This window comes from Rhopilema esculentum, chromosome 8 (genome assembly GCF_057945365.1).
Source record: "Rhopilema esculentum isolate cy_ngs chromosome 8, ASM5794536v1, whole genome shotgun sequence".
NCBI classification, from domain to species: domain Eukaryota; kingdom Metazoa; phylum Cnidaria; class Scyphozoa; order Rhizostomeae; family Rhizostomatidae; genus Rhopilema; species Rhopilema esculentum.
The window spans coordinates 2,978,357-3,445,406 of record NC_142822.1 but is presented as its reverse complement, the minus strand read 5'-3'; the positions used below and the strand labels follow the sequence as shown (position 1 = coordinate 3,445,406).

Sequence of the window (467,050 nt, the reverse complement as noted above, 5' to 3'; positions counted from 1 at the left end):
AACACTTATTCAAGTTTAACAACATGGGCTTCAAGCCAACATTGTTAAACATCCTGGAGACTTAGCTTTATGGGCTTCGAGCCAACCTTGTTAACAATTATTTAAGTTTAACAACATGGGCTTCAAGCCAAAACTGTTAAACATCCTGGAGACTTAGCTTTATGGGCTTCGAGCCAACCTTGTTAACAATTATTTAAGTTTAACAACATGGGCTTCAAGCCAACACTGTTAAACATCCTGGAGACTTAGCTTTATGGGCTTCGAGCCAACCTTGTTAACGATTATTTAAGTTTAGCAACATGGGCTTCAAGCCAACACTGATAAACATCCTGGAGACTTAGCTTTATGGGCTTCGAGCCAACCTTGTTAACAATTATTTAAGTTTAACAACATGGGCTTCAAGCCAACACTGTTAAACATCCTGGAGACTTAGCTTTATGGGCTTCGAGCCAACCTTGTTAACGATTATTTAAGTTTAGCAACATGGGCTTCAAGCCAACACTGATAAACATCCTGGAGACTTAGCTTTATGGGCTTCGAGCCAACCTTGTTAACAATTATTTAAGTTTAATAACATGGGCTTCAAGCCAACACTGTTAAACATCCTGGAGACTTTGCTTTATGGGCTTCGAGCCAACCTTGTTAACAATTATTGAAGTTTAACAACATGGGCTTCAAGCTAGCACTGTTTAACGTCTTATAGGTAGGCTTAGCTTTATGGGCTTCGAGCCAACCTTGTTAACGATTATTTAAGTTTAGCAACATGGGCTTCAAGCTAACACTGTTTAACGTCTTTTCAGGCTTAACTACATGGGCTTCGAGCCAACGCTTATCACCTAAGCTTCATTAGCTTCAAACCAACCCTGTTTAGCGTCTTATCGACTCAACTTTATGGGCTTCGAGCCAACACTGTTTAACGTCTTTTTAGGCTTAGCTTCGTGGGCTTATGACCAACCTCGCCAAACATCCTATACGTTTAGTTCTGTTGGTTTCGAGCCAAAGTTGTTTAACATCTAATTGTCTTAGCTTTCTTTTGCTTCAAATCAACCCTTTTTAAACATTTTATAGGCTTAGCTTCAAGGGTTTCAAGCCAACACAGTATAACACCCTATATTCTTAGCTTTATGGGCTTCAAACCAACTCTGCTCAACATCTTATCAGCTAAGTTTCATGGGCTTCAAGCTAGACCTGCTTAACATTTTCATTCTTTAAAAGGCTTCGTCTTCAAACCAACCCTTCTTAACATCTTACCAATTAAGCTTCGTGGGCTTCAACCAAAAGGCTGGGTAAGCTTTGCAGATTTGAAACCAAGCCTGTTTCCTGGATCAAAGCAAAGGTACCTTGCAGTTATGGGAAGTCTGCACATGAAATTCACAATTAATTGTTTAAACTCCTTTTTGACATAGGTGTTCCTCGTTGGGTGAAGTTACAAGCTGGAACTGAGTTCGTGATTCGAAACTAGTTACAGTCAAAAAGCTTTGAAATACTCAACTACTTATTAGTTTGCATTTCCAGCCATAAAGCATTTATTTCATTCAAGATCGAGCATAAGAACAGAAGGACTGAGCAACTTTTTCAATCCACAATATTCCTGTGGTAACCCATAGTGTTTCAGAATTTTTATGCTGTAGAGTGTCCATGCAACCACTTCACAGTATTTTTCTCCTCGAAATCTTTTCGATTCTCATTGACAACAATCAAAGACAACGTAGTCCGCAGTCTCTCTCTTTCCCAACATCTTTGAAGCAGGACCTTTATAACATTCCCTAACATGCCACTTTGCCTTCTTGGGTGTTTTGTTCAACATGATTGTGTTTTTCCAACCTGGCTAGATTTGATTAACAACAATTAGGACACTCTTTTTTATAAAAATATTGTTTATAAGCATATTGAGGCTTCGAATCTTCCATTTTTTAAGAATTGCACAACCTAAGTTTGCATGTTTGTGTCTCATTTTTCAGCAACTGCCTGCCTTGCCGATTTTGTAACAGAGAATCGCATGTGGGGCATATCTCGTTTTTTCAAAAAAGCGTGGTTTCCATTCGAGGGCAGACGATGTTCCTCTGCTCTGGAGCCGTATCAGATTTGAAAAAGCAGGGGAACACCTTAAGTACCCAGCCTCAAAACGAAATTTTTTCAAGAATATTAAGGCTGAACAAAATTTGCAGTATTCTCATAAAATAGGTTTTTTTATGCTTCCATGAAACACCTTGCTCTTATACACCCATAGTACTTTGATTCAAAGAGTACCAATACCAGTTTTATATCCTCCAGATTAAATCTCAAATTTAATGTTCTAAACGTTCTGATACTACCAAAAACTCTACCAAAAAGACTTTTATTTATAGCGTTTTATTTCATCTACTCATATTTAGATGCGTGATTCCTTGGAATTAGATTTTTAAAATGACTCAGTTTCTATGATCCCTTCCTGTTTGCCTCAGCTTTGAATAATACAGCTTTACGACATTGTCTTTTCCGTGACGCGAATCAGGGCCATATTTGCAACAATATTAAGGCAATTAACATAGTGAAAAACTCATCACTTGGTTTTCTTTAAGGCGATTATGCCCGAGATCTCAGAGACAAGGAATATTTGAATTCTGTTTCTGATACTAACTTTTTTCTACCTACCTAAACTGCTAGATGTCATCAAAGCTATCTATTTACATGTATATCTGCTTTTCTTTATTTTATTTTTTCAACTGACACCAAATGCCTTCTGACAAACAGTTATGGTTACGAAATTTAAGGAGATTGTTTTTTTCCAGAGGAATAGATATATGATAGCTAAAATTTCTCAATAGGTAAAGGCTGTAATAAAACCTTACCCAATAGCTGATACGGAATGTTTGTAAAGTAATTGAGGATAAAGCTGACCCCCGTCTCTTCTGTTCGCAATTAGGGATGTTGCTCATCCCCGTCTTTTTGTAATCAAAATGCTTATGTATACCCCTTATGCTACATTTTATACTTTCATTTATCCTTTTTCTCCAAAGATACAACAATGATACATTCAACTTTACAGCACATATACTATTGTTAAATTTTGATTTTTCACTGCCATTCAGAAATGTAAGACTCCTGACCTGAGATCTAGTTTTGAACTTCCCATCTAGAACTCCCAATATCAAATCTTCATTTCATTCTTTACCGAAACAAACAACTCCTAAAATAAAGAAGATCAGAGTAACAAGTTTTCGCCAACACAAAACGTTTGAGAGCAAGAGAGAAACTATGTTGCAACTGTACGGATTGAATTTGTGCCGTTTTCAGTAGTTAACTTGGAAGTCCTTTTAGGAAGGATTTTAGTGGTGCTGTATGAAAACGGCCCGATTACATTACACGTTACAAGGCTTAAATGCTACATCAATTACAGAGTTGCAACCTTTAACATTTTCCAACGATGAGAATTGCGGGTTGTTCAGCATATTGTGTATATGCTGTAAAAATGGTTCATTTTGATACACTCTTTCATCTGAAGATGCTCTCTACTGAACTTACTCACTTTTTAGAAGCTTTGAAGTTGCATTGCCGTTGCTTACATTTAAACATGTTGTACAACCATGCAGTAATAAATCTGTAGGTGGTCAGTAGCAGAAACCAGTCAATGTACGATATGGAACATAAAAGTCACAGAGAACAAAATCTTGGTTGAATGTCATAGAGAACAAACTAAATTTATTTTGACAAATTTGACTAAAGGTTATCAAAGATCTCGTATAAAACCATTGCAAGACACCATCTTTCATATTATGTGGTTTATGTTGTCCGAGCTTCAAATAATACAACAATCAATCGTGCAAGTTTGCCTCTTATTGGTTTGTGCAACGGACTGCTGTTTTGCTTTCAAATGAAGATTTGCAATCTCATTTTTACATCCATAGGCTGTAACCCCATTAACATTTCATAGAGCGAAAAACCACTGCTATATCTTGTAGGTCGCTTTGCATATGACAAGGTTACGTCTTGCATTAGAGATAAGAAGATTCCTTGGCTTAACCATATCGCATCAAAGGCTTTGAATTTTTATTTCAATTTAACGTATTTTTGTTTTGACGATCAGAATTCAACCCTCTTCCTACCTACAGAATCGTTTGTTATCAACTCCTGCTTGATGAGTTAATATTTTCTTATTGCAAACAGAGGCCACTGGAGTTTATCTGCCTTTATGGATTTATCGTATTTTCAAGGGCTGGGACATTTAAGCTACAGTCTTGACTGATGTTTAGCCTATCATGCGTTTGTTCTCTTCAATAGGGATGAGCAAGTGATTTCTATCTACGTTATAGTTATATCAACCTGGGTAGAGCATCTTTAGCTTTTGTTGTTGCTAACAGTTCTGTCATTATCCTCCACGTTTCGCAACCCTTTTCTTCCACCTTTTCTGGACAAGTCTCTGATTCCGGTGTCTAAAGAATTAGCCTTCTAATTGCATTTCTTGAGCTTTTTTACGAGAGGAAATCCGTAAATTGCTTGTTAAAATATTGAAAAGTAACGTTGCCATCAAATTTCCAGTAAGGACCAGCTAAATTAATATTTAAAAAATCATGTCCTGGCTAAGTACTCTTGAAACTTGCAGCAGAAAATATTTCAGGACACGTTGCTTTCTGTGTATAAGTTCTTTGATGTCGATATAAGCCTATTTCCTAACCTATAGAGGCTTTGGACAGACTGCAGACTACATCGTGGTAGTGAGTGTGGTAGAGAGACAGTCAAAGGCATATCTTTTTTAAATCTCTCAATAAAATATTTTCTTTTTGTGGGAGTGCTATGCCAAAAGTCACATTTTATCCCTATCAGCTTTTATACTTTAAGAAAATCTGAACAGTTGAAAGCCATCTTCCTCTGTACTCTGTTTTCACGTTTTTCTTAAATGATGTTTTAGTTTGCGTTACTTTTCATCCAATCATAAGACCTTTATTCGCTAAATATGTCCGGATGAGGGCTGGGTGGCGTTCTTCTTTTTCATTCAGATCATACAAGGCGTAAGCATAATAATTGCATTTTCAACTATCACAGGAAATATTTCTTGGGTTTAGGAAACGTCCTGAGCGCCTAATTAAAAGACTTAGCACCCTCTTGTGATATCGCTTTGAAAAATGTCTCAGATTACTAAGCCCTTTATATAAAAAGCGGTGCAACCGTTGCTTTGCACTCTTCAAGTTCAACATTCGCCAGTACGCAGGCCCCGTCATTGCAAACTATACTACCTGGTCTTTCAACTGTTTTTAAACGTCAAGCAGCAAGATGCACTTGTTTCCTGTATTTATGATAATAGCATCGTTTGTGTTTCTGCCCAATTCAGATGCACAGGGCCTAAAGATAACTGCTGGAATCAAGCCTCAAGACATCAGTGCAACTTTACAGTTTGTCTGGGAGTCTCTTATTCGATGGTACAAGGAAAGAGTTCCTGATAAAGAGCCACCAGGTATGCTGTGTCTTCTTTATTCAATCTGCAAAAAATATGGACTAACATTATTGCCTATAACAGTACAGTGCATTTATAGGTAGCTATTCTTCTATTAGCCTGTCCAGAATTCGTTAACAAAATTGTGTCGGACTTAGCCAGCAATGTGGCTAGCGCGAGAAATTAAACAAAAGTACTGCGCAAAATACGTGCAAAGATTGAACTTTATTAAATTGTTATAAATTGAATGCAGCGTTTTGATCTGGAATCCTTGTACAGAAGGGACCTTGTGAAGGTTTTCTTTGTAAACTCATAACTCTAAGTACTAGGAAAAAAGCAGCGTATTTGGGAAAATCGATATGCAATGGTTATCGGGTTTTCATATCGGGTACAACGCCATCTTGAATAACTGAGGGTCGGTTTTAGCCACCTAATTCTGTACAAGCAGTTTCAAAAGTAACAGAACAAAAGTACACAGACACAGACTTTGTGCTGTCAGAAAAAACGAGCTGGTACTATCTTATACACAAGAGACTACACAAAAACTACCCATATCATTTAAAATCGACCAAAACTAATACTTAGTACCGAGGAATCACATGAACGAACATGAACGAGGTTTGGCAGATTTCTCACAATGCTCAATCGCAAAGTTCAAAAACAATTTTAAATCGGAGAATAGCTGTTGCCCAGTATCCAGCTAGCTTGGCATTTCCACTATGCTTCTAAAGGCAGTTCGATTTTGCGTTGAGCTGCATTTGCAGCTTAGATACTGTCTATCTGTTTGAAGCAGTAATAGGTCGTGAAAGTTACAAGGCCTAGATGCCGACATTTCTTATGTATCCGACTTTTACCCAAACTTTTTTCTAAGCCACAATTATTGCTCGTAGTAGATTAACAACATTTTGCAAAACGCTTGAAAAGCTTTCTCCATAGACTAAGCTACTATCAATCTCTAGGTTCTACACAACAACAAAATACACTCTTACTGTATTTTTGAGTCGTGATTTGTCTCCAACTACAGAAAGTATCCTTAATAAAAACTTTATATCCATGTCTAATTGGGTAAAAAGATAAAAAGTAACAAAAGAAAGATAAAGAGTAACAGCCTTTCTACCACTGGATCCTTATTAGCATGCAGGCATTGAGCATTATGCTCTGGTTTGTCATGAATGGAGGTTTGCTAAATTCAGAATTCTAATCATAATACTTGCTTAAATACTTCAAGAAAGTAAGTTTTCCAAAGCCGAGGACTGACAATGAATTTTGAGCCAAATTAACAGCCTGCATTCGATACCTCAAGAGTGGTTGAAGACGAGCAAAACTCGTTTTGAAATGAACTTTAGAAAGCCTAGCTGTTTAACTCACAAGTTTGTAAGTTCAGTTATACAGAAGTGACTCAGCTTTTGAACCAATGATGCTTTGGCTTTTGAATATTTAGAGAGAATCTCAAGATTTGGTTCATTAAAAGCACCAGAAAGTATAAATTTAATTTAGTTTAGATAGTCAAATACAAAAATGAGCATAAATTTCATGTAAATTTGGTTTTTTTTCCAGTGAAAACTTATTGACAATAATTTTACGCTCTCTCATACATTCTGTTTTAAAAAATGATGGCTCAAGCGAATTTCTAAATCTTCCACCTTTTACTGTAAACATTGATTTTTACTTTTTACTTTAGTTCTCAGTGACCGAAATGCTCGGGTTATGGAAATTTTCTGTCTTTTTTTATTCTCAATGTATGATTTTCATAGCTCTCCACACACCTTAACAACGATTGCCTACTTTGAATGTTACACACTGTAAGTAAAATGTCGACAAAAAGTCACTGTCAATTCGGTTTTTATAGCAAACAGTTGTTATATACTGAATATATAATGACTTTTCAGATCAAAGGGTTTTTGTCATTAGTTTATTAGTTCTGAAGTTAATACTCATAAATAATTCGACAAGGAGCCTCCTGTCTACAAAATTTTCCTCAAGTCTCATATCTCTTCTGAAGGAGTCCCCACATGACTGCCTTTTTATAGTTGCAAGGAGTGTGCCATGTAATGCTGGTATGTCGAAGATCATTTGTGCTAAATACTTGATTAACGAAACCACCACATTAATAATACCGTGATTTGCAGCAGGTTATTACAAACATATGCAAGCGTGAATGACAGTCTTCCTGATGACAGATGCTTTTGTCGTATCTATCTATTGCAATACCCTGTTAATTTGTAAGAGTAGCAACTGAAGGATCTGAATCGAAGGTGCCATGAAGAGAGACTTTTCTATGTTTGAATGCGATTATTCTCAACATTTCTCAAATTTTGATACGCAACTTTTTAAACTTTTCAACGGAATAGGTATAAATGATAATATGAAAGTCGTGAGTAAAGAAAGGTTAACAATTCTTAATGTCACTTGTAATAACTAGAGAGGCAATCCCCCTCCCTTCGCAATTTCCCCAATTTCTTTGAATTCCTCGCGTGCTGATATCCAAAATAACTATACCCCCTCCCACTTTATTTACATTTGCTAGCCACTGTTTGCCTCCTTCAAGCCCAGTGGCTGCTCACCCCCAGGTTGAGGGTAGCCCCATACTTGGCTATTCACACTAATTACGTCGTATCGGGTGTTGTGGGTTTTATTGAGCAATAGCAAGCATTTTGAATCCTTGAATGGCACAGTGAAATAAGCTAGGTCACATATAAAGCTTCAATCGTAATTTTATTCCTGTTTGTCGGAACTAGACAAAGATTTACTGATTAACTCAACTCATAAGCCAAATTTGCTGCGTAATATCTTTCGTTTCAACATTTTTTCAAGTCGTCGTCTTTGCAAAATTTAGATCATGGTTCATAGCCTCCAGATAGAAAATCAGTCAAGCAAAACCGCGTAATGTCTTTAATTCAGTGTGAAGTGTGTTGAAGAAAATGCTCATAGATTGTTACAGAACTAATTTCCAAAAACATGAAAAGAATCATCTGTGAATTCACAATGTTTAGATATCAACTTCGGCTGATTTTTTTTGCTTTCAGAGCGTATCTGAGTTTCCCACACCATTTTGATCTTTCAGGCTCAACTTTTATAATTCGAAATCTTTGATCGTACTAGTTTTTATTAAGGAATGATAATTTATCGAAATCTGAAGGCTAGTCTGTTAATTGCTGATCGAAAATCAGTTGGTGTGAAATTAGGCGAGGTCGAAGTCTTATCAGTTTCTATCAGAAGGAGATGGATTTTAATAGGCCACACCCTCCAGATATAACAGAATTTTACCATATTAGAAGTATTAATTCATGATAAGGTGATAAGGCCCAGTGATATGGATATTGAAGAAGAAATATAGGGCTAAGATTTTAAGTATACCGTGTCATAGGAGTAATTTTGATCTAAAACCGTAGCTAACTTTTCAAATCAGTGATGGTTATGAGATGGTTAAACCACTTATAATTAATTCAAAGTTATGATATGAAATAAATGAAAATTTTCTTTGATTTCATTTTAAGTAGGAATCAAGTTTCCTTTCAAACTGGCAGCAAGAATATTTGGGTGAAAGCTCCTACAGATATATCAAGTCTGCAATTTATATTCTGGTATGATACTGTTACTAAAATCTGTCCCTGAAATCTGTTACCATTGTAGTAAGGGTTATTTTCTCTGCATTGAAGTAAGGGCATTGATTTATTGAAATTATATTACACTTCCAAATCTATCGCAGTGCAGACCTGAGTTTGAAACTGAAGCCCTACTTAATATGCATCTAAGTTCTCAGGCAGTCAATTTGCAACCCAGTGACTATTTACAACACCTGCAAAATGTCTTTTAGGCGGTGGTTTTTGTTGGAAAACGTTTGTAAAGATAATGTATCAAGTAATGCGACACTGGTTTTACACCTGACATGGTTCCCAAAATGCAAAATGGTCGTATTACATGGTCCTTCTCCTTTTTTTCTTTTTGGTATGAAGAAATTCCTTAGTTGCCCATTCGGCACGATTAAACGTGAGCAATTCAATATTCAAATAGTATTTTAGTATCACTGGAAGGATTAGGTTTCATTTCGTGGAGCCTAGGTTCTATAGGAGGCAGGAATCGCTAAAACAGTGGTCAATGATAACGTGCAACGGTCCAAAGTAGGCTCAACTTTCTATTTGTTCTCTCAGTCTGCTTTCGGTCCCCTCAGGTATACCCTATCTAGTAATTTGCTTAATCCTTCTCCTTCGCAGGGCCTGCAACGCAGACTACGTTTTTGACAACTGCGGAAGCTGAATGAAAACATTTGTTCATTGAGATAATTAGTTCTCGAATCAAAACTCACGTGTCTTTATAATGAGTTGCACACAGAATGAAACAAGGGATACAGGGAAAGGAATAAACGGGCTCTGATAATTGTCAGATATTAAGCACCTAGGCGCTCTAAGTCATGGAAGCACGTCTATTGCCTTCCGCAGAATGAAACATTGTTTAAATCTTTAATTGGATTGTCTTACCGTGAATAATTGTGCTACAGTATATCATAGTTACCAGTTCATAAGGGTCAAGTTCAAGGGCGGTTATCAAATTTGCCAAAATTTTCATATTTAGTTTCAGCGCAGAAAATGTTTCAAGTTTCAGCGCAGAGATTTCCCTTAGTACTTCAATAAATTTTTCAAGCAATTCTCTAAAAAACCAGCGGACAAACAAACAATACCAACATAACGTTTATATACTCGAGGCCAATGCACGCTTGCAGACTTGCTGCTTAGGTCTTATAAAAACATATTTAAATGCAGGGACACCGGAACGAGCAAGGGGCAAGGGGGGCAGGCTTGAGTAAAAAGGCATTTGAAAAATAATTCCTAGTTTTTACTAATTCTTTTGTAAATGCCATTTTATTTCGATATTCTGTAGGTATCTCGATAATTGGCAATGAGCACAGAACTAGGCCCATTTTAACATTGTAAAAAGCTGAAAGGGGCAAATGCTGTTTGAATCCGTAGTTGTGGACCCGATTACTGCAAATTTGGTTTTGTTTTTATGCTGTTGCTTATAATTCCCATATTGGATGGTTGATCGTCTTTTTCGATAATTTGTTCCTATCTTTGAATAATAGTCTTCACCGTTTTCTTCACGGTTCCTACTGCATGAGTCCTTTAAGGATATCACAACATAGTTTTGCCAGAAATTACACACTTGTTACTTTGATGAAACAAGTAACAATTATCTTTACGTACAAAGTATCATTATCTTTGACAAACAGGTTTTAATCGACGAAGCTAAAAAGAAAAGCTTGTAACAACAAGCTACTCTTTTTTACAAATACTTTTATGCATTTTGAGAAAGTCTGTTTATTTTGCAAGTGTAAAGCCATTACTTAATAGAGCTGTTCCAACTTAATTGTTGATATAGAAAAAATCACTAAGCATGGTTCAACAGAAGCCAGTATAAGAAAATGAGCCAGCAATCCAAACCTTTAAGAGTGATCAACCTTAAGATCGTTTTGTAATAGGCCTTAAGAAGATTGAATTAGATATTTCGTGATGTAGGCTAATTATTAGAGAGAGATATAGATTAAGTTTCATGTTTTTGGCAAAATTAGGAAACCGATCATAGAAATACGAACTAATTTCCCTAAACAACCTATTTGTGGCGAAATCATTTAAGAATCCCGTCATTGTTTGGTTCACTATTCGCTGATATATTTATGCGAAAAATCAAAGGAAGTATTTCATTGGCCTGAATTTCCTGTCTTCACTTTTGGCTAAGGCTATGGGTGTGATAAGGTGGGGCACGAAGTTTTGCTATTATTTTACAAAGAATTATCATCTTTTGAAAGATACCGACCGCAAAGTCGTCTCATGTCTGTTCACCTTTGAAGGAAAAATTCTTAACACTATTCATCTTTCAAGATTTGTTCCATGTCTGTTCATATACAATATTTTCATTGCAATAGATCGTCTGTTGCCATTCCAAGACAGGCCAGCCTTCTTGCTGTTGAGTTTGGTCTGTGATTGGGCTACGATTTCACAAAGACAAGCCATGATGTCTTTGAAATTTTCAATTGGCTACCTTTGCTATTCTAAAATTGCAGATAGAACAAATTCAGATGATGTTCCAAAATGCCGAAATATGCATGCGTGTTCACTGGGGGAAGATACCGATCTTTATTGTCGGTTTTTTATTGTTTGCACCTGAAAATGTCTGTATGAGCAAGTATCAACATATTTCCTCTTGCAAAAGAAGTGAAAATATGTTTTGCTGACGTTTCCAGTATCTTAGACCAGTTCCAGGAATCATTCTGAACCAATATAAAGAACGTACATGTTTTTTAAAGACAATTCAAGACAATAATGCTTGAAAATCATATAATTGAAGTAGAATATCCAAGCCCCAATCACTCGACATTCTGCCTAGAATTGTCACCATAAAAGCTTGAGTTTCGTCTTGTTTCTCAAAGATAACCTCAAATTGACTCAATATGGTTAAACGAAAGGGCGTTCCTTATCTGTCTTGACCATAATTCGTTCTGTTAACGGACCTATAATTGTGGCAAGCCAAAGATCAATCGATGTAAAATGCTCCTCCAAAGGACTGGCCTAAAGCTCACACTCAAGAAGTATAAGATTTTCCCGCTTTTCACTACTGCCTGAAAAATTAGAAAGTAACCTTGACAACAGAACAGAGTATAGGAAAATAACCAGAATGCCAGAAACCTCTCAACATTGAGTAACTTATTTGCAATAATACTTCTAGTGCTCTGAGCTTTGCCGTACTTTATTTTAAAACTTGCTATGCATATACCATTATTGCTGCTGTTATAACATTTATGCATACGACATTCAGTTTTGGAGTTACCTTTGTGGTTGTTTGTTTCTTCTTCTTGAAGTTTGGCTTTAAACCAAGACTGCTTCTGGCTTATGCATCACATTTGCTTTTAACTATTCTTTTTTGTGATTTCGATGCAATCTTCGTCTTGTCGTGTCGTGTCTTTTCGTGTCGTGTCTTGTCGTGTCATTTCGTGTCGTGTTTTGTCGTGTTTTCTCATGTTTTGTCGTGTTCTGTCATGTTCTGTCATGTTTTGTCGTGTTTGTACAATTTCCTTTTGCAATGACATTCTGCATTTGTCGGAAATCAATGCCTTGCTTTGAAATTTTCCTATTGCCTTGGCGTCCTGCCATTCTTTTAAATCTTTCTTAGTGTCTTTTTTGCTTTGGCTGAAACATGTTATTCTTTGCTATTTTCATAAACTTCTGCATTTACATAACTTTTTATGCTGCTGTAAACAGTTACATAAATTCAATGCTAGACTATCATTTCTAAGTATTAATTTACCTGGCTGTTCTTTTTCTATAAATGTCAAGATAATTGTTTATTCAGAATAAAAAATTTTAACTGAAACTTTACAGATTCACTTACATAGCCTAAAATATCTTTTCTTAGTTAAGGTGATTTTCAACCCAGCCTGACAAGTACCATTGATTAAACGTTTATCACACGAAGAATGAATCATATATGTTCAGGAAATTGTCCTTTCGTCTGTCGTCAGAATTACTTAAATTTGCTTTAATTTTTCCTTTGCATTGAGATTGCTATTGTTCCATATTTTTGCTTCAAGCAACCTACTTACGTGCTTTACCAAGTACTTAACTTCTGGCCTACCAAGTGTCAGTTAAAATATTTCTCGATGTTTACAAGAAAATGTCTCATCAAAGCCCAAACAATTTTCTTGACTTCTTTGATTCTCATTTATACTTTAAAACGTCCCATTCTCTTGCATAGCAGTTTCTGGCATACCAAGTATCAGTTAAAAGATTTCACGATATTACAGAGAGACGTCTCATCAATGCCCAGTCAATTTCTTGACTTCTCTGATTCTCTTTCCCGGTGATTTTCTTTGAAGGGATCGACTAAGGCACTGATCCTTTTTGACTTGCCCTTAGTAAACCATGATTGATTTATTATTCATATTCGCAAAATACTTTTAGAGATTTTAAGCTTATCGTTACCGCCGCGGTTGTTTATGAAACGAATTCAGTAGTCACCACCCATTTATGACCTCGAAGCCTGAAAGCAGCTTGGAGAGTTTCTTCAAGCAAATCCTGGTTTATGCTGCTCAAACCGATATTGGTTCGCCACAATTGCGGGCCTACCCTTCATTTCTAGCGATGGCATTTGACATGCCTGCTATAAACCTATCTGGCTTTTCTCATCTGATTGTAAATTTCTGTAATTGTTATTCTGTGCTTGTTGTCATATATATGATAAACTCTAAAAACAAAATGACGTTTCTTCTTTAGAAATCAATCAACAATAAAAATAAGATTTATTACCAGATTTATCTAGATATTCCAAATACAATATTCCTTACAAATGAATCTTAACACTGTTTTGCAAAAGTGTTTTTCCCACAATCGATTCATAGTATAGACCCAACTTATACAAAATTCTAAGGAATGATAGAAAATTATCTCTTTAATTTCATTCTAATCTCGTGTTGTTTTATTCACTTCTCAACCACCAAATGTTTGATTAAATCTTCGATATCTCCTTCCACAAACGATTCCAAATGCAGACCCTCCTACACAGAACTATTATAATTTTTGATAAGTTATCTCTAATTTCATTTTAATCTCGTGTTGCTCTATTGCCTTCTCCACCGCCAAAAAGTTGATTAAAACTTCGAAAGCTTCTTCCAAGCCAGCACGAGGCCACCCAAATTGCCAGCTATGACGTTCCACCGCAATTCATGCCAATGCCAACACGGCAAAAGTAGATGAAACTCGTTAACATTCGAAACCAAACGTTAGCTTTTTTAGATGCTGGGGTAAAATGGCTAACAAGCAAGTAACCATAGGGGATTCAATTCCTGTTTCTTAAACTCCAGCATTCCAGAGATGATGTTTAGTATTTTTTCTATATGTTCTAAATCATTCAATTGACTCTTCGGTCGATTCTTCATTGGTCATTGGTTTTTTAGACTCATTATTCGCCTATTTGTTATCTCACAGGTCCCAAGGTTAAAAATTTTTCTTCTCTCGTTCATAAATTGATTCAAAGGAATGTTTGAATGAGAGTTGCTTAACATCATTCAAAATAACTGAAGACATTTTCATTTTCAGTCTTGTGTCCATCTTGTATCTTTCCTAATTTTCAAAAATGTTTCTACTGTTTAGATAGAAAGCGTTGCGTTAAAAGTAACACTTTGTATTCTTCGAATGGCTTTAGAAATTGCTATTCATGGGTATCTTTTAAGACTGAAAAGCAAGCTTACTCGATCAGCCATTCGTTAAATTAACATTAGGCTCATTTAATGCAGCTTTCTTCTTGAATCCTTTATTCTATCTGTCAGTTGAACCTATAATCGTTTGGACTAGTACGTTGAGAGATCAATCAACAGTCACCTACTAACAAATTCGCCAGTGAGCCTGTGAACCTAAACAGCATTGACTTCTTTTCTACCCCATCTGCCCAATCTGTTCCTCAGTTGCTTGTATAAACTAGTTGTATAAACTAGAGAGCCAGTTGTTTTGCAGGTTTCGTTATAGCAATCAATCACCAGCCAAATTTGTGTTTCATTTTTGAAAACATATAAACTCGATTCGTGGTCATTAATTTCTGGCTATCCTGGGTCTTTTAATATTTAACAGTCATGGTGGGTTACGAAGAATGCCCAAATTAAACAGCCATCTCAGCCGGTATTACTTGCATTATTTCAACACCAGATTACTTGTATTGATTGAATATCAATCACAAGTCTCTCTAATAAGCAGCCACCAATGACGTTGGATATGTTTACGTAGTATTTCTAATCATTCAATGGGTCACCAGGTTTAGATTTAAATCGCTACTAGATACAAGATAATAACTCTAGCAATAAAGACTTTCTTTTGTAGGCACAAATAAATCTGTATGGTATGTTTTTAAATAGAGAATAAACAGATTTTGTGAACGTTTTTCAACAGTTAGTCATCTTAATTTCGACCAGCGTTAGATAACGCATATAATAGTTTATCCTCTCTCAGATTTTTAAACACAAGCGAGCATTAAATGTACATATGCATTACAAATCTAACTAAGCAATCCATTCATCAATCCGATTAAATGTGGGTATGGCTGCCACTTCTTCGACTTTCGTTGAAGAAGAGGCTAGCCACATATTTGAGGCCATCGCGTCGCCCTAAGCTCCTCCCTTCTGGATTTAACACCACGACCTATGAACTCGATATCCAGTTGTTCAGGCGGCCAATCTTCTAATCAGTTGTGCTAACGAGTGAACGGCGTACAACACTGGGACAACCGGCCACATTATAAAACCGAGAACTTGAAGGGCATACAGAAAATATTTGCCTCAAGAACCAGTTTATTTTGAAGTTGGATTTCTGTCTTTAACGATGAGACTTATATACGCCAGTTTGTTTGTTGCGTTTCTGTGTGTTACATGCAGCAGAAAGGCTGTCGCGCAAAATGCTGATACGGTCGATATTGGCAAAACGATACAACTTGTATGGAATGTATTAGTCAAATATTACAAAGAAGCAAATTTTGGGCAAGAGCCTCCAGGTAAATTGATTTTTTCCTGTATTTGTTTGACTTTTCTATATTTACTAATGCTGCTGATGCAAAAGCAGTAATAAGGAGAAGTTTTTCTTTTATTTTTTTCGATGTTAATGAAGATTTGGGGATAAGAGTCATTTTCCCCATCGTTCCTTTTCTTGCTTCCAATGTTGATTACAGCTTATTTAATTTCTTCGTCTAAAACGAAGACACAATAAAGGTTTGCTGCAGAATTTTAGGGCTTTTTAAATTAGAATCTCATATTTTATCCTGTGTGAATTTCACTGCATATTCTGCTACATCCTTACAAAAGAAATTTAACTGTAGTCAACGGAGTGAGGTGTACCTATCTGTTTACAGTTGGTGGTTTCGCAGCAACATCGAATAAAACTAACGAATATAAGATTTATTAATGATTTTTCCTGAAATTTTGCAAATCTTTTTGGTTTTCTTTTCTATACATAATGTTTTTGGCTTCATTAAAACGAAATTTCCAAAAATGACTTTTGCCTTCTTCCTGAAAGTGTGAGACTGTTTTCAGGATTAAAGCTGCTGTCTTGGGACCCAACATATTTCTCCCTAATAACGATACGAGGAAGACAATTTTCTAGTTTTCAAATTTTATGACAGAAAACATTGAACTTCGAAGGAGATGAATGATATCCAAAAATGATTGCTTACATGAATCGGTAAATTTAAAAACGTGTTTTGTGGAACATCTACAGACACAATACATTCTGATCTCTTCATTGTGGTTATATGAGAAGGCAGGGCCCATTCAGTAAGAACATTTTCACCATAATCAGTTTGACTGAAAGTATTAGACAGTGTGACAGCCTGAGCCGAAATCCACGGATTGAGCATACCAATCAGGTTTTAAAGGAGTTTAAGCCCAGGGTTTAATTTATTGAAGCAAGTACACTCGAGAGCCAGTTTTTCCAGATACTGATCTAGGGTCCCTAAACATTCTTCACTGAAAATTTCCTTCATATAAACGTTTTTATTAAAATTCAAGGGGTTTGTTATCACTTGCAGGTTGAATTTTCTTTGCTTTATGTTTTTGCTTGTTTTCATGAATAAGCACTTGCAAATGATTAGGTCTGAATAATTCAGATAGTGCTTAACTATTATCACCATTAGTCCCATTGATTGTTGAGCTATTTTCTATGCAATCGGTGTATTGTCCAACCACAGGGGTCTGTTTTCCTGTTGGCCGAAAGTAAATTATCGCTTTTTGCCCTTATCACCAGGAGAGACCGATAAAATACTCTTTTATTTCACCTATAATAAAGTTTCTATACTTTGTGTATATTTGAAATCAACTTATATCCTTAACTCAATTGCGAATGATTAAAAATCTTTTAATCATTAAACGAATAATGTTCCAAACTCAGTTAGAGCTTATTAAATTATTATCATGTGTTAAAACAAAATGGTTTTACAGAACGGACTAGACAACCTGAAAAAGTTAGTTGGTCAATGAAGGAAGTGTATGCGGTTTTGTTTTACTCTATTTTCTCGTCTACGGTAAATTTTGGCCCTTCTTTTTCAAGAGTTTGACGCGGGGTAGAAAAAATAAGAGGAAGAGACAAGTTTTCATTTTAAATATATTTTAATCAAGTTTTCATTATATTGCTAGATCTAAAACCTGTTTTTATCTTACAATCCAACTAAATAAGCCAGTAAAATTTCAGCAACGTTCATGTCTCAAAAAACTAAAGAATACACTTTAATGCTGTACGGATGTCAAAATCAGAAGCTTTTACTTATGTCATGTTAACGAGGATTTAACTTTTGACTTGTAGAGCAGATGCCTCATTTGTTTCCTTCTGTTTGTAACAAAAGATTTATAAAAAAATCATCATCCTGAGGAGAGTGTCTTAAGACCCGGGGCAAAACGCGGTTTTTCTTGGTTAAATGATAGAGTCGACGGCAACTTGATTGACAAAATTGAATAAGTTTTCTATAATCTTATTCATTGAAAGAAGAATTAGTTGAGATATTTTCATAACTTTTTCTGGAACTGATGACTTCTTGGTTAATAAAGATAAGTGTAAAAACTGCAATCCTCTCCATTAGGATAGCATTTTAATCTTCAAAACAAAATTTAAGAACAGCGGCAATCTAAAAGTTCAGATTTGCTCGATTGTGATTTGTACATCTGCTCAAATTCGAAACATTCAAAATTGGTTAGTGCCATCGCAGTGATAATGACAGTTTTATCTAATTGTCTGGCACTTTTTCCTGATGAGATCCTGATGTTTGGTTGAAGGGAGCATGTTCCCCCCCCCTTTCCCCACTCTTGAGCCAGCTCAAGTTGCAAAATTGCGCAACTTTTAGAGGAACCACATTCTCAGATCTGTCTACTCTTATTGTAATAAGTGCATAGCAATAAAAAAGATATTGAATGATACCATCAAATTCCAAAAAGAATGCAGCCAGCTTTTACATTTGTTATGCAAATTTTTCCAATACAAGACCAAATAGGGGATAAGATGTTAATCAAACAGTAATCTGTCGTATATTCCAGTGTTATCCAGAGATCAATTTTGAGCCAAGGTCACTGGCAAGGCTAGTCACCAAAGGACCCAAACCCTTTGATGAAATCGTAGACGTTAAACTATGAAATATTCTTTATTGTATTTTGATTCATGATAATGTATTGGAACATCAAAAGAGCCGGTCACTTTAGCATATCTTGCATTGATAAAGATACATTTCGTCTCGCAAATGCTATAACTAAAGCTGATTGCCAGACTGGCCAGCAATTCCGACATGAAACAATGCTTGTTAAGTTTTGCGTTTCCATATGAAACAGACTGGCCGTTTATAATTGAGGCGAGCAAAGACGATTTCATGTAATCTGTTGCTAGATAGTGTGGTAGGATAGCTGATTGTAACAATATTGCATCATAGCAACAAATTTTTAGATCTTTAGAGTTTGAGAATACTGTCTAAAAACACTACAAAAACACCCTTGTGCAAATTCAGTTGAATCTGTTCTCATAATTGACTGGGGTATGACTATTCAAACTTTATCAAAGCATTTCTGTTGTTTTGGCTTTGTTCACAGCGTTTAAAAACAAGACCAAATTACAGTGATTTGTTGCAAAGAGTAAGTTCAGTTGTTTATACCTCAGCTTCTCAGGAATATGTTTACATGATGTGATAACTTTTTGACTTATGGTCTTGTGACTAATATTGTGAAATTGGGCATTATTATCATTTTCAAATCAGAGAATTACTGATTTTTATACCTTGTTTACGGGAAAATCTTTACTTTGATAGGAATGCATGAAAAAAGTATATTCGATTGATCATAACACTATAGAGTCAAAAAGTCATGTAACTGTTGCTCGATTGGGTAAACCTGCAAGATCAGTTAGTGCTCACAAATTGCAATTTAATCACGTTTGAAGAAAAATGACCCCACTAAGATAAACAGGGCTTTACCTAACGATGCTTTGACGTCATCTGTTCATGGTGATGATATGACAATGAACTTTATTTTTCTTTGGCAAGTGCATTTTTTTACCGTTGTAAATAATCTATAAAGTTTTATTCCTTTCTACTTGTCGTCTGAAGCATTAACATGAAGATATGGTCATTACACCAATTTACTCTCACAATTTTGGTTTGTCGCCCTGTTCTATTCACGAGCTCACCCTGTTCTAGTTTCCTAGTCAAAATTGTTTGAAAATTGTATATAACCATATGAAATACCTCAATGACTCTATTAAGAACTTAGAAACAATATGTCTGCAAAACCTCGTTATTCGCGACAAAGGCTACATCATTATGAGAATGTCCATATCACATCATCGAGCTGCCTTTGTCCCAAATCTTTATGCCAGAATCGAACACCATAAAGACCTGTTTGCCATACTGTTACCCAGTTATATGAACAGCATTCGGACTCTGCTGAAAATGACGTGATTTTCATTTCCAATAAATTACATGCTTCAGTTCTGTAGACGTGGCTGCTTGGTATCATTGCGGCTTTGGAGAGTCGTACCCATAATTCGATTCTCTTAATAAGTGGTCAGGCTGTCTTTTACCGACCCGTTGTCTAAACCATGACTGTATTTTTTATCTTAAAATGGCTAAATCCGTTTTTCCTTTCAACAAAGCAAGTGTGAGTTGGTCGCCATTTCGACCATTCGATATCTTCTCTGAAAATACAAGACATTTGTCATTTTTCAGTGCTTGGAGGACGTCTGTTTGTCTGTAACTCCATTTCTTTTGAAGAGCACATTTTACGTCAGGCATTTATTTCCTTGGCCCTATATTCTTCTTCTTTTGATAATTTGAGGCTTTGGTGTTTTGAGATCTTCTTCTTATATCAACATTGATTTTTCTACATTCTTATACTATAAATTGTTTCTAAGACCAATAAATAACATTTTAGAAGTGTCGTTGATTAGCTGATAAAGTTCCTTTTTTGTTACATGGTACACAATTTTTCGTAAAAGAACATAATTTATTCTTCTAATGTTCCATTAGGAGCTGGAATTCTTTATTTGTTAGTATTGCTTTTCGGCAAATCAAGTCTCGGTGTTTTTATGAAGTGTGCTCTTAAAATAAAAGGGTGTATGTCAGATAAATTCATGGCTGTCTGTACCGGTCTTGATTTTCATTAAATTGCATAAATTGGATCTCAGCCGCTGCAAATCCATAAAAGAGAGAACAGCCAATGCTGTACTTAATTGTGTGTTTTATCAATGCCATTCATTTTGTACTCTGTTTGTAAAATATTCCCCACCATCCTTCCCTCGCACACAAGTACTTCATCTGAATTAAAGAACATGTCAATCTCTCATGTCAAATATTATATTTACACAGCCAAGTTTTACAGCGTCATATACCAGATACAAAGAGCAGTGACCGATGAAATTGTGAGTCGAAACCCACGAGCTCTCCTGCTTACACCAGAGCAGAGACAGAAAGAGTTGCTGCACTTTATCAAAACAGCTGGGCGCGGTGGTGATATTGACTTTGCAAGAACCACCTTTGGGAAATCACTGTTTGCTTTCATGAAGGTATAGTTCAGTGTCATTTATAGAAATATTTTGCAATAAATCTTTTTTAATACAAAAATTCTGTGTAACTGTATTTTTTAATACATCTAGATAAAGAAATCTTGCTTCAAAGATGATATTGCAGATCTGTATTGCAGATCTGTTTTCAACCATTAACATATACACAGAGTGATTTGTCTTTCTAAGCTTCCTATAATTCATACAAGAAGAATTGCTAATTTGATAAAGACCAGCTTTATACAAATCGCTTGTTTGTTATCAGCTTTTTTGAAGGGGTTCTTTTTGAGTTTGAACTCTAAACGTTAATTTAGCTAGGTATAACTTACAAAACTGCATAGAGAGAACTTATGTTTTTTACAGAGCAAGCTCAATCTCGGATTGAAGCCAGTTGAGGTTCAGAAGGCTGCGACAAAATACATGGAAAAGATAAAAAAGGAAATAGGAAGTGATACTTTTGAAGAGGTTTTCGCTAAACGTGGTGATGCAACTTTGATGTTTGTTATCGACACAACTGGCAGTATGAAAAACGAAATTCTTGCAGCAAAAGCCATCGCCAAAAGAATTATAACTGAAACTCGCGAATTTGATGTCGACTACATTTTATCGCCATTTGGAGACCCAGGTTGGTTGACATACCTATTCTACTTTGATCACAAATTATGTTCAGAATGCTGAATAAGATATTGTCTCAATACCATAGTAATTAGAGCTATCCGGATCTGCATTGAGGCGAGGAAGTTTGAAATAATCCATAAAAAGTCAGACAGATGAAGTTGAAAACAGTTGTGAAGTTAGATCATGTTTCGAGTCTTATGTACCATGAAAGATAAGTGATTCGATCATCTTTAGAGCTTAATATTCACCCATGGCCGTGTTACATGATCCTTGTATCAGGCTTCTGCATCATTCCCAAACCATTCGTATTTAAATGTCAATCTTAACAAAAATAAGTAGCTGCGAAATTAGGATTATCATCAAATGAAATTGCGAGTTAACATCTGTACGAAAAGTGAGGGACCACTTCGGTTCAAAAAAAGAGTGCCTCTTTACAAAAGTCTTTAGAAATAGACCATGTATTATATTTCGATACAAGTGTACTTTACCATCTTTATGCCCTTCTTATTGTCATTTTGCATCATATATTTGAAGCGTTAATAAACTTTTTGATAGAATCTGGTCTTAGATTTTGACCCGTTTTATGATAAGGGGGACCTTTAACAGTTTAATTTGCCATAAAACTGTCGTGGAATTTCAATGTTCGTATTTGTTATTGTACTGTAATCCGAGCATTACCACCCTGTATGGATTCGCGAGGAAAACAATTAAGACTAAAAGTGTAGGGTATGCTTTTCAGATAGAAATGGCAAAAAATATCAATATTTAGTTAATCATTAATTACAATGCATTTCGTTTGTTTATGATTGATTTGTTGTTTTTCAAAGGCTATGGTCCTATAACATACAGAAATCAGTCTCAACGAGAGGATTTCGTGGAAGCCATCGACAATCTGGATGCAAAGGGAGGAGGTGACTGCCCAGAGTTAACGTTCACTGGTATGCTGGAAGCCCTTAACGCTGGACCACGCTTCGGATCACCGATGTTTGTTTTCACCGATGCCAATGCTAAAGACGCCACTATCGACAACATAAATGCCGTCAAAGTGGCTGCCTATTCTTCCGGATCGACGATCAACTTCTTTGGAAAAACCGAAAGTTGTGGAAAAAACATTGACATCAAAGAGTTTCATGACGTAGCCTCGTTTACGTCTGGACAAGTGTTTGCTCTCACTGATACATCTGAGCTGCGGAAGCTTTCTCTGCTGGTGCGAAACAGCCTGCTCAGTTCTACCGTCATATCAAGCGCCAATAGTAGGCCAATTACTTATAGCAAGCCTATACTGAAACGTGTCAGGAGAGCAATCCCATACCCAAAACAATACGTCATACCTGTTGATAATACAGTTGGTCGTCTGGTTGTTTCTGTCACGGTTCAACATAAAGACACTGCTAGGCTGGTGTCCTTGAGAGATCCATCTGGCATTTACCAGGAAACCAACGTCAGCCTCTCAAGGGCTAAAGTGTATGAAATAAAGTCTCCGGCTCCTGGAGTTTGGACATTGTATTTCCCCCCTGAGACAGGCGTGCATGATTACATCGCAAGAGCACTCTCAAAGAAGCTTATTCAGTTTGGATTCATCTTTTTCCATCGATTTGTGCGCAAGAACACGTTGATCCCTGTGTCACATCCACTACTCGGTAAGAATGAATTGAAAAAAGTTGAACTTTGTTGAACTGATGTTGATTTGAAACATTTTTTCATGGAGTCTCTTTTAACTTGAAGCCACGTCCATTTGGAGGCTGCAGCTATCTTAAGCAATCATATTTGGACACTCTTAGGGCTGAAATAATTATTTGAAATGTTTTACGAATCATGCTCGGAAATGTAATAAACCATGTTTTAACGGACAACTCCCAATATCGGACACCTTCCAGTAACGAATACCCCATATTAACGGAGACATAATGGGAGAATAGTTCTTGTCCTTGTGTTTCTTTCCTCCGTCAAGGCTTTTTGTTAAACAAACCTCCATGCAACGGCAACCGCCATACAGCGGACGCCTACAGGCAACGGACATCTCAAGACCACGGACAGTAACTTTGGTGCTGCATGTGTCCGCTGTATGGAGCTTCACTTTATCTTAATTTCTCCTTGGGAAGTATTAAATTATTAGGACTGCTATTTGTAAGGAAAGTTAATGGTTACTTAGTAGAGCCACCTCGTCATTGTTGTGAATAATGTACAACTCTCTATCGAAAAACATAAATTCTGTTTTGTCTTTGCAACAACCAATGCTGTGTGCTTCAATTGTTTGGATATCTCATCTAATTCTTGTTCAAATAGGGTTGAATATTTGCACAAATTCATTGCTTGCATATTTCAGGAGATGATGTCCATTTGTACTTGTCACTCACTGGCTTGGAGAACATCAAACCAAACACTTTGACAGTCGACCTGCTCCGGGAAGATGGCTCCAAATTGCGTGGTGGTCTTCGCCTCTCCCACGAAACCGGCACAACCATCTTCAACACAACATTCCCATCCTTTGATGAAACATTTAAAATTAGAATCCGTGGTAGGACAATCGAAGGATATGCCTTCCAGAGGTTGTCAGAGAAGACTGTTAAAGCCCAGCCAATTATGGTGCGTGCATTGTATGGAGATAGGGATTATACAGTACTCAATGGCAGAAAGATGCTACTCATCTTCGAGGTACTGAACCGTGGACCAGGTGCTGTCTTCAAGTTTGACTGCATTGCTAAATACGGAACCCCGCTGCTTCGAACGAAAAGCCGAAGAATACGCCGACGAGGATACTTTAGGCTGCATTACTTTGCGCCAAAGGGTTCACACTACAAGGGCAGAGTTGATCAGCTTGTTGTCTCAGTTAGAGGGGTCAAGAATCCTGTCTATGTCTTCACCGCCATCAAAGTCCTAATCTTGTAAGGTAAAAGCGGCCAAAGCAACTTTGTATACATGATGTAATCTCTTCCACACGATTACAGCCGAATACGTATAGGATAAATACACTTGGGTTTTGCCTGTATCTATCGACGAATTAAAGCACTATCATTACGAACGAAGAGAACTTTATCTTAATTTTGGCTTATTCTTGGCAGCCATTTGTGAATTCTCGGACTATGTAGATAAATTAACGATTTTGAATAGGGTCAGGTAGAAATAAGCAAGTGAAATTCTTGCAGAAAGTACTTTTAACGGTCGTATTTTTTGTCCTTGTTTAGTTAAATGACATCAAAAGAACAAACTGGTGGTCTCAAATCTATGAACTGATTGTTAATGCAATGGACAAAAAGGAAATCTTGGTGGCCTAGGCTATGTCTGGAAAAATACTGTCTTTTAAGATCAACCTATACATGATACCATAAGCCAAGGTGACAATAATAAGATCGAAGTTTATGTTCTTATCGGCAGTAGGTAGCTACTGTCTGCCTGCTTTTTGAGTAAGATGCCTGCGTCAGTGTGGGCCCAGTTCTCAATTTTTCGATGACACATGGTCAAGCGCACGTCGCTACCTGCCAATTGAGTAAGAATGGACTATAACATTTTCTAATGCAACGTTCATTCAGCCGAGGACACTTGTATAAATCATTCCTATTTGTGGTTTGTAATTTTGTTTAGGCCTGCTATGTTAATCTCGATAATGCTAGTCATCCCTTGTGGCTTCAAGGGCATATTAAGACTTTTAGCACCATAGGGGCGTGTACCATAATCCCGAAGCTACTACACACGATCATAGCATTAGCTTCTAGCTGCTTTCAACAATTGAGAAACATTGGGAAAGCAAACATTGTAGTCATGGTAATGTATCTTTGACTGAATAGCTTGGAGATTCTGAATGAAGTTAGTTTTCCATTTTTTTAGTTGTAGCTTGTTTTTGCTTAAATAACGACTCTGAACGATGAGTAACGAACTCGATTCTACTTAGTAGTTGTAATTTCAATTTCAAACCGATTCACTAGAAGGTCGTAATCTTGTAACAGTTCCCGTGAAAAAATTAAAACTCTTGTTAGCGACTGTTGTTTTGTTGTTTGACTCTTTTTGCTGTTGGTCCCTGGAGCGAAAGAGTTCTCGCAGAGAAATCAAAGAGAAGATATATTTTCTCGAGCCGTATTCTAGCTGCTTCTTGTCATGATCACAAATTAAAGAAAGCCCGGTCTGAAAACGGCTTGGAAATTTCCAGCCTATACCACAGACTACGAGAATCGAAATTGCTTTAGCCTGGTTTGAATCATACATCAGTAAAACAACCATGCGCAATTGCCTTTAATAATTACTACGCATGTGCATAGATAGCATGAACGAGGGATGACTCATGCGCAGTAATAGGTCTTTTTACTTTGTCTTCTGGCCTGTTTGGCAATGACTAGGAGTACCCTAGCAGTGGATCTGATCAGACACGATTAATCGACTATCAGCAAATCACGACTATCAGCAAATCACAAAATAGAAAGGACGTTCAGAGGCCAATCAGGAGAGAAGAGAGCTGAAGTGTGGTTAGGGTTTGATAGTTGAATTTCCAATGTTGTCAAGAACCTTCAAAATGATCATGAACAGTGAGACCGCATAACGTTTATTGGCTCTAGCTTTAACTAGCTCCAAAGAAGGTCGATAGTTGAGCTATGAAAGGGCAATCCCATTATCATGGCCCTTCTATTCTTCAAACAAACAACAAATGCTTAAGATTTTACAATGCGAATAGTCTAGCAAGTTCCATAGCGAAGCCTTATAAATCAAAACTAATTGCCTCGTGATTTATATTTTCAGAGTGATTCTTCAAGGAACTCGATATTTTGGTCATAGCGTTGTGGGTTTTTTCTATCTAATAAAATTAAAACCTCATTGAGCGTTTTACGTTTAAAATAAGGTTGATATTCACTCCAATTCTTTAAACGCATATCAAAAACTGCAAATCAATGTCACTGACACATAAAAGGTTTTTGAAATTTCACTTCGCTCGGATACGGTCATCTTATTTGAAATAAGCGGAGGATAGGATTTAGTCCTTCTTTATAAAACAATAAAGCCTTCGGACACAGGGTATTTTAAAGCTAAAGGTTTTATCATGTCTTTTGGATATTTCGTATATGCCAAAGAAAATTTATCCTTGTGTTCACTGGCAGCGAAATTGACAATACTGGCTTGTAGTTAAATGCCAATCCTTTCCAATATTTGGCATTCGCTCAATATGAATCAGTGTTATGGTTTCCCCACAAATCCTGCTCAAGGACTCCCTAAACATCGATATCCTTTTTGAGTATGCGTTAGGCTGATTGCTTTTCGTTTAGTACTTTTTACAGAAGGATGTTCCTGCATTTAAAACTCGACAGTGCCTTAAGCGTCATTAAAAAACGATATACAGGTCGTAAAGACAAAGATAAACATATCCGAATACAACAGTCTCTGCTTGGGTAGCCAGAATAGACATGTTGGTCTGTGCATATTATCATATTTGGTGCTTTCGCGAATAATTTTTGCGATACGGTTAGCTAAATGAGATTAGATTTCCATGCAGGTCAACCAGAGGAGTGCGGCTCTAAAACAATCGGCTACAAACAGCTTTATCCAGTAAAGAAGACTTTGCCGTCTAAACCATTATCCGCGTGTATACGTTTCCAATAACGGCTTGCCTACCAGCCTAGACACATATTTTTAAAACAGACATCGGGGCTGATGCTCTTGGATGGCAATCTGTGTGCTGAAGACGAACTGGCTGCAAAAGTTGGGGGGGGGGGGGAATAGTTCAATAGGGCAAAAACTTAGAAAGTTTGCTATGAATCGATTATTGAGAAACTGATAGTTTAAGTGGCTTCATGCTAGCTGATACATCATCTTGTCCTAGTAATAAAGCTGGTATACACTTCCAAAGCTTTGCGTGCCCAGAAAATTAAAAAGAAACTTCTACAGAAATTTTGAAAAACGAGGCATTGCGTCATTGAATAAACCTCGTTTTGATATTTAGAATTAACGGCGGGCGGCGTTTAGAATAGTTAAAACAAGAAGTACTGATTTTCTAAAACGCGGATACTGTTTGATTTATACATGTTTACATAAAGATGCATTTTATTAAAAATTTCAGCGTTGCAATCGCAAGAAAAATGCATGTTTGCAATCTTTACTGTCTTCAGGCAAATATTTATCGTAAAAGTCAAGTATAAACTCCTCTGCTTTGAACCCAAATTTCTGGTATAGCATCATTGAAGGGTTTGAAGCTGAAACATGTAATGTCACATCCTTGCCCATACACGTTTGTATCAAATGATAAATCATAAATGTACCTATACCCGCATTTCTCCAATCTGGGTGAACAAGAATAAACGATATATAGGCTTCATTGTACTTCACATCGGGTACCATGAAAGCAAAGCCAATTACAAGTTTTCTGTATAACACAACGCAGCTAAAATCGGGGTATTGCAGGCATTCAGATAGATTGATGCCAGCCCAAAAGAATTCTTCACACATGGCATTAACTGCTGGTATGTGATGTGGTTGCACATAACAGTAATCGATAGGTGAAGGGCAGGGACTGATCCAGTGTTGATCAAACCGATGAGTATAAGCAATTAGCTCTTCCATTACTTTAAGTTTTAACGGTTTTGTGTCAAAGTCTCGTCTAATATATGGCTTCAACACACGTTGTGTATACGGACTGCCTATAGGTCGTTGATATCTTTCGTCATTCCTACCCACTAAACGAGATATAAACGTTTGCGATATTGAACTGCTAGACCGATGCCTGGGAGTTTTTCTAAACCCTAGTCGAAATCTGTCAAGAACGTTAACCCCTTGTAGAGCAGGATGATGCAACGAGGTGCACTGACTCTGGGTCTGGTTCATTCCCTCCTTGGCCGGTTTGGGAAGCTCTCTTCCCAGTGTATCAGTGAAAGTTGCTTCAATACCATCTGGAGCCGTTTTCTGAATCATTTTTCTCACTACACTATCTATGTTAAACAGCGGTAGACCCATTTCTAACTTTAGTTTCCTTAGTTTCAATTTCCTTTGTAGGCGTTTTGCAGCTGGATCAGCCGCTATGGCGTTAGGACAACTGTTTAACTTATTTAAGAATTCTGTCTCCTGGATCGAATTCATTGGTGTTAACTTTGGATCTTTCTTCGTTGGCATTTTGACAACTGGAGGTTTTGCTTTGAATTGTTCTTGACTTGAACTGAGGGAGTCTTCATTGAAAATGTCGCATGAAGCAACTTCAGACTTCAGAGTCTCAGGGAGCTCCAGTCCTGGTTCGTTCAAAGAGGTGCCTGTTTCACTTTGTTCAATAAGGCTCTCTGAAAATGCCTTACCTAAATCTTCAACCTTTACAAGAGCAAAGGGGTCTTTTCTTTGAATAATTCCTTCAATATCATCCTGGCTTGCACTAAAATTACTATTGTCTAAGTCTTCTGTAATCGAAACCGGTCCTAAAACTCCAACCTCAAATTCACTGTCATTTAATGATACTTCTTTCACATCATCCTCTTTCATTTTCTTATCTAATCCTTCACTTTGCTTTTGCTTACGTTTTCTACGTCCTATATCAAACAAACCCCCTTCAATATAGTCTCCTTTCAAAGAGCTGACCTTCTGCTTGCTTTTCTGTTTCACTTTGATTTCGTCTCCATAGGTCCTAAGTGGAGGCTTTACTTCCATGAGAGCCCACCAACCACTTTCCTTAAAAATCGATTGGCCTGATTTGAACAGTTTTGAACAATAGACTGAAAGTGTCCCAGCAACGGTGCTTCTCCAGTTATTCGTCATAGGTTTGTCTGGAAAAAGCATGTTCCAGTTTTTGCTGATAAATGGACATATATCATCTTTCCATCGAAAAAATCCTTGGCGCCCACTGCCTTTTACAGAAAGATTATAAAGTGTGATATGTATTGCCTGCAACCAAGTTAGTTTACTACGAGATATCTGCTCCCCCTCATTGCCTCCACAATTTTTGCACTGGAAATCAAACAAAACATCACCCTCAAAACGGCTTGGCTTCTCTTGCAACATGCAACCAAAGTGAACATATCCCTCGCATTTTAGGCAAAGCAATGAGCTATGCTTGGCAACTGGAAGGCTGCAATAGAGGCACCATACAACCATGATTAGCACTGCAATATATCACTTTCTTATTGGTTGTTTGTATCCCTTTTTGTACCTGGAGAGTAAAATGAAAAACATTAAAAAAAGATATATTCTGTAAAATTGACTATCAATTTACAATAAGGACAACTTTGTATATGATTATGGAGCAAGATTTTATAAGTTTTGCTATGCAAATATCATTATCATAGAACATTTTTGACATAATATTCATTTACATTAGGCTTTTGTTGTTATAATTTGACATAGGAATTCTTACAGGCCAAAAAATGTTAAACAGCTTTAATAAAATGAATTGAATATGTATCATAAGTAAACAAAGTTTAGTAAAATAATAAGTGTAAGGTTAAGCTAAAAGAAAATAAATCAATATTTAACACGAGTTAGATTAACATGAAGTAGTCAAAATACAATATATCTATAAAGAGAATATTAATTATTTCAAAATATCAATCTGAGATTAGTAATTAGAGATTATTCATTATACCTAGTTATTGCTGATGGGTTAATTGGAATTAAGATGTAACAACTGCCATTTAGAAGCAAAGATTTACATTTTATGGTGAGAGTGTGTCTTTGGTGTCAAAATTTTCCTATAATTTAGGAATTAAAGAAAAATTGTATATACTAGGAAAAAAAGCAAATTTATTAATGACATTTTGACATAAGCCTGTTATGCTTAAAAATGGCCTTTTCATTAGAATTAAGTAAAAATACAATATATCTATAAAGATATATACAATATCTATAAAGATCAAAGATATATACAATATATCTAATAAGAATTAGCCTGCATGAGTGGCAGAGCGCTCACATGAATTATCTTGTGCTATGAAGGAAACCTGGCATATCATATCTTCTCTTGAGAGAAGAAACACTACAAGTTTAAACAATATCTGAAAGTTTAACTTCAAAAAAACACAAGGTGGATTCTATGTAAAGATCAAGCCAGACATACGCCATTGAAGAACAGAGGTACAATAGGCTTTGTTAGTCCACTCCGGATATCGCTACATTGATTCCACACTGGAACAAACCTTTGTCTTTCCTTCTATGATTCTTGACTTACCTTAAGGTGAGTACAATATTGTATTCTAACCAAATCATAGTAGTGATATAAACATATTCTAACTTATGTAAGAGAATGCTATGATCAGCTGTGTCTGGTTATTTCCTGAAATTAGGAAGGATATAACAAAGGAACATTTAATTCTCGGTGGCTTTAATCAGTTTAGGCAGAAACATTTAAAATAAAGATGACATCGTGACTAGAGCAATAGGTATATTTTAAAGCAAAACGAACCAATAAAAAACAGTTGCAGAAGATTTGGCTTTAAATTATGAAATTTGAGATGTGTTTTCAAATTCAACCAAACTTCACCTCCTTCATTCACCACCAAAACCAGATTTTTTGTTCTTGTGAGCGCCATATCTACACCATTTTACTCCGGCCATTACATATTTGCCTCTTATCGGTCGAGCAATGCCTCTCTTTGGTTTAGGCCTTTCATCAATGAAGTAAAATGGCGTCCCGTGGAAACTCGGTAAACGTGATTCCAGGGTCTGACCCAAGAAGACCTACTCGAATTTACCGATACAAACCAGCTTCAAGTAGTAACAAGCCAGGAGATGATCCTTCTGCTGATTATTTAAATCTACTTGGAATGATTTTCAGTATGTGTGGCTTAATGATGAGGGTACGCGACTTTTAGAAACTTTTTTAGGGCTAAATTCATTACAACTTAACCTTTTGTTTAAGATATACCTGGGTCGCAAATTGTATTTTGATTTTATAAAGCCTGTTTGTTAATATTTTTGACCTGAATTTATAAGGTATCAAGCCTAAATGTTACTAAATACCAAAGGAATCATCTGTCAGTTGTGTATACTGCTAAGCGAGTTAAAATAAATTGGTTTTCTCCATATTCACTCCTATGAATTAACTGTTTGCTTCAATTTCGAGTTTATAGGCATTTTTTTATAAAATCATGCACATTAACTCCCAACCAATCCTTGGGTTGCTGTATCTGCCTCTGTGATACAGCACTCGCTTTCAAGGCAAAATTTGAGGGGTGGCCACTATAAAAACACTGCTAGTGCATTTTTCCAAAAGCAGTTATTTGATAATAAAAGCTAGAAATAAATAGTTTATTCATTGTTGTTTGTCCTATTCATGGCGTAAAAAGGAATAGGAATTTTGATATCATAGTCACATGTTAAAGTTTAAAATTGAATATTCCTGTAGCTTAGAAAGGTTTGACCAATTGTGATATTGTTATAAAATGAATAAATTTATTTTAAAATAGCATTTTAAAATTTTCCTTTTATTGATGAAATAGCATTGAAGTTGATATTTTTGTCACACTTGACAGATAAGCCGAGGAGAATTATGCTGCAGAGGGGCTTCCCATCTTTGAGAATTGCTTAAGAAAACATCAAGTTTTAGGCTGACTGGGGCATCAAAACTCAGCTTGCGCTTCTACTGACTGGCTTAGTTTGCTAGAAAAGGATACAAAAGTGACTCTTCATTTGTAGGAGGATAAAAATTTTTGGGGTGACCTCTCAGACAGAAAAGCCGTTGACATTCAAATTTGGCAGAAGCACACAAAAAGCTGATTTTCAACTGGTTGCCATCAAATACTGATCAGGGCACCCCACCAGATTTTTAGTCTCGCTCTTAATCTTATTCATGCAAAAAATGAAGTATTTATCATCTATCATTTGGAAGCACCCGAGAAAAGATTGAGGACCACTTTGGCCTAAAATCACCATCGTTTCAAAAAATTACCAAAGTGGTGATCCTTAAAAAATTATTCTCTGAAACCAGATAAAATTCAGCAAACAACAAATAAATGGTATGAAATAAACAGAGGATGGTCTTTGTTTTAAAATTATTTGCAATTTTATGCAATAATTCTACAATTTTTTACTGAATTTTGAAAATCATTCAATTTTGGAAAGTTACATCTTGAGGTCTGTTAAATGGCAAAATATTTGCTGTCCTCATTTCCCGGAGAACAATAGGCGTAAAAGTTGTGATATGTGCTGTTGTTTGGAAGCACAAACCAAAAGTGTAAACAGTAATATAGGCCTAAATGAAATGCCATTGAGGAAATTTGCTGAAGTGGCAGCATAAGAAAAATTTATTTCACAAACAAAGAATATTTCTTTAATATTGTAGCTTCAGGATAAAATATTTATGAAGCAAGTGGACATTTTGATCATAAATTTATCAGGAGTTGAAAAACTTTAGCTTTTTCAAGTCTTTAATGTGACAGAGTCCTTAAATGTGATCAAATTGCTAACCTGAGTTTCTTGATGGCAATAGATTGTAGCAGCATTGTACAAACATCAGCACAAATTCATACATTGTGTTCTTTGAAAGTCAATTCCATTCAGTTATGCACTTACGCCATTCTTGATCATCTCAACAACTGTTTGAGGAAGCCTTTATTTATTTGTTTCTAGTTTCATTTCTTTCCATATGTTCTTTCAACTTATCCATCATTTAAAACCATAAGCAGTTTGTATGCAAAAAACTCTCTTTTGTTTTAGATTAAATGGGCAGCATGGGCAGCTGTTTATTGCTCTTTTATTAGTTTTGCAAACGCAAGGGCATCAGAAGACGCAAGGCAAATGTTCAGCAGCTTTTTGTAAGTACTTGTGTCTGATTTTGCTGAACCAATTTTAGGTTGCTGTATTTTCTGCAGTACTAAGCTGCCTGCAGTACTCAGCTGCCGGCAGTACTTGGCAATCATTTGATTTGTTATGATTTTGGGAAGCTATAGTCTCTATCTCATAAGTGTTTTATTGTTGCTGTAATTACTAGATTTCTAGCAGCAGTTGATTTGACTGAAGCTGGCTTAAGTGAATTATAGCTGTAAAATGTTATAGAAATTTTCTTATTTTGCTTTTTACTTTCATATCCCAAAGTTTCACATCATTACTGAATATTAAAAAAATCTTGCAAAATCATATTATTTCTGAAGTTTCTAAACTTATGTGTAGTTGAACAAAACTTGATTGTTATCAGCTGTTTTGAATTATTTTGCCTTTTTACATATTTATCCATTTTAGAAGAATGAATCAGTTTCTACCTTCTTCATAACCAAGATACCTGATAATAAGCATCTCTTTTTATTTTAAAGGTTATCAGTTTCAGCAGTTGTCATGTCATATCTACAGAATCCGCAACCGATGGCAGCATCCTGGTAGCATCTAGCCGATAGAATCACAGTCATTATGATAAAAAAATTTCAGTTTATTGGACATTATTTCCTTGGAGGGCAACGGTCAAAAGAAACCCCTATTATCAAAAAATATTTCTAACCTGGTATCTATTTTGATTTAACAATGATTACTACCATTACCCATTTGATAAGTGTTCTTAAGCAGCTGAAATTATTCAGTTGTTTTGGATGTTAAAATAAAAATTTTATTTAGTTGAAAGTAACCTTGTATAGCTATCTTTCAGTAAAATGTTATGGGAAATGACATTCGATTAAATCAGATATATTTCATTTGGAGAAAGGAGGGACTTTTTTATTGAAAGAACAATTTCCTAGTCTGTTTAGTGTGAAATAAATGAAGAGTCTTTAAAGCATGTCTTCACTTGTTGATTTTTGCATTAAGTTTAATGGTCTCTGGTGCATACTTAGCATATTTAGACAATTTTGTCTTGTCCAAAGAGATGCAACATTAGTTTGACAGCAAGGCTACTTTATATGAGGGTAATTGGGAAACACTGCCCAACAGAAATCAATGTCTTTGGAGTCATATTCAGAATAAAAACAACAACCATATTTTTAATTAATTTTTTTAAAGTAACTGATTGTCAAAATTACCTATCCAACTTATGGCACTAATATTTTCTGAAAATCGGGCTTTGAAATACGAATCCGCAAATACAGTTTTGCAGATAATGTGAATCTGTTTACGCTTGTTTGGGACATGTGTCTTTTTCCTTTTTTAGAAAAACCCATTCATAATAAGCTATCCATTTAAAAATTTGAAAAACATCTTCTGTGCTACATAATTAAAGTGTTTTGAGCTAAATCTTTCAGTATGGTTTTGACCAGAAAATGTTTCTTTCTGTTGACATTTCTAGCCCAGCATCTAATCATGAATCTTCTAATGCTAGTGAGCTCTTTGATTAAATTTTCAACAGGGTAATTGTTCCTTGATCAAAATGATTGGAAACGCCATTCCAAAAAATAGAATCCTTGCTCTTGAAATGTTTCCGTGACAAAGCCAAAGATGCTGGTAATTCTGATACTGGCTCAGGCTCAAATGCATGCCAAGGTTCATAGGAGTATCAAAATTTTGAGTACTGATGTTGTACTGATGCTGCCAGTGGCGGATTTAAGGGGGGGCAACTAGGGGCAGTTGCCCCTCCCTCGACGAGTTGAAGCAAGTCTGGCGCCCCTTTTGAAGAATGAGAATCAGGTGAAAAAGTTTCTGAGACCTATAGGTTTATTTGCTTCAAGGATTATCTCAAAGTTATGTTGTTTATTCCGAAAATGGATCTGAAATTGTTGTATAAAGCGTACTCTCGTCATCAATTTTTGAAAAAATTTCAACGCTTCACTACCAACTGCCCCTCCTTCAAGTTTGCTCTGGATCCGCCCCTGGATGCTGCCGTGTCTAATTATTTGAGGTCCTTTTCCTGGACGATCTTAAACTATTCAACATGTTATTGAATGGTTATCCAAACTGGGAAATTTGTGGCTTTGCTAAAGATGGTTGTTTGCTGTTTCATTCAATTAATGATTAAATGTATTCAACTGTTTCAACAAAAGGCATTTCAATCACTCTAATGTTAATACAGTTGATCAATCTCGACGGCATTTACCCCCTTAATATGATTCAAACGCAAATAAATACTTTAATAATTGGGAAACTATCTTTAAGCAACTGTGTAAGTTGTTTAATGTTATGATTATTTTTAATCACAAACATATAAAAGTGACCCTGCTGTCCCATATCTTGCTTATTCCCTTCGTCTTTGAAGCCAGTGGACCAAAATGACATCAAATCTTGCTTTATCAGCGATTCTGGCATTGCTTCTTGCTGCTGCAGGCCCGGGTATGGATTGCTTATTTACGCATTACTTTAAAAGATGATTTAGTTCAATTATTAAGGATTACAAATTTGCTATTACATGTATTTAATTTGTCTTCAATCTGTATAAACCTGTGGTTTTCTTTTAACTTTATACTGACACTCGCCATTTAAACCAGCAATGAATAATACAGCTGCTTCATTCATTCGTTCATTCATTCATTCATTCATTCATTCATTCATTCATTCATTCATTCATTCATTCATTCATTCATTCATTCATGCATTCATTTATTCGTTCATGACTATATTTATTCAATCATTGATTAATTCATTCATTCTTTTATTCTACTTGAAGTCCACAGTTGTTGCTTTGTTGAAACCACTTTTGCTACTGCAATGAATCGCTTTTTCGAGATTCTCCCTAGAAAGAAAATTTATTCCTTACTTTCAACTTTAACTTGACTGGTATTTTCTTAGTGCTTGGCAAAAGCTATTCCATTGAGGTGTACACTGGTGATCGAGACTATGCAGCGACAGATGCCGGTGTATATTTGCAAATCTTTGGTGCTTCTGCGTCCACTCACGAGCTCCATTTGAACGGAAGAAACCTCTTTGACCGTGGAAGGTAGTTTAGTTTTCATCTAGATAAAGTATTACCTTCAAATGAAATTGACGAAGTTGATAGTCGTTATGAAGGCTTGAGATTTTTCTTGAAAAAAGACTGTATGCAGAATTCTCTACCGGTTTCCAAGTCATCTTCCTGTAACTATGAAAACATGCGAGTGGCTAAAACTGGAGACAATTGCATGTATCAGATTATATATTGATAAACATGAAACCAATTCGAGACCTGTAAAGTTCCATACCTGTTTCAATTATCAGCAAGCTGCTCCAGCTTTACTCTGACATGACGATTTTAGAAGTTTTTGAAGTAATACTAAAGGCTTAATCTCTGACTGAAATTTTGCTTGAAAATTACACTTCACATTTTGAAAAGATTGCTTTTAACTAATCAGATATGCTTGAAAATCACCCATGTTTATCTTAATAACGGCTAGAATAAATTTAATATATATTTTTTGTCACTGTGGCCTGGCAAATCATTAACTATGGGAAAATTAATGAATCAAGTTGCAAGATCGGCAACTGAAACATCTCACTCTTATTTATGTGACTTATGAGCAGGAATCCAATAATCCCATGCGCGTTTTCTTTATTATTACTAACAAAACATCACTTGCGACCAAAGCAACTAGCTATAGAAGACTGTTTTTTATAAGGTTACAGTCGCTTGCAAAACGAGGCTATATCACATCAACTTTTCAATAATTGCCGCTAGCTCTGACTTCAATTGTCAATTCTCGATGAAATTATCTTATAGCTATATCTTAGTACTTACTTTATAAGAATATATGCTTCCTTCAGGGGCCTAGACATTGTGTTTAGTAATTATCGACACATGGTTATTTCTAATGCTCTTCCGATTTGGCTTTCGTTTGTATCAATGTTACACCTGTACTGCAGAAGTTGGGCGTTTACGGTCGAAGACTGTTATTTTTTATGAATCATTTCATAAAAAGCTGTTAACAAGGATAGAAGATTAGGCATGTCTTGTCTCCTTCTATAACTAAAGTACTTAACCAAGAGTCAAGATTTTTGTTTGATTTAAATGCTTCATAGCCACAGTCGTTAGCCATAATGAGCTGGTAACTCTGTCTGTCTTCTTCGCCTAAATCAAAACAAAAGTTTTCTAATTACTGTGTTTCCGTTATTCTGATATTGATTCCAACTGACTTCTAAAACTGCATACGAACTGTTTTGCGAAACTGAACGTTTACTTTTTACGGTTTTGAGTAAAATAATTCGGTATGTCACCAATACATAAAATGTTAGTATTCTAAAATAAACGATTGCTGAGTTTAAACAGATGAATTTAAACGGATTGCCGAGTTTAAACAGATGATTGCCTGTTTCATATTTCTATCGTATTCTCATTGCTTTATATTGAATCTTTTAAGACATCAAAGCTAAAAAAATAATGGAGAACGACATAGGCTAATTCTCCTAATTTCAAAGATTTTAACGATGGTACTCAGGGTACAAAGATTTATGATATGCTGGAGATTTCATAATGCAAGAAAACCTTCTCTTAAATTTTAAATAGCGATCTGTAAGCAATCAATGACTTCTTAAATCACTATTATTTTGTAACTTCTATGTTATTGACACTTTGTTGTAATTTTTCCTTTTCTATAATTTAAATCGCACCTAGTTCTGTTTGGGTTTTCGAGATAAAGTTACATAGGCGAATCGCGTCTAGAGTGTAATTTCTAACGTTTGCTGCAAAAAGTTTCCTTAATTATAGCAAACTGTTTTAGTCCAAATACAGATTAAACATTTAAGAGTTGTTACTCGTTAACATTTAAGAAAAATTTCCAAATCTGAAATCTGAAATTGTTTGAAATTACTGCTAATAATACCGTTCATGTTATATTCCTCTGCTTACAACATAGATCTTTCCTATATGATCTTAAGCATTTTTATTGATTGTCCTGATTTTCGTTTTTATGAATATACAACAACGGTTGAGAACATTAGTTGCATTTCTCAAGCTTCGATGCCATGTATAGCTACATGATGGTGTTCTAGCAAGCTAGAGTGCTAGATGTTGGACTTTGCACATTGTTTAATTTATTTCATTTGTTCCTAGTAAGGATCTTTTCAAACTGACAACACAGGATCTTGGAAAGCTGGAAAAAATTAAGATTCGACACGATAACAGCTGGTGGGGTCCTGGTTGGTTCCTTGACAAGGTACACATCATATCATTTCTGTAGAAATAAGGCTTGTTACTGACTAATTTTTTCAAGGGATCACGTAAAAGCAATAAAAAATGCTGTCTTAAATCTTGAAAATGGCTTTGAAAAAAGCAAACATATTATAACGTATTGACTTAAAGCTTTTTCTTCTGATACTTCTCAGAACATAAAACGTCTGAATAAGGGTCCGAAAGAACATCATGAAAAATTCATACCCAGTTGTGTATTGAAATAGGCCAATCAGAAAAACGCAAGCACAAGACCGAAAATAAAACGCAAGCACAAGCGGGAAAATCAAAGAACATGAGCCACGTTTTGGCCTAGGTATTGACTTTGCGTACAAAGCAAATCTGTCGAAATCATGCAAACAGTCGACAAATAGTTCGTCAGAGTAGACCGCAGTGAAGCATTTACTGCTTTCATCGTTGCTGTACAAGGCATTTTTGCTGTAGCAATTTTGATATGGTTGGTGACCCAGACCTACTCCACGATCCCGCCAACACGCGATGCATCACATCGTGCCGCAATGCATCATGTCATATGAAATTTAAAACGCCATGCAAAATGAAAGGCCACGCGGAGTAAAGTCATATAATAAGTAATGCCATGCAGAATGAATAAGCAGTGGGAATATAATGTTATCGAGAATTTGAAAAGCCACTAGAAACGCTACTGTGGATTTAAATGCCGTAGCATAACTTAATGTCATTAGAATTTAGTTGAAGACCGTGTAAAATGGGGGTAAATGGCATGCGAAATCATTAATCACTCTACAAAAAATACAATTGTAATATAAACACAAACGACGCTCAATAAATTCGACTTGCTCGTACAGGTAATTTTCCTGTTGCCAGGATAACAAAACTTTGTCATTTTTCTTGCTTTAACCAGAAATTTATTTGGCGATAAGATTATTTGCATTGGAGACGCTGTGATTTGTGCTTGAGTTCATGCATACACTTCTAAATTATAGACTTTTTAAATTATATGATCCTACTTTGGATCATGATCAGTGAAAATAATTCCTTTTTTTAGGCCAGTTTGTGTTATGAAAACAAAATTTTTCCGAATATCTCTATCTGTTTAACTTTGAATTGTTGTAAATGATTTGCTCTGATTTTATATCTCCTTTAGTTAAGAAAATAGTTATTTCGTTAAAAATCAGGGCCGTCTAAAGCATTTTACAGTTTATGGACACGTAGAAATATTTCCTTTTAAAATGGGTACTATTACTTATGACTAGAATGAGCAGGCATTTTTGAACTTATGAAAGTTAGAGAGCACATCCCTTTTCCCTCCTCTGTTCCAGCAATAAAATTTCAGAAGCACCAATAGCATTTTAAAACTGTATTTTCAGGTGGTTATATCTGATGACGACTCAGTTGCAAAGTATGAATTTAACTGCTATCGATGGCTTTCAGACAGCGATGACGACGGAAAAATAGAAAGAACAATTCAAGTTCGACTTACAGGTACTTTTGTCATGGATTTTTATTGCAGGAAATAGAGTCTGAGAGACTCATAGATTAATGAAAGTCAGGTTTAAAATGTCACTTCGTAAGGCGATTAGACTGTTAGTTTCCTGCAGTTAGCAAACACCAAAGCACATTCATCAAGACCGACACACCGTCATAATTATATCGTAATATCATAATAGCCTGAAGTGGGCAACTATGTCAGTTTTGCATCTAGGGTACTCGCGGCAGCTAGATCATGATTTAATTATAACTGACTACCTGAGCATTGAAAAGGATCTAACACTGAAGCTTGAATTTTTAGGGGGTTTCATTTTCACCAGATTTGAAGCAATGGTGACAGAATAAACATTGTTAGGACCCTAGTCGGCACCAAGCTTTAAAATCTTTTGAAATATCAAATAGATAAAAAAAACTTTATACTGTGGGAAAAATGTCTCCTGTGAAAAAAATGTTTTAGCCTTCCTGCAGGTGAACGTCTGTGTTTAGGTCTTTTTTATTCACCAATGCTTTTAATTTTTTAGGTTCAGCTTTTTCTTCTTGTAAGCATTCACAAAAATCTTCGTTTTATCAAGCGTTCAATCAGAGGTCAATTTATGAAGGGATGGGGACTAAAAATTGATATTTATTTCAGCAAAGTAGCAAAATTCAAGAAATTCTCTGACAATTTCGGTACTTTAGCAGGGGCTTTAACCCTCATACCATCAATGAATTATTGAAGAGGTAAGGAACTGTAAATCCTCAAAAAGACGTGATGAGAGTTGATGTGTATAGGTTTTTCAGATTATCTTTTACATTGAATAGCAGCTTTTGCTACCAAAACTTACGCACAAGTATATTTTATTTTATTTGCTTTTGTCCGCCCGTACCAAGATACTTTTGAACAATCTATCAACCACTGCTTTGTTTAAGGCTCATGTGGACTTCGTGCTACTTCGCGTATTGTCAATGGCAACACATCTCAACCAAATTCATGGCCTTGGCAGGCCCAACTGGCCTACAAGAGGTATTCTCATATCTGTGGAGGATCTCTCATTCATCCTCAGTGGGTCCTAACTGCAGCACATTGTGTGGAGGATGACTTGGCTGCCAGTGGCTACAGGGTTACAATGGGAGAACACCATCTCACAAAGTAATACGTTTAATATATTGTTTTGATACATTGTATAATCAACGAGAGAAAAATGAAAACAATAGCAATGCGCCGAGGGAAAGAACTGAAAATGACAATATAGCTCAGGCATACAGGCCTTCTTTGCATTTATTTAGTAGCTTTTCAGAGGCCCTGATTGATATTGTCATTCTTTTTTCTCTTGACGCATTGCCATGTTTCTTGTATTCTTTTCAATGCTACGTCATTGCAATAGCAATTATCTTTTTGAAATCTACCAGAGTTTTCACATTCATATATACTCTGCGTGTTCAGTGATATGTTTGAATAACAGATTATTGGAAGTAACAACTAAACAAGAAATTTACTTCGACATTAAACAAAGAGCCAAATGTATTTAATGGTAGATAAAAGCATTGCAACTACATAGCTGCAGCCTCAACACTAAACTTGAAGTTTCTTGTGTGTATTAGGCAGGGAAATGTACAGAATTATCTGCAGAACTCTTCATATAAACTCTTCTAGACTCCTATTTTAAGAATTACTGTTGTGTATAAATTCCGTTCTATTTAACATAAGGTTTTCTCTGGTTGCTATAAACACGAACCTTCTCCGGGATTAATTTCATTTAGAAATAGGATTATTTTACGCCAGCTCTTTAGGCCGACGAGTTGTACAGCAGCTATTTCTTGTGCACGCATTATTAAATTTTTGACAAAGGAATGAAATTTTTACGGATTAGTTCTGTGTTTTGGCAGCAAAGACGGACCTGAGCAAGTATTTGGCATTCAAAAGATCATCATGCATCATGCATACGACTCATATGAAATTGACAACGACATTGCATTGATGAAACTCGACAGACCAGCGTTACTTACAAAGGAGGTTGGACTTGTTTGCCTCCCCAATCAGGATGACCGTGTTCCAACAGGTTTGTGTTGGAGACTGTTATTCGTTCCTTGTTTGTTCTATATCCTGTTCACCCAGTACATTGCTACCACGACTGCTAACGATGCTATACAGTAAATAAAACCGATAATTAAGTGTAATAACTCGTGCATTGTAGGTCGCAGGTTTATTTGCTTTAGGTATGGCATCATTTACACCGATGATGCAAAGACGGGAGGGTTTTCTGAAACTATTTGCGAAAAAATTATGACTGTTGTTCAAAAATATTTTGTTAATCAACAAAAAGTTGCATAGAATCAAAATCTCGTTCCTTTTACTTCAACTGTGAATGCATGCAAATTAGTATGTTGTTTCGATAAATATGGCAAATCCAATAGACCTTTCAAATGCCAAGTCATTCCGGTGTATCCAAACCCTTTCATGAAAGTTGTTCTTCTGGCCATCCCCTGTAGCATCTACTTCTTGATTTAGCTGCATCCGCTTCTCTTTATTGCTAATCATCAACTTATTGAAGATTATGATAAAATTTCAATCAAGGTAGCTTGCTGTAAACATATATCAACAGCTGTTCAATGGTTGTATCTTTCCCAGGTAAAAACTGCATTGTCAGTGGCTGGGGTGATCTTTATGGTGGTGGGCCAACACCAACGAAACTGCAAGAAGCCACCTTACCAGTAGTGTCAAACGACGATTGCAAGAAAGGTGAGTGTCAGTTTAACGATATGGGTATCACCATGCAATGACGCAATGACGCCCTTAAAGTATGCGTGTGCTTATGTTTGTACCAGTAGCAGTTTCAATTGATCAACCATGATTCTTGTATTGTTTTGTTATTTAAATCAAGCTTTCCGCTCAATTTTACATATGACATTGCCCAGCACCTATGAGTTATCGAAGGTACATTTCTATTTGTACCTCTTCAAATAACGTATAAAGCTTGTGGCAGTGTTAAAGCCTGGGTTTTGCGTGTTATGTGGTCTATCGTGCTCGTATTCTTATGTAGTCATCTGATATGTGGTATAAATATTATTCAATAGTTGCAGCAAGCTTAAAAAATACACGATTGATTTAGGGCTATGAGAAAGTAGTCTTGAATTTCAAAAAGTCCCGTATATAGAAAACATCACAACGAGGCATAACCACAGCAAAAAATATCACATTGTGGCTCTTCAATACAGAATCCCTTTCGAATGATATGTTTCATAGTATTAAACAATTTACAGAGAATTCCGAAGATTCGCAGTTGGCGTCCGAATTAGCTCTTTAAGTAAGAATGGTTAGTTATTAATGTCTCTACTCACATTGCAGGGAATGCACTTATTGGAAAGGTCACCGAAAACATGCTTTGCGCAGGGGCAGGTGGTACAAATAACGTGGCTAGTTGTCATGGTGATAGTGGTGGTCCATTCGTATGTCCAGAAGGAGGGCAGTGGAAGCTTCGTGGAGTAGTGAGTTGGGGTGAATCAAGATGCGTGCCCGGAAATAGCTACGATGTTTTCGCCCGAGTATCCAGGTTTTCAAATTGGGTCCTCGGTCAAATATCTACGGAGTGATAGACATTTTCTAACAACCGAACCTATCCCCTGGAACTGCATAATTTGAGGAGAATCTCATTTTTGTATTAAATTTTCCTTGTTACTAATGGATTAAAAGCTAAAGAAACTCGTTTTTATTCTGCTTTTGATTGTCTTGTCTATAAATTCATCTTTAAGCAAAGCAGTTTCAATTTAAGATTTGGTCAAAGCTCCTTTACATTTATGAATACGATGAAGTTATTGTTGATAATTTTTACAGAGTCCAGTAAACATAACGGTTCCACGGCTGTGAGCCAGAGAAAGATTATCCAACGATGAAGTAGTTTTGAGGACGACCAATGCCTAACTTGACTACAGCATAATAAGTGAGAAGAATCTACCATTGTGCTTGAAAGTTTCTTTTTCCCTGACAAAGCATGAAGGTCAAATCAGGGATGATTTTACTTAAAATTTATTTTTAAGATTCCTTTGTTTACAGCATACAAGGAAATTTTTTGGAAGGCAAATAGGAAAATTTCTCTTCAAGGAAGTTTAAAGTGTATTTTGAACTCTGAACATTTAATAAAAAATTCTAGAGAAATTTTTCAGGTTAATTTTTATGTGTGCAATCATACAATAAATGCATTAAAGTAAAACATGAAAAATTAACAACATTTAACTTTAGCTGCAGAATTCTTTAAGCAACGTATTTATTTTTATCCATAAGATCTTTACTCAACAAAGCTTAATATTACTTTATCAATAAAAGACCAGCTCTTTTTATAGATCTTTCCCGGTAAGCAAATATTGTTGCTTAAGTTTTCATTCACATATCTTGAATTGTATTTGAGAACTTCAGATTTTTTGCCCTTTTCAGTTACTTGTCAGATCCCTGCATTCTACGGTCTTCACAACATCGATAACAGACATCAAAGGACTGCGGTAAGTTGAATGTTTGCTCGTTGAATCAACTATTAATATCTTGATTTGTTTTTTGAGGCCTTAAAAATGTCTGGATATTTTCGTTTATAAAGAAAACATGGTTTACTAAACTCCACCTTACATAAGCTGATATTTTGCTTTTTATTACTCACAAAGAATTCATTGAAAGATTTTGTGAAACTGGTTTTCTCACTCTAGCAATCATGTTATTGATTATTTCGTATTTAGTGAGTTTTTGGCTATCGTCAGGAATTTATTACAAATGTCACCACTTGTTATTGCAAACTCTTGTTAATTATTGTTTTCCTGTCAATTTGTGATAACTGATGTAGTTTAATGTACTTTTTCGTCAGAGTGGTTATGGTTTTCAATAGTTACTATTAACTACAATCAATAGCAGGTCTTAACTAGCTATAAATAAGCTTTATTTTTTAAGGTACGCTAAATAAATAAATGATGATGATGATGATGATGATGATGATGATGATGATGATGATGATGATGATGATGATGATGATGATGATGATGATGATGATGATGATGATGATGATGATGATGATGATGATGATGATGATGATGATGATGATGATGATGATGATGATGATGATGATGATGATGATCAATGGTGATTGTTGATAGCAGCGAACATCTCATCATCTAATCATTAATCATCGATGCTTTCTTGCTTTACTTAAATAGGTGCTAGGACGAGTTGTCAAGCAATCAACACGCATAATCATATAATATGCTGACTGCTTTTGATTCTGCATCACCCAGATAAGAGCCAGTTTGACCCGAAATTTGCTGACTGACAATGCAGATCATCTTTTCACTCCACTTGCTTTTCTTTCAGCGAGTTCAGCTGAACACTTATCGCTCTTGGACGATTCGCTACAGATGGCCTAGGCGTGTTTGGTGAGATAGTTCCACGCCTTGTGCTTCTCCCATGAGACCTAGAGATTGTTGGGTAATTGCTTTCTCGCCTGCGAAAAGACGATGATTTGAATGCAGACCAAAATCCAACTCGAAAGGCCTTGCTAAATGCAAAATATACAAAGGGATTAACTGCACTGCCCAAATACTGCATGAAAAATGCAAAGAACTGTAACCAGTGCGGAAATGAATTGGGACAGGCTATGTAGGTTGGATTAAAAAAGAACGAAAACTGCGCAAAAAACACTGGGAACCAACAGATAGCAAAAACACCGAGAACGCAAACAAGCATCTTAATGACGTTTTTCTTCTGTTTCAAAGCTTGCAGCTTGGCTCTTGAGCTCCTGTTTCCAGGTATGTTTCTGCGCCATAGCTTGACGACGATCAATGTATAAAGTACTGACATTACTAGCAGCGGTACAGCGTACAATCCTGTGAAAAGTATGATTGTATAATGTTTCGGACTTTCAGTCATGTGAAATGGAGGCTTCCAGTACTCTATACAATAGGTTTTGTTGTTTTCTGTTATAAGTCCTTGCGCGAATATCATAGGGCTGGCGAATGCGAAGGAGACAATCCATATTGCGATAAGCAGAAAGGGTAGCTTATCCATTGTTATGTATTGCTTCAACGGATAAAGAACTGCAAAAAATCGATCGAGTGAGATTGAGGTCAAAGTCAAGATAGAGCAAGCAACGGATATGTAAATACAAATGTATGTGAATGAACACATGAAGGCGCCCATGGGCCAGGTACCATCGGGGTAATGTCGCAGCTTTACTACCTCCCATGTCATGGGCAGAATGGTGATCAGCAGGTCTGCGATGCTCATGTTGCATATCAGATAGTTCGCAACAGAGTGCATTCTCCTGTTTCTAATGACCACAAATATAACCAAAGTGTTGCCTATGGTTGATACAATGATAACAAGACAGTAAAGAGCAACACGAAAATCGGTTCCAAGTGGCTCCGAAATGTCACATGAGGTTGTTCCGTTTCCGTTGTCTGTCAGGGAATACGTTTTGTTTCTACTTACAGTAGTATCTGTTTTCACAAATGAGTTGTTCCAGTAGCTCACATTTGCCATTTTGGTTTTCTCCACGGAGCTGGTACCTCTCCTTGGTACTTTTGTACTTCCGCTTTTTTATATTTCCTATTTTGTGCTTCTGGTCTTTTTTCTTTGTAATGTTAAAGATTAGGCCAGTTTTTGATATTAATGTGACTCAACCGTATCAATTGTCCAATAAATTTGGCAGTCTCATGATTTGGTACGGCATAGAATCCTGTCTATCGTATCAAATGCTCTCCATAATCTTTAGTCTGCATTTTTTTGCATCACAATTTTCCCTTCTTCCACAAGCAATTACTGGCGAGACTTGATTTTACATCTGACCTCTTTCACCCTAGAAACTATTCTTCATTTCTCAAAATGTATCTCTACAGTTGCCAGAAGATCTCGTTATCGTTTGGTCGATTTTGTTTGCATAAAGTATCTGCAACTCGGTACCATTTCTAGATAGCCAACAGTGAGCTTGCATTTTCAGTTTGTTCCCATTTAAGCTGTATTCTTACTTTCTTGAATGCTGCAAAAGATGTTTATAGATGTTATTCCAGAAAAACTATGAGATACCGGCCGATTAGAAAGCAGTTTTTTTGTTCACATCGTAGCACCTGCAGTGACAGGCGAAAACATTCCTATCATTTGCATCATAATAGAAAAGACATTTTAGCTATATCTGTATTCATGTTTTTATTTATCAGTTCGTAAGATTAAAGGCCAATTTAGCCGGCATATCTATACCACAAAAGAAAGGTGTGTCACCAGATTGCAGTAGACGATTCCTGCAGATAACTGGCGAACCAAAATTCATGGTGATAAATCTTGTCATGTCCATCAAGTTATTAAAAGTCTTGCTTCTGGTTTTGATACAGAAAGGTCTGTGCTATGATAAAAAGCACATTTGTAGCAGTGATGACAATATTCATAGTCAATCTTAAGAATCTATCTCATTTTTCTTCTCTTTATCTGTAATTAGAGCTGAAATACTTTTTCCCGATACAGTCATGGTCTACATATGTTGTTGGTTTGCTTTTGTTATTTGAAAACTACCAAAATACCCACTTCGTTAGTCTTTGTCGATATAAGCACTGCTTACACACACTCTTGAATAGTTGTTGTCCATACAAGAATTGCCTATGTGCAGTTTTAGGTAGTTTTTGTCTTTATAACGACTGGGTACGTACACTCTTAGATAGTTTTTGTTCATACAAGAATTGCCTACATTCTCTCTTGGTTAGTTTTTGTCGATATAAGCACTGCTTACACACACTCTTGAATAGTTTTTGTCCATACAAGAATTGCCTATGTGCAGTCTTAGGTAGTTTTTGTCTTTATAACGACTGGGTACGTACACTCTTAGATAGTTTTTGTTCATACAAGAATTGCCTACATTCTTTCTTGAATAGTCTTTGCCAATATAAGCACTGCTTACGTACACTCTTGAATAGTTTTTGTCCATACAAAATTGCCTATGTACACTCTTAGGTAGTTTTTGTCTTAATAACGACTGCGTACGTACACTCTTAGATAGTTTTTGTTCACACAAGAATTGCCTTCATTCTCTCTTGGATAGTTTTTGTCGATATAAGAACTGCTTACACACACTCTTGAATAGTTTTTGTCCATACAAAAATTGCCTATGTACACTCTTAGGTAGTTTTTGTCTTAATAACGACTGCGTACGTACACTCTTAGATAGTTTTTGTTCACACAAGAATTGCCTTCATTCTCTCTTGGATAGTTTTTTGCCCATAAAATATTTTTAATGTACTCTTCTATAGTTTTGAAAAGTGCCTATAAAGTTATTGAAGAATTTTTGTAGATACGATAAACGTCTACATAAACTCTTCGAAAGTTTTACACGAAATAGGATCTCGCTAAATGAATATTCATGGATATTCTAATCTTTTCTGTACAGTGATGCTTAGATACATTTTTGGATAATTTTTCAATGAAAGGATCAACGTAGACTCTTGGATAATCTCTTAAATTTCAAAACTGTCTACGCATCTTCTTGAATATAATACGATGTAAAGTTTGTCTCCGTTACACTCTTAAATAGTTTTGTCCGTTCAATCATTCCCTACATGCAATTCTTGACAGCGATTCTCGCTATAAGAACTGCCCACATATACTCCTGCATAGTTTCTGTCGACATTAAAGCTGCCTATACACACCATATCCTTTCACAATGTATGACCTACCTTCACGTCCTTTCAGCTAGTTGTGTATTGCAATAATAGAAAATTCCCTATACCAGGTTAGTCCAGGACAGCTTGTTATGCTACACTCATTTTTGTATAAGAAACGAAGGTCGATGTTGAGTACTCCAGTTTCTTAATGTTCTGGAAATTTCAATACTCATTGTCATGAATGATGTTATGAAATGTTTGTGACCTTTTTTATCACGGCAAGATATTTGCTTCCTTTCTGATGCTATATTTAGATGCGGGAAGTATATTTTTATCCCTTCTGTCTTAATAGTTTCTTAATTTTTTGCTTCGAGTACTGAAGTTTCTTAATTTTTTCTGACTGCCCAGTACTCGTTTCTTATAGCCAGTTTCTTATAAAAAAATGAGTGTATTTGTCTAACTTTCACAGTGAAACTTTTTCACGCAAAGATTTCAAGACTTTTTTTAGTGAAGTTTACGTACCTGATAGAAAAATAAATGTTCGGCATTACATGTAAATCGAATTTTTCAGTAAAGGCAGTGATACATTAACGAAATCAAGTACCACAGTCAGTATCATGTTTTTATGCGTTCTTGATTTTTTACATTTGACTGATTTTGATATTATTTGCTCATTTCATGCCACAAATGTACAAATGCACTTTATTGAAAGGATCATAGTGAGCATATGGGCCCATATGGGTGGATCTGTATGAGAGATAAAAATATGTTCACGTAAAAGGGTTCATGTCCACTGCCAAATGTCAATGAGACATTTTGATCCCAGCAATTGAAAAGTAAACGCATCAAAAAGTCTTTTTAGTAGAGAATCGTGACTACTTAAAATACTTTGTTGGGTTGCTGCCTCAAAAATGGAAAAAATATAATGCAGTTTTGCCTTATCTAAAAGCTCCCAGGTGTGGCTGGGTTTTCTTACAAATTACTCAGAGGAACCTTAGCCAGCGAGTAAATGCGTAATAAAGTTATAATGTTAAGAAATATATGGCATATCATGAGATGGAATCAAGAGGGTTTATTAACACAACTTACAGGCGCTACTCTGTGGCGTGATGTTATGAACCAGGCCGAAGGATAACTGCTGCCTTGGCATTTGAAGGTTCAAGGCTCGTCTTTAAGTTATCTGCCGTCCTTTGAATAATATTTGTCCTTTTAATCGAGCTGCTATATATTAATTTAACACGTAAGAAGTATGGCAAACATGCGCAGCTGCGATTGACGTACGAACTGGTCAGGTGCAAAATTCTTGTTTTTCTCAATCAAATGACGTGGTTGTCAAATCTGTTGCCTTTACTCCCACCTATCAAGATCTAAAAGGAAGAAAAATATGATTGTCTTCACCATGCGTGTTTTTCTAAAAATAACGGTTGAAAGCATTGGAGAAAAAAGCTGAGCAATATTCAAATCTTTGCTTGTTCAAAGCATACGGATCGATGCGCAACGACTCTTGTTTGTTTACACCAAGCTATTTTCTTTTGCTACAAAATCTTCATAACATCAATCTAAAATTGAATAACTGCTTATGACGATACATCTTTTGATACTTGGGGCAAGTTGATTATGAAGATTTAACTATAAATATAGAGAACCTTCCAGTTTTGTGAAACTTATTCACACTTTCTTCGTTTTATTATCAGTCTAGACTCAAAAATTACTAAATTGTTGCTCATTTAGACACGATACCAGCTATCCTGTGGCTTTCAGTCAATGCTATATTCAAAGAAAAGATTACTTTGAATATTAACAGCTTGTACCAGAGCTAAGATGGTCATCGCAGGTTGGAATTAATTGCTTGTTTTTGCTTTTTGGGGCACAGAATTAGTAATTAATTTAACTGGTTTACGAAAAGGATCCTTTCAAAAGTGAAAGAAAAACTTTTCACCATAACTTCTTCATACATTTATACATTTTGTTTAGGAATGCTTGTCTCTTGATGAGCAGGTAACCCAGTACTCTGTGATATATTTCGACCATGCATTGAGCTTAAATTGAAAAATCTTTGTTTCAATGCTTAAACATAAAAGAAACTCTATTTTAAAAAGCTATGATCCCCTTAAACTGACTTTTACAGCTATACTTTTGTATGCACTTGTATGTTTTTATAATCACGCACAGTTAGGCATATTTATCATATAACATGCTCTTTCTGCAAAGTAGCTGATGACAAAAAATCTTTGCAAAAAACAACATTTTGAGCTTTCGCTTAGAAAAAATTCTCTTATACTCTCAAAATTTTGTTAGCCAGAAACTTAGTCCTACAAATAATTCAAAAAATTGTTTTTTTCCTGCAAATATTTGACAAATATATGCTTGACTGTTTATTTTATTTTGGTAAGACAGCTTTAGAGTAGTTTATTTTATACGACTTTTAAGCCTCTTTAGTGCAGCAATAAATTATATTGCTACGGCTGGCAATAGGTGTATTATCATTTTTCGTTTTAACTGCAATGTAAATTAATATTTTCAATGTGATCCATAATCGTCGCTTTCCTTGTATGTTTAAATCCTGTTATTCATTTTGAAATTTTCAACCTTTTCATTTTTCAAATATTGAAAGGTGTGGCAATGAACAAATGCATGAGGTAGATTATCGCTACTTTCGTACAAATTCAATTTGCACTATAGATTGCAAACAAAACCACTTAATCAAAAACATTTCTAGGGAAATCATTTGCACCAACATTGAAATACAGATAAAAATTGATATGGAAACTCGAGTTTATTTATTTTGTCGTGCATCTATTCCTGCCAATGGTTCTTTGCTTTATAAATATATCGCTTTTTCAGAAAATTGCCGTCAAAATTATTGGGCCATCTTTAAGCATTGTATTTTCTTCGAATTGAAGTAATGCTTGAACATTACATTAATGTTCCAAGGATTTAACGTTCTAATTTGCTGGTGTTCTTTAAGTTATGAAGATTAAAAACTTGGTCTGGAATGTTTTCCTCAACTTAAGAGACATTTAAGGCTTCTGTTGTTACTCTTTCTAGTCAGAATAAAAAAATCTTCCCGCCTCCATAATCATATGAATTGTTTGTATTTTAGTCTAAAATGCTTTTAGAACTATTCCTGTTTTTCAAATTTGATGTGCTTTCAGGCTGATGTAGGAAAACATTTAAGGCAATGGTGAGACGATTGTCAAACGAACGAAAAATTTGAACATTCATGTCAGTAAGAATATTCGCAATATATAATCGTAACTTTTAGGCAACATAAAAATGTTTTATATATGCGAGATGGGCTGAGCAACATTCTTATTATGAAAATTATGAGCTTGAAAATCTTATAAACCTTGTTTTGTAAAAATTATACATACAGTGTTTATTCATGACTTGTCGTTGGTAATGTCATTGTTATGTCAGAAATTGGGCATCCTTACCTATCAATTACGTCACTGATTGAAATTTCTTGTTTTCTATACAAAACATGTTTTGGTAGTGACCAATCATATGCACTCTTTATTTTCATTCATGTGACACATTGTATCATTACATCACACAAAATAATCATATAACAGAGCTTTTTAGTTATTTAGGGTCTTCTTAAATGATTGCATTGAATTTCAACGCTCATTGCAATCATATCACTTTCTTCTAGTTCTCCTCGCGAGCATTGAGTTTGAAGGGTGTTAACTTGCAGCAGCTGACATCAAAAAGAACATTGCGAAGCGTCAGCAATAACAATTACACTATTTCAGGGATGATAGCGCAGGCAACCATATTCAGCAGGCAGTTGAACGAAGCAAAAGTATAGTCAATTAAATAAAAATTAAAATATGACAGAAGGTATGCTCCTTCGCAACGCGCGCAATTTAATGAACAACTGAAATCTGCCTTTTTATTTCAAAAAGCTAATATAATATCATATTGGACATAGCAATAATCATCTACAGGTGCAGGTATGATGCTTTTTCTCTGATATCTAATCATTGTGGTAGCTAAACTTGGTCGCTCCTGATTGATACTGAAACTTATGAATTTTATAATCCTTAAAACTACGTCCATATTGAAACGTTTGCAATTTTTATCTGAAATTTGTAATTCTTTATCTGAAATTTTGAAATTCGTTACTCTTACAAAAAGCTTCCCATGAAATTTCCACCAAAAGGATTCCAGGGATTTTCAGATAAATAACAAAGTTTTCACCAAAGATGCACAAGATTTCCATGGCATGGCATTGGTAGTTGTTTAATTCTTCTGCACCAAAACTGTCTTGCATTTAGAACATGCTTGGCCTATGATAAGATGGAATTTTTGCAAAAAGGTCTTACTCACACTAGATGAACTGCGAGTGGTCCTGCAGTGATTCCCATTGATAAGCTTACTTTCCGATGAAAAACTAGTTATTTTGCTAAGCCTGTTTTATACCCTTTCCGTCCAAAATTATTGAGACCATTCTTTGCCCCAGGACTGTCTTTAAAAATTTAAAAATTTCACGTACGTTCCGTGCATATAATTGCTGAGAAACGCGGTATTTCCCAGAAACCTATGACATGTAACAGAATCCATATTGACTTTGCTTTGTATATCAACACAATTCTATGCATAATATGCTTTAACTGCTTCGTTTCGTGTGCTTAGACATTCGGTTTGGATTTTGCGCAAAATATTGTTATTGTAAAAATGAAATTCCCTCAACCCTATAACCTTGCAATTTTCTTCGAGAAATTTTGGACAACACTGTCTACCTCAGCCTCGTTTTACTGACAATATGGTGCAGCTATTTCTTTTTGGTGTGCTTTCTTTCCCAATAGGATGTAATACAGATGAACTGTCACAATTATTTACCCTAATCAAAACCGCCCACTGTTTCGTTTTTCTAGTTTTGTAACTTTCTAAAACAAGTGAAATTATAAAACAGCATTTATTCTTAATTTTATAAGCTGTACGTAATTTTACAAACAGCTCACTGACATTCACATAAGAGCAATGTCAAAATTGTTTTGTCACCTTCCCACCGACTAAAAGAAAGTCGATTCCCACCGATTTGTCAAAAATGTTTTACACGGTTATTTTTCACAGAGAGACCTTTTGTAGCTTTGGTGTCCTCGACTACGGAGAAGACTGTGAATTTCGATGATTCACAATAAATAATAACGAAAATCACAATAAATATCACAACGAGAATGTTTTATCTTCGGTTACTCTGACAAATTTGAAGGAAATCTTCCCGCTGCGTACCTGTTGATATTCCCAGAGATGACAGGAGAGCCGACAAACGTGTGGATGGCCAACTTGCTCGAGGAAGAGAATTATAAAGATATTAAGATGTTAAATAATTATGAAGATTATAAAGGCTCTTAAAGATTATAAAGACGAAGCATTGAGATAAAAAACGGTGACCAAATTACTTTGTTGTTAGTTTGATTGTGCCAAGGTTTTTGTAATGATGATTCGCTATAGCTTGTGAGAATTTAGTTGAATCTGTAAAAGAAATCCTGTCTTTTTCCATTTCTAGGGAAAGCGTTCAAACAGTTTGGAATATTACGGAAACCTTATAGTCGGGAAAGAATTGAATTCAAGAAATCCTGTCATCGGGCATTCGCTCTGAAGAAGGTGAAGCAAACTTGCCGCGAGACGTGAATTAAACAAGTATCTTATTATATTCTGGGTGCAAATTGTCAACTTTTTTAGAGGGGTCGATTTTAGGGCTCTTTTGGAGGGGTCGATTTTTGAAAAAAGAGCAAGGTTATAGGCTTAGAAAAATTGTCAACTTTTTTGGAATTTGTTTTTTCTAGAAATACTTTGGTTCCCTACTATATGTTCATAAAAAACTAAAACTGAAATAAGTTTGGGATTTAAAGTCGTTTTTTTCCTAAAAAATTAAGGACTTTTTGCAGGGGTTCATTTTTGATAAAAGAGTAAGGTTATAGGCTTAGGAAAATGGTGAATTTTTTCGAAAATTTTTATTCTAGAAATACTTTGATTCGCTGCTATATGATCATAAAAAACTAGAACTGAAATAAGTTTGGGGTTTTAAGTCGTTTTTTTCGAAAAATTAAGGACTTTATACAGGGGTTCCTTTTTTGATAAAAGAGTAAGGTTATAGGCTTAGAAAAATGGTGAATTTTTTCGAAAATTTTTATTCTAGAAATACTTTGATTCGCTGCTATATGATCATAAAAAACTAGAACTGAAATAAGTTTGGGGTTTTAAGTCGTTTTTTTCGAAAAATTAAGGACTTTATACAGGGGTTCCTTTTTTGATAAAAGAGTAAGGTTATAGGCTTAGAAAAATTGTCAACTTTTTTGGAATTTGTTTTTTCTAGAAATACTTTGGTTCGCTACTATATGATCATGAAAAACTAGAACTGTAATAAGTTTGGGGTTTAAAGTCGTTTTTTTCAAAAAAATTGAGGACTTTATGCAGGGGTTACTTTTTTGAAAAAAGAGTAAGGTTATAGGCTTAGAAAAATGGTAGAGTTTTTTCGCAAATCTTTTTTCCAGAAACAGTCTGGTTTGCTACTTTATGATCAGAAACAGCTCTAACTGAATTAGGTTTGGGTATTAAAGTCGTTTTTTCCAAAAAATTAAGGACTTTATACCGGGGTTCTTTTTTTGATAAAAGAGTAAGGTTATAGGCTTAGAAAAATGGTAGAGTTTTTTCGCAAATCTTTTTTCCAGAAACAGCCTGGTTTGCTACTTTATGATCAGAAACAGCTCTATCTGAATTAGGTTTGGGTATTAAAGTCGTTTTTTCAAAAAAATGAAGGGCTTTTTTTGAGGAGTTCATTTTTGATAAAAGAGTAAGGTTATAGGCTTAGAAAAATGGTGAATTTTTTCGAAAATTTTTATTCTAAAAATACTTTGATTCGCTACTATATGATCATGAAAAACTAGAACTGAATTAAGTTTGGGATTTAGAGTCGTTTTTTTGTAAAAAATTAAGAACTTTTTGCAGGGGTTCATTTTTGATAAAAAAGTAAGGTTATAGGCTTAGAAAAATTGTCAATTTTTTTGGAATTTTTCTTTTCTAGAAATACTTTGGTTCGCTATTATTTGATCATAAAAAACTACAACTGAAATAAGTTTGGGGTTTAAAGTCGTTTTTTTTTTCAAAAAATTTAGGACTTTATACAGGGGTTCCTTTTTTGATAAAAGAGTAAGGTTATAGGCTTAGAAAAATTGTCAATTTTTTTGGAATTTTTCTTTTCTAGAAATACTTTGGTTCGCTACTATATGATCATAAAAAACTACAACTGAAATAAGTTTGGGGTTTAAAGTCGTTTTTTTTTCAAAAAATTAAGGACTTTATACAGGGGTTCCTTTTTTGATAAAAGAGTAAGGTTATAGGCTTAGAAAAATTGTCAATTTTTTCGAGAATTTTTTCGAAAATTTTTATTCTAGAAATACTTTGATTCGCTACTATATGATCATAAAAAACTAGAACTGAAATAAGTTTGGGGTTTAAAGTCGTTTTTTCCTAAAAAATTAAGGACTTTATACAGGGGTTCCTTTTTTGATAAAAGAGTAAGGTTATAGGCTTAGAAAAATGGTAGAGTTTTTTCGCAAATCTTTTTTCCAGAAACAGTCTGGTTTGCTATTTTATGATCAGAAAGAGCTCTAACTGAATTAGGTTTGGGTATTAAAGTCGTTTTTACAAAAAAATGAAGGGCCTTTTTGAGGGGTTCATTTTTGATAAAAGAGTAAGGTTATAGGCTTAGAAAAATGGTAGAGTTTTTTCGCAAATCTTTTTTCCAGAAACAGCCTGGTTTCCTATTTTATGATCAGAAACAGCTCGAACTGAATTAGGTTTGGGTATTAAAGTCGTTTTTTCCAAAAAATGAAGGGCTTTTTTGAGGGGTTCATTTTTGATAAAAGAGTAAGGTTATAGGCTTAGAAAAATGGTGAATTTTTTCGAAAATTTTTATTCTAGAAATACTTTGGTTCGCTACTATATGATCATAAAAAACTACAACTGAAATAAGTTTGGGATTTAAAGTCGTTTTTTTCAAAAAATTAAGGACTTTATACAGGGGTTCCTTTTTTGATAAAAGAGTAAGGTTATAGGCTTAGAAAAATTGTCAACTTTTTTGGAATTTTTCTTTTCTAGAAATACTTTGGTTCGCTACTATATGATCATAAATAACTAGAACTGTAATAAGTTTGGGGTTTAAAGTCGATTTTTCCAAAAAAATTGAGGACTTTATGCAGGGGTTCCTTTTTTGATAAAAGAGTAAGGTTGTAGGCTTAGAAAAATGGTGAATTTTTTCGAGAATTTTTTCGAAAATTTTTATTCTAGAAATACTTTGATTCGCTACTATATGATCATAAAAAACTAGAACTGAAATAAGTTTGGGGTTTAAAGTCGTTTTTTCCTAAAAAATTAAGGACTTTATACAGGGGTTCCTTTTTTGATAAAAGAGTAAGGTTATAGGCTTAAAAAAATTGTCAACTTTTTTGGAATTTTTCTTATCTAGAAATACTTTGGTTCGCTACTATATGATTATAAAAAACTAGAACTGTAATAAGTTTGGGGTTTAAAGTCGTTTTTTCCTAAAAAATTAAGGACTCTATACAGGAGTTCCTTTTTTGATAAAAGAGTAAGGTTATAGGCTTAGAAAAATTGTCAATTTTTTTGGAATTTTTCTTTTCTAGAAATACTTTGGTTCGCTACTATATGATCATAAAAAACTACAACTGAAATAAGTTTGGGGTTTAAAGTCGTTTTTTTTTCAAAAAATTGAGGACTTTATACAGGGGTTCCTTTTTTGATAAAAGAGTAAGGTTATAGGCTTAGAAAAATTGTCAATTTTTTTGGAATTTTTCTTTTCTAGAAATACTTTGGTTCGCTACTATATGATCATAAAAAACTACAACTGAAATAAGTTTGGGGTTAAAGTCGTTTTTTTTTCAAAAAATTAAGGACTTTATACAGGGGTTCCTTTTTTGATAAAAGAGTAAGGTTATAGGCTTAGAAAAATTGTCAATTTTTTTGGAATTTTTCTTTTCTAGAAATACTTTGGTTCGCTACTATATGATCATAAAAAACTACAACTGAAATAAGTTTGGGGTTTAAAGTCGTTTTTTTTTCAAAAAATTTAGGACTTTATACAGGGGTTCCTTTTTTGATAAAAGAGTAAGGTTATAGGCTTAGAAAAATTGTCAATTTTTTTGGAATTTTTCTTTTCTAGAAATACTTTGGTTCGCTACTATATGATCATAAAAAACTACAACTGAAATAAGTTTGGGGTTTAAAGTCGTTTTTTTTTCAAAAAATTAAGGACTTTATACAGGGGTTCCTTTTTTGATAAAAGAGTAAGGTTATAGGCTTAGAAAAATTGTCAATTTTTTTGGAATTTTTCTTTTCTAGAAATACTTTGGTTCGCTACTATATGATCATAAAAAACTACAACTGAAATAAGTTTGGGGTTTAAAGTCGTTTTTTTTTCAAAAAATTTAGGACTTTATACAGGGGTTCCTTTTTTGATAAAAGAGTAAGGTTATAGGCTTAGAAAAATTGTCAATTTTTTTGGAATTTTTCTTTTCCAGAAATACTTTGGTTCGCTACTATATGATCATAAAAAACTACAACTGAAATAAGTTTGGGGTTTAAAGTCGTTTTTTTTTCAAAAAATTAAGGACTTTATACAGGGGTTCCTTTTTTGATAAAAGAGTAAGGTTATAGGCTTAGAAAAATTTACACTTTTTTTGGAATTTTTCTTTTCTAGAAATACTTTGGTTCGCTACTATATGATCATAAAAAACTACAACTGAAATAAGTTTGGGGTTTAAAGTCGTTTTTTTTTCAAAAAATTAAGGACTTTATACAGGGGTTTCTTTTTTGATAAAAGAGTAAGGTTATAGGCTTAGAAAAATTGTCAATTTTTTTGGAATTTTTCTTTTCTAGAAATACTTTGGTTCGCTACTATATGATTATAAAAAACTAGAACTGTAATAAGTTTGGGGTTTAAAGTCGTTTTTTCCTAAAAAATTAAGGACTCTATACAGGAGTTCCTTTTTTGATAAAAGAGTAAGGTTATAGGCTTAGAAAAATTGTCAATTTTTTTGGAATTTTTCTTTTCTAGAAATACTTTGGTTCGCTACTATATGATCATAAAAAACTACAACTGAAATAAGTTTGGGGTTTAAAGTCGTTTTTTTTTCAAAAAATTGAGGACTTTATACAAGGGTTCCTTTTTTGATAAAAGAGTAAGGTTATAGGCTTAGAAAAATTGTCAATTTTTTTGGAATTTTTCTTTTCTAGAAATACTTTGGTTCGCTACTATATGATCATAAAAAACTACAACTGAAATAAGTTTGGGGTTTAAAGTCGTTTTTTTTTCAAAAAATTAAGGACTTTATACAGGGGTTCCTTTTTTGATAAAAGAGTAAGGTTATAGGCTTAGAAAAATTGTCACTTTTTTTGGAATTTTTCTTTTCTAGAAATACTTTGGCTCGCTACTATATGATCATAAAAAACTACAACTGAAATAAGTTTGGGGTTTAAAGTCGTTTTTTTTTCAAAAAATTAAGGACTTTATACAGGGGTTTCTTTTTTGATAAAAGAGTAAGGTTATAGGCTTAGAAAAATTGTCAATTTTTTTGGAATTTTTCTTTTCTAGAAATACTTTGGTTCGCTACTATATGATCATAAAAAACTACAACTGAAATAAGTTTGGGGTTTAAAGTCGTTTTTTTTTTCAAAAAATTAAGGACTTTATACAGGGGTTCCTTTTTTGATAAAAGAGTAAGGTTATAGGCTTAGAAAAATTGTCAATTTTTTTGGAATTTTTCTTTTCTAGAAATACTTTGGTTCCCTAATATATGATCATAAAAAACTACAACTGAAATAAGTTTGGGGTTTAAAGTCGTTTTTTTTTCAAAAAATTAAGGCCTTTTTGCAGGGGTTCATTTTTGATAAAAAAGTAAGGTTATAGGCTTAGAAAAATTGTCAACATTTTTGGAATTTTTTTTTTCTAGAAATACTTTGGTTCGCTACTATATGATCATAAAAAACTAGAACTGTAATAAGTTTGGGGTTTAAAGTCGTTTTTTTTTCAAAAAATTAAGGACTTTATACAGGGGTTCCTTTTTTGATAAAAGAGTAAGGTTATAGGCTTAGAAAAATGGTAGAGTTTTTTCGCAAATCTTTTTTCCAGAAACAGTCTGGTTTGCTATTTTATGATCAGAAACAGCTCTAACTAAATTAGGTTTGGGTATCAAAGTCGTTATTTCCAAAAAATGAAGGGCTTTTTTGAGGAGTTCATTTTTGATAAAAGAGTAAGGTTATAGGCTTAGAAAAATGGTGAATTTTTTCGAAAATTTTTACTCTAAAAATACTTTGATTCGCTACTATATGATCATGAAAAACTAGAACTGAATTAAGTTTGCGATTTAGAGTCGTTTTTTTTGTAAAAAATTAAGACCTTTTTGCAGGGGTTCATTTTTGATAAAAAAGTAAGGTTATAGGCTTAGAAAAATTGTCAACATTTTTGGAATTTGCTTTTCTAGAAATACTTTGGTTCGCTACTATATGATCATAAAAAACTAGAACTGTAATAAGTTTGGGGTTTAAAGTCGTATTTTTCCGAAAAAATTAAGGACTTTTTGCAGGGGTTCATTTTTGATAAAAGAGTAAGGTTATAGGCTTAGAAAAATTGTCAACTTTTTTGGAATTTTTCTTTTCTAGAAATACTTTGATTTGCTACTATATGATCATAAAAAACTAGAATTGAATTAAGTTTGGGATTTAAAGTCGTTTTTTTCCTAAAAAATTAAGGACTTTTTGCAGGGGTTCATTTTTAATAAAAAAGTAAGGTTATAGGCTTAGAAAAATGGTAGAGTTTTTTCGCAAATCTTTTTTCCAGAAACAGTCTGGTTTGCTATTTTATGATCAGAAACAGCTCTAACTGAATTAGGTTGGGTATTAAAGTCATTTTTTCCAAAAAATGAAGGGCTTTTTTTAGAGGTTCATTTTTGATAAAAGAGTAAGGTTATAGGCTTAGAAAAATGGTGAATTTTTTCGAAAATTTTTATTCTAGAAATACTTTGATTCGCTACTATATGATCATAAAAAACTAGAACTGAATTAAGTTTGGGATTTAAAGTCGTTTTTTTCCTAAAAAATTAAGGACTTTTTGCAGGGGTTCATTTTTGATAAAAAAGTAAGGTTATAGGCTTAGAAAAATTGTCAACTCTTTTGGAATTTTTTTTTCTAGAAATACTTTGGTTCGCTACTATATGATCATAAAAAACTAGAACTGAAATAAGTTGGGGATTTAAAGTCGTTTTTTTCTAAAAAATCAAGGACTTTTTGCAGGGGTTCCTTTTTTGATAAAAGAGTAAGGTTATAGGCTTAGAAAAATTGTCAATTTTTTTGGAATTTTTCTTTTCTAGAAATACTTTGGTTCGCTACTATATGATCATAAAAAACTACAACTGAAATAAGTTTGGGGTTTAAAGTCGTTTTTTTTTCAAAAAATTAAGGACTTTATACAGGGGTTCCTTTTTTGATAAAAGAGTAAGGTTATAGGCTTAGAAAAATTGTCACTTTTTTTGGAATTTTTCTTTTCTAGAAATACTTTGGCTCGCTACTATATGATCATAAAAAACTACAACTGAAATAAGTTTGGGGTTTAAAGTCGTTTTTTTTTCAAAAAATTAAGGACTTTATACAGGGGTTTCTTTTTTGATAAAAGAGTAAGGTTATAGGCTTAGAAAAATTGTCAATTTTTTTGGAATTTTTCTTTTCTAGAAATACTTTGGTTCGCTACTATATGATCATAAAAAACTACAACTGAAATAAGTTTGGGGTTTAAAGTCGTTTTTTTTTTCAAAAAATTAAGGACTTTATACAGGGGTTCCTTTTTTGATAAAAGAGTAAGGTTATAGGCTTAGAAAAATTGTCAATTTTTTTGGAATTTTTCTTTTCTAGAAATACTTTGGTTCCCTAATATATGATCATAAAAAACTACAACTGAAATAAGTTTGGGGTTTAAAGTCGTTTTTTTTTCAAAAAATTAAGGCCTTTTTGCAGGGGTTCATTTTTGATAAAAAAGTAAGGTTATAGGCTTAGAAAAATTGTCAACATTTTTGGAATTTTTTTTTTCTAGAAATACTTTGGTTCGCTACTATATGATCATAAAAAACTAGAACTGTAATAAGTTTGGGGTTTAAAGTCGTTTTTTTTTCAAAAAATTAAGGACTTTATACAGGGGTTCCTTTTTTGATAAAAGAGTAAGGTTATAGGCTTAGAAAAATGGTAGAGTTTTTTCGCAAATCTTTTTTCCAGAAACAGTCTGGTTTGCTATTTTATGATCAGAAACAGCTCTAACTAAATTAGGTTTGGGTATCAAAGTCGTTATTTCCAAAAAATGAAGGGCTTTTTTGAGGAGTTCATTTTTGATAAAAGAGTAAGGTTATAGGCTTAGAAAAATGGTGAATTTTTTCGAAAATTTTTATTCTAAAAATACTTTGATTCGCTACTATATGATCATGAAAAACTAGAACTGAATTAAGTTTGCGATTTAGAGTCGTTTTTTTTGTAAAAAATTAAGACCTTTTTGCAGGGGTTCATTTTTGATAAAAAAGTAAGGTTATAGGCTTAGAAAAATTGTCAACATTTTTGGAATTTGCTTTTCTAGAAATACTTTGGTTCGCTACTATATGATCATAAAAAACTAGAACTGTAATAAGTTTGGGGTTTAAAGTCGTATTTTTCCGAAAAAATTAAGGACTTTTTGCAGGGGTTCATTTTTGATAAAAGAGTAAGGTTATAGGCTTAGAAAAATTGTCAACTTTTTTGGAATTTTTCTTTTCTAGAAATACTTTGATTTGCTACTATATGATCATAAAAAACTAGAATTGAATTAAGTTTGGGATTTAAAGTCGTTTTTTTCCTAAAAAATTAAGGACTTTTTGCAGGGGTTCATTTTTAATAAAAAAGTAAGGTTATAGGCTTAGAAAAATGGTAGAGTTTTTTCGCAAATCTTTTTTCCAGAAACAGTCTGGTTTGCTATTTTATGATCAGAAACAGCTCTAACTGAATTAGGTTGGGTATTAAAGTCATTTTTTCCAAAAAATGAAGGGCTTTTTTTAGAGGTTCATTTTTGATAAAAGAGTAAGGTTATAGGCTTAGAAAAATGGTGAATTTTTTCGAAAATTTTTATTCTAGAAATACTTTGATTCGCTACTATATGATCATAAAAAACTAGAACTGAATTAAGTTTGGGATTTAAAGTCGTTTTTTTCCTAAAAAATTAAGGACTTTTTGCAGGGGTTCATTTTTGATAAAAAAGTAAGGTTATAGGCTTAGAAAAATTGTCAACTCTTTTGGAATTTTTTTTTCTAGAAATACTTTGGTTCGCTACTATATGATCATAAAAAACTAGAACTGAAATAAGTTGGGGATTTAAAGTCGTTTTTTTCTAAAAAATCAAGGACTTTTTGCAGGGGTTCATTTTTGATAAAAGAGTAAGGTTATAGGCTTAGAAAAATGGTCATTTTTTTTCGAATTTTTTGACCCTAGAAACAGTTTGGTTTCTTTAAAAAGAAAGGAATATGATCAGACTTATAATCAGAAAGAACCGATATGATCAGAAAGAACTTTAATTGAGTTAGGTTTGGGTATCTAAGTCGTTTTTTGAAAAAGTAAAGACTTGTTGTAGTGGTTGAGCTTCGATAAAAAAGTAAGGCTTGGAAAAACTGTTAAAATTGTCAAAAAAATTCTTCTTAAACCAATATAATTTAGTCTTTGATGATAAGAAGACTCAAAAATTGAACACAGTTCCGGGAAAAAAGCTTTTTTAAAGAAAATTATGCTTTTTTGATGGGTGAAATTTTGATAAAATGGTAAGGAATTGGCCCAGAAAAATTGTCAAAACAATTTTCTCTATAACAAACTAAAGTGGCGCTCTTTTTTAAGAATAGACAAGAGCTGACCTTAACTCAGGAATACAATTATTTTTTTTCACAAAATGATATTTTTCTAGACGAGCTAATTTTCGGCAAAGAAGGCTAGGAAATATTGTCAGCAATTTTAAAAAATGATTCTTCTTAAAACAGAATGAAGTCACATTTTTTTAATTAGAATCGACAAGATTTGAATATAGTTTTGGAATACAATCTTATTTTGAAAAACTGATGTCTTTCTAAACGGGCCAATTTTAAGTAAAGAAGAAAGGTTATATGCTTGGGGAAATTTCTTCTAAAAACAACTTAGTTTGAGCTGTGAAAAAAAATGATAATAAGAATACACAAAAATTAAACTTACTCCTGGGAATAAAGCCTTTTTGAAAAAACAATGATTTTTTGAGGAGTCAAATTTTGATAAAAAGGTAAGGCTATAGGCTTTGAAAAATTGACAAAAATTTAAAAAATGTGTTTTCTGAAACAGGTTCAAGTGACGATTTTGATAAGAATAGAAAACATTTGAACTAAGAATACAACTTAAAACAGTCAAGCTTTGAAAAACAGCCAAACATTTTAGATTTTAAGTTCAGGTCAAATCTATTTTCAGGCCAAAAAGGCTAAAAGTTCTTAAATTCGGCCATAACAAAGGATAATCAAAAGGGAAACAAAGAAATCACATTGTGTTAAAAGAAACACTGTGGAACACTGAAATAATGTGTCAATATAGCTTTAACAGTATTTTTTGTAAACAGTTTTTTGCAAGACAATATAGCATCTAAATATAGTTTTTCTTCTTCTTGTGTCGACATGGAGGAACACAGATTACGGAAGAATCCATCTCGGTCTAGAAGTTAAATTGAACAGTATTAATTAGGGGCAATTGCTATCATGAGTGAAATTTGCATCCTCGAATAAAAAATAAAAAATCAATTAAAATCAAAAATCTAGATGAAATAAAAGAAAGAGCTAAAAAGCACTAAAACATATAATGCAATGCCGAAGAGACAGTTTTTGAAATCTTGTTAAACTTAGTTCTAGAAACATCTTACTAGAGAGACCTTTTGACTAAACTTTTTAAGGCAGCTCACTTATGATAAAATAAAAATATAGCAAATATCTGGCTGATGACACGAATAATACCTAACTTAAAAGAAAATTTCTTTCTCTAGAAATACTCTGGTTTATACAAAATTCCAGCATTCAATTATTGAATCAAATTTGTTTTTCCTTCAAAATCTAAATCACTGGATTGTATACAGAAATTGTATCCGTTTTTAAGTTTGAACAAATAAATAAATAAATCAATAAATCTTTAAAATGAAGTAAACATGTCTTGCAGGAATTCTCAATAGGTATCTATAAATTTTAGGCAACAAAAAAAATTAAAGGGTATAGGTATACAATCAGTTAAACAAAGTCTCAGCCAGCAAAATGGATATGCATAAGTGATCTTCCATATGTAAGCTCAAATGTAAAATATAATCTCTCAAAGGAGACCGCATCTTGGTAAACTATTTCGCCTTTTGTTGCAGATGGAGAAGAGAAGAATTTTTCTACAGCGAAAAGGAAAACGGTTGAAAAATTTTTGACAAGATATATTGTTTTCGAAAATTGTCTAAAACGGGGGCTGGTTAACTAGCGATCAAGCTTTCGTTAAACAAGTTTGCTTTTTACAAAAACCTAATTGAATGATCGTGACTTCTTTAAATACCCCCATTGGATAAAATTCCAGGTATTTTGTTGTTCCAGTCACTGACATACTTATATTCCGACTGGAGCAATGGCCAAACGTACCTAATACCTAATACCGAAAGACCTAGATGCTTTTCAACTGAACGATACAGCAGAATATTGAAATATCCCGATGCTTGGGAATTCAATGGCTTGTGCCCCCTGATTCTTACACGACCATCCACGTGATGTCTTCACTCAATCATTCAGCGTCTGCTTCGTTTTGGTGACCTCGATCTAGATCCAGATCGGGAGCGAGACCTTGACGACCTCGAGCTTGAACGGGACCGGCTCCTAAAAATGTGGATACAAACTTCAATATGGAAACCATAATTCTATATGTAATCAAAGGTTTACAGCTTTGTCAAAGAACTTAACACCATGTCCCAGGCATGGAAATTTTCAGCATTTAGGGAAAAGAGCTAGCAGACTTTAACCTGACTGAAAAGTTGCAGAAACGACGGAACGATGTTTTGTTCCGTCATTTCGAGTTGCAGAAACGATGCTTTAATGTCGGAAACGATGAAAACTTATGGTTATTTTGAAATTTGTAAATAAGTTAATGATTGTAGTGAAGCCCGTAGGTGTGTTGTATACCTTGAAGTTGATCGAACATTAGAAAGTTATTGCATGGGCGATCGAAATCAGAAAATTCAGAAAATAGACCCATGAAACAAAGAAAACATTGAAAATACCGAAAATGCATTTATTGATCGTAATCGCCATTTTAAGTTTGGGGAAATGCCAGAGTAAGAAAACGAGCGTTTCCGCCAAACTTCCAGGCCGGTTTAAAGTTATGGAATAGACTTTATCTTAGCCTAAGGCAGAAACAAATACATGGGCTTTGCTTGCAGATTCGTATAGGCCATTCAGAAAAAATTCAAATCTAATAAGGTTTTTTTTCAACGTTTCAGAGTTCTTGCAAATTCTAAGATTAAGTGCAAAGATCTAAAGGAAAGAAATTGGGACAAGAGAGAAAGAAAGACGCGAAAACAAAAAATGAAGAAAACAGAGGACAAGGAATGAAAATGTTGGTTTGAAAGCCTCAGAATGGAAAGGGTAGAATGAATACTGAAAATTTTGAATAAGAGAATGGTAAGTAGAAGCTGCAAAGGAAGGAAGAATAGGAAAGAGGAAGAAAAAATGATGGTGATGATGAGGATACTGACGCTGAAGAAGATTTATAAGCAAAAAAGAGTAGTAAAGAGAAGAAAAAAGAAAAGAAGAAGTGAAAAAGAAGAAGTGAAGAAGAAGTGAAGAAGAAGGCAAACTGAAAGCAGATTTATATAGCAAATACAACAGATTCTAAAATTAGTATGCTGTTCAGGTGAAACGTAAATTACACAACGCACCTTGATCTTGATGACGAGCTGGATGACGATGAAGAGGATCTGCTTGAGCTCGAGGATGAATGGCGTCTGCAGAACGAATTTCAAATTGATCACTTTAACGACGACAAAGTTACTTTAACACTTGTCTTACTTGTCTCCTCCAAACTCAACATAATACTTTCGTTCATTAACAGCATTGAAGCAAACCATAACCCAAGCGCTGTCACAGTGCCCCTTTAACAGACGCGAAGAAAATATGGATAACTGGAGATGTTCCATGATGGGGCTTGAGCCAAACAAGGTTATTTAAGTGTGTATGAAACATGACGTCAGGTGTCGGGTTTCTCATACTAGCTTTGCTATTTGTTCATGCAACGCTTAGTGGTCTCATAAATTTTTCGCAGAAAACTAACTTGCGTTCCCCTTCTTTCCAGATATTACTTCACTCAGTAGCACTCTCAAATCTTCGCCCTCCTTAAATGTGAATCCCCTATCATTATTTACATGTATAATTTAAATAACAATAAAGCTGCAAATTTTAGCCTGCTAAATAAATAAAAATAATAAGTAAAAAATTAATTTTTATTTTTTCATACCTTTTCCGCTCGTCTGATTTGCTGAAAAAAAATAAAATTCATACATTCTTATTATCACTAACTAATTTCGATTACCCCTGAATTGATAACACCCAACTTGTAAAAATAGATAACTGGTAAAAAACTAAGATTTTAAAATTTAAAGTTCAGACTTGGTAACAGAACCGCAGTTCTACAGAGTTAAACAGATTAGGTGTCCCAACACTTGAAAAAACAGATAAATTTTTCGTCAAAAAGATGTTTTCGTTTGAACCTGTATCGAAACTACCAACTCGCGAACTTGCATTTATGTTCTATTTCTGGTATTCAACCTGAGTAACTGTATAAAGATCTATAAAGAACCTACAAACATTTCTCCTAACTTATAAGTTAATTGAATAATAATGAAAATGGCAAATAATGATGTCATTGGCAACAAACTAAAGCTAAAGATCATTAAAGAGCACATCTTACTCGCATAACTATTAATTGCCCTCCAAAGCATAAATAGAAGACTAATCATTGAATAGCCCCATGGTTGCTATTATGCAGGAAATGTTTTCCATTGGGTGCTTATTCAGCAGAGGGTTATTTAAAGTGGGGAAAAACTATAACAATGAGATTAATGGAGATGTCGAATGCTGTAATTGTTAAGGCATACAGATTCCAACATCAACGGGGTTGTATCAACAATTTTGAAGCCAACATTGAAGGTCATTGAAGGACGAAAGGAAGACTGAGAGATGTACAGAACAAGGCGTGTGGAAGATCTAATCCTGAATTGGGGCTTGTGTTGTGGGAGATACTGTCGGCTGGACATTTATGGCGGTAAATACTGCGAAGAAGGTGACACAATTTCAGGAATGCAGCTGACTTACCTCGTGTCTTTAGAATCTCCGTCGTCATCCTGAAAAAAAAACAAAAGATAAAAACAATAGTCAAAGGCCGACACAATTAAGTAACTCAGCAATTAAAACCAAGTAAAATACTGCAAATAGAGAACCTTAGTCCTCAAGTTTCAATTTTGTCAATACGCCTTAGGTTAACTTACGTCAGAGGCACTGAGGTCGTATTTGGAGGCATCGAAATCTTCATCATCATCATCATCATCATCTTCCTCTTCCTCTTTCACCTTAACCTCGTTGTCTTTAGAGTCACCTCCAACGTCCTGTTCACACAAAGGAGGAAAGGTAACTGCTTAGAACAAAAAGTCTACGACTCAGGGAACAATTAATCGACATATTAGACAAAAGGCTATCATCTAAAGCAAGTGAAATCTGGATGGAAGCCTCCTCTTGAGCCTGAGTACTAGTTGGAAAATTGCGATCTCTCGCCCAGGGACAAAAATGGAAATAAATCATATTACGAGCGGTAAAAGGGTCGAGCAATTCAGATTTAGATAACACTTATTAATCGTTATGGTTTTGGTGAAAAAATGGAGAATGAGGAGCAAGGATAGGAGCAACCACTAAGACAATAAGGTTCTACAACTCGATTACAAAAACATCAACATTATCTACCCACCTTCTGCTGAGGTGCCGGAACTTGTCCACGAAACTTCCTTTTTCTACGCCCAAACTGATAAGAAACAAAATGTTTCACGATAAAAAAAGGTGATGTGTGCCAATGAGAAAAGACAGTGAAATTAACTATGACGTCACTTGTGGTACCAGCAGCAAAAAAACCAATGATATTCAGATGCCAACCAAACAGCTTGTAAATGGAATGCCAAAACCCCTGAGCAGTCTGTTGCTAGCAGGGTTCCAAGATGATCTCTTCTAGACGGCGGTGAATCATCTTTCATCCTACACAAGAATACTGTGGACAAGTTTGCAGATAACTTCGCCAGTGTGATGGTCTGTGGCACAGCTATTGGCCAAAATGATTACAGATTTTTGCACTGTCACTCATATGCTGGTTCACCAAGAAAGTGAATTAAATTGGTGTCGCATAATTATTGTATGCTGATCTACGCAGTGTAGATTTATGTTAGCAAGACCAGTTTTTTTGCACTTATTGATAAAAAGGAAGTCATTAATTTAAACAATATTTTGAAAGATTGGATAGACTTCAGGCTTGTGTTCCTAGCTGTGTAAATATAAACTGAGAGATCCTCACTAAACAAGGATACAAAAAGTAAAGGAGCTGTGGAGAAACCCAATTGGAAGGGGGTAGACACCATAATATGACCTAAATTATAGCAAGCCTCCATAAAAAGGGAAGGTTAGTAGATTACAGCAAAGTGCGCTTAACATCATCCATTGCTTAGCTTCTTTGTAGTTGGTTTTTGCAAGACTAGCTACTGCATAAACGGTACCTTTGCCCATTTCTGGGTAATAATTGGTCTATCTTGACTAGCCTATGGTTGGAAAATTCCTTGTGTTTTTTACCCAACCAAGAGTCCATTAAAAATCATTTATATTTAGAACTGACAAAACCTCGTCAGATCTACAATATAAATCTTCAAAAGCATTTGTGTTGAAAATGACAGAAAACGAAATGAAAGTATATGCCTTAAAGTTAAAAATGTTATTTCCACACCTCATCATATTCATCATCAGACTCTTCTCTTTCTATGTATTCCACATTGTCACGCTCCATAAAGCCTCCACCTATACCTGCATAGAACAGAAAGGAAAAAACAATACAAAAAGCAACCCAAGAAACATAAGTGCATCCCTAGTAAACTACAAGACATTTAGAATTCTATATATATCATTTAGGCATGGACAAATTAGAAACCAATCGTTGAAACTCGCTTGCTCCATTTCTGTGTAAGGCCCCGTCCACATGTATGTAGATGTTTTTGAATTCTTTAATTTTTCTTGGCAGATTAAAAAATTTTCATGTCTACACATGGTGTGTTCAAATAGAATTCAGTTATCCAGATTCACTGTTGTTTTCACAGCTCCTTTGTGAATATTTCTTTCAGAGCAGGCCATCCTGGGAGTAAATTGGCACAAGTGTGGCATTTTGCACTCCTAGACTGTGGTAGGAGTGTGATGGAGTGCTTTTGATGTTTTGCCTGATTTCTAAAAAAGCTCAGTTGCATAGTATATAAAGCGATAAAACCTCATTTCTCAACTCATTTCATCAGTTCTCCCACAATTTTAACAAAAAAATATGTGGTTTTAACTAAAGCAAGGTAAGCCAGAGGTAATATTGAAAGTAGTGTGTGTTAGAAAGATGTGTCCAGTAGTTGATAACGTCATGTTATTAATCATTTCTTTAGAAAAGTGTTTGAATAAAAAAATTGGAAACTTATCAAGGTGTGTTTTAAATTGAATTAGGGTATCTTTGACTGGGATAACCCTTGTCAAGCCTTAGGCAAGCAAGCCCAAAGATTAGAATTTATGGTGGACACACTTCCCGCTTGGCAGTTGTTAGTGGGTTGAAAAAGCTTTTCAATACTCCATCTTTTTCCAGGAAGGCCTGCAGAGCATGCACCATCATATTAGAAAATTTCCAGATTGAAGCATCCATGTTATCAGATTCAAAGCACATTCAAAAATTTCCACTCTGCAAATAGCAGGCCTGGCAATAAGATGTTTAGCCGGGGAGCAGTAAACAGCATTTTTAGTAATTTCCAGGAGAGCTATTTGAAGGTTAATTCCAGGGGAGCAATTTATAGGTTAATAAGAATAGAAACAAGGGAAAATTGATTTCAAGGAGAGCAATTTGCTCTTTAAAGCAATTTAGGAGAACAACCTGTAGCTCCTATCCAGCATCTGAGGAGAGCTAGGAGGTGAGCAGGAGCTATGGTTCTCCTCAAATGACCAAGCCTGGTGATAACAAATTTTTTGAAAACTTGTGGATGGAAGCCCAATCCACAAAGAAAAATTTGCGGATTCATAAAGATCTGTATTTGTGCAGATTGGGCCTAAGCTTGTGTGAAATTGAAGTTGTCTCAACAGATAAAAGGACAAAACATTATCAAGTAGGATGCAAACCTGTTCTGCTTTCTTGAGTTTTCAGCTTTGGCGCATTGCAAAGGTTGCATGTCATTCGCCTAGCCCAGTTGATGTTGCTACATCTTGAAAGAAAGTAAAAACAGAAAATCATTAACAAGAGCACCAATGAGGTTTTTGGCACAGAAAGCAAGCTTTAGTCCAATAGTCCACATGTAAATAGAGTGCACCAACAAAAATTGCATTAGAAAGTCTAGCTGCAGTCCTGTTGGACAGACTGTATTCAGTATCAGTGTTTCATACGGTGAACATTTTTAACATTAACATACCAATCAAAGGTTTCGTTTATTTACAGTTTACCATCATTGAAACAAAATAACAAATCCCAAGCAAAAGGAAATCATACTTGCTGCACTGCCAGTCCTCAGCACTGAACAGTCCTTTACTTTTTGAGGCAAAATTCTTTCCTATTTCAGAACCAGACTGCTTAATAACTTGGGAGGCATTGCTTTTTGCTGAAATGTAATTCAAGCTGTATTAACATCTCTTATAAAATTCTGCATATAAACATCTACCCATTTATTGAGCAAAAATTATCAAACAACATATCCAACAGAAAGTTTAAAAAATTATTTCAATTATGTATAAATACATGTGTAACCTTTATTGAATGTCAAAATTCTAATAGTCATAGAGATTCCAGCAATATATATTGGTTCTGTTAAGGTTAGATATAGTGGTAATTTGGAAATAGGTGAAAAAGGTTTGAAACTATTTGGAAGTGTTTATATTTGGACTTAGTGAGCATATGTAATCACATTGGCTGGGAGGATTCAACTATAAAATGATTAATGAGAATGATTTTGGGGGCTTATACGGTTTAAATGGAATCTAAAACTTGATTATATATATTTTTCCATATTAGCCTGTGATTTAAATCTTGGGTAATATCTGATAAGTATAATATATATACATTTATTGAGACAAAAACAAAGGTTATATAAATTCTTTATTGTTTCTCAGAGTTTCCCACTATACACCAATTATTAGAAATCCTGTTATAATTGCAAAAATATAAATACAGTCCTGGAAATATGAAATTTGGTGGCGTGCTGGTAAACACACGCCAAGGCATGTGATGAGATGCAGACCATAAACTGGCAACCTTACGATTTTCATGAAGGCCTGATGTCATCTCTGTATTAGAAGGTGTGTTGTGTATCACTGTTTGAAAAAGCGTATAATAGGTTTTTGTAAAACCAAAAGGTCATTTAATTCCAAATTAAAGTTATTCAAAAATACTGTTCAAAGTAGAGTCATCCAAAAACGAATAATTTGAATACACATCGTTTTATTGGGAACTGTGAAGACAGAGGCATTGGAAAAGGTCAGTTTAAAAAAAAGCTCAAGCAAAGGATATGAGAATGAATAAATATGGAGTAATGGAAACACCTATGTTACCGTTTTGACCAAAAAAGAGTGGCCCGGGGTAATGTGTTCAACAAAATACAAAAAGATTGTAGAGAGAGAATGGAGACCATAACGGGGTAAAGGAATAACAGAGTAATTCAACTCACACAAATATAACTCACACAAAAGAAATTAAAAAATTACTTTAGAGAAATTAAGCAAGAAATTAAAAGAAACAAAAGAGAAAAGGATAGTAATTCAAAACTTGGAACTGCGCGTGCAATGGAAAGCATGCCTCGAGAGTTTTAGGTGCCTGTGGAGGCATAGCACGCGATCGCACACCTAATATTACCAGGACTGTAAATATATACACTCATTTTTTTATAAGAAACAAAGGTCGATGTTGAGTACTCCAGTTTCTTAATGTTCTGGAAATTTCAATATTCGCAGTTTCTTAAGAGTTTCTTACTAATGATGTCATGAATGATGTTATGAAATGTTTGTGACTTTTTTTTCACGCCAAGAGATTTGCTTCCATTCCGACACTGTTTTTAGATGTGGGCAGTACATTTTTATCCCTTGTGTCTTAATTTCTAAGCCATTGTGGGAATCATGTTCTTTGATTTCACAAAATTTCCTTGTTCTCAGTTTTATCTTGATTTAATAGTTTCTCAATTTTTTGCTTCGAGTACTGAAGCTTCTTAATTTTTTCTGACTGTCCAATACTTGTTTCTTATAGCCAGTTTCTTATAAAAAAAATGAGTGTATATATACTTTGAAGAGAAATGACTTAATTACCTGCTCCACACTTGTTGCATTCTGATCTTCTTGCAAAGTTCAAATTGCCACACCTAAAAAAAGAAGAAAAGCAGAGCATGGCATCTCACAGATACTTAAGAGGTTGGAAAGTTTCCTTTTCACACTTGTGAGCAGGACAAAGCCAAATCAGAGGCAGCAAATTTATCCCTTGCCCCTATACTCCCTTCAATTCATGATATACTTCAGGTTAAATACTATATAAACTCAAACTGTTGCATACTGAATTCTTTCCAAAAATTTCCAACTTTAAGTTTTAGATTGATATACTTGAAGGATAATAATTAATGTTTATAATAATTCCAACATTTTCTCTAACTTTGTGGCTTTGAGTTTCACTATTTGCCCATGCCCAGCCTCTAGTTTATTTATAGTTCTTTTTACCAAATTGCATCCCATTCCCCGCGTTTCTATTAAAAAACTACATAAACGTATGTATCAGAAACCATCTCCCGAGCTCCCAAAAGATTTTTTTACAATATAAATTATTTTCTCTCAAATCGTGCGAGCAGGACACTTAATAAAGTCCGTTCTGTCCTCATTGTCTTTGTCTATTGGATTGCTGTTGATGGGCCTTATAAGGCCTAGGCAATTTACCCGGTCACTTTAAAATGTAACTGAGGTAACATGTTTACTAAAATGGATAAGGAGAATATGGAAGAAAACCTCAAAGCAAACTTACTCTCCGTTTCCACACACCCAGTCGCCATCAGAAACTTTAAGCTTTCCAGACATTTCTGTGAAATGCAGCAGCTAAAATCTCCAAAATCCCGCCTTGAACCACTTTCCATAAGTGAGGGATAGAGGTCTGGAAACTAGCTTTGTCCGTCTCCGTTTCTTCTTTAGTTGTAAGTTATTTTCCTTTTTTGTCTTAATTTAACCATTATGTAGCTTTTTAATCTGTAACAAGGTCTATCCATTCAAATGAAAATAATAATAGGTTTAAAGAATTTTCATTTACCCTTATGAAACCAAACCCTTTTGTTCAATGTGTTTTGAAACAGGGACCGCATGTGCGTGGGGCTGAGGGGCTTAGCCCGCAATAAATTTCAAAACGTACCTAAATCCGTACAAAAACATCCTTGCGCGTGGTTGCAGCTTGTTTCAACACTGTACCTCGCTTGTTTAGCTCCTCAACCCCCCCCCCCCCCGAAAATAATTATTTGGTTGGTCACTCCTCGATCTGTTATTTACTCTGCCGTCCCTGGTTGTTGAAATATGGACGAATAATTCTACTTGAATTGGTTGATTTTTGCCATTTTCTACAGATTCCCTCTCTGTTGGTAGGTTATATTATCCATGTAAGAAGATGAATGTATCGGAGCAATTGACAGAGTTTTTCCGACGAAGTTGAAAGGCAGGTACTGTAAAAATTCCCAAGAAGGAAGGCACCGCGGAGCGTTGAGAAAAGTGGGGGGGGGGTCTAAAAAAAGTGGGGGCGAGGGGTGCTAACACCGTATAAAAAGAGGCTTTTCTGGTAGTTTGATACTTAATATTTGGCACTGCTTGCAAAAAGTGGGGGGCTAAAGCAAAGCAGCATCAAGTTATGTTACGTACCACAGTGTCTCTTTTTTGAAATAAGATAAATTTTTATTAGCAATTGCAGCTAAGGGTTGATAGCCTATAGTTCAATTCAAAAACGTTGTCCATTTGCGCTACCAGAAATCTGAGGGTCCTGGGAAAACAAGGGCAGGCTAGCCGGTTAGGAACCTACTACCCTAGGTACCAAGTACCAGAGCCTCAGTGATCGTAAACCGTGAAAGGCCTTTAGATACCCAATAATGCCATTCTTTTGAAGCCAGCTTTCTATTGACACGAAGTAGATAGATTACTTGTTGTACACTGCAGATAACAACAAGACACAACATTCAAAATATAACAGAACATTGTATGAAACACAGATTAATAACTAGCGAAAATTTGACCAACTTATACTTGTTTGCCATTGCCAGTACTACCAAGAGGGGGGGGGAGGGGGGAGGGGGGGATAGCCGAGGCAACTGCCCCGGGGCCCAGGCCTTTTTGGGGGCCCGTAAAAAATTGAACCTGTTTTATTCTGTTATATTTTGTAATGATATTAAAGCGAAGACTCAAAGTTATGTATTTTAGTGTGTAAGACATTTTAGAACTTCTCAGCTTAGTCAATGGCAAATTTTTCCGTTTTTGATAATCTACTTGAAATGATCAAAAATATCTTGTTTGAAAATTAAAAAAGTTTAAAAGGGGCCCGTTTCTTTTAGTTGTCCAGGGGCCTGTCCTAGCTCTCGACGGCCCTGGCCATTGCCTTATCAAATCTGTCGATAAAACTGGCTTCGTTGAGCTTTATGGCTCTATTTATAGACAGCAGGGCCAGGCAGCACTGACAGAAGCTCAGCTCCTGGCTCATACTAGGTTGTAAAATATATATGTAAAAATATATAAGCTTCGTTTCTTCCCAATCTTTCCTCAAGCAGCAGAATCATCAAACAAAGATAAAATCTTCGCCGCCCCCACCAATTTATTATTGTTTTGGCAAAATCTTGAGGGCCATGATGTAAGAAGAAGTCAAAGAGACAAGGAAATTTTTGACGAGAGAGAGTGTAATACGTTCAGCTTTCTAATTTCAGAAACGAATGAAAGATTAAGAAAAAAATTATTCAATAGACAACAATATGCATCCATATGATACTTTAAAACTATAAAGAATTGTATACTCAAATCAGGGATCCATTCACAAGCGTTGTCATTTTAAAAATCGACTGGAAAGGGACAAGGGGCGATTAAAAAGGACGACTCGAAGATCAAAATGCTGTGAACATAATAGTGCTAAAAAAGCGACATTATCCCTAAATTTCAAGGCACATATCCTTGGTAACCCCAGTTCCGATGCCCATTTAAAAGCAGCTTTTAACCCGTGGGAAATAGAGATTTGGCAGTGAAGAGAACCTGATTTGTCATTGACCTCGCGCGGGTCGAGATTCATGGGGAGAAGCTTACGGCCACGAGCCTTTGAATTCTATGGAGTCATGTACTGGACATAATGGGTACGTTTGTTTCGTCGAGGCGATTGTCTGATCGTCGAGGCGGGTTTCTCTTCGTCGAGCCGGTCCTGTATCGTGAAAGATGTCGTTTCGTTGAGGCGGGTTGCTCTTCGTCGAGGCAGGATTGATTAATCGTGACAGGTCTCGCTTCGTCAAGGCAAATGTCACTTCGTCGAGGCATTGAATTGAATTGATCACTTTCATGTAGTCGAGTCGTGTTCCAGGGGGTAGTGGTTTATAGCAAGGAGCGGAAAGAGGCGGGGAGAGGAGGAGAAGTGTCTTGAAACTGTTTTTGCTAAGCAACTGGATGCCCATCTGAGCAGCTGGAAGCCATGGGGAAGTGGCGTTTACGTCCTTCTAAACACGAAAGAATATTTCGAAGAAGCATGAAGTTTGTTCAAAGGGGCCCAGCTCAAGATTTTCTAAAGAGTCCCAGGAGCTTTCGAATAATTTTTTCACAAATATCCCAATCACACTCTTTTTTAAAGAACAAGTAAATTCAAATTTAGACAGGCTTTCTTTAATTTTTTCCCAACTTTTAGGCCTGGATTGTTCTTAATTTGTCAAAAAAGTAGTGCAAACGTATTGGCTTAACATTATATTTTATGGAATCAAAATATGGAACGAGATTTCATTGGAACTTCGTACTAAGTCAAGCAAGATATCATTTCAGAAATAGCTTCGCAACTGGCTTTTACAAATATATAATGAAATGTGAACCTAAAAAATCTATATTCGATTTCTTCATTACTAATCTAAAGAGTCCCCCTTCCCCATTTTTCTTTCTTTTCTCTTTATTTTACACCCCATTCCTCATTTTATTTTGTCGTAATTTTTATCTTTATCATTATATAATTGTTCTGCAGGGCCGGTGAAACAGGGGGGCCGGGGGCCATGGCCCCTTCACCTTTCTGCTGAGTAGAATAATTTTTTCTGAGGTAAAGTGGAAAGAAATCTAGTATACCATTCTGTAAGTAGGTGCAGGCACCGCGAAGCAGGGGGCTGGGGGGGGGGCTTTAGCTTCTTGCAAAAAATGCCAAATTTTAAGTAACAAACTACCAGTAAAGCCTCTTTTTATACTGTTTTTACCCCACACTTTTTAGACCCCCACTTTTCTCAGCGCTCCACGGTGCCTGAAGTATACTTGGTAATATTTTTAAAATGACCTTAGATTAAGCTTGGTAACTATGTATTTACCAAAGAGGACAAAAAGAAAATTGAAAATGGGAATTTGGTAGAAAAAGTCGGTCATTGTCCCAGTGGTAGCCTAAACTTCGCTCCTAAGGTCTATTTGTTGGCAGGAAATTTCTCAAAAACTGTAGAAGGAAAGAAACTGCTGGAAAGAAAATTTTTGAGAATACGAGAAATGAAGAATTTTTGTTGCATAATCTTTAATTTTGAGTTGACATAGATTCTTTTGATATTTCAATGTTGATGGTTTTGTTAAAGCTTGATTCCTTTTTTTCTCCTTCATTTAATCGTGGCCCCTTTTTGGGCCCTTTTTAGATCTAAAAAGCTTGATTACGAGCTACAATTAAAAGGTTACTCCAAAAATTTGCAAAAACTTTCCTGTTACATGTCAACATTACAATAGTCGAAATTATGCGACACATTGATAAAAGAAAGCTTGAAAATATTTCCTCGGATTTTCCTTCAGTCATAATCCATTTTTAGATACTGTTTCTGGCCATACCTTAAATATCATATTTCTAAATTTTTTCTTGCCGCCAACCATGGTGGCCTTTCCTAAAACCTTTCATAACCTTGATTTTTTTGGCCCCTCCACTTTCAAATACGTTTCGCCGGCCCTTTTCTGTTACTGTTTGAAATGTAAAACTCGAATTCATATCATCTTGTATTACAAGTTGTAATGTTTAATACCTAGAACATTGTCATTATAAATCATTTTCACTTTTACTATAATCATGTTACTGTATTCACTGAAATTTAGGGCTTGGGCTCGAACACCGTTTCGGTTCCTCCCAACATCCTAGGCAACTTTTTTGTTAACATGTTAATTGCTGTTAAAATTGTTAATTATCTTAATCGACACTTTATTGACTTCTAATTTTGTAAAATGGTTGCTGAATATTAAATGAATTTGAGTTTGGAGCTTGAGAAAAAGAAGCTTCAGTTGACGCAATTTATAAAAAGTTTACAAGAATGAGGTGAAATTGAGAGTTGATCCGCTTGTTACTGGGTTGTTCAGCTTGTTCCTCGTTTTAGAATCGGCGGCCCTAAACTGTGTTATGCCACTGACTCACCCTCCACAACACTTTCTTTTTCAAGAACATTGTTCGTAAAAATATTCAAACTCAGAATCATCCAATTTATAGGAATATTCTAAGAATATTGCTCAGTCTCAGCATATTTATGCCTAATTTTTCAGCATTTGCCTGTTTTGAGATTTTCATAGCATTGAATCGTAGAACTGACCTATCTATATCTCGTTTTTCAAAAAGCGTGGTTTTTTATAGAGTGAGGGGGGCCCCAGTGAGCGTTTTGAAAAAGCGTTTATATTCAGATTTAAAAAATAAGAATACCGACAGAATATATTCAGGGTCAAAACAAAAATATCATAAGAATATTGAAGCTGGAAATATTTTATAACATTCTCATTAAAAAAGGGTGTATCACCATCTCGTAATTATTTCTTTATTTACAGCTTACTAAAAACGAATATGGCTATTTTACAGCTTACTTAGGCCGACTACTAGGTACTTTTAATAAAAACGAAACTACCTAACGGAAATTGTAACCAACTTGATAAAAGCAAATTGAGGACCAAATATTTATCAGTCAGTATGTAATCTGTGTCCCGGCTTACAATAGGAAGTATCTGTCATCAAAATACACGACGTTTCTTGCAAGATAGGCATCAAGCTGCTCATCAAAAATAATTTCAAGACACTTCTCCTCCTCTCCCCGCCTCTTTTCGCTCCTTGCTATAAACCACTACCCCCTGGAACACGACTCGACTACATGAAAGTGATCAATTCAATTCAATGCCTCGACGAAGTGACATGTGCCTTGACGAAGCGAGACCTGTCACGATTAATCAATCCTGCCTCGACGAAGAGCAACCCGCCTCAACGAAACGACATCTTTCACGATACAGGACCGGCTCGACGAAGTGAAACCCGGCTCGACGAAGAGAAACCCGCCTCGACGATCAGACAATCGCCTCGACGAAACAAAGGTACCCATTATGTCCAGTACATGACTCCATAGAATTCTGGCCGCAAACACAACATTTGTTGTGGATTGAATTGCATTGGGAAAATCAATTCAGTTTCCAGGTAGAGTGTTGTTGGCTGTGGAAAGTGAGATACAGAACAAGATCCCTTAAACTGACGAACAGGGATTGACAGTTCTAACCAAGGACATGACAACTATAGGAGACGATAAAGGAGCTGTGCCCTCTTTCAGGGGTAAGTTTTTATTCTTATTCATTACCACTGCAATGAGCGCGTCTCCCTGTTTGTTGAATAGTCCCGTTTCATCTCAGGGGCAAATAACCCAATCTCACAACTTTGGAAATTCATTGCATTTTTGTTAAATTAGATTTTAATGCTCTTCTCAACAAAATTTGTTTATTTTGTTCTAGTGACACGTAGCATCACTATTCCCCTCAAGTACCTTTGCCTGTTTGTTTTGGTGATTCAGACATCGACAATGGTGCTAACACTACGGTACTCCAGGAAACATGCGTCGAGCAGTGGACATATGTATCTTTCTTCCACAGCAGTTGTTTTATCGGAGGCAATAAAGATGATAACATGCCTTGCAGTTCTCTTTCGCCATGCTCAGAATGATGTAAACCGGTTATCAAGAGAACTTAAAGACCAGATTTTTGACAAGTGGAGTGATAGTGTAAAGTTGACGGTTCCAGCGATCTTGTACACAGTTCAAAACAATCTCCTGTTTTTGGCTTTATCATGTTTAGATGCAGCAACCTATCAGGTAAACGTCGGGAGTAGATTGCGAATTCGTCGAATTTTTTCTTCCGCCTGTATGCTCCTTGATTACCAACATACCACAAATTCTTTTAATATCTATATTTATTGTGTACCATGGTTATGGTTGGTTACCGCAATTAAAAAAGTTGTCTCTGATTTGCTAAGTGTTATTGCCAATATTTTATTCTTTTTTCGCATTTTATTTTCAATAGGCCTCTGAACAAATGCCCAATTTCATGATTTACTTTGTTACAGGTCACATATCAGCTCAAAATATTAACAACTGCAATGTTCTCAGTTGTAATGTTAGGTAGAAACTTGACTCGTCTCAAATGGATATCATTGGTCATTCTAATGCTTGGTGTAGCTCTTGTGCAGGTGTGTAAAAGTTGTAATGGTTTTTCTAACTGATATATGCATTATTTTATTAACTTGCAATTTAGAAACAAAAAAAATTACCAGTTTTTTCCAAATAGATAAAACGGCAAAAAATTGACAGATGTGATGGACAAATATTTGACTCTGTGGGCTGATCAAAATATGAAATGAAATGAAAAACTATTTCCAATTAAGGGACTGTAGTGCTTTCCCCCTAATACCAAAATTGATAATTTCAAATATGTTACCAGAAGCTAAAAAGAGGTGTGTGTTGGTGAGTGATGTGGCTTAGGGGTTGGATTTCGCAACAGGGTTGGGATCTTATGAAACTACATTCTTAAATTTAAAAATGTGAAAGCTTATAGGAAATTCAATCAAACTTTCATTCTTTCTAAAATACTTGGCCTGTTCCAATGTTAATGTGCTCTGGAGTGGCATTCTCTCTCTCATTCAAAATCTTTTGGTACATTAACAGTGCATCTGACAAGAACATTGCTTCCCGTATGCGATAAATATTTGGCAATTATCTCCTTCACATTTAATTTATATTTGGAGGCAGAAGAATAGCACAACTGCACAGTAAAACGTTTAGCAGTTCAATGTTTTGAAAACACTATTCTGACTTGCAGATGCCCAGTGGCAGCAAAAATGAAGCTTCAAAGAAGGAGAGAAGCATGTCCACTCAATTAATGGGATTGATAGCTGTTTTAACTGCATGTTTTTCTAGTGGATTTGCAGGCGTTTATTTTGAGAAGCTGCTAAAAGGCAGCACAGTTTCATTATGGATGAGAAACATTTTGCTTGGTGGGTAAAGAGTGTTTTTTTGGACATTTCTAATAACTGAGAAATGAATATCATACTGAACTCTCATATCTGTTGTTTGATAGAGGATGAGTTTGAACTTACTCAGTATCATACAAAGTACTTCTATAATCAATATCTCCAAAAGTTAAAGATGTGAAAGAAAAGCTTTAGCACTTCAAAATATTGATACTTACAGATTTTGTTTGTGTTTTATCTTATTGGGTAATGATGACTTTACTGACCCTTGACAGTTGATGATGACTTTGATTTCCTTTCCTCTACTACCCAAAATCTTTCTTTGATTTTAATTAAGCTTGTTAAAGCATTGCTTGTGTTCAAAACATTGCACAAAATAGTTCTGTTAAATAATATTGTGTTTTGTAGTAGATTTATAAAATTATTACCATGTTTTCTTTAATATGTTGTTGACTGATTTGTCATAAAAGTTTGAATAACAATTTAAAAAAATTGTGATGAGTTGCACTGACTGAATAGACACCTGTATCTGTTTATGTCAGACTGTTAGACCCTGTCTGAATGTTTGCAGCTACCTTTCTTTTTTGGTTTTTCAATGATACAGTTTCCTAGGATGCACAAGCTCCTGAAATTTATCTGTTTGTTAATTAGAAAATATTTTTTGCAGCATGTTATGGAATATTATTTGGAATTCTTGGTGTTCTGATAAATGATTTCTCAAAAGTTAAAGAACATGGGTTTTTCCAAGGTTATACTATTTCAACTTGGTTTGTTATTCTCCTACAGGTTTGTGCAATACTGTGATTTCCATATAGTTTTACCTGTTATTTACCTATTATGATATGAATGTATTAATGCTACACTTGGTCAATTATTAGAAACTCTTAATCAAGCAACCAATTCTTGACAGTTATGAATGCTAATACAAAGCCAGCCATACTTATCTTAATATTTGTTCTATCTTTGCCTCACCACTAAAAGTCAGCCAGGTCTTTAATAGATGCCCACAATGTTCAATGAACAAGCTACAAATAAAATGCATCAATTCAGGTATTATTAACACACTAACACCATATTATTTAATAATTCTGATTAATTTCTTATTCCAATTTAGGCATATGGAGGATTACTTGTAGCAGCTGTCGTCAAATATGCTGATAACATTCTTAAGGGTTTTGCAACATCAATATCAATTGTTTTATCATCAATAATTTCATATTATTTCATTGGTGACTTTGAACCAAGCTTGTAAGTATCATTTGCTATCAACTTGCTAGTTTAGTAACCAGATATTATTATTTTTCATTTTACTGTTCGGACTCTGGTCTGATTTTGTTGCTAGTGTCTCTTGATATTGAAATCTTTTTCGACATGCAAATATATTGTGATTTTATATATTATATTATATTATATTATATCATATCATATCATATCATATCATATCATATCATATCATATCATATCATATCATATCATATCATATTATATTATATTATATTATATTATATTATATTATATTGTATCATATTATATTATATTATATTATATTATATTATATTATATTATATTATATTATATTATATTATATTATATTATATTATATTATATTATATTATATTATATTATTATGGCAGCAAGGAAAAGGTGAAAGTCTGCATTTAAACGGAATCAATTCAATTTTGATCACATGCTATGTATCATTCTTAATAAAAAACAGTTCCAAAAACGCTGCTGATCTTCAATCTAGAATATAAAAGTTTCAAAGATTGAAATAGTGCTTATATTCAAGAATATTTTAGGAATTAAAGGCCCAAATTGGTGAATAAATTTTATAACATTGTTGTTCGGCACATTTCACAGTATTACATAGCAGAAAATGTTTTATGTTTACTTACATGACAAATTTTCACTTGTCTTTGCAGGTATTTCATGTTGGGTGGAACTGGTGTCCTCACTGCAACATATCTTTACAGTTTACCAACAAAGTTATGATGCTCATAACAAACATTTGATAATAACATATTAGGGAACAATAATATGATAACTTTGGTGTGCAGTATCTTGACTAATATAGCAAGTTTCTTAAATAATTATATGGTTCAGACTGATTGCTAGAAAAGGAGTAGTAGTGGTATTTTATGTAATATGGTAGGGAATTATAATAACTTTTTATTGAATATCTTACATCTAATGGCTATTGTGATGGTTACCCAGATGTTTTCAGGGACCTTACATATAGGAGGTTCATCTGACAGTTTGTCAACCTGAACCTTAAGATTTCTGATATTTCTAGGGTAAAAGCAAATAAAGGATGGTGGTATGACACACTTGGGTAACAAGGGTTCATTGAGCTGATATAAGTTAGAATGCTTCTAAATACAGAGAATGCAGTTCAGTTGCATTTTCCACCGTTATTAGAATTTGAGGTATTATTTGTCAGATATCAATATAAATAATGAAATTTCATACCCCAAAGATGCCATAGTTTTGGGCTCATATCACATAAAATCAACTAAATGCAAGAAGCAGAAATTCAAGTAATGCTGTTAGTGTAAAGTTTGAAGATTGAAAGGTATTGATGTGTCAAAGATGTCTAGTTTATATGATATTTGAAACTGGTTGGTGCATTTTTTATTTATTTGGACAAAGCCTGCTTAAAAACAATGGACATCCAAAGTCCAAATTTTTCTTCATCAGTATTTTATGCGCCACAAATATATAGGAAAAACAGTCACAATAATTTGCTTTCAAAATGACAGCGAAATGCTTTTCAGGGTCTTGTGGACATTGGGTGATACAAAACAAGCTGTTTCAATCTACTGTCATTTTTATAAATACTTCAAACTCCTTTGTTCTGGATTTTTATAAGGGATTTGACCATGATGAGAGTGGAAAGTTTGCAAACTTTACATGTTCGTGAAATCTACAAAACAAACAAAAAGAAAAACTGTATCCTGACTTTGCTGTTTAAAATAAATGCTTGAAGATACATTTTTCTATTGCACAATTGAGTTTGCTACAGCGTTTTAAGAATATTGGTTAAGCTTCAGACATGTAGTGTTTCAAGCACCGCGTAGCGTTGAGTAAAGTGGGGGGTCTAAAAAATTGGGGGGAGGGCTAAAACCTTATAAAAAGAGGCTTTACTAGTAGTTTATTACTTAATGTTTGGCATTTTCTGCAAAAAGTGGGGAAGCTAAAGCCCCCCAGCCCCCCCCCCTCTTCCGCGGTGCCTGTGTTTTGCTATCAAAATTATTCACGCAGAGTCCAGAAAACATTACGGTCGCACGGTCATTGACCGGAGGAAGGTTTGAGAAACAATAGAAATTTGGAGGAAGGTTTGGTAAAATAGAATTTCAAAAGATGATTGAGACAACTTATTTTGCACTTGTTTCTTTGTTGCGCTTTTGAAACACGCGTTGAATCTGTCGCAGAGTTGAATGGTGAATGGTGGCACGAAAAGACGCAAAATTTCTAGGCCACGCCCTTTTTACTGCCAGAAAACACATCTGAAAAGAGAATGCTGTTCGTGTTTCATGGTTTTGAAATTTTTCAATGTAAATAATATCATGTTTCCATCGATTTAATTATTCGTCATTTTAAAAGGAAAAATTACTCTTGAGCTTTAATATGATTGGTATTCTAGCAAAGTTTTATCCTATGCGATAATTACCATCGACCCAAAGACAAAACTTTTTCTCGATTTATTGCGTCTGTCACCCCTTATGCCGTAGCCACTCCCTAGCCACGCCCTGCCCAAGTTGATTGTTTGACTGATGATTGTTTGAAAAATTGGAGGAAGGTTTTGACGGGGAAAAATTTTACCGGAAGAAAGTTGAGGACATTTCTAGACTCTATATTTACGTTGGGGCCATTTTGTGGAGGCTGCATGCCGTCACGTGGAACACCACTACAAAACTGTTTGTTGGCAAATCTATAGAGTTTTAACAAATGATACATGATCATTCTTCCTCTGTGTTGAATACCAAAAGTGCAGTGAAATGTGATAAATTTGAGAAAGTCGGCATTTTCAGAGCAAGTTGTCATAAAAACGTTTTATGAGAGCTAATATTTATCAAATCAATGAAGGAAAAAATTCAAAATGAAGGAGATCTGAAAGGAAACGCCCCATCAATGGTTGTGATAAATGCAAATAATTGATTCCAAAATTTGATTTAACATATATTTTAATAAATCTAGAACTCAACGGTAGGTGATTGTTTACAAAATATTTAACAAAAGATTCTGTTTACACTCACTAGATAACATTTCTCCTAAATACTCTTTCTTTAAATTGTATTCAAGAAGGATAACTTTGAGTCAGCTTCTTCAGCACATGACATAGACTAGGTGGGAGGATGACAAATTCGGAGTAACAGCCTCGCCATCGTTTTATGCATGTTCAGAACGAATCAATTCCTGTTCATACTCGTCAACAAATGTGATGGTTGCACTAATTAAATTTCTGCACGTTTAGAAGCGATTCGATATTTCAGTAAAATCTAATTGCTTGACATGTTGGCTAAAGACCGTATGTATATTCTTTGCTCAGCCAATAAAAGGTTAGGAAGCTCAGATCTCTGTTGCGATGACAAAACCTTAAGTGAGTTATACTGCTCTCCTATCGTTGCCTTGTTAACAAACAGCTGACACGCAACTTTCAGCAACAGCTTAAAATTGCAGATTATTTACGAGTGCTTAAGGTCTTATCACCTGAAAATCATTCATACTCTTTTTGCCAGTGAGAGCTTTTTCCTTGCAAAAACGTTACTTTTTTAGCCACGCCTTACCACAGATATTTATGACTTACTACTTAATCACACATTATGAAGTCAAAAATTACCGCGACAAAAATTTAATTTAACTTATAAAAGTGATAAATGTGTTATGTTTCATTATTTCCAATTCTATGATAATCGTAAACAAACCAAATCCTTAGCCAAGGAAATTGATTGTGAGTGATTGTCCATCATGAATTGCAAGGGTTTTTGGAAACTGCAAAGAAACTTCGTCCTTTGCCTGTAAAATGTAAATTATTGTATGACATGTGTCATTATGTGAAATTAATAAAAGTAGCAAATTGTCTATCAATAGAGAAGTTGATGACGGGAAAGATAAAATACCTTATTTAGGGAAGTCAAAAAACAACAGTGGATGGGAAAATTGGAAAATCTAAATAAAAGATATAAAAAGAAACAAATCTAGCTCAATGTTATGAACATTTAACTGTGAACTAGTCCGTGATTGTTCGGTATATTTTCTAAATACAGAGACCTCGGACGTGTTCCAAACCTACTCAAATTACGTTTTTGATTTCTGCCAAGGAGCGATTTTACTACTACAGAAACATGTTATGGTCTAACATGCTTTCAAATATGAAGTGGAGGAAGTTGAAAAAGTCAAATGCGATTCATCACACACATAGCATTAAAATGATGTTATGCCCTGTTAAAACAGCCTAAAATAAAAAACCATTTTAAGATTTAAAAGTGGCATTCATCGGAAACAATTTGATCGCCTCTAAACTGCATGTGTGCAGCTTAGATTTTTATATTTGAAGTTTATATTTGACATAAATGAAAATTCTAAACGACAATAGATGTAAAGGGAAAACGTGTCTTTACCTTTGAAATGATCTTGAAATCTGACACAACCTTTTCATCAAGCGTCATCAGACACGATGTTGTTGAAGAATTCAGTCGCAGCTCAGATAACTCAAGGCTTCCATACTGAACTTGAATCTACAAAATAGTTGCAGCTACGTATATGGAAGAAGCAGGGCGATGTCATCTGACCTTTGTGAGAGGAAGCGAGCAAAGTGCAGTGTACTTTGGGAGGGAGAGTTTTAAGTGCACAGATTAAATAAGAAGGCAAACTCCAGAAATTTGTAGTGTTGCATCTGTTTATAGCATAGCCAGTAATGACAAAAATCTGGTGTAATGAAATGACATCATTGGTAATATTGTACGACTATAAGTATTGTAGTGAGACCAGAGTGCGAGCTACTTCAACTTGACAATCTTAATCTAACATCTTGCACACAAATGATATCCTTTTCGACTGGACGGCAAGGAATTGTCAGCCATAAAACCTAGGAGCCTTTAAGGGCGGTGTAGGGGCTAGAAAAGCAGGGCGATAGGGCGTACATCGTTCTTACAGGATAACTCCCTTCACCCCTGAAGAACGTATCCAGCATTCGCCGAAATGAGCCATTTCACCAGCAAAAGCCCCGGTGCATGCTTTCTAAATGCTATTTCGATATGTTAAATTTATATGAAGAGCAACAAATGAGCTTTCCTCGGTCTTTCCTCAAATTGTAGGTTAATATTCAGACAGAAATTTTTGTCCTTAACAATCTCCTAACTTAAGACTTCATTGTAGATCATGAAATAGACTAGCTGCGGTAAAATGCCAAAATGGTAAGTCTGTTACTAAAACACGTACCTTAGCAACACCGCTCTTTCTGGAGGAATCCATGATCTGGGAATATTGGCCCCAAGCTGCGCCAAGAATGAAGAAGCCTTTGAATGCCTCGGGGGTAATCCTTGGTGCAAACTTCACATTTACAGCTGTTTCAGTAACATATTCCCATTCCTGTTATGAAAAATGACAGCATAAAATGCTACAGACATTCATGTGATCTTCAAGCAACTATTGCAACCACTATTGTTTACTAGGTATCGTCTGGATGCATCATGCACAGGCATAATGCCTAAAAAAGGCAAGTTTAACGTCACGTGCATTCAAAACAGGTGCTGAAATTTTTGTATGAAAAGAAGTAATTATCTGCGAAAAAAAGAAGGAAGGAAATACCACTGCAAGTTGAAATTCAACCAATAATTTTCATTTTAGTGGTATACCAAAGAAATCAACAGGATAATCTGGAAAAATCAAATTCTGGAAGGGGTCTATTGTAGTGATTATCTTTTGATGGGGGGGGGGGGGGGGGTTTGTCCTAATTTTGCATAAAAGCGGTACAACACTTATACCTGGCCTGTTGCAATTTCAAAGTAGAGGTAAGCAGCCATTGCTCTAGCATAGTAATCACCACATTCAATTTCGTTCCATGGGCTGCGACGTGTCCCATCATAGCATTGTCGCAATGACGTCAGAGCTAAAGAAAAAAGACTTTTTCACAATTGAAGGCTAATCATATATCTAAATAGCATTGATTGTCAACTCATTCAAAGGTTTTATTAAAATTGATGCTCTCGTTTCTATAAAAAATCCATTGATAAAAACAATCAAAATTCAATTATTTTCACCAATCAATATTCTTTGAAGTAGCAAATGATTTACCTAACTTTTAAATTGTGCAAGGGAAGGACACACAAAGAGTAGCCAAACAACTATTCGAAAATTAAAAGAGCTTCTGGGGTATAAAGTAGCCAGTTCTTCTGAAAAAACTGGCATTTCTATCGCTTTTAAAAGTCAACTTTATAAAAAGTTTCACAAATAAAAAATGTAACTTTTTCTTCTCGATATACTGCTGCACAATGCACCAACTGCTTTAGATCCATAACACTATAAGACATGCAACAAATTGCAGAAAGTTCGTTGTTCTGAGATATACAGCAAAAATTACACAATGCTAAGGAAGGTACACAGTGATAAGAAAATCTAGCTAAGGGTGGAGGGTATGGATATATTAATACTAAATCTTTATACGCCATTTCACAGTTTTGCACCATTCACGTAAGCTATCAGAATCTTGCGCCGATTCCAATGATGCTTGTTTTCCTTTCGAGAGGTCTATCTTGGTGTCAATTCTTTTGAATTATATTACTTTAAGAAATATTACAACTAATGAAAAACATGAAACATTTTCCCAAAACCGTTTCACTACCAATGTTTTAAGGCATGAAGCTACAGAGAAAAGAGTAAGTGCAATACCATTGATTCCAATAGTATCCAATCCTTCATAGAAACACAGCCCAACAAATGCATGCAATACACCACTCCAGCAAAACTGAAAAACATAATCTATAATAAGATTTCCAATGCCTAATGAGGTGTGGTGTTGGACAAGACACAATTTCCAAAGGCAAAATTTCAAATGCAAACATCTTCGCTGCGTTCAAAGTTAAAATAAGACTGATTGAAGATCAGTCTGCAGCTGAGAAGCAGATTATTTCAAATCTATGCGATAAGCAAAATCACACTGTGCCATGAATATAAATTCTTGCCATAACTTACTCCTGCCGGCATTTAGGTCGTTATTACCGTCATTTACCTCTGTTAAAAGGTTTTATTTTCAAAAAAATGATAGTAACCTAACCTCACTGGAGTAAAGAAGTTGGTTCTTTGGTGGTCCTTCATCCCAAAAAGCAAGGAAATAGCCACTGTCACGTTGATCTGCAAATTTCCTTGGGTATTGTTTGGCTGTTAAAAGAAATATTACACTGAGACGTTTCGTTATTAACCATTGGCATTATGAAATATCAAAGTAAAAACTTGGTATAGGTGCTGGGGCGTAGCGCTCAGGTAGTGAGGGTTGCGGGGCTGGTGTCTCTAAAGATCTTCCTAAGATATGGTTTTGTCGGTAGCTCTGCTAAGAATCTCCAGCTTTGGCCAGACAAAAAAGGTCAGTGGCCCCCAATGAAAACAAGCATGCTACGACCCTGAGATCGAATTATGAAATTGATTCAAGGAACGGCAATGGTTGAGGGTCTAAAGCTATTTATCAAAATTTGTTTGCTCGATGTTATATACTGTTGACAGTGACGCTATATAAAAGCGTTGAAGATATGATACGAGAGAATGACTTACACACCATACAACTTAATATTAGCATACGTGAAACTCAACATAAAAGAAACTACAGATAAAGAACTTCCAAATTGTTTTATCACCATTTCAGCAGCTTAAATGCCACGAACGTGGGTCCTTTTAGTCTTTTTACGAAAAAAAACACGGGTTCTTTTATGCGGAGTTTGACTATACAGGCAAAAACAGCCAATGCTATATTTCTAGCAACAACAACAAAATACATATTACATGAAGTAGGTTATCTCAAATAGAACTCTTCAATTTGATCTTACCAGGATCAAAACTTTTGACGAAGTTGCGCGCCGCAGCGTACTGTAAGTTTGATTTGATATGTTCGGCTGGAAGCAAATAGCCAAGCCCGAGCGAATGGGCCCACCATTGACCGACAAGAGCGTCCATAAAAGAGGCTGAAAGAAAAGTTACTGAACCATAAATGCTTGTTCTGGCTAAATCGAAATATGAAGCCTGAAATCGGTGGAAATTCGAAACTTTAGATAGTCTTTATCATTATCTCCTAGAATTGATTACTTATTTCAAATTCCTTTTAAAATAAAAACCATGTAAGTGAAAATAAACATTGCTTGGAATTGCAAATGCATTTAAACTTACAGTCTGATAACAGCTCCACCTCATGAGCGGGATCTACACACTAACAAACGGAAATTTACTTAGCAACATTTTAAAACCAACATGGTCAACGTGTTCTAAAAAAACCACACGACAAACCTACGATGATAATTAGCTCAGATAAAAATTTTACAAATTATATGTAGCAGCTCGTCTTTAATTTTCAGTACAAATTTAAACTTACTTCAAGTAAACTTTCAAACTAGGCAGAGCTGTTGATACAAACTCTTCAATCTGTTTCCATGTAAATATAACGTTGTGGTAAGATCTGAAACGCTATCGGGGAATGTTTCCAAGCCAAGATTTGCGCAAGCAACAACGAAATTGTATCTTCCATCAAAAAATAGCTAAACTTAAATCCAAACAAAAGTCTCATATAACCTAATGCATACTTGCATTGACTAACTACCAAGAAAATGACTAACTTACTTATTACTTACTTTATTAATTCAACGAAAACACTAAGTTATTCTAGCAAAAAATGTGTTTATAGCTATTTGAAGCAGAAGCAGTTACGCAAAACACAAGTAAATTATGTTTACGTGACGTATAAAAGCTAGATGCTGTCCTCATTCCACCCACCTGTGTGTACCATTTGCCATTTACAAAACATTCCTTATCAAGATTTTTAGATCCAATCTCAAATCTGTCTCTGCAAAGCTTCTGTAAAGCCTATCAACACAACAATACGCAAATTCAATAATCCATATTCATACTTATTTGTGTAATAAACGAATTTAAACAAAGTAATTGCTAGTATAGACTTACAGCAGCTATTTTAATTTTAGAAGCCAAAGTCAAGAAATATTAGCATTCTTACAACAGAACACGTCTGGGAATATTGCCAAGAAGTACTGTTCAGGGTACTACAACCAAACAATATCACATAGTCTCTGTTGAACAAGATTTGGAACTTTCTGCCTTTTAGAGAACAAATGGAAGACCTGTTTATGACATACTTACAATTCGCCGCATATGTTACTTGAAATTTAAAAAAGAAATCTAAAGACTTCACTGAACAGAAGGCTAGTGTATAGCCTGTTTCAAAAACCACGGATTTAGTCCTTGAACTATATTGATGTTTACTCTTTAAATGATAAAGATGACATATGGATATTTACAGCATCCCCCTGAAGCTTTGCCATTTCTTCTGTTGCTCTGAAAAGATATAGAATGTTGTTTCAGACTTGTTTTATTATATGTTGACTTAAGTAGATGGATTTTTCGAACATGGTGAAAAGGCTATGGCGATGCTTTGTGGAGACGTGATAAACCTGTTAAGTGAGCTGTATCTTCTAATGGAAACTCCTCTCCATCTTACAAGGAAGTACACAAGCAAATAAAAGATCAATGTAATAAGGTAGAGATACAGTTTATGATCCGGCCTTTTTGGATAACATCTTTGAATAGTAGCCCTAACCATCTATCAAATCACTTCTGAATGCAAAGTATAAAAGGCCAAATGGAAAAGGCATCTTGAATTTTCAGTTTATAAAAAAAGAAGGCATAATTTTTCCTTTCTATTCTTGCTTCCAGCCTCGATGTTATTTTTGTGGAGTACAATAAACGTGAGATTTTTCTTAAAGCATCTTAGATAAAGCCAGTGCTTTCAAGAACATTTTTTTCAAACGGGTATAACTTACTGCATGGTTTATCGTTTGGAAGCGATACAGTGTCTTATGTGATGGTTTTGCTCTAGACAGCAACAAACTAAGGAAACTCGCCAAAGCTTCTATGCATACAGTGGGTACAGAAGTAGTCGGTTGCAGATTATTGGCTAATGCAGTATTTAAGGCCCCAAGGAGGAGGAAATTTGCTGAACAATTTACCGAGCTCAACAGTCTCCAAATTGTGATGAAGTTGGTGAGCAAAAGTATATCTTTCATTCATTTCTTAGCGTGTTGTAGTTGTTATTTAAATGAAAGTGTGATTAAACCAAAGGTGTTTCTCAGGAAGAAGTCTTAGGGTTATATATTGGTCTGGTAAGGTGTAGAAGCTGGTCTTGTAAAGTCTACTAAGAGCCATACATTGGTCAAGCAAGGTCCAAAGTCGATATATTGGTCTTGCAGGGGCAAGTCAGTATGACGTTTTATGAACAATAATAACATTTAATTAGCTTGATTTTTTACCACAAAAAAGAATCGGAGACCCAGAAACTTCTGTTATAGTAAAGAAGTTGGCTATCTGTATTTGGCTAGATTAGTTCAGTACTTACCTTAATGCACAAAGATAGTATGCACCGATGAATGTAGTTACACCATATGTTGAGGTGTCGTAGGTATTTGGCTGGGCAACTGTGATTAGGCCTAAATAAACACAAAATGGCAAAAGTACTTGACAAAGTGAGAATAGTTTGGTTTGTTTTTTCGCATAAAAACAGTAGGTTTTATATAGTCTATACAGAAGTATTTCATTGTACAATTATCCAATACATTAAAAGTGAGGACCTAGCCTAAATAACTAAAATATATAATAATACATGCAAGCAAGACACGTTGGGTTTCATATAGAAGAAATCAACGGGAAAAACTTTATTTGACAGTAAAATTTCGGCGATGTAGTTTTAAAGAGTGTATGATGTATGATTAGAGGCAGCTTTTTCAATAAAAACTATGATGTTGAAACTAACGTACAATGAGAAAATAAAACCCTATGTCTGCCATCAAACATTTCAAATAATTTGTGCCTAGTCCACAATGTTGAAGCCCCGGATACCGGGCCAAATTATTTGCTAACTTTGTTTGCTGTTAACTTTTGTTCACAGTGATGCTTGTCATCCTTTTGCACAGTTCATACCTACTGCTAAAGAGTTACTGCTTAAATCATGACGTCACTAAAATCTATTTTTAGAACTTTTTCAATTTGGATCTCACAAGCTGAAAGAGCATCAAGAAATAATTCTAAATTTGCAAAATATGTTGAGTGTGTTATGAAGTGGCTGAGACATTGCCAAATGAGCACAGTCCTGTTTTCCCATCAAATAAATGTGATCTGGTATTGGTTCATAATTTTATGAGCAGAGCAAAAATAACAGTAACCCGTTAGTAAACTTCAAATCTTTCATTGCTCATATCTCGTCCAATTTTGAACATATTTAATTGATTTTGCATGCTTAAAAGTACTTTTTGATGATCTTTTAGGGTATGTAATAAAATTCAAAAAATTTAAAAAATTCATGTGACGTCACACTTAAGAACTCTATAGCTTCAAATTCAGGTGTTGCATTGGCCTGGTTACCGTGTTGATGCTAATATCAAATCCTCAATTATTGGCCTTTGTTATTAATGTCAGCCATTGAGGTCTGGTTGTATATTATCTGGGCAACAATTGCTTTTATTCTAATTTCACTGCACCCAACTCCAATGATTTGTCTTCTTATATAAACTGTAAACCTATATTCCCTTACCTTTGAACATTCTGTATCGAGCTATAGTTACTTTTAAGAATTGCAATAGATATAACATCAGATATGCACACTGTACGCTCTGGTTATAGTATAAAACAAGCAAGGTTACCAATAAAAATGTTTTACTATGTTCCGTAGTTTGTGAATATCATCCAAAATGTCATACTCTAGCAGGAGTTGTATGCAGACTTCTGTAAATATAAAAAAATGCCAAATGAAACGTAATGTAAGTAAACTCTTACCATCTCCTTTGCTATCCAATTCATTCATCCAACGGCTCATTATCTTTTTCACAGGCCCCCAAATACTATCAAACCATTTCTTTGGTGCACCGATTTTTACCTTGAAATGAAAAGGGTCAACTGACGAATATGGTACTATCAAAAAGGTAAGTGTTTCTGTTTGAAAAATTAAAGTTAATGGATCCAGCCAGCTGAAAAGTTTTTATTTATACTTAGACAGATAATTTGCTGACAGTATGTTCATAACAAAACTGGTTGTATACTGAGCAGAATTCTACGAAATCATACCATCTTAGAAGCATAAGAAAGATCGCTTGCTGGCTAACCTCTCTATAGGCCTTCAGAACAGTTCCAATCTCGCCATCGACGCAAATGTTGGTGTCGTTTTGGTTAGTCGTGTAATTATCCCAAAGTTGCCATACCCTTTGCAGTTCCAAAGGACATGAGGTACGACTGGGAATCACCCCGTATGGGTTGATCTGGTGGAACAGATCTATCTCTCGCATTGATCTTTCGAGTTCAGGATACAACCTAGGCACGTGAATCATGAGTTTTGACAAAATCTTTAGAGATCTCAGTGTAAAAATACATTTTTACTTTTACTCTCTATAAACTAATGTTTACAAAGCTAATAGCCATTAAGCTCAGCAATTATACATTATATATACTAAATAGACTTTTGGTATAATTTATTCGTGATGACAAGAAATTGCAAAAAAATATTAGAATCTCAAATATGACGCACTTCAAAGGCAAGCCATGTGCATTGCTTAGAAGGAAACAAATATGGCAGTATTTAATAAAAGAAAGTGTAATTAAACACAATAAAAAACCGGCATGTTACCGCCAGGAATGTATATTGTGATCCACGAGCTATTCATTCTATTATCTTAAGAGAAACGTGAACTACTTAGAACAAATGTTTAAAAAAGGCAATGCACCAAAATGCCAAAACAGATGGGCGAATAAACAATACATTTTTCTATATGGAGCAAAATAATATATTCCAATATAATAACAACGAAAGGTCAGATCGGGAGAGGAACACCAGCAAATTGGTCTTTCTGCCGCAAGTTTGAACAAAAATTTGCAATATCTTCAAGGTCAGTCCAAGCCAAGCAATGAAAGTAGTTGGTAATGGTCACCTTGTCTTATCAAAACGAATCCTCAAAAATCAAAAGCATAAGGCAGCTCGGTAGAAACAAATTCATACCTAGCAAGACACTGTTCATAATTCCAAACATGGGTGCAATTGAGAGGACAGCAACCTGATTTTATAGAAAGGTGATTTATCATTTGTTAACTCAACAGTAAGGAGTCAAATAAAGAATGGTCAAAAAGAGGAAAGCCAAATACTCTTCGATAACATAACACGTGAATAAGTCTTCAACCAAAAAGTTAGGACCAATTATTTTTGCAAACATACCTCCACCTTTGCTGCATCCTAAAATGCAGAAAATAACATTTAACTTTCAGCACCTCACTATAATGATGAAATTTTCTTTAAGCATTTGATGCGCTGCTACTCAAATGTATATAAAAACTAGAGCATTCGAAAGTTTGTTTAATACTTAAATAGCCGGATACCTATAATAGCCGGATTCTTTACATTATTCGAAAACTCTGAGAAAATTTCAGACCCAAGCCTACACGATTGCTTCTTGTGCAAACAAGGTCTCCAATTTTTTTGTTGAAACAGAGATTGCACTAGTAAATGCCATCTCTATATACGGCATACATTAGAAACTATATACGGCTTTTCGACAATAGAGTGAAAGTCAGAAGACAATTTCAAATTTATGTTAAAGAATCATGCAAAACCTTGACGACCGATAATTCAAGTTTCATGTCACAAACCTTTCATTAACAATTGAACAAGGCGTATTTTGATAAAAATTATTACCCTCAAAAGCATAAAAGTAGCCATCTTCAGCCCAAAAGCAAGTAGGAGAGCTAAAACGAGTTAAAAAACATTTAGACAAAGACAGTTAAAAGGGACATCAGTCTGGGTAAATTAAACTCTGAATAACTAGAGTCTTCAGAAAAATAAACACTATTTGAGATACCAGGAATTATAAGGTAAAGCCCGTCTTCCAGACATTAACTAGCCCCCGTTTAAGGGTCATTGCACATTATCCCTTGAAGCTCTGGCGGGAAGTTGTGTGGTCCCAAAAAGAACAGCCGTGTGAATACTGTCAATAATGCGCATGTGCTAGGACCCTACAACACTGATTGGTTTAAGACGCTATTGTTTCGAGACAAAGGACTGAAGGTTTCGTATCCCGAACAAGTCCAAAGTTTGTTTGTTATATTATTTTTTTTAAATCGAAGACATATCAAACATAAATTTCATCACAAGATTAAGAAAGGAGACAAAAGAAGTAGTAAAATTATTTGGTGGGTCTCCAGTAAAGTTACTAAGCGAAAATACAACTAAAGCGAAAGCTTACGTCCCATATCAACACACTAGAGATAATGCTAGTTTTTGAAAAGCCATTTCAATGTTATGGTCTTTACCCGACCTGACATGGTAAGACCTGTTCTGAATTGATTTGACTTGATCTGACCTGATCTGACTTGATCTAACCTGATCTGACTTGATCCGACTTGATCTGACCAGGAAAATGAGTTATCCAGAGCTAGATTTATGTGATATTCCATTTTCTTATTTGCACCGTACGTGTTCAGTCATAATTTGTTTAATTTCAATCTTTATGTCATAAAATTTACCAGAACAAAAAAAGATTGAGCTAGCGATGAAAAAATAAAGAACATGGTAACAGCAAAAGCAATATATTTTGCCTGTAAAAACAAAATTGAACGACCAAGATTCAAAATTGAAAGAAATCTTGAAATATTCCAATTGTAACGGAACTGGCTTACTTAAGAAGACCAATTCTGTTGGCAGCACTGTCGATAATCTGCCAAGCCGTTGTAGTGTTGAACATTGCATCTCTGAATCGCACAGTGTACATTTGAAGGTTGGAGAAGTTCTGTGCCGTGTAATCAAGAACCTGTAAAAAGGTTTTTTAATACCGCTTGTTTACAGCAATTCAATTTGATGCTGGAAGCGTAGAGAAAAACATTTAAAACAGCAATTTACATCTTCTCAACAAGCTTATAATAAAGAAAGCTAGGCAGAATCTCACGCAGAAGGACACGGAGAATGATGCACAGATTTACACGCAGAATTACACGTATAATTTTTGGTTTTATCTCCAAAGCTAACAATACAAATCATATTGTCTTCTAGGCCAATTTGAACTTTTAAGAGTAAAGGTGAATATTATGGAAGTGCAAAAAATGAACATTTAGCATATGTTAGGAAATTATTTGATTAATACGCAGCAGTATGGTGAGACTTAAAGGTTTGCGTTCATCTTTCTAAATGTTCACTTTTTTCAATCATTTTCAAAAAATTCCAGCTTAACATTTGAAGACTATTTTCACACATACTATAACAATAAAAGTAGAAACTTGACTTTGCCAATTTTAGCTCATCTTGAACTCTGGGTCTCTTAAAATACTTCAAGCGTATATGGTTGTACTTGGTCGGGGATGTCCTACCTGTGCCACGCTTGTCCAGAATTTGTTATACTTATTTCCAACATACAGGGGTGTGTTCGGTATGCTTGTATATAGTTTCCAGTCTCTATATCTAGAGAAATATGATATTGCTAACAGAATTTCATAATTAAAAACGTATTCGCGCCTGAAATAATTTTGTGTAATGGAGACTTCCATGAGCAGAACAATTTTATGTGCAAAAGAGGGGTGCAAAAGAGGGGTTCAAATCGAGAAAAATACCTACGATTAGACATATAGAAATGCCACAATAATAGACAGTTTGAAATTCATTAATGTTCCTACTCGTATTTCGTCATACTTGAAAAAACAAATAGGAGGTTTTGATGTAGATCATAGCATCTGCATACTTTCACAAACATTCGTCTCTTTTGTAGGAGAAATAAGAATGGTCTGAGAGTCAAAATTAGAGAAAACCAAGGGATTCGGCATATGAATTATACTAAGGAAGATATATCTAACGGGCAGTTTCATTAACAGCTGCCTTACTGTAAATGCGAAAAGAAGAATATACCTGTTCGGAAAATGCCAAGCCAGCATGTAGGTAAATACCTTTAAAATGAAGACAATTTTTATCAAAACATTTGAAGTATGATTGTGTATATTTAAGGTCCTTGCAAAAGAACAGCAGGTCTTGAACAAACCGACGTTACAACCCCGTCTTCTATAGCACCTTTTATCGTGCAGCACGGCCATTAATTTCTTCGTACCAATAACAAATATTTGAAAATCATCACATCATAATGCCTGATAAGGAAATAACCCCCAGAAAATTTGTTTGTTTAAAAAAACTAGTGACGTTTAACGATATTTCGAAATTTACATTTTCAGCTGAACAATGTGAATTTCCGTAATTCTGCATTGTAGTTGTCATTCTAAAGTGATTAATTCGTATATCAGAATAGGTAGTTTATGCTTAAAAACGGGTTGGGGTTATGACTTAAACGTTCTAGATACCATACCGTAGATGTCCCTGATTTAACCGTTCTTTCACAAGCAATGGCTCCATTCCAAGTGCTCCCAGTCTAGAAGAGATAATTCAGCGATTAACGATAATTAATTAATCGGTTGATTAATGATAAATTGTAGTTTCATTTTATTGTATACTATGCATCTATTATTCAAATTAACTTTTGAAGACAATTATTGAAAGCTGGAAATGAAAGCAAGAAAACTAGAAGCTTGCGCTTTTGTTTAATGTTATTTCTTAATTTCTAGAATAATTTGGAGTAGAGTCTAAATCATTGAACAATTTTTCCAACTTTAGACAGGGGCTAATTATTAAAAAAGAACCTATGTACATGAGTTTTCGTACACTTGACGTTGAAATGGAAACAAGGAAATGTGGCACATTAGCCGCCAGATGTGTAGCTGAATCTAGCTTTCAAGCAAACAAGGCTAGAAGGTTCCTAACAGCGGTTGAGTTTCGCTCTGTCACAGATTTGTCAGATTTTGAATTCTTTTTATCCAAAAAGGTGGGAACTTGGTACGAATTAGGAGTACGTCGATGACGAAAGACTCGAAGCAAATAGAAAAAATGTTGTATTTATGAACCTTGGATGGACCAGCGAAGCCTTGGCCTGGCAGGCCATCCCCAGTGAAATACTTCCACAAATCTTTAGCTGAGTTGAACTGCAGCATCGTACTCAATTTGTCACTGTCTTGCTTCAGGACTGAGAAAAAGAAAAAAATAGGGAAACAAAAATACAACTGAACTTTTATCAAAAATTTGTCGCTCAAGAATGTGCCGGTCCACTTCTTTTCGAATGAAAACCCATAGCACACTGTCAGTTTTATGTCACAGTTTATATCAAAGTCACGTGTATTCAACAAGATGAGTCTATATGAAGCACTTACATGCGCAAGCAACATGGCCGTTGAACGCATGATTTGAAGCCAAAGACGGGTTGCTCATATCAATTCCAAACAAAGACCTGTGCAAGAGGGATTAAACATTAAAAGAATGGTCTGGTGTCTACCCGATAAAACTTTTTGTTAACAATAAACACGATATAACTTCAATTTTCCCCGTTTTATGAAATACAGGAAAAATCAGGCAAAAACAATCCGGGTAAAAAGGTTTGTAAATGTTATTGACAAGAAATTTCATCTCAAAGCATAATTCCACATCTATACGGCTTGTTACTATGAATAAAATTCAAAGTGACCAAAGAGACCAGGAAAACACTAAGAAATGACTGGCGCAACTTAATTGCACAATAATCAACTGCTATGTCTAAAACATCTCTAATTATATGCATTCCTATTCCTTTTTCTTTAGGCTCGCGGCACTGATTGGTCAACCATACCAGTCTTGTGCTTGCGTTTTTCTGATTGGCCTATTTCGATCCACAACTGGGTATATATTTTCCATCGTGTTCTTTCGGAACCTTATTCTGACGTTTTATGCTCTGAGGAGTGTCAGACGAAAAAGCTTTTAGTATGTCGTAAAATGTTTGCTTTTTTCAAAGCCATTTTCAAATTCTGTACCGCAAAAATATTGTTCATATTTCTGGTATCTTTATTCAGCAAAGACCAGTGGCTTGATATAGCATCATAGAAAACTAAAAAGATCAAAATATATGCGGAAATCATATTGACAGAGAACAAATTTAGTAAATGACAAAGAGACTTACTTGGTAGTGTAGAGCGAGTTTACGTTTCCCCCATATCCATTGGCATCGACTGAAAAAAGAACAAAAAATCAAAAAAGCTTTGGTAAGTCATTTCACCCAGACCACAATTATGACCACACGAAATCTAACCTAACCCCTGAAGATAAAATCAACAAAGAGACACTGTCAGTGCAATATACTAGCGGCTTCTAAGAAAACCATCATCACAGTTTCTCTCAACTTCATTGCATAATTTCCCTGGTCTCACTCTCCCTTCTTTATACCGTTTAAAGAAAGTTTAAAGAAAGGGAAGCTAGATTTATCAAAATTTTTACCCTAATTAGCAGAGTTTTTCTGGTTTTGGCTGTTTTCATCTACATCTATGTTGTAAAGTGGCAATTAAGAATAATTCCATGGAACAACTGCTTATCGCAAATATCCAGTTTTGAAACGATAAACATACCTTCATTTGTAATATTGTCGTAACAGTTCCATCCAGCAATGTTCTGTAATGTTCCCAGCAGCGACACCTGTAAGGAATATGCTTCTACATTGATCTTCTTATATGAAGTACTTTCATCGGATTTTACGTAAAAAATCAGCAGTACCGTTGTGGTTCATAAATGGTGTAAAAACTCTAGGCTATGAAAAAATAACGAAGTAGCTGAATGTAACAAACCAAGTCGAATGACCTACCGTGGCATCATGTCCCGTTTTGTTTGTGACCGTGAAATTAAATACGATCACCGGAATGCCGCTGTTTTTGGCATCTAGAGGAATTTTTGGGCTCCATGCATCCATTTCAACTTTGAGAGGCACTTCATCACTTGTGTAGTCCACTAGAATAAATGATATGAAATATTTCCACAACATACAGGAACAAAAAGAGTCAAAAATGTCCCAAAATTCAACTTACACATTACTCTTGCAAAAACCGGATATAGCACATGGCAAAACAAAACGGCTTTGTATCATGAAAAACCTTGTCTTTCCGAATGATTTCGTCTGCCTTCACATGATTATGCTTCAGGAAAGAATCCTAGTGATCTTTGAAGCAGTGGGAAACGCAATATACAGTATATTCTCGATAAGTGGGACCCCGGTTAATTGGGACCTTTGTTATGAGGGACACATAATCCCATCCCTATAGACTTCCTTATAGAAAAGTGGGATCCTGTATAATTGAGACATTCGCTAACAGAAACAGTTTTATTGGGTACCATGGGAGCTGCACTGAACGGGATTATACTGTAGTAGCTTTGTATAACATGCTATATCTAAAATATTGGAAACCTATTCTCGTGATTTGGTCTTCTCTCATTTTTCTTCCTTTTGATATCTTCAACATATGTACTTTATCCCGAACCTATCTTTCAATAATTGGAAATTTAAGAAATGTATAATACATGGTCATTTCATATTTTCTATTTAGGAACAAATAAACATCGGGAACAAGTTATATTTTCCTTAAAAGGCGAAATTTAGTTCCATTAATATAAATTTACCATGAACAACTGGAAACTTTGCTGTAACTTCGATAGTTTTGACACCAGGAAGGTCGGTTAACAGCTGTTTCGATGCTGGAGGAACATCTTAAACGACAAATTAAGCAAAAACATATTGAAAAAGGCTTAAAGAATGATGACTGAAAGCAAAATTCACCATGCTTTAATAAACATTATTTCCTGACAAATTATACTCTTAATTTACTTATAACACATTTTTTGTATAGAAACGTGTATCAAAATGGTTGAAAATCAAGGCATGTACAAAATGAATGACAATCTTAAAACATCTAAAATTGGCCTAGACACTTTTGATATACAAGTAGCATTCACTGCTTGAGATTCGAAGATCAGTGGATATAGAGTTACGAAATGTACCATTTTCAGCGGGCATATAATTTCATCAATGATTAAAAATCAAATTTGAATGAAATTTACAAAAAAAAATGAATTTGGAACTCCAAGCTAATGAATTAATGGTTGCTCACTAACATCAAGTAAAATATCGTGATTATTGCAATAACGACACGGCAAACCATTACTTATATGATAGCCGTATATCTGAGCTGCTTTTATCCGTTGACCCCGGTATTCGACAGCAATATGCCACTACCCTTAAGACAAAATCATGCCAACTTGTTAATGATGTTACGGAGCACTGCTGAAATTCATGATTTCTAAGCCATAAAAAACCAATCATATTGATTCATCAGCTTTTCATTGTACTTTATATTTGTAGGATACGTTTTAAGATTGTGCTCCTTCGTAACAAGCAGCTATTATATCCATTACTCCACAGAACACAGATTATATCCACAGAACACAGCATGACATTACTCCAAGCAAGCATACTCTCAATATGCCCTGATATAACACAATCTCTTTCTATAATGACTATGAATTCTTGCTACTTACAGTGATCACTTATGTACGGCGCTGGCTGGAACTTTGAATCGTCGTATAATGCTGATGATTGCAACACAATCGACTTGGATGTACCATTTGTATCCACCCTTTATAAAATATTTATCCATCAAAAAAACTATGCACAGGGTCAACTTCTAATTACCAAATCTTCTATCCAATAATTTGCTCTATAAATATATTTTTAAAAGCTAAAATCATGGTTGGGGTTTTTCTTCCATAGAAACAATTGGCGAAGTATTTCGTTTCTCAGTCTTTTGCGTTGGGATCAAGGTTGTTTTGGCAAAGTTGTATCAGGAAAACTGGACTCATTTTCACCCTATTATTACAGCTTGAAGAGCAAATTTACAGTTTGAGACCGGGATCTAATCACAGCAATAGAAATAGTGCTTGAATAAACGCATATATATCTATCATTCGAGTTTTTTCAAAGTAGAACTTGAGCTAGCAGGACTATCCGGAGCAGGCATTATAACTGTCCAGAAATTACACGTAAAAAAGAACTTTAACTGACATTAAATACCTTATAGCAAAAAAAGAATCTGGAACGTGAGCATCATGGGATATTTTGTTATTGATCTGCCACTGTCTTAAGCCACCGTCGCCAGCAATGGAAATGCTTCCCTGCCCTAAAGGACGAGACAAACTGAATTCAAATGTGTAAACACTGGGTGCTGGAAACTTCAATGAGTCATCAATGTCGATTGACTTTATTACATTATATAAGAGCGTCAACATCGACAGAGGCATCGCATGGCTTTACAAAATATTGCTAAATGTTGATTCTATTTTTGATTCAACTTCTTTTTTTGGTAGATTTCTTCGTTGTGTAGCCTTCTTTCACCATTAAACTGCCACCATCGCTAAATTAGATCTGATAACAACGATGACATTCTATGCCACTTTTCTTTGCTGTTGTAGCTATTCTCATTGAATACGAGCAATGGGCCGGAATCATACCTATTGGTCCAAGTGGCAAAGCAACAGCTCGCAACGCCTCTCCGGTGTATTTATATTCACTTTGAGTCTTATTTTGTCTAAAAGAAAAGTTTTACAAACATTAGTTTAATTTATGTTCTCGCAGTTACATTTCCGTATTGTAAAATAAGTCAGTTATCATCATACTTTACTGTACTTTTCAGTCATTGCTCCTGTTAACTGCTCTAAAAATATGTCTGTCATAACATGAAGCACAAATTTAAAATAAATGCTTTCTTATGCACTTATAACTCCTATAGTGTATGTCAAACTATGAAAATCTGATATTTTAATTTTAAATTTGTAGAGCATTTGTAGAGCTGATAGTTAACAAAGGAGTAAAGGTATTAATTATATTTACATCTTGGCATTTATACACATTGCCTTTACCTTTATCTGTTAAGCTTAAGACAGAATAATTAAAGTTTTCTAAAAAAGATTCCAAATTGTCTGTCCAATTTACCCTGTAAAATCTTGAAATAACAGAAGGGAAAGTGTAGTCTGTTATATCGAAAGTTCACTTTACTGAGAGAAGATCTTAGAATAAAGCCTGATTAAAAAAATATTCTTTTTTGGTTGATTAGCTTTAAAACCATGTGACCAGAAATTTAAAACACTTTGAAAAAGAGTTTAAAAAAAGCACTAAAAACAAATTTTTGTTGAAGCTTTTAAATCAAATAGGTAAACACACCACAAACAAATCAATACTGATAAAAAGATGGCTGGCTAGTTGGAAATTTACAAAGTGATAGTGATGGTCAGTGCACAAATGGACTCTCTATGTCCTCCAGAGTGGCAATAGAATGCCAGTCTGCATTACTGCATTAGAATTATATACAAGTTGATAAACAATCAATGCAATAATCCTTTTTATTGGATTGATGACACAGGCTTATATGTCTAGGAAAATTCTTAATAAACTGACATCTTGGCAGTTATGTTGTTCTGCGTATTTTACTGTTCCTGTTTCCCAACATTTACATCTCAAAAAAGTCTTCAAGTTTACATTTGTTATGACTGACCATTGCAAAATGATAACTTGTTGCTGGTAAGCAATGATTCAGCCAGCAAAGATGATTTGACTCAGCTCGAAAAGACTTCTAGAGTACCTTGTATATAAAGTAGCTATGGATATTGGACCTAAAATTTGGCTAGTTATGCTGAAAGTTCAATAGCCAAAGGGTTCTTAAAACCAGGAAAAATTATGAATTCATTAGGAAGAATGCCTAGGGACCAGGACTATGTAGCATGCTGAAATGTTAGTTAAGTTGAGTGGGGTGGTGCCTAAAGCAAATTAAATTGAATAGAAACTATTGGGGGAATTTGTGCACAAAATCCATCTTGAAAAAACTTACATCCTGGTTGGAGCCTCTCGATTCAAGTCAAAATTCAGCTCTTGGATTGGCCTTTTGCAAGGAAACTGACAATCCAAGCCTTCACCCTTCTCTTTGCTAAAATGAATTGTGTAAAACAGAAAACCAGGGATTAATCTAAGTATTTTGATATCATTAGCATATCGGCAGGTCAAATGAAAATTTATCCACCTAAAAATCTTCTGGTGCTACAATTTTTATCGAGCTGAGAAATGTTCTTGGATTCATTTAAATTGAAGAAAATAATGTCAAGACATTAACAAATGATAATAACAATCTTCTGAGCCTTTATAAAATAATTTAATTATTCACTTGGGTTTCAACATTACTAATGCCCTTATTTGTAGATAGCAAACAAAATTTGTCTTGTATGTAGCAGAACAAGTTCCCATCTATCGTAAATTCCCAGCATATGCATCAAGAGGTGTGATCACATCAAGACAAAAGACTAGGACTATGCTTAATAAGCAAAGCTTCACAGTGTCATAAAACAACCTTCCAAAGCTAGGTAGCAACAAAAACAAACACAAATAGAGCATCATCTTCACTGCTGTAATCCTTTCCATGGAGATGACCACCTCTATCTTTTAAAACCTTGCCACCTTAAAATCTTGATGGATTTTTGGTCACTTGTAAAAGGGCATCATAATTGCAGAGGGAGTAAAATTGAAGTTGGTATCTGAATCACTTCATTGACAACTTACCAGCACAAGCTCTCTTTTGCAGGGCAACATTTACCAGCTACAGCCTCAGATTTTGCAGAGCCTCCACACTACAAAGTAATACTGTATATGAAAAGATCTGAATTTACACTGAGTTTCAAAAAGATTTTAGGGTGTCAGCAGGGGCGGACTGGCTGGTCGGGCTATTCGGGCGATCGCCCGAAGGGCCGGTCGGTTTAAGGGCCGGCTGATTAAAGTACAAAAAAATGAATTAGCTTAAAAAGTGAATGCTAGGCAAAAAGTATACCCACGCGTTGATCTGTTTGCCTTGAATTTTCAGAGGGCTTTGTGGGAAAGAATAAATATTCACGTGATAACTCCAAAACCATCAAAATTATGAATTCATTATTGTCACCGCAGCCCAAACACACTCCTTCAGGAAACATATTATTATATTTATTATATTCTTGTTATATTTTCTCTTGACGGTATTTCCTTTTTGGCGACATATTATACTGAAACACCCCAGTTTCAATGCGATACATAAGATTTTAACCTGCTTTGGTGACTTTTTACTTAGCTTTTGCTTGAAGCTGGTCATGTTTTTGCCTTAGCAAAATCTATTGCTAAATGTAATAAATTTAAAAGTCCAAAATATAGAGTTCACAAAGCGATTTGCTCTGTGATGTGAAGCAATGAAAAGGACATACGTAGAACGAGGGAAGAGCAAGAAGACTTCAACCAAAGGTGGTGCACAGAAATTTCTAGAGGAAAAGCTGTGAGACTTAAAAAGGATTCAGCTACGATACAAAGCTTTTTTTATCAAGCAAAAGCCACAAACGTCTCAAAAAACAGCAGGGTCTTGCTCTTGCTCCTTTCAATAAACTCATACAAGTTATGGTAAGTTTATTAGGCCTATACTATCATAAATGCATCCTCCGCCCAACAGGACTACAGTGCTACACGAAAAAATTTCAACAGGGCTGCCTATGTTTTCATTTTGGGGTCAGAAATTGACAAATCGATATTATTGGGGCTGCTGAAAATCATTGTGGTTTTCCGGAGGATTAGAAAATTATTTGTCACAAGTTGAGTGTGATAGAAGCTTTTCCACTTAAAATACATAAAGAACAGATCACGTAGTGATTTTTCGCAGCCAAAGCTGGAGTCCTTCATGTTAATGTTCTTAGAAAAACACCTTTTAGATGACATCCAGAACTGAGGGGCAAATCACTTCATAAAAATCTCGTACATCTTTGGTGGAAATTCTATTGTTTTATGAGAAAATCCCTGGAAATCCTTTTTTTGAGGAAATCTCGTACACTTTTTGCAAGAGTGAACTACCCCTCGTCCAGAACGATAACATTATCAACATATAACTTACTGTATTTAGAAATAAAGTCAAACCAATGAGTTAAAATTTTTATTTATTTACTATTTAGTCAGCAAATGACATATTCAACATGTTCTGTTAACCATGTTCTGTTAACCAGCATTCATCCGTGTACAAAATTACTGAATTTAAAAACTTGTTTTCCTTACAGACTAACATTTACTTGCATTTTCCAAGGAGTTTTTTATTTGCTATTATTGTGGGCCGGTTTGATCAAAATTTGCCCGGGCCAAAAAAATTAGCCAGTCCGCCCCTGGGTGTCAGGCAAGTTTAAGAAAACAATCCTGGACTGTCATAAATCACACAAGCACAGAAAAACCTAAACTTTGAAAACTAAAACAAAATCCTTTAAACTTACTTCATTGTTCCACTTCACCTCCCCTAAAGGAATGGCTTCCACATGTATGCTTCTGCCGGGTTTCGCATCAACATCTGCCATCTCTAATGCAGCTCTCCACTCATATTCACTTTTGCCCTTCAAATGATATCAAAATTAATCATAAAATCCATTTCTGATTCATGCAATGTCTTTATCAACCTTTAAAACTTCATCAAAATCAAATTCTAGCTCGTGAGAATTTGAAAGATAATACAAGTATGTAGTCAAAGTAGACAAGAGCAAAGTAAAAATGAAAAACATTACAGAAAATCCACAATTTTTGCTTCATCTATTTTGATGCAAATTTGTGCTATTTACAAATTTTGTGGTACCAATAACTTTACTCATGTAATTTTTATAGCTTCTCAATATGGATGTCAGTTGCAAGAGAATGGAAACTTAACACTAAATGATTTTTGCTTTCCAACAATCAGTTTCAACCACTGAACAGGGAATAAGTCTCACTGTCCTTGATATACCTACCATAACACAGTTTCCTTCATCATCAAAATATTGGAATGCCCACAGCTCATCACTTGATATATTGAGTGTGTTCTTGAAGCCTTGCACAATATCTTCCCATCTAAAAGCGAAAAGAATCATGGAAGTTTACCATAATGGTTTTTGAAATTTCTATATTCAAAATGATAAATGCTAATGGTAAAGACATATATTTTTACCATTAGCAACATGGTTTTTGAAATTCTAACGATAGAATGAAAATCTTGCTCTAGGAACAAAAATATTAGAGAACATTTATTCCATCATAATAGCTAAGGGGACAAAAAAACAACTGACGGATTTATAAAACAAGAAAGCGAGGGTATATGATGCTTCAGTGCCTATGCTAGGGGCTACCTGGCGGGTAGAAATATTCTTTGGAATAACTGGGGGTTAAGCCCCGCATACTTAGGGTATGGTCTTCTTACTTTTTTGCAAAACAATAGAGCCTTTCAAAATGTTTCGTTATGGGTGTTAGATTTTCCCTTGGTCCCACCAAATTCAAACCTGTGTCGGAGCCAATGAATTACTTAAGGCTCTACTAGGCCTGTTTCATAATTAAAATTTGTGAAAAATCGGTCTTTGAGCACTGGGTGAGAGCTGAAACACCATCGGGCGCGAACTGTCCCCGCACCAAGTGAGCACAACACCGACCTAAACAGATTTTACTAGCAGTTTCACGGAAACCACAAATGCCTTGCAGGTATCTGTTTTTTGATTTTGCATTCATATTTTCTTATGGCAATCAATAAAAGGAAATAACAATTTTCCATTTTACATAAGGATGCTTCAGGTCTCAATGTTTTGAGTTGGGGGCAGGTGACGACATTTTAGCGGCCGGCTAAATCTGAATTTAAATCAACAAGACTGGATAACTACGCAACAAAAACAGGCACAAACCTTCGAGAAAACTCTGTTTTGATTTTGATGTCTTTCTTAGTATTTTGGGGTCCCTCTTCGTAATGCAAATGCAAATTCAATATCTTAGACTTTTTGTCGTCCATACTTTTGTCTCGACCAAAGAGATCGGCCTCGACTTGACAAGGAAGTGCGTGTTGTTCTTCCATGAACAGAATACGTCAGAGTCATTAGTGCCTCCAAAATGCGCAATCAGGGAAGTGGACGTTCTGGTGCACATTCGTTTGTGACGTCCGCGTAACAAAACGGCTCCGTTTGGCTGGATTAAACATAATTTTTGAGTCACTCTAAGACAGCCTTGCTCTGGGTCACGTAGTAGATCTGATTCTGTGGCAGGGTTCACATTGATAATCAATTTATGCTGTGCTAAATCGTTATTGTGAAGTGATAAACTCAAATTTTGTGCAGTGATAAAACAAAAATAATTGATTTCGTATTGAAAAAATAGAATTGGAGCAACTTACAATAAACATTTAAAAAAAGCATTACAGTATTAAAAACGAGAAAATAACAGTGCCAATGATCATAATCTATGAAATTTATCTACAGTTTGTTCAGTATCTAGAAGCTATCTAGTTTGTTTCATTTTTCATCTTCACCTTTGAGATCTTTATTATCGAAAAAATATTTAAACTTAGACTACTTTTCCTCGTCAAAATCTCCTGTAAGGCTTTGATGAGCGCTGATGTAATTAGAAAGTGTTGCATACAGTTAGGTGTTTTGGTCACAAAAATTTTGAAAAGGCAACACCCAAATCTTCGAAAAGTTTGAATATGTGCAGTGATAAAAATTCCTTAAAATAAACCCTGTTCTGTGGGCCATTCCGAGTAATGGTATTTTCTATATGTCACACTTACTATTAATACGACCGACCATAAAAACAAGTAAAACCAATCCAAAAAGTGTTAGCGTATTCTATTCACCTTTTGGCGTAGCCTTACTTGACATCCAGATCTCTTGTATTCGATTATTTCATTTCTTTGAAAGTGCCACGAATACAAAGCAGTCGCTTTTTAATTTTGCTTTTTGCTATCTTTATTTGCACAAATAGTAGAGTAGCCAAGGTCGTAAAATTGGGGGGAGGGGGAAAAGGCAAGTCGAGCAAGGAAAACAATTTTCAAAGAGACTTTTTGTCATTAGGGGTGTGTTCGCTCCGTTTTGCCAAACCCCCCCCCCCCCCTCACTACGCTATTGTTCACAAAGTGCAGAAAATTTTGCTGACACCTCATCAGCCATTGAAGCATAAGTTCAAATTGATTTTTACTGCGATGTTGGCATAACGATTTTGTTGCATAGGGAATCCCAGATGCCCTTGGCGTAGCAAACTGGAATAAATTTCTGTGCACGGAGAATTCACAATTTAGTCATACAGAATTTACCTGTCCGCCTTGGCAGATAAAAGCATTCCCTAAAAATAACTTTATTTCTCTTTGTCAACAAGCAAATAAAAAGTTTAAAATATCTGAATGTGATTTAGGAGTATCTGGAGAAAGGAAATTTAAAGATTTCCTCAGAAAATTTTGCAATCTGACGGAAATAAATTCATATTTGCCCTAGTGGCCGAGCTGACAGCTCAGTTAACATAAAAATTATGTCTACTAGGCTTATGTTATCCACTACATATACAAACATACTTACTTCACATAAACTTTGTGAGACACAAGATTTAGAAGTCATCCAATGTCAAAAAATAATAATAATAGAAACCTTTCATTAGCCTTTAGTCATTTGCTATGACTCGCCTAACAGGAAGAAAAACGGCAACAAGACCAGCCAGTGCAGAAATGCTTAAAATCCCATAATAATGTCAGTGGAAAAAGATCAGTAGATTAGTACATTACAAAAAGTGAAGAAGAGCTTGTTAAGCATGCTGCAATTGAAATGGGACTAACTGATGCTGATTTTGAAGAGAAGAATCAACACCAAGATAGGGTTACCCGTGAGATAAAGGAAACACTTGAAGCAATGCTGTTACATGGGTTATCATAGAACACCAGCAAAAAAATGCTGCTTGTGCAAAGAGCGAGTGGAAAATGTTGATCAAATTGTTGCATGTTTTTAAATGTTGGCGCAAAAAGAATACAAGCGAAGGCACGATAAAATCTGGCTCAATTTGCACTGGTCGCTATGTAGAAAGTTTGGATACAACACCTCAGACGAGTGGTACAACCATATACCAGAGAAAGTATTAAACGAAGTTGGCAAGCCAAAGATTTTATGGGACTTTGATATCCAGATATAGACCAGATATAATTCTACATGAATCAAATTGAATCAAATATAATAGTTATATACTATATACATGATGAAGATAAAATGTTAAAAGTTAAAATTTTTACAAATAGCCTTGGATCTTAAAATTGATGTTCCACTCTTCATTTCATCTGTTAATTCATTTAAGACCTTTGCTGGTTGAAAGGCAAAGACCTTCTTGCCTGTTTCGGATTGTACTTTGAGCAAAACTATACTCTTTGCATTGGCATGTGTACACTGGCTGTGGTTTAATCTCGCGAGATGATTTTGAAAGGTGTGTGGCGATATCCCATTGAAACGTTTGAAAACTTCAAGAACACGCAACTTATTTTGAGTCATATTTTAGCTTTTCGTCGGACACTCTTCAGAGTATAAAACGTCAGAACATGGTCGAAAACCCTCCGCAAGGAAATGTATACATTCAGTTTGTAGATTCAAATAGGCCAATCAGAAAATGCGAGCATGCGACTCTTGAAGTTGCCCAATCAGTGCCTCTTAACCATTGAAAATGTTTTTACGAAACAAGGGTCATTTCAAACTGGCTTAAATTTTCATCGATATCGTTTATTAGTAAGGTAAAGAGCAGTGGGCCCAATATGGATCCCTGTAGTACTCCAAAGAAAAGAGCATGAACTTCTGACAATGCTCCGTCACATGACACAGATTGCGTTCTACCAAATAGATAACTCTCAAACCAAGCAAAGCTACTTCTTTTGAATAACATAGATAGGAAGCTTAAAAATCACATTATACTTTGAAAATCTTTTAATGATGCTACAAAGAAACTGACATTGAACCATAATATTAGCTTTTTATGCCCTCAGCAAATCCATTAATGCATACATTTCGGTTGTTTGATTCAGGCCACTAACCCCTCTACTGCCAGCAGCAATGAAAAATCACAATATTACTACCGTAAATTGAGAAAGTATTGCAACAAATGACTTGGGAAGAAGCGACGACTGCGAGATAATTTTGATGCTCTTGTTCAAAACTCTTTGAAGCACTATTGGTTTCAAAAGCAGATCAGGTGAAGCAGTTCTATCCGTTTCTCAGTTGCGTAGATATAGAGGGGGTGGGGTCAGAGGAGGTGAAATACCCACCTGTAAGCCTAAACTGTTATTTTGTCGGAAAACTTCTAATTTTCCCAGAAATGTTACGTGGTTGGTTATTCTTTTATCTTAGTATTTAACTTTGTGTGGAAAGATTTTAAAGTAGAAAAATTGTAAGTATATCTGAATGTGTTAAATATTTTTAAATTTTAGTTCTGGTGTCGTATTGTTATGTTCAAATTTACAAAAAAATAAATAAATTCATATTACATTTTTGTCGAAAAATCGACGTTTTTCGCCCCTCCTATGAATTTTCCGATCTATGCCACTGCCGATTCTATCTATAAATCAACTTTGTTGAAGGACGATTTCCAGCCTAGCAAGAAGCAGGGAACGAGCGCTGAAGAGAAAGCGGATTATGATATCAACGAAGTAGGGTTCTTCTTCTTATAAGAACTAAAGATTGCTAGAAACGTAATCCATTCCACACATAATGATTTGGTTCAGTTACGGCGCATCAAAATTATCTAGTCTGTTTTCTTTAGAATCATATCTTGATATTCTTTTTCATGATTTTAAAACCTTGGCTATAGACTTGGAGGTACACAACAAATAGAAATCAAGAAAATATAAACCTAAACAGAGAGAGGACTGGTGCATTTCTTTTTCCCGTGGTCAAAGAAATTAGAATTACCGCTACCAATTAGAATTTCCATTCATGAACTGAAAAAGATATGCTATATGCAAGGTTACACTAGATTCACGGCTTTTGAGAAATTCGGGTTCATAATACTTTTGATGATATAATAAAACCTTTCGAAAATCAACAGCTTGATAAAATCTGTAAGGTAACGGTGAACCTCCAGGGTATCTTTTGAAAGAAAGAACTTCTATGGAGCAAATCATATCTGAAGGTCTTTACATAGACCAACTCTATGAGCCTCTGTTTCACTATGGCCTCATTTTACGGATGCTACAATTACGTTAGCAATGAGAAAAAGGATGTTCAAGAATTGGCTTGGTTCCTTTCTGCATTATTCCATTGAAAGTATAAAAAAAGGTAAACATTTGTTCAAAATATATTTGTCCAAAAATTTGTTAGATTTGAACTTGTTGTGATTGCGATTTAAATTATATTAAAATATTCATATTGCAGAGCTTTATATTGCATCTTACATTTACATAGTATGGCAAAACAGGCCTTTAGAAAACAGCTGTTTTCACCCTTTTCTCAAGAAAACAAGATTTTGGAAAACAAGAAGATTCACTACACATATTTTTTTTATAGGAAACTAAGGTCCGGTGCTGGTAGGCAGTTTCTTAAATTTTCTTGCCATTTTGCTATCAAAAGTTTCTCACATGTTTCTTAAATTTCTCAGGTAATGAATTTTTTAAACGTGCTTCCACGGTAAAGAAAACATTTGAAGTTTCTTACAAAAAATGCGTGTATTGCAATGGATACTCATACACTGTAGGCAGTAAGATAATCCACAGATGAGAGAAAATCACATCGGGCTGCATATCACTGCAAGTCATCTATTATACATATATTGATTTAAATAAATTGTGAACGAATAGATTTACATGAAATGCTACCGAGACGTTAGCTGTGTGTGCATGTAAAATTCTTCAGACCATAACGAATGCGTCACGCGTTTGTTTGACTTCCCTTTTTGTCTGCCTGCAAGATGAAATATGTTCCAATTAGTAACAAGAAAACTGAAATAGATACCATATCTCACAAAGACAACAAGCAAAACCAGTGAAGACTAAAAAATACTGTGAAAAGTGCCATGTTAGCTTGGTTAATGTAAATTGCGAAGACTCCTGATTCCCTAGCATCGGTACCTTTAATGAGAAGCAAGAGATGCTGATCTCGAAAAGGATTACGTAGTTCTTACAGCTTCTACCATATCTCAGCAATATAAAAGTTTAGGCAACTTAATGGCCTGAATCGAATAGGGTATTTGTAGGAAAGTTAAGGTTGGCAAAAACAGCCCTAAAATTTTTCATAGCAATATTTTAAATGAATGCAAAATTTCTTATAGACGTTAGAGGAAGCACGTGCAAGCTTTTTTCCAGGCTTTTACCGATAGTCCTGCAAATAAGTTCCATTTAGAAATGATATAGCTACATTCTTATGAAACTTGACCCGGATACGGAACCATGAACACTTTAAAAGACAGGACCAGAGCATTTTATACCTATGCATGTGAACCGACGTTATAAACTTTATAAGAAATACAAAATCGTTATCTTACATTTCCCTGCTGTACTGCTCTTAGACTTTTTAAAACTTTGAGAAGATTTGCCCCACTTCTGTTGTGAATTATTGTGTTCCATAAAGAATTTTCTGCCTCTGCCTCATCCCCATCTGTTTCCCTTGTTATCTTATAGTGTCCATCTATTTGCAAACTTTCAGCTGCTGGACTTGCGTACTCTGGTTGTTCGGTCACCTCTTTTCCGTATCTTACATGCTGCGCCTCTTTTCCATACCTTACATGCTGCGCTTCTTTTCCGTATCTTACATGCTGTGCCTCTTTTCCATATCTTACATGTTGTGCCTCTTTTCCATACCTTACATGCTGTGCCTCTTTTCCGTATCTTACATGCTGTGCTTCTTTTCCATATCTTACATGCTGTGCCTCTTTTCCGTACCTTACATGTTGAGCCCTCTTTCCATATCTGACATGCTGTGCCTCTTTTCCATATCGTACATGCTGATCCACCTCTCTACCGTATCTTACATGTTTTGCTTCCTTACCATATCTTAATTGCTTTTTGACCTCTTTTCCGTACCTGACGTGCTGTGCAGCTTCTCTTCCGTATCTAACGTGCTGTGCCTCTTTACCATATCTAACATGCTGTGCCTCTTTTCCATACCTTAAATGTTGCAATTCTTTTCCATAGCGAACGTGGTCATCGGCCTCCTTACCATACCTAACATGTTGATCTGCCTCTTTTCCATATCGAACATGCTGTGCATCATCGCTTTCTTCACCATAATGGAAAAAGTTTTCAAGCTCTTTACCATATCTCAAGTGTGGAACTGCCTCCTTTCCGTACCTCAAGTGAGGAATTCCGTTTTCATAGCCCTCTTCGTCCGACTCCTCACTTGGCTTCCACATATTTGAAGGATCCGGTTTAGTTTCAATTTCTTGCGATATTTGCTCTTTAAAAGGCATGTCAGCCTCAAGGAGGAAAACGCCAGGATTTACTAGAGCTTTGCAGCAACAAAGACCAATGTATTCGGTAGCTATCAGAAAAACTAAGCATGCTGGGAAGGATTTTGTCATGTTGAACGCTGTTGGAGTCTTTACGTCTGTTTTCTAGAAGAAAACGTACAAAATAAATTAAATTTTGTTGCATACGAGAAGGCAGTTACATAGAAAAAATTGCAATATATGAGTGGACTTTTACGATTGGTGTTTCACACGACCATTCTTTTGACTTCGAAGTAGCTTTTACTTGGAAAAAATAGGGAAGGGACAGTAAGACGCGTCAAGCCATTGTCGTACAGTCGAGACTCAAGAACTCTAGTGCTGGTTGCTGCTAAAAAATGGTCGACTCGTCCATCCATTGACGTATAGTCAAGACCGAAAACCCCAGTGCTGGTTTTTGTTAAAAGAAAGTTAGCAGAACAAATGGAGCAAAATCAACCCTGCTCTTACGACAAACAAGGTCGCTGACAAGCAAATGGCAGCCCAGCTGACTTACATTGACTTGCCAGTGAAAAAATCTCTTTTGAGACACGAAAACGAAACACCACAGCATATATGGGCAGCTTGACTCGGGGATTTAATTAACGACGCAGGATTTCTCTTAATTTCAATACACTGCGTAAAGTTTATTTAGCAAATTAGCGGTAATTAGGATAAGAAGTGAACTGAGTATCAAACAATCTACTAAATCAATATTTTATGAGGTAGGCAAGGAAAAATTCATAAATCCTAAAGTACATTATTGTTAAGTAAAACACGAGCTGAAATTTGCGTGCTTCTGAAATCAGAAAGTATCGCTGTGCAAGCCCAAGAATGAATGACGATTAGAGACACGACGCCAAAACATCATTTTTCATCCGTGCTCAAATGAGCTTCAACTGTCTGTTGTTTGGAAGAAAATCGATTTTGACCTCACAGGGCGTACACACTTTAACAACAGCAAAACAAGTATATGAGAATATCGGTTTAAAAGTCGCTTGTGAGATGGAGCTGTGTAGTTTTTGTCTTGATTCTCCCATATTTGACATAAAACTCTCGCATACTTGACACATGAAACTGTATGACAAGTACCTTTTTTGTATCAAGAATTAATTTACTAACAGCAAAAACAGAATTTTGCAAGAAACGATGACAATTTCTTAAAAACATCCTAACTAAACATCCCAAAAAAACTAATAGACTTCTCTAAAAGTTCTCAAAAGGAGATTTATTGAAAGAAAGAAATTTTCTGCATGTCACAATACCTACGTCTAGTTAAATCAGAATAAACGGTACTGAGATAAGTGAATCGTACTTATCAAAATCATTAAAAAGTAGCAGTCAAGGCATTAGGCACAAAGAATTTGACTCTACCTTAGCGTTTTACTCATAATCAAAACGTGAAAGGTCAAAGCAATACCACTTGCAGAACTAATGTCAAAAGACACATCTTAGCGGCATCACAAATACGTCATAACTGTAGCATGATTAGTCAATCAAATCAAGAGATGTTATGCAATATTGAAGAAAATCTTTTAGCAAGCACAAAAATTTATTTCAAGACGCTAACTAAAAGAGAGTATTCATCAGTTTGGTATCAAATACCTAACCACTGGTAATTTTTTTTTCTCGTCCAATACTAAAGGTGTCATAACTTCTTATGATTTCAAGCTTGATTTAAAAAGCAGAAACATTAATCATCCTATTTAAGTACTTTTTATTTACACATATTCCTTGGTAGTACGAAAGTTAGCTTTCTTTTTAACATAGTTATTAATTGCTGGCTAAACATTCTTCAAAACTGTACGATATGCGCTTTACTTACGAATTACAAAAAGAATTCTGAATGAAATTTCTAAATTTTAACTGTCGAATATATCGATAAACGATAGCCTACAACTATTTGCAATTCACTGACTTAGGAGTATAGAGATACGTATAAAGATGAAGATGACTTAGGAGTTTCAAAGCAGCAGAGATTGCTGAATATTAAGTCTTGCCTGACATTGTTGCTGGAATGAGCAAAATGGATTCTATACACAAGACAAGTATCCTAGAGCCAAGTTTTGCTGATACTATCAAACTTCAAGTCTACCAGTTCGAGATTGCTTCAACAGAGCCGACACGAGAGATTCTATTACATATTTGGCACTCAAAAGACTTATTAATGAAGAAATAAAACCAAACTAAATGAAAGTTAAATAGAATTGTTTATCCCAAAGGTACTTTGATTTGTTTATCAATGAAATATATTCAAATACAGACTCTCTAGCTGTCTAGCTGAAATGGCAAGGAACTATGTATTCCAATGTCACACAAAAAGTTGGAACAAAGAATTCAAGTCAAGGCCTGATAATTGAGTGTTCAGTAAAAGTTTATGAAATAATTCAATCGAGAAAAGATGTTTTTCAATAAAAAAAAGTACGGAGCTGGCGATATTGTGGGCTTGGTCTATACATGAAAATATCCACTTTCCAATGAAAAATTTGACGAGTATAGTGTGGTCGGCTAAGGGAAATGATATTATTTTCAAATACACTAAGGGTTGGGGAATCTAGATAAAAAGTATTTTAGATAATGCATAACAAAAACAAGAATATTTCCCATTGCACGCAAAAAGGATTTTGAGAGAAGTTGTTAATCGAAAGCATCAGAAAAAGTAAATAAAATAAAAAACCATACCTTTAATCTTGAGAATGTGTGTTATAGAAACGACAGCTTCTTGGCTCTGTACTCTTTGATCAGACTTGGCTGTCGTTCCATGCCTTATATAAAGGAATAGGGCGATGAATATTAATGAATATGTCACTACATTGTTCTTTGAAATTCAGGGGGGGGCTATAGAGTATCATAGTAAAATGAAAAATGCGTTGTCGATAAAATGGGAAATACGGCAGATCAAGAATCTGAAGTATAACAAAACGCAAAGTTCTAAAGATGTATTAATTGTTAGAAATAATTGTAAATCTCTAGTAAAATAATGTTCAAAATTTATATTTTCTAATAATGAAAAATGCAGAAGAAATAATATATTTACCCCCGTTTCTATTTCGAAAAAAGTCAAATGCATCCGTTGCAGATGGAGGGTGGCGTGTATGACGAAATCAAGGCTTTGAATGAACGAGAGTGACTTTTCAGCATTGTTATCTTAATGGAAATTCAATTCCTGTGGTCATAATCGTGGCTCTTCTTACTGAACTGTTTTCATTTAAAACAAAGTAGATGTTTCAGTTTAAAACATTGCTGATACAATGGCAGAAATATCAAATGAGTTTATCTTGAATTAGTGCCTTCTTATAATTGTAACGTAACAATCAGTTTTCATTGTAACTTCCGTGTTTAGTCAAAGGTGATATTCTTAGCAAAGGTATTGTTTTATCTCCCAAAGACCACCATAACTCGAGTTGTTCTCACAGGGATCCAGCACATGGAACTACAAGTACTTACATAGCCAAAAAAATTTACCACTGGAGTTTTCTAAATATCTTCTTTATATTCTCTGAAATTCAATTGAAGATCAATGGGGCAAACGCTATGATCCCACCCACATTTGAAAGCATTCAAGATATATACGAAAGAAAGATTTCCGGAAAACAGAAATAACTGCATCGCGTTGCTTATTGTACAACCAAATAAGTCACAAAATGTATGAAACTCTGACGTCACAAACAGGGCAGAAAAGCTACTCAAAGAAAGCCCGAATACACAGATCTTGGGGCGTTCACATCAACACAGCATAAACATTTGGTCAAAGTCACTAGAAATAATTTATGGACGCGAAAAGACAAGAAAATCGTTTATGAACAAATGGGTAATGCTCTATGTTTGTTGATATTTCTTTCCCTGCGAATGCGATTGTTTGGTGTTGCTAACATATATGGTTACGCCATTTGCGCAAGTAAGTTTAGAGGTGCAGTATCAGTGTGCCTTGAATATAAGACAAGGTCAGTTACATAAGGGATTGCAGGCAAATCAGCCGACAAAAATACAGGCACACATTAAACTGTACTCTTACGTATTTGTTTTTGTAGCAGATAGGTACAAACACATTGCATCGTCTTGTTGGCTTGCGTACAGCCTATCCACAACACCTCGTCAACTAACTCATTTAGTTGCTTATTAGACCGTTTTTGCTTTTTCTTTAAATATTTGTCATGATTTATGTAAAAGATTCTTGAAGTTTTTTATCATGATTTATGATTGAAAGAAGAAATACAAGAACGTGAAGTATTTTTAGGGAGCCTGAATTGATCAAGGTGTTGTTCGCCTCAATACTCTAAAAATATCATCTTCTAGGCGTCCGGAGTATTTATTTTATTGTTTATTATATGCTCTCTTGACAAAAACCTTATCAACTATAATTCATCAGAATCCAATCTTTAGCCATTTTCTCTCTCTTCATTCTTAGTAATCATACTGCATAGCATATTCATCGCTTCATCAATTCATACATAAATACATAATTTTTCCTTAAAACAATGATTTAAGCCAATCCTAATCAAAACCCAATCTCCAAAATCACACGAAGTCTTTCTTCCAATCTTCAAGGTCTATCGTAAACATAGGATTGGCCAATGTTTATAAATTAATCATCAGACATTTCTCTTACGAACTTGCCTCTTTGCAACAAATCGAAGGTTTCTAACACTAGTTAGCTATAAATAGGATTGATTAATTCTAAAGTCAATTTGGTTCAACACGAAGCACTGGAATCATTGCCGCGACTCATGGCTTCAACGTGAGGCAAAAGGATGCGTTCTTCTCTGCTCTTTTGCTAAAAACCTTGCTTCTTTAATCTAATTAGATTCAATAGGATCATTGTATTAGCAGATCTGGCGTGTCAAATCGATGCAGGTAATCCTTGATTTATCATTCTGATTAACCATTGCAAAAGAATATTTGATTTTCGTCCTTTCGGTGGATGATAAAATTTTGTGGCATAGTCTGCTTGAAGAATACTTTCAGACGCATTATGTTCCTTGGGTTAGGCCCATTGAAGCTCCGATTCAACAACAGTGACTTTCGCAAATAAACCATATTGAAACATTAGTTTCTTTCAAAGCACACATTTGATAATACAAGATAAGCATTCAACGAAATTATGCCACTGCCAGCAACAGTTTGCTAGCATCTGGCAAACTATTACGAGATAATCTTTCAGACTATTGTTATAAAGTTAAAAAATGAAGCAAAAGTCTTTAAACATCACTAAATTTTTAATTATCAAATCTAAAATTTAAAAAGTATGCAACTTGCAAATTAATTAAAAAATTTGCAAGTTTCATACTAATTTATTACAATGTTTGGCCTAAAACAAACACTTCATTTACATTTTAACTATAAATAATAAAGGTAACAGAATAGGGAAAATAGTTATCAATTTGCTAATCTTTCCTAGTTGTTTTGTATGTTAATTATGTTTTTTAAAAAATACTTAATTTATTTTATGGCCTTATTATTTATTACCTGACTTTAGAACATTCGCTGTACGAAAATTTAAATTAATACAGAAACTTCTTATGCAACATTCGGAATGATTCTACTGAAAAAACTATGTATGATGTAAGACTGCAATTGTATGACGCAACAAGTACAAAATAAATTTCATAAGCCAAGTGAACGTGAAACGTGCCAATGCCCTGAGGTTGGGGTCTGTCAACTTCGTAATGGCCATTGTAAAAAGAAAAGCTTTTCTTATGACTATGTAATAACTAAACTCTAAAGACGAGCTCAATTGAACTTTTATATACAACAGAAAACACATACTGTGAAATGTCTTACTAGTGTTTTTCGAAATTCCGCGTTTAGGGGACCTTCTTTTTCATAATTAACTTCCCGTCCGAAAATGTCATACAGCAGAAGTTGTCTTCCTGTCCAACAGCTCTGACTTCGTGCTGGTTTTAACACCATCCGTGAATGCAAAGTATGCATAGATTATGCTGCCAGAAACACTAAATGAAATGATGACACAACATCAAGCTCTAAAGATGTCCATACATCAATGTAATGACGTCAAAATAATTACATCACGATATGAATGCACAACTATACAAACAACACAGGGACAGTCAACGCCTAAAGCAATGGGTGCTGCTGAATGCGAAATAATTCACTAGTAAAGCAGCCTTTCTTATTGCTAAAGAGAAAAAAACAGTCCTTTATTTTAGGGGCATAATTCAGTATGATGAAGAATGCGGTCTTGCATAAATCTTTCCTAAACATTAATCAGTCAATGTACCAATACACTTTTCTTTGTACTAAGAAACTGGAAAAAATATTAGAAACTATTAGATATCATCCTCTAGCAAACGCTTACTTCTGCGATATTTAACTCAGGGTCAATTTAGGATAAATTACTTGAAATAAGGTCACTTCAAAATTCTGCAATAACCTTATCCTGTCTTTGTTGCATAGAAACTCTAAGAATTTTAAGAATGCTTCTAGATGTTAAAACCTTTCCTAAGGCAATTCCAACTGATGAAAGTTGGTTGAGCTAACAATCCCCCTAAAAAATTTGTTCCTGCGAGCAGAAACTGTTATGCTAATTGTGCCTGCAAGATTTTTTTCATATGGAATGCATATTCATATGAATTAAAATTTCTTTAAGAGAGAGGCATGAAGTAATGTTTGATGAAACTCCGTACATGAATGTAGAAAAAATGAGCATACATTCTGGCATACGTTTTGGCAAAGCCATACGTATTATTGTCGTTTGCTTGCGTCAGAACAGAGACAGCAATATGATAATGTGTTTCATTCCTATTGTTCATGAGTCATTTCTATTTTCACAGACTAGTAAATCGTAACAGAACTACTTTACTAGAAAATGACTTTAAAATAGCGTCGGTTTCATCAATAAGTATGGTTTTATAGAGTTTAAAAAAACTTAAGCGTATGACATAAAAGGAAAATCTGGCTTTGATTTTTTCATTCGCTCCAAAAATTTTGATGCCATCGATTCTTTAGTCTTATCCAAGCGATGAAAGAAATGTCAGTCTGTTTTATTGTTTCAACTCCTTGCAATATTTTATCATACTTTCATTAAAAATCCTTTCAGCATTTTAATTTATAGACCATTAATCCAAATTTCAATCGCCTTATATTTCATTTAAGAATTTGGACCAAGAATCATTATGTTTGTTGTTACGGATTTCGTACGTGGAAACCTTCACTCTATGACCGATCCAACTGACATGAATGCTGAAACTACACGAAAAAAACCTATAAGCACTCAAATACCTTTGAACTTTTTATGTTTCTGCCAAGAAAATATGTTAATTTCTCTTTGCTACATAAATCATTTTCTTGGACGGTAAAGAATACTTTGAATACGTCACAAAAGTCTCTGAATTTGAACCGAAGTTCATTGTCAGATACATTTGATACAGTCAACGAAATTTGTTTGAAGTTAGTGACAAATGAATGTTCTTAAGGGTTGCAAAATGGGCATCACTGCCTTCCTTTGTCTTGTCACAAAAGATCGTAAAAAATCAATTTAAGGGCCTATAATTTCAAGCTGCCTTGTCTATCACTGTATGCCGTCCTTACTGTAAAGCCATTCCATAAATTTTGTCAAAAACAACATGGATTTGGAAAACACAGTGTCTACATCTTTATAAGTAAGATTCACGTCAGCCTTCTCTTTATATTGTTGCGTTTCATTATCCTAAAGATTTGGCAGAGCAATAGGATTTTTATGGTTCGTCTTTATGGACTTTATGTCCCTGGTGTCATAGGCCTTCCTCATCTTTGTTTCGAGTAGCGTGGTCGTTTAATTCGAAAAAAGAATGGTGAAATATGTAGCTTAATTGCTCCTCAATATCTATAAAAAACTGGAGAAATTTAAAAAGATACTTTTTCGGCTGTGCCTGCAGGCGTTGTCTGGTTTGCATGCTTTGCCTGCGAGCGCCGCAATTGACGAAACCTGTGAACAAGGACAGTTAACTGCAGCATCTCGCAAAAATATTTAGTATTAAACATTACACATATACTGGCCGCAACACGTCAGTTGAAAACCAGCTCACCTTAACAGGATCTATTCACTTTAACAATAATATCAAATTAGAATCAACTTACCTTATGCTAACCCCTGTAAAATTTGTCCAGCTGAACACATAATCACCGCCGAGGACCATACCAATAAAAGTGATCGTGACATTCTATGATAAAAACGTACAGTTTTATAGTGATTACATAATCTGTCAGAATGACAATAAAATGTTCTAGACTTTTAAGCCACGTTTCTTTGATATAAAATCAACAAAAAAATTAAATCTTATACGAGTTCAAAATTTTTCCTGGATAGCTTATGCAAATCTCCCCAACCGATGATGCACGATATATTCAAAGGCATCAATGTACCTGCATTCAGATGTCAAAACCAGATCATTCGTGCTGGAAACCGTATGCAAAAGATGAAGAAAGAGGACAGCTAGCATACAGAGTGAAACGAGTTATAGTGCACATTCTGAAAAACATTTATGCAATTATATTTCACTAGTTTGACCAGCAAGGTCGTGAGATACTTCTCCCTATTTTAATATTAATCTCTTTGTTCCACGATAGACAAGCGGCACAGCACCCGGATCATCAGTGAAAGGGTCACAGGAAATCGTAAAAACTTAAGAATGAAGCGTTCGTTAAGTCAGCAATACTTTGAGGTTTGATTGCCCAGGGCTATTACTTATCCCTACCCATAATCCTTTACTATTACAGAAATTGGTTCCTTAAGCAAAGCTATTTTAAGAAGTGATTCCTTCAGGCAGCCAACCTAGTCATAGAGCAAGTGTAAAAATGGGGCTTAACAAGGCTTACCTTCTAATCAGGTAAATAAGCAAAGAGATCTTACAATGAGTCTACTAAGACCGGGCTTAATCTTATAAGTTAGCCGGTGGGAAGCAAAAATTCAAGTACATTGAAATAGATGGAAGAAAACTAAAGTTAAAAATTACGAACTGGAGAAAGAGTTGAAATCTGAGAGAATGAATGAATAGAGCATCGACTGGAACAGTTATTAATCTAGGAAGAAATTTCAGAAATATTGGATAAGGTAGACGGGACCTTATGAATAATAGTTATTGTGGTCTATTAAAAAGAATAGCTGCAATAAATGATGAAATAGGAGGACCAAAACATAATGCAATATCTGATCTAAATAAGGAGATGAATAATCCAATTATGGCTTGCATCTTAGCTTCAGATTGATTGTGAATCCAGCAAAATTAATTTGGCTTCGACAGCTTGTCAGGAAATTACATTAAGCAACAAACACATGGGAATTTTTGCCAAACACGAGAAATTATGATTTGGTGCCTTGTGTTTTAAGCTTGATGCTAAACCAACAAAGAAGGCTGCTTATTGGTTAACAAGTCGGCAATTTTGTCAGAGAGTTTTTTAAGGTTTATGAATAATAGCGAAAAACATCGAGAAACAACATTGTATTAATAGATTCTTTAATATGAAATAAAAAATTTGGCGTTCCTGTTATTGGAAATCTATTCGCAGAAGATGCAGAAGATGATTTCAGATTATTGGCAGTTAGGAAAATGGATTGAAAAGCCTGTTTGATTTTTAAACAAGGAAAAAGACATAAACAATTCTGTAAGACATATCTAGGGCAGGCTCCTGATAGATTTTTAGTGCTTCATTTAAGGATTTTATAAAGGGAGAATCCATGCTGTGTGCAATGGGTCCTATAGAATATTCTATCTGGATATAGAGAATGGCGTGCGTTGAGTTGAAGTCCCGGATGGGATAAAATGTTTTGATTGCCAAGAATGAATGTAAGTTGCATGTTGGAAGCAAGATCTTTAAGCATATAAATGTTTGGTGTCAGTTGTTTCTCAAATGAAAGATATCGTTTATGAGAATTGTAACCTAGCAGTGAAGTAATGTCGCAGTTTGTGTTGATGTTACCCGGGCCTTCATTTTGATGATGGTAACAATACCGAAACAGCTCAGAATTATTCTACACTAAACGTTAAACCAAATTACTACAGATAACTTGGAGAGCGATATGACAGTAAAGAAAGAAAGTTCAAAGCACATTGTAATTGCATGTCGACAAGACCTCTTTGAACAGCCTCGCAACAAAACTTAGACAAGTTTGTGTAGACTACTGACACCAGATTCAGACAGACGTATGATCCTAATTTAGAAATGTCAAATCAACTCATTTCAATAACAGTGACCCATCGCAGGCGTCCTTTTCTTTTTCTAAACTTTCATTCACCTAGCAAAAGTGCTCTAGTGTTCTAGTTTAATGAAAGTAAATTGCTTAACCCTATTTTTGTCACGGAACAATGATCTGACAGGCATACTTTTTACTAACACGTACGGCAAAAATAGAAAGCAAGAACTATCCTGTGCTCGCTTAGCAAATAAGACAAGAACATTATTTGACAAAAACACTGGGATACAGTAACCTTCTATCATCAAACAAATATTTTCAATATTTTATTGCCGAATAACAGTCACAGCATTAAAAGAGGGACAAAGGCCTGCGAAACCAAAGTTTGAATGGTCGATGAGTTTATGATATGCGCATTGAAATTGAATTAAATAGACTGGAAGCCTGAGAACTGGAAAAATTAGCCAATCAGACTTGGTCGTCAACATACATCTGCTACCATTTAACTGCCAGAATGTTTAAGGATGGCTGTTGGACGTTGATAACAAAGGGCTTAGAAATCTTCTCCATTGTAACACATTGCTCTTGAAGTTAATTGTCGCATTCCTGTACATGGAGGTAGTAAATCTATACCACGATTCGATTATAATACAAAGTCGCCATCTTAAGAAGACCACATATCGTTACATTTGGTGACAAGGGTGGGATGACGGCAATGAGTCACCAGTGTTTATACTATGAGATAATACCGAGGTATGGCCTAAGCCATCATTAAAAACAACTGGAAAAGAAAGCAATGTCTCAAGAATTTGTTTCTGATCTGACTTACTAAGATGAGGACTGATAGCTGCATGTAACTCAGACAAGGTAATTGAATTAAACTTATTGTTCTGAATTAAACATGTTGTGTATAGGTGGACTAGATGAGACTGAGGGTATAGCTGGCCAAAACCTTGCTATTTTTTGGCCTGCATGAAGTTCAACAGAAGATTTGGACGGATTGAGAATTCTCACTGGTATCATCCGCTCAGAGGCTTGACTAATACTGTATGCAGTAATATAGGATGATTCAGAGTCTTCACTGAGGCTACATACCATACCTATTTGTTCTTCACAACTCTAAGGAATCTGAAATTGTATAACACTTTGAGTTCTACCTGGGATGGATAAAACTGGTCCATAGACTGATGATTGGAGAAAAACAGGTAGATCTTCCCTACAGGGTGAATTGACAGTGGCAAAAGACCTGGGGGTGATGGTTGGACAGGAAGAGACAAAGGGGTCAAAGGTGTGCTGCCATGGGGCCCAACAAGTCACCCTACAAGATACCCCTACAACAGTCAACTGCAAAAACAATTTGTTTAAAGAAACAGGGGAATTATGACCTGATGGTTTTTGATTTTTTTAAATAAAATCATGGATTTGTACAACTTTGCATTTTCCAAGAGGTAAAATAGGCGAGAATGGACCCGATCCGGATCGGATCCAAAAGAGTACGGATAGGCTTTGCGTTTACACGGGAACTGGTGGATCCGTATACTTTTGGATACGCTATCCGAACACTTTTAGGATCGCTTTCAAAGGTGATCCCGTATGGATCCAATCTGGACCGAGCCCCTTGTAAACGGTTGGATCTGGTCCAGATCGGATCCGTCTACATTATTTGTCGAAAATGAGACAGAATATCTTTCAATTCGAGGTAGTTTAAATATGTAATCCGTGGCTTTTAGGCGCCAGAAAACCGAACATCAAGTTGACAGACTACTGTGTTGAACTATTATTACGAAATGTTGACGCCTATATATGTGCACCAATTTTCGAAAAGCGCATGCACGTAGCCTGTTGAATTCATCTGGATCCGTTCCCGTGTAAACGCAAATAGTTCTGGATCGGATCCCGTGTAAACGCATTGCCATGTCAGGGTTCGGATCCAAAAGTATCCGGATACTTGGGGATCCGATCTGGTCCAGGTATCGTGTAAACGGGGTCTGAAGTAGACTCCCGTTTATCGAAGGAATCAGCATGGATCTTAAAACCTCAGAATTTCTGTTTGCAATAATTCCGGGCCAATATTTAACAATATTCAACGACTGTAAATCAGCAAAAAGACTGTAGACATAGTAAAAGGCAGTGAAATTAAGTCTTTAGGATTATGTTGTCTTCGGTACTGAATTCAATCTCTCTAACCACCACTTTCATTAATACAAAGGGTTCAAGAGGATTCATAAAAATTTACATGTACGACCAAAGTAGAATATATATTGAACCTTTAAGGATGCAAATCTTTATCAAACATTTCAAAATATGCCATTTTTAGCATTGCCATTCCCTTGCACCTGCAAACCTTAACGAAGTTTCGAAAAATGTGTGTCACAAAGCAAACAGTTTGTGCAGCGATAAACTAAACCCATAATGCAATGCCTACAGCCTTAGCAATACCAAAACCAAAACAAGCCCCTGCAAAGCTTGCCTTAGCATACGCGAATGAAAAAGAAACAAGACCGAAAGGCCGTCTAAAGCTAACGTGGCTCCCAAAAATAAAACCAAACCTATGGGACATTTACAAAATCGGATGGAAAGATATTTGTGAACTACCAAAAGATTGACTTGCCTGGCAAAACATTTAATCTGCAAATTTTTGTTTCACTAAGTAAATCTATTTACAAAAAAGTTTTTAATAGAAGTTCGCTTTCTTCTGTTTATGAAAGTTTTTTGAGAGCGTTTTTTCGATGTCCAGCATTTCAAAATTTCCTTATTCTATGAAAAGCTGGTATGCCATCTGCTTAAGACGATTATTCCTTAAATACTTTTCTTACGAGTTCGATGATAGTTAAGAGATTTACTTTTGATTTGAAATCTGAAGCACAGCGAAGTAAAATTAACAGACATCTCCAAAGAACGTGCGAAAAATTCCCCCCTATTAATCTCCCGTGGCGAAAGCCTGGTACAAGATACCTTACAAAAATGGATATCTCTCTACGAAGAACAGTATTTCTGATGCTACATGAAGGAGATTCGACTGTAGCATTGATGCTGAGAATGTGAAAAGCAATGCCACAAATGTGGTTGATGAGATGCCAGTAACCGAAGTATGAGAACACTAGGCAAAAAAATTACCAGAATCCGGACCTACCTTTAGACATCCTATTATTGTTGTTGTAAGCGCTGAATTGGCTTGTGTGCAAGCAACAATCGAATAATTGAGAATGAACCTAAAATGCAAAACGAGTCATCTTTATCGAAGACTGGATTTTCCTGCTCCTTGTAATGGGTACCATAGCTTCAAACGATTGCTTTCAAAATAACAAATGCTATGATGCAAAGTGTCGAGTTAGACTTATTTATTGAAATCGCAACTAACGAAATAAAAGAAAGAAAGCGAGGAAAGAGGAGAAATAAAGAGAAGAAAGAGAAGGAGAAGAAAAAGAAAGAGAAGGAGAAGAAAAAGAAAAAGGAGAGGAAAGAAAAAGAGAATTAAAAGAAGGAAAAGAAAGGGAAGAACAAAGAGAGGGAGAACAAAGAGAAGGAAAAGAGAGAATGAGAAAAAAAAGAAAGGAGAATGAGAAGGAGAACAAAGAGAGGGAGAAGAAAGGGAAGGAAATGAAAGAGAAGAAGAAGAAAAAGAAAAAAAGAAGAAGAAGGAAAGAAGAAGATGAAGAAGAAGAAAAAGATGAAGAAGATAAAAAAGAAGAAGAAGAAGGAGAAGGAGAAGAAAAAGAAGAAGAAAAAGAAGAATAAAATAAAGAAGGAGAAGTAGAAGAAAAAGAAGAATAAAAAGTAGAAGAAGAGAAAGAGAAAAAGAGAAGGATAAGACGAATAAATGGGAAAAGTTTGCGAAGGCCAGGCTGACTGTAAATTTTACAGATAAAAATTGCAACGGAATATTAATTATCAACTGACCCCATAACGCAGGACAAAATGAATTGTGATAAAAATACAGAATTGTTCCAATCACTAAAATCCATCGCCTGCAAAAAAAAAGAAGTGTGTCAAAAAGAGTGTGTCCAATTGCAAAAATAGAAGCGAAACATTAAGCAAGATTTATTTTCTTTTTTAATGATTCTTTCGTAGATTCTAAGATCCGTTGGCGAAAATGACATTTGCAGACGAATTTACAACAGTTTTCACCAAATTACTTAAAAGCCGGCATTTCTCTCATTACATACAGTATGCTGGGGGATGAAATTTAGAATGATACAAAAATCTTAACAACTGGCAAAGACAACTGCAGATGGCTTTGGGTCATATAGGGGTTTTTGGTTACCTTCAGTGACATTTCTCAATCTCAAACCTTTTCATAGATTATCCTGTCAAACGAACATATTGATCGATTTCTGGCCAATTATTTGTTACAAAGAAATGCTACAGATGTTCCTCTTTCATCAAAATAGATAAAATATGTTTCTGATTTTCTATGAAGCATGATCAACTATATCAGGAATTGGTGAACAAAACAAAACTGTAGGAGATATCGCAATCAGTTTAACTATTTTTATTGATTGAACTTAGGCCAAGAAAATGACACCTCAAAAAGGATGAACTGCCCGGACACCCCTAGTAATCGTGCCGTGACAAAATATTTTTGCAGAAAAAGTCCATCCAAGACATTACTCTTCCCGCAATTCCATTTATAGGGTCGTGTCTGTTTGTTTCCCATAACTAGCAGCAATGCAGCAATGAAAAAGACACAAAAGTTGTGGAAGCCATTGAGCTGAATCATAGAAATTAACGAGAAGACTTCTGTTCTGTTCTGTTCTGTAAATAACGAGACTGTTCTACCTCAACTCCAGCCTTGCAGCCTTCATTTAACGATGCATAGCAAAATCTTAAGCAAGGAACTGAGGAAATACCAAAGTTAATTTAAATTGTAAAAAACATTTCTCACTTTCTATACACACTTGCATGATGTAAAGGTAATTTGGTATCTTATTGATTTTCTAACTCACACCCTAGTGCCTTCTCCCACAAATCCTACTCTCTGCACTAATGCCAATGGACGCAAATTCAAATACTCCACAAAGTTATTTTTTCTGAGAATGGTTTAATCCCTCTGTCTTTTCCAACCACCTCTCTTTCAACATAACTATATAAAGGGTATACGTTGATATGCGGTGTATGGAATGTGACACTAGAGAGAATAAGGTGACATGTACACCATTTAGTCCCGCAACATTCTGATATCCCAAATCATGGAGAAGAAACCAAACCTCTTAATTTCAATTCCGGTAGGTCTTTCAGCCTTTAGCTCCTGTTTCATTGCTCGGTAAAAATTACAGCAAACAATAACATTTTAGTCAATCCGTTTAATAGCAGAAAGTTCACCGTGCAAAAACTTCTTATCAATATTTCTACATACTCACGATCAAAAGAAGTAGTCAATAGTTGAAAACATTTATGACTCATTTCGATTTCATAAAAACATTTTCCAATTTAATTTTCCAACAACTTTTCAGAGAAATCACTTAAATCACATTACAAAAATTGTTTGTCATTTCCCCTTTTTAGCTTCTTGCCATTCCCCTAGCTTTTGCCTTATTTTGCTAACTATCTCTGTACATCTCATTGTTAATGGTCTCGTGACACGTCAGTTGGCTCGGTTTTAAGAAGGTCATAAAGAACAATGTTAAGAAATTTTAAAAGATTTTGTCGCGATGAAAATAATACAGAGTCTCCCACTGCTAGTCAACACTTACCATGGGGCAAGTCAACACTTATCATTTCGAATAGAGGTCTTTGACTGCAATTAATTTGACCAAAATAACCTACACAAAACATGCTCAATACCCCCTACTTATTAAATTTTTGAGTATTCCCGAAAACCATTACATTCTGTTTTCTGTCTGCCTCTACATAGGACGTTGTCTTGTCAGTTCGAATGTCGGGGTTAAATCATGCAAGCCGTCCCGTCCAGAGCCGTCCCGTCCAGAGCAGTCCCGTCCAGTGCAATTCCGTTCAGATCAGTCCCGTCTAGAGCAGTCCCGTCCAGAGCAGTCCCGTCCAGAGCAGTCCCGTCCAGAGCAGTCCCGTCCAGAGCAGTATATGGTCAATCAAACACCAAGATTACAGGGGTGTCGTCCTGAACGTAGAGAGAGGAAGCTGTGTTGTGGGCAACTTCTATAATACATCCACGACCACACCCATGACAACACCCACGACCACATCCATGACCACACCTAATATACTTGCATTTGGTTTTATCTACTGTGCATATGAAATCAGTCAAACTATTCGCCGATTCTTTCTGAAGTAGGCTTGGCTGAGCCTTCCTAAAGCCCTCCTCTGAAGCACAAATTCGCTAAACGCTGCATCCTCTAATTATGAAAGTCCTATTAGTTATATCGATAAAATCGTAAAGTATTAGTGTTGAAAATCTTAACACAAGTAGATTTGAAACTGTATAAATAAATTAAGGGGTCCAATAGAACAGCTACGGCTCCACAATATATCAGTGAAGGTGGAGGGAGAGGATTTGCTTTAGGACGTTCACGAAATCACGAAATCAATAACTCAATTCGACAGTCTCAAAAATTAAACTACCTTTTCAAATTTCATTTTGATACAGCTGTGTCCCCGTAATTAAAACAGAGACATTCATCAATATTCTCGCTTCTCAGGTTTTCAGATATCAAATTCAAAAGTTATATGTGAGGGCTTACAGAGACATAAATAGAAGGATTGAAATACCCGGACTAAATAATTTCGTTGAAATTGTTCTGAAAAAGCAGTAAAAATTTTACATTTTTCCGAGAAACACACTTTCGAATCGAACGTTATCAGGAGACCTTCAGTCTTCAGAGAGAGTGAATGCAAAACAAAGAAAATATGACAGTTTGACAAGGGGTGGCACTTGGTCAAATATTTGGGGGGCAAGCCTATTGTTTTAATAAAATGATGTCACATTTTCTTATTGTTTTAGAACAAAAGAACATTGTCCTACAAAGCGTTGGGGGTGAACCCCATCCCCCTAGGTGCCCGACACTGAACTTGACCATCAAAGAACAGAGCCCTTACGAGCAGCTAAATGCAAACAAAGCCTCAAATAAGATCGGTAGAAAGCAGAAAGCGATGAAAAATAATCAGTCATAAATACTAATATAAATCGTACCTTTTGAAGTTCTCCATTGTAAAATGCGAAAAGAATACCAGGTACCAACATAAACAGGGAATTATAAAACATGAGACCATACTTTCCAAGTTCTTTTGATTCAAGTTTCTTTTTTACAAAGACACCTTAAAGAAAAAAAAAACCGAATAACAAATCAATATATCACGTAAACAAAAAACTTAAAAAAAGGTTTAGATTATTTCTGTGAATAGAAGTCATTTTTGATATGATAAATTTGAGTACTTTTCTGTAGCAAACCCAAACCTCCCATAGTTTAGTTTGCAAACAGGATTACTTTCATCAAGTTATCATCTCATTCATTTGTCATAAGATTCAATTCTTGGAATTCCAGTCTGTACTTGTGCGCGAACAATATGATTAGAGTACGCAAACCATAACACCCATGATGAGATAATATATTTTGAAACTGCACTAGCACTAGCATTAGAATGCCAGATATCAAAAATTAGAATACCCCATATCAAGCATGCGAATAACAAACATCAAGTATCAAAACACTCAATATCAAGCACCAGAACACCAAATATCAAGCACTAAAATACCAAATATCAAGCACTAGAATGCCAAATATCAAGCATTAGAATGCTAAATATTAAGCATCAGAATACCAAATATCAAGCACTGGAATGCCAAACATCAAGCACCAGAATACCAAATATCAAGCACCAGAATAGCAAACATCAAGCACCAGAATAGCAAACATCAAGCACCAGAATACCAAATATCAAGCACTGGAATGCCAAACATCAAGCACCAGAATAGCAAACATCAAGCACCAGAATAGCAAACATCAAGCACCAGAATACCAAATATCAAGCACTAGAATGCCAAATATCAAGAACCAGAAAGCCAAATATCAAGCACTAAAATACCAAATATCAAGCACTAGAATGCCAAATATCAAGCATTAGAATGCTAAATATTAAGCCTCAGAACACCAAATATCAAGCACTGGAATGCCAAACATCAAGCACCAGAATACCAAATATCAAGCACCAGAATAGCAAACATCAAGCACCAGAATAGCAAACATCAAGCACCAGAATACCAAATATCAAGCACCAGAACACCAAATATCAAGCACTGGAATGCCAAACATCAAGCACCAGAATACCAAATATCAAGCACCAGAATAGCAAACATCAAGCACCAGAATAGCAAACATCAAGCACCAGAATACCAAATATCAAGCACCAGAATAGCAAACATCAAGCACCAGAATAGCAAATATCAAGCACCAGAATACCAAATATCAAGCACTAAAATGCCAAATATCAAGCATTAGAATGTCAAATATCAAGCACCAGAACACCAACATCACGCACTAGAACACCAAACATCAAGCATCAGAATTAGGCCTGTCCACCGAAGGACGAATTTGGTTAGCTGAAGCCCAAAGCGAATATTCGGTTACAAGCAAATAGTTCGAATAGTACGATTATTCGGTTGGAGACGATGAGGGCGAATAACCTCACTGTTGGAGGTCACAATTCGAAGAACCGTGACTGATCGAATAACCGTGACTGATCGAATAGCTGTGACTATTCAAATAATGTGACTGATCGAATAGCAATTGCCAACCGAATAGCAATGACTAGTTTAATAGCCAAGACTGTTCGAAAGTAGAATGGCAACTTCTTTTCTTCACTCTTTGAGAGAGGTTAATGGATACTGGCCTTCTTCAAAATTTGCAAACCCAGGAAATAATAACAAAGCCAATAAAGCAAGATTGGAAGGGGGCAGGGGGAGTGGAGCGTGGGTAGCAGGTGGGGGTCATGAGGCTTTGCCTCGGGAAATTTTTGGCGGGTCATGGCCCCACCACTATTTTGCAGATTAAAATAACTTTTCAAAAAATCTTTTGTTACGGGTGTTAAATTTTCCCTTGCACCCCCCCCCCTCCCACTTTCCAAACTGTATCGGAGCCATGCTAGAAAGCGTTCTACTTTTCAAAATGTTGGAAACCGACCCTTATGACGTTTGTTTTTTAATTAAATTAATACTGACTTTCTGGCCATCAGGGGCGACTAGTGCTAGGGAAGGTTCGAGAAAACATTTATTTTCTAAAAAATCGTTTTGAAAATTGCAATGCAGCACACCCTTTGAAGTAATACACAGGAAATATCAATAGGAAGCATTAGAATACAAAATATCAAGCCCTAGAATACAAAATATCAAGCACTAGAATACAAAATATCAAGCACTAGAAAAACCAAACATCAAGCATTAGAATACAAAATATCAAGCACTAGAATTCCAAAAAATCAAGCACCAGAATAGCAAATATAAAAAGCACCTGCAGATAAGATATCAATCACTTAAATACCAAATACCAAGCACTTGAAAAAGCCACGTGCCAAGACACAGTAGAACCAGCTACAACAAACTTCCTTTTTCAAAATGTCAAAAAGGATAACTACTAAAAGAAACAAAATTAGCAATTAATATAAAACACGATGCTAACGTCGAATAACAGTTCCGTACTCTAATTATATAAGTTAAACTAATTTGTAATGCAAAGGGTTCTGTGGATTTTCTTCATCCTGAATTTACTTGCAATCAAGAAGGCCCTACAATTCGTTGAAGAGCAAACAAATGTTAATCGGCTGCTAGTGGGATTCCCGTGCTATAAATCAAAAGTAGTAGGAGAACAGGATTTGGAAAATATTCTGAAAAAAAATGTGAACGAGTGACACGATCAGGGAAGGACCAACAATCAACTATATTGTTAAGATCTAGCTTTAGGAAGCCAGTTCACCAACCTTCATTCCAAAGTCTAGTACAATGGGCAGTAAATTTGAAGGCTTCCTAAGAGGCCGTCCTATCAAGAGCCAAAACATACTGTTTCCAATTCTCGTAACTAAAAGTAGAACATAGACAAGACTAACCGTTTGCTGCAGTTAAAACGTCATTCATTAAGACATAAAAATACCCAACGGCATCAAATGCGAGATCGGAGCTGCGATAGAAAGAAAAATACCATCAGTTGGGTTGTCTAAACTCCTGAGGGGCGTAAACATATACTACTGGTATTGACGGGCCAGTGCAAAACAACTACGGATAGAAGGTTGAGGGAGCAGGAACACAGAAACACAATGATCATGAGAGCAAAAAAGGCTCTTCAGTTAAGAGCATTAGCCAGCCATCCACTGTCCATGGTACACAGTAAAACTAACGCGTTCCATACTCCTATTTGAAAATGAAGCTATTTTTCATGCTTACTAACAATAAAACTTCATTCCCTATTAATATTTAGACACTCAATCGTGTCAAAACAGAATGAGATTAAATATCTACCCTACAAAAACCTTCATCCTTCCGATAACAACAAAAAATATGCATTCACTACATCTATTCATTTTGCTATCTACAGGTTAGAGGTCAGATATATATCATCACATCCAAAGCTTCCGAAGTGACAAAATATAAGTGTGTACTAGGTTGAAGCAGGTTATTGTACCTTGCAGCGATAACCGAGCCAGCAATCATGAGGTAAACTGACATCTGCACTCGCCGACTTGCTCTGATCCTAAAATTGAACACGTTTGACGAGCGTGGATTAAAACTCAAGATTAGAAGCTACCATTCTTAGGACACTAAAATAGGCTCCTTATGGTTTATTTTCCCCTGGACGTATGGTGCTTTACTAACATGAAGTTAGAGGTTGAAAAAAATGCAACTGCAATCCCGGACAAAATTGTTGAGACAAAATGCAATTTTTGTAATTTTCTACTTTACCTTGCCCCTGTAAATTCGAGCCCCCCCCCCTTTTTCCCCCAAAAGCAATGTTGGATTTGTAGTTCTATCATGTCTCCTTGAAAATCATGCATTCAACATTGAATTGGGGGAGGGGGGAAGTTATTTTCTAAAGGAAAGTTAAAATATAAGCTTTCCTTGAAAAGTCTCAACCACTTTAGTCCGGGATTGCTTTCTACAGCTTATTACATAAGATAATGTTTTATTATCTGTTAAATATGTATTAGCTATTTAATTGTTACTTTCTTGCACATTAAATTTTAGATTAAATTAAAGAAAAGTAGTAGTTATGCTACGTTAGTAGCTTATAACGTATTACCAAATGAAATGAAATTTGAGAATACTAAAACAATAAAATAAGCTCAAGAAATCCATGAAACTAGTACGGCATTCAGTGTTGATTTGTGAAACCAACACAACTTAATAAAAGCTTCTAGTTCAAGGAAATGATAAAACAACTTACCCGAGTAGCCAGTACTCAGCTATCATTGTCATTAAGATAGAAAACCTTCTGAGAACAGTGAACATTGGTAAACTGAAAGTATAAAATACATTGGTATATAACTCGCGAGAATGCACATAAAAGGGTTGGGTACTAATGACGTCAGTTGTGTGAACAAATATGAGACTATTACAGATTTAGTAGTTGACCACTGTGAGAAAAAATATTAATAGACAACTATCGATACTATTGATAAACAAAAACTGGGATCTCGATTATCTGGCAATTACGCTTATAAAAGTAGATTAAATTGTATAAAAGTAATTAGGACTCGTCGAACAGCCTTTGCTATTTCTTTCTTTTAATAGCTCTTGCAAGTTATTCATCCCTTTCGGTCTTAAGCGCAATTGGTACAGCTCTGTCATGTGCCATATCTCATAATTTTTATTGACAGATTTGTAGCAATGTAAGCTTTTTAACGTCCTAGAACAAGAAAGAAATAGAAATGCCATCTTGCTCTCAATTTCGAAATATATTATGAAGATAAACAGAATATCTCTTTCTATAAAAGAAGAGGCAGCATTCTTCCTCTTTTGAAGGCCTCCCGTTCAGAAACAAAATGTTCAGGCACAAAGTAAGGGCTACAGATGTTCCAGCGAATAAACTAAGGTTGCAAATATGATAAATTTTGCGATTAGTAGTAAATACTGTTATAGGAACGCCGATTGACGATGTTCCTATATTTAATTTTACTTTTGTTGTTGCGAATGCTGTCGTTTTATGATCTAGTTTAACGTGCAGAAAACACGGAGCCAGCAAGAGACGATGTTGCGTGACGGTTGCGTCTTGATGAATTTACTGACTGACTACAATTTAGGGCGTATACACACGAAACAAGGGACGCTACAATTATGTTGTTTATTACGTTACGCAGACAATAGAAAGTGTTAATGACAGAGAATGACAGAGATAATGACACAATGGAGGACATGATTACGTTTAGACAATGGTCACTACACTGTATTGACCACCTGTAGCAGTTCTAGCCCATGTGCTGACGTATAGGGTATCACAAACGACTTACTTGAGCATTTTAGTTCCTCCTAGCCCAAACGTGAGATTTCCAACATATATCAGAGGTAGAGGCCAGATCTGAAATGAAACGTACACATTTGAAGATTGGACAAAACACCAGAAACATAACAAACTAAAGTAATTTTCGTTCGACACTCTTCAGTGTATAAACGTCGGATGATGAAAGTAAGCTGAAAATTAATATCTATGTGTTGTCGAAAGTAACGTGAGAGGAGGATCATTTGTTTTGATGTAAAAAGACTCCAAAATTCCTAAATGAAAATACATTCTTGTCTGCACAATGATTTGGAAATTGTCGTCACTATACGTTTTGACCTACTCTTGATTACTAAAAGAACTATAAACTTGCACCCTTACCAGACTATCACCTCTAAATGAGCTTTGCAATTGCACTGAAAATAAAAGTAATGCCTGAGTCCAACTTTGCGTTTTACCATATTTGCGTTTTATCATAGAGAAAAGCGCCGTCTATAACTTATTTTTCGTCCATGATTTGCATTACCTTGGCTCTCGTCGTTCTTCTTTCCCATTTCACTGCATTCCGTTGAGGACAACAACAAGTGAAGATAATATATCTGAGAACACTTTACGATTCTCGCATTGAAAGATGACAAAGCTATTTGGCTACGATTGTCAAAGTCTACACTCTTACGAGAAGGGTTGCCCTCGAGCATTTAGGTCACAAAACTTTGGGATGTAGCGGGCATGATCTTGAATTTTCTGCGCAACGGTTTAGTTGGATCAAAAACATAGCAACTCAAAGGGCAACTAGCTGCGGGGGCAAACCTTTGTTTTTGTAAAGAGAAGGACAATAGCCTATTTTATTAAAACAATTGAAAGTCACTGGGGCTGGAGAGGCAATTGCCCCCCCCCCCCTAGTTAGTATGTTAAAAAGGCCCCGATTAAGGCAATAAGGCACTTTCCTTATGAGCAGGTTCAGGCTTCACTTTGGTACATTTGAAAAGAAAACTCCGGAATCGTATCGTTCTGGCTATACGGTTTTATATTCTGTCTCTTAGCATTAGAAAAGGAAGCAAAGTGGTTACCCCCATCTAGCATCAGACATATCTAGCATTCAGATTTCTCTTCACAAACAATATAAATCACATTTGCCTGAACCCTTGCTTCTTTGCAAAGTCATTCCATAGTTCACTTGGCAATCGAGTAACCCTTAAAGGCTTGTTCTTAAAAGCTTTGTTAGTTAGTGTTCATATCTAGGCAAAATCTTGTCAACGAAACACTGTTCCTATTTAGTCTATTTAAGCGTCCCTCGGTTAAACGAATAAAAATTCTATTAACTAAATGTGACGACCAAGAAAACAAAAATTTGGCAATCTAGAATCTAGAAATGAACCTCAGGATTTCTGTCATATTTGATAACGAACTAAAACACACGATTCAAATTGAATTAATGGAAAAATAAAGCCGGCTGGTTGCTGTGCCATTTAATCAAAATAATCAAAACAATCAATTGAGACAATGCAGTAAACAGTGATAATTCACTTTGATCTTGAAATGCTTCCAAACTATCTCAAGTTCTAATCAATGTTTTCACATAGAAATACAACAGCTTGAGGCCACAATCTTTAACTGACGTCATACCCTCTTCTCTCTGTTATCAATTTTGCATGCGTTTTTGGCTTTCGTGATTTTGCACAAGAAAGAAATCAACTAATCCCCTCCAAAATAATTTAAAAATATGTCTAGAAAATGAGATGATGAATAATATTATCATTTAATCTTAGATCAAAGTTTAAATACATTCAGCTTGTTATAATACGATGTTTAATTTGCATGAATGTGTTCAACATGTATACCTCTGGACATGTCTCTATGCATTGTAGGTATTTCAATCAAAATGATAAACCCAGCAGGCCCTCTTATTTCATATCTGAATAATTATCCATATGTTTGGCTTGTTTCTGTTTCACTCGCCATAAAGCCACAGAGCTTTAGAGCTGCTAGCCAGTGACGTGCCGAAGAACCTTTACATTGATCGGAGTGTAGCAAACAGGGTTTATTTTAAGGAATTTTTATCACTGCACATATTCAAAAAATTTTCATGACCTTTCACTTAAAATTTTTAAAAATTATCAAACTAGCTGAAACTTTCGAATAACACTAGCTCTCGTCAAAGCCTTACAAGAGATTTCAACGAGGAGAAGCAGTCTAGGTTTAAAAATGATTTCGAGAATAAAGATCTCAAAGGAGAAGATGAAGAACAAAACAAACTAGATACTGAATTCGATCAAATTTTAGACAGATTTCACAAATTATGATCATTGTTACTGTTATGTTCTCGTGTTTATTGTTTTGCTCTTTTATAAGTTTATCATTGCATAATTATGATTTATCACCGCACAAATGGGTTATCACTGCATGGCAAGAGAAGCCATGGTAGCAAAAGATATTTATCTTCTGGTGGTGAGATTTATCATTGAACAGGATAATCGGCGACGTCACTAACGGGCGGGTTTAAGGGATAGCTAAATTCGCCAACCCAAAAAATGCTGCTCTACCGCAAAAAAAATCTGCATGGAAATAGTACGGCGATTGAGCAGCATAATTGGGTATCTAAGTCCTTCTCATTAAGAGCATAAATATGAATTTCAAAAGGAGCAGGTTTCAATTTGAAGGAGATGGGGGCCTTGGGTCGGTAAGTATTGCCTAATTTGGTTAAGGGGTTAAACAAAGGAAACTTGCACAATTTTAGATAATTTATGGTGAAAGTTCATGAAATCTTACGAGTTTGGGGAGCAATCTACAAGAAAGCCCCAATAAAGAGGAGGAAAAGAAAAAAGGGAACCTCTTTCACACCCTTCCCAAACCCCTGGTTCTTTTCCCCAAAATCTTGCAATTAGGGAAGAGAGGTTGATCTAAGGAAAGCTGCCTGTAATAGGCCAGGAAAAAATGGAGAGACAGGATCAGAGCACAGAAAGACAGGTGAAAGAGACAAATAAATTGAACAACAACAAGAACAGCCAATGTATTTATGAGAAGGTGCAAATACTTTGTTTGAAAACAATAATTTACCAACTGTTTTAAAAAAGATTTATGACCCAATAACTTGATTGACTGATTCTTACCAATATACTTGGCATTTCATCCAAATCTGATAAGAAAATATTTGGGGGAGGGTGATAATATTTTGACAAAGTATGGTTTTTGATATAACTGTACAACTCACAAACTTGCTTTTAAGGAGCCAAAATTAATCTTGGGTGTATCCTATTGTTTAAATGGATCTTTCCTGTTCTGTTCAAGTGAGGTCAAGGTCAGCATTTGGAAGGAGAGTAGCAGAAACTTGCTAGAAACTTTGAGAAATAAAAAATAGGTGGCCCAAAATTCCACTTTTGAGACAGGAACATTGTAATATAATCTACCAAACTGTAGTAACAGCAAACTATAATAAAGATTCATCTTTTAACATTAAAGTGTCATCATTTGGAACAAAATACCAATCTGATAAGTGTGCTGGTGATGTAGGGTTGTGTGATGGCTGCATCTATTGAAATTAAATGGCACACAGGTGCATGTAGTTGGTGGATATTTTGTTGTGCACATTAAAAATGCATTCATTATTGGTTATCAGAAGGCAGGTGTTACTGTAGTACAACACCTGTCCAGATAACGGAGTTACTTGGTGAAAAAGGTCACCAGAACAGGTTAACTGTTAAGTGCATAACCGGAACTTTTAGACATTCATATGTTTAAATATAGAACTTGGTCACTAGCAAAATGGTTTTGGCTAATCTTCTGGACAAATCAAATAGTAAATAAAGTGTCGCTTGTAGTTAGTTAGCTGGTTAGGGGTTTTTTCACCTTTAGGCACAAAGGATTGAAACATATGGATGGTTTTCCAAACAGAACTGAAGATTTACAGACAAATAAGTTTTAACACTAGCAATACATTTCTTCTCGAATATATGAGACATATCCTTTAAAAAGAAATCAAAGTAGGATTAATAGAGTGAAATTTGAAATAAGACAAAATGAACGCCTTTAAGGAAATACATTCATAGTACAAACCTTTCTAAATGTGCTCCTATCAAGCCCTGGAAACTTCACTATTGTTGACTGTTTGCCAATGAAAAGAACTGCAATTGTTGCTACCATCTATACATAGAAAGTAGGCCAATTTGAAATCGATAAAAATCATAAGGCTTAGGAATAACTTAAAGAAAGCAGGGTTATATTGAAAGGTAAAATTGTGTGAATTCCTTGGTTGGATCTGATGTATTAGAAAGATATTAGATGAATTTAAACACAGTCTGTCATATTTCTTTATCTTGATATTATAGACATCAAATTGAGAACAAAATTTTTCATATCATGTTTCATTTAATGACAGATTAAATCTGACCAAGGGTCTTAATATGAAATGGAAAGTTAGGACTGTTATCAGATGGATCTGTTACAGCAATCTTAGGATATAACAATATTGATACTGATGATAAAAAAATGTTTTGATTTTAATCTCAGTAATGGTTTGTCATTCTACCTAAATGCTCTCTTTCAAAAAGCTATGATTGAATAAATTTAGACCAAAGAAAACGAATAAGAATTCAACTTTAAGCTCACCTGCCCCAAGCCTAAAACTTGGAAAGATGGGAATCTACAAAAAAATTATTGAAAGTGAATAATTTTCTATAATTGCTGTAGAACTTCCATCTTTATTGCACATATATCCCAACTAATATATCTATTTTATCTGTTTTGAAAAGAGTATGCTTCAAAGCTACACTGGCCTGGTATTTTATTGATTTTAAAAACTTAGCCTCTTTAGCTTGGTACATGATTTTAACTATTACAATTGCTTCATAGCCAATAAAATGGGTTTTTTGCCATTTACAAACTATGTTACAAACTATGTTTACAAAATGGGTTTTGTCATCACAGATATGTATAGGCAAACACAGGTTTATGGTTAGTGAATGTTCTCAAATTGTAGCAGATCTCCAAGGCAAGAGCACAATAAATGTTGCACAAAAGCTTAAAGATTTTTGAGTAAATGCTTATATTGCTTTGCATACTAGTGTCATCTCTCATTATTTTTATTTGTTTTTTTATTGGTGCCAAATCTGGTAAATAATTGGAATTTTTGACCAAAAGGCATGTAGGCAGAGCATGGCTCACCCAAGATGCCAAACTAGTTTTATTTAGGGCACACCTAAAAAATATATGATTCAATTAACATATGTGAAAACTGACAGCTCTTGCCCACCAGGCATTTTTGAGTGATTTTTGCAGTGCAGGGCTATTGGTGCACCTAAGATCTTGTCAAAGTCAGCCATACTCTGCAAACTGGCCAAAATGATTGTTTACTACTGCTTGCTTGCAGAGAGCAAAACTCAAGAAACAGCTTATACATAGATCAATTTCAAACAAATTACATTCAAATTATAAATACATCGAAACAATATTGAAGCAGCTACAACCCAATTGTGTTTACAATTAAGCACCTTCAATTGCAAAATCTTAAATAATTGCTAAACATTTCTACGTTTAAAAGAAATAGTAACATATAAATAAACTAATTGATATTTGATAAATAACAGCGTTTGGTAAGTTTATTGACTGACAACTTCAATTCATTTCGGACTCATAACAACAAAATCTAATAATACAACTTTCAGCAATGATACACTCATTTGCTAATTATCTCAATGACGTAAAAAAACAATCGTATTAACTCTGTGCTACACAGTAGCAAGACTAGTTGCATCCTTTTTTCAAGAACGCTTTTCAGCGTCATTATAAATGGGTTTAGCATCCACGTCCTCGTGCAAATATGGAAAGCGTAATAATTAGCAGGTAGGCAAAGCAAATTCTTACTTGTATGTTGTCAGTACCACTTTGTTTATCACAACTATAAAGAAAGAGCTTGCTGCATACATCAACGCAGTCGATATTCGTCTTATAAGAGCTTGTTGATCCTCTTCCATTTTTGCAAATGATTATTGTTACGATCTCACGAATATTGTTTTAGGCCCAGAATAGAAATTTCCGTTTGATGTAAGATTTGTTCGACGCTCAGAGATTTCATTGAGCATTGAGCCAATAGATAAGCAGAATCTGCCCGTTTATTCTTTGGTTGTGGTAGGCAGCAGAAAACTTCGCGAGCATCATTAGCAGGAGAATAAATATCTACCAAATACATAACCAACACTTAGTAAACTGGTACTTAGGCCAAACACGAGTGTTTAATTGTAAAAACAAGACTCGTTTCCAAAACACAAATCAGTTCACGACCTCGTTTCAAATAAGATCAAAATTTGGTCATGTTGCAGTGCTCGTGATATGTTGAATATATATATACACACTAACATACATGAAATTATAAATTTCACAACGGATTTGACCGTTATAAACAATTGAGGGTGAAAAGTTTCACCCAGAACAACTTTTGTGATCTATTCCCCTATAGGTTTTCAAACTTCATATCATCAAAAAATCTACCATACCAGTACAAACAGTATCAAATACTGTATTCTGGCAAATAACTGAATAACTAATACCCTAATCTATGCTTAAAAGTTCGTACAATTAAGTTTGGAGCCATTTCCTAAACGAAGCCGTAAGTCGACTTGGTGTGTTAGCCTAAACAAGCAATGGCCATGACTTCTGCATATCTGTTTAGCTGGCAAAAGTTACAAATATTTCAAGCCCTTCATCTACGCCACAAATCTTTCTAAACAATTAATTTAAAGAGTGTTCTATTAACATCTTATCAACTTTCTTTATGTTGATATTTGGTTTACTTTCTACAAAAGAGACTTCGTGTTGCCAAGCCATAAGACTATAAGTCTGAGTCCATATCGAAATTAAACGAAAGGCTAGTCTTCTTTTATAGAGTTAAGTGCTGTTTTCGTTTCCTCTTCAAAGTACTTATTGAAAAACAGGACATGATTGGACAGATTCCGTATGCCAAAGGTGTGCGTCATCGATTCGAAGTCCTTCATCTGTTTGTTCTCATCCAATGAGTGTATCACCGAAAGTAGCTGCATAAGTATTGATCTGAAAAATGATATCTTTATATGTAACAAGAAGTAAGATGAAAATAATTTCTAATCAAACTTGAAATACATCTAAAGAGAAACTAAAACATAATATTTTTGATTAAATGCGAGCCTAGGGGTAAATATTTCCAGCAAATCAAGAACTCGAATAAAAATACATTCAAGCTTCAAAAAGAAGCTTCAATGCCACAAGCCTCTCAAATGGGATCATTCTTTTGAAAGATGTGACCTTGTTAGAAAAACTGGAGAAATAATTTCATTTTCATTAGATTCATTTTAACCTTCATTCTTTTCCCAGGGTTACAATTCAGTTCAATTATAATTTTGCCATTTAAAAATGAGAACTAATAACATCTTCAATTATTATCTGAATTTAGAATGCATATATCGAAGTCTTGGATAGAATAAAAGATAGGTTTCGTAATATTGTTAGCTGAATAAGCTATAACATTGGAGTTAAAAGATAAGACAAACGCGTTAATTTGATATCGGCATTGATTTTTGTATTCAAAATAACACAAGATTCTATGTACGCGATAATGTCAAAATAACAAATTTTGAGACAGATACAAGTAATATGGAAAACAACTGCTAACAAAAGAGCTGTTAATCATATTTTTGTAAATGAAAGATTACTCAGAATGATGGCTAGAACCTCGTATGGAGACTGTGGTAGCAACTAGTGGTTTGTCTAGACAATTTTGTTTGGGGGAAGGGGGCGTTCAAAATAAGGCAACCGACTTTTTTTGGATCAAATGTTTGTATATGGCAAACTTGTTCCACACTGTCACTAAAAGAGAGCCAGGAAAGGAAGATAGTGGTAGCAGAAATGAGAGTGTTGAAATCAGTAATGGTGATCACATGGATGTTATCACTGTGTCATCTTTTTTTACAACGACGTGCCTATGACAACTACATGAGTGCAAAAGGAATCGAAAATCTTAATCTTAATCTTAAAATCGATAACTTGTCGGTGAAATTCAAGATAAAAGGTAAATCAAGCAAACAAGTAGAAATTGTAGCTATTGGATATTAAAAACAAATTAAAAGTTTATGATAATATTACCTAAAAGATTTAAACACGAAATCGGGCCTGTAGATCTCAGTGAGAAGAAATTTCTAAGAAATTCGGAGCGTGAGTTTCTGACAAATAAACTTTTATTTGTCAATGAAACTGAGAAAATTAAACTGAGTCACTGAATTTCAAGGTGCAAATTTCCGTATAACGAAATTTCTTTGAAATTTGTAGTGTAAATGTCTGATTAATAAACTTGTTATACACGTGAAAATTTTGGAAAGTAAATACTAGATGAAATTGAGGCATTTTTTTATGTGATAACTAGTAAAAGATAATTAACATAGCAAAAAGAGACGTAGAAGGGAAACGATATCATATAGTACGTAAAAAGAAGTGCTATTTTGAAAGCCAATAGCGAGGATTGCGAAGATAAGGATAGAAGGAGATAAAGAAAGCCAAAGAGAAGGTGGACTGATTGCATGAAGTCATGGCAAAGGCAAGTATTGCATCACATAATCATGATTCAGAGTCTTGCGGTGCTGTGTCCGCGCGGGATGCAGCACTTTCTGGGACAAAAATATTAATTGTAGTTGAAAATTGTTCATAATACGATTTGTTGTATATCTTTCTATTCTTTAGAGAATAATCGACTAACCTAATAAATCACTTATTGTAATAACTGTAGCATTTTTGAAAATCAGAAACCTTATAACTTCCCGCCCAAGCAAGATCTCTTGATTTTTACTATAGAGCGGTAATTTGCACCGTAGGACGATGTTTGAAAGTGTCCACAGCAAAGTCATAGGGACATCTTTTTAGGAACGGACGGGGTCATTGATTTATAGCTTTAACAATAGCAGAAACGTCTGATTTTCTATGCTAGGTTGCTTGACATAAAGGGAGCTAGCTAGTTTCTAGTAACTTGAACGTCCCCATCATAGTTGGCATAACTTAGCACTTGGCAATAGGTATCATTGCTTTAGGGCTTATTCAAGAAATGTTGCAAGCAAACTATTCAATCTGCAGGTGCACTTTGCATTAACTGCATTGTGCATTCATAAACGCTTAAAGTAATTAGGCCAAATGTCGAGAAGACTACAGCCCATACTTGTGACCAAATCCTAGCCAGGCACCTGGATTTGGGCTTTGAACCATGTTCTCTTTATTCAAAATGACGTAAAACGGTGCTCCTTTTGATTTTTCTCATTATAAAACAATATCAGGTTTACCAATAAAAAATTCCAGCGATTTAAGAGATTACGTAAAATATGAAGGAAATCTTGCCTAAGGGAGATTTTATAACCATAGAATTTCCATTTCTTGTAGATTTATTATCAAATTTATATCATCGATAATTTCGATAGGGTATTATGGGGTACTTATCAAGTTTTTCGAAGGCTAAGCTGTTTTTATCCTATTTTGTTTGTCTTCTTTTGTATTTCTTTTTAATGATATTAAATTTGGGCACTGACCTCTTTTCCCAGCCATAACGGAGCCCATTAGCAATACACACAGACACACACTGTGAATTTGAAGGTTATATGAATTTTTTATTTGAAGATATCAAAACTGATATCTGCTATCTCGATGAATCACTTTGATAATATCATGGCTAGTTACATGAAAATTTGAATTGGCTTCAGCGATGACAAAAAGGGCTTTAACTACTACCGTTGATGAGCTTGTATGGTCAACTGCAACACAACGCTTTTTCTTTAACATCCCTAAATAGTTCCTTTTTATTTGTAAGCATTGAATACAATATGGTACTGCCACTCTGTTATCACAACCCTGGTCAAGATAGGGGGAAAGGGGTACTGTCCTCGCCTTTGTTTATTATATATTTATGCTTATAGATTATCCCTAGAGTACAAATCACTCCAAACTTTAGGGCCTATACATTTTTACCGGTGTCTTTTTTCACCTGACAGTTTCATTGGGAGTGTGGTCTTAAAAACTGAGCCCTGAGGCTCATGACATTATTACAAGATAATAAGACTACTTCAAGTTTAAAAAGCTATCAGTAGCTCATATGAATAGAAGAAGCCAATTTTGAGGTCAACTATAAGTTATCAAGCTGACGTTCAATACATAGAGAACATGACATACTATCAAATATGACATGCCAACTGTCTCAGCTTGTCCATACATTGGTTCAGAAAAGATAAGGTAGTAAGATCTTTAAAAATCCATCAAGAACAATAACCAGATACCACAAAACGAAATTAGGCCAAAAGAATTTTGTGATGTAGTAAAATTTTGATTTTTTACAACCGTAAACATTTGGGGTATAAGGACGTCCCCCTTGTTGTCAACAAGTTGATGGAAAAGATGTTGAAATTCATCAAAATGTTATCAAACTGTTCATCGTCTTTCATTTCATCAAAATATCATCAACAGCAGTACAGCTACATGTTAATTTTCTATTTTTCTTTGCAAGAACATTATACAAAGAATCACTTTTGCTTACAAAACTTAAAGCCTTTATCTGGCAAAAACTTCTGAATCTCTGTAACATAAAGAGCATTTTTAGATTCTAAAAAACATGGCTTGCTCTAATGTTATGATGTTAACTTATCTAAATAGTTTTTCATTTTCAACAAAACACCACCAAATTCATAATCTTGAAACTCTATGAACGTTCAATATCACATATGTTTTCTAGAATATTTAGAAACAATTGTAAAAGTGAACATATGAAACAAAGTCTCATCGCTAAGACCTTACACATTTGCAAGGGGTTTGCACGACTAGGCTTGATGTACTCACGTTTAAGCTATCTAATTCAAGGATTAATTGATATCTGTCTACGCAAAAACGTCATCTGATAACTAAGTTTCTGAACAGCCCTAGTTTAAAAAGTAGCCCATCCCCGTATACATCTCGACAATGCCCGCAATTCTATTCTAAAAATAAGTTCAGGAGATAGACAAAGTAACTATTATGGATGGCCATGAAATCTCTGTGCAAACATTTAAAAGAATTTTTTATTTGCTTTGAGACGATCACTTTATTAGAATTGATTATACTGCTGGTAGTTGTTTTTTATCAGGATATTGTTGACGTCACAAGTGATGGAATTAATTTAAGTTATTAATGAATTTCAAACAATGGTATATGGCAAAAAACATCTGTGTATTGATCTATGCAAATATTTTGTCAACCGGCAATGTGTATTACTATGCGGCTGTTACCGTAACCCCAATCCCACATCGGGCATACTAAGCCAAGAGCTACTAGAGCAGCCTTGTACATGAATGTCCTTGCAATTTTTTCCAAAAGTTAGCAGAATCTTGTCTCTTACAAAAACTACTCTTTATAGCACGATTTTTCAAATATGTTATGAGAAAATCATTGAATTTTGTGATCCTAATTACAAAACATAATTTTTATAATTTATTCAGTACAAAGTCCAAAATCCAATTTCAAAGTAAGTTAGAATTCTTTTCTATACAAAACAAACTTGATATTATCGCTACAAAACAGCATCATGTATTGCTGCTCTCTTTTGCTCCCAGCAATGTTTGATCTTTTAGACAACTAACAACAATGTAGAATACGTATATTTTACAAACATGAATTATTTTCTTATAAATTTATTCAATTAAAAAATGTAAAATCTTATATTTTACATCATTTTATATTGATTAATTTTAGACAAGTGAGGATTAGCTGAGTTACTGTTCTGTTATTAGATTTTGGATATTTTGAGATATCTATGACTGTTGTACGAGGATCACTTTTGAGTCCGTAATTTTTCACACATATTGCATCCCGAATATGACGGTATCAAATGAAAGAACCCATATATATCACATCATATTACAGTATAAGCTATAGATGACATTACTAAACTTTTTCCTGCAATGAAAACTCTTGCAAGAGGTCAGTCAGGATCTTTGGCGGAAGGTATTATAGTCAGACTTTGAGGTGATCAATAAGATGTGCGGGAAGAGAAGAGAAAGGCAATAAAACGTCTTTCAATCTACAAGGAATACTCATTTCACCAACTGGAATCAGCCATGACTCACTTTCATTAACGGAAGGGCAGTTTTAAAGTCATAGAATCACATCACAAAGGGAACTTCGAGAAGTATTGGTGTTTCAAAAGGCAAACAGACAAAAAATAAACTTTGAGCATGGAAGAAAGTTCCCCTGCGTCATATTTCTTGCCGCGAAGACGAAGTGCAATGCTTATTAATGTTACTTCCTCGATATTAATTTTCATAAGTCCATCCATGCAGGACCGGCGAAACGTATTTGAAAGTGGAGGGGCCAAATATGAAAGTCTTGAAAGGGCTTATGTTAGGCCGCCACCATGGTTGGGGGCAAGTAAAAATTTTATGATTATTGTATTTTAGGGAATGGCCAGAGACTGTATCTAAAATGGATATTGACTAAAAGAAAATCCAAGGCATTTTCAACAAAAACAGAAGAACTATCAACTAAAATAAAAGCAAATTAAGCAATTTGTATACTTGGGATTTTGTTTGGTAAAATCTGATCTTAAATATTTCGGAAAAAAAGTGCTTTTAACAAAAATAAAAAATAGTTTTTATAGAATTCATAATTGTGTCTAAATTTTCTTTCTTAGTAGGAATGGATTATCGATACAATGAAAGTTTGAAGTTTTCTTGATGTTACTTTTATAGAACAAATCTGCCCATTCTTTCTTTCTCATGTCCTCAAAAATTTTCTTTTCGTCAGTTTCTTTCCCTTCCACACCGCTAGCAATTTCTCTCTTTTTGCAATGTTCCTAGAAATTTGTTGTTAACAAATAGACCTTGTGAGCCACGTTTAGGAAATAGAAAGAACGAAACTCCGTCAATTTGTGCTGGCACCAAGTTATTCTGGATCAGGTTTCTCGATCTATTTCCTAAGCCAAGCTGTTACTCGCTGTACAACTTATAAAATGACCGATTTCTTCGATCTAATTCCCATATTCAAATTTATATATGTCTTCTATGGTAAAGTCATAGCAATCAAGCTAAATCTAAAGGCATATGTAAGGGATTACTAAGCACAGTTACTTACAGAATGATCTACTACATTTATTTCCAATTTTGCCTAAAATTTTTCTTTAGCTCTGCAGAAAAGTGGGGGGCCATGGCTCCCTCCCCCCCCCCTCCGCTTTTGCCGGCCTTGTCATGATATCCATTTCTGGCACCATTTGAGACTGAATTCATACCATTTTTACCCAAGGGTCCGTGGTTTGAGTCTTTGGTATGACCAAACTTTCACCCAGAATGGGGAGAGTCGCCAGCTCTCTGTAATTCCAGGCGTAGGAATCACGAGGTGTGGTCATATCGAGAGGAAGAACCAGGACACTGCTCGATAAGCATAGCTTCTCAGTGTCCTGAAAACTACCTTCGGATGCTAGGTAGCAACAAATACAAATACAAATACAAATAATCTTCGCTATTATTTCATCAATTTTCTTAGCTTTTTCCAGACACTTTTTCAGGACTTCAATTTTTCATCCAAGTTTTGTAGAAAAATTGAATCCTCCAGGTTTTGATAAGACAGTACTTGTATTGACTAATAATCAATTTGCATCGAATCACACGGGCCTCACTAAATACTGGAGACTGTAGATTGTGTTGCTGCTACTGTTTTTGATATTTCAAGGTATCTTAGAAAGTTTAAATGAAACTTGGTGAAATAGAATGATATAGCATTACTTTTTAAAGAAGCAAGATTGAATTACTTTGCGATATCTTAAAATGCACCTGTGCTTGTTTTTCAGTAATATCCATGGGACAGCAGTGACAGAATCTGAGCGTTCATTATAGGTGGGGTAAGCGCAGTAAATTGCACTGAGATTTTTCAATTATCTTTTTTGTGTAGCTCTCTTTTCATTTTTGATTCCAAGGTTAAGATATCTTACCACGAGAATACATTTTCACTTTCATATGTAATGGAGGGGGCAGTTAATCGCTCAACTTTCCCAAAACTGCTGAAAATTTGTTAGATTTTCAGCAAATAGTTTTCCCTCTTCCTCTTTCTCAGTATATCAAATTGGCAAATAATTCCTATACCAGACTAACAAAAGCACAAAACAGAACTTATATCCCCTTACCCCGACTGCCAGTGTCTCCTACGACAAAGGGGGGAAACAAAGACAGCTGGCTTTTCTAATTTTAAAATAAACATTTAAACGGCTCTGGCATCCAGATTCATATCTGCTTAACTTTAATTATTCATTTTCTCGTCACTTCTCGTCATTTCATATTTTCTTTTAGCTGAAGTTTATAAACTTTATTTTACAGTTAATATCACAAAACATAACCGGAAGGCATCTGGATTCGTTGTTCTGCAGAAGCAAATGGTTACTTTCATAATCCACCAGAATCGATCTTGAGGCGAATAGGTTTTCGTCTTTTGCGACGATTATTAAAAGTTTTGTAGCAACTAGTTGAGCAGGGCATAAAAGCCATTCATATGAGAGGTTCCTGCAGGCACCGCAGAGCAGAGGGGCTGGGGGACTTTAGCCAAAAATTACCCCCACTTTTTGCATGAAATACCAAAAATTAAATACTAAACTACCATACTGTTTTTTTATACGGTTTTCACCCCCCCCCCCCACCTTTTTTCTTTTTAGACGCTCCACTTTTCTCAACGCTCCACGGTGCCTGTCCTGGACTATAGTCTTGATTTATTCTAATTAAACTCGTGAGGCTTTGGTTGACGTATTAAGAGTGAAAGACAAAGAGAATGTCAAATTAAAAAGGAGATACTTGAAAAATATAAGATCAGAAAGAAACAAATGAGCAAGAAGGATAAAAGATAATCAATAAGATACTATTAAATAAAATGCTTGGCATAACAGAAAATGCACTACTATGAATGCATCAAGAGGTAACTTTATGATTTCACACGTAACAGTAAAGTAAGGATATTTATAAAGTACACAATGCCTCTTACCTCGTTACTTCTAGGTCTTTAAGTCTTTTAATGAGATTCTGTTTCCGCTTTGTGCTGTCTGTTCCTGATTTTTTTGCATTGGATACTGACGTTTTTGCAGTCACTTCAAATGGAAAGAAGGACATGTTAATGTCGTGGACTCCATTTGCCAATTCCTCACACTCTCGTTCTGATACTTTGGAAAGAACAGTGTGCTTTGAGAGGCGGTGGTGAAGAGAGCTGATGATGTCATGTTTCTCCAGCAGCTGTCTTGCAGAATTCTTTGCCAATCGCAAGTACGATATCATGTCTACTTTGTTTAGGTGCTCGGGAGCACTTACGCGTCTTCGTAATTCTTCAACACTTATTTCATATCTGCAAAAAAGGTGCATGTAAAGAAATCTCAGTACTTGCATTGTGTTAGAGCGTCATTCGGTAAAGGATGATTCCTTTAGAAAGGAATGGTCCCTTGCTATAGAAGTAAAATTAATGACAACATTTTCCTGAAAAAAGGAAAAAAACAAAGCCATTCCAACCGTAGTACCATAAGTTCAAAGGCAAGATCATTGTGATTAAAAGCATTAGGCTAATATATTAAAGAATTACATAAAAACCGTAGGCAGATTAGCAGAGATACTCTCAAAATGATAAATTGATGGCAATGATTCACAATGTAGGTGGATTGGCACCCTATGATTATCAGCTGGAAGCTTGGCTTTTTTTATTCAAATTATTCAAATTTTTTTAATTTATCAATATTTTCACACATATATGAATCTATCTACAAGCACTCTTAGCGAAACTCAAACCAACCCATTATAATACTACCCCTCATTTTTCTGAGAATTGATAATATTTAGATTGCTTCTACTTTATCAACAATAATAAATCTTAAATAAATCTTTATACTTCTTACCCTCTCTAATGGAGCAACAACTTGTTTTGTTTTATTTTTGTCCCTTAATACTTTCAGCATTTCTTTCTAAAATTTTTAATACCATCTGCTTCGCAGAAGGGTTTGAAAGAATACTTGTCTAACTATTAGTTACCTTGTTAACTCAAAGCAAAGCTTCCTATTCACAGATAAATCAATGTACAGTACCAGACAATGCACGCTAATGTAATGATAACCAATAAACAAGTTGAATAATGCAGTAAGAATGACACGATGAAAGATATTTGGAAATAAGTTGCTTTAACATAAGTATTTCTGGAACAGGACAGTTGCCTGATGAAGACATTAAGCGTGAAACTCAGAGTAGCAGCTCAGAATCATCAAGCTGTATACACTAAAAGCATCTACAGCTCTGCATGTACGGCAGTGATCACTCTATTACAGGCCATTTAACAGCAATTTTCATAAACGAACTCGAGATATAAAAAAGATTGCAAGAAATAAAAATTTACTGCTTTACCATCAGAAAAGGATCTAATAAAAAGCTTATATCAAAGGATTTTGCATCAAGCTTTTGCTGCTTTATTCATTGGGTGATGTATTGGTCCGGAAAAAAGTACTTCAGTTTATTCAATAATAAATATTTTGAAGATTTTTACAGAATAAAGTAACATTCTTCCAAAATTGGCTCATGATTTCTAATTCTGTTTGCCTTACATTTTAAAAAACATAAAAAGAGTGCTCTTGGAGCCAAACTTTGTATCTTTTTTCATGTTTGAAAGTCCCTTATTATTCAAAGATGGTTCATCGTTTTAAGTATTGATTTTTGTATTACTAAAACTGGTAGTTCCTGATTCAAGATGAATCTTCCATTCAAGGCGTGAGTAAAGAAAAGACTGTCTTGATCAGTTTGTGGCACTTCTCCCCTCAGATAGAAGACTGATAATTGTTCTCAAAACACTGTCACACAAAAAAACAAATAATTTTGCAATTATCAAGGCTGGAGACACAAGATCTCTGACTTAGGTGTGTATAGCCTCAGGAACGTAGCCAATGTTACTGATATGAAAGCTCAGCTATAGTAAAAAAAAAATCTGCTTTGAGTGCCCGAGAAAGTGAAATTTTGTATTGATCAAAATTTGTAACGAACGAAAAACGAATGAGATTCATCTAAAAATTCCAAGGAGAATGTCGGCTTTCAAAGTTTAATAACAGCAAAAGGCTAAATAATGATTAAATGTCTACAAAACACGTTTTTATCTCTGTACCTTTTTTCAATTCGTGTATTATTCACATGCATGAATTATATTTTGATCTCAACGAGCGATGACAATCTTATACCTATCAGTATCAATAGCAGCTATAAGAGACTCTAGCTACCTTTTTCTGAAAACAAGTCTCTAAAAATGCATCAACGATCAGCTTGATTTTGAAAACAGCTTTCGTATTTTACTTTGACGTTCTCTTATTTAATATGGTCTGCAATTTTATTAGAGACAAATGACTTCCAATCTTGTTGGCAAATTTCAGAAAAAATTCATCCTTCATCTGCTGAAAATATTGATATATTGTAAATAGAAAATTTTCAGGGTTTAGTAATTTTTCCAAATTGAGAAAACAAAACTGGAATGGATATGGAATAGTCCCAACCGAAAGTAGCTCCCAGAAAATCTAAATGCCTTCTTGCCAAATATTATAATCCATGGCTCTAGCAAAATTAGTATCCAAGTACTCTGTAATGCAATCTTCATATTCTTACCTATAAACTGTTAATCATTAACTTCGTGATACTGTACTAACTTTAACTACATTGCCTGTATTTACTGTATTTGTGATACTGTATTTACTTTCTTCAGTTGTATTCTATAGTTTTATGTATTATTCATAATATTACTGTAGCAAAATTTCTACATCTCAACCGACTTACCAATATAGATTAAACAAGGAAATTTGACTCAAAGTACCCCAATCAACTCAATGTATTTAATAGTATTTATTTGACTCGAAGGCTCAACTAAGTACCCCAATCTACTCAATGTATTTAATATTAATTATTTGACTCGAAGGCTCAACTAAGTACCCCAATCTACTCAATGTATTTAATATTAATTATTTGACTCGAAGGCTCAACTAAGTACCCCAATCTACTCAATGTATTTAATATTAATTATTTGACTCGAAGGCTCAACTAAGTACCCCAATCAACTCAATGTACTCATTATTAATTATTTACACAATCAACTTAAAATTTGAATAGAAAAAAGAGATGAAATTAGATGAAAACTCTAAAGGAAACTTCCACTCTAATCATTGGGCTATAATGTAAGGCCTTATCCAATGTTTCAGAGCATTTTAATGTAACAGCACTTTTATTGATCAATATGTGTGGAACAGGACATGGGTATCTTGTTCACACAAAATCCCAAACAGTTTTTAGAATTTGCTATACCAACATAACATACATCAGAGATGTAAAATTTATGGCTAATTTATTTTTGAACTAGTTTCTTCAACATTTAAAGATAATCGTATAGTTTATTTATATATTTTATTTTTCCTGTACTTAAAAATTTAGCATTATATGTAGTAATATGTTAAGGGCTGCCTCTGCCTAGACGTCAACTGATGACAAAAAGATGTGGTCGAGAAGAATGACCAAGAAACAATGGGCCTAGAAGTCACCAACGTGTAATGGCGAATAATTCGCAAATGTATCCATAAACCATACATTAATAATTGACAAGCTAGATCCTAGGCAAAGTCACTTTTCTCTTTAAGCGCGAGCCATTATTGTGGTTTGTAATTTCTAACTATAATTTTTTGTTGTATTTTATCGTTATGATATACCTTCATATGATAATTAAATTTGCCATCTTCATATGATAAAATTGAATATTCATCGGCCTTTGTCTTTAACCATACATGCACCTGATAAAACACTTTCATCTTATCTTGTTTTTGAAATGATATCATTTACAGTTGTAGGCTTTTTGTATGAAATACAAAGGGCTGGTACCAGAAAGTAAGGCCGGACATGAAATTTGCAACAATTAAGCAGCTATAACTTGCTGAAATTACCAGTGAATTAATATGAAAAGATAATTTTAACTTTAATTGATTGTATTCTTACGTATTTATTAGTAAGAGTTATAAAGAGATCACTTTCTTAAACAAAAGAAGAAATGATTGCATGTATGCAAGAGCTTCTGCAAATGTATCCTTGAATTAACCAAAAGCAGATTCTTTTTATATAAGATTGATTTTCCCTCTCTATCTATAATACTATACATTAACAAGCTCTGCTTTGCTTGATATCAATCAATGAACCAAAATAATGTTTTGTTCTAAAGTGCTGACTTCTCAGTATTAGGCATGAGTCTAAACTGTTTGACTGTTTGCCCAACCACCGAGAACTTTCAGACGGATTGATTTCTCAGTATTATACTTCGGCTGTGATAAATAAAAATCACATTGCGCTAAACTAGAATATTTATTCAGTTCAAACATAATCTTGTCTATTCTTAGAATTGAAATGTTTTAGTCATTAATACTGAAAATGTTTGCACAATTAAGCTTTTGATAGGTTCCTAGGAGGGGTGGCGGGGGGGGGGGGGTTGCTTCAAAACACCAAGGAGTGCCTGTTTGAGATATAAAAACATACTCTAAAATTTATAAATTATTCAAAATTTAAATGCAATATGAAATGCATACCTTCAAAATTAATTTAAACTAACAAAATTCCAACAATTCAATTAAGTAAAGAGTAACATATCACCTTTCTTTTATAAATTGATATCCAAAATCCAAAGGTCGTGCTAAAAATCACTCCCAAAATTTATGCCTAATTTTAGTTTTACCAAAATTGATGCCCCAAAATATATTTACTACTTGAAAAAAGGTATCCAAAAATGGCACACCCCATAAAAATGCAAATGGAAGATAATACCCCTTCCTCCTTCGGGAATAGGTTGCACTGTATCTGACTGTAAGTTGGTTCAGTGTAGCGTAAACTGAAGCCGAAGTTAAGAGAGATAGAATTTGGATGGAAAAAGTTCTCTCTATATCAAAATTAAACTGGCAACCAAACATCTTTGTCACGCAATCTAAAAGTTTGACCAAAATTCAAGAGATCTATCCATAGTAACAAACAACTCTGCTGTCAATGTTTCCTTTTATGTCTACATTCTTTTTTTGAATTACTCTATTTAATTAATTCAACATTTGAGCCAAAGGGCTTTGAAGTTTTCTTGGCAGAAACAGAAGCTTTCTGGTAGGAAATTCAAGCACATGGTCTTGTTCAACATTGGATAATCATTATCCACCAAACCACGATATCAAGATAAAAACAAAAATCATCTAATTAGAATTGAAAATCAAGAATCTTATAATTATTATTTATTCTATAAAGCCATAATTCTAAAAAGTTATCAAATGTAACAGCTTTAGGTAGAGACTCATGTCATTAAATTTTGTTATGACTGTTTTAATTTTCATTAGGTTTAATATAATGGAAAATATCAAACTTCTTGGCAGCAATTGGAATTGTAGGGCATAGTTCCCGAATAGTATTTAAACATGCAAAAAAATGTATCATTGCTCTCATGTGTAAATGCAACGTTTAGCATGTTTCACCAAGAGGTGTTCCTGATTAAATCTTTTCAAAGGATGAATATGTTTTTATGCTAAACCTTCAACTTTTGATCTGTTCTGGCATTTGCTTTGGATCCTGTTTGAAGAAGGTCGATCCTGACTTAAAGGTCACATTTCTTAACTACACTTTATTAGAAAGCATTCAATACGAATTCTGATCCACACAAAATTGCACTTTCGAGGGCACTCAAAATAAACATCCCCTTTACAATAGCTGAGCCTAAAAATGCAAATATTGATTAGAGTCTTTAGAATTCACATACCTTAGACAGAGAACTTGTGTCTCCAGTCCCAATAATTTCAAACTTTACGCTTTTTTAGTTATATTTTATTTTTTAACATTTTTAGGACAATTTCCTTATAAATTTTTTCAACTTTACTTATATGAGGGGAAAAGAGCTACAAACTGACCAAGACAGTCTTTTCTTTACTCACTTTACTACTTGTCTAGTCTTTACTTTACTTTGAATGGGTGATTCATGTTTGATCTTTGAAAGTTTTCTTGAATCAGGAACTACCAGTTTTAGTAATATAAAAATCAACACTTAAAACGATGAATTACTTTTGAATTGTAAGGTACTTTCAAACATGAAAAAAGAAACAATATTTGACTCCAAAAACTCCAAAAGCACTCTTTCTGTCGCATAAAAAGTTAGTGGGCAAAAATAATAAAGTAATCGCAAGCATGTTTTGGAAAAATGTGAATATCCCTCAATAGTTTGTTATTGGAAAAAATGTAATGCTCATTTAAGCTCGGACCAATCATGGTGTTTGAATCTAATTTGTTTTCAAATGGTTGAAAAAGTTATAGCAGGAAAGCGTAGGTTGTAATTTACACGTTGAGCAAAGTTTGAGCAAATGGACAATTGGAACGTTTGATTTAAGCAATAATGACAAGAACTTTTCTTAAGCAAAAAAATAATGTATTTTTATCACTTAACATTGATGTTTTAAACATGCGACGCTATACATGGTATTTCATTGGTATGAAATTATTCAGTGAGTGGTATTGGTCTACTGTTTAAAAAAGCAATTATATTTGTGTATCTGTATGTTGCAGCAACTGTCATATATGCTTCTGTGATAATAAAATAAATTTTGATATCAGCACAGTATCATGCATGTGTTAAAGAAGACACGATGCAAGTTCTTCAATTTGAATATGCACACAGAAGCTGTGTCATTAGTTTGCTTGATGCATTAATTAGACCTTAGACTGAATGACCTGCAACTTTTGTTCAACTAAAGACTGTCTGTGACAGATGGAATGGCTGGGGGTTTGTATACTAAGGTTTTTTCGTTATCAACCTATATTTTTCAAATCATTGTTAAAAAATGCATGTTTTTGTTTTTTTTCTTTTATTGTACCAACTAGTTTTACACGATCTAAGGCTTTTGTATGTATTCCTCACTTCAAATTCGCGAAAATATTTGTCCGCAACAAATAAATTTAAAAAGTTGTCTCTCCGTTCCAGAGATGAGTATTTCAAACGTTGCCTTTTGATAAATCTAATTACTTTCTAATTATCAAGGCCAAAAAGGCAATATTGAAAGAGTAAGATACAATATTACTATAGATAGTGTGAATATAGATTAACCCGGTACATGTTTATTGGCAAATGAAACGGCTTTAATGGCTTTATTTTTCAATACACAGCGCAAAAATACCAACAGAGCTGTTGATTTTCTTGACAGAATAATCTCTTAAAAATATGAAGATTGCCATTGCTAGATGAGCTATCTTAGGTACGTTGAGTTTGAATTTGACACCTACATACATTTGCAATTTTCACACTTAAATGCAAAGTTATGATTGAACAGCTATTGAAGGAATCTTTCTGTCTATTCCAGAAACGCAAGGAAATGGAATTCTTCTTTTTTGAGCCCGTGTCTTGTTAGAAAGCAAGTGTTCAAGAAATAAGATATAGACCTATTTATTATCGTTTGACAGGCAGCTATCGTCACTGAGTTTAAAATTCTGCTACCTTGATCCTTGGTATTACCTTCTCTTCAAAAAAAGTATTCATACTTCGTTATTACGCTATAAACGCTATAAATGTTGACAGTTTTTGAAGCTACTTCTAGTAAAGACAGAAGTTAAAGAGTTTTTGCAGAGCATTTTAACCAAAGTAGAAGAAACTTATAGCATGAAGTAAAAATTGAAGCTTCCAAAAATGTGCTCTTTTTTAGCCTTCTCCCTTTTATGAAAAGAAGCGTCAAGAAAATCTACGGATATGAAACTGACCTAGAAAAAACACGTTAGTTTCACTGCTGTATGTAGAAAAATCTATAGCAACTCTACGTAGACCTTTCCCTCATAAAACTCCATCGCAGAAACAGTTTTCGGAAAAACTATTAAGCATAATATAGAAATGCAACTTTACTGGCAATTAATACCCTTTTTTAAGGCAATGTATTCAAACATAATCCGTTATTTTTGCTTGAAGTGTGCATCTTTTGGAACAAATCCAACTTTTCTTTTTATCTAGACTCAGTTTTTAAGAACATTTGCCAAAAGACCCTAGCCAATTTTTAATTTTTTTTTAAAAAAACGCTCAACTATTGTAAAGAGAATGTCTTCAGGAAATGTCTTTAAGAGTGCCATTGAAAGTTTGACTTTATTATTGATCAACACTTCAAATGAAAAATGGGGTAAGATTTATTCGAGGATGTTGAAGAAGAGAATAACTTTGAAAAATTGTTTCCTTCGCAAGTACCAAGCAATTTTCTACCATAGTGTAACCCAAACAAACAAAAAATAAATGTAACTTTAATGAAAAAGCTTCTTGAGATTTAACTGGTCTCACATACCTACCAAAATAGTCTTCTTATTTTCTGGATTCGAGAATAAGATGTCCAAGGATAAATTTCTCATCTTAAACAAACTGGAACGAAACTTGTTTCCTTTTTCAAGAATGATAAAGTGGTTCTATCTTATAAACAGCAATCCTATTGCATAACACTAAAAGTTTCAGATTTCGCATCTAAAAAATTCTTACCTCCTTTCTCGAGATCCTTGCAAACAGAGAAGTCCAAAAATTTTGCAAGCAACTTCCTCTTTACTTCTTTCTTCCTTTTTCTTTTTTATTCTTTGGGTTAATTGCTTTAACGTTCCCTCATAAGGGTTGTTTCTTTTAACGAGACTGGAATGTTCCAAATTTGACAGCCTATCTTCTTCCCCTTTCACATCTTTAATGTCTTCATCTTCACTTCCTAAGATTGTAGATGTAAAATCTATAGGTTCTGGCAAATGAAGCTCATCATCAAGTCTCTGATCGGGCTGGTTGTTCAAATAACTTAGCTTTGGGCGATTTCTGGCAGCTTTTTGTCTTCTATTGGGCTTCTTCGAGCTACTACCATTTTGCTTTGCAACTGTCTCAAGAACTTTAAACGCGCTATCTGAAGAAACGGCTTTGGCTAGATCTACATTTCTTGTTGATGTAGAAGTCTCAGGGATGGCATTACTGGCAATGACAGCAGACGAAACAGTGGTGAAGGCTGTTGATACAATGACATTAGCACCACTAGAGGTAGTGACTGTCACAGTAGTAGTCGTGGCAGTGGTGTCGTTTGTAGCGGTGCTTGAAAAAGTTGTGGCAACTCTCGCAACACTAGAACATTTACGGCCTACTCTTTCGTCATGTAAATGTCTGCTACTGTCAGTTCTTCTGAACATTACATCCTGGAAACCATGGTTTGGGCACTGATATCTCGACTGCCAAGCATCTCTCTGAAAAGTAGCTGTGTCATGGCATCCCATACCATGCCCAGTTGTGTTCGACACAACCCTTAATTGCTGATCCACATTGCTGTGACATGAAGTAGGATAAAATATTCTTGTTCGACTATCAGAGCTGCTTGTTAAAACAGGGCTGGCTGGGTCTTCATATCCATTGAGCCCAATACCATTTTCAGCAAATCGGCTTTGGTTATGTTTCCAGTAGCCATTAAAGCCTTCGATTTCCGCATGACTGCAAACAGCTCTGAAGGGTGTTGGTGCAGCCAAAGGTGCACGGCTATTAGAATGCCTTCTTTGTGAGTATTGCCATGGGTATTCAATTTCTGGTGAAATTATTTGCCTCACTGGCAAGATGTACGGCACGAAGGCAGTTGGCTTGTTTCGAGGCATCTTGAAGCACATAGGCGTGTAATCTTGAAAATGAGGCATTCTGTTTGGCTGCCGTTTAAAACGATTCATTTTCATCTTGAATTAAAACGTATCTATGATAGAAAGCAACTTCATCTTAGCTATCAAAGTAGTGGCTGTGCAAGTTAAAACAAGTTAGAATGGATGCATTAAAAGCTTTCAGGACATTGGTTAAATCAGAGATAAGAAGACTTGGCATACGTATACACATAATGCAAATTGGCAAAATGGCGGCTTCCAGGGTAGTCTTCCAATTCATTGTCGCTTTCATATACTAATAAAACTCTTTTTGTAATTTTATCCACCAGACTTAACTCAGATTTTTCTTAAAGGCATGTTTTTCAATTGCAAGTGATAACCTCGACAATGGAAATCTAGAAATCTGACGTTAAACCAGAAATCTAAAAATGCGCAGGCCATTGAAAGATGAGAATTAAGCAAAAAATAGAGAAGCGCTTTCGTTTTTGAAAGGCTTTCCAAAACGATGTTCTATTTAGTCACAAAAGCTATGCTCGAAGTGCTTTTATCTAGACACACCTACAATCACAGGCAAAAAATAGTTGAGACATTTCAAAGAGTTTATTTACATTTTCTCTTTACTTTGAAAAAGACAAATTCTCTCTCCCCTGATTCAATGTGGGATGCAAGTTTCTGAGGATCAGTTGAATTAACTACTATCCCACATTGGTTTGGGGGGGGAGGGGGTCTTTGAATTTACAGAGACAACGTAAAATAGAAAATTGCAAAAGTTTTGCCTCGACAATTCTTCCCAGGATTGTAGCCATCAATGGCTCAAATTCTCTATCATACCATTGATGTGCATTTAGAATAATATAGAATGTGGCTCAAACTAGTTCTTCCATGACACTTAAAGTATGTAGCATCATAGCAGTAACCAGCCAGCTTCTCATGAACTAAATCTCGTAACTCTTATACCAAAATAAAGTGCAAAGGAGTACGTTAGCATCAAAAGCCTTTCGCAAATTTTCTTTAAAAAAGGAATTTTATACAGACAACCATCAGAAGGAAAACACCCTTAAGATGAATTTCTTCACAGTAATTTTACCTTGAGATGGAACTTGTAGGCAAAATCAATCAAAGAAAATTATGACCGTGGGTATGTTACTTTTATCTTGCAACATGCAAAATAAATTTACAATAAACTTAAAATTTTAGGAAAATAGTGTATCAAAATACATCATTATTATCTTCATTTGTAGTCATATTAACACATACAGTGAATGTTCATGATTGTTGGACTTCAGATTGAAAATGATATTATTTCGCAATAGAATTATTTCTATGCGATAAATCAGTGAAAAGTAGTTTAAATTGCTGAAATGAATCTTTTTCAAGTTATTCTTGAAAGTTATTCTTGAATTAAGTAGGTCTACATCTGTAACTAGGAAAAGACTTTGGAACTAAAATACTTTAGAAGAGAAAAAAAGTAGCTCTATCTGTAGGGAAGAAATACAAAATATGGGATGACATGAAAATAGATTTATTCATCAAATGATTAAGGGGATTGTTAATGTAATCTAAACAATTTACAAATAGGCATTAATTTGTCAATATGAAAATTTTGGAAGCTATACTTACACACTTATTGTGCTTTTTCAACAGCATCCGAGAATGTTAAAGGACAAGTGAATTCATAAGGGTTCGATTCCTGGTTATCTTTCTTCTCTGAAGTTGCGGTTGTCTGCTTGGATGCTCCAGGGCTTTCAAATACTTTACACCATAAATAATTGATATGTGATGACGTAAGCAGCGTGTCTTTTCTCAACGATTGTTCTAAATGATATTGCAAACAATGTCAAGGAGCATCAATGTTCCTCTGCTCGAAAAACCCCCTCGCGGCAAAAAACTCGCTGATGTTACTCGTAGCACTCCAAGTTTCCGTCCTTGTGAAGGCATACGGTTCTCACTGTATTCTCTGATCTTGGATATAAGTGCAACATTGCAACAACTAGCAACGCATCACGTTTTGGCGCTCTTGCTGCATCAGAACGCTAGCCACTAAATACACCGCTTGCCGGTCAAGTTTAGAGTACAACCGAGCCTCCGACATTCACAAGCTTTACCAATCGCAGAAAAGAAATTCACGGTAGTCTCATCTTGATAATGAGACTGTATCAGGCTGCACCATTAACAATAAACAAAACTATAGGTTGCCTACAGCTTTGCCTTGCATTTAGCCGGAGAAATTGCCTTCATCATAACTAAATTTTGAAGGAAACTTTAAGACAATCTTTATACGGTTAACATTAGTTTTTTCTTAACTGTGTCAGACTGAATTATTTTGAAAGAATAATAGATGTGACAAACTTGATTTCTAAACCTTTAATCTCATCGTTGTTATACAAGAAGATCAAGCCAATATCAAGGAGTTAGTGATAAACATTACAAGTACAAAATTAAACTTTGATACATAAAAGGTCTTTCGTTCTTGAAACCTTTCTCCCTTGAAGCCTTTCTATGTTAGTTGCAACAGAAAAGAAATTTGATAATGATTAAATATATGTATTATATAGATGGCATTCTTCAACTCGAAATCTTATTACAGCTAGAATGTAAATCTACAATGATTTGCTAACTAGTGAGGGTGATAGCAAACACTTCATTTATTGAAATAATCTTGTGGAGCCATGAGTCATACCTCTTAAAACAACAAAATCTGTAATCATGAATTTTTTGCAGAACCTATCAAATACTAGTGGCAGACATAAACATAATCGCAAGTTTATCAAAACATAAAAACAAAATTAAATCACTGTGTAGCAAATTCAAGTGCAAATGAACCCAAATTTGTTTAAAAGTTTTATGGCAGTATAGTTCGATCATCGAAATCTTCTTCTGACTTCTAATTCTTTTCACAAAAAGAGTGCCTCATGCCTGCTTGTAGAAATTTTTCTAAGCTCGAATAAGATAAAAATTTTCCAGGCATTGAACCATAAAATGTCATTCATCTTGCTATGTTAGGGATGTTAACATAGATACTATAAATCACTATGTCTGAAGTTAACGATGGCTAATAAATTCAGATTCTTAGAATGCTAAGAAAATTGTGCGCAAGAATTGGTGCCTCAAATTCTAGTAGGAATCATAAAATGATTCTAGTATTTTCTATTAGTACAGAAGATAGGCAAGTATAGGCGAAACTTGTTGATGGTATCCATTTTTCTGTTATAGATTGCTGTCATGTTTAATAAAGTTGGCTTCAGCCACAACATATAAGGCTCGTCTCAAAAAATTTCTCGAAAAAGTTAATAAGTACATCTCAAATTTGTTTACATATATCAAATATAAAGCTTCCAAGCACTAAAGGAGCACTCATGGGCTTATTCAATGTGCCTTTATTCCAAGCCATTTCCCTAAGGATTTCATATCCTGGTGGAAGCTTGTTGAACTTTATTCTATTATATTCAATTTTGTTCAAACTTTGATTAAATTGCAGATAATACACTCTACATTACTTTTTAAACGACTAGCAAAACTCAGAAAAAAGGCAATTAAATTCTAAATTTTGCCACGGGCTTCTAATCTAACTTAATGTTATATGTCATCCATGAGAGCAATTTGCATACAAATTGACGTATCTCGATAAAGTATTGTTAGAATGGATGTTCAAATGAATATGTTGGCAGCAACCAACACCAAACATTTGAAATTTGTGACTTGATGATCATTGTGAAACTAGCATATGGTCTAAACTTTTCATGCTTAATCAAACGATCCCAATTATGTTCAGGCCACTTGTATGCAAAAAAGTAAAAATGAATGGTGTTGGTTGCTTGTGTGGGTATTCTTATATAGCAGTTAAAAGACTTCCAATAAATAAATACTAGATATAATGAAATACATTAAGTTTTTTAAATTTGACTCAAAGAGCTTAGGAAAACTCTACTTATAAAACGTGTTTGTAATAAAAATGTTAATAGAGTTCAATTTGCTTTATGAAACAAAGTTACATGTTATATGCTAAAAAATATGCATTGTTTAAATTTGATATAATCTTTCTCAATTTCAATTTTTGCAAATTTACAAACTTGCTTTTGATTGAATTAATTTGTTTTTACGTTGAAAGTTGAAGCAATAAAATGCTAAATATTTAGACTATAAGCATTGAATTGCATTTTAATCTCAACGTAGAAAATCCATCTTTATGTCTATATTTTCATTTAAAAGCCAGAATATGTCCCCCTAACAATCTAAAAGCAGTGTTACTCATAATTGAGAGCTTTTACTATTTCAATTAAGTTAAAAATTAGGAAAATTATTTTATTGAATATATTCAAAACTTAATTGTCTATATTTGAAATATATTTGATAAAATGTGAATATTGTTTTTGTTGCTCTCTTTCTTTTAAAAAGAAAGTGACTATAGTTCTCAAATATCCTAAAAGAACCCTCTACAAAATCAACCTTTGAAATTACTGTTATTTTTCTCTTTAATTTTCACAACTATAAGCATAGCTGTTGCACTGCAAATGTTTTGGCCTATACTATTGAACACCTTAAACTATACTCAGTCGTTGAATTCAGTAGGCTTTAAGCTTGTTTTTGCAAATGCTAGAGGTGTTTTTACTTGTGTTGCATTGTCTTTTTATACAGTATCGTGAGCGTGATTCAGGAACAGTTGCAATGCTAGGTTAAGCATTAATAATGATGAATTATCTGGCTTTTGTCCTAACATGATTTATGTTGATTTCCTGAAATGTCAGTTATCTAGCATCTACTAAGATCATTTTCATTTGCTTTTTTCATAAAGTTTAATTAAGCAACAACGTTAATCAAAAGGAACAAAGAACTTTAGGATCGATTTTTTTCTGTCACGTGTATTCTATAATGATATCGCCAATGTTGTCGATGTTTGCCCAAATTACCCCGTCATGTAAAACATATTTTACTGCAAGTCTGTGAAATTGTACCGTGAAAGGACTGCATTTTACTACAATGTACAAGGAATTACAGTAAGCCAACACATTACCGCTTTATTTTCCGTCTGTTTCCTTTTAAAATCTGTGTTATTGCTCCAACATGTGTGAGAAGATTGCGCGTACATTTCCATCAAAATGTCTATGGTTGGAGTCTCGCCGCTGGAACAAGGAGAAATGAACGTTTAGAAGGGAACAATGGACCCCAAGAGATAATTCTACAATATCATCGGGCCATTCATTTTCTACATGCTTAAAAACCATTGAAAGAAAAATCACCAATATTCTATTTTTCAAATCCACTTTCATTAATTAAGTTACATCCTCCTAGCAGCTAAGAAAACATTATCATCAACAGATAACTCTCCCCCACGTTAAAATTGTTAATCTTTTCACTTTTCATGATACCGTTTCCACAGTGTATACCAAGATAATATAATCCATTTAAAAGTCATTGTAATAGCGAAATGATTACTGGCTAATCATATAAGATGATATAGTTGTCTAAATCAGGCATATTAATGATTAATAAATCGGCCTTGCTTACAGAGCTCATGCAATGACATGTTCCTGTGCAAAATTTAAGGTCTTTTTCCGTTTCTTAATTTAAAATCTCCCACAGCAATGATACGTTCGATAGAAATATCCAGATAATATTTGCACGTTTTGATCTTTGACAAAGCTATGGGAAATGGAAAAGCCAAGAAATGAAAGAAATTGTACAGAACCTTTTTCTACTTTACGATTTTAGTAGGCAAGAACAGGAAAAGGCAAGTGTCTTTTAAGTAGAAATTAAACTTTAAAACCACTCGAAAATTAACGTTTCTCTGTTTATGATTTATCTACAATATACGTTTCATGATTTATTCGCAATGCCTTTACACCCTTACATGTGGGACCCTCGAGATCTTTGTTATTCATGGGCTTTTCAAAAAGTGCGAACACCATTTTACAAATATCATTATATTTTTTGTTTGATGTAATTGAAAGTATTTATAAGTTTTACACATCACATAAAAGAGATAGGTTCAATAGCCTCGTCTTGATGATGAGAAGATATCAGACTGCATCAACAGATTTGTAGGTACACTGGGTACCAAAGCATCAAAAGTTAACTATGTACCAAGGGCAATTTATAGGCTGCTGTTGGCGTTTTTTTAAGAAACAAAAAATAATCACCTTCATCATAATTAGATCTTGGAGAAAGCTAATAAACAGTTTATGCATACATCGCCATCCCAGTTACATACATGCATTGTTTTTAAACAATTTATATGCACACAACTATTAGTTCATAGCCTCGTTGTTTTTTGTTGACATGTTCATGAAGAGGCATGCAGGGAGGAGAGGCTTTGAGCAGGGGTTTGAAGCCCCCTATAGTTAGGATGATTGTCTAAACTCGGAGCAATTCGGCCCAAAATCGCCATATTTGGGAACACAATAGACCCACATCCCGCAATTTTTTATCTCTCGTAAACTTTCTGTTAAGCTAAGCTACGCCTTCAAGGGAAGGGAAGACACTCACAATGAGGCCCGTAGACACAGGGAGCAAGGGGGCAATGCCCCCAATTATTTGCGAAGACTGCGTTTGAAGATCTTATAAGCGCAGCTTGATCTGACAGTATTTCGTAAGGCAGGTCTAGAAAAGGCTATATTTTTATCCATGCCCCCCCCCCCCCAAATCTAGTTTAGCTGCCTACAGGCCTGCTCACAATACATGAGTGAGCTTATCTGAGCTTTGTAATTTGAGAAATTGCGGATTTTATTCAGGATGATGACATAAGAATTTCTTTAGGCAAACCAAAGATCCCCTTGACAACAGTTGCTTGAATTCAAATTACATTCACACTAGCAACAAAAGCACGTTGGGGAAAAATTGCAACGATAGTTCAAGATGCTGGCAAGAATTTTACCACATAAATTTTGGTATGATTATTTCTCTTTTTTGATTTTCTAACAAATAGCAGCCAGAAAAGTATTGATCAATGCCTCAACAAGTTCTTTTGAGTCTAGAAAACACAAACAATGGAAAGACAATTACGCCGAGTTGCTGTCTGACATGTTGGTTCAGTAGAACCCGCTTTTAGTCAGAACAAACGTTGCCTGAAAAGTTATCACTTTTCAAGACTGTAAGCGGGGTGTGACTGTAAACCAGGCCCATTGGAACCGGGAGGTTGGGGGGGGCTAGGGAGGCTTTGGGAAGCTGGAACCCCCCAATATTTGTCAAATTGTAGCATGTTTCCTTTATAACAATGTACTGAATAAGAAGGAACTCAATGGGCAGCCCTAAATATGAATTTCGTTCTCTGGGAAGCGGGTTCTGACGGGACTGTACGATATAGTGGACGGGACGATGCTATATTAAAATAAAAAAATGTTACTTGTCTGTACCAGCAGTGTGTCTATCAGCGATGTACAATATGCATTGTGTGGGTAGCGATGAAATACAGTCTTGAATGTCCTGAAGTAAAGATGATCTCTGTTAACCTTAAGTGACTCCGCAAAGCCTACCAAACTGGGTCGACATTAATACCAATAATCTTCGCATTCAGGAATCAAATATCATTATAGAATACAGGGCATAAAGCTCCCTCAGAAACACATGCCATAGATATCAGAAATTCAGTCATGATGCTACGTTCCCACATTATCGAGAGCGAGCTGGGCTGGCACTTCGGTGCAAATCGCTTAACCTACCACAAACCTCCAACAGGAAGGAGTTACTAAAGGAAGTTACAAAATGACCCCCAAATTAATTGAAAATGTGGAGAAAATGGACAAGAGCCTCTTTTTGCCGCAAAGGGAAAGTTTAACACCATTACAAAAGATTTTGAAAAAAGCTCTCTCTTGCATAAGGCGGTCTGTCCCTCCTCGTCGGAGGCCATGCCATGTATAATTCCAGGTGACAACTTTTAGCAACAGAATGTGCTTGAGCCCAAGTTTGCGCTGGATATGTAAAAGGACGCCAAAGGCTAATGTGAATTACGGTGGTAAAAGAGAAGAAATCAATTTTTGGCTCACGAAAAAGGAAAACTTTCGTATCAATATCGCTAAAACTTCGGGTTTTAATCGTATAGAGAATAAGCAGAAATTTAAAATAATCCCATAATTTCAAAAAGAATATAAATAGAGTTTTAGCGAACGTTGTTTTTAAATCACATTATTTCCCAGAAAAACCTGCACAAAAATGGCCTTTAGAGAGCAGCCTTTTAACTTATCTCTTTGCAATTTGAAGCAATCTTCAGGACGGGAGGGGGATTGCTGTCACAAGGCGCAAGTTACAGAGAACTGCATAGCAAATCAAAGCACTTTTTATTGACTACATTTGTTTGATAAACGTGTGTCTGATGTTTGACCTGAACAAACATAACATTGACGGAGATTTGTTTGTCTCAATTGATGCCTCGTTTCCTGATCGAGGCCTGAATCGGCAGTTCCTATCGCCTAATTTTTGTTTTAATACTAATATTTACCAGACCCAAGCATCTGAGAATTATGGCGATATAAAGGTTATTGGGGTTGCGGCGTTTTTACGCAGAATTTTGCCAGGTTGGCAGGCCGATCGCAAGCTATGCTACTAAAGGGGGGGGGAAGGTTTCTAGGTACCATTTGCTAACAAAATGGGTGAACCACCCTTTATTTTTTGAAACGTTTGCCGATCAAGCACTCTTAGGTGGCAAAAACTCCTCATCAGCTGCCCAACTCAGTTGTCTGACACTACTTATGCCGTCGCAAATTGTTTAACAGTGAAATACCCTGATTAAGTTATCGTCCGAAAATTTCATATACCATTTTCCAGTTGAAAACTTTCAACACGGATGCACAATTTGCTCAACATTTCACCGTTTACTCTGAGCATATGTATTGGGTCAAGGGTCGAATTATAACTTTTTGTTGAGAAGGGGCCAGCTCTGGTAGATGAGTATAACAATAGTTAATTTTGGTAATATAAAAGCATGTTACTCATTGTTTTCGGGGGTTGAAGGCTCCACTGCTCCCCTGTATCTTTGCCCTTGTATAGGGCACATTCATAAACCCTTCAAGCCATTGACAATTCAACAAGTTTTCGATGTTTTGTTATCTGGCATAAGTTTTATATGCCTGAGGAATCAAGTCTTGGACAATTATAGTTGCCCAACAAAGGTTCTATGGACTAAATGATAGACCTTTAATAAATCAAACGAAAGCCGTAGAAAACGAGTTAAATATAACATAACAAAGGCTTTAAAATAGCACAGTGTAAAACGATATTATAGACTGGGGTTTTAAGAACTGTTTTTTTTAACAATATCTGTTTGTCGGCAAATCAGAGAGGTGATTTTCTATATTTATACAACATTCCGTTCATGGATTATATTTGTATTTTTCATGGTTGTTTAAGCTTAAGACCTTTTTCGAGAAAAGAGTATTGATGGCATATAAATGAGTGTTGTTGTGCAAACGAATGATAAATGCATTTACTGAGAAAAGAAGAAACCACAGAGTGTAAAATTATTATCTGGTTTTTGCTTGATTAATCAACAAAAGAGGCTATATTGCTTCTCCCATCCAGATTATCTACTATCATGTGTCATAACTTTTGCCATAGCAGGATTTCACTGCCGTGATTCATTTTTTTATACGGGAAGCTTCCTTTGGGGCTAGGGGTCTCAAAGGAAAGTGAACAACATATTACATTAGGATTCAACTTCTGTGAAGGAGCAAGTTCGTTATGACTTCTTTGTCAAAGAAAAAACGAGACTTGTTTGAACTTTTCTAAATATTTGTCATCACGCAATAAATGGGCGAATGAATCGGACCGAATAAGCTCACACCTCCATTTGTATAACATTTTTTATTAAGTCACTTGTTAAAACGGGTAAATGCATTGCCTTTAACTTTTTACAAAGAGACAGAGCATGGTTCTTGCGGTGGATAATATTCTCTTTGCGGATGAACAATACTGACAACACATCCTTCGCAAAATCTTCCTAGGTATCAGACAACGAGAAAAGCCAACGCAGCCAGTACTGAACTAAAGCCTGGTTCGGTATGGTTTTTTTGGGACCTCTTTTGTGCAAACATTTCATTGCCGAAACCATTTAGGACCAGAGTTGGTCTCCCGTGTAAAATGGGTACAAGATGCAGAGCCGTTTAACAAACCAATGCAAATGGAGAAGTAATTTGCAATAGAATCTAATGAATCCACGACGAAGGCCTAAAACTAATGAACCTAATGAAATTTTAAAGAGATTTGAGTAGCGAGATTTAACTTGGTTTACTGCTTGCACTTCTTATCAAGCAAGTAAAAGGAAGTCAGTCTAAAACGCTGGCAGCTTGCGGGGGCATACCGTAAAAACCTGTCATGGAGTCAGACAGCGACAAGAAAGTTTACGGCAGCCTTTTGGGCTTCTTCTAGTTATCTCTTCTTTTGTTCCCTTTGAGAGTGGTTGCCACAATACTGTTTATATTTTCCTGCAAGCTTTGCAAAAAATCCTTATACCGAAATGCTTCGAACAAGCGCCCCCCTCAAATAAGCGCCCCTCGAATAAGCGCCCATCCTTCAACTTTCAGAAACGGGCGCTTATTCGAATTTTCAACGACAACATAATTGGAAGGCAATCCACCCAAGAAAGATTGAATGACCAACACAGTTTGTTGTAGTTTTCGTTCTCATTTTTCGCCTTTCCATCATAATAACATGCTTCAATTGAAAACACATTCATTTTTTTAGTCACTTGCAAATCTATTTTCTAAATAAGCGCCCCCTCGATTAAGCGCCTCCCTCGAATAAGCGCCCACCCTGGAGGCTCAAAATTAAATAAGCGCCCGGGCGCTTATTCGAGGCATTACGGTATTAAAAAATGTATCTTGAAAACCTCTGCCATTGGACTATAAAAAATAATTATCAAATGATTTATTTAATTTATTTTTTATGAGGGAAAATTTTTAATCTGACCCCTGTTAGTAGATATCAGTTCCAAAATCATTTCGTCTACTTTTTCTAATTTTGAGTAGCATCTAGTTTATTATTCATATTGACTTCCTGAAAGTTTAGCCAAAAACAATACATAGAAGGTAGCTTTTAGATATTTGTCGATTAAAAACACTTTCTTGTGCATAAGAAACCAAATTGTCTTATTAAAATATTTCAAGTTTCTTATACACTCTTTTTTTTATAAGAACAATTTTATAAGAACACGAGCCTTAAAACTGGTCAAAAGTTAAGAACAAATTAAGAACAAGCTGAGGCTGAGCTTCTGCAAAATGCAATTTTGAACAACGTTTCGAGGATTTTTAGCGATGTGTGAGTGCTTTTTCGGTGAATATTCAAATTTGTCAGCAAATTAAAGCTGTCTCACTCATTTTGTTGGCACATGAGGCCTGAACACCTCCTTAGAGCGAAAAAGCTAGCAATAGCACTGCTTACACCCTCTTAATTTAAGAACAGATTAAAAACAATCCAGCCTCAGATTTTCGAAAAAATTAAGAACAGTCAGCCTGAACTTAAATTTACTGGTTCCTGGTTCTTATAAAAAAAAGTGTATGCGGGTACATACAGTATGCTCTTAGATGCATACATAAAGTATGCCAAAATTAAAATATTGCACACCAAACCAAATTTACAATAGCGTTTTTATAGAAAACTTCTGTTTTCACACCCCATGATTTGCCAATAATGCCATTTTTTCAGAATAGGGAGGGCAGAATCCAAAAAATCACGCAAAAGCGACAAGCAGCAAGAAAGTGCGTGCATCTTCATCTTTGACACAGGCCTTGATCTTGACCTGTGTCTCTTCTTTATGGTTGACTCCAAGAGGTTAAACGACTTTGAAAGATCTTCAAATTCCTTGTCACTTTCTGATTTATTTGATATGTCCCCATGGTGCGATGGTGGCAGTCAACTGCTATCAACTATTGTCTTATCGAGGTGAAGACCCTTCTGGTGTTAAGGGTCCTTTTTGATGTTAGTACTTAAGGGTAAATAGGCCTTCTCTATAGGGGTTCCTTTGGTTTCGGCGTGATCGTTGCTGTTTCACGTGATATTGGCATCCGTTGTTGAAAACTTGCTATTGATGGAAACTGTTTTGTTAATCAGTACGAGGTGAGTTCATGTGACCAGTTTAAGGTCAACCAATAGCATCGCAGTTATGAAAATCGTGACTCGGAGGATTTTGGCACTTTGGGTATACCCAATCCATTTCATCATGACTCAATGCTTCTAAGGGTCCTGGGTCTTAGGGTCTTAAGGTCTTCTGATGCTGTGGCAAATACTGTATGATGCTGAGAAATTACAAAATTAATAGCTCCATCTACGTTTAGCCCCATTTAATCAGATGGCCCCTTTGGTATTGACTATATTTCAAGCCAGGCAGCTGTTTCCAATAAGGTATATTGCTCCACAGAAGATTGCATGTTTAAACGATATTTAACGCCAAAATTTCCCGAATTACGGCAATTGACCAGTAAAAAACGACAACTAGCCTTATCTAAGATAATGGCGTTGATGGTGATGATGTTGATTATTTTTATTCGTTAACAAGCTTATCAATGTCAACTATAATATCAATTTAAGCGCTGTGTTCAATCCTCGTGCAAGAGAAGAAAAAGACAAATCTACAAGCAAAAATTCAGACAGGGAAAAGCAAACGGAATCTGATGAAGAAGACCAAGCTAACGAGATCAGTGCAATGAAACTACAAGAGGATCTTCATAAACTTGTCAGAGGCCTGAAACAGCTTGAAAAGCAGCAAGAGTTGAAAATAAATGATGTCTGCAGCAAGTTGGATCGGGTGGAAATAAGAATGATTGAAGTTCAGAAGGATTTACAGGAGAATGGTATGCAAAATAACAGCATTTTATCATGTATCAGAATATGTTTTTTGTCATAAGCTTTCGTTATAGCATCTACTAATCGTTTGTAAGGACATTTGAACAAATGAATTAGAAAGAATAATAGGACAGACTAAATTTATTACTGCATTTCATTATATATGCATTTATCAATATGGTGATGTTGCGAAGAGAGCATTTATTATATCAAACCACCGCTTATGTCAGAATAAACTAATTTTATCATGTTTGATGTTATTAAGAGTTCATCAAATATGTCAACTTTTTGCTTAATTTATCAAAAATCATAGGCACTCTCAAAATTGAGGCAGATATGAATGCAGACGTGCCAGGGGGGATTGGAGAAAAGATCAACGAAGTAGCTTTAAAATTGGATCAGCTGAGTTTAAAAGAAAAAAAAGTCGTAAAGTTCATGCAAAAAGTAGAGATGATTGATGATTGGCTAAGCACAATACAGAAGACGGTCAATTCTTCAAGAGATGGCATGCTTATTTGGAAAGTTGAAAATGTCAGCAAACTGATACTAGAGAGCCAGACGACAGACAATTTTGCCCTGTTCAGTGATTATATTTACACTAGCCAATACGGGTATAAACTACAGGCGGTTATATATTTGAATGGCATCGCAAGTGGTCGAGGGACACACCTTTCTGTGTACATTACCATTCATAAAGGAGAGTACGATGCAATACTGAGCTGGCCATTTCAAAAGAGTCTATTCTTCACGTTGCTTGATCAGAACGACAGCATCGATGAGCGCATGGACAAGATGGAAGAATTGGTTTGTAATAGAAAGTCCCCAAGTTTCATGAGGCCTGAATCCGAAGTCAACCCGGGATGGGGCTTTCCAAAGTTCATCACACTGCATAAATTGATGACCGAAACATTTGTTAAAGATGATTGTTTTTTTCTAAAAATTGAGGTTGATTCTCCAGAAATAGACTAAAAAAGACTATTTCATATTGGCTTGAAAACTGTTTTTAAAGTTACCTAATGTCGAAAAATGTTGAAGATATCATCCAGCCTAAAGTAGCCAAATTAAGGTGCTTCAGTACAACCATAATTATTTTTGAACAATAGCCATTGATTTCCGTTAAAGAATTGATCTCTGAAGTTCTCCTTGTGCATCTTCGCAAGCACTTTGGTATGAGCAATCATCATAATTCTTTATCAATAAGCCTGTACAGCCCTTCTCTTGGAAAAACTCGTATAAAAGAATTGAACTATATGGTTGCCAATTGACTCATTATTCTTGCAAATGCTAAGGTGGTATCCGTGGTACAAGCAATAAGCAATGATCTGTTTTATATTTGCTTACATTTCCCTTATGATGAAACTACCTGTCTGGAAGAACTTATTCATTTCCTACTGTTTAAAAAATCGACGTGGCTTTGCAAGCAATTCTAAGACTGTAGATACCTTACTATTTTTTTTCCTTTCCATTATTTGAATGAAGACATTTTCCACCTGTTCCGTAGTATCTACAAAGACATAGGAATCCGTCACCATGGAGTATTTACTTTATTTCTAAACAATTTTTCGCGAGTTTGTACGCCGGGAGGAAAGCAACCAAACATTTCAATGAATTATTTCAATAGTCACATATGGCTTAATCATAAAAGATTATCAGTTTTGCCAAATGTTTCGACTTTCAATGCTATTTATCACTGCAAAAGATATGCTTAAAGTGCCTGTGACATGATTTTCGTACTTTTGGGTTTATATATCTATTCTTATGTAAAAAGGCCTGTTATTTTCATTTCTGAGGTTAGTTTTTACGTTTCATGAGAAATGAAGGAGTTATTGGCGATCTTCTACGCCAAAATTCGCCATCTTTGTTATCAGAATGAGTAGACAGTGACGTCACGGGAGGGACCCGACCGCCTCCTCCTTCGAGTTTTTGTATCGTAGTCAATGAGGGAAATCTAACAGGTCCAAGATGAGCGATATAATTCCAGAGAAAGTAGTGGCAGCGAGGATGAAATTTTTGAAGGTAGCGCTTACACTGTTACAATAGCGAGTTCCTCCCATGACGTCACAAGAGAACGGCGAATGATGATAAAGCGACTTGGCTAGGTCACACTATTTTGCTTCATTTCAATATCAAAACGCTTTTATTTCAAAAAAAAAGTGCAGATCTACTATAAGAGCAGTGCAACGCTTCAATTAAGAGAATAAAAAAATCATGTCACAGGCACTTTAAGTCTCTGATTGGATAGCTGTATTCTGAATGTTAACATAAAAACTCACAAAACTCAATATATGTATTAAAAACAAGTATTTATTCGAAACTACCCGATTACAACTATAACCATATAGAACGAGGAGATTATGAGTTTTTCATCTTAAAATCTATAGTTTACCTACTGGCTATTGTTGCCAAGTAAACCTGGTATTTCCTGACCTGTTGATAAGGTTTAAAATTTTTTGTAAGGTAAGGTTATCTTATATTTCAGTGTATGGCATACACAAACAGGATTTCGTATCCCAAGCCTCTTAAGGAAGCTTGTGTAAAGTATATATAAAATAGAACATAAACCGACAGAAAAACATCATATTCTAGTTTTAAAATACACGTATGCAAAAGAGGACCAAACACGTTAGAGAGAGAAGAAACAGGAGTATCCGACTCGGAGATGCCAGGGCAGTTTGAAAAAAATGTGGTTTTATGTAAGTTTGTCATGTATATGTTTGCTGAATATTTTATAAAGAGTAAAAATGCCATTTTTGCGATCAAACATTTTTCTCTCTGAATGTGTTTCTTTTCTATTAATGTGAAATATTTTCTATCACTTCTCTGAATAATCCGCAATTCATAATCAAGCATCACCACCATCTAAGTTTGAATTGAAATTGAGCATTAGATAACAGATAGTGACTGAAGAAATACCTAAATGAAATGATAGCCATTTTGTGTTTGTTATAACAGCTAAAACTAAACAGAAAGATAAAGTTCGAGTTAAAATTTGTCGACACTTATTAAAGAGATTGACTTTGAAAAAATAACTTGATTTGTTCTTCTTAAAGCACCATACGTTCAGTTCAATCACATTCATACTTCATCATTACAACCACTGGCTTTACAAGATTGCATTTCTCGTGATGTTAACTTGACGATAAAAGAATGTTTTAAACAACTCAAACAAAGCCCTATGCCTGTTTCTCCAATGCTGGTTGCGCGAAAATAAAAATGCTTTTTAAGAAGCAACTTTAATACGTAGCAACCGATCTTCCAGCATAGAACAGACAGACCCCCTGGTTAAAAAACAATTCACTTTTGGTAGGGACACGTGTTTGGACAATCAAAATGTTGGGTCAACGTAGACATACAGCGATATTGGGAAAGAAGATGAAAACCCTTTAGATTCACGGTTCGAAGTGTGATATCAGAGCGGTGAACATAATTAAAGATGGTTAGCAAAGGCCGGATTAGCTCCTCTACACGATTTTTGCGCCTTGGATTTTTGGTTCTGTTTCTTCTGTTACTGGCGACTAATTTCTTGTTTCTTATGTATAACCTTAACGCCATGAACTCTGTTGATTCGGAAGATCAGTCTACACGAATAGTGAAGAAAGTTATTAATGATATTGACTCCCCTTCGATATTGACTCGATCTACCACAACACAAAGCACAGAACTACACTACACACAACCACCCAAGACTTTTGTGAGTGGTGAAATTACAAGGAAGAGGAGTCAAGAGCCTTCTACTATCACAGTACCTCCGCGATGGATACAAATTGAAGCCCAGTCTGATAAACTCCACATATACGTCAGAGTGGACGGGAAGATGGTGTATGAAATCAATAGCGACGACGAAAGACGCAGAGGTTTGCATATAATAGTTTTAAACCAAGAAACAGGAAAGCTGATGGCAGGTGTCGCCTTTGATTTCTATGGTGGGTCAACAGACAGCGAAATAGCTGCCTTTCTAGATAATGTAAAGGAAGGCAGAATTTTCATTTTCTTGATTAAAGACGAAGGAACCCACGGCCTGAAGAAAATTGGCAGAAATGCTATTAAATCCTTTGGTAGTAGAATGATCTTCAACTTGGCTTACAGAGACCACTGGGCGTGCATTTCAAAAAAAATGAGTGGGTGGGTTGTAGAAGATGTTAGCAAACGTACAACGAAGGAATGGCCACCAGCAGTTAAAGTTCATGTTTCGTTCTTAGCTGATGCTAGTCGAGAGAATTGCGATTTTGGTAAAAACGCTGCTGCTATTAGGCGACGCAAGTTTTGTAGCTTGTATGAAGGGTATCCTGGAGTCTGTGAATGCAAACAAATAAATGAAGTTTACACACAAAAAAAGAATACGGTATTCAGTGAGCTATTAGACATACCAGTTGTAATAATTGCATCAAGCAGGCCTAGATATCTGTTTCGCATGCTAAGAAAATTAATGAGTGTCCCAGGCGCTAACCCGAGCCAAACAACTGTATATATTGATGGTGAACACAACGAGACAGCAGCCGTTGCTGAGCTTTTCGGCTTGAAAGCTGTGCGAAATGAGATTGAATGCACCAAAAATTGCAGAATACAGCAACACTACAAAAAGAGTCTCACCCACTCGTTTGATGCCTTTCCTCTAGCAAGAGCAGTTATTATTCTAGAGGAGGATCTTGAAGTATCCATTGACATTTTCGATTATTTCAGTCAAACGTTGCCTCTTCTTGAAGCAGATCCAAGCCTCTATTGCGTATCTGCATGGAATGACCAAGGCTATAAACATTCTGTCAAAGACCCTGCATTGCTTTACAGAGTGGAAACGATGCCTGGCCTTGGCTGGTAAGTCATGCTTTAGACACAAAAAGCTTTCTTTTGTACCATATTAAGAATGGAAGTTTGTAATCACACAGTTGAAAGCTAGAACCGTCCTATTCTATATTCCAAAGATTTTTAAGATCTGTATATACGACAACGAGTACTTTCTGCTCCAGCTTCTTAAAATTCAAGTTTTCGAAAGCTTGATTTCTGTTTGCATTTTCTCTCTTGATCTCTTTCCCTTACAAGCCAAGCGTCCAATCAATGCTGATCTGCCTTGTTACAATATTCATACATGAATTACAATAACATTACATCATCTTTAAAATAACCCTTTCCTTCTTTTGCACAAACCTCACTTCTACCGGCTCTGTCAGCTCTGTATCTGATTCTGCAGAGAGATCAGCACCATTAGAAAATGGTTGATACTACAGCCACAAATAATATTATCTTGCATGTTTCTATATCTGTTTCTACAACCACACTGCACATGCTGAATACTTCTAAACTAAACTTTGACATTGCTCCATAATGACGTCATCAGGCGATAATGTCTCCACCCTGCCTGCTAGTCTTAAAAGATCACAATAATCTTAGTAGTATCTTAATTCTTAAGCAATACCTGCCGATATAGATCCTTTGCAAGCCTCAACTTACTTTTTGGCCATCTCCTAATATAAGAAGTAGTCAAATGTCGATATTGGTTATACTCAATTTAGGTCTTTGAAAATGTGGGAAAAACTTTGGGGCTGCAAACTTAGAATTTAAACTGTAGCCTGAGGTGCCTTTGAAATTGCATAAATTTCTTTCCTGGCTATATCATGGATGATTTTTTATTTTCTTGATCGATCAGTGGTCTTGGGAGTTGTTTACAAACTCTATTTTTGTTGCAGGCTTCTTAAAAGAAGTTTATTCAAGAATGAGCTAGAACCAAAGTGGCCTGGACCCAATGATTACTGGGATTGGGACATGTGGATGAGAACAGATTACATGAGAAAAGGTCGAGAATGCATTGTTCCAGATAAATCGCGAACGTACCATTTTGGTGCTATAGGTCTCAATGTTAGAATGAATTTCCAAAAAATGTACTTCAGTACCAGGGTACTGAACGACAAATCAGGAGTGAAATTTGACGTCGAAAAAGTGAAAAAAGAAAATTATGAAAAGGAACTCGAAAGACTCATCAGGTAAGAGCTACTCATAAATTTGAAATTTTTATTTTAGTAAGAAAAATTCCAGTGGAGAATAATTTTCTGTCCTGGTAGGTTTTATTATTCTAAAATTTCTGAAAATAAAAACCACTGTGTAGGATAGAACTCATGTGGAATTTGAAGAAAATCACCTGGCTTTTGCACTTTAATACTTTTGGTAATAGATTGAACATAATATTTAGGCCTAGTACATCGTTTGTTTTTCATAATAATATTCAATTACAGTGCCTTGTCATTTTCACTTAGGGATGCTGTGGTAATTAACTACACAAAAACAACATGCAAGAATGAGCACGACTTCATACCAAATACAACAGATGCCACGTATGTGCTGTACATCAAAATGACTAAAGAGGAGAGGTATGACAACTGGCTTCGAGTTGCAACGTGTTTTCGTCTATGGGATCTGGATATGCGCGATTTTCATTTTGGATTGATTAGGTTTTGGATAAAAAATAATCACGTGATTGTGATTGGAGCACCCGAGTCGAATTATGCGCATCATAAACCCAAGAATATTAAACCTGTTGAAATACTGAAGAAAAAAGCTGCAAAGTGATAAGCTTAGGCCTATTTTTGGAATGTTGGAAAAAAATCATTTTGATAGAGAATGTGGAAAGTCTTTATAATTACAACAGGTTGGTATAATACTAGGAAGCATTCAACAATATTTATAGCCTTTGCTGTTAGATATTAAAATACAGATTCCTTTCATCTCAAATACAGGTAAATTCATCTTGATTAAAGTTCACTCTTTTTATCTATAGGTATTTAATTTAATACAGAACATTTTTGTAGATTTATTCCGTTAAATGAATAGCTGTTGAAATCAATACCTGTTCTACAATTTCATTTCCTCAGTTGTTAGAGCAACGACGTGCAGTGTCGCTGTTTCGAGTATTTTGCGTGTCATTCGCTCATATGAATCATTTTCTTAAACCATATAGAAACAGCATGGCAGGAATAATTGGTTCCATGTGTTGTTGTCTCCCTCTGTCATCTCTCAAACACCCTAAGGAAGATGACATGGGTTGTAATTTTGCTTGAGAGGAATCGTGAAAAAATTGCAGCAAATCGAAATAGGATCTCAAATGGGTGTCACTGTTTTGCAAGAATGAAAAATGTATTTTTAATGCAATGCCAACATAAAAGAATTATTTTGAAGAGAAGAAATTACAGTACTATTCATCGCTCAGGAATTATGAGCAAATTGTCCCAGGACCCCAAAGTTCTAAGGAGATTAGTCAAACTTCACAAAGTATGCCTAAATTTAGTAAGACGTTTTAAACAATTGCAATAAAGGACTGGAAGAAACTTTCCGAAATGAAATTTCAAGCTAATCTAAAAGGCTTGGGCGCAAAATTTTCTGCTCACTTGGCTCGCAAGGAGTTTCGTTTTTTGGCCCAGGGCCTCAGAGACCTCTTGGCGTCCCTGCTTACAGTTGCACTGAAACTCCATTGGACTGTAATGCCACAAAAAGTGAAACAAATATAGTTTCTTCATGACCAAAGGGGTGCCTGTTATGAAAATTCTTATTGGCAACCTTCCCCTCAGTGCACTTGGCATTTACGCTTCTTGACAATAAGGCACTTTTTCTTTCAAATGTCCGATGAATGAATAGGCGAAGAAACATGTCGTTACATCATCAATAAAGTTTCGAAAAAAAGACCATTTATTCTTGCTACTACGTTCTTTGACAAAGAAAAAATCAGGATTTGTTGAAATCTCAAACGATGTATCTGAAAATGTTTAAAAGGAGCTGGATTCTATTTCTATATAATTGTTGAAGCGTACGTATAAACAGGAAAGCTAATTACGAGTTATCGTCGTTAAATAGGTCTTCAGTTTCAAATTTTAGTAATCTATATGACAATGAAAAGCTTCTATCACTTGTATGTTCCTATACAATACTTTCTTGATCTTCAATATTTTTCAAGCAAACTACAATATGGTCTAAAATTGTATTGGAATGCACCCTAGTAAAAAGGCAAAACGAAATATGCATCAACTTAAGGAGGCCATCCTAAAAAGTTCGAAAGGGGGCTGTGCTTTAGAAGCCAAACCACTCGGACAGCAAGAAAAAAATAAAACGATAGACAACTTTAAAGGATTTCGCGGAAATATATAGAATTGATTTTAGGGATAACTGGGGCTATTCTGTGACTGGGGTGAATATATCCATTCCGATGGCCCTATGTGAATATCTTTAAAGCACCCTTGTCTGTCGGAAAGGGTAGGATGCACAGCTAACTTTGCTTCCGGAACTGGCTAACCAAGGGAACATAATAAGGGAATATGCCTATGACTAAACAAGAAATATAGCCAAAGTTAATACAGCCAAACAAGGAATTAGGAAACAAAGCAAATATACTAATAAGTTTCCTTTTATGCTAGTTTAAGACCAAGTTGTGGAAAATGCAAATAACGTACATAAAGCCTTGAGGCCCTAAAATATGGCACTTCCAAAAGTATTAAAGTTTTAAATGACAAGCGACAAAAAATGAGTAAAAGATGCAGGCCTATCGAGTGAACAAAATGATTCGTAACCTCGAGGTACAGAGCTTGGGCTGTTAGGCTCGTTGGCTTTGTGAACGCTGAGCTATCTTTTTTCATATGAAAGGGCCTGCTAGTTTAACTTGCTAAAGAATCAGCTTCAGCAATAGACTTGAAAACATTCACCACATTTGTCTGAAGGGGAGAAAATGAAGGAGGTTTGGAGAAATACAGTTTTTCTTTTCCTCAATATTATTCATTTGGCAAGCAATTTTCTATCAACTTTAACCTTCTACGTGTCTTTGTAAACGAGCAAAGAGTTAATTCATAGCGAACTAGAATTCCAATCCTCTGGTTACAGGTACCTATAGTAACAATTAGAACATTTTAAGCAGGGCAACAATAATGAGGGGCATGGGAAGGTGTGACACCCCGTTCGCAAAAAGGTAGCTGTTCTACAGGTAACGTCTGTGAGCCACACCTATGACCACACCCAATATACGTGCATTTGTGTTAAAGATTCTCTGTTGCGTGCATGAAATCATTCAAGTTACTCACCGACTCTAAAAGACTTCAGTCAATAGCACGATAAGGGTTAATTCACCATGCCAATTAAGGAATTCACCAAACCAAACATGTACTGACCCTTGCTAAGGGGGGCTGAGCCCTCCTTAAATCCCTCTTAATTCTAAAAAGGCAATTTTAAACCTTGTAGGGCCTGTGGGACCAGAAGGAGGTGTTCATTGTCAGGAGGGTATTTAACTTAAGAAATACGTTTTTTCAGAATATTGCCACCTGTCAACGTTTCCCGATAAGATTCACAACCAATAGAGTTCTAAAGTTATGACGTCATAAATATTTACTTTTAGAATTTTTGAATTTGGATCCCATAGCCAGAATCAGCATCATAAAATACCTCTAAATATGCATCACCAGTCAAATATGTTACGAATTGGCTGAGATATGGCCACATGTTCATAACTTGATGAACAGAGCCTTATTAACAATTATTCGTTAGCAAACTTCAAATCTTTCATTGGCAACATCTCAACTGATTTTGGACATATATGATTAATTTGGCAGCTTTGGAAGTATTTCATGGTGCTCTTTTAGGTTAAGTTGTTAAAATTCAAAAATTCTAGAAATAAATTTTTGGTGACGTCACATTTCAGAACTCTATAACATTCATGACGATACTTCCATTTCGGCATGTTGGCATTTCAGCATGTTGGCATTTCAGCATGCATGTTTGACGAAACTTTTACTCAAGGCCCATAATCAGAGAGAGCCAGTACTAATTAAAAGTACTTGACAATATAAAAATGTGCTTCTTACATTTATATAAGCGCGGCTTGTGTTCAATGGTGACTTCTATCTTCCTCTTAGGTTCATTTCATGCACACACATTTTAAAAGTGATTGGCCTAAAGTAAAAGAAAAATAGTTACTAAAATCCAAAAGCATCAGTAATGGTCAGTTAGTAGCAAAAGGTTACGAAACAATTTTAGCGATCAATTTTTATGAATGATAAATTTTGATAAAAAAGAACGAATGAATGACATTTAGTAATCAATGTTTTTAAACAGAATGATCAAGAGAAAAGTCAGAACTGTCAAATAATCATAAAAGAGTCAAACTACTATAACACAATTCATCAAAGAAACAAGAATGACGCATGAAGAAAAAAGAAATGAAAATATGACTAGGATAATTCTTGAAGATTCACAAGGCATTGAAATAAATTTCTAATTTGGGACAAATGATGAAAGAAGGTAGCAATTGAATCAAAGATCTATCACATAATTCTACACATTGATGAGTGGAAATAGGAAAACATTTTGGCCTGTAATACAGACTGATGTTATTTTTCTGCATGACAATACCAGCAAAACAAAAAATGTGCTTGTCAGTCAATAACTATTATGAATGTTATTGATAATGACTTGTAATAATGACTGACCATAAGATAGTACCACAGTTAAACCAAAAAATGACATCTAGACGACAGAAGCTCTAGTGGTTATTTCAAGGTTATCTGTATCCGTATATATGGATAGTCATGCTACGGCATGAAGTGGAGAGCTTTCAATATTGATATTCTACTCTCTTCACATGTGGATTCAATCTGAGACTTGAATGAAAGTTATTCTAAGCAGCTTTTCATCTTTTTTCACCAGTCATTTGGTAGTATAACCTATCATCAACAATAGTCGTTTCTCTCTCAACCATCAACAATCTTTAAAAGGAGTTTTAATTATCCCTGTACATCAGACTTCGCTAAATATTTAAATAACTCCAACAGTTAATGTCTTTTTTGTATACCATTCATGACAGTGATTGCTGTATTTGCATTTTTGCTAGTATTTCCAACTTGCTTAACGTTAACATAAAATTTTTGAATCGTACAACTGCCCCTACTCTAACATCCTTGGTGGCGCGGGTGGAATTATTTCAGAGAAATCTCGTATAGCTGGGGTGGAAATCCTATTATTTTATCGAAAAATCCCTGAAAATCTCGTACGCTAATTGCAAGAGTGAGTTGCCCCTCGTTGGATGGCTATTTCACATTTAAAGGCAACCGACAGATGCAAAGTGGCTTAAGCCATCTGTCAATCAATATTAGCCAATCAATGAGCGTGTGTGTGGCATTACGCTCACTGATTGGGCAATGTTTGATTTAAAGATGGCTCAAGCCTCATTTGCCAACAAAGTGCGTAGAGACAAACTCAATTTGCCGCCATGTTTTAATATTCACCGAAAAAGCACCCTCACATCGCTAAAAATCCTCGATTTTGAGAAAAAACATTGTTCAAAATGGCGTTTTGCAGAAGCTCAGCCTCAGCTTGTTCTTAATTTGTTCTTAACTTTTGACCAGTTTTGAGGCTCGGGTTCTTATAAAATTGTTCTTATAAAAAAAAGAGTGTAATTAAACACAAATGCTGGTCGCATAAACTATGGTTTTTGAAGCTGAAACAAAAGAGCTACATTCATTTAGCTACGTTCACTGAAGCGGAAGCCTAAATGTCACGTTAAAGTTAAAATCGACATCCTCTGAAACTGCTTCCAAGTTCCAAAATCTATTTCAGTACCTAAATGTTAATCTTTGCTTGTTTGCCATTATGGTTGGTCTCTGTTTGATTGATGTTTGCACTGGAAGTGTTTACACTTTTCTATACTTTGCCACGATTTAGTGTCGGCAATTACGAAAATCAGAACCAGGAACAGGATCTTTTTTATGGAACAAGCTGTCAATTAAACTTCGCCGTGACGTTATATGCGTTTTATTATGGTATTGTATTTCACGACCTAGTTCCGCGTTTTGGTTTAGAATCGAGAGAGTTTCTTTCATGTGTCTTTTTTGGTTTTCTCAGGAAACCACACCAGCAAGGTTTATTACGAAGTAGTTTTGGTCTTTAGCCAACAAATAGCTGAAACCCTACTAAGTCATCACTGTCCTACCGCAGCATATGCTGAATTCATAAGTAACGAATGAATTGAGCTGAAAAAGGAAACGTTTGATGTTTTACCACACGGAAAAAGTAACTTTATGGAAGCACAACATTGTGGTGGAGGTCTCGTCCTACTTCCCATGGCAAAAAATTTAAAGTGTTCCAATTAAATGAAATGCATTCAAGTGCCAAAAAGGTTCTTTAACATACTATCCTCTATTTCCAGACAATGAAATTGAAAATTTAATCATAGCATATAAATTTGGGGCAAGGAGCTGTGCTTGTGGTAATAGGTGGAAACTACTTGAAAATAAGTACTTGCATAAAACGCTGGTACATAGGGAATCCTAGGAACTGCAATATGGCCCTGAAAGCAAGCTGAATCTTAAAAGTTTCTTAAATGTTGATCTATCTTTAGCATATTAGCTTGCATTTATTCACCTACAAAAGGATTTGTCGCAATAAGGAACCTTTATTATATCAGCATGGAAAACCTGTAAAGCAGAGCAGCAATTTTACTTTTCCTCATAGATTCGAACACCTTTCTGCTGAAAATATATTTGTGACGTCAAATAAAATGCAGGTCAAGCCATAGGTCTTTCCATTAAATATTTTTCCTCATAGGAACTTCTCAAAAATCCAGCTCACGTGACAACAGAACTGACATGATAGGATACCAAGGGGACCTACAAAGCGACCTATGCACAGAAAAGGTCTGGGCCTGTTCTCGTGCGACAGGCAATCTTCACAAGAGCTTTATGACGAAGCGCCTCTGCGTAAAACAGATACCAAAGATATATTCAGGGCCGTTTTCACAAAGTCAAAATAAAGGGACCTAGTGAAGCCAGCTTCTTCACTGCTTGAGGTGAGTTTAGTTTTCAACGATATGTCTCTCATTTGACCAGAATCAACATGGAGAGAGATCATGCTAATGCTACTGGTTGTCCTCTTAAAATTCGGTCCTAAATTCAAAGTAACGCAATGTGAATTGATTTTAGCTTCTAACAAACAAGCATAACTTATTACTTGACGTGTAGATTTGAATTTGAAGCAGTAGTATATGATGGATCTTGTCCTAAAAATTCAACTATTGTATACATGCACAAACTCAAAGCCTATGCATGCAACTTCTGAACGTCGAAAAAGCCATGGGAATTCTGAAGAATCTAAGTGAATGAAAAAAGACTTCAATGATGCAGTCCTAATTTCGAAAAATATCAGTTGTTAACACAGCTAAACACATTTTACATCTCTGAATAATTTAGTCCAATGTTGAATGGTACCTTTAGATGTTTAGGTTAACAGGGCACAACAGCAAGGATCCATCTTAGCATCATCCTGTCAGAAATGTTCATGTTTCTTACTGGTGGATCATTGCTTGTTACATTTGAACAGCTCTCATTGACCAAAGGTTGAACGGACTCCAATCCTGCCAATCAAAACTTTATCAGATAAATTCTTTGTAGCTATATCTTCATCGACCTTTGCCTTAATCTAGTCATTATAAGTTGTGAGTTTTATGCATCAATTGATTAACTTTACAGTGTTATCCAAGCTTCATTCTTTACCACAAATTGGCTTCCGTTATTATAAAATTCATCATTTTGACTTGTAAGGAAGAGACGAATATAAAAAAGTAAATTCTACAGTTTGAGCCTAAAAGATTTCGACAAAGACAAAATCTTCATAATTTTTCCTTGCATAGTAGAGGTAAAAATTCCTCTTCTTGGATAAATTCCTTTTTTATGAACTCATAATAACAAGAAAAGAAAGTAGATAAAGCTTTAATAACGGTTCATACCTTGGCCAAACCACAGAAAAAGATGTTATTTACTTTTTTCAATTTCTTGGCAGCTAGTCTTCTAGATGATGCAAATAAATCTACGAATTTCGGTGCAAACTCAACTTTTAAATTTATGATAAGGAGTCCTAAGCCATTGACTCTCCCTGCTTTGCTTCAAAATACAACAATGAGATAAAAAGTTCCTTCTTAATCTCCCTAATTTGTTAAACAAAAAAACATGGTAGGCACACGAATAAGCAAACATATACTTCAATTCTCAGAACTGATCAAGAGTGCAAGGCGGAATGAACACTCCAACGAGTGGCTAAGAAGACTCTTGCCCTCTTCAAACCATCATGAGTTCATAACTACAAGAAAAGTTCGAATTTCCCTTGCAAAAAGCGATATACCTCTATATAAATGTGATTACTTAAAATCAACCGTCCTTTCTACGATTATTGCACCCCCGATTTGATGACATATAAATGCTACAGTTCACTGTTGACGAAAAGTCGAACGGGACTTTTTCGCGAAAGGTTTTGTCCAGATCTCTCCGTATGTATCCAGTTTCGTTTCTTCTTGCCGCTAATTTTTGTAATCAACATTAACGAACTGACTTGTATTTCAAGAAAGCATTTTCAGTAATTATATTTTCCTTTGAAACATATTTGTAAGCTAAAACATTCAGAAATTCAAGAAAACAAAACGTAAATTTAATTTTATGTTTTCTCATAGTACGACAAATATTCTGCATACTAAACAAACATTCTGGTATATTATTTATCACATGCTTTGGATTTATAAACGCTGAAAGTTACTCTTTGGTGCCAAGGGACGTCGAAGCAAAGCGAAGTTGGAGGAGAACGGGTAGGAAGGGGCATTTTGCAAAATAAAAAGGGGCACTTTCCCGAAATTTTCAAAGAAGGCATTTCTATGACAAGAAGCATATTTTCCAATGTTTGGGATCACGTACCCCAACCCCTGGTACTACTAAAGCGTTGCTCGTTGTGCCAGATAAGCTGTTAAGAAAATGGCACCAAACAATCGGCATTATGATTCAAGAAAGCTCAGGGATCTCTGTATTGATTTATGTAAAAGCCAAATTATGTCATGGACCTAAAGCCTCTAGAAATCATATAACACGGGGATCCACCAAGAGCCCGCACCTTCGTCAGCTTCTTTGTCACTTTCGTCAAGCTTTTTTGTCAGTCTTCAGCTACCTTGTATTCAAACTGGTCTCCAAAACTGCCAAAAAATTCCCAAGAAATAATTGTCGTTGGTGGCTGATCTGGGAAAGAATATCATCTGTTTGGGTAAGAGGACCATTTAGTAAAACCTCAGAGTTCATTTTATAACAAGCAAGAGCCTGAATCCGAAACTTTCTTGTGATCGTTTCTACCTACCTGGCAATACCTGGACTCCATTTCCATCGTTGAATCTTTCATAAGTAATATGCATTCCATTCTTTTCTAGAATTGTTATTGGGCACAGGTACAAATAACTCCCTCCTCCCCAGTTGATATTCTTGGCTAAAAATCAAATTGATAAAATGTCTTAAATAACATTAAGTAGGGCTAAATATTTTAACAATATTTTTCAGGCCTACATACAATCCATTGCCCAAATAGTTGCCGTTAGCATCTGTTACCCCTAACAACTAGCTTTACCCACAGGGTGTCAAAGTACCCTTTACTTTTAGGGAATATTTCAGATAATACCCTCTTGGACAGGGTTTCCCCTTTACAAGGCATCAAAGACTTAAGCCATCAAGTTTTGTGTAAACGGACCAGCTCTTTAGTTGGCGAGCCTCCCATTTATAATATGAAATCCAACTGATGATAACAATAAAACGTTGAAATTCTAGACAAAAGAGTATAGGACAAAATGAAGGTTTAAAATCTGTATATAACTAAAAATGCTGCAAACTAACTTCTCAATATCTAGCCATAAATCGATGTAAAAATGTAAAAATTATGGAGAAAACGTTGAAAAAAAGGGGGGCCTGATACCTGATAACAACAGATTTTCTAAGACGATATCTAAAGTATTCCAACATAATTTTCTAAATACCTTGGATTTTGCACTTGCGATTGCTTTTGTATAATAGGCCCTCATTGAAATTGCTGAAAATGATTAAAACAGAAAATAAATTATTTTAACTTCCCATCGAAAATCTTTCCGCTTCTCAATATAGCTAAAGGTTGGGTAATGAAAAATAGCAGCTAATTTGAATTTTTTTAGCATTTTAACAGGGCACGAATTTTCTTACGAGTAAATTTGATTTGTTCAGTACTACTAATCTTTTTTATGGGCTTAACGTGACAACTAAAAACATAATCATTTTAATGGATTAATATTGAGAAAAAATGGATTAAAGGAGCTACTCAGCAAAAGATAACACGATCTCAAGAAAAACGTTAACGCAAAACTTTCAGCAACAAGTCACTAGAAACTCTGTTCCTAATGAGATAACTGGCAAAATAGAAAAAAATAGCTTCCGAAAAGTCAAAATATCACCTTGGAAATTCTCATGTTCGCTGAGCACTGAAAGCTTCTTAACATTCTTATTTGTATTTGTTGCTACCTAGCATCCGAAGGTAGTGTTTAGGACACTGAGAAGCTAGGCTTATCGAGTAGTGTCCTGGTCCTTCCTCTCCATGTGACCACACCTCGTGATTCCTATGCCTGGAATTACAGAGAGCAGGCGACTCTCCCCACTCTGGGTGAAACCGAGAGACTCGAACCACGGACACTTGGGTCTGTAGTCAGCGCCTCCAACAACTGAGCCATCCTCGCACCCGAACATTCTTGTCGTTTTCAATGCGATTGCACCCCTAAAAGGGAGTAGGAAAACCGGAAAAAGAAGTCTTTTGATATTGCTTGAGGATTTTAATGATACATAAAAACGAAACTTCAAACATAAAAGTGTTATTATTTCATATCATTGACATACTTCGCATATTCAGGTGCTAGCAGCTCAGCTTCGCTACCAGAGCCTGCAAAACGTCAATCTTGTGTACAAAACATTTAGTGCTAGCATTATGCTGTCTTTTTAACATAAAAATGCAGAAGATGCAATTATTACTTTGATGGGATAATCTTGTGTCGAAATTTTACTGTTTACAAAAAGAATCAAAACTCTGCTAAGAATAAAGGGTTGGATATCAAAAGCATTCTGTTTTATCTAGGACTTCACAAAAATGTAAGTAAATTACTTTAGCGTGTATTAGCATGCGTTGAAATTTCAAGAAAAAAAAACCAGCGTGAAAGGCGGACACGATGATAAGATCGCAAAAGAATATCTAGTACTCCCTTGTTTTACCTCTTTTTGTTACAAGTTTCTCTTTTTGCTGTAACAGACTTCTTGAGACAAACATTCCATTAGGATCTGAACATTTCCATTTTTCATGAACATTTCTTATGAGCATCAGGATCCCTTTCCAACTTCTTTCCCAAAACTTGCCAAAATTTCCCGTCACTATTCCTGAATACCATTATCACCCAAGCCTAAAATTTCCTTGCTTTCAAACCTCAACAATATTTGAGGTACGGGAACGTGCTATTATTTAAGGGTACTTTTCTCTGAAAAGTGCGGTGTGCGGCATTATCGGCATCAGTTTTTGAAAATTGTGCGGAATTATGGGTACCAATTGAAGAAACATGCAGTATTATAGGCACTATTTTAGAAAAATGTTGCAAAATTATTAAGAGGGAAAATTAGCATGTCCATTTGGAAATGAAAGTGTGAAAAATTTGGAATATTGAGATTTTGGGGAAAAGGATTTTGTTTTGTTTTAAAATATATTCTTTGCCATGCGGAATTATGGGTATAGTTTTCATCATGTTTACAGCATTATGGGTAACATTTTTTCAGACAAGTGCGGAATTATGGGTCAAAATTTTGAACCAAAACGGCACGTCTCCGTCCGTCCAAAACTAGGCTTAGTTACAAAATAAATAAGGCGCTTTTTTGGAAAGCCAAATTTTTATCTATCTAGCTTCACTACAATTCATTTTCATGTAATTGTCCAACCTTGAGGGCCCTTGAGTATATTGCCCACACTCACAGTAACTTTATTGAACAATTCTTACTTCAATCTCCACACACTTTGTGCTCTCTAGTCCTATTTGTTTCGTGTACTAATCTCAAATGCAAGAATTGGGATTATTGATTGTTTGCCATGCAGCAGTATTTTGTACCGCGTGGAACAAGGGATACATGCCACCCTAACTATTAAAGAAATAGTCCCTTGCTAACTGTTCCCCACCAAACCTTTTAATTGTATTAGGCGCCCTTGAATTAAAAAAAAACGTTTAAGAAAATGCCCGAGAATAACAGATCTAGAACAGATCCACACAGCTTCATTTTTATTTGGTAATTGGGAAATATATCGTAGAAATGTGCAGTTACTATCTTAAAGGCAGTATGTCTCCCATTGTTCTCAGAATGTCTGAAATATCCGCTGAGTTTTCTAAAACTCGTTTTCCCAGAACTGCATTTCTTTGTCCTACTTTCCTGTCCAAGCAGTGCGTTACTAAAAATGCACTTTTACGTAATATGGGTGTGTACAAAAATCATTGACATTATCCGGAAACTTGGTTTATGTAAACAGCGCAGAGACGGAATGAGCAACAATTAAGCAACAAGACGATTTTCTGAGAGAGCATTGATTTATTGTATCACTGCTAAAACCAAGCTGAATCAGAGCTGAAACTGGAAGAAGTTCCGTTGACACGAGCTGAAAGGATGCTGAAAACAAATCGTCTGTCCTGCTGACACGCACTGAAACGGCCTGTTGTTAAAATAAGGACCAAAGAATAGGCCCTATAATGCTTCAGTTCTATTTCTCTTTCGTACTTAACCACAAAGAAATCCTACTTCCCATCCATGGGTCTGTGGTCCACTTTTTACCATATTCCGCTTAAACAATAATTGTGGTTTTGCTGTCAGCTGAGGAGCTTTTTCGCTTTCTGCTAGCTGTTCGACCAAAATATAACATAATCCTCATTTTTATGTTTATTTACAGTAGAAGGAACAACTAATTGTAATAAATTTACATCTGATCATCTCACCACTACGAATGCCGGTCCTAGGAACCCCAGGTTATTATATTCCGACAGAACTAAATATTATGGAGCTTTTATTAAACACTGCGGTGTGCATTCTTCTATTCTAGAGTTTTCATAAAAAATTTCTTTATGTAAAGGATGGTATTAATTGATTTTCTTTCATTCTATAATAGAAAAAACTTGGCGATAAAAGCATCGGATATCTTCTCGGAATCTGTAAATGTGGTACAATGGAGGACGATAAAAACTGGATGAAGTCTTTCAAACTTAGTAAAGATTTTGATTATATAACAGATGAATCTTCAACAAGAAAGACAGAATTTGAAGAGATGGTTATGTTCCCCGTCACAGGTATGAATCATAACCCGGAAAATACGACACTTATTAAACAAGAGTTCACCCCCGGTTGCGGCCACAACCGGGACAAAAATAGAGGTCGGGTTGACAAAAGCATTGACGTAACAACGATATTAGATGACCTCTTACAGCGAAATAAGAGGGGTGTTTATCCATGGCCATGTCAGTATTCGAAACCAGCTGGAAACAGCGACACTGTAGAGAGTTTTTCTAATATTCAAGTCAGCAAAGCCAACGCTTGGGAGATGGTGGCATTTGATCTTTCACTCGATGCCAATGATAAAAATCAATTTCTTGGCTCTGGTACTGGCATTGCAGCAAGAAAAGAGGAGTTGTTTGCTTCATTGCAAAACAGGAGCGACGTATTAGTGAACTGTGCCCGCAGCATGCAGGCGGAGCAGCCCTGTGACAATTTCAGCAAAACAAGCAAAAATGGTAAGAAAGTAGACGGAACCTTATTGCAAACAGACAAAGACATAGTATTCGAAGAGGGTCTTGATTTTGCAGAGGCGGAACAATGGATGACGGACATATCTGAAATTTTAAAAGCCCCCGAAATCGACATGGATTATACTGAAACAAAGTTAATCGCAACAAACATCGAGGGTGAAGACACAATTGTGGAATCACACACAGGACTGGGTTTGAATGATAAACAGGCAAAATCTCTAATAGGAACAAGAGAAGTAAATTTACTTGTCGAGGCTTTGCAGACCAGATCATTCACACCGATTTTGTATCTCCTTTCGTCAGTACTGGGCAATAATGGCGACATTGAGTGCCTGCTTGGGGAAACACCCGATTCTCGTACAATAACTAATGGCTGGAATGGCAGGGCATGTCCTGATGTACCATCTCACTTTTCAATTCTAGAACATAGGGTCCCAATCTTGTCCCAACAAACATCAGTTGACTCCGATACGACTTCCACTTGGCCCGACAGTCACACGCGACAATCATGGTCGGATTGCTCTACGGACAATGAAGAATTTTTTACCGATAGCCGGCCGAAATTTAATTCAAAGTCAACGGCGAAAATGCAGCCTTTTGGCAATCTCGACAGCACAGCAAATCATGTAGCAAGTAATAATTACGACATGGGTTTCATGAGTGTAATTGATGATATGATGCAACCAAACGCGAAATGCGATTTGCAGACGTTCAAGAATCTGCTAGAACAAGATAGGCCCGACGAAAGTGAAACAGCAACTGAGAAAAAAAGACCAAGGGTGTGGAAGTCTATCGGCACAGGCACAGATTCTTTAAACTATGACAGAGACGTAGAAGGTTGGTGAAATTTTTTGTCAAAGAATGTTTCAGGCATTAATTCGTTCATTTTAAAAGATTTTTCACAACGTAATGCAAAATTTTACATTATTCATTCATTTTCAACCTTTGAAAATTCTTAAGAGATCGTCAAGTCGGCTATGACGTCACAAGGGTAGTGATATATCTGACTTGAAAACCGCGCTTTTGATATATTCTCGCGAAGATGAACCTTCAACAGAAATAAAACACCAAAAAATTGAATTTCGGAAAGTAACTGAACAAAATATTACAAAGTCCGGCGTTTGATAACGAGAACAGGGAAAAAGAACAGGGATGTGTTTTAGTGACGTCAAAGATGGTTCCCGCTTGCGGCTAGCTCCTTAGCTTTGTTGCAACGGTTTCATTGTTGTTTACGTCAAAGCATCCTAGCCCTCAATTAGAAAGGATTACACCGGTCTACGATGAGAGAAACCGCCGTTAGATAGGAGGGGGATTACCCAGGTTAAAAATTCTCTGGGTCAGCATTTGCTGAACCTCCAAGCTATTTCCCAGATGGTAACACCTTTTGTTTCTTTTTTTTGCAAAGTGCTTTTAATGGCATCTCTCTAGAAAGGGGGTGCCAGGCTTTCCACTGTGGAAAAGTACGTTTTCGACTGCAGATTAGATGGTCAAACTTAAACTTCTGTATATTTAACATGATATGAACTTGAGCAATTTGGATGGTAAAAACAAAGATATAACAAAGCAATGATGAGGCATTGCTCTTGTCATCCAAAATAATGCGTATAGTATGCACGGATGGTTTTCCAAGGATATTCGGATTTTATAACCTTTGCACCATAAAATTTTTATATCATGTAACTGTGGATAGGTGTTAGATAGTTTAGAAAAAGGTAAATAAATGTATGTGCAAACTCCTGAAAATGAACAAGAAAGAGTTGAGCAAAAGCAAATTTTCTGTTAATTTTATAGATTATTCGATAATTGAATGGTTCCTCTTTTCCAGGTACAAACGAGCCAGACAATGCCCCAAAAAGAGAAATAAAATCGGCAAATCATAGACCGGGACGTGAGTACCTTTTTAGTTCAACAATCAAGCACAATCGATTTTCTATTTAAGAATTACGAGATAAAATAAAATTACATTAACTTTCTATTCGAACAGACTTGCAGAACAACATGAATCTCTTCATTTACTCTTGAAAAGTTGATCAGATCTTGCTCCTTTTTGGTGTGCATTTTCTCCAAGGTGTAGGTACTCGGTCCTCGAAATGGACCCCCTTTTTTACCGACCTGTTTGGATCTGATCCCAACCGTTTACACGAGACCTTTTTGGGGATCGGATCCGCCAGCTCCCGTGTAAACGCAAAGCCTATCCTTACCACATTGGGTACGGATCCATTTGGATCCGATGCCGTGTAAACAGGCCCTTACCCTTAAAAGCAATCCACTACTGCTGTAATTATGATTCCTGTTAGCACGTTTTTTATCATATCTGTCACAATTTCTGCTACGATCATCCCAGAATATTATTTTGAGGCACAGTATGCAAAGAACCTTGAGAACGCCCAGTGCCACTCCTCCCAGCACGGGGGTCCTTTGTCTCCGCCCTTTTTACTTCTCCTGTCCAAAATTCGGTGGCTAATAGTCTACTTTGCTTTCGTTTTCAGCCAACAAGTGTTACCATTTGTGGGATTTTCTACGAGAGTTATTGGACAGTGATCAGTCACCGGGCCTCGACGTAGTGGAGTGGATCGATAAAGAGAAAAGGGAGTTCAGACTAAAAGACACAAAGCAGCTGGCAGAACTGTGGGGGAAGAAAAAGAAGCTATCAAATATGAATTACGACAAACTTTCCCGCTCCTTGCGATATTACATAAAGCTGGACATACTTAGAAAAGTGCCAGGCAAACGCCTGTATTTCAGATTCGGGAAAGGCAGGATGTGGAGAAAAATGAACAAGTGAACGTTGTTCTGTTACTGACAATCATGCTTCGCCGCCATCAAAAAGTCTACAATGCATTCTTATAGACTTTATATACCATGTAGAAGTCTTGTAGATTAGGACACTGCAGCCGCCGTCGAGCTTCCCTCAGCGGGAAATGGTTGCGAAGAACAGAGTGGTTTTGCGAGCAATGTTACCAAGAACCAGTTTCTAGAATCATCACTTACTGGAAAGCTATTGTTACAATTTCGTAAACAGATGGTAGAATTAATTAAAGAGACACATCCAGGATCCCTCACCCTGTAGAGGCACTTGCGCTTCTCGGCAGATCCCTACCCTTTGACAAGCACAATCAGTATTCCTTACTAACGGGGGAGAAAGGATATTGACAAATAAGTCTGCCAACACACGAAGATGAAGTTAAATTCTTTACCTGTGCTGACGAGTTACAGATAAATAATTAACCCTAGTTTGTAAACATGTTGAAAGCTGGCTATTTAATAAATCTAGAACGTACGTACTATTTTACCCGAATGCCTCTCCTCCTAGCCTGCGTGCAAACTCTGAAATTGAAAAGGGGAAAAAGTAATCTTTCTCCTCTTTTCAATTTGTCAACAGAGTCTGCACGCAGGCTACCTCCTCCAGGCTTACGAATGCATGCTTTTGTGGAAAGCAAACCCCGTTCTCTGAGCGCAATGACTTACTTTATAGAGGCCTATGTAAATTTTTAGACTTAGAAGATGTATATATATATAAGTGCGTATTATACATGCATACTCCGATCGGAGATTTATTGTAAATCTACTTTACCAATGCCTGTCTACGACATACTTAGCTCAACAGTGGGGGACTTGGAGCACCCATATGGTGTAAGCAACAAAAAAGCAAAACCTCGTAGAGTGCTGTCGTAGAGTGTAGGTCCGTCAGAGGGCAGTAAATGTCAGAATTGGAGTTTGATGTAAAGAAGGATTCTAGAAGGAAGGGTATTTTTAAAAATATTGTCCTTTCATGGAATTTTAGAACATTAGAATAAGATTGATATAATGTATGAAGTTACCGAAAAAGTTTTTGAAACAAAATATGTAGACATAATTTTTTGTACTGTTTAAAATAAATACTGTATTTTATGATGCATATAATATTTGCTACAAATTTGTAAATAGAGGATAAAGAAATTGTCTTATTATCAAATTGATATTTTCCTGAGATTTACTGAAGTAGTAAGGATACGGTACAAAAAAGCCATGTTTAATCAACTTTTCTTCATTCGTGCAGAGTTTGAATTTGAATGGACTAGATATTCTCTCAAATGGAAGTAGAAATTATTTACATTTCGCTAGGTTCGATATTTCCAACAAACTAACTTCTAGGTACAAACATGGCAATTTCAACGGTATTTGAAGGGCATGATGCCTTTTGTACATCCTCGACATTTGTGCTGAGTTATAAAACCCACCACTTGAAATATTTCAATTCAGCCCACGTCGATTTCAGTGCACTTCAGTAAGATCTGCACACAGGTAACAAATATTACACACATCCTCCAGAAAATAAACTATCAGATTTGGAGTTAATGTTCTAAATTCGATTGTTGCGAAAACACTTGCGTACAGGACTTCACTATTGCAAGACAAAAAATTAACTAGATAGGTTCAAAATTTGTAACAAACACTCGGTATAAAAGAGGAAAACATGTTCCACCTGCCAGTCCAGTCTTTTAAAATTAGTTACAAAACGAGGCACAGAACCATTTTATGCTGTCAATCATCAATGCAGATGTAATTCATAAACGGAGGGAAAAACTTGGAGCACATTTGACATTTGATTTGACAATGAATATAGTTAAGATTAAGTTAAACCACAATTTAGAGTAATTTAAAGCAAATTAACTATATATATCTTCTAGCACCCTGCCCGTCTGCAGTCACTACCATACATAGTTATCAAACACATACTTGACACGTGGCTATATCATTCTGCTTCACTGAAATTGCAATATTTTCAATCTTCACATGAGTTTCATATGAAGAATAGTCGCGGAATTTTCATGATGACAAAAACTGGTACAGTTCTAATCAATCTCGCATTGAAAGGGATGCCCAAATAAACAACCTATCTGAACACAGTCACTTTTCAATGACGGGTCAGAAATTGGGCGGTTGCAAAGTGGGTGGACCAACGACCTCGTACCCCTTTCTGTCTGGCAGTCACTTAATTTCAAGACCCGATAAATTTTCAGCCCTCTGACATCTTACAGAAGGCATTAGAAGGCTTGTTATTGCTTTCCAGTTCAAATTCTATCTTGGGTTAGGGATATTATATATTGTACGAGAAATAACTATGATATTTGGTCTTTTAAAAGAAATTGTATAATTTTTAGCAGCTATGATTCCATTGTAAAAGCACCCCATTTTTAAAAACTAGTTCCTAGGACTGGAAAAGTTTTATACTCCTTTTTTGGACATACCTCATAAAGTATAGAAACTAAAAGACGGCACTCACCGGGGTTAAAAAGCACTGCCCTTGCAAGACGTGCTACGGAAAATGTGGCATAAAAGGTTTTCTTCTACACGAGGTTAGTAGTAATTAAAGACCCTATGAAGACAATACTAGATAGGATTTTACCTATATGTCTAATGTAATACTTTATTTACAACGCAACATAAAAAAAGAATAGAATTTTAGTTAAAAACCTCAATACAACCTTTGTCTTTCTGAACTTGAAAATAAATATCTTTCAGCTCGCTATCGTATATGCGAGAACAGATTCAACTCAGATTTGCTCTCCTAGAGAAAAATTATGATAGAAGTACTCGCCTTATGAAATATTGGGTATCAGAAGCAAATCAAAACAAAATAGTTAAATTGACTCTAAAAGGGTTGAAATGCAAATAGAAAAATAAATAGATGTGAAGAGCGTAAATAATCAAAGGGCACACAGGGACACAAACACATACAGACACACACACACAGGGAGACAGGCACCCAAGGACATAGGCACTCGGGGCACACAGGGAAACAGGCACAATGGGGCACAAAGATACAGGCACAAAGATACAGGCACAAAGATACAGGCATACAGACACAGGAACACAAACACACTGGGAAATTGGGACATAGGCACACCAGAACACAGGCACACAGGGAAACAGGCACACAGGGGCAAAAAGATACAGGCATGCAGACACAGGGCCACATAAATGCAAGCACACAGGGCACAGACACGAAAGACCAAGGACATAAACACATGTTTCTCCGCCACTTAATACAAGAATTCTCTTAGATTTGGTATGATAGGATGCGGAATTTCGTTCTAAAAGACAAACATATTTTATACTGAAAAGGAAGACCAGGACTGATAAAGAGCACACACCAAATTGTGTTTTTAAGCGTTGATGCCACAAGAAAATTATCTTTAGAACTTTTCAATCTCACAAAATTATTAAAAGAGCCCAAATAACAGCTTTTTTTGATGGTGAAAATGCTTGTGCTTATGTGGTCATATCTCAGCCCATTCTTAACCCATTTTACTGATTTTGCACATATAGAGGCACTTCATGAAGCTATGGGATTAAAATTCAAAAATCTAAAAATAGATTTTTGTGACGTCATCACTTAAGAACTCATTGCAGGCACGAAAAACGTAGTAGGAATCAAGCTAGGACATGATTTAGAGAAGGCAAGCAAAAAAGGGTACACAGCGTGTAGAAACGATTGACCAATGCAGAATCAAATACGACACATGGCAAATCAAGCCCAGCTGGTCGTCCCATGCCTTATTGAGTCGACATAATGAATTAAAAATCACCTTTTGTGTGTGGGCCTTGCTAAACACGTTCCAAAAGCGCAGTGTTTCGTCGCCTGCTCCGGTCACTATTGACTCTCCATCAGGAGACATCGCCTGATACAAAAAATAAGAAAGTAAATCATTTTCAGGGTAAATCCAAGGGCACCATCCTTCTGCAATTTGCCGAGTTCCAAAACCTGTTTCTTGCTCATGGAAAGTTTTATGCATTTTCATGCTTTTCGAGAAAAATATAACAGGTCCAGTCTCGACAGCGACTTTGATCAGATGTTATTAGGCACTGATTGGCCAATAAAAAACCAACCAGGTGTTAGCTCTTTTCTACTTGCTATTTCCACGTAAGCAAACACACATTGCTGGCTTACACTTGTTACCTTCAAGTCACGATCTAACGTCCTTGCAATGGTTAGAGGACAGAACTAGATTATATTCATGTGCATAAAATCGAAGGAGTTTCTCGCAAAATTCCGCAATACGTGCATATTTGACAAGGAAATTCAGCCTAAGAACCATATGGATCGCTTAATATTTTGTTTGTTTTCAACTGTACAAGTGTTGAATGCATATGATCTATTCAAAAAGAGTTGGGACACTGCCTTGGGTTTGCTGAAGCCATTCAAACCCAACACAGCTAAGCCATACTTTCATTGTGCATTGCAAAAGTTCTTACAAGTAGGTTCAAATGCCTAACATCATTTATTCCCAATCTTCAATGCTATTTTCCTCTTACTTAGGGCTCATTTGCCCAGTGCTGGAGGCTTATTAAAGATTTCTTGGTCAATACTAGTTAGCATCGTCGAAAGCGGCCTTCGAAAAGTTCTTCCGAAAATATTGTCTAATCGGGAAGTGGTAGAGTTAAACCGAATCAATATTGGGTTGACTGCCCTAGATTGTCTGCGACAACACCAATCTGTTTTTATGATGAGTCGGATGGGTGTCGTAGCCAACTCTAGACTTCTGCTGACACACATACAACCTTATGGAAATGTTTTTAATTTAAAAGCAATCAAATATAAGGCTCGCTTCTAATATTCTAAGTTTCGAAATATCATGTTTACTGGCCGTGAGCATTGTTCTTAAAAAAGGTCATCCCACAACAACAGCAATTTAAGTAAAACTGAGCCTGGTAAGATTTAGTTGTTTGGATATGATAATTTCTCCAATCCATGTCTAACAATATGGATACAGGTTCAAGAAAAGAAATAAAGCGGTGATCAGGTTACAGAAGGTGAGAAGACCATGAAGAACAAAATAAATTTAAGTACCCCAGCACCCCCGGCACCCCGCCAAATCCCCGATTTGATTTTCTGTGCTTGCCTTCAAAATTTGAGAGGATGATCCAGTGCAAGCGAGAGCATTTTTAAACTTTCCAGGAGTGATTTACTGAATAAGCTTAAAGAAATCTTGCCACTCTCAGATTTCTACCCGTGATAGAATGTTAGAATGTATGGAGAATGTGATGATAGCAAATTATGGATGCTGACAATGTTCGCTCTCATGTTAAGGGCCGTGCGACAACATACCAAGTAGAGGACCCTGCATGTGTGACCAGTTAATTTTGCAACCTGCTGCAGGCTTGGGTACTTCCAGACAAGAATTTGATTCTGCGAATAGCCATGTGTGCTAACCTAAAATCAAAATCCGTTTGTTTTAAAAACAACATACAGTTTATAGGTCATGGTTTTGTAATGATTGTGTCCATGATTACATTGTTCATCATAATGATGATTATGACATAGATAATGATTGGATTATTGATTTTGATAATGATATTGTGATTGGATGATTGACAAATGATAGTAATAACGCGATTGAATGATTGATGATGCTGAAGCTTATGATTTGATTGAATGATTGATGCTGAAGCTTATGATTTGATTGAATGATTGATGATGCTGAAGCTTATGATGTGATTGAATGATTGATGATGCTGAAGTTTATGATGTGATTGGATGATTGATGATGGTATGCTGATGATGATAGTGACTCGATGCTCGATGAGTTTCTTGTATCAACTACTTTGCAATCCACAATTGAGTGTTTCACTATATTAAATTAAATTATCGGTTTTTTTAAAATTCATTCATATTCTTGACTGTAATTTTGGCCTACAGTTTTTACATGTCATGTGCTTCAACACTCAAAAACAAAGTGAATGGCTCTATATCAACATCCTTTTGAAAACAATGACAAGATGCATCTTTGATTGTGCAAATCCATGGCCAGACTTAACTTCATACGAAGGATCATAGTGGAAGGATCAAGTGCTCTATACCAAAGAAAAAATGTCTTCACTTACCAGCTCATTCGAATGTTTCGACCATGCCAAATTGCAGACCTGAAAATTTTCTCGATTGAATAAAACTTCTTTACGACAAATCTTTACGAAAAAAATCGGCCTATATTCTACATACCTAAACACCTCAACTGTAAATTCATCGATGGACACAATTTCAAATGCTATGAAACTTTGATTGATTCTGATTGTATCACCAAAAATCTCCTGTTCGTTGATCATAACAACAAATAAGGAAAAGCTCACAAAAACAATTTTTCCAAAGCAACTTTCGATGAAAACCCTTTGTTAGGCCAACGACATTGCACATTAAAACTTTAGAGCAATTCATAACCTTTAATTGAAATGACTCAAGATGACTAAAAATAACAAAGTTTCCGTACTTGTGACCCTGTGTCAATGCAGTGTAGATTTTGTCCTGTTAACGTATTCCAGAATCGTATACAACGGTCCACGGTCCCACCACCAGATGCAAGGAGACCATGCTGAAAATTAAAACCGTTTTAGTTTCTATGGCCCTGAAAAAATAAAATAGGAAAATAGCCCCCTTAAAATACATGAGAGTTTGTTTCTCTGGCCCTGAAGAGAATAAAATGGGAAACCAAAAAGATGGTAGTGCTTTATAACCGGCTGCACAAGTTATTAGGAGATTAGGTTTTCCCAACGTTCTCATTTTGTCAGTCATAAAGAAACTTTAGGAAGGAACTGTTGGACCTTATCTATTTTGCCAAGAGGGGGCGTTGCTATATTCCATGCACAAACATTCAACAAGTTAAAAAAATAATTTAAATTCAGTGTAAAAATGACCAAAGTTCAGTTCATGCCATAACTGTGAATCCCTCCCCCCTCTTCTCGAAGAAGAACACAAGAATAAAAGAACCTACAGTTGTTCTTTGTTTAAGCATTTATGATCTATAAACTTTTTTGGTTGAGAAATATACAAGACTCTAAAGATAACACGTTTATTTATGACATATTGTATGTTAACTAAGGATCATATTTTTGATCGCCGAAATTGTCACTTCCTATATAGATAGCTCAGTAGCATCGCCTGAAAATCAAAGGAATGTTCAGTGTGCTCTTTGCACTGTTAGCTTCCCCTCGGTTTTAGAACATTTTCTCTCTCCCTCAATAATAGTACAAAGACACGTTTATAAAAAAATATATTTAGCTCATTTGAAAAGCTGGCATTTTCAGAACTTCGTGTCAAAATAGGTTATTTCATTTATGCTATACAAGGACAACGATCAGCAAAGCAAAAAACAAAAAATACAACGTCAAAAAGCAACTAATAAGAAATCAACAAATTTGTCACCAGTATATGTCAATACCTTCAATAGATTACCTTGTTCCTTTTCGAAAGTCTGGCACTTCAAACCACATTTTCAAGCTTACTACTAACAAACTTCTTGCCTTAAGCAAGTCTATGTTGCAAAAGACAGTCCATTTGCAGGATAACAAAACACTTTATACGTGCCTTGGTACACAAAATCAAATAAGAGGTAGCTACACAAACGGCCTAAAAGTCCAATTCCAATTGAATACAAATTGGGTTTTATCGTACTGTCCGTCAATGAGTAAAGACGGCATAAGACATTAAAACCAACCAATTCATTTGAACACCAAGCTTCTCATTCATCTTAATTAAAGATTTCTCCCATAAAGAAAGGATGAAATATGACACAGAAGGGACATTGCACATCTTATGTCTACATACCTGATGTGGAGACCAAGAAATCGCCTTCACAGCGGCAACATGATCATTGTATTGCTGATAAGGTGAGGTACTGGAAAGATTCCAAACCATGAGCTGGCAGAGAAAATGAAATGATATGAAACAACAGTTCCTGGTAAAGATTGCCAAGCCTGCACGATTAAACCATAGCGCTGCGTCAAAGACATAAGTGACAACAAACATAATAACTGTTCTTTACTTGTGTTTTTTGTCGTACCCTAAAGACTTCACGAGAAAACGGCATAAAAATGCAGGTAAAAACAAAATGAAGAGAAAATCTAGCATAAACATTCTGAAAATCAATAAAAGACATGAATTTTCGGGGCTCCTTTTTAACTAATTCAAGCACATTTTGGTTTGAATCATGCAAAAGCATGGAAGAATAGAGTTTTGAACGAAGAGACTTATTCATCTTTCTAATTCTAGTTAATCTATGATGATTTAATGATTAAGTTACCGATCTCGTAGGCAGTAAATAAAGTCCAAGTAACGTAGAGACAAAAATTCGAGGGAAGCTAAAAAACAGGAAACTAGACTACAATGCTGTCAAATTTAAAACAAGGAAGTTATGATCAAACAACAAACCTTGTTGTCATTACCACCAGAAGCCAGCAACTGACGATCAGGTGACCACCGAAGACCACAAACCTTGAAAAATCATAAAAACGCTATTTTTATCAAGCCATTAAAAAGCTAGCCTACGTACAGACACTTGTTTAAAGGAACAATTTTGTAAGAACTCGAGCCTCCAAACTGGTCAAAAGTTAAGAACTAAGAACAAGCTGAGCTACTTAAAAGTGAAATTTTGAAGAAATATTTGTTTGCATACGTTCTCAAATTTGGATACGATAACAATGAGAGAAAAGCTGTGATGTGACACCCCTTCGAAAGTAATTCCGTTTCAAACATTAGGAGCTTTTGCCATCTAGGGGCGCACTGTCGGCAAATCTTGAAAGATTTTAGTAAATAAACGATGGCTCACCAATTTTGTCGCCAAATGGAGTCTGAACACGCTAATACAGCCCTGTCACACCCTAATACTTAAGAGCAATTAAGAACAGTCCAGCCTCAAAGTTTTGGAAAATTAAGAGCCAGTATGGTAATTAACTTACAAGTTCTTATAAAAAAGGGTGTATATCATGATATTTTATGTAAAAAGAGAATGCGTACCACGACATTTCATAAAATAACATACATTAATGAGACACTGGTGGCTTCATAATGGTATGTGGATTAACACAGGCCAGCCTTGATATCACAGGTAGCTATGTTATCCTTAAGTCACGAATTGCGTTACACAGTTGCAGGGTAGCTCCCAGCAAGGTGTAATAAAAAAGCACCCACAGTTCTTTAAAAGTGCATCATTTCTTGCAAAAGCAACTTCAGAATAACAAACCATTGCCTACATAACAGGCTAGAGATTTGTAAAAATCATTACAGATTCTTAAAACAGTTTGAAAATAATACGGCTGCCAAGATTTAATAAAGCTTATACACAACGTTCCTCATAATCAAGGAAAGTGTAGTAACCATTGTCGAATGTAATCACGTCTTCAATTGTATCATTGTCAACAACACCTTTCATTGTTTACGTATCCACAGCAACGTAATCAACAACACTTTCGTAGCGTCCCCTCGTTTTATGAGTACACGCCCCTGTATTGTAATTTAATTTAGTTCAGTTAGGATCAAGATTCGAGACACGCAATATTCTTCTCTGGCTCCTTGTTCTCTGGACGTAAAATAAGACATAACACTGGTTGGAAATGACACGTTCACTAAAAAAGTACTACATTGAAGAAACAGTCACCTCTTGACGATGGCCGATCAGTTTCTTTTCTGAAGGAGATGAGGATCTAAACAGAAATAAAAATTTGGATAAAATATATTCAAGACAAGATCTAGGCTATGTTGGTATTTCATGTACACACTATGCATACACTTTACTTCTGTATTCCTCAGTTTTTTTTTTGCTCGTTCTAATATTAATGTTCTACAAATCCTAATAATTTAGAAACTTTTGAGCGCAGAAAGTATAAGGGCTTTGTTTTTCTAGTATTTCTGCCAACCTTAATTGATTAAACGTGTTCATTAAGATGTTAATATTTCGGAGAAATATGATTAACTAACTATTGGGCCTAAAATAGCCGAACTAAAGTAATAAGTCCAGGAACATACAAAACAACACCACAGGGTTAACGAAGACGAACCTTATGTCCCTGAGGAAGATGACACGATCACGGCTCCCTGAACAAAGCAGGTCGTTGTTCCAAGCCAAAGAGCCTAGTGGAAGGTACGAAATAGCAAGATCACATCAAAATAATCTCGATAAATATGGAGCATAGCTAGTTTACATGTGCGATTCAGATCTGATTAATACGTTGAACTGCATAATGAAGCATTGCATGTATACTATTTACAACCTAAATAAAAAGGCACTGAATTCTACCGTTTGAAACACTTAAAGGGTTTTTAAACGTGCAATTATTGCAAATATGCATCAACAGTAGGGCAACCCCTTGTTAAGAGGAACTATCTTCTCTTGAGATATTAAGTATAAACGTAAAGGTAGCTATCAAGTACTAGATTCTGTTGTAGGAATATTAACGTAAATGGACTGTTTTGGTGAGCTGCAAGAAGTGTACTGTTTATTTAGATGTTCTCTGTACGGATGCCAACTGGAGATATAATCACAGTGTAGCGTGGTTATGAATAAACCATTGTTACGATCACTGTGATAAATGTGATTACTGTGATTATTGCAAACCATTTACCTCCATCAAGTAAAATGGGTCACAGAGCATCAGCACAAGGAAGGCCATACAAAACGATACACTGTATTACATACACAACTATCTGGTTTCCCAGTCCAGAGTATTTAACAGATAGAACAATTGACGACCATAATGCGATATAACAGCGAAGAAGAAACGTTCGTTTGTTCAAAATATTTACAAAGCTAATGGAAATTAACTAAATATGCTACACAAAGTTGACATTTTTAACCACAATCTGATTTTTTCTGTTTTTATAATCCATAGTCACCAATTTGTGACGTCAGATTTTGGAAACACTTACCAACTCTCAGCAGATGACCTTCAAGCGACGAAACCTTTTTCGTGCTCTGGGTATCCCAGATTTGAACATAACCTTTGTTTGTTCCAACTGATAGATGGCTTCCCTAATATTTGAAAACAGGCTATAGTGTTACGGTCTTCACAAGTTAGTGCGCAGGTAGAGAACATATATACAAAATGGCAGGCTAAATTAAAGGTGAGCAACTATATGGAAGAAAGCGAAATCCTAGGGGTGATGCTTGCTAAGATCTTTTCGAAGTTTATCTTTTTATAATTCTCATATACACACCCTGGTAGCTTCCATTACAGTCTTACAAACCCGCTTCATGGAAGTTTTCTTATATGTTTTAAAACGTACTAAACAGCTTTGCGAAAACCGATCGTTATCGTGACGTTCTATTTGAATAGAGGTTGTGGAAACTCACAGAATAAAAAATTGACAAGTTTCTTATCTAGTCGGTGTATTTGTCTCTACATAGCTTCGATGTGGTTTTAGCACACTAAGAACCTATGCTAATCGTGTAGTGTCCTTGTACTTCCTCTTGATGTGACCATAACTCGTGATTCCTACGCCTGCAATTGCAACGAGCTGGCGATTTTTTTAACTCTGGGTGGAAGTTGGGTCATAGTTGGGTCATATCGGAGACTCGAACCCAGACCCCTGGATCTGCAGTCAGCGCCTCTAACCGCTGAGCCATCCTCGATCCTAGTCACCTTATCTAGTATGTTTCGATCCTTATGTGACTTAAAATTTCCAGCTAAGGTGGCATATTATGCAGAAAATACTTCGAAACAACATCGCCAATTTAACATCTTTTTAGGTTTTGTAGAATATTTGGTACCAGAGGTGAACTATGATAACATTTTGTAATTCGTACAATACTTGCTGGGCTGTTGAGAAAATCTGAATTCTCACTTTTGGCTCAAGAAAGAAAAAAGACAAAATATACGATCAAGGTTTTGTCTAACGCTTTAAGCTAAATTATATTTCGTTACAATATGATTGACTTGGTACATAGAGCAACATGCAGTAAAAATGATTGCTACGATTGTTTTTATCCACATTCTGTAACTCAATGGTCACGATTAAAAAATAGATTGCAAAAAGACATAGAATACTTTCAGGCTCCACAAACAATTAGCATCTGTTAGATTTAAGATATGCTACAAGCAAACCCTTCATAGCCATTATCCTAGACATACAGAACTTTCTATTCGACATATATCCTTACCTTTTCCGTCCATGCAACTGACGTCACAGAGTCATCCTCTGAGGCCAAATCGCAAAGTTTTGTGACCTAAAAAGTAAAGAAAATTTTTGTAATTTATGAAAATTTGCAGTAGAAGATCAAGCGATCAACTTTCCTGTAAGATATGAGATTGAAATACAATTACACTAGCACGTTAGATTCAGGTAATGCTAGCAAACCTTCAAATCCAAATGCCGCCTATCTACCATTTTAATTGCTTTAAATCAAACTTAAAGGCTTTTGCGCAACCAGCATGCTTAGCGGCAGTTGTCTTGATAATTGATTATGCTTTGTATTTTCATGCAGTACGACATTAGGCCGGTTCTGGAATTATATTTGCAAAGCATGCCGGTTGCATTAGAGCCTTTAAATTTCAGAAGTGAGGAATTTGGGAGCAAAAAAGATTGGATGATGAAGGGCATAAGGAAATTTGTTAGCAATGATCCATTTTCCCTAGGTTGAATTCCTGCAAAACCTGAAGATTTTTTAAACCTCCACGAAAGCAAAGTTCGTGGAGACCCTTTTTATAAAAAGAGTAATAATTGCCAATGCTGGATGTAAACAATTAGCCTCAAGGCCAGTCAATAAGGTCAATACTTTACTGTCTTGGTTATTCATAAACCATTTTGACATGATCCGTTAGTGCAGAGGGTTTTACGATTTAAAATTTAAAAGTCCTTCATGGATCGGATCTTCTGTAAGCACAAGAAATGAGCAATACCTGACTGGTGTACGCACTCCATAAATAAACGCACGTCCCCAGACCAACGCTGAGAATGTTCTGTGACGACCAGTCAACCAGATTAAGATAGAAATCATCCTAAAATTCGAATAATTACCATCAAAGGTGCAAATTAAGGTAAGATTTCCAACTTTATCTTGCTCATAAATTTTTAGCTATAAATCGTTGTCTGCACAATATATAATTGATAATCATAATGGTGTTTGTTGTGAATAGATTGTGATGACGACTGATAATGATGCTAATGATGATAAGGATAATTGCTGACGATGATAATTATCCTGTCGGCGATTATCTTCATATTTTTATGCATTAAGACGATGACAATGTCGACAAGAGTAAAACTTTCGGTATTTTGAATTTAGTCTACAGATTGCAAATTCATCTTTGGCATCTTTTTGACTGTAAATGACAAGGACTTTTATAATGTATGTCGTGTGATGCTAGAGACAATTTGCTATCCCGGTTGATTAAAATTTGAAAATGGGAAGAGAGAGTTTAAATCCAACAAACCTGCAGGTCTGGTGCATCCAAAACCTTAAATGGAACTTTTGAGATCTTACGAGTCGACTGAAATGTAAAAGACATATCTCTATTTGAGGAAGCATTTGGGCACAAAACAAAAATAATTGCAATACCTAAAAGATATCTTGAAATAAAAAAACAGATTTTTTTAAACAACAATTCTTTCATTATTAGCAAATACTCATCTGCCTTATATTTTCAACGCTATTGGACCAATCATTTATTGCCTTGGAGGGGGGGGGGGGCTGACAAAGAAATTTGATCGCGGCAATAGGACTATTGACATTCAGAAGTGGCGGTTGGGTCGTGAAACTGACAAGGCCGCCCTTTCCAGACCAAGGGTGGGCAGAATTTACAATTTTTCTCTCATGACTAGGGAAATTGATATGAATACTACAAGACATGTCGATTCCCCATAGGTCTGTCAGCATATGATTGGTGCATAGGAAGGTTATTTTCTTTATTCTCAAAACCTAATCTGTGTTTACCTTTCTCGGTGATCGAAGCAGCTGATGGCTAAAAAAAGGACAGAAGATGGAAAATTCATATTTGAACAACCAAACCAAAGTGCTAATTTACAAACTTTACACAACCTTGCTAAGCAACAGAATGAGCAACAGCTGTACATAACTATACGTCAAAGAAAGACAGCTAACCAGTAACATCCATTTTCTATGCATAAAAAAGGAGTAAAAATAAACTTTGCTTGTTAACCAAAGGTGAAAATTGTGTGAATTCAAAAATGGACCACAACCCAAAAGATCAAAAGTACATGTAGATTGCATAACTCCCTTATTCATCATTCATCAACTGTTTATTCATCCAGCAGTTTTAATCTTTAAATTAATAAGCTGAACAGATACTTGAATTCAAGTTCTTTGGACATTTTGGACAAAGTCTGAAACAGACTGCATTACATGATCTTCGGCAATTTAGAAGAAAGTTAGAGATTTTCAAAGCTCTGTTGTACTCACCTATCCTTCCCAACAGGCGAAAGTGAAAATGGACTTATACAGTCACTTGCCTCAATAGAACTTCTTTTTCTTGTATGCTTGAACTAAAATTAATTTGATTTATTCTATCATTAGCATCTCAATTCCTAGAATAAGTTAGAATAACAGAAGGCTTAAAAATACATTATAACTACTAAGCAATGAAAATTACTGTTTAATGGGTCTTTCATATAGTTTTCGCTGCCATGTGGGCAGAGCTGTATAGAAATGTGGGCAGAGTTGTGCAGTGTTAGAACAGTTTATAATCTGAAGCAACTTAGAACCCTCTGATTGCTATCCATCAAAGCATGCACAGCTACGTTAATACAAATGTGAAATGGAAAAGTGTGTAAGTACATAAAAATTCATATAAGCTTGAAATGAATAGATTGATGTTGATGTTTTTTCATATATATAACAAATATTGTAATTTATTGTTGTTTATAGGAAAATGTTATGCACAAACCGTAAAGAGATTTTTACATCCTTTTGGTGTTGTTAATGGCTGTCTACTGTCATTTGAATCCTAAAAGAACGATGTCAATGAAAAGGAACTTCTAACATGGACATAACTGCCTTCTAGAAAAATACATTAAATATTCAAATACAAACAAATATATAAGCATAACTTAAAATAATACTTTTCTAAGATATTTTTGGTTGACATTAGGTTAAAAATCACTTAATAATTCTGTGAATTTCAACTTCAAAAAAAATCAACTCTGTATGTCAGCCTGTGTTCTCTTCCAAGTGCCTAATGCACTTTTTTAAAAAAAAAGTAATCAGTGCTATTCATTAATTCAAAAACTAATGCATTACCCTCGGGTTATCGATTTCAGCTCCCAGCAGCTCATTTCGCAGCAAACTGTTATACAATAGACTGTCTACAAAATGAGAATATTTGTGATATAGACAAAAGTATTAAAAATAACAGTAAACAAAAAAGATTATATCATGTTTTAATGTAATTCAATGAATATAGCTTAAAATGAATGTCACTAAGAGTGACTTAGTTCAGAAAGGGGAATTATATCAAAGTTTGAAGTATCAATCTTCATGGGTTTCCTCAAGTTCTTAATTTCACATAAAAAAGAAGCTGGGTATGAAATGATCAAATCAAAGAAATATGACAGCTTGCAGTGAAAAATTCACTAATAAGAAAATACTTCTCCTACAAAATTTCGAAATTTTATTGCCTGAGAAGTTCATGCATGATTAAATGATTACAAATCTTGGGAGCATAAAGGAGCTTGATGGTGCAATTATCTTTATTGGTTCTTCCATCCAATGATTTTATGCCCTTTTAAAATGAACCTTCATTTGAATTGTTTTGCTACTGAGGCCATGTATGAGCATTGAAGCTTCTGTGAATATGATATTCAGAGGGTATGTGGCAGCAATTGAGGGGTTTAATATCCCACAGTTGATAAAGACTTATATTAGAAATTCAGGACTTTAAAATAAATAGAACATTTACAAGTTTTTTCACCTGAATTAGAACAGGCTAAAGGGCCTATAGCATTCAAAAGGTTGCATAACTGAACAATCACAAGCGAAGCCAAAATTTTTTTTACCTTTGTTTTCATTGTTTACATTCTGTTCTCTGAAAGTAAATAAAATCAATTAGCAAGCACACTGACTGATCAAATCTGGTGACAAAATGATTTTGAAATATCTGATGTTGAATGAATCTATTCAAAGAGTAGGGTGCAATACACAATCAGCACATTAATACTTAATGTTCACATACCTTTGTGAGCTTTGAGTTGTTGGGTCAGAGTTTTCCTGAAAAAAATTGGATTTATACACTTTTTAACTTTCCATTTTTAAAAGCTTGTGTACTTATTTACAAATGCTAATTTTTAACACTCACTTTGAAATTCATTTACCATAATTATAAAAAAAACAGAAAACAGGATGCAATCAGAATTTATTCAAAATAATCTACTGTTCACCTGTTGCATCAAGATTCCAGATATGTTCCTAATAGCTGATCGGCTTGGGATTGCCCTAAAAGCAAAAATAAAAAATTTATCAAGAAGATAGGCAGGGGATTATTTAAACAGCTTTATACAGACTGTTTGAAAACTGAAACTGAGAATCATTTCACATAAACAATGGGAAAAATCCTATAATCTTAGTTTAATATTTTGGAGAAATTCTAGCTTTTTCATCTTAGAATACTCTTGTTGTGATTATTTCAAAAACAGGCATGGACAGATGGTACATCCTTATAGGTGTTGCTACTTGTTTTTATTCCCATGTGGTCTGGAGAATTCAAATTATCACATCAATTGAGGTTAGTTATCTACCATAGTATGTATTTGTTACAAAAGGCATTTGTGATAATTTTCTCATGATCATTTCATGAAAATGTTATTGAAAATGGAAGAATATATCATGATTCTAAAAAGTAAGAAAAGAAGATCAATCAAAACTGTATATACAAGGAGGCTCCAACTAACTATAACTTTAACTATAACTGTGCTAAAGGCTAATAGCCTGTCACAGATCTTTGAAGTGACTTCACCCTGGACAGACCGTTATACTGACAGACCACTCATGTTAAGCCAAACTCTAAATCATAACAAGTGTAACACCCAACTGATAGATATGGATGTCAGAAAAATAGTCTGTCCTTGGAAAAGCCACTCCATACTCATTGTATTTTCTCAAAAAGATAATGTTGTTGTCTTAATCTAAACTATTGAAAAAACATCTTCTTTACTAACAGAGTATTTCTTCTCTCCAAATAAATTGTCCAAATGATTCTTGAATGAATTTAGCATGTCTACATTTACAATGCTAGATGGTAGCTTATTCCATATAATCCTCAGGCTGAAAAACCTCTTCTTTGTGTCTTTTATTCAAAGTTGGATAAAACTTTTTAATTACTAAAAGATATTCAACAACAGCAGTAAGAAAAGGTATTTTTGAAGAAAAAACAACAAAATTTGGTTCAAAATGTAAAGTATGTCTTTGATAAACAAGAAAGCATCCCATACCTGTCACAAACCATGTCCATGTTGAGACGCCTCCTCCTTGGACTAGGGCTACAAATTCTTTTTGGAGACTAAAACAGATTTTGGGATATGCCAATTATTAAAAAAAATCATTGAAAATTATCATCAACAGCAACATTACAAAGCTTAATTACAATCTCTGAAGGTGGATTCAGCTGAGGATAAGCATGAAGCTAGGTATATGACTATGAGTGCCAAAAAAAAGTAGGCATGACTATGAGTGCCAAAAAAGTAGGCATGACTATGAGTGCCAAAAAAATAGGCCACAAGCTTGGGAAAGTATGATCTCTGCCAATGCGTGAAGTTCAGGGATTCAGTAGCTATTAACGAGGTGTACTACAATATATCTCAAAATTTCCACCATACCATACTTTGTTCATATTATACATATGTTACAACAGAGCATATACTGATAGGATAATATATTTTTTCAAAAGCTTACATGAGGTGATTGGACTGGACTTCTGCCATTCATCTGGTCAATGAGACGCCTTTCAAAATCTGGGTCCATGATAATTTACAGAAAATCAAAATCTATTGTACTTTGTTGACCTAAAAATGAGACAACTCTCTCAGACTAACTTGGATATGAAATTCAACATGTCTAAGTAGTGATTCAATATTTCTGTCTTTAAGCTCAATGGCAGACATTTTTGTATACAAAGAATGAGTACACTTGAAAAGGGAAGTCCATAGAGTACCTATAGATTTGGTATACTATGTCAACTTTGTTCTTAAAAATTAGTTTGAACTAAATCATCATTGAATGCTTCCTTTATATCTCTACTAGGCATACCTTTTAAATGTCTTTTAAAAAACTTTGGAAAAAGATGAAAACATTTTGCCCTTCAAAAATATTTCTCTGAAAATAAAATGGTGCATATGAACCGTTTTCACTTTAGTTCTCCTATTCAAACCACAACCTCATCTTTTCACTGCTAAAGACCTCATCTTTTATCCTGTTATTCAGTAAACACAAGCAAAAGCTTTTGAGACTTCACTTGTCCAACTTTTTAAAGGGCAACTGACCTGGTTACAAGCTACGGTTAACCAAAGGGATAAAACCTCGTCAACATTTCAAAGATGGCCTAATCAAGAAAAACTTTTCTGGTGAGACTAGAAAAATTTTGCATTAGAAAGCTGAACAATACCATCATCATCATCGTCATCATCATTAAAGCCCTGCAAATACACTACACCTGCATAGAAATTAAAAAGATATGCAAATCTAAGGTACTTGAAAGTGCAGAGAACAATTTATTATGTTTGTCTTTTGGCTAAAATTTTTGTTTTGGCCTAAACTTGTAAATGGTGGTAGGCTACATAAATTTCAGAAAAGAGCCAGATACCAAACAAAAAGACAACTTACAACGTTACCCATGAAATAACCAGGCATTCATGTGATGAAAAGCCAGACAGCCTTGGAGTTCAGGGGGTTTTCCTTGTCTGTCAGCTCCAGGCCTAGAACTTTCAAAATAATTAGGCGTGCAGAAGAATCACTTTTTCGAATTTAGACCGACCAACAGTACTAGTCACCAGGCCTCTTGTTCAATTTAAAGATGTCCCATGGGAGACCTTTGAATGCAGAGTAAACCGTTTTTGTAAACCTCTTTTATCTAAATCTTTTCCCATAGATGAAATAAATAAATTAATAAATTTTGCATATTTGAAAAATTATACTTTCGGAATGTTCCAAACTTGTAAGAGTTTTTATCGTAGTTCTCCACGGGGAAGGCGCTGACTCACAACTACAACAACAAGACTTCACCTCGCCTGTTATTATGGCTGCCAGAAGCCGCGAAGAAATCCCTCGATTATAACATGTAACTCAAAATTCGAAGAAAGATAAAAGCATGGAGGGCAAGAACGAAAACCTGGCATTTGGAGAAGCTAATCACCCATATAAACTAGTCAAAGAGCTCGACAAACTGCGCAAGAACGAAGAATTCTGCGATGTTAGAATTCTAGTTGGTTCGAAATCATTTCCAGCACATCGTTGTGTTCTTTCTTCTGCTTGCTCGTATTTCCGAATAATGTTCTCATCGGGATTAAGAGAGTCCTGTAAGGATGAAGTTGAAATATTTGGAATATCTGAGTCGATATTTGACATTATATTATGTTACATGTACACTGGCAATGTTGTGGTTGATCTGGAAGACATCCAAGACCTCCTTGTTGCAGCCAACATGTTTCAGATTGTATCGTTGAAGGACGCCTGCTGTAACCATCTTCAGAACAGAATTGATTGCAGCAACTGTCTTGGTTTGTTTGAATTTGCAGAAGCTTACAATTGCCCCGAGCTCAAAAGGCAAAGCTACTTATTCATATTAGAAAATTTTGTGGATGTTTTCCACAAGAAAAATGAGGAATTTCTCAATCTGAGGTACAACACATTTTCAGAGTTTCTTGGCAATGAGTACCTTAAAGTTGAGTCAGAAGAACAGATTTTTTATGTAGCACTTCAGTGGCTGATTTACGATGAACAAAACCGTTTTGAGCATGTTTCAGGGGTCCTCAGTAAAGTTAGACTGTCCCTTCTCTCTGATATAAAAGTTGCCTCTGCAATCAACAGCTTAAGGGAGGGATGCAAATTTGAACAAGAAAAAGACAAACTTTTGAATAAAATTGAGCATACATGTAGAAATTTCAAAAAGCTTCAAGTTACAGTAAAATATAATGTATCTGTCAGAAAAGGAGCACTAAAGTTTATTTACATTGTTGGAGGATACAGATCCCCACATGGGTTTTCATGGCTATCTGGAGACTGTCTAAGCACAACTGACAAATTTGACCTTGAGTTTGAAAGGCGCAAGTCATCTATGCCACAGATGCATGAGGCTAAAAGATCTCATTCTTGTGCCATAATTTCTGGAATCATTTATGTTTTTGGAGGAGAATGTGAATCAATGCTGTCAAACATTATAGAAAGATATGACCCTCATTTGAATAAGTGGATTGTAGCTGGATTTATGAGCACGCCAAGGTGTGGATTTAGTGTGGCTGTTGTTGAAGATACTGTTTTTATAATAGGTGGATGTGTCGGAGCAAAATTAACTAAAGATATTGATATTTTTTATGCAAAAACAAACAAAATGCAGAAAGTTGGAGAACTGTTAGCTGAAAAAGCGTATTTTGGCTGCACAGTTTGCCAAGGAAATGTATATGTTTCAGGTAAAATATTGCTAGTTGATGCTTATTGAAGCAAATGAAATTGAGAAGCAAATAAAAACTTGAATGTCATAAGTAAAAACTTGTATAAGCTTGTATAAACTTGTATAAGTATAAACTTGAATGGACAGAAATTAAGTTGTGATATTTATAAAGTTACATAGCTTACAAAAAGGCCAGAAAACGGACAAATTGGATTGAAATTACTGGAAATATCTGTCCTTTTCCAACTTTTGGGAATTTCATTAAATCTGATAAAACTTTTGTGATTCAAACATTTTTTAAATAATGCTTTTTTCACAATATCTTTAATCAAAAAACATTTAGAATAAGTGAAAAAACCTGGATTACAAGCTTTTTGAAGAGACAATTACTGTTTAATTTTTAGGAGGAGTTGACAGATTTGATGAATATCTTGCCACAACAGAGATGCTAGATCCTTTTCCTTTTGGAACAAAAAACACTGGGCACTTGAGAAAAAAGGAAGAAAATGGAATAGAAAATGAAGGAAGCTTAGAGTTGGTTACAAAAAACAAAGCAAAGATGGCAACAGCAAGATCGAACCATTCACTTGTATCCCTCAATGACTTTATCTACTCAATTGGTGGACAGTCAAATCCAAAATATACACTGAAACTTGTTGATAGATATGATCCAAATTCAGATGTATGGGAGACAGTAACTCTTTTACCTAATCCAAGGTCACATATAGCTGCTGTTGTTTATCATGGAAGGATATATGTTATTGGTGGTAAAGACCAAAATGGGAACACATTGAAATCTTTAATTTACTTTATCCCTGAAAGAATGTCATGGAGTCAGAAGTTTGAAATAGAGTTAGACAGGTGTGACATGGCAGCTGTAGTTCTTTAGAAATTTTTATCAAGATGTATTGGTGGTTCTCTTTTAGGAATATATTAATTAAATGCTTTTTTTTGTGCCATCTTGTTACAAATGTGAATACAACTAGAGAATATATAAAACTATAGTATCTAGTAGATATAATATTTTGTGTCCCAATCTATCAGCACAATGCAGCCTCATCCACCTCAAGATGAGATCTAATAAAGATTTATGAACATAAACAAAGATTAGCCTTGTTAATCCTTGTCATACTACAGAATTATGAAAAATCAAAATTCACTAGGTCAACTCTAGTTCAACATAAAGGGCACCAGTAATAACAAACATTAAAAAGCTAATAGACACAAACTCTGTGAAAACAAACAGTGTTTTCTTATCAATAGCACTGGCATTTAAACTCATTTTTTAGGAAAAACCAATTTTCCATCAAACTCGGCTGCATTTTTGTAACACATAAATAATTTAAATTACAAACAGTTGTGGATGTACATGCCAAGAGGATTGATGTGTTTTTGCAGCATGCATAAGTTACCTCCTAAAAACATTTAAAGATAAGACAGAAAAGTTGAAACTTTGCATAAAGAAATAATTTTGATTGGCCACTTTTTTCAGATGATTACCAACAGGCAAGTAAAAATTTATACCCAGGTGCAGATTGAAAACAATGTAGGATGAAGTATGATGCTTTTTGTTTATTGATGTACATGCCTTTATTAATTGGATCACAATTATAAACAACTAGGGCAAAATAGGTATCTAAGAACTAGCAAACTATAAAACACATGTTTGAAACAAGTTATATGAATAAATAAATAATCAAATTTTCAAAATTCCAAAAATTTTATCAACAACTTGCAAAATTTCATAATCTGTATAGCTTCTGTACTTAGTCAAAGTCCCTTCAAGTTTTTTCTTAATCTGAAGAAGATTTTCTTTAGACAGATCTGAAAAATAGCAAAGACATGAATGAGCTTACAGATAGGCTAATAACCACATAAGGTTGAAAAATATAAAAAGCAGATGATAAATAATATAACTCACTTACCCTTAACATTTTGTAAGAATTCTAAAATTGATTTCATTCCTTGCAACCTCACAGACATGTGTGACGTGCCATCTGGAAAGGGGAAGAAAAAATTATGTGATACCATAGAAAGTGCCAAACAAAGGTCTATCTAAAAGCAAAATTCAACAACACATGCAATTCGGAAAACAGGAACAAAAGAAACACTAAAGCACATGCTAAGTAGACTGCTTTGTACAAGACAGGGAAAAAGGGGTACTTGAAGTAAGGGCATTATAAATCTTTATTGTCTGCAATAACTAAAGGATTCTGTCCAATGGGAACACAAACATACTTTTATATCTATACTTGTAAGACTTTTCTCAAGTTAAAATTATTTTCAAAAACTTAAAAGTTCTTTAGCTAAAGAATATAAACGAGGTAAGTTCCCCTTAGTTATTGAGAACAATTATCACATTTTACATCTTGCTTTTGTGTTTGACATGCTCTACATTTTTCTTTAGGACTTTCTTGCAGTTTGTAAAATAGGGCCCTTTCTCCTTCTTTTTCCAAGGGGCCCAAAGTACCTTAGTTACAACACTGATTGTATGACCAGGTTTTTATATGCTAATACTGAGGAATATGGCATAAATAATTTTGGAAGATAATTAGCACTCAGTTATGGTCTATCGTATTCATATTGATCTGATTACAGTATGCATTGAAATTGTATTTGATCATAAAGAACCATTGCCTTAAGAGATCTGATGTAGCTACATGGTGCCCCCTCACCTAAACAAAGTACAATCTCATCAACCAATTTCACAGCAATTATAGAAGCAACTGTTGAATTCTCATCATTCATCCATTTTTCCATGGCATCTTTCCATTTTAGTCTGGAAAAAAAGAAAAATAGATGCCAAGCTTGAGAGCAAACTGCTAAATTTTGGTAGTAAAGTTTTATTCAGTAAATGCTAACCAAAAGTGAAGGGTAAAGATACAAAGAAATAAAGGTTGGTTTCAAAAATACATCAGAAAGTAAATCATACCAGGTTCAATTCATTTTGACAGATAAAGGGCTACTTTCACTAGCAACTGCCAGTGAGTTACTGTTAAAAAAGGAATACCATCTCGCCTTACTTCTGAAAAGAAATCTGTGTGCAACAATTTGAAAAAATCATAGTATAGTTTTTTATTTTAATATAAGAGCGACATAAACCTAAATGAAAAAGCAATAATTTGAGAATAATAAAAAAATCTCACCTGTTGAAAAATCTCTCAATTGAACGAAGAAGGGAGAGCTGGACCCGCCATATGGTTGTGTTTAGAAGGCAAATGAATACCTCCAAAATGTAGGGGCAATATTTTTCTGCAAAAGAAAATGCCCTATTACAACAAATGCCAAAGAATACAATGCTGTTGAAATAGAGTCAGCATTTTCAAGTTCATGTATGTTTGGAAGTTTTCAAGTGTTATTGACGGATGAATTCTTTTATAAAAACAGCAAAGCGATAAGAATAACAATTATAGCCACTATACTAAGAAATCTGAACTAGCAAAACTACCAAATGAGGTAATAATGCATACCATTGAAATAATCATTAACCTTATTCGAAAATGCAATTGAAAATTTCTTCACATTTTTAACAAGGATAGAGATAAACTCATTAGCAAATACTTAGCATGTGAATTATAAGTGGGATTTTCATGTTGAGGTGTCAGAACAGGACAGATACATTCTAAAAATAAAAGATGATTCTTTGAGCTGATACGTTTGAGATTATTCTAACAAATAGACAGCTGAACTTCAATAGCTCCCTGCACAAACTATCCACCTCTATGAAAGAGCATGTTTCAAGTTAAATGCCCAAAGAAAACCCTTCCTACGTATATAAAGGAGACTTTCAGACAACTCTTTTCGAACTAAATGATTTTCTCATTCCATTGTTACCTTGAGTGGCTTGGTTAGATGGCCACGACTTTCCCAAGGCTTCTATGCAACAAGAAATTAAAGAGTCTTTCTTTGTTTTATCTGCTATGTCATCATCATCATCACCAGACTTTTTTTCTTTGCTCTGCAAAAATAAAGAATCACAATGTATGCAAATACTGTTTCATCCAGTTAAGTAATACCCCAGATAACTTAGAATTCTAATAGTTCAGACTGATTTCAAAGTCCTATGGTTTTCCTGCCTTATTCACGCCAAAAGACAGAACTTGGATAAGTCGGACATTCGCTAAGTCAGACTATTTTCTAACAATTCTTGGAGATCTGACGTAACGGGATTAAACTGTATACTATAAATAGAAAGAGGGGTGTAAGTGACCAATAGAGCTGTGTAAGTAATTTCTCAAAACAATATTTGCCAGAAGACAGGTATTTAAATAAGAGCACATGTCTGCCGATCTATTGCAAGAACAGCAAACGAGTTGGAAAGTAACATTATCAAAATAGCTTATTTTTAGTTTTAGACTTCGATCCTGAAAGAGCAAAATCTTTAATTTTGCAAAACAGTTGAATCTGTTACAAATAAACTGAAATATTGCAACATAAGGACGGGCTCATTCCACACCAAGCCATTGCAAATTGTCCCTGGTTGTAAAACTTGTGAACCAATTCAAAACAACAGTAATCCATTTGCAAAACTTATGTCTTTCAACAGCAACATCTCAGCCAATTTTTGAACAGATTCAACTGATTTTGCATGCACTTTTACAGACATGTTGTGCTGTTCTTCAAAGTTATGGGGTCTAAAATTCTGAAAATATTATTTTTTATGATGTCTCTTTATCACTCTATTGTAGTGGGCACGACTTTGGAAAGTGGCATGCAGGAGAAAGCATACTGAGCTTACAGGAATGATGTAATTGTCCTATATATATCCTCGTAATGATGATTGCATTGATGTGAGAACAGTTGCCTGGTGATTGCATTAAGCGTGAAACTTGAAACTTTGATATAAAGTCATTCATTCATGTTTGAAAGTCGTTCAAAGAACCGATAAAATAGAGACATTTATAAAATGGATTTGGAGACTACAATGCTAATGGCAATATATTTCCATAAAATCAAATCTCACCATTATAAATTTATCAACAATATCCACAATATCTTTGAATCGGTCAACTTCATACTGCTCGAGTATATCTCCAGTTGCATCCAAAGCCGCCATCTTGTATTGGATGGTGTCTTTTCGGCATTCTTTGAGCAGTGAATCTACAAGCTAGATAGCAAGATCAGAAAAATCAGGTAATAACATACATGAAAAAAAAAACGAAGAAAAACATAACAGGAATAAACATGCACTTTGATATTTTGTTTGAAAGCAAAGACAAATGAGCAAGTTTTACAAACATTGGTCTAACTGTATAGTGAATGCGATCAATATGAACCAGTCTGCTGAGTTAGCAATGTGGCTATTGCGTGCAACTGCCACATACTGCAGGGTTGGTTTACAAAAATCAGCCAAGATATGTTAAAGCAACATTGAGTGCGGGCGATCTCAGATATAACGAACACATATCTAATATGGTTGTCTTATACAGCCAATTAACTTGCTCCTTTAAACTGTAACTCAAAAATATCCATCATAAGCAGATCAAGTTTACTTGTAGGATGAAACAGGGACAACAGGAACTGAATAGCAAATCCTTGAATGAATATTCAGTGCAACTTTTTGATAAACTGTTGGTTTAGCATGATGCAAGCCCTCGGCTCTCGTTTGGTGTTTATAGGCACATCTAAAGCTAACAAGCATTCAAATAAGTTATGTAAAGGATTTCGTGACTTACTAAATCTATATGTGGGCATGGTGTCGACGTGTTGAGAGACTGTTGGATCCCTTCTCTAAACATAAAAATAACGTATCTTCTCAGACAAAAAGGACTCAGATAAACACATTTTAAATTAGAATGTTCATTTGTTGCATCCAAGAACGAGAAATTTCAGTAAAAAATAAAACAGAACGACACAAAACAAAATTGACAAGATTCTTCAACCAAATACCAAAAAATCAATGATATATCATTTTATTGTATTGTATCGCCACCTAGCATCGGAAGAGATTTTTCGGACACTGAGAAGCTCGATCATCGAGCAGTGTCCTGGTCCTTCCTCTCGGTGTGACCACACCTTGTGATTCCTACGCCTGAAATTTCAGAGAGCTGGCGACTCTCCTCACTTTGGGTGAAAGTATGGTCATGTCAAGGGCTCGAACTACAGACCTTTGGAGGTTTAGTCAACGACCCAACCACTGAGCCATCCTCGCTATTCATATACAGTCGTAGTGAAGCAAATTCGGTAAAATCGTGTTCTAATCCATGCTGCATAATTCCATTTGTATATATCACAATGACTAACCGATTGGCATGAATTTAGCTAATATTTAATAAACTTTTGCAAACGTTTGTTATGGTCAAAATAAACACTAGCAGATCACGTGATATAGATAAGCAAATGATTCGTAGAGAAAACATGAGAACACAAGATGAGAACAGAGAAAACATGGAGACCTATGCGTCGTAAATCAGCTAATAAAAAAGAGTAACCTACTTGCATTTGATACAAATAGATGACAAAGCTTTGAGAATTTGATCCTGAAAAAGAAATAATGAAAAGCAATCGTGAAAGACAAATCCGAATGTTTAGATTATAGAGGGAATTTCGAAATGGCTACCAATGCATCGAAGAACTGCATGGTAACTTTCTAAAACATAACTGGGAAGCGACCACGAAGAAAGATTCAAAAGAAAGTTGCAAAATTGAGTGTATTGATAACAAGAAAGAAGAAATACCATTGCAATGTAATTAGAAGGCGTTCACAATACAAAAGCCAAATGTATTCTTCCATAAATACATTGTAAGATCCACTGATAAAAGAAAAAAGGCCTTTTGCCGTCAAATCATTCTTTCAGTTACTCTAAAGTTTTTTCCAAGTATTTCATAGATAAAAGCTTCTCCAACAGATGTATAGCAAAAAAGCTCCAATTTTGGTTCAATAAAAGTCTCTGTATTTCAAGCATTTAATGTGAACTATTACTTTTCCATCCCACGTTCTTCCTGGCAACGCTTGCTGAAGAACAAGGAGAATTTTCCCCAAATTTGGCTGTGATAATGAAGCACCTACGAGATGAGATGAAAAATTTTAAACCCAAAAAAATCCTTTTCACAAAAAAAGAATGAAGAATATTCAGCTTAAACTCCAGCACAATGTAAGGTAAACGCCAAATATTCTCAACTGGGACATGGCTACTTTTAATGAAGACGATATGTGGACAGGGTGCTTAAAACTGTAATGTACTGACGAGTGATTTAAAAACAATCATTTTAGGTGTGAAAAGAGCTTCAAAAGGAAATCTCCATACCTAACGAGTCTGCCATTGTCTTGATCGCCCTAGCTGCTTGAGATTTCAATTTCCAAGATTGGCTTGAAAGAGCTAACGTCAAAATTTCAACTATTTCTTCAATATACAGCTTGATACCAGACTGTGTTCCTTCAAATAAAGAACATTTAAAATTATCATATTTTTGTAGTACAGAATTAAAAAATGTAACATGTTTCAAAATGTTTGTTTTTTTCATAAAACCATACATAAAATCAAGTAAAACTTATAAATATGACTTTGTCAATAACATTAATTATTTATTACTGTGATTGTTATAATTGCTGTGATCCATCGAGGGATTAGCGGGTTCCAACAGTGATTCCTTCGAGTGAGTAACAGTGGCAACATCTTTAAGGTAACGCTGTTTTTGCGAACTCGACAAAGCATTCGATCACATTTGGAACACATTTAAACCTCAAACAATAACGGCTTAAAATCAACATCAGCAAACTTTAAGGCTAATACAAACTTGAATATTCTTGAATATGAATAAATAATAAACTTCTAATATAATAAACTATCAACACATTCTAAGAAGTTGGGATTTCAAATAGAGGAGCAATCATTCATAAAACAATAAATCTTTTTAAAGAGCACCCACAAACATATCTGGATATAAGATGTTTACCCCTAACAAAAATATTCAATTAAACGCAAAAAGATCCCCCTAAAATGATTAATTTGAACGAATATTTCCTTCATAATTAGATCATATCCAATTGCCTCAGACCACGCTAGCATTGAGAGAAGACAAAACTTTAGATAAATTGAAATTCCCTTCAAATGACATACCAGGAGTAGCATTTCCCCAGACTTCTTCCCACACTTCGCGTACATCTGGAGTTGAGTCTTCCCCAGAATCCTGTCCTGTAATGAAAAGAATTGTAAGATTAGGCAAGGAATAAAACAAAAAACTTAATGATCAAATTTTAGCGTCGTTTTTAGCTTATAATCGAAAAAGTAAATATAAATAATGACGTCATCTTTCTACAAAACCATGTGCATAAAATAATTCTTCCTATCAATTGTGGATTTGCATACAATTCTAGATAAAACTGAAAGTAAATAACTAAAAAAACCTTTTCCATTGTCCTGATGCATGGCAAGAAAAACCACTGGCAAAACGATAGCTGCATGTGATTTCAAAACATCGGGTGAGTGTCGAGAAATTCTTTGGAAGGTCCACGCAACTGCCAACTGACGAGGCGTGTCTTTCAAAACAAAACAAGATTTATTAACTTCAGATTACAAAACACTGTCATGTTTAAAATAAAAGTATCAGTGATATTGTATAACTATCGATAAAGATATATGAAGATTACTGTTAGCTAGTCTGTTGTTTATCGCTTATTGAAATATGACCTGTTTTCGTTGCAACTCTGATTTTTCATGAATAAACGCAATTTTAAAGCAACAGACTTAAATTCTACGTGATGTACCTTCCTCTGAAGTCCAAATCCATCAATAATGCATATCCTTAGAAAATAAGTTAAAAGATATATCTAGAAAAATTTTAAAAGACTTTCAAGAAGACAAAATGTTTAAACCTTCTTTCTCCATATACCATCCTTTTAACTTCTCCACCAATTTCTCAACACTTGAGTCTTTGGAAAACTGAAGACAAATAAACAAGATCAAAATAAAGAATTACTCCGTGTTGTAAATAGGCTGGAAGGGGTTTTAGCAAACTTGATACTTGAAGAAAACAGCATTCATTAAGAGAGAATACTTTAATTGTGACAAAAAGGTATCAAGTAGATTGAAAATAATGAAAAATATAGTTATATAGAATTTTTCATTTTTCATGTTTTTCGTATATTATAAAATAGTTATGTTTGATGTATAGAACAGGACGATTCTCTATTACAACCCAAGATTTCACGTTTAATACGATAATTAAACTGTTTTGCCTACAAGTCATCGAGTATACTCTTAAACAAACGGGTAAACAGTAAATGTTATTTTTTCAAAAACCCAAAAAATTTGTACTAATTTAGTCAAAGCACTATTGAAACAATGCTTCTCTTTGATAAAGAGACTGGCAACAAATACTTTTTTCGTTCAAATTACCAATCGCAAGTTAACAATATTTTCAATTATTGGTTCAACAATAACAATAAGAAATTGCTGGTTCATTTTGGCCTAAAACTATGGTATATCGAAATACGGAGTCATGCAAAACTTGTGCATTCATGTCAACCAGTAAATGGTACGCTAAAATTGTATTACTGTCTGCGCCTGAAAGTCCTAACAGAGAAAGTAATTAGCCATACAGTAACAAATAGTTAAACACATAAGAATTTCTTGTAATACCATGACGAGATGCCCAATGGCATTGGCGTATGATCTCTTAACAGTGTTGTTTGGGATGCTGAATCCACTTAATAGTGACGCAAGCAGCTTGCCTAAAATTTGAAACATAATTGTCATTGAAAACATGATTACAATCAAGAAAGGCATTTTGCTAAAAGGATGACATGACAACAAAATCATCTGCACATTGCAATCAGAGTTACTGATTGAATTACAGTCTTTTTACAAGAAACCATGAGAACTACATAAAGTAGAAAACAGAGGTAGAGGAAAATGGCTCGTACATTGAAATAAGTATTCTAATGTTGGTTACGATCTTTAGGGTAGAAATGCCCTGGAATATTATTTTTTATAATTCGCAAGACTTTATCAAGTCAAAAACACGCTAGAAATGTGCTAAATTGGAAGTCATTTTGTTGTAACCATAGCCTTGTGCGAGGAGCCTAATTACAAGGTACTTTAGTCCAAGTTAGAGTCCAATTTATGGAATTCTCACTATACACAAATAGCCTACCTGCGAATGGCTGAAGATCATTTCGACACTGAATTGTAAGGGAGACGACGAAATTCGCACAGCCAACCTTTAAAGAGAATATATTCAAGACATAAGTATAGCCTTGAATAAAGGAAAACAGAGACAGCCGATGGGTAAAGGGAGCCGATCAAGAAGATATTTTAAAACATTTAGTCTAAGATGTCTATTATTAGTGACAACAAGTTACTTATTGACTATTTGAATGATACTACATAGTGAAAATGTTTGGATGTCTGGTCCTAGCCTCAGTTGTTGAGTCATACGTGCAAAAAGATCCTATGTAGCGCTTGTAGCAAAACATCTACTCCTTCTTGCCATCCAAATTCTGTACGTTGAAGTGAATGAGAGGGGGAATGGGCTCAAAATCTGAGCCTTTTATGCTCAGAATTGTAGACAAAATACGCTGGCTTCATAGGCTTACAAGAACTATGGATTCTTAGTCAGGTTGTGTAATTGGAAGAATTAATGGTATTTTGGTGCTGGCTACAAGAGAGATATGGGTAAGTTCTTAGTAAAGGCATGTGGCCGAACTAACGTAGGTCATGGGGACAGCCAGGAGGGAAGGTAGATAGCAAAAATCATTTAACGTCACATATTTTAAGAATACAAGCACTTTACCTTGGTGCCAAGACCTATTCCCGTCTTTATAAGCTCGCTCAGTCCAGGTACTAGCTCAGTGAGGATTTCTGGGTCTATATATTGAACACACTGAAATAAAAATTAACTGGGGTCGTCAAGCCATAGAATCAGAGCGTAATGAATCTACTATTACCACAAACTCCTATTAAACAAACGTCTGGAAAGCATTAGTTATAATAAGCAGATAGAGCACTGGCTAAACACAATAAGGCATCTTGAACATGTACAGAAAGTGTTTTTGGAATATGAAATCTTAACTTAAGATTACTGTAATAACATCTTCCTTCAACATGCTAGAATAAGGATGTCTTGCCCTGATTTGCAACAAGCATATTGTCCTTCTGATTGTCCTTCTCTCATTTTCTTGTCCTTCTGACTGCATGGATAATTTCAAATAACGACAGGCCACTAGAGAATATTTTCAAGCCAATACATAGAAATTGTGAAATCAAAAAGTGTAGAAGGAAATATGCGATAGGAGGGCAAACACAAACCCCTCCCCGCATTGGCCCCGGAATATCCAACTTTTGAAAGCCTCACTTACCATGTTAATCGTATCCATCATAGGAGATGATTTTGAAGCAGAAACTCTGATAGCGTCAAGCTAACAAGAAAAGGGGGGCAGGTTAGTATTAAATAGCTTACCAGCCTTAATAAATTGCAACATCAGATAACAGGAACATTTCACTGAATGCATCAATGTATGACATGATAAGATCAACGAAACTTAGAGTGCTTGTAACTAATATTAACCTTACTTAGGCATATCTTCAACTGATTACAAAAACGATTATTCACACAAACCAACAACAATTAACTCATATAGGTAAGAAGGGCTTCGGATTTTTCAGCAGGACTTGACAAGCAAAGAAATCGGCACCCCTGATAGTCTTGAAGAAAAGGCCATGAAAATGATATAGGTGCAAGATTCAATGTCTTTTCTAAAATTAATTCAAATAAAGCAAACCTTTTCTTGTGCATCCTTGCTTTTGGAAAGTTGCAGATCAAGTGTATTTAGATACTAAAAAGAGAGATACTTAATTAGGTTTTGTTTTAATACTTGTAATGATGCATAAAATATTCTGCATATAAATGTAGCAAAAGTAACAAAATAGAAAAATTAAAAAAGCTCATGACATTAAAAGCCAAACTGCGTCAAGTTTTCATTAAATTTTCACTCTAAAAGATTTTGCAAGGGGGATGTTTTGAATTATAGCTCTGCTCTTAACGAATAATTTACAATGATGAAAAAGCAAATAATTACTTGCAAAATCACTTCATTAAAAATTTGTCTCTCAATTTTGGTCCTTTTTTAATCTTAGTCCATCAAAACAAAAAATTCCAGTTTGGTAAGGACAGTAAGAGAAAGATTTCTTCCATGAGCTCATCAAATGACTGAGGGGCTAATTGCCCTTAATTGTTCTAACAATGCGCCAATCTAACATATAATCATTGTTCCCTTATTATTTTTTATTCACCTAGTTGTAAATTTCCGTTCCCCTTTTAGCCATTTACCGAATTTTAATGAATTGGTCTGTCTGACGAAATATATTTCAGCATGCTACAAAATTTTTCACTTTTCGTCCAATTTCAAGATAAAAACTTTCTAATTCAGATACGGATTTTAGAGGTATGACGCCGATAGATTGACCAGAGAATATATTTGGATGGGCAAGATTCGCTAGGAAAAGAATCAAGAAATCCAGGTGGCTTGTTCAAAATTCAACCATCCTGCAACATTTTGTGAAATTTTTCCTCAGGTCAGTGTGGTAACTAAATGTAAACCAATAAAGTTTAATCAAATCAAAAGAAGGTAGCATAATTATTTAATACAAGCCTCAGGAAAAAGTTTATGGTTCATTCAAATACACAGTTAAATTAAAAACTGTTTTATGAAGATCCTGTTTTTATCCGGTTTTGATCCATAATCCTTTTTTGATCTGGTTAACTCATACTTAGGAAACAATGCATTCACCGCCTTCCATTTAAAAATCGGCTTTTACCCTCCAGCAAGAAGCTTGCCATGCCCCTGTTTAATTATGCCCTGCAGGGCCTTTATAACTAAATTATCAATCAAAAGCCACTAACGCAATTCAATTTAGTATCAATTTTTCAACCTGTCATAAGATTCTTGCAACAACAAATCTTATTGCGCGTCTTTAATGAAACATTTTTACCGGCGTTTCCAAATTTTGAAAATTTTTCTTAAGAGAATATAAGAAAAATATGGAAATGGAAAATATTGACTATTCCAGTTGCAAATAAAATATATGGAAATGGGGAAAAGCCTCTTAAAAAAAGCTGGAAGTGAGGCCTACCAAATTCAAAATGAGGCTAATATTTCGAAGTGAGGCTAACAAATTTAAAGCGAGGAAAGGAAAGTAGTCCTGCTTGAGCACTTGATAAATGTACAAATCCAGAGTAGACCAGAAAAGCATTGAATGAGAAGTTGGCGAGAAAGACTTCAAGGCAAAATTTTTTCAGTTTTGTCCTTTACCATTAAATGTAACTCAATTAACGTGTGAATATCGGAATTAGAAAAAAAGGCCTAGTCTATAGAAATAAACTTTCTCGTTGGCTAAAATATGCACCCTTTTGGCTGTTTATTGGAGAAAAAGGAGATGTAAATAGCGATAATCTTACGCGGGTAAATTTACAGGCTATACAAGATTACTGATATAAATAGAGGACATCATTATTGATACAAGCAAGCCAACTAATTGGTCAAAATAATCTCATTTACAGAAATAATTCCACGGAAATTTTAATTACCGATGATGAGATAATAAATATAGAGATAAACCACTAAAGAAGATTATCAAAATGATCAAAGAAATTTAGTGATTTTTATACATTTATTAATCGGTACACTTACAAAGATTGATTGGAAATCTTTCAAATAACAAAAGACAGAGGGACAAAAACTTTCAAAAGAAACATAATAAACAGGAAATCTCGTTAAGATGACCAGCTGCGGAGAGAATTGATCATTTAAGCAAGAAAGAGAAAGCTAGCTCCTCCATGAAATAAATCAATTTTAATTGATATAGGATTTATTGAAACGAGGAGATGATTAATATCTTTATTAGATTTGATAAACTATGATTCAAGGATTTGTAGATTCACAGAGTTTAAGTTTTTGCAGTAAAAGTTTTGCAGTGTTGGAATATTGCCTGTTAAATTAGTTTGCTGACGGAGCTTCAAACAATGTCGTTTCGTTGATCAACAATTTCGCATGACATTTGAAAATAGTGTGAACCGGTCTTTGCAAAGACATTTTTAGGGAAATTTGATGTAGAACCTTAGGGTTTTTAGTATTTGTAGGGCTTTATGCTATCCCTGCGGTCGTTGAACAGGAAATGGACCTTTAGTATATACGACAAAAAGAATGACAAAAAAGCAAACATACCTGGGGCTCAAGGCCACTAAGCGACTCTAAAAGAGCAATTACCAACTTAGCGATTTGTGGCTTCAGCTTCTTACCCTAAATGATAAATATAGAAAAAATAACAAGAAGTAATGCGCATGCTACAGAATATACGTAGTGCGATATAAAGAGACAATTCATAATTTTCGCTGCTCGTGGGTCAGTACTTCGAATGGTTTGAGAAATTAAATCGCAAAGTGAATATTATTAACTGATATCAATTTTATAATCGATAAATATCATAATCTATAATTTAGCAAACAACTTACGGCTGATTTGCTGATCTGAACCATGGTTTGTAAACTATGGAAAGAAATGTAAGACATTTGTCATTGTACTCTACTTCGATACAGAAACTTAGTTACATACATATCAGAAGTCTTATTTTAAAAGAAAAGATTTTATGAGACAACTGATTGGTTTTATCCTAGGCAAGTTTTCCTATTAGTTGAAAAAAAATCTGAAAGAGAGTTGATTTCTTGTCGTCCCTTGCCTGTTATCCTATATTTCTTTTCCAAATGTCTAATGCAAAAGATAGGAAGAAAAAGTTCCCTTTACGTCGCATTATCAGTATACGAAGCGTGTGTTCTTTTTAAGAAATGAGCTCACACTTTCCTTTAAATTTCCTTCAAAAAATTGAAAACCGCAATGATAACTAAATATTTTGTTTGAATAACATTCTCACGGCTTTTTCTGGTTACTGCTTTCCTGGTTCAAGTCAAAATCTCTCAAGTTTCATCAAATATAAAAATATGAATTTAGATAGGCTAAAATAAACAGACTATTGTGATACAACTCTGAGTTTCATGTGTAAACAATCATCAGCTGTATAAATATAAGTATATATATATACATATGAATTATGTATTTTAAATCGTTGTAATGATTCAAGGCGTGAAATATAAAACATTTTTTCGTAATAACCTTATAGCTTTCACTGCATCGACTTTGCTGGCCAGACCAACGTTCAACAGAACAGGAAGAGCTAATGCCACTGCCTTCTCACTGCAGTTACTCTGTGTTATGTCACACACCCTCGTTGTTACCTACAAACATACGGACAGTATCAGTGAACAGGATTGTACATTGAAAGAGTAAATATAAAAAAAATGACTATAAGAAAAGCCATGCTTAAGGTTTAAAGATTATGATCTTTGTTGCGAAGCTAAAAAATGTTCAAACTACAGTTTGAAAAATGTTGCTAGAATAATGAAAAGCATATTTGGCAATTTCAGGACATTCTTTTTACATACTCTAAATAAGTTCAAAATGACGAGAAGGCAGGCATGTAGTTTTATGCTTTTCCTATCAAACATTGCATCAATTAAAATTTAAACATTTAAAATAAAATAAAATATTGTGTCAATGAAAATTCAGCAATTGAGTACTGTAATTACCTTGCTCAGGGATTTGCAGCAAATTGTAGCACTGTTTCGGACAGATTCCTAGAAAAAACAATAAAATGTTATTCAAGAAACCTATCATATACTTACAAAGGCTCACATGATCTGGGAGTTAAAAACCTGCACAAAATAACACAAACTGCATTCACAAGATTATTCAATTACACTTAGTAAAAGGTATTAATAGTGGCTTAATGTATAAATTTAATTATCATCAAAATTTATTTTACGCTGGCTGGCTGCAAGTTCAAATTTCTTTGGGTTGGCTGTTGGAGAATAATTTAGAATTCAGAATGGCATGAAAAGCACATCATATCACTCTGTGCCGAATTGATCTTCGTTGCACATTCTTCAGTTACAAATAAAACAGTAAGAAAGCAAGTAAAACATACTTTGATGTCATCAAGCACTTTAAAATTTGTTTCCCAGATTTCTGGCAACAAGTCTAGGATGTCTTCAGATGGAGCTGATCGTATCAAATCGTTAAGTGCCATGCAGCTTCAGTCATAAAAGAGAACAAGAAGGTTTGATGACATCTAATTGAGGAAAAATCTTTGAAACCAAAAAAATAAAGACAAAATATTCAACCATGCATAAGTAGGCAAAAATTTCCTACCTTGATTCACGTATTCTCCATTGATAATTCGTCATGTTGTCGATCAAGTCTCTAGCGATTTCTTTCGTGTATTTGTCAAGCTACGGTGTTAAAATTTGTCTTGTTCATATAGATCGTGGGCAAGATGAAAAGATTCAAAGGAGAAAAGATATTTCAAAAATAAGATCAGAAGTAGGATTCATGAAAATATGTTGGTTCATACTGAGGCTAAGGAAATTAGCAAAATTTGTCCTTAAATATAAATTATTTTTGAAAAAACATGACAAGCCACGTACAGATTTTTTGCCATTCGGAACAACTGATGACCAAATATTTGCCATTGCTTTCTGCACGTCAGGATTTGGATCGTATTGGTACCTAAAATAATGAATCACTCATTCAAACAAAAAATCATTACAATGTATTAATTTGACCAGACACTCTAGTTGAACATCCCAATCAATGAATTAATGAATCAATCATTTAATCGATCATAAAATCATATGAAGATCAAACAAGTAAACAATTCTTTAATCAAACTCATCATAAGATCAAATCTTAAAATCAGGAGAGCCAGGCCTTCTTAGCAGGAATGAACGCAAAAGTTCATGCTTAAATTCATTATTCGGCTATTAACAACTTAAATCAAATGTTAAATTAACTTATAGCTAAATAAACCGAAATGCGTCATAAAAATCCTACTTTTGATACTACATACTTCCAAGGCAGTTTGCTGATCACTGTGCTCGTTCTGAAATTCGCTTTTATTCATAGTTTTCAATCTTAGTAGTTGTATTTATCATTTGCATTTAGCATTTATATACTTTAAACCATGTAACGTGAAGTTCTAAAGAACTAAACGGGAACACGATATGAAAATCAAAGATAGGCCAAAACAGTTTAATTGGCAACCATTTGGAAACAAGCTGAAAATAGCTTATACCTGTATAATTTTGGAATGAGCTGAGGAAGAAACGGCTCCAGCTGCTTTCCTGCCTGCGATGCAATGCCAAGGAAACCGAAGGCAGCACCCTGTGATTCAAAAATGAATGTCATTTTCTCTGTAAAACTTTTTACTCCACTATATACTGGGGATTTTCTGCAAGTGATATTTGGGGTGTAATCCAACCACCACTACAGTTGAAATAGTCATATGATTTTAGATAAGAAATGCGAAAAATAATTATTCCAGGCCTCTGACAAACTTAATTTGCTGTCCATTGGATCAAAGGTACAAAACGCGACAAAAATTTCAAAATTTGTTTGGATCTAGCGTTACAAAAAAGGATGGATACTTATGAAAATTGAGAAGTAAGGTTGACTTTACATTGGACATATAAGTGAAAAAAAACCACGACTTGGAAAACTGGCCTGGTGTTGACAAATGGAAAACTGTTTTATCTTGGATGTCTAGCCAGAGAAAGTAAACTGCACGAACATAAGATCTGGCAAATGAGACCAATGAGTAAATAAACCAGAGAAATAAATAAATAAAACTTTTGAGCCCCACCTTTCTTGAATTCCAAACTGCACTGTGATTTGCCAAGTTCATAAACTTGTAAATAAGGTCGGGCTGGTTTAAAGAGCTTGCCAAAGAACACAATTCTTTATACGTTGACAAAGATCCTCTGAAGATAAACGGAGCAGGGAAATGAATACGCATAAAACGGCATAAAACAATAAAACATTCCAAAAAATGAGACCATTAAAAACAAGGCTCTTGCAAACAATACGATATTTTTTTGCTAAACGGTGGACAAGTTGATAGGCAAGAAGACTGTGGATAGCTGTTTTCTTGTTGAGTGCTTAATAGAGCCGTACACGATTTGATTATTAAAGCATCGCAGTTTTAGGTTGCTATTCTTGAGTTTCATAGGCTCAGTTTCAATCTTAATGCAATCACACGGCAACAAACCAATGATTATGTTTCTATAGGTACATCTAGAACTAGGTCAATGTGGTTGAGCAACGGCTCATCCTATTTCAGTTTGGTATTATCACGATTGTACAGATAGAGAAAACACGAGAAAAATTGACAATAGCTGAATACCCATCAGGAGACGATCCTAGCTGTCCAGACCTGAAAAGTTGTGTATTTTCATCAACTTTCTGCATTGGCCTGTTGAAGGAAGATATGACTTTAGATACATAAATATTCATTGAAATAGATCAAAACGTAAATAAACTGAAAAGGTACACAGCAAAGAGGTGAAAAACTACAAAGGAAAAGAAATATACCCTTTTTGTAACTGACATTAAAGTAAATTCAAACTGAATTACAAAGATGCAAAAAAATATCCTAATTCGATGTACCTTAACGACACGAATCAAATAAAGGCTAGCTGGGGTTTTTATCAATTTCAAATTATATATTCAAATACGATGAGTCTCCGGGCTCTTTAAAGATATTGTTTGTAAACAAAACGCCCTGAAAGAAATCTTGACTAAAGAACACACCTTTTGCCAGTTGTGAGTCTTTCAACAAGCTGTGAAACTAGTTTATCCTTTACTTCTTCTGAAACCTGCTCATATATAAGACTAATGCCCCTTGATGCTACATCTTGGGTTATTTCTGGATAGACAAAAAATATGAACAATGATTAAACAACAAGCAATTTACAGCTATTCAATAAATTATAGACTAAAAATTATGAAAAAATAAATAACACTAACAAAAGGTGAAAAATAGAGGAAAAGATCTCGGAGATATCACTCTCCATTTACAGTGACTCCCCAGTGACAGATGCATTAGATCTGAAAAACTATATATTTCCATCGAAATTACTAAAAATTGTTCGAAAATCATCATGGAATACTAGAAATAGATCAATCAACAGAATCGTTTTGTAAAAATATGAAATGCAGTTTGAGAACAATTAAAGTGCAAGGCCTCAACAATGGCTACCTATCTAGAAAATTATGTGATTTGGAGTTGACACTAGATGTCAAATTGCTTATAAAATGACTCTTTTATCCCCCATTCTGTCATCTTTTGACAAAAACTGATGCACAAGTAAAGCCATACCATCATTGCTTGATAATAGTTCCATAAAGGCTGCTTGTATGCTTTCTAACGTTTCCTACAAAAAAATTAAATGATAAAAAGAGAGTAGTTTCATGTAGAAGTAGTAGGACAAGCCATGATAAGCTGAAAGTATAACTTCAAGATAATATTTTAACTGCTAAGAAAGCAAGTATTGTAAAGAAAAATACATGAAAACTCAAATTTACCTTGACTGCTAGATGATCTGGTGAAAACTTAACAATTGAAAGCAGCCACACAGCTGCAGCCTGAAAGTAGAAAACAAATTGTCAAACAAGAAACTTCGTGTCACTTTAGGAAGATTCTAATCAAAATGAAAAGAAAGGCGGGAAACACTGAATAAGCAAATTAAAACCAAAGTAATCAATGTAAACAAAAATGGATTATTGGTAACGAATACTCATGGAAAATAAATTAAGGTAAAATTAGTCTTGCGCTTTAACAACATCACATTTATTTCTATTGTCATTTATTACTATTTATTTTTGGTTATCAAGCAGTAGAGCTGGTCAAATTCTGATTGCTTTGTAGAAACACATGTGCTTAAAAGGTAGCCAAACTCTTTATATAAAAAGCTTATGTAAAAAGCGCATTTGACTGACAAAGGGCAACCCTCACCTGTCTATCATAGGACGCTGTGCTAGTCACATGCTTAGTTAGTATCATCTTTAGTATTTCAAGCATTGATTCCCTGTCGCAATTCACTTGGGTTTCAATATATGAGCTGAGAAGCCATTTATCTTTTGCAGCAAATGATTGACAGCCAGCTCCAATACAAGAAAGTGTTTCACCAACAGTAAAATTGAATTCAAGCTGACGGGCCTAAGAAGAACATTTGGTCAAGTAGGTTTACTTACATCAGTAATAGATAAAAATAAATGTAGGAGCAAAAAGGGAAAGACTGAACGTAAAAGGTCGTATTTTATGAGAGGGCAGCCTTAGTGATCACCTTGTAACTTAATCGATATTGAAGTATGTTAAAACTTTCTCTAATCTTGATTAAAATTTAGAAAAACGCAAGTTAAAGGTTAATTATCGCATAGAAAGTGAAATTCCGTGCCATCCAGTTGCTTATTAACCAACTTTCCCAAGAGTAGCTGAATGAAATATGTTTCTACACAGCAGTTATCAACAGATAAATTACGTTCATTATTGCAAACATTTGATAGAATGGTTATCGACCAATGACATATCATACCGGCAAATAACAAGCCTTCAAATTGGAAACACTTCATCACTTCAAGAATACTTCTAAACAATGTGTGACGAACAAATAAAAATCCCTGGCTAAAAATGCATGTAGGGAATTTCTAAATAGATTCCAACTGATTCCATAGTTTTCATCAGTAGAAACTGAAAATAAACCCATGCATCATAAATGTGATAAGGAATTTTTTCAAATGATAAAACTCACTTTTGCCGTTTCGAATAAAGCTTTGAGAACTTCCTGTTTGTAAGGATGTTTTGGTTCTCCAATCATGATGTACCCTAAGGATTTTGCAGCCTTCTCTTTGGTCTAAGAGTATACAAAAAATTAATGACAATAGAGAAGAGACAGGCACGTGCAACGCTTATTGCAAAGCATAGATTTTTGGTTGTTGGTACAACCTGAGCTCATTCCTGCTGAAATCACTTGAGAAACCTCAGGCATATATGGGTTCGCATTTTTTATTTGCTCAGATATTTACTCGACAAATGTCTTAAATCGTGGAAAACTATGAAATATATAAAGCAGGTTTCTTAATCAACGATGTGGCAAATAAAAAATTTGTTAATTACCCTTGTCTCTTTAGAATCCAGCATCGATATGATTTGTTTCATCAGGATCTCTTTTGACAAAGGTTTATCTAAAAAATATTTGAAGTTCTTTAAGGCTAATGACGTTACCAGTTGTAAAATAAAAGACTTTGCTTAGCAATTTTAGAGATGTTGCTGTGGAGAAAAGCATTAGTCTTCTAATGAGTGGGTTAGTCTCCCCCCCCCTCTCCTTGGGTTCAAAGAGCATTGACATTGAAATGAACATTTTCACCCATGGTCTTTAACCAGAAGAGGGGAAGGGGGGTGACTCACTCGTAGAGGTTTTCGGTTGATTGTCTCATCAGCAAGACCATTCACTGTCTAAATCACTTAGATTAATAGTCATGGGATTATTGCAATCAGAATGCCCTAGAAAATGAAAGAAAAGCGATCAGTAGCAATTAAGCAATTAAAATGATGTTATTGAAGCTTCCTCCAGATACCTCCAGTGCTGTCTTGCTTGATTCTCTTTTCAGGCATCTCAATATCATCTTGATTATCACTTGCTGAAAAAAATGTTACCAGTTTAAGGAAAAAAATCAACTATAGAGCTCATATTACTTCTCTTTACTTATCTGATCTACATAACTGGTATTACTCATATCTAACCACTCATTCTCAAAAATGATAAAAATGGGTTTTGTGGACAAAAGTAAACTGCAAATATCTTATTAAACTTAGGCCAAGATGCAAAAATAATGAAACGACCACAGCGACCGATGAACTGAAAATAAAGAGCTGTTTTAAACTAAAGATGTGTTAAATTTTGGTTGGGATTCACCACTTCTACAAGAATTTGATTTATGCCACATCGCGTTTGGATATAAATATCTAATCGTTTTTGGCGAGCTACAAAATTATCCGTTTTACATTATATAGCAAAAAATAGAAAATAATTGTACTGCCGCACTGATTGGGCAAGCTCAACAGTGCTCGCGTTTCTGATTTGCCTATTTCGATCCATAACTGGGTATATATATTTCCTAGCGTAGAGTTTTCGATCTATGTTCTGACGTTTCAAACTCTGAAGAGTGTCAGACGAAAAGCTTTAGTTTATTCAAATGTTTGCTTTTTTCAAAGCCATTCTTAAAATATAAAGTATATATTTTAAATACTTTTAAGCAAAATAAGAGGCTGATGATTTAATTATTCATGAACATAACTAGCTCATCTAGTTTTGACAAGGTTATTGACATGGCGAGACTTAAGTCTGAAATAACCCTTAGCTAAAAAATCAAAATAATACAAGACATCAACGATACGAAAGGATAATTACTGTTGCAGTCTGGAATTGGCAATGGCATATATCGTCCAATTGCACCAATGGCATCACATGCAGCAATGCGTTGAGAATTATCTTCTGCTGAAAGCTTGGCAGCTGAAATGCGAAATCAAAGCGGCAGTGGAAACAGGCATTGTTGCAAACTTACATTTCTAATTTAAAGGCAATATTGATATAGAATTATTTAATCAAATTTGTATCTTTTAAGAAATACATGGACAAAAAGTACATCAGCTATGCAAGGAAGCATATATAAAATATTTTAGGAGTGGGAACTTGAGTGGGCCAAACTCTCAACGTATTTTCTAAATCAACAACTACAAAAGAGGAAAATGTAATCTTAAGCTTGAATCAGGTTGGACCCTTGCAACCCTTAGGCCCACCTCTGCAATTGAGCTGTTTAAGAATTTTACAGAAAATCCAGTACATAAAAATACAGGTTTCTAATATTTCTGCTATAAATTATACATCTTAATATATCTTCAATGTTTCAAATTTGGCAAGACTTAACGTTAAAATATCACAATATACGTATCAACATTTTTGAAATTTCTATTTAGCTGTCTATTTGAAATTTTCCGTTATTGTTAGATGTTTGTTGATAAAGGATTGACTGAACTAAGCTCTATATCCATACCTTGTATACTTCACACAAATTTATGTTCCTTAAAACAATTATAGATTTAGGCCTAAAACTGTTAAATTTCAGTAATCTTAAAGGGTAAGGGCAATTCACATGAGACATACCAATTGCTTTAACAGAATCTTCAAGAACTTCTGAAAAACAATTTTCTTTGTCGTGATCAGAATCCATATCCTCTAACAGCAATTTTTTCTTGCTCGAGCTGTTAACGCATATACGTCTTGCTATACAGTATGCAAGGCCAAGCATTGCCCCATGTTGAATGTCAGGATTCTAAGATGATACAGGGGGTACAGCTATCAATGACATCATTGTCATCAGAAATGTCTTAATTTTAGCTGGGGAATACCACACATGGGCAAGTTCAAAATAGATTCCAAAGATAAAATGCTTAGTTTCTTTACTACGTTATCCGCTTGAGGGAAAAATCATTTTGATGACATTATAATAATAAACTATAAGTGAATCAAGTAGGTTTACTTAAAAAAGTAATGGAAATAAATAAAAGTAGAAGCAAAAAGGAAACAGATGGAAGGTTAAACGACATTCCTATGAAGGGGACAGCCTCACTTGTGTAGCTTGTAACTTAATCAAATCAATATTATTAAAATTTTATCTAATCTCGTTAAAAATTAAGTAAACATGAATTAAAGATTCACTTTCCCATAGAAAGTGTAATTCATGCAATTTCAATAAGCTACACAATAGTTTAGCTACAGAGGCATCACCAATAGGTCATGGCAAGACAAAAAGATTTAAGATAAAAAAAAGATTACTGAAATTAGTAAGAAAAAGAAATTGAAAGAACGAATAATCGAATGTACAAAAACTGTTTAGTTAATGATAAGCCTTAAAAAGTCAAAAACAAACATTTCTATACAATAAGTTGGCACATAATTTCGGCTCTTAATCAGACATCTGACAGCAACAATTATAGACAGCTAGACAGCTCTGATCTTTAAGTCTTACATAATGAATAGAATGATAATAAAGGAAAATCTAGATACCTTGTGATTAACATCTGCTATTATCTCCTTAACTAATTTCACGAACTCTGATTCAGCAACTGACTCCAATATGATACTCAAAATTCTTGCAGCATGAGACCTTGAATTCTCCTTTGATGACTTCATAAACACCTATCAAAGAAATTGTAACAGTAGAGGCGTCTACCCAATGTAGCTACCTGAAGATCATCACAAACCAGCTAAGGGACAGTTTTATCCTTCAATGATACGACAGAAAGAAATTTAGATGGTCCGTTACATACACACACGATCCAACTCTTTTGAAAAGTCCAGATTTAGCAGAATGGTACACTGTGGTAAGAAACTTCGTTCGCAAATACATAAACACTAACACAGTCACAAATCGCCTATTTTCCTTAGAGAGAAAAAACTAGTATTTATTTGCAAATATCTTAACAATGATTTTCATATGATACAGCCCTGAAATCTTCTAGCCTGAAATCTAAGAAAGTGCAATTGATATGAAGTGACTGCTACTGCATAAGACAGATAATCTACAGCTCAAATATAAGCCGAACTAAAAAAATACTGTTTTGCCATTCTGTTATATAAAGGTAAAGCTGTACACGCTTTGGCATATAGAACAGGACGGTTCTAAGCTGCCTGAAGATAGCATTAAGCATAAAGCGCGGAGTTGGAATTTAAAATAGTTTTACACACCAAAGTGTACAAGCTGAGCTAGATAAATTTGATATAAAAAATTCTAATAGGTAAATTCTATTTTAGAAATGTAAAAGAGAGAGACGTTTAATTACCTTGATAGAAGTAATATCACTTTCTAAAAACGAACGTATTCTTTCGGGCAGAGCAGCTGCGACCTCCAAAAGGCCTTCAAGTGCAACTGTCTGTAGAGACGCGCCTAGCATGGAAAAGCAGCTGACGTAAAACAAACCGCCATGTAACCTAAATGGCTACTCAAAAATATGTACAGGCCAAAATTTCATTGAAAGGAAGAAATTATTTAAAACAGAATGTAAAAAGTGTGTAATTTTACTTACTTTAATTTTGCTTGCATTAATTATTTTTCATTAGCCTATTTACTAGCAAATTTTTTAAAGAAATGAAATAACAAAAGACCAAAACTTTGATTAAAACAGAATGCAGTAATTTCTAGATCAACACATAAAAACACAAACGATTGATTTGAGGGTGCTATTTTCTGAGTGATTTTTTAGAATTTGTTTCATAAACTTGCTCATTTTTTTACAGGGTTCACCATCTGTCCTGTCCGCTATTCAAATTTATATTTGTTTGGATACAAAGCGTTCTTTCAGACATAATCTAATTTTATCATCAGACATTTATCAGACATAATGCTATCCCAAGTGTTAGACAAAAATAGGTTTTATTTGTGCGCAAAAAATAGGTTTTATTTCCTTCTGCTATTCACTGTCCTCCTGAGAAGATATAATTACATATTGGCACTTACAGGGAACATAATCAAACAGACGTAGCATGAAAATATCGTATGAAATTTTGCATAACAAAAAAACCAAAAACCAAACAAAGAATAAACACAAAGCATAAAAACACAGAAATGAAACAGCACCAACCCGCAGCTGAGACCAAACCAAGCTTTAAAATTCCAATATATCGGCCAACACAAGACACTTCGACATCTGGTGAAAAGAGAAAAACATACGTTAACATTTTTGCAACATGTGACAACAATGCATGTCTATTTTGTGTAGCCGAATCTTTTCCGGAATCAAGGTTACTTGGTTTTCATCATAGATCCATTCGATGGCTATATTTTTGCCCCTTTCCTGCTTCACATACGAGCATAAAATAAAACGTACCCCTGCTTTCCCTAAGAAATCTTTTGCAAAACGACGGAAAAGATTATTTGTGTTTTATTTAAAATCTACCATTTACAACTGCAGACTCCTTTTATAGCTAAATATTGAATTGTCATTTAGTAAGCAAATTTTGAAAGCTAGCAATGTTAACTTTACCCTGGGTACCAGACTCACATTATAAAAAAATAAGAGAGTATGGTTCAGTGCGACCGGACCTCGTTCCGGTGAACTTATTTGAAAGAACTTAAGTCAATTTAACAGACTGGAAACTAGGCCTGTGAAACCAGACTTTATTTACTACATTTCACTAAAAGGCCTAGTTTCTTTGCAATGAGTGACACTGCCTGAAATTTCAGAGGCTTTTCAAAGCCAGTATGACGAAGGTTTCCCTTCTTTCACAAAACTTCCACAAAATGAGGGAAATATTCTTTCACTGCAGTTTTAACAGCGTCTTCAAATGTAATCGTTTATTAAACGGTCGCCATCATTAATTTACATTTATGTTGTGTTCTGTTCAACGTTCTACACCAGAGCAATAACGTTTATTTTTTCGCTGTGACCTTTGAACGTACAGAAATCTGTACACTTGCTCCTGATTGGTCAATATCGGTACACCAAAACGAGGGGGAGGCGCACTGAACCAGACTCTCTCTTACAGTATTGCATATAGAGTGAGTCTGGTACCCAGGGCATGTTAATTCCAGCTTCAGATGTCATTATGTGCTTCAGATGTTTCAGCTTTACTTAAGAAAAGTCAAAATAATTAACAGGAATATGATGCAAAATGAGCTATAGTGTAAAGACAAAAGGCATAAATCAACATAATTGTCACCTTCGTTTGTCTCTAGCACAGAGTTTAAAAAGTCTGCAACATTTTTTAATGTATCTTCCATTGCAAGTTGCTGCTTTGTGACGTCAGAAGCTGCATGGAGACTTTGACGCAAATACAGAAGGACCTTCAAAAAGTGAAAAAATTTTAGAGAAAAATCAAAAAAGAATATATATTGTTATCATAACCAAGGGGTAAAGTGTTTAATCGGGGAATATCTAATGCGAGTTTTAAAATGAATCATTGTGTAACAAAATAGCGAAAATTTTAATAATAAAGTATATTTTACAGTCCACTTTTTTGTGAGACTTTATCTATAAAAAGAGCAACCTAGCGACTTTTTTAATTTGATTGTACAAAAACCATATTCTGAGATTCTAGAGAATAGTTGCAACAGGCAGAGTCTCAAAATACTAGACACTGCTGTAGTGTAAGGCCATTACCTGCTCAAAGATGGGACTTGGGAAAACAAGGACATTCTCTTTCGAGCCACGCAGTTTGCTTGCAATCTAAGAAATTAACAGAATTTTGTGTGAGGAAAAATCATCCTGGTTGTAAAATGAAAAAAACAGTTTATTTTTTCATTTAAAAGAGGAGTTTATACTAAACTCAAAATCATTCAGTGTTACCCAATCAGGATAAAACCATTAACATGTTAACAAAAGTTTAGACCATTTTATTGGTATAAACTGAATAAAACTAGCACACCGAATAATCTAACTGCTACAATTACAGCATTGGCACGATTAAGCAAAGGAGAAAATGGATAGCTGACAATGCAGGCTTCTATATGAAAAATAAGAAATAAACTCAGAAGTATGAACATGATAGAATATAGGTGACCCCTATTTGTACGAGATTTACCTTCAAGTTCCAAAATAAAGATAACATCGGAAACAGAATACCTTAATATGCAGAAAATCACAAAGTTCTGCAAACGAAGGATATTTTCCAATGCTCTTTTCTAAATCTTGATCTTCACCGTAACTAGGTTTCAGCCCACGCTTGGCTTCCTCTCTGACATCATCTTTCCTGAAATGGATTATCAATAATGACTAACATATGGATTATCAACAATAAAACGTATATACATCATAATAACTAACAAAGCAATGAATGGCTCCATTTGAGAATTTGAGGATTGTATCTGTTTTATTTTCCGACAAATAATGAAAATGATGATAATAAAGGAGATTATGATCATAATGATAATAAAATATATCAATGAAAGTGACACAGTCATTAAGTGTCACGTGTTTATTTAAAGATACTACAATGGCTTAAGCCACCTATAAATAAACATTGACCAATCAACAAGCGTGATGCCACCCAGGAGCTTCTTAATTGGCCAATAGTTTATTGATAGCTCTATTAAGCAATTTTAGTATTTGTCTGTTGTTTTTAGTATCAAATGCCAACATTATCAAATCAGGTTTTGATGAAACATGCAGAAACTTTTGGGAACTAGTACCCAATATCTTTCTATTTCAGTCTAAAGACGCTTCCTATCGCCCAAACACATATCTTATTACTTCAAGACAATTTCTTAATAGGATAATGATCGGTAGAGTACTTTTCCAGAAAAGTAATGTCCTGGTAAAGACTTACACATCTGTTGACGAAAGCAGACAGGCGTATCTTGATGGGACATGGGTCACAGGAAAGACACCGTTCGCAAACTGAAGAGCAGCTAGTCGGGCCTGGGAAGACTCCTGAAAATAAATTGGATATCTTATTTAACTTCAGGGTAAATACTTCAGGGCAACGTATGGGATACTGTCACCAGAAAGAAGATCCTTTAGCAATGAAATTGGTTAAACACATGGTGTCCTGGAAAAGTTGAAATTCCAGCTGTTTATCATTGGGTAATAACAATCCAATTTCGAACATCTTCTAAATCATAGACTTTCGATATAGGTGTTCCAACATAATTTTCCATATCTTTTGGCATATATCATATTTCAGTGTTTTCTGTAGACAATCATTTTTTCTAACAAGTTTTTCACAAAATACCTCACCGGTAAAAGCTACCGTACACAAGAGTTTGCTTTTTCTAACGATGACGATGATGATGACTTATCATGTCATTAAAAACTAGGGTAAAAATAAAACGAGGAAACGATTCCATCCCGACTAAAAAATTGCGAAATATGGAAAGAAATAACAAAAAGCAAAAGACGTTATAATTTTGCAGGTTAAAGTGGTGGCCTCAAAATCTGGTCTGAAACAGACTGGCGTACTAAAAGCATTTGCCCTTCACTCCAGTGATCATCGTCTCACGCACACTGAGCCTAGATATTTTCAATCAACGCTAAGTAAACTGGTGACATCAATCCGGAAATAGTGTAGCTGACTAAAAAATTCAACGTTAATAAGGTGTGGCTGGCTGGCGACCTGTAACTTTGTAAACAGACAGTATGCCTGCGTTATCGGAAGCTTCAATAAACAAAGTTTGCTTTGACTCATCAAATATCAAAATACAACGATGGTTAGAAATGCCATCCTTCATATTTTGAATGAAATGTTTGTACTTCCACCACGAACAGTATAGTTAAATAAAAAAGAATTTTTTGGCGGTACAAAATTTGAAAATGGCTTTGGAAAAGGCTAACACTTTGTAACATACTAAAGCTTTTTCTTCTGACACTCCTCTGCTGAGTATAAAACGTCAGAATAAGGATCCAAAAGAACAAGATGGAAAATACATACCCAGATATGGATCGAAATAGTCCCAACTAAACTTTTAATAACATTTCACAAACGATATGTCGGGCTTGATATTGTAATGGTTGTGGGTTTCAGATATATAGAATGCGCATTATTTACGCTAGATTATTCGTTATCATATAAATTTAGGTGAACCTTTGAAACTTTGATTTTCAAGATTAGTCTTATACCACGTTGCCATAATCAGGGGAGTCGTAAAAGGGGACAGGGATGCCTGGGTCCTCCCCAATATCCTAGAAGGACCCAAAACTAAAACGTTTGCAGATCGAGGAAGAAATACTCCTAGTGTGTTAACTGCAATGTGCAGATGTACTGACTTCAAAATTGAGCATGTTGGCACTTAACCCTCTCTTCCATGACTGTGTTGGTTTGTCCGTTACCTCTGTATTTTTAATATAGTCATTCATTTCTATATGTTTATAAAAAAACTTGAATTCAAAATGTCAAAATCTTAACTACTCCAATGGCAATAATGTTGCTACGTCTTCACGTCTAAGACAGTGGGGCTAAGCACCCCAAAATAAATGTTTATGTTTACACTCCTGAATCCAGTTAGTCTTCACAGACCTGTTGTCCGTGATTTAACTATATTAAAAAGTCAAAATATACTTCAATGACAAAACTACCTGTAAACATGTACTAGTTTTGATAACATAAATCAAACACATTTCACCTTTTCCAAGTTGCTGAGTATTAATGTCTCCATCAAACTTGAATCAGTTCCGGTAATTCCATGATAAGCTGGGGCAATCATTGACAATGCCTCTTGGACCGATAAGACAATCTCTCTTTCTTCCTGTAAACAAAATTGAGTCTAGACAAAAATGCTGCACCATTTGACTTAATACACCATTTTGTTTTGCAAAAGAAAACAAAGGAATTGACACCCACAGTGAACAAAATGTTTGTCGAGCTCTCTACAAACAAAATGTACATCGGTCTTTCAGTTCAGTGAAATGGACGCATTTTAGGGGCGTTCAGTACTAAACATGCAGGATTCATTACTAAACATCAAGCAAGTAGAGAAACATTTGAAAGTCAAGATACGACTTGCAAATTGAATTGACTTGGTCTAAATGTGCTACATGCTATCTTTGGCTAGTTTTGTTGTTGTAGTATCTAGTGCAGTGAATTAAGGCTTTGGAATACTCATCCCTAAAACAGAGTAAACAAAGCATGAATATTGAGTAACAATGATAACAATGCAATTCAATTGGCTAGGAAAAGTTGCTTGGTTTCGAAGGAAGATAATGCATATTTATATAATCATGACACTATCCAAAAGCGAATATGCAAACCAAACATACCTCTTCAAGCACATTGAAAAGCTTCTGCACAAGTGCAATATCTCTTTTAAAAAGGCCGGTAGCGCGTCTAAAAACAGAATAATTCACATTCTGTAAGTCTGAATCATTCGTGATAACTGTGGCATCAATGCAACAATCCTTTTAAAGATAGCACGGAGAAACATGAAGCATACTTTTAAGCTAATCTTAAGCCTGTTTGGCAAATTAAACAAATACAAGATAGTTTTTCGACATTTTCTTCTTATGAATTACATTTTTCAAAAACAAATGCTGAAGGGCCATAGAAGAAAAGTTACTGGGCAGTTTCGAACTCAGCTTTTCATCAGGTACCATAATGACAAGATAATGAAAATCAAAAGCGCAAAACTTTGTGTACATCTTTGTGTGCAATTTTTCATGCTGCATTCTCTTTTTTGTTGCATTATTTTCTTGTTGGATTTTAAAAGGATCAAGTTTATACTTATCCAAACTACGCACAACACCCACAATGGTTATTTTTTCAATATCACATATCAGTTTGACTTTATCTTTCATAAGACCAGGCATGGTATTTATAAGAGTGGGGCCAGTTGCAATAAGGTTATTATTCGCATTATGATCAATATGTGTTGCTTGAAAAATTATTTGTATGACTTACTTTGAAAGTTTCCCAAGGCCAGAATAGGCGAGACTTCGCAGTTTCAGTTCCTGGTTGGAGGTGAAAATGATTAATTAAGTCAAAAATAGCAAACAGAAAGGACATTCTTATTTTCCTTCAAGCAAGAGCTATTTTAATCTATAGCAAGAGACTGAGAACAAAAAGCTACTACAGGATGCTTCTCGGTACTAAAATCATTGAGGATATAGCAGGGACAGTGCTTTAAGCATATTAGTTAATTCATAAGTGACATTTCAAGAGCTTAGACAGCCTCCTTACAGTACTTACTTTGCGAAACGTAAATATATCCCCAGAACGTTCTGATAGTAAAGAAAAAAGAGTCAGTAATCATAATCATCATACCTGCTTTTTGTCAGAGATGATCTTGATGAAAGCTTGGTATAGCAATGGAGAAACAAAGGACATTGTTTTCTCTGACCCAAAAAGACACAAATGATGACAAAACTCAACAGCATATTTCTTCAATCGAGCATTGGTTTCTTCCCCAAAGAGGCTCTCAAAAATTATCTACGAATAAATTTTTACACATGCAATAATAATCATAATCAAAATGAATAAAATAGAAAGAGACAAAACATGAAATTTCTTTTATCAAGTGACTTAGAATTTTGTTTAAGGACGTTTTCCAGAACAAAAATGAACAGATATTGATTAGATTGGATTATTTTAAAATTATTGAAAAAGCTCAGGAATCTATAATTTTCATAGCTAAATGTAACAGAAATGGATTTAACATATCAACATTTGCATTTATTTGAAGTCTTAACTTTTCACGTATTGAAAAACTGAAACTCTAAAGAAATTACTTTTAGGGCTATAAAATCGTTTACACTCAAGTAAGTAGCACGGAACGATTTTATGTCACCCCTCCCCCCCCCCTCCATACCCCGTTTTAAGCTTGATGTCATATCAAGACAAATAGCATATCTTATGACAATACAACAAGACAAACAGTATCAACCTTCAGAGCCAGAATCACAAATTGATACAAAGAGTTGTGCAGATTCTGGGGCTTGTACAAAACTTTTGCTATGTCTATTGTTTCAAGTGTTTAGAGTTGCTTGTTAATTAAGGTTTCGTTGTATTCATTCGCAGCTCAATCGCAGCACTATTCTCACCTTGATGGCTGCAGCAGGATTTCTGTTGGCAGCTGATCTCGAGCGAATTATATATGGGAATATTTTCATTTTCAATCGCATACTTGCAGGAGACCTTGCCTGATCTGCAGTTAAAGCCTGGAAAAAAATAATATCAATTTCTTAAGCATTCTGGCAAAAAACATGAACATCAGTGAAATAACGTTAACAAGTACATTATAGCCTGCTTGAATAATAAGGTTTTTTCTATTGAACGCTTTATTTCTCTTCATTTTAAGAGTCAAATTGTGTTTTGTTATTTTGCAAACAACATGCTGTGTATGTAAAAATTGCTGAGAAAACAACGAACAACAAAAATAAGTTTCATTACTTTTCTATTTAGAACTTATGTTTACATCAAAGTGAAAAAGGTCCTTAATAACAATTGAAGGGTGTATGATTTAAAAAACCTGTCGGCTGGTTTTTCATATTGTAGGTTATTTTATGCAAGGATTAGTGTATAGGAGGAGAAATATAAATTTTCTAAGATAAAGGTGGTCCATTGCGAAATTCTGATGACAATAAAATAAACTACTAAATCTGCAATTTCTATAAAAGTTTTTGGTTTTTATTCAGATAAAATAGCGATTACCTGTTTTGCGTTTCCTGGGGCAACAACAGTTCCTTGGAAAGTTTTCAATAACTTGTCAACTATTTCGCTCTTTTCCCAATCTACAGAGCTTAAAAAACAATAAATTTAACACGATCACAGTGACGCTTTCATCTTTTCTGACTAGGTGGACAATAGTCGGTTTGTTTTCAAGCCTTCTTTCAAAGGGAAGGAATAAAAACTTCGTGATTTATATGTAATGTCTATATGCAAGATAAATCAAACTTGAGAGATCAGTTCTAGAACGTGACACAAATAACAAATCATGTGCAAACATAATACCAGAAATTTATGCAAAAATATAGCTGCTCAAAAGATAATTAAATACCTTGATAGTCTCTTAATACAGTGCTCTCCTTTGTCAGACACACTAAAAGATTAATGAAAATAAAGAATTTATAATGCTTTTATAAAGTATACCAATAGAACGTCTTGCAATAAGTCAGATAATATTTGAGAGCATTAAACCCTTGTACAACCCCTGAAATTATATTGCTTTTTAATGACTTGGGAAAATAGGCCGTAAGACAACTAAAAATAAAAGCTATTTTTAGTATTTAGCATCAATATAGCATTAATTAGCTATATTTACAAGTTATCATGGCAAGTGAATTTACACGAAATCCAAATCAAAGAGGTTGAGCTGAAACACGTTTTGAAAACAAAAAAAATACCATTTACCAAGAAACTTTATTCATTTGATCCTTTGGCAAAAAAAGCCTTTGCACAGAGGGATAATTGGAAAACTTCCTGTACAAATTGTTTCTTACAAATAACAAGGGTCATTAGAGTTGATGAACACAGGCACGAAACTGGTCAATTATGGGTTATAAGAAAAATACTTTAAAATATTTCATGCTCTGATTAATGCACCAATTGATTTAGCAAATAGTAAAAAAGCTACAATCAAGAGATGATTTTATCAAGCCAATGTAAATTGCATATACAGGAAAGGCAACTTATTGATATGAAGGAAACAGTAAAATGTGTTTAATTGATGATTAGTTTGTGTTAGTAAAGCCTTGATGTTCAAAGTATCCCATTTTCCATTGATTAATTTTGGCAGGTAATGTTTAGTTAAGAAATGGAAAGGCATGCAAAATTCTGTGTCACCAATCTGCTTTCTTTTTCAAAAATAAGCAACTTATTTTATCCAAAAATAAAAGCTGATAACCTTCAGGAATATCCATTTATGCAGAAAAAGGGGACAACTTTGAATAATTTTTTCTTGTAAGGACATTGAAAAATTCATGTAGATTTTCAATGTATGTATAATTTAATATAAGGAAGAACAACTTAACCAAAGATTAACTTAATGAAGAGTCAGCTGAGAAAAGATTAAATTGTCTTAACTCACCTGTGTTTGCTGTCTCCAGTTGCAACAACAAAATGAACAATTACATCAACAGCAGGTAAAACTTCAGAGCTAGTGATCTTCAATATTCCAAGTTTTGCCTAAGATATGAAAACTTACATTTTCATAAAACCAGCAATTGGTTCAGCAAAAGATTATGCACTGAATTTTCTTGTCAACAAAAGGAGAGATGGCAAAGGGAAAGTGCTGCATTTGGTCTGCTTCTAATGATTTTTAAATGAGTGAAATCTTCAAAGAACACATAGAATAAGTGCTCATTTCTGTGAATGCTTTATGGAGTTCTTTACATTGACTACAAAGATTTATGGCCACAGTAGCTGAGCTGAGCTCAGAATTTCTACATACACCAACTTTTCTGCTGTGACAACACATGTTTTGTAAATTTCTGTATTCAACATTAAATGTAGAAACATTTGTTTACATAAAATAATGACCTGTTACATAAAATGAAATGTTGCAGCTTTGTTGAAGCATTTGATATTTACCTGGGACCTTTAAGCATTACATGACATAGACATGAATAAAAAATTATGTTTGTAGCAAATATAAAAATATTTCTTTGGTGCATTATTTATGTGGCTTGTGTGCAAGAAACACCAAGGTTTCATTAAAAATGTTTAAAAAAATGACAAGGCACTGTAATTGAATTGTGATAATATTGCAACTAGGAAGGGTCAAGGAAATGTGTATTTAGAGAATTTTTGATAAGATTTCAAAGATAACTTTGGTAAATGATTACCAAGATAGTCAGTCAAAACTTACCTGTTCAATCTCATTTGAGGTCAATGGTGGATCAAATTTAAATCTCTGGAAGGCAACTTTACTAAGGCCAGCAGGAATACTGGCAGAATTATGAGAATCTTGTGTAGATACAACTGCATCATTGCTGAAAAAAGGACCAGAAGATTCAACTTTTACGTTTTTTAAATATATTAATGACTAATATGATTCACAATATGAAATCTATTTAGAAAACCTTTCACATACTTGAAAAGTACAATAAGCATTTAGCAATCAAGTTCTCAAAACCTACCTATATCATAAATTGCAAATCACAAGTAATTGAACAACTAAAAAATAAAAGACCAAATAAAAAATCCCCCCTTATGTACTCGACATTTAATAACTTCATACCAAAGATTTTGATCTTAACAAGAGCTTGAAATTTACCTGTATGGCAAAAACAAAAAGTCCATTGAAAAGTCTAAGAAAAGTGAGCATAGTTGTTTGTCATCAAAGAAAGTGATAGTTCTCTTCTTTGCATCAATGTCATCTGGCAATTTTATTTCATTCAGTAAAGAGACAATCATCTGAAGAAACCTTTAGAAAAGAAAGGACATTAGGGAGATTGTCAAAGTTTGTTATTATCAAGAGCATTTAATGAATAAATATTTGCAAAAAGCCCTGGAAAAATTTTTAAGAACCCATGTTGAATAAGAGGTATGACTAAAAAAGATTGTATCTCATATTTGGCAATTGGCAGAGATTTGTCGAAATGCTAATTCTACAGCAAAATTTAATGTCAAGATACTCATAACAAAATTGAAAAGGAAATTGGAACATAGAAGTAAGGAAAGGTAAAGAAAAGGTAAAGAGAGGGAGCCTTGCAGAAAAGAAAGATTAAAGGCAAAACATAGAAATGCAAAGCACCTGAAGAAAACCAACAAGAAGATTCCTTAATACAGAGTTATCTTTATTGGCTCTGTTACTAATTTGAAAGATGATAAGTGAAGTTTGAACAGATGATGGGATATTTGATGGTCCAGAGATAGAAGAGTGAACACCATGATTATTTGTTAATTTAAAAGGTTCTTTTTAGGGAAGCTCTTGCAGACTTAGGAGAGGACTGTATTACAAGTTACAGCTTAGATAAAATATTTGATAAATATAGGTAGTAGAGATTGCTTCAAATTCTTCATTGAATTGACAGGTTAATTAAATCTTGACATAACATTGCATAGATGCTATGTCACTGAGTTCTGGGCTCTGGTCAAATTCAAAGTAGACACAGCCAGCAAATGCAACACAATCTATGGCATGCTGTTTCTGCTTTGCTTGAATGTATCTTCTGTTTTCATAAAAAACATTTGATGCATGCATACATTTCCTGTTGTTGTCTTGGTCTTTGCTTCATAAGCTGAAAAAGCCTTGGAATGAAACTCAACCGGTCTGTCAACTCCAACCTCTTGAATCCCATTCTTATGTAAATCAATGTAAAATTCTACAATATAAAACAAAGTATTACAACACATGCCAACAATATATCATTTCTAATTTCCAACATCTGATAAAAAATGAAAACAATGAAAGTTGGGAAGTCAGAAAGTGAGAATATTATTAAGCACTGTTGTAAAAATTGAAAAAAGATAAGATATTCAGGAAATGACAACAAGAAGAAATGTACCAATAGCTGACAATCAGCAAATTAATTTCAATCTTCACAACAATTATCACAGCTACTTACAGTGACAAACTGGTGTGTGCTCTTATCCTAAAATTTAAGACAAAAAAATAATTGTAAGCTGGAAAAATGATCATGCCTTGTAAGATAAAGTTATATTTGTGTCCTTCCCCCTTTGCTATTGATAATGAAAGAACAACAGGTATTATGAGAGTTTCAATTGCTGGGATGGTTTCAAAAATCCTAAAATATTTAGAGCTTTTTCATCAGTTCTTAGCTGGACTTTCAATTTTAAACATCAGCCCAAAGTACCTCGGTTTTTAATTTTCAAAAAATTTACCTTCTTTAAAGAGAATTTTTCTTAACTGAATGTGCATCAATGGTACTCTCTCGTGTCAACTAAATGTCTCAATAGTCTTGAATAAAATTTTGTAGATAAAAAATGTTTTATTCATAAAATCAAATTATAGAAATTTCATTGCATAATATAACATTACAAACCTCATATTGCTTGAGAAGTGACTCTAAAGGTAGTTTTATTTTGGTACTGCTTTTTAACCTTTTGTTTATATGAGTAAGAAGTTCAATGACCTGCATGAAATGATAACAAAACCAAGATAGCTTTACATAAGAACAGCTTTTAAATAATAAAAAGTAAAAGGCTTTCCAAAAATATTACACCTAACAAATTAGATTTACACTGAAATGTGGGATAGAGTTAATCTCAAAGTTTTTGATTCCAAAAATCACAAACATTTTAAATACCAACTTTGAATGTGTTCAGTCGGTTAGACATAATTAAATCTAACTCTATCTGCAAGTTCACCTATAAATATAAAATTCCTAAATATTACACCTAACAAATTCCTAAATATATATAAACAAACTTGTTAAATGAATACACCTGAAATAAAACAAAATCTAGAAATATTGATACTACAAGGAAATTTTGAAAAATAATGATCCATTTAATTTACCTTATTTTTCACAACTTCTTTGTTGCTGCCAAGCTTTAAAAGAACAGGAGCAAGGAAAGTAGCAAATGCTTTTTCAAGCTTCTCATCAGTGTCTGCTAGCACAATTTTCAAGAACACTTTTTCAACAAGTTCTGTGTACCAGGAAAAAGAGTACAAAATATGATTAATAAAATATTCAGTCCATACAATACAGCTAATTTTATATCTTCCTATAACAGACCTTCCAGGTCTCAAGCATTTTGCATGAGACACACACATTCCAGCCTGTTTTTGCATTCAAATGCATCAAACTAGAATTATCATGCATTCTAAAAGAAGTTTATAGATTTATTCAATTTTTTAGCTTTTTTCTGAATCTTAGAAAACCCTCTTCCCTAACAAGGCCTGGCTAAAGAAGAGATAAAGACTAGATAACAGCAAATCTCCAAATATTAAGTAATGCCATATTTATCAGAGATCTAATTCAGTAGAATCGTTTCTTGCGTGACCTGAATAACAAGCTAGCTCTATTGCAAAATGAGACCCAGACCCAGTAAAATTCATAGGAAGGGCAAGAAACATAGATGTAACAAGATTTTATTCTTTTTTATGAAATTGAGCATAACAACAACATCAGAACTGAAATAAAAAAATGTTTTGATAAATTGAGATATTCTCATGTTTATTCAGCTTTTAGGTTTTTCCTCTCAAAGTTCAACACTCTGATAAAAAACATGTTCAATTTCTGGCAAGATCTGAAGTTTTCCAGCAAAATAGCAGTTTATTTTTACAAGGGTTTTTTGCCCCCTCTAGCACCCTCTATCTACACCGCTGCAAAGGACAATGATCTCCCTTTCATAGCACAAGAAGATTTGGAAGCATCCAATAATTGAAGAATGGCTAGAACAACCTGCAAAATGAGACTGTTAGAGAGTATAAAGGGTGTTTACTCAAAGTAGTAGTTTCTGAAAGAACTAGAGGGTGCAGCGAACAAAACATGTTCTATAAGCCAAGCCTCCATAACAATATCAGAATTAACCCCAGATCCACCCTTGGCCTTGAGATCACATAGGTACATACACCCTAGGTGCAAGACCATTCTCCTCCTGATTTCTTGGATTAGAGATCACATAGCAGCCCAAACATTTCCCCACCATTTCAAATAAACTCATTCATGTTCAAAACTGAAACTTTACAGGTCTGAATATGTTTCAAATTTTTGTTAAATCATATTTGACTGGACTTACATTCAAGAATCATAGATAGAGGTGCTTAGCTTTGTTTTGGAAAAAATCAAATATTAGAATATCAACATGCTAAAAAGCTATCAAAAATGAGTTTAAATTTAATATTAGGACAATAGAAAACTTGATAAACCCACCTAATTCGTTTATTACTTGGGCGTTGGGATTTTCCGTAGCTGGCCTGCCTCCGTCCGCCATTGCGATTTGTCGTGAATTAATGCAACATCATCGTGATACGCGGAATCTGCCGAGCCCGCGGGACGAAACGTTGTTCACGTCAAGGCTCCGAAGGAGCAAACAGTGCTTATTTTAAACATTTCAAACTTTCTGAAAATGAACAATGGCTGCAACAGATCGAGAACACGAGGGAAGCAAAAATAAACTGTGTACAGAAGATAAGATTTGTCAGCAAAAGCAAAAAAGAGAACAAATACCTCTAAATTTGAAGAAAACCGCTGTGAGAAAACGCGAGAGATCAGAAGGCGAGAATATTTTCCCCAAACAACAAAGACAAGAGGGCCTATCTTGGTGGACTTGTTTGATGCTGGACATCCCACAGGAGAATCGAAGTGGCATGAAAGTACCTATATATCACCAAAAATAGAATATTGGTAAACTCTGTACAGAAATTTGTTTCACAATGGCAAGTTAAAAAGGAAGTCAGAGAAAGTTTTGTTTAAAATTGAAGTATGGTAGAAAGAAACCTTTGAGCATGGAAAAAATGGTCAATTTGTCAATTTTAGATGTTAGGGGTACTGAACTACCTCCTGAACCTGAGAAGCCATTTCCTAATGATTGCTGTGGATCAGGATGCTCGCCTTGTGTTTTTGATATATATGAAAGAGACATGGAGTTATGGAGAAAAGAGTGTTTGTTGACCAAGCATAATAATAATAACAAATCTTCATCTGAATCAGAGCATAATGCTTCCCTGTCATTAAGCAAGTATACCTCTCTTGAACTCCAGTCAGTTACTGAGCTGAACACTGATACATCAAGTTATCGATTCAAACTTCCAGAAGGTACATCACTGAAACTAGAGGTAGGACAGCATTTGTTGCTCAGGTAATGTACAGGTCCAACTTTTATTCATACTAACATTTAAGTTCGCCTTTCTGTGAAAGTCTGGGACAGGAGCATTTATGTCGTGAGAGGTTAGGAGGTGCCACTTCTCTTACAGATGGCTGGCAAAGTAGTTTGTTGTTGGAGGGTGTTCTATTCCTGAAGGTCAAAATGCACCATTTGAGTTTAAGGATAACTTTGATTTCATTTTAATGTTTAATGTGATAATTTTTAATTTTTTCAGCTCTGTAAATTCTAATTTCAGGTCAAAAAAGGAAGACAAAATTGTAACCAGATCATACACACCAATAACTTGCAACCAAGGACACTTTGATGTAATCATTAAGGTATCATTCTGTGAATTCTGTCCCAGATTAATTTAGAAAAGGGCATATTCCGTTTATGCATTCTTTACTATGTATTTTAATTATTGCCAAAATTTCATCCATTTTTGGATTCCTTGGTGAAATCATGAACATGAACTGATTTCTGATCCCAATTTTGAACAGGTGTTATTGGCTTAACAAGACTTTTTAACAATTTGATAGTTCATATATGCACATGATTGCAAAAGGTCCTTAGCAAGTCAAAAAAACAAAAAAAAAACAAAATAAGGAGATCACCCTTTTTGTCAGTAATCTACACAGTCAACAATTAATTTTCCCAAATTTTCAACATGAAAAAAACTCCTCTTTGTTTAATAGCTTTTATTGTTTTTGCTGATGACTTCTCTGTTTTGTCTTTTTTTCCTACCAGCTGTTTATTGGTTCTCAAAATAATGTAGTGTAAGGTTTATCTATCTATATAATCTTTGTTATAAAATGTTAAAAGGACTTTTCATACCAATTATTAATACAGAGGTATCAAAATGGGAAAATGTCTCAATGCATATCGCAGTGGTCTGTTGGAGACATGGTTGAATGGAGAGGGCCTTTTGGCAAACTCAAGTACAAACCAAATGAGGTAAAGTGTTTTGTGGAGACATTTTAACCCATTTTTAAACAATGTAATAACAATATTTATGCAAATAATATGCAAATAATATTAAATGAAATTAAGAATTTAGCCAAGGTTTGTGTAGATTTAATCAATCTTGAATGCTACTCAATGGTGTCCAATGTTGCAGCCATTTGGGTGGCATAAAAATAAAACAGTTATCCATTTTTTCCTTAAATTTGGTTATTAACGACAAAAATCCCAAACTTCATAACCAGTGTCATAGGAACAACAATCATATTGTGGGCCTTGTCATTTATTTTCTTCTCAATCAAGACTCTGTTGTAAAGGAAATCAGGACTTTATTAGCCTGCTTGTAAGGGGACACTGCCCCCCCCCCCCAACAGCCCTACGAAGGACACAGGGAACATCTTTGCTATTATTGGGAGAATGAGCCACCTAGCCCCCTCCATGCTCTTTATATGGCCCTGATAACTGAATGCTGCCTCATTCCATAAAATAATATAGAAAAATATGGAATGTTAAAAAATATTATAGAAGAGAGTAGAATAGAATAAAATAGAAGAGGCAAGTTTGCAATGTTTAATTTTGCTTTTTTGTGCCAAGTAAATTCTTGTTTTTTGAGGTGTCAAAATATTTCCACCATATTTTTAGCTGTGTTGCCTATATTATCTATCCTTTATTTTCAGTATGACGAAGTAATAATGCTAGCTGCTGGCACTGGTATTGCCCCTATGCTTCAGTTAATCAGAGCGGTTCTTGGTAATGACAATGATGACACACGTTTGACACTTTTGTATAGTTGTAAAAAGGCTTGTGATATCCTGATGAAAGATCAGCTTGATGAGTTCAGAGCGTTTTGGAATTTCAATGTTACATACTTTCTAACACAGGTATATTCTTTGAAACCTAATTCTTACCTGATAAATCAATGACTCAAATAAATCAAAAGTAATCAATTTGGACATGTGGCAAGCGTTTATTTTTAGTTACAAATTATTAAAATTAAGACTTATTAAAATTCACCATTTGGCAGTTGAAACATTCCCCTCGATGTCAAATCGTCTTACTTCAAATTCAAAGGAAAGCATCAAAAAACCATATGTTCTCATTCTTTGTACATAACGAGCAAATCAGTGTTGTTTGAACGAAATTCACATTAGAGGGGGGGAGGGGAGGGATGCCTTGTCAGTTGCTTCCGTTCAGTTGCTTTCTTTTTATTATTTAGGAGCTGTAATAGTGTTTGACACTTATTGCCAAATCTTGTATGTAGGCAAATCCTAGTTTTAACAGCTCTAAAATCGCTCGAATCTCACGGAAAGTAATACATTTTTTGTTCAACTATTCTGACCAGGTATAACTTTGGATTTTCAATCTTAACATCTTGCTTTTTTATCGTGAAAATAACCCTGAAGACTTCGTTTGAGTTTTAAACGCATGCATTTTCACTTCCTCAATAGGCCAGTTTAGAAGACGACCAAAGCTGCATCAGATATGGAGATGTTATCCTCAATACAAGGATAGATAAGGATTTTTTGTTGAATATTCTACCCAAGGCATCTGACCGCACAAAAATCCTGATATGTGGAACGAAATCATTTGACAAAGACATGATAAACTATGCTTTGAACATAGGTTATCAACTGGACGAAATTTTTATCTTTTAAAGTGGTTTTCTAAATGCATCATAGCAGTCGCATTTCCAATAGATTTTAACAGCCTTTTGCCAATTATTGCGTTTTAAGCAAAGTACGGCTCAGTTTTCGCCTATAATTATCAGTATCTCAAAATCATGGTTTTTGTAATGTTATTTTGCAAGTGAAGTTTTCATCTGACATAATGAAATCATGTTTGTTCAGTGAACGCATTTGATTTTAGGCCAGAGCTGGCAAGTTTGCATTATACATTGTACATAACCTCCATTGGCTCATTGGCGGGTTTAAAGGGGGCAACTAGAGGAAGTTGCCCCTCCTTCGACGAGTTGAAACAAGTCTGGCGCCCTCTTTTCGGAAATTGTGCGCCCCTTTTGAAAAATAAGAATCAGGGCTCAAAAAGTCACAAATTGTATAACATTTTTCAGCGCCCCCACCACCAACTGCCCCTCCTTCAATTTTCCTCTGGATCATGAGCCCCTGCATTGGCTTGCTTTGCGTTCACAGCATATTAATTTAGCGATCTGCCATATTTAGGCAGCTGTTTACTTAAATGAGAAGAAAACAAAAAACTCAGCAAATGATGTAACTGGCCAATAGAACGCCTCAACTCCAGATCAGTCAATATTGCAATCTTTAATTACACGCGGCAATCATAGGGTAATTAAGAACCTGTCGTGTTTTCAGTTTAGTTGCGAAGTATAAAAAGACATGAATATTTCATGTGATATTAAAGTGACCAGAGGCAATATTTTGCCTTTTTTATTGATAACTGCTTTCCTTTTGTTGGGTTGAATGTGGTTTTATTTACATACATGGTTACGTCCTTAGAGGCTAAAAAATCCATAACAAATTCAATGTTATTGTCGCCTTTCTTTATTTTTATTCCGAAGTTCAACAGTCAGACCCCTCCCCTTGTGTACAGGATAAGAGGAAATCTCCTGATCATCTTGTAGGAGAAAGACTTCTTTATTTTGCTTTCAGATCCCCGTTGACACACCGATTTGTCCACTGAAGCATCTTAAAACTGTATATGTGCATATTCAAATGATTCAAATTTACCGTTTAGCAAATACTTTGAAAACGGTTTGACAAGCATTATGTTTATGCAAACGAGTGATTTGATTAAAATTAGGGATTTATGTATAGTTCATAGAATCATTTCTGGCTATGACATTTAATTTTATTAAATGCAGTTGATCGTTAATTTCGTTGCCATTATCACTGTACATTTGGTTTATTCCATATAAAGACCATAAACAATTCCAACAGCAAAGAAGTCATGTCCCTGGTGGCGGTACTCAGCATAATTGTCAAAATTGTTGTCAATGAGACACAAACTAGCAATCTTCACCCCTTGGTTGCAAATCTGACCAATGTGAACAAAACTAATGATTTTGTACCTATGGTAGTTCAATGCTTTCACTTTCTCCTTTATCGATTCACTTAAACTTTTTGCCACCGTTTTGCAAAACTCCGCGCGATAGGTTTTCCCGTCAAGATTCTTTTCAAACAGATCTTTGATTATATTTCGTACTTCACACTCATTGAAATACTTTCTAGGCTCCATTCGATAGAGATCGAGATTAATCCGTGGCGCTGGCGGTTGGCTGGCGCTCGTTAGACGAGATGACGGATTCGTGAACGGCGATCTGCTTGAAGAGTTCAGATAACGCGGTATTCCTAAACTACTCTGGGTAGCAAATGGCCTCAAACTGTACTCCATCTGTGGGATGTCAGCATGCGAAATGACTATACTTCCTTTATTTTCGAGCTTCTTTTTCTCAGCAACGAGAAAGACAGCTCTTGCTTTGATTTTCCTTGCCAATTTCTGTGCTCGTATCATGCCATAAATGCTATTCATGTTCTTTGGGCCACCGTCGAGGTATTCCATTGCCATTTTTAGCAGAATAATGCGCTGCTGTGGTCCTTCTTTTGCTGAAAGTACGGTTTGCAACTACTGAAAAAGTTATGGATTCACAGACGACATAACAGAGTTTAACAGCGACCAAGTACCTTTTGTGCACAGTCAAACATATACTATTGGTGCATGAATAATTAAACAGAATATCTATGTTTACAATGGAAAGAAGATTCTTTCATTCAGTTCTGTAGGGCGCGCTTTCAAGGCCATTATAGATTTTATTTTCACGTATCATAGCAGAAAAAAATAAGATCAAGAGAATTTCGTGTAAATGTGAACAGTTGAGCGACATCCTTTTGTCGAAAGACTTTGTGAGACAGGTTGCATCAAAGTTCTGGCATTGTTAGGCAATTATTGTATTGAAGCAGCGAAAATTGCTAAACAAAACAGTCTGAATTTGCTATGATTGGAAATCTGACATCTGTGTTCAGGAAGATTTATATTGAAATGAAGTTACTGAATTGCTGATATAATAATAAAATTTGTATTTGGAGTCATAGGACGTAAAAACATTCTTTTTTGTTGATTTTTTCTGCATAGTTGTAGTTTCGAAAACGTTTCGATTGCTTTAGCTGTTTCCAAAAGAGAAATTTGTTCGATTTCAGTTTGTTTTCGCATCCGTCTGCAGCAATAGTAATAACAACCTGTTCTAAGCTACGCAATGTTTCTGTCTTATTTTGTATTTCTGTCAATTTTTTTTTGTAAAGTCTGCTTTAGGTACACTCTTAAACACCTACTTCTTCCTCCTTTTCTTTCTTCATATTCCATGTTGCGCCTTTCAAATAATAGAAACACTGCTTGTAAAAAACTGACTTTAACATTAGTATACCGTGCTGTAGTGAAAGGGGACCTTACGCCAATTACCCCATTTATAGGGGAATATGTAATATTTACTAAAGTTGAAGCATTTCCAAGGTTGCAGGGAAACGGGGACACCTATGTGAAGTAGAACGTCTAAGAAAGTGCCTGTTTATGAGTAGCAGTACCCAGGAGTGGCGACATGGGGGGGGCAAGGGGGGGCTTTAGCCCCCCCTAGATTTTTGTTAGCCCCCCCGTCGGCAGCCAATCAATTTTTGCTTTCTCAATACCGTCGGCACTTGATGGATATCACCCGGTTTACATGATGTTTGAATGACAAAAATAATCGAGGAGAAAACTGCACTGGCTGGTTTATGGTTTTCTCAATGGCTTTTCTTCGGCAATTTTACTATCAAAGTGGCATTATATCCTGTCGCTTCCGTGAAAGCTGTGACTTAATTTCATGGTGCTCCTTCGCATGACCCACAATACCATCGTGCTCCTCTCTGTTGAAATCCCTGTTGCTGCTCATGCGAATGCCAATTCATGCGAAACGTGCAGAGATGCTTGATTTGGATCATGTTTTGGACCGTTTCAAGGAAATTTACCCTAACAACAGCAAAATCACGTTGTCATAAAAAAATTCTTTAATGAATTTTCTTCTTAAGGGATTCTCTTTGCGTTTCAAGACATTATTATTACCAATGAAGACATTTCGATCATGAGCACATTTTGCGTAATAAATTTTTCAAAAAGCACTTCTTGTCCTTTTCATCAACTATTTTTCAATAGCATTGTTCACCGCATAGCTTCCGACAAACAAATGTTTTAGAGAAAACCATCGATTAACTTCTTCCAACATGGATAGGAAGAAATATTCAACAATAGGCAATATTTGCGCATTAAGTTTCTTACAAGGCACAATTTGCCGAGAAAATCTCGTGGACTCCGACACAGGTTGGAAAATGGGGGCGGGGAGGGGGCAAGGGAGAATTTTGCACCCACAACAAACGATTTTGGAAAAATGCTCTATTGCTTGCTCTATATGCTTGCTTGCTCTTGGAAAAATGCTCTATATCGGTGCCCTTTCATTGGAGGTGCTGCTCAGGGGGCGTCGAGACTGGGGGGTTGTCACACCCATCCCCAAAAGTACCTCAATAGGAAATTTCAGGTAAAATCCGCTCGGTGGAAGAAACGCTTTAGGTATTTCAGAGACCTTCCTGTCATAAAATCAATGAAGGATCAAGCAATCTTAGGTAAAATTGTGCCTCGTGTCCATTTCTCCTAAAGTTTCTCAGTAGAAGCGTCAACTGCAATTCACTATGAGCTCCAGATTTTTCTTAACATTCATAAGGCATGCTAAGATGGAGAGAGGGATCTAAATTTAAAAGTAACTGACAACCTGGTATTTTTCAAGACCACGGCGAAATTGTTGTTTTTATCTGCTGTAAAAATTTTTTGCAAAAAGACAATAATTTTCAATAGGATTAGGAGGATTGCTTTAGTGAAATCTGCTTAAAAGAGTGAATTTTCCAGGGAACTAGAAGCATCACAATTCGAAAATTTCCTGTCCCTTCGGCGGCAACCATGGTGCCGCCTCAGGTAGTAACTATATATTTTGCCCGTCCCGATATAGAGATTTGACAAGACTATTAGAAAAGTCGGTTATTATCATACAGAGTTAGATTGATAAAATGTATTGCAGAGGTTTGTGACACCAGCTAAAAAGTTTCAGGCAATAATTTTTTAATCAGGTAAATTTGCATTCCAACCCCCCCCCCCCAACGAGGGCCCTGCCTGCTATATGGGGCAAATCGAATTTTTTTTTCTGTCGGCAATTTGACACATCCAGCGTCGGCAGTTACGGAGAATATAAACTTCGGCACCTTGAAGGTTTGTCTCTAGCGCCACCCCTGGCAGTACCCAATAAGTACTGTCCGCGTTATAACTGGCATGCCTGTTTTCACGAATAAGGTTGCACTACAGTACTTGTAGTTATAGAAAGGTTCTAGCCAGCAAAATTTAGAGGTCAATGTAAGTCATACATGTCAATGACATAGCTGGACAAGTTGTCAGAAATGCTCAATGGGCAGACATAGAAAACTGACTTTTTAAGACGTTCCCTATGTCAGCATATGAGGGTGGCGTATTTGTCCACCCGGTCCTGTATTAATCACTCACAATAAGTGATATTAATCATGTGATCAACGTAATGAGGCGATCACCAGGTGGTCTTTCCTGTCGAAACAATGGTTACTATGATTAATTTCTTTTTTTTTGTTATGGCAACCGTACGGTTCCTTTCCAATGTATTGAATCTATTAATTGCGCGCCCGTTTTTAAAATCAAATCAAACCAAATACGCCATGAAAGGTACATCAAAATTTCAGTTTTCTGAAGCTCAACGCAATCTTTTGGAAAAAGCCTACTCAGAAGGACTTATATCAACATCAGATAGGTTTGCTGCGGAATTTGAAGGACCGGATGATTTGTCAAACTTTCTGTTAGCACTGTAGATAAGATTTGTTTCAAAGCTTATGGCTAACTGTGAAACGTAAAAACAGTTGTCCTTGGTTTTGAGGAATAAGTCAGGAGCTCGTTGATCTCCAGTCATGATAGAAAATGAAAGAGAGACTAAAAATCCACAGAGAAAAGGTTAATGTACTGCTTTAAAGTAGGTGGCTAAAAATTTCAATGCAGAATGTATAGCGACCTTGACTAAGATGCGCTTTGCAACCAGCATTAATATACAGATGCGGTCAAAAGTCTGGTTCAAGTTTCACTTCTTCAAGCTTTTCTGGGTAACAAATATAGCTGAAAATATTTGGCGGCATATAACCTTGCAGAGTTGGCCCAAGTGTGGAAAAGGTCGGCAAAAACGTACCGTAAATACTGGTGAATATATCGAGATTTCAACAATACCGGTGTGTATATCGTTGGTGCAATCCAAAGTAAACGTTTCGACCGAAGTCTTCATGAGTAATCTATATTATTTTTATTCAAACAATCTTTTGGTGGTACAAAACTTGTAAATGGCTTTGAAAAAAGCAAACATTTAGTAAACTAAAGCTTTTCGTCTGACACTCTTCAGAGTTCCAGAGCTCTACGTGCCAGTGTGATTCTGGCTACGTAGGACGCACCACCCAAAGATTGGAGGATAGGATAAAACAACACGTTCCATCTGATATTAGAAACAAAACACATCCCCAAAGAGAACAGCCACCTCGGTCTTGCAAATCCAAAATTACTAATAAAACCTGCGATTCTGCTATCGGGCAGCATTTGCTAGAAAACCCAGATTGTGCAAAAAACTATAATGGCGACATGTTTCGAATTATTGGTAAAGCCCGATCGTCGTTCCACATAGCAGTTTTAGAATCTATCTACATAAGCACGAAAAAACCGCTACTGTGTAGACAAAAGGAGTTCGTTTTCACCTTAGGACTCCATTGGTAACATTCTAATAGGCAAGCGGCACTGATTGGTCAACCTCAACAGTCATGTGCTCGTGTTTCTGATTGGCCTATTTCGATCCACAACTGGGTATATATATTTCTTAGCGTAGAGTTTTCGATCTATGTTCTGACGTTTTAAACTCTGAAGAGTGTCAGACGAAAAGCTTTAGTTTACTAAATGTTTGCTTTTTTCAAAGCCATTATTTTTATTACACTTGGAGTTAGAGCTTTTGATAGTATATATATATATATAAACTATCCTCTTCTCACTGATGTCCTTATCCTCTTCTAACTGATGTAGCAATCCTATAGGCAAGCCACGGTCTTTGCTTTTTTAACTCCATAATAATGATTTTGAGAAATTTTCAGCGTCTTTTGTAATATTCTATAATTCCGTAAGCTAAATAAAAAAATACGTGTTTTCTAAAGCCTTGGCCAAACTGGGCAACATTGTTGCCCGACAATGTTGCTTGAAATTTTATTGATTTTTTTGTCGTCGAAACATGGTGGCCAAACTGGGCAACATTGTCGTGCAGCATCTTTTGCTTATGTTGTCAAAACAGCGCGCCAAATTGAAATTGATAAGTGGTTTCAAAGTTTGGATAAGTATGCCTGAAAGAAAGCAAGCTGCAGCCACTGGAAGCTGATTTTGTCACATCACAACACCATCGTGTTGCTTTTAGCACCCTTTGGTTGAGCACTCGTAGAAGCAGTAGCATTTGGCTGATTTGTTGTTTTCAAGAACTTGCACTTGGACTTGTTTCAGACGGGACCTTTATCTTCTTCCTCTGCATGGTTTACTTCCCATTCTGCAAAATCAACTTCGAAGCTTAAATTTTGACAGGCCATTTTAATTGAATCGAGTTGAGGATATTGTTTTGCAATACAACACTGCGCATGTTGATTTTTTCTCAGATGGGAAATTAATGTGAATTGTTGCCCGACAATGTCGCCAAACTGGACAACATAGGGCTGAGCAACAAATGTTGCCGAAAAATGTTGAGCATGTTCAAACATTCGTGCAACAAATTTCTTGATGAATTTGTCGGCCGACATGGTGGCCAAACTGGACAAAATTTGAGCAACATTATGAATTTGTGAATGTTGCCCGACAATGTTGCCCAGTTTGGCCAAGGCTTAACATTACAGAACATAACACTCCTCTTTCGACAACTCTTGAACACAATTGTATACTATATCCGAACATAGGTATACAAATTGGTTAAAGCAGTTCGTGTCTATATGCTACTCAGTATATTGTTTCCAAAAATGTTATTCTCGTAATTTGTGACTTTGGAATGTACTGGCAACCGTGTTGCAGGCAGACGTTTCAGCACTTTTTCGAGGAGCGCCAAGTTTTTGCTCAGCAGCGAAAGTTTTTTTGAGCGCCACGCCAGGCACCACTGAAGTTCTACATAGATAAAAGAACCCCAAATAAAAAAATTTCCTTCTGCCACTATTATCTTGACTCACATTGTCATGACAATGCAATAAAAACGACGAAAAGTCTGAGGTGCCAAACACCTGGTATCTTTTGCTCCAAGGATGGCATTGCCACTCCCAGGGTTGGCATTGCCATACCAATTTTGCTTATACTGTACCATTTCATTGGACAGCTTTTGGGCCAGTAACTTATGGCCGTTATCGCAAAAAAGTACCAATTCCCCTGTTCTGACGTCAATTTAATCTAAATGTAAAGCTGTGGTAATCATGCTCATGATAGGCTGGTGAGCTGAGTTTATAAATCATTGTATCATTTAGATATAAACAAATCAAGAAAATATCAAATACCTTTGCAATATTTTTAGAATAAGCATAACCATTGTAAACAAGATTGATATGTTGAACACCAAAATCGGTGCAAAATGAACGCAACATTACCTCGATCTGTCTCTCTAGCCTACAAATGCAATCTAAATATTTACAAGACAAACGTAACTCCAATTATCAAACCCAATCAAACAACTTATAGAAATACCTACTTGACTGGAAGACAAGGACACAACGAGACAAGGAAGATCAAAGGAGAGCATAGTTATTCTGAATTGAGTTGAATCATTGTCTACAATAAGGTACCCTGGGTGCCAGAGCCTCAGAGAGTCAAAGGATGAAGAACGGGGGAAGGAATAGCTAAGGAGAATGGAAGAGGAAAGGAGAGAGACGAGACTCTGGCACCCAGGGTAACAATATGGTCAAACTTGAAAATGTCGACCATCTCAACAAAAAGCGTTTGAATGAACAACATTTCTTAGTTTGGTTAAGGCTGGAATTGGTCGTACCACGATTTCAAGCAATAGAAGCAAAGAGCATCGTTAGAATCTATCCATTTACATTCATTAAGGTCCAATCTTAATGTTCGTATGAAAACATCCACATAACAATCCAAGACAACAATGCCGCCCACCAAATCTATATGGAGACGCCAGATTTCTAACTACTGCCCAGAACAAACGCCCCAATGATTAATATCAGTAGCAGCAAATTCAAAACGACTAGCATAATTTCTAGCGATAAATTGTCAGCTACCTTTGGTATCACTGCTTCATCACCGACATTCGTTGAGCCAAGCAATATACCAATCATCAGGTTAATGGGGATCAACCATAGTGATAGCAACTGAATGTTGCTCTCAAAAATGTCCCTTATTGGTGCTTTTGCTGAATGGAGAATGGCAAAAGCGGATAAAAAACAAATAAGGGCTGCAATACCTACTTTTGTATTGCGAAGGAAAAAGACAATGGAGATGCCCATTATCAGTTTATGCATCATTTCTAATACCTCCCAATACCAACATTTGTCGGTATAATTTTCATAGAAGAATATCAGAGCGAATTTTGAAATACCTTCTTTTTTGCCATCCTCCAAGAAGGCATAATATTCCACTACTAATGCCCTTTCATTGTCAGATATGCCCTCTTCATTGTCAAATATTTTGCTGGCATCGAGTGTTTGTAAGTGTTCCTTTGTAGATGGTCTCTTAATAAAAAGTCACAAAAGTATCAACATTGCTAATAGTATGGGCTTAGCACAGTATTTGACTTGAATTGTGCAAATTGTGATACCAGCATGAAAATGGGTACACTAGGGCAATTTCACAGGCTGATGACAATGCCGAACAGACACAAGCCGGAAAATGCCCCCAAGTGCTATTTTTAGACTGAAGTACTTGGCCCCAGTCCTCGAATTGGGCCAAACTCCATATGTCATTACTGATTTATAAAAAGATAGGGAAAGGAAAGATTTAGGTGCATTATCATATATTAAAATATATTAAGAGAAAAGGACATGAAAATTGCCTCTTTATGCTATTTTTAGAATATGAAAATGGTACCCATGTCTCTATCTAGGCATTTTTCTCTAAATAATTACTCTCTTTTATATGAATATGAAATGTAACTTTCTCCATTCTTTCAACAAACTGAAAAGTAATACGAAAAGATGTAATTGACAATCTTACCCCTTGATGCTATTTTTAAAATGGGGTACTGGAACCCAGTTCTAAAATTTGGGTCTTACCTTCATAGTCTAGGCTCTAAGCACAGTATTTGACATGAATTGTGCAAATTGTGGTACCAGCATGAAATTGGGTACACTTGGGCACAAGCTGAAAAGTGCCCCAAAGTGGTATGACCCCAGTCCTCAATTTTGGATTTCATTCATACGTAGTTAACTAAAGTTTAAATTGAGCGTGAATGTATAGGTTTAAACACAATTCTACACGATATAGGTATATCAAAGAAGCAATTAAGATATTACCCTTGATGCTATATTTAGAATGGACTACTGGAGCCCAGGCCTCTATAATCCATCTTTTATAAACCATTACTATTTTTGGTATGAATAAGAAATAAAGTGAATATTAAATCTCTGGATTGCTACTACTCCTCACAGAGGCCTTCAAGAAAAGCATAAAAGAACTACCTATCAGTGCAGAGGCTAGAAGAATCATTGCAATTCTATTATTGGTTTACTGTTAGAGTCAATGCTATTGTTGCTAGTTAAAGCAGTAAGGGAGTGAAATTTCCACATGTTTCTAAGTGCCCTTCATTAGATTGCACCTTGGGTGTTTAGCCTTTGTCATACAAACTACTCGCGCTGGCTGCCAATATAACATCAATCGTATTTGAAAGTAGCCTATAATTATAACGATTTTGGCCCCTCCGAATATGTTCGAGTTTGAAAGTTCAGTAAGGGTACTTAACATTTCTGCTACCTTGGATAGTCAGCATTTCATACAAATTGTATGAGACTTTCAGAGGTAGCGAAATGTGAAAGTCACATTTGCTTGTACATGTGATAAATTGCATTGACCTTCAGAGACAGGAAACGCGTACATATTTAAACATATCGCTTTATGCATATATTAACTGCGTTTTTTCATAATATTTTTCGGTGATTGAAAAGTTGTGTGAAGCTACACTTTAGTATTTACATCAAAATTAGCGATATTTAACAGTAGATGAAAAAGTCGAATGAGCTTGGATCTAAGTATCCCATTCAGAAAAGAGAAACTAGGCGGAATTTTATCTCTCCGTTATATTTTAGTGTATCACAAAGTATAGAATGCTAGACTTTTTATGTTAAAAGTAGTAATGACTTATAACTTACAATAGAAACAAATCTAAAAAGTGGGTCTATCATTTGTAGCATCTAGAGGTAATATTCTACTTTTTTCTAAAAATACTGTTTGGTTAACCAAAAAGGTAGACAGCCATGCTATCATGTTTACGTCAAAAGCAAGTAATGGCTTGTAGAAAGTGTTTACATAGAGGCCTAGAGGCAACAGCCATAATCTAAAAATAGAATCAAAGGATAATATTGTTTCTTTGTTATACTTTTATCGTGTAGAACTGTATTTAAACCTATACCTTCATGCTCAATTTAAACTTTAGTTAACTACGTATGAATGAAATCCAAAATTGAGGACTGGGGTCAAGTACCGCAGTCTAAAAATAGCACTCTGGTGCATTTTTCAGCTTGTGTCTGTTCAGCATCATTATCAACGTGTCAAATTGCCACAGTGTTCCCATTTTCATGCTGGTACCACAATTGGCACAGTTCATGTCAAATACTGTGCTTAGAGCCTAGACTATGATGGTAAGACCCAAATTCGAGAACTGGGTTCCAGTACCCCATCCTAAAAATAGCATCAAGAGGTAAGATTGTCAATTACATCTTTTTGTATTACTTTTCAGTTTGTTGAAAAAATTGAGAAAGCTACATTTCATATTCATATAAAAGAGAGTAATTATTTAGAGAAGACTGCCTAAATAGAGACATGGGTACCAATTTCATATTCTAAAAATAGCATAAAGGGACATTTTTTCATGTCTTTTTCTCTTAATATATTTTAATATATGATAATGCACCGAAATCTTTCCTTTCCTACTTTTTTCATAAATCAGTAATGACATAATGAAGATTGGCCCAATTCGAGGACTGGGGCCAAGTATGCCAGTCTAAAAATAGCACTTGGGGGCATTTTTCGGCTTGTGTCTGTTCGGCATCGTCATCAGGCTGTGAAATTACCCCAGTGTACCCATTTCATGCTGGTATCACAATTTGCACGATTCATGTTCTGACAGGCCAGACTACAAAGGCAATGCAAGTGGTAATATCAGTGATCCATAAGTGCGATATGATGACGTAAGGCAAGGAATTCGGTAATCACTTTTCAGGTACGACAAGTGATGCATGCAATGTCCATTGAATTCGCTGATGCAGAATCTGTGGCAACTCTGTGGCAATAATTGGAAAATGCGACTGGAAATGTACGTATATGTAGCAAACATAAATAGTGCTACAGTCCTTAAGCAATACTTGCCGCAGCCCTTCATTTTACCTTTGAACTGGTGGTATGTGCCGCGAAAATAGCAAGACAAGTAGGTATACTTAATAAGAAAATATGCAAAAAACAAGACTGGTACAAGAGCAATTGTGATGAGTGAAAATCTGAATTCGTCTATTGCATTCATCCTCCAGCTGGAAATGATGCAGTGCAGAGAGGGAATATGCGAATGATTTCCATTGCAATGCAATTAAATATGTTCATAGTAGTTGCAATTGACTTAGGCTAGTGGATAAAATCAAGTGACTTAGGCCCAAATGACTCCGTACAATATTTGATAGAATCCAATCAGAATTTTCCAAGTAGAGAGGATGATATCTGCAAACGTTCTTTCCCTCCCATAAGCTGGATCATCGTTGCTTCTGCATTAGTCACTCGGTGCTAATCTGATTTTCTCCGTTAATGTTATTATCCAGCAAATAAAGATAAAACCAGCAACGTAACCAACAAATTGCAACACAGCAATGGCCCTTGAAGGGCATTTATTACATTTTCCAAAGTTTTTCATGAACCCCTTGTCACAGACTGGACACAAATTACCAATATAACCTCGTTCGCAAGTAGCGTTCACACCTCCGAGGCAGGAACCCCGTATTTGGCACCTGTGAGGAGTGGGCATGCTACAATTATTCTTGATTGGTCCTCGATCATAATCATTATTCTTTGTATCAAGATTCTTCATAAAAGATAAAAAATAATTCTTACACGATTTGTTTGATGCTGTTGTCATAGTATCCCAAAACATCCAGTAGCCTCTTGCTAGTACTACGTAGTCTCGTTCACATGAAAATCCCTGCTGTGTGCATTTTGTACATTCCCCAAAGCGATGAACCCTTGTGTAACAATCTAAGCAAGGACAAGCACGATACCCGGCTAATGCATTGGTATCAGTGCCTTTTGGTCAGGTTAAACAATCCAAAGGACCTTTTCCTGGAGCTTTTTTAAGAGGCACAAATTGGCCACGAGGACATATTTTGCAAGATGTGCTTGCAATTTCGTTCTGAAAAAACCCGCCTGCCGGACAAGGAATACAAGTACCACCGCACATTTCATTAATGCATTTGTCATGAGCACCAATGGGACAAGGTCGACAGCGAAAGTATACATCTTTCTTGTGATTAACATTGCAGTCGAAGCCATCTCCTTGTAAAGCAGTAAATGACGTTAAAATTTCTAAGCTTTCTGTGGGACTGCACATCACTCTCGCTCTGGTATGAGCAAAGCTGGTACTTTCGCTGATATGGTTGCAACTAACATATATCCATATATCTTCGAGTCGTTATCCATTTTATTCAATTCCAGAGCATTCAAATACCTTAATCAATTGTTTCCAAAAAGGAGTAAAATTTTGGCAACTGCTTTATATCTTCAAAGACACCATCTAAAGTTTGAATATTATTTTGAAATAGGGAAACCAGGTGCACAGTCATGTTTTTTAACGTATCGCGTGGAAGCTGGACTAACTTGTTTTTCTGCATATATAACTCTGAAACAAACTTTAATCCGGTAAAAGCATTTGAAGATATTTCACTGATGTTATTGTTATTCAAAAACAAGGCACTCAGCCATGGTGAACTTGCAAACGAAAACGGGTCGATTTTCCTTAAACAATTATGCGACAAATCCAGACATTGGAAACGAACGTTTTGTAAATTAAAAGACTCAATACAATTAGAGCTAAAATCTAGATTTCTGCAGTTTGCTTTTAGTTATCTACTCTCGTAATATTGTTCAAATTCAAAGTGAGATCTTGTAGATACTGTATTCCACTAAAGTCAGGAACTTGGACCAGTGAATTGTTACTTAAATCTAACCATGCAATTTTTGCAGTTTTTTTGCAAAATGCATTTTTTTGAGCTCAAGAATTTTCCTCTAGGAAGATTTGAAATAAAATTGTCTCTTAACCTGGGACCATGGAGACGAAATAGGCAATAAAATGCACCATTGGAAATATTATGGAGACCTGTGTTTGCTAGGTTAAATATTCCCAACCTAGAAAATGGACAAAATTCGTTGTCTTCAATCTTTCTCAGCACTTTGTGTGAAAGGTCTATGCTCTCAGCTGTTTTTGGAAACAAAAAAATCCTACCATCTAATTCCATTCTGTTGTCATTTAACTTTATTTCACAAAGAGTCCTTGTTCTTGTTTTTTCAAATATCTCATGAACCGCATTGATGAAAAGGAAGTTGAAGGAAAAGTCAATGGTAACAAGATTTCTTGGAAGTAAGATTGGGGCCGTCAATGCACATCCTCGCAGGAGCAATGATTGCAGGTGAAAAATCGTTCAAATGAATCGTATTTGAGTTTCAAATATGGATTATCAGAAAGATCAATGAAACAAACCGATAACGGTATTCCTACCGGCAATGACATCAATCCAATGCCAACGCAACGCAAAATTGAGTTATCTGACAGCTCGCTGGACACCTGGCCGTTATACAGGACACGCTCAGTATTAAACTTAGTACCAGTTTCGAACTACCTGAAGCAAATTCATATTTGCATTGCTATTGCATTTCCCTCTGTCTTCTGCAAAAATATAATTATGAAAAATTCAGTGCTCGAAATTGAAAAAGGAAGAATGCGGTTCGGGAATAGCTCCTCAAAGTGCAAAAGTTGGAGTACATTGCCGAGTTACAATGACAGGGGATGAAAATACACTTTTCCAGTATAGGGGAAGACAAAGTTGGATAAGACCTGGATGAAAATAACCTTATGACTTAGAAATTGTCAAATATTGTCTGCGACTATCGTTGCACTGTACAAAGCCTTTTGCAACCTTTTTCAAATCTATTTTATCAGTTATTAGCCGGTGAGAACAAAGCATCATTAGGTTATTTTATCTCTGTCATACTACTTTGCAGGGAACTTATTATTCTCCGCTAGGTTGAGAACGATCTTTATCTTTGACAACTTTGGAGAGACCGAGGGGCAAATCACTCTAAGAAAATCCCGTACACCTTTCGTGAAAATCTTATTGTTTTATTCCTATTAACAATAATCAACACCATGGACTACATCAAAACTGAAGTTGAATATGCGTCATAACATGAAGTTGTAAAAAGGATTGGGTCAAAATTGAAAAAACATTTTTCAAAATTTTCAATATGATGGAATTTTCTGTAATTTTGATTTTTCATAGACCCAGGTTCAGTTTATATGGACAGCAATAGTTGTTGAGTTCCCTTTAATTTTTGACAGTGGCGAGGATCGAAGCTAGTAACAAAGGAAAGAGTTGTGATTCAGTAGTTAACTCTAAAACAAACCCTGTTTCATCTATTTCTTTTACTCAAGCCAGGGCATTAAGATAATGCGATGCGAATGATACTTCAACAAACTTCAACAAGGACTGTTGCATCTTCTTAAAGATTCGTCTACCGAATAATCTAGTTTTTGCTTGCGCTTGACTGTTTAGTGTGAAACATTAACGGGTAAAGGTATTGTCTCATGGAATTAAAAATTGACATAAAAAAGATGTCAAGAAAATGACAAGGATTTGCCATATTGCACATAATGGACGAATAAACTTGACAGGACTGATCACTGGTTTCTTGGAATGCAAAGGAAAGAATTTAACTTCTGATAGCATTTGATTGAAATGGTTTTCGAAATGATAAACCTAAATGTTTTGTGAAAAATATCGTATGTAAGCACGTTTTAAGTCGAAAATTTTGAATAAATTTAAGTTTAGAAATATTTCAGGCACCGCGGAGCATTGAGAAAAGTGGGGGGCCTAGAAAAAGTGGGGAGGGGGGCTAAAATCGTATAAAAAGAGGCTTTTCTGGTACTTTGATACTTAATATTTGGCATTTTTTCAAAAAGTGGAGGGCTTTCCATTCTCCTTTGCAATTCCTTCCCCCGTTCTTCATTCTTTGACTCTCTGAGGCTCTGGCACCCAGGGTAGTGCTCTGATTGTAGATTCTAAGCGCCAAACTAAAACAGTTGCTTATTATTGCTTAAACTTTTTGACTGGCGACTTTAAAGTTGTGAATGTACACCGTCGTACAAAGTATAAAGAACCAGGAGGCACAGGAGGCAAGTGTCCCCTAACTTTTCTGAAACAGTGGTAAAGTACCTATTTGTAGCTTATAGGGGTGACCCTATTTTGACTTTATCTCCCCCCCCCCGCACCCTTAAAATGTTTCCTACCTCAAGGTCTTGGTGTGCAGATGTAAACAATTTTGGTACCAAGGTTTTACAAACTAAAATTTTCTAAAAATTGATTCCATCACCATCTGCATCAAAATACCTGACTATTTGGTAAATTTTAAGTCTTTCTATAACCATATCACAGCAAATTTTTAGGATTCGGTTGTTCTTTTTGACGTCAATATCAAACTAAACAGTATTTGCATTACTGCATTACTGCATTGATAAATTACTGTATGCTAAATGGTCGATAAATAGAAAAGCAGTGATTTACGTTCTAGGGTATGTAAAAATAGCAAATATATGATGCGATATCAGAGAATAAAACACAAAAGCTTTCTTACCTTCAGCAATTTACATCATAAGTGATTGGGGAAGTTCTTGTCCATCCAAATTTGATAAACAACCACAGATTTGACATGGCTCATTAAATTCCGGCTGGTTGCCCCAATTGTTCGAAGATCTCTCTGATGAAAAGGTTTCGTTGTTTCTTGGACTTTATCTGCCCTGACAGACCAAGTCGAATCAGTTGTGTAAAACTAGTGGCGCACGACCATTCATTTTCAGGGGTATCTTTTATACAAAGCGGATCCTGAAGGGGTAAATTGGTCTAAGACCTACGATCAGGACAATCTCTGAAATCTTTAAAAATATCCTATGTAAAATCTATGGTCCATGTAACTTTACATTCACCAAATACTAAAAAACAACCCACGTGGTACAAAAAAGCACGATACTTATATCCTACTTTTTTGTACTCCGTCAAAGTCGGGGACCCGGCAGGTGCAAACAATACGAATTATTACCCTCCGTGCATCAATGATTTCTTGCAGAATCTAATTCGTAGAATTTTAACGAAAAGGTGATTTGAGAAAATTTTCATCAGAGAAAACAAAAAATTGAGTTAATCCCACAAACCAGATTAAAATTTGACCTGAGTAGAAACTTTCCAAAGCATTAGCAAAATATTAGCAAAATATCTTAAAACAAGTTGGGGCTTGTTTTATGTCTTACTTAAACTAGAGTTTTATTTTTCGAGCAAATAAAATGCAAACAGCTATATATAAATATATATAAAAACAGAGTTTGCCAAGTTGTTTTGACAGATGGTACCGTCGTACAACAAAATCATGGCTCGTTAAGATATATATATATATGGTAAAATATATATGAATGGTAAAATGCATGGTAATGTGACAAAATTAGCGTCAAAATACTAAAGTTCCAATTTTAATATACTTGGGAAATGAACTACACTGTGGATGAAGAATTCGTTCGATTTATTGGCACGTTTTTACATATTTGACACTAAATATATATAAAAAAGAAGAAGGTTCTTCAATTTAACTGAACAAAAAGCTAGTGAAATAAACCAAACAGGCACGACACCACTGGGGGGGGGGGGGGGTGGGTTGGGTTGCTGAAGCGCTCTCCTACTTTTTCAAGAAAAAAAATTTGACCGTCTCTTTTAACAATTTTTAAAAAAGAGCATAAAAATATGAAGAACAGCCTGAATTTTACTAATTTATTTACGTATGTTTCTATTATTTGTCTATTATTTGCATAAATTCATTAGCTAACTTTCTGTGTCATTGCAATGTCCACATTTTGGACGTGCAAATATGGTCTGCTGAAAATACTCGAGACAAAGTAGATACACATTTCTGTCCAGGAAGTAAAATTCTCTCAACCAATACAACAGCTTCATTCTCATCGATGTGCACTTTGAGCCAAAGGTTACCTTTTTTTTATTTTTCTAACGTCTCTGACTTTTTCTTCCCTAACCTCGTCTCTGACTCCTCCCCTCCCAAATTTTTCTTAAAAATCAAAAATCAATGTTTTTCTGAGTATCGACGAATTGTCTGTTCTGAGCGGTATAGTATTTTGTAGAATTCTAGGCTGGGAGATGAATTTTTAGCCAATCTAAAGGCCGATTTTCAAAAATTTCCTGCCGCGTCGGACCCAACCATGGTGGGTCCTCCTATGTCACTAAACTATATTATCAGCCCCCAGCTTCAATTTTATGGCACCATCCCTGCTAAATGCAGCTGTAGATATATTCTTCTTATCTTAGAGAAAAAAATGTTAGGAAGTTGCAACCAGTTGGCTTCTTTATCAATTGGAGGGGAGGGGTTTATTCGAGAGGGAGTTTTATTGATAAATCAGGAGGAAAAGCTGTTTTTTTCGCCTGTGCTTCAGATAGGGGTCTTGAACACAGGCTTCACGGGCAGTAGTGAAAGCTTTTTTCTGGACAACCATTTTGGGGTAGTATTTCAAGATCCATTGCTAACGTATCAATTGCATAAGATTCATTAACAAAGCAGGTCCTGTTTCACCTATTCAAGCATAAACTTGCCAAAACCCTCAACCATATATTCAAACAAAAATACCTGTTCCCGGAGATAAGTTATTCCCTGTTACCATGACATATGAATTGTAAAATTGAGAGTACCTGTTAATATATCCTCCTTTCAAAAACATTGTTTCGTGGGAACCTTATCAATAACAACCTCAATATCAATAACACAGATTCAATATCTTTTTGCACATAGTTCTCGTCCATTTCTAATCAAATTAAAGGTTGTATCACTCTTTTTCGAAGATTGAACTATAATTTTAGATCAACAGGACCTTTCTTCAAAAAAGGATTTTTTTAAAGCCGTACCTGATTTTCATAGAGTGATAATAACTTTATCTGATACCTCTTAATAATTCTGTTAGTTGTTTATCCTAAGCAAGATAGATAGTCCTAAATTTTCAATTATTTGAAATACTAAAGGCTTCGAGAGGGAGATGGTAGCTGTGACGAGAAACCCAAGGACACGTAACTGCTTTTAAACCGAGACAATATCCTCGTAACATAAACTGTCTGTGTCTTTGTCAAGTGTCACTCCACAGATACTTGTATGCTACTCCATGACTTATGTAGGGTACTTACACTATAATAAAATTTAGAAGAATTTGAAGCCCAAATTCTTACTTTCTTGAATTTCTGACGACACAAACCATAGCGAGAGAAGATATATAAATACGCAGTATATTTTGTCTTTAGCAGCAAATGATTAATCTGAACCTCTAAAAATATCACACTGTCTTTTTTCTGACAAGTAAATAAATATGCATGCATTTATCATCAACTAAGTTAAACTTACAATACTTCTCAATTTCTACCATCTCTACAATACGAATGTACAAAATCTTTACAAACTATTCTAGGCAAGATAAAACAAACAATTTTCGCAGAAAATCTTGTCACAATATAATATCATTATAAATCTATCTCATTGAATTTCCCTGCCAAAACATAAACCTTTTTCTATTAAATCTAGTCTTGGTGGTCGCTCTCCAAGAACCAGCTTGAACTATTGGTTTCTAAATTATAAGTGAATTCTGGTTTTGAATTTCACACAAAACAACAAACTTATAAAATTACATAAATTGTATTTCGAAACAGTCCTCAAATAAATAAGAAAATGGTACTTCAGTACGTAAAGATTTCCAGTTTAGGGAAACTCACAACAAAAATAAATGCTGGTATGATGATGTTAGATTAAAGGGAAATGACACCGGAAATTTGGCAGACATTCTAAGGATGCGGAAAAGTCTGTCTTCTGAAACTTGTGCATCACTCTAACATTGCTATTAAACTAAACAAAGCCTTTTATTGTCAAATTACACCTGATTCTAACTTGAGAGAAAAGAATGTGTGAAATTCGAATGCTTCACAAAAGATTTGATGCAATTGTTTGACTTGGCGTGAAAGCATTCATAACTATCAAATAACAATCCTGAGCCTATTTATTTAGTCTTGACCTAAATTAACGGGTACTATGACAATTTCCTAAGCAATTACCTCGAGGGAAGTTACCCTAACAATAACAATCTCACGGGTAATAGATTTGACAGCCATGTCTGCAATACAGCCAACGCCACTAGAACAGTGGCCTTACTATGGCTGAAGAAAACCCATGAAAATGGCTTCACTGGGTTGCGATACCACAAACTGATTAAACTACAGTTCAGTTAACGATGATAGCGATAGTCCTTCTGTAACGATTCCAGATGAATTTGGAAGGAAGACTTGACATCCCATTTTCACGTGATTCATAACTTTTTGTTTAAGTTCAATCGCTTGCTTTCTGAGTTCAGAGCGTGTTGTTGTCAGTTCGCTGTACGTCATTTTCAAATCCTTTACTTTGTCCTTCAACTCTTCTTCCCGTTCAATTTTTCTTTTTCTGCATCTCTGAGCAGCAAGACGATTCCTCAACTTTTTCCTCTCATGTTTAATAATTTCCTGCATTTTCAAGTCAATTGGGGCGGACTGGAGTGGTGGAGTGTTTGAAGGTACAATCTGGGCTTCGTCCTCCAATTTGTAAGCTGGGGGCTTTGGTGACGACGATGCCGAGCGAATAGAACTTATCACCGGATATGGAGAATTTGATGCGACATTCCTAGTTAAATTAACACTTTGTTGACTGGTTGTTCCACTTTGAGGGTAAGATCTTTCAAGGCTTGACGGCTGCAATGAGTAAACTGAAGCAGTAGAAGAAATGTTCCTTGAAGTTAGGCCAGAACTTGAATTCTGTGGATAACGAACTATGGTCGGTTGTGTGGTGATCCCGTAACTCAATCGCTGTTGATTCTGGTCACTTTGCACACATGCTGGCCTATTTGCAACCTGCTGCCTTCCTTGACTTCTAGCAACTGAAGTTTGCCCTCCACGTACGCCACTTGCATCCGATTTTACCCAACTTGGTGGCGGATAAACACCCGAGCTAGGCCTACCCTGTGTTTGCGATTTAATTACTTGTGCTTCGATTCTCTCCTTCTTCACTGAAACCGTGTTAGCATTTACATCTTGTGAAGAGTAGCCTTGTGAATTATATTGGGCATGACTGGAACTGGCATGAGATGCTGCATATGAGGTGGCCTCACTCAAAGTCATCGGCATGCCCTCGCCATTTTGTTGAAGTTTCTGTAAAGCTCTGACAAATCCAGCGGCAAACTGTTCTCGTTCTTCGACTGTACTCTGATCTGATATACTTGAATCTGTTGGCGTTGGTGTAGTTGTAATAAGTCCATTATTTTGCATGATCAAATTCTCAAGTTCTGGTGATCCAAGTTTAAGCAACATGAGATCTGGAGACTGCAGCAAAGCCCCACTAGTCGGGGTCTCGAGGATAGAGTTCCTTTTGCTGGCAGATATTGCACTTGCACTCCCAAAATCAAGTTTAAGCTTTGAACGATCATAGGCCTCTTTCTCTGACATGCTCTCCGTGTATATGCTGTCCTCATAAAACGTGATCTCTGACATAATTTCGTTTAATGGTCCCTCGAATAGCTGACTGATGACTAAGCTGAACTCTCAGGATATGAACACAACTGCCAGAAGTTGGGTTTCGATTGTATATATCTAGGGCTGAGTAATGGTTCTATTTTTAACATCAATTCTATTGTCGAGCTCTGATTGGTCCGCGGTTTCTATCGGATTTCAATGTCGGAAATTGATTGGCTATTTCAACAAAAGTGGGATGACCTACGTAAGTCATGGGACTTTTACCTCTGACGTCAATAACGACGAGAAGTGTCTTAGCAACATAATAGAAAGGAAAAATCAGGGCATCACCTTTGATATTGAATGAAAGCGCAAGAATTTTGTCAAGATAACTCTTTGTTTTTCGGTGTTATCCCTAGTTTGTGACCTCAACACGGGCCAAGCCCATTTCTACGAACTGTAGATTGAATGAAATACTATTTCATGGATTCCTCTTAACCCACGTGGTAAAGCATAGCGGAAAAGTATAATCCTCAACGGCAGTGTGCAACGTAGTAAGGCGTGTCAATGGGCTACAAGGCAAAAGGAAATACGTTTGCTTGTTCTATGAATTCAAGATTGAATTTGAGGAAATCAATGGAAATTGTGGTCAATTTTACGAGAGTTTAGGCGGGGAAACGGATAGTAGAAGCTAGCAGGTCGATTCTTTAAAATGGAAACATAATTCTAAACGCCATGCTCAGTGAAACGTCATTTAACGACATTTTTATAAAAAATACGAAACCTTATCCTGAAATTGGATAAACACTAAATTTGTAATGTAAGAAAATCATATAGGTAGGTGTTGAAAAGGAGGTCAAATTTGATTTGCTGGGAATAATGCTCCCTAAACAAGCTACATTTGTAAGTACAATAATTCACATACAAATTCCTTGTTTATTAATTAATTCCTTATGCAATTTTAATCGACATTCCAACTTTTTCTGACATTGTTGAGAGGCCAATTCTGAATAAAGTATCAACAATTTCCAAAGAGTTTGTCTCGACTTTTTGACAATATTTTTCGCGTTCTGTGTTTAGTGAGTGGGGGCGGGGAGGGGGTGCTTTGATTCATCCCTTTTTGTCCGAGGCGCCAAAAACCCCATTGAAACTCCAAAAGCTCCGAGGTTACCATTCCATTGAAATCTCTCATACCTTTGGTGGAAATCCCATTTTTCATCTGAAAATATTTGGAAATCATTTGTTTTTGTGGCAATCTTGTACGCTAGTTACAACACAGGGAATCATCCCTCGTTTTGGCCTTCGCACAACTCGGAGAATTTACGGTTGCTTTTAGCGACTGGTAAAATTAAAAACAAGAGTCATGTCCCTATTCTTCCGATTGCCCCTTCTTACACTGGTATAGTTTATTAAGCATTCAAGCAGAACTGCCTAGTACTCAGTCATGTAAATAATAGGGGACGTGGGGGCGTGACGCCCCTCCCAAAGATTGAAAAACCCAATTTCAGTTGGAAAACCTAACAGATTATTTGAATTTTTTCTCAAGACCAAACTTGTGAATTTTATAATTTGTAACAGGAATTTTGTAATTTTAATGTAGATACATTTACCTTCTTAAAATTCACAGGGTGGAGCGGACCCATCCAGTAATCGTTTTCTATTGTGAAGCCCTGTATCCACTGGATCTTAAATTACACCATTGCACCGTTTATTTCCTTTTTGAAGGGATTTAAGTTGAATTAAATTATTTTTAACAGTCAAGGTGAATTTCCAGATAAGAAAATTGAAACTTTACTAGTACTGAGCCTACAGTTTTGAAAAATAATACCCTGTACTGATCAGAAAAATTTAAAATGGGAACTTTTTAAGAAACTACAAGTAGATAGTTAGTTGAATAAAAATTAAGAATCTTTCTGTGCTAGAAATGTTCAACGCTTCTTACAAAAAGCGTGTGTATGCTACGCTGCCCCTTCTGATTGTAAACGTCTTTAACTCCTTATTATAAATTGCTGTGATAAAGCTGTTGTGAAGGCAGAAAGCATTGCAGAAGCTGCAGGAGAATTTGATCAAAGAAGAGTGTTTCATCTGACGAATCGGGCATATGCACTTGCTCTCGAATCCCCATTTCATTTGTAAACAACGAAAGGGCATTTGACCCTCTGAAAATTGCTAAAAATTCCCTTTGATCAAAAACAAACAAAGAAGACTCAATTCCTTGATGCTTCTATATCGTTAAGATATATTTTAGATAAAATTGATCTGCAGCAAGTTAGCTTTAAAATGGGCAAATCAGAAAAAGAAGAATCGCTGCTAATTGACTTGAATGAATATTATTTTTATCATTTAACATATATAATTGTAGGCACAGTAGATTTAAAGGTCGAAAGAAAAATTCCTCAAGTAAAGTTGGAATTTTCATCCTTCCACGACCCCCCCCCCAAAAAAAAAAAAATTTGCGGCTTGTTTTTTTCCCTGCTAATACTTTGTATCCATTCTCAACATTCGGCGGGAAAATTTTTCGGACACGGAGGGGATAAAGCTCTATCGAGAATGTCCGTGTAAAAAGCTTTGGCCATGTTGGCGGCAAAACACGATTAGAACATTCCCGCAAAAATTCAAGAATGGGTAACTGGGCGAGAACATGAACACTTCTACAATACTTTTCTTCGGAGCAGAAAAGCAGTTTTCAGACAACAGATACTTTAACTGGGTGTCAGATACCTACAAAGTTTGATTAATCTATATGATTTGCGAAGGGCGTGGCTTGTCAAAAAAGGGACAGCATTTATGTACTTCTATGGGGACAGGGGGACACTGGAAGTTAAAATTCTGGAGATGAAGACAACTTTTTTCTTAAAACTTCAGAAAGTAGCAATACAAACCGAATAGGATTCACAACTGTTTTTAGTCTTTGAATCCTTTTAGACCATGGATCCTTTGATTAATAGGGCTCTGTTTTGGAAATGTTCGATGGTCTGAATTCTGTCAGTACTCTATGTCCAAGACCTTGTTGGTTACGATTTAATTCTTGCTAACGTTTCAGCGATATTACTTTGTTCATACTGTCCCCTCCTTTAACACCAGGAGTGTTGTGAAACTACAATTTCAAGTCTAGACCAAGATACCTTTATGTTGATTGGCTAGGAACTGTTACTTGTACCGAGAACTTGTTTTATGCGCATGATAAACGTCATTTTAACATTGCAAACATTTTATCATGCAAATATACAACAGTGCCCTAAACACTTGTTGTTGCACAGCTATATATAAGTGACTAAAGGTTGAATAACTGTACAAATATGTTTAGCAGCATTCCTTGCAATCAACTGGAGATTGTAATGAACCATTTAGTTTTTAGTTTTTTGACTCCGTGCTGCGCATGTGTAGCTTGAAATAAACAGATCCCATTTTATAATCAATTCAACAAATTTACTTTTCCTTAACTAGGTAAATAACTTATTGACCTTTCCTTCCCGGTTCGTTAAGGAGAGATAGTCACTTCAAGGTTGACGAATCCTCCTTCAGGAAGATGTTTAAGCAAAGTGGTCAGTCTTCATTCACAAGACTTACGCATCCTTGGAGAAACGAAATGACGTCACAGCTTTCTATATCCAATTCAAGGAACTTTTCAGTGATAGCAGAGAACCTGTGAAAAGATATCAGCAAATGGTTACTAAAATTAATGCAGGTATGGTGTACTGGAATAGATACGCAGACCAGTTTTAAATTTTTGATAATGTTATGGAAGGCGCAAAATGTTGAGAAGGGAAATCGAAACCTTTGCTACTTTTATGTACAGGGGCAACCGTAAGTACCAGCAGTCCCTTGTTTAGTAATCCATGAAACAAGGTGAAGTAGGTTTTATTGCCTTGATAGTTTTGGTTAGAAATATAGTCATTATAAAACATGGTTAAATATATAATCATATTATCGAGTCATTGCAATAAACACCTAATTTAAGCAATAGCTCCATATTAATAGTGTTGCGTTGCTATTGGGCTCCACTTGAAAACTCCATTCGCGGAATTTCAGCTGACACCGACAGGTCCCTTTCATTTTCTAACAAAAAAGGACTGGTCCAGAAAAAATTATTTCAGGTAACAACGGAATCACAAAAATATAATTTTTCAAGAGCTGATACATGAACAGCTCAGTAATCTCAATGCCTCTTGCATATACCAAACAATATATTAGTGTAAATAAAGGTGCATATACCAAACAATGATACCTGTCAAATCTCGTTTCCGAATCGACGGAGTGCATTCGTTCCACCTCTCCACCTGACGCGATCACCCTGGATACCTACGATTCGACAAGACTCATTATTGGCATAATGGTATCGTTTTTTGAGTCAAAAAATACAAACATTTTTATAAAGTAAAAATTATACAGATTTAAATTGCTAAAATTTAAAAATAAATGTGAAAATGGAAGCAAGGCTTAAACTCGACGTACTATCTGAGTTTTCTCGGAGCTTTAAACATTGTTAATAATAGCAATACAGTAGTGTCGTCTTAGAATAGCTTAAGAACATATCTATGCGCAAACCTTTTGTATCTAAATATCATAAAGTTATGAAATTTCTTGTATCAAATAACTGAAAAAGACCCAGCGACAAAAGGGGCCTGCCCAAGGTTCTTTGAGATCGGTATAAAATTTTCACAAGCCCTAGAGCTTATGTTCTCTATCCTGCTCTTGATGATGCTCTTTGGTAGGCCATTAGCAAAATGGAAGCAATTACACACAGGAGAAAAATTTTGTTCCGAATTCAAATGTGAGAATAGTCGTTTTAAGAGAAGAAACATCAAATACCCTGTGTTTGTATCTAACATCCCGAGCATAATATGATAGGTAGCAGCTTATGCAGAATTTTCGTCACAGGTGCTTTGTTTTGAATGAAAGAATAAAGAAGAAAATGCCTATCACATGGAATGATAACGAGTAGGTTAACGGCCATTTTATCTCAAACCACAGAAGTAACGAAAGAATCTAGAATGTGGTTTATTTTTCAATGATACGTGGGCTGAGATACGATCACAATTTTAAGCCGGCCAGGTGCTGATTTTGTGTGATTCTGAGCTGTGTTTAAGAATTTCATAGTCAAAGACGACAGTATGTGAAAACAATAACTCTTTCTGTATTGAAAACTGCGATGAAACCTTTTAGCAAAATTTCAACTAAGCATGAATAAATCTAATTCCAGATATTTGACCAGCAGATTTCAATTGAGATGTTGGGATTCCTCTTTGAATTGGTTATCAACTTGGGCGTAGAAGCTGGAAAGGGGATAGTGGCAACCCATACAAACTTTTAGGAAAATGTCAATTGGTCGTCATATGGCCCACGTGCCCCAAATACAACACGTTTTTATGTGAGAAACATAAATGTAAAAAAACATGAACCATGAAACATTCAGGAAATAATGACAGGCTGAGAAAGACAGAACTACATATTCCTAAGAATTTTACAAAAAAAGATAAAGTCAAAATACCCAGAAGTGATCGTGGGATTGACGTGGATATGAAATATCAAACAAAACGTTTATGCAAGTTTCGTGAAATGAAGACTGACAAATATAATTGCCTGTACCAGCCTTAAATTGCTAGTTAGAGGTTCCAATACTTTAGAAACAACAAGTAACGTTTGAGGCTGAACTTTAACAAGCCTAAACTCGAATGAAGAGTCTTCCTGTCTATAGTGCATAGATTGTCAAGTCATCTACAATCTTCCGATCGCCCTTGAGGCTGAGTCAGGAAGCTCGTGACTGATAAATTTTGCCACATCGTTGAAGTGGAAAAATAGGCCAATGATATGGTTTCAAGAGATAATCCCAAAAATCAAAGAAATATTGAACGAAACAACGATACCTGCCCGTTTCGTCTATTTAAGCCAAAATATCCTAGCTAAGAATTGACCCTTCTCTTCTTTATCACTGCGTCCGAAAGTTATCTATGTTCCACTGCACAATAAACATTACCAAAAAAGGCTTGAAAAATTGTTATTCGAACTTAAATTTATTCGATTTACTTATGAATAAATAAATATCTAATTTCTCTAGAGCGAAATTTTCACTGTTCTTTCAATTAGCAAATTAATGGAAAATTTATTTTCTTTCACATCATTTTTATTCAATCGACTAACTACGGATACATATTGAATTCATTAAGCATGACCCTACGTCACAGCGAGCTGACGTCACACCTAGGTAACTGCTCTAAGTAAACTAGTGTCTATTGAACGGTTTGATATTAACAGTCTATAATCGATAACAGTTACAGGAGACCGTAGGAAACGGAAACACAAGAAATGATAGTATTGATTTATTGTGTATTGTTAAGATTTTACCGTGGTTTGCATGACCTCATGGACTTACTTAGAGAAAAAGAAACACAAGAGAATTGAAAATGTTGGTTAATGGGAATTAATTGTGGTTGGAACTCGTCTTAACAGGCTTGGCGACACTGAGGAATACATTTCAAATAAGGCAATTTAGAATGATTTGACATATAAAGAGTTATTCACTTGTAAATATGCTGTTAGTTTATCAAATAAGCTCTACCACAATAATAAACAAGGTTTCACACACAAAAAACAAGACGCATAATGCAACATAATTTGATCAACACGATTCGAATGATACATTCACATTCATACTGTTACTTTGTTTGGCCAAGAAACAGAATTACAACTTTTTTATTGAAGGCCCAAGAATGAATTTCATTTTGACTTCGTGATGCATAGTAACGCCTTTTAACACGAGGAGAAATGCTGCAGTAGCCCCTTTTGGCGTGCAAAAGTCAATCAAACAGAGCAACTTTCATTGAGGTTTTTTACTAGGGGGTTCAAAAACATAGCAGTGTATATGCATTATTTTGAATTCGATCTTCACCATCTTTGGCATTTATTTGCCCAGTACCTTTTATTTCTAAATTTGTTCGGCCAGTTGCTGTTCTTAAAACAATTCGCATAAGTTGCTGCATCCGGAAAAGAGGATTTTGAAAGAGAGAGGGGGTACTAGAGAGAGCGAGAGAGAGCGAGAGAGAGCGAGAGAGAGCGAGAGAGAGCGAGAGAGAGCGAGAGAGAGCGAGAGAGAGCGAGAGAGAGCGAGAGAGAGAGAGAGAGAGAGAGAGAGAGAGAGAGAGAGAGAGAGAGGGGGGGGGGGTACTTGGTTCCAGTTCCCAGTCATGTTTAGGTAAAATCCTATTCCAACGCTGTGTGGCCGCAAATCCTTAATACTCACTGAAATGGTCATCCTATTCTAAGAATAATTCTCCAAGGCCCAGCTGCTTGAATCCCAATTCCCAGTGCTAAAATAAGCGAATCTCATTTTCAGTTTACCCCGCAAGGACCCTCTTGAAACTTTCACTTACCTCTGCTGCCCGTTTTATAATATTCTCATCGATTCCTGCCACTTTTGCAACATGAAGAGCGTAACTGCAGTCTGCGTGCCCATCTTTTATTTGGAAGAGGAACACTAATTCCCCGTTTTCTTCAATAACGTCCATGGTCTAAAGGTAAGACAAAAAGAGGAAGCTGAAGGGCCATGGAATATAAAGCAAAAGCAAAGTCTAGTTAAAAACTGCCATATTATGGCAAAACTTTAGAGCAAAGAACATGCCCTGATATTTTGGAGCTTTATGCCAAATATTAAGTATCAAACTACCAGAAAAGCCTCTCTTTATACGGTTTTAGCCCCCCCCCACTTTTTTAGACTCCCCACTTTTCTCAACGCTCCGCGGTGCCTGATTTATGCGGCAAATTGAGCCTCTTTCTTCATATAATGGAAGTTCTTATAAAGAAAAATGAAGTATAACGAAATGACCCCTCGGTTAGTTTATCCCTGAATGCTCCCCAGATCCTGCATCTCTTGGTAATTCATCAAGCTTGTTTAATTTTCTAAAATGCTTTCATGATGAAGAAACACAGCAAAAAAGATTTGATCTTTCATTCTAGATTAACACCAAGTTTACAATTTGTGTCTTTAAGACTCGCCTTAAGAATGGTTAAAAAAAAAATTTTGATTCAGAATTACAATTTCTTTTAGAAAATCAAGGCTTAGCAAACATCCAGGTATTCTTGATAAATGTGTGTAACTAGTGCACCGGAAACATTCTAGAAATGTACGCCAATGGATTGCGTTGAACTTGAGAGACCCATGGAATAGAAAAAGTTTGGTTTTTAGTTAGAATTGATGGTGGGTTTAGAATTGATTAGAAAAGTGCGGGTCATAAGATTTTCTAATGCATCCTTCCCTGAATCACATCAAAGTTAACCCAGGATCATGTGAAAATCAATCGACATCATTTCTTTGTTGGGAATGTTGTAACTTACTACATGTTAAGCCTGATGTTAAGCCGTCCCAGGAAAGGAGTCAGCTAATCCAGTTGTGTGCGTCAACGTCAGACTTTGTTTACGGAAGACTCTGAATTGATCAGATCCCTAGCGTGGGGAGGTGTACTAAATTTAGTGCCACTAGTATTGAACGATATAATTGGATGTCAATATAAGACAAAAGATAACGAAATCAACATACGGGCGTGGTTACCTAATTACATGTCAGCAAGCACCTTCAACATGAACGATTGATGGTGGGTTTTGACCATAAAGATATTGAGTTTTAGTAACCCTTATCCAATATTCATTTGTTGCGAAGCGACGAAGAAGCGAAGGATTTACATTGTGCTTCGAGGAATTTTAAGATCTGCTGGCAGCGCATTAGGAGCGGCAATGTCAGGACAAGGTATTCTACTTTGGTACCTTTGTGACGCAAGCACAGGTGATTTACATTCCATAAATATTTTTTTGAATGTGAATGGTTCATGAACTCCATTCTGATTTGTTATTAATCCTCTTAAAACCACTTTATTAAGGATGTAGTAACGCAGAATATAAAAGCAGAAGGTTTGAGCAACATAACAACTTGCTGCCTCTAGAGCCCTGTCCACACTACACAAGCTAACCCAGGTTCGCCCCAGGTTTTAGTTAACCCAGGTTAGTGTTCTGAATTTCTAGTGTGGACACAAAACCTGGGGTGAACCTGGGCTAGTTCTTTTAACGCATGCGCATATTTGAATGTGTTTTCATTTTGTGCGCCGAAAAATAAAAATACGTTACATGCAAACACCAGGCAAGGTTCAAATAAATAAAATAGAATATATGAAGATATGGAAACTTGCAAACAAAATTGTGGATCAACATGGAGCCGCGAAGAAGTTCTCAGTTCTCTTGCATAATATGTTGCGAAAAATATTAGCAAAAGTAGAAATTTGCCAATTTTTAGCATCAACAAAGAGGGCTCAGTCCACCTGAGCCCCCTAGCACTACACCCCTGCTTACAAGGCGATTTGCTGTAAATTTCAACGATTGTCTTGTCTGCAGCATACCCCCGACGTCTCAACGTTACAAATGCAGATTGAGACTGCTTGAACCTTATAGAAAATTAGAAATTTGATGAACAGATACCCGCTAACCTGGTAGTGGATAAGCTCTGACTCCGGCAGCAAGTTATAGCTTATCAAGCCATGAAAATGGGTTGAAACCAAAGTACGTGGACATTTCGGGCCTTTGCCAAGCCAGTGGGAAATTACAGATGCCAGCAACGCAAGACCATCATCCTGTTAGGGAAAACATCATTCAACACCGTGGTGGCAATTTTGGTTTTATAGATTATCAAAGAAGTCATAAAACTGTTTCAGAAAAAAAATTCTTGATGTCGTCCAGATTTTATATAGGACAGTAGACCCACATAGAGCTTTTCTTGGGCAAAAAGATGGTCCCATGATGACGTCAGAAAAGCTGTTATTGTTATTGCTGTTGCTACTTTAGGAACTTTGTTAAACGCTTTTGAGGCCCCTCTCAGCAGGGTTGCCAGATGGGGTAAACAAAAGAAGGCCAAATTAGAAAACACCCCAAAAATACATTGCCCAAAGTGAATTATATATTTCCATGCATAGGCCCTTTAGAAAATTGCCAAGCTTAAGCAAGAAACTGAGAAACTTTCTCCTTCAAAAAAAATTCCTTTGCTACAGTAATCGTTAGGCTCGCTGATAATTTGTTGACATTTGGATCTAAACCAAGCAGCATTGCTCTTTCAATTTGTTTTTTACTTAGGCTTTTTGAGTTTAAAACAAACAAAGAAATGACCTCATATTATATAAAATGGCCAAAAAGGCGAGATTTAAGTAGTAGGCAAAAAACAAATTTTCCATGCAATTTGACTCCAAAAGGGCAATCTGGCAACCCTGCCTCTCAGTCCGGGGCCTTAGGCAATCTGCCCCCTCGTAACGGCCCTCTAGGCGGTTACAAGTAACGAATGTTATCAAGCCTGTTTTAAAGAGTATAGAAAATAGTCTATTGGCATTTGCAGTCCGAAAATCAAACTCGTATTATGATATATTACTGATTTTTAAAACTCTCCAACTAAAGAACTAACGGTATAGTGGGCTCCAAATTGCTGGGATACGTGTGTGTGGACGACGAGAATTGTAAAAAATGCGCCAATTTAAGATCGTCCCATATTACTGTCATGTTATGATCGAATAATGTTCTTTATACAAATATTTTATTAATATAAGGATGAGCTGATTATAAGAATAACTTTTGTTCATAAATGTTTCAAAAAAACTAATTGCTACTAACTGTCTTGCGGTAAGGCAACACATCAAGGTCAAAAGTTTGCTAGCATTCTAATATTGATCTTATGAATTTTAATCTTTGCATCATCATAGTTTGATGATTTAAAGACTTTGGAAAAGAAGGCAACCATTTTTTATCATTTTCGGAGGGCCTAATATACTTCTTCAAAGCAAAACCTCATTTTTTGTTCAACAAAGCCCTGATAATGATTCTTTGTTTTACAATCATGCTTTCTGGTAAGAAAATGATTGAAAATGTATTGCATAAATACGAAGGTTACAGAAATAAGATAAAAGAATTTAGATAAAAGAAAATTGATATTGTTGTCTTATGACGCTAGCGTGTTCTTGGTTTTGTTGACCTGTGATGTCACACTAGTAGCGTATTTCATACAATACTAAATAAATATTTTGACACTGCCTTCTTTATGAACCAAAAATAACTGGAACAGCCTCTATACTAAACTGAGCCTAACCTGAGAGCATTTTCCGTATTTCAAGTGAGAGATTCTCATTTTGTGCAAGATTGTTTTCCATTTCAATTTCATTTTACGCATGAAATTTCCATATCAAATAAAAAATCAGACACTTTAAATTACCATGTATTCATCGGGAAGTTTGCCTTTTGTATCTGAATTTTCCAGTTTATTTGGTATGCGATGACCGACTTCTTAGTAAATTGATATCACAAAATTGACAATTCCAAGAACTTACCGCAGATGTTCCTTTGCCGAATTCGTCAACCAGGACAACAGATCTTTCAGTTGCCCCGTGAATTGCTGCAGAAATCTGTGGATGGGTAGATGAAAGCAAGATAAAATGAAGGACCATTTATAAAACAAGATCTACCACTTGCAAACATTAACAATTCAAAAGGCTAACGAGTGTTTGCTAAAAACAGGGATGAAACGTTTCTGGGCTCACTTTGGAGCTTGTGGATAGAATGGTTGCTAAGATATGATCCTGCCAATCCATATGCCAGGTTTCTCTTGCAATCATAATACCCCACGAAAAAAACCATTTGTTGATTTTGCGTTTAAATCAATAAAATGTTTACTGCAATACCCAAACTGTCTGCAAAAAGCTATACTTTCCCTTTTAAAACAAATTTTGCTAACAGTAGATCGCAAGTGTGGATGTATTTGTACAGGGCTGAAGCAGGGGGCTGGCTAGGCTCTGTCCCCTAATATCTCCCAATATTCATCTCAAACTATACTGTCAATCATGTTTCTTATGCTTCAAGCAGTTTCAGCAACAAATACATTCTAGCCTCTCCCAAAATCTAATATTTCTCTACGATCTCAGGAGAATCAACCCTATTGTCTCTCCCCCCAAATCCGTTATTTCCTCTGTGGTCTCAGGAGAATTAACTTACCTGATTAATGTCTATCATAAACGTGGATAAGGGAGTTGAAACTGTCTCTTTGGTGTGAATCCTCGTGAACAGACGATCCGATACACCAATTGTTGCTTCTTCGGCCGGTACAAAACTGCCAATGTGTGCAAGGAAGACTATGAGGCCCACCTAGAAGTGAAATTGCATATATAAAGAAATTGCAAATTGAATAGGCCATCAAAAGCCGTTAAACTAGATACCAGACTCTTCAATTAGTAAAGGAACATAAACGAAAAAAGAAAATTCTCTGTTCCCTTTTATATTAATTTGAGGCATATGGGGTGGATTAAGAGCTTAAGGTTAAACTCTGGCGTCCCTTTGCCATCAGGTCGGCGAGGGAGAAGAACACATATTTCGGTATATCAAGAGGGAAGTGCATCAGTAGCTTATGGTCATGTGCTTTCTATTCCATTTTCTTCGTACCCACACTCAGTACCCACAGAAGCGTTAGCTATATAGTTCAATTTTTGAGATAATTGCTGTTCAAAAGGAAAGTGGAGTTCGGGCCAAGTATCCCAAACCTTAACTAATTTATTGATCCATATGTGTGAATTCTGTAGGAAAATTTAAGCATGGTATCGGCAATGGATGTATTCTATTCACCTCATTGGTTATCGGCAAGGACACCTGCGCAGCGTGGGCTACGGGGGCAGTAGCCCCTTGCTCTTATTCATTTTTAGAAATCAAGTTAAGAAATCTTATTCATTTTGCTTTTGTTCAGACTTTTTCTTGGCGGTTTGCACCTTGCCTTCCTTGAGTGAAGGCTACCCTGGGCATCGATGAGTAGATAAGCATTGTAACTTAGAGCCAGGCAGAAGGACGAGAATACCTGTTTTAAATATACACTTTTGCCACTAGCGTTTGGCCCTGTGATTATCTTGATTCTTTTCTGCTGCGCATCCATTATAAAATCATTTGGAACAAACTGAGTGGTACAAAGCTCTTGTAGCGGGTGCCTAGAAAGGTCGAACAAAGCCTTGCAGATAAAATGATACTTAATGGTAAAATAAATAAAATTGAAGAAAAAGAATGAGATTCAACAAAAGCATGGTTACAAAGAAATTGGGTTTTTGAAGGCCTTTTTCCAATTTTATCTCCAAGTCGAGAAACATATTGGGTTTGTACGGGCTTCAGTAAGTTTTTATTCAAAATTTGGGTTCCCTATGGCTTTCTAAAAGAAAGTGTTTGCAAGGTAACGTTAAGCTGCCTAACGTTACCATGCTTTAGTCAGTTCTTCAAAGAACGGTGCACGGAAAAGACGGGAATATCTTGTTTTCCAACTCTTTATAACCATAACTTTAAGTTAATTTTGCCTAGCTTCTATTTTGTTCAGTATTTCTTTTCCTATCAAGCAAAGATGGTAATGATGCTTCGAAAGGTCTTCGGTGGATTGGCATAACCTGTTTCAAGAATGCCAACAGCATACTGGTCATGATACATTACATCAATCCTGCAGCCATGCGAAATCATTAACCATTGTCGCACAGTTTTATATCCTTATTCTCAAATAGCACATCTTGAATTGAGATAAGCTCGATTTCAAGAGCCCATTCATCAAGAGCTTTATGAATGATCTACACGAGATTAATGATATTATTTCCTTATCTCAAAGTTTAGATGCTACTTAACATCTATATCAATAGATTGGCTGCTTAATGACAGGAATATAATGTATTGTTACATAAACCTTCCTCCAACTTTAATCGATTAAATGATTCACAGAGCCCGTGCTAGCACAGATCCTTTCTACATCTCGTGATCAGGCAAGATGAACAAAATTCACAGCATTTTTCTACCAATTTCAAGTGCAAAACTTTTCAAGTTGGAAGTTGGAAGTTACCGACGTCAGTTTGTTGGTCGATCTTTTTTTAAAGATTCCACAATAGAACCTTTAGAGTAACAAAGGTTTTTGATATTTTTTTTCACTTGATCTTGCTTACCTATTAAGCCTGCTTGTTTAAAAATCTACGATTTAGAGGGGCGAAGGAGAAATTAAAGCCGCACCCTCACCTTCCATTTTTTATTGAAATGTCTGTGTCTTCTGTTAATTTGGGTCGGGCATAATTACATTCACGGGCTGCTGTTGCCAATGAAAGCAAACTGAAAGAAAAGCCAGGGAGATTTAGACAAGAAAAGTTGTACTGTTTAACAGGGCCTGCGCTACAGGGGTGGAAAGGGGTGCCATGGTCTCTCTACTTTTTGTGAAAAAAAGATTAAAATCATCTCAAATTACTAAATAAATAACTCTGTAGATTACAGCAATTACACTGAACCATAAGTAAAATTCAGCAAACAGCGTCAGCAAAATTTTCATAACAATTTGGGCTTGAGAAGGTATGAGGAAACTTTTTTTACAATTGCTGGCCCTTAAAAATTAGGGTCGATGGCGCGGAGATACATGTAAACAATAGAAGGGTGAAAGCAATTACTACGCAATTACTAAGTTATACATGTGAAAAAACGAGTTACTTGGTTCATGCCTAATCGCTGGATAAACAGTGACCAGCACGTGTTTCAACAGGAAAAGTGATAAATCCTAATTCATTTTACCAGCAAAACCACATTTCTGCTCTTTTAAAAGCTGTGAAACCTAAAAATGCTTCAGGTTATGGTTTTAAATACTTAAACAGGATACATCACCGAGCCATTCAGATACTGAGTAAGCATACTGGTTATGATGATACTGAGTTAGATTATATGCTCTCTGATTAATCAAGATGGCACTTTTTCAAAACAGGAATACAGTGAACAACCTATTGATATCACACCGCCTACTCGTGTTGCTTTACATTTATACGGGAACTGCATTAAATGCCTTAAGATTGTATACTATTTAGCATCGAAAAACATTCAGGACATGCCCATCTTTGATATTTTCATGGTACCAACATCTAATACTCATTACAGTTTTGATATTGCACCTTATAATGCACCTAATATTGCACCTAATATTGCGACCAGCAATGTACCTAATATTTACCTAACTAACATTACACCTTGTATTGCGTAGGAGTCTCAATTTTTCGACAAATAGAATGAAAAATGCATTAAAATCGATTTGATAAAGGATAGAGGACTATCAAGTGGAACAAGGACGTTCAACTTCATCAAAGCTGCGAAGCACAAATCAAAATTACTGTCTGGTCATACTCCTGGTGGGCAGAGCTTCGCAAATCAATTTATGTAGCCTAACATCGTAATGCTGTGGGATCTGGCTACATAAATGATGCCTGCAGTAAAAAATGTTTGCATAAAAAGTATCCCATTTCTAATGTTCTAATATATCATTCTAAAATGTCTTGATAATTTGATAATATGTCCTTTAAGGTAAAGTATTAGCACTACAGCAAACTGAAGCCGAAAATTTGTACTGGAAACTGACTTAACAGCAAGAAAGATGCTGAATCTGTATCTAGATCAAGCATTTTCAAGGATGATATATACGAATTTATCACAATTATTCACAAGGTCGTAAACATGCGTATGGATCTAAATTGAGGGTTTATATGAAAACTTCTCTGGTATCTCACCAATCTAATTCGGCCGCTAAGTCCACAACTGAAAGCAGAAGCTGGGTGTTTTCAAGAATGACCCCCTGCAGTCGATGCATTATGGCAGTCTCGTGATCTGAAAACGAATTATATGTTATATAGCAATATTTTAATCTTTACAAGGAGTAATACGAAGGATAATGGTGATAATAATGATCAGCATAAATGATGGTAGCCAAATTATTGATGTATATTAAATTAAAGGCACTCGTTGAGCGGAGGAATGCCGATCAAGTCGTTGATCCTATGTGAAAAGGCGGCCATGAAAGCTGAGGAAACCAATGACCTTCTCAACAAAGGTCAGGTTTTATTGTTTATACAGCATACCAAAATAATAAAAATTATGGTTAACCGGTCTGTCAGAAAGGGCTCGATGTTGTATAGGCAGAGCTGTCATATTTTTTTGTGTATAGGGCAGGACGGTATATCAAAGACAAAATAAAGCTCATCTCGCCTTTGAAACAGAAACAAGGAATGAAGCCAAAGTATCCTAAAACTGTTTTACTTTCGTTAATAATTTTTTCGAGTATCATTATTTTGAAAAAAATTGAAAATAACCCAGAGAAAAAAAATACTATTTACATGGGAATTACGAATTTCCGTTTTGCGATGTATCCTGCTCCAAAATTACATTTGATGCGGTGTTACATGCGCTCTTGATAATGAATCTAGCTTGATCATTGATGTTAATTCATTTATATACATCTATGTAAAAAGTTAAAATACATGACCAGCCTCGCAGCTTCTCGATATACATCGAGGGAAACGTAATTGTCTCGATTAAAAGGACTTGATTTAGGTTGACTTGATGTAAAGTTTATCGTCTTTCTGATCTTCGTGCAGCAGTACTACTCACTGTGCATTTTACGGAAGATATTGATTTTGAAACAGGAAGAACTCAACATCAATCGGGATGACGGACCTGTACGGTCTTGAAGTTTCTAAATGGACAGGATGTATATTGAGCGAAAGTTAGTTCGTGCTCTCTATGTTAATGTTCATGGTATTTTGATAGCCTTTTACTCTCCTTGTTATTGTTACTGTAGTATCGTAAAGTGATTCATATATAGCCACTTTAGTACTATGTTATTGTAAAGGTTTGAATGGAACAGAACAAATATACAAGAGATGTAATTCAAGCTTTGAATACTACTATCTCGTAAGTTTATCTTTCTATCTTGTTTGTCCTTCTGTTACGCTATCTTGTTTATGAACAACTAATCAATACTTTAACGGCATCTCGTATTACTATTAAATGTTTACGTGCACAAAAACCCTCTTTAAGAAAAGATTGAGTTAAGAGAAAACTTTAACACAACTTTGCCAATATGCCGATATGTTAGCAACAGGTTTCACTTAGAAATGTACACTGGACGCTAAAGGCCCTGTTTTGTGGGTTTCTATAAAATTTCCCCCCATACTCCCCACCATACTCCCCCCCATACTCCCCCCCCATACCCAGTAACAATGCTAATATTAGTCATACCAAAAATCAAACACTGTGTATCTCCTAGCAGTTGATCCAGCTCTGAAAGATGAATGTTTTGAGGGATCTGTTAGCTAAGCATAGCATTTAAGTCATAATATGAAAAAACAAAATAAACTATATAACTCCTAACCTAAGAAACTCATGGAGCTAACAATTACATTATTATAGTTTGTCTAATAAAAAGTGTTGCCAAAATGCATCAAAAAAGGTTCGAAACAAAAACATGCTTAACAGTTCGATGCTTAAACCACTAGATCTGAAATCACTAGAAAACAATCAATCAACAGAGAATAAGTACAAAATTAAGATAATGCAGAATTGAATCTGATGCTTGTTTATCACAAGCGTGTCAAGCACTTGCCCAATCTGGTTAGTCTGAGGCTTTTAGCGTACAATTCGCTTTCTGCTAACATAATAGTACAAATAGCTTGGTACAACTCGAATCAATAAGGACCAGTCATCACGTGACTGTCTCATGTGACAATCCCAATTTGACATTGTTAGCAAAATAGACTGCTAGAAGTAAACAAGATTGCTACTACCTCTTGTCCCTGCTGTCTTGTAGTGGACTATTTCATCTGAAAAAAACTAAATGAAACATTGATATACACAGAAGCTTACTTTTGCAAAAAATTTTTTCTCTATGTTCATCAACTTCCAAGGAAATGCAGGTTATCATAAAACAGGAACAGTACGAAAGGAAGGTGAAGAAAAAAGATAAATTCTTGCTAGATCTAGTTTATGATCTTTAGAAAGATACGTTTGGCTACGTATGCTAGAGGTTTTCGTTTCCGTTGGCATAGATTGTCTTTCATCTGCCACTTAACAATGTGCAGCAGTGTGCATACTGTAATTCATAATATTGTTAAGCAGCTTTATTTTTATCTTGGTTATATCAACGTTTCATCAACCATTTTTTGCAAATTCAAATGAAGTAGTTTCTTGTATTTCTTTAAGCTTAAAAAATATCTACATGATGCAGGCGATTTACACAAGTTGTGCATTTCTATTTCAAATTTCCCTACTGAATTGCACCAAAAAAGTTTTTTAATCATCAAATGTGCATCATTTGTGCTTCTGCGTATTTTTTCATGTTCCCGTGTATGTAATAATTCTAGCAGAGAAAACATAAAGGGTTGTAAAAGATAAGCTGACTACGTTTTGGTGACACGGATTTTCAATTTAATTCCATTTGGTGGTTTCTTTTTTAATCCATGTTGGTGTTCCCCACAAACCATAACTTTGTTGCAATCAGACGATGACTCACTAGACTCAAATTCGTTATTGAATGTGTTGGGGGTATAATCATTGCTGATCATTTTGTTATCAGCACTTTGTTTACAAAACTACCTTAATTGCAAAAACCCATTCCTATGACTGTTTCTGTTGGCTAATTAAAGAAAATAAACTGAACTGTAGAGAGTTGAAAAGAGCTTCAGCAACCCTTGAAAAAGAAGGAGATTATCGACCACAGGAAGCACGTAATAGGGTGAAAAACGTAAACACTTAAACTGTGGCCTTTTTAAGTAGACTACACCCAAAGCGACAAAATTTGTAGCCATTAACACTAATTCTGATGTGTTTTCTTATTCATTAAGACGAGCCCGATGACGGATTCCTTAGCATATAATGTCGGGAAATTAAACAGAAATTACAGTGGAAAGGAAATTGGATAAACTCTGCGATTTGAGAGTAATTAACTTTCAAGATGTCAGGCTCATTCACCACTTTCCTATACTTACTGTCATGGTACATTAATCGAGATTTAGTCTTGGTAAATCAAAACAACTAACCACAAACTCAAGTCCATCAACATCAAACTTTTGCTCGTTTTTCATCTTCTCTGTTATAGGTACAGCAAGCAAGTACCCCAGCTAAGACAAAAGGAGAAGGTTTTATTTGAAAAGCGAGGTTGTTTCTTTTAGTTCTGTCTGCTTTAATGACTTTATGAAATCATGGCTTAATATGTTTTGAACAAAACAGAGAAGAATTCAGATGTTCTGAAACCAAGAAAAACTAAAAAGTATATCTAGGAAAGAGAAAAGTATGCGAAACAACAAACTGATCTTTCACTATAATTTCGAGGAGGGAAGGCAGCAATCAATAGTCAAGGAAAAAAATTAACCTTTAACATATCAAACCTGTGGCAGATATGAGACTCCACACTCGGTTATTGAATTATCCAACCTTTTCAACTCTTCTGATGCCACTTTTGTCATTAGATCTGGTAAGCCATTATAAGTCCTCTTGCCTGTAAAATGACATTACAGTCAAGAAAGATATGATTCATAAATTCACGTATTTAACATTAATTACTCATTGCATGAGTTTTCTTGCTTTCAATTGGATTTGAGAAGAAGAAAACAATTTGACTCGTCCAAAGTTCTGTATAACAAATATCAGTCAACAAAGATTTCTGCAACTGAAAACGAAGCAACAGGTCCTGGGGAAAGTGCCAGCACAAGCTTTTTCCTTGCTTTTCACGCTCGTTGTTCAAGGAAAGAAAGTCCTCAAGATCTAGCAGCTATTTAGTAATAACATTTTTTATAAAAAACAAATTTTTAAGAACACAGAAGCTGAATTTATCAAAAATAAAAACAAGTACCCAGCTTTAGATACAAATAGAAGAAAAGACAATGTTCTTTGGAAAATTTACTCTCCTTTTAATAAAGCAAAGCTCATTTTATTAGTTAATCTACCGTGCTTCTGAAAATGTCATGCAAAACTGTCATCAAGTGGTCATTAAGTGAAATGATTAATAAAATATGGTTGTAGAAAATTCAATGTTGACACATGGACAAATTCAATATTGAGAGTTCTCGACCTTCGCCATTCAAAATAAAAGAAAAGCCTCAGCAAAAGTTTTGTCTGTTCCTTATGAAAGAAAAAGATTGTATACGTAGGGAAACAGGAAGAAATTACTGTTCCACAGTGCTTATTATCTAGTAAAAAACAGAAATGTCATAAGGTAAGGTTTTAAAATGTCCTTCTTGTTTTCTAAGGATGGTTATCGAAGGCTTGATAGGAATGAATGATAAAACACATAAGTAAATGCATGTATACTGCAAATCTGCCAGTATGGATACATACGCTCATCGAGTTCCGCATCAATGCCAGGTTTGACAACAAAACGGCACTGGGTAATAGACTCTTCAAAGTCAACCTAAATAGCATCAATATATAAAAAGATTGCTTCTTCTAAGTAAATGTTTTCATAGCTTGACACTGACAGCCCCATTTTTAATGCCAAAAGAATCACTTTTTTACTATTTGCGATTGTTTTGAGAAGTTTGGGAGAGACCTAACTGTTCTTTTAATGGCAGTACGCCCCGGTTCCCCTGTTGGCATATCATTATCAAGAACATAATACAATTACTTAAATTAATATAAAAGATGGATGACGGAATAAAGATAAAATAGAAGTCTACCATTAATCCCTGATCCTGTACAGAAACCTCAATGTCTCATTCTCGTTATATCATTGCAAAAACTCACAATAAAAGCATTCTCTAATCCCTGAGTTCTAATTACTACAGCGCTACAAACCCACACAAATATCTTGCATAGCTACACTCTAGGGCAATGGCGGCGCCAGCCATTAAGCTCTGGGAGGGGGGGGGGAACCAAAAAAATTTAAGCCATGCAATTTTAACCACCAGAAAATGCCCTTTTACCAACAGGGAACGCCAATTTTATCCGAAGGGAACGCCTAAGACTAAGTTTTGTTTGAAAATTGGCAGTTCGAAAATCATAGGATTACATCACAAAAAGTACGGTGTCAAAATATTACCCCTCCCCCAACATTTTCTCATCGAATTTGGACGATATACAAAATCGGTTCTGCTGAGAACTGGGGGGGACGTGTCCCCCCAGTCCCCCCCGTGGCGCCGCTACTGCTCTAGGGTAAATTTACCCCTTATAAATATTATTGATTTGTTTTCTTTTTCTTTTTTTACTGCTATGAAACCCGCTACCTATGCTGGTGTTTCATTATCATAAACAGTTGTAGGGCTTTGGAGTAAGATATGTGGTCAAAATCGGAATAAAAAATGGGATGAGGGATACAAATTCTACAAAAGAGCATTTACAATTAATTAATCTGTGAAGAAATTTGTTGATCAGAAATATAAGTTAATATGGCTATTGATCAGCAGGATTGATATTTGGAACCGCAACAATGTTTATCCAAAGTCCTTTGAAGCTGATGTCTGCACCCTTTTTGTTTTTCCTGCCTACATCTAATGCTACCTTCCTGTTACTTATCCGTGAGATTTGCGGTTTCTCCTCATCTTAATGATGGGATAGGATTAAATGGATTTACAAATGTACAGTCGGTTTGATGCATGATCAACTGTTGTTAGTAGCCTGACTGCAGACGTTTTTAAATAGGGGAACATTCCGTATTGTTGAGTTTGCAGGCAGACTATAATGTGTATATTCAAAGATCAAAGTCACGATTCGATTCGCTAAAGTCCTTCTTTACTGGTTCAAACGAAAAAATAGTATCAATAATTTTCCTAGCTTAGATACGGAATAGATGTGCACAAGTGATACGGAGGAAAGAACTTGCGAAAGAGAGTTTTCCAAGCCTCAATTTACGCGAAAGATCATCAACAACAACGATTTGCATTAGCTTGCTAATTGCATTAAACATGGAATTAGCTTGCTAACATGACATCATTTAGAATTTCATTAACTTGAAGAAAGTTACGCTTACTATTTTGTTGATAAGATTTGCCATTGTATACAGCTCTTGTGTGAATGAGTTTGCTATCTAAATCAAAATACAAAAAATTAGATTATAACCAATGTAGAACATAAAAAAGGAGATTGTCACGCGCTGTTAGTACAAAGTCAATAAAACAGGTTGTCCTTAGAATTATAAATTGGAAAAAAAATAGCAATGAAATAAACGTAACTCCAACACACTGTGTGTGTGTACATTCAAGTTACGGAGTTCAAAACCATGACTATTCAAAGACAGGAAATAAAAACATGTTACAAAAGGTTGGCTTAGTCTTATCATGAAAGGAATTAACTGAAAATTAGGGCTCCATAATATAATCCAAAATTAAGTGAAACAACATTCACGATTAATCATTTATAAGTTTTATGTTCAGTATATAAAAAAAGAGATGGAGCTAACGGTAAGGAGTAATTTCAATAAATTTATGGAGGAAATGAGTTTGATCAAAGTATCTATAACAAGCGATTTCTGTAACTACTTTTGCTTCTTATGATATAATGAAAACATCTTTGAAGTAATATCTTCAACATTTCAAAAACTCTAGAATTTCAACATTTTGAAAAAATAGTGTAAAAACAAATATAATACTTTTTTGATTATCCCAACGTCTTGCTGCATGCCTCGGCAAATATCACTAATACAGATGGCATTATAAATTGTCTGCGGTATGGAAAGAAGATTATATTTATTTAAGGAAATACAAGGAAGTAAAGGAAAAAATAATGAGCTTAATTAACTTCTAGAATTTTCTCATTTGGGTCAGAGAAAGGCAAAAAAATCTGCATAAGAGCAGTTTCTTCGAACGGCACAAAATATTTTGAAATTTTTGGTATTTGCAATAACTTTTGACTATGAAAATTTACAACTGACTACAACGACTTCATGAAAAATAATACGAATAATACTGCATTAATAACGCTAATAATATTGAGAGAATGCTACCAAGTGCACTGATTTCATTGTTAGAAGGATATGTTTTAACTTCAAAGTTCAAAGTTCTTAAGTCTTAGTTATATATTACTTTATGAAAATTACAACACCATCACAAACATATTCTGATAGCATCCAGAGGAGGGCTTTGTCCTAAGAATTAATACTATAAGTGACTTTTACGCAAAACGCTTAAGGTACATTCATCAAGCTTGTATTGTGTTAATTTGTTATATTTCCTAAAAAAAGTTTCATGATGAAAAGACAGACTTTTTTCTCGATTTTACCAAATTTACATATTGTGTCGCTTAAAAATGATTCAAGAATAATATAAATAAAAAATTTTCAAGAATATTGAGGCTCAGCAAAAATTAAAGAATCGTTTAGAATTAAAAATAGTAATAATCTTAGGTGACGTCATTCCAATAGCATCTCAATTTTCTCGATATAGGGTAGAAACATCGATTAGAGAATGCTGCCAGGTAAGGGAGTGATCGGCGGGTACAGATTGTGAGTGAAACAAGTTAGAGAAATGATGTAATTATGGCTGAAAGGTAGAACAGCAGACAAGGGAAGTATGGTTTTCCTTTTTCTCTGCAACACGATAGGTTTCATACAGCAAAATAAAATATCTAAGTTACATGATAACTGACCAAAATTCTGGATTCCGATGAAATATCTTTTGCGAAAGCTGAGATGAAAAAGATGGAAGACTCTTCTAAAATTCTTCTGCCCCTGGATAGGTTTTTCGATAATCTTCACAGCGAAACTTTGACCAAACTCCCACGGAAAGTCTTGATTATAATTAATCAAGGGCCTACAGAAGATCAACCATTGGACACAGAGGATTCGATTTAATCTCTGTAGCTAACACATTGTTCTGGTGGTAGATCGCAGTGTCTACATAAAAGCACATCGCTTTGTGTAAATTGGCCCAAAGGATAAGTCTGGTCTAGGTCTTATTACTACATTAATGATACCGTCTGTAAGCATGAAAGAGAGGTCAAAGTAAATTAATCGGCCACTAGACACACCCAGTGTTTTCGGTAAAATGCACTCGAGACCTGAATTCAACAAGGAACAAGCAGTTTTGAAACTGAAAGTAATTCTAGGAAATTATAATTATTGAAAGATGGGAAGGATACAAACGACCTAAAAGATTCGCATAAAGAAATGAATTAGTTAGGAGGCAAATTATCTCAGCTTTAAACGAAAATTTAATTCTGATTTTTATTCTGAAATACCCATATTTACCTGAAAAATGGCCCTACATAGAACATTGAAAAAAGCGTAGTGAAAAGAATCTTTTCGAATAATTTTCTTTAAGCTCACTCTCCAACTTTCATTTTAGATTTCGATTAATGCTTATAGTCTTGTGTTTAAGTTTCGTGAAGAGCTTGAATGGTGTCTTCAGAATGATTCAAAGTTAATTGGGAGGAGGATGCAGACATAGTTCGCACAGAGGGAGTCAGTTTTTTGCTAAAGATAAGATTTTTCTACAAATTCAAGGGCATTGTGGCGAATGAAAGGAATTAGAGGAGACCAGAAAGGAAATTTTCCGAAAAATTTCTTTATGTTTTAATCAAATAGAAGCATTTCCTGTAAGTGTAAGGAGGACAGAAAAACTCGCAACTTTTGCCGTATCTAGAAAGATATTTAAAATGCACTTTATCTTATCAATTTTCTTCATTCTTTTTGTGAACTTTCATGACACCCTAAAACATTATAGATAGTTTAGGACAAGGATACAATAAAGTTTCTACCTGAGGCGGCACCATGGTTGCCGCGAACGGGAAAATTATTATAAATCTAGACGTGAAAAGTACTTTCAAAAATGAAAAGAGTCAAAGCAGGGAAAAATGCTATGAAATGTTCGATCGTTTATGAAGTTAAGTGTAACATAATTTGATATTGATATTGTTTTAACCCAAAATGTGGGATGTAGTAGCAAAAGATTCCCAGGTGAGCACCCTGAACCACCCTTTTTTATTTCAATTCCCTCACCTACATGCCATCTTCATGCCTTTAGTAAAAATTTGTCAACCCCCCCCCCCCCCCCCTCTTGCTCTTTCATACTTCCGACATCCCTGAGTAGATTATTATGATTTTATCACTTAACTTCTCTGCCTATCTCATGTTTTCCAAGATTCGTTAAAAATTAAAACTTCAAAACTTACTTTATAAAGGTTTTGCCAGTCGGTAATACTTGCTCCTGTCGACATCATTTTGGACATAACTCCCTGAAAGATGATGCAATAGATACAAACATACCAGTATTCGCGTGCTCGTTACTCATATCCCGTGTGGTCTAGTGGTTAGGATCCGGCGTTTTCACCGCCGTGGCCGGGGTTCGATTCCCCGCACGGGAGCTTCATGTTTTTCTTTTCTTTTTCTTTTCACCATTATGCATTTCTTAGTAGTTATTTCCTCCTCACTCAGTGTTTACTATGCAATTATAAATTTAAAAATATTATAAAAATGTGTCGAAGTACTATGAGTTAAATCAGGGTCTCATTCCAAAAAACTCTTGATTTGCTTAACTTTCGTTATATTATAAAGGACATCAAAGGACATCACATAAACGATGACAAATGCAAATAGTTTAGTTAAGTTTTATCCAAATGTTCTTAAATGAACTTTTAAAAACCACAACGTACAGCGAGGGAAAATTTGTTTGAAATCATAATGAAATGAGCCTTCTACAGCGAATTTTCAGAAAAACGTTTAAAAGCAAGCAGAAAATTAACTTATTAATACATCTATGCTCCAGCACCATCCGCCTGAAATTTAATCTATTTGGCGTATGGCGTATGTATCGCTAGTTTTATAGTTTGTTTTATTTGGAAAATTTTATAAATTGGAGAATAGACAACGTTTTCTAGCGCTGCTTTCTTCTTACAAAAATTTGAAAGAAAAGCAAGCTCTTAAAATCTTTACCTAAAGATCCCTTTTCTAAATGACCTTAAATTGGTCACATCCAAATGGGGCATACCTCTGCATACTTAGATGTCACGCTCAAAAATTTAGTTCACATTCATGGGTACCTCACAGTCAAGTTCTTCAACTTTGACTGTAGGAGAATATTTAGACCATAAGTATCTGATCATGCGTATGAAACAACACTTAAATGTGAAGGGACATAAAGGTATCAATGCATCCAGTCCAGCCCTCTCTACAAATGAGGGACAAGTATTTGAAATTACCAACGTTGGCACACTTTTCATGGTTCTCACGGGTGGGAAACTGCTAAAATTTGAAGTAAACTTGAAGCACAGGATAACTCACGGAAATATTTTTCATGTGCTTCATGCTGTCCTGAAAAGCCATCACTGCTTCAAGGTTTCTGTTTGAAAGAAAAGAAGCGATGGCCAGTTGTCTCTCTTTTATTTCATCAATGTTTGTCAAAGGATGTAGAAACCATTGACGAAGTAGTTTAGAACCAGCTGTCGATTTAGTGTAGTTTATAATACCTAAAAACATAATCATTGATGTTAAGTTACAATAATAAATGCTTCATTTATCAAAATGCTAGGCTGAAAGTATCCTTACAAGTTTCGTATAAGACAAAAACGTAGTTCCAGAAAGTCTTGATCAAGGATTCGAAATGAATAAGAAAGCAATGGCCTAACGACAATATATTTCTTATAAAACAGAAAACTGAACTTTTTTACTCCATCGAAGTTGTACACGTGTCTTTTAAAAAACTGCGAGAAGGTTGAAAGTTTACTGTACCAAAGAGAGATAGGCCCTCTTTTGAACCACTGCCACCACTTTTGTAAACAGAAGGATGTGCTTCCTTGCTAAAAATCTGCAAGGCCCTGAAACAGAGAAGGTCTTTGACTACTTGAGAAAAATATATTTCAATACGACATATAATGTTACTTTCTTGGCAATGAAAAATAATGCGATGATCACATATGGAACAGGCAAGCACTTGAGCTTGCAAGGCACTCTTAGGATTACTTGAACCTTAGGTATTTGAAATATTACAGTGAAATAAAAATATTTCGAAGTAACTAGTTCAGCTGAGGATATTGAAGAGTTTTAATTACCAATATAAGATTAAAAGGCAAATCTGTGATGTTTCTGATAGTAAAGATATTGGATAAACAAGCTCTTTCTTTCATTCGACAAAAGATTTTCAAATTAACATACCCGTAAGTTGTATCATCAACCATCATAACAGAGTTTCTAATTAGAGAAATAAAAAAAATATCTTTCAACTTTGAACTATTGTTTAAAATTTTGCTTTTTGACAATTAACATTAAAGCCGAATTGGCGCTAAGGTAAGAGATTTACTTTACTAGATATACTTTAAAATGATGGCAAAGAATAGAATGACAGGCGAAAAACACTGTTTGGATTAACTTTTTCAGAGTATATTTCTTTTATTTGTAGTATCAATTTTAATAAGTTTATTGAGTAAAGAAATGATTGATGTAAAATATTAATAAATTTCCTTGACTTTGCTGGCTACGGTTTCAAACAAAAGTTGTATAACAAGGTTGTTCACTACTTTCTTTAGCAAGCTAATTTGCTTTTCGTCACGTACAAAGAAAACGACTTCAGTGCCACAATGGGTACTTTCGTGCCTGGATCTTCAAGCTCTACCCCAACTCTGTTTTTGTCCAGGAACTTTATAAGCGCCCCAGCAGCTCTCACCTATGGAAAAGTAAAACCCTTTCAGCGACTTTTGCATTATGAAAAAGGAAAAGATGTGCTTTAGGGGCAATGACAAAACTGCCAAAAAAGGTACTACAATGGAAAAGAAAATCTTTCAATAAAATGGAAGCGAAATTGCGAATGATAATACTACTGCAGTTAAAGGAGGGTGTCTCAGCGCATACATACCATATTGATACTGTCAAAGGACAACATCGATCCAAAGTAGACATTCCTCTCTAATTCTGACGCACTCTCAGGAAGATCAGGTAGGCCATTTAATGTCAAAATCCTTCTCTTGCATAGTTCATATCCTTAATGGAGAACAGATCATCGAAAAGATAGTACAAATAAGTCGTACTCGATCAGGATAAAAAGGTTGGTTTGGCATGGACCCAACCCGATTTAATCAAGGGATTTAATCACAATGACATACACTTCTGAGAACTATGGAAATATCTAAAAAATTATTTTCTGAAAGACACTACCAAAAAATCATTCTATCTATTTGGTTTTCTGAAGAAATACTAAGTGTCAAGAAATTAACCACCCATTAAGGTATTGAGATGGATTCGGGTGTTCGATAAAATTCGCTTTCGATACAATGTTCCGTTAAGCGACATAATCAGGTTAAGAATGGCAATATTAAGCTGACAAATGCGTTTACTCACCAAACATCATACAGGGAATGATTTCTATATGCACATGCTTTTCAAGAACAGATCCCTCCTCTTCATCTGCAAAAGATAAATTGACAATTTTTTGGAATGCTTAGAATTGCAAGATAAGACATAGACTAAATCTTAAATATTCTCCAGAAAATGATTATTTCTAAATTAAAAATTAAGAATAATAAAACTGAAGAATTATTATGGTTAATGCTTTCTTCCTGCTTCTATGATAAAAAACATATACAATGCCTTACCTTCTTCTCTCAGGGCTTGAAGGAAGCTTTCTTCTTGTTTAGCATTTGTAATAATTACATCAGGCTGTATACGTCTTTTCACTGACAAAAAAATAAGTAACTAATAAAGGAAATGTGATCAAAAATCTAGTCTAAAACACTGGTTTTGCTAAAGTACATCCGCTTATAAGGCTGAATCTTGTTTAGTAATGAGAATGCCATCTGATAAGTCAATCTCCTTTATAATTTGTTTATAAGAAATCATTTAAGAACTCACTAAGTTTGAGAAAATGATAGTCAGCTGTTTCCACCACATCCTCCATCATCTTGATTTGATAGTTATCTGTATCGTAATAGGCAATTCCAATCTTCCCAATGCTTTTTACTGCACACATGTAAATCTACAAGTAAATAAGCCAAATACATTAATCATATTTTAACCTTGAAAATCCATGAGTTTGGTTATTTAAAAAAACTTGACAATGAATTGACAAAAACTGGATAAATGTAAAATGTGCTGGGTAGCTAAGACAATATTCTAGCTACTTGCCCTTTAATTTGAAATGAGAATATCAGAGCAAAGAGAACAATAAGGATTTGGTATATTAAAATTCAAAATTATGAACTCAGTATAGCATAAGAATGGAACTTATTATGATAAATCTATAAAGCTTTCACAAAGGCTAGAAACTTGAGACTAGAAAACCTGTTAGATCATCACTTTGAAGTGCTTTTAATATATCTCAAAAAATAATGAAAAAAGTATTAATGCTCTCACCTTAGCATCACCATCACTTCTTTCAGAACAAATGGTGTTTTGCTTAGAAGGTTGATGATTTTCATTTTGGCTCAGATCTAAAGCATCTCTTACAGAACTCTGTTTCTGCACTAAAGAAGAGTCACTACACCTTCTGTCTGCAGACATTGGAACACCTCTAAAAGCATAGGATTCTTTACAAGAAGTAGAACTTGTTGATTGTAAGTTAACATTATAAGCACCACAAGATACTCCCAGTGGTAGGCTTGTACTGTTCTGTCTTATTGATGGATCTCTGTTTGCAGCTTGTGAATCCAAAGGTGTCTTTAAAACTAGAAAAAGTACAAGATTTTCTTTAGAGGTCTCTGCAAGGCATGCAAGATCAAGTTGAATGAATAAAAATTAGTCTTGAATATGTACAATTTTGAGAATTGATTTCTTGGCAAGAAAACTAAATAGGAATACAAGCAGATAAACTTGTTGAAGCATCAGTTATATCTGTCTCTCTCTACAAAGTCGTTTAATCATGGATTAGTATCATAATTTCTTCAAAATCTTCATAAGAATTACTCCTACCTGTACTGCTTTCTTCTGAGTTACAGGGTTGCAACGTTTTGTCAAAATTAGCACTGCTTTTCTGGCTTGATGACAATATTTCAGAATCTGGGCTAGTGTAAATAACTGATCTTTTTGTAGGCGCATATGCTACTGAGTCCAGTAACGATCTTTTATAGAAATTTGATCCATTTTCCGGAGTTTGGTTGATAATTTCAGTTGTGTTGATTTTGCTTTGTGGTGCCTTGCTAAAGCTCCCCGAAGTATTGACCTCTGCATGTTTTTTTCTTATATGGGAGGAAGAACCATTTTCATGATACGATCTACTTGCAGTGCTTGGAGTTGCAAATGATCTTGAACCTGGTGTTGCAAATGTTCTTTTCGATATGGAAGACATTCTGCATTGCAATATTCTTTATTACTTTGATATGTAACTTGGAGAATGATTGGCTGATACTGGAAATGAAAGTATAGGAGGAGAATAAATGCTTCTCTTCAACAAGTATTCTCTTTATTTCTTATAATAACGGTAACATTTCATCTTTACTTACAGATTGTCTTTTTTTTAGGCCTACCAAAAAGTTTGGAGTGCAATGAAATTCTTGTAATGTCACTAAATTAAAAGCCTTCATTCTTGATCACTTTCTATGCAAAATGTTTATAAACAAGAAACAGTTACAAGGCAAAATTATTTGAATATAGAGATCACAAAGCTTTTTTCAACTTACCTATTTTACAGCTGACGACATTAAAAAATCCCGCCAGTAAATCAGTCTCGTTATCAACTGCTCCTTCGTGGCGCTCCTTAATCAAATTACCTGAGCCACTCAGTGGTTAGCAAATTTGCATAAAAGAGGAGGCAAAACCGAACACTTCGCTTCTATCAAAGCTGAAGTAGAAATTGATGTTGAGACAGTAAAGAAATCATCCACTTTTGTAACAGATGAAGAAGAATACAAAAACACAATTAATTCCCTTTTTTCCCAAATGTTGTAAATTACCAATGATGCTCAAAATAAATTACAGGGATAAAGCTAATACACAACAAAACTAAAAATCTTCTTTAAAATTCGCTAAAAATTCACCTTGATTTGGGTTTAGTAAATGGTCCGCAAAGCGAAAATTAAATTGCTATCGTAAAATTGGAATAGCTGTATCATAGTATCTTTCAGTTGATATCATTTGAATAAATCGCAGATGTATGATGGAAAGGCAAGCTTCAAGCGGGATCAGTATTTTGACAAGAATAGGGCCTAGGGTGGGATGGAAGCACACAAAAAACGACAACAAAGGGGAAACCTAGCAGCTTAAACAGCTAAAGATGCCAGAAAAAACAACTTTGGGAACACAAGACTAAAATCTGTCAGTCCAGCAGCCAGCATAAAAATCGAGCATAGCTTTACTAATGGGGGTAAAATGTACATAATTGGAAACCCATCGTGTACCAAATGGAACCAACACCTTTCTACAAGAATACTAAGCTGGCAAAAGGTGAATAAACAACAATATACATGTTGATATTAATCATTAAACTTGCAACGAATTTACATTATAATACAATGATGAAATGGATAACTATACACCGTGTATGAAAACGTCAAAGTCAGGTAAAACTACAGGGGTGTCCCATACGGGCAGTGAATCGTGCTTTACTTGGGAGGGAAGATGTTTTTGAATGTAACGAAAATTGCTCCATCAAACTTTGTTTTAACTCATCTATATGGTATTTTCTAGTCAAAATGACTTTTCTTTTTTCTCGTTTAAAACGAATTGTTAGTTTTGATAAATTTAACCGAATGCAAGATAGCCCTGATATTTTGAGCTGGGCCCACCCATGTACAACGAGAAATAAATACAGAACACTTTAAGGCATACCACTCTAGAAATGACAGGCATGGAAAAGGCCTGTAGGGATAAAATGGATTTATACACCAAACAACAAGTAAACCACCCAATAAGTAACAGTAATATGTCTTGAGTTTGGACTTTTTTCTATTTTTGTCAAATTCCAATTTCTGTTTTTTCTACAAGAACCTAGAAATATCAAAGGCTTCTTACAACTGAATAATTCTAAATATCCCCCATAATTTGCCTGGTTTGCGAAGAAAGTCCTTTGTATCTTCTACTTTATATTACTTAGGGCACATAATTATCTTCGTTTTCAAAAGAGAAGACAAAGAAGGTTGGTTCAGCAAATGCTGACAATATCCTTTTTAGTGTCTGGAGATATGTATGCATGAACGTGTAATGTGAATCAAGCCATTTGTCCTTTCTTTCGATATTCCTGAAAAAAGGCAAAAACGATTCTAAGAAAACTGGTATTCTGAAGGTGAACACCTTACAAAATATCAACACTTCTTATTATTATACTATACACAATCATTTCTGATGATGACACTGTGCGGCCTTTTGACATCAAGCAAATATCCTACAATGCCTGCCAAAAGTCTTGGCACACTAACGTCAGTTTTCAAGGCCAAACTCGGCGATTCCCCTTCCCCCCTATTAACAATGTTGGTTTACTACAAAAAACGTAGGAGATCAGGAAGTACGTTTTTCCCTTTTACTGGTATATTGTTTGTCTATACTATCAACATTGTTTTGGGGGGAAGGGGTGCGAAAGTAGAAGTATTCAGAAAATAAACTGAAAATATGAAAACACAGCAAAAATTGTCGAGTGTTTCAAGTACTTTTGGCAGGCATTGTAGACTTAAAAAGAATTCTTCGCAGAAAGCTAACATACGGCCGTAGAAATCCTAAGATAACATCACAAATTGAAATACTTCCAAAAAGCAGCATTTTAGATTGAAAGCTATACAGATTCTTTCAAGTTTGTTTTTCTATTTTGGTTTTCAAGTTCTACTTTAACATTCTTAAAGTCCCTACTTTAAGTTGAATATTGGGTCACTATTAAGGTTTATTAAAATGAGATATCGGATTGGTACTACCGGTTCTAGCATTCTAATGACCAACAGCGATTAATCATGTATATTGACAACAGCTAAAATATCTCCATACCTTTTAAACACAGGCATTGAGGCTCATTTTCTGCCTCTAGAGCTTCTCCGTCTTGTCTTTGAACCAGATGAGCCGTCACTCGCGCAATCTTCTTCAATCTGTTTACTACCGGTGTCCTAAAAGATATAATATTACTTGTTACAACCATAAAAACGTTATCATTGAGAAAATACAAAGATATTGGTAAATCATAGCAATGGAATACAAATTAGCAGGGCAATTTGATATTTTTTAGTTAGCAGGAAGGCGAAAAATCTTAGTTCAATCGATTTATTCTAGCATGGGAAAGCTTCCGAAGCATTGGGTTCCGAAAAGGAAAAAGAAGAATGGCTAAAATGGCGATCCAATGAAATGACTAAAATGGCGATTAGCAGAGCTTATTTAATAAGGGTGTGGTAGTAGTGTGATTTCACATGGGTTTATATTATAGCTTATTCTTAGCAGATTTTAATGCTTTAGGAGTATTTAGAGGAGTTCGAAGTTTTTTTCATGAAAGGGTTGTGGGGTATAATTTCACAGCAGGATTTAATTCACAGTTCTTACTGGACTTAAATATAGAATCGGCTCTGTTAGTAAGTTATTTTTCTCTTTCCCTCACATACCTCAAGATCCCGAGGTAGGAATGGTGCATCGTCTCTCTGGTGGGACAGAGTGAGCCTTTTTTGTCCATTCCTTGCCAAGAATCCTAAGTTGTTTGGCAACTTGATTTGATAAGGGATGGCAAATTATGAGCTAGCTATTCAAAATTCAAGAACTTCTCTTGTTAGTGTTGCTTCCCCGATTAAGAAATCAACTTGAAGACAAGAACCGTTGACATAGAGCCTTGAGAATGTAAATAAAGATTCCGCTAGATATCGGGAAAGATTTTGCTGTTTATCAGAAATGATTCCACTGTATTGCGGAAAAGTTGGCTGGACTTTAAGAAAGAGTGAAGAAAAACATAAAAATAGGTCACATAAAAGTGTTTTCGAAACTACAAAACGAAAAAACATCCCAGAATTATGTTTTATGCAAAGCAACTAAAATAATTATAACGTACATCAGGAAGCTTTTCTGTAAACAAAACTGCATCTTTTGACTTGGCATCAACAATTTCCTCTGCCTCTTTTTGTTCTACAGCTGTCTGCAGTGTTACATTTGCTTCCATTACTGTAGCAGGCCTCTCATCAGTCATCATCTGAACGCCATCAGTAGCTGCCTTCTCTTCGTTCTTAGCTTCAGGCTTGCTTTCTACGGGCTTTTCCTGTGGTTCTAATTCTTCGCTATCTTCTTCTGCATCCAGACTCAACATCAATTGTTTGAACTACAATAGCAATGGAAAGGTTCGAAAAGAATGAAATAAGTAACAACCCAAAGTAAAAAATTACAAACTTGGTGCAATGGGTTGATTCATCTCAACGTATTTGCATGAGGCTAACATTAAACGACTCAAAAGTCCGAGACTGTAAACAAACAACAGCATCCAATAGAAGCATCCATGTCTTCAGCTTAATATGCAATTCTTTTTCAAAATAAAAGCCAAGCAGATGATGATGCAAAAGTTAGTAGCGATTTGTGTAACATGATGCAAAGAGCTTCGCAAGCGGTACTTCAGAAAGGGTAGCGCGTGTTACATAGGATATTTGTTCAATCTGTACCGGTAACACATGAGGATTGAGGGTAGACACTTCCTTTTGTAGCTGTTTTTAGGCTCCTTTACGCTAACACAGTATCCCTATTTGCTGCTTGATGGATGAGCAGTGAGCATAAGTGTCGTTCTATCAAAAAACTAGTGATATTTCAGCAGGCATTCTTACCTCTATGTAGTAATTGATCATTTCTTCCTTTTCTAGTGCGTCTTTATGGAACATTAGCTGTTTGAAGTGCGAGTTGAAGTGGACATCTCCTCGCCTTGTCATTGTTTTGTCATACAGTTTCGATGGCTCTGATGGTGAATACTTCTGGCATTTACTATGATGTAAGAGGGACCATAAGATATTTAATTTTGCATAAGACGCCAATTAGATGAACTTTTAAATGGACAAAAATTGTTTGAAAATCTTTTCTTTACCATCAACATCACAATTTAAAATGTTATATACATTTATATGGTAGGTGGTTAAAATGCAGTGATCTCTGCCAAATTCAAGGCAGTGACATCAAAGTCTTTGGAGGCCACAAAAATCTAAAAGCAACACCTGTCCTCGTGAAAAAGTTCAGACTATAGCTTTTGCGATCCAGCTGCTGAAGTCTTAGTTCAATCCAGATGGAGATGAAGAAAAGGCCTAACTATCCAATGGTTAAAGCTACTGTCCTACCACTTGTGGGCAACAACGTCCTTACAAATTCAATGTCAATACTTCGTTTAACAAAACCCTAAAATGCAACCTCTCTCATCAGCCATACGACTGATTTACCAGTGGCTTCATAAACATTAAAAGTTCGGATACCTCTAATTTTCTTAATGGGTTTTAAAGAGGCCCAATTACTCCTGTTGCTCACAACCGCTAGCTACTATATACACAGTCAACAGTTGATACATCGAACTTCAAGGCAAGATAAAATTAATTTCCATCAAGAAGAGTTCGAATCATCAAAACTTTGCCTTGAAGAGACAATTATGAAAGAAAGAATTGTGATCGAATAAGAAGAAAACCGATTGATAAGGTAGCCGAATTATCGGACGTTGAGCGTATTATCTAATTCGTAAATCTTTATCATTGTTAAAAATAAATACTGTGAAGTGGCATACCTGTCAGCAAAGCCATACAGTTGTTTTAAATGCTGTTTTAACTCCAACAACAGCATGCAAGAAAACGAGTCCCGGACAACTTCTTCCAGTTTCTTCAGATCCATCTCTGCACCTGTGGTAAAAAGCGTGTTTTGAACTGTAAAGCAAGAAATTTGTAACTTCAACAGTGACTTTACTTAGAAGTTGTACGGCCCAATACAACTAACAACATATTTGGAAACAACAGTCAATGTCACCATCATTGGCTCAATGCTTTCCATGCCACGGGAAATCCAACGGTTTTAACAAAACTACGCATTGGAAGCTTGGGGTCTACAGAGCTTATCAAATATCTGCTGAAATCATCTTTTAAATCTTACTGTTAATAAACAGTTTAATGCTACCCCTATTCACAAAGGAGCAGTATTGTAAGAGCCAGAAAAAGAGCTATACCCAGGGAACCGAACACCGTACCTGTCTGTTGTACAGCTCAGCACAATCTTACAACAAATAATCGTAGTTTTGATTCCCGGTAACAGTTTCAATATCATACAGTAACAAACCTCCAAGCCTTTCGGCATCCTCAAGATCTTCTTCATCTTCCATCGCATGAGACGGAGATTTTCCTTTACCCTTTCCTTTTCTTGCTGGGAAAAACACCTAAAAATATGCAGTTTTTTTTAGAAAAATGTAATTTTTTATGTAGGAATGAGCCAATTCTTTGTTAAGATATTGAGAAACATACTGGAATTTGGCTATCATAGTCAGCGTTATTGAACGGCAAACATAAAAATCAAACAGTATCATTGGAAATAATAGCTCCAATAAACGAACAAAAATGTTTATTCTATATGGATCAATTGACAAAAAGAAGCATTACAACGTAGGCCTATCGAGTTTATACACTTAATTGAACTCGTTTGTTTTGATTTCGCAGTTACATTACTACTCGATCTAGTAACATTGTTGACAGCTGTCTGACCTGAAACATGGTAGGTCGCTTCAAAACTGAGAATGGCAACCAAAGAAAAAGCCTTTTTTGTTAAGCAACTTCAAGTTGCAAAGCACTGGAAGGTCTCCTGACCCGCGAACGTCTCCTGACAAGGGGCAACACTAGAAGGCCATGCCACAAAACTGAATAAGATTTATCAATCTCAGTCATAATCAAGGCTTTCAATGATGAATGTAAATAGGAAAAATGAAAATGAATGAAAAAAGAGAGCGTACTTCTTTGAAATTCTGAAGGTACCCAGCCCCTGTCACTGACACAACCATGTCGCAATGATGCATAACAAACAAGGGTTCTTCCTGAGTGACGTAAGGCAGGTATGCAAGGTTTTCGGCCAGGTAATAGAGGAAGTCGATTTCATTTTTCTGAAATTAATAAATAATAGAAGGCATTTTGAAAGAATTTGGTATATACAGTCAGGTAAAATCTAGCTTACATCAGTATCTGTTCGCACTTACTAAAATTCATTAAGGTATTCATTAAGGCACTTATAAACAATGATAAACTGTCAAGACTATTTACCCAACAGAGAAAAACTCGTGGGACATACATGGTAAGTAAAAGAGTAAAAATAAAAATTCAGCAATAGAATATGTCAAATTAGTCGTCCTAACGCTTCTATGACATATAGTCTTATGTACTGATAAAGATTCCAATTATCGGAGTTGGGCACAATGCTAGTGAGTGGTAACAAGGAATAGAAAAAATGTGATTGGGCTCGCAAAACCCTAGGAGCAAAACTGCCATTGTATCACAAGCCTACCACAAAAGAAACGAGTAACATAAGGACAAAATTAGAAGCTGTTTAGGCATCAGTTTCCTTAAAATGGTTAGCTTTTGAACACAAAACTAAAGTGAACTACCTGGTCGTCAAATTGTTTGAGCATCGTTTGCAATAACGGTCTTCTGTACTGTTTATTTGGCCTAACCATGGAATAAACATGACTTGTAAAGGCACTTCTCGGATCTCCCTCTCGGAATCCTTGTAAATAGCCTCCATTAGTCTGCAAAAACACGAAAGTCGTTGTATAGTGTTTTACATTTGAATAAATTAAACAGTCTTCAAAGTAAACGTTTTCTGTCGAAACAACTATGCATCCATATTTCTTCAAAGGCAAAGAAGATCATAGGTTACGTGGTAGAAGCCATTTCAACACTGAAATTATAAAGCGGATAGACAAAACTCACACATTGAATCAGTTTCTGTAGCTGGTAAGAGAGTTTTATTCCTTGTACGGCTTTCATCTATGGTTAAAATGAAAATAAAATCATAATACGATAAAAGAAGGAATCAGTTACACAATGACACAACCCTCTAACATCTTGAATATCGAAGAAACTGACGAAATAACGAAGGAAGAAAATTCGTAAAACTGAAGACTTGAAAAATAATTTATTGCTGATGTTTGTCCACAAATATTACCCTAGAGCCTCTGTCGCGTGAGAGCTAAGCTTGAAAATAAAACTTAATATGCAGGAAAAGGAAATAAGTTTAACGCCTTTTGAGAATAGGATTTGAGATCATAGAGTCTATCCCTCAAGATATGACGGGTAATGAAAACAATTTTAGACCAGTAAAAAGTTCCTAACTAGTGTTAAGTATCTCAAAATATTTTCAGCAAAAATTGAGCATTAAAAGACATTTATTAGTCAAGCGATGCAATGATGAAAAGGGTACATACATGAATGAAAGCAGCATGTCGCTTGTGAATATCCGCTAGAGCTTGTTCTGCTTTGGCCCTTATCATCTTGTCGTCATCAGTTCCAGCAGCAATCAAATACGGAACACACTAAACGCAAGCAGGGATTTATCAAAACAATGACCTGAGTAATTCCATTTTCAAAGGTGCTCATTGGTAATGTTTCTATCTAGAGTATTTCGGAGTGAAATAAAACTGCTACTTGGCAATGAAACTGTATGTTATAAATTCAGTCAGGGAATTCAATAAATCTAGCATAACATTAGCAGTCCAGTTATCTTTTAATGCATAGTGGGTTACATAAGTTAAAACATACCTAATTGCTAGAACGATAAAGTATTAATGGTGATTTTGAAGAAAGGGGAAGGGGAACACCTTGTTCAAATGTAAGGCCTGTTTTATAAGCTGTCAGACAAAGGAATTATTTTTTCTCTTTTGAACAAAAAGAAACTTGTAAATCAACATTTGGTTTTCTTAGATCTCTAACAATCACAAAGTAACGATAAAAATATGGTTACCAGCTCAATATCAATGTTTTTTCGAAACATTTATAGCTCAAAAAAGAGGGATATTCAATTTGTCATTTGCTTATTGGGAGCGGCTTCAAAATGTGTACAAATGTATATGTATACTTTGTGAGAGGACAAGTCGCCAAAACATTTACCTGTGCTGGATGAATCAGGCCTTGCCTCAAAATAAGACCAATGACTTGAACTGCAGCAAGTCTCACCATTGCATCAGCATTGAAGAACGTGTCAAGGATGCTCTTTAGCATGACTTGCATAAAAGCACTCGTCGTTCTAATTGATGGAGGGAAAGACGATAAGTATCACCCTCTAACTGGCAATGGTTCATTTAAATACTTCTGATAAACATAGGAAATCTAAACACTATTTTTTGCATTATTAGCGATTTAATATTTGCAGAGCTGGCAAATATCCATAAGGATTGGCTCTTAAACCAGTGTCTGCAAGGCGTAGGTCGGGACTACCAGAGCATACAACGTTTCATGGATTGTTGAAAATAATGTTTCAGCCCCTTATTCATCTATTAGAAGTATTTTCTGCACTTGTTGATTTTCTTTTTAAGGTTGATCCTCGTAAGTCAACAAACGCAAGAGTAATAAACAAACGCAAGACGAAACATCGGTCACGATGTGCGTTTTGAATCAAATAGTATACACAGAAAGTTCAAATAATAGCTCTGTCTTCTAACCGAAGTCTTAGAATGGCTCTGTCTTCTAACCGAAGTCTTAGAATAGCTCTGCCTTCTAACCGAAGTCTTAGAATAGCTCTGTCTTCTAACCGAAGTCTTAGAATAGCTCTGTCTTCTAACCGAAGTCTTAGAATAGCTCTGTCTTCTAACCGAAGTCTTAGAATAGCTCTGTCTTCTAACCGAAGTCTTAGAATAGCTCTGTCTTCCAACATAGCCTTAATAAGCTCTTAGATTAGACTACCATCTCATTCAGAAATTAACAAAAGACGGATGAAGAGCAATGATTATGCTCACGACTCAAAAAGGAGCGGTTAACATAAAGCGAATTTAGACTAATTATAGTATATCAACCGACCCTGCCTGTGTATCTCCAAACTCCTTTATATTTCCATCTTCTTCTTTAACTTTTTGCTTCTTGAGCTTCTTCTTGCGGCCTTAATAAAAAAAATTAGTGATAAATATTCTTTCCGGTCCGAACAATCAAGCTAATATTTGGAAAATTATGGTTAGTAATTAGCAATTAATAGTTTTCTAATGCACATTTGGCGACGTATTGCAATAATGGAAGTTGGTCGAGGTAAGGGATATCAAGTTATTTATAGCAAAAAGTAGCATCCAATTTTTTTTACCTTCTGATTGAGTCATTCTGGCCTCCTCTTCCATCAAATGATTCTGCAAGCTTTTCAACAACATACACTTTCCTCTCGCTGATTGATACTGGTCTGACAGTATCTGTTGGTACAAACTTTTGCAGTCGTTCCGTAATAGATATTCTGGCTTTGTCATACACACAAAACCTGAAAAAAGCAATTTGAATATTTCTCAATTGTCGATTAAGAGAAACCTATATACATAGCAAATAAAAACATAACGCGGAAAAAGATAAAGCAATGATCACGTTTGAAATCTATACTTGTCCAAGAGTAATATCTGGGTTCTGAATCCACGCATGCTAACCGTACTGATACAGCCCACTCTTGACACATAAAACGGTTGCATAATCCATAATTTCACTTTGATTTTTTACGAAAAATTGTTACACAGTGGAAATCAGATTGAACTTTTGGAATACATTATAGATAAATGGCCATATAAATCTGAATACATAGATCTCTAGAGCATGAAGAATAAATATTTTCATTTCTGCTTCTTATGAGAAAGAGCTTTTTTTAAAGGGAGATAACATAACATAAAATAAAAACAAAACACGCTCTTACCGACAGCCATAATTGCTTTTAATCTAACTTCTTGATCAGAATGCTTTGCAAAAAATAAGCAAGTTTCCAAAACCTTCAAACTCACAGGTCCCTAGAAAAAGGAATATAAGTCAAATGCTGAAAAAATTCTATATTAATTTGAACATTGGAAATTTGTAGCAGCATTGTGTCAAAATACCATTTAAATGTCGAGCAATACAATGTAAAAAAAGTTTGAAGGAAGAATGAAAGAAGATTTGATTGCTATTAGCTTGCCAAAATTTTCTGAATATTTCCTAAATGTAATGCAACAAAAATATTGCCGGTAAATTTTGACTAGATGAGATGGAAGAACAAAAAGTGCTAAAAAGATGAGAAATATAAGAGTTCTAAAAATCACCTTCTTTTCTTCTTCCATGTGCCTGTCAAAATCGAAATGCTTGCAGAGCAGGCCAGCGATAAATAAAGACCTTAGAAGAGCAGGCCGGGTTGCCGCGAACTTGGCACTTTGCTTATTGTCACTGAGGTCTTTCTTTGATTTCTCTAAAAACACTGCAACGAATTCACAGAAATGATTCACTAACTTGGAGAGGAATGGCTCATTGCCCTGGGCGCATTTCGTTCCAGGTTTTCATATTCAACGATCCTCAAACAGGATCGTTTCAAAAAAAACGTTTCAGGCTCGTCTATACGTATCATGGTACACATCAATTGTTCAGGTCACAAAAGACGCTGCAAAAAGCGAGTCTCTGCAAATAACCCAAACAATAATGAAATTTTAAATGATAACGATAATGGGAACAATGACTTGCAGCCGTAAAGCTCTAGACAATTGTCTACGGTGTCATTCTTATTAGCGCCGCTCTTCGAGGATTCAGTGTTTAAAATTTGAAACTACAATATCACGATGACAACGTTTGAAGAACCTTCAAGAAATTAACAACAGTTTACTTACCATGGAATTTTTCAAAGCAGTCCAAAACAAATTTGTAATTTCGCGTGACTTGGTTAACAACGGCATCTAAACAGCTGATGCAACTTTGAACGATCTGTGTTCAGGAAAGAAGTTATATAATTACTAATTATAAACAGGGAAGTCTAGATAAACAATAAAAGTAAAAGATAAAATACTTACTTGAAATACCAAAAAACCAGAAATTCTAATTTATGAAAATTCATTAATTCAATGACACGAGTTTATAGATTTTTGCAACTTTTTATTAAAACATACTTAAATTAAAATGCATAAGCCCTAATTTTGAGTGGGAGAGGGATGTGATGTCACACTACATACCTTACCCGTTTTTCTCTTATACATTGATCTCAAAAGTTTTGCGTCGTGCCACTAAACTCCACTTTTACATCAATTTTCGAGCGGTGTCGCTAGGTAATCCTGAAGCCAGCAAACACCTCATGTACGGTTAGTTTCTGGGCACGAGTAAATATTATGCTCCACTACTTACATTTTGTCCCTGTTTGATGATCAATTTCATCAGGTCTTCCTCTAGATCAGCAAGGAACTTTGGATTCGGATGATCAACCAACGGGATTACGTTCTCCAAAATTCTGGCAACATTCTGGATGATTAGCGCATCGCCTTGAGTCTTTACGAAAGAAAGAAGAGTATGATTTTAAATGAACAATTTCAAAAATATGAAAAAATAGCGACACGCTAGTATACTTAATTTTAAATGTACTTTGAAATGGCTTTCTTTCAAAGAACGCGTTCATTGAAGGCTGGGGTAGAGAGGTGTTTTCGCGATACTTTAACTGTAGCTAAATTTACATCGTGACACCTTATGCATATACACGTAAATCCCTTTTCAGAAATTTAGGTCAGAAAAATTAAAAAGATTGAGAAATTCTATAATCTATTTCATCAGTTTTTAATCAATAACTAATCGGCTAAAAGTTATAAAGATATTCAAGCTGCCTAATTTATAACGGCAAAGGAAATTAAAGTCTTTCTAATTGCGGCTTAGTTAATATCGAACGCAACTTCTAGTAACAAGGATTGTGGTAATTTTTTTGCCAGAAACGATGGCTTTTAACCTTTGTGCAAAGAAATCAAGATTATTAAACAAATGAATTGGCATATATACAACATGCAGGAGTACATCTAAAATTCACAATATTCTCAAAATCGCAAAAATACTTTATTGCGATTCCAGTCATCTTGATTCTACATAAATTTGGAATTGATTGATATTCTAAATGCATTCATATTTTAAACAGCGCATGCTAATTTTTACTAGATAAACAAGATAAACAAGTGAATCAACTTGTTCATCGCAGCTCAAAGCCGAGAAATGGAAAAAGTATTGTTGATTCTTACACTGCATTTGATTCTGAGATATGGCTGCAAAGTTGTCGCATGTTGGACCAACAGCTGCGGGCGAATTTTGCAAAGCAGATACAATGTTGTAAGGCAGGCAACAAGCTCTGATCCTAAGACAAACAAAAGAAAGTTTGCAGACACACGTATAGCATACCGAGGCAATGCACTTGCTGAATTGACAGTTTTAATCATGAAAAGTTAATTTACAATACCAGAATCTGAGAATCTAACTGCGCAGGAATCCTAACAAGAGTCATTGGATCATCAAAACAAAACAAAGGAAGTGAGAATGAGAAAGATTGGCAGTTATGCTACCGTTAATAGGACTAGACTAGACACATTTTTAATTGTTTTCAGGTCTTTAGGTACAATGCCTGCCAAAAGTCTTGGAACATAACCCAAAAGAGATAGAATTTAGGAAATAGCAGGTAAAAAAGACAAATCAAGCTGACTTTTAATCACCTTTGAAGAATGGGTTAACCTTCTGAAAAGGAAGCACTCAACATCTATTGCAGCAAAAAATGATTGAAATTACCTATCCATTTGATCTGCTTCAAAGATTGATACGAGCACTTAATGCAGGCCAATTTTCCAACTCAAGGTGAAAAAAATTATATAAAATGTTTGAGAAAAATAGCACATCTTTTGGGTTCCAAAACCTTAGCAATTTTGCTTAGAGACGTTGAAAGAGAAAGTTTTTCTATCCACTGCTTTTTAACTTCTTTCTCAAGGTTGTTCCGAAAAAGATACTTACCATTTTCTTGCTCCATTTTTATAAGTCGCTGGATAAAAGAGGCGACCAATTGTTGACATGACTTCTCGGTTGTTTTCTTCACGCTTTCATCGTCACCATCTAAAAGCTGCATACAAAAGTAAAGCATTAATGGACTGTTGAGATATAAAATAAGAAAAATTTTTGATATTCTGGGAATGATAAAATAATAATCAAGGTTTAGGAATATCGGAGAATTCGCAAGAAGTGCTAATGAAAGTTACATAGTTCTATACGGGAAAGCATTCAATTCATGAAAAAAGTTAGTTTACTTACGTTATCAAGAAGGTTTTCAAACCATTCGTAGCCGCAATCCTTGCACATAGCAACCTATGTCAAAATAACAAGAATTACATTTTTTTTATTTCTAATAATATCAGGATTATTGGTGAACTTTTGCAGAGAAATCATTATTTTTTAAGATCTATCATCGCCATTGGTTCAGGGCTTTGAAACATGTTCAACATATATAGTAATGGATTTTCGTTGGGGTGACCCTGAATGATAAATGTATCTGAAAACAAAAAATGTTGGCCAATTGTTCAACAGTATGCTTCTTAAAAAAGATAAGGTTTTGTAGATGTGGCTTTAATCGCTGGGCAAATTTATTTCCAAACACATAAACAAATAAATAGAGGAAAAAAAGATGATAAAAATTAATCTACAAAGGTAAATATAATAAATAAAGAATGCAAATTACCATAGAAAATAGACTCACCACTTTCATGATATTTTTTGACTTTTTAGTCAGTTCGGCATTGTTTTCTGAGCTTCCGGCAACAGGGGTAAACCACATCTTCTGAAAAACTTTTGTAACAAGATCCTAAGAGAAGAATATTTGAAAATATTTGTAAAATCATAAATACTACCTTTTTCCAAAGTTACACTTTCCCGTTTTTCTAAAAGAAGCATCCCAAAACTAATTTTAAGTTAAATGCCCTTTAGAAGTTTCGGTGGAGAGATAAAACACAAAAACGTTATTAAAGATTCAACTATATCATAAATACGAGAAAGAAATGTGAATGGTTCTCAGACATTAAGTAAAGGCGAATAAAAATCAGCAGAAGGCCGAAAAAAGAAAATACAAGAAAATTTAAGGAGAAACATTTGAAATGATAAGATGACAAGATCAAGGGTAGAAAATTGGCAGAAAAATGTTGAAAGAATTCCGGCCAGCCACCAAAGTATAATTGCCATGGTGCTGCAACATTTCCAGCTTTTCTGTCTACATTCGTGGTATTGTGAATGGGAAATGTCTAATGCCAAAGCACAATAAAATGAAACCAAACTCACCCTAATACCCTCCTCATCGTTTACTCTTCTTATCATTTTGATACAAATTTCTGGAATTTTCGGGAAATCAGGCTGCTCTATGCAAATATCCCTCAGAATTTTAATCACCCTTTTTCGAACACTTATTCCAGTATCCTAAGACACAAGCAAATAGGCGAAGTCAGACAAATCATATAATGACTGAAGTGTACAATACAAAATGTGTCCCTGAATAGCAAGAAAAGCGAACTCATGTTATTGCACATCCAAAGCATTCCAGACGACACACAAAATTAAGATTGTCTAGCCACTTAACTACTTCTGGGAACGGCTGTTTGCACTACCACTTTACTTGGTATGCCTCTTTAAGTAGTTTCATCAGGTTTGTAACTATACAATAAAGTTTTTGAAGAAAATTCATAATTTTGCAGTTTTCAGTTTGTTACTAACCAGTATTCGTTCGATGATCATATCATAGTATTTATCTGTAATATCCGGGCATTTCAAAACAAAATGTCCAATTAAGTCTACAGCTGCTTCTCTCACAAGAGTCGATTGGTCACGAAATCTACAGTGCACGCTGATCTGCACATCTTCCTGTTTATAAAAGAAACAACAAGATCTTATCATTGTCTTTCTGAAAACCTAGCAGGGTATAAAGAAACTAGCTTATCATTTGTAATTTTTCCAAGAAAGAATTTGCAAGTCTTCTAGGATAATTTGGCAAGAGGTCTTATAACAAAGTATATACAAAAGAAGAATAAATTTGACAATTTCAATTTCAAGACAAAGAAGACCTGCCACCTATTGAACAAAATATGGAAAATAGTGGAATAAGTTCTTGAAGCTTATATGAAGAACTGGATAAAATTTAGGATACAGAGGAAAGACTTCTATACAGAAAAATAGATTATACATACATGAATCACGAAAAGGGTTCTTAATGAAATGAAAAATGCTTGAGAGTCTTAATCTAAGAGTCCAAGGTTGGCGTACTCCGTAAAATGATGACTTACTCTGCCAAGAATGTTTGGATCAACTGTGACAATAGAAGTGAGCGCTCTCACTGCTTTGGTCCTCAGGGCGACTGCAGGCTCGTTCAACATCTTGAAAATCTGCAAAAGAAAATTCAGTTGACTGATGAATTGTCAGATATCCGAAATTGAAGTGATTAGAAAAAGAATTTTTTTCTTGTTTATTTCAAATACAAATTAATACTATGGAGCAATAGAATAGAGAACCTCGTGCTAGTGAAGACTGATTATGTAGCAAGGGTTTGATTAACCATAGGATATTATTTGTCCATTAAAACGCAATGAATGCGAGCATTCAAGGTTGAAAAAGTGTACAGAGTGGTGCGAATTTAAAAGTGGGTTTGGTGAGTTTTTTGATGTTATTTATTGCTTATTAAAATATGAAATGCAGGGATTATATCAACAAAAAACTGTTAGCAAAACTGGTATCATTATATGGCAATTTTATACCAGTATATGGCAAAGACAAAAGTGGCAGTCTGTCGCAACAAGCAAGCAAAACAGCATCAAAATGAAATATACGACTGAATAAAAAATTTGACATGCCTGTTGAAGATAAATATCAAAGCTTTGGCAAAAGGACCTTGAAGAAGTAAGGTATTTGGTAATTATGCACGATTCTTGGTAGGTAACTTTTTGCTGTGATAATCTGCAAAAAAGTACAATAAAAACTTAATCTGAACAGTTTTTTTGCGGTACAGAATTTGAAAATGGCTTTGAAAAAAGCAAACATTTTACAACATACTTAAAGCTTTTTCGTCTGACACTCCTCAGAGCATAAAACGTCAGAAAAACTCACCTATTCTGACGTTTTATGCTCTGAGGAGTGTCAGACGAAAAAGCTTTAAGTATGTTGTAAAATGTTTGCTTTTTTCAAAGCCATTTTCAAAAACTTAATCCGAATAAATGAAAATCATTAGCTATGAAAGTACAACAGGGTAAACACTGAGCCTATCTTTCAACCATGCAATAAATTAAAACTGATTGCCAATTCTCATATATTTGTCGAAGTTGAAATCAAGTTGAACAATATCATATATTCATCGACCAATACTTCCACCCTTGAAGGTTCTATTTTCTGAAAGGGTCCTTTTTTAATCAAGCTATCAATTGCATAAATGTCTCCTACAAAAAATACCATTTGAAGAATAATTGGCAACTTCGACGGTCAACAATTAATGCATTTTGCAACAATTGAGAAAGGTACCTTAGGGAGTCACTAGATTTATCTGTAGCCATTGCATGATAATATCTCTTTCTTTCATCTAATTCTTGAAGGTTTTCAATTGAGGTTTCTCCTGCATCGGTTGGTATTTCTGTAGAAGCAGCACCCGGGATTGACATCATTGGTGCTTTCATGCACTTCTCCATTTCCACGTGAACGTCCCTGATCCATTGGCCTAAGTAGAACTCTCTTGCGAACTACAAAGAAACAGGGTCGTATTCGGTGTTTTAGGAACTATAAAACAAAGCACCAATAGTCTTGATTGGAGCTAAACTAGCGACAACTAATACGTTAAGCTCTTTACAAAGGACTGTGTAGAAGGCATGAAACGAGAAAGATTCTCGGCCAGGCAAAGATGCTTCCAGCATTAGGCAACAATATTTTGAAACAAAAACAAGCATTCCGCTGAGAAGACAGCCGATTTCAATGCCATTGAAAAAAATGTCAGTCCAAAGGGTTGAAATAAAGCATCAGGATCACAAATATGCTGTGAGATCTCATGACAAGCCTGAAATTTCCTTGATACTGCTATAAGAAGAATTGCAAAAGCCTACCTTGCAAGATACGTCTTTTTCAGCTGAGTAAGCCAAATAACTGAGAAGAGCCTTTCGCAAAGTGTTTATGTGAACATCGATCATCTGGTGACAAGATATTACAGAATGGTATAGGTAAACTTTTACATACATCCTTGGAAAAATTGTCCTCTTAATGGTATAGAACAAGACAGTGATAAATTGCAACTCCAAGTTTCATCCTGAATTTGATCATCATGAAACTAATGCTCAACTCTTTTAAATAGATATATACGCAGACGGAAGGAGTTGTGAAAAAATTAATAATGAAAATAGTTCTTACATAAATATCAAACTTACATCGACACTTATATCATCTTTGTCTTCAATGTCAGCATCTCTGTGTAGCTATGACAGACAATAATCAAGATTATTTGGCAGAATTTTGATGAGATAATTATCGTCTATGTTCCTAGCCCTGTAAGCATAAGTAAGGAGAAAGATTACTCTAACCGTTAGTCCCTGCGAAAACTACAAGTAGGCCATAACAGGTATAGCAAAAAGGCTTGAGTATGCTGATGTCGTAATCATATCTTAGAGAACAGATCATATCATCAACACGACAATACAATGATCGCAATGATCATGACAATTAATTATGTTGATGGCAAATGTTGATGATAACAATAATGGTGGCAATGACTGATTACGAGGATGATCGGATCCCACCAACCTGACCAATGATTTCCTTCAAATCTTCTTTGTCCCTTCCTCTACTTTCGACTGCATCTCGCCTTAAATGCGATGCTATCAACGCAAGGTAGTCCATTGCCGCAACTCGCAAACTCATTTCGTTAGATTTGTTATTAAACGTGACAATCTAGAAGTAACAAGCAACACAGCTAGCAACACAGCATGAGGATGGTAATAGATAAAACTAAAATTTTCCAATCATCTTATTGTTATATAGAAAGTGACCTTTCAGCTTCGTAATCTCGAACATTGTCGCGTGTGGATTTAGAATACAGACTGTTGCTTTTGCTTTACAAACTGTGAATGAAATTTTTTGTTTTACTTTGCTGGAATCCTTTCTATTACAGCAAACTGGCTATAGCAATAACAACGAGCCAGAGCAACCTATCATCTTAGTCCAAAGTGATTTTACACAACGAGAAAGGTTTAATAAAAGAAGATGCATTGCTAGGTGATATATAAAAATTGTTGGTTTAGATGCATCAAATGCTGCTGAAAAGAGGCAAAAAACCGATTCAAAAATCAAGTACAATAGTAAAATTACCAGTAGCTTTCCGAGCAAGGTCAGCAAAACTTCAGCGGCAGGCCATTCTGGTTTGTTTAAGGTTGTCAAAATATCTTGAAGGAAATTCTCAAATAACGGCCGAAAGTCGTTCTCATCCTTGCTTGCCGAGCTGCATCTGTAGAAGATACATGAGTTCGATTTAAGAGTGCCAAAGCTGACAGTAAAACCCATTATCATCTCTTTAAAAGGACCAATAAAATGTCAGTCTGGCAGTCAAGGCTGAGCAAAATATGTTTGTGCCTAGACCGACCATTGTTAAGCGAAGAGCAACAGTTAAAATTAACCAAAATGAAAATGAGGTATTCATTAAAGCTTAGCACTATTACTCAGGATTCTCTCTTTGCCAATGTGACAGCTAGTGAATTGGGTTGAAAGAAAAAAGCTTGGAAACAGCCAGCCAGGAAACGAAAAGGTAGACGAATTTTCGCCTACTATCTCACTAAGAAAGTACTTACTTTTTGAGAAACGTCGCCAGAAAATTTTGAGCAGCTCGAAGAGAATCCTCATACGACGTGACAATCATGACATCTATGTCAACCTAAAATATAAACAAAATATTGAAGCGTGTTTTTTCATCTAAAGCACTGTAGACGTGAATAGCTCAGTGGTTAGGGCTTAGGTAAGAGAATAGCTCAATGGCTAGAGGCGATGACTGCAGATTAAAGGATCTGTGGTTCTAGTCCCTGACATGACCAAACCTTCGCCTAGAGTGAGGAGAGTCTCCAGCTCTCTGTAACTCCAGGCGTAGAAATCACGTGAGAAAGGAAAAGGACACTGCTAAATAAGCTCAGCTTCTCAGTGCCCTAAAACCTACCTTTAGATGCTAGGTAGCAAATGAAATACAACACTGTAGGACAATTGAACGAGGGGAATGATCACAAATACACGAGGCAAAAGACAACAATTGAGCGATGGGCAAGATAACAATTTTCGGGTAACGAAACTTTAGTTATTGTCTGAAAAATCTACTTGGTAAAACGAACTTGCCAATGCAACGCCAACAATTTAGACTTAAATATCTGTAAGAGTGACAGATGAATTGAAAACAGATCTCAATTTCTAAAAATGTCGATACCATTTTTGCTTTACTAAAGAAAATCCAAGACTCTTTTGACCGTGGAATAAATGATAGTGAAAACGCCGCAAAACAAAGAGAATCAATCTACTATAATGAAAATAAAACTAATGTGAAGAGCCAAAATATTGCAATAAAATTATAAGTGAACTTATACAGGGCTTCACAAGAGTAAACATTAGGAACAATAGAGTCAAACACCAATTGAAAATTCAAATAGAAATGTATACAAACCAGTGTATCTTCTTTCTTGTCAAATGAATCCGGTATGCTAACGGTGCATTGAACAAGCTGGAGCACCAGCGCTGTAACCATCTGAATCGAGCTGTCCTCGTATAACCTACATAGAGTCAACGAGAATAAATCATAAAGACTGCTTTAAAAACGTGCACAAAAGAGCAGAGCACCTTGACTTGACTTTTAGGCTCAGTTGTTGTGGGAAATTCTCTTACAAACAGTGTTTGTAAATTGCAGTATGGCCGCTGGCTTTAACCATAGAAACGATTTTAAGACATGCTGCCGTTTTGTTCGTTTATAATATTCTTTATTGTAGCTCCTTCTCAAAGCAATAAGAAAAACCAAGAACTAAAAGAGTTTTTGAAATTCAAGCTTTTGGGAATTGTAGCACATTGCATACAAACCGATGTTTTCTAGTTTGGAAAAACAAAAAGCAGAAAGCTAGACTTTATAACAATGCACATTGCTAAATAATAAAAATATAAGAATTTGAAATAATATGTGAAAACAACTTATTAGTCTAGAGAAATTATAAAAATAATCTTTTGAAATAATACTAATTGACACTTTGCAATATTTGTTATTCTTATTCTTAAACAACCTTTAATAATATAAAGGTTTTATTTCACTTCCGGAATACTTTTGCTTAATCATATAAATATTGGAAAGTGCTAGTCCAACAGCCAGAAATGAGAAAATTCAACATTATCTATTCTCGAAGAACTTGTAAATTGGCGTGAAAGTAAAACAGACCATAACCTTTGAAGTACAAACAGCTTCTACTCAGTATGCTGAATACTATTTCACTTCATATACTATAGAAGATTATGGCTATACTATCCTTTACGTATGACTATACGTACGCCAATTAAAAGTGTTCTTCGAAGCATAGAAAACTTGCTCCATGGAATACCCATAATATTGCTATCTTTCACACAAACAGCTTCTAGGGTATATGCTCTAATCATTTCACCCTAATCAATCACTTTGCACAAAAACGTACCTGTAATTTCGGAGATTCCTTTTACTGCTTGGTAGCCTGGCAAGGGATGCCAGAATGTCATCTAATATAAGGTCCCTGTGTTTCACATACGTTCTAAAAATCTACAAGGAAATCATTCGAACGTGAAATAAAAAGCAGTCAAGCGAGCAATGACGTCAAACCTGTGATAAGGGACATCCATATTTTTGATAAATAAATAGAATAAATTCATTGATAGTTCTTTAATGAATGAACCAAAATGTACAGTGTGGTGTCAAAACTGAAAATCAATTCAGGCATGACTCCCTATAAATCAGCTGTAAACGATGAAGATGCCAGTCATGCGTAATATACAATTATAAGGGCAAATATAAACTTCTTTGACATGACCGAAAGCAGTGCATACCGTTCGAACAAGCTTCAGCGCTTCCAGCTGCAAAATGCTGATATTTTCAACGAAAAATGGAGCTGTTCCGATGCATGATATCTACGAATTCAAAATAAGCAAACAATATGAAGGAGATTCCATCAATCAATGCGGCAAAACAGACCATAACTCAAGATGGTGCAAAAGAACTGAGCTAAAAATAAAATCATTTGAAAATCTAGCCAAAATATCATAAACATGTCCAGTTCAACGAAAAACGACTTGAAGTTTTATGAAAGAAGTTAACTGCTTCCAACACAACTACTTCCCTATACTAAACAAAATTTCAAAACAAAAAGAACAGAACGGTAAGATTCTATCAAACGGCTGCATATAAGTTAAGACTTACAAAACCACTGGTAAAGTGCATAATTACATTGAAAAATACAATCACAATATAGAATAGAACACGATTACAATATAGAATACAATTCATTACGATTACAATAGAGAATCTTGGCGACAATGGCCAATGATCACTGAACAAATTACTTGGAAACACATTACGGAAATATCAGATCATTTGCAAAAAGTACCTTGAGTATAATGATGTCATTGAGGCTTTCCAAAGCAACCAAGTCGGCAATCAGTGAAACCAGTTCACAAAGTTTATTATAAAGCTGTAGAATCGGCTTTAGTTTGGTACTGTTTACCCCTCTGGCGCGACGAGATTTCGGCAGCATTATAGACGAATCGACTGAATGAGAATAAAACGAACAAGGCACATCAAAATGAGTACAATCAATGAAATCCTTACTCATTGAAAAATGGAACGCAAATGTATCAGGTACGGTTTACTGGTAGCCTTTTACTCTGGATCTTTGCCTCTAAATTTCCTATTCTTTCTCTGCAAGCAATTTTCTTTTGCTTTTCAGTACACACATTCTTATCCTAGGAAAATCATGAGTAACAAGGACGAAGACAAGTCCCTCCATAGTCCTATTTTCCTATTGTTAGAAGACAGGTGCAACGAAAAAGTGGCAAAAAACGTCTAACTGGTAATAACACAGCTTGTACTCACATTTACTATCGGGATCCACCCGATATACAGGATCATATTCTGGGTAAATAGTATTCTCTAACTGGAATCTACAAAACGACACCACATGCTCGATGACTTCTTCCATATACACTTGCTTTGGCATTTCAGGTGCTGTTGTTATATGCAGAATAATAAGCGATGCCTCACAGGCTCTTAGTACACGGTCCATTTTCAAACCTTTCCACAGCTTTTCCTCTTCGTCTTCCGCTTCCTGTTTCAACAAAGTTAATCATATAAAGTTTACTTGTAAAATGCTAACGGCAAAAGAATACACGAAAACTCAGCAAATGCAGATATCCTTAGACAAATATATTTAAATATATAATGTCTTGCAATGTTCTATATTTAAGTTAATTTATTAGATTGTATGTGTGGGTAACTATTGTAATGTTATGCTAATTATTTTTGTTTCTGTATTGAAAATGTATTTAGTTATATTTGTCAATGAAATTGAATTGAATTGAAAAACTTTCAAAGCATTTGAAAAGGCGGCCTTTAGGCAGGAATAAGCAGCGTTAACCAATATTCTCGAGGTCTTTTTTGTGTTTTGAAAAGCCTTTCTCTTTTAAGCTCAGATCATAATCTTTAAGATATCTTGAAAACAATTGCAGAATGTGTAAGTTCCAACTGCAAACAGTCCTGGCTTGATATATTGCATGGGTTTTGGTTTGATAAAAAAGTAGCCCTTCCTGCTTTCAGCGTTCAGTTTAAAAAAGGACACGATGACCAATAAAAATAAAATAAAAATTATTGAATGACGACCTTCGTTTCTGCCTCCTGGTTCTTCTATCTTATAACTTATGAATAATGTATACAATGTATAATGTATAATACATAAGATATGTTTTAATAAAATTAATTAACAGTCAGCGTTGGTTTATTGGTTCTTTACTTGATCTTGCCTATTTCAAAGTTTTAATGAGTCTAATGAAAGCAAGAGCAGGTATAGTGCTGCTTCTCTTGTCAGTGAAAGCGTAAGGTGCTAAAGAATGTAGGGATAAGTTAGTTACCTTAGGCTGGTTCAGGAGCACCTCTAAACTCGCTCTAACATGACGATCCATTATGGAAACGATGCGTACCAACTGATCATGTGGAAGCTATGAAGGAGAGTGAGTAACATCAACTGTTATCAGCAACTATAGTCTTAAGTCGATACCTTAATAGCAGAACAAGAGCCTAACAAAAGCATGCCACTTTGTCAAAACTAACATAAATATTTTGAAGATGGGATTGGAAGGGGGGGGGGGGGGGGTTGGTTATAGTTCACTCTAGCTCTTAACTTTTCTTAAAGGCATTGAGTCATGATAAATAGACTGGGTATACCCAAATTGCCAAAATCCGCTGAGTCATGATTTCCATGACTGCGATGCTATTGGTTGACCTTGAACTGGTCACATGAACTCACCTTGTACTGATTAACATAACAGTTTCCATCAATAGCAAGTTGTCAACAACGGATGCCAATATCACATGAAACAGCAGCGATCACGCCGAAACCAAATGACCCCCTATAGAGAAAGCCTATTTACCATGACTCAATGCCTTTACATGATCTACTTTACATGAGTCTTTTTTATATACGTTTTATCTCTAAGATTCGCAAACTCGTAATAGACTCTCTTAGCCTTGTTTGTACAATGTTGACGAAAAGGTTGGTCAGTGTTTTGACGAAAAGCTTTTTCAGTCAATTTAAAAAAAATGAAGCAGCTATTTGCACGGTAAAAAAGATTTGAACTAGGCAAATTGAAGGTGACATATAATGCAAAAACTGAGATGGAATCAACTATCTGATATTTGAAAAGGTAGGAAATTAACATTGACAAGGAAGTTCATAGCTTAAAGGGAAAAAATTGGCCTTGCTTGCTAAACATGCTGTTGGTTTTAGACAAATGTGCAAAAAGTTTTTGACGGTGCAAAATTTAAAAAGGCTTTGAAAAAAGCAAAAATCTAAAAATTGTTGCTTTTTTCAAAGTCAAACCCATATTTCCCTTCTAAGAGAAATGTCCTTTCTTATTTTTATACATACACAGGACGTTTAAGAAATATCATGCCCAGCAATAACTCACAACAGTATAATATAAAAAAGGCTGCGAAAGGCATTAAGCAATGTGAAATGACACGGCACAATTCATGCAACAATACCTCTGACGTCAAGCTCGTAGACTTTATTTTTGACAATTCAATGTAGAAATCAGTTATAAGGGGCCTTGGAAGCAACGCATCTAAAGGGATATCTCCATCATCGCCAAAATCTAATGCCCCATCTGATTCTAACTCGTCTTCGGTGCTAAGTATTTCTTGGAGCAGTTGAATCAGTCGCTTTGTGTCTGCTCTGATTTCAATTTCTAAGCAAAAAGATGATAAGGTAACAAAATGAATTCAAGCAACAGCCTTGGTAATTACAGCGTCGTGGAACAACGTAAAACCCAATGTAATTTGTTTGATAAGTAATGAAAAATTTAAATAAACAGAGAAAAAGTCAGGATTAAGATTTAAAAGCTTGCTAAAAGGACGCCAAATATATAGAACCATAAGGGCGAAGTAAAGTATAAGGGCGAAGTAATGATTTTTTAGACCAATTTTTTTCAAAACTAGCAATTCAGATATAATGCCCAGAAATTCAAGTATATAGTCAATAGCTGTTTTTCCAAATGATACTAACTATGACATCTACTAATACTATCAATTAAGATATTGTTTCACATTTAAGATTTATCTATAAATTAATAAACAAGGCTTAAACATTAATTTGGCCTATAACGAATCAATACTTTCTTAGAACTTTCCTGGTTATTCTGTCAAATTTTAACCAAAAGAATACCTTGATCTAACTGCAACACTCTATTAGTTCTCTTTTTCTTTGATATTCCTGAAATGGAAACAGAGAAATAACCGCTGTGAATATAAATTCACTGAGGTAGAGTGGTGATAAGCATATTATACGACGGCAAAGACGTGTTATCTTGAATGTTAATAGCTACGAACACCGATAACAATCTACAACTGGAAATATTGGACAGTTCAGAAAAATCGATAGGGTATATGAACGTTTTAGGAACTATTGAAGACTGTGATATGTCACCTAGTTCACAGGCAAAAAAGAAGGAACTCTTTGGAATACACACTTGCTGGGCCACAAGAACCCATAAATGATCGTGGTTTCTATATGACTTTAATATTCCACTGAACATTAAACATGGGTGAACATTTTACATTTATACATTGGAACCTGAGAAATCAATTTATTCCTGAGAGTTTCTGCTAACACTATTGGGTTCAATCATTAGAGAAATCATTAATGCGCCTTTGAAATCCCATTCAACACCCCCCGTCCCACACGTCGGTCGTCCTGGTACACTAGAATCTTCCAAACAACCAAGAATAATGCCCAGGATTCGTTTCCATCGTCTTTGGTGCATCATTGGTCAGTTCCATGCCTCAACCCCCCATTATTACCACCAACACAAACGCTAAATCTGCACTAAACAAATCTTTACATACCTCCATAATCTTGCAGGGTATCTGTGAACATTTCTTCGCCTTCTTCACTTTCACTGCTAACCCTTCTTCTCTTTCTTCTAAGTGATCTTCCTTCAGCATTATCCGTCACAACTTGCTCTGCTTTTCGTTTCTCTATCATTTGAAATATATTCCTATCTATGCTTGCATCTATTCTTTGTAATACTGGAACCACTTGTCTATCAAGCTTTATACTAGGAGAACTAACACTGGGTTGCACGATTTCAGGTATATCTCCTAAACCGCCTGTCTTTATCTCCTGCTGTACCCTTGTTTCTTCATGTCTTAATTCGGATGATGATACAACTGCTTCCTGGCCGAGCACTTCGCTTTCCTCCGCAGTGCTCTTACTCTCAACACTTTCCTCTTGCTGGCCATAATAAAGCCCTAATTCCGCTTTGGTCGGAGACACTATCTCCAAAGTATCAAACTCTTTTGAACCTTGCTTTCGCTTGACCCTTTTTAAGACAAGCTTCGGTATAATGGGACGTGCTTCTCTTTCATTACTATCCGACTGCATAACATCATCATACATCTGCTCTGCCCAACCCCCTTTTTCATCACTGGCATCACCGATTTGCGCTAGACTATTTGCAGCCCTTGCTTGAGGTTCAGATAATGTTTCAGTTTGATGTTCATCTCTAACTATCATTTGGCCTGTCTCAAGGTATGTTAAGCGATCGATTCTTCTTCTCTTCGGATACTCTCGTTTTTGTAGCGCCTCCTCTGCACCTACCTTCTCCGGGCTCTTTTTGGAACTTTCCTTAAGATCACTTCGATTGATGCTGACCTTGAGACTTCCCGGACTGATAGATGCATCTTTAACTGGACTTTCTTTATTCTTAAGACCCTCATTACCTATCTGCTGGTTAATCTCCTCTGCAGTCCGTGATTCTAGGGAAATTTTCAGTGGTTTTTCTGATTCTGTCCTAATTTGACTTTCCTCATGGTCGTATAACTGTCTTCTCACATGCTCCTTACTTCCGCTTGATTTTCTCCTTCTTACAATGCTACTCGCTTGCACCTCTAAAAATCGATTTTTACGGATAGATTAGGAAAACTAGTCCATTAAACAGAAAAATAATCGTTTCTACAAGGATTAAAAGGATTTATTGTTAAACAAACTAAAAAATCAACCGTTTTAGACAAACTATGAGAAGTTGCTATCAGCAACTTCATAAAATCACTGATTATGTAGAATTTGTAGAGTGCTCATCTGAAAATGTTTATCCAGTTTAATTACACTTGATTTCTAACACACTAATAGAAAACGCGCATCGCTAGACAAATCAAACTACTAAAGATAAATTATTTAAAACGTACATTATCATATGGTATCTGCCAATTTATCATTTTTCTAAAACATTTATACTGACATACCGCAAATACAAAATGTTACTTGAAAAAGTTTATCTATGCGACTACAGAGAAGTAACATTTAAAAAGCAGGAAAAAAGAAAATTTCCAAATGTTAATATCATGATAAATGAACAAGCCATAAATTAAAAGTTGATTGAATAAATGTGAATAATTGTAAATTTTCCATTCTTTGACATGACTGCAAATTAGATTATTGGCTGGGTTCAAAACCAAAGATGGTATATTGTATTTCTAGAAGCATACCTTGAACCCTGACTTCTTCATTCTTTTGTATCAAGCCAGATTGTAACGAAAAGCCAGTATTGCCAGCTACAGCTGTCTGCTCTGTTTGCTTTCTCTGGGCTTCTGGCAAAAAATCATTTTGCATGAAATTCAACAAGCCCAAGAAGTTTCATATATGAAACTTCTTTATCATTAATGAATGCAAATTTATTCATTATCATGCAAATTTATAAAAAAAATTAATAGGTAAAAAGCCATCAAAAATTTAAAACATTATAAGGAATTTTTAAGATTTTGAATTTTCAAGTAAGAAGAGAAATGATTTTGCACTGCAAATGTATATATCTTTTCAAAATAATAAAGAGTAGTTTTAACTTTTGCTCAATAATTTCAGAAACTTGTGGTAGTAACTTAGAGCCATCCTGTTATTCACCCAGAATGTTTCTTTTCAAAACTAATAGCCTGATAAAAATATGTCAAGCATTATGCATGCATGATCAGTTCTCAAGTCATTTAAATAAATGAAAGCTACTTTTTTGATGGCATAGCAGGTTCAAAGCTAAGGCTTTCTTTGTTTTTTTTTAAAAATCTCTACAGACATTGGTGAGATTTTTCCATTATAAAAAATTTCTGGACATACTACAAAAAAGAAAGAGAAGTTTAAGCATGCATAAGCTTACCCAGCTCATTGTGCTGATTTCCTGTTTCTTTTCTTGATCTTTGGGGATCATTACATTCATGTAATAAAGAAGAACTTCTAACTGGAGTTCCTTTTTGCAGACCTTGTCTAGGGCTCGGCACATCTTGCCTTAGTGGACTTACATGGGCAACAGGAATGTGGTGACCACTTCTGCTTGGGCTTAAGATAACTTGAGGTCCATGTGGTCTCAGAAGTGAATGCCTTGGTGTAGTGAGGTCAATATTAACCATTTTTGAAGGAGATGCTGAAAACAAAAATTGCTTAACTTATTTAAATTCTTTGAACAAAAATATGAAGGCATTCTGTTTTTTGCAGAATTAAATATCTACTCTACTTTAGAAATTCATTAAAAATCAATAAAAATTGACAGATGTCTAGACACTCCCATGTTATGTTGTTTGTTTTTGATATATTTAATTTGATCCTGGCTTGTTATGCTGCAAACATCATGATGGGTGAAAAAGACGCTAGGGAATTGTTTTGTGAAACAGGTATGCTATTAGATATGTACAATAATTGCTCTACATCATCACACTATTACTATCTAAATGCTGAAAATCAAAAGATGAATTTCCATACCATACTGCTCATAATTAGGGGTAAAAATATGCGGAGTGGTAACAAGCATTTGCTGTAGTAACACAGGAACTTGGTCTCTATTCAAATCTGCTACCTTGTGCTGTGACAAGTTCTTGAAGTCTCTGAATAAAACAAATGAAACAGAATATGACCGAGTTAGGTGCAAGAAGAGGAATGTTCTTTTCAGTTCTATGAACAAAAAAGCCCTGATAAAATAAATGAAAGCTTATTTCATACCATTTGAATTAGCAGTGTGTACAGCTCTGCCTATACGGCACTGTTCACTTTATGACAGACCGAGAAACAGTGATTTCCATTTAAATTATATATGCAACTCAAAAAAGGTTTTCTCATTAGTTGTTAGAATGTAAGTGGACACTAGAATGATTTCAGAGGACTAAGTTGCAAGGCTGCAAAGCCTTAATCAGGAATATGGAATTGTGATTCCATTACATATTAATTCACCTTTGACATAAAACAAGACAATAGCAAACTGCTACCACAATACAGGCCTTGCTCTAAGTAAAATGAAGGTGCTCCATAAAAAGAGCCCCTTAGAAACTCTAGGCGCTCTATTTCGCACCTCTAAGTAAATGTCCTTGAGAGCATCCTTCGAGAGCTTTAGGAGATCGAGAGCTTCAAATCGAAAGCTTTGGAAGAATGTTAAATATGAAATTCAACGGTGATACCACAAAGCACCATAATATGAAATAATAAAACATGCAACAAACACTATGTTAATGTAAATATAGAAATATAATAAAACAAAGTCGCAAAATTGTTCAGATTTTTCTAGATATGTAAGTTGCCATCATTCGAAGAGCTTTTATCAGTGTCAGTATCACTACTGTTATGTTTAGCTTCACATATTGCTTCATCAAAACGCATGGCTTTAAATCGAACATTTAACTTTGTTTCCTTTTTTCATGTTATCCATTCTATAAGAAACGCTAGAACATCTACTACTCGCAAAAGCAAATTAAAAATGAAAAGCAATGCGACAATTTGGACGGAAACGTGATCGCTGCTTTGCACAGGCGATTTTAAGTTATTAAAAAAACAGAAAATAATATATACTTCAATAGAAGATTAACGCTTGCTCGAAAATCAAATAAATCTGCCGGAGAATATGCTTAGGCTTGATGGCCTGTATCCTTGATGGTTATTAGAGGGTTTTCAGATTAAAAATGATATCGAAAACCCAACGTCAAATTTGCTGAATTTTTTCTCAAGGGGTAATCTTACGCAAATCATAATATTGCGGTCTGTTGGGAAGATTGTTTATGCTTAATCAGGTTGATTTAACAAATTCCAAAAATTTATTTTGCTCCGCGTTAATATTGTTTTTACGTCTTGAGGGGCTCTATAAATCGCTCTCCAGGGCTCTTTTTGGGTGCGCTCTAGGCGCGCGCCCTCAATCGAGCGCCTTTCCGGGCAAGGCCTGACAATATTCAGTAAATTGATGAATTCAAAAACAAAGAAAAGATCAATAGTGTATATGTTATAAGAATGGTTTTTCTTCATATAGAATGAAACTTACAGATAGCTTGTGTTTATTTTACTCAAATATGCTTGCAATCGTTGTGTGAGTGAATGGTCAATTTGTTCACCATTTAGTATCTGTCTTGCATCATGCAATATTGCCTGTGTTGAAATGAGACTGTTTGAATGTCGATCTTCACCTGGAAGTCCATTTGGTAGGGGTAGAATGCCAATAACTGAAAGAATACAATACATGTTAATGATTGCAAACAAAGACACAAAAGATTCTCAGTCTAGAAGGACAACACATCTATATACATAATTCATATATTCAAACTGACTTGGATTGGTTGAGAAGATCAGAAATGTTGGCATATGGTACAAAATTTGCTTATAAATCTTGGCCATATCAGCTTAAATTTCTAATTTCTCAACATGGTGCAAAGAATATAAAACTTAGCAAAGGGCAATATTTTGGTATTGACACTATTTTCTAAATACATGGTTAGATCCCTATAAATCTTGAATGCTTACTAATACTGTAAAACATGACACATGATGCATTAAAAAGGTGATTCCTAAGTAAAACCCCTTTAATCTAGGTTGCTATTCAGCAATGTTGACATAAACTGTGGTTAAAATCATGATTGGCTTCTCTGTGCCAACCTTGAGTAACTTCTTATGGTCAACATGCCAAAAATCAGCAAATCTGGCAAGTTGAAGAGACTTCATTCTTCATGATCAATGTTTCTTCAAGCACCAACAACAATGTATATATAACCCCTTTGTGTAATAGGTTTTGTTGGTGAATACTGTTCTCTCTTTTGTGTTCCTGCTGTGAGGTTTATTAATGTGGGATTACTGGAGAGTCAGGATTATCAGAGAGGCAGGAAAAAATTTTCAAGGTTTTCTTAAGAAGCTGGTTTAAATTTTCAACATGCCCTTTTGTGTTTTGGCATGGAATGAAAGCTAATTGACTGAAACATGATTCACCCTTGCTGTCACCAAATTAAAACGACAAGACACTATAATGATTGTTTGAAAATTTTTCAAAATTCAAAGCACATTTGCAATTATTAATACAATTAAATAATAACTTGGTATAAACATGAATAAAAGGTAAGTATGGTGTTTGGAGCATAACACTTTACCAGGTAAAAAGAATAGGAGTAGTAATGGTTAAAAGAGAATAGAAGAGTAGAACTGATAGATATGGAATGTGGTGGGAATATGACATAGAATGCAAGACAAGGGGGAAATACGTGATGGGGTAGAAAGTGTATTGATGAGATAATATATAAAATAATAATAGCTGGATTAGGAAAGATACTATTAGGTATATAGCAAAGTCCATTGATTTTCATGTTAGCTGGTGTATGGTTATCTTTGATTAAAAGAATGGAGACTGTGGTATTCAGAATATATTGTCTGGATTCATGAAGATGTACTTTCTTTTCTAAATTGCAGAGATGTTTACCAAAATGGGCATTAAACTGACAGGATGTCTCCAGGCACACGTAGTTTAGCTTCCCAATGTTTGTACTACTTACTGCTAATTATCAGGGTGTTAGCAAATAAAGAGAAAGAGGTCTTACCAACTATGTGTTTAACCCATGTTAACAAACTATTGTATTATTTGCTAAAACTTCCAATGGAAAAGGAAATGTGTTCACACGAAAGGAATAAAATATAGCAGCAAAAACTAACAAAACTTTGCTATATTCCAAAAATTTATGTTCCTTTCTTGTCTTGTTTTAAGAAGTGGTAATACAAAATTTAAAGGTCTAGTAATAGACACAACAATGTCTTCTTAAGGCAAATAGTGTTTAAAGAATTGGCAAGGTAATGTATCTTTGCCTTTGTAAATACTCAAATATAAAAATATGAACAGCAGTTCTGCAAGGGCTAAATAGCCAACACAGCCAAACTGGCAAAGGCTTTTTATAGCTTGCGTTGTTTTTTTCATGGAGAGGCCTGGACGTCTCCCCAATGTAGTGAAGGTCGCATTTTGTGATCTAATGCAGTAAACAGGGCAGAAAGATGTGCAAGTGAAATGTGTCTATATATGGAAGTGGCTGCTGGTGATTGAGGTTGAAATGTGGCAAGTTGATGTTTCAAAAAGTGTCTGTTGTATAAAGTTTGTCGTATTTTGTGGACAAGCATTATCACCAACACTCTTGTCTCAACGATAAGCCAAGCGGGGTAGATGTTACATTTTACAAAGTTTAAAAATATGTATGAATTCTGAATGTGTCCAGTCTCCAATTTTCAAAATGGAATTGTCTGCCTAAGAAACAAAGTTACCAGTGTGGTTGGTTGTGCCATTGCCATGGTCTGCACACTGGGGGATGCATGGGCAAAATGCTCCATTTCAAAAGCTTTTCCTTGATATAAAAAACCTTAACAATTTTACTCAGAAGTAAGATGCAAGGAAAAATAGCATCTTGTAAACTGATTTTATGAGGCTGTTGGTGTCACATAAAATCACAAACATAAACCTTCATGAAGTATTACATCAACTCATACTCATACTCTGAACAAAGGATTGTATTTTTCAAATTAAGGCCCATAATAGCAAACTTACCATCACTGAGGCTGGTGAGAGCAGATAATGTAGCGATAGGCACGTTTTCTGGTTTGTTGTTCATTTTGAATGTCCTTTTTCTTAAACCAGAAATTCCAGTTCATTCAATATCCTGTGCCATTAGTTATTCCTTAGAAAATGAAATAAATGGTTTCTCCTCCTGCTTGAGTTTTTATAATTATGCCAGTTATCTCTTCTTTCTTTGAGAGAGGTACCTGTTCCATAAAAAGGATTCGCCGGTTTTACTGTTGATTGTATTCAATTAAAACGACACAAATATCAGCCGTACTCCAGTGATTTAGAATTGCATACGAATCTGCATAAAATTCAATTATTCCCTCTTATGCTAGATCAAGGAAACAATTCATCAGTCAATGAGCATTGTTGAAGATACCATTTGTCTTGAAAAAAACGGGCCTAGGCAGGTTGTTTTGTCGTCACATCAACTGTAGTACAATTATAAACAGAAATACTGCAAGAATCCAATAATTTCCATGCATTCATCACCAATAATTCAAATTCTAACAATTCTTTTACACAAAATTTGAAATTTCAACATTTTCTCCATATTTCTAGGTTTTAGTGCCATGGCGTTCAAAATCAAAATGGCGTGACAGATGATTTGGCGCCCTTTCCTTTTATCCGGGAATTTTCAGAAATACAGGGTACCAAGAGAATAGATAAAAATAGAACAAAATCTGGTTGATGATACAGTATTTTAAAACAGTTTCAGAAACTGCTGTATTCGGTTCATAAAAATGGAAATATCCAAATATTTTATGGCTTTGATAGTTTCCAAAAGCTGCAGATGATTAATTCATTTTTTATCATCGATGCAGAGTGGCTCTTCCCAATGTCGAAAAGTTGATTTGTCAAAAGTGACCCTTAAAAGCAGGGCCTCCAACAGAGGGTCACTATTTTGCATGGTTTTGCAAAGAAAAAGAGTTTGGGAAACGCTGTTGCTATGTGTCTTCATTTTGATATTTCCCCCTACAAACTCCCTTTGGGCCCTACGAAGCAAAATAGTGACCCTCTTTTTTCGTTGTTCTCAGTTTTATCACGATTTTAAAGCTTCTTAATTTAATTTAAAAGTCGACACCCTAAACCCCCCCCCCCCCCCCGCCCTAAATCCGTCCCTAGAAGCATCGGGAATTGACTGTGCTGAATTTTTAAGATGAAGTTTTAGAAAAACAGCTTAGTAACTGTTTAGGATCTTATTCTTCAGAATTTATTCTGCAGACTTACCGACAGTGGCGTGGTGACAGGGGCAAGAGGGGCATGCCCCCTGAATATGGGCGCAAATGGTGATAAGGGGGCGCCAAAATTGTTTGCTTGTAATATTTGATCGTACATGGGTAGAACACTTCGCTGTAACTTGCTGTGAACAATCTAATAAAACGTACGATTCTATCTACAATCGAAGCACGTTGCTTTGCCATGACTCAATCAACATTTGTGTCATATGTTTTCGTGTTTACTGTGTACGTAGCTTCATGTTTAAAACGCCAACTAACGAAGATTTTACGTATGCCAAAAGTGTACGCCGAAGATCTTCGGGCCTAAGTACATGGAATGCACCCTGGCAATCAATACAGCAGCTTCTTGTTATTAACATCGATATTACCCTGGGTTCCAAAGCGTCAAGTGTAGCAAATGGGGCGTCGACTCAACGCCCCACTTGCTATGCTACACTTGACGCTCTGTCGACGCCCCACTTGCTACATTTGACGCTCTGGAACCCAGGATACATCGATCGATGTGCACTCTGAACCAAAGGTCAACCTTTCCTTCTTTCCCCAAGGCATGAATCCTCCCCTCCCAAATTTTTTCTATAAATAAAAAATCAATGTTTTTCTGAGCATCGTCGAACTGTCTATTCTGAGCGGTGTAGTAATTTGTTAAATTTTAGTCTGGGAGATATTTTTAGCCATTCTAGAAGGGTTGATTTCAAACATTTTTGGACCCAACCATGGTGGGTCTTCTTATTTCACTAAACTTGATTCTTAGCCCAACTCCAGATTCAATTTCGTTCCCCGCCGCTTTTGTCCAATTCAATGGTACGATTCAATGCTTGAAACTGTCATGTTATTGAAAGAAACTACTATTTAATAACTACTAAAGAATGACAAACTTGAGCCGTTTATTATAGATATAATAAACGTGTTCAAGGAGCCGCCAGCCTATATGAAACATCAGTGTAATTGAATAGAATGTCTTTTGATTAGAATTTTATGTTTTGCCTACCGTATTTCCTCGAAAATAGGCTGACTCTCGAAAATAAGCAAATTCAAAATAGCTTGATATTTTACCGAACCACGATCGAGAAGGCCAGATGTTAGGATTACATAACTTTCCATTCATACTCGCATTTCTAATCAAAACTTATTCATGAAAATTTGAATTCAAGTTGCAAAAATTGATTTCCCTCCTAGAAACACGTGCTTTTATATAACCACGATACATAGATAGGGCGCAAAAATCGAATTGGCCACCCCAGGGAAAACGTAGCTACTCCGCCACTGCTTACCGACCCTCCCCCCTCCCCGCCCTCATCCTGAATGTGTAGCGTATCTACATTGTTGAGACCTGACTTAATCTGTCCCAATCTTTTATATCTTGAACTTCTCTTCTGTTCGTCGTTTTGCCGAATGCACTTCTTCAAAAGTCGTGTGTGTGCCAAATTAAACAGGAAAATCATTGAAAACCAAAAAACAGAAACATGGTTTCGCTTGGGTATTTATTGGACAATAGCATGTACAGTATCTAGTATCGCTTATTCTATGTTTGTATACAACTCTAGAAAGTTTCGCTATTAACAAATTTGTCTGCTCACTTCTACAGTTACTAGATAAAATGCTTTCGTGAGCACTACCAAATAATTACACGACAAATAAGATAAAACTGCAAAACAAATTATGGATCATCTTTTTAACAATATTTCAGATGTTTATTTGGACGAAACTACTATTAAAAGCACGTAACAATAAAAGAAAAACTCGCTAAGTGATAAACAAAACCTTAACGCAAGGAACTGTTTCTACTTTTCGTCAATCTATGCATTATACTGGAATAATCTGTTAAAATTTAGTAATAAACGAGACAATATACATTTCTGTCTCTCTTTATCTTGTTTAAAATTTGATAAGGCTGTCTCTTATTAAAACGGGATATTATCAAAAGTTATTCTATTTTGTACAGTTGTTAGATTGCTCTGTCACTAAATTCTACAATGGTTAGATAGCCTGAAATCTTTCGTGCAGTCAAATAAGATAAATAGCCGATCTGCTTCACATTTTTTCTAAAGCTCTGTATTTACACAAGAGAAAACCCGCCTAAAAGTGTAACAAGGGGTCCTAATCATCAATCTTCACGCATCTTCACTCCTAGCGTGGTGTTTTCCACTTAACTTAGTCGCTATCATTCTGTTCAAAGTGAAGTCATCAAAATCATTTTCCAATAAAGATTGTTGATGCATTGTGAATACTTGATGGGGTGACAAACGAATGAAAGTCTCTGTAGAATGAGCATCCCCGTCTTTGCAGCCAAAAGATATGCCTATCAAAACAGCAACAATTGGGCATAGCATAAGCCATTTGAAAACAGAAATGGGGGTGTATAGCGTATTAAAATGCTAAGTACAGACACTTAGCAACAACTTGGAGAATTCGAGCAAAGCTCTTACCTCTGTTCTTACCTCTCGCACTTAAGCTGTCTTTGCTAAGCTCTCTTTCATGTTAACCTAACTAAATGCAGTTCTATGAACATGATATCTTGCACATACGACCACAGAATAGGAAATAGGCAGAAGGGTAACTCTAATCGGTTCCTTTATTATTTTTGAAGCCTGAATCACCTATAGTATTTCTTAATTTCCCTTTAACCTCGATTTCATTAGAGGAACTAAGCAATGACAAATCATCGTTCATTTATCAGATAGTAAACAAATTATGATATAAATGTCAGGATATAAAATAAGGGTCATTTCATCTCGATAAAGTTGTCTACTTTCCTTTTTTCAAAAAATTCATGACATATACATGCTAAGCCTCGTATAAGTTAACGCATGCGCTAGAATCTCCAAGTTTCACCTGATGGGCAGGATTTTCTCTTCTGCCTAATTCCTATTCTGTGTTACGACTGCTTTTGCTGAATTTAAAGTTTTACCCTGGTACCTAATTCTTACAGAAACAAAACTGAAGATACTGTTAATACAAGATTAAAAGCATATTCACCTGGAACTTATTTTACTAATACTAAAGTTTGAATACACAAATCTCGCACAACAGCTCTAAACGAGGTTATATTGAGAAAGGGGGCCTCTTAGAGGACGACAGCAACTCTGTCGGTGAATAACTGTGGCGGAATCTTGAGTGTGAGGGTGTGAGAACGTGAGTATAAGATAGCTTTAAAATCTAAACAAATTTGCTCGGGAGTTGAACGGTACAACACTTCAAGCCGTGAGTCGCAACCGGCAGGCTGGCAACTCGAGTCCATGTGTCTTTAACAGAGTCGTAACATTCAGTTTCAAGTGTACAAACAGCATTTCTATCACAACCGCCAACAATAAATATTTTATCACCATCGACAGCTATTCCTGCATCCCACCTAGCACAATTAGCTGGCGCTATTTGACTCCACGTTTCAGTCTCCGTGTCAAATACTTCACCGCTATTTAAATGGTTTGTACCGTCCCAGCCACCTAGAAAAAAAATACAATAAGTAATAGGTAAAGTTTGATTAAAAATGCGTTAGGAAATGGAGGAACTGAAAATTTACCAAGGCTAATAGTGATAGATATATCAGAACAGCACACACATGGCAGGTTTGACAACATATCAGGTACTAACAAGAATCTGCCTTTGTCCCATGCTTATTTTGTTTACAATTACTAAATAGTCCATGTGAAAAATCCCAAAGAAAGCAAAAATCATCACACATAAGTTCACAATATCTACACAAAAAATTCAAAATGCATCCAATACTTAACATTGCAGTAAGATCAAGCACTTTGTTTTCAGGGGTACATATAGAAAGCAATAAAATGGCAAGCAATTTCATGGCAAAAGAAGAATCAGCTTTTGTAAACATAATTAACTGGATGAATAAAACACTAACTAGACAATCAATAACTCATCAGATAATAAAAAAAGTTTTCTATTTTTTCAAGTTTTCTGTTACTGGGTATCTATTTTTGATCAAAGAGAAACTGAAATAAAAATATACCAAAAATTCCTGGGTTTTAATGTAGTGACAAAGTCTTAGATTAATAATTCGAAAGAAGGTTGCATTGTGGGAAAAAGAATAATGTCTATAGAGCCTTGGCATATTATGTGGCAAATAAAGTTCGCAAATGAGAATCTCTGTACTGAACAAGCTCCAAATTTCTGTCTAAAATCAGGCCTAGGCTAATAGAAAGATCTGTCAATAAAAACAAAAGATCTCGACTTGTGTAGACAGAAAAAGTTCGTTTCAATTTTGGACTTTCAACTAGATAACGGTCGCGGATTGGTCAAAAACAAGGAACCAATCAAAGGCGACATTCTTCCTCTCACAAGACATTCGATCCACATCTGGATATAAATTTCTGCTTAACGTTAGCCATTATCCGACGTCTATACATGAAATGTGTCGTAAGAAAAGTTCTTACGCATAATTGACAATTTCTTTCTTTGAAATGAAGTTTTTAAAAACCCCAAGTCAGATAAAACACTGTATTGATTTACACAGGATTTGACGAGGAAAATAGAAAGATTACTTAGTTCCTTTTCTTATAGTTAATAAATTTTAGCTGAAACGTGGCTTATAAGTATCTAGCTATAAATTTTGCAGATACATTAAACAAAAGTAGAGGGACAATCTCTCGCATCTTGTTTGTTTGTTAAATTCTACACGTCAACGTATTCCAGACCTTTTCTTCTTAATCCTATTCTCTCTTCCCAGCAGAGTACTTACAAATCAGGTGCATGGACCTCAAATTCTCATCAAAACATTCTCACTGTTTCGCCTTGTTTCTATTCGTTTGATTCTATCCAGAAGCTTTTTAACGTAATAGTTTCTATGGATTAGGACCGTTTCTATTATGGATATAATTCCACGCCTTAAGTAGGAGATGAGAGAATTAGCGGGGATCAAGAATTGATGAGCACATGACCAATACATTTCAGGTCATTTTTAATCCCAACCATGGAGAAATCCCCTAATCTTGTTATTCTTTACGAGGTACGGTGATATTATCCTATTTGTTCATTGATTACCTTCCTTTGGGTTTGTTACAGTATAGGCTTTCGAATAAGCCTGTCATTTATTATTCATTCTAGGCTGGCATAAGCTGTTCAAAGACAGAAATTTGAGTTGTGATTTTTCTCAGTAAAACCCAGAACCGCCAGTACGTCGTCGTTTATTTAAAAAAATGCATGGTGTAGCAAAATATGGATCATATTCCAGTTTCTATCTTACCAGGATATTTTATCCATATAAAGAATGGGCACATAAAATGGCTGAGGCATAAGCAAAGTTAAAAAGTTGCTATTCAGAGCTATTCGAAAAGTAGTCTTTGCGACATACTATATGCTTATAAATGCATTCAGCTCTTCAAAAATGAGTGGTTACAGTACAAAAACCTGTGCAGCTCATTACTTCTAAATTCTTGCTATAAGGGCTCGATACCAAATGTGTAAACTTCTGAAAAAGCAGCTAAAATAGAAACATCTTCTTGAAATAATTTCTAATAGTTGATGTCAGTACTTCGTAAGCTCATCAAGGCATCAATTGAAAGCAGAAAAGAAAGCCTTGAAAGGCATCTAATATTGAAAGATATATGAGCACACTGGCTAAATATAAAACACGTCTACATTGACAATGTTTTCGAGGAATGACGAAAACAATTATGAAGATACTTGGACATCAAGAATGTAATGCATTTTTGATAGATTGCATCTTGACATCATGCTAGATTATTCCACAGGGATATGTTTTCTAACGGGGGTACAACGTGCTTACTGAGTCTGGAAAATACGGAAACCCCAAGATCTATTATTCAAACGGTATTGCATTTTCTGCTAATCCAATAAAATTTGCTCTGTTGGAGATGAAATACATTCATCTATATGAAAATCAAATCACCACTACCTATATTCTCATTCTTTTATCATATACATCAATATTCCAAGAAATTGAAAGCAACTATAAAAAGGCTCCTAAGAAATCGCAAAAAGGAAGCATAAGTTTTGCCTCCTTCAAGGGATGATATTCAATTTGATGATATAGAGATGAGAGGTTATATGGAAATTAGAAAGCATTTTCCTAGCGGATTCAACTATGAACTACGAGGCTGAACACATCAGGTATCTAGAACCTTTAGTTACGAGTTTTGTGATTGGCTCGTTGCTTATAGTGGAGATTCCTTGGGTGTTCGCGTTGGTCATATTTGTATACATTTTCATTGGTTATTTCAGAGAATAGATTCTTCAAAAAAAATTAACTTTGCAACATCAACAACTCCATAGTCTTAGACCGGCACTGTGAGAGAGGTTAGAAATAATGGCGCAGTGGCAAAACTACACGGAGGAAACTATCTAAGAACTAAACAAGGCTCATTTGACAACGAAAGTTAATGACATAACAGCATATAATATAGGTAGGCCCTTGTCTTCAGTTTTTCCAACAAAATATCTTCGGATGCAGGAGGAAATCTTCGGATGCACTAGCCAACACTCTCGACACCCATACCACCCAAAACACCCATCACACTATTCATGTGTTCATGTGACACTCCAATTAGCTGATTCATTTGAATTCTCTGTTACTGAATATCACAAATATGAATTTGGGGGCAAGAATTTGTAACGATGTTTATTACATAGAATAACGAGGGGGATTCCCGCTAAGCCAATCAGGTGCATCGTAACTAAAGGTTCTAGGCAACCCGAACACATTATTGTCAAAAGAAGTAGAAGAAAATGCATCACATGTAACAATATGGACACATTCTGGGCTGACTTTGAGGAAATTAGGAGACAATGGTATTGGCAAGCGATTTCCAGAAATTCTGCGACTTCTCATTTCGGCTGTAATTATAAGCTTCTTTGGTTTAAATTAGAGACATAATATGGGAGCAAATGGAAATACTAAAACAGAGGCGTTGATGAGAAGGGGGTTATGTACTCTGTATTGGCAAAGTGTTTTCAAGAAACGCGACCGGTATGGAACTACTATCAGAAGGGAACTGAAAATTTTGGGGTAACGAAGAGGTCTTTTTCTAAGAAGACTAACGGTAAATCTGAAAACATCGGGCTGTAAATATTGGTTGCTGTTGGGGTATGTATGCAGTGTTCAATGGGAAGATTAAAGTGGCTTTGCTAAGAAAACTATTCAAGTTCAAGGCTACACAGAATGAACACAGAAGCTTGTGAAAATAATGCGAAAGAAAATTCCGAAGCATATTACAAACAAACGCATAGCCAAAGCGAAAGTACAAAAACGATGATTATCCCCTAAGACGGGAAGAGCTCGCAAAGAGAAAGCAAACCATGCACCACCTGTCAATAGCATAAAAACAATTTCTTAAAGGACCCTGTGCCTACCATGAGCATTCTCGAGTTCCAATATCCCATAATGCAATTTTATAGTTGTCAAGTTGCAAAATGTCAACTAAGATAATGTGAAGCGGTCCGCGTACACAAACGTTCTGGTTCACATTTTTCAGTATGTAAATAACAATCAAACTATTTTTAACAAGGGGGTACTAATAAGAAGCGGTGCTGTGATATTCTTTATTAAGTTTATGCAAATAAGTACCATATTAATCGCGACTCCAAAGTTTGGGTGATTGAGAAGTGTGAAATTTTAAACACGAAAAACGTTGTGTTCCATCTCTAACTCGCAATGTGTCATAACATCGCACTAAGATGAAATCACATGATTCGAAGTACATTGCATTTCACAATATTACACTTTAGCATAGGGTACCAAAACGCATATTACACCGACAGTCCAAAAAAGGAGCATCTTTACTAGAATTGTTTTCTTATGCACTCTCTAAAGTGCGAAAACGTAGAAAGAAGAATTTACTCAAACAGGTTTCATTTAAAACTAGCTGCGTTTCCTGAGCTTTGCAAGGAGCTTTGGAAAAAAGTTCTACTAACCTATGACGTATATTTTTCCATTGACAACGGCACCACAAGCACTTGCGCGCTTTGTGGTCATTGGTGCTAGCTTGCTCCAAGTATTCGTGTGAGGGTCAAACTTTTCTCCAGTGTTAAGTGCAATTCCAACGTAGCTAACTCCACCAATCACGTAAAGATACTTATCTCCAATGACGCAGGGGCTACTTCGACAAGTGCTCATTGGCGGAACGAATGACCACGTGTCTGTTGACGGATTGTATCTTTCCATGGTGTGAAGGCGGAGATTATTTTCGTCACAGCCACCCACCGCATACAACATTCCTAAAAGACATTTTGAAGATTAACGGCTGAGAAATTGAAATATTAAGGCTAAAGCAAACAGTATGAAATATTCAAAATAAACTACAATAAAAGGGTCTTCTTCCTTCGCCGTTAAAGAACAACGAAACATAACAGGGATCATCACTCCGTGTGAATCTGTATCAATAAGCTTTAAATAATTTCATCGAGAAATCGGTGATGAAAAGGTACTACTGATACAAAAACGGGCTAGTAGAACAAAAAAAATTACGCTTTTTATGTCACATCAAAACCATATTCACACGGCTTAGAAAACAAAAATCACATTCACGCGTCTGAAGGAATATGGTTTATTGCAGCCTGCAATTGATAGCAGTTCAAGCTGCAACGTAGATAGTCCTGCTAAGGCAATAAAAACATTCAAAGGTACAGCATATAAGGATTAAATCTGACCCAGGCCCATTAATAAACGTGACGTATTCAAATATAATTAAACTACGCTTGCCTTGCTTATATTCAAAGGATAGAAAATGACCCGGCAGTATTGAATGTGGAGCATACTAATCACACTAAGATGAAGTCCAGCCTACCAGCTTAGAAGACCAACTCTGTAGTAATTTCCTTTAATGAAGAAGTATCATTAAGTTGACCACATGATTTAATCATACATGAGGCATTAAATAAGAAGCTATAGTGAAAACGATCTCTTCCTGCATCTCCAGGAGGGAAATGAATCAAACAGCCAACACGATCAAACATTCAACAAAGGTTTGGAAGGGTGATCTAATAACAAATGTTTGTGAGCTTGTGACAGAGCGGTAAACAAGTATTTGTAACTTTTGATTGAATGTGAATGGCAGAGCAACAGCTTTTAAAACATTTTTGAGAGATTCCAGGTATACCGTAAATCCTCAAATTAGCCCCCCCGGGGGCTTATTTATTTTTGATATTTTTGGATAAGGGCTTATTCGAGGGGGGTTATATGATGGGGGGCTTATTTGAGGGGGAGCTTTTTCGAGGAGGGGGGGCAATTCGAGGATTTACGGTAATGAAAAGGAAAAAGTTAGATTAGGACGCCAACATCGATGCTGACGAGCTTGCGCACCTTGTCTCCTCGTCTCAGCTTTTCATGATTTCCCATTAGCTTCAAATAAGAGCCTCTATAGCCTCAAAAACGTGTTTTTAAAACCATGCTTTTAAAGCTTTTGTCTTTTACAACACAGACAATATCTCCAGGCCATTCTACTCCAGTTTTTCAACATTCGAGAAATACATCCCCAGAAGAAAATATAAAAATGAACTCTTCCGTCCTATGTTCTGACAAACTGGTTAGGTACATGGCTAACAAATAGCTTATGTTCTACATCTCGTGTGGGTTACTGTGTGCCTTGTTAGCGAGAAGAGGGCATCATAAACAAAGATTGTTTATATGACTACGATTCTCAGTGGCACAAATGATGACATTCAAATCACATAAAATTTCACATCGTGATAATAGGGCTTTTGGAAAATACACCGTACGTGTAAACATGGAGACTATAAAAACATTGTTCAAAAATTAAGATTTAAGAAATACCTTACAATCTACAGGAGGTTTCGGTTGTAATCACATCAAATAACAGTATATATGGTATGACTGTAAGCAAGGCGTGGCAGTAAACAAAATTAAATTTTACATGCATAGGGCTAAACACCATACGGGGTTTGGTCGTTAAGATAAAACTTCATCTCAATTAGACAGGTATATTTATAGAACCTAAGAATGAAACAGTAACACAGGACCGAGTATATCATGATGGACTTAGAAATAATTATAGTCATATTAGATTATTTCAGTAAATTCCCATTATAGTCATACCAAAGTTGAACAGTCTTACATGTTTGGGCCTATATTCTTTGTGACTGTAACGGTAATGTGACATTCAGCTGTACGTCGCCTGGACTGGTATTTTACGATGAAATGTTTGTTCAAAGGATTAAACAAGTTAGGATGTAAAACTGTCCTTTCTTTCCATTTTACACCGAGAGAATTCTACTACATCTAAATTCTTGTTATTCATTGGCATTCAAGTGCTTCCAATTTCGATCGCTAGGAATCACTTACTTATTACGAGATTCAAAAAATATGAATCGGGACTCACCCTCCAAAGCAGCGACGTTTAGTAAACTTCTGCGACACTGCATTTGACTGACGTTTGTCCATGTATTCGTCTTTGGATCGTACCTCTCCACACTTGCAAGAGAACTTTGAGCCGCTCCTGAAAGAAAATTAGATTTTTTAGAAGATTGTCTCTTGTTGCAAATTGATTTTGTGCTCTACAAGAGAAGCAATCATTATTTGCGCTCAGCCACTCCACAAAAAAGCTCAATAGATACCGTTACAGTAAAAGAAAATACAGCCAGTTACGATTGTCATTTTGGTGCCGTGACCCTCATATACATTCTCTTAGGGGATGTGAGCAGGTATGCAACGACGGTAACTTAAACAAATACTTCTTTCCGTCTGTTACTAACACCACATGGATCAAATTTAACATACATTTTTTGAAGTGATTGCCTTCATTCAGAAGTGTTACCTTTGCTTTGCATAGTGTTCTCAAGAAATACTGGATGTTCATTTACGTTGCTTCTTTCACCGAGAATGTAAATGAAAGAATAACTCAAATAGTGTATTAGCAGCTATCTAAATCAGTGGTCAACATCCTTTATGGCCAAGAACAGTTACAATTTGATCTAAATGCAAAAATCCTTACGGCAACACTGGAGTATATCCAGGTCTTCAAACGGTTTGAAAATGCAGAAACAAAAATCTTCAAATCTACTTTCTCTTTCTTTCTTTTGTGTTAGTTTATTTATAAAATGGTTTTTAATATTGTGATTTACGTAGTCAGTGGTCTACAATCCTTGATTTATAAGAATGCCTCTTTAAAAATCTCTTCAATCAAACTTACAATTATCAACATTAAATATTATAGATTTACATTATGCTCTTTTTATAAAACTGGACGGTTCTCAAAGCAACTCCGAGTTTGACGCTTAATGTGATCATTAGGCAACTAAATAGATATGTCAATATAAGTAAAATTACCTTACAACATTATCTTTCTAGCATACTGACTACAACTTAATTTGTTATGAAATTTTCCTATTTTAGAGATCATTCAATCTAGGTGACTACCTTTGCTTATAATAAAGATATATGCACTAAATGATCATTAACGTCTAAGGAATTACCAAATGGGATGTATTCTGTATCTAACATATATTTCTAGCTGCTTTTACAATCTTTGAATTTTCTTCTCAGCTCAAAAGATACTTATCTCTTTGACAATGACAGAAATGATTAATTTGTAGAGAGTTTTCGTTTTGATTTTGTGGTTGCATGAGCTACCATCAAAGCACGTAGAAATCATCTCTTGTTATCAAACAAAGATTCGTTGGGCTGACAATATAGGTAAAGCCGGTTAGATTCTGGGTAAACACTTTAGGGAAATTAGAAAGACCCAAAATGTTATTAAATCTCGAAAATTCCTGATATTTAAATGCCTAGAATACTGTAACGACAGATGCTCTAGAAACTAAGAAAGACAAAGCAATGTGATAGCTTGGGCTTATCCATTAGAAACTTGGTCTTAATTTGAAAATTTAACAGGATTCTCTTGTCAAGCAGGTGCTGTAGAAAAAAGATAAAACCTTGAAGAAATAAAGTATAATTAGTGGATTAGACGTTTTCTTCTTGGATATACTCCTAAGATCTTGTTATGAAACAATCTCTTAGCACAAGAAAGAAAGTGAGAGAACGAAGATTAGGAAGAATCTAATTTCACTGAGTGATAGGTCCAGTTCAGGCACTGATCATATATTTAGCTATAATCGTCCGCCCTAAAATTATTTCTGTGAAATCACCTTCCAATGCATAACTTCGTGAGGCTTTTCTGCTAAATCAAGCGAAGTTTGCATGTTACACTTCGATGTTTGCATGTTTATGTTATGAAATGCTTGCAACCACGACAAGACCTTAGTTTCTTAGCATAACAAAAATAAAATTTCGCAACCGTGACCAACTCCCTAACAAAACATGAATATGACAGGCCATAGAAACGTCAAAGACACAGGAAAATTGTGCCTTTCACTGCCACCTGTCGGCAACTTGAGTACCAGTAATATACTGACAGACGTGATGAAGGCATACGATATAGAAACCTCCTTCTTACAAACAAACATTTGTATCTCGGATAAGTAAGTAAACACGAACACGCACAAGAGTAAGTTCAGTTTTTTTCAAGACTATAGTGACTGGGGGTTAGGGTCACGATAAATTTAATGGTCTTCGACAAAAGAAAGTACCATTATGCAGTAGAGAAAGCGTGAAAGGTCTGAAGCTTTTAAGTTTACCTGGTAATGAAAGCCAGGCACAGAAAATTTGTCTGAATAGGTAGTTTGGAAAGTTTAGGAAGAGTGCAAATTTGCAATCAGCCTGTGACATAAACCAACATCATAGCTTATTTATATCACTTCTCAAAAAGGGGCGTTTTCGACAATCCAAAGGGCGAAATCACAAAAATGTTCCTTTGCCCACCCCCCTTATTACCACATTTGTTATGATACAGATGAAAAGACTCGCTGAAAATTCTGAATACTGCAGAAATTAATTAACATCTGAAAATCTTTGTCGCCTGTGTCTAAGCTGGATGAGACTTTGCAAAGCAAAAGCAGTGAGAAGTAAGTAGAATGAATGGAGATAAACGAGCTACTATTGCGTTAACGTAATTATGCCTTTAAGAGAGGCATTACATCCTATTAAGCTGTAATCGTATAAATCCATGAATTACCGTAAATATTGCAATACTGAGCTGTGCAAAACCTTTTAGTTTAATAATAAAGTGGTTTAATCATAAGAAAGAGGTTTTGCATCTCTAAGGAGGATTAAAGCGATTATGAATATCTAGACAGTCTAGTTTGATTCAAGATGATAAACAATAAAAAATATGTTTTAGGTTAAGATTTAGCATAGAAATTTAAGTTTTCTTGACTATGACTGTACATATGATTTTGATAGCAATAAACTATTCAAAAAGTAATGTATTTTGAGAAAAGACAAGTTTGAAGACAATGTTTTATCTCCAAAGGACATCAAATTATTGGTTTCTTTATGCGCCTTTAGTTAAGAATCTGCTACAGAAAGGAGCTTCTTTGCACAATATATACGATCGCTTCCAAAAGTCTTTGGAATGTCCAGTTGTTAAAATGATATTTTGCAGAAAATAACTCTTGCCAGGAAAAAAGCTCACAATGCACCCAATCTTTCCAAAACAACATATTATCATAAAAATCTAGTAGGAATCACATGGACAACACTGAATATCTAAAAATCTTACTAAAAAACTTTGTTTGGAGGGTAAGCCATTGAAAAATTGCAATAGAATCTAGTGTGTGGTACAAGAACTATTGGCAGGCATTATAAGATGGTGCTTCATTGTCTGACATAGGGACCATTGAAATAAGCTGATTTTGAGACTAATTTGTTTGTTTATTCTTTATCTTGTCTTGTTATGGCCTAGGGTGGAAAAAGTGTTTCATCTATTGCAGATGCTTGCAAGCAAATGAAAGATTTTGAAAAGAAGAAATATATCATCTTGCCAAAAAGATATAAACAGGCTCAGTCCTATGCCAATATGGCAGCCTGAACGAAGAGTCCATGATGGAAATCAATGGCCTCACATACACAGCTTCCTCCCTGGGCTGTCAGCAGGCATTTATCATAAGAGTGTGAAACAAATGATGTAGATAAACTGATAGAATCATGATTCACAGATATTAACAACTTGGATAATATGTTTCCATAACATATCAAGAAATACATTGACAAATCCAAGGAATTGTGAATGAATACACACAATGATAGATTTGTCAATACAATCAACAAACTTAGCAGGATAAAATCAACAGTGCAGTGAGATGAAAAAGAAAACTCAAAATGTATTCAAATATTTGAAAAAGGTGAGCAAATTCAAGGCTCTTTGCTTACATGGTCCTTGACAGCCAAATAAAACTGCTTACAGGCAGTTTGCTTGAGTGAAATAATTGTTAAGCTTGATAAAATTTTCACTCCATTTCTCAGGCCTTTTTGGTGAATTGCATTTGTTTTCTGACACAAAAATGTAAGGAGCTGATAAAGATTTAAGACAACAATAGCTATCAAAAAGCAGCTATTTAAAGCCTACTTCATGTTTACTATGGTGAAAGGCATATGAGTTTAAGTACAACCTTGATTAGAACAATTTTAAAAAATTGTCTATTATCTGCAAAAATTTATTCATGGATACTTTGGTGATTGGATCAAGCATGAAACACCAAACCTGTCAAGTTTCAGTTTTGAAAATGAGTGAGCTTTTTGAAAAAGAAGGTTGACAGCACTGTGGACCAGGAATGCAGAGGAAGGAATGTACTAGGCAAGCGGAGCGTCGTAATGTAGCTGGTATCCCAAATATCACTCTGACCACTCTGATTGCAACTTAAAAGACATTATGCTCCTCCTGTACATCTCAAAGAAAGTTGCAATGTGAAATTGTTGCAATAGAGCTAACCTGCCATTCATGCAGACTTGCCAATAAATGTAACATCACTGAACCTGTCCAAATTCGCTGTTATCTAGTCATCTTATTAGCTGGTTGCTGTTATCGTTCTAATTTGCCTTGTTTGGAAAGAGAGATTTTGCTTGGATTTGGAATAAAAATTGAAAAATTTAAATGAACCAAGAAATTTGTTGCAAAATGCGTGAAAATTCTGCTTTGATGCATGTGAGCACGGGAAAGGACCGAAATGCTTGTGTCGCACGCAAAATGCATGTGACTTGGACTTTGGTAGGTCTGAGACACAGAATAGTAACTTGTAATTGTCCTGCTCCATAAACCAAATAGTGTGTACAGCTCTGTCTTAGGCATTGAGCACTTTATGATAGGCTGGCAAACAGTAACTGGCATTTTGTCTTTTATATAAATGACATATTTCAGCAGGTGTTATATCAACAAGACTGTCAAAAGGACCATCCCTTTTAATTGTCAACTAAACTTAACAGCACAAGTTCTAGAGCTTCATCAGCAGCCTAATAATTGATTAGTTTGGACAATTATACTGTATATTACAAATTAAATGTCCTCCCCATAAACAGTCAGCCTTAAGCAGTAAATTTCCTCCTCATTAGAAATGTGAAGGAGTCAATCCATTTTCAAATGCTTTCTTAACTTGGATAGAAGGGTGGTGCACCTCTACCCAAACTGGAAGGAAAAACTGTTTGGTTCTAACAAAGGAAACCAAAGTGATTGGTTGGAAAATACTTTTCACCCTTGCCTTTAAAAAGTTCATCTCTTATCTACTCTAAAGGCCCTTTTATCTTTTTTCAAAGTTGACATGTTGTTACTTATCTTATAAACATACACAGGCTAAAGTTGGAAAATTTAGGGACAGGCAAAAGCTGATTTAGCAATATCCTGAAAATTTTATTCTTCTTGTTTTAATGTTTCATGTTAGGGAGAGGCCTATATCAAAGAACTTTACATGGAGAACAAGGAATGGGCTAACAAGAAAGTGAAGTGAGACGAGAAAGTTAATTGGTTTTTTAGAAGCCTTGTTATAAAAATTAAGAAGCAAGAAGATAGTAAAGCCTTCAAAAGGTTAAAAGCTCTGGGTAGGAAAATGAATAAACAGAGTCATACCTGTCAAACATTCCATTTTTGTGCAAGTCTTATATAATTTCAGGGGTTAATAAGTCTGATGGCATAAACTTCCTATGTACAATATTCAAATTAATGAGAGCATGCAGTTTAACTGGCAAGTGAATTAGTTAGCTGTCATTAATCCTTTATAATTCTGTATATTCTGATAAAGAATCAAAATTTGGAACTGAAAAATGTTCATCATTGCTATCTTGTAAAAAATATTCTAAATAAAACAGAGATTTGCTTGGTGGTATTTTTTTCATTATGCAACATTTGTGCATATTACATTCTGCATTTTTGTGAAATAAGCAAATAACGAATGCTAAAAATGAGGTTTTCTTATGCTATTATTACCATTTCATACACAATCGGATAGTTTAATTCACAAATCTTATGGCAAGACACCACAGAAGCTTGTCAAGTATACAGAGCTCACCAGTCTGACAAAGAAACTTAGAAACTGCCTAGTGTATCTGATATGTCTCAGAAGACCTGTGATGGTATCTTTAATCTCCTGGGAGCAATGTCCATGAAAACATCTGTGCATTTGTACCCTAAATCTTTTGTTAATAATTCACAACAATACCAGCAAAAGCTCTTTGCTTGAAATAAGAAAAATATCTGTTCTTAAAGCTTGTAAGTTAGAAAACAAGAAGCTTACTAAAAAGCCAGATAAGAAGGACCTTATCGCATGATTTCAGTGAGGGATACACAGGCTTATCTTGCATTTACATTATCCATCTGGAGATAGTCTTCAAAGCTGAAATAAGACTTCTGAACTAAAATTCCCTAAATGTACTTTAAACCAGCAGTAAAATGTTTTTAAGAGATGGATTAAAGGAAATGCTTACAAACTAATGAAAGTTTAAAAAGTGCAGATGTTAGATATATTGTTGAAAGCAGCTCAACTTAAGCTTGCAGTTTAAAAACCAATTTTTAATTTGCTGATATACTATGGTGGAAAAGTGGCAAAGATAGGCAAGAACTTCCTTTTCATCCTTAATAGCTTTCATTAGATTCACAAAAGACCCAACATTTTTATATATTAAAGTTCATGTGAACAGCTCTTTGTGAAGAAACTTAAAGTACTTTAGTTTGCTAAGGGTTCAGAAAGATTTTTTGAAGTTCAGAAATGATAAAAACAAACAAGGGTACAAGAAGCATTTTTAAGCTACAGCAGGGAGTCAAAACTGAATCATATTGAGTCAAAACTGCATCATATTAGGTCAGATCTCACAAAAATCATGCTTGCACAAACTAAATAACCAAATATTATAGTTTGAGACCATCATCCCAATCATTTCAAACTGTTGCAAGGACTGTGACCCACAGCAGGTTTAAATTTCACCTGTAAGCTCTCCTCCTTACAATACAATTCCATTTGCAACTTAACAAGGAAAACTTACAGCATTACAAAATCATCAATAATTGTAAAACATCTTTTTGAGATTGAAGGGTATAAGATTATTGAAAGATTTTTCAGATTACCATGACTAAAAAGATAATATTTTCATCAGTTCTGGGCTGTTATTAAATATATTCACAGAAAAAGAAAAAAATTAAGAAAGGTTTATAAATCTTCCAGCAGAAGTGAATGCATGTTTAAGAGAGTTAGGATTCAAGATGCTCAAAGTTTTGCAAGTTTGCACCAATTACTTACAGGTAGAAATGCATCACCTAGATGCATCACCTAATGTTTAAGAACATTATGTCAAAACCTCTTTGTCATCCCTAAAATAACTTTTTGAAACAAGTAAATAGCAAAAACAGGATTATACATGATTCTTATCTGATCATTTTCATTCATTGAGACATAAGATTCATTTACACAAGCTGGTATCTCAAGAGCTGGAAGAACATGAGCATGTGATTGGGAATGATCTCACAGAAGACAAGTTAAAAAACATAAATATAAATGTTACCTTCTCTATATTGACCACCAACTGCATAAACGAATTCACCCGTGGCACTTAAACCATGCCTGCATCTTGGAGTGTTCATTTTTGCCAGAACAAACCACTGGTTGGCACAAAGAAGGTAGCATGAGGTTGATGCAACCACCGATGTACCCTGGATTCCACCAACTGCAATAACACCATTGACGATACCCATTGATGCCCTTGGAGTAGTACGCTTACTCTTCAGCTGCCATCTTCTATCTGGAAGCATGTGATAGTTTTTGGCTTCTAGCAGTAGATCAATGCACTCAGGAGTTGATCTGACAAGATCTTCAGTTTCAACATGGTCCATCAAATAGTAAGGTGACATCAAAGGGAACCTAATATGTTCAACCAAATCTGCAAAATAATGTTTCCTTTTATGAATATCGTGGTTAATCCATGACATCAAAGCTTCAAAAACTTGCTCTTCACGATCAACTCTTGTTTCATCACTGGCCAGAAGTTCGATCAGTTTTTCGACAGGAAGATCTTTAAATTCATCAGCTCGTATAATTGTGAGGAAATTTTCTTTAACATAAGAAGTAGCTGTTGCTCTTAGCCATTCGCAGTCATACTGTTCTGCTGTGTTTTCAATACTAAGACAGTTTGCCGGTGTTAACATCTTCTTCAAAAACCTGACACACCGATCTTTAAGGCTTGTGATCAATAAATAGTTTGCAGCGGATATAATCGGTCTTATGTTATCATTCCTTAATTCAATTTCACCCGTATAAATATACTTTAGTAGCTCTTCCATGTTATGTCCTTCTATGTCATTGAGTATAACTGGCTTTGTTTCCGTTGCTTCTTTCATTTTAGTGGAAAACATTGCTTTAAAATAAGGACTACATGATGCTAGGATACTTTTGTGCGCATAAAAAGTTCTCCCATCTACGCAGAGGGTAACGTCACATAAGATATTGGAGTTCCTAAAGTCGTTGAGCTGTTTCAAAACCGATAAACAATGTAAATGCAGCTCAGAATGGCATTCTTCATTTAGAGGTGTCTCGCTTTTTGGTGAAGTTGGCGACAGGCCATTTATGACTAGGCCTGTTGGTGTTGCTCCACTTGGTGAAGGATGTGGCATTGCTCCTGGTGATGACTGATTTGAGCTGTGGGAAGACACGCCACTCGTGCTTGACTTTCTACCAGATCCTAACGACTCAGACTTCTTCATGACTGCTAGCTATCCATGAGATTTAACAACTGATTATGAGTAAGCACCTTCGGCTTGCAAATCAACTCCCGGCCAACCTCCTCTTCACAGTAACCAGTAATAATAATTGTTCACAGGTTGGCATTTTGACGAGTTGCATGCTACCCCCTGCTCATAACTATTGATAACATAAATATCAGGGGGTTACGCTACATAATTACACTCAGGAACCAAACATAATTAACACCATAATTTTACACACGAAGCTCTTTCGTACCATCAAGCTGCAATCTGTTGTAAAAGCTAGATTTTATAAAAAAACAACTTTAAAAATAGGAATAGGGCAATTTTATAAAAACACGAGCTTTAAAATTGGTCAAAAGTGAAGAACCAATTGAGAACAAGCCGAGGCTGTGATACTAGACAGGGAATTTTGCATACCGTATCACAGAATAAGAATAACCGTTATTCTTATTCTGTGACCGTATTCACTCGAGTGATGTACTCACTTTTAATTCCAAGTACTTTTGATGCGACGCTTATCCGGGTAAGAAGCAGGCACACATCCTTCTTTCATACTTGTGGCAGGCGCATTATACTCAACAAATACCAACGAATCCAATCCAAATGAACTGAATTGAATTTTCGAATTCTTAGTCATACTTCAAAGCCAATTCCAGTCCTTCTTCCTTTCGAGCAAAGTTTCAGTCTCTGTGATTATCGAAAGCCCATTCCAATAATCAGTTTAATTTCCTTACTTTCATATACAATTTAGTCCTCCTTGGTATTCGTGCCTTCCCATCGCCACTTAAACACAAAAATTTGTTCGCCTCCATGGAATATTTTTTAAAAGCTGCAAATTTTTTGTTTAAGTAACCTTTACGCAATCGGCTGAAGGTGCGGACACATTGTTCACTGCCATAGAAATTTCAATTTGCAACATTGATTAGGTTCATCTCATCAGTCTTATGAAAGAAACAAATTTTAAACTCTCCTTAGACTTGATCCCGGCGGGCTCAATCAGTTGGTCAAACGTATTACATGTGAGTTCCGAAAAACTCTGAGAAAGAAGGGTGGTCTGAAAACTAGAATTCTGGGACATAGAATCTTGAAAATAGGATTGCCTTTTTAATCAGTCAGAGGAAGCACAAAAGGGCAGGAATTATATTGAAGTATAACAAATTTAGCATCTAATCTTGTATGTTGTTCTAATCCTAGATAAGAAATTTAAGTCTTTGTTTAAAGACCCTTTACTGCTAGCATGTACTCATTGCAGGGGCACAACTTTCTCATGTCTTCATAAAAACATCTAACACAATGTTGTGAAGTAAGCATATGTTGCAGGTATAGTTTTACAGCTGTCTGATTTTGTTAATATACATTAAGAACTATAAAGGGTTGTTGTTAAAATCAAATTCAGTGAAGTCTGCTTTTTAACTTGCCTAGATAAGGAATGGTTCTAACAAGTTTAAGAGAAGGAATGGTTCTAACACGAATTGGTATAAAAAATTCCTGCTCAAGCTTCAATAATCTCAGTGAAAAAATTTTTACAATTTTGGCAAAGTCGAAGAAAGGGCACATTTTACTTAACCCAGAATCAGAGATAGTGGTCCAGTTTTTACTTTCAGGAACACACACGATATACATTGCACCAACTGACTGTGCCCGCCGGGGACTTGATGCCGAACCTTCACTAATGTGTTTGTTGCTGAAGTCATACTAAGGAAATGTTCTCGCGAAAATGGCAGTCTCCTTCACAGTTGATATCATTCACCAACAGGAGCTTGAGTTTTTTGCATCAAGACCAAGTAAAGATTTAAGGAAATCCAGTAAATGGTCCTCCAACAACGCCCAGAGTTATCTTATTTTACTTAGTTTCTTAAGGCATAATATCTGGCATTGAAAAAATACACGCAATTTATTTATCAAAAAGGGGCACTTTTTATACTTTTGCAAAAAGGGGGGCGTTTGCCCCCGTGGCCCCCTTGGCTCTGGCGGCCCTGACAGGAGCGGCACTCACTCGAGTAAAGATGGTAACCATCTAGCAACCAGCCTAACCTAAGTTTTTAAAGTTTAAATCAGGGGTCGGCAACCTTCATAAAACAGGGGGCCAAATTTGATTTTTGAAATGCATACGAGGGTCGCAACTCAAAATACAGTATAATTTTAATAACCTAACTACTAATCTAATCAATAAAAATGTGTCTATCGGAAAATGTACTGTAACGTGGAAGCTGTACGTAAATACAAACATAGATGTAAAGTACGTGTTCACTGTTCAGTGTATTACAAGAAGCTAATGGGCAACTTGGTGCTGCACGTCCTTGGCCAACTTCTCAATATTTGGCAGAATTGTTGATGTTGGCAGCCGCAAGTTGCCTTCAAGGTGCTGATCAGTCATGCGAGATCGCAGTCGACTCCACGCATGCTTCATCTTTGAGAAGAGACTTTCGCAAAGGAGAGAAGTACTTTCAAACATGCAACACATCTTCTTGGCATGCTGCACCAGACCTTGATATGAACCATCATCCACCATGGAGATACTCCATATAAAACGGGATTATCTGAGTTTCCTTCTATTTCTGTTTCAATTCACTGGTACCCTGCAGCTCGATCAACTCCATTTGAAGATGGAAAGTGAACCAAGTTCCATTGATTCAGCTGAGTTTTCCAAAGATGTAGCATAAGCAGGAACATGACATGTTCATACATGACATTCACAAAATGACAATGGCCTTGAAGCTTCTTCTTCAGCTTGTTCGAGTGACTAGTAATGTTAACGAGGAATGCTAATCTAGGCAAGAATCTAAGATCACTGAATCAATATCGAGCTGACACTCGCGCATTGGGCCACATTATTTACAGGTTAACAGGGGCCTTCCGGGCCACACAAAAGTACCTTCCGGGTCGCATCTGGCCCGCGGGCCGCGGGTTGCCGACCCCTGGTTTAAATCATAAGAGTAAAGGCCACTGATCCTTTTAAGCCTTGGCAACATTTTGGCAAATGACCGGAAGTCGCATTTCCTGAAGCATGAAAAGTGAAGGCCAGCAAAATTTAGACTTTCGAATTTTCTAAATCTAATGATACCATCAGAAAAACTGCAGGGGCGGATTTAAGCAACAATGATTGGGGGGGGGGGTGTTAGACACTAATTTTGGTGCCACACCATTCAGGTCACTGGTAAATGATCGAAACGCCAACTTTAAAAATTTGGTTCTTAACTTGAAGGTAAAGACGATAAGAAGCAGTGGAGTAGCCAGGTTTGGAAGATTGGTAGGCCAAAGAGGGAAATATTTTTAGTGACCAGACCCCTAAGAATTTGGGAAAACACCCATCTTGTAAATGGTTTGGAAAAGCCATGGCATTTTTACGTGTAAATTTCTCTTTATACAACGTCATATGCAGCGTTTTGTGGCTGACCATATTCTACAACTGTCTATTTCCTTCACCATTCCACTAAGGTTTATATCCTGAATTGTTTAAGGCGAGGAATTTTTACGCGTAAAAAGTGATTTTCCAAAGTTTGTTTAGGATTGGACGTCTTTATCATTTTAGTTTCTATTTTGTCAGGAATGTCTCAAGAACGTGAAAGACTTTTCTATACAAAACCCCAAAACGAGGGAAATTGCTAAACACTGAAGCTCTCCTGCGAGCGAAGCGAGAAGAAAATTTTTGCGACGATGTTCTTGAGATTAGCTTAAAATACATTTGAGACTATCCCCCCCCGCTACGCTACCAATAAGAAGATAAATACTGATAAAAAACAAATAAAGTAAAATCTTGGCGTTAATTTGTTACTTTTACCGAATGAAACAAAATTTACCGAAGGATATATAACTATTTGGGGGTGTCGCACTCCCTACACCCCCCCCCCCGCTAACTCCGTCCCTGAGCAAGAGCTTACCATCAAAACTGAGCAAAGTTATAAGAAGAGCAGTGTGATCTTGCCTATAGGCAAAAAGTTATGGCGTAAGCGGAGTATATTTATTTGTGAAAACTTTGTATAGTCCTTTTTTGTGTTGGTGCTTAGCAATTCCTTCACATTTCTTTCAATTTTCATGGATTATAAACAGTGAAGTAGATAGGAAACCTCGTAGGAAGGGCGAAAAACTGAGTTTTTCCGACAACAATCTAACAAACATTTTCAATTTTTCATACATTTGAACACAAAATAGCGACATTAGTCAAGTGTTGGTCTGAAAAGACAGGCCCCTTTGGATACCTCTTATGTTCAAACTATACCAGATAGGCGGGTTAATATATAGACTTAAGAATAAGCTAAATGGAGCTTTTTGCACTTCTAGTACCACAGTTGGCAACAATTTGTAATGCGTTTCAATATAATGTATTAAAACACCGAGTGCAATTGCATTTTCCAACACTGAACGACTTAGTTTATCTATAAATGCTTGATCTAAGATCTAGCATGACATGAAAAAAGATGTGCTTTTCCTGTAATTTACAATCAAGTGAGAAATTAAGAAACTACTGCCTTGAGTAAAGCTGCAAAATCTTAGAATATCTACTACCTAAGATTATCTTAGAATCGAGTCAAAATATTCCTTATTTGAAGAATTCATGTTCCGAAGCAATACGTTATTTTAAAAGATTATAAGGCTTTATCCCTCTCAAAGCAGCAAAGGGTTTAACATAGAGATTCTTCCTATTAAAAACACTCTGGAAATCTTCTATGTATAACTTCTTTTATACTAAAACACATGTTCTTTATATGGCGTGAGCGTTTACTAGGATTTATCTAACCACAAGTTGAATTTTTCACCAGCATTTCATCAAAAAATTTTTGGAAAGGAAAAGGGGGAAAAGTAGAGAGATTCTTAAGGTATACTGCGACCTTACCCATTGCCTCTTCTTACTGCAATCACTCAAAGGCACCTTACTGGAATGTGAACACTGTATTGAGGGCTTCCGTACCGTCAAAGACCTTGATATGGAAAAAGGGTAAGAATGTATATTCAGGGCCCGCGCCACGAATTTTAAAGGGGGGGCCAAGGCTAAAAAAATTAGGGGGCCATAGCTAAAAATGTAGGGGGCCAAGGCTTCTTACCCCTCTTATTGCAGTTTTAAAACTGCTTGCTTCATAAAAAAATGGGGGGGGGGCGCGGGCCCTGATATTAGGAACAATTTTAAAAAAATCAGCGCAGTTTGTCGTGTCAAATGGTGTTATCTGAAGACAATTCGAAAGATGTTAACTTTAATAAAGTTCTATGTTCAATGTAAACGTCTGTTTTGTTTTCACATACCTATTTAGAGCAGGAAACTTTTTAGAAAAGTTTGATTTGATTAAGAATGTGGAAAAGTTGTAAAAAATACATTTTACCAAGTGTGTAAACAAAATTGATAGGGTTATAGACTGAAAGTGAGGCCTCTTTACGCTTGACTAAATGAACTTGGCTTCAAAATATTTTTCACAAATAAAATGAAATTTTCAATTTCCACAAACTTAACCTTGCTATTGCTTCAAACCTTTCATTCAGCCCTTTTTTAAGCAATTTCTTGTCAGAAGCTCGTTTATTCTTTAATGATTTTCCAAGGAAATTCTCAAAGACTCCTCTTTCTATGGCCACTATAAATGACATCCTCAGTTATGGAGTTCTTGAAGCCCTGATGTCTCCTGCCTCTCGCTAACCGCAATAAATCAACGATGAAGATTTTACTTCAAAGCAATGTTTAATAGAAGAACAACAGAAAATTTGGCTCACGCAAACAATTTTATTCTTCATTGTGATAATGACGTTTACAGTTAAAACTACAATGCAAAGTTTTATAATATTAGCACAACTGGTTAAAAAATTATTTCCTTAATACAAATAAAAGATTGAAATCAGAGCCGTAATAAATCATGTAGCAAACATGAAACATTTGCTGCTTGTGCTTTATCTATATATATTTTATCTATGATTTCATCATGATAGTAAATCTAATAATTTTAATAATCGCATACGAGGTATGGATCTTCGTTTACACTGTAGCGTGCAAAATTGATTAAAAGAAAAGATAGACAAAATTTAAAAAAAATTTAAAAAAATCGTAATTAGAAAAAGATCTTACACCATTTCGATCTCAAGAGCAAATCTCTACCCCCACTCCCTCCCCCCCCCCCCCTTATCACCATCACCTGCAGTCTAATATCACGGTTTGCACAAGGTAGGGAGAGGTTTGCACGAAATTCAATGTCAGGATAAAATAAGCTTCATATTTGTAGGCCATTAACTTTTATATTCCCACCCTAGAACCTGATGGTTGAATTTGTTCATTTATTTTGGCACTAACATCTGCTCGAGAGCCTTAAACAAGGATTTGTAAAACAAGTAATGACTTGAGTATTACAAGGTTGAACAATTAAAGTTTATCTTAACGGGACTGGCAGGTGTAGTTTCGTCTGCTTTGATTACTGCGGTATTTTTTGCACTAAATGCTTCTAAACTTCAGCAAGCTATGTAAATCTATATAATGATCAATCTTGAGAAAAACAAAAAAGTTAGAGCTGGCATTATAATATGAAGAAGATTTCTTGATACATTGCTCGAAAATGCAGAATTGGTGACATGGCTTTGATCTTTGCATAATGTTTTCTTGCTATCAGACAAGCAAAGTGCATAATCCATAACATGAAATATTGCATTCTGTTCTAAGACTCCATGAATGAGATGCGCCCTTGGGCCACGTGCGTACACTCCTGAAAAGAACAAGACAAAAAATGGGATGAAAATCGTAACCTAATTACTTGGACATCTTTAAAAGCCTTAGTAAGTGATACTATTACAGTTTGGCTCTCGAGCTCACGTTTCCTCTCTATCAACCTATCAAGCATTCAAATAAAAATACCAAATACATCGCATTATTTCCCGCTTTTGGTATTCTGGACTCTTTTGTTTCTTGTGGCTTAGAGTTAGGTTAAATTTAAGTGTTTTTGCTTCTTACCAACGTCCTCGCCGCTATGCGTTTCCGAATCCATTGGAACCAAACTCTGTTGCCTGTAATCAGCACTTTTAACGTCATCTTTTGCTGGATCGTCTCGAGTGGCATTGACTTTAGCACCCGGGCCGTTCATGTAACCAAGAGTTGTATAAGACTTCTTGTCCTTGACATAGCCGGTAACTTTGGCACCAGTTTCATCAACCAGACCGAGGATAGGATTGCCTCGCTTTGGATACCCAGCAATAACAAATGTATGTGAATGATCCGCAGTTACAACAATCAATGTTTCCTCTTTGAAAGTAAAAAATGAAAAAAGTGTCAATATTATAATATATTGAAGGTTTGCAAAATGACGTTATGCTATATTTGAGGAATAATTTACAAACGAGGTATATTAGATTAAATGAAGAATTACGAGACAGGTTTATCGAAAACTCAAATGAATTTAAGGAAATGTAAAAATGGGATAGAGGGAAATTGATTTAGTTGATGAAGTCTTCAGAAATCCCGAGCAAGCCAGAGAGTAAACGTCGATTCTCGACCTTAGAGTACAACAAAGAGTTCCATAATAACCGAATGTAGAGTTCTTTCCTCCAGTGCAAAATAAAGAAACAAACCTTCTTTGGTCATGGATACCGCCTTCGCAACGGCATTTGCCATTTCCACCGCATCATGCAAGGCCAAGTGAGCTTTCGAAGAATGGTGCCCGTGATCAATACGACCGCCTTCAGAATAACAAACGAAAACAAATTTATATCAAACGACAACATGAATTGAAAAGTTGGTGGGGCAGATGTTGGAATGCACATGCATCGCCTCAAAAGCACTGTTTAATATTTTTGATAGCATTTTTAACGAAAACCTTTAAGCTTAACTTTGTGATCCAGTCATCCATCCCATATTTGTCATTCTCATGAATGCATTCTTTAAGAATGGTAAAATGTCTTTAAGACTCACCTTCGACTAGCAAGAAAAAACCATTTTTATTTTTGCTGAGCATTTTGATGGCGAATTCTGTCATGTTGGTAAGTGAGGGCTCTCCTGCTGCATCAGCCAGTCGATTGACAGAATATTGCATATGACTAGGTTCAAACAAACCTAAACATTGAAAAGTACGAAAATAAGATAACTATAGATATTATAATTGGTTGTCAGAAATAGCAAAATTAGCACTATGAACACTTAAATGATTTTGTGGGTAGGATTACGCTGAAGGATCTCTCTAGTTTAATTATACAGAATTTTCAAGGATGTGTAAGACCAGACCCCTCCATCTAGTTTTTGTTTTTATAGGCACAGAAGGTAAAAAACAAAAGACCAATTTGTGAATAAAAATCTGAAATCCAAACAGGGGAAGATAAGACAAGGAGTTGTCACTACCACCTGGTTCCGAGTGGGTACCTTATAAAATCTTGAGGGGTACCTTATAAGCAAGTAATGAGTTTCGTACGGAAAAAATTTAAAAAAAATTTGACACTTTTTTCTCGGATTATTCTGAGAATGAAATATCAGATAATGAAGATAGAGGAAAGAAATTTACTCAAAAATGTCTCGAGAAAGAGAAGCTGCGTTTGATTGGCTCCTTATTTTCAGCAGTCATCGCTTAATTACTCCTGCAGGAACCAAGGCTAGAAGACAAATTAAAACTACCTGATGAAGAGTTATGCTCGCAACATCGTACTAAGTATTCATTTCTTGTACAAAGTTATTATATTGCATCGATTTTTGTTTATTACTCAACGTACAACACGCAAAATTCCATTGATTATCAAACTAAAACCATGATTTCATTTTTGATATGTTGATGACAATTTCAATAATTGGGTTGGAAATGGGTCCTTGCTCAAGTCCTCAAATCTTCTATCGACCAGTAGCAAAGAAGCTGCTAAAATTTTATTGATATCTTCGTGGGAAATTGTGCTGTATTTCATGCCAGTCAAAATGATTGTGCTACCTCTTGTAATGAAGATTTAGAAACGTACGAAGGAGGATAGTGGAGCATCTAGAAAAAATTGACTCTAATCTAGGACCTTTGTACACCTGAAATCAAATGCCTAGCAATTTGTAACGTTTTAACATTAGTAAACGCCAGTAATTATTATTATTATGTTCAGCTAGATCTTTGATTATGTTGCGTGTTAATGTCACAGGTTTGTTTGTTGCGCTGTTGTGTTAGTAACTCCCTTTCCGGGAAATATGTTTCACAGTGTTCCTTTGTTTGTGTTTTAATATAATGTAATCTAACTTAGAATAATTTAGTCTTACTGTTTTGACAATAGAGATAACATCAAAGAACGAGTATCTCTTGTGTGCTATCTATTTGGGGCTTAGGCCCGTTGGCCTAGCCCATCGCTCCACTAACGAGCTTGGTTATTAACTGGTTCTTCACCGTCATGACAAGAATCCTTATCGTTACAAATTCATCAAAATAGCCTACCTAGAACATGATCGACCTTGTTGACATCTAACTGCTGAAACTGTGAATCGTTCCAAACGTAATCCCATTTTTGTCCTCCATTGGATTTTGCTTTCCATTCGTTGATAAGATTTCTTCCATCTTTCCTTTTTCCCTTCTTTGTTGGATACTCAGGGTCTGTTTCGTTATCCGGCATGAAGTTGTATCTTCCTCCTCCCATTGCAATTTCAAGACCATCACCATGTGAAAACTCGATTAACTGACGTGCTGAAAAACAAAACGTTATGGATTATGGTATGGTAACCTAAAGGTGTGGTTACTGACATCTGATGATCACAAAACCATTATTACAAGAGAAAAATTGCTCCTATTTGATTTATTTATTTATAATGGCACTTTTAAGATGTAACTTTTGGTAATTTGGATCCCATAACCTGAAAGAGCATGTGTCTTAGCTTTTTCCCCATCAATCCTCTGTATTTCGGTCTCTGTTCATAACTTTAGGAACAGCCAAATTAACAGTAATTCGTTAGCAAACTTTAAATCTTTCATTAGCATTATCTCAACCGATTTTAGACATATTTAGCCAATTTTGCATATTTGAAAGTATTTCATGGTGATTTTTTATGTTAGGTGGTTAAAATTCGAAAATTCTAAAAATTGGTTTCTGATGACGTCACATTTTAGAATTCTATATGGGTGTTTATCACTTTTGATACTTCTTCAAACACTCAAACACTATAGCAACAGATAATGAACTTAGAGAATCTAGACAATATTTGGCATTTGCCAACAAACCCAAAATTGGAAGGGAGGGTGCAGCACCCCTCACCCTTCCTTTGGAAACGTTTCAGGGACCAAGTGACTCTCTGAATCAGCTTCCCATTTAAAACTACCCAGAGATGCTTAGTTAAACGCAAACAAGCACCCAATTTATCCCCTAAAGACGTCAAGACTAACCTATGTCTTTACATCTCTTATCTGGCAGTGACCCATCGCTTTCCCACCTTCTCGATGAAGTATGTGAATACGCAGTTGCTGGGGTGGCATGAGTTATGCGCGCAGTAGTCACAACTCCTGTGGCCAAACCCTTTAGCTCTGCCATCTCTGCAATCGATAGGACACTGGTACCGAACGACTTTTCACATGATGCATAATCTGCTTTGTCGTCGACAGAAATTACGCCTGTAAAAGTGCAAAAAAAATTTTAAATAACGCTGAGTTCTACTTAAAAATCTTTTAAGAATCGAAGTACTTTCGACTTTAGCCCTTTCCTTAAAATAGCACGAAAAATGGGAATTTTCAAATTTTACGGTTCCAAAGGCTTTAACAGAACAAAGTACATTTAAGAAAACTATTAGTTGTACCTGAGTGCAAATAAAGAACTCTTTGTTACTTTTTTACTCACGTGATATAAATGTCAGTTTAATAATATGTGCTATAGACAATGCAAACAAGATGTAACAAATGTATTTGACAAGCGCACTTCAAAGCACTCATTACTTCATGTAAATATACGGCACGCATGTCAATATATATATATGAAATTTTGCATTATCGTGGTTTTCAATTCAATATAGAATAATCCCGGACCCACGGTGATGATATTTGTCATCTCCTCCCCTTTTTGATTGTTAATATCTCTCTATTAAGTTCGTCAGTACCAACTCTGAATGGGGGATTGTTTTTAATTCCAAACATGATCTTTCATTTGGCATCTAAAGACATTCTTAGTCACTTACCAGCTTTTGCTTTCACACCAGTCATAAATGCTGTCGCAGTTCCTGCAGAGTCGGGAGTTTGTTGATCTGTGTTGTATGTCTTTGACAGAGCTACGTTTGGAAACCTCTCCCAGCTCAGAATATGTTCTTCCCCTGAAATCAGAATGAAAGGCATGTAAAAGAAGGAGCTCCTTTGCCTCTAAAAAGTAAAATTTTTCGGGATACAATCCTTGACAAAAGTCCTTGGAACACCCCGCGACCAATGAAAGATTTTGAAGAAATAAAGGTTTCCGGCTGTAAGATACAGAAATATCCCCCCTCCCCCCAAAAACAATGTTGGCTGAAAAGCCTATTACTTACCCTAGCTAATAAACTGACATTGGACGAATTTCAAGCTTTGAAACTGTTGTTATTCAACATTGTTTCAAGGGGGAGAGGGGGATGCTACTGAAGTTATGCAAAATTTTAGCTTGGTGTACCAAGACTTTTGGCAAGGATTGTACATTAATAATAGCCAAGGACAGTCACAGGAATGCCATATTTGTGAAGCAATTCGATGTTTGTTGCATTCTTCATCGTCTGCTCTGAAACAGAAGAGAATAACCTCCAAGGTTTCTTGCTTAGATGAAGTCAAGAAGTCGTAGAACCCCTCACAGGGCCTTTTCTCAGGTAATCAATGGAGTTGCGCGTGTGGTACGTCGAGTAATGAACAAAAATTGATACAATAAAATAACGACTTTGTACAAGAAATGAATTATTAGTACGACTTTTCGAGCATAACTCTTCATCAGGGGGAAGAATTGATGCAATAAGAATTATAGAACTATTTTATTGTATCAATTTTTGTTCCTTTTCTCGGGTAGCTGGAATGAGCTGGGGAGGGGGCATTGACACTCCAATGATATCATATCATATCACTTTCTAAAAGAGCATCAATGTTTGACTCCCCAGATGGTGTCCCATAAAAAGGTCACACAACAATAGCTTGCTCCTTCTCCTTAGATCCATTTGTAAAGCGACACCATGACAAGTTGTTCAAACCGACACAGCTTCATTCATTAGTGTCATGTTGCATATATGCATGAAATCGTTATTCACATTCTCCATGACACGACAGATGTTTCAAATTCAAAACAAATCTGAAATTCGAGAGGAGCTTATACTAGGGTTTATTCAATGTTTCCTGAAACTAGAATCAAACAGCATGAGCAGTGGTGTCGTTCAGGCTCAAACAATGACACAATAATTTGATTTTGATTTTTTGAGACCTGCAGTTTTAACATATTTATATATTTTCCTTTTAAGCACCTTTCTTTTCACAGGATAAACATTGATAAGAGCAATTTCGTAATTGTTGAAGTTTTTATCCTGTTAAATAATTCGTTATTATTATTCATTATTATTATTATTATTAATGATTTTGCGGGCAAGGAGTGGCAAGAAAAATGTGGACCTAAATTTGCATTAAAAGGCAGACTTGTATACCATCTTATCTCTTTTCAACATATTTGTTGAATCTTTAATTGCATCGTATACTGTATTTTGGTATATTTCTATACTTCTTGTTGAGTACAAGTATCTATTTGTCTCAAAATTTTATTGAATGAGCTGCATTTGCCCAAGGACCTCATAAACGTTTCTTTTCTAAATTGTATGTGTCAGCTTGTCTTAAATTGAAAATCATTTCTAGCTACAATTCAATCATTCACAGCTATAGAAATTAACAATTTTCGAAAGAAAGTTCTATAAGGAAATAAAAATGGTCTTGAATCTGAGCTTGATCCATCAAAATCTTTTAGCAAACAAAATCTTTGATTGGGGTTGAAGTTTCAGCAATAGATCAAATTTTACTTTCCGCACACATGCAAATGCACATTAAATTATCAAACCATACCGGTTTTCTTTTGCAGCTGTCCTTGCAAAATCCTTGCAGCCGTTACGGTGCTGACTCCCATGCCATCTCCCAAAAACAAAATTACATTCTTCGCCTTCGTGTTTATTTGCTTCAGTTTAACACCATCTTCAATGAATTTAACTCCGTCCATAAACCAGGGATCCTTCTCTTGTCTCTTGTATATTTCAGACGCCTTTTCGCCTACAATAGGACCGAATTTGAGGAAATAAAAAATTAATATCAAAAATGCTTTTATCGAACCTACTGATAATAAACATGATCAATCTTAAGAACGAAATTCATACTTAAGCTCGTACTTTTGGCACACCTTCAGACTCAAAACTCCTTCCTTCACCAACTATCACTGATGCACACTCTTTATCTTGTAAGAGAGATAGTTTTAGGAGATACAGGTCTTAAAATTTGTCAAAGGTTAAAAAATTAAGAACAAACTGTGGCTGAGGTACTATTAAGAGTATTTTTTGGGCAGAGTTGTGAAACCCCTTTAAAAGTCCTTTGCCATCTAGAGGTGCTTAATGGATCTTTCTCACTTTGTTGGCAAAAAGCGTCTGAACAAAAGAGTAAATATCTCCATGGTTAACATGATAGGTATATTATAGCGGAGATGTACCATACTAAAGGCACGTTCTTTTACAAGGTTCAGAATTGTGGGCAATTATTTCCAAAAAAAATTTAGGTACCTGGAATTACGGGTATACATTTTTACCAAAAGAGAAAAGACCCAGACTTGTGGAAATACGTGTCATAATTTTGAAACTTAACGAATTTGAAATCTGCAGGAATTTGAAAAATTCCTGCAGAGGAATTTTTCAAATCCAGAGGAATTTGAAATCTGCAGGAAGTCAAACAGGATACGTCCTGTACATCTTAAGATAAAGACCAACAGAGAAAAGGCACAACTTCTTGTTTAAGAAGCACAACATGGCAAGGAACCGTGGGTTTTATGTAAAACCCAGAGGAACTATACACCCCATTAACAATGGCGCATCCCCATCATTTTTCACCTAAAGATTCCCTCAGTTCCCGATCTACCCAGGACAGCAAAGACTTGTCGGTGCCTTCGAAAAAATTGCATCACAGACATTTCCATTTGATCACTGGTCAAATGAAAAATCTGTGACATCGAATTAACAGGCAATTAAAAAGGATTAATTCTTGCTGCTTTGTACAACTTCAAGCAACTTACAAGGTCGTTTACACGATCACATTCTGTGATCACATAAAATATGTGATGCAAATGTGACCTGAATATGATCGTGTAAACCGACCTTTACACAAGTTAAGTAAAGTCACATGATTGTAAAGCCCCACAAAGGACGACCCATTAACGGAACTTCAGATCGCATTTCATCAGAAAAACCGCAATTACAATACCATCTCAAATTTGTATCTCATAGTGCAAGTGACGCCCAAGCATATTATACCTAGGTTTATGATCGGTGAATGACGACTCTATTCGTGCCAGTAACACTAGACTTCAATATCTGGCGCAGTTTTCTTTTAAAATCTCAAATCTGCAACTACCGTTTGTTAAAGGACATTGTCAAAATAGTTAAGCTATTAAAGGTCTATCTTCGCCATAGAATTATAACTATTTGTATACTGAATACATTACAAATATAGAATCAGATAAGCTATGTTAGGTTTCTGAATAAAGTTTCTGAAGCGTGTTACCAAGAAACATGCGAAAAGAAACACCAATATGGCAGTGCTAGGGAAAGGATCAATTGCCTATAGCTAAGCTTTAAAAGGGAAAGGGAAGAGGGATGAGGAAGAGAGGGGGGAAAGATCAAGTTTTTTGATTTACTGATTTTTGAATAAAGACAGGTTGTAAGAGTCTGGGCAATAGGAAGATGGTAGAGCATTTCAAAGTTTATAAAATCTAGAGAGAAAAAAGGGTTGTGAGATTGAGGCACCTCTTTGATCTCCTGAGAGCAATGATCTTTCAAGAACTTCCTTTGAGGAAGTTCTCCCAGCCCAGGGGTTATTCTAATGTTGTTTTGTTACTATTTTGTGGTATTTTAAACATATTTTGTAGAGTTGTGATTTCAATATTGTGGTGTTGTAAAAAATCGACCGTCTGGAATAGTTTTTTGCAAAATGTAGGAATCGATCAGTAAAACAAAAAGGAATTTTGCTTTCCAACACCAAATCAAGAAAAAAAGACTGACTTTTCTCTTTCTCTGATTGTTTTTGCTTTCTCTCTTTCGATTCCAGTCATTCAATGATACCCGGACGAGCGTCCGGGTATGCCAGTTTTCAACTACTGGCATATTAAAATACACATAAGTTTCAAATTCTGTGTGGCAAAAACGATCTTGCAGTTTCATTTTTAACTCCTCATTTTTTCTTCTTCATTTAAAGTTGGTACAATTTTAGCTATGCAATTTAGCTACTCAAGCTAAATAAAACCAACTAACTTAAATCTCCAACGCTAAATATGATGTAAATCAAATATAACCGGCCTTGCTAAAGTATTCCTTGCAAAGATTGAAAGTACAATTAAACGATGTTAATTCTGAGATTTTTTCCTTGAATATTTGTAAATTAGTGGAGTACTTTATCTCATTTGGAACTGAGTTCCATATTTGGCTATACATCCGTATGATACGGTAAAATACATATATTTTGTAATGTGGCTCCGCTTTTTTGAATTGGGAGTTTCTTAAGATGGGCATTCATTTATGGAAAATATTTCATCCATAAAAGGTGAAATCAATCCGTTAAATGTTTTGTAAATTTCTATCGCAAGATATTGTAAATTTTTCTTATGAAAAGTTATTGTTTTATTCTTTATTAAAAGTTGTTCAAAAGTTGATTCATAATCATCATGAGCTATTCTCAGTGCTCTTTCATGAATCAGGTTTATCTGGCTATTACTTTTCCTACTGCAAAACATCCAAATAAGAGGACAGTAATTAAGATATAATAATATGAACGTTTTCATTAAAAGAATTCGCTTAGATTCGACCATATACGAAGCAATCCTGGTTAGAGCATTTACCTTTTTCCCGGCTTCTTTACAAAATACTCTAATATGTTCTTCTAATCTAAGTTGGTGGTCTAGTGTTACTCCCTACTTTGTTTAACATTCTTACTTTCTATTATAGTAGAACCATTTATTTGAATTTTAGATTCCTCTGAATTGGATCAATTGGCTTTAAATGTTATAAGTATGCTTTTATCACTATTGAGCACCTAAAAGTTTTCATAAAACCATTCATTAAGAAAAGCTGCTTCCGATTCTAAAACGTCAGTTAGTTCGTTCATATCAGTACTTGACAGCCAAATTGTATTATCATCTGCATAGTTACATAAGTTGCTTTTGTTCAAATGCAGAAAAATATCGTTTATGAAAATATTGAAAAGCAACGGGCCTAAGATTGATCCTTGAGAAACTCCTTGCTTTGTTTCTATCCAATCACAAACATCTGATCTTATATTTACTAGTTGTACTCCTTTATCTAGATAACTATACATAAATTCCATTGCGTTGTTGCTGAAGCCATAAGATTTCAATTTGGCTAGTAGAAGTATACAGGGCCGCGGAGAGGATTTCTGGGCCCCGGGTCAAAACAAAAGAAAAAAGCAAGGCACACTGGAGGCGACCCTTTTAAGAGGTCCGGGGAAATGTTTGAGACGATGGTTGCTAAAATTGCGGCCATTTTGGTTGCTTAAATTGCGATGGTGGCTATTACTTCTTTATTATTTTCAATATAGTTGAAGTATGACTGATATTCTATCGTCACAATGCATGCGTATTTCTATAAAATATAAAATATGTGATTCTTTACATGATTCAAAAATCTTAGGAAATGAAAAACGTTTAAATACTAAATTTGATCAAAACGGACACGCTGCACCAAATATATTTTCACTATTCAAATAATTTGAAAAACTTTACATCTAGCAATCAGAATGGAACCCTTAAATGTCAATAAAAACCTAGTTGATTTGATCTTGGAAGAAGCTCGTTTAGACGAGGGGCTAGATGTCTCAAAAAATTTAAGACCAACTGAAATCGGTCAAGTTTGTCTCTGTCTACAAGTGAAACCAGGAAAAGGCCTTTGGTAAAATTCAAGATAATGTCGGCATTGTTATTATTGATAGTGTTACAGCAAAGATGATCAGGTGATTCACGTCAATTGGCGAGATATGGGAGGGGTTCAGTATTCTTTGTTTATACACAAGGTTGAAGGAAGATGACCTAGCAAAAAAGAGCAAAATTCTGGGCAGCAAAAAGGGATGACATATCTCCTAACATCACCGGGTAGTCACATTTTTTAAGGAGCTTCAACCATTGCAGCTGTTGAACAAGCTTAAGCATTTGAATTTGCAACCCTTATTTCCCAATGTTTTCATTGCATTAAGGTTGTTTCTGACTTTGCTTGCTAGTGTTGTCCAAAGAAACTGAAATTGTCCAAAGAAACTGAAATTTCCAAAAAATTTACTATAGCTCCATAATCGACCCTTTTACAGATGTAAAGACTTGGAAATTGCTTTGTTAACTAACTAGAAAATTACCTAAAGCTACTAGCTCTGTTTGACAAACATAATGGGGTTTTAATACTGTTGCTGCTTTTAACTCATTTCATTTAAAGGTTTTTTTCTATTATTGACAAGTTTTGATAATGGAGACGCTGAATTGCTAAGTTATTATCTATGGGCCCCTAAAGTCATGGGCCCCCGGGTCACTGACCCTCCTGACCCCCCTCTCCTCAGCACTGGAAGTATAAGGGGGTGAAAAATCAAATGTTTTTGATAAATCCAAAATAACTGCACCAGCCACATCTTTTTTATCTAGGCACTTTTTCAGGCCTTCAATAAGTCGCAATAAAGCGTGTTCTGTGCTATAACCTTTTCTGAATTCACAAAGCAAAGGGAGCAGTTTAACACTGATGTAATTGTAGATTTGATTGAACATCACTCTCTCATGGTGCGATGATGATATTCAACAGTGATCAACCTTTGTCTTATCGCAGTAAAGACCCTTCTGGTGTTAAGGGTCCTTTTTAATATGAGTACTAAAGGGTCCTGGGTCTTAGGGCTTTGTTTTTACGGTATGCCGTACAACTAGTAGGGTCGTAAAATATTCGCAAGGGAATGTTGTTGGCTATGAAATGCTCTTCGTATTTGTTCTTGTCACGCAATGGCAGGTAGCGTCTTGCACAAGCAAAGTAATTGACACTGTCAAGAAGATTTTCAATGGTGCTGTCGTGAAGGGCATTCAGTAAATAAGTGCAGGATTAATCACATGCTGCAAAACAATAAGATGGTGTAGACGCAACACGATATGGTAGTCTCTATAACATTCAACTGTGGGCTCGAAGTTCAAATACTGTTTCATTTCAAGCATCTAAAAAGGAGTCCACAAAAACGCGTCACTTTTATTTGACGCAACAAAACACATATCTAGGAGCATCATATTTTCAATTCTTCAAAACAGGGGTGTTCTGTCAGGGGATGGATCCCCCTTTGTTAATGCCGATAAGTAGCCAATTTCTACTTTTGCTATTGTTTTTTAGGAAAATTTCCCGCAAGGGCCCCCTTGTTTTGATAGCTCTACATCTCTGTCTTGGTCGCAAGAAGAAATAATTTGTGATCGATTGCGGCAAAAGTTCTTGGTTAGGAAAACAGAGCCCGTTCCACCGAGAAACGGTATCATGGTATCAACTGAACGATGACTTGCAAACCCTTATGAAAGAGGGAAATTCCGTTTATTACAAAGTGGTGCAATAAAACATACCCTTCTCTAAAAAACATTGCAGATTTGAATGAATTTACGAAAAATCTCTTACCTAGAATCGAGGAAGCGCAGCAACACAAGATGAAACCCAGTACAAAGATTCGCGATACATTCATCTTGGGAGCTCCTTCTTTTGGCGAAGATCAAAAACGATTTGCTGACCCTATGTAAGGTTTAAACAAGTCGGTAGAATCCAGCGGGAACTTTGTTGCTAGTGATTTCAACGGCCATTCACAATAGAGCAAGAAACCGCTCCTGTTTACAAAGCCTCCCAAAGTAAGGAAGGCATGCGGGAAATACTAGCTCCCTGTGTCACGTGCTTCCGCTTTTGACAGATGCCAGCGATGCCAGTCAACGATCCTTGTGTGCACTTCCCTGAGAAGACAGTCTAGGGCAGCCGCTCTTAAACTCCGGCCCGCTGCAAAATTTCATCCGGCCGCTGAATGCCTTTTACCTCGAAAATATTTTTTGCTAACATTTTCAAAATTTGGAATTCGATTTATCTTTGGTTCTCTTTTGTCCCCTCTGATATTTTTTTTGTAGTAAACTTTAAATGCGTTTCATGGACAGCTATTAGTCCAAAAGGGAGTACCTAAATACAGTAGGAAGTGCTTTATTTAATCATTTTATCGTTTTATAGCGTTTCCCTTTTTATATCAACAGGTAAATCTATGGAATAGTAGTGTACACTCTTTTTTCTTAGAGAGAAAAAGCTAGCAATAGCACTGCCTACACCCTCTTAATTTAAGAACAAATTAAAAACAATCCAGCCTCAGGTTTTCGAAAAAATTCAGAACCGTCAGCCTGAACTTGAATTTACTGGTTCTTATAAAAAAGAGTGTACAAGGCTGCGTTTACACGGGGCCGGCCGAATATTTGGTCGGTCAAATATTTGGTCACTTAGGCCTTGCGTTTACACGGGGACGGCTAAACGACCTCAAATTAGGTCACTTAGGCGTGCAAATATTCGGCCACCTAGGCTGCGTTTACACGGGGCCGGCCGAATATTTGGTCGGCCAAAAATTTGGCCTACTTTTGAAGCCGGCCACAAATGAGGTCACTAAGGCGTTGCGTTTACGCGGGGCTGCTCAAGTGACCTAATTCTTATGACTTATGCAATGTGTCAAAAACTTGAAGTCAAAAATCATTGTGAACAAAGAGCTAACAAAACAACTTCTCTCATTCTCTGTTCTCGTGTGCTCTCTTCGCAAAATTCTGTTTGAAGAGGATGGCTGACATAACTGCTATCAATGATTGAAAATTTGCGATGTTTGCTATGCTTTTTATTTTTTAATTTCAAAATGAGTCTTTCGACGAAAGTCGTTCATATTTTCAGAAAAGCACAAGCTACAAACGCAAAATATAACCAGTGACTCTAACCAACAACAATACATTAATTTTGGCCCCAAAATTTCAATTTCCCATTTTGTATTTGCCTCCGTAGGACGCATCGACACCCTCTTTTTGGTACCGTGCAAATATTTGGCCGGCCATAACCGTTTACACGAGGCCGCTCGCGAATTCGGCCGGCCAAGTTTCAAGAAGGACGCTTTCCTAGGTGGCCGAATATTTGCGCGCCTAAGTGACCTAATTTGAGGTCGTTTAGCCGGCCCCGTGTAAACGCAAGGCCTAAGTGACCAAATATTTGACCGACCAAATATTCGGCCGGCCCCGTGTAAACGCAGCCCTAGGAAAGCGTCCTTCTTGAAACTTGGCCGGCCGAATTCGCGAACGGCCTCGTGTAAATATTTGCACGGTACCAAAAAGAAAGTGTTGATACGTGCTACGGAGGCAAACACAAAATGGGAAATTGAAATTTGCGTTTGTAGCTTGTGCTTTTCTGAAAATATGAACGACTTTCGTCGAAAGACTCATTTTGAAATTAAAAAATAAAAAGCATAGCAAACATCGCAAATTTCCAATCATTGATAGCAGTTATGTCAGCCATCCTCTTTAAACATAATTTTGTGAAGAGAGCCCAGGAGAACAGAGAATGAAAGAAGTTGTTTTGTTAGCTCTTTGTTAACAATGATTTTGGCTTCAAGTTTTTGAAACATTGCTCAAGTCATAAGAATAAGGTCACTTGAGCGGCCCCGTGTAAACGCAACGCCTAAGTGACCTCATTTGTGGCCGGCTTCAAAAGCAGGTCAAATTTTTGGCCGACCAAATATTCGGCCGGCCCCGTGTAAACGCAGCCTAAGGAACACCGCAACGCGACGAGAATAAACAACAACAAACACACAAATCAGTATCGATTTTTTGCCGCAAGATTTCCCGGAGTCCGTCGAGCAGCCTGCTTGTCACACAAAACTATGGGACCTAGTTAAGAAAACTTTAAGAAAATTACCTTGAATTTTCTCCCTTTAAAATCTATGTGAGGTGTTGTTTCTGGTCATTCCTATATTAATATTTTTCTTGGCGCCAACCATGGTGGCGGCCTTGACTAAATACATCCACAAACATAAGATTTTGGCCTTTCTTTAAAATACGCTGTAAAAATAGCAAAGAACGATCTTCTGATTCAGCCTGGTACAAGAAACATAAAGTTACAAACCTTTGTGAAAACTATTTTTTGGGTTTATGCGAAGGTAGATAAGATAGGCAGGCGAAGGTAGAAAAGGCCTGTCTATCTTATCACTAACTTAGCCTGGTAAATGAGATCCGAGTTTAATTTTGAGCAGCCTACACAAGGTATGTAAAAGTTGAAAACCAACTGGCTCCTGAAGAAAATCTATATGTTTTTCTGGCCCGGCACATAAAATAATTGAGAACCGTCGTTTCTAAAAGACTGAACACTCCAAGAACAGGCTGAACACCCCAAGAACACCCCAAGAACACCCTAAGAACAAGCCATTAAGCCGCTGAACACCCTTTAAAACATATCAAAATCGGCATGTCATTCGAAAAATAATTTGATCAATCAATCAAAATTAATTTTGGGGCGGGAAAGGACCTGATAAGTCTAATGCTGTTGGTGTTGTTACAACCAACTGATGTTTTGCGCGCCAGAAGTGTGAACGGGGGTTTGTACACGCGGAGCAAATTCGAGTTTGACTCCCTTTGTGCATTGGAGTCAAACTTCCATTGGAGGAAAAACTTCATCTTGCAGGTTAGCTACAGTTTCTATATCAGTCCATGTAACTAATAATTTTTACAATATATAGTTGCCTAGGAAGGTAAGAGGAACCGCAACACCCACAAAAACAAACAGTTTTCCGATAAAAGCGCTTAAAACTGTGCCTTAACCGACGACTAAGCAAAAGCTTGGGGGCGTTTGCCCCAAAACCAACGCAATTTCTGCCACATACATACCGTAAATCCTCGAGTTAGCCCCCATGGGTGCTTATTCATTTTTGATATTTTTTGTATGGGGGCTTATTCCAGGTGGGTTCTTCGACTTATACGAGGGGAGGGGCTTATAAAATTATTGAAGACATTAAGAAGATATTATTAAAAGATTTCGTTTATTTTAGTAGTAATTCTTTATGCGCATTTAATCAATTATTACCAAAAGTATGAATTTTTGCGGTACTTAAGAAAAAGCGCCAAAGGCAACCTTAGATGGCAAAAACCAGCAAACTGAGGGGTCCGATTCGAGCATTAACGGCAGCAGTGGGGGCTTATTAATAATTTGTAGTTCTAGGGTGGGGGCCAATTCGAGGATTTAGTGAGATTATCATGACCCCATTCGAGCACGGGCCCCAAAAATGTGCCCCTCCTAAGCCCTCTTTTAAGTCGCAAACTGTGGTCCTGCTGCTACCCTCTAACAAGTCCAACACTGTGCATTTTCTGTTTCATTTGTCAAAAAATTCCTTATAAAAAACCTCTCCAGCCTGCGAGTGCACCCGCTGGAGACGTCAAGAGAGGAGCTGTGTCTCGTTCTGCTTGCACTGGTAAACTAGTAACTAGCTAGCGTGCACTAGCATAGCGTGACCATTTGGGCAAATTAGCGGACGGGAAGAACAATTGTTTGGAAGACAATAGGTAGTCAAGTGACATGCCGTATTTTTACATTGTCACAGGATGTGAAAGATTTTCAAAACAACGGGAATTTGCTTGAATGCACAAAGGGAGTCAAACTCGAATTTGCTCCGCGTGTACAAACCCCCGTTCACACTTCTGGCGCGCAAAACATCAGTTGGTTGTAACAACACCAACAGCATTAGACTTATCAGGTCCTTTCCCGCCCCAAAATTAATTTTGATTGATTGATCAAATTATTTTTCGAATGACATGCCGATTTTGATATGTTTTAAAGGGTGTTCAGCGGCTTAATGGCTTGTTCTTAGGGTGTTCTTGGGGTGTTCTTGGGGTGTTCAGCCTGTTCTTGGAGTGTTCAGTCTTTTAGAAACGACGAATTGAGAACCCCTGGTCTAGGGGAAAGTTCTGGATTTGACCCCAATAAAATTTATGAATAGCTAAAAACCCCTAAAAAGGAACCGAAAATGAACTTTCAAATGCAAGAAAAAGAGGGACATGACGAATCATGACAGGTATCAAGTTTTGCTGGATGTCATATTGATAGGAGAGCGTTCCCTAACCTTAGGGGACCTGTGATCCGTTAATAGTAAAAAAAATTCTTGACGTGTATGACACGAAGTTAATCGGATTATCCTACCTGGATTCCCCAGTTTCGCCCAAAAAGAACTTAGCAAAACTTCAGAGAACCTCATAAATAAAGAATGTCATATGTTTCTTTGGCAGTGGCGAAGCCAGGTTTGGTGGGACGGTCAGGCTCAGAAACATTATGCCACGCCCTTTTTGACCACGCCCAATGATAAAACACCTACTTCTAGTTTGTTAAAATTTACTCATGGTGGAACAATTTTCACGGATTATTCATGGTGGAACAAGGGAATCGGAACAATTTTCCAACAAATTTAGCTCATTTTGTAGGCTATCAGCAGTAAGCGATGGTAAAAGAACTCTGTAGAAAGTTTAATTTTCATATGGTAATGTCAACCAAAAGTAAGTAGAATTTACAGAATGACTGGCTTCTGATTATTGGCTAGTACAGCAATTTTGAATTTTTTTAGAATAAATGCAAGAAAATCACACAGAAATGATTTTCTTATTTTCATTACGCTTCCCCCTGGCTCTCAACAAGTACACAAAAGATGCCTTTTGTCTGTGATGATTCGTTAGTCAACAACATACTATTCACACTGTTTAAGTTGATATTTCCACACATTAACATATATCAACAAAATATATGTTATTGTGAACTGCAGTGTAATAACACACTTTCGCTCCGCGTTAAACATGATCAGCCTATCAAGAAGGTCCAAACAACGTTAGAAAATCGATGCTTTGATTGAGCGGCAAATTTCACCGTGATAAGCCTGACAGGTAGCAAATATATCAACAAAGTTCCTTTCCACACGACTGATGTTCTTTGAGGGCCAGCAAAACACAGTCGTTAGTGGCATTTTCGTAGCAGTCATGTGCAACATGGGCCTATCCTCCTTAATAAATCTATCTTATATACAATCATATAATGTCTTTTCCTTTCTTTAGTTTGTAGCACCGTTGTATTTAATTTTAGCGTCGTACTTTTTTAATTGTATTGTAGTTGTGTAGAATTGAATGTAGGATGTATTGATAATTACCTATATGAAACTTGAAACCTGATTGATAGCCTAACATCAGAAGGTTTCACATACAAATGAGCGAAAATAACTTGCACTGGAAATGCTTCCATGCCTTGACTTCCCTCTTTGCAAATTACAGTAAAAGTGTCGCAAAATTGAACCACGCTTCGCCTCAGATTTGTGAGCCATAACAACTTTTTGACAAAATGTGCATTGAAGGGAATTCCTAAACAAGGTCAGGCCATTTCGAATGAGCCTGACCAAATTTATATTTCTCACCGATCTAAAAAAAGACTGGATCGAGCTTCTCCAGCCCAGCGTTGATTCCACATTGCAGCATCCATCTTGAGACCTCGCTGTGTTGTATGAGACTAGAGAGCAATCATGTTGGTTTCAGTTCAACTTGCTTTTTCATAGCAAAATTTAAAGTAACCGTTGAAACAAAAACTTGCATCATTCGTAAGTGACATTAAAAATTTTTGCCAAAGTACTAAGCTTGTGTAACAAAGAATTCACTGTTCACTTATTTTCCTAGGCCTGTTTATATCTTCTAGAATTTAATGGTTAATGCACAACTTAAGGCACAGCACTGTGTGTGCACCATTTTAACAAATGGAAGCCCAAAGCTTTAGGCGCGAGAGGTCTCAAGATGGAGAGGCTCGATCAGCTTCATCGTGTTGATGTAGGAGAACAATAGGTTGTTCGATCCAGTCTTTTCTTCAGGTCAATGTTATTTCTGCCAAACACACAAGATTGTATCCCTAGCCAATGAAGTAAGACTCTTTGATTGTTTTCAAGACAGAGGCAAGAATTATTACCCTCGAACTTATTGTTTCCTGAACAATTGGTCAGGCCTTTCCGAAATACCCTGACCAAAATGTCAGAAACAATCTGTTCGCGTGAAACTTCTGGCCAATCACCTAGCTCCATTGGGGGAAACTACACTCTTTTTTTTATAAGAACAATTTTATAAGAACACGAGCCTCAAAATGGGTCAAAATTTAAGAACAAATTGAGAACAAGCTGAGGCTGAGCTACTGTAAAATGAAATTTTGAACAACGTTTTATCTAAAAAACGAGGATTTTCAGCCATGTGTGGGTGCTTTTCGGTGAATATTAAAACATGGCGGCAAATTGAGTTTGTCTCTACGCACTTTGTTCACTTTGTTGGCAAAAGAGGCCTGAACACCTCCCCAGAACGAAAAGCTAGAAATCGCACTGCTTATAACCTATAAATTTAAGAACAAATTAAGAACAATCCAGCCTCAGATTTTCTGAAAAATTAAGAACAATCAGCCAGAACTCAAATTTACTGGTTCTTACAAAAAAAGAGTGTATGATGTTAGTCAGGCGAATTTCTGGAAGCCTGACCTTGATCATAATCATAATCAGCAGTGAACCACTGCTCCATAAATAAATGCGCTCCACCGCAGAATAGCGAATATCTGAAGATGATAGAAAGGGACGGAGAGAAGGGATATTTTCTTTCTTATAGTTATTTTTTCATTATGGGAAAAACATATCACTGAAAATTGTTGGTGAGTTTGCAAAAGACCAGCCTGCCCTTTGGCTTTGCCACTGTTCTTTGGTTTTGCAAAAGATCCGACTTTCTGTGGGTAAAGTTCAGGATTTGAAGGGTTTATCAACAGTTAGCAACGAAAATACCGAGGGGTGTCACTCTCTGCAAAATTCATATGGGACTTCAAAACAATCAGATTTCTAAGGATTTTTCGAGGATTTTTCTCGAAAACAAAAGGAGTTTTGCCAAATGTGTTTGGGATTTCCAGGTGGTGATATGCCCCTTGGAAAATAGGTTCTGTTGTGCCTCCCTGCCCCCTCTCGACGGGCCTGGGGTTGTAGCAACAGCATGAGAACATTTTTCTGAATCAATCTTATGGTACTGAATGAAGAGAAATACAAACTCGTAACCTTTCTAGTTAATCATTTTAAATCACAAACAGTTGAAGTAAAAGTCAATGAAACCATTATAAACGAATGTAAGTAAAAAGGTAAACTGTCTTGTAAGAATACCAATGTTGAAATCATTTGTCATATCATATTTCAGTTACTGTCCCCTTATTTAACATTTTGTAGTAGGAAAATTAGCAGCAAAATCAAGAGGATACACGAAAGAGCCCTTAGAACAGCGTAACTCTTTCATTACTGGAAAAAGCAAAGCAACTATACCTCTGCAATAGCTTGCCACAAAACATGAAATGGTGTAAATCAAATCTTTATGTTGGAAAAATTTTCGCCCATTTGATGTATATATACCGTAAATACCCGAATTAGCCCACTGGGGGCTTATTTATTTTTGATATTTTTGGATGGGGCTTATTCGAGGGAGGCTTATATAAGGAGGGGGCTTATATAAGGAGGGGGCTTATAAAATTATTGTAGACATTAAGAAAACATTATTAAAAGACCTCGTTTATTTTAGTAGAAATTTCTTTATGAGCATTTAATTAGTTACTACCAAAAGTATGAATTTGTTGTGGTAATTCAATAAAACGCCATAGGCAACCTCAGGTGGCAAAAATCATCGAATTGAGGAGTCCAATTTGAGAATTTACGGTAACAGTGGGGGCTTATTCGAGGAGGGGGACCTTATTGACAATTTGTAGTTCTAGGGTGGGGGCTTTTTCGAGGGGGAGGGGGGGATTCGAGGATATACGGTAACTTAATATTGCAAAATTTAAAAGCTTAGAGCCAAATTATAAAATTTACGGATTTGATACTGACTCGTAATGATGGGGTGAAATTTGGAACAATGTCCCAAATGGAATGAAAAATGCTAAATCTTTGGCAGTTTTCACTATGATAAAACATGAATTATAATAAAGACCTTCACTGAATTAAAATGCCTCTGTGATCTGTGCATAAGTAACGTCGGATTCGTCGATTTAGCACAATATCGTATATTATCTTGTTATTTTGTTAATCATTTTATCTAGCTATATTGTTTAGTTTAGTTGTTGGTTTTAATTAGCCTTTTTAAGCCAAATATGATGTTCAGCAAAGTTTGGACGAACGACTCTGGCACCCAGGGTAACATTCTCAGCGTTTGTTTCAACAAAATATCAAAACAATGGTTGGTTCGGGCAAGTGCAGTAGAAATGCTTTATGCGGCACCACCTTGGGCGTCTCCCAATTTACAACCAATTATAATGGACTTGGGTGGTATTATGACAAGCACCAATAACAGGATATAATAAAAGTCACAATAATGACCTCATTCGCTTTACCTTATCAGAAAACAACGCATTTTCAACACAAAACAGTTTCATTCGAATACTACAACAAATCAGGCTTTATAGTATTTAGCCAGTATCCTCGAAACAGGCTTATTCAGGTAACCAAGTCACAACCCTTTTGCCTCAGCAAGGCAACTTCTAACAACTTCTGTCTGAAGGGCGGAGCGATGTTTTATGTTAAATGTAATATATCAGTGTTTTTCATAGAGAGAGATACTGCGCTGAAATATGCTTTCTCCTATAATGGGCATCGGGAACACAACAGAACTTTGTCCATCTATCGATCGACTTTGCCCTCGTCTTTTCTACCACCTCGGCGTGCCTTATCACCTCTTCCACGTCCTCCACCGCCGCGGCCACCACCACGTCCACCGCCACGTCCACCACCTCGCGCTGAAAATTAAGAGCAAAAATGAGCAAGTACAATTAGGAAGGTGAATATCTGTCATATGTTGCAGGAAACAAGTTGCAGAAAAGTTTGCAACTAGAAAAATAAAGATTCAATTAAGATCGAAGATTCGGACAATTTCAATTTCTCTATTTAATTGGACGTGGAAAGTAAGAAAATGCCATATGTAAAGCTGAGAAGTAGAGCATGTTTTTCTATAAATGAGTGTTTACACAAATATATCAAGGAAGCTGCATCCTGTTTCTAAACTTTGTTCTTCCAGATCTGTAATAGCTACATATAAAGTTGCTTTGGCAATCAGCATTTTACTCCACACCTCCCCAGCCCGCTTATTATAACTTGGCACCGGAAATCTAAAAATCTTTTATAAACTGAAAATCTTTCATTGTGGTGGTAGATTTTTCCTGCAGGATACACGTACAAGGGCAGGTAGTGAGAGAAAACATAGGAGTTTAAGAGAAATATTTTAGATCTGTTCCAAAAAAATTGAATTTATTAAGCCCATCTCCAGGCTTAATCTGCCTAGATGCTGCAATTTGGATTCTTCTGCCCTTTGCTTGGTTGATGAAGAAGTATTCCAGCCAATTTTTGAATGACTCTGTATCAAGTATGAATTTTCTATTATACCATTAGCTATTAACTGTCCAAACGGTCTGAAAAAGCTCTATCAAAATGTCCTTCGAATCTCAGCAATCATTAAGCTTCCTGACTAAAACCGAGGGGCAATTCACTCTTGCAAATAGCGTACGAGATTTTCCCTAAAACAAAAGGATTTCTAGGGATTTTTAGATAAAACAATAGGATTTTTACAAAAGGTGTACGAGATTTTCTTGGAGTGATTTGCCCCTCGACTAAAACTACTCTGACAGATAAAAAGCAAATTCAACTCACATGATAAAAGTATACGCTGAGCGCTATGGCAGCCGCTGGAGATATGAACTAACATAGTACGTATAACGAATCATTTGTTTCGTATAACAAACCATCATATGGATCTTTATCTCTTGAGCTGTACACAGAACAAATAGCTAAGCCTAATTTTAGACGGAGACGTGCCCTTTTTTGTTCAAAATTTGGACCAATAATTCCGCACATTTCTGAAAATACGTGACCAAAAATTCCGCAAATTTTATGAAAAATACAACCATGATTCCGCAAGGCTAATAACATTTTTAAAGCACAGCAAAATCATCCAACAAATTTTAATATTCTTTGCCCCAAAATCGAAATCAACAAAATGTTAATATACGGATTCAAAGTAACCAAGCTATTGGCATGAATATAAACGTCGGCAGAGGGAGATGAGATTAATTCAGTTTATTGTTTACGGTAAACACGAAAAAACTGAGCATGTAACATTATAGGCTGATAAAATCTTAGAAGGATGCAGGCCGAATTTTGTGGCCGAATGAGGCATTCCTCGATATGGAGGTAGCGAAAATGCAGTGCAAGTACAGCACAATTAATAACTGCCAATCGGTTCGCATCATTATACACTCGTAAGCTTAATGATACAACTGTAAATAACACAACAAACTACAACAAACAAACCTTGTGACTTTGATCTCTCCTGGATATCTTCTTTTACCAAATCAATTACCTGTTACAAATAAAAAACAACAGCAGTTGCATTGACTGTAAAAATAACTTACACTAGACTCTAAACACTCTAGAACATCCTCTCCCCGCGGCCATTGATCTTTTTTAAACATACCATACACCTTTGAAAGGTACTCTTAAGGTCGAAAAAAAGCAATAACTGACGATGCAAAACATTTTGCGAGATTTCACAAATTTCTAGACACACTTACCAAACCGGATTGCACAATTTACAAACTATCAGGGCCGCGGAGAGGATTTGTGGAACCCGGGTCAGAACGAAGCATAGTTAACAAGGCAAGCCGGAGGCAAATATTTTTGAGGTGGTCCGGGGGTATGCTCCCCCTGAATTTTTTAAACTTTGGCCTACTAAAAATTGTTCTAATGGCTTTATTTTACGACTGACGATACAATTTAAACAACATATATATATAAACACAGTATGCATTAACATAATAGCTTTGTAGCCAGAAAATTGAAAAATAAATTTTTTAACTTTTACAAAGTTTTGAAATTGATCAAGACGAACGCATTGTTTCAAATATCTTTTAAAACTTGATGTCAAAAACTTGACTGTCAAATTTTCTGATCTAGCAATTGGAATTTTGGAAATATCCTTAGCCAAAAACAATAGAGAAACACCCACGTCAAAGGAATCCAAAATATGTGGCTACTATTACGTAAACAGTTCCACAACAAGGAGCTAATTTAAGTTTAATGATGGATCTTGCCAGAATGGTATGCTTCAATGAGACAGAACTTCCCAAAATGCAGCAAATTTTGCAAGATGAGGGAGGCTGCAGCCCTCCCAGCCCTTATCACATACAGCAAATGAACTCACCTCATCTGGAATTCTCATGTATTTTATTGTACTGCCACGCACATAGCATTCAGGCATCCTCCAAAACTGTTCACCATCCTTAAGAGAAAGGAAGTTATCAAAGACAGTAATCTAGTTTGTTGAATAAAGCTGCAAGTTCATTTGTGTTTAGAAAACTATCGCCAGATGGAGGAATATGAGATTACAGATGGGTTGAAGGTTTGAAGGCTCGAGCCCTAAAAGGGTAATATTTGGCCTACCCAAGATAACAAATTACTCTATAGAAAACAGAATCCAACAATAAAATTTTAATGCTAAACTTCAAGTTTAAAATTTTTTGAGACATACCCTTGATGTACAAATAACTTCTCGCAGATTAATATTCATCCAGTTGTCACATGCTACAAGATGTCCATTGTATGTTTCTCCATTTTTCAACTCAACAAGCTACAAAAGTATAAAGTAAAAGTACAAAAGTATAAAGTTATCCATCTAGCAGTTTTGGCCCATTTCAATCCACAACTGGGTATATATATTTCCTAGCGTAAAGTTTTCAATCTATGTTAAGATGTTTCAAACTCTGAAGAGTGTCAGACGAAAAGCTTTAGCTTATTCAAAAGTTTGCTTTTTTCAAAGCCATTTTCAAGATTTGTATCACTAAAAGATTCTCTAATAGCATAATTAAGTGAATGTTGGCTAGATTTTAAGAACTCAATTATCAAAATGAAAAACCTTATAAGTAAGTAACATATAAATTTTCATAAAATTTTACAAATCATTATATAATATATACTAGATAACAATATTCAGTAAACAGTCACTTTTAGTAAAAAATAACTGTAAATAATATAAAAATGTAGCTTACCATTGGATGGTTATGGGCCTTTTTCAACAATGAGATTGGGAGCTGTTTTGGAAAAATAAGCTTAATTAGTCAAGAAAAACAGTAAAGCAAATTAACTTGTGCTAAGTGAGTTACACTAGAATGGATACACTAGAAGATTTGTTTATAGCACTGCTACTAGGATATCAGGGCTCAGTTAGGAGTTTAGCTAAGCCCAAAAAAGAAGTTATCCGTTGTCATCTTAGAAGCATTAAAATGGAGCCTGGCAGTTCCAGATAACCACAAGGCCATCGGCAATAGCTTTAATACAATCTTTAAATACATATATAATTATTTGCAATTATGCTTTAAAACATTGAGCAGAAGAGGATTCAGATCCCTTGCCACTTGCAATCCCATTAGCCTATTAAAATGGTTTGGTGGTCAGTGTTATGCTAAAGGCAGTGTGTCACACTGTTTATTGGCTATTGTTTGTTGAATTTTGAAGGTCTTTGAATTTGGAGGAGCATGACAAATTAGCAGCGCAGCTTCAGCTTCTTACTGGTTTTGAGTTTCTAGATTTTCTTTACTTCATTGGATATTTTTTTTTCGAATAATGGGCTGACAATAGCAAGTGAGTGGAAATTCTCCAACCATCAACATCATTATCATCAGCAGCTGAAGGGTCTGGGCTGACCTTCTGTGATTATCTGCAATGGTTGTCTGCCAGCAGTACCTATCCTGCACTTGTTAGAGCAGCTCAGCCATAGAAAGTCTCCAACCATGTATAATGAAAATGAATTTATTTGTGCTAAATCCTATTTTTCCAATCCTATTCTCTTAAAATCTATAGCTACTACAACAAGAATCCAGAATCAATATACATACTCCAAAAAAACTTTGTGTGGACCAATTTATGATGAAATGGACTAAAAGAGTGCACTCTTGGGGGTAAATTTCACCCAAACAGCCCCCTCCACCGTATGTTTAGCCATGTCCCACCCCAGTCATCATTTTCAGAATGCTACAAAGTTTTGTGTGGAATGCTACAAAGGTTTTGTGTGGAAATGAATACTGTGCAAGTACAACATATTGAAGATCTGGGCCATATTCAAGGCTGTATGCTGCCCATTTAAAGCTGCTCTGCACATTTGACAGAAACTGATTAGTTTGCACACATTCAGTACACTTGCACATATTTTCCTTTGCTTTTGCATACACAAAATTTTCAAGGCTGGAAAATTTGCATATACTAGCAACTGCTATACCAGGCTGGTAAACTTGCAAATCCTAGCAAACAGGTTGGCTTTCCTGCAGTGGTGTAGTCAAGGTGGGGGGGGGGCAAAGGGGCATATTTCAAAAATTGAGGCACAGATTTTGAAAAAAACATAACCTACAAACCAAGAGTATAGATAGCATTTACATGATTCTATGATATCTGAACAATATAAAAAATGTTAAAACCAATAATTATCTCAACTATGTTTTGAACTACAGGGCGGTGAAGCTTAGGAACAATTCATATTTGAAGTGTGATGTATTTTTTTGGTTATATCCAAGTTTAAATTTTGAGGTGAAGTTGAGTTAGAATTTCTTTGAAGCACATATTTTAAAAAATTTGTAGAGGAGCTGTTTTTTTGGCTTGGTTGTAATTTTCTACAATATACTTACTCTATTTAGGAATGAAAAGCATTTTATGCTTTGCAGTAATAAAATTCCTTCCATTACTTTACATATATGAAAAATGTTTTCTTCTGGGTACTTAACAGTCAACTCACCAATACCATATATTTGAACTATCTTTTTCTGTTCAAATAAGATTGCTGACAATAAAAGTGTTCTTTCAACTGTATAGGGTATCTTAAAACCTTCCTTCTGTTCCATTTTTGTGCTTTTTCCTTCCATTAATTTATTATCTTTTAATATTTGTAGCTGATTTAGAATTATTCACTCCTCATTTTATAAAAAAAGTTGTCATACAATATAAGGGTAGTCATTTCGCAAAAATTGTGGAATGCCACAATAATTTCAATGCTCTGTACCATGTGGCCCTGGCCTTTTAAAGTTTATGTGCATGATTTTCCAAAGGCAGTATTTCAAAATGCATTAATATTTCAAAAATTTTGACAGAATAAAAGAAGATTACTTAATTTTCATGTCTCAGAACAGGTAAATAAATTGGGAAATCCAAAAGGGTGATACTCGTCTAATATGGTATTATGATAAACTGATCAAGATATTATTTTGAAGGCTTTATTTCTTGCAAATATTAAAATTATTATGATTCCAAGTGTTGTAAGTATTTTTACCCAATCTTTCAATTGCTATTTAAAGATTCTTGACAGCCCTTTCAAGGCTGTACTGCTAACTAAGGCTTGCACAGATTGTTGAGGGATTTCAACATTTACCTACAATAAAGCTGTATGTTAATATGTGCAAGGCATTCTGACCTTTGTTAACCTTTATATCTAATGTTACCCCTTGTTTCATTAAAGATTTTTAGATAAGTTTGATTTACACAGTATCAGATCATTTAATATTTGTCATAGTTGTCATATCAAAGTAATAATTCTAAAGTTTTTCACATCTGTTAATATGTATGATCCCTTACTTTATTCCTATTCCTTCCGTTACTTTATATTCATGCTACAAGCATTTTACAGGCAAGTTTTTTTGCTGCTGACATTGAAATTTTGCTACTTAAAAGAGGGATCCTGTATCAACTTTCATAAACAGTCTAATAGTAGCTATGTTGCAGCATTGAGATAGGATTTAAAATTTCCCATAATGATTTCATTCTAGGGAATCATCCCTCCTTCCGTTACCAAATAAATAACCTTTAGCCAATTCAAGTGCCATTGACCTTTTTGCTTCAAAATGTGCATACTTGTATATTTGTACCTTATGTACATTATCATAAAGCTGTGTTGTTATTTCTTGTTTTACAACATTTTTATGGCATTAAATATTCCTTTCGTTACTTTATTTAGCCTTTTGAAATATCCCCAAAGATGGTTTGAAAGAGGGTTTTACACCCAGGGAAATTCTTTTTGAACACACCCTTAAGAATTTGATAAAACACCCCACTTTGCAAATGTGTTTGAAATCAGCTATGGTGTCTTAATGTGGCAAAACAGAAGAACACGATAACTGGGCTGCAATTTTCCACAGAGTCATGCTGCTAAGTGCCAAAGAAAGCATGCCATATATATTGATACATTGTTCTCTCGTGGAGTGCAACGAAACAGGGATTTCAGACATACCAGGGACCCATTAAAGAGATTTCGGTGAAAATGGACGCATTTTCAAGAAGAGCCAAGAAGGAAGTGTCAAGAGTTCCCCTCGAGTCAAAGCTCAAGGGAAAGTATCCTATTTATGTTGATATAGCAGGCAGGTCTGAAAAGATGTTTGCTAAGTTGAAACATACCACCATTCTCGATCAGCTCTAAGGCTCCAAAAATAATTCAATTTGAAAGATGGATAGTCTTTTTCCTCACTGATTTTCCCTTTACCCACTGTTCTTGCCTTTTACCCGACCTCAATGGCTGGTGCCAGACTGAGGCCAGTTAAAAATGACACCACACATTGTTGTTGTTGCTGTATGAAGAAGAATAATAAGTCAACCGCTGATCAGTGAAGTCAACATACCGGTATTTCTTTGCCCTTGGATCTCTTTAGCTTTACTTGAAATAATCTTTGTAGTAACAGAGAAATGGCATCATCTGAAGAAGTTGTTGACGTGGAAGTGGCGAGGAGAAAAATGAAAGAATGGCGGGAAGAGGGCTATAGAAACAGCGACGAAGTTGTTGAGTTCGGAGAGTGTTTGTTGCTTGAACATGGCAATAAACTCGGCGATGAACTATGGACCATCCATGAGCAGGTTTTTGTTGCTGCACTGGACAGTGGCAGACTAGACTTAGCAACAAGCTGCTTGAGAGCACTGAATAAACAATTTCCAAGGAGTCTTAGGGTAAAGAAGTTGAGAGGCATGAGACTAGAGGCACTGGAGGACTGGGAAAATGCGAAAAAGATATACGAAAACATATTAGCAGAAGATCCTGCAAACCTTATTGTGAGAAAACGTTGCATAGCAGTCACTAAAGCACAGAATAATCCCTATGAAACAGTAAAAGAGCTGACAGAATATCTTGATGTTTTCATGAGTGACCAAGAAGCATGGATGGAGCTTGCTGATCTCTATATTAGCCTGCAAGAGTATCACAAGGCAGCGTTCTGCCTTGAAGAATTGATTTTGACGCATCCACACAACCATCTCTATCATCAACGCTATGCAGAAATTCACTATACAATTGGCACCAGCGACAGTATAGAGCTAAGTAGAAAGTATTTTGCTCAAGCCTATAAACTAGATCCCAACAACATCAGAGCATTGTATGGCTTATTCTTATGCTTTTCTAGCCAGAATTCAAACATGAAAAGCAATCCTAAAGCAAAGAAAAATAATACAAGATATTCTCATTGGGCTGCCCAAGAAATAATTGAGAAGTATAGCACTGAGCGTCATGGTAAATCTGCAGACCAGATGTCTGCATTGGAGCACATGTTTGATTCAATGCAGCTTTCTCTGCCAACAAACATTCCAGAGTAGAAACCAAATTGAATTATGCTAAATGAATTTGGCAATGAAGTTTCATGATTAAAATGCCTATATTTTATTCGGGTATTCTTGTATAGAGATCCACACATGATCTTCTGAAATATGTATGTTTACATTTATTTCAATCAATTAATGTTTAATTCCAATGTCTGTTTTTTTAGTAATATTGTTTTGCTAGAAATAGCATCAGCCAAGAGAATATATGTCTAGTGTATGCTTTAATCATTCATCAAAAGTTTTTTCATGGTGCAAATAATGTTGCAAATTCTTTGTGAAAATTGATTGATCCCAACCCAACAACAGAATTGTGTTCATTGAAAGGCTCTTGTGCAACTGGCATGCTTTCTGGTTGCTGATTTTTGCAGTAGCAGGGAGAAATTGGCTGTATATTTTATGTTGTTGAATAATAGGCGCAGGTTTTGAAAATATAGTTGCAGTGAGTGCTGGTTGCACAAGTGCCTTTAAATTTATTTTGATTCCTGATAAAAATGATTTAATAGGATGCCAGAAACAAGGCAATTCCACTATGCACAAAAAGCTTAAATTGTGGCCATATAGTGGTGCAGAAAATTAAATGAAATTTGGTATGTTGATAATAATAACAGTTTCTAATAAATATCATTCAATAAAAAGCTATAATTAAATTTTAAATAGAATCAATTATGATATTGCAGCAGCAAAGAACCAATATTTGAACAATATACATACGTTGAGCAAAGATGTTATCATTATATACTAGTACAGGGGAAATTATATTGTACTAAAGTTTAAAATGTACATGTACTGTTAAGAAAATTCTGGAATGTAGACTTTCCAATACTTTCAAAACGTAGTAAAGATAAACCTACTAAAGCTTAACAAAAAATTTGTCTCATAAATAGATAGAGATAATGAAGGACAATTTGGGTCTTCAGTTCACCAAATAATGCAGCTCTTTCTTCAAAGCACGTATGACATCCCCAATGCAGCTTTGCAACATATGTAACTGAAGAACATTAATGGCTCTCACAGTTTTCGGCCTACAGCAGTAAGGACTTGGGTTGTTTGGAAGACTGCCAACACTATATGGAACAAAACTCTGACCAATGATTCTTTTAACCTGAAAAAAATTAGGAACATCTAAATTACCTATCGGCAGGTCTTAAGATTCAAAGTAATTCATTGTCTAATGAAGTAGCATGGCTTGTTTTTCTTATGCAAAAGGCAGTTTTCTCATTGGCCAATGCACGAGCTTCAGGAAAAGTTGATTTTTTCCAAACTTTGTGGTCGGAAATTTTTTTGTTTTTTCTTCAATTATTTGGAAGCAAATAAAAGACATTTTGGGTATGTAGAATGCAGATTATGCTTCCTGATAGCTGCAAAATATATAACATGCCTGCTAATAATTTACGTTACAATGCTCTTGATAACAAATTTTTTGATAATAATACCGATCATGCAAATAATTTAAAAGTGGAATGTAAACAAACGATGTTCAAGGCTACGTTTGACATACCTGATTTTTTTTAAGTTTTAACCAGTTTTGAAGGTCATGTTCTTATAAAATTTTTTTTTGAGACGAGTGCAATGATGCAATCTATGATGCGTTGTCTCGAAATGAGTTGGTTAAAGTACTGTTTGAAATTTTGATAAAAATTAAAAGTTGATCTCTGAAAAATCATGTTAAACATGGTAGAGACGAGCGATGAAAAATCTTAGAAATTAAAAAAAATAGGATTCATGTCGTAGTTATTTCGAGTCAATCATCGTAGTTCTTGTATACTGACTCTCCTTTTTTCAACAGTTTGTCTTGAATGAATATGATATTCAAAAGGATCTTCGAACTACTTTTCCAAACTGCAATACGTACCGTTCTAGTGAACATTGACTCGGCTATATCTCGCAAGTCAAATTCTAAATGCCTCAGCTCTTTTGCAAGATCTTGTTTTCCGCTAGGTAAGCGCGATTCATCGATTTGCATTTGCTGAAGCTCGTTAACCATTGTTTGAATTGTCTCTAATGTTTCCCTCGCTCTTTGTTTTGTCTACCGATGGAAAGGTAACTTAATTATCAACATTTCAGTCACTAATTCAGGCATGCAGAAACTCGCTGATTATTGATACATTAGCTTCTATAATTTAAAATATAGCCTGAAAATGGAAATTAATATGGAGTAACAAGTAAAGAATGATAAAAAAGTTGCATCTAACAAAAATATGTAAATTAGAAACAGTAAAAGATGTATAGAGTTAAAAAACTAATAAGAAAAGCATATTAGATCACAGACTGATTAAAAGACGTCGAAATAGCTATGAAACAGTCAGATTTTGATATAAAAATAAGCATTAGTTTTCTAAAATGAACTGCCTTTGAATAAATTATTGAATAAAGGCAGAGCTGTTTTCTTTATGATATATTGACGTTCAAATTCTTCAACTATTTTCTGTCATCATCTCAACTAGAATCCTTTTTAGCCCGATTTGCGCAAAGAAATATAAAACTTACCGACATTTTCTCTTTGATGATCCTATTTCTGCATGTGACAGCTAGATTTTTCTTGATTGAAAGCTTATCTCTTTGAACCCAAATTAAGTGTTCTTGGGCCTAAAATATTTTAAAAAACCAAAATCAAGTGGCTGAAGACACTGAGACTTTTTATCCTGAAATGGAGCATTTGAAGACAGATGCTACTAAATGATCTTACATGCACAAAATATACATATAAATATACTAGATGAAGGAAAATATATTAGATGGAAGAGTTCCTTGATGACGTATAAATCGTGAAACTCGGAGAGGCAATCAACTTGTTCTATACACCAGAAACATGTACGGCTCTGCCTATACGTGATAAAGCACTTAATGCCTCGAATAAGCACCCGGGCGCTTATTTGATTTTTCAGGCTCCAGGGTGGGCGCTAAATCGAGGGAGGCGTTTAATTGAGACGGGCGCTTATTTAAAAGAATTGGAAGTAATTAAAAAAAATGAATGTATTTTTAAATTGAAGCACTTGTTTTCATGTTTTCTTAATAATGATAAATAGAATTCGAATTATCGCCCGTTTCTAAAGGTTGAAGGATGGGCGCTTATTCGAGGGGAGCGCTTATTCAAGGCATTACGGTAATATCGATGTTTTATCGTTTAATGTTTCCTTTGCTGCATCGTTGGTTAATTGCTTCATAAGTGTGAATCTTCAGAACCAAAACATTGGCACAGACCACCCTACACTGTATAGAAAAGCTTGAAGTGTTAGCCCAGGACAGTAAACAAAAGATTAAATTAATAAGACATAACTCTTTAACTTAACTAATGATTAATACGTACGTATATTTTGACGATTCGGTCGATATGCTGTTTGATATTAATCAGTTCCTTGCGAACATTGCTCGACGTTTTCACCGTGCCATGCTTGTATGTCTTTGTTCCTTCGACATTAATGAACGCAACACATAAGGTGAGGAGCATAAATTTCCCTTCCATGCTTTTCTCTAGAACGATGAGATTCCAAGGTCTAACATTTCAAAAATCAAGGGTATTCAAACAGAATCGGCATTTGTAAAGTCATTATTGTACCTTTTTACTGCGTAAATGAAGCTGTTTCCAAGAAACTATGCTGTTTGTCTTGAGTGCGTTTTCCAACAAAAAATGTCTCATTAAAATCAATTTTCCAAACTTGAATCGGTTGACATATTATTAAAATTAAAAGTATTCTCAGACTTACATTCTTGATAGCTTCTTGCGTGTCTGCTAAGTCAGTCTTCTCCTCTCAAAAATTTTCTAAACTCCTCGTCTAATGAATTTGTTTTTATAGTTATTGTAACCGGAAGTTTCTAAATCATCAAATTTTTTCCCGATTTTCATGAATCGATTGTTTACAGGTGGTCGTTTTTATTTGTCAGTTAGACCATCAATTACTCCCTAAATTATGAAATGCCTTGGCGCAGGTTTTAACCCGGGTGCTCTGAAATTTCCCTTCTCAATTTCCCCCTATTCCCCCTCAATTGTCCTAAAGAACATGATTCTCCAAAATTGCCGCTAGCTTCAACAAGGCACTAATCCAAAGATATTAAACCAACAAATTAAAGCACCTCTTAAAGAGAATAACTTAAAACCATAACTGTAGTATCTTTTAAATCGTAGCCAATGCATCGATGATAATCATGTAATGGATACCTTAGAAAATACATCTTTTTAGCTCGATAAGTTTAGCTTTAAATTGATCCTAAGTAGAATGCAGAGCAGAATATTCTTTTAAACATTGCGCCTTTATGATCTGAAGTCAATTTGATACACATTAAAAATATTTTTGTCCTCCCAATAATTAGTTTTTACTGTTTTAACTTTGATGTTAATAATTTTATGAAATTTAATTTTCCATAGTCCAGATAGAATAAGCAACTAGACCTTTAGGTATTTATGCATAAACTTTGCTGTCAGAGATTTAAAAAGCGCAAACTTCTTAAGGTATAAGGTGTTACGTGCAAACATTTATTCGCATTTACAATCAAATTAAATAAGATATGTTACTTAGTGTTAAGCGATATATGAAAAAATAGAACTCAATTATTTAAAAAAGGCTGGGGTTAACGAGAACTGTTGAAAATCAAGGACAATCCAAAATGAATAACAGATTAATAATTGTCGAACCTGAATGAGATCAAATAAAGGAGGGTCTGGTCCTGGTTTTCCGCTAGATTTTCCACATTCCTTATTTCCGCTCGTAATTAGTTTCAAATATATCCCGACAAGCAAAATGGTATTTCCCGATTCCCGAAAAACAAATCGGGAACACCCTCATTAAGAGGAGGTTAATAGGAAATACCTGCCGATTTCTTAGAATGCAAAACAATTCAAATTTCATTTCAGTGTTCAGAACAACAGTAATTCATAAACAAAAAAACCTGGGAACAAAAAGTTATGAAGCCTTTGTTAGTTTTGAAGTGTTCAACTCAAAGGCCATTCACCATGTAATATGCATGCTCTTTTGAAAAGACCGTGACAAAGGACAAAAGAAGAAAAAAAGAGCCTAGAAATGCCTGGCTTACAAATTTGCTCTTGATTTTAGTACAGCACCAATCAAAACGAAAACAAAAAAGTTCTCTACGGATGCATTCCTTGTATAAAAGAATTGTGGTAGTTTGTTCATTGCAGAAAAAATACCTCAGTGTGAATCTAAGCGATTGAAGATTAAGAAAATTCTGCCTCTTACTAACAGGAAAGTTGCTTAAATGGCTTTTTTATGAAAAAGAAAAAGTCTGGTTGATAAAAAATTGACAAGCATGTATTCGATAATCGATACAGTTTTTCATCTTAATCCAAAGGACATTGCATGAAGGTCCACAATTTTTATAAATATTTCATTTTTTCACGTTTTCATATAATTTTTGAAAGGTTTCCACGTTTTATCTTACTTTGCTTGGGTAGTGTTCCTGTCTTGTTCCTGTCTTATTCCGTCCTTCTACGTTCATATTCCTATGATCTTGTTCCGGTTATGTTCCGTCCTTTTTACCGTCATATTCCGGTCCTGTTCCTATTCCTATTTTTTTCCGGTCTTGTTTGGATCTTATTCCAGCTTTGTTATGGTGTTGTTGGGGCCTTGTTTCAGCTTTTATCCTGTGACATATTCAGTCCGCATTTTTAACTTTGTTTGTTTGTATGTAAATGGTTACAATTTTCTTACTATTTAGTGCAAGGGCCACAAGGTTGTTATGGTACCTTGCCCTCTGTTGTACCGTCTCATATACACGTTTTTTTATAAGAAACCTAGCTAAAGCTTCACCGGTGAAAGTTTCTTAATTTTAGGGCATTTGTGGACGCATTTTACCAGTAAAAGTTTCTTAAAAAATGCTTAATTTGATATTTGAAAAAAACGCATGTATGGAATCAAAAACATCGAAAAACAAGTGAAAAATAAGGTTAGGCTGGAAGATCAATTTAATATAGTTGTATATCTAACGATAATGCTTTAAAAACGATTTATCTCACGTTAATGGATGAGCATCATATCTACTCCATTGATATCGGCACGAGTAATATAGTCTTCGCTTTTGTCTTGAAACAAAACTCTGTATTCCCCAAGCTTCGTGCTGAACCACTTTATTTCACCAGTGTGCCATTTGTCATGAAATGCAGATATCTTGCGTAGGGGATAAAACCATGCACAGTGGTTATCTTCCGTATTTCAAGCAAGAAAAAAAAATCGAAAAGTTTCTTAGCGATTGTTAATTTGCTAGTGGAAGTTTCTTAAATTTTTTGGCCTTTTACCAGTGAGTTTCTCGTGAAAAAACGTGTATGCTCTCTTTCTGTAAAATATTTGATTTAAAAGTTCATATGATTAAATCAGAGATTAGAAATCATCGCATGTAAGCTGAAAATATTCGTAGGTGAAATATAAGAAAATTCTCTGCATTTCATGGAATGAAAATATCTCATCAAAACGCAAAGACAAAAAAAAAGGAACATGATATTCAGTCTTAAGTGGCGTTACCTACCCTTCTTTGGTATTACAGAATAAAGAAAGAACAATTTACAAATCAGCCCGTACCCTGGTTGATACAAGGTTTTAATTTTTTTTTTAAATGAATATATCAAAATAATCAACTAGAAGCCCATCTGTTAAGTGAAAATTTCATGGAAACATTTTAAGTGAAAACGTGTTCTTAAATAGTTGTTTATTACGAAACAAGCACCATTTCTATAAATAAAGCTTTGGTGCGACTCGAAACCGATAAACAAGGCCGGCGAAAGCAGAGCTAAAGGAAAATTTTAGGCAAAAGTGGAAATAAATGTAGTATATGATTCAGTAAGTAACTGTGCTTAGTAATCCCTTACATATGCCTTGAGCTTTAGCTTGGTTGCTATGTCTTGACCATAGAAGACATGTATAAATTTGAATATGGGAAATAAGATCAAAGAAATCGGTCATTGTCTAGGTTGTACAACGAGTAACAGCTTGGCTTAGGAAATAGATCGAGAAACCTGATCCAGAATAACTTGGTGCCAGCACAAATTGACGGAGTTTCGTTTGACGGAGTGGCTCACAAGGTCTATTTGTTAACAACAAATTTTTGACTTGATAACGGGCTATGCTCGAATCGTCGTTAATTATTTTAAAAAAAATTTTCCTGGTACAATTTACCTACATTGATCGTTATTTAAATTCATCATATTGTACCGCACGCATTTTAGTAAATTTCTAGGGACATTGCAAAAAGAGAGAAATTGCTAGCGATGTGGAAGGGAAAGAAACTGACGAAAAGAAAATTTTTGAGGACATAAGAAAGAAAGAATGGGCAGATTTGTTCTATAAAAGTAACATCAAGAAAACTTTAATATTTGATGTATCGATAATCCATTCCTACGAAAAAAGAAAATCTAGACGCTATTGTAAATTCTATTAAAACTACTTTTGATTTTTGTTAAAAGCACCTTTTTCCGAAATGTTTAAGATCAGATGTTACAAAACAATATCCCAAGTGACAAATTGCTTAATTTTCTTTTATTTTAGTTGATAGTTCTTCTGTATTTGTTAAACGTGTACATATTGATTAAACAAAGCTTAAATATATTGCTTCGGATTTTCCTTCAGTAAAAATCCAGTTTAGATACAGTCTCTGGCCATCCCAAAAATACAATAATCCTAACATTTTCTTGCCGCCAACCATGGTGGCGGCCTAACCTAACCCCTTTCAAGACTTTCATATTTGGCCCCTCCACTTTCAAATACGTTTCACCAGCCCTGATAAAAGAATCTTTTCAACTGACCCAATTCTTTTAATCACCTAGCTTCACCACCCATTCAAATTTGTATCGTATTTGCAACTACCTAGCATACAGAGCAAGTTTTTAGGACACTTAGAAGTTAGGCTTGTTGAGCAGTGCCCTTGTCATTCCTCTCAATGTGACCATATCCATATACCCATTGATCCTATATACAACCCAGCACACGTGTTCAATCTCACTTTCCGAATAGTACTGCATGTATGCGGTACTCAATTAAAGTCATGTTTCTGCTTAGTATAACTGGCATTATAAGTAAAAATATGTCTCCGTAAAAGAATCTTGCCCAATTAGGAATTCTCTTAAGCTTAGAAAAAATTCATAATCTTTTGTTTGTTTTTGCAATTTGTTGAATATTCATTTTTTTTTAATTTTTCTATTACAACTAATGATGAAGGTACTTCTTAAAAGCATCTTTATTATCTGTATTTAATTCGGTGGTGAGAAAGCACAAATCGGCAAAGAAAAATTCGATAGAACGAATAATAACTTTGTCCTAAGAAATTATGCAAATATATAGGAAAATATGCAAACAAGATATCCCTTTATTACACTCTCCCTTTCTACATTTTGACATTCACTAAAATCATCTATGATAATAAACAGCCATATATTGTATTTCGGTAACACATAGTACATAATACTAATTTAAGATAAGAAAACTAGTTCTCTTATTTTATCTTGATAATACCAGAGAGAAGCTCGAACCTTCTAAACAAGACAACAGAATCAAAGTGTGGAAACGAAATTTTTGTTGCCAATCTATAGATTCACCAATAAGCAAATGTCTTTTTGTGAATTCGATCATGATTGCTAACTGAGAAAAATTTAGCCCTTTACAGCAGAATCTATTTATGGTCGTTTCTACTTATGATTAAAACCACCTTGCAAAGTATTGCTAACCTCTCAATACTTTTCTCATGGTCTGATACACAATAAATTGCAGGAAGATTGATATTGAAGTGTAAAATGCTATGATCTTGAAAAGCACAGGAATTATCTTGAGCAAAAACTGTTTCCTTTCAAACTAAAGAAAGTACTTCACAAAAGGGAGGCTTTTCGCCGTCCATCATGCAGCTATTCTCCACTCAGAATGCAAAAACTTGCGTATTTTGTGCAGGAAACATTTTATCTAGGAATAATCTAGAATAAATTAATGAATAATTTATAATCATAAATTCTCAATTTTAGTGAAATTTTGCGGCGCGAGACTTTTTTAAAGGCCTAGAGAAAAGATAACATCGGTCTGACCTCGCAAGGGTATTGTTTAACACTAATTGTGCAGAAAAGATGAAGTTTGGTTGTACGTAAAAAGTTCTTCTTGAAACCCTACTGCTTGTCTCCAATGATATTGAATCTTTAGATGGGATTTTAGAAAGTTGTTTTGATTACATGTTTTTTAAGGTGATAGATTCTCCGGCCACTAGACTTTATCCAGGTTTGATTTTTATCATAATTTATTTCTAAAGCCATCTCAAGCTCAGGCTTATTTAAGAATAGCCAGTTCATTCCCCCTTGCTTCTACAATCCGTTTAATTTCTGGCCAATAACGAATATGTCAACATGAAACTTTCCCGGTCACTCTAGAAATCCAGCATATATTGGTACTTGATTTGTTGCAGATTTGGGGCTCCAGAGGAGAAACTCGCAGGCAAGTATCCTGTAAATAGTCAGAAGGCAGCGAATGGGGACCAGCTACTTCTTCTTTTGTGCAGAGCATCCTCGGAGGGGAGGGGGGTACTCCCATTATGGCCTAACAGGGGCTCCAGTGAGGGTCAAACAGGGCCAACGCTAAAATTTTAAAAAATTCCTCTTAAATGGTAGATTTTTTACAGCAACCCTCAAGTGGTAGCATAAAAAACGATGTTATATCCTTAGCAGCATCCAATTTTTTGCTCCCTTGTTCCTTTTCTGACAAAATTCTTCACAACTGACTGTTGTTGTTTCCGGAAAAATAAAATCTTGTCCATTATCTATCAAAAATCGCAAGGTAAACCGAGCAGTTGAGTTATTATCAAAAGGGGGCAGTTTGGTAGCCATTTGGTACGACCCTCAAACCGACTGGACCCCCCTGTCAGGCCTTAATGAGAAAACTTCCCCCTCCCGAAGAAGCACCCCAGAAAGCAACCAGAGGTCCCATACAAGAGTGTTGCGGCAGGGAGTGCAACGGGTGCCACACCCTCAACAGTATCATAATAGGAAATTCCAGGCATTATCCGCTCAGTGGAAAGTACGTTCTAGGTAATTAAATCCGGCAAAGGCTCGGTTGGTTACATAGGATATTCACCCGAATGTAAACAAAAGAAAACATTAACGATTTCAAGATTTTTTGTTCTTACTAAATGGAGAGCAAAGACCCTTTTTTGGTAAAAATGTGTCCTTTTACCAGTCGCCCCTACAGTTTTTCGAAAGAAGCGTCAACTGAAATTCACAATGAGCTCCAGCCTTTTTTTACCCGCGAAAAGGAATTCCACAATGGGAAGATTGGTCAATTGACCAGGGCCGCCGGAGCAAGGGGGGCCACGGGGGCACAGGCCTCCCTGTTTGCAATAAGTGCAAACAAGTGCCCTTTTTGAAAAACATATTGCGTGTATTTTTTCAATGCAAGATATTCTGCCTTAAGAAACTAAGTAAAATAACATAACTCTGGACGTTGTTGGAGGACCATTTACTGAATTTCCTTAAATTTTTACTTGGTCTTGATGCAAAAAACTCAAGCTCCTGTGATGAATGATGTTAATTGCAAAGGAGACTGCCAATTTCGCAAGAAAGTTCCCTTAGTATGTCTTCAGCAACAAACGTATGGTCTTAGACTGCAACATATTGCTTGCTTCACAACATTGTGCTCAATGTTACTTATGAAGAAATGAAAAAATAATGTCCTTGCAATGAGTACAATGTAGCAAAGACATGAACGAAGACTTAAATTAATCTAGGATTAGAAAAATTAAGACTAGATGCTGTTGCAAAATTAGTTGTCCTTCAAAGTTCAAAATGCCATTGATTTACCTAAAAAATATTTGTAACATCATATCAGTAAATTTCTGCAACCATTTTGTCATTATGCTATTTCCCAGAATTTTAGCGACCACCTTTTTTCAGAGTTTTTCGGAACTCACATGATATACATTTGACCAACTGGCTGAGCCCTTTAGAATCAAGTCTAACTAGAGTAAAAAATTTGTTACAATCTTTTTTTTATAAGAACCAGTAAATTTGAGTTCAGGCTGATTGTTCTTAATTTTTCCGAAAATCTGAGGCTGGATTGTTCTTAATTTGTTCTTAAATTTATAGGGTATGAGCAGTGCGTTTTCTAGCTTTTCGTTCTGGGGAGGTGTTCAGGCCTCTTTTGCCAACAAAGTATGTAGAGACAAACTTAATTTGCCGCCATGTTTTAATATTCACCAAAAAAGCACCCACACATGGCTGAAAATCCTCGTTTTTGAGATAAAACATTGTTCAAAATTTCATTTTACAGTAGCTCAGCCTCAGCTTGTTCTTAATTTGTTTTTAAATTTTGACCCATTTTGAGGCTCGTGTTCTTATAAAATTGTTCTTATAAAAAAAGATTGTAGTTCACAAGACTGATGAGATAAATCTAATCAATAGTTAAATTTGCTACGGCAGTAAAGAATGTGCTCGCACCTTCAGCTGATTGCGTGATGATGACTTAAACTTTTAAATATTTTAAAAATGTTGCCCCTTTTAAATATATTTCAAGGAGGCGAACAAATTTGTGTTAAAGTGGCGATGAAAAGGTGCGAATACTAAGAGAGACTGAATAGCTTAGATGTAAAAGTAAGAAAATTAAAAACATTATTCGAATGGGCTTTTGTTAATTATGGAGACTGAAACATCGCTTTGAAAGGGAGAGGGACTGGAATTGGCTTTGAAGTATACAAAGACTTAGAATTCAAAAATTCCATTCAGTTCATATTTTGGGTTAGATTCGTTGGTATGTTGCAACAAATCTGAACATTTGATATTAATCATACAAGAAAAAAAGATTTACGCTTTTAAAAAACTCTGAAGGCCGTGAAATGGGAAGCTATACAATTAGGTATGATCAAGAGTGCGTGGTCCCCGGAGTACAAAGCTATGTCTACTTTCAGCGAAGATAGTTCTCACTCTGTGCAATGTGTGTCATTACTTTTATAAATGTCCAAAATAACATGAAATCTGTATTATTTTTGGCACTTACTAGCTTTTCGGAAAAATATATGTGTGCTCTTTTTATCCGTTATGCTCCCCCCCCCCCTGTCCAATCCTGCTTTCGGCGGCACTGGTTGATAATTTTTATCTGCTGCACAATCTGTTGTGCAATAAAAAAAGAATTTTCAATAATATTCATAGAATTACTTCAGTAAGAATTGCTTAAAAGTGTGCATTTTCCTGCAAGATAGAAGCATCAAAATCATACACTTTTGATTTCCTTCGGCGGCAACAATGTTGCGGCTTCGGGCAGTTTTCTATGCCCAGTGCTTGTCCCGACTCCTGATATGCAGATCTATAGGCTCGGAAGGCCTGTTATAAATGTTGTTTAAAATTTAATTGTTTGTTATTGTGAGATAAGAATTTAGTCAAGTTTTCAGAAAAAGGGGTCGGACTAGCATGGCCCCTTTTCGAAAAATGCTCCAGTACCCTATATTTTTGCCACGCCTCCCCTCCCAGAAGAGCCTCGTTCTAATAAAGAAATGGGCGCCAAAACCAAAACACAACATGGAAGCTGTCTACAATGCTACAATGCAACTTCACTGCAAAGAAGCAAATATAAACCCGTATTTACAAAGTAAGAATACGTTAAAAGGTAATATTTTCTCTATTTTCTGTTTTGCGTTTCTTAAGTTTTAATAGAGGGTTGTCAGGCTATTTTGCTTAGATGAATGTGGCTTGTCGACGAGAGAGACTGTGTGTTGAGGTTTTTGTGTATCCCACGTACGTTTTCTGAGAGTCTGAAGGGGATGGTCAAAACAATTTTTGTCCATCCTTGTTTTCTCGGGCTGGTGACGCCACTGGAGTCAAAACATATTTTCGTGGATAATAAAATCGTTGGTTGTCTTTTTCTACTGTGCCATGACAGGTACACCAGCCTCTGCATGGCTTATCGAACCATTTTTTCTAGAACATTTATCCAAAAAACACTATTTTCAATCACTTGAATTTCCGAAAAAGTATATTTGTTTCGAACCACTGAGAGAAGGATACAATGACAAAACTTCACAAATACTCATGTAGATCTTTATTTTGCTAAAACAAGTTTTTTGAAATGAGATTTAAGAACATATTTATGAAAAATTTCCTGAAAGCTGAAGATTAAGTTGAAAAGCGGGCGAAGGTGAGAAGAACTCACAAATCAGGAGACTCTTGCCCAAATCAGGAGAGTTAGAACCTTTGTACTACATAATTGCTTTACAACTACAAAAATAGTGTGCTAAAGAACTACATCAAGAATTACAGAACTATGGACAAAAACAAAGGAAAGGTCATAAAATATTCTTTAGACAATGTCTTGGATACCAAACCCCCTTTTCAGGAAATGCCTTTTTTTGTCACAGGTAATATCTTTTTATAAACTTTCTGTTAAACACCCTTTTTGAGAAGTGCAATTCCCCCCATCCCCCCACTGGCACTCTCAAGGTAATATTATGAGAGCTGATTGCATACAAATATCAACATCAATTTTCTAGGCAAGTACTGGAACGTTGCCTTATGAGGAAAGCTTTCAGTTTTCATTCTTTTTAAGAGGGTGTCATATTACCCCATTTGCTAGGAGTGTCACTCACCAACTTCTATCAAAATAATGTGTCTTTTTTGTTCCGAGGTTTAGTTGATAAAGCATTGTAAATTTAGCACATTTTAACTGGAACTGTTGGATTGCTAGCAAAGAAAAAAAAAAGAGCTCAACAATACCTTTTATTTTAATACATATGGAATGAAATATTTATCATTTATTATTTTTTCATAAGTCTCAAAATGAGCTTATGCAAATTTTTGGTTTTCAGCAATAATTTACAAATTTTGTAAGGTCAGACTTTGATCTTTAGTTCCATGAATTATTAATAACAGTGGATATAGTCAAAAAGGTCTCAGCATTGGTTCATAAAATTTATAATGGATCAATTTATGTACTGTATAATTTCTTCTGTGCCATTTTTATCTTTCACTGTTTCTGTATCTTGATTCTATTTTCTTCAGTTTTCAATCTATGTCATCTTTTTGAATGGCACTTTTCAGTGAATGTTAAAGTTTCTTCAAGGCTAAGCTCTATAGCTCTTTAAATCCAACAGTGAATGCATCAAATTCTCAAGGTTCTAAAGTTGTAGAAGGACATAATCCACTTTAGGGATGCAGGTAGGACTTTGGGGGCAAGGGAGCAGGCTTGATGACAGGGATATTTGGGAAATGATTCAAAGCTCTTGCTTATTATTTTGTAAATGATAGCTTTATTATTATCTGCTGTAGGAATCTTGGATTTGACGAACTTTTTGTACATGAAAGTATCAATGCAGTTTGCTTGAGTAATGCTGTGTTCAAAGCATAGGAATATTGTTTGAAAAAGGGACTAAAGTCAGAAATTTATATAATTTTCTTTAATAATTACAAAGGCTAACAATGTGCTTTGGCCCCATTGCCCTTCCATTTGATTTATTTTATTTAAAAGATCCCATTTAGTGTATTTTGCTGAAGAATGAAATCAGTGGCTGTGCCAGCCACATTTGCTGTCAGGAAACCGATTTTTAGCAACACAGAACGCTTACTTTATCGATAGGGAATAGTCATGGCTGTCATGACTAACTTTTGATTATATATACTTAGAAACTTATTCTAAGAATACCTATATATTCAAAATCGATCCTAGTGATAACTGGAGAAATACTTACTTGTTAATTAAACTATTACCTTTGTTAGAGGCGGTATATAATTTCAAGGCTAAACATAACCTTTAAATTAGACTTAAAATTTGCAATAAAAGGTAGTCCTGGTTCATGTATTTTGGAACAAAGACCAATTTTCAGTGAGTTGAGCGGAAGAGCCTTCTGATTTAAATAAGGTCACAGGACGTATTATACCTATAGCACTATACTGATTTATTACGGTATTAGAGCTATTTCGTTATACCGATGTACTATGGTATTATGGGTATTACGGTTTACCGATAAATAACGCAATTTTTAGCACTTTGCTTGCTCCGGTGGAGGAAATTGAGATTTTTGAATGTGGCAAGCTCGGTAAATTTTCTGAGATTTTTTGTTTGAGCGGCCATTTACTTTAATTACTAGATTTTTAAATATCTCACTTTTTAGGCAAGTTTTCCAAGCCATTTCGAGCCATTTGCTACCCCCCCCCCCCCAACAACCTTTTCTCTGATCCATCCCTATTCTTGCCCAAAATGCAACACAAGCACCATAGGAACAACATCGCTATTAAGGTCATTCTTTACTATCTTAAATGCCGTGAGCTATTTGTTTTCATATTCATGACTTTTCAATCTCCACCGAATTTGATAAATGAGAAAATGAAAGCAACATGATTATAATGGCCCGTTTGTCCTTCTTAAATTCTAAGTTCAACTTGACTTGTCTCGTAAAGTGCAGGCCATTTGAAGCTGCGTTGAAATATTTCCTTTTAGGTCATAAAATCCTTCACAGTTAGAAGAAATGTCATGAATCGTATTCATAAGGAATTTTAAGCCATGAAACAAAGCATTGGCAATGAATTCACACCAACTCATCTGAATTTGACCCTGGTGCTTAACTTGAATTTGTGCCTTTGTCATGTTGCCAATCGATGAATAGAGAAATTTATTAACCATTCATAATAAAGGGGATTTTTTGTCTAGCATGCACTAGAAGTTCTAGTTTTCTCACTGCCCCGACTTGTCCAGTCTGCAGCAGTGGAGCGTTTCGATCATAAATCTAAACATGAATATAATCTTTGAAAAGGCCGATCAGAATTTGGTTAGGCCTAAAACGCGGACATCGCGCATATATAAGAAGTCCGCGCGTCTGCTTTTTATTAGCTTATAACAATCTTCTAAAACGCGGTCATAAATTTCGCAGACCTACAAAAAAGATATGGCAAGCCATTTTTTCATTCCACGACGCCGTTCAGTTTGTTCATTGACCTATAACCGAAGTTTATCATACAATGAAACAGGATATATTATAGGCTTTAAATGAATTCAAAATTTTTACTAAAAGTAAATTCTCCTTCTACAACAAACATACGTTCTTCTTTATTGGCTAGTTTTTACCTAGTGGTGAAACCCCCTTACGGTAGTCATCCCCAAAGTTTCTCTTTTACGCTCAAAATACAATTTCTGTGGTTGCTGGGGCCCTGAGGGACTTTTCAAGCAAAATTTCTGCCAAGCGTAACAAGAAAGACAGTTATGGCAATTCACAATAAAAACTACTGCTCCTAGTGGTTAGCAGGGTCAGTTTATTTATGGTAAACAAATTCGAGAGCTGCCGAGTGCCCTTTCGGGACCCTTAGCGGCTTGAGTGCCCTCGACTTGTAAACTGGAGGTTTTGAAGTCATCTCTGGAAAAATGACACTTTATCCAATAGAGTAATTCTGACCGTCTTATTGTAGCTTTTTTCAAGTCTCACATCATGAATAATTCATTTTTAGTTTTTTTTGTTACGTTTCCCAGCGAAGGGTGTGACATCGCTCTGAAAGAGCAAGATAAGTGGCTCTAAACGCTCGCTAACTCATCCGGAGGGTTGTCCACCGCGGGGATAGGTAACAACGAAAACACAATTGACTTGTTCAAGGTGTGAGATTTGTACATCTCTTGTTCTATGGGAATTGTCTATACATAAATTACATGCATTCGTCGATAATAGTCAGGCTGTTTATGTCACGGTTTTGATGGTTTGTGAAAACTCACATGGACTCTACCCTCTTGGTCTGTTGAAGCAGTGCTTCATTGGAGGTGATCCATCGCCTGCCTTGAGGCAATAGGCTCGAGACAGGGGATTACGAAAATTAATAGCCAGATATATCCAACAAGCAGCGGACCACAAACGCATGGCAACGTCTCTTCTAAATCCCCATCCAATACCCCCGAGGGCATTTGTCCGTCTTTCGCTAAGTGATGTTATCACTTTAGTCAAGTACTGTATTTTGACGATGTCCCTAAGCAAAGGTTGTGTACCAAACTACGCGCTTTTATGTTGATAGGAAAACTTGTTTCGAACTGTGAATTCGTGAGTCATTTTCTCTTGGAAAAGTTTCGTTTCTTCCGGGAAGCCAAGGCTGTTCACCTGATAATTCTGGTTTAAAATTTGCCTAATTAAGGAACCCTCTTGAAAGGAACCCTTAAGGAAATCTAAACAATATCCCCCCCCCCCTTAGCTGATATATGATGGTAGTTTGAAAGATTTTCTGGTCTTTTCCAGAAAGGAGGGTCTCTGCCCCAAGTCACACTCCTTTTTCTTTTTGGAGCCACAACTTTAGTGAGAAATTCAAGAAAATTGATATGTTTCGTTACAGGGTTTGATATCTTTTCCAATCCTATTAAAGTAAGGTACTTGCACTTTGCCCACCCAATGATTTTTTTGGTGTCTAAGGCTCATTAGTTTACACCATAGTAGTTTAAAAACAATTTTAGTTACCATTGTGTTGGTATTTTCAAAATTTTGTTGAGGGGGAGGTGGGCTAAATCTGCTTGAAGCCCAGAGCTGGATGACTTGGTTCGGTTTTAGATACGTTTTTGGATCTTAGAGACTGGTATTATCCTATTTTCATGGTGTAAAGCGCAGGTGCTTTTAGGGGAGTGTCGTGTGACTAGATGATTTAAGAAGAAATACGGTAAAGATGAATGCAGTTTCGTGCGTTCAGCATTGATTGATAATAAACATGATGGATATGGAAAAAAGTGATTGGTAATGATGTGATCCCCCCCCCCCCGCCCCCTTTTCAATCGTTGAAAATGTTTGTTTGAAAGGATCATTATGATAGAATCGGTCCTAATTCTAACACTGATTACATTTAAACAGCAGTCAATTCGTATCTGAAGTTGATCCCAATTTAGGTCACCAGCACCGCCCCCTACCTCCAACAAGCAATATTTCTTAGTTGTTGGGTAATTGTGTCAACATTTGTTACAGAAATCTGTACGTCAAGGTTAGGACGTCCCATGTACGTCATTGTTTCGGGGTCGCAAACGTTTTTGCTTTATAATAATTGTTACGAGGTCGTATATTCACGAGTGAACCTATCTATAGACTGTGGTTATCTATAGACGTTTCAAATTTTTTTTCACTTTGAGGAATAAATATGTTTTTTTATTGTCAAAAATAATTTCAGACGACATATCACCATTAGCTTTCAAATTAATGTACACCAAATGACAAAGTGAATGAAACTTCAAGACTTTTTGTTAACCGTTCATTTACTACTGGGCAACGTTGTTGCCAGTCAACTTGGTTGGATCACTCTTATTGTTCCAATTAGATCTTTTTTCTTCTTTTTTGAACTGATCACAATTGCACTGCTATGCTAAAGAGTGCATTGGTTACCAGACGCACAACAATTATGGATTTTAATAATCTTTTTAGAGCTATCCCATTCTTTGCTTATCATCTGTGTTTTTTCCTGCCCCACAAATGTACATTACAAAGGGATATTATTACTGTCGCATCTATTTTAGATACATTTTCAATACCCCTTTTGCCGAAGTCTAAGTCTTGGGTTATAGGTTTTGTCATTGTATTGCAGAAAAAGTTTGCTTAAAGGATCTAGCCTGTGCAGGGGTCTGGGACACAGGCTAAAAGGATCTTTCAAGGGCAATTTATTCGTTAGGTATCTTTAAATAACATTAAGTGTAAAACTTTTTGAGTAAAATTTCAAATGTGCTAAGGGAACTGAGGATGGGTTCTCGGTTTCTCTCTGAAGTGGGGGCACGAAATGTCACGCGGTTACTATGTAGATCACGCTGATGAAATATATGGATGCTTTAAACGAAAGTTAACAGGAGTAAAATTTTTTCCTTGATTAACTGAATCGGATTGAGAATTGCAGACTGTGCTATTTTTTTCTTTAAGGGTGTCATTGTTGGGATTATTTTTGAGACAATATTGGTATTGCTCTTTGACTTAATAAATTTTAGAGATTGTTTTTGTATAATGCATATGTTTTATATCTTATATACATAGAGTAGGAGCCTCCAGCGAAAAGTGTTATCTATTACAGTGGGTCCTCTACATACCGGACACCGTTCAGATCAGTGTCGTTATCCATTGTAAAAGAGGTTCCTTTAATGGCAAAATTGGACAAAATTATATATCCGTTGTTGAGCAGTGTCCGATGTATAGAGGTGTCCGTAGATGGTGCTTCCTCTTCATTATCAATGTACAGCATTTCAAGGGCTGCGCGAGCTTGGAGCTCCCTTAAAAATGTTCAATTATTAGCAAAATATTTTACTGACATGTGCAGGCTCGTGGCCCCTCTGTACTCTTCCTCTCGAGACAAAAACCGCCAAATATTTCCCAATTTGGTTTTTTAATCGAGAATGTGTTTGGGTTTGCTGTTAGATGTTACCGACAAGACTTTGCTTTGGGGGAATGAGGGGAGGTTGCAGATATGGTTATTTTTGTTATAGTTATGTTTGTGCATTTTGGAAACTTTAATTGTTTCTGAATAGCTTTATCCAAGACTACAGATGTAAACATTAGGACGAGCAATGCAACGACTAGCAATAAATGTTATCACGAAAATCATGGAAGTCGATCCCTTTACAGCTAATTCCTCTGTTGATGCCTAGCATGCAACCTTATGTTGTCTCGCGATCTGTATGATCTTCGACTCATCCTACAAAACAAAGAAAATCGCACAAAGTTAATAATTAATGTTTCATTTAATAACAATATGATCCTACAGACCATAGCTTAAAAATGCCTCAATGCCTCTAAACGCGAAATTAGTGAAATAGGTTTGCATTATCCTCGAAGTTTAAGCTTCTATGGGTGCATTAAGATTATAATTAGTGTTAAAGAAGGGCAAGGCTGTTTCGACAGTGTTTCTGCCTTTATTGCTAATGCATCGAAATATATTAAGTTTTTCTCTTAATTCTCTGAAAAATATGCACAAAATTTTTAAGCTCCTTGACAAGAGCCATTAATGCATGCATTTTAGAAGCATCAGAACTTGCACACTGAATAACATGCGTGGAGAAGTTTATTTATCGTTACTTAAAAAGAAAGTTTTCTCTGAATTAACGCAAACTAGAGGATGTTTGATAAGGTAACCAATCGTGTACTAAAAAATGACGCCAAAAAACTATTAAGTTTTTTTAGAAACAATTTGTTTCTAAAATGTTTAGTTAGAACAGCATTAAAGACACCCGAGCCTCAAATAATCCAAAAGATAACAAAGTCAAGCCTCGATTCAACAAAAATTATTTTTCGTCCACCTGCAGCTTATATGACCCCCCTATCTATCAATTTCATAAGAAAGCAATATTTCCCTGGGACAGGGACGCCGGAGGAGGGGGGCTTGGGGCTATACTCCCACTTTTCGCTGATGTTTGGTTTTAAAGTTGAGATATCAATGATAATGGAGGCAAACCACCATAAAATTTCACCAATTTATGTAGAGCCTTCCCACTCCAGTATTCCAAAAAAATTTTCGGCGTCCCTGTCCCAGGGAAAAATTGTCCCCAGTGGGGGCTAACGGTCCTGAGTGGGAGGGCTGTAGACCTCCCCCTCATTAGCGACACCTGTGTTACGACCAAAAATGTTCTCATTAGGTCTTCAAAATAAATTGAAATAATCCTAAAAATTTGCTTTGTTGGCCATCCAAGGAAGTTTTGTGAGGACGCCCTCAAAGCAAGCTTAGGCCTTTTTAAAGTACACGTCCATGTCAAACGGTGTTCGCAGCATTTCATTTTCGCCCAAGATATAACCAACCAGTTTTGTCAAGAAGCAAAGTATTGCTGAATTTCAAGTGTTTTTTGCATTTTAGTTTTTTGTATATTTTGTTGCCTAAATTATATTTTATCTTTTTAATGTTATCATAAGGCGTAATTTTTTATGCATTTTCACGAGTATATAAAAAAATCCTGAAAATATCTCCGGGCAAGATATTCGAATCGCCAGGGATGCTGAAATCCGCATTGTTTTGTCGGTTTAGAAATCTCATTTTATTCCATCAAAAAATTCTTTATATCCTTCTAATTCAAGGAAACTAATCATTGTCCTCCAAAGAAAATTTGTCGCGTCGAGATTAATGATCTCCTTTTCCAATGTTTTGATCCTCTACATGCTTGGTCATTATCTCTGTTTGATCTGTATTCAACCTGTATGAAATATTTTTTTCAAGTATGGTGACAGATTTCGATTTTTTTCCGCAAAATAATAACCTGTATTTTTTCACAGGAACTTTGTTATATTTTGAGGTGAAAATAGAGGCCTTTCCAATCTTAATCTTTAGCGAAAGAATAGAAAAGAGTAATTTTTGGTACAATGACTTGCTATATTTTATCATTTTACCAGTAAACGTGCACAACTGGGGCACAGAAACTTTTTCAAATGGAGCGATCCTCTTCAAACAAATGTGCTGCATTTTGAAAACACTCCCAAATCAACTGGGAATTCAAACGCTGATGTTAAGAAGAAAGACAAAAAACTTTCTTACAATTGCAATGAATGGGGAAAACTGCGGAGTTTTTATACATTACGTTTGTAAGCTTGGAAAACTTTTCGATCGACTTCGCCTGTATATCATGAAATTTTAATGTCAGGATCTCCGCAATTTCTCTTCTCGTGGAATTTGGAATCATCGATAATATAAATGGTGAAGTAGGATGGGCGTCACAGGTGCTGTTTCTGGCTGATCTTGTGGCCTATGTTTTCATATGATGTAAATTTTTAATGACCAATCATGCAGAACGTTTGAATTCCTTAGATAATGGAAAAAACGCACAAGAGCATTGTTATCTTACAACAGAATTCCCACGTCCTTTGTTTTAGCACCCTTGCTATGCAGATGGACTGAAAACTTTCCGAGAGAACAATGGAGCTCTAGAGCCTCATCGAAACAATTGTTTACAGCCATTAAAGGAAATATGCGTCAGGTTGTCACTAGCTACATAATACTGACCAATCAGGTCGTGAATCACAACGGCGATCACCCAATCACAATGGAAATGCAAAGTGGTTTCTTCCTATTGGGCACGTGCTTCAGGAAAGCTGGCTTACTCATAATAAAAAATTTCAACATACGCAAAGTGAGGCCAGTTCATTTCGAAAGGTTTGTGTTGGGGAATTTTATTTACACAAGCGTCATTCTGTTTGAACACTTTTTAAGTTTGTCTTGTTATTGTTTAGTTTAGCAATTCACTTACAGTCAACTCTCCAAATTTGCTGAAATGGAGACGAAACATATGAACGGACACGCTGAGGGTATGCGGAACAATCAGGACGATTTGAAGAACGAAGTCTCGAAAACAAATCTGATTGTCAACTACCTGCCACAAGAGATGACCGAGGAGGAGTTGCGTACCTTATTCTCATCAATAGGCCCACTTGAAAGCTGTAAGCTAATAAAACATAAAACCACGCGCGTTAGTCTTGGATATGCCTTTGTTAACTACGTTAATTCTTGTGATGCGAAGAGGGCCATCGACTCTCTCGGTGGCATGAAGCTTACGTCCAAGACGATAAAAGTCAGTTATGCACGGCCCAGCTCGAACGAAATAAAAAATGCTAACCTTTACATTAGTGGGCTATCACTTAATTGCAGCAAAGACAACTTAGCAAGGCTTTTTGGTAGATTTGGTGATATAATTACATGCAAAGTTCTCGAAGATGAATCCGGAGTTAGTAAGGGCGTCGGTTTTGTTCGATTCGACAAACGAAGGCAGGCGGAGGCAGCTATTGATGCCTTGAACAACAAAATTCCTGAGCTACCGGGAGCAGTGAAACCACTGACGGTGAAATTTGCCAATCCACCAAGCCAGAAATTATCTGTAGATATGCTTACAAGTGCTGCCCAGGCCAAAGGACTGGCCGGTGTCTCACCTGCAGCCCTCAGAAGCCAAGGCCTATATTCGCCTATGACAGCTGCTTTCAACTCGGGCCTGAATAACTACGCTGGCAATGCGTTTGGAATGAATTTGCCTGCTAGTTTAACTCCAGCAAATGCAGTATCGCCATGGTGTATATTTGTTTATAATTTGCCAGCAAATTCCACCGAACTGACATTGTTTCAGTTATTCAGCAAATTTGGTGCGATTGATAGCGTGAAAGTTATTACAGACGAGGAGAAGAAATGTAAAGGCTTTGGGTTCGTCAATATGGTGACTTACGAAGACGCATGCTATGGAATTCTGCGGCTAAATGGCTATTGTCTGGAGAGAGGGAAACCCTTACAAGTATCGTTTAAGAAACCCAAGAATTCACCCGCACATTCCTGAACAGGTTTCATAACTCATTTCATCCTTGGTTTAAGTGTTTTTTGGTATTTAAAATCCCAGACACAAACATTAGAATTTTGCTTTCATTTTTTCGTGCAATAGTTTTCGCTCTAAAGCGTCTGGAGTACGAATAGAAAAGACTGCTGTCTGCAATGCCAATCGAGATTTATTTAGGTTTTTATTAAGTTTAATTTGCACGCGATTGCTTCTTTGTTCACCGTGTCCCATCGATGAGGTTATCTTGACCTCATTCAGTCATCTCACTGTCACATGATGCCATTTTTCTTCGCACAAATTTTGCGTTTACGTCATCTTCCCAGTTATTTACATATGCCATTTGTGGGTACGGATTAATGCATTTAGAGTTGTTTGTTGGACGTAATTTATTATAGTTTATTCGCATTGTTTTGAATATTATTATGTTTATTCATTATTCCATTTATTCGTTATGTATATCGTTTAATAAGTACTCGCAGCTTGTTATTATGATTTCTGTCATTCCATTGCACGACTCTTTTTATTCAACTTAAACCACAGACACCCTTTGTTTTTATTCTACATAGAGATAACTATTTAAACACAATTAACTGTTATCATTCAATAGTATAAATGAATTCTGAACTTCAATTAAAAGTAGCCCTTCGCAACACATCAGTTGTCGTCAAAATGTATTTTCCCACAGCAACTAATTAACTGACTTCGATAAATATTAACAAATTTTAAAGCACTTTTTAGCATTTTATTTTTAAAACATTGGTGCATTATATCTAAGTCTGTCTTGAGATTAAAGAGAATAGCGTTTTAAAAATTTGCATGTACCAAGTAATTTTATGTACTATGTTTTTATTCTTATGGCCACGTGTAAGAGGTTTGACAAAACTTTGATGTGTTGTGAGAGCTATCTTGGTGTTCAACACTATAATTGCTAAATGGACAATGAATTATAATTGAATTTTTGCCGTTGATCGTTGATCCCAGTTATTGTATAGGGCCACCTGTTATTTTTAGATTTTTGGTTTTCATCTTTCATGTTATGATGCATTTATTTGTCAAATTGTTTAAGCAATCAGTTGGGTATCATATAAGGATCCTATTGGTAGGGGTGCTAGTTATGTAGTCTTCCTAGTTTAGCTTCAGCTATTTTAAATCGTAAAGTGTTGCTTATAACTATAGTGGTGCTAGTGAAGATGTATTTCTACGATTTGGAGACAGTTTAGAGAGTCCTTTGCGCGTTAAGGCAGGTGGATTCAGGATGCTTGACGTTCGGTTATTTTACGTGACCATTCCAGATGCCATGCATACAATATCGCAATTTCTTTCCCCTAATGATCCTTCTTTGGATGCCTTTACATATGAGTCATTCATTATGCATGGACACGCCCTCGTATGCTCAGCATTTCTCCAGATATTTGTATTGCTTATAGAAGAACTTAATATCATTCTGGTCAGTTTGTTATCTATGCATATCTCTGGGTATGTAAGAGCCTAACATCAAGGTCTCGAGAATAATGACATGAAGAAAACCTATGTAGGAAAGGTATTTGCTTCACATCCTGAAACCACGTGTCCTTAGCTGTATTCCATCTATAACTGTAGACGAAGCTGTGCGTGTTGTTGCAGGTGAAACCCTAAAAGAACGGCCTTTTAGGACTCGCCCGAAACACCTGCCCCACCCCCAAGGCCTTATTGATGCAATGTTATCAGTTTATTAAGAACTTTACCTCGTTATATATACGTCATTATTGACACGGTTCGAAATATATGTTTACGTTATTCTTATTATTCACGCCTTTATGAATCAACAAGGCTGTCAGGAACGCTAAACTTTATGATTCTTGGTTTTGCCTTTAAAAAAGTTTACAAGGACTGAAAATGTTTGCGGTGATTACAGCGTTTCCGTGAAGGTTTTTTCGCGAACTCGATCCATTCAATTGTGGTCTTTAGTCACATTTTGTACCCCGTCATCCTAAAAAATTCTTTTCCGGCGTTTATTATTCTAGACGTGAGCATGGAGTTTCAAATACATAACGTTACTGAGCCTTTCTATTGTCTCACCGTTTTTAATACGCAGGCTATTCGCAGTCATTGTTATGCACCGTGAAAAAGGTCAAACCAAAGGTTTTGTTCAATGGAAACCGGGACAAGTGTTTCAGTTGTAATTTTGACCCTGGATGTTTCAAAAAAGACCCATAATTTTTCATTTCCTGTCCGTGTAATCATCAACTGGCACTTACTGAGGAGATTCGAAGCTAAACGTTGATATTTTATATAGACTTATGCCATTGTTGATTCATTTATACGTCGAATATTAAATAATTCTGTGGCCAGAATTGGGCAAGTTGATATTTATACGAGAAATTGTGTCATACTAGAACAGTTTATATATTAAGGAGACCAGGAGTCACAAAGAAATGATACAGAGCTATATTAAAGTATTTAAAGAAGTTAATGTATTTGAAATGGCTTGAAATGCATCGAAATATGTGACTTTCTTTGTCTCTTATTCCTCTTTGCCACTGTTCCCTTTGATGTGGAGAACAAATAAGGCAATGTAAAACCGTTCTAACCGCCGCCCATCACCATTGCCTCTGCCCCCATTTTTTGATTTACAGTAATCATCATGATCTTCATCCTCGTGATCATTTTCCTTCCTCCCTCATTGAAATCATTGATAATCACCACTGCCAAAGCCAACCTCGTCACTAATCACAGTGATCATTGTCAATAGTTACCATATAATCAAAAATTATCATAACATTCGTTTGGATTGTCTTATTGCAAGTTGTTGTTTTTTGTTTTAGTGTAACCGTTATGAGCTATCAATCACTGTTTTTGAGACATGATTAATTGTTTGTGATTTGTGGCTTGAGAAGCGTTGTATGACAGTCTGGCAACCATTTCACTTGGTGTTTACCATTGGCGCACGTGTCATGGTACCTGGGAGAAAAATTATTAATATGCAGAAATTGTCCAACGAGAAAACCCTTCGACAGCAGCATCCATAATTAACAATTGACTTCGCTTGTCCCTTCACTACAAGCCACACTTCCTGCAGCCTTTGGTACTGAACTCATACCTGAAGGTAAAAAGTCTACTTTCAAGCTAGGGGTCTGGAACTCAGGCTAAACTGCCTGTTACTGTCGCATAATATTTAGGCCCAGCTATGTAAAATTATAACAATGGCTCGCTTACAGTCTCATTTCACTTACGGTCACAACTTTTCAAACAATATTTGTGACTGTAAGTAGATTCTATGGAATGAGCAATGTCGTAATAAAATTGTGAATAAATGTAACTCCTAAAGCATAATAATCTAAGCTCCAATTATATTTCCTTTGTCCCTGCATTAATATTATTAATGCAGGGACAAAGGAAGAACTATAACTTTTATTTATCATGGTCAGTGGTATCTTGGTGCCCGAGCCTGTGAACGGAATCGAGTCGAATAGTAGAGTCGAATAATGAAAGGCCGTTAGATAAGGGGAACTTTCCTCCCCTCACCACCAACGGCCCTCCACTGTGCGACTCCATTCTCTGAGACTCTGCTACCCAGGGTAAGTTAACAGTCATATAAAAGTTCTGACAATTGACAAGGGCAATTTACAGAATGGACAATTTACAGAAAGGGCAGTTGTGCAAGAATCCGTTTCAACTGAAAGGGCATTCCTGAAAAGGCTTACACAAACTTTGGGAGCACTGTAGCCTTTGTGAAATTTTTTAGATGAGATTTGGTTACCTTCTGTGGACATGAAATCTTAATTTTGATTTCAAACCATCTGCGCTATCTTCTAGGGTTTACTAATCTGGAAATTTGGGCTTTGTCTCCAAAATGTTAATAAAACAGAAAGGAGCAGGTAGTTACTTCTCTTCATAAGCTCAGAAAAACAGAATGTGCTACTTCGATAATTTTGGGTCTTTTGAATCACCATAATTTTTTAATATAATTTAACTCAAATTGACGAGAGGAAAACACACTATTTAGTCGTTTTGAAGTCCTGTATTTGTGTATTCAAGGTTGGGATGGTTTTAATATCGAAATGAGTTTTATTGTTTTTTTGTAAAGAAAGTAAGGTGTTTTCTCTTTCGATTATGTAAGTATTTTTTCATTGTCAAATAGACTTGTCATCACGACCGTTTTCATTTTCTAGTGCAATATTCGGCATGGCGTTATTTCCTTGCCAAATGCTTCAACCGTCATTAAATTTTGTCATTTTTAAGTACTTCAGCCTTCACTGTGACATTTTGCCGATGGTTTAAGGCTCTATACAACATCTGATTCTGAAGAAGCAAAGCGGCAGTAAATTGGCGCTAACAGGTTTACATTTTCTTCCTATTTTCTGTCATATGGCTCATTTTACAACAAGATTTTAATTACTTTGATAATTTTCAATTTACTGCTTCTTTTCTCCTTCAAAATCAAATCCCCTCGTTTAAAAAGATTACATTTCTTGATATCAATGACCTACTTTAAGTTTTGTTTTTCCCTAAGACGCGTCTGCCTCCTAAGCTGGAAGTGTGTTTTCAAAATTCTCTCTAAAAGCTTTCTATCAATCCAGAGCCGTTTACATGTGCCTGAATTGTATATTGAAGTCTTCATTTCTTTTGCTGCCATTTTAGCGATTGAATTTCTACAGCAATAGAATCAACTGATTTCAAAACATGATGATCAACATAATTCTAAAGTTTTCTTGAATTCTCGAAAACCTGTTTGTCTTCAAAGGCCGCCGCCCCAGTATTCGCTAAAATGCCCAACTAAAGTAATGAACAATGGGAGTTTGTAATATTTAAAACCAGACTCTTTTGTTTAACCTAATACTGTTTCAAACGCAACAAAATAGCTCCCGTGAAGTTTTTGAAAGAATGCTCAGTGAGCTGTTGAATGCCATTCAGTGAGGTCTTTATTAGCTTGAGGCCCCGGGGCAAAGATGCCATTGTGGAATCGTAGCTTATCGAAGAGGAGATAAATGATAATGCTGCAGTTTAGTTTCAGAGGCTCTAGGTCTAGGTCATCATTTTTTTAATCACCAATCACAAACCATTGATCATCAATCATCAAAGCCTTTGCTTTTTTCAAGATTCAGAAAGTTTTCAAGTCATTTTATCAACAAAGAAAATGTATAGAGATGGTAATCCTGTCTTAATATATTTATTTAACTTTTAAGCGCCTAGTTTCATTTTAGCTCTCATCCAAAAGACCTCCTCCTGTGACTGCTTTTAGAGCATTTTTTATTACTAGTGGTTTTCATAGGCAGCAGAGATGGGACTGGGAGGGGCTGTTATATCATGTTATATTCAGGTGTGAAAAATCTCGCATTTACGACCCCATTCGGGCTGTTATATCTCAATGAAGCAATAATATTCTGGCACAGTCCATATCATGCCCCCCCCCTAAACGTTTGACATCCCCTAAGCCCATACTTGTTTTCATTGTTTAGTTTCTTTCATCGTCCAGTTTTCATCTGCTGTAAGGAGAATACGAAAAAGAGAAGCTATGCAAGAAATATCTCACATGTTCAGATAGTTGACCTTCGTATCACTGTAAAATCTTCGAGGTTTGATCGCACAAAAGCAATTCTTTGCCACGAGTGTCAAGATTTTCCTAACAAAAAATGCTTTTGAAGACTTGATGATGGTATAGTCACACCAAATGTTACTTTGAAAACTGTGACAGTAAGCGGAATGTGACTGTAAGCGGGGCTAAATTGAACAGTTTTGCGTATTTCTGTTAAAATTCCATTTGACAGTAAACAGTAGTGTGACATTAAGAGAAGCCTGTCGCTCTTCAAAGTATAAAACGTCCGAAAAATGATCAAAAATTGTATGCTAGAAAATGTATCAGAAACCTGAGCATAGGATAATAATATTTCCTAGTATGAAATTTTCTATCAATGTTCTGGCGTGTTTTGAAAATGTTACTCTTTTAAGCAATTTTCAAACTAAACTACAAATTTACCTTTCAAGACTTGCTCTACCCAAAAGGCCCTTATTTCTGAAATCCGAATACTAGAATAATTTGATTGCTTCTAACCTTATTGGCCTTAATGTTTTAATTGCTTCAATAAAAAAAATAAAAAAAATTTAGAATGAAAGTTTTAATAGGCAATAGGCGTACGCCAACACTTGTTCCTAGCTGACCTCTTGCCCCCCCTAGATTTTAGTCGTTCCCCCTTAAAGAAAACTCTCCTCTCTAGCATCTCCCGTCATAGTTTGTCGTTAATGCTTCGTGGCGAGGATTCATACACTCAGAAGCAATCTGACAAAGTGAATCTCTTATTAACAGCAATCGACTTATAGATCATTTTAATCTATCTCGGTATTTCGGTAGCGATAACAAGGCTGATCCAAGCCCATGTACGCAGATGATCGCGTTACCTTTATCTTCTAGAGGTCTAGGCATCAACAGACGAATAACAACTGATCAGTGCGTATAACACGCATTTTGTCAATAGATCTTATTTACGCCATACTGACGTCGACATCTTGTGTGTGGTTTTGAAGTGAAACCTGAAAATAATCGGAATAAAATCATTTCGGCAATCGGAATAAAATCAAGCTTCTTTGGCTTGTCCTTTTAGAAATTGCTTGATGGACGTTCGAGAAATTATTTTAATATAAATCATTTCAATGTAAGGGCGTCAGAAATCTTTTGAAATAAGAGTGTTACAGGAATGGAGGGACACTTTGTTTTCTGGGTTCTTTTCCAAAAGTTCTAACTAGGCCACTTCTCGGAAAAGTTGACGGTTTCCAAATTTTTAAGGGAGCACATGCCCCTTGTGCATCCCATATTCCTACTCCCTGATGGGAAACATTTTTTGATAAAAGTGGTCAATGCTTTAAATTGCTTCTTGGTTTTTGAAGTAGCGTTTCTAATCGGCAAGTTTTGTAGACAAGGATTTTAGTCAGATTTGTCTTATTCTTTGGGAAAGGCAAGTGAGCTGAATTCATTCATATCTTTTTCTCGATTAATCAATTATTTTTACGGTATTGATCTCTTTTTCTTGGTTTTTATTTTTATTAAATCTATAACTGATGAATTCCTCTGAATTTTAAACCAACTTGCCCTTCTTATTTATTTTTATTTCTCGTTTTTGCGAAGATTGAGTTTTAATTAAAATTTTCTTATTGCAATACTTTATGAAGTCCTCAAAAAGATTTGTTCTTGCAATTACACTCATTATGTAAAACTTGTTGTGAGAAACATGTTCTTAAAAAATTATGAAACTTCAGTACACCAATCAAATATCGAATAACAATCCAAGCTCTAGAAAAGCATGACTCCAAATTTTTGCGATTCTCCATCAATCTGATCTGGTTGACTAATTAGCATAAAACTCTGGACTTAAGCAATAAATATCTTTAAAAATCTAGCAAATTCTTCACAACCAACCAACTCTTCATGTTTCTTAATAAGAAATGAATGCTAAACGAGTGCTGAAATTTGCTAAATCGTTTAGAACTAGAGTACTGAATTTCGAACTGAGTTTCTTAGGAAAAAATTGAGTTTTTCATTTTAAGTTTTAATCTGCCTACTTTTACGCTTGTCGGGTAAAGCCCAGTACTAATTAAGACATCTGGAATTCAATTTATAATTTTTTTCTTTAGAAATCTCAAGTTTAAAAATAATCTGAAGATGAAGAATTTTTCTTTATGTTAGATAAATTTGTCTTTGTTTCTGAAACAGAAGTCATTTTCGTATAAAAAAGAGTGAAAAGCTTTTTTGCGAACTAAAATTTATTCGCTCAACATGATTAAACTAATGATTATGCAAATTACACTGAAACTTTCATGCAAGCTTACATTGTAATCCTATTTAGAAAGAAGGTAATAAAAATTTTCTTAATCTGATCATGCAAAGCCTCGATGCATGTAGCATCTCGAGTATTTTTTCAAGGAAAAGTTGAGCCTGTTTCAAATTAGAGTTAATTTTGGTAGAAAATTTTGAAGTGAACGCTGAAATCCGTATCTTACAAAGGCTTTCCTAAACCATAGACTTCTAGATGCGAATTTTCTAATCTTGAATTTATCCATTTTATTGATATCTACAAAGCAGCTGCTGTTAGTTCTTTTATTTTAAGACCGATTTAGCAAACTTGGCATGAATAATTGAGCATGCTTTAGAGTCAACGCTCTTCCTGTTCACTGAATATATAAGCCAAGCATATGGTTGAACCCACGCGGATTCATCTAATATAGAGAGCTTTTCTAAATGGGCTCACAATTCATTCTCATATAGATTGCAGAGTAGATAGAAGGCTTCCAGTATATAATTAAGTGAGTAGGTCAGTAGTTCAGACAGCAAGTGAATGAGTTTGTGATTGTAAAAGGGTGAGGCAACTATATTAACGTAATTATCACGCGAGAAAGAATAAAAGTAAAAACTTAACCGAAGATAGAGTAATGCAGTAAAGTTAGTGAGTAATTTATAAATGTATTGGGACATTGGAAAGTACTGTAAACAAAAAAAAAGCTTAGCCAACTACCTCGAAATATTTACATGATTGTCTTTGACTCACATTTACATACTGTAAGTAGGAATTACGTTTTTAAGCAGATAATGAGTTAGGTAGCTAGGTAGCTAAGATAATTAATGTAGAATTAATCAAACGAATAAGGTAGCAGTAGGCAACATCGAATAGTGTAACTTATGCTTTAATTGAACAAGCAATATTTAAGTGCATAATTGATTAAGACAATGAGTAACCGGGTTTTGATCAAGAGCATCTTCATATGAAGTTTTGGTAACAGAGTTTTCTAAATTCTAAGTTGGTGAGGGTAATATGCTTTTAGTGATAGGCATTTTTGAGTGAATTTTTTCATTGTTCAATCAGATAATTTTTTAATGAAAGTCCTTCATTCTGAATCGAATTTTCAGTTAATGAAAGTCGGTCAATAATTCGGAGAACAATATTTCAAGCACGAAAGAACTAAAAATATGTGCATGATAAGCAAATTCAGTCTTGATAAGCAAAAAGACTGAAGTGAGCATGAACACAGCAGAAGTGTTTGTATGGCCAGCCGATAGGCCGAATGAGTCTTGATTGAATCTGCCTGTGTATTTCATAAGCAATGCAATAATGACAAAGTGCTGCTTTAAATGTTGAAACCAACTTGTGAAATATCTCAAAACACATGTATGAAGCTTCTTATCCGTTTAAATTCCGTTGGTGTTAGACCTAATTCATCAAGACTGTCCTGTTAGAATCGCTATCTGATTTTGGTAGTAGTCGTCTGAGCGCACCGGTAGCTTTGATTGATTGCAAGTTCCGTTATTTTGTCTGTGGGTGTGAAAAGGCTTTGAGATAATTGAAAATTTTATCACTCTTGATAAAAAATTGTTCTTATAAATGCTTTATAAAATTTAGGCTTTATTTAAACTAGATGGAATAATTCTGCCCAAGCAGGTATTGTACGACCATCATTTTTATTTTCTCAGATCCAAACAGAGGCATAAACAAAATGGCAGACGTTCAGTGCAGATTAAGGTAAGTTTCCCATCCCCTAACAGGGCCGGCGAAACGTATTTGCGAAGGGGCCAAAATATCAAAGTCTTGAAACAGAAGTGGCGCCAGAAATCTTCCGACAGAGGGGCTGGAGCTTCCGACAGGGGGACTAAAATGACTAAAATAAGCAGTTTTCGAACGTTATTTTGTCAAATTTGCTCAGACAATGACCTAAAATTTCCTCGGATGGGGGGGCTAGATGCTTCCGACGAAGGGGCTGTAGCCCCCCTGGCGCAGCCACTGTCTTGAAAGGGTTTAGGAAAGGCGATAAAAATTTTAGAATTATGGTGTCTTAGGGATGGCCAGAAACTGTATCGAAAATGAATTTTGACTGAAGGTGTCGCATAGTCGCGTCTATTGTGATGTTGACTTGAAATAGAAAAGTTTTGCAAAGTTTTAGAATAACCACCATCATATAGCTCGTAATGAAACCTTTTTTTAGATTTTAAAAGTACCCGAAATAAGATGGGGGAGAAAAATAAATGAAACACGGATTAATAAAAAACATTAACGTTGAAATATCTTTGTAACATCTGATCTCAATTTTTTCGGAAATGGAGTGCTTTAACAAAAACTTTAAAAACCTTCAAACTGGGCTTGTCAAAATAAGTTTAAATAGAATTCATAATTTCGTCGATATTTTCTCTTTCTTTAGTAGGAATGGATTATCCAAACGATCAAACTCTGAAATTTTCTTGATGATACTTTTTAAGAACAAATCTGCCCTTACTTTATTTCTCATATTCTCAAAAAAGTTCTTTCCAGCTGTTTCTTTTCCTTCAACAGCTGATTTATCTCTTTTTGTAATGTTTCTGAGAAAGTTTTCGCTAACAAACAGACCTTGTGTGCCAAGTTTAGGCAATGGAAAAAACGAAACTCCGTCAATTTGTGCTGGCACCAAGTTATTATGGACTAGGTTTCTCGATCTATTTGCTAACCCAAGCTGTTCTCGTTGTAAAACTTAGACAATGACCGATTTCTTCGATCTAATTCCCATATTCAATTTTATGTATGTCTTCAATGGTAAAGACATAGCAACCAAGGTAAAGCTAAGGACACATTTAAGAGAATACTAGTCAAAGTTACTTACAGAATCATATACTACATTTATTTATACTTTTGCTTAAAATTTTTCTTTAGCTCTGCAGAAAAGTGAGGGACCATGGCCCCCCGGCCCCCCTGGTTTCGCCGGCTCTGCCTAAAGCCTCCTCCTGTTTCTGAAATTTTTGCATGGCCAACTTGGTTTAAACGAGGCAAGCAGGGCCGTTGCTACGGCAGGGCGTGTGGGTATGACAACCTCTTCCCCTCCTTGGAAAATATTCCGTTGCAAAAACGATGAGATTTGGGCCGCGGTCACACTATGCTTTTAAGCATGCTTTCTTAAAAGGTGTTGTACTAATGGCCTTGCTAGACATTTCTGGAATTCGGTCGGAATTTTGCATTTTCAAAGGAAATCCCCTTAATTCTTTAGGATGCTCTGTACCTTCCCAAAACCATGCTAAATACTTGTTATGCGTTCTAAATGAACAAAATCATGATGTTCTGTTTCCATAAAGGATTACTGATGTGCGTGTCCTTGACATGTGTGTCCTATGGCCGTTGCAATAAAATAAAGCGCACGCGTACAATTCTTTTTATTTATAAATTTTTCACTGAAAATTCAACAAGCAAAATTTACAAAACAATCATGTCGTACCCTTCCGGATCTGGAGGCAATTCTCAGCAAAATCCGTTTCAGTACCAAATATATTTGCAGCAAATTGAATTTGAACGCTACCAGAATGCGCGTATGAACTTGAATCCAGGGAATGAAGTTGCAAACGAAGATGAAAAGAAAAAAGGGGAAAACAATTGTCGCTGGTCCGAGATTCAAGCAAGAAGCCTGATTAAAAAGTGGAAAGAAAATGTCCCGGAGCTGGAAAGCAGTCGCAATCGGCAGGCATGGACAAAAATTATAAATAATGTTAATAAAAATGGACCTAAAAAAACTGTCAACCAGGCCAAGAAAAAACTTTCGAATTTACGAGAAACAAGATAGACGATTGTAGCTCCATCATGATAACGAATAAAGAAATTTTAAATTGGCGCGAACCAAGAAGCAAAAATAGTGAAATTTTGGCGGGAAATATACTCTGCGTGTTATAAATGTGCATGTTATTTTCTTGACCTATTAATTCCTTGAGGGTACTAAAGCATCCTTATAAAAAATCATGTGTGACCGGTCGCATGATGTAAGAACAAATACGGATTAGCAAAAAGGATGCTTGGAAAAGTACAGTGTGACCGCGGCCTTGCATCAGGGGGTGCTTTGTCGGCAAATATTCAGACCCGTCAGCAAATAAAGGATGGTTCTTACGCTTTGTCGGCAAATGGAGCCTGTACAACACTTTGAACATAATAACTATCGATGTCCCTGCGACGGGAGCCAGTATGGGGGTCATACCAAGACAATAATGCAGTGTACTCCAGTGTGCTGCATTTTGAATGTGATGAGCAAAAATTCAGCTTAACTTGAAAAACGACTTTGTTTATGAAAATAAATATAGTTACTACGTTTTAACCTGATAAAAAAATTTTTCACGTACAAAGTTCTTTCTCAAGTTACTTTAAATTAAATATAATCGAATATTGCCATATCGTTTCGTAAAACTTGTTTCGTTGCTTCGTTATAAATGTTGCACGCGATATCTGGGTGGATATCGGACATTCTCCCTTCAACAAATGATGCTGCAAACAGTTTTATATAGCAATGTCTGTTTTCATGTCAAAACTGTCATTGTATACAAGCATAGATATTTCAGTTTAGCACACGTTATTCAGGTTGGGCGGGAACGTAATAGGCTATAGAAAGAGGATTCAGGCGCACCCATTCAAGCAGGATTGAAGGGGAAACCAGCTTTACAGGGTTCTAGAGTGACTTCCCATTCTCTTTATTAATCTTGTCTTTTTAAAAATTGAAATTTACGTAAAGTTATTCAAAAGTTTGCACAACAGACCCGCCTCCTGGAGGACCTTTTGGGACCATAGAGAACCGGAATGATGACGTCACAAAAATATATTTCTAGAATGGTTCAATTTTGACCATTTATCCCAAAGAGCATTATGAAATACCTATCAGTTGAATGTGTTTGGCTGAAATATGGCAACATCAGCATAGGCTCTTGCCCCATCAAACCTCTTTAATTTGGTCTTTGCTCATAACTTTGTGAACCAGGCCAGAATAACAGTTATCCATTAACAAACTTAAAACCTTTCATTGGCCATATTTCGTTATAGCCATATGGTATTTTTATGCCGCTCTTTCAGATTGTGCGGTCAAAATTAAGAAATTCTAGAAACATATTTTTGATGACGTCACACTTCAGTACGCTATACCCTTTAAAACTGTTAGCAAGGCCCTTTTCATTGAGAGAGCCAGAGGTTATGAAGAGGATGATGTGTAGAGTAAGATAATTCAATTGGAAATGTAAATCAGTCCAACTTACTTAAAATAACTTACTTACTTACAACTTACTTATTCGATGTTTTGTATTCCAATTTCCAAGAGGATTTCAAACAAACTCAGATTGGTATCACGATTCGCTAGTGTTTTGGTATCATGATTCGCAAGATTGGTATCATGATTCGCAAGGGTTCCTCGTAATTATGCAATTTAATTCTATTTGCTTGTCCAATTTATGTTAAAATTTCGATGTTCAATACCATGTTGTGGTAAATAAGATAGTTGACTTTATACCTAAAAAATTTTTAAATCTTCCAGAGGCATTTTAGCGATAAAAAAAAATTTGAGATAGAAAGGAACAGTGTTAAAAAGGCGCACAATTTTTGACTGTAAATACTTGGGTAGTCGAGAGAGGGGGCCGGTTCATGGCCGCTGATAAATACGTCATAGATATAATCCTACTCCGTTTTGTAGCTATCAAGGTTGTATAAATAAAGGGGAGGGGTGGCTGAATACAATCCTGAAAAATTGACATTCATGTCCAAATACTTTTTGCAGTGCCTATCTTATCGTTTAGTTGGAATCATTGTAATCATAACTTTGCAGGTGTTTGTGTCCAGTGTTAGGAAGCAGTGACAAACAACAGATGATATCTATCTTAATCATAAAACCAACATTTCGACACGAATATCTGTGCAAGGTACACATTCTTTCAAAAGTTGTTATTAGCAAATAAAATCATGAAAGGTTCCGCGATCTAAAAAAGTGCTTTTTTGACGGCTGCAGAATTGATCAGTAAATATGTCGCGCACTTGTGAAGCCAGGATTTGCCTTTTCAACAATGAACAAAAAGGATCGGCTACTAAGAGGGAAATAAGCAGATTGAATTATTGGATGTACCAATTTCTATATACGGGTGAAATTTGAATTTCTAATTTTGTGCAGGCGTGTTGAAGCTCTTACAGTGGATACTTTCAAAGGAACAATCAAGATCTCGTGTTGTATCCGGTACTTTTGCATTTTCTTAAAAATGACTGAAGATCGGGGCTTTAACACGAACAAATAAAGTGCATTTATTTGCATATAAACGCGACTGTTGATTAGCGAACTTGAAAGCAGGTTAGAAGTGGGGGGAGGGGATACTTCTATGATGCTCAGTGACGCCACAGAATGCAAAAGATTAAGGCAGGAGGGGCAGTGTTGGTGCTGAGGGTAAATGATTTTTTCCGCTACAATAATCGATTATTTGTGAGGGGTAGGGAAGGGGGGTGCAAAAATAAAATATTGACATGGGCCTGTTCCACCAATACAGCTGGGATTTTGGCAATCAAAGGGTCTAAACATAGGCATAATGTTGACAATATTCTCCATGCAAGTCGAAATTTTTGGTTTCACGAAAATCATGGCAATAATAGATAGGTTGGCTGTAAAACTTTGATTGTCCACTTAGTTTTAATACTCAGCTATCAAACTAGCAAACTAGCAGGTTAGAAGTTTGGGTGGGGGGACGTACTTCTATGATGCCTCTGATGGTGAAACTCTTTAAAAGAAGTTGGAATTTTGCATCAACAAGGTTAAAAGGTTCAAGAAGCTTCGCTTTAAACGCAGAAACAGAAGTCAAAAAGTAGACCTCGGACAGAACACCGACATTACGAAGCGACCTTGTGGGGTTCCTCAGGGATCATGCCTCTGTTTGATATCTTTCTTTTTTATGTACACCTTTGAACTTTTAAATTTTCAATGTATAATGTATGTATCGTAGTATGATCTACTGTTCTTAAAAAATTATATTACAGCCTGTCTTAAATGCAAACTAATATTTCCAACCTATGAAGAATTTGGTAGAAAGCAAAGCAAAAAATTCTGTTGAGGCAGGCAGTGATGAAATGCGGTTTAAGAATGAATACATGATTTCTTGGCACGTCTTATGCAATGCTGCAGCTAAGATAAAAGAGGATTTTCTTTAATTTTGTGAATACATAGAATGGGAATCAGCAGATTTATAGATACATGAAGGACTTGATCACTATGACAGTACTATGGAAGGCCAAAACGGCCATAAGCTGTAAGATCATGTTTTCGGTGCAAAGAAAGATTTTTTACTAAAACTTAACGAAAGGTTACCTGTTTTGACCACATTTTCTTTTAACTTTCTACTTTTTACCCTAAAGGCTAATTTTTTATGACAATAAGCTTTTGCTTCTTCAGTCATGTAAAAGATATGCTCTGTTGCTGTTCTGTGCACGCCCCCCCCCCCTATTACATTATGTCAAATGAAACCTTCCTTTAGCATTGGCAACAAAAGTCATTCCTCTGTTTTTTCGATGATCATGCGATTACCTCTATTAGAGAAACACCGGTCCTTTTTAGGAAGCATGACACCTAGTGGACATCTGTCCCTCATTAGCTTACCTTGAATCAAATTTCCCATTGTGGTGCGAAAGTTTCATAGAAATCGAATCTTAGCCCTCCCCCTCACCCCCTGTAGTGTCCCAGCAAATGTTAGAGCAAGTGAAAACGTAAATGACTTCACGTGGTAACAGGTAATATAAATAATGTCACCCCTGGAAGAATAATGGTCCGTCCACAAGCAGCTCATTTGTAGAGCATAGAGAATGGATAATCGAAGCTCTCCTTAGAAAATATCGGACAATAATTGTAATACAAAGAGGTTTTGTTGGTTACCTGCAATAAGGTACATCCTGGACCAGCAGTGCCTTTCTGGAGCTTTTTGGCCACTGTGGATCATCAAGGTTGGCGAGTTGTTATTATGACAGTCATTCAGTAGAAGATGGACCAATTACAATTCAATTTCCAATACCGATTTTGAAGACTAAATAAACTAGTTATGTTTGCCTACCATCAGATGCTTCAACTATATAGATTTTTTATAATTGAATAATTTTGAAGACCTGGTTGTTGTCCGATTTGTACTGCTTTTTACCTACCTGATATACACGAACGAGCAGTGGTGTAGTTGCTATTGCTCAGTGAAGTTGGTGAAACTGGTCAAAGAGTTGACAGGGACAGCTTTCCTGCAACAGGGGGTTTGATTTCTCAGAAGCTCAGATTCGGTGCCAACAAGTATCAAGTCATTGCAGAAGTCTGAATTTTCACGGTTCGCATTGGTTAAACCCTACAAGCAGCTTGGTTTAGCGGGTAAACGTTTCGTGGGAATTCATTTGAAGGATCCATCTTTCTCAATCCTCTGGATTTTTAATGCAACAAGAGACAATCCTTGTGAACAGGATTAGCTCGAGAGAGACGATTCCTGATAGATAAAGCTTACAAAATCATTGAACGTAGACGTTGTTGGAACCAAGGAAAACTATCACCAGGACAAATAGACATAAATATGACAGATCAGTCGTTTAAGAATCACTGACATAGAACGAATGCAACACTGGGAGATCATTGGAATTCACAGTTCTATGAAAGTGCTCACTTCTCAAAACAAGTTGATGTAACAGAAACAGAAATCGTTAGCTGGAAGCGTAACAGAAATCGCCGTGCGTAGCAGGAATCGTTAGTTGGAAGTGCTTTAATGGTCATCTTGGAAAGCGACAGCAGATTCCCTATTCGCAAGGTCGCTTTTTGTTGTCGATAGATTAAAATAGCTGAGCAACATTGAGCAGCTGGAAAACAAGTTTCATTTTGGATCAATTTGTGCACACAGAGGTGCTTGTGACGTCAAAACTATTCCTGCTTTGCGAAATACTAAACAATGCTAAAAGCAAAGGCTGGAAAGTCAGCGTCTCTTCCACCAGCCATTTGTAAGACTGACATCATTTCAGTAGGCTCAAATGAAAGCGAGATTGTCTCTGACACTCGAAAGAGATCGCATACATGGCATGGAATAGAGGAAATAACTGATAATCTATCAAATAATACTCCAGTATTGACACTACCACATTCAGCTTCAAGGAGGCGATCTGGAAGAGACCACCAGGACAAATGGGAAACTAGAATAAAAATCATTGTAGAGCAGGAGTTGTCAGAGAGACTAAAGAATGTTGATTACGATCATGTGGATTGCAAAGAGCTCTGCACAAACCTGAACAAATCTGTTCACGATAAGCTTAAAAGCGTCACCGATATGGCATTCAAAATCATAGTACTCAGCTTTATTGGTGAACTTCAAGGAGATGGAATCGAGGCTGCCACCCAATGTACTTGGGAACCGCAAAAGGATACCATGGTTACTGCGTATTTCAAAAACGAGACTTTGTTTGCTTTAACCAATATATTCATGACACGTGTGCCAGAGACAACTGTATAGTCCATGATCCATATGTATAATTTTAGCATCATTGGTATAGTAACATCAAAACATAGTTGTTGAACAGGCTTTGACACTGTCATTGAAGTGATTAAAGCATTTTACAGCATGATTGCTAAAACTGCGATCAAATTTGATCATCTTATCTGACTACATATCATACTGATTCACAAAACCAAGAAGGGGTCCTTAACGTTTTGATTGTTTGCTCAGCCTTTAAACATTGACTGGCCAGAATTCCTCCTTTAACCAGAAATTAATTTCCTGGTAGCATGTTTAAAAGAAAGTTAAATTTGCCGTTGATTAATTTGAGCAAGATCTTCTATCTTACTCCCTCTTATCAGGGCATATATCTGCAAGCAGTTTTTTAACATTTTCGTGAAATTTGAAATAAGGTTTGCTTCAGGAGACAGAGTCATTCGCCTATAAACATTTGTCTGTATCATTAACTTAGTATAAAAATTCAAGGAAGATTCGAGTTAAGCAACTTAAATTATATCACAGTTCCACATCACAAAAACTGTCATCAGAATAGTCCCCTTAGTAAAACTTTTCAGATTTGCGTTTGTCATCAATATCTCTCTGAAGTGGAGTTTCAGATTTTAACACAAAATTGAAGCACTGATCAGGGGGCGCAGTTTTAACAATCATAACAATGGTTTGAATGTAACTTGTGAATTTATTCTTTAAAAAAAACATAACACGAGATTATAAAGAATTGAGTACGTATGTTTTAAAGAATCAGTGCTGTGTTTTGTACCAGGTTAATTTTCCTTAGAATAACATATGGATCGCCACTAACTGATATTCCTTTATTTAATATAAGTTTTTAGTAAGTCATTTACTGATCTATGATCAAAGCTATTTCGTTCGATTTAGTCCATTAAACAAGTTTCAGAAGAAAACCATGCTACTATTGCTTACAGATTTTCGCCATTAGATTTGACTTCAGGAAGTGGTATGTAACGCCAGCATTCTACATTTCTTGTATACTTGTATACTCTCTGTCCCTAAAACTTGTCTATACTATTTCCGTGGTGTTTTTTTATCAACAGTGTTAGTAACTCTGTATAGAACTAAATCAATAAATGTGACACCTTTTTTCGAAAGAAAATAAGCAATAACATATATATGTGCCTATTTACACGACGTTTTACGATTACGAATCAACTTTCAAATCAAATTAAGTGTAGCTATTTCTTGACTTTTCTTGGCTAATTTTACAAAAATACAAATTTTCAGGATGAAATATTTTACGAATTCAAGTGTGTGCGAATTCAGTGGCGTTGTCTGGTTGCGTCCTCATTTATGCACCTCAATGAAAATAACCACAAAGAAGGATATTTTCCCAGATTTGCCCCTTAACTATTTCCTATCGTATATTTATCTGCATGTCCCTAAGGAACTTTCTCCATACACATTAGAAAACTATATACATAACGAACTGCCTAAGTTGCATTGTTATAATGACTAGGACTTGATTCCATAATGACTAAACATGACATGCAATGTGACTGTAATGAATGGTGCAAGCATCGTTATAAACGCTCCTTTATAAAGACTAACTTGCAGCCCAAAGATTGTCACTCCACGCATCTTTTTCAGTTCACTGACAATATCACATTTTGTGTTCTTGTTATTGATCAGCAAATTCAGCCTTCTCTGCTCTTCAACGTCAAGGTCTGTTACTTCATCCGCTATCCGCAACAATGCTCTCTCGTGCCAGGCAAGCAGCGTCAGTGGTATTAAAAACAGTACAACCACTTCTAGGAATCCCACAATGCTTTCGAGGAACACTCGAACACTACGAGCCTCTTCATCGTGAAATTTCAACTGGAGATGAGACGGTCCTGAGTCTGAGCTCTTTATTGTTACCATTTTTGATGGCGTTTTTTCGGCATTCAGCAAGTAACCGAGAGTGATGTTCATCAGCCTTTTGTTGACTTTCTGCAGCTCAATATTCTGTGCAATAAGGGCTTTAACCTGTTTCAGGTGTTCGGGCGTTTGGAAGTAGTCTTCCTCCATGTTTGTTTCTTCAAATGCTTGGTTTGTGTGGTCAAGTTTCTGCATCTTTTGTTTCAATTGAACAATATCTGCGATAAACATTTTTGCATTGGGCTTCTGTCCATTATTATTCAGCTTGACAGTGCTTGAGACAGTAGCATTATTGTTCTTGGCCATCTTGAATTCCATTCTCTCAATGCAAGAGAACAAGCCGGTAAATGCTGTCATTAATATTAGTGCCATATGACAACTCAGGTACCACTTCAACTTGATGTCCGCTGCCCGGATTATATTCTTGCAATCTCGGATTTCTCTTTCCGCATACGGTTCGCCAAGGCTGACGTTTATACACTTCAGTGTCCTCCCAAGAGTGTCAATCGAAACTTTGACCAGGTACAAAACAGCAGTGACAATGCAGAAGGAAGGCACTGTTGCGATTCTGAAGGCCAAGTACAGCAAATCACAAATTACAATATTTTCATACTTGTCTGCTTTGCTTCCATTTTTTTCATTACTCTGTCGCTGCATACTATCATATAGCTGCAAAGCATGAAATGCTGCTGGCAAAATCAGGACCAGTATGGTAATAATAAGTACATACCATACGCAGTGTCGCCTTGCTTTCTTGAAAACATCGCGAGGCAGGCGCAGGCAGGATACCAATACCTCTATGTGGCCTGATCCAAAGTATGCCATTCCAAGGACATAGGCTACAGACCATTTAAGCTGCCACAATACATCATGGGCGTATGTAAAAGGATAGTTACTCTCGGCCACAACAACAGGCCTGATATGCTTGCTACTTAGTTTGCCAATTCCAAATTGGAAAAGATGGTATGTGGCAATGAGTGCGGTGGCGATTACTTGCCAGAAGCGATAAAGATAACCATACCTGGATTTAAGCTGTTTTTTTGTAAAAAATCCTGTGATGTTCACGAGAAAGAGGCACTTCCACCACACCAAGCTGAGCCGCAAATTGGAACCTGGCAATAGATTCAAGTCGTCACCTTCATCCAATCTGTTGTAAACATTTGCTTCATCGAAACCCTTTTCAAGTTCGCCCAGCTCGACTTTTCTCCTCTTCTTTTCAGTTTGCTCTATTTGTACTTCCAAATCGGGAATAAGGCGGGTTTCTTCTACATCAATTATGAAAACATTTTGATTCACTACACCAACTCCTTCAGCTGCTTCTTGGTCGTCCATTTTGTTCAATGTTTTGTTGGTAATAAGCTTTAGTCACTTAACCCGTGGTTTATCCCCTTCACACTTTCGAACTTGCAGGTAAATTCCCTTCCTAGAAGTCATGTGCAACTTGATAACAAAGAAGGCGGAACGCGGAAGTGTCTCAGGTTTCATACAGAGGACTGGGACTAGATCTCAGGGCATGGCCTTGTTTTTGAATGATAAAGCTATAAACGAAAATGTCGCTAGGTATCATATTCTGTGAAGCAAAATCACTGATTCGCACTCAAAATAACAATTCGAAATGCTTGGAAATACAAATGGAATGTTGGGTATAGGCACTTCTTTTTTCTTCTCAATATTCAATGCCTACTCATTGGTGCTTAATACAAGGATGGATGATTATTAATTTTCAAACCCCTCGGGCCTCCGCCCGGTTAATTAATTTTGGCAAGACAGTGTCCAATGATTTTAGTCCATATGCAGTAGAATCGTGGTTTTTTACGGTTTGTTTGATAAGAGACTTGTTTTAGTTGTTTTTGTATTTTACATTTTTATATATGAAATTCTAATCATATAAAGTGCACTCCCTTTAATTAACGTAACTATCAGTTTTTTTACGAATTCTCCCTCCTTCCGTTTATTATCACCCCATTTTTATTAATTTTTAAAAATTTCCCGACTCCAAACTATTAAAACCTTGCTTCTATTTAGAACTTGAGAGTAAGTCATTTGCCTTGCCTTAGTAGCAAGTCAGGGATGCCTGACGGGGTAATGAGGGGCAAGCTTACATAATTACAATAACGAGTTTCTCCCATGACGTCACAAGAGAAAGGCGAATGATGATAAAGCGACTTGGCTAGGTCACACTATTTTGCTTCATTTCAATATCAAAACGCTTTTATTTCAAAAAAAGTTCAGATCTACTATAAGAGCAGTGCAACGCTTCAATTAAGAGAATAAAAAAAATCATGTCACAGGCACTTTAAGTTATTCTACAGTTTTTATGCAATAAAACAAGATTGCTGATTGTTCTCATTTAAACCTAATATAGGCTTAGCTAAAGGTTTTCCATGAGTGATTGAGATTAAATACTTATTGTATAGTTCCATTCAAGGAGGCTAGGTCTTGTAGCACAAATAGACTGGGTGGGGTCTAGGGAATGGTAGCTAGAAGAGCCCATAGCACAAAGTACAGAGGGACCGCAGAGGCAGATAGGGTGCTGAGAGCGCTTATTCCCCCCTTTGTTTATGCGTTTCGGTAACCTTATGCATTTCGGTCTGGGTACACAAACGCATGACAATTTTGGTTTTGCAAAAACGTACCCAAGCATTTAAACAATAGAGTACCAAAACGAATGGTGGAATTTAGTATGCAAAACAGTCCGGGTACACAAACGCACGGCAATTTGGGTTATGCAAAAACGTACCGAAGCACTTAAACAATAGGGTACCAAAAAAGCAAAACGGCCGGGTACACAAACGCGTGACAATTTTGTTTGTACAAAAATGCACCCAAGTCTTTAAAAAATAGGGAACCGAAACGAATGGTGGAACTTAGCATGTGAACCAGCCTTTAAAATGGGGTGCTAATAAGAAGCGGTGTTGTGATTTCCCTTGTTGAGCTTATGCAATAAAAAGTACAACATTATTCGCGACTCCAAAGTCAAGTGTGAAATTTTAAAGTCGAAAAGAGTTGTGTTCAATTTGTTACTCATAGCGTGTCAAAACATCACACTACGATGAAATCACAAGATTTGAAACACGTTGCGTTTCACAATGTTACACTTTTGCATAGGGTACCAAAAGGCATATTACACCGGCAATGAGTCTTCTTGCTTTTGGCTTTTACAGGGCCCGCGCCAATGGGGGGCCGGGGTGGCCATGGCCCCCCACTTTTTTGCGAAACAAGTAGTTTTAAAACTGCAATAGAAGGGGTAAGAAGCCTTAGCCCCTACATTTTTAGCCTTGCCCCCCCCCCCCACTTTAAAATTCGTGGTGCGGGCCCTGTTTTAGCTAACAATACCTCATGATTGCCTAGGTTGATAAGAAGAGATATCTAAGAGGAGATATTGTACCAGACTTGTTTAGCAGCATCCGACCAACAAGCTTTTGTGATTTATACATTCTACTATTTTGTTTTTGCAACTTGTTTCGTTGTTTGATTGTGATTTCGGAGACCTTTTTGCCATCGTTTGCATTTTTGTGTTGCAGGGATGAGGACAAGTGTGACCTGTTCGTTGAAGTGATTGAAACAATTATCGTAAATTTATAACTTGTTCTCAACTAGCTATACATCTGGTGACCTTTGGAGCTATCCCCAGTATCTTCTGCAGACAAAGATCAAGCGATTGCCAGCCAAAACAATGCACTGACCTGAGTACCTGTCCATGCTTCGCTGGTCGCCTGCCTTCGTTCACGCATGCGCATGCATCTACGCAATGCTGCCATAAAGAGCAGCCTACATAGCAAGTAAGCGCATGGGAGATTCTCTACACAGATATAATGCGCGGTGCTGGTTTCACCGTAAAATATTTGCCAAAATGTAGCGGAAAAGACAATTGCTAGTCTGCTCGTACATATAACCATGATATGATTCGTCTGAGGGGGAGACGAGGTGATCTTCAGAAAGAAAACTTGGAAAAATTTGCTTAAACACATTGCGCGGCTAAAAGATGACCAAAGTGAAACAAGGCAGATTCTATGAAATGAAATCAACTGGATGGGATTGCAATATCGAGGTATATATCTGCTGTTTTTCTGCGACTTTAGCATGTTCATAGTTTATAAACCGGCCTAGTCGAGTCATGGTCCTACCTTGCTTTGATTTGGTGGTTTACAGGTAGGACAGGGTTAATCATGGGCTGCTCATTCACGACCATTATTTTCGTTTTCAAGGCTCGCATGTATATAAAGTTGCGAACTTTAACTGATATCAAATGCATGTACATCTTATAAAAATATAAGGCTCAATTTCTGCAAAATGTTTGTTCTGCTGATCAGCTTCAATTGCTACTTAAATATTTGCGAAAGACTTCAAACAATCTTAATATATAAAGAAGCTAACTGTGTACCAAATTTACATTGAAGGAACAGAGTAAAACTTCATGAAACGATTAAAGGGACAGAGAGTAGAAAATTCATAACGACAAATATCAGTCGGTGTAATCGAAGGATAGTTCACTATTGCAAATAGCGTACGAGATTTTCCTAAAAACAAAAGGATATCCAGAGATTTTCAGATAAAACAATAGGATTTTCACCAAAGATGTACGAAATTTTCATCAAGTGATTTGCCCCTCGGATATAATTGTGAAAGTTTGATAGGCCAAGAAATAATCATTAAAATTCCGTGTAGCTAGAAATCTTGTCAAAAACTATATCATATTAATCTTTCCGCTAAGGCCTTTTCACCTTCAAATGATACTAGAACACATTTAAGTCACCACGTCACTATAAAATCACAATTTATTCAAAGCTGCTTTTACCTTTCTGGGTTATAACATCGATGGCTGGAACCTGTAAGCCCCGGCTGTAAAAAATCGTAATAAATTGCAAATAGCTTGTCTTGGGGTGATTGGTATCTGTCTTGTATTAAAGCTCATATTTTGCTGATATTTTCAAATAACTTTAAGCTGGAGATATTTTCACTCTTTCTTTTCATCATATTAAACGAGTTTGTTTTGATATACTACTAACCTTAATACTTACATTAGTACCCAGTTCCCTTCCTACTCTGGAGACATGCTTCAATGTAAAATGAACTTGAATTTTTATTACATAAAAAACGAAGTGTCAGAGCTCTTATGTGGTTTGGCTATACTCTTTTCTGGCTATGCTCTAATTTTTTTTCTGGTTGAATGGTGAACCGAAAATGTTGAAAATCAAGGGACGTCTCATGAACGTTTTTTATTTTTATTTTGAAGCTACAAAATAAGGATTCAATCATTCTTATAAAGATAAACACTTTTACAGTACTTATCGATTTTTTCAAAATGTTTGTTTTCATCTGCATTTCAAAATGTTTTACAAATAATGTTACCTACCTTGCTAAAATAGATTATTATTTGATCGTTATAAACAAGTGTAGGTAGCCATGTCCTGATCATCAAGTTTGCCTCTTAAAATAAGTAGCTGAATTATTTAACTGAATCGTTTGGTTTATTAGGGATATGGGGGTTGGTGATTGTGCACTTTCCGTCGATTGAAGTACCCAAAATGTCCTCTAAACACTCTATCCCTTTAAAGACGGTCCGGATATGATAGCCGGGGTCGTGTCATTTAGCGGGATCAATTTGTGTAACAAAATTCAGTATACAAATGAGAATTATTGGCAGCATGAATACAAGTCAATTTTAGAATATCGTCAGCTACTGATACAGTAGACTTGCCTTTAGATCAAGCTAATTACGTATCTATTGTACATACTGCCAACCATGTGCGGTTTTTAATGTCTGGGGCATTACTCAACCAAGTCCTGGCCTTTTCATTTTTTTCAACTGCTCATAGCCAACCAAGTACCTGCTTCTAGCAAAATATTCAAAATATCTCCATACTGTTGCCTGCATCGCTTGTTATTTAGGGTGCGACCTTTGCTAAAAGTCCTTTTAACGCTCTGTCGCTTACGTGTCGTTTTGAACATATTTTGATGTAGTTTAAAAGAATCCGAGTCTCAGAATCAGTAAAAAATTAGAAGGAAACTAAAAAGAAGCTGAGGCTTTCGTTATCGTTATCATTATGTCGTTGCAAGAAACTTGCAAACAAAAAACACTAGTTATAAACGCAGAAAGTTAAGAAATCAAAACTACAGCATTCAACTTCATTTGGACTGAAGAAACTGTTAGAGTTACGCGGAAGATTGTTGCAGACATGCGATAATGACACACTACATATTCAATAACCAAACGAATTCTGCCATATTGCATTTACAAAAGCACTCGGTAAATTAAGAGGTTAAGTGCTCCATGTAAAGAGAGAAGATAAAACGTCATTTCTAACAGAGACTACGACAGCCTTCAATGAAAACCGATTTAAAGTGATATTTTATATATTTGAAGGTCTAAAATCTGTTACAGAAGTATTAATTTAAAAAACGCAGCTAAAAAGTTTTACCATCTGACATCTTCACACAAGAGACAAAAATTCAGCGTTCCAGCGTTTATATAGGGAGCCTGCTGTTGGTAGTCCAAAAATCTTTATCTTGTGTGAAGCTGCAATTCGCGCCTAAGCCACAAACCTAAAAGAGGCCAAAAGCTGCTTGCGTAGTTTGTATCGAACTGGCGAGAGAAAACATAAAATGACATTGCAGGTGTCAAGGAGGGTCTTTTGGGGGCCATTTTCCGTCTCAAACGTCGAACTTCTCATGTACCGAACTTGAATAAAGAATACAGTACATGAGAATTGCGACGTTTGAATCAATTAGGAATTGCAAGTTTAATTAAAAGCAGCAGAAAAATTTGGATCGGCAGATCTTGGCGAGCTACGCAAGCAAAGCGCGACTGGGTTTCAAACGTCGAACTTTTCATCTACCGAACTTAATGCATAATTTATTCATTGCTCTTTGTCCAAAAAGTATCATTTTCAAGACGATATTCCACCAACCCTGGTTGCGTTGAAGTCTTCTGCATGTTCTCTTCACCTCCATTCCTTGTTTGGCTGCTGTCAGTTTCCTCGAAGCTGTCAACAACAAGACAACAAATAGCAACACTTGAACTCTCCTTCTTCTTTGCTTCGCTACAATCTTCAATCTTGCCTCTTCCAATCTCCTCTTCCTTCTGGGTTCCAGCAGCAATCTCCTTACAAATGCGAAAAGCATGTTCTCGGGCCATATTGAATGTCCGTAATCAAACCTACAATACTTAAATACTTCATGTATGAACAAGGCATGTATGAACAAGCCCGGCGAGCAGCACAAAAATTTCGATGTTTGAAACGGGAGTCGTACCAAACAAGCCCATGTGCTGCACCAAATTGAAGAAGTTCGCATTCAAAAGTGTAGGAGAGAAGGAGACTCGCCTACCTTCAAATGTGTTGGAGAGTAAAGTTAGAATTCTATGGATACAGACCTATAAAATTTGCTTTTTTGCAATTATGTTGTACAGAACGAGTATTATCTACCATTTATAATCAATATAGAAAATCCGTGGAAAGATATTGCTGAAATGGTAGAAAAGGCAGAGCACTGGGGCCAAGGAAACTTTCTAAAAAGGACGCCCTTTCAAAATTCGAAAACGTTATTTCAGTAGAGGTAAACAGCACTTTCCGTAGGTTCCCTGAATGCTCCTTCTTTAGCTGAAACACTGTCAATCAATGCAAGGGATGGACCCCAATGAAATACCGTAAAATAGGCTTAAGCCACCCAGCTTTTGATAGGAGCCCAACGGCGATCAAAGTGCCCTTGACCTCAGCCTTTTTCTTATTAAGGAAAGTCAAAAAGACATTTTGCCTCTTTCAAAAAATTTTTGTATGCTTGCTGCTTGCTGATGACATTACTGAAAGGTCGTAAGCGATTATTATGTGCCAGAAGTAAGCCTATTTTGAAGATACTTGAAGGCATTTGACACAGGTAAAAGTGGCTTACAGTGCCAGGTAAAAGTGACACAGGTAAAAGTGGCTTAAAGCCACTCGACCACGAGCGGTTGACCAATCAAATTGCGCTCAGAGAAAAACACGTGAACAGTTTTCGCCTTTCTGCAAATTGGTGAAATCCTAGAGCAGCGCGCGCAGTGGTTTCACGTGTGCGGTTTTCATTACCTTTCTTGTGCGCGTGCTCTGATCAATTTGGCCTAAGTTATTTTTGGATTCGCTGTACTTATGCTTGTCAAATGTCTTTAAGCAGATCGAGATACAAATATCAGTTACGGAAAAAATGAGTAGAGGAAGCGAATTGTTTTTCAAATGCCCTTGTCTTCTAGCCTGTCTCGTTGCATCGGGGTCGTACAGGCGTCACTGAATGCTGCAAACAGACAGATTTATCTTAAAGACAGTGGCGCAGCGAGGGCGTGGCAAGGGGGGCAGACGCCCCCCCCTCTCTGGGAAATCTCTGGGAAAAAGCGTTTTCTGGCGTTCAGAATGGTGTGGACCCCAATTTTCCACCTCTCAACTCGTTTTTCCCCCTCCAATCTAACAACCCTGGCTACGCTACTGTTTAAAGGTACAAAAATAGTACTATGCCTGCCAATTCCACACCTAAAAAGTGTAGTCATATCTGACTTGTTTGAGTTGCCATGTTTACCTTGCAGTTTGGCTGTTACGCTGTCTACCTTGAGAATCAGATCTTCAACAAGAGGAATCTTTTGAAGTGGCCATGATGTCGGAAAGTGCCCACTGCTAAGCACTTCTCTTTCAGCATGATTTATTCAATATTTACAAAAATGTACTTATGTTGCATTCCCGCGTATCGTTGATAGTTAAAAACATTTCGATGCAACAGCTGGCATTGATAAAGGCATGATGCATCAGCTTTTCTGATCTGTTTGCAATAAAGACTTATGCTAAATTGACGCTGATAAAATAAGCTCTGCAGTTAAGTATTTTCTTTGAGAAGTGGAAAACTGTTCTTTTCTATGATAGCTTCAAAAGGTTATCACAAAGTAGAAGCCTGCATATGGTAACTATGTCAAGTCGTTTTAATTGTAGACAGACAGGAGGGTAGGAAAGGTGTTGCAGCCCGATTCCGTTTCAATGCGAGTTTTTCCAATGACATAACTCGTGTATTTCAAGTGCGAAGTAATATGTAATATGAGGATTATGAGGGCAATTTTATGCCCCTGCCTAGGCAAAGCAAAGTCGCAGAATAAGAATAGTTTTTGTTATTCTGTGGCAAAGTTGTGCTGAAGCTTATCTTATTCTGAGCTTGTTTGTATCTGTTAATGTGTGTTCACGCCAGTGGTGGCGCCAGAAATCTTCCGACAGAGGGGTTGGAGCTTCCGACAGGGGAGCTAAAATGACTAAAATAAGCAGTTTTCGTACGTTATTTTATCAAATATGCTCCGACAATAACCTAAAATTTCCTCCGATGGGGGGGGCTAGATGCTTCCGACGAAGGGGCTGTAGCCCCCCTAGCCCACCCTTGGCGCCACCACTGGTTCACGCCCATTGAACGGAGTCAGCAGCTGTCCAAAAAGTTGAGAAAAAACAATAACAGGTGAAAAATACGAAACTTTTGCACGCAGATGTTCAAATTGGAAGTTTTCCAATATGAGAGCATTTGCTTTAACTTCAAGACAACCCTCCTCTATGACGATAGCGAAGCTAAAGGGAGGAAACCTCGATACCATGTAATTTTCCTTTCACTTCACATGCTAAACATTCCGTACAAACATACAAATTAAGGTTCCAAACATTATAAGCCTAAAAAATTTAAGCCGTGATGCTCTTTCTTTTGCGAGATTGTTACTCAGGATCTGCGGAAACACCGGAATATAGAAAAGTGTCTTTAAAAGCTTTGAGTTTTGTGACTAGCTTTATCTTTAGTGAAAATTAGGTCCAGATGAACCTCATAATTTCATTCGATTTGCCCTATTGTATTATAACTTTAATCTGTCAGTGAATTTCAACTGTACAGTATTAAAGCAGAATTTCTGAATTTTGTCATATAGGCAGCTTTAAAGGCATTGAGTCATGGTAAATAGGCCTTCTCTATAGGGGGTCATTTGGTTTCGGCGTGATCGCTGCTATTTCATGTGATATTTGCATCCACTGTTGACAACTTGCTATTGATTGAAATTTTTTTGTCAATCAGTACGAGGTGAGTTCATGTGACCAGTTCCAGGTCAACCAATAGCATCGCAGTCATGAAAATCATGACTCAGCGGATTTTGCACTTAGGGTATACCCAATCTATTATATCATGACTCAATGCCTTTAATAATTAATGACAGTCCATTAAGGATTTTGCTTTACCTGCCCCTGAAACGTAAAAGTGTTCATGGGTAACACAGGCTCTTTACATAGGAAAGCATATCGTTTTGTCGATATTAGCTAATTTTTAGTAAGAAGCTTTGCTCAAAAACGTTTTAAAACAATCTAAAAGGTTTCCAGTATGCTTGGGCATCATTTTAGGGCCTGTTTATATGGAAGAGGGCTGACCCTCTTTGCCGAGATCTCACCTCCTGGTATAATCCCTTATGAAAATCGTTTTGATTTATATGAGGGGAGGGCTGGCAATCTCGGTGTTGAGTACCCAAGATCTCGCCCAGGAGGGCTGAAAATTTCCCATATAAACACAATTAGGAGGGCTGGCCCTCCTAGGTGAGAGGCAAGGTAACGATGTGTGCATGCGTAACTGAGTCATTTGCATTCAAAAATGGCTATCATTTGATATAACATTAACAGAAAACGTTTCTGGTCAGCCATGTTGATGAAAGACCAACAAAAGGCGCGAAATTGCAACTGTTTAACGAACGCTACGCAGGAGCTTAATTTCAGCTCTCCTTGGAGGGCCAGAAAATTTCATGCAAACGCATGATGAGATCCCAAGGCATCCTAAGAGGGCTACCCCTCTTCATATAAACGGGCCCTTAGAAGACGTTTTTTACGAATTATCCAAGCTCCACTTAATTAAGTCGGCAGTTTTCCGTGTAGAGTACGTATACTGATTTTTCAGCAAGCAAAACAGGAAAAGTTTGCGAAATTGGACCTGATTTTATAGCCTTCATAACCTTAGGGATAATTTCTGCTAAGCTATTTGAAACCACATGGAAATGGTTTTTTAAGGAGAAGGCTGAAACAGTGTCTTGAATTCTTTAAGTTACCTAAACTGTATCACAGCCCCTTCTGATAAAGGATCCACGGTAGCAAACAGTTAATGACCGATCCTCAGGGAGATGGTTAACGTGGCTTATTTCTCTAGACGCGATCGTTGAGCACTTCAACTCGATTTCAGTGAAGCTCTTTCCTGCAGCGTGTTCTTGTGCTCTCGCCTATCTTCACAAAGTGCAGCCGTCCATTAAAAGCGGCATGCTTATTGCAGATGCATGAATGCTGCATTATGTAAATTAGATATTCCGAATATCAAGCCATTGATAGCATCTTTTCACCATCTTTATTTACATGCATCGTATACATGAAACGCCGAAGAAGCGTGTTGCATACAGTCAATCAACCAGCCCTCGGCCAATCAGTTAACAGGTTCGAACATCAGCCAATCATATTCGAGCGTCGCTCGCATGATTGGCCAATCGAGGCGCGCATTCGAAGTCTTATCAATCTACACGCCCCCTGGAGGCAAGAAAACCACGGCATTACTTCAGAAGAGTGTTGTGCATAGCGAGAGCTCAAGAAAATTAACAAGCTTACTGTATATCAAAGATTTTAGTATCATTTATATTTTTGGTTTTGAAGATAGACGCGTGAGTCATAGATGTTTTTATTTCTAACCTAGTTTGAGAAACTGCATCTCAAGAAAATGTTATCAGCATATTGTGCCACGAAACATGAAGACAAAAATGAGCATGGAGCACATACGAAGTCGCAGCCAATATTGCCGGAACTACCACAAGTTGTTGTTGACCAGAAAACAGGAAAGCGATACTTCAGAGGAAGGATACTCGGGAAGGTTAGCATTATGTACTCGTGTTTTCGTTGACCATTCGCAGCAAGCTTACTTTCTACCCAAGAAGGCGATGCTTTACTCTAGCGATAGCCTACTCAAGCTGTCTTAAACAGCTTTTTTGGATAATTTCATTATAACGTGAGCAGTTCAATAAGAACCAATTTCAAACTCCCAAGATCCAGGGTACGAGCTATAGCAGTAGTTATAAAATATTTGCGAGTGAAAGAAGCTCCCTTGTCTGATACAATAAAATGCAAAATACAGGAAAACATGTGTAGTCTCGATTAACTTCGAATCTTTTAGTGTGGTTCACATGCGCTATGTTTCCTTGTGCATTTTATTCAAATCATTCCTTTGTGTACAATGTTGCGCTGTTTATACCTGAATTTTCTTCCTTCTCGTGCTTTAAATTGTTATTGGCCTAATTCGAGATGAAGATTTTTTTAACAATTGTATTTCTTATTGCCAGGGTGGATTCGCGAGGTGTTATGAAGTAACCGACATGCAAACAGACAGAAAATATGCATGTAAATCTATTTCTAAGCTAAGGATTGCAAAGCCACACCAAAAGGATAAGGTAATATTTTACTGATTAATTTTCATGACAGCATTTGCTCTGTTATATTTACTTCTAAAGTAACTGTAAGGTTTGATAGGCACTGTTCATTGCTGTTCCAGTAAGAAGTTCTTGGGAGTTAGACTTTAAAGTATACTCTTAAGAAGTTCTTGGAAGTTAGACTTTTTAGTATACCCTTTTCCCGCTTTTTCTAGCTTCAAGTAAACAAAAGCCCCCCTTGAAGATTTTCACCAAATGGCAGGGTGCAGTATTGTATAATTCTACCCCCAAATGTGAACTTGCTTTTTTAACGTGCTTGACCCTCATTCTTAAATTGCAGCCACATGGTCTCTCGTTTTTAAAAACATTACGTCATCGTGCCTCTGTTTCACGATAGTCTCTCGATGACAGTTTGATACCCGCACTGGTCTTGTAATTGAGTCCATTGACAATGTTAACAGGCTTTGACCGCAATGCATGTGCTTACTTCATTTATAAGTCTGATGTTGTGTTGTTTTTGCTTATGATTATGAATGCAAATCACGTTTGCTGCATATTGTCTAGTGCGTTATGATTTGAAACGTCATCAGTTAAATTGATTTAGATAGTTGCAGCGAAACCTCAAGCTGTTTAGTAGCCTTACAATGTTGATTATTCAGTGCCGTCGGAACGAAATAAATTTGGGGGGGGGGGCTGCCCATTGTTTCCATTCTCATTCAGTACACTGCTATAAAAGAAACATACTACAGTTTGATAATTGCTCCCCCCCTTCTCTCAGTTCCGACGAGCCTGTTATTGATAGGGTATTAGATACATAGGGAAAAATTAAGTCCAGTTATGCTAATCGCAACGCCATTTTGACTTCAGTATAAAAACTCTCTGCCATACAAGCGAACAAGTAATAATTGCAAATAAATCTATTTTAAAATGATATATCTAGTATGACTTTGAACATTTCTCTAAAAAGGCATTTTCAATAAATTTTTGAAAGTCAACTAAGCTACCTTTTGAAATTTTATTTTGTACCAATCACTTACATTAACCAACCTATTAATTTGAGTGTCATTACAATAACATGATAGCGGTGGTAGCAGTTATGATTATCATTATTATTATTATGAATTCGGTGTTACAAAGTCTGATTAGGGTTGGTCATGTGACATTACTCACGCTCTGTTCTATGAATCATTAATAAATGCAACCATTCCCTGATAAAAATCAACGCCTTATTTGGTATAGATCTAATTACCTTGAGATTAATAATTTACCCGAGGCGCGTTTCAATTGTCTTGGCAGTATTCGTTATTTGATTTGAATACCAGTGTAGTGAGTTTATTCAAGGTATAGGGGTCAGGATAGCAGGGCCATTGAACTGCTCAGTTGCTGTGTCGCCTTATGAAATAATCTGATCATAGACGCCGAATTTTCATTTTTCAGTGACTCGCACAAGATTTAAAATGAAAATATTGTTATAAAACGGTGTTCGTAGTATTCGCTAAGTCTCAAAGATCCAACTCAATCTAAGCAAAAAGGTCCTTGTTTCTTTTTCGTTTGCCGTTTCTAAAATGGAGACTGTTTTTTACGGTTAATCACAAAGCTATACTGCATTAGAAAGTCGCAAAGCGGGGTCCTTTTAAAATAACCAGGATGATTTCAACCCCCATGACCCTACGTGGATACTGTATAATATTCAATAAATGCAATGCCTGCAAAAGTTAAATGTGTTCCTTTTCTGTGAATTGGGTTGTCCCTAATTTTAGAGGATATCTTTGCGTATTGCATTTTTTCCTAGATGTCTTCGTGAAATTAAGATCTGTCTAGAAAAAAATTTGTCTCTAGAATGAATCTTGCCTAAATTTGTTATAAAACATGAATCATCCTTCCAAAGCAATATAATCTTCACAAAAGTGAGCTTATTTTAGGAAGATTGTCTGTCTAGATAAACATGTTCCATGGAATTTAGGGCAGTACATATATGGTGAATCAAATAATATAAATGGGTGAAAATGGGATTGCAAAGCATTAGATTTCTAAGGATGAAGAATGAATCAAAATTTTTAAGCACTAGTTAACCCCACTTTCCAGTAGATTGGTCTTTACTCAAATAGAAGGTTATCTACCCACTGTAAAAGTGTTGATTTGAATACGTTTCAAGGTTAGCAAATCCCTTAAAATCTTAAAATATTCTCCATCAGCTGTACTCTAGCTTGGGCAGATTACAAAAGTAAACCAAACAGTTAACTGCATTTTGCAAATACATAAGCCAGAATTGAATGCAGTAGCCGATAGCTTTAAAGGCATAGCACAGCCAGTCCAATAAACCCACATGCAAAAGAAGCGAGTCGATAAAGAAAGCAAGCGTGTTGTGCATTTACCAGTTTCAATGGACGTCTAATTAACAAGAAAACAACCACCTGCTGACCTTGAGTTGCCCGAGTCCCTTTAAAATATATGTCCTTCACGTAACCCACACCCATCTACAACCTCACGTACAGAGACTGACACTGACCCCTTTTTTCTGGGGAGCAATTATGTCAACTAAACCGACAAAAATGCTCCTTTAAAATAAGTCATAATTTGACAACAGAAGATATGACAAAAATTTCTTGAGTGACAGAAGAAAACGATGTCTACTGCAGATATCTCTTTCACGTTATTAAACTTCTTTCATTCTTCACTTTTCATTTTCCACTTTTTAAGCTACCGAAGTAACCCAAAGCCAAAATTTAAGTTTACAGACAACTTTTAAATTTTCCGACAATCTTTAATTTGGAAAGCTAATTAGAAATATAAAATAAAGCTGCAGCCAAACAATATCGACTCCCATTTGGGCACTATAACTGCCTTTTTCGGAATTGATGGCGGAAACGGGGCACCTCTCAGTAATTTCCAAATAGTGTAAATAAATTATGATGTGGCAAACCTCTCTCTCCGGACAGTCCCCCAGGACAAATTTTTAACCGCTTAAAAGCATTTAAGGCTTCTGTTTGAAGGTATCGATTTTGACATTCGAACTAAAAAAGCTTTGTACTTCTCTTTCATCATCAGCATGATTATTATCACTATCAGCATTGTGATAGTAACAAAATAGCCATCATCATAATCATCCTCATAATCAATCATCATCATCGTCACCAAGAACAACAATCACAAGATGATCTCATTTCTATCAAACAAGATTTTACAAAATACTTTTTTTTACAGATTGCTAATGAAGTCGACCTTCACAAAAGTATAAAGCATCGGTTTGTCGTCGGCTTCCAAGGATATTTTGAAGATGAAGAAAACGTTTACATTTTACTAGAGCTGTGTAGTAGAAAGGTATGGACGATAGCCTTGTATTATACCATTTCAATGCAGGTGATAGCATTTTATGATTATCAAAGAAATAGCTTTAAACTAGATTGATGAGATAATATCAAGATGATGAATATTCTAAAAACTATGCGTGATAAAATGTTGTATTTTAATTTCAGTCATTGGTTCAACTGTTGAAGCAACGGAGAACATTGACAGAGCCTGAAGTTCGCTATTTCATCCACCAGACTATTCAAGGGGTTGCTAATGTTCACGACAGGAATATTATACACAGAGACATTAAATTAGGAAATTTATTTGTAAATGACGATATGGAGATTAGAATTGGAGATTTCGGCCTTGCAGTGAAAGTTGTCGACAAAAATAAAAAAGAAATGTAAGTATTTCGTTTTATCTAGAGAATTTCTGGAATGTATTTTTGTTATAATTTTGCTGTGTTACGATGTATCAAGGCTATGAACCTAGAATTTTTGTTTTGTATACTGGTATAGAATCTCTTAAGAATACGTTACATACTAATCACACAAACCTCTAAGGTTACCGATATATTTGTTCTATATAATCGTTCTCTTTATGTTCTATACATCCTTGAATTGAATTGAACTGTAAACTGGTATCTTTTGATAAAATGTTTTCTTGGAAACGTTCTCCCGCACCTGTCTTTAGCTAATATTTTCTAATGCAGTAAACTGTCAGTTGTCTTCTGGTTTCATCAACCTTTACAGAATGCTGCCTACCTTTCTGCAATGCTGTTTAGCATCACCATGCAGCTTTCTGTATGACACCCATTGCGAATCATTAATGATTCACAAATACATTAATGGATATCTCTTTGCCTTTAGGTCTGTATGTGGAACACCAAACTACATTGCACCAGAAGTTTTAGGAAAGTCTGGGCACAGTTTTGAAGTTGATACATGGGCTCTTGGATGCGTTATGTAAGCTAACTATCATTGTTCTTTCCGTACCTCCTTCTATATTGAGTTTAAAGCCTAGCCGTTTCAAAATTTACGAAATGTGCAAGCGAGAAAATATGATATGTATGATTTCCTTCCAACATTTAGCCATTCTATTTGCAAGGTATACGGATGGGAGGAGGCCAGATAGTATGCCCTTAAGGTTATTCTAGTACAATGCCCGACCCTTTTATATCCCAACAGTGTATTAAACTAACTGATTGTTTCTTTTTTTTTGCTCCTTCTGAATCTGAAAAGCTTCATGCGGCAAAAGTTGGGAATGTACACCCCCCCCCCACACTTCCCCGCGCGCTCCGCCCTTGGGCAAGTGCTTCTATTAATGCATCTTGCACTCATCAAATTATCTTTCATGCATTGGAAAATTTCCTAAAATTAACATCTTTAGGAGCCTTATACTAGTCTAAGCAAACATACTTCAAAACTGTATGACATCAATTTTAGTTGTACTATTACAACTTATTACAACAAGCTTTCATTATACTCTTTTCTATGCTTCAACAAAATTGCATTTTCTGATAGACTAACGGTTTGACGATTTTCTCCGTTGCAGGTATACCTTGTTAGTTGGTAGACCTCCTTTTGAAACAAGCTGCTTGAAGGATACTTACATGAGAATTAAAAATAACGAATACGCCATTCCATCAAGAGTCTCGAGATCAGCTGCTAATTTGATACAAAAACTTTTGAGCGAGAGACCCGAGGATAGGCCAACTCTCAGCTCTCTTTTTAATAACAGCTTCTTTACAAAAGGATTTTTACCACGATCCTTACCATCAATTTGTTGCATGACACCTCCAAAGTTCAGCTCAAGTGCGCATTCACGATATTCGAAAAGCAAGAAGAACTATCAGACAAATGACACACGTGATTCAGCCTTGTCAAAGTCACCTTGCTGTAGTGATGACGGAATGAGGCACCTTAAGAGTGCACTTTCCAATTTGAATTTACAGGGAAGTAATAAAATTGCTGATGAACAGAAAAGGCGAGAGCACGTTGAAAGTGGCGTCGAAAGTCAAGATTCGAACGGACACGAGATTTCAAACAGCTTAGGTGAGACTCTTCTTATTTACTGCATTTCATTCTTGCAAGAAAATTGTGACCATTCAAGAAGTCAGAACAAACCTATAGAAGGGATTAAGTAGCCTCAATAACAGAATTCAATACTTTAAAATATAAGAATGATTCCTTTTTTCGTTTCTTTGGTTCGCTTATCGTTCTTCCTTTTCTCTTTTCCTATCTTCTCAATAGAAATTAAAAAAGCCACTTCTTGGTAACACTGCTGTTCTGTTTTATTCTTCTCCTTTCTATTGCTCCAGAACATATCTTTAGAACACAACACACTTTACAGATAACTTTTCTAAATCTGCAATTAACAAGACACATCGAAGAGCTTTTTCTTAAAGTTGTAGGTGAAGCATTCCTTTAGAACTTGAAAGTTTGAGCCATTATATCTATATTTACTCAAATTTATATAAAGTTCTAGACAACGTTAGGGTGTGCTTTCTGGCTTATTTTCAACCAACGCTTGATTAGCTAGATCCAGGCCTAACAACCATTTCGATCTAATTTTAGATGAGAGCTCACTTGACATGTGCAATCCACGCCCGCTTTTTATTCGACTGAATGCTTGCTTGGATTCAATGCCAGATCCGAATCTATCTGCAAGATCAGATCCAATAAGCACTGGCACTTCAGATTCTGAAGAAGAGCCATATGAAGAACGCCCGGATGTCTTTACGGATTCAATGAAGAGATTGTGGATTACCAAGTGGGTCGATTATAGCAACAAGTATGGATTCGGGGCACAGTTATCCAATGGTTCCCTGGTCATTAGATTCAATGATGCTACGACACTGGCAATGACATCGGATAAAAAGTACGCACAGGCACACTTATAAGCAGCTGAAATATCTTTCAGGGTTTTTTCATATTTCTAGAAAAATTGCGTTGGAAGGTCTCCCCAATGACTTTGCAAACGATGCTAGTCATGTTTTACAAACAAATTGTCATGATAAAAGTACCCTTTCAGCTAGTCAAACTCCTTTAACACCATCAAACAGTCTCCTTTGACTGAGTTTTGTAAAGTAACCACAAAAGCAATTTGTTTCCAAGAAAAGTTCCAGAAACGATGTCATCTGTTGATGCCTCGATGAAGGTTCATAAGAAACAGTTTCTGATCTTGCAACTTTTGAAATAAAACAAGCAATTTCTGGCTCTGTCTGTTCTTGATACCAAATCTCATATCTTTTACCAAAGGATTTCATTGTCAGGAGAGAATATTTATACCCCATCATTAACTTCATTTCCAATTACCTTTGTGATTCAAAATGCTGCAAGATAATGTTACAGACAAATTTCTATTGTCAATTCCTTTCTTGTTTCAGGCGATTACAGTATTTCGATGAAGACCGAAACCTTTTTAGATTCAGTGTTAACAACATCCCAGATGATTTACTCAGAAAAGTTACATTATTGAATTATTTTGGGAACTACATGGACAAGCACTTACTCAAGGTGAGTTTTTTTACCTCCCGCAGTCACACGCGTAACGCGCGCGCATCTGCTCACTTTAAGACAAGACCCATTCGCAAAGACGAAACAGTTCATAATGAAAAAATAAACTGCTTAATTCCTTCTATTCTATAAGCATCCTAGCTTGCTTGGACAGCTTTTAAGATATTATTTTGTTCTAGCCATAGTTGATTGAAATATATTCTGTCTTCAATGTAATTATACATATAAAGGGAAATAAGTGTTTTTACAGTTCATTTTGCCTGTATCAGTGGAAAAGTACGGCACCCACGGTTTTTGTTGTATAGTTTTCTTTCAAAACTAAGGGATAACGTCAAGGAGCTGTTTTTTCAAGCTCAGCTAGAAATGGCACTTGATGATATGTTTTTAGCAACACATAGGCCTACTTGTGCTCACGGAATGATGTTACTGATTTTTGCTATTTTGCCCTAAATGCGTGATTATTCATTGCTTAGGGAGGTGACTTGAACAGTCCACGCCGTGACGATTACGCAGAGCTGCCTATCATTGACACGTGGTTCCGAACTGAGAAAGCCATGGTCATGTACCTGTCGAATGGTACCCTTCAAGTAAGGAATTTATCTTATATGACGCTTGATTTGTTGTTAAAGCGTTTGCCGCGCTGGGGTTTTATAGACTTATTTAGTAGAATTATCAGCGACCTATTGAACTGTTTTCATGTCGTCTGACGGGACAACAACCTCGTTATTTTAATTTTTAAATGGCATTTTTCGTTGTAATCTAAAATTTTATAACAACTTAAAAACATTTATGTTTTAATCGTATTGTCATTTCTATTGATTGAATAGTCTATGCTTTGTGCTCAGCGTATAATTAATTGTAGCAAAGATTTAACTGACTCAACTCGAGAAGAACAGCAAATAACTCTGAATGTTTAATGAATGTTTCTCAAGTTTGTTTTGTAGATTGTCTGTCTGTGACGTAATATCGGTGATGTTTTGTGGCTGTGCAGAGGACGTTGTTGTTATATGTGACTATATGTTTCCTTTTGTGTAACCGTAGTTTTTGTGTTTAAAAGTAATTTACTAAGTATTTAACGTATCTACATTAAGCTAAATAGTACTTCAAGATAATAGTAAAAAATTGTCTCACTCAAGTAGATTATGTTTTCACACTGCTTTCTGTATTGTATACTATGTATTGTTCTGTATTGTATATCTTGCATTCAGGCGTTTCTTTACTTTTCGACAAACATCAAGTGTTATAATCTATTTAGTTTGATAATAACTACTCATTCCCTTTCTTATTCCACCTGTATATCTAAGTTTAGTTCGTTGTACTGATGCAAGCCAACTGAAAATTAAGCATAGAGAAACGAAAAGGAGAAGCTATATTTTATATGGTAAAGATGAAAATCACACGTGGAAAGCCCAGACCACTATCTCAACCTATATGGGCGATTGATAGCAAGGTTGATCGTAGCTATATCGGCTACAGTATTGTTAAAAGTTTAGTAGTTGAGGGCTGCTATGCAAGGACGGTGGAAGGTTGTTTTTTGGGGTCTAAGGAGCCTTGAGCAAAACAACTCAGTTAATCTTAAAAAGGTTTTTTTAATAAACGGGAGGCCCAAAGCCAAGCGTCCACGGTTTCTGTCTAACCTTCTTCTTCCGGAAGTCCAGTGATTAAGTTCAACGTAAATTGATTCTAATACTCTTATGGTATAAACATGAAATAAACTGCATTTTAGAGTTATACTTCTTTATTGGCTAAATCTTTATTTCGGTTTTTTGCAGGTAAATTTTCTGTCAGATCATACAAAAATTATCCTCACTCCTGGGTCACTGCACAAAGACATTATCACGTTCATTAATCAGAACAGAGAGAGTAGCACACACACGTTTAAAGGAATATCCAGAAAAGGCTGCAGTGAGGATGTAGCTGAAAGACTATATTATTGTCGCATGGTCTTGCAAAAACTGACTGAAGTTTACCAAGAAAATGATCGCCAATCAGTATAATGTCCATGTAGATCTTCTCCATTCTTCTAACGCGTAAATGCGACAGTCACTCATGATGTTGCGAAACGCTGGAATGGGGCGCAAGTTCGACATCGAAGCAGGAGGTTTAGTTGACCCCGCCTCGAGCAGATTAGTGCAATGTTGAAATTCTCCCTAACATTTTTCCATGGGTCAACAGTACCGTAAATTTCTAAATTGCCCAAATAAGACCATGAGATGCCTTTTGATAGTACAAAGATTGTTTTCAGACCTCAACTGTAAAAAAGTTTTAAAAGTTAATCGACCATCGATCACTAACTCACCCCAATACCCAGTACACGTCACCTCCACTTATTAATCCCCCTTCGACCACTCATAGAAGAATGCAAAGATTTTACATAGAGTTGGGCATCAACAAACATAAGGTTGATTTCTATGGCCGAACAAATCACTGATAACCCTTGTTCCAAACAAATCAATAAATTTATTATATCGAATAATTCACAACTACGCAAAAAGGCTAACGTGATAGATATAAATGAATATATATTTATTAATTGTAAATACCTGGTAAGAGATAGAAATATTGTAAATTTTGTATAATTTAGAAATTTTTAACTGTATCAATAATGAATTCTTATTAATTAGATTTGATGCAATTGATAAAAAAGATTTAACAAAATGGCTTGAGTGTCTTTGCAACAAATTTTGGAAGCATTTCATCCAAGAGATTTTTTTAATCAAATTTCCTGCACTAAAGCGTTCTAGGTCTAACCTCTTATATCTCTATGACAACTCTGGAGAATACCGATTGATAAACATCGGCCATTTCATAACATTCAGTAAAATAAATTGCCAGTCATCGAAGTGAGACAGCGTTGAAAAATCTGGTCAATTCATAGTTTTTTTTATTAAATTTTTTTTAAAAAGGCATGCCTATAGCCTTGGGAAAATTATTTTGAATTTTTCGAAAGCAATTTATCTTAAAAAACAGCGACTGAGACACTACATGTTTTGAAGCAGTTACATATGATTTACAGCTGTTTTTCAAGCTAAACAATTTCCATAAATTTTTGACCATTTTTCAAAGCCTATAGAGCTTGATTGATGAAATTTATTCACCCTTGATATGTGACAGGGTACGCCTTTTTGGTGCCCCTTGGGTTTTGCTTTTGTATAGATGGCACGATCGTGGAGTTTGTGTCCATTGTAGCAGTGCTCGAGTAAGCATTACATTGTGTTTTTTATACGGCCAAAGCAATAAGCGGGTAAGTGTGCATTAGCTTTAGGCATATAAGCTGTTTGTTGGCATAGTTTCTTCCTCACACGTTACAAGCCAACCAGAAGTTGGAATGTGGAGAGTAAAGGTTTTTTCTTGCGATGCAAACGACTAAATTGGCATTCTACATGGTCTCATTCAGTTCTTTTGCTAAACTTAACGTTGATGTTGGTGAGACCCTTTTCAGTTATTTCTCTCGAATTGCATTGTATTTA

The 467,050-nt window shown here is 35.6% G+C and overlaps 28 protein-coding genes, 1 non-coding gene and 1 pseudogene across 36 annotated transcripts; 13 read left to right on the top strand and 17 right to left on the bottom strand.

Moving 5' to 3' along the window:
• The first annotated feature begins 5,151 nt into the window (after positions 1 to 5,151).
• Positions 5,152 to 25,560, top strand: LOC135695132 (hemicentin-1). Of its 2 annotated transcripts, none has more exons than XM_065214114.2 (5): positions 5,152 to 5,431; positions 20,774 to 20,970; positions 21,331 to 21,592; positions 22,413 to 23,225; positions 23,912 to 25,560. In XM_065214114.2, exons 1-5 carry the CDS (start codon positions 5,251 to 5,253, stop codon positions 24,472 to 24,474), a joined length of 2,016 nt encoding a protein of 671 aa, XP_065070186.1. In that variant the 5' UTR covers positions 5,152 to 5,250; the 3' UTR covers positions 24,475 to 25,560. The 2 variants fall into 2 exon arrangements, with proteins under 2 accessions (XP_065070186.1, XP_065070187.1); XM_065214115.2 differs by lacking the exon at positions 5,152 to 5,431 and adding an exon at positions 15,596 to 15,937.
• LOC148959808 (cysteine-rich protein 2-binding protein-like) lies at positions 25,040 to 31,098 on the bottom strand. 2 transcript variants are annotated; one of them, XM_089109637.1, is made up of 2 exons: positions 30,941 to 31,098; positions 25,040 to 29,692 (listed from the first exon to the last, which is right to left on the bottom strand). In XM_089109637.1, the coding sequence occupies exon 2, from the start codon at positions 29,635 to 29,637 to the stop codon at positions 27,622 to 27,624; it is 2,016 nt and encodes a 671-aa protein (XP_088965763.1). In that variant the 5' UTR covers positions 29,638 to 29,692; positions 30,941 to 31,098; the 3' UTR covers positions 25,040 to 27,621. The 2 variants fall into 2 exon arrangements, with proteins under 2 accessions (XP_088965763.1, XP_088965764.1); XM_089109638.1 differs by having other exon boundaries at positions 31,019 to 31,088.
• Positions 31,099 to 31,125: 27 nt separating this feature from the next.
• LOC135695141 (PAT complex subunit Asterix) lies at positions 31,126 to 34,719 on the top strand. Its single transcript, XM_065214125.2, has 3 exons — positions 31,126 to 31,334; positions 33,193 to 33,290; positions 33,786 to 34,719. Exons 1-3 carry the CDS (start codon positions 31,161 to 31,163, stop codon positions 33,850 to 33,852), a joined length of 339 nt encoding a protein of 112 aa, XP_065070197.1. The 5' UTR covers positions 31,126 to 31,160; the 3' UTR covers positions 33,853 to 34,719.
• Positions 34,720 to 35,591: 872 nt separating this feature from the next.
• Positions 35,592 to 43,676, top strand: LOC148959807 (chymotrypsinogen A-like). The gene is made up of 8 exons (XM_089109640.1): positions 35,592 to 35,721; positions 36,178 to 36,325; positions 38,411 to 38,513; positions 39,877 to 39,991; positions 40,907 to 41,126; positions 41,864 to 42,036; positions 42,606 to 42,716; positions 43,323 to 43,676. Exons 1-8 carry the CDS (start codon positions 35,661 to 35,663, stop codon positions 43,565 to 43,567), a joined length of 1,176 nt encoding a protein of 391 aa, XP_088965766.1. The 5' UTR covers positions 35,592 to 35,660; the 3' UTR covers positions 43,568 to 43,676.
• A 132-nt stretch (positions 43,677 to 43,808) lies between these two features.
• LOC148959806 (substance-K receptor-like) lies at positions 43,809 to 51,692 on the bottom strand. The gene is made up of 2 exons (XM_089109639.1): positions 49,685 to 51,692; positions 43,809 to 46,986 (listed from the first exon to the last, which is right to left on the bottom strand). The coding sequence occupies exon 2, from the start codon at positions 46,488 to 46,490 to the stop codon at positions 45,300 to 45,302; it is 1,191 nt and encodes a 396-aa protein (XP_088965765.1). The 5' UTR covers positions 46,491 to 46,986; positions 49,685 to 51,692; the 3' UTR covers positions 43,809 to 45,299.
• Positions 51,693 to 64,179: 12,487 nt separating this feature from the next.
• LOC148959805 (zinc finger Ran-binding domain-containing protein 2-like) lies at positions 64,180 to 74,114 on the bottom strand. Of its 3 annotated transcripts, none has more exons than XR_016143911.1 (13): positions 73,958 to 74,114; positions 73,258 to 73,310; positions 72,220 to 72,273; positions 71,456 to 71,564; positions 71,092 to 71,174; positions 69,683 to 69,759; positions 68,666 to 68,719; positions 68,193 to 68,309; positions 68,020 to 68,048; positions 67,163 to 67,183; positions 66,588 to 66,653; positions 65,299 to 65,529; positions 64,180 to 64,348 (listed from the first exon to the last, which is right to left on the bottom strand). XR_016143911.1 is itself a non-coding variant. In XM_089109592.1 (13 exons), the coding sequence occupies exons 1-12, from the start codon at positions 74,008 to 74,010 to the stop codon at positions 65,442 to 65,444; spliced, it is 804 nt and encodes a 267-aa protein (XP_088965718.1). In that variant the 5' UTR covers positions 74,011 to 74,114; the 3' UTR covers positions 64,180 to 64,348; positions 65,409 to 65,441. The 3 variants fall into 3 exon arrangements, 2 of the variants coding, with proteins under 2 accessions (XP_088965718.1, XP_088965719.1); XM_089109592.1 differs by having other exon boundaries at positions 65,409 to 65,529; XM_089109593.1 differs by lacking the exons at positions 64,180 to 64,348; positions 72,220 to 72,273 and having other exon boundaries at positions 64,355 to 65,529; positions 73,958 to 74,113.
• A 5,244-nt stretch (positions 74,115 to 79,358) lies between these two features.
• LOC135695065 (UDP-N-acetylglucosamine transporter) lies at positions 79,359 to 84,031 on the top strand. Its single transcript, XM_065214012.2, has 7 exons — positions 79,359 to 79,726; positions 79,903 to 80,258; positions 80,510 to 80,632; positions 81,262 to 81,436; positions 82,080 to 82,198; positions 82,527 to 82,660; positions 83,335 to 84,031. The coding sequence occupies exons 1-7, from the start codon at positions 79,681 to 79,683 to the stop codon at positions 83,402 to 83,404; spliced, it is 1,023 nt and encodes a 340-aa protein (XP_065070084.1). The 5' UTR covers positions 79,359 to 79,680; the 3' UTR covers positions 83,405 to 84,031.
• A 1,888-nt stretch (positions 84,032 to 85,919) lies between these two features.
• LOC148959804 (uncharacterized) lies at positions 85,920 to 109,470 on the bottom strand. Its single transcript, XM_089109591.1, has 34 exons — positions 109,269 to 109,470; positions 108,351 to 108,450; positions 107,847 to 107,963; positions 106,138 to 106,205; positions 105,416 to 105,511; positions 104,043 to 104,119; positions 103,606 to 103,711; positions 103,074 to 103,171; positions 102,159 to 102,245; positions 101,350 to 101,492; positions 101,117 to 101,183; positions 100,675 to 100,723; positions 99,896 to 99,972; positions 99,593 to 99,711; positions 99,001 to 99,063; positions 98,553 to 98,590; positions 98,021 to 98,111; positions 97,337 to 97,467; positions 96,357 to 96,406; positions 95,880 to 95,897; positions 95,667 to 95,721; positions 94,780 to 94,984; positions 94,454 to 94,553; positions 93,021 to 93,111; positions 91,927 to 91,963; positions 91,388 to 91,477; positions 90,788 to 90,827; positions 90,451 to 90,585; positions 89,688 to 89,791; positions 89,303 to 89,378; positions 88,399 to 88,523; positions 87,854 to 88,003; positions 87,034 to 87,150; positions 85,920 to 86,428 (listed from the first exon to the last, which is right to left on the bottom strand). Exons 1-34 carry the CDS (start codon positions 109,433 to 109,435, stop codon positions 86,345 to 86,347), a joined length of 3,171 nt encoding a protein of 1,056 aa, XP_088965717.1. The 5' UTR covers positions 109,436 to 109,470; the 3' UTR covers positions 85,920 to 86,344.
• Positions 109,471 to 114,096: 4,626 nt separating this feature from the next.
• LOC135695064 (uncharacterized) lies at positions 114,097 to 118,571 on the bottom strand. The gene is made up of 3 exons (XM_065214011.2): positions 118,474 to 118,571; positions 114,853 to 115,920; positions 114,097 to 114,272 (listed from the first exon to the last, which is right to left on the bottom strand). Exons 2-3 carry the CDS (start codon positions 115,885 to 115,887, stop codon positions 114,240 to 114,242), a joined length of 1,068 nt encoding a protein of 355 aa, XP_065070083.1. The 5' UTR covers positions 115,888 to 115,920; positions 118,474 to 118,571; the 3' UTR covers positions 114,097 to 114,239.
• A 122-nt stretch (positions 118,572 to 118,693) lies between these two features.
• LOC135695066 (nucleotide sugar transporter SLC35D1) lies at positions 118,694 to 144,538 on the bottom strand. 2 transcript variants are annotated; one of them, XM_089109686.1, is made up of 13 exons: positions 144,172 to 144,538; positions 142,918 to 142,951; positions 142,366 to 142,452; positions 138,326 to 138,393; positions 137,263 to 137,334; positions 136,504 to 136,572; positions 135,932 to 136,002; positions 133,026 to 133,150; positions 129,821 to 129,888; positions 129,054 to 129,132; positions 123,868 to 123,950; positions 123,646 to 123,715; positions 118,694 to 121,742 (listed from the first exon to the last, which is right to left on the bottom strand). In XM_089109686.1, the coding sequence occupies exons 1-13, from the start codon at positions 144,279 to 144,281 to the stop codon at positions 121,692 to 121,694; spliced, it is 987 nt and encodes a 328-aa protein (XP_088965812.1). In that variant the 5' UTR covers positions 144,282 to 144,538; the 3' UTR covers positions 118,694 to 121,691. The 2 variants fall into 2 exon arrangements, with proteins under 2 accessions (XP_088965812.1, XP_065070085.1); XM_065214013.2 differs by lacking the exon at positions 123,646 to 123,715 and having other exon boundaries at positions 144,172 to 144,535.
• Positions 144,539 to 144,713: 175 nt separating this feature from the next.
• On the bottom strand, positions 144,714 to 163,025 carry LOC135695061 (uncharacterized). The gene is made up of 3 exons (XM_065214006.1): positions 161,821 to 163,025; positions 153,298 to 153,651; positions 144,714 to 145,353 (listed from the first exon to the last, which is right to left on the bottom strand). Exons 1-3 carry the CDS (start codon positions 163,023 to 163,025, stop codon positions 145,173 to 145,175), a joined length of 1,740 nt encoding a protein of 579 aa, XP_065070078.1. The 3' UTR covers positions 144,714 to 145,172.
• A 6,665-nt stretch (positions 163,026 to 169,690) lies between these two features.
• Positions 169,691 to 176,817, top strand: LOC135695068 (TNF receptor-associated factor 1). Its single transcript, XM_065214017.2, has 3 exons — positions 169,691 to 169,831; positions 175,461 to 175,723; positions 176,029 to 176,817. The coding sequence occupies exons 1-3, from the start codon at positions 169,800 to 169,802 to the stop codon at positions 176,682 to 176,684; spliced, it is 951 nt and encodes a 316-aa protein (XP_065070089.2). The 5' UTR covers positions 169,691 to 169,799; the 3' UTR covers positions 176,685 to 176,817.
• A 131-nt stretch (positions 176,818 to 176,948) lies between these two features.
• On the top strand, positions 176,949 to 188,300 carry LOC148959803 (protein O-linked-mannose beta-1,2-N-acetylglucosaminyltransferase 1-like). The gene is made up of 3 exons (XM_089109684.1): positions 176,949 to 180,527; positions 181,397 to 181,690; positions 181,961 to 188,300. The coding sequence occupies exons 1-3, from the start codon at positions 179,149 to 179,151 to the stop codon at positions 182,271 to 182,273; spliced, it is 1,986 nt and encodes a 661-aa protein (XP_088965810.1). The 5' UTR covers positions 176,949 to 179,148; the 3' UTR covers positions 182,274 to 188,300.
• Positions 188,301 to 188,380: 80 nt separating this feature from the next.
• Positions 188,381 to 198,868, top strand: LOC135695060 (uncharacterized). The gene is made up of 4 exons (XM_065214005.2): positions 188,381 to 188,520; positions 194,682 to 196,152; positions 197,141 to 197,203; positions 197,805 to 198,868. The coding sequence occupies exons 2-4, from the start codon at positions 194,739 to 194,741 to the stop codon at positions 198,098 to 198,100; spliced, it is 1,773 nt and encodes a 590-aa protein (XP_065070077.2). The 5' UTR covers positions 188,381 to 188,520; positions 194,682 to 194,738; the 3' UTR covers positions 198,101 to 198,868.
• Positions 198,869 to 199,882: 1,014 nt separating this feature from the next.
• On the bottom strand, positions 199,883 to 217,058 carry LOC148959802 (fizzy-related protein homolog). Its single transcript, XM_089109685.1, has 23 exons — positions 216,894 to 217,058; positions 215,967 to 216,076; positions 215,507 to 215,574; positions 214,457 to 214,511; positions 214,252 to 214,286; positions 214,076 to 214,104; positions 213,321 to 213,385; positions 212,968 to 213,027; positions 212,484 to 212,566; positions 211,998 to 212,025; positions 211,498 to 211,554; positions 210,964 to 211,062; positions 210,225 to 210,290; positions 208,994 to 209,096; positions 208,126 to 208,198; positions 207,726 to 207,771; positions 206,501 to 206,563; positions 205,898 to 205,990; positions 204,564 to 204,665; positions 204,184 to 204,222; positions 203,408 to 203,512; positions 201,888 to 201,980; positions 199,883 to 200,866 (listed from the first exon to the last, which is right to left on the bottom strand). Exons 2-23 carry the CDS (start codon positions 216,033 to 216,035, stop codon positions 200,825 to 200,827), a joined length of 1,473 nt encoding a protein of 490 aa, XP_088965811.1. The 5' UTR covers positions 216,036 to 216,076; positions 216,894 to 217,058; the 3' UTR covers positions 199,883 to 200,824.
• Positions 217,059 to 217,377: 319 nt separating this feature from the next.
• LOC135695059 (actin-binding protein IPP) lies at positions 217,378 to 220,675 on the top strand. The gene is made up of 2 exons (XM_065214004.2): positions 217,378 to 218,695; positions 219,081 to 220,675. Exons 1-2 carry the CDS (start codon positions 217,378 to 217,380, stop codon positions 219,563 to 219,565), a joined length of 1,803 nt encoding a protein of 600 aa, XP_065070076.2. The 3' UTR covers positions 219,566 to 220,675.
• On the bottom strand, positions 217,446 to 258,028 carry LOC148959801 (proteasome adapter and scaffold protein ECM29-like). Of its 2 annotated transcripts, none has more exons than XM_089109683.1 (59): positions 257,829 to 258,028; positions 256,469 to 256,599; positions 255,993 to 256,082; positions 255,555 to 255,581; positions 255,193 to 255,311; positions 254,261 to 254,410; positions 253,853 to 253,976; positions 253,073 to 253,170; positions 252,044 to 252,085; positions 251,698 to 251,785; positions 251,088 to 251,204; positions 250,312 to 250,476; positions 249,949 to 249,998; positions 249,312 to 249,378; positions 248,678 to 248,800; positions 246,886 to 246,989; positions 246,183 to 246,309; positions 245,721 to 245,786; positions 245,281 to 245,404; positions 244,203 to 244,268; positions 243,405 to 243,508; positions 242,629 to 242,760; positions 241,726 to 241,894; positions 240,973 to 241,074; positions 240,140 to 240,202; positions 239,679 to 239,746; positions 239,314 to 239,415; positions 238,518 to 238,721; positions 238,088 to 238,147; positions 237,882 to 237,936; positions 237,314 to 237,428; positions 236,907 to 236,975; positions 236,367 to 236,484; positions 235,800 to 235,888; positions 235,153 to 235,234; positions 234,878 to 234,957; positions 234,654 to 234,759; positions 234,256 to 234,303; positions 233,783 to 233,904; positions 233,128 to 233,161; positions 232,841 to 232,915; positions 230,399 to 230,452; positions 229,976 to 230,035; positions 229,411 to 229,500; positions 228,772 to 228,838; positions 228,258 to 228,349; positions 227,492 to 227,558; positions 227,024 to 227,155; positions 226,737 to 226,811; positions 225,924 to 226,052; positions 225,599 to 225,681; positions 225,112 to 225,155; positions 224,352 to 224,406; positions 223,640 to 223,783; positions 222,511 to 222,634; positions 221,823 to 221,928; positions 221,352 to 221,455; positions 220,602 to 220,673; positions 217,446 to 217,583 (listed from the first exon to the last, which is right to left on the bottom strand). In XM_089109683.1, exons 1-59 carry the CDS (start codon positions 257,887 to 257,889, stop codon positions 217,573 to 217,575), a joined length of 5,445 nt encoding a protein of 1,814 aa, XP_088965809.1. In that variant the 5' UTR covers positions 257,890 to 258,028; the 3' UTR covers positions 217,446 to 217,572. The 2 variants fall into 2 exon arrangements, with proteins under 2 accessions (XP_088965809.1, XP_088965808.1); XM_089109682.1 differs by lacking the exon at positions 217,446 to 217,583 and adding an exon at positions 220,342 to 220,500.
• Positions 258,029 to 258,403: 375 nt separating this feature from the next.
• Positions 258,404 to 261,377, top strand: LOC148959800 (NADH-cytochrome b5 reductase-like). The gene is made up of 5 exons (XM_089109688.1): positions 258,404 to 258,756; positions 259,019 to 259,100; positions 259,612 to 259,716; positions 260,400 to 260,603; positions 261,171 to 261,377. The coding sequence occupies exons 1-5, from the start codon at positions 258,404 to 258,406 to the stop codon at positions 261,375 to 261,377; spliced, it is 951 nt and encodes a 316-aa protein (XP_088965814.1).
• Positions 261,378 to 265,954: 4,577 nt separating this feature from the next.
• LOC148959799 (uncharacterized) lies at positions 265,955 to 280,445 on the bottom strand (annotated as a pseudogene).
• Positions 280,446 to 280,577: 132 nt separating this feature from the next.
• On the bottom strand, positions 280,578 to 282,889 carry LOC135695063 (transcription factor Jun). Its single transcript, XM_065214010.2, has one exon. It carries the CDS (start codon positions 282,849 to 282,851, stop codon positions 281,550 to 281,552), a length of 1,302 nt encoding a protein of 433 aa, XP_065070082.2. The 5' UTR covers positions 282,852 to 282,889; the 3' UTR covers positions 280,578 to 281,549.
• A 186-nt stretch (positions 282,890 to 283,075) lies between these two features.
• LOC135695055 (mutS protein homolog 5) lies at positions 283,076 to 313,303 on the bottom strand. The gene is made up of 27 exons (XM_065214001.2): positions 312,460 to 313,303; positions 311,905 to 312,215; positions 311,404 to 311,527; positions 311,148 to 311,228; positions 310,894 to 310,959; positions 310,412 to 310,536; positions 310,113 to 310,222; positions 309,715 to 309,750; positions 309,292 to 309,377; positions 308,845 to 309,029; positions 307,737 to 307,799; positions 305,218 to 305,289; positions 304,600 to 304,656; positions 302,973 to 303,045; positions 302,024 to 302,133; positions 301,676 to 301,756; positions 300,425 to 300,470; positions 299,880 to 299,921; positions 298,373 to 298,469; positions 296,853 to 296,942; positions 295,672 to 295,798; positions 294,822 to 294,971; positions 294,161 to 294,235; positions 292,283 to 292,426; positions 290,183 to 290,320; positions 287,041 to 287,114; positions 283,076 to 286,458 (listed from the first exon to the last, which is right to left on the bottom strand). Exons 1-27 carry the CDS (start codon positions 312,833 to 312,835, stop codon positions 286,359 to 286,361), a joined length of 3,039 nt encoding a protein of 1,012 aa, XP_065070073.2. The 5' UTR covers positions 312,836 to 313,303; the 3' UTR covers positions 283,076 to 286,358.
• Trnae-uuc (transfer RNA glutamic acid (anticodon UUC)) lies at positions 307,857 to 307,928 on the top strand. The gene has a single exon. It is a non-coding gene; the product is annotated as a tRNA-Glu (tRNA).
• A 106-nt stretch (positions 313,304 to 313,409) lies between the features above and the next one.
• LOC148959798 (nipped-B-like protein) lies at positions 313,410 to 346,634 on the bottom strand. Of its 2 annotated transcripts, none has more exons than XM_089109680.1 (45): positions 345,987 to 346,634; positions 343,461 to 343,638; positions 341,921 to 342,042; positions 341,322 to 341,585; positions 340,663 to 340,764; positions 339,022 to 340,065; positions 338,342 to 338,389; positions 337,663 to 337,865; positions 336,531 to 336,617; positions 335,500 to 335,731; positions 335,015 to 335,175; positions 334,458 to 334,538; positions 334,073 to 334,173; positions 333,067 to 333,172; positions 332,213 to 332,295; positions 331,737 to 331,872; positions 331,173 to 331,319; positions 330,800 to 330,847; positions 330,482 to 330,565; positions 329,910 to 330,124; positions 329,249 to 329,351; positions 328,685 to 328,783; positions 328,119 to 328,265; positions 327,690 to 327,824; positions 327,115 to 327,219; positions 326,673 to 326,726; positions 326,379 to 326,484; positions 325,622 to 325,734; positions 324,750 to 324,890; positions 324,242 to 324,335; positions 323,687 to 323,838; positions 323,308 to 323,398; positions 322,720 to 322,887; positions 322,446 to 322,524; positions 321,540 to 321,675; positions 320,858 to 320,965; positions 320,364 to 320,420; positions 320,039 to 320,179; positions 319,394 to 319,540; positions 318,730 to 318,826; positions 318,188 to 318,299; positions 317,253 to 317,406; positions 316,496 to 316,759; positions 315,457 to 315,572; positions 313,410 to 314,722 (listed from the first exon to the last, which is right to left on the bottom strand). In XM_089109680.1, the coding sequence occupies exons 1-44, from the start codon at positions 346,048 to 346,050 to the stop codon at positions 315,480 to 315,482; spliced, it is 6,402 nt and encodes a 2,133-aa protein (XP_088965806.1). In that variant the 5' UTR covers positions 346,051 to 346,634; the 3' UTR covers positions 313,410 to 314,722; positions 315,457 to 315,479. The 2 variants fall into 2 exon arrangements, with proteins under 2 accessions (XP_088965806.1, XP_088965807.1); XM_089109681.1 differs by having other exon boundaries at positions 340,663 to 340,761.
• A 1,974-nt stretch (positions 346,635 to 348,608) lies between these two features.
• On the bottom strand, positions 348,609 to 366,354 carry LOC135695057 (kelch-like protein 2). The gene is made up of 4 exons (XM_065214003.2): positions 365,052 to 366,354; positions 357,553 to 357,669; positions 355,130 to 355,432; positions 348,609 to 350,685 (listed from the first exon to the last, which is right to left on the bottom strand). The coding sequence occupies exons 1-4, from the start codon at positions 366,244 to 366,246 to the stop codon at positions 350,399 to 350,401; spliced, it is 1,902 nt and encodes a 633-aa protein (XP_065070075.1). The 5' UTR covers positions 366,247 to 366,354; the 3' UTR covers positions 348,609 to 350,398.
• Positions 366,355 to 371,947: 5,593 nt separating this feature from the next.
• LOC148959797 (alkaline phosphatase-like) lies at positions 371,948 to 385,288 on the bottom strand. The gene is made up of 9 exons (XM_089109661.1): positions 385,016 to 385,288; positions 379,197 to 379,397; positions 377,324 to 377,455; positions 376,542 to 376,766; positions 375,603 to 375,848; positions 374,123 to 374,263; positions 373,783 to 373,890; positions 373,169 to 373,456; positions 371,948 to 372,923 (listed from the first exon to the last, which is right to left on the bottom strand). The coding sequence occupies exons 1-9, from the start codon at positions 385,077 to 385,079 to the stop codon at positions 372,691 to 372,693; spliced, it is 1,638 nt and encodes a 545-aa protein (XP_088965787.1). The 5' UTR covers positions 385,080 to 385,288; the 3' UTR covers positions 371,948 to 372,690.
• Positions 385,289 to 393,781: 8,493 nt separating this feature from the next.
• LOC148959796 (U6 snRNA-associated Sm-like protein LSm4) lies at positions 393,782 to 401,022 on the bottom strand. Its single transcript, XM_089109649.1, has 6 exons — positions 400,887 to 401,022; positions 397,502 to 397,543; positions 396,985 to 397,083; positions 396,658 to 396,735; positions 395,769 to 395,817; positions 393,782 to 394,201 (listed from the first exon to the last, which is right to left on the bottom strand). Exons 1-6 carry the CDS (start codon positions 400,890 to 400,892, stop codon positions 394,086 to 394,088), a joined length of 390 nt encoding a protein of 129 aa, XP_088965775.1. The 5' UTR covers positions 400,893 to 401,022; the 3' UTR covers positions 393,782 to 394,085.
• Positions 401,023 to 401,054: 32 nt separating this feature from the next.
• Positions 401,055 to 402,589, top strand: LOC148959795 (ER membrane protein complex subunit 2-like). Its single transcript, XM_089109647.1, has one exon. It carries the CDS (start codon positions 401,172 to 401,174, stop codon positions 402,066 to 402,068), a length of 897 nt encoding a protein of 298 aa, XP_088965773.1. The 5' UTR covers positions 401,055 to 401,171; the 3' UTR covers positions 402,069 to 402,589.
• A 22-nt stretch (positions 402,590 to 402,611) lies between these two features.
• On the bottom strand, positions 402,612 to 406,419 carry LOC135694523 (uncharacterized). Its single transcript, XM_089109648.1, has 5 exons — positions 405,779 to 406,419; positions 405,382 to 405,545; positions 404,562 to 404,660; positions 403,927 to 404,100; positions 402,612 to 403,176 (listed from the first exon to the last, which is right to left on the bottom strand). The coding sequence occupies exons 2-5, from the start codon at positions 405,535 to 405,537 to the stop codon at positions 402,988 to 402,990; spliced, it is 618 nt and encodes a 205-aa protein (XP_088965774.1). The 5' UTR covers positions 405,538 to 405,545; positions 405,779 to 406,419; the 3' UTR covers positions 402,612 to 402,987.
• A 17,614-nt stretch (positions 406,420 to 424,033) lies between these two features.
• On the top strand, positions 424,034 to 427,734 carry LOC148959794 (ELAV-like protein 1). Its single transcript, XM_089109632.1, has one exon. The coding sequence runs from the start codon at positions 424,208 to 424,210 to the stop codon at positions 425,252 to 425,254; it is 1,047 nt and encodes a 348-aa protein (XP_088965758.1). The 5' UTR covers positions 424,034 to 424,207; the 3' UTR covers positions 425,255 to 427,734.
• A 20,392-nt stretch (positions 427,735 to 448,126) lies between these two features.
• LOC135694376 (serine/threonine-protein kinase PLK1) lies at positions 448,127 to 466,481 on the top strand. The gene is made up of 11 exons (XM_065213081.2): positions 448,127 to 448,401; positions 456,045 to 456,218; positions 456,685 to 456,792; positions 459,976 to 460,092; positions 460,248 to 460,465; positions 460,932 to 461,027; positions 461,617 to 462,116; positions 462,639 to 462,942; positions 463,451 to 463,580; positions 464,054 to 464,167; positions 465,353 to 466,481. The coding sequence occupies exons 1-11, from the start codon at positions 448,336 to 448,338 to the stop codon at positions 465,575 to 465,577; spliced, it is 2,052 nt and encodes a 683-aa protein (XP_065069153.2). The 5' UTR covers positions 448,127 to 448,335; the 3' UTR covers positions 465,578 to 466,481.
• The last annotated feature ends 569 nt before the right edge of the window (positions 466,482 to 467,050 follow it).

What these genes read in the sequence shown, in the direction of transcription:
- LOC135695132 (XM_065214114.2), top strand. Translation starts at nt 5,251, where the DNA reads ATGCACTTGTTTCCTGTATTTATGATAATAGCATCGTTTGTGTTTCTG. An exon ending in TCCTGATAAAGAGCCACCAG is followed by an intron (nt 5,432 to 20,773) that starts GTATGCTGTGTC and finishes ATATTTACACAG; the next exon opens with CCAAGTTTTACAGCGTCATA. An exon ending in CACTGTTTGCTTTCATGAAG is followed by an intron (nt 20,971 to 21,330) that starts GTATAGTTCAGT and finishes TGTTTTTTACAG; the next exon opens with AGCAAGCTCAATCTCGGATT.
- LOC148959808 (XM_089109637.1), bottom strand. Translation starts at nt 29,637, where the DNA reads ATGGTTGTATGGTGCCTCTATTGCAGCCTTCCAGTTGCCAAGCATAGC.
- LOC135695141 (XM_065214125.2), top strand. Translation starts at nt 31,161, where the DNA reads ATGGCGTCCCGTGGAAACTCGGTAAACGTGATTCCAGGGTCTGACCCA. An exon ending in TGTGTGGCTTAATGATGAGG is followed by an intron (nt 31,335 to 33,192) that starts GTACGCGACTTT and finishes CTTTTGTTTTAG; the next exon opens with ATTAAATGGGCAGCATGGGC. An exon ending in CAAATGTTCAGCAGCTTTTT is followed by an intron (nt 33,291 to 33,785) that starts GTAAGTACTTGT and finishes TTTATTTTAAAG; the next exon opens with GTTATCAGTTTCAGCAGTTG.
- LOC148959807 (XM_089109640.1), top strand. Translation starts at nt 35,661, where the DNA reads ATGACATCAAATCTTGCTTTATCAGCGATTCTGGCATTGCTTCTTGCT. An exon ending in AACCTCTTTGACCGTGGAAG is followed by an intron (nt 36,326 to 38,410) that starts GTAGTTTAGTTT and finishes ATTTGTTCCTAG; the next exon opens with TAAGGATCTTTTCAAACTGA. An exon ending in GGATGACCGTGTTCCAACAG is followed by an intron (nt 42,037 to 42,605) that starts GTTTGTGTTGGA and finishes TATCTTTCCCAG; the next exon opens with GTAAAAACTGCATTGTCAGT.
- LOC148959806 (XM_089109639.1), bottom strand. Translation starts at nt 46,490, where the DNA reads ATGGCAAATGTGAGCTACTGGAACAACTCATTTGTGAAAACAGATACT.
- LOC148959805 (XM_089109592.1), bottom strand. Translation starts at nt 74,010, where the DNA reads ATGTCTGGAAAGCTTAAAGTTTCTGATGGCGACTGGGTGTGTGGAAAC. An exon ending in AACTCAAGAAAGCAGAACAG is followed by an intron (nt 69,760 to 71,091) that starts GTTTGCATCCTA and finishes TGTTCTATGCAG; the next exon opens with GTATAGGTGGAGGCTTTATG. An exon ending in ACGACCTCAGTGCCTCTGAC is followed by an intron (nt 68,049 to 68,192) that starts GTAAGTTAACCT and finishes TTTTTTTTTCAG; the next exon opens with GATGACGACGGAGATTCTAA.
- LOC135695065 (XM_065214012.2), top strand. Translation starts at nt 79,681, where the DNA reads ATGACAACTATAGGAGACGATAAAGGAGCTGTGCCCTCTTTCAGGG. An exon ending in TAGATGCAGCAACCTATCAG is followed by an intron (nt 80,259 to 80,509) that starts GTAAACGTCGGG and finishes ACTTTGTTACAG; the next exon opens with GTCACATATCAGCTCAAAAT. An exon ending in TTGGTGTAGCTCTTGTGCAG is followed by an intron (nt 80,633 to 81,261) that starts GTGTGTAAAAGT and finishes TCTGACTTGCAG; the next exon opens with ATGCCCAGTGGCAGCAAAAA.
- LOC148959804 (XM_089109591.1), bottom strand. Translation starts at nt 109,435, where the DNA reads ATGGAAGAACAACACGCACTTCCTTGTCAAGTCGAGGCCGATCTCTTT. An exon ending in GCCGTACATAAGTGATCACT is followed by an intron (nt 102,246 to 103,073) that starts GTAAGTAGCAAG and finishes TTGTCGTTTAAG; the next exon opens with ATGTTCCTCCAGCATCGAAA. An exon ending in TATGAACAGTGTCTTGCTAG is followed by an intron (nt 94,985 to 95,666) that starts GTATGAATTTGT and finishes TCACGTGCCTAG; the next exon opens with GTTGTATCCTGAACTCGAAA.
- LOC135695064 (XM_065214011.2), bottom strand. Translation starts at nt 115,887, where the DNA reads ATGACAAAATCCTTCCCAGCATGCTTAGTTTTTCTGATAGCTACCGAA. An exon ending in GAGCAGTACAGCAGGGAAAT is followed by an intron (nt 114,273 to 114,852) that starts GTAAGATAACGA and finishes TTCATCTTGCAG; the next exon opens with GCAGACAAAAAGGGAAGTCA.
- LOC135695066 (XM_089109686.1), bottom strand. Translation starts at nt 144,281, where the DNA reads ATGGAAGAGGATCAACAAGCTCTTATAAGACGAATATCGACTGCGTTG. An exon ending in AAGTTTTAGGCTTGGGGCAG is followed by an intron (nt 142,453 to 142,917) that starts GTGAGCTTAAAG and finishes TTCTATGTATAG; the next exon opens with ATGGTAGCAACAATTGCAGT. An exon ending in GGCTCGGTTATCGCTGCAAG is followed by an intron (nt 136,003 to 136,503) that starts GTACAATAACCT and finishes TTTCTATCGCAG; the next exon opens with CTCCGATCTCGCATTTGATG.
- LOC135695061 (XM_065214006.1), bottom strand. Translation starts at nt 163,025, where the DNA reads ATGAAAATGAATCGTTTTAAACGGCAGCCAAACAGAATGCCTCATTTT. An exon ending in CAAGGATCTCGAGAAAGGAG is followed by an intron (nt 153,652 to 161,820) that starts GTAAGAATTTTT and finishes CCTTTTTTGCAG; the next exon opens with ATATGAAATAAGTGTTGAAG. An exon ending in AAAGACCTAGAAGTAACGAG is followed by an intron (nt 145,354 to 153,297) that starts GTAAGAGGCATT and finishes ATCATTTTTCAG; the next exon opens with ATCAATACTTATGCAGCTAC.
- LOC135695068 (XM_065214017.2), top strand. Translation starts at nt 169,800, where the DNA reads ATGCTGGCAAGAATTTTACCACATAAATTTTG. An exon ending in ATTTTACCACATAAATTTTG is followed by an intron (nt 169,832 to 175,460) that starts GTATGATTATTT and finishes TATCAATTTAAG; the next exon opens with CGCTGTGTTCAATCCTCGTG. An exon ending in GAAGGATTTACAGGAGAATG is followed by an intron (nt 175,724 to 176,028) that starts GTATGCAAAATA and finishes CAAAAATCATAG; the next exon opens with GCACTCTCAAAATTGAGGCA.
- LOC148959803 (XM_089109684.1), top strand. Translation starts at nt 179,149, where the DNA reads ATGGTTAGCAAAGGCCGGATTAGCTCCTCTACACGATTTTTGCGCCTT. An exon ending in ACGATGCCTGGCCTTGGCTG is followed by an intron (nt 180,528 to 181,396) that starts GTAAGTCATGCT and finishes TTTTTGTTGCAG; the next exon opens with GCTTCTTAAAAGAAGTTTAT. An exon ending in GAACTCGAAAGACTCATCAG is followed by an intron (nt 181,691 to 181,960) that starts GTAAGAGCTACT and finishes ATTTTCACTTAG; the next exon opens with GGATGCTGTGGTAATTAACT.
- LOC135695060 (XM_065214005.2), top strand. Translation starts at nt 194,739, where the DNA reads ATGGAGGACGATAAAAACTGGATGAAGTCTTTCAAACTTAGTAAAGAT. An exon ending in CTATGACAGAGACGTAGAAG is followed by an intron (nt 196,153 to 197,140) that starts GTTGGTGAAATT and finishes CCTCTTTTCCAG; the next exon opens with GTACAAACGAGCCAGACAAT. An exon ending in GGCAAATCATAGACCGGGAC is followed by an intron (nt 197,204 to 197,804) that starts GTGAGTACCTTT and finishes TTTCGTTTTCAG; the next exon opens with CCAACAAGTGTTACCATTTG.
- LOC148959802 (XM_089109685.1), bottom strand. Translation starts at nt 216,035, where the DNA reads ATGGACCCAGATTTTGAAAGGCGTCTCATTGACCAGATGAATGGCAGA. An exon ending in TGCTTCGATCACCGAGAAAG is followed by an intron (nt 211,555 to 211,997) that starts GTAAACACAGAT and finishes TTTACATTTCAG; the next exon opens with TCGACTCGTAAGATCTCAAA. An exon ending in GCATTGACACAGGGTCACAA is followed by an intron (nt 204,223 to 204,563) that starts GTACGGAAACTT and finishes GAAAATTTTCAG; the next exon opens with GTCTGCAATTTGGCATGGTC.
- LOC135695059 (XM_065214004.2), top strand. Translation starts at nt 217,378, where the DNA reads ATGGAGGGCAAGAACGAAAACCTGGCATTTGGAGAAGCTAATCACCCA. An exon ending in AGGAAATGTATATGTTTCAG is followed by an intron (nt 218,696 to 219,080) that starts GTAAAATATTGC and finishes TTTAATTTTTAG; the next exon opens with GAGGAGTTGACAGATTTGAT.
- LOC148959801 (XM_089109682.1), bottom strand. Translation starts at nt 257,889, where the DNA reads ATGGCGGACGGAGGCAGGCCAGCTACGGAAAATCCCAACGCCCAAGTA. An exon ending in TGGTTTGGTCTCAGCTGCGG is followed by an intron (nt 243,509 to 244,202) that starts GTTGGTGCTGTT and finishes TTTCCATGCTAG; the next exon opens with GCGCGTCTCTACAGACAGTT. An exon ending in TTCCGAATGGCAAAAAATCT is followed by an intron (nt 234,958 to 235,152) that starts GTACGTGGCTTG and finishes TTAACACCGTAG; the next exon opens with CTTGACAAATACACGAAAGA.
- LOC148959800 (XM_089109688.1), top strand. Translation starts at nt 258,404, where the DNA reads ATGGAAAAAATGGTCAATTTGTCAATTTTAGATGTTAGGGGTACTGAA. An exon ending in ACTTTGATGTAATCATTAAG is followed by an intron (nt 259,101 to 259,611) that starts GTATCATTCTGT and finishes TTATTAATACAG; the next exon opens with AGGTATCAAAATGGGAAAAT. An exon ending in TTACATACTTTCTAACACAG is followed by an intron (nt 260,604 to 261,170) that starts GTATATTCTTTG and finishes CTTCCTCAATAG; the next exon opens with GCCAGTTTAGAAGACGACCA.
- LOC135695063 (XM_065214010.2), bottom strand. Translation starts at nt 282,851, where the DNA reads ATGTCAGAGATCACGTTTTATGAGGACAGCATATACACGGAGAGCATG.
- LOC135695055 (XM_065214001.2), bottom strand. Translation starts at nt 312,835, where the DNA reads ATGTCTTCCATATCGAAAAGAACATTTGCAACACCAGGTTCAAGATCA. An exon ending in CAGAGCTTATCCACTACCAG is followed by an intron (nt 290,321 to 292,282) that starts GTTAGCGGGTAT and finishes TCTTACCTTTAG; the next exon opens with ACCATGGACGTTATTGAAGA. An exon ending in TTATAAAACGGGCAGCAGAG is followed by an intron (nt 287,115 to 290,182) that starts GTAAGTGAAAGT and finishes GTCGAATCGTAG; the next exon opens with GTATCCAGGGTGATCGCGTC.
- LOC148959798 (XM_089109680.1), bottom strand. Translation starts at nt 346,050, where the DNA reads ATGAACAACAAACCAGAAAACGTGCCTATCGCTACATTATCTGCTCTC. An exon ending in TTGATATTTATCTTCAACAG is followed by an intron (nt 328,784 to 329,248) that starts GCATGTCAAATT and finishes TTTCTTTTGCAG; the next exon opens with ATTTTCAAGATGTTGAACGA. An exon ending in GACATGCTGCTTTCATTCAT is followed by an intron (nt 320,421 to 320,857) that starts GTATGTACCCTT and finishes TTTTAACCATAG; the next exon opens with ATGAAAGCCGTACAAGGAAT.
- LOC135695057 (XM_065214003.2), bottom strand. Translation starts at nt 366,246, where the DNA reads ATGAAGAAGTCTGAGTCGTTAGGATCTGGTAGAAAGTCAAGCACGAGT. An exon ending in TGGTGGTCAATATAGAGAAG is followed by an intron (nt 357,670 to 365,051) that starts GTAACATTTATA and finishes ATTTTCTTTCAG; the next exon opens with GAGCGGCTCAAAGTTCTCTT. An exon ending in TGGAAAAATATACGTCATAG is followed by an intron (nt 350,686 to 355,129) that starts GTTAGTAGAACT and finishes TTTTTTTTCTAG; the next exon opens with GTGGCTGGGACGGTACAAAC.
- LOC148959797 (XM_089109661.1), bottom strand. Translation starts at nt 385,079, where the DNA reads ATGAATGTATCGCGAATCTTTGTACTGGGTTTCATCTTGTGTTGCTGC. An exon ending in TAAGAGATGTAAAGACATAG is followed by an intron (nt 375,849 to 376,541) that starts GTTAGTCTTGAC and finishes TTTGTTTTTCAG; the next exon opens with CACGTCAGTTAATCGAGTTT. An exon ending in GGTATCCATGACCAAAGAAG is followed by an intron (nt 373,457 to 373,782) that starts GTTTGTTTCTTT and finishes TTACTTTCAAAG; the next exon opens with AGGAAACATTGATTGTTGTA.
- LOC148959796 (XM_089109649.1), bottom strand. An exon ending in AGGCCCATAACCATCCAATG is followed by an intron (nt 397,084 to 397,501) that starts GTAAGCTACATT and finishes ATACTTTTGTAG; the next exon opens with CTTGTTGAGTTGAAAAATGG. An exon ending in GGAGAGATCAAAGTCACAAG is followed by an intron (nt 394,202 to 395,768) that starts GTTTGTTTGTTG and finishes CTTAATTTTCAG; the next exon opens with CGCGAGGTGGTGGACGTGGC.
- LOC148959795 (XM_089109647.1), top strand. Translation starts at nt 401,172, where the DNA reads ATGGCATCATCTGAAGAAGTTGTTGACGTGGAAGTGGCGAGGAGAAAA.
- LOC135694523 (XM_089109648.1), bottom strand. Translation starts at nt 405,537, where the DNA reads ATGGAAGGGAAATTTATGCTCCTCACCTTATGTGTTGCGTTCATTAAT. An exon ending in TCATCAAAGAGAAAATGTCG is followed by an intron (nt 404,101 to 404,561) that starts GTAAGTTTTATA and finishes TTCCATCGGTAG; the next exon opens with ACAAAACAAAGAGCGAGGGA. An exon ending in AGTCAATGTTCACTAGAACG is followed by an intron (nt 403,177 to 403,926) that starts GTACGTATTGCA and finishes AATTTTTTTCAG; the next exon opens with GTTAAAAGAATCATTGGTCA.
- LOC148959794 (XM_089109632.1), top strand. Translation starts at nt 424,208, where the DNA reads ATGGAGACGAAACATATGAACGGACACGCTGAGGGTATGCGGAACAAT.
- LOC135694376 (XM_065213081.2), top strand. Translation starts at nt 448,336, where the DNA reads ATGACCAAAGTGAAACAAGGCAGATTCTATGAAATGAAATCAACTGGA. An exon ending in AGCCACACCAAAAGGATAAG is followed by an intron (nt 456,793 to 459,975) that starts GTAATATTTTAC and finishes TTTTTTTTACAG; the next exon opens with ATTGCTAATGAAGTCGACCT. An exon ending in TGGACAAGCACTTACTCAAG is followed by an intron (nt 463,581 to 464,053) that starts GTGAGTTTTTTT and finishes TTCATTGCTTAG; the next exon opens with GGAGGTGACTTGAACAGTCC.